At 39.1% G+C, this 441,838-nt stretch overlaps 17 protein-coding genes and 1 long non-coding RNA gene across 35 annotated transcripts; 7 read left to right on the top strand and 11 right to left on the bottom strand.

Annotated features, from left to right (window-relative positions):
* Positions 1 to 16,308: 16,308 nt before the first annotated feature.
* Positions 16,309 to 19,254, bottom strand: rwdd2b (RWD domain containing 2B). 3 transcript variants are annotated; one of them, XM_020708116.3, is made up of 5 exons: positions 19,117 to 19,254; positions 18,858 to 18,996; positions 18,689 to 18,756; positions 16,942 to 17,295; positions 16,309 to 16,866 (listed from the first exon to the last, which is right to left on the bottom strand). In XM_020708116.3, the coding sequence occupies exons 1-5, from the start codon at positions 19,131 to 19,133 to the stop codon at positions 16,614 to 16,616; spliced, it is 831 nt and encodes a 276-aa protein (XP_020563775.1). In that variant the 5' UTR covers positions 19,134 to 19,254; the 3' UTR covers positions 16,309 to 16,613. The 3 variants fall into 3 exon arrangements, with proteins under 3 accessions (XP_020563775.1, XP_078812730.1, XP_004075339.1); XM_078956604.1 differs by having other exon boundaries at positions 19,136 to 19,241; XM_004075291.5 differs by having other exon boundaries at positions 18,858 to 19,209.
* Positions 19,255 to 19,280: 26 nt separating this feature from the next.
* usp16 (ubiquitin specific peptidase 16) lies at positions 19,281 to 25,155 on the top strand. Its single transcript, XM_023961521.2, has 18 exons — positions 19,281 to 19,541; positions 19,627 to 19,722; positions 19,815 to 19,996; positions 20,082 to 20,185; positions 20,275 to 20,387; positions 20,460 to 20,689; positions 20,766 to 20,858; positions 20,947 to 21,077; positions 21,188 to 21,275; positions 21,987 to 22,068; positions 22,151 to 22,242; positions 22,326 to 22,379; positions 22,459 to 22,626; positions 22,722 to 23,376; positions 23,476 to 23,570; positions 23,715 to 23,810; positions 24,448 to 24,601; positions 24,701 to 25,155. The coding sequence occupies exons 2-18, from the start codon at positions 19,659 to 19,661 to the stop codon at positions 24,811 to 24,813; spliced, it is 2,514 nt and encodes an 837-aa protein (XP_023817289.1). The 5' UTR covers positions 19,281 to 19,541; positions 19,627 to 19,658; the 3' UTR covers positions 24,814 to 25,155.
* A 13-nt stretch (positions 25,156 to 25,168) lies between these two features.
* LOC101173402 (transcription regulator protein BACH1) lies at positions 25,169 to 68,196 on the top strand. 9 transcript variants are annotated; one of them, XM_078956599.1, is made up of 8 exons: positions 25,183 to 25,292; positions 26,781 to 27,010; positions 27,749 to 28,006; positions 28,084 to 29,220; positions 29,295 to 29,501; positions 30,665 to 30,883; positions 56,666 to 56,758; positions 57,113 to 57,252. In XM_078956599.1, the coding sequence occupies exons 3-8, from the start codon at positions 27,767 to 27,769 to the stop codon at positions 57,218 to 57,220; spliced, it is 2,004 nt and encodes a 667-aa protein (XP_078812725.1). In that variant the 5' UTR covers positions 25,183 to 25,292; positions 26,781 to 27,010; positions 27,749 to 27,766; the 3' UTR covers positions 57,221 to 57,252. The 9 variants fall into 9 exon arrangements, with proteins under 9 accessions (XP_078812723.1, XP_078812728.1, XP_078812729.1 ...); XM_078956597.1 differs by lacking the exon at positions 26,781 to 27,010 and having other exon boundaries at positions 25,169 to 25,292; positions 57,113 to 57,251; XM_078956602.1 differs by lacking the exon at positions 26,781 to 27,010 and having other exon boundaries at positions 25,169 to 25,292; positions 56,662 to 56,758; positions 57,113 to 57,247.
* LOC101173645 (glutamate receptor ionotropic, kainate 1) lies at positions 40,065 to 73,279 on the bottom strand. 2 transcript variants are annotated; one of them, XM_023961775.2, is made up of 16 exons: positions 72,830 to 73,279; positions 64,992 to 65,159; positions 63,230 to 63,487; positions 54,183 to 54,364; positions 53,642 to 53,695; positions 53,175 to 53,348; positions 50,824 to 50,967; positions 46,686 to 46,793; positions 45,821 to 45,859; positions 45,401 to 45,514; positions 45,090 to 45,293; positions 44,202 to 44,425; positions 43,571 to 43,689; positions 43,219 to 43,436; positions 42,607 to 42,832; positions 40,065 to 42,520 (listed from the first exon to the last, which is right to left on the bottom strand). In XM_023961775.2, exons 1-16 carry the CDS (start codon positions 72,912 to 72,914, stop codon positions 42,231 to 42,233), a joined length of 2,607 nt encoding a protein of 868 aa, XP_023817543.1. In that variant the 5' UTR covers positions 72,915 to 73,279; the 3' UTR covers positions 40,065 to 42,230. The 2 variants fall into 2 exon arrangements, with proteins under 2 accessions (XP_023817543.1, XP_023817544.1); XM_023961776.2 differs by lacking the exon at positions 45,821 to 45,859.
* Positions 73,280 to 75,539: 2,260 nt separating this feature from the next.
* LOC101174609 (claudin-4-like) lies at positions 75,540 to 77,503 on the bottom strand. Its single transcript, XM_004075292.5, has one exon. It carries the CDS (start codon positions 77,360 to 77,362, stop codon positions 76,268 to 76,270), a length of 1,095 nt encoding a protein of 364 aa, XP_004075340.1. The 5' UTR covers positions 77,363 to 77,503; the 3' UTR covers positions 75,540 to 76,267.
* Positions 77,504 to 77,695: 192 nt separating this feature from the next.
* On the bottom strand, positions 77,696 to 80,845 carry cldn8.1 (claudin 8.1). Its single transcript, XM_004075293.5, has one exon. The coding sequence runs from the start codon at positions 79,528 to 79,530 to the stop codon at positions 78,748 to 78,750; it is 783 nt and encodes a 260-aa protein (XP_004075341.1). The 5' UTR covers positions 79,531 to 80,845; the 3' UTR covers positions 77,696 to 78,747.
* Positions 80,846 to 81,386: 541 nt separating this feature from the next.
* cldn8.2 (claudin 8.2) lies at positions 81,387 to 84,112 on the bottom strand. Of its 2 annotated transcripts, none has more exons than XM_078956595.1 (2): positions 84,090 to 84,112; positions 81,387 to 82,928 (listed from the first exon to the last, which is right to left on the bottom strand). In XM_078956595.1, exon 2 carries the CDS (start codon positions 82,881 to 82,883, stop codon positions 81,993 to 81,995), a length of 891 nt encoding a protein of 296 aa, XP_078812721.1. In that variant the 5' UTR covers positions 82,884 to 82,928; positions 84,090 to 84,112; the 3' UTR covers positions 81,387 to 81,992. The 2 variants fall into 2 exon arrangements, with proteins under 2 accessions (XP_078812721.1, XP_078812720.1); XM_078956594.1 differs by lacking the exon at positions 84,090 to 84,112 and adding an exon at positions 83,015 to 83,097.
* A 1,124-nt stretch (positions 84,113 to 85,236) lies between these two features.
* On the bottom strand, positions 85,237 to 87,364 carry LOC101174121 (claudin-like protein ZF-A89). Its single transcript, XM_004075532.5, has one exon. The coding sequence runs from the start codon at positions 87,258 to 87,260 to the stop codon at positions 86,370 to 86,372; it is 891 nt and encodes a 296-aa protein (XP_004075580.2). The 5' UTR covers positions 87,261 to 87,364; the 3' UTR covers positions 85,237 to 86,369.
* A 3,323-nt stretch (positions 87,365 to 90,687) lies between these two features.
* On the bottom strand, positions 90,688 to 145,013 carry tiam1b (TIAM Rac1 associated GEF 1b). The gene is made up of 28 exons (XM_011482332.4): positions 144,873 to 145,013; positions 134,187 to 134,234; positions 126,171 to 126,247; positions 125,171 to 126,083; positions 123,228 to 123,684; positions 122,789 to 122,961; positions 120,742 to 120,966; positions 119,569 to 119,754; positions 113,987 to 114,133; positions 113,800 to 113,874; positions 113,439 to 113,609; positions 113,184 to 113,288; positions 111,936 to 112,017; positions 111,687 to 111,773; positions 110,959 to 111,171; positions 109,650 to 109,750; positions 100,100 to 100,285; positions 98,089 to 98,157; positions 97,639 to 97,764; positions 97,445 to 97,553; positions 94,356 to 94,535; positions 94,137 to 94,255; positions 93,945 to 94,053; positions 93,616 to 93,674; positions 93,433 to 93,538; positions 93,246 to 93,333; positions 92,957 to 93,129; positions 90,688 to 92,250 (listed from the first exon to the last, which is right to left on the bottom strand). Exons 4-28 carry the CDS (start codon positions 126,071 to 126,073, stop codon positions 91,712 to 91,714), a joined length of 4,788 nt encoding a protein of 1,595 aa, XP_011480634.1. The 5' UTR covers positions 126,074 to 126,083; positions 126,171 to 126,247; positions 134,187 to 134,234; positions 144,873 to 145,013; the 3' UTR covers positions 90,688 to 91,711.
* Positions 145,014 to 145,337: 324 nt separating this feature from the next.
* Positions 145,338 to 175,240, bottom strand: LOC101174611 (SR-related and CTD-associated factor 4). The gene is made up of 18 exons (XM_011482333.4): positions 174,997 to 175,240; positions 174,423 to 174,506; positions 174,205 to 174,249; positions 173,916 to 174,077; positions 173,716 to 173,833; positions 173,452 to 173,585; positions 173,227 to 173,367; positions 173,070 to 173,143; positions 168,377 to 168,467; positions 168,140 to 168,217; positions 167,808 to 167,887; positions 167,029 to 167,207; positions 166,857 to 166,957; positions 165,510 to 165,623; positions 165,255 to 165,411; positions 165,070 to 165,161; positions 146,159 to 146,297; positions 145,338 to 146,071 (listed from the first exon to the last, which is right to left on the bottom strand). Exons 1-18 carry the CDS (start codon positions 175,024 to 175,026, stop codon positions 145,683 to 145,685), a joined length of 2,208 nt encoding a protein of 735 aa, XP_011480635.1. The 5' UTR covers positions 175,027 to 175,240; the 3' UTR covers positions 145,338 to 145,682.
* A 780-nt stretch (positions 175,241 to 176,020) lies between these two features.
* On the top strand, positions 176,021 to 177,816 carry mrap (melanocortin 2 receptor accessory protein). The gene is made up of 5 exons (XM_078956596.1): positions 176,021 to 176,164; positions 176,247 to 176,386; positions 176,462 to 176,558; positions 176,665 to 176,756; positions 177,677 to 177,816. Coding segments are annotated over exons 1-4 (288 nt in total). The 5' UTR covers positions 176,021 to 176,162; the 3' UTR covers positions 176,714 to 176,756; positions 177,677 to 177,816.
* On the bottom strand, positions 177,160 to 194,528 carry urb1 (URB1 ribosome biogenesis homolog). Its single transcript, XM_023961686.2, has 39 exons — positions 194,241 to 194,528; positions 193,994 to 194,133; positions 193,765 to 193,916; positions 193,555 to 193,681; positions 193,379 to 193,475; positions 191,995 to 192,080; positions 191,786 to 191,911; positions 191,570 to 191,694; positions 191,296 to 191,491; positions 191,084 to 191,221; positions 190,834 to 191,007; positions 190,624 to 190,756; positions 190,417 to 190,539; positions 190,232 to 190,344; positions 190,004 to 190,117; positions 187,770 to 187,886; positions 187,214 to 187,352; positions 186,937 to 187,095; positions 186,622 to 186,821; positions 186,329 to 186,547; positions 186,065 to 186,253; positions 185,149 to 185,986; positions 184,864 to 185,062; positions 184,608 to 184,794; positions 184,471 to 184,529; positions 184,196 to 184,383; positions 183,884 to 183,994; positions 183,731 to 183,794; positions 183,482 to 183,650; positions 183,237 to 183,339; positions 182,010 to 182,170; positions 181,825 to 181,936; positions 181,627 to 181,733; positions 181,375 to 181,518; positions 180,467 to 180,576; positions 180,184 to 180,390; positions 179,801 to 180,042; positions 178,145 to 178,696; positions 177,160 to 177,836 (listed from the first exon to the last, which is right to left on the bottom strand). The coding sequence occupies exons 1-39, from the start codon at positions 194,365 to 194,367 to the stop codon at positions 177,646 to 177,648; spliced, it is 6,738 nt and encodes a 2,245-aa protein (XP_023817454.1). The 5' UTR covers positions 194,368 to 194,528; the 3' UTR covers positions 177,160 to 177,645.
* Positions 194,529 to 212,290: 17,762 nt separating this feature from the next.
* On the top strand, positions 212,291 to 309,231 carry LOC101175097 (protocadherin-16). Its single transcript, XM_023961582.2, has 21 exons — positions 212,291 to 212,778; positions 217,188 to 219,008; positions 288,027 to 288,215; positions 288,887 to 289,118; positions 289,202 to 289,438; positions 289,645 to 290,673; positions 291,897 to 292,084; positions 292,179 to 292,275; positions 292,701 to 292,858; positions 294,081 to 294,927; positions 298,540 to 298,779; positions 299,876 to 300,001; positions 300,123 to 300,332; positions 300,429 to 301,295; positions 301,385 to 301,498; positions 301,590 to 301,801; positions 302,110 to 302,261; positions 303,305 to 303,435; positions 303,726 to 304,012; positions 304,339 to 304,480; positions 305,235 to 309,231. The coding sequence occupies exons 2-21, from the start codon at positions 217,209 to 217,211 to the stop codon at positions 307,814 to 307,816; spliced, it is 9,840 nt and encodes a 3,279-aa protein (XP_023817350.1). The 5' UTR covers positions 212,291 to 212,778; positions 217,188 to 217,208; the 3' UTR covers positions 307,817 to 309,231.
* A 20,316-nt stretch (positions 309,232 to 329,547) lies between these two features.
* LOC101175336 (arfaptin-2) lies at positions 329,548 to 336,612 on the top strand. 3 transcript variants are annotated; one of them, XM_020708122.3, is made up of 9 exons: positions 329,548 to 330,073; positions 330,681 to 330,789; positions 331,061 to 331,123; positions 331,657 to 331,743; positions 331,869 to 331,969; positions 333,014 to 333,235; positions 333,309 to 333,466; positions 333,551 to 333,725; positions 335,334 to 336,612. In XM_020708122.3, exons 1-9 carry the CDS (start codon positions 329,975 to 329,977, stop codon positions 335,487 to 335,489), a joined length of 1,170 nt encoding a protein of 389 aa, XP_020563781.1. In that variant the 5' UTR covers positions 329,548 to 329,974; the 3' UTR covers positions 335,490 to 336,612. The 3 variants fall into 3 exon arrangements, with proteins under 3 accessions (XP_020563781.1, XP_011480637.1, XP_011480636.1); XM_011482334.4 differs by lacking the exon at positions 331,061 to 331,123 and having other exon boundaries at positions 329,551 to 330,073; XM_011482335.4 differs by lacking the exons at positions 331,061 to 331,123; positions 331,657 to 331,743.
* An 878-nt stretch (positions 336,613 to 337,490) lies between these two features.
* Positions 337,491 to 346,292, top strand: fhdc4 (FH2 domain containing 4). 3 transcript variants are annotated; one of them, XM_011482338.4, is made up of 13 exons: positions 337,699 to 337,884; positions 337,952 to 337,997; positions 339,174 to 339,569; positions 340,308 to 340,369; positions 341,541 to 341,643; positions 341,728 to 341,813; positions 341,899 to 341,999; positions 342,077 to 342,147; positions 342,224 to 342,331; positions 342,422 to 342,492; positions 343,124 to 343,241; positions 343,322 to 343,486; positions 343,576 to 346,292. In XM_011482338.4, the coding sequence occupies exons 3-13, from the start codon at positions 339,228 to 339,230 to the stop codon at positions 344,764 to 344,766; spliced, it is 2,418 nt and encodes an 805-aa protein (XP_011480640.1). In that variant the 5' UTR covers positions 337,699 to 337,884; positions 337,952 to 337,997; positions 339,174 to 339,227; the 3' UTR covers positions 344,767 to 346,292. The 3 variants fall into 3 exon arrangements, with proteins under 3 accessions (XP_078812718.1, XP_078812719.1, XP_011480640.1); XM_078956592.1 differs by having other exon boundaries at positions 337,491 to 337,997; XM_078956593.1 differs by lacking the exons at positions 341,728 to 341,813; positions 341,899 to 341,999; positions 342,077 to 342,147 and having other exon boundaries at positions 337,684 to 337,997.
* Positions 346,293 to 349,887: 3,595 nt separating this feature from the next.
* On the top strand, positions 349,888 to 368,406 carry LOC101175583 (tripartite motif-containing protein 3). Its single transcript, XM_011482339.4, has 13 exons — positions 349,888 to 350,067; positions 359,011 to 359,196; positions 359,284 to 359,524; positions 360,277 to 360,428; positions 360,504 to 360,684; positions 360,770 to 361,499; positions 361,642 to 361,745; positions 361,822 to 361,989; positions 362,074 to 362,242; positions 364,866 to 364,925; positions 365,134 to 365,204; positions 366,336 to 366,476; positions 366,583 to 368,406. The coding sequence occupies exons 2-13, from the start codon at positions 359,051 to 359,053 to the stop codon at positions 366,733 to 366,735; spliced, it is 2,316 nt and encodes a 771-aa protein (XP_011480641.1). The 5' UTR covers positions 349,888 to 350,067; positions 359,011 to 359,050; the 3' UTR covers positions 366,736 to 368,406.
* Positions 368,407 to 369,766: 1,360 nt separating this feature from the next.
* Positions 369,767 to 440,033, bottom strand: frem2b (FRAS1 related extracellular matrix 2b). The gene is made up of 24 exons (XM_004075537.5): positions 434,871 to 440,033; positions 433,608 to 433,697; positions 408,195 to 408,341; positions 404,210 to 404,440; positions 401,528 to 401,653; positions 401,065 to 401,316; positions 383,281 to 383,430; positions 382,278 to 382,487; positions 381,994 to 382,191; positions 381,755 to 381,919; positions 381,330 to 381,512; positions 381,115 to 381,245; positions 380,879 to 381,034; positions 380,466 to 380,769; positions 380,239 to 380,370; positions 379,799 to 380,130; positions 376,585 to 376,777; positions 376,392 to 376,496; positions 376,178 to 376,305; positions 375,973 to 376,107; positions 375,359 to 375,485; positions 374,170 to 374,357; positions 373,931 to 374,077; positions 369,767 to 371,734 (listed from the first exon to the last, which is right to left on the bottom strand). The coding sequence occupies exons 1-24, from the start codon at positions 439,879 to 439,881 to the stop codon at positions 371,231 to 371,233; spliced, it is 9,345 nt and encodes a 3,114-aa protein (XP_004075585.1). The 5' UTR covers positions 439,882 to 440,033; the 3' UTR covers positions 369,767 to 371,230.
* Positions 425,272 to 429,517, bottom strand: LOC111948425 (uncharacterized). Of its 2 annotated transcripts, none has more exons than XR_013659607.1 (6): positions 428,939 to 429,517; positions 428,075 to 428,165; positions 427,771 to 427,920; positions 427,237 to 427,370; positions 426,218 to 426,343; positions 425,272 to 425,923 (listed from the first exon to the last, which is right to left on the bottom strand). It is a non-coding gene; the product is annotated as an uncharacterized LOC111948425 (long non-coding RNA). The 2 variants fall into 2 exon arrangements; XR_002874429.2 differs by having other exon boundaries at positions 426,269 to 426,343; positions 428,939 to 429,516.
* Positions 440,034 to 441,838: the final 1,805 nt, after the last annotated feature.

Raw genomic sequence — 441,838 nt, 5'->3', positions numbered from 1 at the left:
GCTCTCTCACTATATCCCTCACAACCCCAACCTAACATTACTGGTGCAACAAAAGTGCTATGGGGTGGGGCAGTGGGGTGCTCAGCAAAAAACCTTGCCCCACCCCCACACCACCCCAATTTTCAAGTCAATATTAGTATCATTGTTGACGACGATTAAGAAATCATCAAGCTTCTTAATCAAGCGTTGGTAATAGCACCTGCCATTTTAATATTAAAACTGTAACAATAATTAAACTGTTTGAAATATGTATTTTTGATTCTCTTATTTGTAATGGTCGCCAACTCTGGTGTTTTCATTTGCCCCCTTCCAAAGTCTTCCTTCCCCCTCTTGCCCCTATATAAAATGTTGTAGAGCCAGGTGTTAACTCGGATGAGGAAAACAAAGACATATATGGATCTAGTCATCTACAAGTGGATGCCTAATGCGTCTGCTGTGAATTTGCAACGATTTGAATAAAGAAATACTCAGAAAAGCAGTTTTGATCTTAATTGTCTTTATATTTGTCACCCATTATAAGAAAAACACCACTAGAACATGTTAGGAACACCATTTTCATTGGAGTGGATCTTTAAATGCTCTTGAAAGAAGGTGCTATTAACTGCAGTTATAACACGACCCCTAAATATGTACTGTTTGAAGATAGACAGCTCAATGACCAAAGCTGTACTGCAATTTGCATTTGGTTGGAACGTCAAGTATAACTCACCTTGGAGTGTTAATATATGCATTGTGTTTCCCCGAGTAAAAACAGTTCAGAGACGGTGTAAGTGTTGACAAAAAGTGCTCTGTACTCTTAGTAACAGACAAAACGAAAACTCAATTCTTCACAACTTTCAAAGGAATTCTCTTCAAAGTGGTTGAAGTGGCTTCATGAAAGTTCTTATCAATGGAAGCCACTGTTTCCTTTGTTTTCAGAAAGTAAGTAGAGCGAGTAAGTAAGTTGGCTGAGGAAAATTAGAGAAGAATCTCTTTGTAAATTTGATCCTAAAGTCGAAGGTTTTAGGTTCCAGCACCAGCTTTAACAGCAAAATACAATGCCTGAGATAAAATCTATTTAGAAAACACCCTAAGATTATGAGAAGCGCCGGTGACACTGAATGGACTCGGCAAAGATAAATGTAGCCTCTGAATATAAAAGATAACTGCCCACACAGACTTTGCATTACATATTCTCCAGTACCATCAATGATAATCCTCGAAGAAAGCCCACAGGGATAGCTGTTAGGCATAAAAATGGACTCTACAATAGATGAGTGCACTTTTACGGTGGCAAACCATTTCTGAGTTAATACAAGTGTTAACACAAATGTTTGAAAGTAAAAAGATTAACTCAGAACTTTCTTGAATTAGTGTAGTGGTGACAAAACTCAAACGAATTTTGAAAAAGTCAAATCTACATTTTAAAGCATTGTATTGAAATTTTTGAGCCATTAGTGTTGAAGTGTGTATCTGAGGGGTTCACAGGTGTAAATGCTTATTGCATTTTTATAAACTAATTTTCTTGCAGTAGCATTTTAATTAGAAAAATAGGCTTTTCAGAAACCAAAAGCTTAAAAAAGGTTGGAGACCACTGATATATGTCACAAAACATGTATTTCAAAAGACTCAATCAGGAAGGAGAGGGCATGGGGCTTGATCGTTAAAGTGTTGGAAGAGCTGGACGAGCTACCCAACACAAGGGTGACAGGACAAACCACTCCTCAGGGATCCAGGCAGGAGGGGGGACGGACCGGAGACGCAACGGAGTCAATGTAAATTAACCGGGGGTCATGATAATGACTCCTTATGCAACGCAACAGTGCCACAGACAGACCAACTTGGTGTAATAGTTAGCAATTTTATCCTTTACATGTTCTCTAACTTGTCCAATAGTGGTTTTCTATTGGACACTTAAGGCCGTAGTCACATGCACCCATTCAGGGGACAGATCCGTACGAGTGCTGTGGGTTTTTGGGTTGTCTGGGCCTGTAGAAGGTCATAGATAGGAGGCTACACAGGTGTGTCTCGCAGTTCCCTTGAGGCTCATGCAGCCACCTTGAGGAACGACATGAAAATGGAAAGTACATGCGTCTGCTGAGTGTATCGTCAAGGATTTGTAGGAGGTGTAAATTATTGAGGCTGAACTTTATTTTCTTTAAGGTCAAGAACTATTAGCAGAGAAAGAGCATGAGAGAAAGGCAGGGATAAAAAAAAATGTAAAGTTGGGGGGCAGAGGCAAAAAAAAGACTTGAGACATACAAAAGTTTCATGCAGGTAACATTAACTCTTAAATGTAAATACCTGCATTAATTAAGGGTGGTTGTGCACAAAAACTGTCATTCATCTATTCAACATCTATTCAAGTAGCAATGTGCTCACATATCAACATGTATCTGCAAACACATATGTATCTGTGGACCAGTTTATAAAACTGTCTAGACTACAAATACAAACCTGTGCTCAGCATAGGTGAGCAGGGGTGCGTGTTAGAGGGAGTGTATGTTTACAAGAGTATTCTACCATGTTGCTGAATGTAAAAAAGAAGCTGCAGAGGTAGACCATGCTGCACATCAACAAGGTCCCTTGGTAGTCCACTCGCCAGCCCCAAAGAGAGTCCAGCACAGGGATGGGATGAGCATCAACTCCACCGGGAATAAGACCACAGAAGAGACTAAAGTCCCAAATAGAAGAAAGAAGATGGGAAACCACAACAGCAGTGGCCTAAAGCGAATGGCCTGGTACACGGAGCCAGGGACCCGAGACCACACACCCAGGGATATAGCGCCCCCAGCTTAGATGTGTGATTCTTGGCTTCTGACATTGCCAGATGTGCAAATTCAAGACACTCTCCTCTCTGCGTTAAGTTAGGGTCACTAGTTCCAAGGTGCCCCCAGGATATATCCACTGCCCATACAAGAAGGGGTAGGAGATAGGGGAATAGTAGCACTGCCCTCCACGCAGTGTGTGTGTGCTTGTGTGTGTGTGTGAGTCGTGTAGGACCAAATGTTTACTAGAAGTTGTAATTAAAATTTGGTGGCTGGGGGGTTGTGAGGGCACCTTCTGTTTGCTGACAGCGATGTCCAATCACCCAAAACCTCCCGCCAAAGAGCCTAATGAGCCTAATGTGTATTTAAAAACCAAGAGTGGGGAAAAGCCTTTCAGGTAACCTCTGAGGAAGGTCTCACTGTGCGTTACAGACCCCCAGAGAGTTACAAGTTTTTATTACAAGGGGTTTCAAGCTATTTTTCCGTACCATTTTAAATTAATTATTTCCTTTTGGCTTTTTGGCTACAGTTCTTTTCTCTCTGTTCTACCTGAGCAGTCTATTAACAGACTTTAATTAGTTCAGAACTTTGCTGCTCGCCTCCTACAGGAACACGAAGGAGAGCTTTAAGGTCTTTGTGGCAGCTGCATGTCAGCTTCAGAATTATCTGGATAGTTGGTTTGCTTGTAATTCTACCACCTCCTACTTTTTAATGATCCTCCAACTTCTTCAACTCCCTTTTCTCCCCTTTATTTTTTACCCTTATCCCCCATCTCTAACATCCAGCTCTAATTGAAAACTACAGAGCTGTGACAGAAAAAAACACATTTGTTTCTTCGCAGCCTCTTTGTACTTTTTTGGCCAGAAGGCACAACTGTTGTTAGTGTGGGTTTGTCTAGGCCACGTGTTCTAAAGATGCAAAGTACAAATACTCGAATGTTGCAGCTCTTTGTGGAGCATGGCCTGACATAACAACTAAATAATTTGTTTGTTATTAAAAGATGATAGTGGAAAACCTGAAACAAACCACAAAATATGTCATAGTTCGTAGGCGTGACAGACCCAGATGCTGGAACCCAGAAAGAATACTCAGGTAAGTGAGAAGTAAGTATAAATTTATTTTCTTCCGCTGAGAACAGGAGCGATGATCCTGCTTGAGGAGGCTCGTGTAGTGACTGGAGGTATTGGCGCGGTTAGCAATGTTTTGCGTTTCCACAGGAATGCAGGGTTTGCTCGAGATGACATCCACACAGGTGACGCTCGTGACAGAGAGCCCTGAGGCAGGAGAATAACGATAGTTAGTTTGCATAAACAAGACAGGCTTGACATGAGCGCTGCGAGACCAGGCGTGGTCACCATAAGGGGCAATGAAATGGCGTTGAATACTGGAGTTGGGTCTCCTTTTGAAGAGCAGAGGCTGATGAGTGAAGTGGTCACAGCAGGTGGAGTCAGGAGCAGAGCAGAGGGGAAGGGGGAGGATACTGACAGAGGCACCATGACAAAATAATTTCATAACCGTAAAAGTCACTTTTTGCAGAGTTTGGCCAGGGGTGCGACTTATATGTGATACTTAAAAAAATAAATATTGACTCATATACACTTCATTTCCCTACTAATAATTGGTATTTGGTACGGACAGCAACACAGAAGAAGAAGCGCTGTCCAAAACAAACATGAAGGAGATTGTTTTCCTCCTGGACTTGATAATAGTTTTCTTATCTGCATCAAGACAGTACCATTTTTTTTCCCTTCCTGAGCCTAGCAGGCCAGCAAATGATCAAACTGGGTTACATAGACATGGAAGTACCGCTGAAAGCGACATCATTGAAACTATATGTACACACTGGCCTCAGCAACATGCGTCTGAGCGATCGCTTTCAATGAAAAGTCTAACAGCTGAATTTTGACCAGTCAGGAACTGGTATTAACATATGGGTGGAGTCCTTTTTTCCCCCAACTTTATTGAACAAAGCGCAAAAATTCAACAAACCACGTATAGCGCGTTCTTGAACTCGCAACACATCCCTGGTGTAAATCTAGCTTAAAAATATGGTCAGTAAAATTATCTTGGCAATCTCCATAAATAAGAACCATGAAAATAAAAACCTTCAAATGTTTTTTTTTTTTTTTTTTGTCATAGTGGTTAAATAGAGACATAACATTGATTTCAATTACTAAAGCAGTTAGTCACATATCAATTTTATGACTGCAAATGTTGATTGAAATATCTGACATGTAATGTAAATCTCAATAGAGATTGAATTCATAACAGTTAAAACAATAAAAGCCCAATTATGATTGCTTGGGTGATGCAAATAAACCTTTTGAAAATTGGGGATTATTATGATAACCTTGTGCCAATTACCGAGCTTATATTGAATATCTCAGCATCCTTAAAAAGGAGCTCTTGTTCCAGGACACAAGACCCAAGTCATTATGTTTCTCCATTCTTCAGCTCCCATTGACCTTGAGCATAATGTTGCCTCCCTGTAGAATAATGTTGCCATTATGAACGATCTGTCCAGCCAACCATCTGCCTGCTTTGCACGGCTCCCCCTCTCGTCTCCTCTCTCACAGACGGCTCCCCGTGCTCACTTCATAATCATTACCACCAAAAGCCCAGCCAGTTCAAATAAACATCAGCTCCCACTATTGTACTCCTTATTATTAAAAGCTCTGTGCTTTGTTAAGCTCTTTAAATTGAGATGGACTGTCTTGAATCACGCTTGGCAGAACATAATGCTAAAAATCCATCATAATTTAGTAATTGGATATCGAATAGGGGCACATTTATGTTAAATCACAAATAGTGACTAAGGAAATGGATTTTCTTCTTACCCTTGAAATGCATTGGCAGTGTAACAATTACAGCATGACCTCTAAGGAAGCCCTATTGAATTAGCAAAACTGTAGGATCTGATCTTCTCTGTGATGTGTAGAAAAGTTCAAATCACTCCTACCAGACTCTTAAAAAGTGTGCCTTAAGCTACGATCACATCGCCCTCGGCAATGCACGTTCAAGAAACCACTTCTAATGAAAAGTTCATGTTTCAGGCTTTTGCGATCAAAACTCTTGCTTTCATGCGTTGCTACACAAGTTTACACGATCAATTTTGGGCTCTAAGAACAAAATGTGTGGCCATTGCAAGTTAAACCAGGTAAAACTTTGACCAATCAAGGATTCAGATCATTGACTATAAAAACAACGGACGAATTGAGGTGTGACATGACCCATAGAAAACGCCTGACCTCCAGCTCTCGCTAAATAAGAAAAAAATCCCCCACCAGTGGCTTTGAGTCATTTCTATCTATGGGAATGGTGACGGTAGTTGCCATAGATGAGATGACTCAGAGACTCTGTCCAATGACTGTCGACTGATATGGCAGCACCCATATCAGGAAGCAATGGTACTTCCTATTTGGGAAAATGAGAAGGGAGGAGTTGAGCTTTCAATTGTTTTTACAGTGAATGGTAGGGATGTACACACAGTATGGATGGAATCCCTTTTTAATTCCTGGTCATTTGAAAACTGATCATGAAGGAGAAATTAATAATTGGTTTGTAACGGGACAGAATACCAGGGGCCTCATTTATAAACGTTGCGTACGCACAAAAGAAGGCGTACGCCACTCTCTACGCAATAGTTGAGATTTATAAAAAGCAAACTTGACGGGAAAATGTGCGGTCCTCCACGCAAGCTCTGACCCAGGCGTACGCACAAAAATGGGTGAAATGAGAAACGGCGACACCGTCGGCAGATGGAAGAAACACGTGAAAGTGACAGTGTGTGCCAAATCGTGCTGGCATGTGCTGTGCTACACAATGTGGCACAGCTTAAAAACGTGCCTCTACCCCCTGGCGCTGATTGCTGTGTTGGCCCCGACCCTGAACCCCATCCCCACGCATTTGAGCCATTTGCTGCTGCTGTGCGCCAGCGTTTGGAAGTGATGCGTCGCTTATAAAGAAAGAGAGGTGTGGAAAATATTATTTATTTAAGAATTCCCTCATCGTGCAGTTTATTTCAGTCAGGGCGATCTTGATTTCGCCCAACTCCTTGGCCACCTCTCTGATTGAACTACTGACTTCCCTCTGCATTTCAAGGACTGCATCGGTGAGGAAACGTCCACTGCTGGAGGGTTGAGAGCCGCGTGCCGTGGAGACGCTGGGTCCAGACGGCTGCTCAGCTGCAGCATCGTAACCACTGGCCCCGCTGGAACACCCAGCAACTAAAATAAAATTGTTCTATATTAATAATCTGTAATTGTGTAGCCTGCATACATGTGACTTGACTGCATTCATTTGAATTATTTCTCTTACCTGTGTCACCCTGACCCTGGCGCGTCGGCGTCCCCTCCGTCTCAGTCAGGTGACTGAGGCGGAGGAGGACGCCGATAAGGGGGACTTAATAGGGATTCCCCAATAATAGCGGCCAGTTTCTCATCAAGAGGGGTCAGCTCCGGTCCCCCCCCCCCCACCCCCCCACGTGGCGGACACACTCTGCCGATGCAGCGCTAGACGTTTTTTTGCCTCGACTTTGATGTCCGATCATTTCTTTCATTTCTTTTTTATTTCGGCCATGGTCCGAGGTTGTGAGGCTACAGCATTTACGGCGTCTGCCACCGTTTGCCGCTCACGTGCCTTTTTGGCATTAGTAATGCCCACACTGTGCCCTCCAAACAACGTTTTATCCTCTTTTCCACCTTGCCAACGATAACTTCTACTTCACATTGAGTGAAGTTACATTTTTTTGATTTCCTCTCTGTGTTTGCCATGATTTAGCAAGCCATGAATATTAATTTGTGGGCGTTTCACGGACTATTTATGGGCAACTATGGGCGTGTCATGTAGCCGCAAAAGCTGCGCTGCATTTAGAATCGGTTGTGATTTATAAAGGGAAAGATGCGTAGGATGTGCGTGCGCACGGTTTTATAAATCCGAATATTTCTGTGCGTACGCACGTCCTATGTTTCATCCGTACGCCACTTCTGACGCAAATCCTACGCAAAGTTTTATAAATGAGGCCCCAGGTCTTTCATATATTCGAATAAAGCTGAGAAAGAAAAATGCCTGGAGCAAGATTTGCACGGCTTTGCCATTTGACGCCAAGCCTCTTTCAACAGTCGGTTATGTGCGCTAGTAAACCTTAGAAAAACAAAAGAAGAACAAGCCCCTACCTGCTAGTTCAGTGTGAACACCATGGGCCATACTTGCGTTCAAGAACCCGATTTTAGGGCTTTCTTGAGATGCTTCACATGCCTGGTGTGTGCACAGCTTTACAGAGGCAGACAACAGAACTCTGAATTTGAAGTTTTTGACATTAATATCTTCAACATATTTTTTTTGTAGAAATAACTTCCTGGAAATTTTATCTCGGAAGCAATAAGATTGATTTAAAAGACCATGGGAAACCTGATGTTACATGTTGAGAGATAATGAGGTAATAAGCATTTGACCTCTGACAGGTTTTTAAGGTATAGACAGGAATTACCTAAAGACCCTTTGATTCTTAAAAGCCTTTTAGTCAGCCTCAGCGAGAAACTCTCAAGATGATATTTCCTCTTTCATAGGCTCCGCAAGTAATCAGACACCCCAGAGATAGCATAACCTAGCTGCAGGTAAAGATGGAAGCTACTGATGTCAAGACCAAAAGGCTTCTGATGCATAGTGGGTTTCATGGCATGTCCAGCACCCTGACATCGCACAGCAAGAAGAAGGTGCAAGGCTGTGGAGCTTCAAAGCCATTATCAAGGCCAAAGCAAAAAAAAAATCCAAGATTACATCTGGAAGATGGCCTGCAGTGATGAACTACTAAGCGAATGCCGCAGGCAGCAAAAACCCAAGGAAAAAGGGGGGAAAGAGAGGAGGAACCAATATGGAAGGACCTGTCTGTGCCCAGCATATAAACAGGCGTCTTGAAAAATGGCTAACATCAAGAACATCTATTACTGTCTGGTCTGAAAAACATCATGGAGGTGCTCGTGACGGCAGAACAAAACCGACAGAGGCTTGAGTCCACCAAACAAGACGAGATTTTGAATGAGCGATTTTCCAGACAGTTCATACATATATATTAAATAATTAAAACTGCTAAAGACATACAGATGAGGTGTGTCTTTTGGGTGCAAGATCTGGGTCATTTTTGGTGAAAGTAAAAATACCTTCATTCAGCACACTGGCATAATTTGATGGACAGTCCAAACGATTAAAAAATGTGAAGAAAAAGAGGCAGGATGGTCCTTGAAAGAAGAAACAGAATGTATAGATGGAAGCCATATGGAAAAGTGTCATCAACACTATTTTCTGAGGTAACATGAGTGCTCAGAACTGTGACAGCTAGACAATTAGACAGCAAGGCAGGGTAACATTTTGCAAGACTAACACATTATCCAAAGGTTAGGAGTAATTGTCCTCAGAAGCCTGGTGCTGCACTGTTTAGTGATTGACAGCTCTTTCTAATTGAGAATCAAGCAAAAAAAAAAAAAAAGGAAAGCATGTTAAGAAGTGGCTGCTCTTTACTTTCAAAGCTACTTGTTGCAGAAGAGAAACAAAAGGTAACCTGTACAAATAAACTTTAGGAAAAAATCTGATTTTTTCGAAGCTTTGGGGAAAAAAAGTACAGTTTCTTTCAAATATAGGTCAAACACAGCAGAGGCCATCTGCAGCCCTGTTTGGATTGTAGCACGGAGATTCATACCTCATCTGTATGTCTAGTGGAACAGAGAGGCGTAAAATACTATCTTGAGATGTGCTTTGCCTAATCATATTTGATAAGATTATACAGATCACTCACACTTCCACTTGTGACAGGGCCAAATGGAAGCTAGAAGAAGTCAAATGATGTGGAACAAAGAACATGAGCTTGTGTATCCCCCTAGATGCATCACCATGCCATTATTCTAGATGAATGTGTACAGTCAGACTCAATTCCCTTGTTTGCTGCATGAGGGCTTCCACTTTACGAGGCAGCAGCTTCACTGTTCAAATCGGGCCACAAGTGGGCCAAGGGATTGTTAAGTGAAGCAGGACTGCTCGTTGTTTTTTGAACTCATTCTTCCACAATGTCTCACATTCTCGCTGGTACATCTTCGAGTGCTTGTACCTGTGGCATAAGGTATGCAAAAAATAACTTGCCATCTGTTTGAATTGGTGCACTTGAGATTCTTCCAACAAACTCACTGGAGACTTAATTAAAGATAGAAAATTGTTGAGTGGGTGACTGATGTATCCCCCCCAAAAATGACAAGTGGAATCTTTTTTTTTTTAATATATTGTGCTTTTCACCAAGACGGAAATGTCTCAAAGATTTAACACATATGGGGGGGAAAAAATGAACAGGAAGATTTAAAAATTAAGAAGTGGAGCCGTTATTTTTTTTTTCCTTTTATGATGATGACAGGTAGGTGGTCATTATTTAGGGATATGACATTTCAAAAGCAGTTACAATGACAATTTTAGTAATTTTTTGGTATATGAAAATGCTGCTCTTAAGTGTTTTCTGATTAAATAACAAGTACTTCTCACTCCAATTATGAAATCAGTGTGTGAGCAGAGGGTTAGACAATTTCCCTGTTGTAATGTTCGGTTTATTTGATAGTTTATTTGAAAGGTGCCTTTAAAGTTGATTTTTCTATCTGGAAATTTACAAAATTTACATCAAAATACTAATAAATAATAGGGTTTTGAGCCGAATCCAATATATCTTATGTTCTCTTTAAAAAAAGTAATACTATAGTGCTAATTTGTTAAGTTTCAACTGCTAATATACATGTTAAAACTAAATAAACATGGGTCAAAGCACATTCCAAAAAGCACTTCATCTTAAAACCTAATCAAGACCACATTTAGCCTCTGAGTTTGAGACTTGAGAATCTAAAATGGGCATGAGGGGAGGCAAAATGCCGGGAATGACCTACAGCAACAGGGGCCCAGCAGGGGGAGAAGCAGCTTTGCACGCCCTGGCATGATACTGGATAGGATTTCTTGCCCCCCCCCCCACCCCCCCACCCCACCTTCCCTTTGAGCAAGGCACCCACCAGCTGCACTTAAACTGAAGCTACCAACCGCTAGTGACATGCTTGTGCCATGAGATCACAGGATGGGTCGAATGCAGAGGATTTTTTTAACAAAACACATGAATCGAATAAATATAAATAGGATGCTTAAATACTTTCAGAGCATTGTGGCTGTTGAATTCATGATGCCAGTGATGTGTGATGTTTGTCCTCTGGGATTACAGACAGCTCAGTGAAGAAACTGATTAAATAGAAGTGAGACAAGAGAAAATGTTTGATTCGGCCTCATTTAGTATTCATGGGGTGACAAGGCGTACAAGAGTTCACCTTGGAGGGTCATCTGGAGAGAAGGTCTAGAATCCCAAAGAGCAGCGGAGCCAGGCTTCCTCATAACATTTGGAAACACAACTGATTGTGTCGCTAATTGCTTTTAATAATCAGGTTTGCTTTGGCTGAATTGAAAATGCTAATGCAACACGTAACAAACTGACAGAGCGACATGCTCTAAAAGGCGTTTTCTGCCATGCAGCTCCTGTGACGCTGTGATAGATTTATCGGCATAATCAATGCCGAACCTCCGGCGGTGAATATGAATTAACACGTTTCCCCTCCTTCAGTCTATTTCATCACTGCTGTCAATTGAAATATGCTCGTATGCATGTTTTATAGTGTTATGGTGTACCTTACATAAACAAAGTCTAATGTTTAGCACATGATAGATTGATTAGAAGGTATATTTTATGATGATCATAAATGCTTGTCATTGCATTCAGTGTACAACAAGAGAAACATGTTTGGAAAAAGCAGAACAACTAAGAAAGAGTGCATTATGTCATGCTCTTTTATGTGGAGCACTTTCAACCAGCAGGTATTAATACCTGTGGATGTTCAGAAGACAACCACTGTTCATCTTCACATGAAGATAAAACATAAACCTTTCATCAAACCTTCGGCTTTTTGAGTTTGCGGCTTAAAACAATTCAAAACAAAACTATTAAAATGAACTTATCCCAGTGAAAGGGTGCTGTGGCTACAGACAGGATGAAATCCCCATGTTAAAGTACCTCACCATGACATTCAAAACTAATTTAATTATATGCATGACCAGTTCACTAGAGAAGAATTGGGTTATTGTCTGAAATGGAAAAAAATGGGGTGATAAAGGAAAAATTGCAATAAATCATGAGTGAATAAAATGTAACTCAAGGGGAAAAAAGAAAAAGATTTCCGAAATCTGCTGCCAAAAAGCGCTTAAAAAAGACGGCACAACAAACAAGTTCTGCACTCATCTTTCAAGGTTTTTATTCCCAATCAACTGTGACCCATGTTGATTATTTTATAGAAGCAAGGCACTTCCACACTGGAGAGAAAACAAACACTCAAAACTAAACTGAGAAGAGTTTTTGATTTAACCCTTTGGTCTGTGTGTAGCAGGTTCTTACTGCATATTTGAGATGTTTAACATAAAAATAAAATGATTTCTAACCTAAATTACAAATATGATGCTACATCCACTTTTCTCTCTCATATGATTGAATATGCATCTCGATGCATGGTTCACGAATCGATACAAAAAAGATTCAACTTACACAACACAGTCTAATTTCTGTTACATAAACGGATACAATCTAGATATTTTCTTTAATCACCTCGTTTTTCTTTCTTACTGGCACTTTTTTTTAGTTTAATCAACAAAACAAAATGTCTTTGATGGAACAGCTTCAAACTTAAAAACCTGACATATTGATTCTTTTAGACTGTGTTGTGGGTAAATAAAAGTGTGTCATTAATTTATTCAGATTGTTTCAAGTGCTGTGAAAAAAATGGCCATCATACATTCAGTGCACACAACACACTATGATTCACCTGCAGCCAATTGTTTTTATACCTGACTTGGTAGATGAAAGCTTGTGATTGGAAGTCTTTTTGCTTGCATCACATGTATATAAGAAGGCACATTGATGATTTTCTTCTTGCTTAATTTTATACCATTTTACCAACATAATCTTGGTAAAATGGTATAAAACATACTCATATCTGTGGTTTGGAACTGGTACTGCTGTAAGTCTCATAAAAAGTTCAACTTTCGATAGAAATCTGCATCCTTAACATCCCTATTTTGAACCACAAGACTTTTGATTCTTTTGACCCAGTTTTTGGTGATGACACGCCCTTTGTTGACTCCAGGTCTATTCTGATTCAGAGTATAACCACAATCAAAGCTCTCACTCTTTTAAATTGCTTATTGATTGCTTATTGATTGGCTTTCACTGTTTTCTCCATACATAGAAAAGATTATATTTAAAGTCTTCTGATATTTTCAAAGCGTTCTCATTGGTCTTTTAATTATGATATGCCGTTTTTAGGCAATTTAAAAAAACCTGTGTCATTTTCTGGGAAATAGTTTTTGCAGAGTGGCAGGAATTCAACAAAAATTTGCCTCTGAGTTTCGGGCAGGACTGTTGACGCGGAGTAAGCCTTCCCCCAATTCCCATCATCCATCTGTTTACGTGCTCTCCCACTAGCATACAGCCCCTCAAAACCCCCAAACTAACATTACCGACGAGCAATGGCGAGCAGTATTGGAGGTATCCAGCCGTACAGTTTGAGCCAGATGCTTGATCAGACGAGGAAAACCAAGACACATGGATCTAGTCACATATAAGTCAATGAATCTACATGGGGTGAGGCAGGTTGCTTATGGCCTGCTAATTGTTGATTCTATGTCACACCTACTAACTCTTATCAACTGCATTTTTCGTCTGCTCCTGATTCACAATAATTTGACAAAGGAAATACTCAGAAATGCCATTTTCAGCTTCATTTTCTTTTTATATGTCCTCCATCATCAGAAAAAAGTAAAAAGAAAAGAAAAGAAAAAACCTTACTAAGACTCTTTTTTATTGACCGTGGAGTTTCATAATGTTTGTTTGTTTATCTTTAAAAAAAAAATAATTGGGCGGTATAGTTGTTCTACAGCTTCTTGGTGAACTATAAAACCCCACCTTTTGTTACACCACTTTACTTATCTTTGGTTTGAAGTAAATGTACAACGTATGTTTAAAAACTGATGCTACATTCCATGCGATCATTACTTTCAGAACAATGTTTGCACTCTTTGTTGGTGTCAGTTTTCCATTTGACATCACAGAAGATTTTAAAAAAGTCCACAGAAGTCAAACAATAATCTAAGCCTCTTAGTTCCAGTCCAGCACTCCCTCTTTATTTAATGTGAAGATATTATTACATCACTGAACACAGAAACACCGTAAGGGGAGGAAATGAATGTCACTGTTGGCCTAACCTTTACCTCATGCACCATTGCCTGTCTGCACTTTTGTGATAATGATGTTGGGAGTCACAGAAGTCTCTGAGTACAGAAAGCACCCCATAAATTTTCACCACCGCTCAACCTTGATCTGCTGAAGCATTTCAATCGATGTGGGGGCTCAGATATACATTGTCTAGGTAAGCAGGTTTGTGAAAGTGTGTGCATAATTCTGTGTGAGAGTGGTTTAAACTATGAAGACCAGGTTTAATTTGTTCATAATCAGCCTCAAGCATTATCTGTAGCAGTGTGTTGAGTCTCCAGGGCTTCGACCAGATCAACAAGGATGACGTTGCAATGATTGATTGACCATAAATGTCTCAACTCTCTCGAATTAAAAAAAGAAACACATTGCTGCAAAAGGAGCTTTTGTTTACATATGCTGTGTAAATACAACAGCAGGATAATCGTCCTACTTTATTGCTCATAAAGCATTGAGGTAAGACATTTTAATGTTAATTAATTTCAATTATTTTGGGTCTGCATTTCATATTAATCAAAAGTACCGTGCTGGAAAGGTTTTAGCAGTTCAAATAGTTTAGAGTATGTTTTTAAAAAAAATTAGGAATATCATGGAAAAATGTATTCATAACTCCATTCAAGAAAATTAATTTATAGAATATAGACTCAGAACCCACTGTTTTATTGATTTCAATTATTTATTTGTTTATTTTTATGTAAATTAGGGTTCCAACTCATAAAACCCACAAAAGAAATAGTTAGAACATCATGAATAACATATTTTTCTCATGATATTCCAATTTTTTGGAAAGTGTCTGGGTATGGACTACTAGTTCCTTATGAATTTTGTCATGAAAATTCCTAACAGCAGTGATCCTCTTTCACTGTTGCGTTTATTGATAAATCAAGGTTTTTGTTAGTCGAAACCTCCGAGGCGTAATTGTTGTTCCATATCCCACCTTATATTTGAGGGAGCTGAAGCAGGGAAACAAACCAGCAACTTTCCTCGTGGTGCACGACATGACAGTCCCCTCTGTGAACCATAAAAGCGGATGAATGCAGGGCAACCTGGGAGCTTCATCAGGAAGGATAATGTTTGTGCCCTTTCAGCTAATCTGAAGGTAATGTAAGCTGTGTACACATGATGTACACAGTGGAATTGACTTTATAGCTACTGTTTGATTTGCAAATAAACGACATAAACCTGCAACTATCAAACTCTCTCAGCCGATGACTGATGCATCGGTTAAAGTGGGGAGTGGACTGAGGCTGTGGATTAGATGTAATAGTAAACAAGATGGTGAACCATCTAAAGAGGGATCTGCATTTGACTTGTGGTGTTATTAACGCATGACGGGGAAGCAGTGAATGACTCGCTCAAGAGCTGCAGGTCAGTGACATTGCTCTGTGCAATGTATTGTAGATAATGAAGTTAAAACATGTTTTAAATGCTTCAACCTGATGGGTGCATATAATGTATAATTATCTGTTGCCGTTTTTTAACTAAAACATTTCATTATGTGAATATTCTGTAAATCATCAGCAATTTTTCATCTTTTTACAATAAAGTATGAGGAGAAAGGATGCAGTTTTTGGCAAAATGTGCAGAAAAAAGTGCAGTTTTCCTAATTCAGTTGAATTCAATTTTATTTATATAGCCCAATATTACAATAGTCCTCTCAATGGACTTCATACCAGTGACTATCAGAACATGAAACTAGTCATGTAATGCAATAGGTAATTGCTAAACTAAACAGTTCTGCAAGGTATGGTAACTTTATGAATAAAGTTTGATTTGATTCAATATTTTAACCTTAGTTAACTGACATGGTCTACTGTATGTTTTATCCAACCAGTGAATTTATACTATCACTAAATTACAAGTTACATTTGGAGGCTGTCATGACTGCTAACTTTGATTACCTACTGCTGCCATCTACTGTGTGCTGCAGATTTAGCTGTTCAAATTTTTTTAAACCATGGCTTCGGTCCTGCAATTATAAAATATTGTTAATATTTCTTAACGCACAACTCCTTTTGAAAGTGCTTCATTCTCAAACTTTTTGGTTGGGTTGTACCACTTAAAAAAAAAACTTGACAACTTGGCAACATTCAGAAAAAAACATGACATTTTTATATGCATTTCATTCATTTCAAACTAAACAGATGATAAATTAAAACAGAAATAATAATAATAATAATTTAATCTGTTTTTATCAATTTGTGCAATTTATGTGAAAGACTCACAAGAAAATTCAGGTAGGATTAAGACTTTTAATAGTTTTGTCCTGAGAGGAAAGAAGTCTTTTGATCAAAAAATAAAAACATGCCAAATAATTAAAAATAGTAAGAAGACAATGTTTTTAACTGGATCATCTTGGCAGAGCTGCATGTTCCTGTTTGTTGAGCCACAGGTGTTTTGGCTGGGAATCATAAAAACAAAGTTGTTGAGAGTTCTTCTGCTGCTTGTCACATGTTCTATTTAAGAGCTTCCATGTGACTCACAACACATATCTCTGTAGATAATTTTATAAAATAAACTTTGTTTTATTCTTTGTTGCACAGTTATCTCCCTTCAATGCCAAAATACATTTGAAAAACTTCACAACAGCCTTTTTCATTCAGGAACTGGTAGAGCTGTCCGAGGTCCATGTGGTTGCCTCGGCTCCCATGAGGGTCAAACATGGCCTCTTCAAAGGTTGAGAACTTTCGTAGGGAGTCCATGCCCTGAGCAGGCCTGCCGTCGTCACCTTGACCATCAAGTGTGATATCCTCTCGATGTCGAATCATGATCTTTTTCCACGTCAGAACTTTCACTCTGAAACAGGAAATAGTTTGGGGAAAAGACGCCGTTTGGACTTCATCAATTTTCAGTAAAAACAGCTCAACACACCTTGACCAAAACTCCTCGCAGGCAGCTTGAGGTCCTTCTACACACACAATACCAGGTTTCCCAGGCATGCTGAATCCTGACAGGCCCAGCTCCTTAGACCACTCCAAGATGTTCTTCCTCTTCGACTTGTTGTAGATGTGGTGACTGTAGATCCACAGCCGGCTGAACGCTTCCTGTGCCACCGAGGAGGGAGTCGCTTTTTTAGGAGAAATGGCTGCTAATAAGCTCTGCAGGCTGTCTTTCACCCAGTCCACTGCAGCAAGCACACAAACTTCCCCTTGGCAGTTTTCCATAAGGTGTTTTTTTAGATCCGCCTGTAGCTGTGCCTGCTGGGCTCTGCTGAGACCAGAACTCCTGGAGAATAAAACATACAGAGAGTGAGAGGAAAGGGTTCAAGGTTACTTGGAGCTGGTGATTTCAGGAGTTTAAAAAAAACTGTTCGTACTTTATATAATACAGTAAAAAAAAAATAATAGCAGCAACATAAAAAAAACTACTGAGATTAGAAATGTTAAAAACATTTACCGTAAATATTAAAAAAGCCTGCATCGTCAATTAAAGGCTGAAAATAAATTATAACAAAATAGAGGATATTTCAAGAGAAATATAACTGGTTAATATGTTAAGCAAAGCTAGAAATATCAGGTTTGACTAATTTATCCAAAGACAAATCTAAAAAAAAAATAATTTCAGTTAGTTGGTGTTCTTTTTGTATTTGAACTGTTAAAAAAAAAAGTTTGCACATTTAAAATTTAAATGGAGAATCTATTATGATGATGTTTTCATCATTAATAAATGCACATACCCTCTTATGCTGACTTGGCTATAAAGGCCTTTTGACTAGCTGTTTTCTTTGGTAATGTTTACTGGTGAGTACTCAAGAGGATTAGAGCCACAGAGAAAGAAAGAAAAAAAAGGGCATAGAAAATTCTCACTTTTCTCTCAGAATTCTGATATTAAGGTCAGAATTTTTTTATGCCCTTTATTTTCTCTTTCTCCGTGGCCCTAATCCTCTTCCGTAGTTGAGGAACCAAATTCTTTTGCACAAAGTGATTTAGTCGTTTACATCCAAACGTAAAATCTTCAGCTTGTTGCAGTCTGCAAACTAAAGGGATTCCAGTTATGAAGTTTACCTATTACCTCTAATGACATCATTATTACTCTTAATTGTTTCTATTTGGTGTAAGTTAAAGTTTGATACCAGAAAAAAACATCTAATTTTATTTTGTTTGTTATTACATGACATAAAATGCCACATATGCATGTAATTCGAAAGTCCTATTAAAAATAAAAGGGCGTGGAATAAAAATGTTAATTTTTTGGTGTTTTGCAAAACACTTTTTAAACTCTGCTGAAAGATCAATTTAAGAGAAAATAAATAATCCTTTAACGGAATCTGCTAAGTACTAGCTGACAAAAATAGTAATTTTGAATTTTGCAGTTTGCTTAACCAAATCTGCTATCAAATTAATAATAAAATGTAGTCCAATACATTCCATAAAAAATCTTTTAGAATTGAATACACAGATTTCCTTTTTACCATTGATACTTACCAATTACAGTTTGTGCAGCTGTTTCTGGCCATATATGAAAGCGTTTTATTGACCTCTGCAGGGTTTATATTGATACACTAGTGACCTAATATTTTGTAGGATTTTATTTTCTAAAGCTGTGTTCAGTGATGATCAATGAAGACGCATTTTTAACTGTAAACGGCAAATAATTATTAACCAACCAAAATGCTTACCGTACTGTGATGTCTGGCAACACACTGGGATACTCGGATGGATAAGCGCACGACAAAATCATCTCCGTCTGTACCAGATCATGAGTTACAAAACAATTAGAAAACTAGTTATTTCAGCTCTGGTGATGATGAAGCGGTGTAATGTGTAATAACATTTAATCATGGTTACCCCCTCAGTGCCTGCAGAGCTCAACTTCTGCTTGATGAGGAACTGGGGTCTGGAGGCAGGAGGACAGTCTGCCGGAGACTCCACGTAGCTTCTCAGCTCTGCAAGCGCCAGTTGGTCGGTGAGCTCCAGCTCCTCCTGGCTGGGGAACATGCTGGTTAACAGCTCGATCTCTGCCACCTGAGCTTCTGCCCACTCCAAATAAGACATATTATTGGAGCCCAAACAAAAAAAAAAAAGTTTACTAGCTTAAATAAAGTACCGGCGACACGTAATCATACTTCATGGAGCCAAATGGATCAGAGTGATGTTTTAAGGATACAATATTCACTTGAGAAAACAAAAGTAGAACTAAACTCCCAAGATGGATTGGAGGACTAGTTTGTCTGTAACACCTGATAAGCTTGTAGTGGTTCCTGTTGCTTTGTTTCAGCACGGCCTCATCTTAGCGACGCACACCGGAAACAGATGAGCCATTCTTACATTCAGCGTAGATTTCCTATATTTTACACACGTTTTTGTATCTACTTCTTTATCTTTGCATCTTTACTTCTACTGGCGGACCTGTACGTAAAATAATCTACTTAATAATGTCAAGTACATTTATAAAAACAGAAGGGTTGTTTTTCTCAAAGTAAACGAAACTGATAAACGCATGTTGTTCCGTCCCTGGACTCCACTGACTGTGTAAGTTGGCAGCTTGGAGTCTTATTTATGCCTGTTAAGAGTTTTTATCTGACACACTTTGTTGACTCTACCTTGTGTTACTTAGGTGTCTCTGCGTTGTTCATTTTTGAGGGGGAAATGGGAAAGAAGCGGGGTAAAGACAGAAGCTCCAGAGGGGAGGACGACGACATTGAACTAGCTGGTAAACATCATCTTCATTTATTGATTAAAGGTCATAACCTTTACTGTAAGTTCCTCTTTTGTTCCCCCCTTTTATGTCATCTATTGTCATAGTTCCATCCTGCAGGCACATCAAGACAGCAGCAGACCAAAGTCTGTTAAAGAAGCTTCCTGGGATCTCTGATTGGACAAACTGCCAGGACTGTAAGCATGAAGACGACACAACTCTGCAGCAAGACTCTGAAGAGGAAAAGGAACCTGCAGGGATCTGGATGTGCTTGACATGTGGCCATAGGGTGAGTTTGTTGTGCTCATTTATTTTTAGATATTAAAATCCCTTTTAGTTTTTTTGATCATAAATGTCTTTTTTGTGTGGGCAAGGGATGTGGAAGACACTCTGAGAACCAGCATGCAATCAAACATTATGAAACTCCACGGTCAAGTCCGCATTGCCTTGTGATCAGTTTGGACAACTGGAGTGTTTGGTAGGTATCCCTGTTTCTTGTAATTCCCTCAGAGACAAATTAAAAGTTTTTTTTATTTCTTTTTTACAAACATTTTGTCCTCATTTTAGGTGTTACATTTGTGATGATGATGTTCAGTACTCGAGAACTGGGTATTTAGCACAGCTGGTGACTAACATAAAGAAGCAAAATGCTGCAGACCCTGCGAAGAGACCAGAAAAAAGTAAGAAACAAACAACAGTTTATTTTATTTTGAAAGGCATTTCCTTTTAAGCATGTCCATTTATATATGCAGGAGTGAAGGATGAGGCGAGTGTTTTGGACTACAAGGAGAACTCTGAGACTGCAAACACAGAAGAAAGCGAGAATAAAGAGAACAGCAGTACGAGATATAAGAACAAGAACAATATGAAGGAAAGCGCGGGGAAAACACAAAACTGTATCACAATTGAAGGAAGCACTGTCATTCCGGTAAAAGGCCTGAGCAACCTTGGAAACACATGTTTCTTCAATGCTGTCATTCAGGTAAAACTGCATTTTCACTTCTTTAACTTGAAGACAAATGCAGTTGATTAACAATTCTTCTTTTTGTCTTTTGAAGAATCTTTCTCAAACACAACTTTTAAGAGAAACTCTCAACAAAGTGACAGGAGAAAAACTCAATTTGGACATCAAACCTGCATCTTTGGACCTGGTGTGTTACACTTGACTGTTTTGTCTTTAGCTTAAATACAAAACATCTAACCTGCTTTAAGTTTCTTTTCATTTTCCTGTGATTGAAGGAACCTATCGTGGTGAATTTAGAACAACCCGGATCTCTGACGTGGGCAATGTGTCATCTGCTGAATGAGATCCAGCTGTCCAAGAAAAGTGTGGTAACGCCGCGAGAGTTGTTCACACAAGTGTGTAAAAAGTGAGTGAAGCCGATGTCTAGAGTGAAAATCCTCTAAAACGGTGAATTTAACACAAACTAATGGCTCTGTTGAATTTGGGAAAGTCGATCCTTTGGTCTGATCCCTGCAGGGCTGCCAGGTTCAAAGGATTTCAGCAGCAGGACAGTCAGGAGCTGCTGCGCTACCTGCTGGATGGGATGCGGGCTGAAGAACAGAAGGTGTGTTTTCTGTTTGTGACTACATCCTATGGGTGAAAGGTATCTAATTGAAAAAGTATTGAGCAAAGAACACTGGAAGCATTGCAAGGCACTTGTTTAATTGTATTTTATAACTGATATCACGTTTTGGACAACTGAAGCCTGTTGAGAATATTGTAATATTGAGCTATAAGAAATTGTATGGAATTGAATTGAATTAATTCACTGACCTGCAGCAGTTAGTACAATGTAATTCTCCTGACTTGATGTGACATAATAGAATAGGTGTGGCTAGAAAAGTCTTCATTTATGTGGCATTAGGGCCAGTTTAGTCCCCTTGTTTGAAGATATAAAAAAAAAAGTTGCAAAACTGTGTCTCTCTTCCGCTCTTCTGTTCTCGCCGACATTAAAGCCACATCTGCCAAATTGAGAAAGTTGATTGATTGATTTGGAATAAATGATTGACTGAAACACATCTGTCTGCTCAGATGATCACACCCACAGGTCATATAAATAATTAAATATATATGTATCTATATCAAAATAATATCACAGTTCAATGGTTTGAAGCAATTTTGATTGTTATTTATTTGAACCTACAAAAAAATTAATGACAATTTTTAACAGACTTGGTTTTTATTATTTAATGCAATACCATCTGGCTGCGGCTTATTATCTGTGTTTTTCTGTTTTTTTTTTTTTTATGTTATTTTATTTTGTTTTTTTTTACAGAGAGTAAACACAGGAATAATGGAGGCGTTAAAACTGACAAATACAGATAAAGATGGAGACGGACTGAAAACACTAGCAAAAGGTAAATAACCTGCTCTCTGTCCTTACAGACGTTTTTTTCCCTTTTGACCTGGAAAAACATAAATACAAACCTTATTTTTCAGAATACGAGAAAAACGGGCTTCCAAAAAACTTTGTCGACCAAGTTTTTGGCGGGGAGATGACCAGCACCATAATGTGTCAGCAGTGCAAAACGGTAAACAATGAAGCCTAAAAAAAACAAAGAGAGGTTTTCCTGGAGGTGTCCGTCTCACTGCGGTCACTACTTTCTTCCTGCAGGTGTCTGTAGTTACTGAGATGTTTTTGGATCTTTCTCTTCCTGTTGTTGATGAGGTAAAAAAAACATCTCTTTTTTTTTTTTTTTTTATTTTATTTTTTAAATGCTATGCTTTATTATCAATAACTTTTACAGGCATACAGGAAGAAAAACCAAAGAAAAGGAGCTCAGAAGAGCAGTGAGTCGAGCCAGGATGGCAGAAACAGTCCTCCTTTAGACAGCAGAAACGACGACATTCCCATAGCAGGCACCAGCAAGTACCAGCAAAAGAAGGCAAAGAAGCAGGCAAAGAAACAAGCAAAGGTATATAAATGAGTTCAAATGATTTGTTGTTTGGTTTTAATGGTTAGATGAATTAAACTCCAATGACATTTTTGTTTTTTTTTACTGACTAACAGCATCAAAAAAGGCAGCAAAAGCTCGAAAGCAGAATAACTTTGGACAGTCTGACGGACAACACGGAGAACGAGCAAACAAATGCTACTGTGGATGCAGAGGAAGCAGAAACAAACAACAAAGAACAAGAAGGAACTTCAGCAAATGACCCGACCCCTGATGCCAACAGTGTGTCTGAACAGGAGAAGAGTGGGGAGCAGGAAGAAGAAGAAGACGACATGGCTGACTGTGACTCGTTAGCTGCATCATCCTCTGCCAGCAACCGTTTTACCGTCTTATCAGATGAGCGGGACTCTCAGGACAGAGTTATACACGACAAAATGTCCAACGAAGATCAGGAAGAAGAGGACGACTCCCAGCTGGTGAGCGAAATGGAGAAAGTAACTCTCGACGAAGCTTTCTTGGAAGACTGCGAGGCTGTAGACCAAAACACAGAGAGTGAGGAGGAAGTGCCTGATGCTAAAGAGTATACAGTCGTGAACCAGGACCCAGAGTTGGCCTTCAGCACGTTGGCTCCCAGGACAGCTCCAGAGAAACAAGTGTGCTCCATACAGACATGCCTGTTTCAGTTTACGGAGGTGGAAACACTCACGCTGACCAACAGCTTGCTGTGTGTCACCTGCACTAAACAGCAGCAGAAGAAAGCCAAAGGTCAAGGTAAGTAGGGTCATTCCCCATGATTGTAGGTGTTGATGTGTCTCACAAGCTATTTAGTTTTGGCTCTAGAACCACAGAGTTTCTTTGTGCTGCATCTAGGCCCCAAGAAGAATGTTTACACCGATGCCTTGAAGCAAATGTTGGTCTCCTCTCCCCCAGCTGTCCTTACCCTTCATCTGAAAAGATTTCAACAGGTACTTTAAAGCAGTTTCTGTGTTTTTACTATGTTGATGAAATAAATGACAGTTTCATTCATAGAGCTGTAATAAAAATACTTTAAAGGACAAAAAAAGGGTTTTGTCCTGTAATATAACAAAATATTTGTCATATTTTTCTAGAATGGATACACTATTTGTAAGGTGAACAGATACGTTCACTTTCCACTCACTCTGGATCTTGCTCCTTATTGCGCTGCCAAATGCAAAACCAACATCGTAAGTAACTTTTTGTTTATTTTTATTTTTTTTAAATCCCACTCCGATGAAAATTATTTTGTTGTGGCAATTTTTTACTATGGAGGACATTTATAAAAAAAAATTAGGTCTAAAATAGCATTTCTGAATATTTCTTTATTCACATCGTTGCAAATCAGGAGCAAAAAATAAAATGCCGTTTGGACTGAGCTCGTATTGGTGACATAGAAGAAAAGTTAGCTCATTGTGATGCATCCATTTGTAGACGACTACAAGTGGACGCATGCATGTCTTCATTTTCCTCTGACATCTGGCTCAAAACTGTACAGCTGGATTGCTCCAGTATTGCTCGCCATTTTTGTTGCACCGCTAATGTTAATGTTTGTATCCACACCGCTAATGTCAGGGATGTGAGGAGTTGTAAGGTAGCAGGAGAGTGTGTAAACACACGGGTGATGGGAAGTGGGGACAGGCTTACTCCATGTTAGAAGTACTGTCCATAATTTGGAGGCAATTTTCTAATGAACTCTTGCCGCTCTGCAGAAACTGTCTTAGAATTTATTTATTTTTTTGGCAAAATATGATTGAAGTGGGTCTTTTATGCTTTTTGTAATTTCTAAATGTGTACAAACTAAAATACATTTTTTGTCTCCCACAGAATGTATCTTCTTATAAAGAAGATACAGGGGTTTTGTACAGTTTGTATGGTGTTGTAGAGCACAGTGGAACAATGAGGTCGGGCCATTACACAGCCTATGTAAAAGTCCGGCCAAACCATCATAAAACTTTATCCAATGGATTATCAACAGAAGGTAGGTGTACCTTTATGCGGACATCAGTCGAATATAACTTTAAAATCCCCAAAAATCCTCAGATGTGTACATATTCTTTGTTTGTTTCTGAACTTCCAGAGCCTTCCATAGGATCCTGGTTTCATATCAGCGACACAAACGTTCAGCCTGTGAGCGAAAGCAAAGTCCAGAGTTGCCAAGCCTACCTCCTCTTCTATGAAAGAGTCCTCTAACTGGTTCTCTGGGACTCTCTGCTCAGGAAAAACAATCAACCAACCATCCTGCTGCTTCTGCTTCAGTGCAAAAGGGATTTCAACCCCGGCTGTTATCACAATATTTACATTTTATAGAGGAGACATTTGAAACCCTTTTGTCACATCTGCATCACACTTTTTTAAAGTATTGAAAAGGGGGGAAAATAATGTTTGGGGTTAAATTCAGTGAATCAGCTGTGGAATATAATATCAGAAATAATGATAAAGAAAGACAAATATAAATTTGCTTTTTTATGTTTATAACAGAGCTTCCCTGTTATTTTCATTACATTTATGTGAATAAATAAATAAAAAAATCTCCATAGTGGGTTTTCATTGACGCCACACTGAGCATGCGCGTGAACTTCCTGGTTCTGATGTCACATGACAAGAAGAAAGTCGGGCTGCCAGTATCTCATCCCAAAATCAATGCCACTGTCATTTCGCTGTCATGAAAGGTCAGTGAATATTTGGCCTTGTTGAATAAATGTTTTTTAAAGTTGTTTTCCACAGATAGTCGTTTTGAGGATGCGCATGCCCAATGCAATTATAGCTAACGGCCAGGCCTAGCGTAAAACCGATGACTGTTTTATTTGCTGTTTACTATTTCCGTTAACTTTGTAATGGTTGAATAGGGAGATGTCGTTTTTTCGGTTCATACTAGGCGTTTTAGTCGCACTTTGCCACCTGAGCCAGTTAAGTAACTTGGCTTAACATGAGTCAGCATTTTGAGGCGTCGCGTGCGAGATGAAGCGTTCAGGTACACGTTGTTTACCAAGTTACTCGTGCCAACTTGGTAAATTCAGCCGACTCATTTAAAAATACATTTTAATAAATGTAAAAATAGTTTAATTGCCCATTTTTGTACTAATGTTAAGTAAAGACAACACACAATTGCTTATTTTATTTATCCTAGACACTAAAATGATAAAATAAAATGTTTAGACGTATTGTAAAACTTTATTTTTCGATCGTTTTGCTGCTGTAAACAGGGAAGCTGTTACTTTGCTTTCCTGCATACCCTGCAAGAAATATGCTGAATCATTTCCTGCCTGCTTCAAGTATATCTCAAAAGAAAGCTTGTAAAAACGTATCTCCAGGGGTCATCAATGTAAGTTATTTTACTTTAAAAAACAAACAGATTAAGTCAGAAACACTATAACCTACTTCATTGTTAGTGAGTCTCTTACAGAAAGGATTTCTTTTACTAGATTGTTCTTTGTCTTGGTCACTGGTTGGTACAATGACATAGATGCACTTTTTAATCTAGCAACAATTTAGAATTTCCCTTTTTTTAGTGACCAAATTATGCATTTTAGTCCTAAATTTAATTGAGGCAAATTATTGTTCTAATGAATGAATCTTGCACAGACTAAAAAGCATATTTAAGTCATTAAAAAACTAGGATTCACAATGAATACTTTTTAAACTTCTTAAAACCAGAAAAAATAATAAATAATAGGGGTGTAACGATTAATTAACTTAATTGATTTATGTTCCTACAATCCAGTCAGATAGATCTGTCAGCAAGTTGTTTATGAAATCAACCTATAGCATTATAAAATAAGTTAAACATAAAATAAATGAGTTATAAATGATATTGGAAAATACCATTTAGACTAAGGCAGGGTAGGATTATTTTACTATAATGTAGAAACGACCAAGTGAGTCCATCACAGCGGACGACAAACGCGACATGCAGCAAAAAATGATCAATCCATCGTTCCGGTCCGATGTTTGGAAACACTTGGAATTCTGCAAAGACGTGTGATGACACAGTGTGCTAGAATGTTCTAATAACATTCGCTTTGGATTACTTTGGTGTGGAAAAACAGCGGGCTGAACTTTATGAAACTAAAATGTAAATAGATTTGCCATTAATTCCTGTTTACTTGTTTGTACATACATTTAATTTACACTTGATTATCTTATCCACCCTGCGACAGACTGGCGACCTGCCCAGGGTGTCCCCCTGCCTTCGCCCATAAGTGGCCGGGATAGGCTCCAGCAGCCCTGTGACCCCAAAAGGGATGAAACGGAATAGAAAATGAATGAATGACTTCATTATCTTGCAAGAAATATAAGGAATGTGGAAAACTTCACCTGCACTGTTCAGTTTCAAGATATTTATCTCCGAGTCACACTGGTTGAATTTTTGTCCCGGATCGATTTTTAGGTCAGTGAAACGGATTGTTAAAAAAAAATGAACCAATATCGACTATGAATCGTGTCGGCAAATTATAACATGAATGGATTTTTGTTAAAATGAATGGTTACACCCCTAATGAATATGAAAGAAACCACCTCGTGACCACAGTACAGTGATTAAAAATAAATAAAATCAAAACATTCGCCATTGCACAGTTCAAGCACTCCAGGAGGAGTCCGGATTTAAAATTGCCGTTGCAGTGGGGTAAAAACCGTTGCTTTGCTTGACCTGCAGCATTTGCCTGAAGGCCACAGATCGAACAGAGTGACCAGGATGTGAAATGTATTTGATGATGTTCCTTACTCTGACTGATGTCACTGATAACCTAAGAGAAAATACGTATCTGAAGGACCTGAATTTGAATATGACGGACAAACATACATGTAAAAATTCAGATGAACAGAACCTATAAGAATAATTTATAAACATAAACAGAGAAGAGAAAGCAACTATAAACAGCTGTGATGATTTGAAAAATCCTACATTGTCTCAGGGAAAAAACACTAAATTAAGTTTTGCTTTTAAATTTAACAGCTTAACACCGATAACATATTTATAAAAAAAAAGAAAAAAAAGCAACGTGTTTAGTAGTTATTTCTGTCATAGACTATGTTGGTTAAATTTGATAGTATAAAACTGCTTACCTAACTGAAGTAGAAATGCAGAGTGACCGCTGTTGTGACTGCAGCTCCCCTCGTCATACAGGCTGAGCGTGAAAGAACCATGACGCTCCAAGCTCCTCGCACATCGGTGTTCACCTTTCAGTCGGCCGTGCACAGCACGCTGATTCTCCAGAGCCTGAATGAGCAAAGGCAGCAGGACGTCCTGTGCGACGTGACGCTGGTGGTGGAGGACAGGAGCTTCCGGGCCCACTGCGCCATTTTAGCTTCATGCAGCGAATACTTTCGAAGTAAAGTCACAGGAGTGAACAGACAGAATCCCATCATCACCTTACCTGAAGAGGTAGGTGCCTAAAAGTGATGCTTTGTCACAAGGAGGTTTGTTTTTATTGCAGTTTTCTCTTCATTTTGGATCTGCAGGTGACCGTGGAAGGGTTTGAACCTTTGCTTCAGTTTGCCTACACATCTCAGCTGCTTTTCACCAAAGAAAACATCAACGCTGTTCAAACCAGCGCCCGTTTTTTAGGATTTCACAACGTGGAGACAGCCTGCTTTGACTTTCTGATCCCTAAGTTTTCAGAGGATAAGAGAAGCTCTGAGAGGCTCAGGCACCGACCATGTTGTCAAAGTTGGCAGCAGAGCGCCAACTTTGGGTCCGGGGTGGACGGCAACCACGCCAAGTCTCTGGAGTTCCAGAGCTCAGCGCCTCTGGGAGGAGAAGCGCAAACCGACTTTGCGTTGCAGTGCGGCGGCAACACGCGTGGGCAGACAAACGGCGGGGAGGAGCGCTTTGATTTAGAGAACTGTGAGTCACAAATTGCTCCTTTATCTCTGGAGCTGGCAGCAAATGGTGTCTGCCCCATGTTGCCTCTGTCATGCCCAGGCTCTGACAAGGCAGATCAGCCTCAGTTTTGCGAGAGTGACATATTGCAGATGGGAGACGCCTGCAATCAAAGTGAGCCGACCATGGCTGGTTGCGGCTTTCGTTGTGAGCTGTCAGAACCACGGATTGTGGATCCTTCCGAAATCGCTGAACCAGCAAGTGGAGATAATGAACAAACTGTTGAAATACTTGGTGCTCAAACTGCCTTCAACCCAGCCTCATGTCTGCTTAGGACATCAGTGGTTGAAGATTGTGCTGCAATTTTAGAGCAGAGTGAGGCTCCCCCCGAGCAGAGCGATTCCTCAAATCCTGCTTCAACACACAAAGATGACCGGAGCCGAGTGGAGAGAGAGGTGGCTGAACATCTCGCTAAAGGCTTCTGGTCTGATTTGTGCCCATCTCAGCTTCCACAAAACTCCCATGATCCAATGGACCAAAACAATCTGGCAAAGGCGTCGGATTTCCTCTGGCTGAAGCAGCTGGATCTCACTTCCAGTGTAGGAGACTGTCCCTTTCTCAGGGAACTTGAGACAGGCGATAACCCCGCCACAAACACGGACATCTTGTCCCACGAGGAGATAAGTCCCTGCATGTCCTCCTCCCTCAACTCAGCTGAGGAATCTGAAATGGACACAGACGGGGATACCGAGGCCAACAACAAAAGAGCAGCAGAGGTTCCCACGAAACAAAAAGGATTACGAAAGAATCAAATGACACGAAAATAACATTTGGATCTCTTGTCCGACAGATTCAGCTTCCGTTTCCTGTTAAGCAAATCTTGGAACTGAGCCGGAGTGGGTTCCAGCAGCTTTTGAGGGACCACCAGCTGACCCAAGAGCAGTTTGAGTTTGTCCACGACATCCGACGCCGGAGTAAAAACCGCGTGGCGGCACAGCGCTGTCGAAAGAGGAAACTTGACGGCATCCAGCAGCTTGAATGTGAAATCAAAAAACTGGTGAGTATTTCATGGTCAGCATCCCAGATGTGATAGATAGGAGGCTGTGCTTAAAGTTTCAGGCGCTACTTTAGTCCAAAATAAGAAAGAAATTCACCTTCTGTCAGAATTCCTTTTGTTTGCCTACTTTCACATTTTAAGACTAATCTCCCCATGTTAAAAAATTTTTTCAAAATGACAATTTTATCTGCAAAGGGGGGAAAAAACCTGTTCAAACCTGTGTGGTCCCATGTAAACAAAAAAAGTAATTGCCCCCTAAACCTTATTCCTGCCTTGGGCTTAACAACAGCAAGTCATGTGTTTGCAAAACCTTGCAAGGGGTAATTGTGCAGATTTATTTAAGCCACATTTTAAGATTTTTTTGAATGAACAGTCTAAATAATATCCTGCCCCAGGAACATAGTCATGTTTAAGGCTTTGGATTGGGCACTCATTCATGATTTTACTTGCGGGAACTTTGTTTGTATAAGGAATGAATTTATTTAAAGGATTTTTTTGAGTAACTTTTGAAATTTCGTTACTGTTTGATCTTTTTTTAAATTGAAAATCTGTAATGAATCACATATACTGTTTGCTTTAAAGGAGTCATACTCTTTTTGTGATCTGCTGTCTGTTCTCAAAGATTTGTTTCGGTTCACACATACTTTCATATCTGTTTGCCAAGAGCGAGTAGATGCATCACTATGTGCCACTTAACTGCTGGTGCTAAAAAACAAATTGTTTAATCAAACCAATCAGGATTCTCTTCAGCTATGTACACATTGCCTCTGTAGCGCAAATTCAGGCGACCACTTCGAGTTGAAATATATGTAAATGCGTGTTTCGGGCTTCCGCATTCAGAACTCTCACGTGTAGCTACGCAGGTTTCTACAACCTTTTTCTGCCTCTGTGGACAAAATGTCAATGCCCTCTCAAGCTAAACTAGGTCAAACTTTGACCAATCAGGGACTTGGGTTTGGTAGTGATGTATGGATGGAAGAAGAAGCCCTTCCCTGCTTGCTCAGTGTGAACACCGTTTAGCAGCGCATAAGCCTGGTGTGTCGGAATCTTTAGTCAAACCATTTTCTGTAGTGTTCATGCCAAATCAGTTTAATCTTACATTTTCCTGAGGTAATGCTTAAATTAAAATAAAGCACAATGCAGTTATGATTCGTCTTTTACAGATCAGCGAGAAAGACCGGCTTCTGCTGGAGCGAACGGAGCTAAAGCAAAATCTGGAGGAAATGCAACAGAGCCTGTGTGGCCTCTGCAAGAGTGTCAACATCGAGTTGGGCTCAGATCAGAATCACTTATTTTCTTCTCCAGACTTTCCCTCCTCCTCCTCCTCCTCCTCCTCAAGTCTTCAGGAAAAAAACAAGCAGTTGCAGATCCCCCCTAAAACGGTGAGTTCTTCCTCAGAGTGCGGTGGAGTTGAGGTACCGTCAGACTCGGCTCCTCCTGCTGCTCCTCAGGTCTGCACAGAGGATCCGCGCTACCCTTCCGCGTCTTTGCTCAGTGCCTGTATGGACACGACTAACGGCTTATAACGATCTTCGGTTCCATTCTTATTGCAAGTCATGCAGGATCATGAAGCAACCTGTTACTCTTTCACTTTATACTGTAACCCAGTCACCTTGTGAATTTCACAACACATTTCAGGCTAAGAGATGCTTGATTACTTGGCACAAAAAAGGTCAATATCCATCCTCAAATGTGTTTTATTTCATTTTATTTTTCGTCTTTATTCTCTGGGACAAACACAAAAGTCTGGTTTCAAAAATTTGACGGAAATTAATTCACTTTTCATTCAGAAATTTGTATTCCTGGTGGTTAGTTTTTCTCAGGGAAACAAAAAACTAAAACAGACTACATTTTACATGTAAGTGCACAATCACCACACTCTTGCATGTACACCCTCATGTGACAACTGTATAATAGTATTTTGTTTTTTTGTTTTTTTACTTAACCAATATGCTTCTTAAAAAATGTGAGCAAAACTAATTTGTCTTCATTAGTTAATGTTTTGCCACTGTTACCTTTTAAAGAGTATTATTTTACTGCGCATTTATAGTATAAGTGGCTTTCTTTTGAGTTTTTTCAAATGGTTCAAGATTGTGTAAAATGTGAAAAGATAGCATAAAACATTGTGTTATGTGATTGAAAATGTGCCTTAAGCTGCCGTAGACTATAAATCACTGGTGCACATTAACCTCGAGCTAACTTTAATGGCATTATCCAACATCTAGATATTTCTGCATGTTAATTATCTTTTTATTTTAAATAAAATTATTATTTTTTAAACTGTTACAATTTAATGAGAAATCTGTGTTTTCATACTTCTTTGATAAAATGGACATTTTTCCTTCTTGTTGAAGTTTCAGATTTTGGCCAGTAGGTGGAGCCACAGCTCTGTTTTGTTAGTGAATGAAGTGGGAGTATTGTTCGAATATTTTTAAAACATATTTATGGGTTTAAAAGCAAAATAAATTATACTTTATTAAAATAATAAACAAAAGCACTAATATTTTATAACTCGGAAAAAGAATATAGATCTTAAAGCTTCATAAAAATATAATATAAATAAGATTTTAAATGTTATTTTAAGGAAAAAGTAGTTAGAAAAGCTGTAAAGGTGACTGAAGAATAGTTGAGATTAAAACCAGACTCAGATGAGTTTGATAAATCATTTAAACTCAGTCAGGAGCAAAAATAACCTGAGATTCTCCCGGCAGGAAATTAGAAACAGTAAAGTTTTATTACACAGCTGCCCCTGTAGCCTATAGAAGCTTAAAGTGAGATGCAAGATAGCTCCCATATATTTTATTAATCCTTGACGTCTTATTCTTCATTAATTTCAGCATAAAGCAGGTGTTTTCAATAGAATAGATTGTAACCTCCTATCCTGATGAACACATTTAAATAAAAAGTCATTCCAGATTAAAAATCAACCGTTGTAATCTGTGCTGTCTTTACCACACATTGGAGGATTTCTGCAGAACTTTAGATATGTTTTTCCTTGTAGTATAAAGAATGATATCAAGTCATTATTCTTTCAGTAGTTGTTTACTACTTCTTCTAATCTTTACTCAATTTTGAGCTGCTTTAAGAAATCCCTGATAAACCTTTGTTGACCTGATGAAGCCGTGATGTGTGCGGACTCTGGCCTGGAGTGGACTGGATGGGCTTTCAAGTCTAAAAGATAAGGTGGTTATCCTGCCGACAGCTCAGCTACACCCTCACCAGTCTGTTTCTCATTTTCAGCTCATTTTTGGACAAAAGCAGGTTCCAGTTTGAGCAGTCTAATCTTGTCTGACAAAAGAAAGTATAAAAAAAAGGAAAATTTGAGGTTTTCCGCTTTTTTTTTCTAGAAAATGTTAAACTGCCCTCTAAATGGTTTGTTTTAGCCCTAAAAAGAAGAAAAAGGCTGGCAACTTAAAAATAAGAGCCTTTTGACAGGTAAGGTCTTCCTCCCCTTTCACCTTTAATCCTTATTTGGCGGTTTTAAGTAGCTGGTTACGGTTTGGCTTCTTCTTTCGCTCAGAAATCCTTCTTGATTCTCCAAATCTGGAGCACTCAGACTTTCCTCTCTAATGTGCTCCAACTCAAAAAGAAGAAAAAAATCTTTGAGGATCAAATGGTAATCCAGCTGCTCTTCAGAAGTAGATTTATACACCCACATGACTTCACAAAACTATTAAATGATAATAATACCACAGACACCAGACACCCCTTTTCTGCTTTGACATCAGAAAATAAAATTCTCAGCTTGTCAAAATGCCATTCTCATCACAAGCGAGAAAGTGTTGCGAATTGTGAAACGGTAAAAAGTGGAGATTCTTCCCCGGGTTCTTGTGTCACAGCTTACATCTTAAAGCATTGTAGTGCAAGACTGAGATTATCCCCTCTTGCAAGCTTGACAGAACCAGAGAGTTGATTTGAAGCGGAAGCAGCTGTGTAGCGAAAGCAAGGTCAGAAGCCCATAATCCGCGGCCTCATTTATGCTAGATTAAAAACCTGCTCTGAGTTTTGATTAAGAACGCAGGGTTAGAAGATTAAAGACCAGCAACAAAATGAAAGCAGTTAAAGCCCAATCCTGGAATTCATCAGTATACCAAAACCTTAAACAGTCATAACGCAAGATTAATTCAAAGCCTGGTGTATCTGTCTCATTGTATCTTTGGTGTCAGGGTTTATGCGGGGATCTTTCCATCTTTTGTTGAATTGTTTTTGAATTTTTCCAAAAATCTTGTTCAGATTCCTCATTTAAATGTGCCATTGAAGCAGAAAGATAATCCATTAACTGATTGTGACCACTTGTCTTTCTTTATTAGAATCGCATAGTTTAAGAAGCAGAAGGCAAACAAAAAAGGGAACCAAAATCTGAAAATTACAATAAAATAAAAAAAAACTACTTTGACTAAATACCTGTTGATATAAAAGATAAATGTTCCACCTAAGCTGCATGATGCTCTAATATATACCAATTCAAGAAAAATGGTGGAATATTTCCAAAAAAAGGAATTAATATTTCTTTTAGTATAGTATTTTTGACAGTCCCAGTGACTCTACTGATGTCATTGAAAACATTTGTCTTCACCGGGTATAGATTAGTCATACTACAGGTTTTCCCCAATTGCTAAAATGCATTTTCTGAAACATTAGACCAATTTAACCAAACACCAAACACAATGTAAAAAACTATAGGCTTAATATACGAAATACTTAACTCATGAGTCAAAACCTGAATTTGAGGACAAAAGGAAGACTCTCTTGTCAAAACTAAGAAACAAATAACACTACATAACAAAACGCTTGGCACTGTTCACAAAATGGTATCAAAGAATGGTACCCCCCCCCCTAAAAATAAAGTAAAACAGTATTCAGGATTTTTTTCTTTAAATCCTGGTTCACGTTTATTTCACTTCACCATCTTATCTCTGTGCGGGTCAGACCAGAGGACTTTCTCCACATCACAGGCTATGTTCACTCTAGTCACAAACAAAATGAACTTGTGTGCCTGATCTAGCTTTGACAAGATACAACTGAAACGTCGTCATCACGAGCCATGTCCATGGCCTGTAACCATTTTTCTCAAGTGTAATGGTTGTCTCTCGCAAACTGGGTGAATGAATGGAGAATAATACAAATTGGGGATTTGTGTTAACCTAGGGGATTAGGGAAAAACCGATTCGACAATATACGCAATATTTCAATTGGTGATACTTGTATCGATTTCAAACGCTGTCAAGACGATATTTATTTAATTATTTATGAGTGTCCCTCAGCGTCTGACTCTTGTTTTCCACCGAATCCCGTGACCGTTAGTTGGGAGCACAGCACTCTGAGCCTCTTTAAGCAGCTCTACACTGCACCAAAACGAAAATGCTGTGTTAAATGCTAAATGTCCATTCAGCCTCGTGGTTTTTGTTGTTATGAGACATGTTTTACTTAGTTTTTACTTAGGATTGGTACCGAACGGAAACTCTGTGCCACGTTGCTGCCAGTACCATATAAAAATGCAGGTCATGGTGCTTCGTAGTGGGCTCCAGATGAAAACGAGTTACACTTGAGATGTATCGTAATACATACGGTATTGTGAGACGCGTATTGTGTAAACTATACGTATCTCACTATCTACGTATCGAGTCTGGCAATATGTGTTGTATTGCCAGACTCTCGCCAATACACACCCGTATGTTGAATAACTTGTGTACAAGCTTTTATGAAAACTGACATGTCCCAGAAAACAGCAATATCTTCTTTGTCCTTTTTTGCTGAATGTCAATATGAGTTATGCTGATTAACAGCTTGAACATACTCAGGTGAGAGTTGACCATTAGGCCCGCATCCCTCATGGTCATTGCATAAACAAAGATATGGTCAATAATTATGGCCCAGATCTCATCAGAAATTCTTGTCCCCTGTCTGGGTCCAGGTCTTTGTGCAGGTTTGGGTCTTAGTGTGAGTCTTGCTTTGTTATCCCTTTTTGAAAAGCTGCTCAGCTCTTCTAGAACTGTCCTTATATACACTGCAGTTGCTTTGCAACAAGTGTCTTTAGTTTTGATAAGTTGTGTGTTAATGGTGATTGTTATGTTGGAACCGAGTTTGAGTTTTGCATCGTGTGTGTTGTGAACGCTAACAGTGTTTTAAAAGTGAGAATCTGTCATGGGTTCTTGCAAAGAGTAAATTAGAGTTTTGCAAATTGTGTGTTAACTGCAAACTGTGTTATAGATTTATACCAAAGAGTGATTTTTTTTTTTTTGAGGAAAGAGTTAAAGCAATTGATGGACTGTATGGACAGCAGTACCTGTACTGCTGCCGCAACAATGAAATTTCCCCATCGTGGGACTAATAAAGGAATATCTTATCTTATCTTATCTTATTTGGGGAATGACATTTAGTGTTTTGGCAAATGTAAAAGAGGATTTTAAAAACAGCTTTGTTTTTACATTTTTCTGTCTTTTCCCAGAGACAGGATTGCACACCAACACTTGATTGTAGTTCCTTTGTACACACTTGTAGAGTTTTACAGAGCTGTATTCACTTGTGGGTCCTCAGAGGAAGCTGGAAAGCATGAGCTGCCCGTGGTAGAGTCTCAGGCCGTTGCAGAATTGAAAAACATAGATGTGTCAGGAATTGCTCTGCCTCAAAGAGATTGTGGGAAATCAAGTTGCTCTTTATACATTTTACAACAAGGTGTGGGATTCTTGCTTCAACTTTGAACCAAATCATAAAATAAATGAAATCTCGGTAACACTTTATATTAAGATTCCTTAACAAGCTCTGTTAACACATTAACAAGCATTATAAATGAATTTATAGGGTGTTAGTAAGACATTTATTAGTACAATAAGTCTAATAAGGTTTATTAAATTACTTAGTTAACACATTTACAAGGATTATTATTACAATGTTTTTAAGATGCTAATGATACATTTACTGATATTATAGGTGCTTAACAAATGTGTCAGTGTTAATAAGCTTAATAAGATTTATTAACAACCTTTGTTAACAAATTAAGAAGTATTATTATTGTTTGGGGTTCTAGTAAGATATTTATTAGCATTATAGACGCCTGACACAAGCCGAAGTGTTCATAAGTTTAATAAGTTTTATTAACTAACTTAACAAATTGATAGGCTTTATTAATAACTCAGATGCTAGTAAGATACTTATTAGCATTATAGATGTCTTGCAAATACCTGAAAGTGTTAATAAGATATATTAACATCTAAGGTCAGACCATTGTCTTCTAAATCCATATTACTAAACTGCTTATAAGCTTTACAAATGTATTAATTAACTTTGTTAATAGTTTATTAATTGTTTTGCAGCACCTCATCTAAAGTGTGGACGTTTTTTAGCACAAACAACCACAAAGCATAAAGATTGTAAAAAGAACTTTATGACATTAAAACAGACTAAACATACACAAATCGTTCTGTAAAAGATATATAATAATTAAATTCAGACAAATAATTTTTTTTAAAAAACATATATACTGGTGTTGGATGACTCTAGCATCATAGCTATAAGGATAAAGTATTAGCATCTATCCTGAGTGAAACATTCATTGCAAATCCCATCATCAGGAGACAATTCTCTGCATTCAATGCCAACTGCATTCAACCACTGTTGCCTTGCTTCAAAGTCCACAAGAAAGTAAGTTGCACAAGCCAGTAATTTTTGAAGAACGACGACAATAAACCTACAGGAGCCATGCTAAAGCTAACACGCTAACGACCGACCGGTACAGAATTAAAGACTTTGAAGCAAGGCAACAGTGGTTTAATGCAGTTGGCATTGAATGCAGAGAATTGTCTCCTGGTGATGGGATTTGCAATGAATGTTTCACTCAGGATAGATGCTAATACTTTATCCTTATAGCTATGATGCTAGAGTCATCCAACACCAGTATATATGTTTTTTAAAAAAAATTATTTGTCTGAATTTAATTATTATATATCTTTTACAGAACGATTTGTGTATGTTTAGTCTGTTTTAATGTCATAAAGTTCTTTTTACAATCTTTATGCTTTGTGGTTGTTTGTGCTAAAAAACGTCCACACTTTAGATGAGGTGCTGCAAAACAATTAATAAACTATTAACAGAGTTAATTAATACATTTGTAAAGCTTATAAGCAGTTTATTAATATGGATTTAGAAGACAATGGTCTGACTTTAGATGTTAATAAATCTTATTAACACTTTCAGGTATTTGCAAGACATCTATAATGCTAATAAGTATCTTACTAGCATCTAACACATTAATAAAGCCTATTAATTTGTTAAGTTATTTAATAAAACTTATTAAACTTATGAACACTTCGGCTTGTGTCAGGCATCTATAATGCTAATAAATATCTTACTAGAACCCCAAACAATAATAATACTTCTTAATTTGTTAACAAAGGTTGTTAATAAATCTTATTAAGCTTATTAACACTGACACATTTGTTAAGCACCTATAATATCAGTAAATGTATCATTAGCATCTTGAAAACATCCTAATAATAATGCTTGTAAATGTGTTAACTAAGTAATTTAATAAACCTTATTAGACTTATTGTACTAATAAATGTCTTACTAACACCCTATAAATTCATTTATAATGCTTGTTAATGTGTTAACAGAGCTTGTTAATGAATCTTAATATAAAGTGTTACCGAAATCTCAACTGAATGCAAAATTTCTGGATTCTCATCTCCTTCCTGCTGAGTTCAGAAAAAAACTCGCTTAACAACAGAATCGCAAGGTACTTCTTTTTGTAGCAGCAGAGCTTAGAAGTGAATGAAAGACCTGCAGCCTGGTCCTGGGAAGCATCAGGGAATAGATTATGGAGCCATGTCTTTTTCAAATGTTCGACAAAGAAAAACCTTTTTTTTTAAAAAAATACCCCAGAACTCATAATTTAAACATCAAAATATCTTCAAGAAATATATCTAATTTTCAAGTATTGGTCAAATCCTTAAAAACCTCCTGACTACCAGAAGAAATGTTGTCCAGTCAAAACAATGTTTTTAAATCCACCAAAACTCTCAAGTCCCACCCCTTCATATTTGGTATCATTAAAAAGCCCCAAATGTCCTCTCAAGAAAATGAGTAAATTCAGTACTATAAGGTGGTTGGGAGATAGTCAGGTTTAGGAATGTCTTCTACAAAAGACAAATTTGCATTACTAGGCAGGAAGTTAATAGAATATATTACAAGCTGATTCCTCAAATGTTTTCTTGTCAGCTGAAAGAGCATTGTAAAGGAAGAAATTGTGTCAGATACATCCATCCTAAACCCGATGATACATGTTTATACACAGATTATTGAATCATGGACTAAAAAACTTGCTCAAAGATATTTATTTTAAGGACAAAATGTTCGTTTTTCTATTAATGGCAGGTGTTAAAATGAAGAAACAATTCTCTTGTCTTTGATTATATCGTCAGATCTGTTTAGTGAATTTAAATACTACATATGACCTCACTAGATACACCAGGACTTCTTTTTCAACATCAGAGAAAATCTTTGAGAAAAAGAGTATTAGAATCAATCTCAGTTCACCGTCCATAACCTCCTTGCACAGTCTTAAGCTGCTGAGCTACTGTGTGCTAACTGATGACAGGCTGGTGTTTCTAAGAACTTCAGCGTGAGGGTAGTGCTGTGACAGAGTTTGCATCCCAGTGACAAGATTATATCAAAGAAGACCAAACTACTGTAATCTCAAGAATAGAAGAGAGGAAGAGGGCGATGCAAACTGCAGTTAGATTAAACGCAGTGGCAGATTACGAGCACAGTTGCCTTTTTGTCCTGATAGTTTTCCATCTGTTGGCCTTCCTATCACATGGTGAATACATATAATGTCTATTAGTAAAAAGTTTTCTGAGGAGGGATGTGGTTTCCCAATTAAACTAGTTTAATGAAACCACTCAAATGTTTCAGTGAGTAAATGCTTTTAAAAGTCAAGTATGATACCCGTGACGATACAAAAGTTATTGTTTTTATTTAATCAATTGATCAAATTTAGCCTAAATAGGGAGTGAGCTTGGATAGAACGAGACATAAGAAACCAACAATAAAAAAAAAAAATTAACCAAAGTTGAAAGACCGTCCACACCTTAAAAAAATTTGAATTATTCTTGTATAAAATCATTTGAGCAGAGAGAGCATCCATCATTTACAATTATAATTATAATGTACTAGGTTTTTTGTATACTTCTGTTGCCTTTTTTTTTAAACTTAATTTGTAAAAATTTATTTAAATTTAACCTAAAAGTACCTAAAACTGGATAATCAATGTTCTTAAACCTGGTTAAGAACATGACCAGTAACTCTTTTAGTTCAGTCATTTCAAAATAAAAAAAGAGTGATGATACCAAATTCATAATTGTTAAACCTTAAATTTACTATATATTTTATTACATCCAGTCCATAGTTTAGCATTAAAACCAAACTTATAAAAATGTGTTTTTTTTTTTTAACTTTTTGGAAGATGAACATACTGGATTTTCCATCACAAAAAAAATTATAGTGCAACACTAAAATGTTCTTTTGAAAATATTAAAAGTTGTCCTTTTTTTAAAAACAGATGAATTTTCAGTCAAAATATTTCACAAGTTTATTTTTTTCTTAATCAAATTGACAGTCAGTTTCTGTTTCTTTTTAACAAACCATCCTTTTGAAATTGTTGCCACATGAACGGTCAATAACATTAAAGACAATCAAAACTGCAGTTTGATTATAAACCTACAGTGCTATGCAGTGTGTATGATGCGTTCTTGGAGGCTCAAACTCCAAAATCCATTTAAGGATTTTTGTAGAGCAATGTTGTCTAGATAGCTCCTGATTCGTGACATGGCATTGGAAAAATTTGTTATAGTACAGAAACAGTGAGGTAATGATTGAGCGAACAGTCGTTTGTCATAGCAAGAAGGATTTCAATTCATACTTCTAGGTGGGAAAAAAAGATGCAATAAAACAAAAAGTTTTACACGTTTGATTTGACACGGGGCATTTTGATGCATTTGAAAAGCCTGTTACACATACGGTACACCATATGTAACCCAAACAACTATATAGAAATGTTTTTGTAAAAGCTAAGTTCAAACGTATTTGTTTAAAACCCACATTTTTATAATTTAGAATCCTTAAAAGTGGTCAAAAACATAATAAGACTTAAATAAATCTTACTACTGAAGATCTGAAAGAGGAGTGAAACATTGTAGACTAATCCAGGTTCTAACGTTTTAAATAACAAATATGTCGATTGAAAACTAGTAGTTTGTCGGCTCCCAAAATGCCTGGACCAGTGAGGGTCATCAACACACGGAAGGGAAAGTCCAAAACAACAAACATACATCAAATGTTCCAAAGTAAAAGCAGTCCACTTGATGAGCAGAATTTTTTGTAGTATAACACTGCATGCAGAATGAATATATATACCAAAAAAAACCCGTCATCTTGAAGATAAACAGATAAGTGTGTCAGCACATAACATTATGGTTATGTAATAAAGCAGCAGACAATCATAACAGCTCCCTTTGATATGACATATGTCAGAGGTTATTTGTTTTAAACCAAACCGATGTTAGAAAAACAAAATGTGCACATTTTGAAGCTGCATTATTTGAAGAAAAATAAACTTTCTTTCATTTCATTGAGTTTTTATGGAAGTGTTTGTTTATTATAATTCCTCCAGCAATTGAGGGAATTGACCGATTCTGAGGGGCGGAATGGGGCGGGGGGGTCACAAAAGGCTGAAGTATGAAAGACAGCCTTTAGCAAAACTTTAGTCATTCTGAAACATTTACAAAATAAATATTGTGCGCGTATGCTTGGAAACATACCATTGCATCTCAGTAAAATAGAATATCATCAAAAGGTGTGCTGTTACTGTTGTTGAAATTGAATTCAGGATCTTTTGTATCAATCTGGGCCCAAGGCATCTATTAAGCTACATGGACACCGGGCATGTCATGCGCGTTCTTGAACACACTTTTAGCGTTCCTAAGTCCCTACTTGCCCAAAGTTCGACCTGGTTTAACTTTCATGTAGGTAGAGCCCATAAACGGATGTAGAAACTTGCTTAGTTATGTTTGAACTCGAGAATTTTAATCACAGAAGCGCAGAACGCGCATTAATGCACAATTACATAGACTTTTCATGGGAAGTGGCCACTTGTTTCAACAAGCAACATAAAAGTCAAAGAAAAAACACTTTCTGATGATGTAGTTTTTTGAGATGCATAAAGACGAAGGTAAACTTATCAAGTAATGTTGCAAATGAAGGAAGCAGTCGTCCATATATTGATTGATAAATAAATCCCAGTAAAACAGTTTGTGTGCTGTGCCATACTGTAAAGAAACACCTCCTAAACACACTGTAAAAAAAAAGCATTGATATGAAGGTGGGAATCAGGCTTGAATTAATGGGATACTGTATTTCTCACATAAGACAAACCTACAATGCATGTGGATTAAAACAAAACAAGCAAGGCCCTGATGGTCAAGTGTTACAGCCGACTCACGTCATCATTAGTTTTTAGAAATGGGTATCTAATGTATACTTTCAATCCTCACTAGCTTATTTGTGCCCCCCAAATCTACTAGAAACACAAAGCTCTGTGGTAAATGTTCTGATTGTAACAATGCAGTTTAAACCAAAAAGAAAAAAAGAAAAAATTGGCCCACTGATTACTGTAGTCCTGAAAAGACAATGGTAACACTAAAGTGTTGTTGGTGCATATAAGTCTCTAAAGTATTAATACTTATTGTGCCATTCGCACTGACCAACACTCACCTCCTCAATGTCCAAGTTTTTTCTAGATTTGTAAATGAATTCTCCAATTGCAACAAAAACTGACAGGACTAGTCCAGCTGCCAGCACGATGAAGATTCCTCCAATGTTCTCGACACCAAGGGCACTGGCCTCTTTGCTGTCTTCCTCTGGACAGCCATTTCCTCTCCACCATTTCTCCTTCATCATATGTAGTTTCCCTTCTTCCTGAAGCTGCAGGATGGCAATTGTGACCTTATCTCGGTACGGCGAGCCTGCCAAAAGACATCATTACCAGGACACAATGTATTGTGGCAAAGATTAGATTGGTAAAGTATTTTCTGGTACTCATTTTTTTTACCAATTGGAGTCCCAACGCCGTAGCCCTTGGAATCTATCAAGCCTCCAATCTGTGTGAGGTTGCAATTGCGCTGGCTGATGTACTCGATGCTGGTGGACTCCATCAGAAGAGCATAATCTGTGGTGAGGACCCTCTGAATCCCCTCCCGGTTGTTTTTCACCAGGGCTGTGTTTTTCCTGCTGCTCATAAATGCCCACATTTTCTCGTAGGTCGAGATCTTAGATTTCTGTCGATGAAAATGAGAATGTGTTGGCAGTAAAATGCATCAAACATAAAAAATCAATGTTCTATTTAATTGCCTTTTAATAACAATTAACAAGAATTTAGAGAGATATTACAATTAGTAAGCTAGAGAATAATTAGCAGATATCAGGTGACCAGCAAGTATTCAGATCAGCTACAGGGTGTGCTTCAGGGGAAGAATAAATTAACCCCAAGACATTTTTTAATTCAGTTCATGTGGACATTTTTACACCTCTAACCTTTAATCCTTTTTAATTCAGCTACAACTCACTTTTTTGAAGGCGTATGAACCAATTACTGATACAATGTAGGGTGGAAGGAGAAGAAAATACAGGTTTAATAAAATGTGTGGCCTTAAATTAAATATACCTTAAAAAATGTCATGGTAGAGCCATCTCTCACAGCACCGTACTCTATTTTGGTTTGTTTGGCCAAATCATCTGCAGAGTCAATTGGAGAGTCCATTCTTTCCACAGTGAGGAAGGCAGCCAAATTGGCAGTGTAAGAGGAGATTATAATGAGGGTAAAAAACCACCATATTCCACCAACTATCCTGGTTGAAAGTGCTTTGGGCATCAGTTCAGACCCTGCAAAGGAAAATGGCGTGCATCAATATGGAATCAAAGAGCATTCACGACAACAATGGGCGTAAACAAAACAACTGTTTGTTTTTTGGTAAAAATAAAAGCAGCAATGTAAGATAACGAAAGATTTTGCCCACCCTGCTGCATAAGTGCTCCTACTCCAAACCACACACTGTTAATTAGAGTGAAGTTGTTTTCAACCACATCTGAATCTGGGTTGCAGGGGTGTGGATTGTACCACTCATACGGGGTGAACCTGTAAAAGAAAAGTCATGATTAAAATACCTACACAAAAATGTATATATATTTTATGAAATAATGCAAAGAACATGAATCAAACATATAAACCTCCCCTGCTCAGCCTTCAGCAGGCTTGACCTCTGCTGCACTACCATTGCTGCATCTCTACGGCAAAACCTACTCCTAACCCTCTGCTGATGGAAAAATGCCATAAAAGAGGATTTCTGATTTAATTCCCACCAAGTACATAGTGGTTGACTCCTGGAACATTACAGAATGTCTGTGTGTCCTTGTTTCATTCAAATCAAGAACCTTTAAATGCAATATACTTTCTCAAGAGAAATCAAATTTACTTAAACTTTTTCTCTAGTCTTTCTGTTTTGCAGTCAATTTGCATTAAAACATGCTTTTAAACAAACTAAAATTCAATACACCCTAAACCTATAACAATGCTTTTGCATTAAAGAGTGAGGTTTTATTTGGGACAGTTAAATATTTTCTCGTCCTCTACATTTAACCAAAGCTTACCTGGCAATGACAAACAGCACACAGCTGACACCAAGGCAGGCCAGCAACACATACATCCAGATATCAGGAGATAGAGGGTTAAGGAAGGAGAACACTCCTGGGTTGGTGCCGTTCGGTTTGTGATAGAGGATGCTGATTCCCAGAGTCATGAAGGGCTTGGAGAAATCAATCACCTTTTCCCGCACGTATGTAATGGTGAGAGGAGCGACGGCAAGGTCAGCCACCTGGGACACAGCAAAGCCTAGTTCAGTTCATACTATAGACTACTTTAAGCCTTAGTCACATGCACCCATAAGGGGCTTGAGCTATAAGCCTGATGCAGAGGGTTGTAATTTCTAAAGTTAGGAGCACATAAGGAGCACAAATTTTTCACATGAACAGCACTAACTGCCCCCTTGTACATTGCACAGGATTTGGAGGTGTTAAAAAAAAATTCTGTACGACATGCCTGCGGTCTATATTCGTCAATCGAGTGAGCATCGATGCACACTGGTTTTTCGCAGAGACTTATGGAAAATTTCTAAGGCACTCGATTTTGGAATTGTAGATTCAGACAGCACTACAAAATGGTGAACGCACTATAAAGTGCACTATGTAGTGAATAGTGAATAAATTCTGACATAGCGACTATCTTTCCATATCTCTTCACTTGGAAGGATAAATGTCGGGATAGGGAGAAGCCGTAGGGGTAGGGAAGCGATTCGGATTCGGCCAAAGTTTTGCTAAGACCCGTCTCCTGCAGCAAGCCCGTAGGAAAAATGCACGTGAGCATTTTCACTCTACGGACTCACCCAGTGGTCTACAACCTTGCTTTGCCCACAGACAGCCCGTATCCACTTGTATGGGCAGTTGTGACTAAGGATTTAAGGCTTTCTTAACAGTACTCACATGATCAATGAGTTCTCGCACCATCCCATTCCACTCTCCCTTGTCATTCTGAGCACCATATTTGCCATCTGACACTAGTTTTACTTCATAGGAGAAGCCCAAGATGTTGGAGAGCTCCTTGAGCAAGTCCAGGCAGTAACCCTCAAAGCGGTCATTCCCATACAGCGGCTTATCAGACTTCTTATACATAACATAAGGATTTTCCTGGTAAAAGACAAAAAGAAAAGACACACACTGCTCTTATTGATTACTGTTGAGCATTTCTGTCTCCTCAAGTCTTTACCAGTGATGAGTTGAGAAGATTTTCTTACCAGAATAGTAGTGACAACAAGGGTCCTATTTGCCATTGAGTCTGTGATGTTTGTGGACGAGTCCCTGCTGGTTTCTGTTAAATTAAGACCCATCTGGGAGTTCCAGACACCAATCTGTAAAGAATAAAGAATGAAACAGCCCAGTAAATACACTATAGCTCAGGAGAGCCTAACACAATCAGATTCATCTCAATTTAGGCGAGCAATACATATATTCTGACATGAGACATTTATGAAAGGGAAGAAACGGGGAAAGAACACAATTTTCTAGGTCAACAAAATTGCAGATCTGAAACCAAAATGCTAAAACATTTAATTCTGCCAGTTTTTCTAAACTTGTAGGGTGGACATCAAAGGGGTTGTTTAGGAGAGTAAAGCAGCACTCTTTTGTCATTCTGTCCATGAAGCTAAAATACAAACCTTTTTCCAAACTTTGTTCAAGCGGCTGCCGGTCATGGACTTGCAAACACAATAAAGAGAAAGCATTTTAATTTTAATCTCTTTCATCAGAATAGTGTTAGGAACTTTTACTCCGGATTTTGTTTTTTAAAGTTCATACCTACGCATGTCTTTACATGCATCCTGCAGATTTTGAATACAGTCAACATTAACAAATTTAAACAACTAAAAGATTGCACATATCCCATTAAAAAATGTATAATTTAATATTGCATTTTTTTCACTCAAGAGTGTAAGAGGCTGTGTTTTGGGAAAGGAATTTGTAAAAATAAATACTTATTATAAATAAATCACTAACCCACAATGATAAATATAATGAACAACTTTTCCTTTTTTTTCTTCTTTTTTATTTTCAAATTGAGTAAAGAAATGAATGTCCATCATGAACATCTGTTAACTTGGATCAGCTACCATAAATCCTCTCTGATCCTTCAAAATAAGAGCACTTTTACTGCAATATATTTAAACAAACAAACCTAAGAGTCTCATTAAAGTCAAACAGAGAATTTGTTTTTAAGCTGAACTGACTGAAATTGATCATTAGCAGCACTGAATTTCATTTATATTAAGGTTTTGGTCGGAAGCATGCTACCTTGATTAAAAATACCTTATAAATTCTTGTGAATTAATTTCTATCTCAATAATGGGTAAAAGTCAATCTGTTCATTTAAAAAAGTAACATATAACTGCAGCTTTGTGTCGTAGAGGCCTGGGAAATGATAAATAATAAAATAATAATGTGGCAGCTGCTTTTATAGTCTTCCCAAACTAGACTCTACTGACCTTGATTGACAGCTAACACTAACTATACAGGTCGTTAGTTCACCTTTTCCAAGCCGTCTTCCTTTAGGCTGATGACATCTAAATCGAATTCTTTTCGAAGTCCGTCCGTTTTGTTAATAAGTATTTGTCCGGTCAAGCCGCTCCACTGTGTCTGTGGCAAAGTAGGAAGAAAAAAATATATATATAAGTAAATTAAATGAATGCAAAGTCAAGCTTTAAAAAAAAATGAAGCCATTTCCTGGCAATTTAATAATTGATGAGGTCTCCATTAGGAAAAAAAAAACACTGACTGAGACTCTCTGCATCTCAAAAGATTACATTGCAATTGTTTGATCCCCAGCACAACCATTAGTTGCCTCCAAGTCTGCTAATGTGATGAAAATGGAGAAGACAGACAAAGCTTTTGTCTGACTGGGGACCAGAAGGTGGGCATCATTGCTCAGTAATAACTGAAATGACTAAATTTAGTCAGCCGAGCTGAATAATAGTCAGGTTAAATCTTGAGAAAAAGAACTTGTATCTGAATTCTGCCCTCACAAAGGACGCTCAGTTTGATTAATGGGAACTCAACATTTGAGCAAATCATTACAGTTTTTTTTAACAAACGTTTGGGTTGGTTTTTTTTTTCTTCCATAGGTGAAATTTAGAAATGATGAAATATAAGATTTTAGATATGGCATGATTGCTAAATTGTCCTGTTTTCTTATGAAGGATTGCCAGTTGTAACTTTATTAATCAGTTTGTAATATTATAAGCTTTAGATTTTCTTTATATTACACCTTTTTGGTCCCCTACCACATCATACAGACATTAACACAAAATATTACAAATTATGTGTGATATCGTTTTATTTTTTGTTAGATTTCTTAAAGAAATGAAAAAAAAAACATCAATGTATAGGCAGCACCACATTTTTTTTATGCTTTATTAGGATAAAACTATAAACTAACTTTAAATCATAATATGATAGCAGTAGAAAACTTTTAAAGTGTGTGCTATTTTTTTATTCTGACAACACAAATTCAAGGTCAGACATGATCGCATCCCTGAGAACATTGTCATCCAATCTAATGCCTCTTTAAAATCTATGGAAGGACTTTAGTGCTCTCTGATTAGACTGCTTCACACAGTGTTATTGCTCCCAGCTGCTGCTGTGAGATTTACTCGACCTCTAAGTCCAGATTTACTCTTCATTAAGGCTCGATTAAAATCCTCCCCAATCAAAGGTTTCTCTGTCTCAGGCGTGGAACGTCATTACTGTAAATACAATAACGACATGGATCTGTTCAGATTCTCATAGTTAGATTTAACCACTGCGGCCTCACTTCAGTTGATTGCACTCACCGTTATGTAATAATCATTGATTATCGATAGAACACATTATCACATTAAACCAGTAATTATTGCTACACATTGCAGATCAAATAAAGAAAATCAATAGCTTATTGATTGTAATTAAAACATTTCAGTAATAATTATTGTAAATTACACAATGTTATACTCATTGGTTGTAATTAAAAGAGCTTTGATTATTTCACCACAATCAAGTTCACACATGTACTTGGAATTATTCAACGTCTGTTGATCCTTAACTCCGGAAATCAGAGTTTCTTTATACATTTTCTTAAATATTTGGATATTTAAACATTGTTTAAGGTCATTACTTAACCTGTTCCAAAGTTTAATGCCTCACACAGACACACAGAAACTTTTCTTTGTGGTTCTTATCAAGTTGATCTTGAGGTTCCTACATCCCCTCAGTTTGTAGCCTCCTTTATTTTCTAATAACTGTTTTTGGATGCTGCATGGTAATGATTTCCCACCAGCTCTGTTTAGAAGTTGTGCGGTGTAAAAATCCACAAGGGCATACAGTTTTAAAAGTCTGGATTGATAGAATAAATTCTTTGTATGATCAAGATAGCCGGCTTTATGTACAATTGTGATGGCTCCTTTTTTGAAGTAAAAATAGAGGATGTAGTGAACTCTAATACTTATTCCCCCAAAATTTCTATACAGTAGGTGAAATAGGTAATATTAGGGAGCAGTACAATAAATATCTACTGTTGTATTCTAATATATGTTTAGATTTATTTATGATTGAAATACTTTTTGAGACTTTAGTTTGTTAATGTCTGATGTGTAGCTTCTAACTTAGTTTGTTATCGATAACAACCCCTAAGAATTTGATTTCTGTAACACTTTGAATTGAGTCATTATTTATTTTTAATTGAGAGCTCGGTATTAGAGTTGCAGTAACCAAAAACCATCACTTTGGTTTTATCTAGGTTAAAAGATAATTTGTTGTAATCCATCCATGATATTATTTTGGTTATCTGTGTGTTTGCCACAGTGATAAGTTCCCTATGATTGTCTGTAGAATAGAATATGTTTGTATCATCAGCAAATAAAGAGTTTCAAAAGTTTTGATGCATTGAATATATTATTTATGTAAATATTGAATAGCAGCGGGCCCATAATTGATCCTTGTGGGACACCACAACTTATTTCTCATCAATCTTGAAAAATTGTTTTCTTCCCATTAAATAGATTTTGACCCAAATTCTGGCTTAAACTTTGCAGACAAATATATTTTCTCTATCTGTGTGAAGGCTTTTGAGTGTTAAATTGTAGTTTTTTTATAAAGTAAATTTTAAAAATTGCAGTAAGATTTGTAATTAGAGAATGCCGTCACAGCTAAAGCAACATCCGGAATGTGATGTGTAAAAGAAAACTCTACCAAGTTGTGGGATTTTTCTATTTAAAAATTTCCAGGTAAAAACAATATTAATTTTTATCACATTTGACCAGTTTCTGAGGGATTCTGGCTTGTAAATCACTTGAAATAAATCAATCGACAAAATCCATCCTGATTAAAATGTCTAATTTACTATGTGTTTCATAGCAGCACAACTAAATCTGATTTTATACAATCTGGACAACATGTGTATGTTACAGATAAAATGAAAGGTTGTTGGATTAAATACAATGCTGTGGTGAATATCTCCTGCTTTGCAGGTGTTACAGCTCACATGTATAATAAATATTTCAGACTGCACACATTCGCTCATGCCAGCTGTGGTTTTGTTGGCCATGCCTTTTATTAGCAGGTTGAGCTCAGGCTGACTGCTGTAACTTCTTTGATTGTTTGCACTGAGGTCAGCTGAAAAGTATGCTACAGGGCAGGAAAAAAAAGTTTCCAATTTTGTTCTATCTATTGTATGTGGACAGAGCAGAAAAGGATGGTAGTGTGACGTCCTGATTTCTGGTTCTTCAAGGCAAGTGTTGTGTTTGTGTCGGTTCAGGTTAACGCTGACATCTTCCCATAATTCAAAACAATTAGGAAGGAATACGACTTTCCGGTTTTTGTCTTTGATAAACCAAGGATCAGTTCACCCAAATGCTGTAAATCAGCATTTGTCAAGTTGGGAAACAGGGAACAATTTGTACAAATGCTTAATTTTTTAAAATCAAAACTGTTGAAATTTGAAGATCTAGTGGAACAGCAAAATTCATTAGACATGCTTAAATTTAAAAATGGGGAGTTGCCAGAGAGCTTCCAAGTGTTCATTGTTTTGACTTAAGAATATAAAAATAACAGGAGGACATATGATTTTAAAGTTTCAAGAAAGCAGACATGTCATTCAAATAAACTGCTATTTCAGAAAATATGTGTCAGGAAAAACTTGAGACAAATGTTCTGTGTGGTGGCAGACCATCTAGGATTGTCTCTTTTTTTTCCCGTTTAAGATTTAAATTAAAGGCAGAAATAAAATAAGAATTTCAGTTTTTCACTGCTCCTTTCCTGTCGTGAAGATGTGTGGACTCATGTTGTGTATTAAATATGTTAAACAGAACAAAAAAGGAAACTGTCACAGAAAAATAAATGTTATATTCTTCTTATTCTATGTGGCAGCATTTGCAGACATTTTAAAGCTCAACAGCTGATTTATGAATCTTGCCCTCTGGGACCTTTTTCTGTTCCTCGTATGAAAAGCCTTTTGTTCACTGAAACTCCTGAAAATTACAATTTCAAGTGGGAAACAGTCCTAACAAGAAATCCTGCCTACAGTTTGATTACTACAACCTCTTGTGAAATTTATTTTTAAAGAAACAGTTCTCTTACAATGGGGGGAAAATTTAAGGAGAGGTTCAGGTGTGGGACATGAATGACATGAACTCACATCTTTGAGCAGGTTTATGAATCGTGATCCGAAGCGCCAGGGTTTGTGTCGGTGACACTGCAGGGAGCTGACGGTGATCTGGGAGGTGCGTTGGGAAGCAGCAGCCACCATATAAACAGCATCATACATCAGAGCCGCTTCAGTCTGAAAGAGAAACCCGGCCATCATAATCCCTCAGTAGGACCATGAAATGCGCGTCAGAAACGGATCACATCAGCTCTAATGATGTATGTGTGCCATGTCACAACAGACCAAACCACAAAACCACAGCACAAGTTTTACAAATCCATTCAGGGAGATCGCTAAAGCGATTTGAATCACTTAGAGTCAAAGCAGTTTTGTTTGCAAATTTCTGATTTGATCCAAAATCATGTTAGTGTTGTTACATCAAAATCTCTGTTTTTTTTATAGCATGAATAAAAGTCAGGTTTAATTTGAGTTCATTTTACTTTCTAGATACGTAAATAATGGAAGTGATGACAATTTAACCATCTAGCTTTTACCCGAATAGATAAAAATAGTTGAAAATTTTTGGTGTTTTTACATGTTCTTGTGGCATTTTTCTCATGATGGAGGACAAATCGAGAGAAAATTAAGCTTAAAATTGTATTTCTGAGTATTTCTTTAAAAAGCCTGTAGCAGTGACACAGGCTCTCTGCAGAAACTATGTCCTAGAAAATGATATAGGTTTGTTGACTTAGGCTAAAAACGGCATCATCTTAAATTACAAGACCACTGGGAACATTTTAAAATTGACTAAAGATAATCGAAATGACACTTGTTTTTTTAGATATCCAGTTCTATAACGTGCAATTTCAAATAATGTATAATTTATTTAATAGAAGCAGGTCAAAAATTATACAAAAATATAGCCTATAGTTTCTATTTTCAGTATAATTTTATACACTGTTGTAGTGGAATTAAAGTTCTTTAAATCAGTTGAGTTTGCAGGAATATCTTCCGTTAACATCCCGCAGCTTTTCCATCAGCCTGAGGACTGGACTTGAACCAAATCACTGCAACATCGATTCCACTCTTTCCTGAGTCACTCTGTTTTAAAGATGCTGATGTGGGATGATCATCCTGTTTCATGACCCAGTTTCGGTCGGACTGTGGCTTTGGGACAGATGGCCTCACATTTGACTCTAGAATACTCTGGTAAACGGAGGAGATTATGCTTGAATCGATGCCCATGAGTTTCCTCCTGCAGTTGGTATGAGATGCTTGTGTTAATGTGCCGTGTTTGCCTTTTACTTGATATTGCGTTACTGTGTCAATAGGGCCAAATGTCCCTCATTTGGTCAACCAAAAGAAATTTGTTCTAAAGTCTTGCTTGTTTTGATGTAATTTTACCAGTATAGGCTGTACTGCCATGCTTCCTAAAGACAGTAGGAACTTTCCCAGATACGTCTTTTAAAACAGTTTGGCAGAGCTTTATGGAATATCAACTCCTAAGGAAATACTGTAGCTACATTTATTGAACATTTTCACCTTGTGAATTTATTTGTCTGTGCAGTTCAATAGACTCAGAATGACCTGGAAATAACTTTAGTACAAAAGTGAAGGCTGAAACCCAGGCAACTGTAAACTGTTTTTCTTTTTTTCCAAATAATTTCTAAATAAAATGTTTTTTCTCATTAAATTGTCCCTAATTCCAAGTGTTCATGTGGGGCATTACCACTTTAATTTTAAGACCAAAGACCAGAAGAACCCCAGCTTTGAATTTTGTCCAAATAAGCTATTGACTGAGTAACTCCTCCCTCCGCGCGTTCCAAACAGGAAGTACCTTCTGACTCCAAGAAACCAAAATCGCACAGACTGCTATTGAGAAATAAACAGCTAATACTTATTCATTCTGTGTGTCAGAATAAACACTTCTGCTCTGCTTGCTGTTTTTAAAATGTTCTTGTGAATCCTAACTTTTTGATATTTTTTTGTGTAGTGTAAGTTATTCTAGTTATAAACTGGCCAATCAGGTGCCTCAATAAATGGAGGTGGTTTTTACATTGAACTTTCAAAAAGTTTGATTGAAGTTTTCTCCAGAGCCCGCCCGTTAAGTGGTAGAGGGTATGGATTTCTAACAAGCTCACTCCTGATTTACAAAGGTGGCTGCCATAGAAACGACGCCTCAGATTAAGTCAAACCAATTACTGCCTACTGACATCGTCTGGGTGCAACATGGTGGCGTCCGTCTCACAAAAAAAAGGCAACTGAATTTGGTTGGAGCTGGAAGCAAATCATTTTCTATGGGTGACATCCCATCACTTGGATTAGTTCTCATTTAAAAAACACTGACCCATTAAAGCCAAGTCTACAGGAACACAACAATAACAAAGCAAAGTTAAACTCACCGTCATCATTCCTTCCATCATTCCAGTCTCAACTTTGGAAGGAGCCTGTAGCCGCTCCATTGCCCACCTCTCCAACACCAAAGACACTTTAGGATCGTCGACATTCAGCAGCCTGAACCCTGTCATGTTGACCCCACTGTAGCGGTATGGTTCCAGGTCAAGGGAAAACAAGTCCTGAACAAATCAACATCCTGTTCATCAATGCAGATCCAATACTGTGGTAAAAAATGATCCTCGATTCAAACTCACAGCGACAGGATAAGGAACGCGTGATTACTGTGTGTATTAACCCGCGTTACAAAGGTTGCTGAAAACATCCAGCAATCTTTTTACAAAACAAGGCACACTTGACTTGTTCTGCACAAACGCACATATCTTTACCGGCATCGTCATGATTTAAGGTTTCTTAAAGCCATTTTTCTGCTGATAAACATTCGGATGATTTTATGTAAGTAATATTTTCTTACCAGTGTGGTGAAAAAGTAGTGATAATATTCTGTCATCATTCCCATGGACAAAATCTACAGAGCATAAAAAAGGTTATGTAGTTTTCCCCACTAAAATGCACATCAGAATTTCATTTCTGCCAGAAAAAAATCTTTTTGAAATGTGAAAAGACAGCCCAACACTAGTTGTAATTTGTTTTTCCACCCATTTCTGAAATATGTTTCATCGTCTACACAGTTTGCATTATAAAGTCTATGTAATTTTGGGTATTTATCACTAATTATTGATGTTGGTGTTTTGTTTGCATTCAACCCTCTGTGCAACAGCTGATTTTAAATGTAAATGCCTGGCTCAAAATATAAATAAACATAAATTCTGATTGGTGAAACAATTGTAAACATGTAAAAAATCTAATTAAAAGTAAATTTAATACCAGAGTTATTGCAGATAAGCAAAAAATCAGTTTCTAACAAGCCTTTCATTTCAGTTAGGACAACTAAAGCCTCTCAGATAGAAAGGAGATATTGCAAAAAAAGAAAGGTGCCTGTTAAAATATGTTACCTGCTTTAGAACATCAGTTGTGGTTTGGTAGGAGCAGTCAAAGATGACAAAAAACTCTTTCCCTTTCTTCATCTCCTTCAGGAGAGGACGGGCATCTTTGGTTCCTGATGGCAGCTGTCGGATCTTAATTTTTATGCTGTATCTGGATGGAGCTTTAATCAGTTCCTGTAAACGAATCAATCCTGGGAGAAAAAGAGTAAAAATCTATGTTTGTAAACAAAAATCACTGATTACATGGCATAAGAAACTTTAGCTTAGGAAGATTTTACTGCAAAAAACATTTTACTGTATGAATTACTGTATTTCTTAAGCAATGCATTACAATGATATTAAACTTTTCATAGCTTTGTTTTTATTTGAATAAATCCTCAAAATATAGAAGTTTAATGGAATTTGAATGATGAAATGATAGATTTACAAAATACCATAAACCAGAAATGTACATGATGGCGTCAATATGTTTACACTTTGAAAATGTTTAATTTGACAGGGCTTGCCAGAAGTGGGTAGTTAAAATCGAGCATGTTAAAGTTTCAATCATTTACCTTAATTGTTGTTTAGGAGGGCAATCTGTTACTTGTGTGTGTGTGTGTGTGTGTGTGTGTGTGCGTGTGTGTGTGTGTGTGTTACTTAAAATCTTTAAAACCACCTGAGACTATTTAATGCATGAACTGCATAATTATTATAAAATATTCAGGTTAGTTTTTTGCTTTCTTTCTACAGGCAGATTTCTAAGCATCTCTAATTGACTATTTCATGTACAAACATATTCACTCCCACCTAGTGGTGAAATTATACATTAAAAAAGTGGAAAAGGGGAATAATTTTATTTAGAAATGGCAAGAGTTTTACCATTGCAGGTTAACATCTATTTCTAAAAATTACTAACTAGCAACAATTTCTCTTTATTTTAAAAATATTACTAAGATGAATAAACCGCACTACCTAAAACTTGCACATAAGACACAAAACACTGTAATAAAGATAAGTTAAAATTCTTGCTTTTACACGTCTGCTTTATAATACAGGTTTAATTAAACTGTAATTACCAGGTGTGCATTATTAGTTACTACAATTCTGGGCATCTTAACAGTGCCACTTCCAATTAAGCAGTATTAAGGTTTCAACTTGGAAAAGTGAATCTAGGAAATAGATATCATGTCCCTCTGTATCTCTATTTCCTCATAAACAATAGAACACACTTTTTAGGAATGAAAAGTCATATTCCACTATTTGAATGATTAAAATAATTGTTATTTCTTCTCTAACTAAATTTGGGATAGGGGAATGAGCAGTTTTTTGATATTTGTGAGCCTTTATCTTTCCCCTTTATTGGTTTGTGTCAGTCTCTCTAAACAATGGTAAGATAGATAGATAGATAGATAGATAGATAGATAGATAGATAGATAGATAGATAGATAGATAGATAGATAGATAGATAGATAGATAGATAGATAGATAGATAGATAGATAGATAGATAGATAGATAGATGACTTTATTAATCCCACAATGGGGAAATTTCATTTATCTGTGGCAGCAACACGACATTCAGAAATAATCTATATAATATAACATCAATAAAGGACATCACAAATTACATTTATATTAGATAATTAAAAATATTACTAAAATTATTATGAAAAATTATTATCAAAAATGAGATTCTTATTAAATAAAGAAATAAATATTATAATGTAATATAATATAACCTTCTATTATATAATAATATAATAGCCATTAACCCTTACTATATATAAGGGTTATATTATAGACACACTCTTAATATAATAATGTAATATAATGGTGTGACCCAGGGGTTTGCAATGGAATGGAATGGAATGGAATAGAAACAAGCTTATATTGAATATAAAAAAAAGAGAAAATAAAGAAAATGTTCACACTCGAGAAAAGGAAAAAAAATATGAACACATAAACAGTATTATGAACAATTATACAACTATACATATTCAAAAAGGAGTGAGAAGAAGTATAAACTTATATAAACTCACCCCCTATTCCTCGTTAATATTAATTACATTAGGAAGCAGCTTCTTTATTTATGAGTTATTATAAATAAAGAATAATAAATTTAATAAATAATAAGTATAACTTTATTTGCAATGTTTGTCGCTAAAAGAGCATTTGGATCAGTTTTTTACTGACCAAAACTCAGTGAGAGCTGCAGAGGCCCACTACATCGTTTGTAATGTGTGTTTTTGTGTGTGTGTGTGTGGCCATTAAGCCTTTTAAATATAAAATGTTGCTTTTAAATATTTTCAATAACTGAATTATAACAGTGTTAGATGATCTATGTGTATAACAATTATAATTTATTTAACTTTAGACAGCAGCATTTGTAAGGTCTTTGAAAATAAAATACATCCTCTGTCGAATAACTAACTAACCTCATTTTTTCGTAGGTATTTTCATTTCTCTTAAAAGTCAAAGAGCTACAATGGAAGGATAACATTGCTGTAGGTAGATCCGGAGCCTAAGGTTGCAGACACCTGGTGTAACCCAGCTATGCATCCATCTATCCATCTATTCCTGCTTAGTCTGTAAGAGGAAGTTAAAGGGGGCGACAGTGGCTCAGGTGGTTGAGCGGGTCGTCCAATGACCGAAGGGTTGGCGGTTCGATCCCTGCTCCCACCAGCCAAAATGTCATTGTGTCCTTGGGCAAGACACTTCACCCTCCTTGCCTCCAGTGTGGCTCCACTGGTGTGTGAATGTGTATGAATGATCCCGGTGATGGTCAGAGGGGCCGTAGGCGCGAAATGGCAGCCACGCCTCTGTCAGTCTGCCCCAGGGCAGCTGTGGCTACAACCGTAGCTTACCTTCACCAAGTATGAATGAGGAGTGAATGAATAATGGACACAATGTAAGCGCTTTGGGTGTCTTGAAAAGCGCAGATAAATCCAATCCATTATTATTCTTGGAGAAAGTCACATGCACAGAGAGCACAAGCAAACTCTACACATGGACCCATTTTGCTGTGAGGCTGGAGTTCTATCCACCGCACCTTAATGTGCAGCCCTAAGGAAGTCAATAAATTCAATGCTTGGAAATTGTTTGGTGAAATTGGCATATTTTTTTAATGAAATACATTTTGCAGACTTGCAAAGCAGCTTTATGTATCTTCTACACAACAATGACACAATGATGGTGGGGTTGTTAACCGAGGGGAACGAGAAGGCCTATAGGGATGAAGTCCTGAAACTTGGAAGGTTTAGTGCACTTAACAACCCAGCACTGAACTTCTCCAAGACTAAGGAATTCTTCCAGAACTTCTGGCGGAACAGAGCCACCCACGCTCCATTGGACATTAACAGCAAACAGGCAAACAGGCAACTCTCGCTGAGTCAAAAATATTCTGAAGGACAATTCTCACTATTGATTTCACCTTTTCAATCTGCTGCTTTCTGGCAGACGCTACAAGGCCATACTGATAGTACAAACAGACTCAGGGATAGTTTCTTTCAAAAGCTGTCATTGTACTAAATGCCAATTTTGCACTACAAGTCAGCCGATTCCTGAACATTTTTTCCCTTGATTCTTGCACATATCAATACATATTTTTTATCTGCTTTTTAGTCTATATATTTGTTTGTATAGTCTGTATAGTCAGTTTTGTTTTATTGAGGGGGTCAGGGGACTCAGACAACCAGTCAGTATCACCGGCTTATGGTGGAGAAATGGACATTAAATTCACTAGCAACAGCTCTGGTGGACATTCCTGCTATCAGCATGCCAATTGCACGCTCCCTCAAAACTTGTTGCAACTTGTGCTGTGTGATACAACTGAAGATTTCAGAGTGGCCTTTTATTGTGGCCAGTCTAAGGCACACCTGTGCAATAATCATGCTGTCCAATCAGCATCTTGATACGGCACACCTGTTAGGTGGGTTGGATTGTCTTGGCAAAGGAGAAGTGCTCACTATCACAGATTTAGACAGATTTGTGAACAATATTTCAGAGAACTGGTTATTTTGTGTATGTGGAAAATGCTTCACATCTTTGAGTTCATACCATAAAAAATGGGAGCAATAACAAAAGTGTTGCGTTTATATTTTTGGTCAGTGTATATATATACATCCTTCCACAACTATTCATTGTTTTTAGTTCTAGCATCTTTACACTTACTACATAATATTTGAAAAGTGTATTTCAAAAGACCCAGGAACACTGGATAGACATGTTAATATCTGTAGATGACATAGAAACAAATGGATGGTATTACAATTTTACAGAAAAGATACCCTAAACAGATTTGACTTAAAGACCCACTCTGATAAAAATAGTATTTTTTGTGTTTTTAACATGTTCTTGTAGCGTTTTTTATGATGAGGAAATTTACAGCAAAAAAAAATTAAGCTTAAAATTGCATTTCTGAGTATTTCTTTATTCAATTGGTGGGATTCAGGATCTGGCGAAAAAATGTTGTTGATAAAAGCTTGTAGTTGTTACATAAAAGCTACTACTCATCTCCCTGCTCTGCTCCTTTCTGTGCTATCTTAGATGACCCCACCCTTACATTGACGTGTTCTCCCTACCATGACAAAGGTGGATAAAGGTAGAAAGATATCATGTTATCCATGGACACCAGTGAAGATCACAAATCATTGAAGAAAAATGGTTCAGAGCACTGTCTAGTGGGTCTAGATGACCCAACTCCCAACGTTAAAGTGCCTAGGATAGAACAAGGATTACTAGAGCTCAAAAGATGATCAGAGTGGATCTTTTAAGACAGAAAGGGAATCTACTTTTCAGATGTCTGATGGGAGTTGAGGAGCAAAGCTTTTGACAGCTCTGCTCCCCGTGGTGCTGAATTAGACAGAGTGAGGTGGATGGAGGGCGAGCATCTGACAGAGAGGAGAAAGATGGAGGTGGTCACACAAATATGGAGGGGAAAGGTGTAAAATGGCCTTGTAAGTACACATAAGGATTTGGAAATGAATTCTAAAAGAAACAGGGAGCCAGTAGAGTTCTTTCAGGATGAGGATGATGTGGTGAGGAGTTGTGATGCAAAACAGTTCACTTGAGTTTATAGAGGAGTTTTTGTGGAAGACCATGAAGAAGAGAATTACTGTACATGGATTGATAAGGGCAATGACAAGGCTGTGGATGAGTACTGAAGCAGCTGGGAAAGGTAAAAGTGTGGCAAAGGTGGTGAATATTTCATAGATGCAAATAATATGCTGACCGAGTGAGGTCATTTTTATAGGATTAGAATGATTGAGCGCTGTCAAGAATAACATCCTGACTCTTAATCTGGGGGAGGGGGGGACTGAGCTAAAATCAATACAAAAAATATTTTCAGCTTTAAAGAGTGTGGATTTGGTGCCAGCCAGGTAGAGTTTAATTTTACCGCTGCCTAATTTGATCCATGATTGAACTCGAGTAAACAGTTGATGAGGGAGGAGGTTGGAAGAGCAAAACAGAGAAAATGGATGTAGAGAGAGAAAGATGTGGACATTGCTTATAAATGTTTTTTTTTTAGAAATATTTAGCTTACTTTACAACAAGAACTATCCAATATATAAATTCAAGAACAAATTTGCCAAATGCCCTTGGTTAACTACTGGTCTACAAAATATTTGTAAAAAGAAGAATAACCTCCACAGAAAATTACTAAAAAAAAAGGTCAAGAGAAACTGAACAAAGATACAAGTCACACAAAAATAGACTAACTGAAATAATACAGCACATTAAAAAAGTATACTTCAATAATCTTTTAAATGACAAAAAAAACAAAGTGAAACAAGTTTGGGAAATATTATCATCAACATGATATTAACATAATTAAAAATGGCACAAAAAAGCGAACCTACCCAGATTACTTTACAGAGGAGAAGGGTCAAAGCTATAACATCAAGGAAGCAGCAAATGGCCTTAACTATTTTGTAAACGTGGGTCCAGAGTTGGCAGCAGAAATTCCAAAATGCAAAACCAGCGAAGACAATAATTCACCCATTGAAAGGATCCCACACTCAATCCTTCTCTCTGATGTGAAGAAAAATTAGTTAATATCTATTATGAGGATATAGATATGACATTGATAGTATATCTAAGCCTCTAACATACATATGTAACTTATTATAACTGGGAGATTTCCAAACCAAATGAAAATAGCCAAAGTGATCCCTATTTTTAAGACCGGAGACAAACATCTATTTAAAAACTATAGACCTGTTTCTCTCCTTTCACAATTCTCAAAAACTTTAGAAAAAATGTTCAATGACAAATTAGTTACATGTAGGAATAAACATAACATTACAAATGAAAACCAATATGGTTTTAGAGAAAAACCGATTCACGTCATTGGCAATCACTGATGCTGTGGAAGAAATCACAAATGCTCTAGACAAAAAGAAATATGCAGCTGGAATTTTCATTGACTTAAAAAAAGCATTTGACACTCTCAATCATGACATCCTACTTGACAAACTGGAAGTGTATGGGATAAGAGGACTAGCGCTAACTTGGGTCAAAAGCTATTTAACGGGAAGAAAACAATTTGTCAAAATTGATGAATTTACAGCAGTAGCCAAAGAGATAAGTTGTGGTGTCCCACAAGGATCAATCATGGGCCCGCTGCTATTCAATATTTACATAAATGATATGTTCAATGTTTCAAAGCTTATGAAACTCATATTATTTGCTGATGATACAAATATATTCTATTCTACAGACAATCATAGGGAACTTATCAATGTGGTAAACACAGAGTTAAACAAAATAATATCATGGATGGATTACAACAAATTATCTTTTAACCTAGATAAGTGAGGGTTTTTGGTAACTGCAACTCTAATACAGAGTTCTCAATTAATATAAATAATGTCTCAATTGAAAGTGTTACAGAAATGAAATTCTTAGGGGTTGCTATCGGTAACAAACTAAGTTAGAAGCCACACATCAGACATTAACAAACTAAAGTCTCAAAAAGTATTTCAATCATAAATAAATCTAAACATATATTAGAATACAACAGCAGATATTTATTGTAGTGCTCTTTAACATTACCATATTTCACCTACTGTATAGAAATTTAGGGGAATATTTATTAGAGTTCACTACATCCTTTATTTTTACTTCAAAAAACCAGCCATCAGAATTGTACATAAAGCCGGCTATCTTGATCATACAAAGAATTCATTCTATCAATCCAGACTTTTAAAACTGTATGACCTTGTGGATTTTTACACCGCACAACTTCTATACATAGTTAGTTGGAAATCATTACCATGCAGTATCCAAAAACAGTTCTTAGAAAATGAAGGAGGCTACAAACTGAGGGGATGTAGGAACTTTAAGATCAACTTGATAAGAACCACAAAGAAAAGTTTCTGTGTGTCTGTGTGAGGCATTAAACTTTGGAACGGGTTAAGTAGTAAGCTTAAACAATGTTTAAATATCCAAATATTCATGAAAATGTATAAAGAAACTCTGATTTCACAATATAAAGATAAGAGGAGTTAAGGATCAAAAGACGTTTGAATAATTCCAAATACATGTGTGAACTTGATTGTGTTGAAACAATCAGTCCTCTTTTCATTACAATCAATGAGTATTACATTGTGTAATTTGCAACTAATGATTACTGAAATGCTTTTAATCACAATCAATAAGCTATCGATTTATTGCAATGTGTAACAATGATTACTGGTTTAATGTGATAATATGTTCTAATGATAATCAAGGATTTTTACATATCGGGCACCTAAACTATGAATCATTAATTTTTACAAAAAGATGTAAGAATTCTTTCTGAGGATGATCAATAACCCCTCAATTGTGTTACTTGATAACTCGATCTGCAATGTGTAGCAATGATTTCCGGATTAATTTGAAAATGTATTCTGATTATAATCAATGACTGTTATATATTTGTTACATGGTGTGATTTTCATTACTGTTTACTGAAATCATGAATGAATGTTTTCTGATGATAATCATCAATAAGCACTTGATTTTCTTACTTGAAAAAATCTCTACTTGATCTGATCAGAACCGGATTATGAAAACTATGTAAAACCATGAAATAAATAAACTCAGTAGGAGTGGGATTATATAAGTTTGCGTCTCGTGAAAAAAACATATTTTGGCGGCTGCTCTCTCACATAGGTCAGGATGGAGCAGAACTCAGCTATCCTAACTAGCGAGGTGCTAGTGCCTGTCACCAAAACTGTTTTAGCAGGCTGAATAGTGAGCTGACCCATGCCCCCTAGACCGCACAACCCCAGGCAGATGTTGTTTCAGGAGGCACAATAAAATGGCAAAGTCCAATGTCCTCAGATGAACCATTTATTAGGCCTTTACAGAACTAAACAGAACAGAACAACATTGTAAATGTCTTTACTGGAGATACCCAACTCACTCATGATTTCAACAAAGCAAACAGAAAACTCCCACAATGCACTCCTGCCATGGGCAGGATAGCCATATCGACAGGATCGCTACAATATTTACCCATCTTAAATTTGGACTTGGTTACTTATCTCTATAGAGTGGAAGGGATAATATTTAGTCATATACAGTGGTGGACATAATTGTTGGTACCCCTCAGTTAAAGAAAGAAAGTCCACAATGCTCACTGAAATGACTTGAAACGTTCAAAAGTAACAATAAATTAAAATTTATTGAAAATTAAATAATCAAAATCAGCCATTACTTTTGAGTTGTTGATTAACAGAAGTATTAAAAAAAAAAAAAACAATGAAATAGGGCTGGACAAAAATGATGGTACCCGTAACTTAATATTTTGTCGGACAATGGTTTCTGTATTTGTCAATGAGCCTTCTGCACCTTTCGACAGGTATTTTGGCCCACTCCTCATGATAAATAAACTTTTGTATAACAATAACAAAACCAAAGGAAACAACTGCAGTATGTGAATTTTATAGCCCTATCAGATTATATGAAAAGAAACTGTGTAGAAACCCCTTCCGGTTATACTTAACTTGGCCTCTGGCATTCACTTTTGATACATTTCAACCAATGATTGAGTGTGATCATATAGATTTGATTAAAAGCCCCTTTGACTCACCCGTAGCATCTTCATAGACCACCGTGACTGCTTTCCACTTGTAGAACTGCACTATATCCAGCACAGCTCTGCTCAAAGAGGCATATTCAGGGTGGAGGTTGATGTAGAAGCTGTCTTTGTTGTCCACTGAGGGGTGTTTCCAACGCGTCTGGATGTGAGGGACCTCCAGAGCATTGCAGATAGACTGAACCGCACTGACGGATGAGCTGTGAGAGGGGCCGAATACAGCCCCGACTCCCAGGGCCAATTGGTCACAGGCTGGAGCGTTGAGGCACAACAAAACAATGACCAATAGGAGAGTCAGACAAAGTGCAATAGCCAGATGTATAAAAAAAACACATATGTCTTCTTTGAATTTGATCAGTAAGTAAACTTTATTTGACGTCAATGTATATCTGTAAATCTAATGAACAAGTCTTATATGATTTTTCCTAAAATGTTTTTTTATGTTTATTCATTATTTGCTAAGTTAACAGAGGATTTCATAAGTGTCATCATCCTTAAAAATCTAACTATGGTTTTAATTCACTGATCGCCACAGATGCCACACACATTCTCCACAGCCACTACAGTTTGTTGCCCTCAGGGTGCAGATTCACATTACTATTCAGGACAAAGAGAGCTACATTGAGTTTCACACCAACCTCAAATTGACAACTAAGTCGGTGGCATCTTAGGTTTTTTAATAATTATTTTATTGAATACATTTTTTCTTTGCTTGCTTCAGCAGGTCTGAGTATATACTGTATTGTCTGTGTTTTACTGAGTGTAAATGCATTGTATTGATTTTACTGATGACTATTTGTCCCTGCTCTGTGTTTCCACCAACAAAGGAAGTTCCTACCAGAGTAAAGTAAAATTGGTTTGATACCATTTGAAATTATTAGCTATTACAACTTTCAAAAATGTAGAAGTGAATTAGGCAAACTGTTGGTAAAAAGGATCAGTTAGCTGTGTTGCTGATTCTCCTGACAACAAATGTATCTCCCTCCCACTTTGGTTTGTCATTTGATCCTCTATTCGTGGATATCTACTTTAAAAAAATAATTATTGTAAATTTTATCGTAAAAAGAAAATATCACCTGGGGTTGCCAGAATTTCACTGTAAAAACTAAGTTGTTAAAAAAGTTGCTGTTTTTATATTTTGGTTGAGTAATATTTCTACCTCTATTTTTAATGTGAATAGCAATGTATTTACCCTAAAAAATGCTATGTAACACTATGAAATTATGCATTAACTTTTAAAGTTACTAAACTTGCAGCTGATTTTAACTTCACAGAGGAATATAAAGTGGTACTTTTTTTTAATCATATAACAGTTAAAGCATATTGCAACAGGTTTGTAGTTACAAAGATGAAGTCAGTCAAATCACATCTGGATTTCCAATCTCTTCTGTTCCAAAAATGCAGTTCTGGTCCATTTTTGCAGCTTTACAGCAGTAGGTGCAGAAATTACATTTTCCAGGAAATATCATTTTAAAATTAGTTTTAATGTAAACTCAATTTGTACACGTTTATTTTTGCTTTTGTAGTCATTATTAATCAGTTGTTATAATTACTGTTGTGCTTTATGACATGGACTACTTTGGTCAATCCTTAATGCTGGGTAGAGATGAAAACAATTTTTTTCTGAAGAAAAATAAAAATAAATCCACTTTGGGTGTTAAAAAAATGAAGACATGCTTGCGCATATTTACAAATCTCTTTTTATGCATCTGGTCACACAATGAAGGGATTCAGAGTGTAGGTGTGCATTCTTTACCTCTTCTTGAGGCCTCAAAACTGTCAAAAAGATTTATTCTCTGGATGTCGTAGGTTAGCGTGGTGTTTGGCATTAAGGTCCGGTTCCTGTTTATGTTGGTTACAGCAAATTTAAAGGCCAGTTCTTCAACACTAATGGGCTCATTTTCCAGCGTCTCAAAGATTCCCCCTGTAAAGAAGAGAAAAGGCATGAGCGGGGAAAAACATTACCTACGTTTTGCAAAACTAATCTAATTGTTAAAGGTACTTTGGCCAGTAGTGATATTCACTGTCAGGGGATTTTTTTGTTTTTTCCCTCTGCTCAAAGTTTGAGGATTATCCCAACCGTCCTATCACTTGCATAATGTGACCCAGTTCTGGGGACTTCTGTTAGTGCTTAATGCTTACCAAGGGACCTGGTTGAGATGACAGGATTTGGTCTCATTCAAATCAAGTCTGACCTTCCCCAGCTTGAGCCTGTTTACCTGACCTGTATTTCACAGGCTGACACAGCTGCTTTTACAAAAATGTAGGAGTGCCTGAGAAATAACCAGACTTTTATCTCACATGTTTACGTATTTATGGACCTCTTCCACAGATCATTCCACCAGAATATCCAGATATACACTTCAAAAACACAATCTTATGAAAGTATAAAGACTATTTTTTTCAAGAAAATTGTCTTATTTTCTGTCTTGCAAAAACAATGATCTGGCAAAATACTTTTTTAAGAAACGTGTAATTGTGACTAGACTCTTTTCTTAAAATAATAATTCTTGTTAAGGCCAACTTTCTTGCCCTACTCTGGCTGATTGTCTTGCTTATTTTTTGTCAAATTTTAATAACTTGTTTTGGCAGTGTAGTATTGTGTCATCTGCTTTTCAGAATCAGAATCACAATCAGCTTTAGTGGCCAAGTACAGTGCATGTACAAGGAATTTGGCTTCGGTGTCTTGTGCTCTCATGCAAACCAGCAAGGTAGAAAAATGTGTAAAGGGGTAAAGACCCCCACAACCAAGTTTAAACACACTATAATCAGTCTATTCTATTATTGCCTAATTTTTCTAGTCAATATCAGTTTGTCGGCTAAAGTTATCATTCATTCATTCATTCATCTTCTTGACCGTTTATTCCCTTTCGGGGTCACGGGGTTGCCGGAGCCTATCCCGGCCACTTGGGTGTAGGCAAGGGATACCCTGGACTGGTCGCCAGTCTGTCGCAGGGTGGAAAATCCTCAATCACACATCCATTCACTCTCACACTCACACCTATGGACAATTTAGAGTTGCCAATCAACCTATGTAGCATGTTTTTGGACGGTGGGAGGAAGCCGGAGATCCTGGAGAAAACCCACGCATGCACGGGGAGAACATGCAAACTCCACACAGAAAGGTCCCCCATTGATGTTGTGTTTTTCATGTCCCCCAGCCGGGACTTGAACTGGGGGCCTTCTTGCTGTGAGGCAAGAGCGCTAACCACTGCGCCACCGTGCAGCCGGCTAAAGTTATCAGTAATTATTTTTTGAAAATATGATGGCGTATGCTGTCTTGTTTGTTTCTATCAGGTTTGTCCAAATGAGGTTTTGTGATCATGTTTGTGCTAATAAAACATCTCAATACATTTTTCCAAATGAAAGATTAATTGGTTTACCAACTTTGTGTGAAGCATTTTTGCTGACAAAAACATACAGCAGCATTTTTCAAAATGTTTAACTTTAACTGGAAATCCACCTGGAATATGAATCTGTCTGTTTTTCTGCTTTTTCTGTATTTTATTACTTTGTAATTATACAGCCTTCTAATTTAGTGACCTGGTAAAATGATAAATAATGCAGTTAGTGCTCCAATGCACTCTTTAGTGATTCCCTTCCTGCAATTGTCTGCTAAAAGTGGCACACTAAATACTTGATTATTTTCATCTCCAGTTTAAAAAGGCTAAAATGTTAGAACATGATAGCTGGCTCAATACAAGTGTGCATGTTAGAGAACCAGAAACATGTGCATAAATCCAGAATGAACTTTTGTTTTGTTTACAAAATGAAAACAAGCCAAAATGACCACAGTAAAGTCAAATTATATCATGCATTAGCTGATTTGATTTTATCTTGTTTCCAAGTATTCAAACTAATGGTTCTGATCACATTAAAGTAAAGTTTTTAAACAATGGGATGTAGCCCCTTTCATCTCTACATTCCAAAAGATTCTGATAAATTTTTATCAGAGCTATGGAAGTGTGAAACCACACAATAATCTTTTAAATATGGCCCCACTTATTAGTTTCATTGGTCAAATTCATTTAACCATTCAAATAATGCACGTTTTTTATAGTGTTTGGCCCCTCATGCTAGCTGATTTTGAACTCAGATTCCCATAAGATCCTCTACAAGCCTCTTGTGTTCAGACCTAAACCATAACAGCCTCTGCATGGACTGACAGCAGTTTTTTGTGTTTTTGGCATTTTTTTGAGGATGGAGAATATGTATAAATAAAATAAAACTTAAAACTGCATTTATGGGTATTTATTCATAGCAGAAAAAAACATGTAATTCGAAAAAGATTGTATTTGTGACGTAGAAAAAATACTATCCTCAGGCCACAAAATTCCTGCTCGTCCAAGCTGGCATCTGCCTTAAAATGGCTCCAATATTGCTCGTCACTTTTTTTCCCACTGGTAATGTTAGGTTGGGGGTGTGAGAGGTTGTAAGCTAGCAGGAGAACATGTAAACAGATGGGTGATGGGAAGAGGGGCCGGGTTTGCTCCATGCTAACAGTGCTGCCCACAACTTAAAATTTTTAATGAACTTCTGCCACTCTGCAAAAACTGTGTCCTAGAAAATGACAGGGTGTTTATTTAATTTGGCTTAAAATGACATAAAGACTTCTGGGATGCTTTGAAAATAGATCAAAAGATGATCAGAGTGAGTATTTAAAAAAGAGAATAATAGTTAAGAGCGTATGTCTCCAAAATTACCTAGAAAATGTGTATTCATTTGGGGGACTTAAAACTGGGCAAAATTGGAAGATAACCCTTAAAATAAAATGTGAAATTAGAAATAAAAATATAGAGGATGTTAATCTGACTTAAGGTGATAAAGACTGACTGATGCTTTTAACCTGAGGTGGGACCACCCCTGTCAGAATGACATTTGGAGGATTTTTATTCATTTACTTTAACTGTGTGTTTCAGTGCTGCCGACAGGAGAGGATTGTTTAAGAGAGGACAAAAATCCCTCTGAAAACCCACCAAATCTTAATCCAGCCTGCTGCCCCAGAGAAATGGCTGGCCTGGAACAGCTGGCAACATGAACGTATAGAATTACAGCCAGGCATGAGTGCTACATACAATATGAAGAGCATTAGGATTCAGGACAGATAAATAACAGATTTTCACTGGTTTGTTGTCACCTGCCTTTGAGAGAGAAAGTCCCAACACATCAAGCCTAACAAATGTAAGCATCCTCAAAATTGTGCACAAACACAGATCAGAAAGACCCCGCTGCAGTGACACCAACTTTCACAAAGCACATTAACACAAAGGGTACAGATGGGATTCTGCTATTCTTTGCAGAGTTGAAGGTGAAGCTCTGATTGATTTGAAATGAGAGACATCCATTAAAAAAGCCCCCCCCCCCCTTGAGGCCTTGATTGTGAATGAGTGTTTTCTCCAGTATAACAGTGCCTCAACCTTAAACTGAGAGAGCCTTGTCTGGGCTCCCTGCGGTCCCTAAAAGCGTGCTTAAAAGTGCCAATCCTAATTCTGGTTACCAAGCTTCAGTGAGCAGCTGCTGTGACCTGTTCAGGTCCTTCATACAGTCTATCGAAATAAAAATAAAAAAACATTTTTACATTTTTTAAGCAAGCATAATTCATTTTCTCCTCATCTTGTTTTTTAAATAATCAGTCCAGTTTTTTTAGAGAACCCAAGCAGCAGCCTTATTTAATTTTCCAAAAATAAAACTCTCCAGCTGGCAAAGCAAAAATATCAATTCATACAAATACTCTGAAATTCAGAGTCCTCCGTATAAAAATGTTAAAAAATGAATCTGAAAGGTACTTGCCTTTCTTTGCTTACAATTCTATTTTTTTTGTTTTCTTACCAACATTATTTTGGAGGCATTCTAAAATTATTGCTAAATATAGTGATTGGGACAGCTTGTCTGAGTTCTGTTGGGCCAAGAAACTAAAGCTTGTCCACATGTTTACCAGTATTTTTTTCTTTTTCTCATCTTTTTGTCCTTAATAGTCTTAAAAATCTGAAAACAATAACAGTCCAGAACATAAATAATCTATAAATGATGTCTTTGAAGCAGAATCCGCTCACTGATAAAAGCTCCTGACTCAGGCCAGCTATGCTTCTTAAAGACCCACTCCAATGAAAACTGTCTTGAACATTTTCCTGTAGCATTTTTCTCATCATGGAAGACATATATAACAAAATTCAAACTAATTTTTATCATGAATCCTTTCAATTACACAAAATACCATGAGGGTACCACCAGAAAAAGTATTTAAAATTCCTCAAAGTCTACTAAGGCACTTTTGTATATTTAATCAATATTGAATCAATGTTTATATATTACTGTAACTCCACAAAAATCAGAATTAAAATCTTTTGTTTTTTTTCCAAAAGTTAAAAGTTAAGGAAACACTATTGCAGTCTTTCAGTGATGGTGTTGTATTTTTTTTTTTTTTTTACATTTTTCACAGCAAACATTTAAAAGATTTGCAAAGAAACCACCACCTTGGTATTCCAGTACAGCTTGTTTTTTTTCAGATTGATAAATTTACTTTGAAATATTAATAAATATTTTTATGTTTATGTACATCTCGTTTTACAGTAAAAATGTGTTTCAAGAGTGAATGATGATGTCGCAGCCTTTTTCTGATAGTTGCAGGTGAAATGAAAAATTAATTTCAAGTGCTCGCTGTTCGCAGATGAAAAAATTGAATAATTCTCTCCCTCCTTCAGTAGACTATTAGCCCGAAAATATACAGAGGAAGAAAGGGTCAGAACCGCCAGAGATGATTCATGCTTTCATAACGAAACTTAAAAAGACTTATATCTAATGAAACTCTCCAAGTTTAGGCTTAAATTGCTGGACTTGCTTCTTTAAAGGAACGACACAGTCAACTTTAACACATTTAAAGTCCTTAACATGATTTATTTTATAGTCGGAAAATCAGAGAGAAAGCTACATTTTAACATTTCCTCTTTATTTAGACTTTTTTTGACTGCTTTTTTCTTTTTTTTTTCTTTGCAAATGGTTAAAAAAAATAATTTTTAGGTCAATATAACTAGATAAAATAAATGTGCCTTACTTGGTTAAGTGATGGGTCACCAAGACAAAGGATTCTGCTGATAGTGAAGGGGAATGCTGAAGCTGAACCTATAGGCTGTTTCTTAATAGATGTCGCCTCCTCCCGTAAAAGCCGGCACCATAAAAAATGCATTTAGCTGGACGGAGACTTTTAAAGGTTGACATTGTAAAGCAGATTTGAATGAATGGAATTTGTTATTGTGATTCGGTGAAGAACAAGGATGGTGAAGGGGAGTCTTTAAAGGCAGAGGAGCACAACGACGCAGTGTTTTGCCGTCTTTCCTAATCCTGGGCCAAGGAGAGCTCCCACCCCTACCCCAGCAGCACCAGCGCCACACTAACATGGCCCAATGCCAGCCTGTGAATGAATGAGGACGCTTTAAACTGTCTACTATGCCCGTTTGATGTGAAGCACTGAGGTTTCTCTGTGTATAGGGTACCTGCTTGGAGTTAAAAACAGTTTTTAAAAACTTCTAATCGTTACTCAGAATTATTGTTGTAAAGCATGGAAAACATGGTTGCATCAAAAGGGATCAAAACCTTATTAGGTATTAGATATCATCTGCAATTAAAATGCAAAATCAAGGGGGAAAAGAAAGGAAAAAGGCGTAACTTCTGTGCACCAGGGATGAGATTTGGATGCTGCATGGGTGCCATATTTGTAGAAGAGTCTTTCTGCATAAAGAAGATTAGTGATAGTTGTTTAAGAGCTGGGGGGGGGGGGGGGGGGGGGGCATTATTACCAAGCAGAGTGAAAAGAGTGAAAGCCAATTGCAATCTGAAACCAGCGTTTGCAGAGTTGGAGAACTGTTAATTGAGGCAAGTCGTCCACCATATGGAACAGATTAGGATATGTGGGGGTCATGGACTGAATGACAAGGATTTGGCGTCCTTTGACTGATGATTGAGAGTGATTAACAAAAGAGATGTGATTTGGTGGGAGAGAAGCCCTGGTTTTGGCCTGCCAGCTCCTACAGTTGAGCAAAACTGGGACTTTTCATTGTTAGAGTCTTAAGAAGTTAAAAACGTTTGGAGAAATACAGCAGCGCCTGAAGCTTTTTTTTTTTTTTTTTTTTTTTTAACTCTAGTTTAGCACAAAGTCCCGAGGCTGATTTTTTTTAAACGCCATTTCGGTGATGAAATCATCTAACCTCATGAGAGGGACGTCTAAGTAATGAGTGAGGAGCAAAGAGCCAGAAAGCCAAACATGAGCTCAATGTAACCAAATTAAAATCAGACATCAAAGAGAAAAGTTTGGCGCAATAGCTGTGTAATTCACTGGCATATCATTAGCAATTAGCGTGTTCTAGAACTAAAAAGAGAGATTCTGGAAGCAGAGTTACCCAACAGTTTAGACCTGCATTGTTGCTACAGCACATCTGTTTAGGTGCATTAGGTTTTACCACCTGCTTTTTGGGGGTTAAAAAAGAGAAAGAGACTAACCAAACTGAATTTAGATCAGGGATCTGTAACCTGTGGCTCCAGAACCACATTTTATCCCTCCACTCTGGCTCTATGGATTTAAAAAAAAAAACAATTCTAACAATTTGAATAAGTAAGTCGTTTTGGTTCATTTGTTCTAGCTAAGGTCGCATTTATGCTTAGATTTTTGACATGTCAGAAAACTAACCAAAATGATGTACTAATTGATGCCCCTAAAGCACATATTCGGATTTTCTGCTGCCCAAGAGTGTGCGAGTGGTTTCCAGAGACAATTCTTAATTGCATTTACATTTATGGATTGAAAAAGGTTTATATGTTGTCATTGTTAAGAGAAGAAGGATAAAAGGGCATAAAGCTCAACATGATGTTTGATTTGACTTCCTTAGATTTTCAATTCAAGTAAATCTGTCGTCTGTACATTTGAATCTGTGTATTTTATTTTGAAAGAACTTGATGTGCTGCTGTTAAAAGTAACAGAAGCACAAATTGTAATACATAGAAAAACAAATCACTTTATCATTATATAACAATAATAATTAAAGTATGCAGACCCTGATTCAGATGTTAGGACAAAAGCTGTTGTTTCAGTTTGAATGACAACTACTATGTCTGTAGTTTCTCCATTGAAAAAAAGAACAATTAATCAAAGAAATTCAAATATTGAATAGATTATACACAAGCAACCCCAAAGTGAAAAGATTCTCAGGGTAAGCTAAAGATTTAGCAATGATAGAGCTCCTTTACGAGAATACAGACTCCAATTTACAAAATAAAAATTTAAATTTTCAGGAAACAATAATTACATTGTGCTGCAAAGGATAAAATGTGGAATTCTATGTGGATGCACACTGTTAAAAAAGTAAAAATGCCAAGAGTTTATTTTGACTTTAACAAAAAATTTATCACATTTCTTTAAAGGTAGTTTGCACGACCAAATGTTGTTGTGCATTTTGACAGTTTGTCAAATTGTGATATTTTTTTTTCCTTTTGGAAATTGTTCTCATATCTTTTTTTTTTTTTTTTTACAAATGGAACAAATGTCTACACAGTTAAAAAAAAGTCAAGGAGAAAAAACTAAAATTGGAACCCTAATCAACTTACCGATTCTCAGGACTTGCCCTGAAGTGAGCCAAAACTCTGCTATACAGTAGAGCAGTGAAAACAACAGTCCCTGCCTTTTCACCATGATCGCTCCTCCAAATCGGAAGTTTTACACATTGAGATCAATTTTCCTTCTTTTTCTAGTTTGGCCTCAGTTCATGCTGATAACCTGTCAGTCCTTATATCCGAGGTGAAAACAAACAGGCATCCAACCCACATCCATCCTTCACACATGGTGATGACAAAAAAAAAAAAGAAAAAAGAAAGAATAGGACAGAAGCACACACTCCTCTTGCAGGTGCCAGTGATCAAAAGACATCCAGCTGCCCCATGCTAAGATCCTCTATGTGGCAGGAAGGTTTTTCTTTCCATGTTGAGTTTGCGCACATCACGTTTACCCCGAGCACACTAGAATTGTAGGCTTCATTTGAGGAAGAGGAGGAGGAGGAGGAGGAGGATGGAGCTCTGTGGTGCTTCTGTCAACTGCACAAGAACAGAAAGCCCCTCTCTTAACAGCTTTCAAAATAAAAGTTTAGTTACTTGACATGTAAATGATGAGCATCTTTTTATGGGTCATACAGGATGTTGCCATTATGAGACATTAATTCAACGTAGATTATTGCATTTATGTTTATTCTGAAAGCATTGCTAAACATGTTCTTAACATTCTTTAAAACTTCTCCAGATCATGCATTTAAAGCAAAATTTACGTTTATTTCCAAAAAAGTTATTTGTTGTTGTCATTTTGCCTTTAATTTAGATGAAGCCTTTGAATAGTACTGAAAGCTTTTATTATGAAATTGGTCTTGTCTGACTTGACACATCTGGACTCCCCCTACCCACCCAAACCCATTTGTCAAGTCCCACACAGACGCTCGATTGAGGGCAGAGTCAAGCCCTTGATCTGCAAACACAGATACGTCCTGAGGATTAACTTTAAATCTGGCAACAGTTGATCTCAACAACGTCTTTGCTCCGGTACACCGAGGAATGATTAAATCTTTGCTCTGGTCCTGATGGAAACGCAGATTTAATCTACAAACTGGTTGGTGAGGCTCCCATGGAGATTAACTATCTCAAACCGTTTATCTGACAATGTTGTTGTTAAATAAAATGTGCTCATACCTTAACTCACTTTGAAATTTTCTTTGAAATTGAGCACTTTAGGACGCAGGTGAGGAGTTCAGTTTGAGGTGGCGGACAGTGGTGCTACAATCCCCGTGAGTTAAAAAAGCTTCAGGGTTTTAGCATTTTCTGAGGATTAGTGCAATCTTACAAATCCCCAGTAACCGAGCTATAGCATAAAATTGTATATGTCTTTTTTTCTCATACTTTGAATTATCAACAATTTGCTTTTACAAAAGGCAAATGTCTTTAAAATGACTTTTGTTGTTTGTAATCTGGTTTGGAGAGTTAGGATGAAGAATGTAGTAAAATTTCAAGTCCATTTAATTTTTACTTTGCCTTCATTCCTCATTCTTTGGGTTTAGACTCTACATTATCCTATAGGTGTGAATGTGAGTGTGTGGATTGCATCCATGTTTAGCCCTTTGATGCTGGCAAACTACACCGTTTACCCCACTTCAATAAAAATTGTGTTTTTGGTGTTCTAACATATATACATATATGTATATATGTATATATATATATATATATTGAGGAAAATTAAGCAGAAACTATGTCCTTGAAAATGATGGATTTAAGCCAAAAACACCATAAGCATAATCAAAAGATCACTGGGAACACTTTTACAATAGATCTAAAGATGATCAAAGTGGGGACTTCAAATGAGTTTAGAAGCTGGATGGATGTTGTGGCTTGATGACTGGATTCTATTGAAAGTCACCATTGTCAAAATAGGATCCTATAGTCTTTATTTAAGCTTCATGGTTGTTTTTTTAAAATTTAGAGTAAAACCACAAATTCAGCATTTGTGCATCTTTTGCTTGTTACAATGGCAACAAAAGACTTGGACGGTCTCAAAACTATAACACATACTGTTGTAATACACTAGTAACCTATAAACTGATCCATTCATGGCTAATTGCTGGGCTATATAGCACACCTCTGACTGTTTACATTTGAATTGTTGTTACTATATTTTAAATACAGCTGCATTCATTTACAGGCATGCGTATGGCAGGCATACTCCGCTTTTGCATGATTTTATCTCAGTTTGTTACATTTTTAGGAAGATGTCGTGTCAAGCTGAACATTTACACCAGTTTAAAAATGGCATGTTTTTCTCAGTAGCTTGTTGACAATTGCTTTGGTGCTTATTTTAGAACTTGCAAAACATCATAAGCTGATGAAAAATGAGAGGTATCAACAGCTCTTGAGTTTAAACTACCGGTAAGCACAATGTGTTGTCTGCTGCCATCTAGTGGTAAAAAGTAAGACATTGAACAGATATTTCCTATTTTGATGTGTATTCTGTAAATAAAGACAATAAAATGTTTCAAATAAATCAAATATGAAATATAACAAATTTATGATTTGAAAAAAAATTATTTACTTTTTTATTTTTTATTTTTTTAATATTAGGTTAACAATTTAAAATGTAGGTGTCTTGTCCTTAACATTTTCAACGATGATGTGATCTAGAAAAAAATTTTGTTTACACAATGTTCTGCATCTCTAAATGTAACAAGAAAGGAAAAAGGTTCCACAAATCTGTTATCAGACAATAGGAAAAAAAAAAGTAAAAGACTCACAATTGCTGACAATTTATTCTCACACGTGTTTCCAACTGGTAACTTAAATGTATCACTTTCCATTAAGTGAAATTTCCTACCTGGAATTTAAACTTAACAGTTATGAAAAAAGATTCTAAACTGGAAAAAAAAATCATCAAATTGTTTAACAGTTTTTTTCTTATTAAAAAAATAGTTAAAAATAGTTTGTCAAGGCGTGTAAATGGAAAAGATACAATATTGGCATCATATATAGTGATGGAAACAATTTTCCTCTAAATTTTTATCTATACTAAAAGCTTATCAAACCAAGTCTTTAGTGTATTATTTTTATTTTTATTTAATCCGAATTTATCCAGGCAAGACAGAATAAGAAAAAAAAACTGATTTTCAACTGTGGCCTGGCAAATGGTAATGCATTTTGAGAAAGAAAAAATAAAGAGTTACAGGAGACACATTGAACAAAAATCTGGATAAAACAGTAGTAACACATTAAAACATTAAAACATAAAACAATTGAAATAAAAAAATTATTAAAATCATTAGAATCATTAGAATCATAAAACTAAATCTACAGTGGTAATTATATCCTGGTAACATGTTTTTTTTTCACTCTGGAAACAACTGAAAAGCATGACGGGACTCCGTCAAGAAGAAACATCAAATTTAGCTGAAGGTAGCTGAAAATGCCTTCATTGTTCTTAATAACAGATAGAAACAAAAAAACTTTTTTATCTTTTTATCTTTAAATGTATAGTCCGGCGCTGCTCCCATTGTAGGACTCCGGGAGAACCATCGACTTCTTGTATGTTATGAAAACAGGAGTTTGCGACCTGGGATAAAAACTGGACTGGAAGGACGAAGGGGCGTTGCTAGTGTAAATTGAAGAATACAGATTGGCATTTTGACTCGTTACCAGAGAGTTTGCAGGAGTGAACATGCCTCCGTTGTGGTTTAGACTGTGCATCGGAGAAGGCTGAGCAACGCTTCCTTGATAGAAGACGGGCAAACTTTCAGGTCGAGCAGGGGTATAGATAACAGAAGGGTTGACCAGGGATCCACGAGAGGCCATTACTTGTGGTGCATTTTGTAGTGGGACAGCAAACTGTTGTCCGATAGAACCGTTGTTTGACACAAAATGCTGGTATGTTGGCTCCAGGCTTGGAACGCTTGAGATGGGTTCATAAATCATTGACGATGGATTGATGCTGGCTGGCGGTGGTTCATGTTTCATTAAGTTAACAGGGTGATAAATATCAAACGAGTCTTTTTTCATGGGGACACGACGGCAGAGAAATAACAACGATGAGGCAAAAAGGCAGGCACCGGTCACCCAACCAATATACAGAGCCTCTCCAAGCTCCCTTCTTTGAGCATCAATCAGCAAGGGATTGTAGAAATCTCTAATGATGACATGACCGGTCCAAGACACTGGGATAAAAACACAGAGCGAGGCCATGAACTGCATGCCTCCTGCCACCAGGAGGATGATGTTTTTAGCCCATCTGTTGCTTTGAAGGCAAGAGATGCATCTCATGCCTAACAGAGCTACCAAGAGCCCCAAACTTGACAAGGCCACAGAGCAGCACATCAAGCCCCTGGCTGCCTGCAGCTCCGAGGGCAGGTAAAGCAGGGAGTCGTAGACCTTACACTGCATCCGGATGTTTGCTTGGCGGTAGCAGTTCATCCACAGTCCCTCCCAGCGGGTCTCCATCACGATGATATTCTCTCCGATGAAAGCTGTCACCTTCCACATGGGCAAACCGGTCGTGGCCGCCGCTCCGATCAGCCCAATAACTCCAACGCACATTGCAGCCAACTCAGACACACTTTGAACCATTTTTGTAGGTATCAGAGAACCCCTCTGGGGAGTCCAAAACTTGCTGAGCACTCTTTCAAAACAGTAATAATCCAATCGTTTACCACAGCACAATGAAAGGAGAAAACTCAATCCGTCCAGTTCAGGAAAAATCTCACCTGATATGGTTTGTTTGCTGAGAAATTCTGTTTGTTGTGGGAAAAATTGCGCTTACTTGATTGGCTCAGAAAGAAGACTCCTGCTTATTCAGTGTTTATGGTTTGCTAAGTGATAGGGGTATGTCACTGAGATCTAGTTTTCAAGCAGTGCACATATACAGAAGACATAAGATTGAGTCGTAAACCCAAAACTTAATAAATTCAGTTCCTCTTTATTTATTTTTTTATTTCTATTTGTTACAAAGGCAAAGAATAGCAAGGCTCCTGCAATTCTTGTTTTAGCCACAAGGGGGCACAGATGACCTCTGAGACAATCAGGAAGTCACACCAGTCAGTCCTACATTTTCTTGTACAATCCAAATGCTTTTAACCCATGTGCGTCACAGTTTGATTTACATCTTCATTACATGACTAAATGTTTCCAAAAAGAAAAAAAACAGCTTTTATCTTGATCAATACATCAGGGTTTTTTTTTTCTAAATGGTACAAGTGGAATGAAAGTCTCTCTACACTCACAACAAAATGTTTATTCACTCAACCTGTGAAGTTGCCGAAATGTTTTCAAGCTCACTCTGTGTCTATTTAAAGCAACTTGCAAATTTTGATCACATGATCATCGGGTCAGATTGTGTAAAGCCTTTTGAGAAGCGCTGACGTCTTTGGCTGAATCACCTGCGAGTCCACACCCTTAACAAGCAGTGTCACATTTCAGGTTAACTGCCCCAGGATATACGATAACAGACATAAAGAGAAAAACCAAAAACCTTTCAAAAACAAATTAATTCTAAAACTCTATTAACAAAACTAAGGCGACTGATGAAGAGACGACATGTATATGCAATAAAATCATGAATTTACTTTAATAAAAACACATATCTGTCTTATCAAGTTAATGTGTAAAAGTACAAAACAAAACTTTACTTGTTTCACAGTGAGCTGTTCAAATTTGCATTAACATTTGCATTTCTTAATTCACTTTACGGAAAACAAAGAGGAAAAGCCTGCAAATTAAAAGAAATTATTCACAAAAGTACACAGTTAACGTCATATTTACAGATTGAGATTAATATGCTGTAATTGTCGCTTCTTTAGCAATGTAGTTTTCAAAGGTTGCATGTTAAAGTGCAATTTTTATGCAATCCACTTTAAAAAAATGTTTTTATATGACATGTTCTCCTTGATACATTTTGAAGAAGCATAAAAAACATTACCGTGAGAAGAATTTATACAAAAGGATACCATGAACGATCAGAGATAAGCAATTCCACTGCGTACAGAGGGGTATCTTGAATCGTAGCTGTAGATGGTTGATGGTTGTCTTGACAGCATTGGCTGAGATCGTGGTTGAGGGATCATCACCAGCTGCTGAGGCTGTAGAGGCTGTAGAGGCATCAGTGGCTGTGGAGTGTAAGACCTGTAGTCTGTGTTCCTGGGGTACAGGTACCTCTGCGACTCTTTCTCATCAGATTGTATGTTACAACAGATGAAGATGCATCCCCCAGCGAATAAGAAAGCAGAGGCCACCCAGCCGATGTAGAGAGCTTCTCCAAGCTCCCTGCGCTGGGCGTCAAGAAGCAAAGGGTTGTAGAAATCCCTGATGATGACATTGCCGGTCCAAGAAACAGGAATGAGGACACAGATGCAAGACGATAATATCAGGCTTCCTGCGATTATGAGGACTAGTCGCTTTGCTCTGTCATTGTTCACGATGCATGATGTGCACTGCATCCCAACCACACTGATCAGGATACCAATCCCACACAGGGCGAGAGCACAGCACATCAGTCCTCTGGCTGCCTGCAGGTCCGGTGGAAGGGCCAGGAGAGAGTCATACACCTTGCACTGCATCCTGATGTTGGCCTGCCGGAAACAATTCATCCACAATCCCTCCCAGCGTGTTTCCATCACAATGATGTTCTCTCCGATGAAGGCTGTTACCCTCCACATAGGCATCCCGGTGCTTGCCGCGGCCCCGATCAACCCAACCAAGGTTGCTACGATAGCCACAATCTCCATTGTTGAGTTGGCCATCTTGCCTCCTGTCACACATCTAAGCTCATAATAAGGGCAGACGCTGTGTGACTATTTCAAGAGCAAACTGTTTTAACCTATGGAGAAGCTTTACATGGAGCTGGAGGAGGAGCAGGATGATGTCCACCTTCTGCTGAACAGGCTTTTCCCTGAGGATAATAGTCAAAGCAGAGGGGGTGGGAACTCTATTGCGGTTGCTAGGAAATTTTGTCTTCAGGGCTTGTTTTTTCCTTTGGGCACCAGCTACCAGAGCTTCTGTAACTTGTCGCTTTGTTTGTTCAGTGGTGTTGACTTACATTCAAGAATGTTGCGCTTACAGAGAAACTTTGGGAAGACCAAAATAGGCCAAGTAAACGTATTGCGAAATTTGCAATTAATCCCTTTTCTTTAAAGAAACAATGCATTTATAAAACATTTTCACATTTCTTTTATCAAGTTGGTTTGAATGTTTGTTTCCTCAGTTTCATGCAGAGCCCCCTTCTAACTTTTTGAAGTCTTTTTATTGGAGGTGATCCTGTTAGTTATTTGGGAATGATTTGTGAATTTCTGTTTTTTGTTTTTAATCAAATATTTTTTTGTTTACCTCATGTTAACCCTTTACGATCATTTGAATCACATTTCTGACACCCCTGTCTCATTAGCATCATCAAAACTGTCCTTAAAAAAAACATTGTATGTTAATTAGTCCATGTTTTCTGCCCTGTAGTGGATTATAAATTCCACAAGACCAGGGGTCTGCAAATTTTAATGCTAAATGAGCCATTTGGGGCAGTTTCTCCTTGACCAAAACCCAGCGAAAGCAGCAAAGTCTGTAGCTTTAAATACTTCAAATAATTTGAAATCATCACTGTTATTTTCCTATCTCTCTATATATTACACGTTTATTTTACTTTTCGCAGAAGCTCATACAAGTTCCTTTCAAATTATATACACTCAGCGCCAAAATAAAATTCTCCTGTTGCAGCAGATTTAATTGAAATAAAATGCAGGACATTTTTATTAATGCGACTTTGGTGCTAACCAAACCTAATTCACCTAAACTACAAACCTGTTTTTTCTCAAATCATTTGCATGTGGCTCCAGAGCCTCAGGTTAAACACTCCTTTACTGGAGGCAGTAAAAGAACATTTCTTGGTCATTTCAAAATGGCTTCTTCCAGGAAATCTCAAAAACACTTTTTTCATAAGTTCACAGGGAGAATAGCTCATCTATTGTTCATATTACTTAATTATTGTTAATAGTTCTTGCTGTACTGAGAGAATGCAACATTTGTTGATATTTAATTAAATATAATACAGTTACACCATGTTAAAAATGTGTGGATCAGATATAAGACAGAGGGTATATAGATTGTTTTTCTTTCTTAAACTGGCATTTTTGAGAGCAAAAACTGATTAAGTCTCCCAATGTATCATAATTGATACTATCTATATCTCATTAAAAAATGATGCTACAAAAAGTTTTTGTAGATTTCATGAAAAGGTTTAAAAAAAGAAAATGTTGTCAATTCTTTGATGTAGTGAGCTTTACGGGGTTAAATAATCACCGTCACTCTGCTTGTTTTTCCTGAAGGACATGGTTTTAATTTTCTTATCCAGGCCTCTAGACCTCGGATATGAAACAGGCAGCAGCACCTTTAGCCTGGTTGAAATCTATTTTAGTTTAAGACTTGAGTGGTGAGCTGTGTGAAAAACCAGGTTAGACCGGTTTAGACACATTTCTATTGTCGGAACAACATACCAACCCTTTGAGTGTCTCTTTACAGCGAAACAAGATGGGGAAAGATGAAACCCTGATAAAATTATACATTTTAATCCATAAAAGCAAAAATTTAAATATAAAAGTTGCAAAGTATGTGTAATTCATCCCTTTATTTACATTTGCTAGTTTACACGCCAACAACACTCCTATGACCAAATCTAAAAATAAGAAAAAAAAACATTTCTTCTACAAAGAATTTAGTGCACCACATGTCAAAGAACAAGTCTGCACTTTGTGCAAAGTAAATACAAACACATAGCTTTTGTTTTAGACAATATTACAGAAACAGGAATGTGTGATAAACATATGGGAAGCCCAGTGGCCTTGTGGAAGAGCGTCCACCCTGTAATTTGAAGGTTGTGAGTTCCAATCTCAGGCCGAGTCATACCAAAGACTCGAAAAATGTGTCCTTGTGTCCCGGCCTGACACAAAGCACAAAAGGGTGGGTTCCCAAGTGTGGTTGTGCCTGTAGCTCACCACTATCACACACCTAGGTGCGTGACAGCTGATGGGACTTTAAACATATGGGTAAAAAGGTTTTGCACGATTCAAACATTAAGTTCATCATTACAAGTCAAAGAACTGTCATCTGAGCTTCACATTGAAGAATTGTATTGAGTAGTATTGAGAGGTTTGGCTCATTTCCCATTAAACAAGCAAACTTAATGAATTCGAAAGGAAACTCAAAAAGCAGTTTGGTACTAACGTGCAGTGTAAACCACAGTCCCTGGTGGAGGAGCAGAATAAGCTGGTTGGTAGCTGTATTCTGGCTGGTACGTGTACGGCTGGTATGAGTAAGCAGGTTGGTAAGCAGGTTGGTAAACGCTTCCCTCGTTGTAGATCACCCTTTCCTCTTCTATCTGGGTCCGGGGAGCGTGGCGGCACAGCAGGATCACTCCCGCAGTGAAGAGCAAAGCAGAGGTCACCCAGCCAATGTAAAGAGCCTCCCCAAGCTCTCTGCGCTGGGCATCGATCAGCAGAGGGTTGTAGAAATCTTGGATGATAACATGGCCAGTCCAGGACACTGGAATTAGGGTGGTGGCACAGCCCAAGAGGAAGAGACTGCCCCCTGCCACGAGAACCACATGCTTGGTGCGAGCGCGATGGTCCACCAGTTTGGTACATTTCATCCCCACTGCTGAAACGATGAGGGCCAGGGTGGTCACAGCAACAGAGGCGCACATCAGACCTCTGGCAGCCTGGAGGTCCGCAGGCAGATACAGCAGGGAGTCGTACACTTTGCACTGCATCCGGATGTTTGCTTGTCTGTAGCAGTTCATCCACAAACCTTCCCAGCGGGTCTCCATCACAATGATGTTCTCCTGGATAAAGGCTGTTACCTTCCACATGGGCAAACCTGTAACAGCAGCCACTCCAATCAGGCCTATAAACCCAATGATCAGGGCCACGACCTCACAGCAAATGGCACTTTGATTTTTCCTCTTTTCGATCTTCTTCTTTTCCTCATAAACAGAGTCTGTGATGCCTTCTGTGTATGGCTGATATGGCTGGTATTGTTTCTCATCGTAGTAGCTCGCCGGGTAAGTTGGAGCTGGCTTGGTGTAGCCGCTGTAGGGAGTGTAGACGCTCATCGCTGCTAAAACCAAGCGCCAAAGATGCGCTCTTTGGCTGTCCTCCTACAGTTCAGGAAGCAAAAGTGAGGAGAAGAGCAAGTCATACAGGCTATACACTCAGAAATAACAGGCATGCAATGCAGTCTTACTGGTTAAACTCCTTCCCATTTAAGAGATAGACTGGGAAGGACCAAAGAGTGTTGTTTGTTTAAAATGCACATGAAACTTCCACTTCAACCAATCAACTGAAAGAGCTTCTGGTAAACAACTTAATCCCCTTCAATCGATGCAGATGAAGTCATTTAGATTGGTTTTTAATCATCCAATTACGGTATACTTTTTTCTAAAACTCAAACCAGGATTCAATCTTTTTCTTAAAAACACACTGAAAAAACATCCCAACATATATCACATATATACATATATATATATATATATATATATATATATATATATATATATATATATATATATATATATATATATATATATATATATATATATATATAGTGTAATTTCTTAAAAGGGCTAAAGAGTTTTTGTCTGGATACTGTTTAAATGAAAACTATAGGGGAAAACATATAGAAATAAACTAGATGAACAGTGAAACTTGTATTTCTATGTGAAGAAGAAAGCTGTCCAGGTTCCTAATGAGTGATCGTTGGTCTGCTTTTGCCTCACAGATTGAAAGCTGATCAGACACCAGGTGACATTTTGTAAAGTGAGTCCACTAAAAGGTGTAGAGTACAGAAACTCAGTAAGATCTAGTTTCATTACACACACCAGCAGGTCTCTGTGTTCCTGATGCACTTTAGAGATTGTCACTTTAAAAACATATTAATCACAAGCTAATTCTACACACACACAAGATTTTTTTTGTAATAATAATTTTTTTAAATGAGAGAGCTGGGAGATGTTTAAATTGGTCTGTAAAGTTGGTCAAATGTTTTGTTTTGGGTGAATTTATACCAAAGCAACTGAAGCAAGAAGACCTGCAACATATATCTAATCTTTTGCTGAGAGATGAAATTATATTGGGCAAGGGGTTAAAAGTCTGTCTATATTCGGGGAAACTAAGTAATTTGTTAGTACATTGATGCTTAAATACTAGTGAGATAGAAATAAACCCACATCTTATTGGATGGTGTGCTTGTCAATGATTTGCTGTTATTGTCTTGCACATCCCTTTTCTCCAGAAGCTCATTTTCAGCACAGTGCTCTTACATTGTTTTAAGTTTGCTGCATCTGATCCGGAGGATTCCTCCAGAGAATGGGGCATCGGTGATGGAAAGACTCGCCCAGCCGACAGGGATGAATGCGGTCAAAAAAATAAACCGAAGACAAGGTTCCTCAAACAGCCAGAAGAATCTTCCTGTTTTTCTTGGTGTCACAACAGAAAAAGAGTCTTGTGAAACACAGAAGCCGTGACAATCAAAGCAACAACAACCGCCCCTATGGAGATGCACATCAGCCATCTGCTTGCCTTCAGCTTCGGAGTAAGAACGTGGTCCGAGTCATGGGTCTTGCACTGAACCTGGAGCTCAGAATGTTTGTGCCAGGTTCTTCACAATCCTTACCAAGACTGGCAGAAACTTTCTATGTGGACAAACCATTAAGGATATTAAGGATTCTCATTTTGACTTATTTAAACACTTTTATGTTGGGAAACATGATATTCTAAAATCAAGTAGAAACTCAGACATTTTGAAGCAAAAATAAAAATATAGGACTACGTGAAAACTGTTGTACTGCTATGGTCCCAATCAGGCCAATGGTGCCAAAGTGCATCGGGAGATTTTCCAAGTTAAGGAGTGTGATTTTGATAGTTAGTCTCTCTTCTTACATCTAAACCAAATTTTCTACTGTTGGACCTTTCTACAAAATTTGATAGGATTTCTTTGCACGCAATGCCACCCAGCTACTTTGAGTTGATAAAGCCTGCATGTTGCCTAGTGTCCAAACAAAAATAAAGGCACTATCTGTTTTTTTTTAACTATCTAAATTCCATTATCTGAAAACAAAACTGGCTCCTCCAGTGACCACACATTCTCACTTCCAACTCGTCATATATGGACGCACCACAGGTGACTCAAACTAGTGAATGCTTTGAAGAACCAGGAAGTTACAACCTGCTTATCTTTAGGCAAAGTCGAGCTCTGTATTGTGCATTACTCAGGTCTAAGAATGAGCAGGTTTTAGCCATACATGATTGTTACACTGTTAGTGAATGTAGATTACAAAGAGTTGGTGCAGAAACATCTCAGTAATCAGTTTCTTAAAGAAATAAATCAATGTTGTGAACAACTATTTCACATTCAGAGAAATTTTTAAAGAATATGTTTCAGGAATTAGGAATAAAAATGAAAAAGGCCAGGTTTAAATGTTTAATAAATAGAAAATAAAATGTAACAATGGTAGATCCACCCAAAACACAGAGGATAATTAACAGCAATGAAGACAGCTGTGGATGGTCAACATGTTGACACTGGTGTGACTATAACAAGGGAACCACACAAAACATGACAAAATCCAAGAACACATCACTAAAAGAAAATAAACCAAAACAAAAAAGAAAATCTTCGGAAAGGGAAGAAAGTCATCATCATCATCCCTATGGACAAACGGCAAATCAGTGGACGAGTTTTTTTTGTGATAAAAATCTCAATCTTCTTTCTATCTTGATGGCAAACACAAGCCACAATCAGATGTCTTACTTCACAAAGTATAAAACAAAAGTCAGGTTATCTATTCAAATGTTTTTTATGGTTTTGTTTTTTGTATTTTCAGGAAGTTCCCTTTCCTTTTTTTTTGTCATGCTGCTCAGAAATGCATTCCTACATGTGCCAGTAAAAGAGGCTTCATTCCCACAGCAGGATGGTAGAGCTAATGTTGGCCCGTTTTAATGTTTGGTTGCAAGAAAAACAAGAATCAGGCAGAACGTCTGTCTTTTTTAAGCACAACTGAAAATGCAGATATGCAATACAATAAAAACATAACTTTCTCATTAAATGATTAGTGACATGTTTTGATTGTCCATCATTTTTTGCTTGATTTCATGAGCTAACAGAGATGAAATACACAGGATCTCACAAAATGATTTGGGTGTTAAAGGATTGGAAAATTCAAATAATTAAAATGGCCACTTTCACATCCCAGTTTTAAAAAAAAGTAAATATTAGAGTCATGTGACAGAAACATTTACACAATCAGGAGTATTTCTTTTGAACAGTCCCAAACTGATATGTTTCCATTTTCAAAACAAGGACAATAGACTTACTGCAGAGCAGCAAAACCTGTAACCCTTCTGCTATCTTAGATGACCCCACCCTTACATTGACGTGTTCTCCCTACCATGACAAAGGTGGATAAAGGTGGAAAAATTTCATGTAATCCATGGACACCAGTGAAGATCACAAATCATTGAAGAAAAAAAGTTCAGAGCACTGTCTAGTGGGTCTAGATGACCCAACTCCCAATGTTAAAGTGCCTAGGATAGCAAAAAGGCTAAACATATACTTGATTTTTGTGAATGCTGGATGGTGTCTTTGTAAATGAGATGCTGTTCTTGTCTTGGAAATTCCTTTCTTCTTCAGCATAGTACTGCTCTTCCGGTGTTTTACGTTTGCTGCATCTGGTGAGGAGGATGACTCCGGTGATGAGGAGGAGCACTGAAGTGGCCCAGCCGATGTAGAGCGCTGACCCAAGCTCCCGTTTCTGAGAATCCCCCAATGTGGGATTATAGAAGTCAGTGATGATGGAGTGGCTCGCCCAGCAGACAGGGATGAGTGTTGTCAAAAAAGAAACCAAATACAAACTTCCTCCAGCGGCCAGAATGCTGTTCTTTTTCTTCATATTGTCCTGACAGAGAGAACTCTGTTTCAGCCCACAACTCATGAGAATGATGGCAAAAATAATCAGAATTATGGAGAGGCACATCAGCCCCCGGCCTGCCTGCAGATCTCCAGGGAGAATCAACACCGAGTCATAGGCCTTGCACTGCATTCGGAAGTTTGCGTGTCTGATGCAGTTCATCCACAATCCTTCCTGGAGTTCCTCCATGACAATAAGATTGGCACCAATGAAAGCAGTAACCTTCCATGTGGGCAAAGCAGTGATGGCTATAGTCCCAGCCAGGCAAATGACTCCCAGAAGCACCGCTAAGATTTCCACTTTGGCCTGCATCGTCTGTGGAAAGAAGTGACAGAGGTTTGCCTTGCTCCTTACATCTAAAGGAGCTTTCACTGTGACTAGTGTAAAAACAGAAGATTGTACGATAGCCCTGGATGGAAAGTAATGCCATCCAGCTGGTTTGGAGAGACAGACAAAAAAAGAAGGAAACTTTCTGGTTTTTCCTCGTCCAAAAATGAAAGTGGTGTTGTACAGTTGTGAATACATGTCTGTTTGTTTGTCAAGTGCTAATATTCACTTGTATGTAAGTCATGAGTAACTAGAAGAACCCAGATGGAGCTCATGTTGTCCCCTTAAAGACCCACTCCAATGAAAATCGTCTTTATAATTTTTTCTTCAACATCATCTTCGTTTATGAAGCGCTTTCACACAATAAAAAACTGAACAAAGCACTGTACGCTAAAGCTAAACATAAAAAAATTGTTAAAAACATATACATAAGTTAAAAAAGCTTGTTCCCCCAACACTTCCTTTTAGACTTCGGTACCTCAAGGACAGAGAAATCTTGTTCATCATAACTCGCCTGATGAGATAAAGGCACGGATCACTGTCTCAAAGTGCTGTTGGGATAAAAATGGCTTCACTTTTGTGTTAACCACCTCAGCTGGTCTTTACCACTGAGCTGACATGAGATTCTAGCATAAAATCACTATCCATTTTAAATAGTAAGTTTAAAACAGACTATATAACATGTGGAACCAAGAAGCCCTGATCCACTTCAGACGGATCACAGAGGCTGCTTGGACCAAACACCATCACTTTCTCTTTCATTAAAACTGAAATAACTGAGGGCCATACAATTTTTGATGTCATGTAAACAAGAGGGGAGTGGTTTTATAGAGGAAACGTTCCTGGTAACCCTTGTGCTATTCTAGGCACTTTAACATTGGGAGTTGGGTCATCTAGACCCACTAGACAGTGCGCTGAACCTTTTTTCTTCAATGATTTGTGATCTTCACTGGTGTCCATGGATTACATGAAATCTTTCCACCTTTATCCACCTTTGTCATGGTAGGGAGAACACGTCAAGTAAGGGTGGGGTCATCTAAGATAGCACAAGGGTTTTAATTGGAACATGTTACTGACCATCTTCAGCAGGACACATATGAAGAAAATTAAGCAAAAAATTGCATCTCTGAGTATGTCTTTATTCAAATCATGGGGGATCAGATGCAGATGAAAGAATCTTGTTTGAAAAAGTTCGTTTTTGTTACATAGAAAGTACAATTGGCGGGCTACAAGCTCCCTGCTCTGCTCCATTCTGATGCATCCACTTGCAGATGATTAGATCCATGTACGTCTTCGTTTACCTCACCTGAGTTGGCATCTGGCTCAAAACTGCACAGCTGAAAAGCTCGAATATTGCTTGCCATTTTTGTTGTACCAATAATGTTAGGTTGGGGTTGTGAGGGCCTGTTAGCTAGCGGGATAGAGTGTAAATGAAATGGTAAATGGTGTATACTTATAGAGCGCCTTTCTTCCTACAAGGACAAAGCGCTTTACAGTCACAGACCCATTCACCCAGTCACGCACACATTCACACACTGGTGGCGGCTCCGCTGCCAAACACAGGTGTCTGCCTACCACCAGAGGCAAGGTGGGGTTCAGTGTCTTGCCCAAGGACACTTCGACTCATGGGCATGCAAGGCGGGAATTGAACCTGCAGTCTTACGATTATGGGTCAACCGCCCTACCGCTGCACCACGGCGAAGGATGATGGGAAACTCGGGAAAGCTTACCGGTACTGCAACACCAACAGTCCTACCCACAACTCAGAGGCGAATTTCTGATGAACTACTGCCATTCTGCAAGAGTTTACATTATTGTGTTTTTTGATGTAACACAATTTTTTTACTGCAAGTGCTTACAGAGGCACAGAATCAGACCACAAAAACTGGACCACATGACCATGTGACCATTAAAGACGAAACAGTTCTATAATCTGTTTCCACATTCTTTTAGAACAAACGAAACACATCGATATAAGTCTAACCTAAGTTTGACAAAGTATAAATTTGACCTGACTTTATGCTGCCATAAAAATGTCCTGTTCAGGTAGATATACCAAGTATTTTGAAGAATCATAGGACCTGGGAGTTTTCCTAGTAGTGTAAAAAAGAAAGAAAGAAAAATATTAACACTTTCCCCGAAATGGACCATATTTGGACAGGGAAGGGTTAGGCCCAAACCATGCCAGGTTGTTTTCTGAGAGTCATCATGGACAAGAATTAAAAGAAAAACAGAGAGAGGGATATTTGTCAAGGGAGGTTATGCAACAGGAACAGAAACTGAAGAACATGTTGAGCAGGTTTGGTGTCTGAAACCATTGTCCTTGCTCCCGGCAGCTTTGAAAGTACACAAATACGCTCACGGAGACCAATCTATAGAGTTTGAGAAGCTTGCTTGGGAAATAAACTATTTATTGCTAACATTTACTGAAAAAGAACAAAAAACACATTTAACTTGGTTTTTAATTTAAATAATGTGGTTCAAATACAAGTGGAGTAACTGGGATAAAGAAGAAAAGTATGCCCCCTGCTGTACATAGATGTAACTACGCATGTCTGCTCTAATGAAAAGCATTTTCATTTTTGTGTTTTCATTTACTGAAGAAATATATTTTTTTGGTTAAATTATGGTTACCACCATTATTGTGACTTGCTCAATGATCAGAGACACTAAACAAAACCCACTACAAGTGTTTGCATCTTTCATAGCAATATCTCAAAAGACATTAGCATTAAATCCAAAAGACAGTAGCATTAAATCCTTTGTGAAGGAACTGAAACCAATTTGGTGAAAAGAGGAATGGCTGACAGAACCATTTGTGGTTATAAAAAAGTGTGGAAATGAAAGTGACAGAATATAATAAGTCAGCTGTCAGTATGCGATTAACCACGCCTTTTGTTCCAAGTAACAACTGCTGTCAGTGAACAGAAAATTCAGATGTGCAGATAAAAACAGAACAAAATGTTTAAGTTTAACAGGCAACTGATGTTCATAAGGATATTTTTATTTAGTCCCAATTTTTCTGTGATAATTTCAAGCAAGCAAGAAAATAAGATGTTAATTTAAATGTGCTTGAAAAAATCACATGAAAGATAGCAGTTACCACCAGTGTTCATCTCTGACAGCTGTTTGCGATCTTTTTATTTACAAATTAAAAGCGGGTAAAAATGGTAATCTTAACAAAAAATAAATAACACTGCAAAGAAAAGTCACTTCTGACTGATCTTCCAAAGCAGAGCACATTCAGCTTTTCAAATGTTTTTTTCCTTATACTTTGATGAGCAATTATTTATACACAAATACTGTTGTTTCCTCTAATGTGAATTGCCAATCTTTGCAAAGAAGACTTTTCCTCAGTTTGAAAACTAGGCCAATTATTGGACACATTTCCTTGTTCATTTTTTGTTAACGGTTAATAGCAAAAATTCACAAGTTCTTTTTTAGGTTGAGGTTGATTTTTATTTGTTCTCAGGTTTTTTCGCTTGTCTGTGCTCTGGAAAAGATGTTTGATTATCCGCTTGGTTGATTCTGAAGATCATGTTGCAGAAACATTGACTGTTTTGTCTAAAAGAAGTCCAACCAACCAGAGAAATAGATGGCAACACATAAAAAAGGTCATTACAAGTAGGAAACAATTGTATTTATTATTATATGAATCCATTTCATATATATATTTACACAGTAAAAAAAAAGCCATTTAGTAGCACAATAACTTGTTTACAAGTATAACATTTTCCTTGATTTAGGTCTTCCAAGTCTTTTCCCCTGATTGTTTGAGCAAATTTTGACTTTCTTTAAAAAAAAAACAAAAAAAAAAACGTCAAGTTTGTAACCAACAACTATCTATACATAAATAAATAAAACCACCGTATTTTAATGCAACAAAAACAAGCAGCTAAGGATCCAAAATTCTTGAGACGCGTGAATTATCTACAGTGAAGCGTTGGGTGGGTGTGCGTGTGTGTGTGTCTGCATGGCAACACTGAACAGGAAATATATACATCTGTAAATGGTTTCATGGTAAAACCAAAACAAGGAACGACTCAAACAAATTCAAGTAAAACAGGAATATGTTCAATCGAAACAACTAAAAATCCATTTTACAACATTGTTTTTAAAAGTAACAGGATAAATAAAGTATCAAACTATTGTTGAAGTCTGTCAAACAGTGAATACCACGATCCAAGTAAGAGTTTTTATGTGAAAATGTACAATTAGCCTACATTAAACTAGACTAGATCGGAAATTCATTAATCTATATCTTTACGGACAAATAATACAAAGCCCTATGATAATATCTCTGCGATACAGACAAAACTGAAATTATTGTTCTTACAACGATCAGATTTGGCAACAGCAGGCAAAGCTATAAATTGCTGCCCGAATGAGCAAATAATGCCAATCAGAGCACATGATTATGTGATTGTACCGCCGGTTCATCTTTCAAAGCCAAAATGTAACATTTATGAAAAAATCTGATTTGATGCTCGGTCAATGTGGATTCCTTATTGCTTTTCCAAACCATCTTACCTGTACAACCAGCATTTAGCAACAGTAAGGTAAAGATACAGATTTATTCTACTAGCTGTGCAATATAAATCAATGCAAATGAAGCATCTTTATACGGCACGCCATCTACGGTCCACGGATCAGTCTGGGGATGAGCCTGATGACTCCCTTCTTACCCAAACCTCATCCTTCCCTTTTGTCTTCTGATCCTCCATGTCATCAGTAATGTCAACTTCCTCCATGTCAGATAGCTTCTCATCATGGTGCGTGTCGCTGAGAGACGGCGACTTAGAGATCTCGCTTTCTGCTTCTTCTGGTTCTGCACCTTCCAAGGACAAAGCTTTCAATGGCGCTTCCAGATCAACCTCTTCAGACTGAGCCTTGGGGGCCTGGCAAAACTCTTCATCCTCGTCACTCAGGATGTCAGTCTCTTTCATGTCTTCTTGGTCTTCGTACTCCTCTAGGTCAAACTGCTCTTCCACCCAGCGGTCCGTGTCTCCGTCCTCAGACTGCTGCTGCTCGTCTGCTTCGCTTTTCTGCTGCAGCTTTCTTGAGTTGGATTCTTCAGGTGACGTGGGGTCATGCTGGTCGTGGTCTCTGTCGAAAACAATGTCGGTGTCTATGGTGAAGCGATTACGGACCAACTTCCGTCTGCCCAGTGTCCTGGTTGGGGCAGAAGCTAATAGACAAAAAAAAGAAAAACAATAAGAAAAATGAAGACTCGCTTTAGATGTTTCCCATGTTTCTATAAAAAATAGGACTGAAGAACTTCTTTGTAAAAGCCTATTACATGTCACATTAAGACAGCTATAGCTGAAATTTTACGCAGCATATTAACAGCCTAGGCCAGTGACAAGCATGACTCACACTGAGATAGTGCCCTGCAGGGGACTTAGCAATAAGTGTCCATAACCAAAACTGTAGCTGAAGAAAATTTAACAGTAAAATTATTTGTAAGATAGTTTTCATCTTGCTGGGTGCAGCCATGAGCTCTAAGGCAAGTTTACGCATGATCTTCATAATGCAATACTGCACTTTAAAGGTTACTAAGTGAATGTTTGGGGCAAAATACATTTGCAGCAGAAGGGCAGAAAAGATCACAAACACTGCTAGAGAAACACAGAAGGAGGAGTAGAGAGTCTCTATAAAGCTATTATTGCTGCTGCTGTAAACAAGTAAAAAGGAAATGATCTTAGTGTTTTTCTGTAGAAACCATACCACATTTTATCAAAATGGCTGCCACTTTCTTATAGTGGCACATTTCTGTTGTATTTATTTAAATTAATGAGCAAAACGTGTGAACTTAACAAAACATTTCCGTCAGCAACTGAGAAACTGGGGCGCTTGATGCTGCAGACTCAACGCAGCCACAGATTGGCAATTACCGGCTCTATTTATGGCTGGACGGGCTCCCTTCAGGGCACACAGCCGTTTCCCTCCAAATGGCACATACTGCTGGCTGAGAGGTAAGCTCTCCGTTTTTAGGAGCTGTCGGCGATGCTTCTCCCTCAAGATGGAATGCACCGTCTTCAGAAAGTCTTTTCTGCTCTCTGGGGAACTGAAGGAGACAGAACCGTGGATCGTAACTTTTTTTCCCCAACCTTTAGTGGGACAGTTTCAGTGAAAACAAAAAATGCTTTAAGTTAAAAAGTAAAATGCCTACTGCCTCCTCACCTACAACACAGCTGAAATATCCTTTCTGGCCTTCCCTCCGATTCTGATTTTGTGTGAACAATTTCACACACAGCAGAATTCTCGCCATCTGTTGGACAAACACAACATTTTAGCTTTGAAAAAGCAATAGTAGGTGCTTTTAGTACAATCCAGTCTAATTGATTTATTAAAGGGAAAAAAGGCGGACCTGTGTTGCCTAGTGATCTGACTTGGAGAGCCTTTGTTGGGATCATGTGACGGAACCGGAAGGGGTCTTTTTCTTCTGAGGACACTGACAATCGATGGGAGCCACCCTTAAAAAGGCAGAAAAAAACTGTTGGAACTTTGTTGTTTCTATTTTTGTTTCATATGTTCATTTCTTAAAACCAACCATTTTCTTCTTCTGTTTGGACGCATCTTTGCACATAAAGACCACGGCAGTTTTGAACACTGAAAAAAGAAGCACAGACATTCATTCTCATTGATGATTTGTGAAGGGAATCAACATGGCCTGTGCATTGTGCATACTATAAATATTTATATTGTCAAACTGATCATTTAATACATTGTGAATTGATTAATTTTCAACTATATCCAAACACCATGTCATTTTAGAAAAATATTTGTCATATCCAATTTTCAGCCTTTTTGTCAGATTTTATAATCATTGCATGAACTGAGACAGAAAAGTGCAAATAGAAACAATCCTCCATTTCATACCAAATGTATTCAGCTGTGGTTCTTTCTTCCATTTTCCTAAGGATACAGGTGGATTGATCCAGGTCACAGTGCTGTGAAGCAGCAGGTCGCCCATCGACAGATCAGCAACCTGGCATTTGTGACACAATGTCATCAGTGACTTGACAGTCTTTAGCAAGATTTCAGAAAAAAGCCATGTTTGTTGAACTTCACCTCTTTCTTCTCACTGCTCTGCTCGGTGATGAGCTGGTCGAACACTGATCCAAACTCTTCGTGGATCTTCTGCATCTCATTGATGTGGCTGGCAACTTTGTTCATGGCTTTCATAGCAACTAAAGTGAAGTGAAAATCAGTGTTAGAGCTAAACTGTCCTGACTGTATGCGTTCAGAGAAAAAGGTGAGTCTTTGGTCTCTGTCTCGTGCCAGTCTTACCATCCAGATGGTAGTGTTCTTCACTGTCTGGGTCTGTGAGTGAGTAGAGCTCCCTCAGCAGGAGGGGATACTTCAGCACCCTCTGTATGGGTTTGATTAGGTATGATTCGAGGGTGGAGGAGTGCTGCTGCTTCGGGTTCCGCTCATCAAGGAAAGCCTTAAAGTTGGCGTCACTTTTTGCTACAAGAATGGGGGGGGGGGGTTAAATGCAGGTGATTCATTTAATACAATGTTTACAAAGTACTGTCAGCATTTACATTTTTTTTTAAAATAACACGTTTTTTGTGAAACAACTGTCAGATAAGTCAATTCTATTCAACTTTTTTGCAAAAAGTTGATACACAGATTAGATAGCTTCACAGATCAGATATGCTCCAACAATCCACCAAGCAGCGTGACTATAGTTTACAAATATCAAAGGATGCGATAGGTTTTATACATAGGGCATACCGGATTATAAGGCAGACTTTCTACTTTTGAACAAAATTCAAGGATTTTCAATGCGCCACATGGTTCAAAAATGCTGTGAGGGTTATTACTAAATTTGTTCTAATTTAATTTTAGTTTATTAGACTGAAATGCACCAAAAGCGATAAAATAAACTGTCTAAGCAGAACATATTTTTTGTATAGAGATACAGTAATACTATGTAGTACAGGATGTGTTATTTTGACAGGAAATCATGAGAACCTCTGTCAAAACAATCTCTATTTCAAAAAGGTATTTTTATTATTAGGTTTTATTAATCCCCCCCTCAAAAAACAAACAAACAATAGTTGATATATATTAATCATAATAATAAGAATGTCTTTAATGCAATTCAGTGTATTATTTTTCCTAAGGGTGACGAAAGGCTTCATGGTTGTGATCATAAAGAAATCGACCTGAATGGCTCTTTGAGTGTTGCAGGTTGCAGATCCCTGGTTTAGATATTTGTGTTTATTAGATCCTGTTTGTGTGCCTCTTACTTACATATAAAAATGACTAAAGAACATTACTAGTGTAACTTTGATTTGTTTGTTTTTATCAGTGCCAGTGTGTTACATAAACTCAAGAAATGACAAGTCAGGAGGAAAAATCTGTTTACTGCTTTAAAAAAAAATCGTGTTTTTGCTGGTTAACATTTTACCGTGTAATGCCTAAAAGTATTTGGCAACTACTTGCAAAACTTATGTATCTTTCAGTTAAAAAAAATAGTGAAATCTACAGCAGTGGAGCTGCATGGCGCCCTTCAGTTCAACTCCAATCTTTATGTTTTTAAAACAGATTCTTCGGTACACAGCCGCGGCACTTGAATTACACAACACCAGTACCAGTTTTGTGATTTTCAAGATTTATGGAGTCTTTTAACCACTTTGATTTGCACAAAAGTGCCCAATTACCCTTTAAAAGTGGTAAAAGTTCTTTAAATAATACCTGCAGTCCTGATAAGGAGCTGACTCACTAAATGCAAGTGTGGCAAACAAAAGTACTGACTGAAGATTTCAAAAGGAGTGGGTGTGCAAACTATAGAACAAACTGTTTATTGCTGTTCATTACGTTTACATACAAAGCTTTTAACTCCAATAAGCCTACAGCTTCAGTCAGATGGACAACATTCTATACATAACAAAATTCTATACATAACATCTATGCATTAAAGATGTATGGGTACTAGTGAAGCATTGCAGATGGTTGATGGGTAATGTATCCTCTCCTTTGGTTACTAAACAAAACATATAAATTGTATCAACACCTACAGCTGCCAATACTAAAAGCCTATTTTGATGCTGTGAATAAATGCTTTGATATGTTGTGATGTCGTCTTTTATCGGTTTGTATATTAAGTGTTTATATTTTGTAATGTATTGTGTACTTTTTTTTAGTCTAATTCTGGCTTTTTCTAAACATGTGTAATCATGTGTGATTCATTTTTAAAATTGCACTGTCCTCTTTTAAATAAACGAATTAAATAAAAACAGTCATTCCAACAGCATGAAGGGTTTTTATTGACTGTAGAGGACGTTTTCGTAGTCATCAAAGTGACGGATGACCCCCTTCTAAAAACACAAGTAAAATATATTTTAAAAAAGACAGTTGGAGTTTTGACAAGTGTGCCGAACACATTTCAGCCTCTTCTGTCCTGTCAATCTTCCTTTTCTACCTTGCTTTAAGGCCCAAAGTGCTTTATAGTCACAGTCTCATTCACCAATGCACACACACATTGACACACCATCTAATGTGTCATTGTAACCAAACCATGCAGAAACACTTGGGTGTTAAGTGTGAACCTTGTTTGAAAACTACAGTAAAATACAGTCTTCTGGTGAAATTTGCCACATGACCAAAGAATGAAGAAAGAAAAGAAGAACTGATAATTGAAGAATATGCTTGGCTTACTGGGTATGTAAGACTCTAAGGTTGCTTGTCCTTTCTGATTTATTCATTGATTGTATGTATATACTGGACTGAGTGACCCTCCTCGCAGCGTTCCAAGCAGGCAGTACCCGCTGATAGATAAATAAACAGCTATATCATTATTCTATGTCATTATGTTTGTCAGAAATACCATTCTTGCTTTGTTACCTTTTTTATATGCTCTTACTAATTCTATTTCTAAAAAAAACAAACAAAAGAAAAAACAATAAATATAAACGGACCAATCAGATGCCTAAATAAAAGTATGTGGTCTCACGCAAAACGTTTGAATGGTTTGACTTTGTTCAAGGGGTAGGGATACGACTTCCTAAAAGCTTACTCCTGATTGACAAGAGTGGTTGCCATAGAAACGACGACTCGGACCAATCACTGCGTACTCGCGTCGTATGTCTCTAACACGGCGGAGTCCGTATCGGAAAAATACGGCGACTGACTTGACTTAATTTCGTTGGAGCTGCAAGTAAACCGTTTTGTATGGCTGACTTCACACCCGCTCGGTTCAGTTCTATTATACAGTCAACAGATCTGTCCCATCATAGGAAAGGCCATGGTTTGATGATGCGATGATGTGTTGACCAGAGATCTCAAAAATCCTTTAAATCCTGTGACCACACCTCTCGAGTCTAAGGAACTTCTCACCGTTCTAGATCAAAATGTGTCTAGTTGCTTACCCTTTACAAGAACCTTTGGCACCTTGGTGTGGCTGGCACAGAAAGCACTGTAGATTTTAAAACGGTCTGCATAGTAAAGGAAAGAGCCCCCCAGGGAAAAGAGTATCTTCTGCAAGAAAAAACAGAAAGGGATTGCAGATAATTTTCTAATAAGGTAGTGATCACTTATTTAGCTTCACAAAGAGAAGATGAACCTTAAACTGATCCACTCTCTCCAGCTTCTCCAGATCTGGAACCAATCTGGTTCCATCTTCCAGAGTCTTGAGGAACTCAACCTGGAACTCCACCATTTCTGGTAAATTGCCAAATAGAACATCCAGCTGAGGAGAAAGTGAGTTTTCAGCTAAAATGTAATTGAAATTTTGTTTTTCTCACTTTAATGCATGTTAAATTATTTTGAAAATCAAACTCTTAGTCCTTTTAAACAGAAGTATTTGGAAAATCTCTTAAAGTAACAAGCACAAATTAATTAAATGAGTGAAAGTGCATGCAAAAACCTCTTTCCTAGCCTTAGTTATTGTTTCAAATGCAACACTTGAAGTGATTATGCAACCAACTGTTAGTAAAAAAAAAAAAAGGTACTAGTGTTGGCACTGCAAGGCCACAAACTCTTAAAAGACGCAAAGATAAGATAATTTACATACCTCATCCTGGGTGAGAAAAGTCTCTTTCTGCAGAGGGGTTAAATATCTTCCAATGAGGCAATTAAGATCCTGCAGAGTAAAACCAAATGAGCTTAAATTATATTTCCAAATACGTACATAAAACATGTGTTTTTATATGGGAACAGAAAACTTTAAAAAAAGGGATAAAGTGCAGGAATAGCTAATGACATGAAATAGAACACCCATCAGGGGAATTTCTATCTGTGGAGGATTTTCCAAAACTGTACTGATCAACAAAAACACTTTTTATTAAAAACTAAGGCTAACACACAGATAACATTACGAACATCACTGATTGGTAAGGGAACATTGCAGGCACGAGCCCAGTTTCACCTGTGCATGTATTATAATCCAAAAATAAAGGCACACAAATGGCAGCTTTACTGTGAGTCATAGCTGTCTTTTCCTAAAGCTGATGACAATGCAAAAAAAAAAAAAAACTTTTATTGAATAAAAACCAAGTATCTTCTTTAAGGTCTCTAAATTCTGATAAAATTCTATTATTAGTCTAATTTTGAAAAATCTCTGAAAGCCTGTTAGCCTTAAACACAAAGCATTTAAGTTTAAACCATTGAGGCAACATCAATATTTTTGTAATATGTTTTACACGCATTATTAGCACTAACAATTTCATTTAGTTCTTTTTTTTCACAGTATATCCTGAGAACAGATAAAGCGGCAAAGAAAAGGTCAGACACAGTTGAAAAAGCCTCTTATTTTCAGAAAAACAAACAAAACAAAACAAAAAAATTAGTCAAAGGAAATTTCTCCTGGAAATAAAAAAGGAAAAGAGACAAAAACCTGCCTATGTTTCCAAAAGGCACTATTCAGTTCAGTTGGGCCAAATTTTTAAACAAATTTTTTTTTTTTTGTGGATCAAAACATTTTCATTGGCTGGAAAAACAGAGTCATGTCATTGATGACATAAAACAAACATTACAACATGGACACATTTTCATTGTTTTTAGGATCTATACCATAGGCTAATGTTAGGCTGATCGATTTATATTTCTACAATCCAACCAGATCAATTTGTCTGCGGCAAGTTGTTGATCATTATAAAATAATTTCAAAATGAAATACATCAATTCAATTGATGTTTGGAAAATACCATCGGGACTGAGGCAATGTAACTTTATATTACTGTAACATAAAAATAACCAAGTGTCATCAGCAGACAACACGCATGTGATGGCAGCAAAAAAATGATCCATCCATCATTACAGTCAAATGTTTGGAAACACTTTGAAATTTTGCAAAGTCATGATCATACAGTGTGCTAGAATGTTCTAATAATGTTCTCTTTGTATTATTTTGATGTGGAAAAACAACAGTGGGCTGAATCTTAGGTAACTAAAATGTGAATGGATTTGACATTAATTCTTGTTTACTTTTTTGTTTGTTCACATTTTTAATTTACGCTTGATTATCTTGCAAGAAATACAAATAATCTGGAAAACTTCACCTGCACTGTTCAGTATCAGGTATTTATCTCTGAGTCACACTGGTTGAATTTCTGGCTAAAGATGTTCTGATCGTTTTTATGTCAGTGAAACTGATCGTTCAAAATCAACCAAGATCGAGCATAAATTATTATATGAATCGAATTGTCATTCAAATGAATGGTCACACCCCTGCTACCCAGTATGTCAGACCATCTAGTTAATTACTTCATAATAGGTATTTGAACAAACTACAGAACACTAATATGTGATTTTTACAGTAATTTTGAAATGGATAAACATTTTAATTAGATTTGCCTTCTTTCATCTCATTTCTCAAACCCCTTTTTTTCTCCTGAGTCCAAATGGAACCATAGAGGAAAAAAATAAGGAAAAAAAATCTGAAGTACCTTCCTTTCATGCCCAGAGACTAATAAATCATGAGCAGACAATACAGACACAGTTATGTGTAAGCTGAGCACAACACAAAAACTCAGATTGATGAAAAAGAAATCAAGGTTTACAAGATTAAAACGACTGATACTCACTTTGACGTATGTGCGTTCTGTCTCCACAAGTTCACAGATGACTTTGCGGAGCTTGTCGGCATCCGACAGCTGCCGGAGAGTCGCTGTGGGTGGAAAAGGTGAGTCCGGGCTGGGCGAAGAGGACTCGCAATCCAAGGGATTCATATCATGGAGACTGCGACAGAAGGCAGCGACCTGCTCTGTACTCTGCAAATAAAGTCCCAGAAAAAAAGCAAAAACGTTGATCTCAAAAATGATTCACAGTCCACAACTGAAGTGCTGAAATCTGACAACAGCAATGGAGACAGCACCTTAAATATTATTGCACAAGCGCCACCCTCTACTCATGGATGTGCACAGATTCATGACTGTGCAGAGAGTGAGCCTGGAAAGAGGCAGCTCTATAAAAAATATCCTTTGCACTAATTTGCTCTATTTTCAGACCATCATAACTATGGCTTCCCGCCCTCTCTTTTCCACTGACATCCCAACCTTCCCTTGTGATTTTTTTTCCTTGCTGATGGATCTGTGGTGTAATGAATCCTCTCTTCCACGGTATCAAAATATACACACAACAGTGTCTGTCCACATAGAGCAAGTATGGGTTTCCATGGTGACCAACCCTGATGTGCATTAGACTATTATTTTGGACGAAAATAAACCCCCTCGACAAAAGCCTCCATGGCCGAGCAAATGTGTTTACTTTGTTTTGCAAAAAGTCATGGCTTAATAAAATCCTACTTTGAATTTGAACACAAAAGGCACAAAAAGGTCTGTATGCTGTTGTACGACAGCATTTTCATTTAGTTGCACAAAACAAACATCAACAAGAAGGGTCATTTAATGCAACTGTGGGCACACAAACACAAAAACCTATTTTGGAACAATACCACCCCACATAATTTCAGGAAACTAAGATGTATCAGATTAAATGTGTACATTTTGGACTTGGAAAATGCCATTTAATTTCTCTAGAGATACTAAATAAATCCAACCATAGCAAGTATTATAGACCCACTGCAATAAAAATTGTGTTTTTGGTATTTTTAACATGTTCTTCAAATATTTTTCTCATGAGGACATATTGTATAAAGAAAACTAAAACTGTGTTTCTGAGTATTTCTTTTTTCACATCGATCTGAATATTACAAAAAATATGCTGCACCCTTGTAGGTGTGACATGGAACATGCAACAGTAAGCCAACAGCTCCCTGGTCTGCTCCATCCTCATGCGACCATTTGCAGACAAATAGATCCAGTAATGTCTTCACTGTCCTCGACTGAGCCGGCATCTGGCTCTAAACTGTTCTGCTGTATAGCTGTACAGTTAGCGGGAGATAGTGGCCCCGCCCACAACTCAAAGGCGAAATCCTAATGAACTACTGCCGCTCTGCAGAAAACAAGAGTTTTTTGGATTGTGACTATAATCATAATTAAAAGACGAATGGGAAGACCCACTCTGATCAGGAATTACTGAAAGAGCAGGAATAAGTCAAAAACCGCTACAGCTCTATTTACACAAGTTTGAAAATGGCAATGATTATCCGCCTTGATTTTCAATAAGAGATTTCTTTTTCTCTCTGACAAAACCATAAACTCCCAGACCACATAATATTATTTTTCATTAAAGTAAATTGCAAGTCTTCAATTTCTGATTGATTGATTTTGACTTGAATCATAGAAAGCATGTTATGAAATAAAACCTAGAGCACAAAGCCAAATAGTAACAAATGTTGAAGTTCCTCCAAAGGCCACTGTGGGATGGTTTCCTTTTCACTTTCATGGTAAACTGTCCGACTAGACTCAAAAAAATAAATAGATGTACGGCACAGTTACAAGAACTTGCTTTATTTCCCACAGGGAGGGAAAGGTTTTGATTTTATAGGAGCTCAAATTTATATGCAAACAAAGGTGTTTTATTTTTGATTAACACCAAAACTCACTTTTCTTCTATCCTAGGAAATCTTTGAAATGTTGTCAAACTCAGCAGAGTAATCTCAATCTATATGCCTGATGCACTTCATGTTTTACGCTAAAAATGCTAGAATAACCCCCAGAGTTAATTATTTAATTATTAACCACAGTTTTGTCATTACCAGTAGGCAAGATTCTAACCTAGACACAAAAGTGAAATATAGCAGCAGACAAAAAAGTCGGTGCCTCTTAATCTTATTTTATCTTTCAGTCTCACTTACACATCCATATTTTTGAACCGCAGATGGAGGCTTAAAAAAAGCAAACAGGCAATGATAAAGCTTGTAAACTAATAATGATCTAGCTTACGGACTTCAAGCACCATAGAAAAACTACGGTAGTAGACAATGAAATTGTTAAATAATAAAAAATGTAGTTCAATATATTTTGTCTAATGTAGGGCTGAACGATATGAAAAGAACTCGCGATCTGCAATATTAGTGATCAATATTGTGAGGACAACATAAGTTCTGATTCATGTACAAATAGCAAAACAACCAAAAACATTATTCCCTTTTCACTGCAACAGTTTAAAAAGGAGTCAACGCAAATTACACTCCAAATGACCCTCCTCTACAAAGGAGGCGAGCATCAAACACAAAGGGGCTCCATCTGATTGGTCAAATGCATAAAGGGATTTATTTGATTAGTTAAAAACCTCAAGTTGCAATAAGGTTGTTTTAGCACATTTAAGGTAACCATTTATCGCAATTTTCACTGACTTTTGCGATATGTGTATTGCACAGTTTGATATTGCGTTAACGATAAATTTGCAACTTATTGTGCAGGCCTAATCTAATGGTTTAATGAATGTACATTTTTAGAAAAAAAAAAAACGATTCCATTGTTGGATCTACTAACTGGTTTGTGGTAAACTGTTTGGAACCAAAACCACCTCATGTTGGATCTCTTTGTCTATGAAGAAAGCTACAAACAGACACTTTAAACTGAACAACACCTATTTTTATGCTGAACTTCCAAATGCAGACTCGTTTTCATTCCTTTTGAAACAACTAGAGCATTGAACAACTGAATCTTGCAGCAAAAAGACCCTCGTTTCGAGAAAGATTTGATCATCATAGTTTAAGAAAGTATATCTTAGAGACTAAAATAAAATAAAAAAAGGGAATTCTTGTTAACACAATTGTTTGTAACCCACTGGTAATTGTTTTTTATTTAATTAAAGACATTTTGCCCAAAATGCACTCATTTCTAAGGGGACTGTTTTTTGCAGTGAATATATTCTATTTTTTGCTAATTGTTTCTGCATTTTGGACCAAAACACGGTATTTCTGCAGCTAAAAGTACAATATTTTGTACTTTGTTTTTCATGCACATTTTTGTTTGGTTAGGAGAACAGTCACAGCCCTGTAGCAGTCATCACGCACTTGGAGAATTCACACCTTTGCATGTCTGAGTGCATGGAGAGTCATGACATGATGGTGAGAAAGGAGCACCAGAGAAACGAGGCAATCATCCTCATAGTATGAATCACAAAATACAACAACTGATTGTTTTCTTTTGAGGTCTAAGATGGAAAATAAAAAGTACAGAGAGGATGATATGATCTGAAACGGACAGACATCAGCTGGGGTGAGATCTAAGGAGAATGCCCTGCTGCATGTAGAGTTTAATTTCCCTATTATCTTGTGTAGCACTCAACCAGTTACAGGGCAACTCTGCACCATAACAATGACTCACAGCTTCCTGTCTTCAGAAGCCAGAAATGGGACTTCAAGCAAAAAGAAAAAGATGAAGGGAGTGTCGTCCCCCAGCCAAAACCCCCACAAAGACAACAGCTGTCACAGAAGCAGCAGCAGCAAAAGCAGGTAAACAGATATCTCACCAGATGAAGCATGTCATAGATGGAGTCTGAGGAGCGCTTTCTGTGCTTGCTCCACTTCAGGACAGACATAGTCCAGTGAAGGTGGACACTCAGGCTTTGAGGAGTCAAACTCTAACACATTTCTGAGCTCTTTTGTCCTCGCTGGTTCAGAAAAGGAAGGTGCTGTGGTGCTTGTGATGAAGGATGAGCAGAACTGCTCAGCCTCCTCCTCTCCGCCCACCAGCACTTACAGCCATCCAACTCCCCTTCTTTTTTTTTGCGCCTTCGCGGTCTGCTGTAGTTCTGTCACTTGTATTTCTCCCTACCCTTCTCTCCCTCTCTCTCTCTTCTTTACAGGCTGGGTAAACTCGGGCACACTGAGTGACTGTGAAGATCTGCCTAACTCGGCCACCATAGTAAATGATTCCCGATAATCCACATGACTGGACAGAGAAAAGCTGCAAGAGGGGACGAGACTCCTCCTCCTCAAGGTTGCAGCGGAGCAGGACTGCCTGGGTAAGCAACACGTGATTAGAATACAAATGCAGGGTTTCAAGAAGTGGGGAGAGGGAAGCTGCAGAGGAGAAACCCTGGAGGGGAAGGTAAACTAAAGTAAATCTGTACAAATAGTTTAGCGAGGCAAAAAAAAACCCCACATCTGAGACAGGAAATAATTTAATAAATCATCATATGCAATATTGGCTCCAGTGATTAGGGGAACACAATGCGAAAATGTCAAGTACACACACCTGCTCATTTTAGCACATGCACAACTCCCACGCCTCTGAGGTGAAGTTATCTAACAGTCTTCTGAGCTTGACATCGCTGCTTTGACTGAAGTCATAGCTAGTGGCTTTGCAGCATTTACCAATCTTGTAATTTAAAGATGAATGTGTCACAAAGTCACTCTGAAGGTCATTTTGAAAATGTATCACAGCTAAAAAACCTGTTTGGTTAGACTTCTGTGATGCAAATTGATGGCGTGCCCCTTTGTATTTAATTGGAAAGGCTGTAGCTCACTGGGTTGAAGAGTAGGTTGGGGGTTCAAATCCAAGGCTTGTCGGTTAGTGTTCTTGGCAACAAACCTAAAGACCCACTTCGATGAAAATGTAATTTTTTGGGTTTTTAACATGTACTGCTGGCAAATTTGTCATGTTGGAGGACATATGTGAAAGAATGACTTTCTCTGTTTTACTATATCTGATCTTATTTTATTATATTTAGCAGGAGAGCGTGCAAACAGATGGATAATGGGAAGTGTGGGCCCGGATTACTCTGTGCCAACAGTCCCACCCACAACTCTGTGGCAAATTTCGGATGAATTCCTGCCACTGAAGACACTAAGTCCGAGAAAACCACTGTTTTTGTATTTTGGTTAAATAAAGCCTACTTATTAATAATCGAAGAATACTGGGAAAGCTTTGAAAATAGATCAAAACCTTGAGTTTCACATTGCCCTCAACACCAAATTAAACTGAAAGCTGCTGCTTAGTAAAAATGTGGTAGAGGAAATTGTAAACTCAGTAAAGCTGCTTAGAGATCGACAAGTCAGCTTAGTCACATGCAGCTGACTCAGCAGGATTTCAAGAAAAAGTGTTGTTACCACTGCTGCAGCATTTTAATCCTGCAATGATTTCTCCTCACTTTCCCTTGTGACACATTGAGTAAAGTTTTCAAGTAAACCTCTGAACTAGTTATGGTGTATATTCATGTAAAAGACAAGTAAGTTACTTTCAAGACCAACTCCAATCATCTTTTGATTCATTCTAAGAGTGTTCCCAGTGGAATTTTTAGTAATAATTAAAGTGTTTTTAGCCAAAAACTAGTTTCTGCAAAGTGGCAGTAGTTTATTAGAACCCCCACACACACAAACACACACACACACACACATTGCTGAGAGCTCTCTATTTATCAAAGCTACAGTTTTGCTCCAGATACCAGCTCAGGTGAGGAAAACAAAGACATACATGGATCTAGTCGTCTACTAGTGGATGCATCAGAATGGAGTGCAGCAGGGGGCTTGTTGCCCGCCCAGGGTAATTCCTATATAAAAAATAGGATCTTTTTCAATCAACATTTTGTTATCTGCTCCTGAGTTACGACAATTTGAATAAAAAATAAATTTAAAATGCAATTTTGAGATAATTTTTTTTGGTCCTCTATTAACAGAAAAATGCCACAAGAACACATTGAAACCTCAAAATGTTCAGAGTGAGTCCCTTAAAAATGATGTCACGACCTAACAATATGATGTGGAGAAGAACTGAAGTTTTGTTAACCCTTGTGCTATCCTAGGAACTTTACCATTGGGAGTTGGGTCATCTAGACCCACTAGAAAGTGCACTGAACCTTTTTTCTTCAATGATATGTGATCTTCACTGGTGTCCATGGATTACATGAAATCTTTCCACCTTTATCCACCTTTGTCATGGTAGGGAGAACACGTCAATGTAAGGGTGGGGTCATCTAAGATAGCAGAAGGGTTACTAGAAAAAAAAATCCATTGCAACATTTCTGGGACAAACATTCGCTTTACCGACAGAATAAAACTTCTACTATAATAAAAAGCTGTGGGTTTTTGCATTCAGAAACTTCTTTCAGTCAAAGACAAAACTCAATTTAAATGATAAACATCTGTATTACTTTGTTCCATTAATAAGCCTGAGGAGAAATCAGCGCTTCTTGAGCTAATGTTCAGATAAATCTTTATAAAAACTTTTGCTCCGTTGGTCGGGGGGTCGGGTCCGGCGCCTGGGTGGGGCGGGGGGCGCTGCGTGGTCCTCTGGGCTTGGGTGTGGGGGTGCGTGGTGGGGGGGTGGGGTGGTGGTCTGGCTTGGCTTGGGGGGGTGGTCCCTTTGCCTGTGCTGGGGGGGGGTTGGCGGGGGGCGCTGCTCGGGGGGGGGGGGGGCAGCGGCGCTGGATGGGCTTCCCGTCTACACCTGGGGCTGGGATCGGCCCTTCCCTGGCTCTGGGGCGGGACGGGACAACCCTCTTGGGGCCCCCGGTCGCTCTGGGTGTCATCCGCTTCGGCTGCGGGGTCTGGGGGTGGGGTGGGGTGGGGGTCTTGTCGGCCCTGTCCTGTGGGGGGGCATTCTGGGGGAGGGGGGGGGGCACTATTGGTACGGGGCAGGGGGGGTTGACGGGTCGGGGTCTCCGCTGAGGCCATCGGCGGTTTCCCCGGCCGGTTGGCTGCCTCGGTCCCGTCGAGGCCTGACCAGAGCTCTTCTAGGGCCGGCGTTTGGGGGTGGGGGCCTGGGCTTGCTCCGGGGGGGGGCGGCGCTTTCTGGCTCCCCTCTCTCTGTGTGGGGGTGGTGGTGCTGGGCCTGGGGTGTCTGCGCCTCCGGGGGTGGGGCCCCGGGGCTGGGGCCCCGGGGCTGGGTGGGCCTGGCCCCCTTGCTGGGGGGGGGCGGGGGGGGGGGCTGTTTGACCACCGGGGTCACCTCATAATAGGGTGAGGGGGTGGGGGGCTTAGCCTGCGATGAGCCTTGGGGGGGGGGTTTACTGGGCAGTGGCCCCCCTCCTGTGGTTGCCGTATGGAGTGGGCCCCCCCTCTTTCGGTTTTATTTGCACCTTAGACATGTAGGGCCCTTGGTAGGGGGGGTGCTTGGACATCACTGCCAGCAAGCAGCGGATGTCCTCCTAGCACCCTACCCACCAATTTTAACCGCACCTTAGACATTTAGGGCCCCTTGGTGGGGAGGGTGAGGGGACACACACTCTCTCAAACACACATACACGCACACACATTTTGCAAGGAAGGTGGGACCTAGGACCATCTGTCCCCTGCCTCTTCCCTGGTGGGGGGTACGGGCCCCTTTGCAACGGCGGCTGTGTCCCCGGGGTGCCGGCTTCCTGGGCCCGGCGGTGCTCTCTCCGCGCGGTGGGGGGGTTCACATTACATCTGAGCCGGGGGTGTTCGTGTCCCTGGGGGGTGGGTTCTGGTCCTTGCTCCTGAGTGCTGGGCCCCGCCAAATTTCCAACTGTGGCCGAGCCTGGTCGGGCCATATTTACAACACCCCTTGTGGGCCCTCTTTTTTCCCCGGGGTTCCCCCCTCCTGGGCGGGGGCGGCGGGCCCCTGCCTCGCTCCTCCCTGGACCAACCGTGGGCCGGGCGGATGGCTGCCTGGAGTGCGGAGTGGGTCTCCCTTGGGGGGTCCTGGCTCGTACCTGGGGTTGGGGCGGGGGGATGCCCGGAACTCCTGGGTGGTGGTGGGGTGCTCGTCTGGGGCTGTGGGCGTCCTTCTCCGGTGGGGCCCTGCGCTGGGTTCTCCCGGCGCGGCGGGGGGGCTGCTCTCCTGGTTGGGCTGGGGCGGCGCCCTCTTTCCCTCCGTGCCTCCCTGCTCTCTGGCTCTGGGGGCCTTGCGGCGGCCCTGCTGGCCCTGGCCTGGGTGGCGGGCTTGGTCGCCCGGGCGGCGGTTGTTCCCTGCCGGTTCCCGTGTGGCGTTGGGGGGATTCCGGCTGCCGCTGCTGGTGCAGTGGGGGTCTTGGGGTGGGGATGGCTGGGCACTCTCCCTCCTTCTTTTCACGTTCCACCATCCATTTTAGAAGAACATAAACACTCACCTGAGCACAGGTGTTAGCTCAACAGACTGAATGACTGAAATATTTCACACTAGTTGGTTTTAAGGCATAAGTATGCGTGTGAACATTATCTGTTTTGTGTACATGTCGACAGGTGGACATTTTTGCAACTAACAGGTGTGTTTATAACATTTGAGTGTGTGTGGACAGGCTCCGCCCTTTTTTTTGTTTTTTTTTTACATTTAAACCTTACCATAATGATTAACAACCAGTAAACTTGTTGCTTTATGCTGCTTCATGGTCTTATCCCCCTTCCCCTCCTATTATCACCCCCTACCCCCCCTCTCTCTAACGTCCCTCTCTCTTCTTCCCCTCTTTCCTTTTCCGTCCGGTCCAACACCAAAGATTTTCAGACATGTTTGAAATTAATAAAGTTTGGCCCCAATTACAAAAAGGGGTTTATTCAGACATACCTTTGGTTTGTCTGAAGATTAATAACCCCTCTTGTTAAAGTAAAATATGTCCAACCCAAGAGGCCCTCAGCTCTCATCTGTCTGCCTAGCTGTTGGACAGGACAAGTTAAAAAAAAAAAAAAAAAAAAAAAACTTTTGAGTTTTTATGAGTTTCTGCTATTAAAAGGCCTACAGTATCAGATAAGATGTTGCTTTTTACAGTGTAGATGAAAGGGAAAGAATGAATAGGCTGTAATGTGACATGCTGGGATTCAAAAGGGAAATTGAAGGGCCGATGAGGTTACTTAGTAAAGTTAGCTGACTTTATGTTTGTAGTCCTTTTCAAATCTATTTACCTGTAGATGACTTTAAACAACCACAGAAAAAAAAAACCTTCCTCTTTATTTACATGTATACACAGTTCAGACCAAAGGTTTGGACACACCTTCCCATTCATTTGAATGAGAAGGTATGTCCAAACCTTTGGTCTTTACAGTATATTAATCTTATATTAATCTTTAAGGTACTTTTTTCCAGCAGCAACAAATTGCTTGTTACCATTTTCTCTCATTGTTTTATCACATCCCAAACCTGGTACGCTTTTGTAACAAGAATCTTTGTCCTTTAAAGAAGGCTGCACTGCTTTCATAAACAACGTGAGCCAGTAACAGATGGTGACTCAAACTGTGCTGCGGCAAAATGTTAATGAGCACCTTTATTTCATAACAACGCAAAGCTGAGATGAAAAAGAAACGAGTGTGCGAGCTGTTCAGTGTCTTTTCTTTTCCTGGGCACTTACTTTTCTGCACTCATCAAAGTCACTGAAGCTCTCGTCGTCATCATCCAAGCTGTCTGCTGAGCCTTCCAGCAGCAGTCCTACTCTGTCGTCCAGGATCTCCTCTGCATCCAAACAAAAACAGTTATCTATTTCACAAACCTGGTTTGGTCACTTTTGTAGCATTTGGAAATTTTAATTATACTTGAAACTTGTTTTTCATAGTTCACAAAAGCTTTCATGATGAAGGAACCTGCAGAAAAACTTTGCAATGTTGAACAATTATGTCACAAAATGAAATCTTTGGTTGCATTATGAACAATTAATTCAAATTTGCCTACCTCTTCATTTCTACCTCATTTAGGAATTCTTTGTTCATGAGCCTTGAGCTGATAAACACCAATATCTGCAACTGATGACTCATTCATCCATTATAACCTAACATAGATTGTGTCCAAATGAGCCTATTGTTACAGCTTTACAAACTGCAGTAACAATTCGGGAGCTTTTTATATTTATAATTTTTTATTTTTTTATTTTATTGTACAAAACATGAATAGATTAAACAAATAATTGGGCTGATTCCATATAAAACTGTTTTTCAGCAGGTTCCTCCTCTGCAGGACACGAAACTCAGACATACGACATACATGACAAGACAAAACCAAACAACCACACAATCTGTGAAATAGTTAAAGTCCATCCTTATTACAACAGCTACATGTATGTTCTTACTCATATTTTTCTAAACTTTTCCCTTAACACTGTCAAAGTCTACTTTTTTTGCATAAAGTTTCTTTTTTTTCAATTATTTTATTTCATAAAACACACAACATGGACTTTGGAATTAACTATTGTATTAACAATATCCTAAATAAATAAAAAAGTCTTCCAGATGCTGCATGCTTGTGTTTTTTGTTGTTTTTGCTAATTTGAAAAAAAAAGGCAATAGTAAAATCCACAGCAAAAATTAGTTTTCAAAAGAATTAGTAAAATAAGTTGCCATGTAATGGGTGCAATAAAATTGATTATTTATTAAAATGTAGGACATGCTGAGAACACCAAGTCAGTCCTACAAAAACAGTTAAAACAAATTATGACTACGTTTTTAAATATCTGATTATTCAGTAGTTAATAAAAAAACAGTAAATTGTGTCATAAGGAAAATATAATGTAGCACAACTATCTTAATCAAATGCATAATAACGAGATTCTCCTTATTTAAATGCAATTTTACAGACATGGAAAAACTTTATGCACGTTATGCAAACAGAGGTTTGGGTGCTCCTGCAGGACACGGTAACTTACTTTTTTAATCTATAATATGTCTCACCTTGACTTTGGGAGAAGATGTCAGTGTAGAGGTCTTCTGCCGCGTCGGAGCGCCGTGGCGGCAGGTAGCAGAGCTGCCGGCGCTCAACAGAGGGCAGAGTGTTGACCGTCAAAGCCAGCGAAGCTTGAGAGAATGCCGCCTTCATGTCGGAGAAATTGAGACTGTGGGAATCTTTTCCATTCAGCTGAAGGATTTCATCGCCGGCGTTTAAACCTAGAATGTTAAAGAAGTCCTTGAACATCTGCACAAGTCAAAGATGCAAAAAAATCTCTGAACTTTTTTCAATATGAATAAAAAGCTGAAGTCCCGTCTTTGTTTTTAAAGTAAAGTAAACTCTGACTGATCTGTTCTAGTACTCTGCAGGTTTCTCATATCTGCTGACATTCTGCACTTTGACCACCTCCATCAAAAAAGCTTAACATCTGACTAATCTGAGGGGTGACTCCGGGTCATTAGTGTAAAATATCTCATTTAGATGTCATGTGCAACATCAAAGACGACTCACGAGAAGCAGGTTTCTGATGATTACAGTAATCAACATCCCTCAGAAACATCACATAATCCAAACCTCTCTTTACCCGCTGAGTTAGCATCTGTTAATGCATTTGCAAAAGTGAGATCAGAGGAAAAAACATGGCAACCTTTTGGCTTTCCTGTCAATGCAACACGTGGAAAACCTGGTTTTACAGAGCGCCCATTTGGACAAGAACTATTAAAAAACTGTAAACCTTTTGCAAAGGCTAGTCCTCCCGCTTTTACGTCGGTTATATAGAGCTGCTGCACACCGTCCTCTTCCACCACCGAGATGGAGAAACCTGAGGAGGAGAGGGAAACATGGTAGGTGGGAGAAGAAGTTCAGAAGGAGCGAGGAGGATGACTAATGCATGTGGAAATGCTCTGAAAAGTAAGTCATGTAAAGGTCAGAAAAAATAACTCTGCACAAAACTAAAAAAGTCCACTCAACAAAAACTTCTTACCATAGCCAATCATACAGGATTCATCTCTGTCAAACTGGATGACTTTTGTTATTTTGGAGCACAGCTCGATTTCTTTGTAAAGCTGTGAAGAACAAAATGAACATATTATATAAATCCTGAAACAGCAGCCGGCTTCAATCACAGCGTGGTGGGTGGGTTATTGACAGCAGGAAACGAGAGCATTCATTTTCGGTATTCTTAGACAAAACAGCTCTGGCTTTGTTTCTGCTGCAGCTTTTCTTCACTGAAACAAGATTATGAGAAAATACATTCTGATCATTCCTGTCCAAAAAGGTTTTTTTAGCATTTGATCCTCCCAGATTACTGACCCTTTAATGAAAATACAAGCAATCATATTTACAAAAAAAAATGAGGATTGTTAGAATCCACAACAAAGAATTACTGGCATTAACATTTGCATGGCAATAACAGAATAGTGGCATGTTTGAAGACAAAAGGGGAATGGCTTGTTTTTCTTGTTTTTAACCTTCTTTTTTGTGGAATTTTTACATGATGGAGGACATTTATTTAGAAAGCTCAAAATCGCATTTCTGAGTATTTCTTTATACAACAAAAAATATTAATTGCTTATTGACTCTGGTGTTTTAAAAACTTTCGAAAAAGCATTTAGAAAAAGCACCTTCTATTCAAATGTGGACAACATAATCATCTCTGGAAAAGACTGACATTGTTTGTAAAATAGAAAAACATGATCTTTGGGGGAATCCTTTTTTTTAAATAATGTGATTTTTCAAAATCACAACATTGATAAATCATGTAATAAAATGGTTACAGTATAACGGGGTGGGATTATTTAAGTTCGCTTCCTTCCACTCCCTTTCAAGCAATATCTATTAATATGCCTAATTATTCCTAAGTTTGATTAGTTACTGTATGAATGTATAACGGATGATTGTATAGCTTTTGTGTATTATTTCTATTTGATTGCTTGAAATAAACCATTTCAGATCAAAAATCAAATCAAATCAAAACAGATTTAATTTTTAGTATTGACCCAAGCATTCATGTGAAGACTTCACACTGCTGCTTTTTAAACTAATTTAATATTTTTTTTATTAACATTAATGTTAACTGGTAAAATTTTCTTAAGTCAGCTGTCTTTTTTCTTTATGGACAGACTGCGAATATTGTTTTAATTTGATAAAGATTTTGACAATCATAATAAAGAATATGCAGTAAAAAAAAAAGGTTGGTAGGAAAAAATACTGTTAGATGACAGTCACGTACCAGATCACATATGTCCTCTTCTGGCTTGGGAATATAGAATTGCACTTGGTTTTCAATGAGAAATTTCAGTCTCAGGTAGTGTTTGGTTGGATCGAGCTCATGAGCCTGTGGGAATAATGCAAAACAAGAATATTATGTGAAATAATTGCAGCAAAAAAAAAGAACAAAATCCCCCTTACACTCAATTATTATTGGGATAAAAAATTAGAAAACTGAAATGTGCACCAGGCTGCAAACGCGATCTGGTTTTAATACCTTGCAGATGGACTCAAGAACCCAGAGCGCAGACTCCCCCGGCTGGACTATGGTTAAAACAGGGTGATCATTTGGCAGGCAGACCCAGGAGGGAGTCAGGTGGTCCGGGAGCCAAATATCACTTTCAGTATTGGGTCGTGGAAGATTGTTTACAGTTTCCTCCTTGCTTTTCTTTCAACAGAAACATCAGAAAGATGTTAAACACTATTAGACCTTATCTAACTGATTTACTGTACATGATAATATCTCCTAAATCAGGAGAATACATTTAACTGGTATCCGTTTAAATGAGTTCCACTTGTGCCTAACCTCCATCTCAATGCACAAGTGTGCTAAAAAGAAGTAAATCCTGCATCCTTACTGAGTTTTCCTTGACATGATCCAGATATGTGCACTCTGGGGGCTTTTTCTCAAACTCTTCCCCATCAGCAAAGACCTGCAGGTGCAGAAATAAAGTTAAGTAGTCCAGCTTAAGGCATAATTGTAAAGGATCTTTGTGTGGCAGGTCTGTCTGCATCACTGTCTAAAAGATTTGACAGGACACGCACCTGGCTGACTGAAGGGTGAGCTTTTGTCTTCTTCTTTGAGGTAGTGTCCAGGCCCCACAGGGAGGAGAACCTGCTCCGGCGTTTGCTGCAGGAGCGGGACGTGGCCTGTGTTCGCCGCCGCACTCCAGTTTCAGTGCGAGCTGCCACCTGCAGACCAGAATCAAAGCAAAAAAAGAGTGAATAGTTTCTAAAAAATATCTCATTTGACCTCATATCATTATATAACTGTATCACCTGTTAAGAGTCTATAAATGCTGTACAATACTTGTACCAGCATAATTAAACAGAGCTGACAAAAACAGAAATTAGTTAAATAAACGATGATACATTTAGGATATTCTAGAAATGTGTATGAACAGTCAAAGTTGAAGGAAAATAAATCTATAATTAGGTCTTTTATTACTTCCCCGTGAACCGCCACCTTAACGTGGTGGGGGAGTTTGAGAGCTCGGGTGATCCCAGGAGCTAAGCTGTCTGGGGCTTAAGCCCCTGGTAGGGTCTCCCATGGCAGACAGGTCCTGGGTGACGAGCCAGACAAAGAGCGGTTCAGAAACCCCTGATGAAAAGAAACAACGAGGACCCGATTACGTCGCCCGGATTGGCGTCACCGGGGCCCCACTCTGGAGCCAGGCCCAGGGTCGGGGCTCGGAGGCGAGCGCCTGGTGGCCGGGGCTCTTCCCACGGGTCCCGGTCGGGCACAGCCCGAAGGAGCGACGTGGGACCACTCTCCCATGGGCCCACCACCCGTAGGAGACCTCAAAAGGGGCCGGTGCAATGTGGTTTGGGTGGCAGTCGAGGGCGGGTGCCTCGGCGGCCCAGACCCCGATCATGGAACCTGGCTTTTGGGACATGGAATGTCACCTCTCTGGGAGGGAAGGAGCCTGAGCTGGTGCGAGAGGTTGAGAGATACCGTCTAGATATAGTCGGGCTCACCTCCACACATAGCCTGGGCTCTGAAACTCAGTCCTTAGAGAGGGGTTGGACTCTCTACCACTCTGGAGTTGCCCAAGGTGAGAGGCGGCGGGCTGGCGTAGGCTTACTCGTGAGCCCCCAACTCAGCCGCCAAGTGTTGGAGTTCACCCCGGTGGACGAGAGGGTCATGTCCCTCCGCCTCCGGGTGGGGGACAGGTCTCTAACTGTGGTTTCGGCTTACGGGCCGAACAGCAGTTCGGAGTACCAGGCCTTCTTGGTGTCTCTCGAAGGGGTACTGGAAAGTGCCCCAACGGGGGACTCCATTGTCTTCCTGGGGGACTTCAATGCCCACGTGGGCAATGACAGTGGCACCTGGAGGGGTGTGATTGGTAGGAACGCCCCCCCTGATCTGAACCCGAGTGGTGTTTTGTTATTGGACTTCTGTGCTCGTCATAGTTTGTCCATAACGAACACCATGTTCGAGCACAAGGGTGTCCATCAGTACACCTGGCATCAGGACGCCCTAGGCAGGAGGTCAATGATCGACTTTGTAGTTGTTTCAGGTGACCTTCGGCCCTGTGTCTTGGACACTCGGGTGAAGAGAGGGGCGGAGCTGTCCACCGATCACTACCTGGTGGTGAGTTGGATTCGCTGGCGGGGAAGGAGGCCGGAAAGACTTGGAAGACCCAAACGTACTGTGAGGGTCTGCTGGGAACGTCTGGCTGAGCCCTCCGTCAGGGAAGTCTTTAACTCCCACATCCGGGAGAACTTCAAACAGGTACCGGGGGAGGTTGGGGACATTGAGTCCGAGTGGACCATGTTTTCCACCTCCATTGTCTCTGCTGCTGCTCGGAGCTGTGGTCGCAGGGTCTCTGGTGCCTGTCGCGGCGGTAACCCCAGAACCCGGTGGTGGACACCGGAAGTAAGGGATGCCGTCAAGCTGAAGAAGGAGTCCTACCAGGCCTGGCTGGCCTGCGGGACTCCAGAGGCAGCTGACAGGTACCGGCAGTCTAAGCGAGCTGCGGCCCGGACTGTTGCGGAGGCGAAAACTCGGTCCTGGGAGGAGTTCGGTGAGGCCATGGAGAAGGACTATCGGTTGGCCTCGAAGAAATTCCGGCAAACCATCCAACGACTCAGGAGGGGAAAGCAGTTCTCCACAGGCACCGTTTTCAGTGCAGGTGGGGAGCTGTTGACTTCGACTGGGGACATTGTCGGGCGGTGGAAGGAGTACTTCGAGGATCTCCTCAATCCCACTGACACGCCTTCTTTTGAAGAAGTGGAGAGTGAGGATTTTGGGGTGGGGCTGTCCATTACCCGGGCTGAAGTCACTGAGGTAGTCAACGAGCTCCTCGGTGGCAAGGCCCCGGGGGTGGATGAAGTCCGCCCTGAGCACCTCAAGTCTCTGGATGCTGTGGGAGTGTCTTGGCTGACACGTCTCTGCAGCATCGCGTGGCGGTCGGGAACCGTACCACTGGACTGGCAGACAGGGGTGGTGGTTCCCCTCTTTAAGAAGGGGGACCGGAGGGTGTGTTCCAACCATAGGGGAATTACACTCCTCAGCCTCCCTGGGAAAGTCTATGCCAGGGTACTGGAGAGGAGAGTCCGTCCGATAGTCGAACCTCGGATTCAGGAACAACAGTGCGGTTTCCGTCCTGGTCGTGGAACAGTGGACCAGCTCTACACCCTATCTAGGGTGCTGGAGGGTTTGTGGGAGTTCGCCCATCCAGTCCATATGTGTTTTGTGGATTTGGAGAAGGCGTTCGACCGCGTCCCCCGTGGCATCCTGTGGGGGGTGCTCTGGGAGTATGGGGTCCGGGGAGCCTTACTGAGGGCTGTCCGGTCTCTGTATGACCGGAGTAGGAGCTTGGTCCGCATAGCCGGCAGTAAGTCAGACCTGTTCCCGGTCCACGTTGGACTCCGGCAGGGCTGCCCTCTATCACCGGTTCTGTTCATAGTTTTTATGGACAGAATTTCTAGGCGCAGCCAGGGGCCGGAAGGGATCTGGTTTGGGGACCACAGGATTCCCTCTCTGCTTTTTGCAGATGATGTTGTCCTGTTGGCTTCATCGAACCGGGACCTCCAGCGTGCATTGGGGCGGTTTGCGGCCGAGTGTGAAGCGGCTGGGATGAGGGTCAGCACCGCTAAATCTGAGGCCATGGTCCTTGACCGGAGAAAGGTAGTTTGCCATCTCTCGGTCGGTGGAGTGTCCTTGCCCCAGGTGGAGGAGTTTAAATATCTTGGGGTCTTGTTCACGAGTGAGGGAAAATCGGAGCGTGAGATTGACAGGCGGATCGGAGCAGCGTCCGTAGTTATGCGGTCGCTCTATCGGTCCGTCGTGGTGAAGAGAGAGCTGAGCCGAAAAGCAAAGCTCTCAATTTACCGGTCGATCTACGTTCCAGTACTCACCTATGGTCATGAGCTATGGGTCATGACCGAAAGAACGAGGTCCCGAATACAAGCGGCTGAAATGAGCTTCCTCCGCAGGGTGGCTGGGCGCTCCCTTAGAGATAGGGTGAGAAGCTCGGTCACCCGCGGAGAGCTCGGAGTAGAACCGCTTCTCCTCCACATCGAAAGGAGCCAGTTGAGGTGGCTCGGGCATCTAGTTCGGATGCCTCCTGGACGCCTCCCTGGAGAGGTGTTCCGGGCATGTCCCACTGGGCGGAGGCCCCGGGGAAGACCCAGGACACGCTGGAGAGACTACGTCTCTCGGCTGGCCTGGGAACGTCTCGGGGTCCCCCCAGAGGAGCTGGAGGAAGTGGCTGGGGTGAGGGAAGTCTGGGCATCTCTGCTCAGTCTGCTGCCCCCGCGACCCGGTCCCGGATAAGCGGAGGAAGATGGATGGATGGATGGAGGTCTTTTATTACTGAAATAGTCAATGCAACCACAAGGAAGCATGATCCAGTGTGTTTCTATGCCAGTCCCAGGTCCAGAAAAATGCAGCTTGCTGTGTCAGGAAAGAGCATTGGACATAAAACTAAAGCCAAATCAAATATGTGAATCACAGAGATGATTTCCTGTGAAGAGCTCCAAACGGAGCAACTGAAAGGAGAAAAGGAGCATTGCAGGTCGGGTAGAACTCGGTGATAAATAGTTACAGGGGCTGTGGCTGCTTATTTTTTGATTTGCTTCTGGCAGGTTTTTTTTTAAACTGGCAAGTATCCTCTGAGCATGACCAGGGCACTTGCAGCCCTGGGTCCTGTAAACATTTGGAAACTCTTTTTGGTCACAGTGGGATGCAGGTATTGATGAAAACGTAGAGGTGGCAGGTGGGGGTGAAGCAGTATGTGGGCTGTTAGCAGTTGTCTCCTGTTTGACATTCAAAACTGCCAGCTTTCCCACCCACCTGCTCTGCAGCACCGCATCGGTTCAGCTGAATGAGAAAGATCCCAGAATGATAAAAAAAAAAAAAAAAAATCAGATAAGTGTTTTTGATCTGCTGCTACTTCTTAACATGCGGAGTGTCCTACCTTGATAGACTATGACAGTCAGTGTCCATAAAAGGAATGACTACTAAAATATTTAATAAAAACAAAAACTTGAAGCTTTTATTTATACTCATCCATAAGTTAAGTATGTTACTTAGGGGAGCCAAAGTCTATTCAAAATGAGAAGAGAAGTGAGCTAGTTAGACCAATACCCCTCCTGCATGTTGTTTGTCCCTTCTAAGTGAAATCATCCGTAAAATGAATAAATCATTCAAATTTGAATTATAAGTATGATTTGCATTGCACTCATTAGTTATTATGTTTGCTTATTATTAACATTTTTATGCCGTGTCTTTTCAATGTTGGTTTGTTTGCGTAGGGGTTTGAGAAGAAATACATTTCCATTGTGCTGTACATAAAATATATCGTACATTTAACATTAATAGATCTTGAATCTTGAATATAGGTGGATAAAAATGAACAATAACATGCTCATAAAGACCAACCTCGATGAAAATTGCGTTTTGGTGTTTTTAACATGTTCTTATTCATTTCTATGTATTTATTTATTCAAATCGTTGTAAATCAGTTGGGGACAAAAAAATGTTCATTGAAAAATCTTGTTATGATGTAGAAGCTTCAATTGGTGGGCCACAAGCCTCCTGCTCTGCTCCAATCTGATGCATTTGCTTGTAGAAAAAAAGATCCATGAACATTTTTTTGTTTTCCTCATCCGAGCTGACACCTGGCTCAAAACTACCTCTGGATAGCTCCAGCACTGCTTGGGGTCCGTGTAGTAAGGGCTTACTCCTCGTCAGCAGTCCCGCCCAAAACTCAAAGGCAAACCTTTAATAAACTACCGCTCTACATGTATGTCCTAGAAAATGACACAAGTTCTTTGAATTTGGCAAAAAACGGCAAAATCATGATTAAAAGAGTGCTGGAAATAGTTTTACGGTAGATCAAATTGTAATTGGAGTGGGATATAAGGAACCAGGATACAATTGGCTTTTATCAGAGTCCTGGGGCCCTAATGTCAACCAACTGAAAATTTGTCGATAATAAAGAATTAGGGTAATTTGGATTCCTAAAGCAGATTTTTTAAGTGCAAATTGAAGCTGCTAACTTCCAACAATCAAGAAAAAAACATTTTTTTAGAGGCACAACATGGCTATTTGACTGAAGATTGTAAAGATCAAGACTGTAAATGTATGAATATGAAAATAACAAATGGAGGATATGTACCAATGCATGGAAGGAGGAGACCGAGAATATACCCAGCCGGCCCATCGCCACCTTGGTGGGGCGAGAGGCGAAGGCCAGGAGGCGTTTGGGGTTGGGAAGCTCTCCTCCTTGCAAGCTGGCCAGGTAGCACTTGAAGCGAAACAGATCCATGTGAAACTGCTCCAGGTTCTGCTCCCACAGGAAGATCTGCAGGGTGACACAATAATTCAATCAATAAATAGTTTATGAAGACTCTTGTTTGTCAACTGTGGATTAAAACAGGGTGTCTAATTTCTTCCCCCGAAACTCTATTAGCCCTTCCTCAAAGAGCTATAACAATCTGCCTTCTCTTTTGTCCGATGGCTGAATGTTTACTGGGCCAGTAGAGCAGGACATTGTGATTATTTACTGGGTGACCCCCCCTCAGTCACGGTTCTGAGCTGGTGTTTGGAAGAAGCAGCCATTGCAGTGCTGGAAGGCCAAGCAGCCCAGCAACAAAGACACAACACTCCACATTCCACTTGCAGAAACAGCTTGGGAGCGTTTCAGCTCCCTCAGTTTTCAAAAGCAGAGTCTTAAATCCATTCAGCTCGAACAATTTGAAACCTGACGCTGCCAAACATGCCAGGAGCTTCCAAAATGACCAAACAAAGCCCATCTGATATCCTCCCAGAGAGAGCAGACATTTTTAAGACACTATAAACTTGGACAGAATAAATCTTGTCAGATAATGATGTTTCCAAATAATGTTCTAAATAATGTTTCCAAATGTCCATATGTATCCTAGTTTTTCATTTGTTTTGTATAAAATAGTTGTTAAGGTAATTCATAGAAGGGGAAAATTCTTTATAACTTTCAATAAATTGGTTTCTTGAACAACTTGTCTTCTGTTAAAGGTAAAAAAACACACACACAGTGCAGCACAAAGTTTGAGATTTACAGAAAAGGAGGCTTCCAAGACCCAGAGAAAAACATGGAATCAAACACAGACAAAAATTCAGATTTTCTTCTTACTGCAAAAAGAACAATTTGAATATTGAAAGTAACAATGAAAAGAATTGAGCTGAAATCAGTTTCTATTTACTCCAAAGATGGCTTCAACTGTGTTAATTTCTTTTATAAGTAAAACTTTAATCTCGAAATAAATGGAAAGGCAAAACAATGTTCGACCAACAGGTTTACCCTGAAACCTACTTGTTCGAGGATGGTCTTCCGCTTCTTGGTGTCGGTGACGGCTGAGAGCTGCATTTCCCCCATCTTCTTCATCTTCTCGTCCATGTCGATCTTCTGCTCCAGCTTCTTGATCTCTGAACGCAGCAGTCGAACTGTGTCTTCTCTGTGATGCTGACGGGCGACGGCAGCGGCGCATGCTGAGTGGATGGCTGTGATCCAGTTTTCCAGCTCCGTTTGGCTGCTGGTCTGCAATCGGACAGCATGTAATGTTTTTAAAGTAATGCCACACATAACACAAAACACTAAGTTGCATCTAGAAAATAGTACTGGACTAAAAAAGTGGGACTTGAGATTAAGCAACAACAAACTTCGTTTGACCTGTCTGTTTTAACACAGGATGTCCCGATCCGGTTTTTGTGGCAAGGATTAGGAGTTTTTGATTTAGAGGATCTGCCGAATCCCAATCCAATACTTTTGTACAACATTAAAATCCCTCTGCGATCATCTTTTGATTTATTTTAAAAGCATTCATGGTGGTCATTTATTTATGATTACCGGTAAGCTGTTTTTAGCCAAAATCACTGCCCCTCACAACCCAAACCTAACGTTACCGGAGCAACAATAATGAGAACAATATTGCTAGCCGTACAGTTTTGAGCCAGATTTCAGCACGGAAAAGGAAAACCAGGACATAACGGTAGATAGATGTAGTCATTTGCAAATGGATACATCAGAATGGAGCAGAGCAGGGAGCTTGTGGCTTCTAGGTCACAGCTCCAAGTTTTTTTTTGTCTGCTCCTGATCCCCAACAATTTAAATAAAGAAATACTTAGAAATTCAATTTTAAGCTTGATTTTCTTTATATATGTCTTCATTCTCAGAAACCCCCCACAAGAAAATGTTAAATAGACCAAAAAACACAATTTTCATCAGAGTGGTTGTTTAAAAAATAGAAGAATTGCAAAATAAACAGATCCAAATTCTCCCATTTTTGTTTTATTCGCAAATCAAAGAAGCTTACACAATCTAGTAATAAAAGTCCAACAAATTGTTATCTTTTAACTTGTAAAACAGTGCAAATTTCAATATAAATTTCAATTAAATAAAAACAGCAGCTCAACCTAAAATACCCAGCAGGCATGTAAACAAACCAGCATATTAAAGTACAACTGTGTTAAAATGAGGCCAGTAATGTGTGTTTTGGAACCACACTCTTAAGTTTGACTTAAAGAATATAAATGTATGTTTTTCTCGATAAAAACCACAATCTCTACCTCGTCTGACTTGAGCCTGCTCCTGCTCTCGTCATTGTTTGTACAGCGTGGGCTGAGTCGTTTTGGATTGTGTTGATTTAGGAACTCCATGTTTTGTGGCGGGTGTTTGTTTTTAAGAGGCCTAATGAGGTTTGTCGTATTAATCAGAGTTTTGCCCTTACCCGCTTTTGAAATGCCAGACCTGCACAGAATGCACTGTTATTCTCATCGACTGTAAAGCAGCCGATGAGAATAACACCTCCTGCTCAAGCCGGTGCTGAATTTTGCTGCGCTTTATATATGCAGCCTACTGGGGTGTTTAACTTTGATAATTAACCTTGAAATACAGAGTGCTGATCAAAGTCATGCGAATGAAATAAATATCCAAATATCCAATCCAATGAGTTTGAAACCACACGATCGGGCTGATTTCCTATCATGTGATCAGATGAGGATCAGCATACTCTATATCTCTATATCTATGCAGCCCTACTAATAGGCTCTTTCATTATGAGTAAAATAGGTAAGAAGTTCCAAAAAGTGGGAGGTTAGTTGGAAATTTTGAGGTGAGCAAACTGTAGGAATCTCTTTTTAAAAAAATGTCTTAAGTACACCACTCCCTTGTTATATTGTTTTTTGATTTTGTAAAAACAACCCTTAACCCTTTGATGCCTAATGATAAAAAACACGTATTAAACCACTTTGGCGCCAAATTTACCTTATTTTAGCATCTACTTGAATGCAAAAACTTAAGTAAATTCTTTTCACTCCCAGAAATAGGTTCAAGGGTTAAATACATGTCAGCTTTTCCTTACCTGGAAAAGAAATGCATCTCCCAAGGAGTTGCTAAGACAGAACACAAAGTCTTTTTTGGGATGCTCTGGCACAGCCTGGACAATGCTGTTCTCCACCCATATGGCATGCTTGGGAATACTGTTGTTGTCAATGCCTGAGCGGCCATCGGTCTCATAAAAGAAAAGGGTGCATCCTGGGAAACCAAAATAAGCAAGCTTTTAATGTACACAATAGACACTTGTTGGATGCAGTCCCAGGAGAAAAGCAGCACCCTTCAAGATTTCTTTAAGCAACTTTACTCTGCTCTCTAGTGGCCAAGATAAAGAGGTGCAGCCAAAAGAGGTAATTTTCTACATCCAGCAGGAGCTTAATTTTTAAAATATTACTTCCAGCATGTGTGTGAGTTTCAACAGTAACAGAATTTTGTTATTATATGGCAGCAGAGAGAACATAACACACCTTTCAGGGAAACCCAGTAACTTCTCCACTTGCGTCTTGTAGCTGATTCCACTTTCTTGTTTTTCTTATGAACAAGGAAATTCTTGACCGCCAGTTTGCCAGCTTTCCGAACCATTCCCTGGACAACACTGAGCAGCAGATCTGATTGGTAGGCAGAGGTCATCGTGCTCTGCTCGTCACTCAGGGCGGAGCCTGCTTCTTCGATGCTCTCCGTCTGGCAGGAGCTCATTTCCAGCTCCTGGCGGAAGTTCTCATACACGCCCTGGACACGTTCTGTGGCGCCCCCGCCGCCACTGCTCCCACTGTCACTGCCAGCGAACATGTTCCTGCCATGCATGGAGTAAACAGAGAAGGAGGCCGACATGGTCTTGTAGCGCCTAGACTGGTGCTCTTCCCCCAGCATCACCCCGTCGATTCCACTGTCCTCATACTCGCTGCCTTCTCCACCTGTGACATCCTGAATGGTGGTAGAGGCACAAGACAGGTGAGACCACATGGAAAGCATGTTTTCTTCATCCCTTACTACAGCCACTGGTAACAACCATCTACTACTTTAATCTAAGCAAACAAGTTGCAAAAATAACACTATTAATGTTTAAAAAAAAAGCCTGCAGGCTGCCCAATCCTGAGATTTTTGTCTAAAACCCCCACTGCTGTAGAATTGGAGACTGCTCTGCCTGCGGCACTGCAGGGTTCGCTTTCTCCTCCTCATATGGCCAGAGGCTCCTGGGAGATGAAGGGGGTTCCACTGAGCTTGATATCTCCAATATGTCACATGACCCAATCATGCGCTCCATTCACCAAGGCTGATGGAGCCCCGTTGTGACAGGACCAGAAACACACTTTATACTGTTACATTCTTCAATGGGCCCTCCCTCACATTATCATGACAAAGGTCTGGAGCATTTCTAACAGGGAGGGACTTGGAACCCTCCTTCCTCATCTTCTCTTCTATGTAAAACAACCAAGAAACTGTAGCATAGAGTTGTCTTCCTGGTGATGTCTCAGAAATGTAAATGCTTTCCAATAACCTTTAGGAGGCTCCAATAGTTCAGACAGCTGAGAGCTGACCTATCTGTCAATCAAGGGACAAAACACTTGGTCTGCTTTCTACAATTACACAACTTGAATACAGTATTTTCTGCACTATGAGTCGCACCTAAAAACCTTTTTTTTCTTCAAAAAACAACAGTACGCCTTTTAATCCAGAGCATCTTATAAAAGGATCAATTCTGGTTGTGCTTTCTGATGTCAAAGAGATTATGAGAGGTACATGCCCCTCTGTCAAAATGTTAGTCTGTTTTTTTGTACAAGTTGCAAACAAGGTTGGGTGTTATTGGGAATACACCAACGCAGCTAGCATGTAGTGGTAACGGACTGTTTTCTTTTACATGTTATGCTACATTCACACTGGCATGTGACGCATGCCAGTGTGAATGTAGCATAACATGGTGCTCACACTGAGCTGTTGCTAACTGATACTAGCGCACGTTTGGAAGAGGCTTTGTGTGAAATGTCAAATGGGTGCAAAATGTTGCAAATCTTCCTCCAGGCTTTTTCTTTCACACCTCTGATCTAATATATGAAAGACTTGTTGTCGCAAGATTCTGGCAAGGCACAAACCACAATTATTTATTTCTCCTCCACGATCAACAGACAAACGGTTGACACTTTCATGATGTAGAAGGGACGCCATCCAGAAGTCACAACCAAATCAATAAACAAGTTCTAAAGTTACTGTGAACTCAGTTTAAAAAGTCTGACTGAAAGACTTATATCTGTCTCTTTTGTCTCATTTAATGTGCTTTATAGTTTGGTAAAATGATGTAAGCTTGAAAATAGACCATTCATTGACGATGCGCTTTATAATACGGTGCATCCTATAGTGCGGAAAATACTGTATTTTAAAGACGACTTCAGTGTAACTTGAATCAAAACGTTACCTGTATGGTCTGTGCCCTCCTGCCCTGCATACTGGCACACGTTGCGGCTTCATGGGTGCTCAGGCCCTCAGACAGGCAGTGGGATCGTCGGCAGGGAAGAGTATAGGCACCGTAGGAGCTCCCGTCCTCTTCTGATGGGGACAGTATCTTATCATCGTCACTCTCTCTGACCGACTTGTTAGTGTCTTGCCACTTGGCGTAGCGGCTGTGGGGCTGCCTCCGAGTGGGACCGGTGTTGCTGTACAGCTCATCCAGAGAGTTGGCCCTGTCTGTGGAGTCTGTGGGGATGGACTGGAGGTGGCCTTCACAGTCAGTGAAGTCTCCCTCGTTGGCCATGTCAATGATCTCCTCAGTGCTGGTCAAGTGATCCTGACTGGCATCAGACAGGGAGAACTCCAGACTGTCATCTCGCCACATGTCTGCTGATTTGGACCTCTTTTTGAAGCTGACGGTCTCTTTGGAGCAAGTCTTCTGCAGATACTTAACATCAGCTGTGTACTCATCTTCATCTTGTGCCTCCTCTGCTGTGGGACCGGGTAGAGTTATGTGCATTGTGTTCATGTGCACTGAAGGATTAGCCAGATCATTGTGAAACGACAGAGGCCTCAGGCTCATGGCCACACGATCCACCCAAATCGGACTTCCAAAACTTGGAAGGATATCGGCCTCATTAAAGGGTTCCAGGCCATTTTCCGCCAGGGACTGAGGGATGCTTGGGGTGCTACTTGAGCGTGTGCTGGTCTCTGAGTTCCTGTGCTCTATTTTTCCAGATGAAGCATGACGAGAACGTCTGGGCTGTTTATTGGAGATGCGAAGGGATCTAGACATGTGTTTACGTGACAAATAGCCACGTCCAGTGCTGTAGAAGCCATGGTACCCGTTTTGGCTCTCAACGTTTCCCATGATTCAGACCCTGAAAAAGAAACATGACTTATTAAAAATATGTTAAAAAGTGTTTTTTTTTTTCATTCAAAAAATCCTCATGTAAATGGCGTCATACCTAATTGATTGAAATTTTTCAGGCATCTTGTCATAGGACTTTAAAATCGCCTCCAGCAGTGGGTGGTCCACATATTTCTGAAAAATACATATCCAGATTAATCCCAGAATGTGCATGCGATCTGTGCTAAAAAAAAGCAGATCTTTGAAAGTTACAAAATTCCATCTGAATAAATCTTGACCTGACTTAATAATGAGCTGCTTCTTGCTGTTCAACAAAAAAAGAACCCACTTCCAGTCAAACACACTCGATTAACTAAACTAAAAGTGACAGAGGAAGTGATCCACTAATCCCCTCCTGAAATGCACAGGCACTGTGTGAAGCACAGGGTGTGTAATGAGAGTATGAGTGCAGTTAGAGGCTGAGTGAACCCGAGCTATTTAGAGTTGAGGTGAACAATCGTGTCGTATTATTGTCGCTTGTCTGGGCACTACTTCCTGCAGAGGGTTTAGAGGAGGAGTGTACACAAATCTGAACCTACCTGCCTAAAGGCTGGACGAGAGTCACCTAATAAGGTCCTGATTTATGGGGTACAAGAATAAACAAGATGTAGCTGTTGTTTCCTTGGATGAGTGCTCTCTCTTCATTTTTGGATTAAGCCTTCAGGGGGTGCGGTGTTTGTGTGTGTGTGTGAGTAGCTGATGCATATGAGTGTGAGTCCGGCCCTCTGCTGGTGCATCCACTCAAGCTTAAAGTGAAAGGAGTTATATAAATTGGAGCTGACCCTGTTTTTTTTTTCTTTCTACCTTGTAGCTTTCATTTCCCTCTTCAGTCTTTCCATCTCCACTCAGTGGTTCTGCAGTGCAAAGTGTTTGATGTTGTTGATGAAGTCCATTCATTTTTTATATAACCCAGGAGCTTATCACTTAATTCACTTAGAGTTTTAACATTTTCTACCAAGCATGGCACACAAAAAAAAAAAACACTGCAAGATAAAAACACACCAAAATACAGAGAAAGGCTCTTAAAATAGAAAGTTCAGTTCACATATCTTAAACTATGTCAGTGTTAAGCATAATGTGTTAAATGCTAACTGTGGCATTTAGGTACCGTAATTTATTAAAGTTCTCCTAAAGCATTATACAAAAGTTCAACAAAGAAAAATTAATGAATCAATGCATTTAGGTTGGGCCTTATATGCAGCATTCTTGATACATGTGCACAGATGCTGAAAACTGATTTTAAAGCGCTCTGGACTTGTGTTTCATTTACATTTCTTAAATTAGGGTGCTTTTACATCCGCAATTTAGTTTAGTTTACGTTGAAGACCCCCTTCAATGAAAATGTTTGAAAATGCTTTTTTGGTGTAGGTCTTGGTGTACGTCTTCATTTTCCTCGTCTGAGCTGACATCTGGTTCAAAACTGTACAACTGGATAGCTCCAATATTTATTTTATATTTTTGTTGCACTGTAATGTTAGGTTGGAGGGGCGAGGGGGTGTAAGCTAACAGGACACCATGTAAACAGACAGCTCTTCTGGGGAGGAAAGGGGCGGGCTTATTTCTTACAAAGGTCCCGCCCACAACTCAGAGGGGAATTTTTAATAAACCTGCTACTCTCCAGAATCGATATCCTTTTCTTGGCTAAAAACAGCATAATCATGGTTAAAAGACCACTTTAAAATAGACCAAAAGATGATCGGACTGGGCCCTTAACACTTGAAAGAACCAAAACCTATAGAACTGTCGAGCAGAAGCAAGAACTGCCTTGCTTAAGAGAAGCAAAAAACAAACTTTGACAAAGAAGAAAATAAAAGATCAGAAGAAAAAACCAACACATGCCACTCCACAGTACACCACATTTACCCTCAAGACATTTTTCGAACTTTTCATGACTTGACTGTGATTATCTTGTACAGAACTGTTTGTTTTTCCAAACTTACAAAAAAAATGCCTACATTACTATGGTTAATAGTCTTTGATGTGTCTTTTTTTTTTTTTTTTTGCATGCACACTCTGGGTGAACCACAAAAAGGTTCATTTGCAAGTTAACCAAGACCCAAATTTTTCTGTTGGTCCTGAGTTCACATGTTTGATCTGCTACAGTATTAACCCTTGTGCTATCATAGGCACTTTAACATTGGGAGTTGGGGCATCTAGACCCACTAGACAGTGCGCTGAACCTTTTTTCTTCAATGATTTGTGATCTTCACTGGTGTCCATGGATTACATGAAATCTTTCGACCTTTATCCACCTTTGTCATGGTAGGAATAAAACGTCAATGCAAGGGTGGGGTCATCTAAGATAGCAAAAGGGTTAAGAGCTCCTGTGCACTGGTCCACTAAAAGCAGAACATGTAAAAGCAGACTGAAGAATAAAACATGCTTCACATCGGTCTCTATAAAAAAGCCAGCAGATGTTTTATTTTTGCATAAACGTTGCAAGAAGGATGCAACAACTCACTAAATGTAGAAACAAGGTTGCTATGCTGGTAATGCAATTAACAGACAGGACAGAAACTGACTATAAATGATATCTTTCACTTTAAAATAACAATCCTGATAAATGCAAATAATAATAATAATAATAATAATGATTTTTCCTGGTCAGTTAAAAAAAATAGATATATTTTGGGCAATCTGCAGGGTTTCTACTCTACAGAAAAAAGAACCCTACCGTCAATTGTCCCAATTCTTCAACCTGGTTAATCTGGGTTTGGGATTTTATTGATGCGCAGAAACCACAACTTGCTTTTTAATATCCCACAAGAAATAAAGTATTCTAGCGTCAAATATCTCATCCCTGTTCCTTTTTAATAGAAACACATTCCAATTACAGCTATCATACCCAAAAGCATTTTTATAAGCACATTTCTAATTATTATTTAAATGCAATAAAATGGAGGTTTTGTAAAACCGAATGTCAATTTATTGCCTACTAATTCAATAACTGACAAAAAAAAAAAAGAAGGTTATTGTAAAGCCTTTACAATTTTCTAAATTTGACGACAAACCATTACACAACTTTTAACAACTGCATGCAATGCTGACGTGTTTTTTTTTTTAATACATGCCTGCATCATGTCATGACTAAACAAACCAGAGCAGAACAGAGCAGAGCTATTGTTCAGCTTAGGGCTAGCATACAGAAAAAAAAATGTAGCCGGTTATTTAAATGTCAACCAATCCACAACTCTGGACTCGCTGCAGCAGTTTAACGGGGATCATGGCAGGCGGACTCTGCTCAGGCCAAATCGACCAAATTCCTGATGGGGCTTTGAACAAAAACAAATGTTATGACCACTGGCTGAAAATGAAGACAAAACAACAAAAAAAAAAGACAATCCACCACACTGCCATTACACTATAGTGTAGATGTTGTTTCAAAATAAGTCTCAGAAGAAATAAAAACAAAGAGCTCATAAACCAGTGTTTGCATCCTGATGTCCGATGGTAATTATCGTGAACATACACAATAGTGTCTACAATCTAAAACCATTTTTTACATTTTTGCATTACAATGAAGACAGATAAATGTTGTGTATTCTCTTCCATTTCACAACAAATCTCATAGTGTTTATAATCAGGCTTTACTTGGCTTTACTTGTCCATTCAGGCATCCTCATCACATGAAGGGAAAGAAGGATTTTTGTCATCTCTGAACAACCCTTGAAGTATTTTGAAGGTCTTTTTGTCATTAGAAAACACACAATGTCACAAAATAGACTAAATTCCTATGCCTGCTGCAACAGGAAGACAGGACTCTCCACACCCCACCTGCCTTCTTCATCTATTAACCCCAAGGGACAAGAGGTCAACTCATTTCTGTGCTTCGAGAAAATGCAGAAAATCTCTTCACCAAAGCCAAAAATGAGACCTTCCTAAAATGTCACATATAATTTGATCCACATTTTCACTCACCTGAGTAAAACAGGGACATCTAATACAATAACATATATTAATCTCACCATAACAGAAACAGAGAAACAGATACAGAGAATGAAAAAATATGTTATTTTGGATTGTTGGAATCCACTCCTGTCATTAAAGCAGTTGTACTGATAAAAAGAAAGAATGCAGCATGTTGACTGGTAACAAGCTGCAGCACAAACCCCTGTAATCTGAACACCCTGAGCCCTGGAGATAATGACACAGGTGGATGTACGGAGGAAGGGGGAGGTTTTCCATGAATTCTTCACTCAAAACAGCTCATAGTTTCCTCATGTGGAAGTGGAAACATGAGCCAACTTCATTCTCTCACTAGTTGTCTGCTCTGAAAAGCAGTTCTGGGATTATTTTTAAGAAATGGATTATCGGAAGAGATTGAAAGACATTCATATTATGCATACTTATTTGACTAAAAAAAAAAACCACACAATTTTTGAATTACCAACAGGGATTTGGATTATACTTCGTCTACAACACACTATATTTTAATAATTTGTTAATCTGAAGGAAATTCCGTGTTTAAAAGTTAGGTGCAGACTGAAGCTGGCTGCATCAACACCAATCATTGTTTTATCATAAAGTAACGCAACCTGACTGACTGGCAAAACATTTTTTTTTGGTCAAACTCCACAAAAGGATGTGGCATTTAGCCACCTAAAAGTTGTGTGTACTAAAAGAGAATATTAAAATATAGTTTATTCAGCTATATTTCATTTAAAAAATCTTAAAAAACGTCATGTTTGATAAGAAAGGATCACTTATATCATGCTCTGCAGTGAAAATCAGCTTTTTAGGAATTTACATAGTAAAAGCAAGAATGTAATTTCAAACAAATGCCGTCCAAAATATATCGTTCATCCTGTGATGTTTAATTATTCACATAAATAAATTACACAGAAAAGATTAAAGACTAACCTGAAGGATCACACTAATTTATAAACCATACACTCATTTTTTTAAAGTAAAATTCATCAGGTTTCTTAAGAAAAATAAAGAATTACTGACAAATGGTACAAACAACAGTTATTAACAATCTCAAGATTGTAGGGAGAAATGGAAAATCAAAAGTCTTTTGGGATCCACTTTGTTTTTATTAATTGGTTTGGTTTTTAAGGCAGCATGAAAAAAGTCAAATATGAAGAAAAAAACTATTTGTATCATTTTTTGCAATAAAACATAAATAATTAAAGGTTGACCTATTTTCTGATTTACTCAAGTAGATCAAAATATTTTGTTTTCAAACTTTATTCCTAAAAAAAGCACCGATTTCTATGGTGCTTGCTGTCCAGCAGCCTCTTTCTAAAGGAAACACACACATGACACGACTTGTGACTCTTCCCAGTTGCAGCAAAGATAAGTATCCCAGTAACCAAACAAACAATCACTGATTAAAAGAAGCTCCGCTTTTCTTCGAACACTGCAATTTTTGCTTAAATCAACCCAGAATAATAAATCTCCCTGTCACCCTTATTGGTTGGTGAGATGACAAAGTACACTGCCAAGTTTTGCAGCAATGTGCAACCTGACTGACCTCTATCATGAAGGAGTGTGAGATAGAGAGCACTTTTGTAGCAGTGCAGCTTTAAGAAAAATCCCACAGTGGTTGCAAAGATTCTGTTGTTGTTTTACTGTCGTTGAACAACAAATCACATAAGCATAAACAGGATTTATCCTTATTTTATTGTTTTAAGCAGTTCTATGTTATGTTACAAATCACTGTTCTGCTCAGTGAAAAATCTTCTATTAGAGACTAGCGTTGTGTAGCAGCTGGTGTTACTTGGCACTTAAACTCCAGCTAGGCCATCACGGAGGTCACAGGGTGGGGTGCATAGCATATGTTGGGTCAAACCTTAAAGGCATTGATCATACAGCCACAGATGATGACTAAACTTAACTTGCAAGCTCTTTTTAAAGATTTACAACAGATTTTCTTATACCAAGAGCAACTTTTGCAGTTATTATGATGGAAAACATTTTCTGTTTTGAGAATTTTGCACTAGAAAATTCACTGAACCATAAATAAAGTGTGTTTAGAAGAGAAAAACATTTTTTTTGTACCCAGTCTGCATAAGAACTGCTAAAAATATTTGTGTAGAAACCGTAACAAAAATAAATCCAAACGTGGCGCTTATATTTTTTTACATGAGATGAATCTCCGGCTGCTCCACACAGGCAGACTTTTGCTTCCAGGTCAGTAGGTAGTAAAGCCAAGCCTGCCTTCAGTTTGAGTGTGTTTCTTTTCATACATCAACTGCAGCTATATGCTCCTCTCAAATTCAAATCGGGTTCAGTGTCGAGACTATTTTTTGTCATTTTGGTTCCAATATTAATGAGCAGGGAGTAAATGCGTGATGTGAGTGGAAACCGGACGAGAGGAAATAGTCCTGCCCTGTTTGAACATATAAAGGTGGAAAAGCATGTTAGCGTTCCCAACAGCTCCCATCCAAGCCCAACTTTTTAAATGTTAATGTTTTGGGGGGGGAAAACATACACATCTGTAAGCTTATCGTTGATTATATGACCAAGATATTTTAATAGAATTGTAACTGCTTTATTTTTTTCTATGTACTGTATAACAATTTTAACTTATTTTATTTTTGACACATCCAAGTTCCTTTCAAAATAAAATACACACTGTATTTAATAAGATCCATCTGAATCTTTTTTATATATATAAAACACAATATACCAAATTTTATAAATAAAGAATTAAAGAAAATAAACAGTAAATTTAAACTTTTACCATATTTTGCTTAGTTTTTTGACACATCAAAAATGTAAAATAAAATGAAAGAAATTAAATATACTAGAAATCCCTCATGTCTTTTTTTTTATTTTATTATTAGCATTTTGCTTTTCAAAGCTAAAGAACCAAAATGGAGAACCAAAAGAGCTGCATGTACTGGAGTTCCAGAGCCTCAGGTTGCAGACCCCTGATCTAGACCAATGAAATTGCAGAATTCTTTGTTTTACAAAAAAGTTTAATGCATATTTTGTTTGTCTAATTATCAGCATGCAACACTACGTGGCTACTGTTAGTGATTTTCTGAAAATGATTCTCTTTTTAATTCAGATGAATCCCACTTATTCTAAATGCAATATGCATTACTACCAATCATGCCTTAAGCTGAACTTTAAGCAACCTTTGAGTGAATTCTGCTTTTTTAGTCCTCTAAAAGAATGACACAGTATCTGAAAAACCCCATGATCTAGACGGATACTCGTGCCTTATAAATCCACAATATAGCCTTTGTTCCCCTGCAGACTGATTTGTCATAAGCTCCCAAGAACAATCTGTGTAGATTTTTCATATTTTGTTAAAGCCAAAGCTTTTTTCTTTTCTTCAGACTTTTATGCAAAGCTAAAATATATTTAATGTCAAAGCGAGGCTCCCCCAGTCATGGGGGAAGGCTGTGGAGATCCCAAACCCCTCAAAAGCAGAATCTGACCTCCTCTCCTGCTGAGTCTTGAACGATCGATACATTACCATAACTATGACACCAGATGACCATCCTTCATCACTTCCCAAACCTCTAGAGTCACCGTGGGTTTTCAAACATAAAGCTCGGATTTTAAATGAACTCGAGCATTAAATTCTGCACCAACCCCCCTCCTCCACAAATGCACTCCGGGAATTCTCCCTGACTTTGACCATCTCTACATTTGCAATTCATCCCTTCTTGTTCTCAGCATCACAAAGCAGCCGCCACCAGCACGGCTTTGTCATTACAACAACTCAGACACAAGCTGTATTGTTCACGTCTAGCAGTAAAAGAGGAAAGGGGGGGGGGGGGGGGGGATACAGGGGGTTGCTGATTCTGGCCACTACACACAGGAGAGCTACAGGTATAAAGTGGTGGAGACCCCTCGGGCTGCAGTAAAATTAGGACATACAACTCAAATGAATGATTATGCTTCACCCAGAATATATAAACTGTACAGATAAGAGTATTCCAGAAGTATCTGACTGCACACTGACCTTGCGTGTATGACACAAAGCGGTGATATTTAGCAAAGGGTAGAAAAAGTGGGTGGTTTTGTGCTGAGGAGCCATTTGTCTCTCTTATCGTCTAAGTGCACTGTTGCAAAAGAAGCCAAAAACACATAGCAGCAAATAGCAATGACTCACCTCTCTATGGGCAGACGAGGCTCCGTTTTTCTCCACAGATAAGAAGTCCTGCAAAAAATAAAAAAATAAAAAAACGGATTCAAGAACCACTTGAGAGGATTAGTGATACTCCAGCATGTCTGCAGCAGAACTACTTTGAAGGAAGAGTACAACTGAGGAAAAAAGGGAGTGGAGGGGTCGGATCTTCCCAACCCCAAACATCCCACCCCTTCACCCCCCAGCACACACACTCCAGCTGACTCCTTCTCACTCTTTTCCTCCCTCCCTTCTTGCCTTGTCCTTTATTCTACAATTCCATCCCCCTAAACTACAAACCTATTGCCGGCAGGAATGCGTGTTCCCTCCCTCCCTTGTAATTGCCCCATTACTCCTCTGCAAGTAGCATGATATTTACACAAAATGTTGCCGCCTTTTTTTGTGGGAAAACTGTTCACGTCTCAAAACTGTCAGATTCAGGCTTCTCTTTTTGGATCAGCAAACAAGTAAGCTTCATTTTCATCTTAAGTGGAAAGTCATTTTGACGCCACTTCCCTGCAACCTAAAAATCCAGGATTTGTGTAAATGGAATTTTGAGGAGGTTTGGTTTTTGGTTTTGACAGTCAGCACGCACTAAATGAGAAAAACGCAGCACTTGCTGTCTGTGCAGCAGATGTGATGGTGTGCCTCTATCACAGCAGCAGTGACAGCAGTGCTGGCTTCGTTCTGAGGTGGGGGAAACTGCAGAGGACACAGGGGAGAAGTAAAGGGCAGGAGGGAACCACAGCACACGTTCAGCTGCAAGCCTGCACTGCAAACACCTTTGAATGCACAATTTTACACGCCTCAAGGAAACGCCAACCTTCTCAGCCACTGAAGAAAGTCTAGGCAGTTTGAAAAGTCTGCTTTCCCTAAACATTGCATCTTTAAAGACCCACTCCAATAAAAATCAAGTTTTTTGTGTTTCAATATGTTCTTGTGGCATTTTTTTCATGATGGAGGACGTATGTAATATAATTTAAGCTTTAAATTGCATTTCAGAGTGTTTCTTTATTGCACTTGTTGTGAACCAGGAGCAGATGAAAAAAAAGCATTTGAAAAAAAAATCCATTTGTTACATAAAAATAGTGTGTAAACAGAGAGCTCTTAGCACCGAGGAGGGGAAGGGGGAGCGGGGTTGCTCTGCTGCACCAACAGTTCCGCCCTCAACTCAAAAGCGAATTTCTAATGAACTCCTGCCGCCCTCCAGAAACAATGTCCTAGAAAAAAATACAATTTTTTTATTTTGGCCAAAATAGCATAATCATAATTAAAAGACCACCGGGAATGATTTAAACTAGATCAAAAGGTGATGGGAGGGACTTTAAGATTGTAATAAATAAGATAAGAGCATCTTTATTGATCATACCGTGGAAAAATTCAATTGTCACATCTCTGGGGATCAAACATCAAAGATAAAAGGATAAAAAAAAGACAAAAAAAAACAAATTTAAATCAAAACAGATTATTTAATTTTTTACACTATACATGCATAGAAAAAATTACCAGTACCACTAAAAACCCTAATTCTACATACAAAATCTTTTTTGAATAGTTGATCTTTAATTTGTGAATTAATTAGTGAAACTGAAAAAGAATACAAGTAAAAAGATTTGCCAATTCATGCCACTTGGTCACGACCAAATCCTTTAAAGTCATATTTCTGTACATCCTTTTAAATTTCTTTTAGACAAGTGATAATCTTTCATACATAATAATATTACAACATCAGCCAAGTGAGAGCCAAAGCTGACTGTCTGTCATTCTATCACCACAGGTATTTCAGAAATGTACGCTGCTAAAGTGTAACTCTGCAAAAAATAAAGCTCTCCCCCCATCGTGCTGGTAAGCTCCTACACCCCATTCTAGCTACCTGCACTCTGTTCAGCAGCTGATTGATTGGGACATCTGATTCCATGACAGGATCCTCGACAGCGGTCTAGCAGTTTGGCAGGTGAGACTCCGGCAAAGACTTGCAGGAAGACTTGGGACTGCTGATGCAGTCCTGCTGATGCAGTCCTGGTGTCACAGCGAACCCTAGTCACCGTCAATCACCATAAGCTGGAAAAAACATATTTCCTGACTAACCAAGAGGAGTATTTCCTGGAGGGATTTGAAAACAATAAAAATACTAAGGTTTTTCATAAAAGCTCTGGTTTTTATAAAGGTCACATAAGTTATTTTCAATCTCTGTTGGGTATAAAAGCAACTCTTCTTCTCCAACAGTCTTATTTAAAAAGAATTGTTGCTTCAAAATGAGTTCTGAACCTACACTAAAACCCTACATTTTTCAAACACCATTTCCAGTGGCATAAATTCTTGCTTCTTTGTTCTGCAGTGAGGCAGTTGACACCACAAAATGTGATAAAAGTCAACCCTTTATAAAAAAGCACAGAACCCCAATGTGTCTCTCGGACTTAATGGCAGTGATGTATCCCGGAGAAGATCTGATAAAGGTCAGTTAATTATTTTCAACATGGTGTTTATTACAGTTATTCTGAATGGACCAAAGGATGCTGTTGTAAGGGTAATTTTTCACATTGTACAAACACAAAAAGATAATTCTGGGTCTACACAAAGACGCTCCGTGAGGTAACAAGCTCAAGGATATTTCAGAAAGGCTTGATAACAAATATAAACACAAGTCTAAAGACAGGCAAGATAGCGATCAATATAGACTATCTGGAAACCATAACAACCGAAACAACAACATCTGCGCACACCAAACTCCAAGCTTCCTTCTATGAAAGCAAAGCAGGATGCAATCGGATGCATCGCAATGGGTTGCCGTTGTAGGTTCTACGTCACACCTACAAGCTTTTTCAAACAGGATTTTTTTCGTCTGCTCCCGATTTAAAATAAGAAATACTCAGAAACTGAATTTTAGTCTTAATTTTCTTAATATATGTCCTTCTAGATGAGAAAAGTGGCACACAAACATATAAAAAAACACAAAAAACACAATTTTCATAGGAGTGGGTATTAGAAAACCATGAAACTACCGTCAATTTTGATGTTTTAATCTCTAACACCCTTTTGATAAGCATCTTCTCTTTCACACCTCAACAACAAACAGCACCAGTCTTCATGAGAAAAGAGATTGCAGTATAGGGGCTGTGCATGATGGATATCTGCAGAGAAAAAAACTGCAAGTGTTACACAAGACATGAAAGCAGAATCTCAACGTGGATAGAGATCATTAGCAGAGGATCTAGAGGTCTCCAGCAGAGCGGACTCTCTTGAGTCGACATCAAAGGAAGCAGTAAAGAGAGGGGAAGCGATCTACAGTGGAAAAAAAGCACAAATGTATTTGTTGAGGCTAAGCCCACTGTAAAAGTGGCCCTCCAAAATTAGTAAAAAAAAAAAAAAATGATGGTATAATAGTCAAGTATAAAGTACCTACAGACACTCTGAGTGGCTTAAAGAACCTTTCTGATGAAAATTGTACTTTTGGCGCTTTACATGGTATTGCCCCATTTTTCTGTTGATGGATGACATACATTACCAAAATTAATCTTAAAATTGCATTTCTGAGTATTTCTTTATTCAAATTGTTTTAAATCAGGAGCAGACAAGAAAAGCTGTTTGAAAAATGTTGTTGTGACAGAGAAACTCCAATCAGCAGGCCACAAGCTCCCTGCTTTGCGCCGTTATGATGTATCCACTTGCAGAAAAATTGATTCATTGAGCTGGCTTCTGGCTCACAACTGTTTAGCTGGATAGTTTCAATGTTACTCACCATTTTTGTTGGACAGGTAATGTTAGATTGGGGGTGCCAGGAGCTGTAAGCTAGCTGGAGAGCGTTTATACCCATAGCACAGTGTCTTATCCACAACTCAGATGGGAATGTCTTCTTTTCTTTTTTTTTTTTTAACTTGTCTTGTCCAACAGCTGAGCAAACAGATAAGGGCTGAAGGCCTCACATTGGACATTTTTTACTGTTACAACAGGAGGTTATGAATCTTCTGACACACAAGGTATATATTAGAATAAACTTCTTTTGTAATTTAGGCTAAACTTTATTTATATTGATTATATTTGTATCTTGTTTGTTGTTGTTGGACAGGACAGAAAAGAAAAAGAGAAAGTAAAGAAATGGATGTTTTGGGGGGGGCGAAAGAAAGGCGAAAAAAGGGGGTTAAGGAAATTGGAGGATAATTACGGGGGTCTAATGAACTACTGCAACTCTGCAGAAACTATGTCTTAGGAAACGAGAGAAGTTTAAAAAAGAAATTTGGCAAAAAATGGCGTAATCATAATTAATCGACCACAGTGAACAGTTTTAGAATATATTAGACCTGCACAATTAATTTCAAATTTATCGTTATTGCGTTATCAACCTGTGCAATACGCATATCGCAAAAGTCTGCAAAAAATGTGATAAATGGTAACCTTAAATGTGCTAAAACAATCTTGTGGCTGCTTGAAGTACTCCACGAATCAAATAAATCCATGTATGTATTTCACCAATCAGGTGGACCCCTTTGATGTTAGATGCCCGCCTCCTATGTAGACGAGGGTCATTTGGAGTCTAATTTAAGCTCAGTTGACTATTATTTAAATTTAACTGTTGAAGTAAAATGGAAATGATGTAGATGTCTTGGTATTTGTTCATGTATCACAAGTTATATCGTCATCGCAACATTGATCACTAATATCGCAAATCCCGAGTTTTCCTCATATCGTGCAGACCTAGACTAGATCAAAAGATGATCAGAACGGGACTTTGATTACATGCTGAATCAATGACACATACAGTAAAATAAAAATTTAGACCAAAATGACAAGATGATGTGAAAACATGCATGCCCCAACTTTTAGGTACTAAAAGTTATGAAGTTTTTAAAAACCATTGGTATTCCTGCTTTCATTGTAGCGCTTTAAGATTTTTTTACCCAAAATGTAAAGCGCATTCTAAATAAAATTTATCGTTATTATTATTATTATTATTGAATTGACAGTTTGACTACAAATATTTTAATAATACTTTTGTATTCAGCTTCAGTTTATTGGTAGACTGTTGATTTTCTTTGATGGTTTAGCGTCTCAAAAGTTTTTATTTTTTTCCAACTGTTTATTTAAAGTGTACAAAAATCTCCCTGTTGTATTCTTTCCAGAGCTCCTACCATCCCAGTCAATCCAAAGAAATTTAAAAAACAAGGAAAGGAGACATTCTGGTTTGATTGATGATGCGGTGGAGTCGGCCTACCTTTCCTTTCCCTCACAGTGACTCATAGCCTCGCCAGTTTTTCTGCACTTAGTATCTATTATTCATCCAAAATCCCAGAAACTCAAGCGGCCACGTGAGGCTGATGACCCTCACCATGTGCATTTTTGACAGTTGGCCTTTTGCTTCTGCACACAGTTTAAAAATAGGTGGAAGGGGGCTTCAGTGAGCTCCCGACTGCTTTTTCCAACCCTATGACGATTTTGCCTGCGCCACTGAAAGCTGTCCACCAGTGAATGTGCAAACAAACCCAAACTGTCCTGTAAGTGACTACCAAACACAAACCTTTGCAGAAATCTTTTTAAGGGAGGATTTGTGAGCCTCAAAGGCGGCTTTGTTTTCTTCCTTGTTTTCAGAGGTATAGTATGAGTTTGGCTGGAATGTTAATTTGAACTTGCAATAATTCATGACAAGACGTGTCTTCATTATGCTCAAAGTGAAGCAGGGAATCATATAAATTGCTTCTGCAGTAACACAATCTTGATGTTAGAGGGTGAAAAACACTTTGGGTTGGATCTTTGCTTTCAAAAAATGGTGAAAAAAAACAAAGTTTCTCTGGCATGAAATGAAGCACGCCTTAGTCATTCTAATGTGCAGCACTGCTCGAGGCGTTGCCCTCCGGAAAGCATCTTGAAACAAATCTCAGCATGTTTTCTATCAGATTATGCTGACTGTCAGCACAAAATTAATTCCGTCTTTGAAACCTCAAACAAATTCTGAAATATGTGGCAACTTCTAACCTGCTGCAATCAGATTTCCAAAAACCATGATGCAAGTGTCTTTTCAAAATGTGTGATATGAGCGGGGTTTATCGTTGAAAAGAAAGCCCCACTCTGTTCATGTGACTCTTTTTCTTTTATTCCTGTACAAAGATGATGAGATCAAAGTGCATCAAAATGCCTCCCACTAATGGAGACAGATGTCCCGTCAGAAGGAGCGGAAGATGGAGAGCCCCTGTCTGAAATGTAATGCATCATGGCTGTGAAACGAAGCACAAAGGATGCTCATCAATTCACCAAAAACCAAGACATGACTTGAAGCCATTGTTGGGACTTTCTGGTGAAAAGTTATATTTTTGTTCAATTATATTATCCCATGGAACTAATGGAGTTAATTATTAACAGTATATATTCACAAAGGTTAATTGGTTACCCTAAATTGTCCCTCGGTGTGAATGTGAGTGTGCATGGGTGTGTGATTGTGGCCCTGCGACAGACTGGCGACCTGTCCAGGATATCCCCTGCGTTCGCCCACGAGTTCGCCCCGGGGTAGTTTACGGCATCCCCGTGACCCCAAAAGGGACAAAACAGGTTTAGAAGATGAATGAATGAATCTTCACATACAAAATATTTGTGCATTATTCCAAAGTGGTTACAGTTTATAAAAATAAATAAATGATTTAATTTTTTCAGATAGATAGTTTGCACATGTAGAAAAAGCTTCAAAGTCCTACTTTGATCCTCTTATGATCCATTTAATAAGCGTCTTTTAATCAGGATTACTGCGTTTTTAGTCAAAATCAGAAATATGTGTCATTTTCTAGGACATTGTTTCTGCAGAGCGGAAGTAGTTCATTTGAAATTCTCATTTTGGGCGGAACTGTTGACGGGGAGTAAGGTGTACTTTCCATCATTAATCTGTTTACAGCCCCTCGCACCACAGACATTACCAGTGCAACATTATAGTGAGCAACATTGGAGCAGTTTTAATCCAGATGACAGCTCGGACGAGGAAAACAAAGACGCACTTGGACCTAGTCGCCTACAAGTGGAATGCGACTGAATGGAGCGGAGCAGGGAGCTTGTGGCCTGCCAAGCTTATTGACTACATCCCAAATATGTTCTTTTTCAAACCTTTTTTTTGTCTTCTCCTGATAAACAACGATTTAAATAAAGAAATGACCAGAAATGTGTCTGTATATAGGCCCTCCATCACAACAAATGGCACAAAAACATATTAAAAACAGCATTTTCATCTGAATGGTTCTTTAAAAGGTCTTATACCAACAGAGAAATTATAATGACAAAAAGTAAAAAATCAGCCGAGTCAGTCAAGAATGCCAAACAGTTTTTTATTTTGTCTCGTTTTTGGCAATTACTGACACCACCACAGTATTACTAACAATTACTAACAACTTTGTGAGTGGTTAGCAACTGAACATTTGTGTCTCTGCCTCCCTAAAATGTACATTTAAATCCAGTTGGATCAGTAAAGACATCAGGTGGAAAACTATTATGCATTTTATGCAACTGTGCTACACCTGTGCCTACAATTTGTGAAAATTAATCAACTTCTGGTCACGTTTTGTGTTTATAACAAAAGTACTAGGGAGTTGACTTTTTTTAAAGTGTGGTCCTATTTTATGTTAATGACACTACCTATTTTGTTTCAAACTTTAAAAAAAATCAAATAAAAAGAAAGTTAAGAGGATACAGATATTTTTGTAGTTTTTGATTCACCTTTTTTTTCATGCATGTTTTCAATGCAGGCTAGGATTTTGCACAAAGGATTATAAAACCTTTTACAACAGTAATTTGATCATTTTTACTAACAAACAGAGGAAGAAAACATGTTCAGTGTGGTGAGCAAAACAAACATAGCCTCTTGCTTCAGTCTATTATGATACGAGCTCTAGCTTACCGGTAATCGCTTTTCATGTTTTCACAGGTCTACTAGCCACTGAGGTGGGTTTTTTTTTTTAAACAAAGTGTAACTAAAGAGACTAAAATATCACTTTGACCTGACGTTGACAGAAATATTTAAGGAACTTTGACTGCACTGTGCTTGTAACAGCAGAAATGTGGCAGTGTTTGTTGCAGTCTGACAGAAAAGCAGCTGATAACACTGTTCTGCCATATCAGGGAAAATGCGTGCACAGCTTTAAGGCTTGTAAACACCCCCACACACTTGAAACAAAGACACAATTTTTTCATCAGAAAACTTTCCATCTTCTCAATTACGGTTACAAAAACTCTTGTCCCTATTACTATTATAATTTTCTAATTGCGTGGTATGTGAAGACATTAAGGAGTGTGACGGAACGGTATTTAATTATTTTAACGAGTGCAGCACGTTGCTACTGAGCGATTTGTGTTATCACACTTGGCCGAGTGTGTTACTCACTTGGCACAAAGCTTAACATGAGAATGTTGTCAGTATTTACTTTGCAGATGAAAGTATGAGCAAGTGGGATGCAAATGAATAATTCACGCAGAGCACTTATGGGGGTTACATTTGAAGACAACAACTTTGTTTTGTGGTGCGTTTCTGTACATGCATGTAGAACAAAGTCGTGGATTGTGCGGGAAGGCAGCAAATGACCAAAGAGCAGACATTCTTTCACATGCGGGCAGCATTTAAGGATCTCAAAAGAGCTCACGCTGAGGCAGCAGAATACGCAACAAATGTGAGGGAAAGAAACAGATAAATGAGAAACGGCTCAGTTAGCTATTTGTTTATGTTATGTTACTCATTACTTATTTAAGCACATTTTTTAAGCTAGAAAATTAACAACTGAAAAGGCTGATCACCCTTAGCCCATGTAACATGTAACACCAAATAACTGGGAGTAATCAGATACTTACTCAAAATCAGCATAAACAGAAATATTAGATTTTTTTTGGTGGCAAAATTGAGGTTTTGTCTTATAAGTTAACTCCAGTGGTCTACTTACAATGTGACTGCAAACAGACAACTCAGCAGAGCAAAGCACAAGAGAGAAAAAATGACAGAAAAGTTGTAGATTTTAAACTACATAAAAAGAAAAGTAAAGAAAATCTTGGAAAATCTTCTCATAAGCAGATGGGAAATTGCATTGAGCTGAGAGCATTTTTTCATTTTTATCTCCTACTAGAATGCTGTATCAGCTGATTTTTTCCTCTATTTTAACAGTATTTGAAGAAGGTTTGGTCTTAGAAGTGTATTGTCAGGTACACCAAACTGAACAAAAGTCTCCTTTCTATAGAGGTAAATCCAATGGAATTTTCATCCAAAGTTCTCACCGTACATGACAATTATTGCTTTAAATCCCCATTCTGATCATCTTTTGATCTATTGTAACGTGTTCCCAGTGGTCTTTGAATTACGATTTGAGCAGTTTTTAGGGAAAAAAAACAAAACCTGTGTCGTTTTCTGCAAAGCAGCAGGAGTTTATCAGAAATTTGAGTAGTGGTCAGGACTGTTGGCGAGGAGTAAACCTGCACTCATTTCCCATCATTCATTTGTTTACATTCTCTCCTGCTAACTTACAGCCAATCACAACCCCAAGCTAATTTTACAGAGCAGAGAAAATGGCGAGCAATATCAGAAGCTGTCTAGCTTTTCATGTGGTCCTGAATCACAACAATTTGAACAAGGACATACTCAGAAATGCAATTTTAGGCTTAACTTTCTTAATATCATTCAAAATGCCACAAGAACATATTAAAAACACCCAAAACACTATTTATTCATTTGAGTGAGTCTTTAATTAAATCAGAATAAAGATACCAAATTTAAGAAGTCACATTTATTTTAAAGCTGCGCTTAGAAATTTGAGATTGTCACAATGTGACACAGTAAAACAAGTCCTAATCATTATCACCCCCCTCCATGCGGTGCTTTTAATGTTTTTAGATGATCTGCTCTTTTGTTTCACCAAATCAAACAGGTTTCTGCTGTGTCACTGTGTAACCCGTTGCTCAGGCGGGTCACTAATAACATAAGCGGCCAACCAAGAAATCTCCTCTCACTCTTAAATGAATTAGTTCTGATGCAAACAGCTTTTCATGCATATTAAAACTGTGCAATTGCATCATTTTCACACAAATATAAAGTCTTATGATATACACTCTGTTGGGATCAATAAGAAAACTTGAAATACACAGAACTGATTGCACCAAAATGAGCCTGAGCTAATAAGAACCATTGGTTTCTTGCAGCTGAATGTATTGACAGGAAGGCTCCTCAGCATCAGCAGCAGCAGTGACGCTGCAACAAACGCGACGTCATGAGGTCACAGGAGTAAAGCAGCTGCGAAAACATCTCAGTTGAGTCACCTGTGTACGGTCTGTTGAGTAACATCACCCTGGAGGATCTGACCCATTAAAAAACACCAGGAACAGTTTTATTAAATCTATAATTCCCGCACTCAGACCAGAGTGGCTGTAAAGGGAAAAAAAGAATCATATGATGATCTGGCCTGCATGCGTTCCTTCACGCGCATTTTAAATCCGCGGTGGAAGGTTCACTCCAGGTCGTGCGCAAACATGCGGGTTTGTCCGCCGGAGCGCATCGCCCGCTGCGGCTCGACAGCGTGTCACCTCTGCTAAACTTGTATGATTGAGTGACGCGCGTCTGCGCAAACCCGGCGCTAGGACCACGCAGAAGCATCACCGCACATCGAGCTTTATTTCTCCCTCCTACCCTTTATCATGATAATTAAACAGCGCGCTCCCTTTACGCACCTGTGCCGACGGCGGAATGCCCGCCGTGGAGATGCATCCATGCTTCAGCTCACCGACATCAGGGCTGCGGGTCTCAGTCCTGCCTCTTCTGCTGCAAGGTCTGCGCGACTGCAGACCACGCGTGTCTTCTTCACACCGCCGATAGGGGCGGGACCCACGCAGCTTGGAGACGGAGCGCGAGTGGGTCCAGAAAATGCCACTTATTGATTTTGGGATCCAATCAGATGCGGCGCCGTTGCATCGTCACGCAGCAGCATGCATTTATTTAGAATGACTGAGCATGCAGATTACCTGCTCAGCAGAATGCACTCGGGGTTTTCTGCCAAATAGAATGTATTAATATCATTTAGATATAAAACTAATCCAGAAAAAAAAACTCTTTTAGACAAATTAAGGTTTGGAAATAAAGCAAGCATTTAAAAGCATGCATGCAACTCTCTCAAACAAAAGCTCTTTGACAAACAGTAGACAGCTTTTTTCTTTAATAATTACATCACATTACCTTTCAAGGTGTGACCTTTGTTTACAGGAGGACTGGGAGAAAAAAACAGGCATGAGAACTACTCTACCCTCTACTGGCAGAACATTAGATCTTCAAATCAAATCCAATGTTTCTGGTAAAAAATGAGGCCAAATGAAAATCAATTTACAATTGATTTTTTTCTTCAATATTCAAATCAAAAGACAAATTAAGAACACACACATATATACTCGGCCTTTGTGGATATCTGCAACAAACTGATTCAACTTAAATATACAAATATGTACAAATGTGAATACAGGAAGGTGAAGCAAAAACATCAGAGTTCATCACCATCTCCCCCTCTGAAAAGGTGGAATGTGGAAGCCCGGTCTAACACCTCTGAAAAATGGCCCCTCCCTGTCCCCTATGCCCTCAGGTCCCACAGGTGGGCAACTTTGGAAAGGGGGGCCACGAGGAGGGAAAGGCATGCGCATTCGGAATCTGTTTGGTGGAAAGACTGGTCCGTCTGGCATCATCTGAGGGGGCATGTGCTGCATGTTTGGAGACGCCAGATAAGGCGGGACGTGAGGATTCGGCATGCCGGGAGGAGGCTGCATTGGGGGGATTGGTGGTCCTGGGGGTCCCTGCATTGCTGGAGGGCTTAGGGTCATCACTGATGTGCCTGGAGATCCCATCTGGTTACAGATCCCAGCATCCATAGCAGATTCTTTGTCAGCTGCAAACATTTTAAACATTTTTTAGCAAACAAATAAAAGAAGGGGTCCCTTGTGCTTGCCTAATATTTTATTTTCATACATCTTACCGGCTGACAAACTTGCAAGGTCATACTTTGCAGGCATGAAAGGAGCTCCTCCTGGAGGCAATGAGGTGGGAGAAAGCATGATGGGGCCAGAATAAGAAGAGGGGCTTCCTAGCGGATCTGTCTGCTGAATTATTGGCATCTGAAAGACAGAACATGATCCTACGTTTAAAGACATTTATCAGAATATTCTTGAGAAAAAAAGTCACATGCTCTGTCCCCGCAGCAAAACCTGGCTTCTTGAAAGAAGAAGAAACATTTAATTTATAAATCACACTACAGAAAGTTGTCATTTATACACAAGAGACAGAATGCTTAAATGTAAGAAAAGTAAAGTAAACCCCGAAAACAAGACATTTTCAGTGTTTCATTGTCTTACAGACTACATTTAGTATGCAGAACATGTATCTAATGCAAATTGAAAGCACGGTGCAGAATTCTTGGTCCGGAGTTATCAAAAAGTCAATAATAAGGAACTTTGTCCAACCTGGTCATAACAAATCAATCACATCAAGATCAGATGTCACATTCATCACCCTAGGAATTATTTGTTAGTGACACCGTCAAATTACAGCAGCCATTGGCGGATGGTTTGAGGAAAAAAGCTTATTTCTCTCAATTATTTAAGATAAAAATAATAAATAAAGCACCTGTGCTATATATACAGGCATTTTTAATACATTTCTCCATCATCTTTACACAATCACATATGTAAAAGATAAAAAATTCTATTAAACTCTTAAAGAGTTATTTGTTTAAGGACAAATGTTTAAACGTGAAAAAGATGTGACAAAAGATTCTTAAAACAGCTAAACATTTTCATTATTTCTGTCCACAAATGAGAAATCAAAGCCTTTTCAATTTAACCTGTTTTTAGCTGCATCTGTGCATAAACACATCAGTGCTTTTTCAGGATTCCTTCATATGATCCTTAGTACAGATTACATTAACATCTCAACACAACTATTTTTGTAATTCCAACATTCTCCAATGACGTCAAATTTGACAGAATTATGCAGAAGCATCACAAGATGCAATTCACTACTCAATATATGCAATTGGTTGTTAGAAATTCAAATGATCCCACAACGGAGAAATTGATTTGTTACCATAGTTTCAAAAACAAGATAACAAAGATAATACAATTTATAATACAGATAATACTGAATAAGTAACAAAATTAATAAAACTCGAATTATTAATAAAATAATAATATCCCCCAGAATTGTGTTTAAAATAGTTTAAAGACACTTAACTAAGTGCATCCAACCTTTAAAAAAGTATTAAAAAATTATAGCTTCCACAACCTTATAGTAAAAAGGAATCTGTGATAAAGAATGTCACTTTTTACAACTAAGATACAAAGATTTCTCGGTTTTCAAAGTTCCTTCTGATTTGATTTGATCTCCTGAATAACTTTTAAAGAAACAATGATTTTGACATCATTCACCTACTGTATTTTATAACTGACTATGTTTTGTACAATTAGTGAAGCCCGTTGAGACAACTGTTTTAATATCGGGCTATACAAATAAAACTGAATTGACGAAACTCTTGTCGTTAATCTCACCTGTTAAATATCCGTATTACATCTGCACAAATGCAGCTTTGCTGAAGACTTTTTGTTTCCAAGATCTCAGTTCTTAAAACTCAGACTGGACGTCTACAGAACTTCCTAGACAGTGTTCTCACGTGTGTGCTTATTTCCCCCAACACCGTTCACATTATTAACTCAATCAACTGTTAAGTTTGCAGGTGATGGAACAGCTCCGATGATGAGCCACCACGCAGTAGAAGTGTTGCTGCTGACAGCCTGTAGACTCTTATGACCTCCAACACAGACAGAGGAGCTGATTGTTGACCTCCAAGAGAAGAGACCAGACAGTCACCCCTCCTCTGGCCCCAAGTGTCCCTATCCTGGAGTTTCTGGGTTATCCACCATCAGCTCTGTGGCTGCCCTCAATATGGCCTAATGACAGCTTTACCCTTTCCGAGGACAGCCGGTTCTCAACAGAGATCACGCTCACTTACTTACTGTGTGAGCTCCTGGTTTGAAAACAGCAGGGCAGAGGAGTGAATGCTCATGGATACCATTTTGAAAGAGTTGAAAAGGTCTCATGTGCATTACTAACCCCTTTACAAAGCATTTTAACCTGAGGTACATTTGTAGACAAGAAAGCATGAAAAAAAAAAAAAAACCTCTCAACCAGCTCATACCCCATTTGCCTCCCTGCCTTTAGGGAGACATTTTAGTAGCATCAACAGTACCAGACATTACCTGCTTTACCCGTCCACCTCTGGAAAGTCCTGCACATTCAGAGAAGCCTTTTATCCACTGCCCCCAAGAACTTGTATTACTACATTTTTGTGTAAAATGTTGTACGTAAAAAGAATAAGAAAATTAGTTTAAAGTACATGTGAGTGTTTGCGTGTTTTCCCTTCACCTTTCTTTAATTTGTATCAAATGACAAAGCCTAAATAATTTATATCTGTGCAAATAAGTGCTCAATTCTATTAGCTTGATGAACTGCAACAACTTTCTGCAACCATAGAACAGGATACAATAGTTTCTCTTTGTATATGTGATTTCAAAAATTAACAATAAGGTTGTAAAAAAAAAGTATCCCAGTAGTATTTTTCTTAGGAAAATCAAGGAGGCAAGAAAAAAAAGCACACTCACACATATGCAGGCATGCACATAAACTCAAATCAAAAGTATAAAAGCATGTGAGAAAAGGGGCAAACGTCAGAAAGGATTTTAAATAGAATTCATGATATCACCTTTAAGAATTTTATGCATTTATTTGCAGATTGTTTTATAGAAATTTGTGTGACTTTAAATTTTAATTGTTCTGCTTTTATTAATTATCCAGATAGTCTAATGATATTCTCCAGATGGTTTTATCATTCAGACTTTAATTTGAATGAAGTGAAAATTTAAATTAGTTTGTGGCCTCAACTACTAATCTCATATTTGACTCAAAAATGTATTTTGTAAAGAAGCTTATTTTGAAAGGGTGCCAGGGCCATGTGGCTTTAGAACAGTGCTTCTCAAATAGTGGGGCGCGCCCCCGGGGGGGGGGCACGAAGCGATGCCAGGGGGGGCGCGCGGTGGTGGCGGTTTTAGGCACAGGTTTGTCCGGTGCGCAAATTTAACGTGGGGGCAGCGGTGACAGCGGCTCAGTGCTTGGAAAATAATCTGGTCCACTATTCGGTTCCTATTGTCTGTTCTGTCTGTCCGCGGCTGCGCGAGTGAGAACGAAAGGGGAGGGGTGGTGTGGGCCCTGTCTGCCAGGGGAATCGGGGCACGCGGACCACTGCTACCGCTGCCTGTTGCCCAAGATCACCGCTGCCCTTAGATTCCTAAGCTCATGCTAACAATGTCATTCTTTATGAACTATTGTAGACATTTTGATGACGTGTCTTTATTTTCCATCCATGTTTTCTTTGTCTGCCTGTGGTTTAGTTGGTGTCAGACAGACATAAAGACAGCAGGTAATGCAGGAAAACAGCTGCACTTTTATGAGATCAGAAATAAACAATCCATCATTTAGAAAAAAAAAATCAGCACGTTTTTACCTATTTCTTCAGACTAAAAACGTTAAATATATTGGTGCTGCTGTGTTAATGTTTCAGATCAATTTAGATTTAATATTATTTATTGATTGAATTATTTTTTTCAGCATCAAATGGTTCAGTTGGTCAAAATGTTTCTAGTTTAAATAAGGAATGACAGATTTTTTTTATTTCAGGTACTTTCAGCTTCTTTTCTGTTTTAGACTAGAACAGGGTTTCTGTGGCTAAATAAAGTTAATATTTGTTGAAAGTGGATTTATTTTGCTTTTTTCTTTTGTTAGTGTTAAAAGATACAATTTTAGGTATACAAATTTTATAGATACTGACCTGATGTATTGTCACCGCGCGAGTGTGTCTGTGTGTGTGTGTATGGGGGGGGGGGGGGGGGGTCGGGGGGGGCGCGAAACATTTTCTTTTCCTAGGGGGGGCCTGGCAAAAAATAATTGAGAAGCACTGCTTTAGAACAAGAGCAAATCTTCACTCCATTACCCCCAGTCCTAAAAGATGGTAGGACTTTGGATAGAAATTATGCCTGTAGCTCCATTTTGTGAGTTATTTGTTCACAAGCTGGTCTATTAAGTTCCATTCCTGTATGAATCGTGACACAAATATAATATAAAATCACCAAAACAAGATACATCTATCACAATAAGAATGACAATTGCAAGAAGAGTGAAAAATTAAGGATAGTACTGGAAGAAGAAAAAACTTTTAAATATTAGTCTTCTTTAAACTTCTCTAAATTATTGTGAACAATAGTGAAACAAAAAATATTTTTATCTGATAAAAATATATTCTGGCATCTTAAAAAAACTATCATATCGCCACGTAGCCTCTGGCTTAAGCATTTATAACATTTAGCCAGTATAAACATGCATAAAGAACTGTATGTTCCAAAAAACAAAACAAAAGAAAATGTAATAAAACAGTACTTATAAATCTTAATAACAGCAACTGATAACACTGCCTGCGTTTAATGGATATCTTACCAGAGTGTGCAGCCTTTCTTCAGCCATGACCCTCATATTTCTGTCTATGCATAAAGGAATAGCAGGACTGGAGATCAGAGCTTGCAACAGTGTAAAAAATTTACATCTAATAAAAACCGAAAATAAATAGCTTTGCAAAAAATAAAACTAAAAGAAAAAAAAACACTAAACAACAATGAAAAACTAGACAGAAGACAGTAAAATAAGAATGTTTAAACCCACCCATCTATTTAAAGGGGAAAAAAGAAGACAAAAATGTACTAATTAATGCAAAATAAAAATCTCAACAAAAATCATAACAACTAATGGAAAAAAGCCCCCCCGCCCTATTAAAAATGTAAAGACCCACTGCAAGTGATTTTAACATTCAACATGATTTTAACACTTACTCTATCTCAAACCCGTTTCTCGTTATGGAGCACATTTATAATAAGGTTTAAAATAAAAACAGCATTTCTGAGTATTTATTTATTCAAATTCTGATGGATCAGGAGCAGATAAAAACTCGCCATTTGAAATAACTCAGTTGTGACGCAGCAACTGACATGTACAGGCCAGTCTCCCTGCTCTGCTACATTCTGATGCATCCACTTGCAGACAAATAGATCAACATCTTCATTTTCCTGGTCTGAGCTAACATCTGGCTCAAAACTGTACGGCTGGACAGCTCGAATATTGCTTGCCATTTTTGTTGCACTGCTAATGTTAGCTTGGAGTTGTGAGGGGCTGTAAGATTACAGGACAGAGGGTAAACAAAGGCATGATGGGGTTTCAGTGGAGGTTTACTGCCAACAACCCACAATTCAGGGGCAAATTTCTGTTGAACCCCATGCTGCTCTGCAGAAAAATGTCTTAAAAAAACGTCAACGTCAATAAATATTCAAGTTTTCATCCAGGTTGTATTAAGGTTTATTTATTGTTGTAAAGTTAAGCACTTTTAACAGGACTCAATGAGAAATTACTTTCTTTCGAAACCATCCTCAAGTGGCCATTTGAGGAACTGCAGCAAAACCCTTTAAAAGAAGTAATAAAAAATAGGAATACATTTATTATTCTCCCAATGTGGAAATTTGATGCTGGAACAGCCAAAAAAATGTTTTTAAAAAGGCTAGAAAAACGAGAAATGAATAAAGATGAAAAAAAAATCTAGTTTACATGCATATGAAATACTATTTCTAAAATATGTAAACATGCTAATGTTTGAAATTGAAATTATTTTGCAGTGACATTTGGATTTGCTGGACTTGTCTGTATTTTTATTTTGATAGTTGAATAGTTCTTTAACCATCTTGAATATAATAAGTCAGCTTTTTTGCAGATCATGTCTTTCATCTTGTCCTATATGACATTAAATTGTAAGGTACCATATATTCTGCACTACAGCATACACTTAAATGCCTGAAGACAGTTCACCCTATATTCTGGGGCACCTTATATATAGAATACTTCAGTTTGTGCTTTTTGATATTGAATATTTGATATTTGAGAGCTACATGGTGGTCTGTCAAAATGTCAGGTTATTTTTTTGTTTTTTTTTACGAGTTGGAAACAAGGTTGGGTGTTTGCATAGCCACAGTTTCATTTGTTTTAGCGGTAGAGTCGGTTTTTGTAGGTGTTAACAAGGTTGAAAGTTACAGGCAATGTGAATACTCCAATGTGTTTAACGTGTAACGTGTCACATACAAGTTTTAGAATTAACGTGAACGCAGTTACTAAAGCCAGACTGACTGACTGACAGACTTATCTCTGACTATTTTGTCTATTTTATTATATCTGACTATTTTCGTTTAATGTGCCTTATAGTTTGGTGCGTCGAATGATTTACATTTGAAACAGACCATTCATTGATGCTTCGCCTTATACTCTGGTGCGCTGCATAGAGTAGTCCAGTACATCTCTAAATACAGTGGCTACTCCCGATGGCCAATCACATCACTCTTTACAAAGAGTCTCCTGGATAGGTTGTTTGACAGCGTTTGGTGCATTTTGTGTATTTGCATTCATAAACCAGTAGAGGATTTAAACAGCATGGGTCCAATACAATTCTATTACATTTCTAATATTCATACAAAGATTATAAAAAATAAAAAGAACCCAATTTTATTTTTAGTTCAAACAAAATTACTGATTAGTCATTTGTCTTGCTCATTGCGTTTAGACATTATATTGTAGGGTAGTTAGGCATATGTATAGCAATATTGTGCATCTCCACAGTTATTTGTTACCGTTGTTTCTCCAACTCACCGAGACATCAGTTTGAAAAGACACAACTTAAGCAGATCAAAACACAACTCAACTCAGTTAACTAATGAATTGGCTTTGCTAACAAAAAATCTTTTATTTCTACGGTTGTGGCATGTAAGGTAAGCTAGTTTGCATAAATAACTCAGTGATGTATTAGATTAGACAATACACCATGGCAAGGCATTGAAATTTTTGTAAAATTGCATTTTTAAAATGCTAAATAGCATGCAAAGATTGTGAACTGCAGTCTGAGGTTGTTACCTTTGCAGCTTAAAAAAACGTTTTTAGCAATTGCTATCAGGTGCATCAAATCTTCGTTTCACACCTGCATAAAATTTGCATTATAAGATTGTTACCTATCGGCAATTTGTGCAGTGTTAAACTGTTGATGTAATACCAAACCATTACTGCCGCTGGTTCATGCTCCACATACATTCTGTATTCAATGTGTATGGACAGGAATACAGCTTTGAGATCGATGTCTTACTTTGTCATTAACTGAAAAAATGTTTTTCATTTTTTAATTCTAATTTCAAAGTTGTGCCTATGCCTTTCAGAAATTTTAATCCTAATTTTCATTTAGTTGAGATAAGACTATTAATTTGATAAAATGGACGGGTTTGACTTTTTTTAATAGAAAAAAGGCAGTGCACATGAAGTGGAATCTTGCAATTTTAAGAATAATGAGACCATATTGCCAAAAGTATTTACCCAACTGTCTTTATGTTCAAATTTACTTGAGTGACATCCCATTTTAATAGATGTGCGATGACAGTTCTGGGAAAGCTATCCACATTGTTTAGGAGTGTGTTTATAAAAAATTTAAATCTGGACCATTATAAGAAAAAAAATAGAACTATCCAAAACCTCTTGGTGTGTTGAAGCGTTAAAATGCCTTTCCACTGGGATTATGCAGCCAAGACCACCTCCTGAAAGAAAAACCCCGAACACCAAAACCTCCTCTCCACCGAAATTCATACACACCAAAATGCTTTCAGATAAGTATTGTTCTACTGGAATTCACATAGTCCAGGCTTGTTTATCAGATTGCCAGATGAAGAAGCAAGACTTGTCACGCTAGAAAAATGTAGACACTGCTGTAGAGTTCTACGACAGTGCCCTGGTTTTGACTTTGCATTGCACATGGGAATGCATGATGTTAACTGCTGGACCAAGAGAACAAATTGCGTAAATCCTTTGGCAAACTGCTCTTGAGCAAAGTTCATGTGAGGTTTGGAGATCTGTAGTGATCAAGTCTGTAAAAGTTGGTGATCACTGTGGACAATCTGCCTCTTCGGCTGACCTCCCTCAGTCAGTTTGGCCTACAATTACGTGGCTGAAATGCTGTTGTACTCAATTGGTTCCACTTTGATATAAAACCAATCATAGTTGACTGAAGAATCTAGTAAATTGGAAATCTCACAGCTAGACTTGTTGCATGGGTCACACCACACTGTCATAATCGAATTAACTGAACAAATGAGAATGGGGCATTCTTTGACAAATGTTTGCAGAAGTAGTCTGCATACTTGGGTACATACCTAACCTTTAAATTTATGACCATAATAGTTAATGGAATATTTCAATTATAATGTTTGGATGTGTCAGTATGTAATTTTGGCAATATACTATTTTAACTGTCTTTGATTCTTGACAATAAAAGTCATTTTAAAAAATTTGGGCAAAAAGTCACATGTATATAATGAACCTTATAAGCCTTGAATCACAAATGTTGGTTCTAAAACTGCAAAAATCTAATAGAAGTATTTGTTTTAAAATAAATTCTTAATTCTATCTAATTGATGAGTTAATATACTCAAAATTATTCAACTGCCTACGTACAGAAAACAACTATATTACAATTATTAGTCTAAAAAAATCAAACTTTTTTAATATTTAGTATAAACTATACATGGAAAAAAAGAATTCCACCAAAACAAAAATTTACTTTGTAGATATATTCTACCATTTTCTATTTTTATGCCCAAAAGAGACATTTAAAATTAAAGAGCAATATTGTAAACTTAACTTGGAACAGTTATAACAATTAAGAAAAACATTTAATAAAGTAAAAGCAGAATTTGGCATGCGAGTTATTAGCCCTCTGGAAAAGATGTCCACATTAGTAAAAAGGTGTTTAAAAGGTTAATGTTTCCCCCTTTAAATGGCTGGACACACAAATGTTCCCCAAAGTCTATATATGGATTATTATTAAACATTAATTCAACACGTAATGCATACCAATGTCAAAAGAAATCCACGTAAATTCTATACCTGCTACATCCAAGGCAAACAGAAAAAACTTGAAGACAAAGATCACTATCAGCAAAATGTTGCACAGACCTTTAAAGGGTAGGAGTTTTGAGAAAAAAATACAACAAAGAGCCCAATGTCTGCTCTTACCCCAATGTTTTATCCCTTCAGCAGAAAACTGTTGCCACATCCGAAAATATCATCAGGCTGGCAGCAAGATCTTCAATCAACGAAGATTCTTCTTTGATTTCTGCTTTTCCAGGGGTCAAAACTGATTTGTTCTTGCTGCCATTTGGAAAACACTAGGAATTGGTGTTGATGCAGCAAAATAATTTGACATGCCACCTGCCACATTGAGATTATCATATAAAATGGAACAAGAAACTTGACGAGACCTTTTTTTTTAACCCACTCACCTTTGTGAGTCCTCTTGCCAGAAGACCAACAAATTCAAAACAAACAAACTTTAGATCCGTGTCAGACAGCAAACCATGTCCTAGTTCAGTTTTCTCGGTATCAAGAAGGCATCAAGTTCTCTGTCCAAATAACATGTTTTATTTTTTGATTGTTTGCTGAAGCCAATATTAGAAGAGCAAAATTTGGTTCACAAGACAGAATGTGTATATATGAATGGGTGTCAAATTTTTTCAGATATGTTCCTCTTGGTGACCTCAGGGCTCAATTCTTAGTCCAGTCATTTTCCCTTAGCTGCATCCAGTGTACACATTAGGTCATTCTCAAAAAAATGTTGATAATGCGGTCACATACAAAATCACAGTACGCTGTTCAGGGCAACTGGTTACGAAAAGGTCATTTAGAAGATGCTTTGCTGCTCATTCAAGAAATGTCCTACGTTTGATCATAAACAGAATAAAACTGTTATAAAGACACAATAGGGCGCATGTACATTGAAACATGTACACATTAAAGCTAATCAAAACTCTGGTGCAGATCAAGCAAGCAAAGCAGAGTTTGCTTTAAAAGGAGGGTCTTGGTTCACTTGCTTATTACTCTGCTATGGTCCACTTTAATATGAATGCTCTGTTGACTATTGAACGGTCCAAAGAGAGTAATAAAAAGTTCACAGCATAAATTTAAAGAATGATGTATAATGCCACAAAATGAAAGGCTTACCATTCCCAGTTATTTTTAATCATGGCTCCAGGATACTTTTTGCCCAACTGTCTTTCTTAGGGTGCACTAGCATAACAGTTACGTGTATCCACATTTTCAGCCACACTGTATTTTTAGCACCAGGTTCACAGGGTCACTGTTTGTCCCTAAATTGGCATTTGCTGCTGCGTGCCACTGACTAAACACATTGAGATTTTTCAACACAAAATGTATTCAACTAGTCACAAATGCAGTATTGTCAGTCATTGTTTTTCTAAACAACAAATGCTGTGCATTATTTGTGGGATTTACTGTCCAAGTGCGAGGGAAACTGGCCAAACCATGCTCCTGAACAGAGTCTAGGATAATAATCCTCAATGTTTCCTTATACCTTATTAAACGATCAGCAAAGAGCTGGACTCAAATTTGCATTTAAACATGTTTATAAATTATCAAAGGAAGTAAAATAATGTGTCGTCAGGTGCTTCAGCCTCGTCTCTATTTTCAGTGTCCTTTCTTTGTGCATTTACCAAAACACACAAATGTCACCAAAAGTAATGTTTCTGCACAAATCACTGGTTGTTATTGAAAGCCAACTTTCTTTTTCCCCAGAACTAGTTTCTGCAGGTTATTTTGGAAAATATTTTAACTGACTATATATGGAGTGCTGTTAAACCACCATCCTACTTGCACTTAAAACTATTCAGTGAGAAATACAGTCCCTCTGTTTTATTAATGCTCAAGTGGAAGGACTAAATTTACATAAAAGACTTCATGTTATCCTCACATTAGATGAAGCAAACATCTGTCTATAGCACATTAAGCACCATGTATTCCCCATAATGTGTGTAGTACTACTGACAGAGCCTTACTGGTGTTACTGGCTTTCAGGGTTTCTACAGTGAGGCAAAAAAGTATTTAGTCAGCCACCAATTGTGAAAGTTCTCCCACTTTAAAAAGATGAGAGGCCTGTAATTTTCCTCATAGGTAAACCTAAACTATGACAGACAAAATGAGAGTAAAACATCCAGAAAATCCCATCTTCTGATTTTCATAAGCATGTATTAGTAAATTATGATGGAAAATAAGTATTTGGTCAATAGCAAAAGTTCAACTCAATACTTTGTTGTATACCCTTTGTTGGCAATGACAGCAGTCAAATTTTTTTTGTTAGTCTTCACAAGTTTTTTTCATTAATTGTTGCTTGTATTTTGGCATATTCCTACAGTACAGACCAAAAGTTTGAACACACCTTCCCATTCATTTGAATGAGAATGTGTGCCCAAACTTTTGGTCTGTACTGCAGATCTCTAGCACAGTGATGTTTTGGGGCTGTCGCTGGGCAACACAGACTTTCAACTGCCTCCAAAGATTTTCTATGGAGTTAACACGGATAAGAAGTCCTGGTCCTTTTGCTGAAAAACAGCCCAAAAGCATGATGTTTCCACCCTCATGCTTTACAGTAGGCATGGTGTTCTTTGGATACAACTCTGCATTCTTTCACTTCCAAAAATTTTGAGTAGAAAAAAGTTCCATTTTGGTTTCATCTGACCATAGGCATTTTCCCAATTCTCCTCTGGATCATCCAAACTTTAGACAGGTCTGTACATCTACTGGCTTTGGCAGGGGGACACCTCTGGCACTGAATAATTTGAGTCCCCGGTGGCGTAGTGTGTTACTGATGGTAGCCTTTGTTATTTTGGTCCCAGCTCTCTGCAGGTCATTCACTAGGTCCCCCAGTGTGGTTCTGGGATTTTTGCTTACCGTTTTTGTAATCATTTTGACCCCATAGGGTGAGATCTGCCAGGGAGCCCCAGATGGGAGGAGATCATCAGTGGTCTTCTATGCCTTCCATTTCCCAATAATTGCTCTCATACTTGATTTATTCAAACCAAGCTGCTTACCTACTGCAGATTCAGTCTTTCCAGCCTGATGCAGGTCAACAATTTTGTTTCTGGTGTCCTTAGACAGCTCTTTGGTCTTTGGCTACTGTTTGAGGTTGTGGATGGGTGTTTTTTTATATAAATAACAAGGTCAAACAGGTGCTAATACAGGTAACAACTGAAAGACAGAGGATCCTCTTAAAGAAAAAGTTACAGGTCTGCGAGAGCCAGAAATCTTGCTTGTTTGTAGGTGATCAAATACTTATTTTCCACCATAATTTGCAAATAAATTCTTTAAAAATCTGACGGTGTGATTTTCTGGATTTTTGTTCTCATTTAGCTGAGGAATACCTATAATGAAAATTACAGACCTCTCATCTTTTAAGTGGGAGAACTTGCACATCTGGTGGTAGACTAATACTTTTTTGCCCCACTGTTACTAGTTATGACTTCTAATAGAAGTGCCTCCACTCTGGGTTTAACACTGCTGTGAAACCGAAGGGATAGTGTTCAGCTGGATCAAGTCTTTAAATTTCCGTTCGCATCAGACTGGAACATTCCTAACAAAAACTTGTCTTTGAATCCACTCTAGTTATCTGAGGCTACATGCACACCTTCCATCTCAGCTAGCCACTCATCTCCCTTTGACTGCAGCATTTGCAAATAGAGCCCACATAGAGGACCCCCCCCCCCCCCCCCCCCCCCCGGTTAGAGGTGGGTTTGCGCTGTTATCTGGTCAGTTTAGACCACAATATAGGCTTGATGTGTCTGTACTTAAACCACAGGGAAACTTTTAGTTACAGAAATATAAATAAAATAAAGAACCTCAAACACCTGGGCGAACTGGTACAACATGAGATTTTTTCAATTGATTCCATTGGTCTTTCTTATATGTGACCAAAACAGTAGCACTCTAGAAGCCCTGTTCTTGCTTTTAACCTTACAGCCAAATTAGAAAACAAAACAAAAGAATTACTAAACTGAATATTTACTGAGTCAGTTTACATGCAGACCACATATCTGACTTCTTAAATTTTCTTATTTTCCCAAAGAAGAATTTTCCCATCGTGGGATAAATAGTCTTTTCTTATCTTTGCTGGATCATAGAAGTTATGGAAGACTGAGATATTGAACTACCACTTGGCATTAATCTCGAAAAGATGATCTTTTCTGCCATTATTCATGTTAATATATATTATTTTCTTGTAGTCTACCATCTGTGCATGTGTAAACAATAACAAGGAAACCAAAGTCATAAATCTACAACACAAAACCCAGAGAAGCATTTTATATCAAGGCAACTGCTGTTCATGGTGGAGTACAAACTGAGAACAGCAGCAACAAATACTTTATTTTGGAGAAACAATCCTTACCTAATAGCAACAATCATCTGCATAGACATGTTTACAATAAAACAGACAAGAATCGGTTTTGAAAGTAACCAAAAGATTGAAAGTTAGGTCATTACATTGGCCCTTCTCCATTATAATTCAATTGACTACAAAAAATACCAGGACTTTCTGGTGTTTCCACTTTCTTAGCCAACTTTCATTTTTCGGAACACTCCCGGTTATCCTGTTTTTAAGGGAGTATAAAAGTCAGAGTTTTTTTTTTTAAATTTTCCTCAATAGTGTAGGATCAAGCAGGAAAGCGTCTCCTTAATAAACTGGACAAACGGTGCAGTTTTGGTGCATTACACCACACAAAATGACAACTATGTAAACTCAAAAGCAAAACACAAACTCCTTACACAAACAGGGTTCACTGTACTTCAATTTAAACTTGATCCACTACAAGTTTAAATAAGCTTGAATTCTGACAAACAGAATTTATTCAGAGGCAATATTTAACATAAGCCAACAGGTTGTATGCACTTCAACAAACACCTATGCTGACGAACAATAGTAAAAATGTAAATGTTATCAATGGTCAGATTTGCCTAGTAAAGCTTTGCATTTTTTTGCATGTTTAAAAACTTGAATATTACAATTCTAGTGAATACAATGATAATTTCATGGCTCCTCTTTACAGCCCCCATTTTAGATCAAATAGATGAGACATGTTAGAGAGGTATGCTCTGATGAGCAAACGCATGAAAGGTTTATGCAGGTTTAGGTTTTAGGCAGAGAATTGGCAAACATTGACAGGTCTTTTAGTCCCTTAATGTTAAAAAAAAACAATTTAAATATTCTGATGCAAATCTCATTATGAACAGACTGGAAGTGTTACCAAGCAATGGGACAACAGCAGTTTGTGTAATGCTATGCTCCATTAAACTTAAACTAAAACAATGCAACAATTTTTTTTAAGTTCACATTTATGTCCAACTATTAAAAGGATAACTTTCCACCTGGTCTCAATCCAGCTGTCCCAACGCCAAGTAGACATGTGAGTCAAATAACCGGATAAGTTTAGGCTCCATTATGATGCCATGCTTGGACATATATGGGTCTGCAGTGAGTGAATGTGAACACATTGTTGCAGCGCTATAAACACAAGTCTGTCCTAATGCACGAGTGGAAACCTACTCACCTCACAGGTCTCCACACAGGCGCCAGAGATTTTTTACTCCTTGCTCTTCCAGTGTCCATGGGAAGTGTACATTAGAAATTATATACAAATGAAAAATATAAAATTCTATTCACTTTGCACAATGCCGAGATAGCATGCTTCATTTACAGGAAAATAACCGCACATTTGTGCTTGCAATTACGACAAAAAAAAAAAAAGAAAACAACTCGAAAGCACAGCTGCAGGGTTGGATCTATGAAGAGTCTTGAGCTGCATCTTGACTTCAAATTCTTACTGTGTGGCACATTCATTTGCCTTTGTTCTTTTCCAAGGTAGAAAATATGAATTTGTGAAACACTGCACGAGTCATTTCATGAGGAAGTATAATGAACAAATGTCCTCATTGTAGGATAGTTACAGTTCTATTTCTAAATGGGATGAAAGAGCTTAGCAGTTTAGGATTTTGTTACTTTAAGATTAAAGCATTTATGTGATTCCGTTTTTGTCTTAAAGTTAGAAAAGGCAGTTTACTTAAAGTACAATATCAAACCACTACTGGTAGGCCATAACAAGTAGAATTACAGGGTATTTAAAATGTATCAAAAACAGAAGGTTTATCCTTATAATATTTTGCCTTCTGTGCTGATGCAATGCGGTAAAAAGAAACCCCTTCAATCCTGCATCAGCACATACAGAATGTCCTGAGACTGGTGGTTCTCCACCCTTGTCTTCAGGGGCTGTTGATAATTTTGCCTCCCAGCTCTGACACAGCGTTATTTGTATCATTGTGGCTCAGTCTTTATGCTAAAAGACATTTAACATCTTTAAAAACACAATTAAACTAAAACCCTTTTTAAAGTATGCAAAAATAAATAAAAGTAATTAATCAATAGGAGGAGACACGAGGACAAATGTGTAAAGTATGTGTTACAGATCAATCTCAACTTATGAAAATACATTTCAAATATCTTTCAAATGAGAATTGGCGAAAATGTATGATACAGTGTAAGAAATAACTTCAAAATACTGTTAGGTAATATCAGTAAGAGGTTAAAAAAAAGTTGTTTTGGTATTTTGTCTTGCCAAGAGGTACGAAACAGCGTCATCCTGAGGTGATTAGTGGGAATTCACGTGTTCAGCAAGTAATTTTGGCTCAGAAACCGACCTAAACATGTTTAATTCAAGCTCAATGTAAAATGAATCATTTGTACCTAAAATGACCTGTGTTCAGACAGTTCCTGCTTTGAACAAGCTTTTGAACCAGCAGATTTTGTGGCTTTTAAATTAAAAAAAATTAAAAAACGTATTGCTAGTGAGGAAACATTGGAACAAAATTCAGTCATTTTAGATATATTTATTTCAGTGGTCTTTTGGGTGGCAGTGCTCATATGGAATTTGAACATGGTGCTCTATTATTTTTTTAATTAAAGGCTCCTTTCATTCTTTTATTTGGCCCCAATGACGAGAAAACAGAGGACTAGTTAAAAGTTAAAGCAAAATATCATTTAATGCCAGAAGCCTCAGGTGGCTGTTGTTTATGATCGTGGCATTAGGATCTGTTTGTTTTAGGGTTTTGTGTCCCTTCCGTCGAACAAAACTCTTTGCTGGCGTGAAAGAGGTTTTGCTCCTTGATGAGTGCTCCAGATCAATGGTAAAGTTCAAATGAACAGCAGTTGTAAAACCAACGCCACTGACCACGTGGGCGTGACGTTAAGAACAGAAACCATTAATCCAAAGTTGAAGTATACACAAGAGGCTGAGTGACCTGGTGGCCTGGATGTTCCCTGCAGAGCTGACGAGCCTAAGTAGGGGATTCCACTGCAACTAAGTAAGTAAGGTAAGTGCACTGAAGCAGAACGCTCAACATGCGAGGGTTGTACAGGTTCAGGGTTGATAAACACTGAGAAGTCTGTGACTTTAAAAACGGAATAAAACAAACAAGGAAAATGCTCTCACTGTTTTGATTTGAACATATTACTGTTTCCCAAAAGAAAAGAAAAAACTGATATTAGAAGCTTTATTTGAATCTATTGTGACCTTTACTTTCAACAAAAATTGATTGGAGATAACAATAACATAATTTCCCCCATTCATTCCCTTCTAGTTTATTTTTATAAAAAGATGACTAAATGAAAGATATGTGTACAAAGATGTTATTAGGTCTACAAATGAAGGAATACCTGCTGTTAAGTGTTTAAAGGGTCATCCATGGGGAGTTTGGATTGCTCTTTTCAAACAAGCACAAAGTAGTGACTGTAGTTTTGCAGCTGACGATGCAGTTTGTGACAATCATTCAATGTATCACTATTTAGAGGTTCATAACACGGGTACTGAGAGCTGCTTTGTGTACCATAATGCATGGATACCCTTTCCAAAATAATATTTTTTTCTGCTCGATAAACATTTTGAAAAAACATGAAAAGTGAAAATCCTAAATTCACTCTTCTGTGAAGTGTCCAGTAATAGGTTGGTTTGGCTTACCTTGTCTTGAACTTTGACACTCCTCTTCCAAAATTAGACCTTAAACTCCCACGAGACGGAAATGGTGACATAAACCCGAGCACAAGGCTTGAACACAGTTTGTTCCAGGTTAAATCAGTCTGTTGAGCAGTTTGGCTGGTTATGAAATAATTCTGTTGAATACTTTTATTAAGGTCACTTTGGTTGATCAATGTTGCAAGTCTTCACACACAGGAAGGATTAGATTTGATTTTGGACTCATTCTTCTAGCTGCCTTTATTTATTGTGGTTAGTATTAAATTGACATCTCATTTTTTTTAAATAAAAACGAATATTTCTAACCAAATTTGGCCAATAGAATTTTAGCAATTTAGTCATATTTTCAGTATTATGACTAAAAACTTGCAATTGGTAGTAAAACTAAAAAGGAAAAACTCCAAATACACACTGCCAACACACAAGTCCAAACATTCTTGATGAGAGTTCAGCAGCTGTTGCAGAATACAGAAAAAAGATCAATGCTTCCCTGCACACATACCACAGTGATTAAAGTTTTTTTAATTCCCACTTTATTTAAATAGCTTGGATGATATTGTACAAGATTACTGAGTGAAGGTGCAAATATTTTTGCAAGAAAGAAAGAAGAAATGGCTTAACAAAGATGACCAAATCCAAATTTCTACCAGCAGAGGAGCCCATCTGAATAGTGGATACCATTAACCTTTTTTGGAACAAAAAACTACTTGTCAACACTAAAACCATCAAACATTGAGCTAAACCAAAATAAAAACTGCAGTTATTGTTCAAATCTGATTAATATGAGGGGTCTTTTGTATTTACCAAAACATTTGATTTATGTTAAAGACCCCCCACTAATGAAAATCATGTTTTTGAGTCTTTGACATGTACTTGTGGCATTTTTCTTCTAAAAGAGAACAAATGTAAACAGAAGAAATTTTATCTTTCCATTTCTCAGTATTTCTACTTTTAAAGCGATGTCAATCGAGTTGTCACAAAGATCCACTGTTTGAATCAATGAGCCTTTGTGATGTCAGAACGGCTCAAGAGCCAATGTGAAAGCTCCCTGATCTGCCTTGTCCAGCGTGGACCAGCTCAGGTGCGAGAGAAAAGAAGATGGCACATTGCTGCAGTCTCTGCATGTATTTTAAGTGAGTCCAAGGCTGGATTTTATTGTTGGATTAAACTTAAAGTTATAGTTCCTTGCCCCCCTTCAACCAACAGTCGCCGTGACGGGCTCTGGAAAACCCGGTCCCTCGAATAGGAACAGCTGGCTCAAAACATGGATGGGAGTTCAGGAGAACTATCGGATCGATCCACCAGGTGTGTATTCTACCTGCTGTCACATGTCCAAAGTTTAGTCCCTGATTGGTTGAAGTGACGCAGCACCAGCGTCCAGCGTCTTCACCAGCGTCCACATTGTTTTCTTTACTCTGGCACTCAGTTCAAATCACGCTGCTGCAAGACCTTAGCGCCGCACCTGAACCATTGACTTAACACTGAAACTGTCTGCATCTGCCACGCGAATCAGCAACAGAGAACACTACAAATCTAATTTAAACCTAAAACAAGCACATAAATTATTTAATGTTTTATATTTGCTGCCTTTTTAAAAAAAATAAATATGCAAATTATTATTTAATATATGTAGGTCAATCACATCAAGTGATTGTTTTCCAGCATTTATTTCTTTAAGAATATACAAAATGAAGTCATTCAGAAAGGCTCCACCACTTGTAAAGTTAAAATAATTTATTTGTGTTTACAGCCTCGAGAAGGATTGCAAAACAATCTCTCCCTGAGGCAATAAATTCATCAAAATAAAAGGATTAAAATAAAACATATTTAAGGACTGCATAAGCATTACCTGAACAAGAGTACTGACACCGTCATCTGGAACCCCTTCCAGCACCCCGTTTACAGCTGCCTGGTGGTTGAGTTCCTTGCCAAACTTCCACTCTAGATCAATGAAACATGACGGACCAAATAAGGTAAAACACATATTCTATCCATTCAAACAAGTGCTTAGGTTATGTTAAAATAATTTTCTACCTGGATTAAGAGTCTCTGCATCCAGCATACCCCCTTCCCGATAGCTCTCCAACTCCTCGACTTTCACTTTGCTCCAGGGAATGTAACAAACGCCGCGTTCCACATCCCAAAACTTTTTGTGTGCTGATTTTATACCTTTGTTTAAAGCCCAAGCAATCTAAACGAAAAACACACACATACTCATCAACTGTCCGTTACATGGTTCATAACCTGAATAAAGCTTGTAATGTAAATCCAATCAAAGAATCCACATACCTTCACAGGCTTCTGGTTGACTTTATAAGACCCTCGACTGAGTTTTTTCAAAGCTGTATATGCATCTTGTCTGTGAACCATGACAATGTAGGCACAACCCCTTGGAGGTATCATCTAAAAACAAAAGTAAAATAAAAATAATTAACATTAGTATTTAAAAATATACATATCCTACATACAGATCCTGTAAATCTATTGCAACTCAAACAAAAATGTTACATACCGTTATACTACATATATCTAATTATATTTTTTAACCCTTGTGCTAACTTAGATGACCCCACCCTTACTTTGACGTGTTCTCCCTACCATGACAAAGGTGGAAAGATTTCATGTAATCCATGGACACCACTGAAGATCACAAATCATTGAAGAAAAAAGGTTCAGAGCACTGTCTAGTGGGTCTAGATGACCCAACTCCCAATGTTAAAGTGCCTAGGATAGCACAAGGGTTAATAAAACTTCACTGCCCATCTACTGGTACTGTATTCCAATATGGCAAAATACTTAACTATTTTTGTAGAGATACAGGCCATAGGGATAGTCAAACATTCAACATACAATCAATCTACTAAATCAACATTATTACATTTCTAAGATCTTGTTAGTTTTAATAATGCATAGTATACAAAGTTCAAATAAGTTTTGACCAAAAAACAGTTGGTATTAAATGAGATTGAATGATCTCTGGAATGAGGATATGTTTAGAAAACAGGCAGCAAGAACTAGTTTAAATGTAACTGTGTTTCTGTTGAAGGTGTAAAACTGTGGAAGAACTGTACAGGTGATGTCAAGAGATGCCGCTCCATATTTTGAGACTTTTTAAACTCTGTTAGTGATAAATATTGGAGAGAAACCAGAATTTATTTTTTGTATCAAGATTCAAGGTTTTATTGCCGTTTGCACATAAAGTACATCGGAATTTTTCTTTGGCATCTCTCAGGTCAAGATGAACATAGAAAAGGACAAAATTTAAAAAGAAATAAAATAAAATAAGACAACAAGAGTACAAAGTATAAAATATAAATAAATATGAATATTGCAGTGTCCCAATCTTACAGAAGAATTATTAATATATGTGAACATTTTTCATAAAACCATAATCTATGTTAAAATGTATCTACGGTAACCGTCACTTACAGGTAGACAGAAATGCAAATAGGCTAGGGCAATAAGCCATGGCTTCAGCCCATACCTGTTGTATTGTTTTTTTGTTGACGTGATTACATTTGTACAACTGAACTACACAGCACAAACTGTGAAGTTTGATGCAAATGAATACATACAAACTGACCAAGAAAACAAAATCTCTTTCTCTCTCCGACACTTTTTTATTTTTTTACTTACATGGATAGACTCAATCTGGCCAAACTCCTCCAAAAGGGATGTTACATCCGACTGCTGAGTTTTCTTGTCAAGCTGTCCAACCCAAAGTGTAGTACTGCAAACTAGGAATATTAAAAAAAATGATTAAAATCCCCCAGCAGTACTATATGGATAGTTCTATGATGGCACATACCGCTGAGTGTTTGACTCTTTATGCTGGGGAGACCCTTCTGTCTACGTTCTCGGTCTTTCTCGCTTTGATTCCTGTCCTGAGAATTGGAGTGGGATCTCCAGTGTCGCTCTCTGGAACGAGAGCCTCTGTGTCTTGATCTCTCTGAGCGAGATGAAGATCTTGATCTTTTCCTTGGAGATCTGAAACACAATTTAAATTAGTTGAACGTGAGAAAATGAGCTGTTAACTATGAGAGGCTTTTTGACTAAGAGTGGCTAAAACATTTTCAACTTTTATTAATTTCATACAAAGCAAATAGAGAACTGCTTTGCTGTGTAATTCATGCATATCAACTACATAAAATCAAACAAAGAAGGTTCAGAATGAAATAAATGAACAACAACTTTACACCCAAATGAAAAAACAAAGCAGCTGGTAGAAGCTGCCTTGTTTTTGGATGCTTAACAGTATAATAATATAATACATGCTTTCCCTGCCTTAAATATACAAGCACAAAACGCCAAACAATCAGCCTAAACAAAATTTGCAAACAATTGTTTTCTGATTACTCATTTGTCTTATGAAAACTGCTGCGTTTCTGCTAATTTGTGACAATGTGGTGCAAGTCTAAAGAGGATGCCATTAGATGTGAAATGATTTGTTTTCAGACGGGAAAAAAAACAGAATTTCAATGCAAAAAATGTCACTAATATTCATTATTTTGCTCCAAAAACCATTTTAAACCCCATTCACATGCTTTTAGACTGGACAACATCGCCTTGTAGGACCACAGGTTTTACCTGGAACGACTTCTGGATCTGGATCTCTTGCCATAACCTCTGCGTCTGCCTTCCCTTCTATGCCTTTCAACAGAACTTTCCTTAAAAAAAAAAAATTTAACAGCAAGTTTAATGAGTTAAATCCACTTTAAGTCATGAATTACATTTAAATACAAAGAGTGCTAAGTAAATATTTTTTAACGCCAGTTGAGAAAACAATTTACAAGCTTTGTGTGTTAAGGAACAGTTTTCACTAATCTTTTACTTAAACCTTTTTTTTAGTAATAAGTAAGAATCATAAAGTAGTCACAGAAATATCTTGGTTTGGAAGTGTTGGGAACATTATTACTAACCTTTGTTTGCAGGTAATTGTCGTGAGAATGGTATCCATCTGGTATCAAATGACGTTCAACGTGACTTCCTCCAAATTGCTAAAGGATGACAAAAAGAAAGTCAACAACAAAATCATTTTCTTAAATGATTTTCAGAACACAAAGTCCTTTGCTAAAGGGTCTGATCTTTTTGTGTAAAGCTACTAGTTTCTATTCTTCTATGCTTCGATTTAATTTTCCAGCAAAACAGAAAATGACCTTTATTTCTGCCGTGTCCCCCATCACACCATGAAAGTCTGTTCCAGCTCCCTGGTCTGAAAACCGTCTCAACAAGCTTTCAGAAAGGCTTCTGTTGAGACAAAACCCATTAAAAAAGCCGATTTAATGACTTTATTACACACACACACATCATAAAATATAGATCTCTAACAGAAAAGTTAATTATTAAATAAAACATAAGAAAAAAATCCTAGCAGACACTATAAAATTTCCTAATGATACCAATTGCTTAAAAAAAAAGCAAAAAAAAAAATCATAAACAGTAAAACATAAACATAGTTTAAATGCTGATCAAATAAGATTATTGCAGTTAGAAGCTAAGGTTAATAAAATGTCTAGCTTGTGTTTGTGTCCTTGTATGTATTGTGTTAGTAATTCCAATCCATTCCTATAAGAATCAACAGTCACAACAAAATATTTCTTAATTAAAACCAAGTCTGCAAATGATGATGGCACATCAATTTACCAACATCCAAGTGACTGTAAACCATTCAGGCTGAGAATTTCATCAGCCTGCTAGAGCATTTTAAACAGTAAAAATAAAGTTATAGTTTTAACACAACAGCAACACGGTTTTAATTATTTCAAGGAAGTGTGACTTTTCATTGTCACCTACAAATAACATACAAAAACAGCGTTCACCTCTAAATATTGTCATAGAAAAAAATTAAATACTGTCATTTAGAGAAGAACAGTAAGTGTGGATTTGTGTCAATATGCTGTCATTCTGACTTATGACAATTTCCATTATAAAGTGGTAATGGACACCAACATTTAAGAAAAAGTCACACCGACAGTGGTCAACTACAGTCCTGATTAGGCATGACAAGATAAACCTGATTAACACACAACAAAGCTGTCTTTTGAAAGGCACAAGATATTGTGTTAAACACCTCAGCAACTAGGAAAATAAGTAAATAGTAAGACTAGAGAAGCCATAAACACACATATATACAAATGGATGTGATGCTGACCATAGCACTTAATGCTGCCTATGGGAATAACAAAATGTGGGAACATTGAAGAGTCACAATCAAAAACTCAGAAGGGAAAAATAAAACTGCAATGCAGGACAAGACATAGTTATGCTACATTCTGTTCAGCTGTGGAGCAAATGGGAAAATAGAAATCTCAATAAAACCCCAAAAAAAGCACAAATTAAAAGACCCATGAAAGAAAAATGTTAAAGTTTAACAAAGTCTGAATGGCCAAAATGTGAAGAATATTAGAGTAGCCAACAGTCATGTGGACTCTCAAGGTTCAAACCTTGGTAAAACAAATAAATAAATAAGTCCAGCATAAAGGCCCGTACACACCGGGACGAATTTCGCCCGCGATTTTCGCCGACGTTTAACGCCTCGTGACTAAACAAAGGGCACCAATGTGAGTGTGCACACCGACGCGAAAAAACGCCACGCGTCAAAGCGTCACTTTTTAAAAACCGCCACGGGTTCGTTTTTTTGGTTTGACGCACCGCATCGAAAACTATACGATCAATGAGAACAGCGCTTTTGCACACGTGTCTGGAGCTTCTGAAGTTACAGTAAAACACAACTTGGGGGCGCTCAAACATCAAACTGCCTTTCTGAGCACATATACCAGCGAAGAAGATAGACGCCAAGTAGCGTCTACACTGCCACGACGAAATAATGACGGACATTTTAAAATATCCCCGAACCAAGCACCAGTTGGAGCAACTGGTGCTTGAAATATTAATGTTTTCTTTGTATTATTCTGACAAGCGCGTAAATACTTGCTCTCTTCTTCTGAGCCAAAAGCGACTTTAAGAAGTGTAAAGTTGCGGAGCGCCTATGGAAGCGATTATGTAGCATAAATAAAAAGCAAAGTCAAAACCAGAAATACTTTTTCATTTTCAAAATGAAGCTGCATTTTTTGACTCAAAAATATAATGAAAAAGCAATCCACCAAAATGCTTTTTCATTTCCTTCCTCAACACAGCTTATTCTGTCACTTAATTAAAATTAAAATGAAAATGGTATTTGACATTTCATTTTCAAACAGTTCTCTGGTAAATGTGTAGCATAATTCATTTAGAAATGTCTAATTTGACCATTAAAATGGATTAATAGAAATGCTTTTTAATTTTCAAAATGAAGCTGCATTTTTTGACTCAAAATTAAAAAGAAAAAGCAATATTTCAAAATGCTTTTTCATTTCCTTCCTCAATACAGCTTATTCTGTCACTTAATTAAAATGATAAAGAAAATGGTATTTGACATTTCATTTTCAAAAAGGTCCCTGGTAAATGTGTACCAAAATTCATTTAGAAATGTCTCATTTGACAATTAAAATGGATTAACAGAAATGCTTTTTAATTTTCAAAATGTAGCTGCATTTTTTGACTCAAAATTAAAAAGAAAAAGCAATATTTCAAAATGCTTTTTCATTTTATACCTAAAACCGCTTATTCTGTGTCATAATTCAAACGAAAATGCAAAGAGGGGATTGCATTTGCATTTTAACATCCACCCCGCGCTAGTTGTCACAATATTCAATTCGAAAAAGCATTAGCAGAGGGGAGGCGGGGCGATGACGTCACTGCTTTCTCCGTGTGTCCGGCTACTGACAGGCGCACACACACGCACCAGGAGCAGACTGTGTTAGCGGCAGAGACGAGGATTTTGTGATGGTTGTGAACTTCTGATGAGTTTCCACAGCTTCTCAGGACTAAGTAACTGCATGTCCGCCTTCTGCGGTCCTCCTCCTGACGCACCGCGGACAAGCTTTGTTCTTCGGACCGCCAGCTGCCTTCGCACAGCGGAGCGCGAAGCTCCCGACGATCGCTGAAGGCGGAAATGCTGCTACGATCTGAGAAACCATCATATGAATTTGTGTTTCCAGTGGTGTCCAGAACAAAATAAAGACTGATGTAATTCACAGATATTTACACATTTATATGCAGCTTTGCGGTGAATTTGCTGTTTGATTTATTAAGATCCAGGAATCCAGGTTTGAGCTGGCCAGGTCCAGCGGTTTTTGAACAGGACCCGGTTTTACGTAATCTTAATATGAAAAATGCAGCAGAATGTTCCTTTAGCTCCCTCGCGAATCAGAAGCTGTGAATCGTAAGCCAACTTTAGCGTCGTCTGACCGCACGGATTTAAAAACATATAATCGAGCAGAGCAGGCCGTAAAATATTAGCATAACTGTAATAAAAGCACATTATGAAGATAGTCTCCTGCAGCTTCGCGCTGAGTGAGTGTTTTTGGTCCAACCAGCAACGTTTAGCATCGAGAAATCTGCTGTCAGATGATGGAGCTCCAGCTGTCATCGAACAGCAAATTCACCGCGAAGCTGCAGATAAATGTGTAAATATCTGTGAATTACATCAGTCTTTATTTTGTTCTGGACACCACTGGAAACACAAATTCATATGATGGTTTCTCAGATCGTAGCAGCATTTCCGCCTTCAGCGATCGTCGGGAGCTTCGCGCTCCGCTGTGCGAAGGCAGCTGGCGGTCCGAAGAACAAAGCTTGTCCGCGGTGCGTCAGGAGGAGGACCGCAGAAGGCGGACATGCAGTTACTTAGTCCTGAGAAGCTGTGGAAACTCATCAGAAGTTCACAACCATCACAAAACCCTCGTCTCTGCCGCTAACACAGTCTGCTCCTGGTGCGCGTGTGTGCGTCAGTCAGCAGCCGGACACACGGAGAAAGCAGTGACGTCATCGCCCCGCCTCCCCTCTGCTAATGCCTTTTCGAAATGAATATTGTGACAAGGTGCGCGGGGTGGATGTTAAAATGCAAATGCAATCCCCTCTTTGCATTTTCGTTTGAATTATGACACAGAATAAGCGGTTTTAAGTATAAAATGAAAAAGCATTTTGAAATATTGCTTTTTCTTTTTAATTTTGAGTCAAAAAATGCAGCTACATTTTGAAAATTAAAAAGCATTTCTGTTAATCCATTTTAATTGTCAAATGAGACATTTCTAAATGAATTTTGGTACACATTTACCAGGGACCTTTTTGAAAATGAAATGTCAAATACCATTTTCTTTATCATTTTAATTAAGTGACAGAATAAGCTGTATTGAGGAAGGAAATGAAAAAGCATTTTGAAATATTGCTTTTTCTTTTTAATTTTGAGTCAAAAAATGCAGCTTCATTTTGAAAATTAAAAAGCATTTCTATTAATCCATTTTAATGGTCAAATTAGACATTTCTAAATGAATTATGCTACACATTTACCAGAGAACTGTTTGAAAATGAAATGTCAAATACCATTTTCATTTTAATTTTAATTAAGTGACAGAATAAGCTGTGTTGAGGAAGGAAATGAAAAAGCATTTTGGTGGATTGCTTTTTCATTATATTTTTGAGTCAAAAAATGCAGCTTCATTTTGAAAATGAAAAAGCATTTCTGGTTTTGACTTTGCTTTTTATTTATGCTACATAATCGCTTCCATAAGCGCCACCTTATGTACAGGAGTATTTCTGTTTTATATTAAGCGCCATCTAATGTCAGGGAATGAAATTGCATGTTCGCTCGGCTCATCGTCAGCGAAAATCGCCTGGGTGTGAACACAAAAAATTCACAAAACCGCAAAAGGTGAACTGCAATGTAGCCATGGAGCACTGTACAGAAATTAGAGAGAAAAAAAACCCCAGGAACATCAGTAAGCACATTGACATGCATTAACTCAAACTCACTGTAATTGATTGTTGTCCTCTGAAACTTGCATGTCCTCTGGGTCATCATCATAGTCAAATCGATCAAGCAGTTTCTGAGGAAATACATGTTACACAATTAAATACATCAAAAGGAAAATCTTTTTTTTTTGTTTAAATCAAAGAGCTTTGCTATTACCTCTGCCAAAGAACTTTTATTTGCACTTCGGCCACTACATTGGTTGAGTTTGGAAACTGGCATCATTGGTGGGCTGGGTAAATTGTTAGTGTTTACAGTAGATGCATCTGCTTGCTGAAGGTTCTGAAGCATCCTCTGTAACTGGCGGGGAACAAAAAGAAGAAGAAATATAAGTTTTACAATTTAAGTCAGACGGCTGATGTGTTATTGTCAATAACTTCTTACTTCCTGACAGTGGGGGGATTGAAGCAGCTGTGCCACAGCAGCTAAGGCATCAGATGTGGGTAGTTGGGGTTCATCAGCTAAAACAGAGGCATTACCGACCAAAGGTTCTGCATCCTTTTGTGGGGCAACAGGAACTGTTCAGGGACAAAAAATATATCTTAAAGAGGTTTTAAAAAGATACCACCAATCAATAAACCGGGTTTTTCTACACTAAGAGTTACTATTTTAGAAATTCTGTAATAACATCATTTGTAGATTTACTACCTCCAAGTGTGGGAGACGATGTAGTGACAGAAGCAGCCATGTCCATCAAAGGCTGAAGAATGTTCATCTCAAACACACCATTCTTCTGCCACAGGTTCAGGACACGCAGTATTTTGTTCTGATGAGATAAAAAAAAAGTCACTTTTTTATTTTATTTATATTTAGCTAAACTGACGCACTCTGAAAAAGAAAGGAAGTACCTTATCATCCTCTGGACATAGAAAAAGGTAATGGAAGGTATCTGCAAAGTTCTTCAAGAACCTGGGTCCGAAAACATCCTTTTCAACACCAAACTGGTGACGGGATTGTCGAACAATGGAATCAACAACATATAATCCGGGAACTTTTAATTCTGGCTTGCACTGAAAAACAATGAAACAAAAATTTTAATCATTTACTTCATGTTGCTTGCTGTGGTTTATATGAAAAAAAATTCATGTTTAAAATGAGTGTATTTAAATGTTTGACCATCATTTGCCAATGCAATACCTTCTTGATGAACTTCTCAACAATCTGAACAACATGTTTGTAAAGCTGTTAAAGAAAAATAAGTCAGATTAGTACAGTGTGTTCAATTTTTTTCAAATATATCTACAACACTTAAAAACGGAATGGAAATGTAACTCGTGTAAATATATATCTCCATCTCTCGTGTGAACATATCTCATGTAAAACGAAAATAATAATAGAAAAAACAAGACATTTACCTTTATTGCTTTAATAGCTGCTTTAGTTACAGACATCATTTTAGCTCGGGATATTGGGGGCTTCATGTCAATCATGGAGAACAGCTGGGGGATATTGAAGAAAACATTTATTTTTGTCCAGTTAAAAACAGAAAAACACGAAAAAGCACAAACACTGTCAAGGTCCCTAGTGGTTGGTGTGGGTTTCTTCTTCAGCGCACACATTTAAAAAACAAACGTAATTCAAACAATTGTACTAAAATATGCCCCGACGACGTTAATAAAGAGTTGTTTATTCTCCCTACTTTCATTAGAGTAGGTAATCGTTATTGTGTAACATCTGCGTACAGACTGCCTAGGCTGCGGCGGCCTTGTTGTCTCACTGGACGTTACGCAAATTCTAAAGCTGCTGATTAAACATTACAAACTTACAACAGTAATATATATATTAAAATAATTAAACGAGAAAGGGGTTTTGTGTGTTCGAGTATGAAGCAGAAACCGCAAACTCCGAACTAAACTATGAAATTAGAAGTTAGCTTCAAGGTTAGCTAACAGATTTAGCATCAGATACCGGAACACTAGTAAAGTTTACCTCCATGTTGAATGCGTTGACTGCCTCCATCACTCTAAGTTAATGTTGAAAACAGGTCGATTATAGCGCTCTTTTAGGTGACTCTAACACAAAGATAAACATTTAAATAAATGTTCCAATTAAAAAACTAGCGCTAGAACAACTGTGTCGAACATATACATTTGGATAGCCACGCTAGGAGGATCTTTGCTTAGCAGCAGCCTTTCGCGGCCTTGGACTGTTCCACTCTGAAAATGTCGAGGGCAAATTACGTTAAAGTCAACATGTGGGATGGTACGTTCCAGGATCACTGAGAGGAGAGTTCAAAAATAATTTTAGAAACGCTTGAAAGAAACTTTTTTTTTTTTTAATATTTATTTTAAAGTTATTTTCAGGCATCCTTTCATCTATTTTTCAAATGGACCGTTATTTAAAAAAAAAAAAAAAAAAAAAAAAAACAGAAATGACTATTTTTTTCAACAAACTTTATTTTACATTTTTCAACTTACAGAAATTAACAGTCACTTGCACAATACACGATTGTTAATATCAAACACACATATAAGATCGAAAAAAACAGAAATGACGAGTAACAACTAACTGCATCAAGACAAACGCGGGGGGGGGGGGGGGGGGGGTAAATGTAAAATACAACCAAAATAAAAGTAAAATTATGCCTGACAAAGGTAGGAGAGATGACAGGTTTCAACCGCGTTTTCTGTTAGGTTTCTTTTTTTACCTTTCTTTCTTTTAATGTAATCTCTGGAAAGTAATACTAATAGTAAAGACCTTTGGTGTTTTCTTGTTAAATTCAATTTGATAGTATTTCTTGTTAGTAAAATCAAGAAATTTATCAAATAGAATAGTAAAAATGTTTTGGTTTTGATTATCAGTAAAACCAAACAGCATGTTTATTCGTGTCAAGAAAATAAATATGTAGTTAAATTATGAGTCATTATAAGAAGAAGAGAGTTGCTCCAAATTAATTTAGTATGCTTACAGGTCTTAAATGTTAATGTTTTTTATTCTTATTTATTCCATCCACAAGAGAATAAACCTGTTTAGTTTTGTAAACCACATGACACCAGCTAGAATTGGGCAGAAACGCCTTCTAGTGGTCATATATCTGCACACAAGCAGAGAACTCTGAGCAGGAAGAAAACATCGTCCTCCCTAAGTTTGCATTCATGTGAGTTAGACTATTACTTTTGTCCTTATGGAGCGGGGGAAGAAAATCTCCATTTCTCACGTGTTTGTGTCTTTTTTTTCAGGAACAGAACACGTTTATCAATAAATGACACGCTGGTTGCAGCAGGAAACATAACCGGTGATGTTTTGTACGAATGGGAGTACTACTATGATTATCTTGATCCAGTTATTGTGGATGCCAGCAAACTGAAATACAACAAATGTAAGTTTTTAGATTCTTTTTACTTCATTTTTTTCAGCTCCCTCATTACTATTATTATCATTATCTCTTTTTCAGACTCAATTGTCATAATTCTCTGGATTTCTTTGGTTGCATTTGTGGGATTTCTCTTTCTCACCTTGAATCTCATGTCTGTTACTGGGAGTATGCCAAAGTAAGCGAGATGATTTATTAAAATCAAGAATACAATTGGAATCTGAATGGTTTTAAACCCACATAAGGGTATTTAGGTCATTTTTTCCCTGTTATTCTTATTGCAGGAGGCGCAGACTTAGGAGAAATGAAACCTACAGAGAATCTACGGCTTGAACAGAAAGAAGCTCCTAATGCTTAATATGTGAATACGTTAGAGGTAACCATGTCCACATAATAGACATGTCCTTTTTTAATACTAAAACATGCTATATAATATGAAGGATTTGTGTAATAATTCCAAATAGACAAATTCAAATAACGTAGCTCAGTGCTTACTGACCTCCAATGGAGTTTCTTTGATACACGGCACACAAAAATCTGTCAAAAAGATTTAGATCAACTTGTGATACATACATTTAACTGGTTGTGAATGAGTCAATCAGTTAATGATTGTGAACTAAGTTCACAATTAACCAAGTTACTCTAACTTAGTTAGAGTAAGTAAACTAACTAAGTTTGAGTTAGTTTACTTACTAACGCGTAGGTCTATAGTCAACAGTAAATCTCTATATGCTACGTTTCTGTATTGCATCTTTCTAATAAAATCTCCAGACTCCATGTGCAAATGGAGGCTCTGTTAGGGGAACAGCCCTTTATTTCAGAACTTATTTCACTATTCATTTGACATAATGGCTTTTCAGTATATCTTACCTTTATTTTAAAATTTATGATTTTTTTTTTAAATATTGTTCATTTTTGCTCAAAGATTAATAGTTATCTAAAAAATATGCATAAAAACACCAGGGGAGCATGTTGTTTTCTGACAACAGACATTTGGTAAACACTTGTTTTATAATTCTGCAAACATTAAAAGTCTGATTAAGCCAAAATATGAGACATTTTCTTTACATTCTGTGAACTTTCCATCTCTTTCATATCTCCACATTTCTACTTCCCTTAAAAAACACAGAAATTTACATTATAGCTCAAAAGTTTCAGAAATATTGTTCTATGAATTTCAATACCAGAGAAATAAAGTCAAATTATGTTACAGGTTCATAGTTAATATGTACAATTGGGTCATACAAAAGTGGGAAATATCTAATTTAAATCTTTATGGCAACAATCTCTTCACAGATGGCTCTGACAGCGGTTTGTGTCTTTGATGATTTGGATCCTTTTGGTTTCTGGTTCTTGGTTTTGGTCACCAAACCGACATAAGACAGGAAGAGTTCTGCTGAAGCTGCTCCGCTCCACAACTCGTGGATGAACATGGACAAAAGGAACAGCCCTGCTTCTGGAAAAGAAAACAACAGCAGCAAATTAGAAGAAAATAGTGCGCAGTGTGGTACTTTTCCATTTACTCCGTCTTTAGGTCCAGATGAGAAAAGAACATGACAGAATCAGAACTCTTATTGGGTCATGTCCGAGCCAGAACCAACAAAAAAATGTTACGTTTTGGTTCAATTTACGTGTTATTAGGCTGAACAAGGAAAAATAAAAGTTGTATTAAAAAGAACTTCTGGTCTGTATGGTAACAAGTACAATAAAAAGGCACAGAAGTTCAATGTATAAATAGAGTTTCCCAGAATCCTTTGGTCTTACCTTGTCTGGACTCATGAGAAGGCTCTTGAATGCAGGCGGACATCACCGCCCGGTGGTAGTCCGTCAGCTGACCTTCTGTCTCCAACATGCGGATCATGATGTGGGTAAACCTCTTTAAGGTTGCTGTGGAGCTGGAGTCCGTTTCAAAGGAGCGATGGTAGAGACAGAGCAGGTCTGCTTTCAACCCAGGATCCAACATCACCGCTTTCACCATCTTCCTGTGTCTCTGAACAGCCTTTTCAAACCACAGCAGGAACTGTTTTGCTTTGTCGTCTTCGTACGCGTCCTCCAGCAGCCACTTCAGAGACCACCTGGTGAGCAGGTGTGCAGTGTCGCAGGCCAGCAGGCGGGGCTCCAGCCCGTCTTTGGACACAGCCGACTGGGCTTCAGAGGAGTGAAGCTCAGGCTCCCAGTGAATGAAGATGCTGCAGAGGGAAGGTTTGCACTCTCGCAGGAGACTTTCCTGTTTGTCACCTTCATCATCCTCTGCTGAGTTCTCCCCTCGCGTGCGGGAGGAGTACCGTTTACCTCGGAATTTATCTTTCCCCATCCCTAAAGTAGAAGCAGAAGGAAAAAAAGAACATTGTGTTTCATTCATGACATAAGGGTTTATAGTAATGAAAAAAAAATGTTTTAACGTTTACATTGCTGGACAAGATTAACAAAACAGGAATTTTTAATTTCCAACCGAGAACAGGGGGTTCAAAAAACAGAATATAAAATACATTTCTTTAAAAAACAGGGGATTATTACTAGGACACAGAAAGTTTAGAATAGCCCAAGGTATTTTAAATCAGGTTAAGTTGGTTATCAATGATCAATGAATGATCAATGAATAAGCTTGAAATGGTACCAAGGTAACTTGAGAACATAGAAGTTAAAGAAAAAAAAAAAGGAAATGTTCTCTAAAAACGGAAAATAGGAAATATTTCAGAGTTACACAAAAATGATTCTTTCCAGGGAGCATGGAAAAAAAGTCACAATTTAAAGCTGTTTATGCTCAACAGAGATTTATGATGTCTTTAAAAGTAATTCCTACATGTCCTTCGATGTTTGTCGATATCTTTACACAAAAGCAGTCCAGGAACACAGTGTTGTATCAAACTCTCAGGAGCTTTAGCTCACGGGTTTGTGTTACAAAAAGTAATGTATTGTTTTAAAAAAAGGGGAATTAACAAGTGTGTTATAGAAAAAATGCAAAGAAAGACAAGCGTAAGTGAGCATAGCTGATTAAAAGGCACACAAAAAAAAGAATCAAATAAGGTAAATATCAACTTTTACCATCTTTAAATTTGATTGGTGGTAAAAATTCTGCACAAAACTTTATTATCACAATATTTCTGTGTAGAAAAACAATAATAAAAAACCAGCACATGTTAATATGAAAAGGTACTGCAGCATTTAAAAAAAAAAAATGCATTTTGTTTTCTTTGCAATCCGTTGCCCTATAATAAATTATGAAATAACTCTGAAGCCGTTTATTTAACGTCTATATCATAATAATGTGCTTTCTTTGCCCTAAAACTCGTACAATGAATAGCTTACTAAAAACGTCACCAGTACAGGTTTGTGAAAGACCTTTATTGTGTATTTTTATAGTGTTTTGCTTGTTGTTTGGATAAAAACAACATATTTGTATGTTTTAAGAGAACTCACCCATCAGCTCTGCCACTTTGTGCCTATTAGACAGCTCCTGGATTTGGCTGAGCAGGGCTGCGTTATGGGACAAAGTGGCCCAACAGTGGAGCAGCGTGAGGCTTTCGGCGCTGGACAGTGGTTGTGGACGGAGCGTCAGCCACTCTGCTTGTTTGTTTACACTGAGAGCTGTCCCACGATGCATCAGTGCAGTGCTCAGCATCTGCACAAACATGCTGAGCTGAGCGGCCTTCACTCCCAACCTGGATGGTGGGTCACAAAAACACAAGCATCCTTGAGTAAAGGACAGCATTTATTTGATGTTCTCTGACATTTCAACTCCCAATCATTCAGACTGTCAGCAGCCTGAAAACAGAGTGACATGTTTTTCCTGCAGCATTTACCTGAGGTGCCTGCAGACTGCTGATGCTGCACACAGGAACTCATTGATGAACGGCAGAGGGAGATATTTCACCGCTCCTTGTGGCTTCTCCCCTGAAGGTGAGGAGGCGCCGGCTCCATCGGCCTTCTTTTCCTTCTCCCCGAGGTTAGTGAACCACAGCACACAGAGCAGATCCACGACGGAACACAGCAGCTGCTGCGTCAGGTTCCTGAGGAATATAATACAGTAAACAGAATGAATAGAATGTAATGACGTTATTTCTACTAAAAAATGTAAGATCTTACTTTTTTTCAATGAAGTGTATCATCCAGCTCAGGATTCCGCTGCTCTTGGTGAGGTTATAAGCTCCTTTTGTCACGCGTGCAGCTTTACACAACACCCTGATGATCTGTACCTGTGCAGACATTTACATTTTAATAGACCCACACTCCAAACTTTGAGTTTTACTTTAAGACCCACTCCAATGAAAACGTTTTTTTTTGGTGATTTCTCATGAAAAATGTGTGGCATTTTTCTCATGATGGAGGACATATATATATATAACGAAAATTAAGCTTAAAATTGCATTTCTGATTTATTTCTTTATTCAAATTATTGTGCATCACATGCAAATGAAATTAAAGTGGTTAGAAAAAGAGTAGACGCCTAGATCCAGGTACGTCTTTGTTTTCCTCGTCCGAACTGTCATTTGTCTAAAAACTGTACGGCTGGATAGCCCCAATATTGCTCGCCATCTTTGTTGCACGATAATGTTCAGGTTTGAGGGTCTGTAATCTAGTCAGAGAAATTGTAAACAGAGAGCTCTCAGCAACAGGAAGGTGGGGCTATTGCCGCTCTGTAGAAACTATGTCCTAGAAAACGACATTATTATTCTGAATAAAAGCGGCCTAATCATGATTAAAAGACCACTAGGAATGCTTTTAAAAAAGACCAAAACATGATCGAAGTGGGTCTATAAATAAATCGAAGTAAATCCAAAATATATTAATATTATGTATAATATTAACATTATACATTTCCACATATGAAAAGTTTTCCTTTAATCTTCAGTGTAAGGTAAGATCTTCCCGCAACAGAGTGAATTGCAAAGCTGCAACTGCTGTGGTGTTTCAACACATTTCTCGTGTTTTTTTGAAAAATTTCCAGCCCATCAAAGTCAAAAACTGGATGAAGTGCATTTCCAGCTGTGTACCTGGAAGGTTTCGTCACACAGCGGGCTGCTCCCGAAGCCCAAAAGACTCTGAAAGATGCCTTGTTGGTTGCAGAGTTTGAAGCAGTGGTCATCATTTATCCCTTCCCCGAGCACATTTAGGATCCACTCACGTTCCATCTTGTGCTGCAGACAGTAGAAAGTAACACAAACATGACTGACCTTCATTTTAAACATGTCTGAGCTGAACAGATAATGTTTAAACCAACAATATTTATCATATTTGTACTTTACCTCCAGGTCAAAGCTATAGAATAACTTGAAAAATTCTGGGACTCTTTTCAAGTCCAGACTCTGTTGGGACAGCAGAAATTTGTTCAAGACCACGTACATGTGATCCTCTGTAAAACAGGAAAGACGACAGGAGCAGACGTCAGCGACGAGGAAGGTAGTTCAATATCAGGAATCATATAAGGACAGTCTGATACAGACCAGGTCTGAGCATCTGCTGAGCCACTTTGGCAATGTAGGATGTCAGAACAAACGGCACTCTTTGATTCTGCCGTTGAATCCCGTTCTTCACTATGTCCATCAAATACAGCATCTGCTCAGTGAGAACAAAGCTCATCAGTGGTGCAGCATGTGACACGTCACATGTGAAACATGCTAAAGTGTACCTGTCTCTTTTCCCGGAACCGAGCTCCCTCCAGATGTTGGTAGAAAGAACCCAGCACATGGTAAGCGGCAGCTCTCACCTTCGGGTCAGAGCTGCTTAGAGCCATTATAGTGAATCCCAAAGCATGACTGGAGATGAACTTGTGGCAGTCAATGACGCATTCTGTCACACAGCAGGAGAAAGTTACAAGAAATGAACGCAATGAGGAATAAACGCCCGCTGTTGAAAATCAATCCTTCTTTACCCACAATTTAATCACAGCTAGATTCAAAAGCTGGAATCTGATGCTTTCAAGTTTAGCTTTTGAAGTCAGTCTACTTTTATATTGGAACCCTTGACTGTATGTGAGGACTGAGTGACCCCGCCCATCTCAAGCTCCAAACAGGAAGTACCCGCTGGCTCCAAGAAGCCAAATTGCCATAGACTTCTAAAGAGAAATAAACAGCTATTACTCAGTCATTCTATTGGTTAGAATAATCAATCTTGCTCTGCTACCTTTTTTATATAAACATGTTTTTTACTAATCCTTTTTTCCTTTTACATTTTTTTTGGTAGTTCAAGTTATTCTAGTTATAAACAGGCCAACCAGATGCCTCGATAGGTTTGTGGTCTCATGTTGAACATTTGAAATGTCTGATTTGACAAATTCTCTAAACTTTTCTTATAATTTGAAGGGGTGTGGTCTTTTAACGACCTCACTCCTGATTGGCGAGAAGGATTGCCATAGAAATGTTGACTCACACCGAATCACTGTTTACTGACGTCTTCTGGCTCCACCAGGGCAGTGTCCGTACCGCAAAAAACGGTGACTGAATTGACTTAATTCTGTTGGATCTGGAAGTAAACCCTTTTTTATGGGCGACGTCACACTCGGTTGGTCCAGTTCTCAGATACGTTCAATGGTTGGAACTGCTTAAATCTTCTCGTCTATCTTAGCTCCATCACTGTGAGTGGCTGAACTTAATAGCATCGTCCTCTTTTCTTAGCAAACAGCACTGCAGCCATACATCCTTACATGGGCGTTACAACAAACAGGCAGACTCTGATCTAACATAAGAAAAAACGCATCAACTCAGGGAAAAAAAGTGAGAAGAAAGAAGAAAACGTCATTAATATGACATAATTTTTAAAGAATGTGTAGAAAGTAAAGATTTTAAAACAACAACGATCCTGAAGGATTCCAAATATTCTGAGCCTTTGCTATGCATGTTAAAGTGAAATATCCTACCTGGTCTTAGTATGACGCTGAAGAGCGGTAAAAGGAAACAGGGATCATACAGATTACTGAGGTCCTTCACTGCTTTGTTACTGTAAAGCTGTTCCACTTCATCCTAGGAGAGAAAACCCTTCATTAGATTACTTTTTCAAACAAAAAGTAACAGGGTTAGGAATTTTCTCTTAAATAAATCAGTCATCTAATCAAATTGAAATGAATTTACATCTTTGAAAAAAAACCTAATTGTAGATAATAACCTGCAGGATGATCCTGCGTTGCTGTGGAAACTGGGAGATAGTCTGGAGCATCCTGTCAGTCTTCAGCAGAGCCAGCAGCTCATCCGAGCTCGCCTGCTTCCACAGAGAAGCTCCTAGACTTTTCCTGGTTTTATGATGCTCCACAGCCGCAGGGCCCCACAAGAAAGATCTGCACACAGCGATTCCGCATCACCACGTTTATGTCTCAGCCAAATCTACGTCTTTGCTAAACATAAAAATAGGACTTACTGGAATTTCAGGAGGCTAGCTTGATTTCTCTCATATTCCTGAAGAAGTAGTAAAAGTTTCTGATCTGCAAAACCAGATTTGGGAGTTGGGTGAAAAGATAGCTAGGAAAGTGAAAAAGAGCATCCAGATTAGTCCCAGAAAGACATGTTTTACCTGAAGTGGACAGTGTGGCACTATATGCTCCCAGAAGAACAACAAAGTGACTTATATTGCAGACTTTTGGGCATTTTTTGACCACACAGAGAAGAAGAGATACAAGCGCTTCTGAAACAACAAAATAAGAGCACGAATTATTATGCTAGTATTCCAGAAATCCCGCCTGATCTGCTGCCGATTTCCTGGATCAGGTGTGTTTAGCAAATAAGGAGCTTCAATGGCAGGTTGGTTCAAAAAATGTTGGACACCGGATTCTGACACCCCTGCTTTAAGTGAAGGAGGGTTCATTCTTTTCTTAGCTTACAGTACCTTTCTCTGGACTCTTATCTGGTTCTTCCCCGCAGCCCAGCATGGTTGGTAAGAACTGAGAATGGCTGCTGATCATCAGATGTAGCGTGGATAAAGGTAATAAATCCTTCTGGACTTCCTCTTCCCCATACATCACTGCTAACAGGCTACTCAAGGTGTTCAGGAAACAAGAATCTCTGTAGCGATACCTGGAGAATGCAGAAACCATTTTTAAGTTTACGCGGCGTTAAGACTGTTGATTAAAAAAGAAACATCAACTTGGAGAGATTTCCTACTTGAGTCCACTTTTGACAAAACTGTTCCACTCGGATGCAGGGATGTCTTCAGCAAAAGCCTGCGGGAGGAGCAGAAATGAGACAAAGCAGGAACAGCAGCAGCATTCATGAGTGCTGTAGGTACAGTGTGAACACACCAGCAGCTGCTTCAGTGTTTGAAGGACGCTGTGCTCCTGTTCTGTCGCAGCAGCAGACGGATCTTTAGAACCACAGAATGAGGCTGTGAGACACTTCAAAGCAGCAATGGAAACCGATTTCCTCCATTTTTCTAGTTCTTCCGGGTAATCAACGAGTTTATCTGTAATAACATCCACCAATTTCCATCTAAAGAAAAAAAAAAAAGTAAATATAAAAACATTCAAGGTGCGGTCTAAATAAATGTTTAAATATTACCTTTGAAAGCTGTCCGCATTTGGAAGGACACTGGGAAGATAACTTATCAAATCCCAAAAGTCCTTGATGTCTGTAGACAGTTTGATCAGGTTGGCAACAGTTGCTGCAATTTCTCTGTCGTCTGTTAGGTTTCCCAGAATGCCCTGAGGCAATTTGTCCAGAAGAGCCTGTTTTAGGGCTTTTAAAACTTCTTTTTGAACTGAAAAAAAAGAGAAGCAATTTGTATTAAATACTAAACATACTGACATAAATCTAATGATTTGAAACAAAGGATCAAACACGCACCAGCTTTAGGTCGAGCTGGATCTTCTCTGCTTGCGACCTCTAAATAGGTGTTGATCAGTGGAAGGAAAGCTTCTGTTTCCCTTGATAGTTTTGCCATGTTTGCAGGTTCAAGGCACCACAACTCAAAGCAGAGGCGGTGAGAGGAGCAGTTTTGCAGCAGCAGTGAGTTGATGGCCAGAAAGTCTGGGAGAGGTTCCTGGAGGCAGCGTGAGAGCACGTCTGTGTGCATTAGCTTGGCAAAGCTCGGCTCTCTGGACAGAGTCTGGAGCATCAAGGCTGCGGGCTCGGGGCTGGAGCAGGAGAGCAGAAGGGTACTCAAACCCTGAAGGTGTGCCGGTGTCAGAAAAGCACAGTCATCCTCTGAAGTCATAGACGTACGAGTTGTGAGAATTTGCAGCGCCGCGTGACCGTAAATGCTGAGGTCGGACCCGGCCGTCTCACTGCTGACACAAATGAGAGTGTCCTGAGGTTGGAGCAGCAAACTCAAGGCTACTTCCCTCAAATTACTGGAATCCATGTAACTGTGTAAAGACAGGAGAGCTTGGAAAGTTCTGGAGTGACTCTTTGGAGGGTGGGGACGCTTTTCCGATAATTCTTTGAGAACAGCTCGCTTTATTGCACTCATGCAGCCAGAGAGCAGCTCTGCGTGGCAAAGATCCCGAAGAACAGGAGCGCCGATCTGCAGCAGAGTTAGAGTCCCGTCTGTCATCAGAGCACACAGGTGCTTCAGCCTGACGGGCTTCAAGGAGTGAGGAGGCAATGCGGACAACTCCAGAGCCAAGAACCACTGCTCCAAACACGGATGTTTGAAGATGGAACCGAGAGCTGCAACAAGAATCTGAAAACACACGGTGGCAAAAAGAATCAGATTCTCAGCAACTCCCTGAATAAAGAATAACAATATTAAAAATCGTACCTGGTTTTTATTTGTTTCAACCATCGATGACTGATTAACGTCCAGAAATAAATCAGATGCGTCTTGCTCTTCCTCTGCTGGTGCTGCTTCAGAGTTTTGCGTTTCTGCAAAGCTTTGAAGTTTCGTCATCATATCTTGGAGAATTCCCATTAAAGTCTTCAGGAGTGCTGTTCCAGTCTCTTTGGAAAACTATGGAAAAGAGAATTTTTATTTTGTCACATCTTTAGATTTTGCTCAACATTGGGTTGGGGTTTACGATCTCACCGTGCCAAAGTTTTCCACTGTAGATTTCACGTAAAGTAAAACCTGCTTGATTGCAATCGGAAACTCAGCCAGTAACATTGAGTCCAGAGCTGCTTCTATGTTCTTTCTGAAGGTGTTTGTTGTTAAAGTGCTTGGTCCTTGCATGTATGCAGCTTTCATCAGTGTAGAGAAGGAGTTTGACGTTAGTTCTTCGTTGGAGAGGCATGCAGAAGACTTGAACTGTAAAAAAGAAAAATGTTTTTAAGTATTTGTATGAGATTTTAGAACCACAATCTCCATTTCTGAAAACCCACCAGTTCTTCACGGCTCTGCTGAGGCAACCAGCTTGAGTAATACTGGTGGAGGTGAAGAACAGACAGATGAGAGGAAGCCGGAGTTCCAGAAGAGACAAGCTCTTTATCGTAGTGTAGCAGAGCCAGGCATAGGGGGAGCGGGTCTCTCTGACAGTGCAGCACATCAGAGAGCACTGCAGACAGGTATTCACAGACCTCTCCTAACAGACAAAAAAAAAAAACTTCTTATTTCTGACTTAAAATGACAATTTTTTTGATGCTTTAAATACCAAGTGGGTATTTTCTAACTCAGAAAACGTGTATTGATGGATTCACCCTTGTCGGATTTAAGTTTATTCCGAGCTTCCAGGGCAGCGGGTACCACAGCACTGAAGGGGAATGTCTGGATAATGAGCTCTTCACTCAGGGTGGGGCCGAACTCCTCCATCTCCCCTTCACTTCCCTCCATGATGATGTCCAGCATGTCTAAAACATCTGAACAGTATTCATATGGGGTCAAACTTTAGGGAGAAAACAATACTTTTGCACATGTTTATAAATTAAATGCTCAGACTCACAAAATACAAAATTGATTGCGTGTTTAAAACCTCACCATCTATGTGTGAGACCGGCAGACTGCTTGCATCTCCCTCCTGGCTGCTCAGGTTAGCTTGCAGATAAGCTGCCTCCTGGACGAGGCTGGCGACTTTATCTGTGTATTCGTACGAGTTGCACACCAGCTTAACAAACACCTGATGTCAAGAGAAAGATGGGTTATGATCAATTTACAGCATATCTGTGAGATATTTAAAGAGCCACTCCATGGAAATGGTGTTTTTAACATGTTCCTGATTCATTTTTCTCATAATAGAGGACAGAAATAAAAAAATTCAACTTAAATTGTATTTCTGAGTATTTTTTTCTTTATGTCGTTGTGAATCAGGAGCAGACAAATAAATGCTGTTTGAAAAAGATTGTAGTTGAGACGCAGAAAAACTCTGGGTGGGCCACAAGCTCACTGCTCTAGAAAACAACAGTTTTTATTTATTTTTTTTAGCTAAAAAAAGAATTATCATAATTAAAAGACCACTGGGAACGGTTTAAAACTAGATCAAAAGACGATCGGAGTGGGTCTTTTAAGTTATAAAAGCCACTCAGTTGAGACTTACCCGCTCCAAAAACTGGATCACAGTCTCCTGCTGGTTTGGTTTTACTCTGTCCAGCTGATTTAGCCAGAGTTCAAGCTCCATCCACGTGTGCTCAAACACACCAGTATCCTGGAGCACCTGAACACACCACAAGAAAAAACGAATGCAAGGATTTCTACACCTGTTGCTCCTCCTGTAAAGATGAAGTGGTGGTTTAAATCCACCCAATGATACTGAGTGTACACAAGGGAAGGCGCCTAAAATCTGTAGTCTTTGGTACAGCCCAACTGTAGATCTAAACACACCATATCCCAGTTTTAGGCCGGACACCAAATGTAGCCACACATGACCAACCCATATGATGATTGAGCATGATGATTGCTTCAAAGCTCAAACAAGGATGTCAGTGTCTAAACTAGTTTATTACAAATCTACCAAATTTGAGTTCTGTACACAAAAAAAGTCGTCTAACCCCTTTTATGCTGTGACAGTAAAATAAATCTGTGCAGAAACAAACAGCAGCATTAAAACAAAACATCTAAAATAAGAGTTCTGGTCAAACTAAAGGCACCAAAAGAGAAAAGTGACTTTATTTCAAAAACAATCACAATTTTTTGAGGAATGTCATTGTTTTGTTTATTTGCTAAACTGTAAAACAATATCCAAAAAAGTCTTTTATGAATGTGCTCCAGAAAAAGGTCAGTTCTAAGTGATTAGAAATCTTCTGAAGGAGAAAATAGGAAACTGAAAAGTAGCACGCAAGTACAAAAATTATGTTTGAGTATCAAGTAATATTAATATGCAAATATGGTCTTTTAGACGTACAGTATATGGATTGTAAACTATGAAAAGTACACCCCTACAGTACCCAATTTATTTCTACTTCTTAAGTAAGGTTAATTACTTTTTCATGTAAAAACTATTTTTAGATTTTTGGCATGTTTGTCTCTGACTGATTTTTACGGATATTGGAGCTCCAATAACTTTATCCCCATTGGCATCTTTATTTATTTTCCGCTATAAAAAAGTCACTTATGTTCTCGCTTTCACATAGAAGCTAAATTGAGATCAGTTGGCAGCCAAAGTGGTTTGATACATATTTGCATAAATAAGTGTCATGGGTTTAATAGGAATCTATTCTTGCCCATCTTCTTGAATGGGACCCGTAAAAATGCTTCCTCTAGGCCAGTGCTTCTCAATTATTTTTTGCCAGGCCCCCCCTAGGAAAAGAAAATGTTTCGCGCCCCCCCTGACCCCCCCCATACCCCCCCCCCCCCCCACACACACACACACACACAGACACACTCGCGCGGTGACAATACATCAGGTCAGTATCTATAAAATTTGTATACCTAAAATTGTATCTTTTAACACTAACAAAAGAAAAAAGCAAAATAAATCCACTTTCAACAAATATTAACTTTATTTAGCCACAGAAACCCTGTTCTAGTCTAAAACAGAAAAGAAGCTGAAAGTACCTGAAATAAAAAAAATCTGTCATTCCTTATTTAAACTAGAAACATTTTGACCAACTGAACCATTTGATGCTGAAAAAAATAATTCAATCAATAAATAATATTAAATCTAAATTGATCTGAAACATTAACACAGCAGCACCAATATATTTAACGTTTTTAGTCTGAAGAAATAGGTAAAAACGTGCTGATTTTTTTTTTCTAAATGACGGATTGTTTATTTCTGATCTCATAAAAGTGCAGCTGTTTTCCTGCATTACCTGCTGTCTTTATGTCTGTCTGACACTAACTAAACCACAGGCAGACAAAGAAAACATGGATGGAAAATAAAGACACGTCATCAAAATGTCTACAATAGTTCATAAAGAATGACATTGTTAGCATGAGTTTAGGAATCTAAGGGCAGCGGTGATCTTGGGCAACAGGCAGCGGTAGCAGTGGTCCGCGTGCCCCGATTCCCCTGGCAGACAGGGCCCACACCACCCCTCCCCTTTCGTTCTCACTCGCGCAGCCGCGGACAGACAGAACAGACAATAGGAACCGAATAGTGGACCAGATTATTTTCCAAGCACTGAGCCGCTGTCACCGCTGCCCCCACGTTAAATTTGCGCACCGGACAAACCTGTGCCTAAAACCGCCACCACCGCGCGCCCCCCCTGGCATCGCTTCGTGCCCCCGCCCCACTATTTGAGAAGCACTGCTCTAGGCACAAAACCTTGATAGACCGGCCCAGCATAAACCGTGCACATGCTGGGCTGTCCCTCACAGTGCATGTCTTACTTTGACAACCAGCTTCTGTGTGGAAGATCTCAGGTGACTTCTGCTGCTGCTGATAAACATCTTGAGAAGCAGATAAAGAACAGACTTTTCTGCAGAGTCGGCATCTGCAACTTCCTGTTTGGAGAAAGCGCAAAAAAAAACACTTCAGTATAGATGATAACTGGAGAAAAAATAAATAATCAAAAATAGAAAATAAACGTTAAAAAGAGCAACATTTGGTGTGTTTACCTGAATGTGAAACCAGGAGAATTTGCTTGCTGGTAGATCTAAAGCTAACTGGAGTATCTGATACTGTAAGACTGGAGGAACCTCTTCCTTCATTCCCTTCTCTGAGACTATCCCTGAAAATGTTTGACAAGGGATTTCAGCAAATACTGTAGAACATCAAGCATAAAAATGTCAATGTTCTTCACCTTTTAGGAGTTTGCTGAAATCAAATTTGCACTGTAGAACCAGGTGGGGCATGACCCTCTGGTAAAGGCAAATGACTTGAAGAATCAAAGCCTTCAGCAAAACGACTTCAGTCGTCTCAGCAACTGCAAATACAAATCTCAGCTGTTTCTCAGCCTTTTTAAAAGACTGATGAAAACAATAGAGATGCATGTTTTGAAGCTTTTTACCTGGCAGGTCAGTTTTGGTTTCAGCCAGGTCAGCACTCCCGTCACCCGTAGATTTATTATCGTCGCCTTCAGTTTTTTCCTTCTTGCTCAGTGACTGCCATGTCGAAATGATGGTCGTCATGTCAGGCAAAATCTGGACCACAAAAAAAAATAAGTAAACCACATCAGAGAGGTATGAATGTGTGACATAAGGTGCCTCTGTTAGCTTACTTTGCCAAGTGCCTCCCTGTACTGCTGCACCAACTGCTCCATCATCTCTGCAGAGTAAACATCGGACCTTTCCCACACCGCCTTGTCCAGAAGGTACTCTATATTCTTACTGGTTCTTTTCAGTACGAAGTTTATCACTGACACAGTCGTGAGCTGCACCTTATTGTTAGCAAGCTGTCAACGAAGCAAAGATATACTTAACATTTTCCTTTTTTGGGTTTCTTACAAAATAAGAGGTTGGGTGACTTACACTGAGGCCCTGGGTGAAGAAGGTCTTATTGCAGACCGGAGGAAGAGAAATGACCATAATCATGGAGATCAGGCGGCTCAGAGGGATCATCTCACCGAATTGAAAAACTGTGGAGATGTCAGGCTGCGCCTCATAGATCTGGTCAAGTAATTCGCATGAATTGATTACAATGAAACACGTCTGAATACAACAAATATGCTTGCAGTAGCTACCTTTTTCAGCAGATTAACATTGTCTTGCCAGGCACTTTTGAGGCGAGGGGTGTATGAATACTGAGTCTCTTTGAAGTATCGGGACAGAATGTCAGGACTGTTTTTCAGGATATTGACCACCAGCTCTGCAACCAGCTCATCCTCCGTTGCCTGCTTTAGCCCCACCAAGAACTGAAGCAAGACAATGTTGCCACCTCTGCAAGTATTTGAAACAACCGGATTGTTACAACATTTCTGGCAAATTGAAAATATCCTTGGAATGATAAAGACGTACCCGCCAGCGGTTCCGAAGTGGGCATCATGAAAGATGATGCCGTGCTTACGCGAGCAACAAAGCTCAAGCAAAAAGCGGTGAACAAGTTTTCGAACCACCGATACCCCAGACGAGTCTTGTACCATCTACAAGTGTGTGAAGTAAAGAGAAGTGTGTTATAACACGTGTTAGTTGTGCTGGCTGCAGCTTACGCTAAAGACGATGCCAGTCACTCACATCACAGTCATCAGTGGTGGCGTCTGGAATCCCCTTCCATCTGTACAGAGAGGCGATGTTGCTCAACACCACAGGAGTAAAAAACCGCACTTTCTGGGTTTTACTTATTGCTTTGTTAAGCACAACCTGCGGAAAACACACACAGATAAAAAAAATTAATAGATTTGAACAAAAATATATGATTTGGGTTCATTTTTCAATGCACTTACCCTTGTCATCAGTGTAGACAAAATCAAATTGACCGTAGACATCCTGTCCTCCCTCACGCCCGAACTCAAGATGTGCGGAAGGAGCTCTGAGCAAAATAAGAAAGTCACCCACACAAAAAATACTCTCTTGAGCGCGACAAATATTTGTCTGTACAAGATGCCCAAGCTAGTGGCAACTCAGAAAACACCAGCCTGTATTGAGCTGCACTTTGTGTTCCAGCTAACTTCCAAAGGAGATATTTAAATAAAACAGTTTTTGCTAAATATATTGTCAATTGTAATTTTTGTAAAAAAAAAAAAAAAAAAAAAAAAAAAAAAAAAAACGATTCAAATCGGAAATTGAATTTGGTGTAGAAAAAGGGAATTAAATTTTTGGCCACATCAAATCAAACTTTATTTATATAGCACTTTTCCTATAAAAAACATAACACAAAGTGCTTTACACTAAAACAAAAAATAAAAAAAAGTTGGCTGTAGGAAGCGCTAATATTTAAGACCTCCCTCTCTGTGAACAGCCGCATTGACAGCCAAATGCAGCATCACAGGCGGGGACCGCTCCACCACAGCTAAGCGGTGATGCAGGTCCCCATCTAGAGCTGCAGTGGCTGAACAGCAGCCGCCCCAGAGGGGAGGACCCGACTGAGGAAGCACCAGAAATAAATTATTAAAATGAGAATTAAAAAGTAAACATACTGATAAAAGCAATAAACAATAAAACATTGAAATAAGGAATATTAAAATAAATTACTAATAATCTAGTGTAAATGCATGAAACTAAAAAAAATAGATAAATACAAATAAAATAAATAACAATATTAAAAGTAGTCAAATTAGCTCAAAGCCTGGTTAAAATGATGGGTCCTGAACCTTTTCTTAATCTTAAAGCGCTATCGCCGGCTGATTTTCACCCGAGCAGAACTACATGAATTTCAATATGTCGCGTGTCACGTAGTCTGTGCTTTCACCAGGGAGGTCTCACATGTCCCAGGAATGGGTGAACCAAAGACCAAGTTTCTAGTATAATATTATTTTTTTAAAGAATTTTTTTAAGCATGTTTTCAGAAACATCATATGTATTTCTGTTTCAATTTTGTTTACAGATATCACAGTTGAAAATAAAAGAAAACCACTAATGTATCATGTGTTGTTATGTTTTGATCTGTTTTTTATGACAAGTACTGTTTTTGGGTATACTATATTGGGTAAAAATTACTCAGCAAAAGTGATGGCGTCACTATTTATAAGTACAATGTTCTAGGGTTAAAGCAACTATGCTCTCTGCGGCTCTCAGGTCCTATGGCTGACTGTTCCATAAACGAGGGCCATAGTGCTGAAAAGATGCCTCTCCATCCAGCCTTACCTATATTCTACAAATAAAACTTACCTTTAACTTCTAATATTTGCCCAATGATTGCACCATCTCCTGACACCAAAAAGGACAAGGCAAACTGAATAAAAGCCAGACGGACATCTGGTCTTCCCTGTGGAAACACACGGAGGAGACTGCATTATTTTACAACATCTACAAAAACACTGCAAAAGAAAAAAGGAGAATCGCACCAGTTTATCCCTTCTCTTCTCCAGTCCTGACAGAGCCTTTATATGAATGTGACTGAAGACTTCTCGAGCAGCTTCCACACCCTGGGACACCATGGTGGACAGTAGATTGAGGCAGTGACGAACGAGTCTGCTCACAACAGTGAAAACACTTTTAAAACGCCAGCAGTTAGGAGGAAACGCAATTTTTTGTGCAGCACTCATTAAACCAACCTATGATTTGCCGAGTGCAGAGATCCCTGCAGAAGTTTCATGTGACTTGAAACAATCTTTCTCACAATCCCATTGCCAACCATGTTGAAGTGGGAGAGGTCGCTGGCTGTCCTCAAAAGAATCACTTCCAAGCTCTCAAAAACCAGCATGGTCTGTGCAGAGGACAGATTGTAGCAGGTTATTATGACCGAGCAGACAGTTCAGACATCCGCCCAGACTACTAACCTACCTCATTTTCTGCGTGCTTCTCTCCTTCCAGCAGTTGGAATATCTCTGCACACTCCATGGATATCTTAAGGTAGCCCTCAACTACATCATACAGATCAAGACAGGGCAATTTCCTCGCAATTGACACGAATGTCTCCAGCCCTGTACATAGGGTAGGCAATCATTTAAGTACAGAAGTTTATAGAGGGTTATATAAATTATATTATTTTAAATATACATCGGGAATAATTATGCATGTGCTTACTTACCCTTCATAGCAGTGGTGGGGTTCTTCAGCATGGCTTTAAATTCAGCCCCATTAAACTCAGGGCTTTTCCCTTTTTTCACTGGAACAGCAGACTTTGCCGAAGCACCGGCGCGGCGCTTTTCTGCCATTTTTATATAATTACAAAAACAAAAACTATTTAAACAAAATGTTCTTACTTTTAACTCATCATGATAGTTTAGCTACGACCCACGTTATAGCAGTGCAAACAGATGGAATTCCGTTTCAGATGATCATCCCCACTGAAACATTTGCTGCCCGAAATAGTTCCGCACTCGGCTGCACAGCAAATACGATTTCAAACTTTTGCTACCTGAATACAATTGTTAAAATAAAATGGCATAATTATTCATATAAACAATTTTGCTTTGAAATGTTAAAATAATGTTTTCAATAAAAAAACGTGTTTTCAATTTTGTTATTTCCTTCCTTTTTTCCCATCTTGTCCATAATGCTCCTCCTGATTTATCTTTTCTTCCCTTGTAGTTAATGGAGGGGGCAAGACTAAAAACCGTTAGCAGACATTAAGGAGATATTTTGCCCTAACCGTGAAGGCATAGTTGTGGTTTAAGCTCGTTGCCCGTTTACTTGAAGGGTAGGGTAGATGGATGCGGTTTTCTACCAAAATGGGGTTTTGACTGTAAATCATTTGACAGACATGCGCAGTGCATGCCATGTATAAATTCAAAATTTGTTTTAAAGTTTTCAATTTTGCAGCAAGAAGCCATATAAAAAAGCCTATTTATTAATACTTTTAGTGTGATACTACGATTACTATAAATTGTAGGTGTATATTTTATTCTATATTTTCATTTATTGACTTTATTTGTCAAATAGTCAAGAACTAGGTTTACATCGTGTAAAGTAGACATTGCATGATTATAAAGGCTATTAACCTTTTCTAAGATAGCCAAGAGTTTATGTAAGAAACACTTTTTATTCGTGTTTTTTAGGTATATTACCAACAGGGGTCGCCTTTGTCTGGTCTAAATATTGAAGTAGAAGGTTAGAGGAAATAAGCTATGAAAATTAGTCATAGTTATATTCATTGAACAAAGTTAACCAGTCAAACAGCAATGGTTTCCTTAGAATAATGTAGTCTAAAGCAAAAAAATAATAATAAAAAGTTTACATTATTTTTGGTTTATTTTGACAAATGTTTTCATAACAAAGTATTAATAAGACAAGTACATTCAGAGCAGAATTCCATTAAATGTTTTTATGTTTTGTTTGATTTGGCAAAGCCTCAGAACTGAATACTACCAATGTCTGTTTAACATCCTATGTCAAGTTGAGCCCAAAAAATCTTTTATTGTCTGGAATGTTGCTGTGGATTCTTAGGATTTAATTATAGCTCACTGCTCTATATGCTATAAAACACATCTGTCCGCGGAGCAGAAACCACTAAAAACGTCTTAAATGGCTTTTTGGAACAGGCGTCCTTAACAGTTAAAGTACAATGTGACACCAAAGACTTCCCACTGAGACCATTCTTAAAATTTTACAGTATAATTGCACAGTTTCTACTTTTTCTCAGTTCAAAGCTTTGTCTCACAGTCATTTCTCCCTATTTTTATTTCAAATCGTGTCACACAAGGCAGCACATGTTACAGACAGATTAGATAGATGTTTTAAAAAGATCTTAATGACTTGACAAGATTTTCTTAAACACTTTGGTAACTAAGGATCACTTCCTAAATATTGAATCAATTCAATTTTGATTAACAATTCTAAACATTTCTCTTCAAAACCAGCTTTATTTGATCCTGTAAAAGCAATTATCTCATAAGTAGTGATTTACAATGTGCAAAACTGGTGATTTTATTCATATATTTATAATTTCTTACATTTCAAACGAAATAAAAGCAACTTTTTGATTGAAAAATAAAATAGTCAGTGTAAATGATAATACCTCAACTTGATTAAAAGTAAAGGCCAATTTGACAAGTATTACATTTTTTGAAGCAAGCCCTATTTGTGAAATACAGGCTAAAATTTACAAAAAGTATTTTTTTAAATAAAAAAATACATATTGCTAGCACTGTATAGTTCAATCTAAAACATGTGTTAAACGTGCAGTTCAATGTGTTGTAGCTACAGTTTGATTTTAATCATAGTTCAAAGAAACAAGATTTCATTGTTTTCAAATCAATCAAAAAAATGTTTCACAATTCTGTGTTTTTCCCTATAAACACTAAATATTATCCTTCTACAGCCACTGTCAGCCCACTAGATAACAGAGGAAATAAGGGTAGTAAAATTGTCTGGTCCATAAATGTTGGGTTTATTTTTGCAGTTTTGGCCAAGTCTTCTCTTTTTCTTAAAATATCACCCATGTGAACCAAAATGGTGGGTTCAACAACCCTGTCACCACTCTGACAGGCTTGGTTAGGCCTTTATAGCAATGGGATGCAGGAGCAGCATGGTCAGCAGTTCAAAGAGGAACCAGCCACGTGTGATCAAGTCGGCAAAAAAGTTGCTCCCTTTTTTGAAGAGGAAGGGGGTTATTTACGACAGCATTCTCTTTCATGCCAGAGTGTGCTCAAACACTCAGAACTGATATGGAAAAAGGATGTTGAACCTGAACCAATTACTATAACACAGCGGATGATTTTAGAGGCATTGGTTTTGAATGTTTCTATGAATTTCTTTTTAAAGTTAACCAGTCAGTTTACAGCCTTTTCGCCCATCTTCCAAGTAGATTTTTATTGCTATAGTCAAAAGACTACAATAATATTAATTTTTGCTATCATGCTCGACACGACACTTCACTTAAAAAAAATGTTTTCGGCTAGAAACAGAACCTATTCTCTTTTTTTGGTTGTTCTTTAGGTTCCAAAAATATGATGTCAATAGACTCTTGGCCACAGATTGGCCAAGCAGAAGTAGATGATTCACAATGATGGAGATGATTGAAATGAGTGCAGAAAACACACCTCAAATTTATAAATACTCATTAAGAAAGATTTGCTCCCCCTTAAAAGTTGTATTGGACTTTTGAGGGTTAGTACAATGACTATTAACAAACTGTCATTACCTGTATCAGGCCTCATGATGGCCTTGGACATATGCACCCGTACTGGTGAACTCCCGAGTTCACCAGTAAGTCTTTGACTTGTCTGGGGGCGTGGAGAATCATAGACAGGGGCAGCTGCATCTTTAAGAGAGTGCAGGTGTGTCTTGCAGTGCCCCTTTAGGCTCGTGCGGCCACCTTAAAGGGCCGTACACACCGGGACAAATAACGGCAGCGTTTTTCGACACGTTTTTTGTGTTCACACCCAAGCGATTTTCGCTGACGATGAGCCGAGTGAACATGCAAATTCATTCCCTGACATTAGATGGCGCTTAATGTAAAACAGAAATACCCCTGTACACAAGGTGGCGCTGTGCAACTTTACGCTTCTTAAACTCGCTTTTCACTCAGAAGAAGAGAGCAAGTATTTACGCGCTTGTCAGAATAATACAAAGAAAACATCCAGCGATAAAGAAATTATTGTTCTGTTGAATGATGAAAGACGCCGGAAAAGACGCCGATTTTGGGTACATCCCATAGTTACGAGAAGAGAAGAACATGGAGAGTTTTATCGACTGATACAAGAGCTGAAAATGTATCATGAGCGTTTTCGGGGATATTTTAGAATTTCCATCAGTGAGTTCGACTTCTTCGTCTTATTTCTTCGCGGCAGTGTAGACGCTACTTGGCGTATATCTTCTCCGCCGTTACGTATGTGTGCTCAGCAAGACAGTTTTGTGTTTGAGCGCCCCCAAGTTGTGTTTTACTGTAACTTCAGAAGCTACAGACACTTGTGCAAAAGCGCCATTCTCATTGGTCGTATAGTTTTTGACGCGGTGCGTCAAACCAAAAAAACGAACCCGAGGCGTTTTTGAAAATAATGACGCTTTTACGCGTTGCGTTTTTCGTGTCTGTGTGCACACTCACCTTGGTGCCCTTTGTTCAGTCACGAGGCGTTAAACGTCGGCGAATATCGCGCGCGAAATTTGTCCCAGTGTGAACGGGCCTTAAGGGATGTTACGATTTTAGAATGTACCATTACTGTGTCTGTAAGTGTATTATTGTGAAGTACTTGGAAGAATAATGCAAGTTACACACACTTATGACATACCGGTGATGCAGTTGTACGGTGTCCTTGTGCCATTCTAAAGACAATAATGTGGTGCAAGTACAGGTGCCTTACTGACTGCACCCAAATGCTTCATGAGATACATAAGTGTCTATAGGATCCCCACACAAACTGCACTCTGATTGTCTAATTTCCTCATTTATAAGACCGTGCAATGGGTGTGCAAAGAGTGTGCACTTGAATAGCATTAACATGCCCCTTGCACAGTGCGCCGGACTTGGTGGTGAGGGTTGTTTTCTGCTCCTGTAATCTTTGCTGGTAGATTCTTGATATTGTGGGAGGAAAAAAGCCTGAGATTGATCGACATACAACAACCATAAAGTCCATTGTATATGGGTCTGATAGCAGTCATCTGTAAGTCCTGTGACAGCTACTCTGCTCTGTTTTACAAAAATAAAACTACTCATTTAATTATCTACATGTCCAAGCTTTCTGATTTGATACTGAAAGCTGTATTCAGTGATATTTTGGCAACAGGCTTTGTTATAAACTTCAGAATCTGTGGATTATAAGACATGGAGACACACTTAAGGCAAAGACATTGCTTGTCAAAAACAAAACCAGTCTGAAGGATAAAAATCTTTGCTTTGTTAAGTCAACAGCCAATAAAAAAACTGAGCAAAACTATTTCATTCATATGTATGTCGGGCTCATATTGAGGATAACCCTCCCTTAACTTACCTTCTGATCTTATTTTTCATTATGCCTGGGCCAAAGATGTTATTTTAATGTTGTGCAGACAGAAGCAGAACAGCCTAACAAAGGAGAGGAATAGAAAACACTGAGTAATATCCTCCAAAGTGTTTTTTCTAATCATCACAGGGAGTCTGCAGGGGCGGAAGACTCTCTCCAGACCATGTCAGGCCTGGTATTAACATCAGACCCACTGCATTAATATGTCAACTCTACAATCACTGTGGGAGTCCACATTTCTTTGAATCTTTCCTGTTGCATCCTCAAAGAACACTGTAAAAGATCACATACGAGAATTGACGGATAAACAGTCACTTAAAAAATATGTTTTTTTGCAAATTTGAATGAAATGAATTGAATTAAAGACATACACTACTGAAAATTGTGTTTTGGTGTTATTAATATGTTCTCATAAAATTTTTCTTATGATGGAGGACATATATAAAAAAAATTAAGATTAAAATAGCATCTCTGAATATTTCTTCATAAATCGTTGTGAATCAGGACAAAAAAAATGCCATTTGAAATAGTCTGTAGCAGTGACGTAGGTGCTACAGCTGGTTGTTCACAAGCTCCCTGCTCCGCTCCATTCCTATGCATCCACTTGCAGACAAAAAGATTGTTGTATGTCTTTGTTTTCCTCTGCCAAGCTGGTATCTGGCACAAAACTACCACTGGATAGCTCCAATTTTGCTCACTATTGTTGTAGCACCGCTAATGTTTGGTTGAGGTTGTAACAGGTGTAAACTAGTGGGAGAGAGTTTAAACAAAGGGATGATGGGAAATGAGGGGAGGCTTACTCCATGCCTAAAGTCTCACCCACAAGTCAGAGGGGAATTTCAAATGAACTCCTGCCGCTCTACAGAAACTATGGCTTACAAACTGACATAGGCTTTTTGATTTTGGCTAAAAACAGCATAACCATAGTTAATCACAGTGAGACTTTAAAATATTTACTCAAAACAAGAACTTTTTTTAAGTTTTGCCAAATTAATTTGGCAAGAATTGGACTATATCATGTAACACAAAAATGATAATTGTTCTAACTTTATAAAACACAGGCTGGAATGTTCAGACTTGAAAACACGTTTAAGGAATGTGCCATATGTGTATAAAACGTTCGCATCCATTGCTGTGATGAATGCAGCGCCGTTGGAGATTGTTACATGTGAGTGTTTATTTTATGAAATGAGTCAAACAGTGGAGCAGCGGTCACGTCTGCGTCATAAATGGGATCACAGTTGTAAATATTCAAGTTCACCCATTTAGAATAAAAGCCCAGTGATGTTTTCTGCAAACACTTGGAGTTTCAGCGCTATTTGTTGAATAGCAACAAACCCACAAGCTGGTGGCATGTCCTCAGGCACCGTATGGGTGCAGCATAAACAGTCTAAATTTAATAGTGGTTCAGAGAGCATTCTGCTTTCAGAAAGCATCCTCCATCATTTCCCTGTGGTGAGTGACTCTGAGGAATAAAAACATCTGTAGCTTACGTGAGACGATCTTCACATCTGGTCGTATTGTTGCATAGGCGTGGGCACACACCAGCAGCTGCAATCAACCACTCCCAGATGTTTCTGATGGGCAGAGTGTCTTAGTGTTTGTTAAGCAAGAAGGCGATCTTTGATCCTTCAACGGCGTTGGCTGTAGTGTTATGATGAGGAGGGCCTGAAAGGCTTTGAGAGGCTCAGAGCGGAAGCGCAGCAACTTTACAGAAGGGCCTGTGGTTCACTGTGGAGAAAACAGGCATGCTAAAGTGGCTTCAGCTGTGGAACAGAGCTCTTTGGAAACCACCCAGTGTTTCTGCAGGACTACTTTATAAGAAGAATCAACAAAACCTAGTAATAAAGGTGGAATCAAAAGAAATAGACACATTTTAAAGAAAAAACGATTTGGTACATTTTCAGATAAATACTTTTTCTTTTTACTTATCTTGACCTAATTGTAGATGTTCAGAAGCCCTTTAAGCCGGAGCTTAATCCATCCATCCATCCATCCATCCATCCATCCATCCATCCATCCATCCATCCATCCATCCATCCATCCATCCATCCATCCATCCATCCATCCGTCAATCCTCAGAACCCGCTGGATCCCTTTTGGGGTCACAGGGCCGCTGGAGCCAACTGAGCAACTGTTGGGCGATGGCGGGCCGTACCCTGACCAGGTTGCCAGTATATTGCAGGACAACACAATCACACTCATTCACCCAGGGACAATTTGAAAGAGCGTCAAACTTAAAATCGCTTCGACATCTATAAGCATGACCAGAATAAATCAATTTACAAACTGCTCCAGATTTTTTTGAAAGAAAAAAAAGGGTTTCGAGATAGCCTCATAGTAATGTAGCCACGAGGGGCTCAAGCCAGATAAATATGGAAGCGCATCTGATGTAAAATCTTGCCAAACCAAATTTGTGAATCAGACCTACATTATGACTTTCGAACTGGATTGTTCGAGGACCGAATTAACAGCGACTGCCATTGGTGCTGTCCACTGGCAGGGTGTAGGTTGAAATTGGACGACTGAAGTACAGGAGGAAAGAAGACATGAAGGTAGCTGGTGATAGAGTAGAGGATTCAGAAGACAGGGTTAGATGGAGGCAACCCTTGAAGGGAAAAGCCGAAAGGAAGAGCAGAAGAGGAAGAAATGTGCCTTATAGTTTGTAAAAAAAAAAGGGTATTTTTAACCACAGTGATCATCTGAATATTTTATATACCAAAAAAGCTTATGGTTTGTTAAATATTTAGTCTTTTAACTGAGTAGTTGAGAAAACCTTTGGTTCAAAACTTCAGCGAATAATAATGAGGTGATCTTAGAAAATTATTTCTGTCCCAGTTATGCTCTCTACATGCGGGTGTATTTATCTGTAAGTCTTGACTTGCTGCCTCGACTGTGGGCTCAGCAGCTGGCTTTTATAGTGCTACTGATTATAGTGTTTGTGCGAAACAGCGCACATGTGGCTTTGACAGTACAGCAGCTCTCTTTTTGAACATCTGTGCATTACTAATACTGAAACATGACTTACTGATGTAGGCTGTTCCCTTGGGTCCTTCACATGTTAAATTTACTCCCCATCATCTTTGTAGTCCATCGCTCTAGTTGAGTGTGCCATACATTTATTTAACATTGTTCCTAAAGCTCTGTCAAACATGTATAATGTTTCCCAAGATAGACTTATTTTTCACGCTGAAGACTGCATTGCATGCTATGGAGGTTTTCAGCTGAATGATTTAAAGTAATAGATTACTACTGGCCCGGCCTTCAGAGGATGGATGTGCGTGGCCACAGCTGTGTGTTCCTGGCCTTTGATCTCACTATATTCGTGTGAGCTTCACTCGATAAATTTAAGGTAAAATTCCAAAGGATGAGCAGATCTTAGAGGTAAGATATTGACCATTTCAAGTTGATACTTTAAAGAATCCTGAGGATTGGTTTAAGTCCCGCTGGCTGATGAATATTTGAACATCTCCTGTTGTTCCTTTTTACCAACAAGACAACAGAAATGGCCAAAAATGTTGTAAGACTTGCTAAAAGTCTCTCCTATCTTGAAGTGATCTTTTTCTTTTATCACAATCTCTCACACTTCTGCAAGGTGGCTAAATACAGAGAAATGTGCAAGTACCCAACTTTGATCAGGTCTTCTGCAAATCAGGTTTAGATCTGAACCTTGACTGGGTTTACATTATCAGTCATTTTTGATGTTGTTGGTTTTACCCGGTTATAACTTGACTTTTTCTATTAAACAATAGTTGCACACGTCACATTTGGAAACCTGATAAAGAACAGTTTAGAGATGAATTAATTGTAATTAAAAAAATATTCAAATGAGCCCAAGTTATAACAACTCCTCCACTGTGTTTGACAATCAAACCTTTAGTAAGAAGAGGACCAACAATGAAAGGGATTGGAACAATTCAATGAAAAAAAACTTTAAGTCCCACTGCGATCAACTTTAGATCTATTTTGAAAGTGTTCCCAGTTGTCTTTTAATAATGATTTTAGGCAAAATAAAAAATAAAAAACCTGTGTAGTTTTCTATGACAGTTTCTGCAGAGTTGCAGTAGTTCATTAGAAATGGGTGGGACGATGGCGCAAAGTAAGCCCGCCCCCCGCTTTCCCATCCCACTAGGTTACAGTCCCTCGCACCCCCAACCTAACATTACCAAAATGGTGAGCAGAATTGGAACTATCCAGCCGTACAGTTTTGACAAGGAAAACAAAGCCGTACATGGATCTGGTCGTCTAGAAGTGGATGCGTCAGAGGAGGGTAGAGCAGGGAGCTTGTAGCCTGCCCAGCATATTTTCCATGTCTCAAATACGTTTATTTGACTGACTCACGAAGATTTCAATAAAGAAATACTCAGAATTTCAATTTAAGCTTGATTTTCTTAATATTTGTCCTCCATCTTCAGAAAAATGCCACAAGAACTTGTTAAAAAACACAGCAGATACACTAGACTGGAAGGTCTTATATGATTAATTTTTGATTAAGGCCCACCTGAAAACACAGTGGGGTCAATAAAGACATCCAAACTGCACCCAAACACTACAGAAACCAATGAGAATACACTCTCCTTGACACAATAAAGCACATGGTATGACCCAAAGAGCTACCAGTAGTCATCTGCATAAATGGCCTCAGCTTCTATAGACATGCAGGTAAAGAAAAAAAGAAATCAGATTGCTGAATATGACATATTGTTCATTTGTACACTCAATTTACATTATGTGGTTTAATGTAATTCATTAAATATTGTTTATGCCAGTTGACAAAAAAAAGACAATTTACCACAGCATTAACCCCTCTCTAAGGCTTTGACCATGGAAGAAAACATATTCCTATGCAAAATGTTAATAAATACTGCAATAAGTTAAAAATGTGTTGATTGCTGTGTAGATATACTTAAAGAATGAGACAGGTTTGACTGCCTTGTATTAACATTTTAGGGTACATCACTTGTCGTAAACCTGCAGCAGAGTGTTATAAACTGGATGTTGGAGATAGTTATAACAGTGGAGCTGGATATAATTTAGTCCTACAGAACCTGTATTGTCAGGTTCTGATCTGTCTGATGTGCTGGTTGACCCCTATCACCCTCATTTCACTAAACTGTGCAGGCACAATAACTGATTAAGATTAAGGTTTCTCCAAAACTTCACTTTACTCCTGGCTTGTTCTTAATTTTAGAGAGAAATCCCTTGTCAGCTTGTCTAAACAAACTTTTCTAGATCAGCATTTTCGGTTAGCATTTTAAGTATGCCTTTTAAGTATGTCAAACTGAGGTTGAGCTCCATGGCCCTCTCTAACTTTTCTTAACAATGCATGTTCTGACCTTGTGTTGAATATGCGGGGAGGTTTACTCCAGGGAGGACTGCTTACTGTCTTGAGCGTTTTCTACTTGTAAATCTTTTTATCTGTAGCGTAATGGTTCAAATTTAAAATGGCCTTGTGACCCATTGAAAAACTGATGTGCAGCAAGTATCGGTTCTTCAAGAACTTTTTTTAAACACAAGCTGGAATCCTCTTAAACTAGAGAAATACTACAGTCCTGCTTTTATGGAGGTTCTCCCACGTGCTAACGATTAGCAGACCTTGTACATTTGACAAGCATCACCTGGCTGTTGCGTTCTCCTTAATTCCTATGGAAGCTATAAAGGTGTTCCCTTTTTTTCCATTTGTGGGTTGTGTTAAACGAAGGCCTGCTGTAATATATCACGTTCTGCTGTTCATCTGAGGTTGTACTTTCCTAACTGTAAAACCTGGAAAGAACCACATGATTTATTATTATAATTGATGCTGCAGCGGGGCGTATTTTCATTTTAACATGACTATAAATGAAGAAAATTTACTGAGGATTGAGGGTGTGAGTCATTTGTGTTTCCTGTGGAAAAGAAGCTCCACATCTGCCAAAGGAAATGATCACAGCAGCAAACTCAGGGCTGCACAATGAAAAGAAGTTTCCACGGTTATATGCTTTTTCAGGTCTGCCTGTCACTCCATGATGCTTTAAATGAGCGGTTTGTTGTATCGTTCTGTAGTCATGTGCCTTTGTACCAATGTTGGCTAATCTTACCATGGTGATGGGATGAAGGAATGCACCCAGGGTGCCCCGTCCTGACCCTGACCACGATTGGTCGCTTCACTGCCAAGGCTCATCGCTGTGTTTTTGAAAATGACGAGGCCAAATAGTCATTAAATTCTAAACATTCTCAAGTGACAGTGTTGTGAAGTGTGGGGTAATAGGATTAAAGTCTTTTTTTTTTCTTCAAAGAAATGTTTGCTTGAACTATTTAATTGTTTTGGGAACTCCAGGGCATTTCTCCCAACACTGTGCATTCCACTCCTGACAACACAATGCATTCCTGGAGAATAAAAGTAATTTCCATCCGAATCAGTTAAGACTCTCTACAATGTCTCTGGAATTTCGTTCATCTGGAGAACGCCACGTCACAGGATGTGATTGATAGTATATTAATTAAGGAGCAGTCATTTTGGTTGGGTGGTGGTGTCTTTGTTAGAGGTTGGAGTGCTGCCAACTGGGCAAAGACCCAAAGAAGACCTGAAAAGTGTCCTGCAACAAGGTTAACCCTTTCCTGCCAGACATCGCTGATTTGCAATGTACCATTAAATTCAGAATTCTACTTAATTTAGCTTTACCTTGAACAGAAATTTTATTTTTACATAATTGGAAACAAATTCACATAAAAAAGGTTAAAACTGGTCCTTACTTTTTTGGAAATTAAGCAAAAATGATAATTGTTCAGTTGAAAATATTCAATGCTATCTAAACTCTTATTTTATTTTCTGGTTCCATTCTTTGTTTTACAAAAATAACAGACATTGAAATATTCTTGTATGATATTAGATTTTTTGGATGTCTCGAACTATCTTTATGCTTGAGTTCTAAACAAATAGATGACCATTTTGGCACAAAATTCTTTCAAAACAAAACAAAAAAATGACAAAAAGATATTTTTTTATCATTTACCTGCACATTCATAAGAAAAACAAGCAGTAAAATTTTTTTGTTGCTATTCTCACACCCTTGTCTGTCTAAAACAAGCAGTAAAACACCAATACACAATTTTACTTAAGTTGCAAAACATAGGTGTGAAAATTTGGCCCTGCTGTAGAATTGATGTTAGAATAAGATTTATTTTATGTTGAAAAAAACTGTAAATGTGGTACAGTCCTGATTCTAAATATTTACACAAACAAATAAAAACAAAGATAAAAAATCCATTAAAGCTGTATTACACAGAAAAAGGAAAAATATGAATCAATCATTTTTCTTTTTTTCATTTATGACATTTACAATTATCATTTTCTTGAACAGATTTTAAAAAGAGACTAATTTAAGAGCAAAGGGCAGTTTGGAAATAAATCTTAATGCTTTTTTCCCAGCCAACTCTCGCTGAGGCATGCCATCCATCAGGCATAATGGGCTCATATAATGAGTCAGTGCATTGCCTTCATTTCAGAGTCCAGTTTTGGGTATCACAAGAAATGTGGATGTTTCTTTCAACACAAATGATTTATGGCGGCAATTTTTGGAGGCTGGAAGCAGCAGTTGGACTGTGCAAAAATCTATAAGACATCTTTTACATCAAATTTAACTTGAAGATGACAAAGAGGTGGGAGCTTGCAGACTTTTCTTGAGCAAATGGAAACCACTTGTGCTTTCTGTCCTTATAACCCACAGCTGTAAGTGAACAAGCAAACAGATAATTAAAATATAAATTAATAAATTGATATATTTTGTATGTACCAAACACGTACATAGATTAAATTCATTGATTGTTTAAAAGCCTCATGAACATGTGACTTTAATATGTTTTATTAGGAGCTAATGTCAAGAGAGAACAATTGGGTTCTGGACTGGTTAATGTTTACCTTAATAAAAGTCTACATTTGACCCCCTTCACCACCAAAAAACAAACAAACAAAATAATAATATTGAATTGGATTTATATGCCCTTTTGCAGAAGCCCAAAGTGCTTACTATGTATGTCCATTTTTTATTCACTCGTCATTCATCCTTGGTGATGGTAAATTACTGATGTAGCCACAGCTGCCCTGGAGCAGACTGACAGAGGTGTAGCTGCCAGTGCGTGCCATTAGTCCCTCTGACCATCACCGGGATCATTCATACGCATTCACACACCAGCAATGCTGGAAACAGGGAGGGTGAGATGTCTTGCCCTAGAATGGCAAATTTAGTTTAGGTTTAAGTTTATTAATTTCTATGGCGCCTTAAAATGACCACAGCCAAAGAAGGCAAAGTACATTAAAAGCTTAAAAACATTAAAAACTACAACTAAGAGGTCAAAACAATTAAAGGTAAAAGTATAAATAAGTTTTATAAAAACATTAGAAAAAAGCTGAGTTTCTCGCTGTATCAAAAGCCTGACTACAGTGTAAAAAAAAGGCTTTGAAAGTTTTTGTTAAAATGGACAGTGAGGATGCTAGCCGAATGCTCATGTGTAGACCACCATGCATTGCGTTAGAACAATTCTTTCCTGTAAAAATAATGCACTGTAATTTATTTTTTATAAACCATCCAAGCTTTCATCATCAGAACACAGTGGATTCACAAATAGTCTTCATGAAATGTTCAGATTTATTGGGTTTTACTTTGGGAAATCTGTTTCATATCATATCATATTTGCTGTTAAAAAAAAAAAAAAACAAGTTGTGAGCAAAGTGATTTTAAAATCCTGGGCACTAGATAGTCCCACACTAAGCAGAAGTTCAGTATTTAGTGAGGGGATTTTGATAAAGCCAGTGAAAAATTCTGCATGTAACACTATGGAAAACACTCTCACCAATCAAGTATTAGCTTGTTGGAGATCCACACCCGTACTGCTGAAAACGGGTTAAAGAGAATCCGTCATCCAAACGCTTCGAATATTGAACGTGAGGACTGACGGCACCACCAACATTTATTTAGGCATCTGATTGATCAGTTTATGAGTTGTTAAACTTGCACTAAAGGAAAGAAATCAATAAAAAATGGGAAGCACACGTTAAAGTGATATCAGAGCTGGAAAAGTTATTCTGACAAACAGGATGACAGAGTAATAGCCATTTATTTCTCTGCAGAAGTCTATGGGATTTTGGCTTCTTGGAACCAGCGGGAACTTCCTGTTTGGAACACAAGGGGGAGAGGTCACTCAGTCTAGTTCTCTTATACTGTCAAATGGTTTATGTGTGCTCTGATAACTCCAGTAGCATCTAAAAAAATAGAAAAAAAGTAATTTTGCAAATTGAAAGACGAAAAACATTTGTGATATATACATATTCAACAACATAAAGAAATAAAAAAAAAAGAAAATTAGAAAACAGGGACACAGGTGCTCAGACAGTGAGTCCAGCCTGTGCTCTTGTTTTCACAAAAGTCATTGTGGTTGTAGTCAAAGGTTTACAGGTCTTTCGTTTTCCCAGGCTCCAGCTGCTCCACAGTTTCACCAAATTAGTCTGACAAATTTTCTATAATTTTAGTGTCAGACTCCTTCAGTCAGAACCACCCCAGCTTTTCCTGGAATGGATAAAGTTTTATATTGAATGTTGCAAATCTAATAGTGTGAACGTCAGCTGCTGTTTGTCTTAGGAAGATAGAAATCATGAGGTTTGTTGAAACCATTCATCCAATATCAAGGTTTTGTCATAACTGTGTATTAAACTGTGTGCTGTCCTGAATAATATTTATTCTAATGAAAGACGGACACATCTAGATTTAATCTCGACTATATTTATTATTTCTTTTGTGGATTTTAAAAGCTGAAGCAATCCAACTACATGGTTTTACCTCTATAATCCCTGACGAAATGTCACGAAAGTAGCAATTTCGCTGAAATGACTAAGACTTGATCCTTGTGATGTGGCCAACATCTAACCTCAAAGTTAAACTGCAGACTTCTCTAATATTACTGCACCTTGAATCGACATAGAGTGTGCTAAAAATATTACGGAAGTCAAAAAAAGGTTTGAACTGGCTTAGATCTGAGCCAGAATCACTACATTAAATGTCTCAGATGATGCCGCATTAACAAAAAAACATCTAACATTCACTCAATGCAAGTGTGAGGTAACAATTTCAACATTTGGCTGAAATCAAAGCCAAAGTTGATGGTTTAACTCAAATGCTCCGAGCAAAAAATATGGCAACATATCATAAGAAGGTGCTTTCATCTCTCCTTTGATATATTTGCAAAATAATGTATGAATGGAAATGGATATTTGCAAAAAAGTTTCATTTTGACAAGTTGACGGCTTTTGTTATCCCTAAAAAACACAATGAGATGATAGGAGGTTTAAGTTATTGTGAAAGCTGATATAAAACAGCTACAAGTTATTTAAGAGAGGAAAATATGTGCAATAACAGTTTGTTTTCTTTTTCTAAATCAAGGTGGTTTATTCTGTTTACTTCTGTCATGGTAAAAGAGATTTTGTGTAATGTACTTCATGTTTAACTTAAAAATAAATCTTTTTATGTTCTTTTACAGAACACAACTAGATTGATAACGTTATGGGTCTTGCTGCCTGTCTGCCTTTAGCGCTAAGTCACCAAGTACAGATCAATTTTCCAAATGGAAGCTAAGCTACAGGGTTTGTGCTGCATGATGCTTGAACTGCTTCTCAGCTGGTGCCTTAAGGGTGTATTCAGACAGGACACATTTGGTCTGCTTAATGTGAACCAGAGTTCCCTTCTCCCCCAATAATCCAGAAAAATTTTCTGTCTGAATGCACCCAAGCGGACCCTGGTCCAGGACCCGAAATCGCTTTAGGACCCATCTTTCAAGATGGTCTTGATTGGTTTCCAATCAGACTAAGCTCTGGTTTGCTCTGAGATTCCTCAGTTTGAATGGGCTTCGTGCGGAGCGGAAAAACTGAACCAAAATGGCCACTGTAGCTGGGAATTACAGAATGTAAACAAAATAGAGGAGACACAGCAGTTCATCTGACCATTCAATTTGGTCAGATGAATGCAGGCTCATTAAAACAATTTTTATTGTGATATGATTGCGTCTTACACTGTTTTCTTTGCAGAAACACTTAGCACACATTTATATCTGCCCCCTCCTCAATACAGCATGCCTCTGCCGTGCCAAAGCAGCGAGCAAAAAGTGTTGTACACAACGTTTCTCTCGTTACTTTGACCCGGCTTTGTAATTCCTGGCCAATGACTGAAGAGATCCGTAGTCACTTTCTTTTGTTCACAAACTTTGGTTTGTAACAGAATGGTCTGCTTGACGGCAGTCTGAAAATAGACCAAAGGCAAGGTTCAGGACTCGATCCGGACCTAATTAGGCACACTCGGTCCGGACCAACGGACTTTTCTAGTGTAAATTACCCCCGAAGATCAAACATCAACTCCAAGCAAATAACTAAACTGCAAGGAGAAGACGTTGAAGTTGTTACAAACATTGACCAATGAATGAGTCAAGCTTTTTCTTAGCCAGAACAAACAGAACAATCTACTGGCCCAACTCTACTGCGAGGGCTACCTGGGCACATGCCTAAGGGCCTCAATATTTTTACGTTCTCTGTTTGCTCTAAAAAACATGCAATGCAGAGAACATTTTAATATATGTCATGATTTTTTCAAAAATATGTTAGATTTCATTTCTAAGAACAGCTGTCAAACATTTTAGCTTAAACTTTTTTTCTTTCAACACCAAGATGACAGTTGCATGAGTGCCTGCTTTGGTATTGTGTTGTGTTGTTCTTAATTTTAAATTTGCCATTGCTTGGTTTTGCATAATGCTTCTCTACTTTTGTCAGTAGTGGCACCTGCTTGGATTTGGAAAAAGGATCTTGAGGTTGTCAAAGGCGGAATTAGGCAAACCATGTTCATATTGCTGAATTGGTGATGATGGTTATATTTTATTTAGGAGATATGTTTGAAAGGGAAAATAAGACTAGATAAAAAAAGAAGAAAAATTAACCTCAATGCTGCATTGACAATGCATTCGCTTAGCTGGTACTCCATAATTGTGATTGGATACCACTGTTTTTTTTCTTTATCTGTATTTTTTCCCTGGGAAATCATTGTAAGTGTATTTGTTTTATTTGTAGAACAACATAAATCATTACGATGGATGTCGTACTTTGATTTATGTCTGTTGTTTTACTGGGAGATGCAGACACAGCAGGGTGCCCTTTGTGGCATTCTCATTTATCTGCACCAAACACAAAGTGACACAGGTTCAGTAACTTCCAGAACTTTCCATGATTGACAACACAGCAAAGCAAGGTTTTGACACCAGTACATAAAAGTGGGGCGCCTTGTGGGAGCTGACACGTGATCCTTGCTATGTGTGTTTTTATTTTATTTGTCTTAAGTAAAAGTCACACAACATGAAAAAAAGTTTCAGGCTTTGCCTCTTTTTGAAAATTACCTGCAGGGATTTCTTTTCTAACTTGTCAACATTTGAGGGGAAAATGCTGTTTGTGGGTAACCTCAGAGTGTTTGGTGAGGGGAATTTGAATAGACATTACAGCTGGATGTAAACTGACCTTTTTATAGCACCAGAGAGCTTTAAAACGAGAGCACTTAGTTTAAATTACAGCTGTAGGTCTGACAGTTTTCTTTTGATGTTGCCTGCCCCTCGGATCCGGTTTAGAAGGTGCAGGAATTTCAGGTACCAACTCCAATTAATTCAAGTGATATTTTATTTATTTTGTGCAGTGGAATATGACAGATACGTATTAATAGTTTATACCTTAGACAGTAGAGAGGCTTCAGTTTGAGGAGGCAGAGAGGATTATCATAGGAGAGGCACAGACCAAGGAACTAAATCTATTTATGTGACTCAGACAACAAAAAATGACTCAAGAATTTGAGTGAATGTGGACTTCTTTTTTTTACAGTTATCGCTTTTTAATACCAATTTACAGGATTTCACTTTCATGCAAGCTCCATCAAAAGTTGAAAAAACGTATTTCTCATATGAAATTATTCAAAAATGTATCAAAAAATAATAAAAAGTTAAATAAGTTTTTGAATAACCCATGTACTTCAAAATACAACTTGATATTACAAATATTAATTTTGAGATAATAAACTCTTCCAAATTTGACCAAAGTTTCTTCACAGCAATCAAACAGTTGAACTGGCTAAATCCGATTTAGAACTGACCCTTGCAGGATTAGCAGAAATCTACAGTTCCCTTTTGGATAGGGTGGTGGCACCAAAGTTCAGCTGTGGCTGGGACTGCCTCCCTGCAGTCGGTGTGGCTCCTTCCTCCAGATAATCGTAGCAGCAGCGGCGGCGGCGGTACAGAGGAGCGAGCGGGAGGTTTGCACCCCGTCACGTGTTGAATAAATCAGATCGTGGAGACGGACGTTCACTGCGCGACCCCCACATCGTTTGGTCTCAGTTACCGAGCTGCAGCTGCGTGTCTGCCAGCAGACGCGCGCGCGCAGGGGGTGTAGATGCATTGATAAGGTCCACTTAAAAGAAGGGAAGTTTTTCCACAAGTTTTTCATCTTCAGTTTTTAGTAAACTCGCAAGGAATATATCAAACTCAAAACAGAAGACATTCTTTTGTTTTTTTATTCCTATCTGCGATGGATTGGATGTAACTTTGCGCACAATCTTTTTTGCAGTTAGTGAAGTTGTTTTGGATATTTTAGAATCTGTTCATCATCAGAACAACGTCGGAGAGGAACAAATGACTGTAAGTATCTAAAAAAAAGTCCATCCACAAGTATTTGAGGTGGAGAAGTTGTTCTACTCTTCTGTGGAGGGATGTGGGAAACATCTCCGCTGCATATCTGCGGCTCTGTCATCATCATCCTTCAGTGTCTTCAGGCATTCTCATGCGTTGTTTAAAAACAGGCACCCAATTAACAAAAGTTGTTCAAGAAATAAGGAAAATTTTCTCTTTGCAGTGCACATCTTCATGCTGCAAAAGGATGCTCTGTTACCTAAAATATTTTTGCACCGAATGGACATCTTTCCTTTTGGCATACAGACGCCCCGAGCATGTCGGCCGCTTTGAGGAGCAGCCAGAAAATGTAACAGCCTGTTTTGTCTCCCGATTAAAGCCACGCAGAGACAGAGACATTCCTTTGGAAGTGCTCAGCCCGTGGATTTGTTGGATGCTTTGCCGCTGCTGCAGCACATGTGCCTTGAGTCCAGTTTACCAAACATTTACGCACAGGAGGGCTCCCCGATTCCATGGCAGAGTTGTGCTCACTGACCGCAAAGATGCCTTCCTTTTCCCTCATTTGTTTCATTAAACATTCAACAAAAAAGTTAGGAGCTTGCTGGTTGCCATGGTGAAGCTTTAGTTTTTTTTTTTTCCTGCTGTTGGTTGTTGCACTGTTGGAAGAAAAGCTTTTGTACATTTTACTTTTTGATCACATTTCTTTGAAATTGATGCATCGATATAAGTTTGACTTTGACTTATAGACTTATAGAATATGATTTGGTGATTGCAACCAGTGCGAAAGTCAAGTTTTGGCAGTTTCTTGGTTAAAATAAAACCTATAGTTCACAAGTAAAACTCTTCAACGGTGTTGAATAAAAGCCACCATAGATTTGTGCAACAATCCAAGAATTATGTCATGGATCCATGGGACAGTCCATGATATAACCATATCCATATTTCTCCCACTGTCCTGCACACATGCTGTTGAAGCTAGCAGTCCCTGTTCTGTAGCAAGCCAGTCAAAAAACACAGAATGTCTATATCTTTCCCAGCGTCGCTGCATCAACAACAGCCAGACCATTTTTTGCTCTGGAAACTTGCCTTCCTGTGGTTTGACTCATCCTACTGCGGTGTCATCATAATCAGAAGTGTACTAAAACATTGGTTTTTGGGGGTGTTGCAGCAGAGAGCTGCCATCTCTGGAGTTCATTTGATCTATCCTGTGAAAATAAACAGCCTACATCCCAGTGCCAAGCAAGAAAACAACAGAAGTGATGTGAAAAGTCTCACACGAAAGCACACAGTTGTTCAAATGTGAGGTGAACTTTTACCTGAAGCTGTTGCAACTCTGCTACTGTAACCTGAAGTGTGTGTGGTTTAAATTTGCAGCACTTTGATCTGCGTGTTTTTTTTTTTTGTCAGACTAAAAGACTGTGAGGGTTACAGAGTGAGATTTTTCCACACTTTCTTTGCTAATCTCAGGAAATGCCCATTCTTCTGATGACTTTCCATATCCACATGCTTTATAAAGGCTAAAAAGACTATTCAAGCCCAGAGACACAGTCTGGCAATCATTCAGATCATTTGCGTTTGCTTTGTGCTAAGCCTGTCATCCTCGTGTCCAGGCAATCTGCAGTTCTGTCTGTGGTTTCCATTATGGCTCCATTGAGCTTCAGGCAGGCTGGCATGGTTTTGAAACCACAGACATTTTCTTTGAGTTAACTGGAATCCCAGCATGCTCATTTTACAAAGTCTATCACTGGGCTTGTTCCTCTGGACTTCTTGGTAGAAAAAATGATTTGCTTTTGCCATTAAAAGTTATCTGCACATAAATAAAATAAAAAGAAAAACAAAAAAATAGATGTGTACTTTCTTTCAACTGAATCAGGAATGCACATCATGTTGGATGATTATTATTTATGGGAAGTTCTCCAACATGTTGCCCCAGATATGGTGTTATGATTTTTTTTTTTATTTAAGATTACAGTCTAAATAATATATCTAGCAGTGTTTTGACAAAAGTTTTTTTTCTTTTTCTTTTCTTTAGTTGGCAGTGCTTTAAGGAATGCTATAGACTAGCGCTTTTTCTTTTGTTTCATAGGAATCAGGATGTTGCCAAACCACTGATCTGCTTGTTTTGACGATGGTTCAAGAAGAAAAATAATACTTAAAAAGGGCAAATAAGCAAATATAAATAGAGTAAAACTGGCTTTTTTTTTATTGAACTGGATTTCACAAAGTAGTTGGATGTTTTCCCTTAAAGTCCATCTGCAGTTTAGTCAGCTGATTTAGTAAAAAAAACCCCGAAGTAACTGGATGAATTTTTATGTGAATGCTCACAAGAAAAATGCCAATCAAAAATACCAATTTCTTCACAAGGAAGGCTCTTGGACTAATTCTCTGGTAATTACATGTGCCATATTTAAAAACATTATTAATACTTACGCACTAGTGAGAGCTGCTTAATTTGATCTGTGTCAATTATGCAAAATAAGTGAAAAATCTTTATCAGTTTTTCCAAGGAGCTTCTTCTTTTTTCCAGATTTTTTCCCCTGCAGCTCTGTGAATGATTAATATATCCAGGTTGCTTAGTGAGCACCACGTTTTAGAATTAAGACTCATCGTGCCTCTGCTGGTGGGTAAAAGGGATTAACAACAGATTATTATTGGATATAGTTGGTGTCTTTTTCATCTTTTTTAAAGGCTTTGCAGCATCACATTGAAATCTTTTGAGACCATCTGTTGTTCTCAATCTGCAATTGTGCAATTATCCTCCTCAGCAGCGTCTGCTGTATCCATTAGCCTGTGCTGCTCCGCAGAGGTCCTCCAGTTGGACTAGAAAGTGCATTATTTCAGTTGTGGTATTTGGTATAAGATCCAGGCCTTGAAAAGCTATCTTTGGTGCTTTGAGACTTTAAAGTTAAGATTATGTTGAATTTTTGTGTTTTTGGCTGTCATGAAATGCTCATATACATTTACACGCATTTGGCAGAGAATGGCTAGAAAACCCTAGATAATGAATTTTAGGAGTTTCAGGATCTCTTTGAAAGTAATTCGATTTAAAAAATAAGAATTCAAGTTGTGTGTATTAATAATCCTTTACTGTTGAATATTACAAGATCAGTAAAAATGCTTTGATTCATACTTTATGTTGCAAAACAACATTCAAGGACTTTTAATTTTTCGTTTTGTGTCGAATTCTAGCTGATTTATGACTTTAGAGTTAGCATGTCCTGTGTTGTGGGCTCTGAATCATGGCAGACTGAAATTAGCCCTGGAATCATGTGTGCATATGGCCAACTTCCAGAGGACCTCAATTACAATGCTGCAGAGCCAGAAAAAGGGAAAGAGGTAGACTGTGTGGAGCCCTTCAATTCTGCCGTAGCCTGCTACTCTGTCACTCAAACACACTGTTACCACCGTGGCTAAGACAGATCACCGCACTACGTTCAGGAACACATGGGAGGCATTTAGTCAGTGGAAAACAGACATATACTATCACACACAGGCAAACCTCTTTAATACAGGTGTTACTCCAACCACTAGGGGGAGTCTTGAAGAGCTTTTTTTTTGGTTCAACCGCAATCTGTAGACATTTTCTCAAAAACAAAAACAACAATATATATATATATATATATATATATATATATATATATATATATATATATATATATATATATATATATATATATATATATATATATATATATATATATATATATATATATATATATATATATAATTTTCTGCTTTTGAAGTGTTCTGTGGGTTCCAGCTATACATTGTTTGCTAAACTCTTCATTCTTACTTACATATGATGCAGGTTTGAAAAAAGTCCAAAACTTTTTTTTACTGTTTTTGCAAGGAATTTTTTATTTTTTTCAGTCTCTTAATTTTTTATGTCAGTTCTCTCATTCTCTCACTTTGATATCCTCGCCCAATGAGAATCAAATACTTAAAGTGTTCCCCTGGAAGTTATTTTACTCTCTCCATTCACGAGAGCTAAACATGTTGGCAGTATTAAACTAGTCTCTAACCAGCCTGTTGCTGTGGAGGACCTGCTGGGTATTCTGGCAAACAATTTCTTGCACCTTTTTAATTAAAGCTGAATAGCAAAAGACACAGGCCTTCTGTATGTATCGGTATGCTGTGGTTGCGGGGTTTGAAGCTTTTTTAGGAAAGAAGAGCACTTTGGTACAGGGAGAAGCAAGGTGTTGACTTTTTAGTTAAACTAACAGAAAAATGCAATGTGCCAGCTCTTTTGTTTATGCTGTGGTAAGGAACGGAGCCAGTAAAATATATAGGTAGGTGTTACAGACAGATTTTTCTTAAGCAAACTTACTAGATAAATATTAGGAAATATTTATTTTAGTTTTTGCTGCTGTAAGATTTCAAAACTGTTACCCAATTTTTCCCTTTTTGTGTCTCTTCAGGTTTAAGACCAAGGAGCAGAGATGAAAGCAGCTGTCAGAGGTTTTGGAAAGTCCACAATGGATCCTTTGCAACATGAAGGCTGGTGCAGCAAAAGGATTGTACTTATGATGTATTTGGCCTTAGAGCTGATCACATGCCACTCAACTCTGATTCTTGGTTCTCTTGAACTACAGCTTGATGAGGAACAACCAGCTGGAACAATTGTGGGGGACATCAGTGCGGGACTTCCACCTGGCATTACTGCTTCTTTGTACTTCATTTCAGACCATGAGGGCACAGGAGTGGGCAGTGATTTAGACATTGATGAAAGTACGGGCATTATTAAAACGGCCAAAGTTCTGGACCGAGAGCTGAGGGACAGATACAACTTCATTGCAGTCACCATGACAGGTGTAACGGTGGAGGTAACTATCAAGGTCAATGACATAAACGACCATGCCCCAAAATTTCCAAGAAAAAGAGCAAAGTTTCAAATTCCTGAGCAGACGGCGATTGGCACAAGATTTCCTCTTGAGCCAGCTGTTGATAAGGATAAGGGCCAGCTTACAACACAGGGCTACCTTATCAAGGATGGAAACACTGGCCAGGCATTCACCTTGGAAACCAGGAGGGGAAGTAATGAAGTTCTCTACTTGGACTTGGTAGTTAATACCATTCTAGATCGAGAGAAAAGGTCAACCTATACCTTAACTTTGGAAGCTTTTGATGGTGGTTCCCCAATAAGAACTGATCAGATGACGTTAGATATTACTGTACAAGATATTAATGACAATGCTCCAGTTTTCCAACAGAGCCGCTATCACACTATAATATCGGAGAACCTCCAGCCTGGTAACAGCATCCTACAGGTGTTTGCCTCAGATTCTGATGAGGGACAAAATGGAATGGTGTCATATGAAATCAATCGAAGACAAAGTGACCCAGACCAGTATTTTGTCATAGACTCTCACTCTGGCGTTATCACCTTGAACAAACCTCTGGACTTTGAGATGAGGAGAGTCCATGAGCTGGTGATCCAAGCTCAGGACAACGCAACACAGCCAGAAGTGAGCAACGCCTTTGTCACAGTCCACGTAAGAGACTACAATGACAACCAGCCTACAATGACTATCATCTTTCTGAGTGAAGATGGATCTCCCAGAATTTCAGAAGGAGCACAGCCAGGCCAGTATGTTGCCCGAATCTCTGTCACTGACCCAGACTATGGAGAGTATGCCAATGTCAACGTTTCCCTTGAAGGCGGGGATGGAAAGTTCGCTCTTACCACCAAAGATAGCATTATTTACCTTGTTTGTGTAGACCAGATTCTGGACCGGGAGGAGAGAGACACGTATGAGCTGAGGGTGATGGCTACAGACTCCGGGTCACCTCCTCTCAGAGCAGAGTCCTCCTTTATCATTGAAGTGACTGACGTCAATGACAATCCCCCTCTGTTTGACCAGCCAGTGTACAGACAGGCCATCCCTGAAGTGGTCTTCCCAGGGAGCTTTGTGTTACAGGTAACCGCCAGAGATAAAGACCAGGGGCCCAACGGGGACATTAGTTACAGCATCCTGAAAGACCAAAGTGTCTACCACAGCTGGTTCAGCATAGATTCTGTAACAGGCATTATCACTACTTCATCCCAGCTGGATTATGAAAAAAATCCCAATCCAAGTATAACCGTGGTGGCCAGTGATGGTGGAAACCCACCCCTTTCTTCCACTGCAGTGGTGAACATCTTACTTCAGGATATTAATGACAATGAGCCCGTATTTGAGAGAAACTTCTACAACGTGTCTATCAAGGAGAACACAGCACCTGGAACCTGCATTCTTGAGGTAGGACTTTATTTAGACCTTTTTTTTTCACTAAATATGATATTTGATATGGTGAACTCTTTTGTATGAGGCCACTTAGAGCCTCTCCACACAACAAGGGGGCAATTGAAAAAAAACCCAACCAATGTAGCCATACTGCATAAAAGATCATTTTTTTACATCATTTGTTGAATTCTTCCTTTGAGGAAAGTCATTTTTTAATGAAAAAGCTGTTGAAATTGGACGAGCGCAGCGAAGATTTACCTGCAGTTTTAGGCCAACGTGATCTTCGCTTTGGCTGTCCTCTCCTTTACCTCTGAAAAGGTTTCCAGGGTTACAGACAGACTTTTTCAAAGCACTCCTCAGACAAAAAGTTTTTTTTGCAAACGCACAGGCAGAGACAAATTTGGAGTTTTATTTAAGGAAAATATATGTTCCTTCCCTCCTACAGGGTACTTTAATGAGAGTTTTTTGAACAGGAATGAAAAATAAAACACATTTGGCTTGATGAATTAAAGGTCATACAAATAACACTTCATTTAACTGCAGTCTAGAAAATATGGCTTTCTCCAGTTGATGTTGGCTATTGTATGAAACGGACTGCAATTATAAAGGGGGGAGAAAGAAACTCAACTCATGTTAAAAGGATTTCTCATTTCAACAGGCTTGTTTTGTTACATATATATTTAAGGATGGATACAGGTTAAAAATACATTTGGCAAGTGTCTGCAGTGCTATTGCATTAGTTAGGGAGGTGTATAGAGCAGTCCAGATGGGCCTAGCGGATCATATCTTGGCCCGAGCTTAGGCTATGGGAGTGGGAGTGGTGAAGGAAGACACATGCCTTACTGCAATACCTGGCTTGAGGGTTCTCATATAAGCTGGGATGATTCATATGGGAGGTCCCCATATTGTAAATCATAAGAACCACGAGTCTAAGTATGAATAGAAGCCATCAGAGGCTATAGCTACAGAAGTCAAAAAATGAATGAAAGAATTATTAAGATATGTATGTACTTTGGGAGGAGTCCAGGATGTACCCTCCCTTTTTCCCAGTGACAGCGAGGACAGGTTCCAGGCCTCCCACAACTCTGAACAGGATGAAGCGTGTATAGCGAATGGAGGGAAGAAAGGATGTATGTTTTGGAAGGCTGTGTGGCTCTGATGCCTATAGTGTCCAGGACAGTTTTCAGGGTATGATGTGCTTGATTTTGGGGCCTTTTAGGCTCCAAAATTTCAAAAGCCACATCTCTCCACGTTCTCTTGGCCCGTCTGGATGCTACTGGGGTGTTTGGCGGTCTGTATGAGAACAGACTGCTTTTACTTGGGGTGCCAGGTTTACATCCCAACATCGCAGCAAGGCGTCTGATGACTGCCCCTTTTCTTTGTGGATACTATTCACTGTATCCCCCTTTTTCCCACACAAAATGTTCTCCAAAGAAATGATCCCAATGTGAACATTATGACTGAGGTTTCTCTATTTATCTAAGCACTCAGTTTTGTTTCTGCGATATTCTGCCAACCACATATAAATCTACAGTTTTTTTTTATGTTTGTGAATGACGTATTAGAGGATGAGTGTGTGTGTATATGTGTGTTTTTGGGGAAGGAGGTTACTAAAAATAAGGGTTTAAGCTCATTAACAGCAACCAATCTTGTAATTCAGTATCTCGGATATGTTGCAAAGAAAATAGGTCACTGTTGAGAGAGGAAATCGAACATGTTATGAAAAACAACATTTTATAAACTGTGAACATAACTGTGAAATGAATTTCACGAAGTATTACTAATTCAATTCTCTGTTCTTAGGTTTTATAGGTCTTAATGGTGTGGAGCAGGTTTCTCTTGTGTGGTCTTTAAATAAATCTTCTCAGGCAACTTTTATTTTCAAACTCACTGCACTTTCTGTGTTTACCGTATAGTCTGCTGTGTGTTATTTCACTCATGATGTAATGAGTAATTTCATTTAGTTATGTCCAAATTCTGCACTGGGGAATAATTTACACAAATCATTGTGGTTTTGGTTAATTTGCGGGTCCTTGCTTAGAATTGTTCCTCTGTCTGTGCTGGGGAGGGGGGGTTGTTCTGGCTCCAGTAGAAAGGCAAGAGGGGGTCTCTTGGCAGCTGTGAGGGAAATGAACCCAGACAAGTGCTTGCAGGGCTGGCGGAGGTTATATGAGCGGGGGGCTTCCTTTCCTGTCCGTTGGCTTGACTCCTTCCAAAATCTTATCTGATCCTCCTTCATTTTTCATTAGCAAGGTGTGAGGACAGGCCGGACTTTTTTTTCTTCTTCAACTTATGCACCCCCCTTTTCTTTCCACTGAAGAATGGCTCACTTGTCGTTGTTGCAAACCCCTAAGCAACATGAGACAAACACTGATTGCTTTGGTTAAAGAAAATAATTTGCCATTTTGACCTTTTTAAAACAACTTCTGTTCTCAGTAAAGTACTTTGTTTCTAAAAAAAAAAAACCTTATTGTTTTCATCATTACAATTTTTTTTTCTGACTTTGCTTTGGTTTATGGTAATGCAATATTGTCAGTTTTTTCTTAACCTGCTCCAAGTTCAAATCTTTTTGCAGCATTTGTGCAACAACACTCCAAAAATGTCCTTATTCTACTCCAACATTTTTTAAGATGGCCAAGTTGAAAGAGGCACCTGAGTGAAGTGGCCCTCTCAAACACTTCTTCATTGCTGCCAACATAAAAGCAGCCAGTTTTTGGAGGAAGAGAACTGCTCATAATTGCCCGGAAGAAAAGTGCGAGCGATGAAAAGATTGTGCCTCTTTCATGCTACCCTTCATAATTTCCACAGCTCTTTTCTATAAAAGTGACCACCCACTAGTAATTGCCAGGCAGGTGCTAATAACGTTGGTTTCAATACCCAAGGACATGCGACTCTCAATGCAGTATTTGCTGAAAAAAGGCTCATGTGCTTCTTAAGAAATATTTATGATGCTCACTGCTGAACAAGCTAATTTTGTGGAAAAACTTCCTTTTATGTCTTTTTATTGATGAATTCCTTCTTTTTTTTGAAACAGACTCAAGACTTAAAGCTGGGGCTTCAAAAATAATAACACATTTTGTTTTATTATGGAGTGCCAAAGACAGGTTATAGACAGCGAACATTTTTTGAACATTTTAGATGTTCATTTTTCATACCAAAAATCCAATTTTAGGAAGGTTTCTGTTCATAGGAGTAGTAAAAGGTCCATGCCATGCAGCATAAATTTGCACTTTTAGCAGCTTCGGTTTGACAAAAATAATAATTGTTGGTGCAGAAATACAGCATGTTCCCTGTTTGACTTTGGTCTATTTACAGTCTGCACCAAGGCAATCTAAATAATCATAATAATCACAATCATACTGGCATTAAAATGGGACTGCAGTTGCATTTCCTTTTTTTAATATCTTGCAAGCTTTCTTTCTGTTCAATTACGGTATTACATTGATCTGTCAATAGCCATAAGATAGAAATCAGAAGTCATGTTTTTGTGAGTTTGAGTGGGAGATTTTGTGTGATTTCCTGTAGGTTTTAAAATATTTTACTCTGCAAAATAACTTTGTGTTACTTGTGCATAAAAATGCAAAGTAAATAAAATTGTATTTGATGTGCTTTGGCAGACAAAAGTATTTTTCCTTTAATGTATTTAAAAAATTGTGTCATGCCTTAAACTGTTATATTTTCTTATACAGCGTAACCTTTGAATCTTAACCAGTGCTGAAAATAAAATCTCCTCTTGCATGCTTTCACCTTAAATGAGCCTTTGCATCACGTCAAATATGATTCTTTAAGCAAAATTCAAGTCTTCTCTGTGACTTTATGAAACAAAACTACAGCTTTCTGAAAATAAAAAAAGCTAATTATGGAGATGAAGGAAGCTGTGACTGGTATTTTGGTACAAACCATATAATCATTTCTCACCAGACATATTTTTGGGGGATCGTGTGTGTCAAATAAAATGTTCACTTGTCAGTTTTAATACTAGACAGACTAGAGCAGAGTAAGATTGGCTTAGCTTGAGGCAAGCTGACTCTGCATTTGGACTTTCTTCTGTTTCTTTTTCCTCTTCCTAATAACTGAACTTCACTGTGGCTCTGCGGTGTTACAGTATTTTCAGGAATTGGTCAAATTGCAGGAAACTGCGTGTGCTACTAAATGTATTTGTCAATGTAATACTTCCTCAAACACTCACGGCCCTCGCAGAATCAACAAAGTAATCCTATGCATCAATGGATATCTGGATAGAGTGTATGTGTTTAGGTCAAAATTGTATTTTATGGTTTTTTGACATCTATCAGTAAATTCACTTACATGCTCCTAAAAGAAACAAGAATTGGCTAAATTTGTCACACTGAAATACAGAAGCTGAGGGAAAAATGGTTAAATTACCTTTGTAAAACTGACATTTTGGATAGTTTAACCCTAAATAAAGGTATAAAAATGTAAAATACCACGCTTACTTTTCCTAGAAAAGTAGCTAAAGCATTACAAAGTAATGATTATGTTACTTTTTACCAGTCTGTCTCATAAAAAAATAAGGTTACTTGTTCCATAACAATCCAAATTGTAAGTATTATTTAGATTAAGAATAAAAAAGAATAATTTGCTCAAACAACATGAAATTAAAAAAGGTGCATAAATCTTTTTTTTTTAAACTGCAAATAAATGAGTAAAACAGTATAAGAGGAGCTCAGGTGAGAAGAAAAAACTTTGACTGACCAGGATCAATGAGTTCTGTGAAGGTTTGGAAAAATCTAAATAAGAAGGCACATTTTTAAACGCAAATTTAATGTACCTTTAGCTGCTGGTGGTAAAAACTGCTGAGTTTAAAAAAGGAAGAGGTTTTTGTTGGCCAATACGCATCTGTCATTCTGCAGGGTGGTGGGAACCTTAGGATAAGAATAGTTGTTGATAATGTGAGGAATCCAAACTGTGGGGGTAGTATTATGACCTGGGGTTGCTTTAATTGCTTAGGTCAAGGTTCAGCAGTGTCCTAGATACTATGTCAGCTGAAAAAGTAAATAATGACCATAGTCTTTCGCTAATATTTTTTACCTTTGAATTCAAGGGTGATTCTTAAAAAAGGAAATGCTAAAATTCATTAGGTTGTTTTCCATGATTTCCATAAACTATTTCTTCTTCTAATAAAAGTCTAAAATGACATCGACATTAGCAGCTCTTTTACATATTATTGAGTTATTTCTTTAAGTTTATTTTATGTTAGAAACTAAACAGCCACCCACTTTGTCTTAAACGTATGCAGGATAATCAATGTGTCATATAAAAGAACACATTTGTTGTGAAACACATTTAGATTTTATTTAACTGCCATCTTAGGGGAATAACAAACAGACTTCACAAGTGTTGCATTTCAGCCACAAGCAGTACCGTCTGCTAAACGAACGCTCCAAAGGATAAAAGTCAGCTCGAGGGGTTTCCTGCCCACATCTGTCAAGGACATTAGATGGGTTTATATACGGCTCTCTGGGGGGACCAGATTTTCATCATTTCAGTCTGTCGCCCAGACTGTCGGCTGCAGGTGTGGCGTACCTCCTTGTACGGCTTCCAAGTTTCTGTGAAGTAGTGCAAGTGAAGTGAAAGGACGGAGAGCCAGAAAGAAAACACTTGCGAGTCCTCAGAGGGACGAAACTCAGACACCACAGCTGGATCCTGCTGTTGAACCTCCTTCCAAAATCTATCCTCTGACACTGAGGTGTCCTGCTTCTCTGCTCTTTGTGTTTGACCAGACATCTTATCTCTTTCCATTTCCTGTTCCCACACTGCTGTGTCCCCTCTGTGATCATGATACTCCTCTCCATATCCCCCTGTTTCCCCACTGTGTAGTGACATGTTGATTGGAGTAGACGATAGCGCACAGCTGCCTGTCTGGGGATGCTCAGTTCTATCCGGACTGACCCCAGCCGGCTGCCTTGCGGGTCTGGGTTGTGATCCAACTCCAGCTTATCTAGTTAGATGAAGCAAAAAAACAAAAAAAACAATGGGTGTCCGTTTCCAGCAGGGTGAGGTCACTCTGCAGGTGGATGTGTGTTTCCAGGCTCAAGCTACATTCACCCTAAGAAACAAATGGTTAAGAGGTCACTTCCAATAAAAGGTTTACGTAAATGCGGGTAAATGTTTTTTTCGGGCCTCCATGTTCAAAACTCTCACATTAATGCTTAGCTCCGCAAGTTTCTATGACCATTTTCTCCGTACAGAACGTGTTGCCATTGAATGTGCGATAAAAATTCAACCAGGTTGAACTTTGACTAAGTGGGAAACTGAATTTGGTAAGGTTAGGATTTGGGGAAGAAATGTAAGCTTCCTCCAACTGTAGGTGGTGGACATGTGCTAGTAAACACTGAGGTGGTGGGGGGGGGGGGGCCCTCCCTTCTTTTCCAGTGTGAGCACATTGGGCTAAATGCGCGTTCAGGAATGCATGTTCTTGAACGCGCCTCTCATGCCTGCTTCAGTGTAGCTGTCAGTGTTGCTGTGCTGCATTCAGGCACAAAATGAGCCTCTTTTTCTTGACCTGTGTAAGCAGAGGCGATTATTCACTTTACCTCCTCCTCTGAGACAAATTAATGTGTGGGGTTTACCTTAAGACTGGGGGTGGTAACGGCTGCCAGCCCTTCTGTTCTCACTCCCCTGGCACCCCTGTACATTTGCGAAGCAGTTGGCTCCACTGAGCGAGCCAGACATTGGGAAGCATCATCTGCTCATGAAATTATCTCCCTTCCAAAGGCAAATCTGTGCTAATTCATCCATCCAGGTCCCTGCTGTCCAAAAAGCCAACAGACTTGAAAGCAGATGCTGACTGACAGCTCGCCAGGTGACACTAGCCAGTAACCGGTAATCTAAATCTGCAACAAACCTCAAATCCCCGTCATGTCATGATGACAGGCGGGTACAGTAATGGTACAAAACAGCAGCAGCAGCATGTAAAAATTTCTATTTATGACAAAAGAATGCACATAAAGACAGAAAATATCCAAACCACAGAGCGAACGTCTCCATATCCAAAACTTGACTGCAGAAGAATGCTCTGCTTTTGACTGCCAATAACCTCAGCCTCTTTTTTTTCGTTCCATTATTTCTGCTGTGCTGACTGGCATTTGAAATAACGATTGAGGAGAGCCTGATTAAGCCTACCGAGCTAATTGAGGACCGATGCATTGAGCTATAAGGTGTGCATGCTCTCCATAACAAACTACACAGGTCTAGACAGGCAAAGATGCTGTGAATCGGAATTAGTCAAGGTGGAAGAAACTGAGTGTAGGGGCTATTGACTTACAGAACACATAGTGGGAAAAAGACACTGAAGATAAGCTTCTGAGCTCAGCTAAGAGACAAGGTTTCTCTGGTGTGTCCTAATTATTTCCCAGTCGCCCAGTAGGACATGGCCAGAGCACCTCCCCAGGGAAACACAGAGGAGGCATCTGGCTGGTGTGAACGAAGCCCAAGGGAGCATCCAACCACCATGCGGAGGAAACTTATTTCGGCCATTTTTATTCGAGACCTTGTTCTTAACCCTTGTGCTATCCCAGGCACTTTAACATTGGGAGTTGGGTCATCTAGACCCCACTAGACAGTGCGCTAAACCTTTTTTCTTCAATGATTTGTGATCTTCACTGGTGTCCATGGATTATATGAAATCCTCTTCACCTTTATCCACCTTTGTCATGGTTGGGAGAACACGTCAATGGAAGGATCGGGTCATCTGAACCCCATAGGATAGTACAAGAGTTAAACTAAGATCAACTGGTAAAATTGAGAGCTTTGCTTTCTGACTCAGCTCTCTCTTCACCACAATAGACCGGCACAGTGATCGCATGACAGCAGACGCCGCTCCAATCTGCCTGTCAATCTTGCACTCCGACCTTCCCTCAATAGTGAACAAGACCCTGAGGTACCTAAACACCTCCACTCCACTCCACCCACTCAGAGAGGACAAACTACCTTTCTCCAGTGAAGTTTCTAACTAAACTGTGCATAAAATTCAGTGTGAGATTTTGTTGTTTTAAAAAAAAGATTGCTTAAAATATCCAGTCTGTACTTAAAAAACCAGAGAAAGGAGGGGAAACAGAAACCTTATCATAAGCAAATGTTTTTCCGTCCTTGCACCATGTCCAGATCTATCATGTTAGTAGTTTTTCCGAACCTTGTAGAGCAGAACATGAGGGAAGCAGCGGCCAGCGAAGCAGACTTGTGGGATGAGATGCTCCACTTTTACTCTGCGGTTCGCCAAATTTGTCTGTCTTGGCTTCAGACAGAAAGGCACCAAGGTCTGCTTTAACCAGACTCCCAAGTCTGTGTCTGCTGATGCTCCATGGTGGTCCGCCTTCTCGCTGTGGTTTGAATATTTTCAATTCTTCATCACATCTACCAAAAATCATTTGGTTTATAAGTATGTGATTTTTTTTCCAGTGGTAAAATCCATCCTGGATGTTTTAGGAAGAAATCTGCTCTGCTTAATCAGGGTTTTCACTGAGCTGCAAGAGGTTGTTTAAAGATTGAGCAGTGGAACTAATTATCACAAGGTTGTGCACCTCATCAATAAAGCTAATTTGGTCCGGTGTCACTTCTTTTAACCATTGCGTTGAAAGGGCAAATTTTTGTTTATGTTGCTGAATATGGCCTGGTGCTTTGGGGAACCTGAAAGCAGCGCGGCGAGCTGTGGGAGTTTGTTGCAGTTAGTCAGAGGCCCCACACAGGACTGAAGATTTGTGGTGTGGTATCACAGCATGAAGCAGAAAGCTGTTAATCAAAGCACATATGCATTTAGTGGTATTTAGAAGATTTTAAATGGGTTTGTGTGAATAAATCATTGAAATTGGTGAATCCGATGCAGTAAATTAAGGCCAGTTCACATTTTGGTTAACATTACCAAATTAAAGTGTCCTAACACATTTTATTTAACATAAAGGCAAAGATTAAACATATCTAGTTGACTTAGTTTGCTCTTCATTTGATGCAAAATGAAATGAAATGAAAATGAACCATAATCTTTTGCTGTTATGTGGCCAAGACAGGAAAAAAATGCTTCATTTTCATTTTTGTGGAAATCCATAATTTTTAGCAGTAGCTTCGACTCAGTTAAATCAGCTCTCATAAATGTAGGAGCCAGTCAGCGGTGTAAGCCTAAAAATCACTAGAAAGCATTGTAGTAGGTTTAGGGGATGTCATCTGGACTTGGTTTTAAAGTTGGAAGACGTTTCACCTCTTATCCAAGAGGCTTTGTCAATTCTGAAATAGCTGGTCTAAGAGCTGGTATATATGCGCTCATTGGGGGAGGAGTTAGACCTGAAACTGGAGGTGTTGTCCACTTAGCCTATGTGGTTTCGGGTCGTTAATAGTCCTTTGTCCTCAGCTGGGGGTTGTGGAGTCAGTGACTCCCTCTCCAAAATGGTCGTCTCTTTCAGCGGTTAACGACTCAGGTGGAACTGGTTTGGTTTGTTTAGGTTTCAAAACACTGCCGTAGATGGATGGAAGAATAAACCTGAGACCACCATTCTTATTAAGAGAAGGTTTATCCTTCTTGACAAAGATGGCTTCTTTCACTCCTCGCTCAAACCATCCTTTCTCTCTGGCTAGAATTCGGACTTCACTGTCCTTGAAAGAGTGGTTTGTGGCCTTCAGGTGGAGATGTACTGCAGACTCAGGTCCACTTGGGTTGGCTCTGCGATGTTGGTAAACATAAAGGCAGTAAAGCAGTAAAATAATCTGTCCATGCAGCAAAACTTTTTATCTAGAATGAATTTTTCTAATAAAATATCAAAATCTAGAAACAAAGAGATCCACACAAGCATTCAAATATAAAGTTTGAATGAACTAAAAGCACAGGACTTCCATAAATTCTGCCTCTAGTTGGTTTGCCCCGCCCTCATAATTCCTGACCAATGAGTGAAGAAATCTTTGACTGCTGATTTTGAGAAAAGATAGGAAAGGTGAAAAGAGAAATTGAAACATCTTCAAACAAACCATCGTCAAAAATCTTGGATGTCTAAAACCAAGGTTTTAAATCTTTGCTAAGATCAAATAGTTTGCAGTGAAGCAACAACAAGTTTTAGGTATTCAACATTGCCAGAGTAGAAAGCCGTTCATTTCTGATGAAGACATTATTTCAAAATCCCAGCTATTTCCGCCAGTTAACACTATTATCTCCTCTTTAAGGAATCGTTGATCAAGATCCAATCTACTTTATCACCAACAGCAATCTTTTTGATAATCCCTTGTCTCAGCTCCACTGTCATATCAACAGAACCTTCTTGTGTTTTGTTTGCTTGTAAATTTTTTATGTGGATAGTGGAAGAAAGAGGGGAGGCAGAAGGGTCCGTTGCCAGAGAGAGAAGGGAAAAGGCAGGAACATAGGTTTGAGAATAGGGACTCTTAACGTTGGCACAATGACAGGGAAAGGCAGAGAGCTGGCAGACATGATGGAGAGAAGGAAGGTAGATGTACTGTGTGTGCAGGAGACAAGGTGGAAGGGCAGCAAGGCACGTAGTATTGGAGGAGGATACAAACTTTTCTATCATGGTGTTGATAGGAAGAGAAACGGGGTAGGAGTGATTCTGAAGGGGGAGTTTGTAAACAGTGTTCTAGAGGTGAAAAGAGTCTCAGACAGGATGATGAGCCTAAAGTTAGAAATTGAAGGGGTGATGGTGAATGTAGTCAGTGGGTATGCGCCACAGGTTGGCTGTGAGTTAGAAGTGAAGGAGAGATTCTGGAGTGAGTTGGATGAGGTCATAGAGAGTTTTCCCAGAGGAGAGAGAGTTGTTATTGGAGCAGACTTCAATGGGCATGTTGGTGAGGGCAACAGAGGTGATGAGGAGGTGATGGGCAGGTTTGGTGTGAAGGAAAGGAATCTGGAGGGACAGATGGTGGTGGACTTTGCGAAGAGGATGGAAATGGCTGTAGTCAACACTTACTTCCAGAAGAGAGAGGAACATAGAGTGACATACAGAAGTGGAGGTAGGAGTACTCAGGTGGACTACATCCTATGTAGACGAGGTCATTTGAGAGAGGTTAATGACTGCAAAGTGGTGGTAGGAGAGAGTGTAGCCAGACAGCACCGCATGGTGGTGTGTAAGATGACTCTGGAGGTCAGGAAGAAGAAGATAGGGAAAACAGAAAAGAAAACCAAGTGGTGGAAGCTACAGAATGAAGAAACTTGTGAGGAATTTAGGCAGAAGTTGAGGCAGGTCCTGGGTGGTCAGGATGAGCTTCCAGAGGACTGGGAAACTACAGCAGAGATTATCAGGGAAACAGGTAGGAAGGTGCTAGGTGTGTCATCTGGAAAGAGGAAAGACGGTAAAGAGACTTGGTGGTGGAATGAGGAAGTACAGGAATGCGTCCAGAGGAAGAGGTTGGCTAAAAGGAAGTGGGATGTAGAAAGGACTGAGGAAGGTAGACAGGAGTACAAGGAAGCGCAGCGTAGAGTGAAGAAAGAGGTGGCAAAGGCCAAACAGAAAGCTTACGATGAGCTTTATGACAGGTTAGACACAAAGGAAGGAGAGAAGGACTTGTACAGGCTAGCCAGACAGAGAGACAGAGATGGGAAGGACGTGCAACAGATAAGGGTGATTAAGGACAGAGATGGAAAGGTGCTAACAACCCAAGAGAGTGTACAGAAAAGATGGAAGGAGTATTTTGAGGAGCTGATGAACGAGGAAAATGACAGGGAAAGAAGGGAGGAAGATGTGGTTGTTGTGGAGCAGGAAGTAGCAGAGATTGGAAAGGATGAGGTTAGGAAGGCTCTGAAAAGGATGAAGAGCGGAAAGGCCATTGGTCCTGATGACGTACCTGTGGAGGTATGGAAGTGCCTAGGAGAGACAGCAGTGGAATTTCTAACGAGGTTGTTCAATAGGATTTTAGAGAGCGAGAAGATGCCTGAGGAATGGAGGAGAAGCGTTCTGGTCCCGATCTTTAAAAACAAGGGTGACATGCAGAACTGCAGCAACTATAGAGGAATAAAGTTGATGAGCCACACAATGAAGCTGTGGGAAAGAGTAGTGGAAGCCAGGCTTAGGAAGAAGGTGGAGATTTGTGAGCAGCAGTATGGTTTCATGCCCCGTAAGAGCACCACTGATGCCATTTTTGCTTTGAGAATGTTGATGGAAAAGTACAGAGAAGGTCAGAAGGAGCTGCATTGTGTGTTCGTAGATTTAGAGAAGGCGTATGACAGGGTGCCGAGGGAGGAGCTGTGGTACTGTATGAGGTCGTCTGGAGTGGCAGAGAAGTATGTCAGAGTAGTTCAGGACATGTATGAGAGAAGTATGACGGTGGTGAGATGTGCTGTAGGTCAGACAGAGGAGTTCAAGGTGGAGGTGGGACTACACCAAGGATCAGCTTTGAGTCCTTTTTTGTTTGCTATGCTGATGGACAGGCTGACAGACGAGGTAAGACAGGAATCTCCCTGGACAATGATGTTTGCGGATGACATTGTAATTTGCAGTGAGAGTAGAGAGCAGGTGGAGGAACAGCTAGAGAGGTGGAGGTTTGCTCTGGAAAGAAGAGGTATGAAGGTCAGTCGTAGTAAGACAGAATACATGTGTCTGAACGAGAGGGATCAAGGTAGAAGCGTTAGGTTACAGGGGACTGAGGTGAAGAAGGTGCAGGAGTTTAAGTACTTGGGGTCAACAGTTCAGTGTGATGGGGATTGTGGAAAAGAGATGAAGAGGCGAGTGCAGGCAGGTTGGAGCGGGTGGAGGAAAGTGTCAGGAGTGTTGTGTGACAGAAGAGTGCCAGCAAGACTCAAAGGAAAGGTTTACAAGACAGTGGTGAGACCAGCTCTGCTCTATGGGTTAGAGACGGTAGCAGTGAGACAGAGACAAGAGGCTGAGATGGAGGTAGCAGAGATGAAGATGTTGAGGTTCTCCTTAGGAGTGACCAGGTTAGACAGGATAAGGAACGAGTACATCAGAGGGACGGCTCATGTTGCCTGTGTTAGCGACAAAGTCAGAGAAGCTAGACTGAGATGGTTTGGACATGTTCAGAGGAGGGATAGTGGATATATTGGTAGAAGGATGTTGGAGATGGAGCTGCCTGGCCGGAGGACAAGAGGACGGCCAAAGAGGAGATATATGGATGTCTTAACAGAGGACATGAAGTTGGCTAATGTTAGGGTAGAAGATGTTCATGATAGAGTGAGGTGGAAAAGGATGATTCGCTGTGGCGACCCCTGATGGGAAAAGCCGAAAGAGAAAGAAGAAGAGTGTTGATGTTCATTTGCAATCTCACAACAAATGTGAGAAAAGTGCCGAGATTTTTGATTTAGTGCCTAGATTCACCTAAAATAGTAATGTGTTAAGACAAGAGAGGATGCAGGAATGATGGATTTAGTTATTTCTTACTCCACATGCAGCATGGGAGCAGGTTTTCCCAATTTGCCATCAAGTGAAGAGGAGTGAACACGTCAAGTTTTCTTGTACGATTTCACAGTGGACTTGGAAAGCAGCTGATTCGCTCTCATTTACCAGCTTGCTGCACATTACTGAAGACTGTTATGGCTTGTCATATTATTTCATATGAAGCTGTAATGACATCCATATGCAATTTCACGCTTGTTCTGTCATGCCAGTGCATGCAAGTGCTTAAAGTTAGGTTACATGCACTGGCATTTTAGCAAGCTGTCATTCACAAAGGATCATGATTGTGTTATGGGAGAATTTGAAAGTTATCAGCTGTCTTTTCAGGCTGTGAGCCTTTGTTATATTCAAGCAGCACCCTTCCTCTGTCACTGTTGCACTCATCACTCCTGCATTTTTTATTTATGAGCCTTTCCTTCCGTCGTTTTTCTGCACCTCAAGCACCGTTTCTGCAGTCTAATGGGCTTCTTGGTATCTTTTCTGTTGTTATTTTCACATCAAACTACATAAAGCTGCATGCAAACACACTTGTGCAATGCTTTTTTTTTATTACATTTTTTTTTTTTAGAGCAAAAGGTTATTTTGTCCTAAGAAAATATTCCAGATATCAAAGGCGCCTTAAGTTTTCTTCAGGCTTGTTCTGACTGCCTACTTCTGTTCCCTCCTTCCGCTCTTTATTCATCATGCTGACATACATGCACATAGACATATGGTGTTTTTACAGAAGAACTGGGGGAAGGGCCCCATTGCCATTAAAGGAAAGGGCCAAATCTCTGAGAGACATGTTGAAGAAAGTTTTCCTTTTTTCCTGCTGGTGAAAAAAAAAACTTTTAAAGTCAAATCAATGTGAATTGATTTAGTTGTGATTCAAAGGTTAAAAATAACTAAAAGAAAAGAAGATACGTTGTAACTTATTTATGTCAAGTAAAATGCATGAAATGTAAGTTTCCTTAATTGAGAAAGAGTAAATAGAATGGTGGAGAGTAGATAAAACAGTATATACTGTATATACAATACATATATGTATGTGTATATACAAGTATATCTATCTATCTATCTATCTATCTATCTATCTATCTATCTATCTATCTATCTATCTATCTATCTATCTATCTATCTATCTATCTATCTATCTATCTATCTATCTATCTATCTATCTATCTATCTATCTATCTATCTATCTATCTATCTATCTATCTATTGATATACTGTATATATATATATATATATGTATATATATTAGAAAAAACAACAACTGAGGACACATTTCAATAGTTTTTTGCAAATAATGGCAACAATTATATGAAGTAGGTTTGCACAAAATTTCGCACATATATTGCTATTGCGATATCAGCCTGTGCTATATGCACATTGCAAAACAGTGTAAATTAATGCCATAAATAGTTACCTTAAATGTTTACACACATCATAAAATAATCTCATGGAGGCTTAAAGTATTTATCAAATCCAATAAAGCCCTTCTTGCATTTGACCAATCGGATGGACCATTCTACGTCGTTGACCAATCAAATGGAGCCCTTTTATATCAGATGCCCGCCTCCGATGTGGACTAGGATCATTTGGAGTATAGTTTAAGATATGTTGACTTTAATTCAAATAAAAAACTGTGTCAGTAAAATGAAAATGATTTGTTACTGTATTTTGCGGGCTATGGAATATAAATCGCAGCAGCCAAAAAAATGCATAAAATAGAAGAAAAACATATATAATGCTCACTTTTGGGAGAAAACTTCACCACTTCTAAATAACTTTGCCTAGCCCAATGTAATGCTGTGTTCACACCATATGCGGTACACATGCGGTACACTTTTTCGACGTGCATCAAATTCAAGGCTCAATGCATGTCCAAAAATGAGTTCATAAACTAGACATTCCCTTTGCCTGTGGGAGTTGCTATGGCTCCTCCTTTAAAAAACATCATGACAGCTTCTGCAATTGAACAATAGGAAGTAGCCGTTGGGGAAATGGAGCCAGCGGTACCTGTGTCTCTGTAACCCAGTTTGACTTGCTAGTTTGAACAAGAAAAAAATTAAAACAAGAATAATATTGTCTCGAAGCAAGGAAGAAAAATATCATAAACGGTTGTTAGAGGGAAACAACTGCTAAAGGGTCTCTGGTTGTTAGTGGGAAGGAAGGAATATATGAGCCAATATTCATTTTTTTTATAAATCACATATAAACTATGCAAAAAATAAAATTAAAAAACGCAATTTATTTTCCCAAAAAGTACGGTAGTTGTTTTTCTTTTACTATATGATCATGTATCGCAAGTTATATCGTCTGGGCAATAGTGATAACTAATATTGCACATCACAAGTTTTCCTCATATCATGCTGCCCTGATGTAAAGTTTTCAGAGATGTTTGCTAACATGATTGGATGATTGTGACAAAACAAATCACAAAAAAAAGAGTAAAAAGAAGCTTAAACAGAAACTTACACCTCATCATTAGAAGTAGTTCAGCAGTTAGGGGCTGTAATTGAGAAGATGCGTACTCAAGAAAACTGGAAAGCCCAGCTTGTGTAAACATAATATTTGGACATATTTCATTTTTTTAATCCAGTGAGCTTAGTTTAGAGCTAAGCTGTTCCTTTTTCCAAGATTACTTTGTTTTTCTTTTGGGACCATCTTGCTGTTTCAGCTTTCAAATGACATTTTCAACTCATCCTAGGAGTACGGAGAACGTGCAGCCGAGACCGGAATGTTTGTTTGGAGATGGAAAAATCTCGATCTTTTGGCTGTAGAGGTTACATTCATCCTGGTGTATAAACACAAACTATAAACTAAGCTATCCCTGAAATGTATATTGTATATCGATGGAAGTTTTCACTTGGATGGGAAGTCACGAGAGTGGCAGTGGACTGAATGTGTTTATTCAGCAAGTTCCTCCCCCTTAACCCTCACATGATGCCAGACGTTGGCCCTCTGCGTTTCAAATGAAGGGAACTCAGTAAAGAGATCTCATGGTTTCACCTCTTTAAAAGCTGTTTTAGTTTCCATTCATGTGATTATAGGGATTCTCGTTCATAGTTTTCCTTCAGCTTCTGACAAAGCATTGAGGAGGCACTTTAACTGTTTTGTTGTGTTCTCTTTGTTGGTAGGAAGCGTTTCTTTCGCAGGAAGACTTTTGATCAGAAACAGACTTGTTCCACACTTACAGTACCTTCCCCTGTCGTCACAATCTGGCAAACAGTTCCTGTGGCTCAGCCTTTATCTCCCACAATTTAGTAACAAGAAGAAACAAACAAGCGATTTATCTCTGGACAAAGCCTTTGTGGGCAAACTCTCAAGGAAAGCTTCTGTAAGACTAAAAGGCGCCTGTTTGCTGTAACTGGATATGTTTGAAATCTCAGATTTAGTGAGTCAGAGACATTTTGTTGACTTTAAGACAAAAGTGGCATCTAGAAACTATCCAAAAGTAAAGTTAAACGTGTCTAGAAGTTGCAAAATTTTTATAAGAATTCCAAGCAAAAGTTACAAAAATGGAATGAAGTGGTTTTAACTTATAAAAAGTCAACTAGCCAAAACCAATACACAAAACACAGAGTGCATGTATGGAAATGTCAACAAAAGTTCCCCATTTGATAAGAAATAAACACATTTATTGACTGAAAGCTGAAAAAAAGGGATTTATTTTCTTTTGCTTGTTTTCCTTTAATGAGCTTGCTTTCCTTTTTTTTGTTCATGTTGTAAAAATTTCCCCTACTTTTGAAAACATTATTCATTTTATTCTAGCTATTCAAACACAAATGAAAACCTTTTTTAGAGTGTAATCTCTTGTATTTAACATATTAAGTTGAGATTTTTTCTGCAGTGAAACACGATTAGGATTTAAGAAATTCTTAAGCATATTAAGTCAAGTTTAAGATTTAACCTAATTGCCAAACATTCAAATAACTTAAATAGCAAGAAATAAACAAAATAAGGAAACCAAATGAGAAAACTGTCGCATTCTGTGGCAACATTTTCTGCAGCCAGTTTGGGGGAGGTGGAACAAAGCTGCAGGATTTGGCCAGTGCCTGGACATCCAAGAGACAAAGCTTCAACCATAGCAGATGCATACAGAAGGATCAGCAAGAGCTGAAAGCAATCCAAGACTTCATCAATTATTAAATCAAATTCTTTTGAGCAAACATACCTAAAACTATGAATTTTTCTGTTTTCCTGTTGGCTGTATTCTATTCGGATGCAGGTAAAAAGTGTGCTGAAGCTAGAAAAGCATGTCAAAGGTATACTAGACTCACTTAGAATTAGTAAGCATCAGTTAAGAATTTAGTAATTTGACAAAATTGAATGTTCCAGTAGGATTTATTGGAAAGTTTTTCTATTTTCATCCATACTCTTGCACTGTCTATATATGACCGGTATGAGTTTTTAAAGGGGAAACATTGGGAGGTTTTCTTTATGCTAACAGTTTTTTTTTCTTTTAATTAAAAAAAAGGAAGAAAAAGTCTATTGAAAACCATTTTACTTGTAGAAGTATATCAACAAATGCAAAGTTACAATGTCAAGGTGTAGCTTTCTGTTTTGGAACACTTGAGCCCTGGTGAGTCATGAAATCCACAAAAACCCTCTAATTTGGTCAATGTCTACCTGAACGTAGATGCTCTACTATTTTATTTCCAGAGTTTCAATCATGGCTGGAGGATATGGGTATGTGCAGGGGGGGGGGGGGGGGGGGGGGGGTTCCTTGTAACCCCCTCCTCAAGAAAATGCAATGACCCACGAATATCCACAGGTAACAAAAAAAATGACAGGGAAAAAAATCTATCTGTCTGTCTGTCTGTCTGTCTGTCTGTCTGTCTGTCTGTCTGTCTGTCTGTCTGTCTGTCTGTCTGTCTGTCTGTCTGTCTGTCTGCCTGCCTGCCTGCCTGCCTGCCTGCCTGCCTGCCTGCCTGTCTGCCTGTCTGTCTGTCTGTCTGTAAATATAGATATGACACACATGAAACCAAGGCCTGCTTTCAGTTATCTTTTAGACCAATTTTCCCCTCTTTTTTCCCCCATTCTTAATTTTTTTTCCACTTGATCTCTGTTTGGTGTGGAAACAAACTTCCTGCAGTTGCGTGATCCACCTCAAGAAACAGGCCCTCGGACATGAAGATTGATTCAGAAAGCCTGCAGTATCGCGCAGTGTTTCTGAAAAATAGGCAATTTTCTTTCCACTCCATCCTGACAGAAATGGAAAATAACATACTTTGGTGCACCAAAGAGCTGCATCAATACTTCTACCTGTCAGCTGCTTCGTAAACATTATTGTGTGGTCGAGTAAATGTGTCTTGTAAACATTTTCATATTTTTAGAGTCGAGGTTTTCTTCCATGAACTCTAAACTGTAAACAGCCATGAGCTATGACCCCGTGTTTACTGGTGCATGTCTCCTGTGAAGTTCATTACTGGTTTACAGTGTGTAATAAGCCTCATTAAAGCAGTCAGAATGATATTCTCTATTGCTCAGGGGGATTAGGTGAGGCAGTTGGTGTGGTCTCCCTGAGCTTTGGGAGGTGTGGTGAAAAGGATTAATGGCGTGATGTCAGAGGCCTCTGACTGGAAAAGAGAGGTTTCCTCGCATGCTTTTGTTCACACCGGACAGTGTATTACATTTCAAGCTCTGCTACAGCCTGGGAAACCTCAGATGTGGGTACAGAAGGAAAGCCAGTGGAAACGAACACCCCGGCGGTGCAGTGCTCCGTGGATGACACGAAGGAAACGGCTCATTCATAATGCACCAAACTAATTTGCAGCTTTTGAATCCACTCCAAATTCACCGGTTAAAGGCTTTATTATACATCTCTCTGCCTTTATCCTCTGTCCTTTTATATTTTTCTATCTCACTGGATATTCAGAGACAAAGAACAGAGGGGAAACTGTTTTTCTAAAGTCAGGCTAGATTGATGGATCAACCATTTCCCCAGATTCACTCTATTCTTCTAAGTAAATTATTCAAATGAATTCAGCCCCGTCGGGACAGCTGACAGGAAACTTTGTGTAAAACCTCTGTTTTGAAATACAGAGCTCATTTGCCTGCTTGTTGGGTGAATGAAGGGGGACGCTGGGAGGAAAACAGATTCATTCTGAATTAATCAAATAACTAATTGAAATGCCTCTTTGCCTTAAGTAGCTAAATTGGCCTGCTCAGCTCTGGACCTGCAGCCACATTTGAACTTCTACATGACCCAATTTCCATCTCCATTAGAAAACTTGCTGCAGTTACTGGCTGGTCCATTCGAAAAGTCTTGCGATGTGTCCCAATGAAGTCTTTAAGCACATTAGTATCCTTGTTGCATTGCTTCTTTTGACCCTGGGTTCCAATGTGAAGTGAGAGGAGACTGGTCCAGACACCTTTCAGTCTAAGAGCTTGTTTTTTTTTTTGCCAGCCTGTGAGAAATGCCAAAGAAGTTGCTACAGTTTGTAGAGCGGCTTATGGCACAAACACGGGTTCTGCCAGTGTGTGTGCAGACTGTTGATGTGGGGCAGCTGCTTTATAATGGAAAACTCTCTTCCTGAGAGTTGGGGACCCCCTGTGTGCACACGGGCACAGCCACGCTGCATGTAAATGTGGCTCAATGTGTAGGATTAGCAGAGGTAAACGCACAACCCTTTTCTTTAGAAGTACAGTTGGGACATTTTGGGCATTAGGATGCCAGCAAAGACAGCTTATTCCAGTTTTTTTTTTGCACTGTAATGATGGATCTCTCTGAAAGTCAACGCTAGAAGGTTTGTATTGAGTCAAAGTTGAACTGAAATGCAAGAAGTCGGGCAGGGCTTTAGTTTACATTGCCTCTGTTTGTTGGTAAGGGTTACAGCGCTTTATACACAGAGCAATGATGCTGCCAAAACCAGTGAAACAGAGCTTCAATTCTCTTGGCAAGCTCTTATAAGGGAGATAAGGGAAAAACAACTTATTGCAAACAAAAAGTTTTGGGGTTTCCCCCCATTTATGCACTCTGAGACAAATCTACATCATAGAAGGAGTCAGTGATAAAGGGGAAAGGTAGTACTGAATGAAATCCAAAAATTCGAGTAGGAGAAGTGCAAAAATTGTATAAAAATAGTCTTGCACTGGAAACGGTGTCTCTATGAGGCAGCTCACTAACCTTTTGAGGCGCCAAGCTTCCCTGCCGAAAAGGAGAACCTACACTAGCTTTCTTTTTTACTGCCAAGACTCCAACGACTAGGCATCTCAGACTGTGAAACACAACAATGACCTGCAGCCATTTTTTTGCATGACAGGGTGGCCCTTCATGCCTGAAAGCAGAGATACTAGCAGAGTCCTGGTCGGGTGACAATTTAGAAGTATAGAACTTTTTTTTATTTTCATCAAACTAAGGAGAGAAGTGTGTTTTAAATGTTGCTGTGAGTTTCAAAAGCCTAATCTTTTCTCCCTTTGCATTTTTTTGTAGTTTTCAGAGTAAAATTATCAATTTTCAAATGGTTGGCACCTCCGTGAATTAAAAAGGGAGGGCATCCAAACGTCACTACGAAAGCCAAGTCGCTGATTGGTCAAACTTTAATAAGGTTTAATTTTTAATAAAGTGCTTCCACGTTTTGTACATAGGGCCCGAAAATAGTCGCGGAATCTTGCAGAAAAAAATTACAAAGGTGGAGAAGAAAAACTATGAACAAACAAAATTATCAGCAATAACATTTGCAAAAGGAGGGAAGCTGGCTGATAATGATGCCAACTCTGGTCAATGTCCGATCAAATGATTTGCCATTGCAGTTCAAAGGTCAAAGCAGAGTCCAGACTTGAATCAAGTAGATCAAGTTGCAGCATTTTCACAGCACTTAAGATAAACAGCTGCAGTGCTGGAATATCTCCCTCTGCTAACCTAAATGTCACTCACAGTTTTGTCCGTCATCCATTTAGATTTCCTTTTGAATTCTGTTTTGCGATAGAGAAAACAATGCAAAAACAAACTCTGTAGATAAACGTACAAAAGTCCATGTTTTCATTTTCCAACTTGTACCGTAGTTCTTTTTGTAGATTTGATCAAAGGCTTTAAATACAGATCATAATTGAAACTAGGCTCAAAAGACACAGCCCTTTTGTTGTATTTTATTTCATTTAATTATTAATTTTTTTTAATTTTTTTTATTAAAGCTCAAGTCAGTGTGGACATTCATATTTCCTGCAGAAGTCAGGTGACAAACTTTCAAACTTTTAATATTTTAGTTTGATGGATAGTTTAAATGTTTACAGACCCACTCTGATTAATCTGGTGTTTTCATGATAGAGTACAGATATGACGAATATTAAGCTCAAAATTGCATTTCTGAGTATTTCTTTAAACAAATTATTTTGAATCTTGAACACAAAAAATGCCATTTAGAAAAAGATCATATTTGAGATGTGGAAAATACTGTGGGTAGGCCACAAGCTCCCTGCCCCGCTTCATTCTGATGCATCCACTTGCAGACAAATAGGTCCATGTAGGCCTTTGTTTTTCTCATCTGAGCTGGTATCTGCCTCAAAACTGTGTGGCTGGACAGCTACAGTATTGATTCTTCTTAGCTTGAGGTTGTGAGAGGCTTTAAGCCAGCGGGAGATTGCATAAACACATGGGTGATGGGAAGGGGGGCATGGTTGCTCCACGCCAACAGTCCTGCCCCCAACTCAGAGGCAAAATTCTAATAAACTACTGCCACTCTGCAGATACTATGACCTAGAAAATGACACAAGTTTTTAATCTTTTCATTTCATTTATTTTAAAATAAAAAAAAAGATTGCAGTCTCTAAAGATTGCAAAAAAACTTCTCAGTAAACCAGACCCCAACTCCTGTCCTTAGAGGTCTGGTGAAAATGTTTTATTTTTTCTAATAAGAAAAAAAAAAGACCTCTGATCTGCCTCATCTACAGCAGCTTAAGGGATGTCAAATAAAGGTCCCGCCTCATACTGTTATTGTAAAATATGTTAAAAAAAAGGACGCAGTGCTTCTGATGAAAACAACTAATTCTGATCCGGGATCGTGTGCTGTCATCCCTCAAGTATTGACAGACAAAAAAAAAAGACTTGACAGCTCAACATGCTCACTCACCTGGAGGATGGTCAGTGGGGAAATATTTTCATTACAGTTTTTAATGTAACATATAAGGGTTATTAGGGGACTGTACATGTGTTTTTTTTCTTCTCAATTAAGAGAAGACCATCTGGAATGCATTTGTCATGTCTGAGGGGGTGAGTATATGTTCTTTGAATTAGTCATTTTAAAGTCAAAGGACTTTTTCTTTTCTTTTACAGAATCCATTTGAGGTCAAAATGATGAAACTCTTAAGAAATGAGGGGGGAAAAAAGCACAGTGAAGGGAAATGTCTTGCTTTGCCAAGACTACGGCTTCTAAAATCCAGAGAAACCCCTTTTAAAACAAGATAAAGTGATAACACATAAACACACTTGTCTGATTTGGTGTCTGCGTTTGGGCTTCTAAAAGACCACAGCCAAACAAGAAAAACTTTCCACCACAAATGATCTGTTGTTTTAAACTTAAAAACCCAGATAGAGTAGTAAAAGCTGTTCAAAGCAAACTTTTGATACCTTCTGATGTATTGTTTTAGGCAAAGAGATGAGAATTTTCCTAAAAATGTCCCTTTAACAGACTATTTGGAGCCCTTTTAAATTTATATCTATGGTCTTCTTTATGAAGTGTGGTCCTCGAAACTCTTCTTAGAGAGAATACAGTTATAGTTTTATGTCGACCCGCCCATTTTGCACTCTGAGACCTTCTCATCTGGTAGCAATCTCCTCGTGAGCCTTCAGTCACCAAAAGCCCAATCCATCAGGCACTGTCATGTGCTGCAATGAAATGTGAAGGGGAGTGTAAACGTACGGAGGCATAATGTACTTTTAAAATGGAAAATACTGCGTTGGACTTCTTTTTCTGTATGATTGCTTTTGTAAGGACAGGAAAACAGGGAAATCAGTTCAAAGTTCCGCCTATTTTTTTTAGAACCAGAATTAAGTGAGGCCCTTTTTCTTTTTTTTTTTGATTTTCTTTTTTTTTTAGCTTGCCGCCTGTCCATTACTCCTATGATAACAGTGTGGCTACAGTTGAATGTGCTTATTTCATATACAGCAGAATGGTTTTAATTGGTCCCTCTTTTATGTTTCATAAGACAGTCACCACACTGTTTGGGTTTGATGTGGAAAATGAGCACCAGATTGCGTAAACTCCAGAGCAAACAGAAAATGGGTGCTGTGAGCATGCAATGTAAATGATTGTTGCCAGGTTATGTGCACCATATGCATTCGTTCCAAAGACTGGACTGCATATCTTTTTGTCTTTTTTTATGAATTCCACCAAGAGTCATCACACATTGGAGATATATTTGCTGTTTTTAACCGGTTCCATGCTTTTCACTTTAAATTGTCTTGATCCTGTGGACAGATGATAATGGCACAGTGGGATGAGAGAGCCGTCAGCTATCTACTGACTTAAAACAACTCATATTTGCTTAACTTTAAAGTTTAAGACCTGGGATAAACGGGAATATTAACTGTCCGACTGGGGAGATGAAAAGGAGCCTAAGAGGATGCCGTCTCCTCGCTCCTGCCTCCAGCACTGGGCATTTGATCAATGCTGCAATGCATCCCCTCTCAAAGGTCAACGCAGGGCTGCATCATGGGATTGAAGGATGCAGGATGTCTGCTCTTACCAGACTGACAGAAGGAAATGAGAGGTGTCTAAATAAAGCCAGTTAAAATGAGCCAGACAAAGACGTGATTAACCGTCGTTCTGTATTCACTTAAGATAAGGATGGAATTACTTCTAGACTGCATATGGAAAAGAAAAAGAAAAGAAGCACAGACAGAACCCCCAGAAAAGGGGAAAGGATTTCAGGATCAGGTTTTGGTCTGTGCCCTGGCTGCTGACCTCCAGCTGCATGTGACCCAGCTCAGCCCTAATCAGGTTTAGAAAGCAGAGTCGGGTGGAGTGCTCGCGTCCCCTGAGATTACAAAGATGTTTCAGTGTTTTTAAATCCTTAATTCACCAAAATGAAATCACTCATGTGGAGGATTCTCATTTAACTTCTATCTTGTTTTCTGAAAAACAAGGATCTGTGTGTCAAAAACAAACAAACAAACAAACAAAAAAACCATCAGGATGTCATATAATGTCTGTATTTCTAGATGATTAACTCTGACTGTTAAATATGGCAAGGATAGGAAAAAGAGCAGGAAAGTTTCGTCTAGATTTATGAGGTTAAAATAAGGACCTACGTATATTTTTCTCCATGTTTTTACTACTGTTATAATTTTCATAATTAGCTTTACTGAGGTGAAGTACAGGTCCAGAGAGCAGCAGCTGTTTTACATCTTAAACTACGAGTATGATGAGTGTCATGGCTTCACTCTGATTTGGTATCACGTAACCCTCTTACATCTCTGGGCCCTTTGAGACAAACTTATGAGAGTTGTCATTTTCATTAAGACACCATCAAGTTTTCCACATTAAAAAAAAAAGAGTTGCTGAACTGATGATCTTGTTTAATGATGAAAATATCACCAAAAAGAAGAAAAATAAATATATTTGTTAGTAAATAAAAACAATCAAGTGTTACAATGGGATTGAGGGTTGGGGTAGAGAGAATGGGTACAACCTTAAAGTCCCACTCCGATCATCTAAAAGTGTTTCCAGTGGTCTTTTAATTATGATTATGCTGTATTTTGCCAAAATACAGCGTAATATTAACCATAAAAAAAAAAAAAACTGTTGTTTTTGAGGACAAAGTTTCTGCAGAATGGCAGTAGTTGCCTCTGATTTGGGTTGGGACCACTGGCGCAGAGCAACCCCCTTCCCCTCCCTGGGGCTGAGAGCTCTCTGTTTACACGCTCTTCCTCTAGGTTACAGAGCCTCACACTTCCTACCTGCCAGCTAAGACGAGAAAAACGAAGACGTTCATGGATCTCGTTGTCTGCAAGTGGATGCATCTGAATTTGTTCTTTCAAATGGCAATCTCCTTATTCAAAAGTATTAAAGCAAAGAAATGCTCAGAAATGCAGTTTTAAGCTTAATTTTATTTATATATGTTCTTCATATTCAGAAAAATGCCACAAGGAGATGTTAAAAACACCAAAAACAGTCTTCAATGGTATGTTCACACCAGGAATATGATGTTCAGAGAGGACTGTCGCTGCCAATACTTTACAGCTCTATTCAGCTATATCAAAGACCTGGTGTCATGTAATTCTGGCCAGGCACAAATTGCAAATTTTTATTTTTTCTCCATGATCAATTTTTAAACAGTTGGCATTTCCATTCATGAAAAGGGGCTCCATCTATACGTCACTACCAAGTATTTACCTTTACAGGCATGTTCAATAGCCACATGTTTTCGATGTAGAGCCCAAAAAGAGTTTTGAACTGAGACTTTTTTAATGCGGAAAGCCTAAACATGTATATACGCGCGTTTACATTTACTAGTCATTAAACATTGGCGTGTAAACATGTGTTGCCAAGGACAATGTAAACGTAGCCTAAAAAGGCTGCCAGTCAGACTCACTCAGAGACACCAATAAGCCTTTTTATGATCAAAAATCAATTCAAAATAGAGATTTAATGCTAGTCTTAGCATTTACAACCAGTTTCCTGACAATTTCTAGCCAGTTTTTTTTTACCAATACAATCAGGAAGATGGATGATCCTGGAGAAAATCTTCACTGGTTTAGAAATAACAAGCAAACTCACACAGATGTGGTGGTTTAAGCCTGTTTTTTTTTTCTGTTAGGTGACAGTACTAATCACTAAGACGAAGGGCCAACAATGTTTGTCGTTAAATAAAAATCTCATTCAAGCCAAAGCCCAAAAGGAGCACCAATGTCTCTGTTGTTACTGGCTATTATTACAGCACAACAACTGCTCAAATGATTGCTATCCAAACACCTTTTCGCTGAGCTTTCCCTCCTTGTCAGGGCTGAGTCACACAGATATAAACCTGGTCTCATGCCAGACTCAGACTTATATCAGTTTCTCTGTTTTGTAAGCTGGCTACTCCACTTCCCACATCCTGCACAGCAGTCCTTTAGGTTGTTTGTGAAATGGAAGTAGTGCAGGACCCCTCTGGGATATAACAGAGAAGGCAAGGTCTGCAGCCCCCCTCACCTCTGTGTTCCTGCAGAATCCCCAGTGAACAGCCGGCTTGCTCTCAGAGACCCGAAAATTTATTTTGTTTTTTTTTCTGTGAAAGCAAGTGGACTTTAAGATTGCATTTTGAGTATGAGCTTTTTTTCCTCATTTTACTTTAGAAGTAGATGTCATAGTGAGTTAGTCCAGTCGGCTACTGAGATCTGGCTAGACTGGAAAAAATACAATGTTCCAAGATTGCACAGAAGTGTTAGTAGTCAAACCAAAGAAATCTTGCCATCAAAGCTTTGTCCCTTCTCCTTATTTATCCTCCCGATACCCTGCCTCTCCATATTTTTTCGGTATCTTTGCAAAAAGCTAAAAATAACCATATTTTTGCACATTGTCTGTGGTTGCCCATTAATTCTGCTAAGCCCCTGCAGTGAAGTTTGCACACTGTTATCCTTATCGTCAGGATGCACCAGGCAGACTGTGAAAATGCAGACACGGCATTGACTGGGGATAATTTATCTCACCTTACTTCTATTAGTAATAGATCTCAGTCTTATGACAGAACTGTCAATCTTTTTCTTCTCTGTTCCACAGCTTGGTGGCATTCAAGCTTCGTTTGGGGTTGCTACACTCGGAAAAAGCTAAGAGTCCATTAATTCCAAAAAAGAGAAATGTTTTCCTTTGAACGGACACAAAGCAACTCTTAATTAGAGGAAAATTAGCCCGCTTGGTTTGTTCTCTGAAGTATTATATTTCACGTTCATGAGAAAGTTGGATTTTATAGACTTGAATGAATGAGCCTGGTGGTCCTTCCCGTCTAGCGTTAAACCAAATGTTATGAAATGCACCAATTTTTTCCCCCTTGTTTTGATTTCCAAAGCAGAGTAGTGTGATCACATTTTGGGCAACTGTGCGTTCCTTCAGTGGCTGACTGAGGTGGGCTTGCAGGGCTTCTTCTTGCATGTTTCTCGTGCATTGCCCAGGTGCAAGTTTGCAAAAATAGTGACACTTACTGCAAAGACATTTGAGCCAAAACACTTTACCTTTCGGATAACAAAAGCTTGTTTGGAGAAAAGGTTTATTCTAACTTAAAAAGAAGTATAGCGACTGTGTAAAGTGGAACCACACTCCTGCTTACTTTAGTTCGAGTTGCGAGCTTTAGCAGAGCCTTCATCAGTGCCCACGTGTTGTCTGTCAGCTGCACTAATCTCAAAATGACAGTTGTGAAAATAGAGCTGTTAGACGGTAGATCTCACTTCATCTACTCAGATGTCTGGCTTAATCCTGCAGTTGTTCCCTTGATTCAAAACAAATGTTTTTCCATCATTGCTGTCATCACAACCAAGATTCTCCTGCAACAGTGATGAATATTAACAATTAAATCCCTTTTTCTTTTTTAAAGATGTGTTTCCTTAAGTTTAAAACTAGTCAAAAAATTGGAGATTTTTTAGATATTTTTTTCTCTCCACCATGATCAAATTTAAAATGGTTGACCATCCAAACGTCACCACCTATCAGAGTCCCTGATTGGTCCAAGTTCGACCTGGTGTAACTTTCAATGCCCGCTCAATAGCAATTTTTTTGTATGTAGAGTGAGAAAACAATCTTAAAAATGTGCCTTTTGAATTTCAGATGTGAAAAGTCTGTGTAAACGGGCATATTTATGCCCGTTTACACAGACTTTATACTAAAAAACTTTAGGTGGTGGAGCTTTGTTCTACATCAAGAAAAGTTACTCTGAACAGGAAAAACATTAAGAAAAAATGTGAAAGTCTTTAAAACCACATTGATGCTTTTGACATCAACCAGCAAAAAGTTCAATTTGCATCAATGTTTTGCAAAAACCCTTTTTTTGTGATGAAATGGTCTTTCAAACAGCAGCATTCTGTGGAAGACCAAACACGCATTCTCCTTCTGTTCTTCCTTCAGTTCATTAGGTTCTGAAGGCCAAAGGTCAGGGGTGACAGGATGGCCAACTGCAGGCACAGCAGCTCTGCAGAATCAATTCTGGTAAATTGAAGACATGCTTCTTTCAGCTGTGCACCAGGATTCTCTATTGAATTAACTTTTTCCAAACGGGAACAAGAACAACACAGAGTGGGGCTCCTCCTAATTTTTCTGCTTCTTCCTCTTTGGCTTTTATCTTTTTGTTCGTACCTGGTGTTCTCTGTTAGGCTCATTAAGCCTCTGTTTATCCCAAAAAGGAATATATCAATAGTAGTTAACAGCATGTGATGTGTTTGCACGGAGCGTCACTTAAAAAAAAGAAGTGTTTGAAGACTTGTGTCATGGGGTTGCCTATCAAGAAGGAAACTGTTAAGTTTGTAATTTCCAAACAAGTCTGGTCAAAAAGGTTTTTAACTTCCTTTTTCTCATCTTTTTAGATTTTTTTACTGATAATTTAAACTTTTCCCAACCCTAGAGAGTGTGACAGACTCACATAACTTGAATACTTTTGGAGGTTTTTGTCATTGATGAATTATTCTATTTTTGTTTTCCCAAACATGCAGTTATATTTCAGCTGGAGGACTGTTTAGTGTCCAGATGGTCCTGTGAACCGCTGCCATGCAACAGGTTTTTCCTCATAAGAAGTGTCAGAACAGAGAAGATGGTAAATGAATCGAGTAGACCAAAGGAATGCCTGGATGTACAAATGACTGCACCAGAGACTTAAGGGGAAGGAGAGGTCAAGAAGCTACAATAAAACTGATCTGACCTTTGAATTCCTTTCAACATAAAGCACGGTAACTGAGAATCCAGTTAGGCGATGCTGTCAACGCTTCCTAGCTATTAGAAAAAATAGTAATACATAAAGGAGGTATTTGTCAAGATTTTGTTTAAGGTCTGCTCCATGAAGCATCAATGAAGAATACATACTGTATACATTTGATTGTTTATGTTTAGTTTTTCCTTTTGTTTTTTTGGCTGCATAGTGTTGAGCGAAGCTGCCACTAGAGTTCTGCAGAAGCAGGGAGAAAAACAACTGCATTTACGACAGTTGTTTTTAAAGTTATTGTGGCATTTTTTTGATGATGGAGGACTTATATGGAGAAAATTACTGTATTTTCCTCACTATGAGGTGCAATTAAAAGCCTTAATCATTTTCAGAGTGTGCCTTATACAGTACAGACCAAAAGTTTCGACGCACCTCCTCATTCAAATGAATGGGAAGGTGTGACCAAACTTTTGGTCTGTACTGTAATCCAGAGTGTCTCACACATTGATGGCCAAAATACAAAATCTGCAAATTTTTTAATATTGAGTTTTTACATCAAATGGTGAAAACGAATATAAGTCCACATTTTGAGTGAGTCTGTACAAAAATCCTGCACTTTTTTTTTTGTGACATAAAGGTGACAAGGCAAAAACCTATCAGCATTGACTGGAATAGTTGAAAAAATTCTTCTTACCTGAAAGAGGGATTTTTTCAGATAAGAGGTTTAGTATTTAGGTCACTGATATGAATTAATTCTGGTTGTGTTTACTGATGTCGAAGCGACTTTGAGGCTAAATGTCTGCTTTTTTACGTGTTGCAAACACAGTTGGGAGTTAGCGTAGTCACAGTAATGTTTGATTTAGCTGTGTCAGTCTATTTTTTTATGTGTTAAAATCAAAGTTGGGAGTTACAGGTATTGAGAATAACACTTATAATGTTGCTAACGTGTAGAACAACAAATAGGTTCTAGAGTTATTTTTGTGAAAGCAGTTCAGAAAGTGGGGCTGACAGACTTATCGCTGACTCTTTCGTCTCGCTTGATGCGCCTTACACATGACATACATTTGAAAATAAACCATTTATTGACGGTGAGCTCTAAAGTTCAGAAAATACAGTAAACTTAAAATTGCATTTATGAGTTTTTATTTCTTCAAATCTTTGTGAATCAGGAGCAGACAAAAACTACAATTTGAAAAAGAACGTATTTGTGATTTGTGTCCACTCTGCAACAGGAAAGTGAAGGGGGGCGGGGTTGCTCCATGCCAATGTTCCCGCCCATAACTACGAGGTGAATTTCTGATCAACTACTGCTGCTTTGCAAAGACTATGTTCAAGAAAATGACAAAAGATTTTATATTTTGGCTGAAAACAGCATCATCATAATTAAAATACAACTAGGATTTTTTTTAATTGATCAAAAGTTGATTGGAATGGGATTTTACCTAAAGTCCTGCCCATCATATTTGCAGGATAATACACTGTTTTCCTATTTGTTGCTTTTGTTTAGAGCACTCTAGATGCCCTGACAGCTAAACATTCAACTTCTCCTTGCGGTGGCAAAATTTATATTTCTAAATAAATGTGTATCATGAGAAAGAAGTGGAATTTTAAATACAGTTTGCTTATAAAAGTGGGAACATTTGTCTTTCCTAAGCAGAAACAGAACAGCTTTATACGTCTTTATAAATCATCTTTGAAGTCAATGGCACTGTTTCCATAGGAAAAGCTATTTCCATTTAGCCAATCAACAACTTAAATCTATGGATTATGGCACTCTGACACGCTAATTGTGAAGCTGGTTCCCTTGATGATGTGTGACCCCCCCCTCTGTTTCCACCCTCCTTTCATCCCTCTTCCTTTAGGTTTCTTTAGTAACGGGGCGTAAATGTGGGTTGGTGTTACGAGGGTGATGACCCTGCTGGCTCTTCTGAGAGGTTCAGCAGATTACCTTGCATTCCTCTGTGCTGAATTACTTTCTGGAAACTATTACCTGGAATTACCTCAAATCAAAGACTTTTCTTTTAGTGTTTTAGCAGGATTGGTCAAAGCATTTTAGGAACTGACAACAACACTGCATACATACAGGACCCAAAACTGTTTTTCACTTTTAAAGACCTACTTAAATAAAAATGGTGTTTGTTTTTTTTTTTTAATGTTCTTGCGGCATTTCTCTAATGAAAAAGATTTAATGATCAAAATTGCATTTATGAGTATTTCAAACAGTTGTGAATCGGGAGAAAGACATGCCGTTTGAAAAACAGAATATTTGTAATGTAAAAAGCATACTGTGCGGGCCACAAGCTCTCCGCTCTGCTCCATTCTGATGCATCCACTGTAGACTTCGTTTTCCTTGTATGTGCTGGTATCTGACTTAAAACTGTCATCTGGATAGCTCCAATATTGCCATTACATGGGGTCTGTGAGGGCCTATAAGCTAGCGGGAGAGCATGTAAACAGAGGGTTTGGGTTAGCTCTCAGTAGTTTTGGGATGAGAAAAGGGGGCGGGGTTGCTCGACGCCAACAATGACAATTAAGAGGTGAATTTCTTATGCCGCTCTGCAGAACCTATGTCTTTAGTAAAAAAATAAAAATAAATAACAAAAAAAGAAATACTATCTTGCAACCAAGCTGCCAAGGCATAAATATTACAGATAATTTGAAGGAAAAAAAAAAGTTCGATTAGCTATTGCCACCTTAAAAGAGGACAAATAAATAAACAAAACAAAAAGCAAACACAAACACATTTAATAAAAAAAAGGAACTGACTTGCCACATGTACAGCCATGAAAAATTAGCTGAAATCAAGCTATTTAGACTCATCCACAGAACTCTCCAGAACACAATATTTAGCTTAGAGAACCAAAGGTGCAATGTTTCAGACAAATCCAGATCCAAGCCAGGAGAAATCTGACGCCTTGAGCACTTGTGTGATTGTGTGTAGGGGGTGAAGAATAACAAAGGCCAAGAAACCCTGAGAAGAGGAAGTTTTCATGCCTTATCAAATTACAAGAAGTGTCTTAAATCATCAAGGAGCAACTTAAAGCAAATGCATTCAGCCTAAATTCAGAGGGCCGTTAACATTGTCGGTCAGAGTGAGGGAGTGATTGTCTGCTAGCTTTAAACACTTTATCAAAAGGTAATTATGACAAATGTGATGTAAGTTAAGAACAACAAAAAACACAATCCTATCTGTAAAAGTGACTCTAGCACTGCCGCTGGACCCAAAGGAGCGGATTGCTTCATTGTTTTGCTTTCTTCTTGCAGACGTCGTGTTAAGTCACATAGTTACACTCTGCAGACACAAAACACAGAATATTGTTTTACATTTTTTCAACTTGATCTGAGTGTTTGTTCGGCTGTTATCTGGAGGTGTTAAGAGTGGCTGAAATGAAGCTGCTGTGAAAGACAGGCGTGGTTTATCAGACTCCAGTGTTTGAAGGAAGAATTTGTGAAGGTAAACATCCATAAGCTTTATAAGGACCTTATGTCTTGCAGATAGTCTTGGATTAAGGTCCCACTCCAATCACCTTTTGATTTATAAAAAACAAAACATTTCCAGTAATCGTTTTATTATTAAGACTTTTTTAGCCAAAACCCAGAGAGAGACGGAGAGAGACAGGAATCTATTAGAAATTTGCCTCTGAGTTGTGGGTGGGCCTGCTAACACGGAAGAAGCCTGCCCCCTTTCCCGTCATTCTCTCAAATCCTATTTTGTAGCTGAATTTTTTTTATATATGTCCTCCATCATCAGAAAAATACCAAAAGAACATGTTAAAGACACTAAATTGGAGTGGGTCTTCAAAGTTTAGTATCAGGGGTGAGATTGGGAGAACGCTCTTAATTCTATCAGCCAAAAATAAGCAGAAAAATGTGTCATAGTTTTGATACCCAACAATTTTGTGTGTGCACAGAATAACCTGCACCTTGTGTGTTCATACCACTCATGGAAATCCATTCATTCCTATGGAAATCCCATAATCTCTGACAGATGTTTGAAACTCTTTCTTGAATTGTTTTTTTTCCTCTTCAGAATTCTTAGCAAAGCAAATATTTAAAAACTTCTGCTGCCCCTGTTGTTTATTTGATTTAGGTTGTTAAATTTTTCATCCAGTTTAAAGTCCCGCTATTGGGGGAGGAGTCTGAGGAAAGTCTAAGGACCTAAAAATATTATGACTCAACATCAGCTTATTGTCCAAATAAGGACTTAAGGAAAGGTTAAAAAAGGCACAGATGACCAAACTACTTATGTTTACAAAATGTATGAAGAAATGAATCTGTATGTACCATGCAGCATTGACATGTATTTTTACTTTGAATGTTTTTTTGACTTTATTTTATTTTAAAATAAATTGTTTGTTTTTTTGACAGTTTGAAGCCAACTGATGAATGATTTGTTGTCATTTTTTGATGATTTGGGAATAAATCAAATTTTTATGATATAAGGTAAAACAAAACCTACAGCACCACCCTCTTTTATAAATTACAAGTTAGAATTTTTTGAAAATGCGAGGAAGGAGCTTTTTTGTATCATCCCTTTTAGTTTCTATGGAAAACCTGTGTGACAAAAAGCCAATGACAATGTTTTTTAAAGACAAATGGTCACAAAGTGAATCTTTTTTAAAGCCATTTATGTATCAGCAACATTTTCTAAATTTGTAGTTTTAAAAAATATATACTTCCGATTATGCACTTGTAAAAATAAGGAAGAAACATGTTTTGTGTTTATTTATTTTCGGAATTACACACTTTTAACAATTACAGGTGAGATAGCTGCACTTTCCATGATTGCTTCAGTTTCTCTTTCTTCGAAAATGATAAATGCGTCGTTTCTGTCTGTAATAACGAAAAACTTGACTGTACTATATGAGAAATGTTACTTTCACTATGATCCGTCTTATTTATATGACTCATTGTTATGGCACCAGTTACACTCAAACCATCGTCTGGTGAGAAAACAGCTTTTATCCCACAAACTCTGCGGTCTGTGACCAACGCCGTCCATATGAGAGCCGTAATTCTGTATTATTCCCCTGATGCCTACTGTTTTAAATGACTTTGTTTTTTATTAAAGTCCCACTGCAGTAGTGGTGAGATAAGCATGTACATGACCTAGTGTTTGATCTGTGAATCTTAAAAATGTCAGCTTAAAGATGACTATATATCATTTTACAGATTTTCAAGTCATATTAGAAACAGAATGTGGAGGAGGCCCCACAGTTTTTACATGCTTTTAAATGGAAGCATGGATTGATCAGTGAATAGCACTTTTTGTTGTAGTTAAAGAATGACCTGAACGCATTGAAAGCAAACAAAGTCAAATATAAGATAATCTCGCAAATATTGATCCTGACTTTGTCTTTCACGGATCTATTCCAATAGTTTTGGTGTTATATCAGACTGGGATCAAACCGTAAATATTGATTTCTCCTCCATGATCAATTTTCAAATGGTTGGCACCCTAAATCTAAGTCCCTGATTCGTTAAAGTACAATCTGGTTTAACTTTTAATGTCCTCTTTATGGCCACGCGTTTTGTTGGTAGAGCCCAAAAACGGTCAAAAAGTGTGGGCAGCTATGCCCGAAACACATGGATGCGTTTACATAGACTTATCATTGGCAGAAGTCACATGAACATGCATTGCTGAGTGCAGAGTGATCTGCATTTGCCCTAAAGTCTTGGACTTTTAACCTTTAAGAAGGTTTTGTTGGAAAACAATTTGATAAAAACGTAAGTAAAAATTGCATTACCGTATTTCCTGCACAATAGGGCGCACCGGAATATAAGGCGCACTGTCAATGAATGGGCTATTTACAAACAAATGTCGTTTATAAGGTGCACTAAACTGTAAGGCGCATTAGGTAAGAGAATAGAGTGAGAGGTAAGTCCATCAGTCAGTCAGACTTTATTAACTACATTTATTAACTACGCAAGCAACTTTAAAAGGTTTAGCAGCGTCCGGATACCTGTAACTCCCTATTGTTGTTACATTTACATTGTTTGCAAAACGTAAAAAAACCTAACTGATCCCACTAAAACAAAAAATTCTGTAACTATGTCAACCCTCTAACCTTGTTATTAACACGTAAAAAACATTAGCAGCATTAGCGTTTTTACAATTACACCCAACCAAACATTTTGACAGAGCGCCATATGACTCTTAAAGAGCCTATATCATGCTTGTCTTAAGCCTTTCAGAGTAAACTACAGTGTAATCTATATATAAGATAATATATTACCTTTGGCACACAAAAGAATGATTTTTCAGGATATATGAGTTATTTTTGCAGCGAATTTTCCTACCCGGAAGTAAGACGACTAGATTTCTGATGCAGCGGCTTTCGCACCTTTTGGGTTCCGCCCATTTCATGACGTCATCTTTTAGCTGGCCTCGGCAGCGTGTCTGTGTGTCACACTCATAAATAAACAACATCCAAACTTTTACAGAGATGGATGTGCCGATTCTGAATGGGCTATGAGTATAAAGCGTTTTTGCTGATCACCACTAGCTCCATAAAGAAAGTGGGCGTGTTAGCCTGTAGGGTGCTGGCAGCGCAGACTCTTTCAAAAAGGTGGAGGTCCTCACTTTGTGGCATCACAATGTGATTTTTTCGTGGGTTCAGAAGATCTGGTGCTCAGAGAGCAGATTTTTAGAGAAAAACTCAAAATTGTGTGATAAATAAAAATACCGCTTTGGGGTTATTTTTTTGTGAAGAATTAACATTATAAAGCACTTAAAAGCTCAAAAAGTTGATCTTTCATGGCATAAGCACTTAAAAAAAACATTTTAACATCAGTAAGCACAACAAGAATTAATCCATATATAAGTCGCTCTGAATTATTAGGTGCACCGTCGATTTTTAAAAAAAAAAAAGGCATTTAAGTGTGTCTTTTATTGTAGAAAATACAGGAATATGAAATATTAGAAGCAATAATGTTAATGCATCATTAGCCTACCTGGCTTTGTTTTTTTTTTTGTCTTAAATGGGATTTCTATCCCAGGCCAATATTTTAAGTTTAATTGTGAATAAGAATTGTAATTAAATGTAGTCATGTTTTATCCCTCTCAAAACCATTTTTCTCTATACTTTACTTTATGAAAATAATCTTGTCTGAATGCTTTTCAAAAATTCCATCCTATGAATTAAGAAGATCAAGGCCAATTTAAAGCAGTTTCTTTTTATTCTTGAGTCATAGTCCCTCAAAGATAAACAATCGTACATGTGCCATGTTCAGCGAATGTGAAATAAAACTTAAATACTGCTGTACAATGTAAACTCTGTCTGTGATCAATGGCAGAACACTCCTTTGTGATTTATAGGACCCTTAAGCAAAATTACTTGTCAGACTTTTTTCTCCCTGTTGACAGTTCTACACTTCTTATGAAACACAAAATGTTCTGTGAGATTCGTACAAAGGTTAGTTTTTATTGTTGAAAAGGGGCTCAGGTTTTCCACCTGATGAATCAATGTCAACCAGGAAGGAAAAGATTTGAAAAAAAGTTGCCCAGATTGTCATCAGATTATACATCTTTCATCCCGTGTGGAATTGAATGTCCCATTGGTGTCTAATGAGGTTGCCAACACTCTTGTTCATTAGCAATGACTGCTTATCCTTTTAGAGGCATGCATGAGCAGATGCTGGAACAATCCCAAGAGGACAGGGCATCAGTCAAGTCCTGCGCTCTCATACAGAGCAAGACAGCATCTCTCTCATGTGAGCAGGAAAATAAGTTTGGGCAGTTTTCGATTTTATCATCAGAAGCCTTGTTTTATGTTTGTCCTGTTTTCTTTTTTGTTTTGTTCTTCTCACTAGTTATTTTACATTTTTTTTAATCATACCATGAGAAAAGTACAAAAAAACAGTTCCTCTGAAAATGTGAACTGTAGTATTTGTTCATTTTCTTTTTCGAAAATATTTATGGAACAAAACCCGAATGGAAACTGATCCAGGTGAGGCATATATAAAGTCCAGGTCAGGGGACAACAGCTATAAAACAGAATCCAGGTCGTCATAGGGTCTAGCTTAAGAGGCTTTGGTGGTTAAACCTCTCTTGGGGTCATTTGTGGAGCAGGTGCAAGGTGATAGGGTGATAGATGTCCTGGGGACATAATTGAACCAGCCAGGGTGAAGCATCTTAAAAAAATAACCCTCGCAGCAAAGCATATAATGAGCATCCCAGTGATCCCCCGTTCTCATCTGAATATATGTGAGGAGTGCACCAGAGACCATTTACAGAGACAGGATTAGAAGCATCCCGGAACCCCCCGCAGAGTAGACAAGATAAGGTACATTCCAGAGACCCCCTTCAAGCAAGTAGGGGGAGAAGGGTCCCAAAAGACCTCCCCACTGTAGAGGGTCTGGAGCCCCCTAGGTCCCTCATCAAAGCATAGGCTAGAAATTTGCTGTGACCATTTACTGTCAATGAAAACTTGAGCGAGTGAGTGTAATGTCAACCATAGAAAATGACTAGCTTATGCCTCCAACCAAATAAAGCCCATTCAGTCACCATGTTGGAACCAAACACCGTAAGTAAGCAGTGATTAGTCCAAGTTGGTCTGACTCAACATTTCAATGGCAACCACTCTCACCAATCAGTAGTTAGCTTGTTGAAAATCCACTCCCCTGCCACTTAAAAGGGAACTCGGAAGAATCTGTCAATAAACCAATTTGAAAGTTCAACCACTTACCATCTGATTGGTCAGTTTAGAGCTTGAATAACTTGCCCTAGAGAACAAAATAGAATAAAAAACATACAGAATTAGCAAGAACATTTAAAAAAAAAGGTAGCAGCGATGGTTGCAAATAGAATGACTGAGTAAATGCTGTTTATGTCTCTATAGAAGTCTATGGGATTTTGGCTTTTTGAAATCAGCGGGTTCTTCCTATTTAGGCACCCGGGGTGGGAGGGGGCTGACAGTCAGTCCAGTTCTCATACACAGTCAGAGGCTGCGATGCCAATTTGAGCAGTAAGACCATGAGCTGCCATAGAAACAGAAACCAAAGCATTTCATAAGTATCTCCTACCGGGCTCAGTGTGATCTTTGGCCATGAGTGTAGTGGTTGGTTCATTTTTATTTTCATTTCATTTTGTAGGAGGACCCATGTGCTGGAGACTGCCAATGGATGACAGGATCTAAAACATACATTAAACAGACATGAGTTATTTTAAAGTATCTAAGTTTGATGTAAATCTCATCTGAGACAAGGTTTTTGTTGCTTTTTTTAAATTGAAACGTCAATAGTCATCTGATACATCATGAATCTTGAGGTCCTTATCAACACAAAAACATAAAAAACATAAAGATGTTTGTAGGAAAACTTGATTGATGGAAGTCTAGAATGATATATATATGAAGATACTGTTGATTACAGTTTTGACATGAAATAAAACTTTTTTAAGCTCTGTAAAAGTGTTACCCAGCAGCTTGTCTGTCAGGGGCTTTGTAAAGTTTCCAGTTCCACACAGTTTTATTACAAATGATCCTGCATGGCCACACACAAAGATCAGTGCCACCTGCCCCCTTTAGAGCATTTCCCCATGCCCTGTGTCAATTACTAATATTGTCATTAGAACCCACGGCGAGGTCCCTGAATATGTTTTCACAGCCGGTGTGTGACATCATCACATTTCAAAAGCACCTCATAAACATGAGGTCCTGGGCTGAGGTCAGGTCTGGGAAGGTTTACAGTCACCCCTCTGCTTGTATAGTCGTTGTCTTTGCTCTGCAGTGGCAGTGATCCAACCAACCAAAAACTATTAAAAAAAATGACAGAGAAGCAAAAAGATAAGGATTTTATTTTAAATTTTTTTTTTTTTTTTTTAACAAGATTACAATATCTGCTTAGGATTTGTGTTTAATTAACACTGAATTCTATGTTATTTTTAGTGATTTGACAAATCAAATTTATTCTGAAAATGAAATGAAAAAATATTTCATGTGTTTTCCCCAAAAACAGTTAGTGAAGAAAAACACAAACATTGTGTCTGAACTCCAATATCCCTTATGTCACCGTTTAATTATAATAATAGGAACTTCAAATGAGTAAACTATGTTTCTCTGAGTATTTTGTCTTTAACATTTAGCAAAGGCCACACATCGTACAAAACAAAAAGGGAAAACTTTGATCTCTAAAACAAGTGATTTGCAAAGAAACGAATGTTTCCACATAAAACTGCTTATTAGAATTTGGAAGTAATATCACTTTAACAGCTTGTTGGCATTCTAAATTATTACGTGAGAAATAAATAAATGCTGATATCATCACAATCAGTTATTGATAACAGATTTTTGGGTTTCTTTTGCACTTTTATCGCTGAAGAAGCAGTTAAAAAAGATACTGCTGGGACGTTGTGATCTGAAGACAAATTTGAGATCAAAGCTTAAAAATGTACCTTTTTTGCTTGTATTTTATTCAAATGTAGGGAAATGCAAGAAAAAAAAAGACCATTTAAGACCACCACTTAGGCTGTCATGATAGAAAACTGTTAAAATAATCAACAAAATCTTAACATAACTCCTAATCCACTGAAACTTTGGCCTAATGTCAGTGTAACCTCTTTGTTGGGTGCTTGTAGAATTTTCTGTAGGACTACACACTAAGCCTGTTTCCCTTCAATCATGTGAATTTTTAAGCTTAAAACAGGCAAATAGGCTATAAGTTATGCCTAAAAAAAAGCAAAGTAAGGGTTATCTTGTGATTTTGTTTTGTAGATAATTTTGCCACTACTCCATTGTTAATTTACGCCTTTTTTTCTTTTATACAAACTTTTTTTTCCCATTTTGACTTTACAACTATTCACATGGCAAAGGTTTAGGAAAACCGGAGCTTATCCCTTATTACCCCACATTAAGGTCTTTATTGAGATTTCTGTATAAGCCTGTGTGTGGTTTTGCTTGCATGGATGGATGTCGTCAATGCTGCAGTGTGTAGTTCTAATGCATTATTTTAATATTTGCATTGACCTGTAACCTTTTTGAAACTTTTCACATTGCTCCAAACCGATGGTTTCTAAAAAAATCCCGCCCCTTCCTGGCAGTGAACGGTTTGTGAGATGCTGCAGCTATTCGCATTGACTTTAGTGTCCTGGTGTAATCTGTTATGGGAAGAAAAACATTGTATAGTTGTAGCTGATCGAGCCCCAGCCTGACAGGAAACTGAAAACAGGGGGTAAGTGTTTTGCTTTGCTTTTTTACTTTTCTTCAGGCTTTGGTTTACTCCACCCCCCTCACTTTTTCCCTCACAGCTTTTCCCAGTATCCCCTCTTTGTCAGTGGGCACTAGATTTGCTGCTGGCCTCTTTGTACAACACAATGCTCCCTTTCACGTGTTAAGACAAGTATGATTGGCAGGTGTAAGTAGCTGCATAATGCTTTAAACAAAAGTACTTGACAGCAAAAATTCTTCTTCCATCCAAAAAAGTGCTGCTGAATTAAGGCCATTCTATAAATTCATAGAAAACTTTAGTCTAAACCGGTCACAGGAGAGTTATTTATTATTTGTAGATATTTGTGTTGTTTCAGTTTGCTTTGTTTGTCCTTTTTGGGTACGTAAAATAAAAATATTTCAGCAAGTCAAAACCATAATTTTTGACTACAGGGCATTTCAGAGTAAAAATAAACTGTGAAAAATCTAAGTAAGTAAGTAAGTAAATACAAATGTGACTAAGACTACGGTGACAAGTATAAGTGCCACCATGCAATTGGAAGGCATCAAAAGAATCTTCAAAATTTCATGCCCGTGTCTGATTTAAAAAAAAAAAAAACTGCCGCAGGCAGGGACGACGTAATAACAAAATCAGGCGGCCACAGGCTAGATCGCTGGTCAGCAGTGGCTCTGATCGGATGATGTGTAAATGCTTCTGTAGCCCGGGGTGTATACTGTCAAAAAAAAGTAGCGTTGCTACCAACTTTTTTTCTTCTCTCTTCTTGTACTCGTTGCTCTATTTCTATGAGTAGCGCAGCATGCACAATGTTCTGTCTTCTTTGTATTCTTCTTAGCCTTAACCCTAATTTGTGGCACAAATGCCATTCTGAGTTTTATGTAGCATCAATGCTGTCTTTTCCATTTATATGTAGGACCCCAGGTGGCTGGGACCACTTTGATGTCTGGTTAATTCTGGTTATGTCAAGTCCCTGCGCTGCCACTGTACGGTGGCATTGGGATGGCAGCATGGGGTGGCTGAAGGGTGGCAGTCTGAAATCAGCCAATAATCAAACGATCTTGGGGACCTTGGACAAAATGCGACTGCTGGCTCCTGATTACAAATGCCAAAGCGCAGCCACCTGCCGATTTTGCTGAAAAACTTGCATGGTGGCATTTTGGGATATATGACCTTAGTCTAAGAAGAAAAAGCCCAACAAAGCCACTGAACTGGAGCTTGCTGACTGTGAAATAGCAAATTTGGTCCTCTGAATAAAAAAAAAACACCTCACACTAACCTTTGTATATTTTTATACAGCAACCATTCACACCAAACTACCCAGAAATGTCTCTTTATTAATTCATTTAATATGCCCGGCTCAAGTTCTTTTTTCATTTCTTTTATGAGTCTTAACTGAAACAAAGGTGTTTGACGAGGCAGGACTAATCAGTAAACCCATAAGGATGCCATGTGCTCTGCCACTTTGCTCCTTCACATTCAGCTTTTAAGCTTCAACGCGGTGCATTTTTCTCTTTATCCTCCGCTACATGCCCGCTGTGCTTCTGTCAAGCAGGTGGGCGCACTTATTTCAGTTCAAAATACATTACTTAGTACTGGGAAAGAGAAAAATCAAATAAAAGGTCATTCTTTGCTTAAATTTTGCCAGACAAACTTAATGACCCTAAACCTTTATTTTTATTTTTATTACAAACAGAGCAACATCACTCAAAATCACTATCTTCTCTGTTCTCTTTATATCTATGACGTTTATTAATGTTGGGTTGTTTATTTGGGTAATCTATCAACACTTCTGTCAAGCTGTTTCCGTGCAGGCATGGATTCATCCTCCATCACCAAAAAAATCTGCAACCCTTAACGTCTGCCTCTTCTCCTGTTTCAGAGAGGCCCTAAAACTGTTGTCTTTCAGAAACTTTATCCTCCTTGCTGCAGAACCTGAATTGCATCGTTGCCCCTTTCATGGAACCCCTCTCTTTGATATGGTAAAGGTCTGCGTCCTTCCTCCCTCTCTGCACTGCTGCCTCCGTGACCTCTGCCGTATTCCAATCCTGAAATATCACTTTGAGTGCTGCTTTCTCCAAATGAGGACACACTTTGGCTTCTGCGCTAATGCTGAAATTGAAATACACTGACAGTTTTACATCAGGAATATTCTTCGCAGAAGTACAAAGCTGACTCTTACATGCTTAAGCAATTTTTCATAGAGCAGGTGCTGAAAGAATCTGCTGATATTCTGGTGTTCAGTGTAAAAGGCACACAAGGTCAACTGTGCAGTCAGCTTAGAGCAGTGTTTTTCAACCGGTGTGCCACGGCACACTAGTGTGCCATGAGATATGGTCAGATGTCCCGTGGGAAATTACCCATTTTCACTGATCATTTACCATCGCCAGGATATCAGCTCTGTATTCATCCAAACAGGTCCTGATAAAACACTGAGTAGTTAGGAATATGAAAGATCATAAAATACTTTTTTGTTTCTGTTTATTTGATTCTATTAAAGACACTTTGATAAGAATGACGGCACCGTGATTTAGCCGCAGCTTCAGCTCTGTTTTTGGTAAAGTTCCGCCCCTTTAACTGTCTCTGCCAATCATCCTTGGAGGCTTAATCATACGTCAGTCTGACCAACCAGAAGTGGTTAAAGTCTTCACTTCCTTGTTCCGATTTAGCTCTTAAAGTCTCTCAGTTCCAACAAAAATACCAGCTAAAGCTCGTCTTTAGCGGTGTAGCTTTCTGCGGGATACGGTATCAGACCGTGGAAAAAGTGATTAAAATAGTAAAGCTCAGAGACCCGAGTCTGTCTGGCAACGGCGTCAGTTTTTGCACTACATCTCCCATGATGCATTGTGTTTAAGTGACAGCATCTCTGCGCTACAATGAGTCTTCCCTGTTAAACGTCTTAAAATCACAACAAAAACACACATCAAGCAGTTTTTAAATCTTCTTGATGAAATCAGTGGTCAACAGTATAGTTCTCCTTCAAGGTTTGTAATTTTTATTAACAACCAATCATCCCAGAGTTTGGTCCAATAATCTTTCTAACTGAAACACTTTTCTAATGATGTCTCGATTGAAGGACAAATTCGCTTTCAGACTTCAGTCACTTTTGAAAAATGAACAGTTAAGCTTAAGTAGAAGTAAGTAGAAGTAATAACAACATTTAAAAAACAGTATTAAGATGAAGTGGCCATCAGACACAACTAAACTAAATTGAAACAATATAATAATATAAAAAGAAAAAAATATTTTAGTTTAAGTTTTCAAAGACTTCATCTTTGATTAAGACAAAAGTAAAACGAATAAAACTTCAACATCTTCATTTTTTGTGTAGCTACAGAAAACATAAAGATAATATTAGTTTATCTTGTGTAAAATTTATCAAACATCATAATGTTCAAAAACTGTAGTTTTTGAACAATATGATGTTTGATAAATCACTTTTTAGAAAAAATATATTTGGTTATTTGTGAGGTTACATAAAAAATGATAATAAACTGAAGGGAAAAAAATACCAGGTTAAAATGTCAAATAATTTAGTTGAAATTTTTACTGAAAACTAACTTAACTTTTATTACAACTTAAAAAAAAAAAAAAAGAGCTGCAACTTCCAGCTTTTTCTGCCACAGTTATCACAAAAATGTACGTGAGATTTCAGGGGGGCTATAGATCAATACAGACTTCAGAGTTTCTCCTTTTTATATTTTGGGATGCTGGTGTGCCACGGGATTTTTGTCAAGGATAAAGTGTGCCTTTGCTCAAAAAAGGTTGAAAAACACTGCCTTAGAATTGAGAACCCAAGACGTTCTGCTATGAAGTTGACAATAAAAAGAAGCAATACACAGATATTCGTGGACAATATCTGAACAGGTTGTGCAACACTAGGTTGCCATCATTCTATTAGAACAGTTTAATTTGTCCCATCCTTCCCAAATAATTCAGTTAAAGTGATTCAAAAGCAATTTCTTACCTTTTTGGATAGAATTGTCATCAATTTCCTTTTTTTTTTGGGTTAGTTTTGAGTATCATATTCACCGAACTATAGGGTGCACTGAGTTATAATGCACACTGTCAATGAATGGTCTATTTTCGAACTTATGTCATATATAATGTGCTCCAGATTATTTTGTAAAAAATAGTTTATGCTGAAAGCTTGTTGAAATTTGGTGCTGTGATGGACTACCACTCTCTCCAGGGTCCAACCTGCCTCTGCCTGATAGGATGGGTTTCATTGACCCTTGTGACCCCAACTGGACAAAGAGGATGCAAATCAGAATACCAACAAACTGGACAGTTTGCAGACTGGTGCTCAATGTAACTACTTATAATTCCATAAAAAAGCTGGTTTAGAATTCTCATTTTTGTGCTGCATAGACAATCCAAAGGCACGGCGACCCTTGGCTGTTGTTGTGTCTGTTTGGATGGGCTGTTCTCTAATCACACGGTACATTTCCATCCCCTTGATAAATCTCTGTTCTGGATTCAGGCTCTGATTTATTTTTTGCCATTGTCACGAGGGTGTTGAGTTAAACAATGGAGCACCACGGAGTGACAGGGGTCACAGCTCGAGGTCTCCCAGCAGGTCGCAACACATTTGCCCCATTCAGATCCTGTGTAGTACAACTTTAATGGGCTCATCCGTTTAACTTTCATGGGCTAGTCTGAAAGACTTGTGGGCATAACTCTGGATTATATTGGCATCTGAACAATAGTGTGTGCAGGACACCTAAAGTAATGGGGAATAATTAGTTTTGCATCTGCAACAGCTGACTCTGTTTTGGCCATGTGAAACAGAGGTTTTCTAAAACAAGAGTGCATGTGTATCAGTTTGTTTGTTTAAGCAATATCATAGCAGCCCTTTTTAGTTGCAGCTAAAGAAATGTTCTCTTAATTTTAGTATTTTGTCAAGTAAAGAAGCATTGGATAACGGAGAGGCTCCTAAAAATCCCGCTCCAATCATCTTTTGATCTATTGTAAATGCGTTCTCAGTGGTCTTAAAATAATAATTATGCAGTTTTTAGCCAAAACCTGTATTGTTTTCCAAGTCACAGTGTCTCCAGAGTCACAGTAATTCCTTAGAAATTCACCTTTGAGTATTGGGTGGGACTGTAAGAGCAGAGTAAAGCCCTCCCCCTTCCCATCATCCATCTGTTTACGTACTCCCCCGCTAGCTACTGCCCCTTACATCCCCAACCTAACATTACCGGTGCAATATAAATAGTAAGCAACATCTGAGCTATCCAGTTTTGAGCCAGATCCCAGTTCAAATGGACAATGAAGACTGACATGGATCTTGTTGACTACAAGTGGATGCATCAAAATGGAGTGGACCAATGAGTTTGTGGCTTACTTTAGTAAACTATTCGTAACATTTACAACCTTTTTCCAACAACACTTTTCAATCTGCTCCTAATCAACGATTCAAATAAAGAAACACTCAGAAATGCAATTTTACATTTTTTTATATAGACTGTGTCCTCCATCATCAAAAAAATGCCTCAAGAAAATGTTAAAAACAGAAGTTTCATTAGAGTAAGTCTTTAAGTCATGCTGAAGCATTTCTCTTAGTTTGAAGTCGATATTGGCAGACTTAAAAGGTTTTGTCTTCAGCTACTCTGTTTTAGGTTTTTAGTTTTGATCAGTCTGTTATTACATGACCTGATTCAAAGCCAAGCTTTAGGCTTTCAGCAATAGCTTCAATATGTACAAATTGTTATTTACAAGGATTCACAGTTGAGTTGTTGCACTAACCTCCAAGACCTGCAGCAAAATAAATAAACAAACCAACCTTTCAGCAGCAGAAAGGAGAGTTTGTCTAAGGTACTGTGGGTTTTATATCCGTGTTGTTGTTCACCTTTCAGCACATACCTTCAGGGGTCGTCACAGCGAAGCAGTCTTCACTGGTTTGTACAGGAATTTTTAAAGAGGTTTTTTCGCTGGATGTGCTTCCTCACAAAATCCTGTATTTTTTTATCCGGGCTGGGGACCAGCACAGAGGGGACCCATACTTTGGTTCCCCTTGTGGCTACATAGCAGTAGCATGAAGGGTATTTTCCCAAAAACCCACACTGGAAGAAGGTCATCGAACCCCCTGGAAAATGACCCATGGTTTCCAATGCCCCAGTCCTACATGGAGTCAACTGAGCCATCTAGTCATTGTTGTGCTCATATTCTAATGGAATTTTTACTACATGTTTACCAATTCTTCAAAGTTTTCTGTGTATCCATAGGGTAAGGTTCTAAAAGTCTTGTGATCCTACTATTATGCAAATTAAAGCATTTTTTAAATGAAAAAAAAGTTTTGCTTAAAAAAATTGTAATCATCTAAAATAATTAAAATGAATGTTTCCTATAACATAAACCAGTATAAATGCCTCTGTGATTGGGCTAAAGAAAAATAGAAAAAAAAACAATTTGAGGTTATTCTCAGACCTTTGCAATATACCCTAATTTAAAATCCTACAGCAAAAGTTCACTCCAAACTTTCTAAATGTGTGTGGATAAGTATGACATTCCTCCACGCTACATTTATCTATTTAATTGTAAAATTTGATTCTCTTCAGTGATCCTAAGATGACTTCAGCTCGCAGCAGTTTGTTTACTTTATTTTATCATTTTCATCGCTAACAGAACAGCTTGCCACAGACTGGGGCTGAAAAGGAAACAGATAATGCTTGGAAATGAGATTTCACCAAGGCCAATGAAGCGCGGAATCCAACATCTTAATGACAGAGTATGAATGCTACAAGACCGTAGCAGAAGAAATTAAAGCATTAAATGGAGTGTTGTCTTTTGCTTGACTTTCATTTTAAATAAGAAGGTTACTTTCTGTGGCTTATTTGAAGGTCGTTTGTTGGTCTGAGATGACAGATAATAACAAACCTCAGCAAAATCCTTTAATTACAAAGCAAAAAGGAAAAGTCATTGGAATATGGAAACGGACAAAAGATCAAGAAAAAGGTATAGGTGCCAAGCAATCTGTGATTTACATTAGTCTTCTGTCCTGCACCGTAATTCATGTGCTTTAAAGAATCTGTTTTTGAGTGGCTGCTGGCTGCTCCACACATGAAAGCCAGAGGAGATGGTTGCTTGGCTGAAGGTCAGAATGGGCAGATGGACTTTTGGCTTCTCTGTGACCTAAGAGTGTACATGTGACTCAGGGCATGCTGTTTGATTGGATTAGATAAGGTATGCTTTGTACCCATATCTCTGCAAGGAGCAGATTACACTCAGTCATGGAGACGCACATGTACGACCGCAGGCATTGCAGACCCTTGTTGTTGTTGTTGTAGTAATTGCATGGAATCTAACTGAAAGACAGCATTCTGTTTGTGCGCAGTTGGGACTGTCCTCAGTAAAACGTCATCGAATTAAGCTCAAGTTGATGAGTAAGCAGAAGGTTTTACGCAGAGCGTCTGGTGTTGGCTAAATACAATTTACCAAAGACACACAGATATAAGACTTTAATGGGATTCACAGGTGTGTTACAGGCCTGGTAATCAATCGGCCTTAGGCGAACGTTAACACCAACAAGACCTTCTGCAGACGGGAACATCATGCTATTTCTGTTAGCTTCAAATGTAAGATGGCTTTAAACAAATGAAAAAGTCAAGAAAAAATGGTCTTTTGGTACAGCACGTATCCACTGGGATTATTCAAATCAACATACATTCTTTATTCATATTTGTTTACAGTACTTCTTGTACAATACTAGTTGCGCACACTGGCCCCTTGCGTGTGTATGTAATGTACAAGTGCCTGTAGGATGTTGGTAGGACGCTCTGATTGTCTATTTTCCTAATTTCTAACAGTCAAGCTGCAAGCATGGAGATCACACTTATCACTTGGACAGCGGCCCCCCTTGTGCAGTGCACAGATTTCGGGGGCTTGAAAAAAAGGAAAATTCTATGTGACACATAATGCGTCTCGCCTACTTCTTTGTTACTTAGGTATTGTTTGACTGTTCATTATGACCTGTTGCTCGCAGCATACCCATAGAAAAAAATTGTGCATAAAGATTTTCACCTTAAAGAATCACCAAATCGTCTAGGATCTGCGGCAGACCGCCTCCTCTAAGGGTAGTTGTGACTAAGGCATAAGATGGGTTTTAACTGGCCAGACCAAACAACATCTTTGTCCAGCCAGTACCTATATGGATCTGTTTTGGACAATGATGGACAGACATTGTAATACAGATCCATTCTGAGTCACCCTTTTGTAGGTTGTCAAGTCTTAAAAGTTGTTAAAGTTTAGAAAAATCTAAGTCTCAGAATTTCAGTATTTAGGGTGTCTGCGTAGGCAGATGAGAGTTTTACATTTCAAAACGCCACATGCACAAACAACTTTGCCCCCCGTGGATGCACATCTATTTTTTACTATAGTTTGCACATGGAAGTTCAGATTTTTCTGTAATAGGTTGGCTTTCCATCTGTAATATAAATCAAGAGAGAAAACAAGTCAGCACAAAAACAATAAATTGCCTGTTCAATAGATAATAGCAAAAAACGTGTTGCCCTGGCTTTGCTGATGGTCTCTCCATTGGAGCCTTCGAAATATTGCCTCATTTTTCTAGGCTATAAAGCGCAGGAAAAGTTTCCTTTCAACCACATCCTGTGATGGCATAAAATCAGTTACGACTTCAAAGACACGTTTGATTTTTTACATGGCAATGGGGGCAACCCAACCCAACCGGAGAAAGGCAGTGGTTGAATACTTCTTCTGCATTGAAATTCTGTTGCCCATTTCTTTGTGCAAATTTTGCGTGAAAGGATTCAATCCAGAGTGAGGTAAATCAAAGAATTTTTGGGAGGAAGGGAGCAAGTCATCACTTCTTCAGGCAATGAGGAAGTGGGTCAAACCGACCTGTTGAGTTTTTCAAGAGTTTTATTAAGCATAAACTCCAGTGGGGTACAATGACAGCTGATTGTAGACTGGGTGTACTTTCCTGGCACATAACAAGCCAAATTAACCACTATAATGCTATGAAAGGAGTGCATCCTTAAAATCAGACCACACTGTTATTTGGGGTGTTACCAGATTTCTGTCATAAGATTAACAAAGAGGTTTGAATGTACTTGTTATTAAACGATAAATATAAAAGCAATGTTCACATAGAGACCAGTGTTCTCAAAAAAACAATAAAAAAAACTATTTTTATTTATTTTGTCTGCTGCTCTGCTTTGAGCAAAATTTTTCCAGATGTCTCCTGGAAAGTATCTGTGAAGCTTGCAGCAACAGAAAAGTGTTTTCCAGCCAACAGCTGCATGTCTTTGCTCTTTTTTCCATCTTGTTTTTGTTCATCGTTTTGATGAAAACTTAAATTAAAAGATTGTCAATGTCGTAAATGGTGATCTATTTCAATGTGGGATTTTGTTGTTGCGAGCCTTTAATTTTGTGCTCTGACAGCTCTGAAAATGAAGAAAACACTCAGATATGGAGGTTAGAGCTGTCATTTGATGTTACTGATGCAGTGGAAAGCTCCCTCTGACTGCGAACATAAGACATGCCCCTGCACAGCTGGAAAAGTAATTAAAAACTGAAGTGTATCTCCAGACACACGATGATAACAACATCGTCTTGAGAAAGTCCCACTGCTTAACATAAAGTAGGAAATGTAATCACGGAGCAGATCTTGGCTTGTCAGTTCCCTTTGAGTTGTGTTTGAGGTGAAACTGAGGTGTGTAGGTCTTTCTGCTCCTTTGTGCTGTGTGAACCAAAGCCATTTTTTACCTTCTGAGTAGACGGACATGTTTGATTTGGACTTGCATGTGTGTACATCTGTGTGTGTGCCTCCTCTCAAGAGCTTGCACGAACTTGTGGAGGACGTGTTTACTGAAGAAGTCTCGTCCACGTCGAGAAACAACTCGAGTACTGACGGACTACCTTATGTATACTCAGAGAAGATTGTTTGAAATGAATCACATGAAGACGGGGATAGAACATGTATACAAGAAAAAATATAATTACTCCATCATCTAAATATTTTACTGAGGGCCAAATAAATATCGGAGACAGGAAATGAAGCTTGCTTATAGCAGTAGAAACTTAGAATTTACCTGAAACAACATAAAAAATAATACCGTAATTAATCAGAAAATAATCTGTAGTAGTTAAGAAGAATCCATGTGTTACGCAACTGGAAAATCTGCAAGTGTAAATATGGAAAATCCCATTATAGTTTTTACTTTTCCAGCAAAATTAAATTGAGGAAACATTTGTAATGATGGCATGCCACCAGTACAACAGCTGTTGTTTGTAGCTAGCCTGGCAGGAAACTGGAAAATTACAGAATATTTTTCATTTGTGTCTGTCTGCACTCATCTGGTAATCAGTGGACGATCCTCCGTTCACTCAGTGTGAATCAGTGTTGACGTGAAAGTTTTGCGACTTGGTGAAACCAAAGAAACAGATTCAAACAGTGAGAACAGAAACACATTTCTAAGAAAATGTATTACTGCTATCACAAGTTTTACCAATTTACACCTCAAATTATTGCATTTTTGCACAAACTATGTACAGTATTCCACCTCTATTCAAAGAGTTTAGGGACCAGAGACACCCGCCAATAGGCAGAATCCACGAATTCAGAGAACCACCCCCCACCGCCTGCAACCGAAGAATGCCCGTTACTGATTCTTACTCATTAAAAACCCTTCTGAAACAGGATGCTTTGTAAAACATTTAATAAAGAACATTGGAATATTGCTCAACATAAAGAGTTGTTTTTTTTTATTCAGAGGAATAGACGTACTTATTAACGCAAATTAGGAGTGTCACTGTGCCTTAAAACCAGGAGCGCCTCCTTTATCAGTTAAATGCAAGAGGTCCTGCAGCGCGATTTGAGTGTCTGGCACGGGTCAGTCCGGCAGCAGCCTGATTTCTTCCAGAAGAGGCCGGTTTCATACATCATTCATTCATCTGGATGATAATTATTCTCTGTGATTATCTTTCTCAGTTTATCAGGATATTTTCTGGGCGCTTCTGAGTCAGCTGATGCCATTTATTTATGCAGGGCTACAAAATTCTGTTATAGCTATGTGAAATATTGTTTAGCAGATGGCAAGGAAGCCAATGGGCCGGCATGCTCAGAAATTCCTGTAGCACCTCCAGACTTTCTGCAGAAGACTTTGATTTATTGCACATTCCTCATGCAACACTGTACAATAGTTCATACTCTCTACACCAGTGTTTTTCGACCTGTGTGCCGCGGCACACTAGTGTGCCCTGGGAGATGGTCAGGTGTGCCGTGGGAAATTGCCCTCATTAAATGATCTTAAACCATTTACCATCTCTCCAGGATATCAGCTCTTTATTCATCCAAACAGGCCCTGATAAAATACTGAGTAGTTAGGAATATGAAAGTTCGCAAAATACTTTTTTCTTTGTGTTTATTTAATTCTATTAAAGACATTTTGATAAGAATAACAGTACCGAGATTTAGCTGCAGCTACAGCTGTTTTCGGAAAGGTCCCGCCCCTTTAACTGTCTCTAACAATCATTCTTGGAGGCTTAATCACACGTCAGTCTGACCAATCAGAAGTGGTTAAAGTCTTCACTTCTTTGTTCTGATTCTGCTCATAAAGTCGCTCAGTTCCAACAAAAATACCAGCTAAAGTTCGTCTTTAGCGGTGTAGCTTTCCACACAATCCGGTATCAGACCATGGAAAAAGTGAACAAAACAATGTAGCTCAGAGAAGAGAGTCTGTCTGCGGCTGTTTGCACTACATCTCCCATGATGCATTGGGTTAAAGTGACAGTGTCTCAGCGTACAATGAGTCGTCCTTGTTAAACGTCTTGAGACGACAACGAACACACATAAAACAGTTTTTAAATCTTTTAACTTAACTTTTATTACATCTTTTAGAAAAAACAGCTGCAACTTCCAGCTTTTTCTGCCACAATTATCACAAAAATATATCTGAGATTGCGGAAAGGCTGTAGATCAATACAGACTATGAGTTTCTCCTTTTTTTAAATGTTTGGATGCTGGTGTGCCGCGGGATTTTTGTCAAGGTTAAAGTGTGCCGTGGCTCAAAAAAGGTTGAAAAACACTGCTCTACACAACCCTATCAACTCTGATCGAGGCAAATATTTAAGGAAAAAAATGGGACCAAAGGTTCAAGTCATATATACCCCCGATACTAAAATAATACTTTATTTATTTACTGCATTTATTAATATTATGTATTCAAAAATTATTATAAGAACTTTTGGTTTTGTTTTATTTTATGAAATGTTTTTTTTGACTGATCATATTTTTTTAATTATTGACTGTATATGAGAAACTGGACTGAGTGACTCGTCGCCCCTGGTACCTGCTGGTACCAAGAAGCCTAAAAACCATAGACTTCTATTGAGAAATAAACAGCTATTACTCAGTCATTATATTTGTGAGAATAACCATTATTGCTCTTGTACCTTTTTTTAACATGTTCTTGTTAATCCTAAATTTTGTTCATGATATTTTTTTCTTTATTACAAGTTATTTAAGTTATAAACTAGCCAGTCAGATGCCTTAATAGGTGCCTGCTGGCTCCCACATTCAATATTCAAAATATTTGATTGACAGATTCTCCAAAGCCCGCTATCCAGTGATAGGGGTGTGAACTTAAATTAAGTCTCCTTCTGATTGGTGGGATAGTTTCCCATATGACTCAGACCGATTTGAATCATCTGGCTCCAACACGGCGACATCCATATCGAGAAAAAAATGGCGACTGCATTGACTTAAAGTAATTTTTCATAGTTGACATACAGTCAATGGTTTAAATGCCATTTTTGTTATGACGAGAGATTGAGGAAAGCACCCAGGCGCAGAGAAGAGGAGGCAGGAAGTTGCAGGGGAACGGGGGCTTTAATAAACAAAACTACAAAACCAAAAACCACTGCTTAAGCAGGCTATAATACTCTAAACTCAAATTACTCAAAAGGGGAGACATCAGAGCTACACAGAGACAGGGGAACAGCATAACATCAAACTATGGACCAGCACAGGAGGAAGGGAAAGACAACACACAGACAGACGAGACACAGGTGAACACAATCAGGACAGATGGGGACCCAAGGTAAATCTCACTACTACAACAAAACAGGAAACTCTACAAAATAAAACAGGAAGTCAACTCAAACCTTTACAGAATCAACAAAGAACCAAACACAAAAGAAAAGAAACTGAAACCGTTACAATTTTAGAAGAGAATTTAAGGTCAGAATGCTCTGAAAAGTGCTATCTAGACTTGCTGGAAACCTATAACGAATAAAATTGTTTGATTTTTAGTAAAGTTCAAGTAAAGGTGTGAAGCCGTATGGGTGTGCTTAAAAATACATAAAAAGAAAGAGAAAAGTGCAAGATTCTAGGACTTTCAGTTCTATAATACTATGAAAGCCGGTTTAGTCCAACACTCAGCCTGATCACTCTTGGTTTGTTTGCAGAGTTTCTCATTTAGTCACAGAGTGACTGTTTACTTCCAGTAGTCCCTCATCACCCTTTTGCCCTTGGCCGTTCTTCAATCCCTCCTTTTTTGCCCACTTTCTTACTCCTCAGACAGCAACTCTGAACAGCGATTAAATTGTCTCCTCCCAGAACCGATTTTGTCACCATGCAAGTGGTGCTGTGCAGCAGTGTCTGAGAGGTTCTGACTGTGAGAGCTGGGATGTAGTCATTTCTTTTTAATCAGTATGCTTACACTAAAATGCTTGGATGTTTACATGGATGATGAAATTCCTCACTGTGCCAGAAAACAGCCTATTTCATGGCTGATTTACATGACAGGCAGCTTCATAAAACTGAATTGATCTGTTTTCTGGAGACAAACATAGTTGTAGTTAATAAATGATATAGTAGTTAAATCTTTGTGACAGGGCAAGTTTAAGTAATGGATAAACTGGGTTAGTATGTTTGCTGGTATATTTGGCTGATGGATGAATTTATTTCTTTTCCAAGCAAACATTGAATAAAGCAACTGTGCCACATGGAAGAGTGAGTAATAAACCCAGGGTAACGTCATCGTAGATGCTGCCAGAAAAAGTTATAAATAGAGGAAATGCCATGAAGTTGAGCCAGTGTTTGAAAAAAAAAAAGGGAAAACAGATTTCCTGTAATTTGTGTTTATTAAATTACTACTGATCAAAGTGAATATTTTAAGTTATTTTTGGTACTTCGCAAAAATCCAATCTAAAAAAAATTGAATGCAATGTTAAAGCATTAGAAATCTTTGTGTTTTGCTTGATGCAAATTTTCTGGGTCGGTGTAAATTTGTGAGACTGTGAGTCTAAACTTAACAAAAAGCAAATGCACAGTACTCTGTCACTGTCCGTTTTAATTACTATTTTCCAGCAACAAAAGACCATGGCCCCATGATTGTCCGTAAACACGTTTTTCTAAAAAAACAAAAAACAAAAAAAAACACGTTTTTCGGGGCAGGGGGGGTTGACGGGTCGGGGTCTCCGCTGAGGCCATCGGCGGTTTCCCCGGCCGGTTGGCTGCCTCGGTCCCGTCGAGGCCTGACCAGAGCTCTTTTAGGGCCGGCGTTTGGGGGTGGGGACCGGGGCTTGCTCCGGGGGGGGGGGGGGGGGGCGGCGCTTTCTGGCTCCTCTCTCTCTGTGTGGGGGGGGTGGTGCTGGGCCTGGGGTGTCGGCGCCTCCGGGGGTGGGGCCCCTGGGCTGGGTGGGCCTGGCCCCCTTGCTGGGGGGGGGCGGGGGACAGCTGTTTGACCACCGGGGGACAGTCTATCAGCTGTCCCCAACTTACCCCCTTCCTCATATAACCTCATAATAGGGTGAGGGGGTGGGGGGCTTAGCCTGCGATGAGCCTTGGGGGGGGGGTTTACTAGGCAGTGGCCCCCCTCCTATGGTTGCCATATGGAGTGGGCCCCCCCTCTTTCGGTTTTATTTGCACCTTAGACATGTAGGGCCCTTGGTAGGGGGGGTGCTTGGACATCACTGCCAGCAAGCAGCGGATGTCCTCCTAGCACCCTACCCGCCAATTTTAACCGCACCTTAGACATTTAGGGCCCCTTGGTGGGGAGGGTGAGGGGACGTCACTGTGAGTAATCAGGAGATGTCCCCTTAGTGCCCTACCCGCCAATTTTAACTGCACCCCCCTTAGTACACACACCCCTCCCCCCTCAATATATACATCCCAACATAAACACACACACATGCACACACACACCATCTCAAACACACATACACGCACACACATTTTGTAAGGAAGGTGGGACCTGGGTCCATCTGTCCCCTGCCTCTTCCCTGGTGGGGGGTGCGGGCCCCTTTGCAACGGCGGCCGTGTCCCCGGGGTGCCGGCTTCCTGGGCCCGGCGGTGCTCTCTCCGCGCGGTGGGGGAGTTCACATTACATCTGAGCCGGGGGTGTCTGGTCCCTGGGGGGTGGGTTCTGGTCCTTGCTCCTGAGTGCTGGGCCCCGCCAAATTTCCAACTGAGGCCGAGCCTGGTCGGGCCATATTTATAACACCCCTTGTGGGCCCTCTTTTTTTCCCCGGGGTTCCCCCCTCCTGGGCGGGGGCGGCGGGCCCCCTGCCTCGCTCCTCCCTGGACCAACCGTGGGCCGGGCGGATGGCTGCCTGGAGTGCGGAGCGGGTCTCCCTTGGGGGGTCCTGGCTCGTACCTGGGGTTGGGGCGGGGGGATGCCCGGAACTCCTGGGTGGTGGTGGGGTGCTCGTTTGGGGCTGTGGGCGTCCTTCTCCGGTGGGGCTCTGCGTTGGGTTCTCCCGGCGCGGCGGGGGGGCTGCTCTCCTGGTTGGGCTGGGGCGGCGCTCTCTTTCCCTCCGTGCTTCCCTGGCCTCTGGCTCTGGGGGCCTTGCGGCGGCCCTGCTGGCCCTGGCCTGGGTGGCGGGCTTGGTCGCCCGGGCGGCGGTTGTTCCCTGCCGGTTCCCTGTGGCGTTGGGGGGATTCCGGCTGCCACTGCTGCTGCGGTGGGGGTCTTGGGGTGGGGATGGCTGGGCACTCTCCCTCCTTCTTTTCACGTTCCACCATCCATTTTAGAAGAACATAAAACCTCACCTGAGCACTGGTGTTAGCTCACCTTTGCACTAATAGCTTGCATGACTGAATGACTGAAATATTTCACACTAGTTGGTTTTAAGGCATAAGTATGCGTGTGTGAACACTATCTGTTTTGTGTACATGTCGACAGGTGGACATTTTTGCAGCTAGCAGGTGTGTTTATAACATTTGAGTGTGTGTGTGGACGGGCCCCGCCCTTTTTGTACTGCATTTGAACCTTACCATAATGATTAACAACCAGTAAACTTGTTGCTGTATGCTGCTTCATGGTCTTATCCCCCTTCCCCTCCTATTATCACCCCCTACCCCCCCCTCTCTCTAACGTCCCTCTCTCTTCTTCCCCTCTTTCCTTTTCCGTCCGGTCCAACACCAAAGATTTTCAGACATGATTGAAATTAATAAAGTTTGGCCTCAATTACAAAAGGGGTTTATTCAGACATACCTTTGGTTTGTCAGAAGATTAATAACCCCTCTTGTTAAAGCAAAATATGTCCAACACAAGAGGCCCTCAGCTCTCGTCTGTCTGCCCAGCTGTTGGACAGGACAAGTTAAAAAAAAAACAACAAAAAAAAAAAAAAAAACACGTTTTTCTAACTGTCAGCGCAACATTTTCCTTGAAAAAAAAGAAATAAATCCAACACATACAAATGATTTTTTCTAGTACATGTTTATAAAGTCAATTTTCCATGCTTAAGATATGACCCAAAACTGACTGTTTTGTGCAAACACATTTTGGTTTAAAGACCCACTCTGATAAAAATTGTGTTTTTGATGATTTTAACATGTTTTGTGGCATTTTTCTCATGATGGAGGACATACAGTATATAAAGCCAATTTTAGCTTAAAACTGCATTCCTGGGTATTTATTTGATCAAATTGTTAATCTGAAGCAGATTTAAAAAATCTGTTGTAAAAAGCTTTTAGCTGTAGCGCAGAACATAAAACACCAAGCTGCAACCTCCCGGCTCTGCTCCATTCTGATGAATCTACTTGTAGACGACTAGATCCATGTACGTCTCTGTTTTCCTTGTCTGAGTTGGCATCTGGCTGGAAACTTTACGGCTGGATGGCTCCAATATTGCCCAAATATTTGGTTGAGGTTGTGAAGGGCTATAACAGCGGTCAGGAACCGTTGTGGCTGAGAGAGTCATGAACACCACATATTTTTAAATGTCATTTCGTGAAGGCCATACAATATGTTTAAAACTAAAAATACAAGTGATCGTGTGCATTTTATGTAATTTCAACACTTTTAAAGTACAATAAGTCTGTGAATTCTTTTTAATAACATTGTCATTGTAGCGGACTGAGTTGGACTGGGTGACTGTTGGGTCGCGTTCTAAGTTCCGGAGTTCATTGAACGCATCAAGCAGAGATGCTGGTTTGCCCTCAGTTCTGTCGCTCAGCCTATCGTTGGGTAGTTTAGACCGAAAGGATTCAGCTATGGGCCGAATAAGGGAAATAGGAGGGCTGGTGCGTCAGCGGGGGAATAAAAAATTGAGGAGAGCGCTCTCTGCGATTCAAGATTCAAGAGTTGCTAAATAAGTTGTACGGCGTTGGTTACAGCCTGCAGTAACCAAAATAAAGAACCTTGAAAGAGATTAAGTTTCCGTACCTCAGAGTGGGAAAGGGACACCACGTTGTGCTGTTGCTAATAAATGATGAGTATTTCTTACCATTAATGCGACTTCTGGTGCTGCGTGGTGGTTTTGCTGATGGTCTAGTCTGGTTGATACGTGGTGAGTTTAAGCTTCATGCAGGTGTTTAGAAACGTGATCATAGGTTGGTCTTTAAATGTGAGAAAGACTGCGCACATGCATACGTAGAGCCAAACATTGTCAGCACAGCACTACTCACACGCTGCAGTGTGTGGTATGTGACGGGCAGCGTGTTCTAATCAGTGCGCCGCTTCACCTTGCTGCCTGCGCCCACTACCCCTCCCCTTTTCCTTCGGCTCCTTCTCAAAGACGGTAGCGCACATCTGCCAGGACGGCAATAGCTTGTTTCAGGCCGTTACAAACTGGTATCGCATCGCGCCCTAGAAAGACTGGTCAAATGAAACTTTTATTTTTTTTTATAATTAAAAATGTGTCTGCGAGCCAGATGTGGCCATGGGTTCCCGACCCCTGGGCTATAAGCTAGTGGAGGAGCGTGTATCCCTTTTGGGATCATGCGGTTGCCGAAGTCTTTCCATTGACTCTAAAATTGCGCAATTGGATTTGCGATAATAATCTTGCCTAATGGAAACACGAGAATTTAGAAAAAACTTGGATTATCGAAAATAAAATTGCGCTTGAAGTAGGTGTTTTTTTAGGGCGTATCGAAATTGACATATTTTACAGAACTGTAATGGAAACACTTTTTTCGAATCAAATAAGTCAAGTGACCAACAACTGAATGGCAATGCGCTTCTTGGTAGGAACTGACTGCCTTGGGCAATGCACAGCAGGCGCCACAAGAGGTCTCCTTTAATAGATGATGACGAGCTAATTTTAAATATATCTGCTGGAAATCAAAGTATTGTTCAGATCTGTCACCATGTTTTTAAAAGTGACTTATTGCATGAGTTGGTTTGTGTTTTTTTCACATTTTATGATTTAATGGAATCCATGTAATTGCAAAATTGTGTTTTTAAACATTTCTAGAATTTTTATAAAGTTTTGCACATACAGTACGTGTAATGGAGAAGCAGCTACTCACACATTCACACTAGAGATCTTCAATTACCCTACTACGAAACAGGTTTTTGGACTGTGGGAGGAAGCCGGAGTGCCCCGGGATAACCCAAACATGCACGAGGAAAACATGCACACTCTGACACAGAAAGGTCCCAGCTGGGATTAGAACTAGCACCTTCCTACTGGGATTAGAACCACAGCGGGAAAGCACTCTCGACTTCCCGCTCTATAAGAGTGCTAACCACTATGCCACCATGCAGCCCAGTTTCTTTTTATCTTGATAACCTAATTTATAGGACTCTGAACTCATCTTTGTGATCACAAATCTTATCAAAAGACATTTTGATCACTGTACTGCATGATGTGGTGCAAAAAAAAACAGTCAATCTCCAAGTAATAAAGAGCTATCTATCTCTTTAATCTGGCTCGTGGATATGTGGTAACCAGCTCCTATCTGGTTCTGCATCTGCACTTTGTGTGTGAATGGTGGGCCCAGTGGGCATTCTCCCACCCACCATTGGCCGCTGTAGCACTTGCCTAACCCACATCAGTGCTCCTGCATGGTTCAGATTAGCGTCCCCCTCCCACCTACTCAAACCAGAGATCTGCTGCCTGGTCTGCCTCAGCCGATCAGAGCTGCTATTGGATGCTGCGGAAGGCATGAGTGGCTGAACCAGGGCCAAAACAGAGTCTGACCTGGCTACCGCTGTGGATGTCGGATGCAAGGTCACTTCCCTGTAGTGTTGTGAGTGAATCCTCACACAGGTGTCGAACATTGGCTCATCTCACAGACCAAACTTTGGGTTCACGAGAGGTCACTGCACCAATGCTTCAGTGAGTGATTCTGTAGTTCTCAGGGAAAGTCAGATTCTTCAGGCCTTACAGAAGTTAAACATTTTTAACATTTTAAATACCACTGACTTAAAAAAATTTGCTCTGTTAAAAAAACAAAAACATGACGGGGGAAAAGTATTACCTTTAAAAATAGCGTATACTCAGCAGTTTAGGATGAAACATCCATCAAGCTTTATTTCGTGACTCTTTTAGACTAGCATAAGATAGAGCACAGACGGCTATAGTTTGTGTCATTTTTATCTTTTTATCTGATATAAAACCTGTAAAAGAACTGAGACTGTGTGCAAAATGCTTGGCAGAAGTGTTTCAGATGTTGAGCAGTGTGTTTGGCAGGTGGGCTTTTCACTGCTAACATTTACACTCATGCAGATATCTTCTAGTGACTCTTATTAGAAAAAAGCTTATAGTTGCATTGCTTCTTTATTATTTCAAGTCATAATTTGATTTAAAATGTGCAATCAGTGTTGGTCATTTTACATTTGTTGTAGTTCCGGTTCTGTTGTTGTGTCTTACTAAATTGGTTTGTTGGAATTTATATTGCTAAAATAGGCTATAAAAACTCAGATCACTACTGGATGATATGTAATTAACTGGTATAGACTGGATTATAGTAAAAAATGTATTAATTTGATGGCTTTTCACCAAATAGAAACCCTTCGCCCAACAATAACCAAATAGGCTTCTGTAACCCTATTACCCTTGAAGGAATATAGTGGGTTAAAAAATGGATGGATGGAAGTTGTGAACGAGAACGATCAGATCGATCCTTCATGTTGGATTTGTACTCCACTTACTGATCGAGTCACTACACACAAAGGTCAGATTTTTGAACTCTCAACACGGCCGACACTCAAATCACAGTGCAGCAGCTTTGATAGCAACTGTACATCAACCTAACAGTGAAAGTCGACGCCCGGACACACGACTCGCGTTCGGTATGAATGCAGCTTGAGGCTCAATGAGCGCACGCACATTCAAGAACGTGCTTAGCGGGATGGGCAGCCAGCCTGCTCGGGCCTGCTGAACTTTATATTGTTCTTATTTTCATCGAGGCAATAAGAGATTTTCACCCTCTCTGGTTAATGCGGGACAGCAAGCCTTCAAACTCGGTCAGAGAGAGAACACAAATGCGGAGAACACATTTGGGACTTTAACTTTGTTTAATTTTAAAGATGTACGTCCAACAACAAAATCCAGCCTTGGACGCGCTTATAATATGTGCGGCCAATGTAGTAACATGCGATCTTCTCTTCTCCCGCACCTAAGCCTGTGCGCGCCGGACGGGGCAGATCAGGGAGCTTGCGCTGACGCTCTTGGGTGTTGTGACCTCACAACAGCTCATTGATTCAAACCATGTGTTTTTGTGACAGTTTGACAACTTTTTAAAAGGAGAAATACTCAGAAATGCAAAAATGAAATTCTTTTTTATTACGTTTGTTCACTTTCATTTAAAAAAAAAGTTAAAAACTCAAAAAACTTGATTTCCATTGGAGGGGGATTTTACAGGGGACTCCATCCATATGACACTACCAAATTCGAGTAAAAGTTCAACAAGTTTAACCGTCAACGTGGATTCAATTTTGTACATAGAGCACAAGAACTGACTTAAAAACGTTGTAAACGCAAGACTTTTGAACGCAGAAGCCCAAACTGCGCATATAGGCACATTGACAACAGACCACTTGAATGTGCATTGCCGAGGCCAGTGTTAACGTAGCTTTATACTCTGGAGCAACTTGTAGTCTAAAAAAATACGGCATTTGGAAATGATTTAGCTAAAATAGGTTACAAGAAGTATAGATTACAACTAGACAGTATGAAATTATCCAGATTTTATGTGGAATTATAATTTCTTCATGGTAATTTGATCTTGTTTTACAAGATGGCAAACTTTCCATAAAATTGTCAGCTTGATGTTTGTTGATGATTACAGCCATGTGTCAAACTGATCCTTACAGAATGGCCAGTCCAGCTGTTTTGAAAGCAACAGGATTATTTTACACAAGTGCCTTTTCTATTTCATTCAGTCTAGAAATAACTTTTTTTTATTTCACTGCCATATATCTCTCTTCTCCGTTCATTAGGCTTTTTTAGAATCCTTCTCTGGTTAAATGGTTTGCTGCTTAATTGTTTCCAGATGCCTGGTTCAGATGAGAACCAGATGCTTCAACTACAGGAAAGTCTTAAACTCTAATGAAAGTTTTAAGAAACACAGGCCACCTACCAGCTTTCATGTTGAAAGACTATCTGGATACTGTATATGCACACATTAGTATAAGCTTAATTCCATAAGTGAAGTTGACAAAAAAAATAAAGCAATCAAAAGTCTATTTCTTGCTATTAACCATCAAGCCTCTTTATTTAAATCCCTGTCTGCCATGGTTCCTCCTTCCTGTTTTCTGCCAGATTTTTAGACTTTGAAACATTTAACCTTCTGCCGTTGAAGCTCGCTCTTCACGTTAATGACAGTGACTACATGGCTAAAAAGGAAAAAGCAGTATTTTTTTCAGGGATCAACATTTCTTTGTCTCGTTTATTTAGAATATTTGGTTCGTGCTCTTGACAAACTGACTAAATCTACATCAAGAACCTGAGGACAAAACAATGAACTTTCCTTTAAAGTTCCACTCTGATCATTTTTGATCTGTTTCAAAAGCGTTCACGGTGGAATTATGGTAGTGCTGTTTGCAAAGTTTAAAACTTTGGGACATACTTTCTGCAGAGTGGCAGTAGTTCCTTGGAAATTCGCATCTGAGTTGTGGGCGGGACATTGGTGCAGATCAACCCCCTCCCCACTTCCCATCACCCATAACTGAGAGCTTTCCGTTTCCATTCTCTCCAACTAGTTTATAGCCCCTCACACACTCAACCTAACATCAGTGGTGCAACAAAAATGGGGAGCAATATTGAAGCTGTCCAGCTGGTAGCTCAACGAGGAAAGCGATAACTATATCTAGTTATCAAAAACATTTCCCTATGAGATGATATAAGCACCCTTACTCTGAACCAAAAACACCCGTTTCTTTACAAGAGTAGAGACAAACCACTGTGTGTTTGTCCGATGTGTGGCCATCTCCACTTTGTTAAAGGTCAACATTTTTGCCTTCCTCAGCACACACATGTGAGAAGGTGTCTTCTGGCTATCTTCTGGCTCCATGAATATTAATGGCCTTCTGGGGTACATGCTAGTGTTTTTGATTACCCTTGGCCTCCATATAAACCGTTTATTTAAAAACACAATCTTACATTTGTCAAACTCAAAAAAAAAAAAAAATAGACAAAATACTTTTTTTAACTGCTTGCATTAACTGCCAAACCATTGGGGTTATGTCTTTGCATTTTTTAAAGCAAATGTATGTTGTGTGCGCACACTTTGTGCACAAGCAATTACATTTTATTGCACATTGACGAAGCATGCACCACCCCACCAGGCACAAGATGTCTATTAGAAGACTTATACATCTTTTGTAGATGAATCAGTAAACTCAATTTTGTTACACTATTATGGGTCTACCAATAGTGTTCTGAAATATAGAAGTCTCCCACACATCTACTTGTAGCCATTTAATAGTTAGGTAATTTAGGTGTCTATTGGGGTACTTTTAGGAACTCCTACAAACAGAAATCCTCCTTTTTTGTTCACTAAAACCTAGAATGAACTTCCACAAGCCATTAGGACTGTAACATCACTAAGAAGTTTTAAAAAAGCCTCTATACTTTATTTGAAAGACAGATACTGCTGCAACCACTGACGTTGCTTCTAACTTCCCTTCATGCTGTTTCTACTTGAATGGTTCTTGAATGGATGATTGTTCTGTTTTTTCTTATAAATGTCTTGAGTTAATTATTCTGAAACCTGCTGAAAACCTGTTTTTAAATTGAGTCATGCCCGATTGTTTTTACTCTTTTCTGTTTATTGAATGAATGAATGAATGAATGAATGAATGAATGAATGAATGAATGAATGAATGAATGAATGAATGAATGAATGAATGAATGGCATCAATGTCCAATAGAGTTCTTTGAATCAATGTCTACTGAATACATAATGCATATCTATAGCTGTAAACTTCAAAATAGCCATGATTTTAAATATCAGATGTGTCCGTGTGGGACAAACCGTTTGACGTCTGCTTTTACAGGGAACTAATATCAAATAGTCTCATATGCTTTAAGGTTATTTCCTTGACTAAAAAAATTAGTCTCTTCCATATGTTTGCTCTAAATCCACACATTGCAATCTGTGTGTCAAATGTGTGTCATTTTGATGCGCTCATCAACAGTGTGTGGGCTCCTTCCTTCCACCAGCCTGATGTGGTCTCTTTCTGTCTTTCGTGCGGTGGTGGACATGTCACCGAGTCGCTGACCTGCATGTCTGCCGTCTTAGCAAGTACAGAAAGAGGCCTCGAGGGGGTCTTCACCTTGTTTTCCTCATCCCTGCTTTCCTCTGAACTGATGCCAGGACAATAGAGGGAGAGGGCCGTGTGCTTCACAGCAGCTGCGAAAGCTCAAAGCGTCTTTCAGTCCAGATTTCTGCAGCTCACCCACTTGCTGTGTTTTCTTTGAACCTACGCTTTCCTCCTTGCTGCAACTGCTCTAATGATCCGTGTCATTTCATCAATCTTTAACATGATGCATCAAATCACTGCCATTAAAAAAAACACTGACAGCTGTATAAAACCCCGTCATGAAAGTGTAAGTTACTCATCATATAGTTACTACAACAACCACGTTGGATGCATTTAGCCCTCTTTATTATTAATGTCATTGAGGTTTCCTAAATCAACGAGCCTTTGAGAAGACACGCACAATACCCCTCTAGGGAGCAGTTTATTAAATCGACGTCACTTCTTTTTCCAGTACATATATAAATATCTGATGAAATTAAACAAAGAAGTCATAAATTTCAGTTCAAATGCCTCCCAGTAAAAAAAAAAATGTTTCCATGCCCAAGTGTTGCATTTTGTTTAACCAGAGCAAGAGTCACAGTAGCAACAAACACAAAATTACTTGAAAATGGTCGATTTGCAACAAGAACACAATAATATTTAGGGTCTGATACAATCAGACCACAGGAAAAATTCATTCTCGTGCTTTTTTTTAACTCAAGCAAAAGGAAACTGAAATGCGAAGCTTTGTCCTTACTGTTTGTGTCTTTGCTGATGCATCTAAGTTGCATTCCAAAACATGTGCAAACCAAATTTGATTGATGTGTGTGATCATTTCCCAGTTGGCAAACATTTACATGCACACTCCATCATTTGTGGCCAGTTTGGATTGGCCCTGGCATGGCCCTGATTGGCTAGTTTCAGTGAGAACTGCATGAGAAAGAATTGTTTAACTGGGCACTCCAAAATACAGGGAAGATGATTAAAAACTATGTTGCCCTCATTTAACCCCCTTGTTGGCTGCAGTGATTTTAGTTTTGCATCATGGTGTTTTTATTCTGCCTGTTTCCAAAGACTTTTTTGGGGAGGCTGCACAGTGATAGTTGTGAAAGAAGCAGTAGCTTGAGCAAATACGGTTACAATAACATATCTGATGTTTTAACGAAAAGGCCACTGGGTCTATCATACGAAGTGCGTCTCAATGTCTCGTCCTCCAAAATTAATATGGAAAAATCACCACAATTGTTGCCCTGTTCTGTATCACAACTGCCTTTTTCTCAGACCACAAAGTAACGATATTTAATTGAGCAGAACTAAAAGCATCCAGACGTTTTCGGATCATCATTCACTTTTGGCACATTACATAAACATATACAGGCGTTTCCACAACTGTGAATCATCTTCAGTCAGTCAGTCAGAACGTTTTCTCCAAAAGGCTCCTGAAATCTGATGCAGGAACCACAAAGTGCCCCAGTTATCTTTGCATTTTTTTCTTGCTTGTTTTACTGAGCATTCTGCCAAACATTGGGTTTCTCCTGCTGATAAGACGGCTCCAATCGTACCTCACTCTCAGATATGAAGTGTCAAACAGCAATTGGACTGCATTTCTTTACCAAGGAATTGCAGCGAGAATACGTCTTCTTGCAGCAGATGAGTTAGGTTTGTTCTTACTTCTGAAAGTTTGATCTATAGTTGACCATAAAGTTCCTTAAACTGCACACACTAAGAAGGAAATATTAGATAAACAGACTATGAATTTAAATATGAAGATTGATATGAAAAAGGGTGATATCTTTCTGTACAGGAAATTCCTCTTTATGTAAGGAGTGTCAAATATTACCCTTCCATTTCCTGATATATTAAAGTTTACAGAGTGCATGTGTCATCTATGATGAACCACTAAAATATTCTCTGCATGTTGCACAAGCAGTGATTACAAATGGAATGAAAATGCAAGAAAAAAAAACTCTGAGAAAGACATAAATAAGCACTTCTGTTTGAGTAAAAGTGGAAGTTGTCTTATTTTCTCTTTTTATGTGTTTGGTACGAACATCTAGACTATGTTAGGTTGTCTTTATCTCACTTGATTTGTGGTTTTTCTAATTGCTTTACTCATTTCACTGTTTAGTCATAAAAACATTTTGTTTGTATAACTGACAAGATTAGTCCCCCAGACAGACAGATTTTTCTTTGTTCCAGCTAATATGTTACGTTTCCCCCAAATAAATGAAAACAAAAGTTTCAGTGTCTGTGGAATTCAGAGCTGATTTTTTAAGAACAGCTTCAACATTGTACTGGTAGTTTATGAAAATGTGATTATGCGGTTTAATGTCATGCAATCTTGATTTATCGAACATATTCTGTGCGAATTTTCAAATGAAACACAGTGAGGAAGCATAATTGTTCCAATGGAAAGCATCAAAGTCATTCCTTGTAACTAAATTGTAATAGAGAGCTTAAAGTTCTATAAAAGTATAATAGTTTTTTGCCTTTTTTTCTAATCTTTGTGTTTCTATTTTTATTTTATTTTATGTGTAAGTGGAATGTACCATGTGGGTACATTTTCACAGAGGATTTAGGGCATTCAGGGTAAAAATCTCTGCCAAACCACCTGTGCAAATCAGTGAAAGCTGGATCGCTGTGGCGGAAAGGGGAAATGCCGAAAGGTGAACAATATTTAGGCCTAAACAGAGCAGGATGAGCCTCCTCAAATAGCAACGTGTGTTCAAGCAACCACTTTTAAAGAAAAGCCTATGTAAACACACTTAAATAGATGTATTGGGCTTCTGGGTTCAAAACATGTGTTTATGTGTAGCTACACACATTTTTAAGATAATTTTTGAGCTCTACTTTAAATCCAGCAGCCTTTGAACATACATTAAAAGTTAAACCAAGTTGAACTGTGACCAATCAGGGACTCAAATTTAGAAGTGATGCATGGATAGCATCCACTTCAACTAACTTTTAACTACAAAAAAACTATAGTGCAGGACTATTTATTACCCTGGATTTTAAAAGCAGTTCAACACCACTGCTTTTTAAAAAAAAAAAAAGCAAATAGGACATCACCGATTTCACAGAATTAAAACCTAATAAATACGATAAGTTTACGAACCAGTGTATTCTGATGACAAAAACCTGGATGGTTTATTAAAAAAAATACATTTAAATACCTTTCTTTTAACAAAAATTGTTCAAACACATTGAATTGTGGTCTATGTTTTCCAATCGATTGGGCATTGATGCACACTGGTTTTTTGCAGAGACTTCTGGGAAATTTCTATGGCAATTTATTTTGGAATTGTAGATTTGGACAGCACTACAAAATGGCAAACTCACTATATAATACGCTGTGTAGTGTGTAGTAAATGAACTCCCAAGCAAAGTGCATTCAAGAACCCGTGTTTAGTGTGTTCTTGAACCCATGTTGCATACCCTGTGTGAACGTAGCCTAACATTTAGCACCTTCTTTAAATCTTAACAAAAAAAAAATCTTAAATGAAGATGACTTTTTGGTAGTTTGTTTTGAAAAATTCTTGTTTCCTTTATTTACATTTCTTGTTTGTTGTCATATGTTGTCAATGCTTATTCCCAGCTTAAAATTAGGCGACAATGTAGATATTAGCAACACACACAGAAAGTCCAAGGTGCTCCACAAAATGATAAAACATTACAGTAAGCAGCACAACTAGAATAAAATGCTCTTGGTTTCCTCTTTCCTCATGTGGTTTATTATTCTTTTCTCTGGCTAGCGTCTCTGCCAGCTTCACAACTCTCGCTCCAGCAAACCACTCGCCCTCCTGCAGGAGTTACGTTCAAGAGTCTGGGCCATGCTTTCTGCTGTGTCCCTCATCTGCCATCTGCACAGGAAGGGGGATGGAGGCTGAATGGCCATAGCCAAACTCATCACCTTCTGTGAATGATTTCCAACTTTTCACAGTTGCGCTGATGCCATCTTAAAAAAAAAAAGTCAGCGTTTGATGAAATGTTTGGCTTTCCGTGTTTTTCTTGGCCGGGTTCCTGATGAGTGTCCTGTCTTGTGCAGAGCAGTCTACCTGCTGCTTAGAGTTGGAGCACCAGAGCATTTCTTCCAATTAGTGTTTTTGTTGAAATGCTCCATTTATAAAACGTGGAAGGAGGAAAAATTCCAATCAACACGTGAGGTTTAACCCTCCTGTAGTCTGCGATCTATGACCAACACTTGCTTGCAATTATGCCGCTGATGCACAGGGGCCAGATCTGATTGGTCTGTTTGCTTTGCGCTGTCTTGGGAGACCCAACTGTAATTAAGAGAACTCTTTGACTGATAGCTTTAACAGTTCTGCCTCACTGTCAATATGCATTGTTATCATAACCACGCCATGCACATAACTTAACATTTAAAAAAATTATGAGCAATGCTGGGTGTGAGTGAGGTTTCCTACAATCGTCCAGCAACCCCCGTCACTGTCCTTCTGAGACCAGGCTGTATTTCCTGTTGGCATCCCTCCCAGAGCCTGGAGAAATCACCCTCTATCCTGCCAACCTCCTTGTTTGCCTTGCAGGCTTTCTCTGCCAACAGGCCTGCTTGGCTCATGTTCTGGCTCAGATAAACAACAAAGAATGGGTCTAACGATGCTTTCAAAGCATGAGTGATGCTTTTCTTACAATTTGTGATGGCCATGATGCTCATATTACTCAAATCTACATCAATAAATAGCTTTTTCAACTCATTTAGTGTACAGAATGAAATTTTCAAGTCTGATGTTTGTTTTTTTTGCTTATAGGTGACTGCGGTGGATGCAGACGGGGGCACCTTTGGGTCGGTAACATACTCCCTTGCCTCTGGCAGTAACATTGCCATTTCCTCTCAGTTCACTATTGGCAAAGAAACTGGCCAGATCTGCACTAATGCCGTCCTAGACAGGGATCAAGGGCCAGACAGTTTCGACTTTACTGTTATGGCGGTGGATGGGGTAAGTCATCAATATTTAAAATCATGCTTAATATGAATCCACTGAGCCACAGTTTAATCCCATAAACACAGCAGCCACGGTTTTCCTACTGACAGAGAGGAAAGAGAAACGGCATAGAAACCGATCTGAGCAGCCAAGTTAAAAAGTTTGAATTGCTCTCCATGGTAGGTAGACTTTCTCAACCATCCTGTTCACAGCCTGCCAAAAAATACTTTAAGAATAAAAGGTTCAAAATAAAAAGAAAACTACAGTGGGCATGTTAAAGCAATCAGATGGAGAAATACCTCAACTGTCAGGCAGTGATATTTTAACAAGCTGGACTGCTGCCCCCCTACTTTTTGCCACCTGGTCCAAATGAAAAGCCGGCACTGTATTCACTGCAAATGAAAACCCTATGAAAGATCTTGAAGTTGCTGCAAGCGTCCTCATCCTACACAGGTCATGGCATATTGCTCTTTCTCAAGGGAAACTATCAATCTGCACTCTTGAACAAACCTGCTGGGACCAGATTTTAAAGGCAATACATTGAAATTTTAACTGCGTTTTTACTTCCACCATTAATATGTTGTACTTGCAGTAATAACACAGCCCAAATCCTGCTTTCCGATGGGTTTTTTCTGGTCATAACTATGTGAAGGTGTTAACAAAAGAGCCTTTTGTTTCCTCTTCAGGGTGGATTAAGCTCTGAAGCCTATGTGAGGGTAGATCTGGAGGACATAAACGATAATCGACCCGCCTTCTACCCACTCGGCTATGCTGTTAACTTGAGCACACAGAGCGCCCCAGGGACGTATGTCGCCAAAGTGATGGCCTATGACCCTGACCTAGGGGAGAATGGTAGAATCACATATAAAACAGTGCCTGGAGGAGACTCCCCGTATTTTACTCTCAATAAAGACACAGGTTGGTAAAATTAATAATTGTTTTACATTAAAAACCAGAATACTAAATGACTTAAATATATTTTTGTCCTATTCTTTTTATAGGCGTCATCTCTCTGTCTCGGTCAATCTATGGTAAAGCCAACTCGGTCATTCCCATTGTCGTGTCTGCTCAAGATGGCGGCGGTCTGTTTGCCTTAGTCAATGCAAAGGTTAACATAAGCATAGTAGCAGGGCTGGTTGCACCACCTGTCTTTGAGCAAACTCAATACCACTTCACTGTATCAGAAGATGCCCTGCGGGGGACAATGGTAGGCACCGTTCAGGCAAGCAGTAAAACAGGTGGGTACAATGACAAAAATTTGGTTTTTTTGGGTTGTAATGCATTCTCTACCAGCATTTTAATGAGAAATAGGGCCCTTTTTTCTAAACACAAGAAAGTTCGAGAGCAAAAAGTTGAAATTGGATCATAAAAATTGCATGAAAAATTTAAGTAAGGGACTCCCAGTGATTTTTTTCTCATTTTTGCCTTCTTTCCCACTTTCCAGGCATTTCCAGAGACATTTCTTATGCAATCAGCTCTGGGGACCCCACTGGGTATTTCACTGTCGACCCTGACACTGGAGCTTTAAGGACCAGTCTGCCCCTTGATCATGAATCTCAAGCGTCTCTTAATCTGGACCTACAAGCTCGAAGTGGCAGTCCCCCGGTTTTCGGCCAAACCCGAGTCCACATCAATATTGCAGACGTCAATGACAACCCGCCTGTATTTTTGCCCTCATCATCAGAGTCCCTGCTGCTTCCAGAGCACACGGAAATGGGTACAGTCGTGTATCGTGTTCAAGCTGAAGATAAAGATTCTGGAGTCAACGAGGAACTAAGTTTTGATCTTTCCTTTCCAATCGGACTCCAGAAGGTCTTCAGCATAGACCGTAATAGTGGAGAAATTCGATTGGTGGGGAGCCTGTGCTACGAAACTACCCCACGTTATGACCTTCAGGTGATCGCAAAGGACAGCGGAGTACCACAGCTGAGTTCCACTCTCATGCTGGTGGTTCACATCCAAGCAGAAAACAACCAAGGACCAGTTTTTGATACCTTAAATTACTGCGTAGACCTAAAAGAAGGAACACCAATGAACACACGCTTCCTGCAAGTGAGAGCGTTAAGCAGGGACATTCCAGGCTCAGGTCTCCTGATTCCTCTGACATATCACCTGCGTCCAGATGGAGATGCTGGAGCATTTGGAATTGCATCTGACAGTGGCTGGCTGTTTGTAAAGAGCACCCTGGACAGAGAAGTGAAGGACATGTATTTGCTAACAGTGCTGGCCAGTGTAGGTCATGGACATTTAAGGAAGACAGGCAGTGCCACAGTGCGGATATCGGTGACTGATGAGAACGACAACTCACCTCGTTTCACGCAGGAGAGGATTTTCATGGCTGTCAGAGAGAACCTACCGGCAGGCACAGGATTTGGCCACGTCCTGGCCAAAGACAGAGACAGTGGTCCTAACGGACGCCTCAGTTACTCCTTCCTTCATCCCAACCGCCACTTCCAGATAAACACCCACACAGGTTAGTAGGAAAAAAATCCTGATGGTTACCGAAATTGGAAATAGCGACCTAAGTGGAGAAGAGTTCATGCCTGATCACTTTAAGTCCCACTGCGATCATCTTTTGGTTTATCCTATAAACGTTCCCACTGGTCTTTTAATAATGATTATGACGTTTTTCGTTGAAATACAAATAAAAAAGAAACACTTTATAGGACATAATTTCTGTGGAGAAACAACAATTCATTGGAAATTCCCTTCTGAAGTGTGGCCAGGACTGTTGGTGCAGAGCAAGCCCGCCCCTACCTCCCGTCATCCATCTGTTGCACTCTCTAACGCTAGCTTAAAGCCTCTCACAGTCTCAACCTTACTTCAGCAGTCCAACAAAAATGGAAAGCAATGGAGCTGTCCAGTCATACAGTTTTGAGCCAGATGCAGGCTCAAACAAGGAAAACATTTGTCTGCAAGAATCAGAATGTAGCAGAGCAGGAAGCTTATGGCTTTGTCACTCCAACAGGATTTTTTCATCTGCTACCAATTCACAACTTTTTGAGTATTCAGAAATGCAATATTAAGCCTAAATTTTATTATATATCTCCGCCATCATCAGAAAATGCCACAAGAACATGTTAACACAATTGTTATCAGATTGGGTCATTAAGAAAGATCATGGGCTATAGCTTGGTATCTGGCTCAATCTACTCCGACAGAATTTATAGATTTTTTTGCAAGTTAGAAAATTCTATGGCTGAAGTTTTTCCATTAAATAAAATGTTAATCTAACTACTTGTTAATATTTAGAAAAATACTATTAAGTCAACTTTCAAGGTTTAGAGTCTAAACCTTGAAAGAGAGGAAGAGGAAAATTTATCTCTCTAAACTTTAGAGAGATAAATTTTCCTCTTCCTCTCTGTCATAAATGAGATAAATGATGGTGACAATTGCCCTGCTTGGAGCTGGGCTCTAATTAGCCTGTCGAAGCTTCAGGTGGAGGTTCTTTCTATGCTTTGTGATCCGTTTCTGGCTGTGATTATGAATCGCTGCAGCATCTGTAAGACCCCCAAATCCTTTTCTTGATGACTGGGAGTGTGTGAAAATGTGTGGATATGAATATATGAATATGCACACCATGTGTGTCTCTTAGTTGTGTTTCATTGATCAAAGTCTGCTGGCTGTTAAGTCTCTCATTAGCATTCTATTGGACGAGTGTCCCTGCATAAACTCATCGCTGATTTCACTCTGCAGGTGAAATCAGCACAAGGATGACTCTTGACAGAGAGCAACAGTCAAGCCACCAGCTGGCGGTGGTTGTACACGACGGAGGTTCACCCTCTCGTACTGCGACAGGGACGGTCTTCATTACTGTCCTAGATGACAACGACAATGACCCCACTTTCATTCACGGCCAACCAGGGAAATCCATCATTATACAGGTATTCATTATGCAAGTCTGGGAGTAAAAATGTCCACAAAAATAAAGATCATGTTATTTTTGTAACATCTATATGTGTGTTGGTTTTTCTGAAGGTAACAGAAGGTCAGTCTCCTGGGGTTTTGTTAGGCACACTCCAAGCTAAAGACCCTGATGAAGGAGAGAATGGCACTGTCTTCTACTCTTTGTCAGGTATGTCCTCCATAAGGAGAAAATCAAGTAATATCTGTGTAATATCACTGATAATAGAATGGTGCATGAACTATAAATTGTTTGAAATTGTTTCCTTTTTAATTTTGTCTTTTGTAAAAAAAAAAAAAGAGATCACAGAGAGCTGCTTTTTATTGCCACAAAAAGTCAAACTTTTTTTTCTCATCCATCCATCCACCAATCTATCCATACACACATCCATTCATCCATCTATCCATCCGTCCATCCATCCATCCATCCATCCATCCATCCATCCATCAATCTATCCATACACACATCCATTCATCCATCCATCCATCTGTCCATCCATCCCTCCCTCCCTCCCTCCCTCCCTCCGTCCGTCCATCCATCCATCTATCCATCCATCCACTTATTTTGTCCATTGTTGACTTTTTTGTCTTCCCAAGGTCCCAGAGCAGAGCGTTTCTCTTTAAATGCAATCAACGGTGAGCTGCGTTCATCATCCCCCTTTAGCTACTCGGAAAGAGCTGAATACTCTCTGATGGTGACAGCTACTGACAGAGGACTGCCCCCTCGCAGCGCCTCCTGCTCCCTCGCCATTCAGGTCAGACTCCCACTGGAGTGCAGCCAGCATAAACACATTTACTATACACCTATTTAATATCAAAGAATAGACTTAGGGCTCAGAGGATCCATGTCTCTGGGCCCCTCAGACTAGCTGCCGACATATCAGCCTCACTTCTGACAAGGTACCCTCCCATTCCCTCTCCTTTTTTCCCTTGTGAATTTTTAAAAGGGAAATTTTTATCTGACATAGAAAAGTGGGTCTGAATCAAATACTCCCAGCTGGCTTATGATGAGGGCCAGCTGCAGACTGCTCTGATCAGGGTCATACTTGATGACTTCAGTACTTTTTATACAGTAGCCTTCATACAGGCTTTACTTGGATTCAACATAAAAAAGTATGCCTCTGATGGTGATTAAAGTTAATATTTAATATAAAACAGATATAAATACAGTCAAAAACTTCTGAAGGGAATTCAGATTTATAGGATTAAGGCAAATAAAACTGGCACATAAACAGCCCCTGCAAGTGCTTGTTCAATTCCTCTGCCTTCTACACCCACAAAAAAGAAAGTCATAATGATAACTTAATTGGATTTACTATTGTAGTGTTGTTCTTGCTTGCTGACGCACTTATGTAATTTCCCTTTAATCATGTCTAATCATCTCAATAATAGGATTGGAATATATCAATTTATTTTTGGAGCACTTCTTTTCATTCTAATGTGAAAGCAATTACAGATTGTCAACAACCTTTTTTTGAGCCCTATTTTGCTATAAAAGTCAACTCATGTTCCAAAGCAGTAATTTTACTGAAAACTCAATCAGATTTCAGACTTTTCCTCCTTTTCTTCCTGCTTCAAATGTGTTGTATTTAATGCAATGCTACATATTCTTGAGAATCCTAAATCCTTTTCAAAGGAAGTGTACACTGTGAAATATACGGTGTGCCTACCGTTTCATAAAAGCCCATTCCCCATTTTGTCTTCCTATAATGTTCCTTTTATCGTCCATTGTTTTCCTGGCATCAACAAGACTGTCAGTTTTAGTGTGATTAATGTTGGGAGTCTTGTTATTTAAGCCTATCAAAGCCTTTTGTAACAGGTTTCATTTACTGCAGTGAACACATGCAGCACAAATGAGACAAGAAAGCAAAAATGTTTGTTGGTTTCCATGATTTAAAAAAATGCTAAATTTAAAAACTATAAATTCAGGTTGTCACCAGATATTTAATAAACAGCAGATTTTTCTCTGTATTGCAGGTTCTTAGCATCAACAGACCTCAAACACAGACCAAGTTTCATTCAATATCTTTCAACTCTGTGGAGGACACAAGTCCAGGCTCTATTATTGGCTCTGTTTGCCTTCATGACAGAGGAGGCTTGGAGGAGGGCAAGGTGACCTACACAGTCGTGGGAGGTACAGACAGAGATGGGACTTTTGTTTTGGACCGTCTAACTGGTGATGTCTACTTAGCTCATCCTCTCGACTATGAGCAGGAGGTTCGCTACAACCTTGAAATTGAGGTGGATGACTTTTCCCTGGTCCCTCCCAGAAGTAGCTTGGTCCACTTGGACATTATCATTGAGGACAACAATGACCACACTCCTGAGTTTGCAGAGGATCCTATCACCATTGTGATATCTGAGAACATGGACCCTGGGTCCTCCGTTTATACTTTCCAGGCTACAGACAGAGATGGCAGCGGGGCAAATAGTGCAATAAAATATTCTATTCTCCACCAATCTCCAAGCACCCCTGGCCTTTTGACCCTTGACCCTGTCACTGGTATTCTTTCTTTGGGTCATAAGCTGGACTATGAAACCACTTCCACATTGATTCTGGTTGTAAAGGCAACCGACTCTGCTGTTGATGTGAGCCAGAGGCGCTGGAGTTCTGTGACAGCCAGCGTGTATGTAACCGACGAAAACGACAACCTGCCGGTCTTCATGTCCCCCACAGCCGTTAGTGTGATGGAGGACCAGACAATGGGCTTTGTGGTGCTTTTCGTCATTGCCAGAGATGCAGACCAAGGGGAGAATGGAAGAGTGACGTACAGAATCCAGTCAGGCAACACAAGAGGGACATTCAGCCTCAACTCTAATACAGGTAAGTCAAGCAGCACAGTCTCTTTAACGCGGTTCACCTTTTAAAGTCTCACCGTTTCACGGATTTGATTTTAGTGCTATTTTGCCATACTTTTTTTGTGAACAGTTCATTGTGTTCTGTGTCCAGTACAGAAGGAGTCTAGCTCAAAAAAATGAAAAAACAAATCATCAGTCGCCAACAGATTTTTGGTTTCATTCTAAAATACTTAACTTATAATTTCTATGTAGGTTTGAACTTTGCGAGTTTAAACAAGGGAAAAAAGTGTGAAAATCTTAATTTCTGTCAGAGAAAAGTGTATAAAGTGTGTAGTGAGGGTTTTACAGCCTTTAAAATACTATAATATCTGAAAAGAATGAAGATGACTTTGTGGATATTTTCTATTGTGGGAACAACAAGCATAGTAGCAGTAACACAGATTTCTCCTTCCTTCGCTCCACTAATGATTTATTTTTCAGACCAACAGCACACAGAAAGCTTGAAGCACAACAGCTTTCAAAAAACCATTGCCCTATGGCACAGACTGGTCTGCAGGGGTTTCTTCTCAACTCTGCATAGACCCAGCAGAGGGGGTTCCCCAAAGATTTGACCAAAAATTTGATACCATATCTCAAAAACCTCAGATTTTGGAAAAGGGAAAAAGTCAAAACGATGTACAGTATTAAAAAAAATGTCCTTGTTTTCCTGCCAAAATAAAACACAAAATGAATTTTTAGGTAATAAAACTATCTTTTTTACAGTTCTCTGGATCGTTAAAGATAATCACGAATCATCGTTTCTGAGAATTTTAGTTTCTTGCAACAAAAACCATAATTAGTCCAATTGTAGAAAATATGCTGATCAACATTTGGGATTTATGCACGAATTGTGTTTTGCCCACTGACAAGCCTGGAAGGAAAAGGTGTGGGAAATGTTAAGATTTCTTTTTGTCCCCTAATTTAACAAGTTTTTTTTCTTTGTGCTGCATATTCTTCCTTATGTTTGAAGTAAGGAGTGTTAAGGCTAAATATTTGCAACATGCAATGAATATGAGGCTATTATGTGAGGTATCGACAACGTGTGCATTGTGAGAAATGAACGGCACTGTGGAAGCCTGAACTGTCCAATGTGAACCTTCTGTGAAGTACGTTAATTCTGATAATTCCCACTTTGAGGGCCATTATCCTGCTTATACCGTGGTCACTTACAAATTAAACATTCAATCAGTTTTTGGTACTTTATTCTTATTTTTTTCGTTTTGGATTGCTTTTTTTCACTAAAAGCGGACTATTTGTTACGTGGTGCGGCACTTCTTACCGCTCGTTTTTGTCCAGATGATGAAACAAAAGTTTGTTTTAAAGAAGCCAGCGCAGTGATATAGAACATTTAAGCTATGTGACCGGAACTTCTTTGCATTATAACTTTTTAATGCACACCCAGCAGCCAGTCAGGATCTAGTATTCACCCGGATCATGGTATTAGCTATGTTTACACCGGGCAAGTGTTCAGGAATGCATTGAACATGGGCTTTTGAATGGACATTTAGCATATGGTGGTCAGACTGTACTGTCAATACCTGATATTAGCGCATCTACTCATAGTTGGAAGAGGTTTGGAATGTCGCAAGTCTTGTGAATCTTGTGCAGCCAGGCTTTTTCTTTCACAGCTCCATTCCGACTTATAAAAGACTTGTCACATAATTGCAGACGGGCACAAACTGCTATAACTAATTTCTCCTTCATTATCAATATTTAAGCGGTCAGTCATTCTGTAACTTAAAAAGAACACCATCTATACATCAAAGTTAAACTATTTGACTTTAAACCTGCGTTCAATGGCTGAGCCTTTTGTACATAGAGCCCGAAAATGGACTTAAAAGCTTGCATAATGATGTGTGAATGCAAGTTTTGAACGAAGAAGCCCAAAACGCAAAATTTTGTTGGTCACTTAAAGGCGTGTTGCTGAGGTTGGTGTAAAGGTAGCATAATAGTTAAGGGTTTTGGCAACGTTTGATGGGTAGCCTAAAACAACTGTTGTTATGGATTAAAATCATATTTCTCAGGTTTAACTAGTCTACCTACTCGTGGGTACACAACATTCACTTCACCTTTTATGACTTATCTGTCTCAGTTGGATGCTAGACAGTGCAGTGTGCCAAATATCGTGCACACACACTCCTGCATGCAATAGAATCTGCAAGCACACGAGCACACACAACAACCTATCATCTGTTACTGTGGATCTATTCCCATGAAAGACCAAAGAACCTCCTGCTCAGGCTTCTGGTAATCATTAGAGAAGGGATCAGTTGCACATGCTTGTGTGTGTGTGTAGGTGTGTGTGTGTGTGATTATATGCATGTCTGTAAGTGTGTTTATGTATAAGCAGACACGAGCACACTCATGTATTTGTGAGCTTGCATTAGCCTGTCACCTAGTCAACACTGACCTTTGGCTGCTTGATCCTGTGGGTTATGTTATGGTGTCTGAGACACGTGCTGACGTTTGCTCGCTTTCCCTTTATTTCCCCCAACAGGACAAAGCAGCCAGCTCAGAGTCCGTCATGCATGTCACTTCTTTTTCTCCACAGAACTCATCTTGAAGTGTTTTCAACCACATTGGTTTCTTGTTAGAATGACAGAGTTAATTCACTGTGCACCTGGTCTGCTCCTGTTTTGGGGTCAGAGGCAGAAGACCTGCTAAGACGTCCATTTCATTACCTACAATAGAGTGAACAGTCAAGCCATTGTAAGGCATGTATATGGTCACAGTTCATTGTTGTCAGGTTATGTTAGAAATGTGGTCAGTAGACTTATAAAAACGTTCTCCGTGCAGAAAAAAACCAACGTTCAGAGATAAACTCATTAAGATCTGATCACGGCTTCAAAGCATCAGACAAGATTTGCGTGTTATCTGAGCAACCTCTGCCGTCCCTCAGCTTGTGGTCCAAAGGGCTGGCGCCACAGTCCCATGCATGCTTTAGATGTTGCAAATAAAACCCTCCAAAACAAAAATATTTTCCAATATGTCCTTGTCTGTTCTTTCTTAATACCCATATGTTGACCATGGACATAGCAGGATCATAGAAGGATCAGTTTAAGGTGAAAAACATCCAAGCTTTAAACTTTTACCAGATTAAAGCTTAAGGGCAAGTTATGTCAGTTTTAGAAGGACACGAAAAAGCATGTACAAAGAAGTTAAAAGCAAAACAGAGCGGGCCATCCCTTACTTTAACAGTTGCATTTCATTTTGGAGCATGAAACTGAAATTGAATCAATGTAAGTTCTGCTCTCTAAGGGCACGGTTATAAAAAGGCTGGAGTGCCTTTAATTCCTACAGAGCACGGAAGGCCTGGCTGTTGCGTGTCAAGAGTATGTGTTTACTGCTTCTCTCTCAATGACTGCGGCGTTCTTCAGTGGAAAATCTCGTAAACTGTGGCCACACCATTTAAACTGCTGCTGCAGTGGTGGTGGTTGCGCTCAGGTAGGGAAGGCCGTACGGGTGGAGGGTGTTAGCATTGATTTGGTCCTCACACGGAAACGTTTTGCACACTCTGGAAACGCCTTGGAGACACTTTGTAGTTTTTTTTGTGTTCAGATCGTTTACAACATTTAATTTCTGACTCATTTCTACACAGGCTCCCTTTCCATTTCCAAGCCTCTGGACCGTGAGGAGCAGGATGTCTTCAACCTCACCATAGTCGCTGAGGATCATGGGATACCCCAACACTCGTCCAGTCAACTGCTGCGCATCCACGTGATTGATGTAAATGATGAGACCCCATTGTTTGAAGAGGCCCAGTACGAAGCCCAAATCTCTGAGAATCAGCCTGCAGGAACAACTGTGTTGACGGTGTCTGCCTCGGACTCGGATCAAGGTTAAGACGAAATGCCATCTCAGTTTTGTAATAAACATTTTTCCTGTCAATTTTTTTTTTAATTGTGCATAATTTCATTTTAAATCTATACCTATACTTGTGTTCTCTCAAATATAAAGAAAATAGTCCGACAGTTTGCTTGCAGGAAAGCTTTATTTGGACTCAGCTAAAATTGGGTTTTACCTTTTTTCGCTGTTCCTGTATGCAGCACACGTCTGTCGATGCTGTGACATCATCAGTGTGCGACTTAGTAGTTCTTAACAGAATTAACCCAAAACAATACGATAAAGCCAAACTATTATCTGTCAGGCAAGGGATAAAGATCGTTTTTATAAAAAGTGGACTAATTCGCTGTGCAATGTGTTGTCATTGTAACAGCTGCAGAGCCCGGACTAAACTGCACTGCTGCAACAGAGGAAAGTGGTATCTAAGTATCATGATAAGTTAAACAAAGCATCATTTTAGAGGGGAAATGTACCACATTTTTTTTTAATTGTTTATTTACGGAGCCCGTGTCCTGACATTAAAAAAGTAAAATTTATCTTGTTCCCACAAGATAATATTCCGTTCCGTCGAATTAATTAATTTATGCGAACAGCAAGTATCAGGTTCCAAATGAACTAATTGGATTAATTACAGGCCAAAATTAATTAATTGTTCAAAAATGAACTACATGACAGCACTAAATTTTCAATTCCTTTATGATCTATATTTTTGTTGAATTAGTCCTCACCAGACGTGACTTTATCAGTGTTTTTAATGGAGGCTTCTCAGGAGGGAGGGTTCAGGAAAACAACGAGGATGCATTCCTCTTGACTTATTCAGAATCAAATAAACCCCAATGGTTATAAACTTTCTACTGAAAAGCAATTAGTAAGGTAAACAGGTGAGATTGCCAGACTTCCTACCTGTAAGAGTTCTGGCAATCTGGCATCATGACACTCTGCCACATACTTCAACAGCACATTTCAGGACAAACAAAAAATGTTTTCAGCTATTCAAAGGGAAATGTTTTTCATTCATTGTTTTGATCATTCGCCGTCAATATGAACTTGTTTTAATTGGAGGATTTGTGGATTTTCTTGTCTTTTTTCAGGAATAAATGGGCAAATAACATATGGTGGTATTTCACATGGAGCTTTCAGCATCAACTCAGTCACTGGTGTCATAACGACAACCAAATCTTTGGACAGAGAGTCTCAGGACTGCTATACTGTGACAGGTTGCTCATCATTTTATTGTGGGACTGTAATAAACCTTAGGAAAACATAATGTATTTTAATGAAATTGCACGTTGACAGTATGCATGGAATTCATGTTTTTTTTATTTATTTATATGACAGTATATGCAAAAGATGGAGGCCTCCCACCAAACTATGCTAAAGCGACTGTAAAGATCAAGGTGGTGGATGTGAACGACAATGCCCCCATCTTTGGTCGTCTCTACTACAATGTTGAGGTCCCTGAAAACCAAGAAGCTCTACCTCTGTTCACCCTCAGAGCCACAGATCCGGATGCAGGGAGCAGTGGGGAAATAAACTACCGAATTGCTGGTGAAATGTCTTTATAGTTATTTTCCACTTATTTCGATGTTTTGGTTTGTGACTTTTTTTACTCAAAGTAAACATTTTTCATTCCTCCACTGGCAGCTGGAGATCCATCTGGAGATTTCCACCTTGACAGACACTCAGGTGTTCTGTCCACTTCAAGGCCTCTGGACCGTGAGAAGACAGCTGGATACTCTCTTACGATCGTGGCGCAGGACCAAGGTCGCCCTTCCCTGAGCAGCACCTCCACTGTAAAGGTTGCAGTGTTGGACATCAATGACAACAGCCCACAGTTTCAGAGCAATAGCTACACCGCAGATATTTCCGAAGGTGTTCCCATTGGTTCTTTGGTTTTAGAGGTGAAAGCCAGAGATGCAGACTTCGGTCCCAACAGCCAGGTGATGTACTTTCTGAGCCGAGGCTCCAAGAGCATGTTTGTCATTGATGAGAACACAGGCCGCATTATCACAGCAGCACCTCTAGACAGAGAGAGGACAGCCTCCTACACCTTTGAGGTGTGTGCTACGGACTCCTCCCCTGCAGACCCACGCAACTCCACCGCTCAAGTGACCATCTACATTCAGGATGTGAATGACAATGCCCCCTTCTTCATTCAAGACCCACTTATTGTGAACATCTCTGTGAGCAACCTGTCTACTCGTCGAGTGTTGGCCACAATGAAGGCGGAGGACAAAGACTTTGGGGCAAACGGATCAGTTTTTTATCGTTTTGCCATCCCTGTTAGGGGTTTCACCATCAACTCTTTAACAGGAGACATACAGGCCACAGAAAAGCCTCAGACCTTGACCCAAAGCCAAAGGACTTTGATAGTTCAGGCTATGGACCAAGGAAAACCAGCTCAGTCTTCTTTGGGAGTAGTTATCATTTATATCAGGGAGCAGAGTTACCAGGGGATTCGCTTCTCCCGTGTGGCCAGAGATGTCAGTCTTCAAGAAAATGCTGTAAAAGGTTTGATTCACATAAGTCGTTTTTCACTGGATTGTTTATGTTTGCTTAATGTAAAAATACTGAAATGTTTGTTTGGTTTTCTTCTGAAGGCACAGTAGTAACAAAAATTCAAGCCCAGTATCCTGATGGCTCCAAAACTGGAATCAGCCACAGCATCTTCAGTGGAAACAGAATGGATGCTTTTGGAATAAACCCTGTCACTGGTAAGAACTCAAATTAAATCAGACAGGGAACCTGTCAGACTTACAGTGCAATAAAGACTTGATTGTGTGTGTGTTTTTTTTTTTTAATTAGGTGAAATATGGGTCCAGAAATCTGAGGGGCTTGACTTTGAAGAGACCCCCAGACTCCGCCTAGTGGTGAAAGCTGAGACTGCGTCCTCCAGCTCCTACATGGCTGTCAACCTAATTCTGCAGGACGTTAATGACAACTTGCCACGTTTCCAGCTCCAGAACTATGTGGCGTTCATTAGAGAGGCTCAAAGTCATGATTTCCCCATCATTCAGGTGCAGTAGCTCATCCCTCGCATGTTTGTTATAACTGGCTGTTGTTTAAGTCTGATTTCATGGAATTAAAAGGAAACACTTCAAACTTGAAAAAAAGTTAACAGATTGGTACAGCCCTAAGGAGAAATGACTCTGTCAAGCTCCATGTAATCCCAGAGTCCCAAATGAGGGCTGAACACTCTATATTAATTTTTTATGAACTCTTGACATCCAAGTTCAATATTGCTCACTAGTTCGTGTTTCACTGAAACAGCTGTTGCTCATATTTCTGTGTTTTTGTTTCCATAATGTGGTGGTAATTTCCACAGATTGCGGCAAATGACCTGGACCAGGGTCAAAATGGTCAGGTGACTTACTCCATCAGGTCATCATCTCAGAGCAACTTATTTAAAATAGATCCGCTGACTGGCAGCATCTCCACAGCAGCTATAATGGACAGAGAGATCTGGACCCAAACAAAGTGAGTTTTCCTGCTGACTCTGTTTGCTTTGCTAAGTCTGCTTTTCTTTTCTTTTTTATCAAAAAAGACGATCAAGTAATCTGGCTTTCAGGTTTCTTTTTATAGACCCACCCTGATCATCTTTTGATCTATTGTAAAAGCATTACCACAGCATTTTTAGTTATGCAATTTATGGCAAAAAATAAAATAAAAACCTTGTTTTTTTAGGACATTTTCTAGGCAGAGCAGCAGTATTTTATTAGTTGTGGGTGGGACCTTTGGTCTGGAGTAAGCCTTCCCCCACTTATCTTTTTCATTACCACTAGCTTACAGTCCCTCAGAACCCCAACCTAACATTAGCGGTGCAGCAAAAATGACAAGCAACATTGGAGCTATCCATTCGTACAGTTTTAAGCCAGATTCCAGACGAGGAAAACGAAGATGTACATGGATCTACTGTAGTTGTCTGCAAGTGGATGCATAAGTGCGGAGCGGAGCAGGGAGGTTGTGACCTGCCGTTGTAGGTTCCACGTCACACCTACAAGCTTTTTAAATGGCATGTTTCTTCTCCTGATTTACAATCATTTTATTTTAGATATTTGATTAAAATATTTAAGCATATAATAAAGCATGGTTAAGCATATTCAGAAATGTAATTTTAAGCTTAAGTTTCTTTTTATATGTCCTCCATCGTAGGAGAAATGGCACAAGAACATGTTAAAATGACCAAAAGCAATTTTCATTGGAGTGGGTTTTCAAGCAAAATTTGGACTTATAAGAATACTTTTTGAAATGCTAAAAGAAATAGAAACAAAAGTTAAAATTTTATCTATGCAGGATAGTTCAAATGTTAACGGTTAAAATTGTTAAAAATGTGTTCTGTAAATACAATGGACTGGAATTCATTTTTTTGCATTATTGCAGACCATTTCTATATTTGCTGTATGCCTTCGGTTTATTATTAATAAAATCTTGTTAAAAAAACAACAAGTAGTTGGGAATAAAACATTATGCTACAAAGTTCAAACTAAGGTCAGATTTTGATTTTCCTTTTGTGGCACGAGGCTTGTTGTTACGGCAACAGACAGAGGGACCCCGCGGCTCGCTGGCTCTGCTACTCTCACTGTGATCATCGTGGATCTCAATGACAACCGTCCCATGATTCCTCTGCCTCGGGAGATCAGAGTTCCTGAGGGTAAGCTTTGCAGTGGAAGTCAATTCAGTGTTCTGACTCTATAGCCTCACATCACACTCCCTGGAAACTCACCCAGAAGGGCTCAGTGAGGAAAATCTGACCTTTTTATAAAACAAGTTATTGCCAGTACCTCTCTCTTCATTTCCTGTCTCTTAAGTAAGGGTCCAATGCAGGATATTTCTTCCTTTTTTTCTTCTTCTATAAATACCATTCTTTGCTTCATTTAAATTGCAACCTGAATCTCAGTTTTTATTTTCTTCTTTTACCTTTCTTCTTTACTACACCTACAGATACTCTGCTTGGCACAGTCATCACCCAAGTAACCGGAAATGATGTGGACTCGGGACCTCCTCTTTCCTACACACTACACCTGGATGGAAGCAGCCAGGACATGTTTGGGATCCACCACTTTGGAGGAGGGGTGTCTTTAACGGGACAATTGGACTACGAAGAAAGAACGTGGTACACTCTGACGGTCCGCACGTCCGACTCTACACATCAAAGTGAAGCAAACCTCACTGTGCTGGTGGATGATGTCAATGATAACGCCCCCTCCTTCACTCATGATTTATACCAGGTGACAATACTTTTACACCTGTGTCATTAGATCACACATTATTTTTTACAAGTGTTTGCAAGTAGTAGTCTTGATATTAGCTGCAGGGTGGTGTATAACATTTTTGCTTCAGTGTAGATTTTCTGGTTTTCGGTCTCAGCTGTGTTTGGTTGTGTCTGAAACAGCTTACGTGCCTCAGAGTCAAATTATTTGTCATTTTGTGATGGACAAAGTGTACCATACTTTCCAAGATAACAGCTGGAGAATGTCCCAGTGACTCAGAACAGAGAGAATCTTTTTGGTACAGGAAATGGTCTTGTACATTTACACACCCCGTCTCTTTTCAGGTTACCGTAGTAGAGCATCTTCCGGCAGGGAGTGCAATCATCACTGTTACAGCCACTGACCGAGACTCTGGCAACAATGGAAAGATAACATACAGAGTGATGTCAACGACCAAAGGCATTTTCTACATTGATCCTAGCAACGGTAATTTTGCATTTATAATAAATCCTCACCCAAAAGTCCCACCTTCGATTTTTGTCTAGGTTGTTGGTATGTTTAAAAAAACAAATTTTAATCACTTTATTAAGTTGAAGTAACTGAAATGTAGATTTTACATTGTTAGCTTAGGAAGTTTTAATTATTATTAGCGTTTCCAATAACAAACATTTTGTGTTCGTGCTCAGCCTATTTCCCATTTCTCATTGTCTTTCCCCATCAGTTAGGGGGTGGAAGGTGTGAAAGGGGTGGGGGATGGGTTGTTTGTAGGTATTTATTTTGTTTTGTTTTAATTTAAGCACTTTTTTTTGTGCTTTTATAGGAAAAGTGCTATATAAATAAAGTTTGATTTGATTTGAGATGCATGATTGAAAATACTGATTGTTCTTAAGCTACATACACACCAAGCATGTGATCCGTGTTTTAAGAACGCACTGTACACAGGTTCTTGAATGTGCTTTTAGCATACAGTGTTCACACAGGTGTGTCACTACCTGGTACATGCAATAGTACTGGGTAGCGACAGTCAGGTGTGAACATCATAGGCTAAAAGCATATTCAAAAACCTGCGTTCAGTGTGTTTTTGAACGTGCATTACATGCCTGGAGTGTACGTAGCATCAAGATGATCTGCAGTTTATGCTTGAACCTACATTCAAGATGAAAAAAAGAAATAGCAGGTGCATTAATCATTATTTCATTAATTCAGTATTGAAACTGAACAGATGTTTTGGTTTCTACAGGCACCCTCTTTACAGGGCAAAATACAGAATTTGATTATGAGCATCCCTCCATACTGGTGGTTGTTGAGGCACAGGACCAGGGTTTTCCACCTCTGTCGTCTACTACCACAGTCCAGATTCAAGTGTCCGATGTCAACGACAATGCCCCAATCTTTAAGCAGTCAAAGTACACTGCCACAGTGTCTGAAGACGGCCTTCTCGGATCCACTGTTCTGACCTTAGACCCAGTAGATGGAGACCTGTTTAGGGACAACTGCGGTTTTGATTTTGCCATTGCAAGTGGAAACCTTGGTAATGCATTCCAGATTGAGAGCAGCGTGCACTTCCTAGAGGGACGTGGCTTCCAGACAGTTGGCAGCCTGATCCTCGTGGAGAAGCTGGACTTTGAAGCACTGCCAAGTTATAACCTTACCGTTGTGGTGTCTGATCGTGGAATCCCTCAGCACAGTTCCAGCGTGTCTGTCCTAATAAGTGTTAAAGATGCCAATGATAACCCTCCAGCTTTCAGCCGCACCGATTACACTGTTGTGCTGAGTGAGGGCACTGCAGCTGGGACAGAGATCTTGCATTTATCTGCCAGTGATCCAGACTCTGCACCCAATGGAGAGGTGCAATACTTTATAAGCTCAGGAGACGAGACACATCTTTTCCAGATGGACAGTTGGACTGGAGCATTGAGGTTGCAAAGACCTTTAGACAGCAAGACACAGCTGTCCCACACCATTGTTGTCCAGGCTGTTGATGGACAGGGACATTATGCTTTGGCCCCAGTCCATATTGAAGTGAAGGATATCAATGACCACAAGCCCTTCTTTCCTCTTCAGCACATTACTGCAAGCATCAAGGAGAACCAGCCCGAAAATTCTTTAGTTACCATCCTTCATGCTATTGACCAGGACAGAGGTGCTTTTGGGATGCTGACATATCACATGTTAGATTCCCCTAAAGAAGGGGTAGAGGGCATTCTCATTAATCAAACATCAGGAGAGGTACGGACTCGATCTGCATTTGACTTCGAGAAGAAGAACTCCTTCCATTTTGTGGCCATAGCTGTGGACCCTGGCAACTATTCTGCAACTGTGACAGTCCAGGTTTACATTACAGGAGAAGATGAATACGATCCAGTCTTCACTTCCTCTGAGTTGTTGTTTGAAGTCCCAGAAGGAGCTAAAAAAGGTCAGGTCATTGGAACAGTTCAAGCCAGAGATGAGGATGAAGGGGTCGATGGCATTGTCCTGTATTCATTATCAGAATCTTCGCCTTACTTTGAAGTCAATAGCTCAACTGGAACAATCTCCTTAAAGACGGACAGCAACACCAGACACGTGAGTCGCTCCAAAAGGGAGGCACGTCTTATGACACTGGATGTGACCGCTCACAGCCCTCTGCGGACTTCTCGCACAGCGGTGGCCAAAGTCACTATAGATGTTAGTCATACCACATTTGGTTTCAGCACAGACATGAACATGCTGCTCGTCAGTGTCATTGCGGTTTCTCTTGGGACCATAATTATGCTAATACTAACTGCTGTGGTACTGTTTTTTGTTAAACTAAGGCGCCATAAAAGAGAGCAAAACACACATAAACAAACCTCAAAGCCTGGCACCCTGCTGCATAATCTTGAGGAGACCAAACTGGCAGCAAATGAAATGATTTACCATCAGGCTCTTCCTGGATATGCAGCTGATCAGACCAGCAGTAGCGGAGGTCCGTACACTCGTGGGGGATCCCTTGACCCTTCCCACTCCAGTGGCCGTGGCTCTGCAGAGGCCGCAGAGGATGACGAGATCAGGATGATTAATGAATATCCCAGAGTGTCGAGTATCTCCTCCTCCATGCAGGAGCGCATTTCTGCCAGAGGTCCAGACTCTGGAATCCAGCAAGATTCTGATCAGCTATCAGATGTATCCTGTGAGCCCCCCATGGATTGGTTCAAAGGTAAAAAATCAGGTGGTCTGAATGGGAGTTTATTATCTGGTCAGGTGCCGGTTTACAGGGATGAAGGAGGTGGGTATGTGGGTGTGGGTAGAGGACTCAGCATCTCCCACTCCAAGAACTATGCTTTCCCTGAGGATGGGAAGCCCGCTGTGGATGGCTGCCTCACAGCCATCGTGGCCAGTGATGAGGAGCTAAGGGGCAGCTATAACTGGGACTATCTGCTCAACTGGTGCCCCCAGTTCCAACCCTTAGCTAATGTTTTTACTGAAATAGCCCATTTAAAGGATGAAACCGCTCCTCATCCTCGCAGACCTTTTCATCAAAAAGCAAAAGGAGAGTCGAGGATCGATCCGCCTCCTCTCATAACATCTGTGGCCCATCCTGGGGCTAAAACTGTACCTCCAAAACCTGCCAAATCCAGGACTTTTTCACATTTGGCCTCGTTACGAAGATCTCCAATCAGCGTTGAGGGATCCATCTCCTCCATTGCGATGTCTCCTAGTTTCTCCCCTTCTCTTTCACCTTTGGCGGCACGTTCCCCTGCAGTTACACCTTTCAATGTTTCCCAGGGTCCCTCTGCCTGCATGATAAGCACAAGTGAACACAACTTGGAAAACAGTGAGGAGGCAGAGTTGAGGATTTGAACTCATACCAGTGGAAAAAAATGAAGTCACTGCTGTCTCATACCTGCTCTACTGTATGACCACAGGGTCTAACTTGAATTGACTGTTTCTCAAGAGATCAAGCACACACTGTTACACTAGGGAATCAATTAAGCTGTGGTACTTTTTGATGAAAACCTTCATAAATATAGGCAAAAAATATGGACTATGCCTTTATTTGTGAGCAAAACCTTTCGCTAATGTACATTGGTGTTCATTTGCACATTCATGTTGACTGTGTCAAATTTTTGTACAAAACTATCATTTATTTTTTTACGCTTTCATGTGGTTTCTGACAAAAACTTTTCATCTAAGTGTTAAAGAGTTGCAAGAACCACAGAGTATATTTCTATATCTGTATATTTGTAGCTTGTACTGTATACTTTGTACTGTAAGTTTGTGGTATCTCTTGTACTCCTAACTTTGTGGTCTAAAACAGAAACTCCTCATGAAGATTTTATGAATTTTCATCATTTTTTTATAGAAAATAAGTGTATATATTTCCAGAAGAGAAATCAGTGCAAATCAAAAACTGCATCGGAATGTTGTGTGATATTTCTTTCTAATTTAAGTGTTGAGCTGAATGTGAAAAGCTAGGAGTTCTCGTTCTCGCCTGCATCGTTTGAAATGGTGCCATGGAAAAAAAACAGACCTGAACCCCCGCTGATCCTGTGCACCCAGCCAGCTTGGCTTTAACATTTCACAACAAGCCTTACAGCTTTTTATGTTGCAAGTTGAGGAACACGCAATAGCTAATATAACCCCTTTTTTTTTGTTTTTGTTGCACACCCCACACATTGATTTTATTATTTTTATTCACTCGTTTGTACTAAAATTTGCAGGAGGCTTAAAAATCCTAATTCAGATAGCTTTAGTGTTTTGTACTTATGAGCATAACTTGATGATGTCACTTTAGGTCTACAATTCTACTTTTACTGAAATTATACTAAGCATATTTAGCTTAAAAGAGACATTCTTCTTAATGTTAAATGCCATTATTGGGGAATGTTTTGTGATTTTACAGAGATGCCTACATCCATAAGTGTTCATGATTATAAATGTGTGGGTTTTCTTGCAGCCTTTACAAAACATATTACATCACCCAGTGCCCTTTTTAACACTTGGCATTTCCATGAAGACATTTTTTAGAAGCAGAAAGGTAAAGGGTGTTTATATAGACCATAGCAAAGCATATATGATTATCTGTTCAATAAAATTAGTATCTTCTTGCTTTTGTTGATTTCTATTCAACAGGTGTCTAAAAAATGAGCTGCCACTTGCCTTTTCAAGCTCGTCAATGCTGCAGATAATCTGCAGATGATCCCGCATATCATTAAACCTTTGTCCAGAAAAATGTTTTGAGAAAAAAGTGCCTGATTAAAGTGCTTATGATCACATTGTTGCCTCTGTTTTGTCCTCACAGACACGACAAGAGTCATACTCCACAGATTTCAGCTACGATTCCATCTGAATTTCCCTTTTGTTGAGTTTGAGTTAAAAATAAAGAAAAAAAGGTCAAACATCATTTTTTGTAAGTTCGTGAAGTAACGGCAAAGAAATAAAAAAATTCAAAAGAATGAGGCGTGGGGGAAAAAAAGGGTCAGAACAGTCCACCTCAGAATTGTGTCAGTCTTAAAGCATTCTAGACAGTATTTTATTTTAATGACAGCTATCAAGTGTAATTTAGACCTCGGTATGATGTAAAAAAAAAAAAAATCCCACGAGTAAGTCATTTGCAATAATGGCTATGCAGATGCCTAAGAAATGTAGTGATTGCCATTACAAAAGTTCCTCTTCATGACTTAAAAAATTAGAAAAGAAAGAAAGTTTAGTTTACCTAGGCAGGGGCGGAGCTAGAACATTTTATATGGAGAGGCTGGAGGGGGTCAGAAGACCATTGAAGGGTGAGAAATGAGAATAGCAGAGTTGCTTCAAAAGCTTTTATTGATGGTTTCTTAATCTTAGTCAATGATGATACCCCTATCATCAGGGGATTGACTGCCCATGGATCTCAGTAAATGCTCAAATATTGAACTGTAAGTCTTTCCTTTATAAGCAAGTAGATCATATACACTTATCCATTATTGTTAGTTATTAAGCAAATATCATGTATAAGTATCATGTATCATGTACATAAGTGTTTTTTTAATCTAAAAGTAATGCAAAAATTTTCCTGCGGCCACACTTTTTACGTTTTGCCTCACATAAAATTGCTTTAAACAATTCTGAACTTTCACATTTCATAACAAGCACATACGTTCCTGCACCTGCCATGTAAACCTGGTCTTTAACTTCAAGGTTGAACAGCCTGCCTGCTGGCCAAGTGCAGCGGGGCTGAAACTGACCAGCATCACTCTGCCTTTCTGCCAAGATCTGCCTCTGACTTGTTATTGAGCTGGAACCTAATCTCTGTGGTGTTCTGAGAAACTGCACACACACACAGAGGTGAGTTTGTATGTGTTTTGGTTTCCAGCCTGAAAACAGGTGGATTGGGTGGAATTGGTGAGAGCACACTGGGGTTTGAGCGTCATAGCAGACTCAGGTTTATGAGACGAACGCTGTGACCCAAACGGAGCACCTTGGATCTCATGCCAGTATATACACAACAAGACTCATGAGTAAGAGGGCAAAAGCTAAGTCATTACTCAAGCTTAAATTAAAGGGTCTGCGTAAACTCAATGAAATCTATCATTTTCCTGTCAACACAAAGTGAATACACAGGAGGTTGTTCCGTTAGACATGCTTAAGTGCCAGGCTGCCGTTCCCTCCTCTCTTACACATTCACTTAACTTCACATCTCCTTAAGGCTTGCCGTGATGCTACCAGAATTACTTCCTTTTTATTTTTTCCCCTTGAAAAAGTTTCAAACTGCCAATTTTTCTCCCTAGAAGAATAAAAGTAAATGGAATTCAAAAGTCATTTTCCGTCATTTTTGCTGTCATACTGGTTTGATGGAAGCACTGCGCATCACACACTGGACAAAATTGTTGGTTCCCTTCTGTTAATGAAAGAAAAAGCCACAGAAATCCTGTATTTTCCGTACGATGACACATCTAAAAGCCTTAATTTATTTTATTTTTTTCGAAAAACGGACATGTGCCTTATAATCCAGAGCTCCTTTATTATGATTAACTACATTTGTGTCTACTGATGTTGAAGTGATTATGAGAGGTACACGGTGCTATGTTAAAAAAGAAGACAAAGCCTGAGTGAAATCCTGCTTCATACTTATAAAAGCGAAGGTGCAACGTGTACAAGTGCAGGGGAAACAAATCAAACCTGGAAATCTTGACAATGTCAGTCTTTTTTAAAGAATTACAAACAAGGTTGGGTTTATTGTAAATACGCCAATGTGTAACGGTGTTTTAATTTACATGTTACCAACGGTTTGGAGTTAGCGTACTCACTGTAATGTTAGTTTTAGCGGTAACAGTCTGTTATTTTTATACAAGGTGCAAACAAGGTTGACAGTAGATATTGTGAATACATTACTGTCGCTATCGCTTCAAATGTGGCAAACGAATACCACGTTACAAACAAGTTCTACAATTACTGTGAACAAAGTTTATAAGTCTGACTGATGGATCCATTTCCAACTAATTTGTCTCGCCTATTGCGCCTAATAGTTTGGCGCTCCCTATAGTTGACATAAGAAAGATAATAGACTGTTCATTTTTGGTGAAACACACCAGATTTATTTTACAATCGTGTGTGTCCTATAGTGGGGTACTCAATAAGGTACCCAAACCTTCCAAAAAAGAATGAGTTTCATAAATACCCATTTTTAATTTACAATGTTTAAATAATGTTTTGCCTTCCCGTAACCCTTGTGCTATGTTAGATGACCCAGTATGAGTAAAGCTAATGACGTTAAAGCTTAAGCCACTCTTTACTTTAAGAAAGTTTCTACTTTTGAAATCCTTAAAACTGTTGCAGAAAAATACGTTTTATTTTCCACATTGATCATTTTCGATGCTTCGTTGGATGACCTAATTTCTAACATTTTTGAATGGATGCAACATAAGAGAGGGAAACCTGCAGTTCTCTGATCATGCTTTCTGATTGCATGTGTGAATATTTCCATTTTGCTAGTAGCATTCTGATAGTTCTCAGTGCAGCCGTATTCTGTGAGCCAAAAGCTTTTCAAGTTGTATGACTGCTTATTCAAATCGGCCTCATTTGTCTAATTGCATGTCAGGCACAGTGTTTGTCTTTACCCCTTTGTAATTAAACTCTTGAGCTTGAAATTCTTCAAACATCTGTGAGCATGACAAGATTAAACACTTCATGATTAAATGAAAGCTCATCACAGTCTATGGCGAATAAATTAATTTTAAGATCACCACTGATCACCTGCTAATAGACTACTTAAAAATGGATCAAGTGATGTAGCTCCAGCGATGCATAATTCATTTTTCAGAATCCCTTTGGAAGGCAGTTGTTCTATACAGATAAATGATCTTTTCTTTGGCCATGATAACCGACTGCCAAAAATACAAAGGATCAGATGTTGGTTTTCTTTGTTTTCAGCTGAGAAAAGACTTGGTTGTTTATTATTTGAGTTAATGAGCCTCACAATGTATTCTTTTTGGTAACCATAAGGAAGCCTCAGAAAAAAAAATCTGGTTTGTAATTTGAGCCCTTTGATTGGAAGATGTGATTTCAATAAATCAAGTGCCTTGGCTACTTCACTTGGGCTTTTATAAAAAATGTTTATTTATTATAGCTTAAGGTCAAGTCATCATTGCGGTGTCATAGTATTACAGCAAATTTGAGTTTCACTACCCTGATTATTGGTATGAATTCTTGTTGCAAACTCAAGTAATACCTTTGAGCCAATATTGTTTATTCATCTTTTTAAAACACACTTATCCAATCTAATCCAATCCAATCTTTCATAGTATAGTTTGATACTACTTAATCTAAATTTATTTATTTCAGCATTTGATAAGCAGTATGAGGATTAGTCCCTCAGATGCCACATCTTCATCTGCATGTAAATGTCTGCTAAAACTTCAGTTGGACTCTAAAGGTTAGACATCTGTCACATATTTAAGCGTTTCTTGTGCTTTCAGTTTGTAGCATACCTGTTGTTTGTGTGTAAATGTCAAAGTGAATATACCTTCAACAGCTTTCAGTAAAGTGATCAGTGAATCTGCAGCCGATTAAATCCATTTTGTTTCTTTTTTCAACTGAATCTTGGCTCCGATTTTTGGACTTTCCCGTGACGTAAATTGTCAGTCACTTTAAAGTGGGATGTCAAACAAATCCATGAAGTATTGGCTTAGAATCCAATCACACTCACTCCAAGGAAATGAAAGAAAAGTAGTCTGTTTTTGTCTCAAAACATTTCTGCAGGCAAAACAAGAGCTCCATAAATAGGAAAATGTGCTGTAATGATTATATTTTTGTTACTACACTTTAAGGTATAAAATCTTATTGAAATAAATTCAAACCTTTACACTAAAATTGCTTAATAATTTTGTAGATTTTTTTCTACAAAATGACGTCAGTCAGTCCAGTTAAAGGGCTGTATAACTTGTATACATTGATGGTTAAAAAAAAAAATCAAAATATGAGCAGAGTCGATGATTTGAAATCACAAGGTAGAAAACAAATTTATATAACACATTTTAAAGCACAAGAGTACTTTTTTACAAAAAAATCAAAAGATATTGACTTGAATCTCCCAGCGTTTGGCTTACAAAGCCTTGAAAAAAAGTCCTCCTTATTCAAACTGGAGGATGTGACAGCTTTAGGATGGCTTCTGAGGCCATGATACCCCCCTCCCCTTTAATTTCCTAAAACTCTTACTATAATGATACTACAAAAACAGGTAGCTGGCTAGAGTTTAGCAGCAACTTTATGTATAATCTAGGTGGTGATCTCATCTGGAGGACATGCAGTTCAATATGATGCGACACGTAAAAGATTAAGTCCAGCTGCAGAGACCCGTTCGGTGTGAAGAAAGAGAACAGGGATGTTTGCATTTGCTTTGTCTGCAGGCCCTTCAGTTAGGATCAGGCTCTGGAGAAGCCAAGACTTATATTCAGTTAAAAGTAGGCCAGACCAGAGAGAGGTTCTCATCCTCTTGCTTGGATTACTCATAAACCCTTCATACCTGGAGCTTGCACACAAGTCTCTCTTGCCTGTACTTTTAGCTCAGGGTCCAGGGATGCTTCTTTCTCAGCTTACCATGATCCTCCCTCCAAACACTGAAAGAGACTTTCTTCCTCCTCCATGATCCTCTTGTCTTTTGAGTTCTGGTTTTTCCCTTCTCTCCCTTTCCCTTCAAGGTCCTGCCAGGCTACTTGCGTGACTAGAGGGTGTGGAAAAAAGTTTTCAAAACCCATTGGCACGCGAGCCCCAAATCTATTTTTGGTGTGTTCCTTTTTTTTTTTTCTTTGAAAACAAAAAAGCCACAGGGAGAAATAGGCAATACTGGGGTGTAGGGGGTCTGTTTTTCATTTGACCAGGCCTGCCTTCTGTCCTGCCCCTTCAGCATCAACCACAGCACTATGGGGAACAAGAGCAGCTCAGACTAGAGAGGAGAAGTGTTTTCCCCTGTAAAACCACAGCCAAACTATGGAGCCTCATCTTAGAACCCTGTCACTTAGCAACAATCCCAACCTGCTTCCCATTAGCGGGCCATATGCTTGTGTTTCAGTCATTACTTTGTTTTGATTTGTTTCAACCCTTTTCAACTTGTCTGAAACTTGCAATGTTTAAGTCAGTCTATTTTAATTAATCTCTCATAGTTAATTCATTTTCATCATGCATCTCTCTGTAGGCCGGCTGCAAAAGCATGCACCGCATTCCAAGCCACAGTGTAATGCCATTTGGCCTCAATGATTTGTTGGTGCTTTGTGAAAGAAACAGATGATGGGAACAGCAAATGACAAATCAAGTAGAGTTTAGTGTTTGAAAAATCAGAAAATATCCCCCGCTATGTTGACTTGTTTATGAAGAACCATATTTACAATAAAAGGTTCTGAATAACACACGAGTCAGAGCTTCAAATTGCTCTCAAATGTTTTTGAAGCGATTGCTGAGACTGCAAAACAATGAAGATTGGGAGAAAACTACGGTGGCCCAAAAGCGCAAATCACTTAACGCTAACACATTTTAAAGATCCCAACAACAATTAAAAATAATCAAAATTACATCTTTACATTTTAGAAATCAAAACAAAACTCCAGAAAAATGAAACAAAATGAAAATGAAACATTTTGAAAAACAAAAGTAATTTCCAGGAACCAAAATGAAATGCTGATTTCCCAATCAGAAACCGGAAAGGTAGCGATGTATTGTTGGACATCGTTGATTGAATGACTTTTGGGTCACATGGAGGGCATCCAGTCTGAATTTATGCCAAACAACTTTTGGTTGAAATGATGAGCAAATGTCATCCAATTTGCATTGACCTACATTTTCCACTTTCCCTGACGTTTTTTTTTTTCTTTTTTTTTTTTTTTTTTTCTCCGAGAAATCAAAATGTTAAAAATCAAACAAAAAAAAGAAACCGGGAAAGGTCTGTACTATGGGACATCAATTAATTTATGATGATGTTTGTCCATTATTTCAACCGAAAGTTTCGACATGAAGCGATACTGGATATGATGTGTACTAGTCATACGTTTTTGTTAAGTATGCGAACATTGAAGACGCATTTAAAAACAAAAAAAAAAATTGTCAAAGATCTAACATCATTATCCAATCAGCGATGTCCCATAGTACTTACCTTTTCCAGTTTCTTATTGTGGTTAGTCTTAATATCTCATTTCGCTTTCTAAAATTACTTTTGTTTTCCTAAATGTCTAATTTTTATTGGTTGAATGCTATGAAGCATTCAACCAATTGTTTTCCTGTTTCTCTTTATTTCTTTTGTTACTATAGTATCCTCCACCATTTTTTGGTGCTTAACTCCTACATTTTTTCAGCTATTTTCACCAATCAACTATTAAAATGTTCAGCTCGTTCAGCTTTTTCCACCTATAACTTTTGGTCCTTCAAGTCCTTGAACTTTTCAAGATATTCCAGGATTTTTGCCTTCATTGAAATACACAGGGAAACCTTGGTGCAAAAGTTTGCTGGTTCTGAATAAAAAAAGTTTCACTACAACCTTTTTTGGAGATTATGTTTTCACAATTGCATAACATGTTTATGTCTTTAGTTCTATAACAAAAAGAAATGTGCTTTGTGATGAAAATAAAATTGGTGTTTTGTTGGTTTTCTTCTGCTGAATGAGAAATGTTCCCAACAACACTTTTTTGGAGCTCATGTTGCTTTGTCTATGGCATAACACATTTTAGTTCTGTGAATAAACTGTGGAAAAAACTAAGTGTACTGTTTTGTTTTGTTTTTTTGCTTAAAGCAGTATTTAGTCTTTGACAACAGTTGTAATTTCGCTGGTGGAACTAAACAGCCTGGCTTGAGAATTTTGCGCTTACAGAGAAACGACCAGCAGTGCAAAAGACACGGTATTTCCTGTAACATTTTTAATCCCATTTAAACCATTAAAAGAAAATTTGAAATTAATTACTTTTTCAGTCAGTTATCAGCTTTCTTGCCCAATTAACTGATTCTATGCAAGATCCTTGTACTTCATATCTGCTTCTGACAAGTACCTGCTATTTTTTCTCTCCTCTCTAGCATCAATTACGAACTACATCAAGAATCTAGCTTTTTTTTTTTAAACCACACTTAGCAAGATCTTTAGATTTCGGCTGATGGTAGAGTGAGCCAAAGAGGTGTCTGGGGGTGACATTATAATAATAAATTATGAATTCAAAAGGTTCTTAGTAAACATCAGGACATCCATCCGTCCATTTTAAAAGCCCACCTCGTCCCATTTGGGGTAATGATTGCCTCCCCAGCCACTGTTGGGTATGGCTGCCAGTCCACCCCAGACACATACACCCACGCACTCACATTCACACCAAACTGACAATTTTAAAACCACTACTAGACTTTTAAAGGAAAACGAAGTACATGGAAAAGAATATATGCAGATACAAGGAGAACATACAAATTTCACACATAAAGGACCCTGCCTGGATTTGAACCAGGGTTTTTTCAATGAGAGTGCTACCCACTATAGCCCACCACTATTTTTCACAAATTATATTCAGTTAAATTGACACGTCAGCAGGCAAGTCATTTGCTTACAGACCATAACATCAATGATTATTTTAATCTTTAAATGAAAAATGCACTTCCTTTTACATTTACATTCTGCAAACAGAGCTCAGACTTTTAAATGTTTTTTTCCGCGTTTCTTTGTACACTGTGTTTACATTATTAGGGTTTGGATTACATAGTTTATTGTTCCTCTTTAGAATTTAAAGTTAAGGTAACAACAAAAACAGTCTTGTAATTTTGAATAGTGTACATTAAAAGAAAAAAAAATCTAAATCATAATTATATGAGACAATAAAATCAATACAAGAAATGGGTTAGATAAACCGAAATCGTGAACAGAAACACTAGTTAGAAGGGGCCACTGAACATTTTTCCCAAGGCTAAAATAGCAGCCTTCGACAGACTGGCGAACTGTCCAGGGTGTCCCCTGCCTTCGCCCACAAGTGGCCAGGAAAGGCTCAAGCAGCCTCGTGACCCCGAAAGGTAAAAACAGATTAGAAAATGAATGAATGAATGAATGAATGAATGAATGAATGAATGAATGAATGAATGAATGAATGAATGAATGAATGAATGATAGATAAATAGCAGCGCCTGTATTTGGATTATTTATATAGTCAAAGAAAAAGCACAGGGCCAAATATTTTTGACAAACAAAAAAAAAAAAAACATTTACAGGGAACAGTTGTTTTTAGTCCCTTCTCAAAGTTAACAGGTGACTTTTTTTATTAATTACTTATTGATAATTTTTTTTTTAATAAAAAGGTATCGTTTCAAAAGATTTTGTTTTTCAAAGTTTAGGAAAAAAAATGTGAGAAGAGTAAGGTGTAAGATTGTATTGTTTTTTAGTTAATGTCTTACTAGTCTGAACTTTGAATGCATTAAACAATTGGAATATGTCAGAAATAAATAAAGAAAAAGGAGAGGGTCACTTTGACCGAATTAAGTAAGGTTGATTAAAAATGTTAATTTAAGATGTACTTTAGGTAATCGTTTGAGCAGTAGTTTCAAAGGTATTTGCAAATATTTACAGGACAAGGCTTCCATACATCCATTTCCCTAACCTGCTAGGTCCCTTTGGGGCTCACAAGGTTTACGGAGCCCGTCCCAAGACGGGGTACACCCTGGACAGGTTAGTCACAGGAGGGCAAGGGAAATTTATTCCTGGCTCCCATTCTTTAAACTGATTCAATTTGATTTTATATTTTTATTATAAGAACAAAAAAATTTTGGAAGCTAATGGAATGCTCAAATCCTAAAGCCTCAGACTCCAGAGGGAGTTTTCACTCTGGTTGGGTGTTTCCTTACATTTATCATGGACCTACATGTCATGGCAGTATTAGGTTTGGACCAGGTTTTCAATGACTTTTTTGAACTCTTCCTGATCTAGATTTATTACACAACTTATGCAAACTAAATCTTTAATAGAAAAAAAAAATACTTTCCACCTTGTTAACCTGTCTGTGTGGTGTGCTTTATATGCTCAAAGATTATCACATCAATCATGCAGTCATGACTGCATTTTTCCACCACAGAGCTGCGGTGAAAGTAAGCATCAAAATGCTGGATGGAGCCAGAATCTCATTCATGATAATCATCAGGGGACAATCTAAAGGCTTTAGGGTGACCTTAATGCTTGTACTTGAAATGGTAATTCCATTCTGCACTGCAAAACTGAACTGCCCATTTAAAGGTCTTATCTCCTAAATCCTCACAATCTTACTCTGCAGCCCTGTAAACATTACCATCAATGCAGATCACAAAAAGACAATATTTGCTCATTGAATACCAAAAATTGGACTCCTGTAGATCTTATTTTACTCATAAAGTAATCTGGACCAAATAAGTTTGTCTGACTTTTTTTTAACCAGGTAAGCTATTAAAAACATAATAATTACAATAATGGCTGAAGATATTTACACAATATTGAGCCAGGACTCCCTTGAAGAAGATATACTTAATCTCAATGAGACATTTCCTGGGTACATAAAAAGGTTAAATAAAAACAACTTTTTTAATAACCGCTAACAACTTTAGTTAGTGGTTATTAACATTTTTTTCCAACAACATCCTAAAAAATAAAAATGCAGGTGATGAGTGAGTGCACATGAAAATTGAATTCCGTGCCAACACAATTCCAGGAGTTCCTAGAATTTGTCATGAAACATTAGAGGGCTTATATCAAAATAAACTTTGAGCAATTAAGTGTATTATAATGTTTATTCCTCACAAAAACAACCCCAAAACGGTATTTTGATCCATTCATTCATTCATCTGAGTATTCCTCTAGTATTCCTGCGCTCAGAGCACCAGCTCGTCCCAATCCACGAAAACGAGTGGGTTCCGACGTTGGGAGATCACAAAGTGAGGAACAGCCCCTTCCAGGAAGAGTCTGCGTTGCCAGCACCGCCCCCAAGCTAACGCACACACTCACTTTCTCCATGGAGCTTGCAGTCATCAGTAAAATGCTTTTATTTTATATTCACAATATACAGTCATTCTGCAAAAGTTTGGATGTTTGTTTTCGTGGGTTAAACTCAAATACGTTGCCAACGCCGGCTCTAGAATGACAATACCAAATGGGTGGCACGCTCAAAGAGCAAAATGCTGAGCCTCAGAGATCGAGTCGTCCCACTTCCTGGTAGGACAATGAGCTGCAAAAATAACTCATATTTCATGTTTTTTTGAAAGTGTTCTTTAGTGTGCCAAAGGTAAAATATTATCATATATATGGATATAGTTTACTACTTATGTATAGCATGACATAGTAATGCCACCTTGCAACAGACTGGCAATCAGGTCATGGTATACCCCGCATTTGCTTAAAAGAATCTGGGTTTGCCCCAGCAACCCCATGACCCTGAAACAGAAACAGCAGGTTCTGAAGATGGAAAGAGTGATGTTGGTGCCAAACACACTCAGAAGTTTAGGAATCTATAAGGATGAGAAACAATTTAAGCTTTTAAAATAAGGTTTTTATGTTTCCTGGGATGCTGTTGGATGACTTTCTCCTGTAGTACTTTAGAATCTGATCAGTAATGAGAACTTATATGTTTAGACTTACGAATGTGGGCCTTTACTCTGACCCACCCTAAAACTTCCCCAGACTGCCTGAGAAAAGTTGCAATCAGAGATGGCAACAGTACAGTTTCCCAGAAACTGAAAAGTTGTTCTCACAGGTTTCAGGTCATTGCTGGTCTGACAGTTTACTCTACAGCTGCCAAACCTTGGACTTAAAAGCAGCATTGTTGAAGGGAAAAAAAAAGAAAAAGGCAAGAGCTTAATGATTGAAAGTTTGGATTACTTTTTAAAAGTATCGTTTATGAAACGCCAACATAAACTATAATATGGTTTCAAAATAATAAATACCTCAATTTAATCAAAGTAAAAATTTTGCTACAAGACATGCATCACTTCTTAAGCAATTCTGAAATTCAAAGTCCCATCATCTGTTACACGCCTAGGTGTGTGAAATTTGTTCTCCGCATTTGACCCACCCCTAGGGGAGCGGTGAGTTGCAGACACAACCGCATTCGGGAACCATTTGGTGGTTTAACCCCTAACAAAAATGGGACCCAATGGGAGGCACTGGGTCCCATTTTTTAGAGTCTTTGGTACAACTCGGCTTGGATTTGAACTCACGACCTTCCAATTACAGGGGGGACACCCCCGCACAAGGCCACTGACAAGGTTGCATGGTTACATTTGGCAAATGAAAACATACATTTGAATAAGACATTTTGAACTCAGACATGAATGTTACCAATTTCAACCATCTTTCAAGCATCTTTTGTTTAGCACATTTTCTAAAAAACATTCAGGAAGTGCAGTTTTATCTTAAAGTTCATTTGCAAGAGCCCTCATTATCCACCAGCTAAAGTGCATGAAGCTGAAAATGTTAAATCACACTTTGTTTGCTAATGTGGCACTAACTCTTATATATTAAACCTGAAAATAATGTTCCAAAGATGAAAAGACATTAAAGTTTTGTCTTTAAGAAAAAAATAAAATGTTAAAATACAGGATTCTTGTTTGTAGAGGGTGGCATTCTAAAAAGTTGGTCCGCTTTTTCTGCTCATCCAAGTACGTAGCTTTTTCAGTTCAGAAGCTACTTGAAATAAAGCAAAAAAAAAAATCAACAGCTTTCAAAGTCGAGTTGCCCTGAAGAACAGAATCCTGCAATAACATGACCTAAATAACAGAATTTTCACCAATGACAGGGTGTGAATTTTCAGCACCAGTGCAAACATTTTTCAAAATACCATTTTTTGGGGGAAATTTCTTTTGAGGCGTTTCCTGCTTCTGCTTTTTAGTTTAGTTACATTCTTTTCAGTGAATTTCATGTAAACATTTCAGCTCCACGTAACCACATACAAGCAGGTAACTCAGCAGAGTAAACTTGAAATGTGGCATGTACTGAGAAAAAGTGGCAGAATTAATCCCAAGTCCCAAGTTAATGAATAATTTTTAATAATGAAAACACGTCTCTGCTCGTCTTAGTGTAGTCATTCAAAATAAAAATTAGTGGAAGACTGGAACTGCAAATAATGTACGGTAAATAAAAAGATGTCAGATGTCATTCAAAGACAGCATACTCTGTAAATGGTTCAAACTACCAGTCTCGATAATGGATCAGTGTTGTGGTGTTACTTTCACCGCAGCTCTATGGTTGAAAAATGCAGTCATGACTGCATGATTGATGTGATAACCTTTGTTTGGTTATTTTTACACCAAACTATTAAAAAAAAAAAAAAAAGAAAAAGAAAAGGAATTAACTTTTTTCTTTTCCCATATTTTTTCAAATATGTTTCAAGAACGGGACAATCTGTCTCACAGAATAGGTCAGACATTTATATTTACATCAATACTGTTATGTACAGTCACGTTAGCATTTGCGTAACTAATTATATCTAAGCCTGCCCCTTAGATATCAACTTTGATTATGCAATAGTAGAAGTGTTTCAATTCTGTAACTTAATGTTAGGCTCTGGACCACAAGAGAAGAAGAAAAAAAAAAGACAGGCTCAGTGGGGGAAGGAAGAAAAAGATCTAATGGAGCATCTCAGTGTACTTTCTTGTGCAACATGGGAATAGTAGTCCTTAGCTGTAGGAACAGCAGTCAATTAAAAGGATACTTACCTGAACATGAGGTAGACGTCCAAGTGACAGAATGCAGAGGTGGAATTTGGGTCAGAGCAGGAGGTCCAGGTCTAATAAACGAAGCAGGGATCATAAACAGTTCTCCACAGAGGCAATAATCCAATTCTAAAGAGGAGTGCAGAGGCCGGGTTATGCAGGACATCTACAGTCACACTTGAAGACTGAAAGGTAAACAGGCCTCAGCGAACGAGGCTTTACTTTGTCTGATGCTCTATTGAGAAAATCTGACAGAAACTGAATGAATGTCCATAAAGGGCATCTCCCAGGTGTGTCTGATGACAGTAATTACCTGAATCAGAACCAGCTGATGAGCAGGAACTGTGAATGAGCCACAAAGCAGGACACTGACTGTGTTCTATTAAAAGGCAAAGTCTTTTGGGATAGTGCAGTTGTGATTAAACTCTAGTTCTGTAGATTGTCTTCTTCTCAATAGAAAAAAAGCACCAAAAACACCTTTGTCTTGTTTTAAACCTCAATTATATGTCCTGTGAATGCTAAACTTATTTTTTGATTTTGTATGACGTTTTTTTTCTGGTTAATTTGTATAGTAGAATGTGTTTAAATTAGTAAGAGGCTTAAACCCTTCACTCTTTAAGTTTACTTGCTGTGTTTTAATCTTGTTCAAAAGTTTAGCTTTTATGTGCCAATGTATGTCAGGACTTCAAAGATATACTTTAGTATGCTGTGAGCAGAAAGTGAGACCCGGTTCTCCTCTTTAAGCCTAATGAAGAGGAAAAAGTTTGCAAAGTCATTCATATTTCCGAAACTCAAAGTTTGGAAAACTGTCCTCAAGAACTTCAAGTCTGATCATCGAGTGTTTAAAAAATCCGGAACATGCATCAATGTTCAGAATGCGGAAGAAGCAAGCACATTTTAGGCAAACTATTTGTTTAAACGATCAAAATCCCAGACAAATTTTTCATCTAAACCAAAAAAATGCATGACTATTAATCTGGTAATTCCGTTTCCTACCAGGTTTTTCTGCACGATATTCAATGCTTCCTCCTCTTTTTTTTAATGAAAAAGTAAAAACCAAACCAAAAAAAAAAAAAATCTCAATTATTTATTCTTCATTTACACAATTATGTAAGGCCAATTTTGTTGTGCCAGCATTTTGAAACGTGATTTCATGCCTTTATCACCACTTAGTTAGAATATTGTAATGCAGAGTATGTTAAAATATGTACGTGTTTTAACCAGCACTTCAAAGCATTAGCGCTTTTACTATGTTTTAGCTCAGCTGCTCTTGCAAACTGTAAAGTTTAGGTTTCATTTTAAAATAGTTTTTATTCCTTAAATCTCTTTAAGAGCAGGTCTTTTCTACCTCAATTTTCCCCCTTATTTTCAAAAATGAACCCAGATCAGCTGAGCAGATGCTCATGAGTATCCCTGCAATAATTGTCAGGTCAGATGGGATCGTGCTTTTTCTGTTATACAGCTTCAAATGAGCTCCCATGGCACAATAAAGGCCTCTTTGGGAATTTCATTGGACTTTAAAAAACTTTAACAATATTTTTTTTTTCACTGTATTGGTCTTTCTTTAAACTTTATATTTTAGTTTTTAAGTCCTTTATGCGTATTTCTTTATGTTTAGCTTTTACTTATATTTAAACCAAATTTCAGCAGTGTCAAAGGCCTTAATTGTTCATCAAGTGAGATTCAATGAATTAAAACATTTCAAAATCAGAAAACAAAGAACAGAGTTGTGAATCATTGCAAGGCTTACATTTTGGAATCTTGTGCACAAGATGTCCACTGAAGCTGCACGGCCCTTCATGTCACTAAAAGCTACTATTTGGCATCAAGCTCAAAACACAGTTTCTTCTGAATAAATGTCTCAAAGAAACATGTGAAATTTATACGAGGTTTGCAAATTAAGATGCCTGTTAACATAGACTCACATACTCAACAAAAGTTCTTTGTTTAATTTATAGTGGATAGGAGAACAAGAGGATTACTCAAGAAAAGAAAGCCACGAGGGACTTACCCTCGGATTATTATGCAACTACTTTACCACTATTGATCCAGAAAATTGAAATATTAGGAACTAGAGCAGAAGATCCTTTCTGCTGATTGCAATGACTTATATGGAAAGTAAAACATTTCAAGTTTACCATTGATATTTTCTCAACCTTTACTTTTTGCATCTTGGTAGAAAATTATTAAATGTCTGTAATATTCCTCGATGTTGCAGAGTCAGCAAACTGGGTGGAGTGCTACAACTAATTTAGCAAATGAGTTACTAATTAACCGAACATGCAACTTCAAAGAAAAGTGAGCACAGTGTGGGGGAAAAAAAACTTCTCAGGGAGGTATTCTTCTTGCAGAAAACGGTGGATCTGTTCTATTGCTGATCTTAACTCACAGCTAGGACAACATGTATTGGGAGAAAGGTTTTCAAAGCACCGGGCTCCTTAGCATGCACCTCTTTAGAAAGGCTCTTAAAAGGGACAGTTACATATGAGGTGACTGGGCTAGGATGCATTAGCTCATCAACCCATTTCTTATGAGAAGAAATACCGTATATGCTAGGCTGTTTTGATTACCACAGCGCCTTTTTTGGTTGATTTATAACATTTTGTGGAACTCTGGTTTTACTTAAAGCAGAGCTAGAGTACTTTAGATATTATTCCTGTTTACACAAACCACACAAAGCAGAACTCACACACCAGCAAGAAAATGGATTAACAGGTTTAAGAAAAGAAAGGTGACATTCTAATCCTTACAACTATCCACCTGCCAACATTAACATTAAATAATCTCACTGTTATTTCTAAACTGTATGTTTTGAAAGTAACTATATGATCATTATATAAGTACAACAATATGGACGATCTATCAACAGAAATCCTGATCCAAACTGGAAAGTGAAACTTTGAGAGGAAAAAAAGAACAAGAATCGGTCCTCAGACCCAACTCGCTCTTTACACTTTTTTATGAAAGAATGTACTTTTTTTTTTTGAATGATTAAAAGTCAAAACATAGCCCCTAAATTCACTAGATATTAACTAAATTTCTCCAGGGTGTGTTTAGAGCAGCAAGTAACATCATTTCTAACAAGTTGGAACAGATTTTGTCACTGTGTATGATTCCTTTTAGGACATATTTACGGAGATACAAATACCAAACGAGGCCCAACTCAACTATAAACGGTCAAATCATCATTTTCTTCCATAATTCTGTCTAAGTCTCTGCCCGTATATTCTCATTATAAGTTTTTCTCCATGCATGAGGATTGGAATTCTCTTGGTTTGTAAAAGAAAAAAAAAATTTGATTTGCAAGTCCTTTTTCATAAAAGTGACAAAATAGAGAGCGTTTACTATACCCCGGTCCTAATAGAGACACATCTGTGTTGCAGCTTGCTCAGCACTGAGTGATATCGTTACAGTAGTATGTGCACAGCTTTAAAGGCAGCACCACTTTCAAGGGACTCATAGGTTCTGATCCCCTGTTGACAGAGTAGAACAGATCTTGGCCAACACATGTCACTTGACTTCATTGTTGCATCTGTTTCTGGGATAGCTTCAACAGGTGTTGTTCCTCCAACTGTAAGCCAGAGAAATGATTCCCCTGGTGAATACAAGTAAATATAAAAGCAGCTTTAATCAAGTGTGTGAAGTCACAGATCTATATTCGCATAAGAACACAAAGCCACTTTAGCAGCATAATTAAATAAATATGTGTAAAACTGAGAAAAGCTTCAGAGAATGTGGTTTCCATCTTAGCAGCAAGTTTTGATTACAGGCACCTTTTTGATCCTTTGCGGGGGGAAATCACAAAGCTTATGTTGAGCAGAACTCAGTGAGTGATGTCTTTATTCTGAATCCAGTGGTATGAAGACCCCTGCCTACAAGGAACAACAGAAAAGGCGAAGTAAAAAATAAATAACTGGATGGTTGTATTCAGGAGTTGATTTAAAGAGATTTATTATTTTAGAAAAACAAATAACCTTTTTGCATCTGCATTGTGTCTTTTCTGAAAGGTTTATAAACATATTTGCAATGGATTTAAAATCACTTCCTGGAATTTTTGAATGGGAAACATGGGAATGAATGGTCCTGTGAAAATAAAGCAAACAAAAAAAACTTGTTTCTGCAAAATTGTAAGCCTCCTTTATGAGATTGCATGAGAATGTAAGTAAACAGCCTAAACAAAACCAAACCTTGCCTTTCGTGCATATCCTGACCACAGCTTCTGTGGGCCAACTAAGGTAGCTTTAAAAAAACAACAACAAATAACTGCTACTTTAACACTTTACTGAAATGCCGACAATCCCTCGTGGGATTTACGATTCCTAAATTGCCCTCTCATTTTATTTGCGGCTTCTCACTGGTTGTCCCTCTGATTATCCAGGTGAATGTAATTGGAAACATCAGAGCTACAGCGAAGCCTGTATTTTCACCAGGGCCAGGCCTCTCACGCCATGGCTGTCGTCAGTGCCACCGTGGTAGCTTGTGAAAAACAGAGATAGTCTGACTTGGAAATTGGAAGGAAAACATCGGCAGTTGTTTCAACGCACAACCCAGTGACATATAAAGTTGTTTTTCTTTCTGTGTTTTAAAGGTATTACTTTCCTTAGTTACATTAGACTTAGCTTAGATAAATACAATAAAAAATTACTCCTGACAACTTGCTGTTTGTTTTTAAATTATCACCTTCAAAAGGTGCCTGACGCCTGAAGTGTGGAACAGAGGGTCTTTGTCGGCCATAGTTAGTCTGAAAACACCTGTCAGTCAAAAGCATTTCTTGTCACCTGAAACTGCATGTTTGCAGCTGAAGTGTACAACGCTCAAACGGACAAAGACATGTAGCCTTTGTGCTTTTGCCAGGACTGAGACTAATATCCAACAAGGCAACAAATGTCTGCTTTTATTGATCATGTCTTGTCTTTCCTGACTTTCTTTAAACATCCTGAACTATCAGAATGATTGATTAGTCTTTCGGTTGATTGCACCACAGATTGGGGAGATTTTGAATGATTGTTCAAAACGGCATATTAGAGATACCCAAACAAAAATCACTTCCATATGGTAAAAGCTCAGTGGTGTTTGTGATTCCATCATTGTGGATGCAATTGGCACTGCTTTGTATTGTTTTTCTCAAGTTGGCTGTTTGATCCCAGACATTTGCTTTAAGAGCAACAAAAAGGTTCCCTCCCGACATCTGGAAGTATGTTTAATGATCATTAAGCATCAAGATGAAATATTCTCTAAAATAATATGGGGAGGGGTTCACTGTGGATAAGAGCTGGCTCCCCTCTCTAAACTGCCTTTGTGACAAGGAGTAAGGTCTCACAGAAGACACCGACTGGGATCTTTAAAACTTCATTTGGTCTATGTTCTAGATTTACAGGCATCGTCAAATTTACACTCTCCGGCATGCAAATATTTTTTTCTTTAGTGGTGTCTATACCCTCAAACAATCAAAACATAAATGTTGATGTATAAAACTCAATCTTTGATGTTGGTAACCACCAAAATGATTAGATATTGGTATACAGATGCCATATGGGTGGATTTTTCTGCTTGTGAAAAATAGACAAATCTGTACAGGACATGCAGGTGGTCCACACAAAATTTTAAGATGTGGACATCTTGGTGATCCCGTAATTTTCCTGCACATTAATTTTTTTACGGGCGTGCAGCGGTGACTGATATGAAGACCCCTACGCACAGCTGGCATCAGGTTGTAGTGAATACTTAAGAAACACGCTCGGGTAAGTAAGGGTTTGGTGAGATGCAGGCATGTCATGTGGATTTTCATGTTTTTCAACCCACCTGAACCCTGCACACTGCCAGGGAGCCCGTTTGTGGTGTTCAAGTGAAAGGTGCAAGATCAGTGCACACAGCCTGACTGTCAGAAATCAGAGTTTGGTTAAGTGCTGGACTGGCACATGGGAAACCAGGGTTTGATTCCCAGGGGAGGTGATGGTCTTCATCCAGTGGGGGTCCTTGGGCAAGACCCTTCATGCCACTGGCTAACAGCCACAAAGGGACCCCAAGTCTGGGTTTCCCTGCGCCGGTCCCTAGCCCAAACTAAATATATAGGGTTGTGTCAGGGTTGTGTCTGCCAAACCACTTGTGCAACCCCTGAAAGGATATGCCGAAAGCACCTACATATCACCTGCACACCCTGTGCGTGCAGCATTCGGTCAGTAAGCCAGTCCGCTCACTTTACTAATAACTGGAGTGCTGTGTAAAGGGCATCATTCCCCATACGTCACAAGGTTGGTGCCTTACACACTTTTGTCGTATGGTACGTTCCTTTTTCATGACATCCCTTAAGGTGGCTGCACGAGCCTCAAGGGAACTGCAAGACACCTACGCTCCCCTTAAGATGCAGCTGCTCCTTTCTACAACTCTCAATGGGCCCGGACAGCCCAAAAATCTGTACGGATCAATTCCTGTATGAGTGTGTGACCAAGGCAAAAGATAGTAAGGTGTTTAACACAAGAGAAAATTGCTTTTCATTTAAAATGTGAAACTGTGAACACTGCGTGTAATTATATAAGAACATGGTCAGCTCCCTTCAGAATGTTAATAATGTAAAATGTAATAGCAGCTGTTTCTTAACAGTTTCTTAGTGCAGACAGGTGAACTAAACGTAACCTGCACGGCATACCTTTTCCATCGGTAATGCATATCTTTAATCTAAAGTAAATGTAGTGCAGTTTTAAAACAAAGCACACTTATTCCTCACACTGTAGTGTTTTTACACTCACATTTATACTGCCATGTTTTGCTGCAGATAATGAAATTATAAACTTCTGGCTTATCTCAGAATTCCCCGACATCAAGGGTTTTGAATGCCCTTGGTAAAAAAAAAAAAGTGCCATATTATTAAAAAGTTTTTTTTTTTTTTGGACCATATAAAGCTTGAATCATACTCAAAAATCTCACAATTACATACAACGATTCACAACAATAGAAAAATTCGGCAAAATTCAGAATATGAACTGTTTACCAACATAAATATAAAATCACCATTTATGTCTAAAGTTAGTTTTTTTAATATAGTTTGCCATTTTCTGGGGAAAATAAGATGCTCAATACTACATGACTGGAAAAAGCAGTGAAGACAAAATGTCCTTATGTCATGCAGAGCTACTGACCTCTTCCGCCTGTGGGTAATAGTGCAGCCACAGAGACTGCAGCGACAGGATAACACTACGTCAGCACAAACGTGGAAGATGGTGATAGACGAAACGGAAGCGTCCTGATGAAGCTGGGTTAGTGATTCACTCTTCAAAATAAGAGCACACGTCTCACAATATCGATTTTATCCCGACCTGTGCATTAAAGCGCACAAATAATATAATAAATAATACTTCTTGTTTTATTTTTCTGGCTTGATAAATAGATGTGGTGTACATATAGAAGAATTTGAATTCATTCAACTTTTATTATGAAGTGACACGTTCGAGGCTGCTAGTTGGCTAGATGCAGGGATTTAGTCTGACGGATAACGATGTGATGGATTTGGGGTTAAACAATCTCATGCACGCGGCATTGAATAATTGAGCAGAAATGGATTATTACAGTTAGTTTTGTTTTACCTGTAGTCCGTTCTGTGTCTGCTTACGACCTATATGTTTTACGAGTGGCCATTGATACATATATATCCAAGATCAAGATTGAAAGCTAGCTTGATCGGTAGCAGCAAGAACCACCAGCCACATCATCAGCACCGCTGCTTGTTAGTCCGCCACGTTAGCATCCGTGCGGGTAAACCGCTATTTATTCATTTTTTACATCCATCTGGGTCCAAAAGCTTCATGATTTAGACTTTTCCTAAAACAAACAAACGTTCGACCTTTTTTTGTGAAGACATTTAATATAATGGCTGACAGTATTATGAGCAAGGCTGCTACTATGGAGATCCCAATTAATAGCAACGGAGACACCGGGACTCTACCGGAGGATGACAGCCTGGAGCAGGTAGGACTCGTATTTCTCAACGACTGGGTCTAAAAATACCATCAAACAAATATATTGTGCTCACTTTATCGACTTTTTCTAAAAAATAAGGTTTAACCTCCGAGGCACCTAACTGACGAAAAGGCCTACAACAAATATGGACACGAACCAAATGATTCCAGTAATATTTAAAAAGAAAAGTAAAATATGTGCAAATGGAACAAACTGGGTATATTATTTCCATGAGAAAATATTCAATTGCAACTGATACAAGAAGGATATTTATTTAGTAATGCATTTATTAGAAGATATGTTGGAATAAGGTAAATTTGTACCTATAGCTTGACAATACGGTGGGATTCCTGTAGTTATAAACATAAAACAATTTAAACTGAACTTACTAGTTTGGTTTCAAAAGTGTTGCTAAATAATGATACTGCCTGTCCTATAGCTGCTGTGTTTTTGTTTTTCTATAGATAAATCTTTTACAAGCACTTTCAAAATAAAACAATAATTGTCGATCTGAATAACAATTTTTCTTGACACGGCTTTTAATACTTTCTATTTTACCAGTTTTACCAAAAAATGTGCAGATGTTTCCTTTTATTTTCTTTCGCTAATCCTACAGGATCTGCAGCAGGTGATGGTGTCTGGACCCAACCTGAATGAAACCAGCATTGTATCAGGTGGTTATGGGGGACCAGCAGGGGGCATCATTCCCACCAGCACCATCAAAGGTAGAGCCAGCCGACCAGACTGCTGCAATCTTCTACTTCTCTTTAGCATTTTGATGTTCTAAAGTAAATATTGCTCTGTGGGAATTTAGGGGGTTTGATTATGTATCATGAAAGGTATTTATTTTATCCACATTCAATTAGTTCATTTTTATGGGAAAAATTCCATTCTATTGCAAATTTAAGAAATCATGTTACACTGTGACATCATCTTTTTTATTTTTGAACTTGCCGGGGCTTGGTTAGTTTATGTTGCAAACATCATATTCCATAGGCCCAGCAATTCACTACAATCCTGAATATCTGGACAGAAGACGAGCTCCTGCACCAGGACCAGGTTGCTTTGTCTGCTGCCAAACGTGTTTTGTTCATTTAAATTTCTTTCTTTATCTCCCTGTATGCATTTGAGAGCTTTTCAGCCTTCCTCTGAGTAGTTTTGAGATTGTCTGGCTGTTGGAGCTGTATGCAGCCTTTTTCATACCAACTCGGCTCATATCTGCAGCATTGAGAAATGCTTTTAAACTGAAGAATGCTCTAATTGGAATGTGGAATGTTTTTGCTTATGTCTATGAAAACCTTTTCCCTTTGGAGCTAACTGGAAAACGAGCTTGAATCGTCTACCCGATGCAATCTTTTCTTCATATGATATTCATTTTCATCCATTTTTTTTAACTGCATGGTAAAACTGCATCTGGATCGTCAAAACTTGGTTTTCCATATTCCCTTCACAGAGTCTGACTCTTTGATTTCATTCTACCTGTATTCCTATAAAGCTACACACATCTTAGTACCATGCTCCTTTGCTTTATATTCGCCTCATTCTGTCTTATATTCCCTCTTCTCTCCTCATCGTCACCATCATCATTTCAGACATTCGCATGAAATCCAGGGGTGTTAACTTACCTCACAGTCACTCCTCAGCCAGTCGCCTTGCCCACCAGTCAGACCAGCATCCAGGTATCCATTAAGTTCATCGCCACGCTCACTCTATCACCTGTTATTGTCACAATCCATGCAATAGACAATCACCTTCAGACTTTACCAACAATATTGTTCTGCAATTTTGGTCCTTCATCCTTTAGGGTCTTCCAATCACAGCATCAGTCCAACTGAAGAGGTTTCTCGAGGTGTAGCCGTGGAAAAATTGGATAGTGTAAAGAAATGGGGAATTAACACATATAAGGTAAGTTATAAACAGCCTTTTAAATCTTTTGTATTCATGTAAATGCCAATAAGGTTACACTGTTAAAGACAGTGATCTCTTTTTAAAAGCGTTCCCAGTGTTTTTTTAAATTATGATTATGCAATTTTTAACCTAAAATTAAAAAAAAACAGTCGTTTTCTGCAGTAGTTAATAGGAAATTTGCTTCGGAGCTCTGGGTGGGACTGTTTGTGCGGATTAAGCCCGCCCCACTTCCCGTCACCCACCTGCTCACATTCTGTCCTGCTAGTTTACAGCCCCCACCAACCCCATTACTGGTGCAACAGAAATGGCGAGCAATTTTGAAGCCATTCAGCCGTACAGTTTGGAGCCAGATTCCAGCTCCGATCAGGAAAATTTACATGGATCCATTTGTCTACAAGGGAATGCATCAGTTGCCCACCGACTGTAGTACCCATGCCACATCTACAAGCTTTTTCCAAAGGCATTTTTTATCTGCTCCTGATTCACAACAATTTCAATAAAGAAATACTGAGAAATGCTATTTTAAGTTTAACTTTCATCAAAAATGTCCCACATCATCAGAAAAATGCTTCTAGAGCATGTTAAAACGCCAAAAAACACAATTTTTATTGGAGTTGGTCTTAAATTGTAAACTTCTGGTTGATTTTTCTCCTCTAATAATGCAGCATAGTTCTAGACCCGATAGCTGTAATAGCATCATTTCATGTTGGCTGACAGGAATCAAAATGCTGAAGAAAGCATCATTATACAATTAAACGGCGAAATCATGAAGGTCAAAAAAGGGACTTTTTTTTTTTTGGTGTATTTTTACTATCATATCAGCAGGAATTTGCTTTTCAGTCTTATTTGCCATAGTGTTTTTTATCCATCTTAATTTATATAATCCCCTAAAACACTACATTTTCCTGAAAGTTAAGAAAAAAGTTACACAACTTTTCACTTAAGGATATCAGGTTTTCCATTTATATTCCAACAAAATAAAAATAATGCTCCTAAGGTATGCTGGTTGTAACATTTCTCCTGATTTAAATCTATTTTTAGTGTACAAAGCAGATGTTCTCTGAGAAGTTTGGCCGCGGCTCACGGACGGTAGACCTGGAACTGGAAGCTCAGATAGAATTGCTGAAAGACACCAAGAGCAAGTATGAGAACATCCTGAGACTGGCGACTGCGCTCATCAGCCACTTTCAAAGCATGGTTGAAACGCAGCAGGCCCTGGGTGACACATTCACCGACCTGAGCCAGAAGTCCCCTGAGTTGCAGGTTCGATATCGCCAAACATCTCCTTGTGACATGTTGTGAAGGAGACGAGTTAAGATTGGGTTCTCCTCTGCAGGATGAGTTTGGGTATAACGCAGAAACACAAAAGCTGCTGTGTAAAAATGGCGAGTCTCTGCTTGGTGCCATCAACTTCTTTGTGTCCAGCGTGAACACACTGGTCAATAAAACCATGGAAGATACTCTGATCACCATTAAGCATTATGAAAATGCAAGGTAAGAGCTCTGGGATTGTTTGTAGAGTCAAATAAGGCAGTGATCCTTTTGACAAATTAGATTGTGCTTCTATTGTTGCTGCAGGCTGGAGTTTGATGCGTATCGCTCCGATCTGGAGGAGCTGAGTATGGGCCCAAGAGACGCCGCCTCCATGGTTCGCATTGAGATGGCTCAGCACGACTACCAGATCCACAGAGATAAATACGAAAGGCTCCGTAGTGATGTCACCATTAAGCTGAAATTCTTGGAGGAAAATAAGGTTTGTGTCACAACTTATATTTGACTATGACTTATTTTCATTTACATAGATATTTCCCACTCTGTTTAATTCTCTTGTGAAATTAAATGATTTAATCATATCCATCTTTTCTACTCTTTCCACTTCCAGTTAACACTGCTCATAGTTGTTAAAGTGAAAGCTTCAGATCATAAAACTCCTGATGTCATCCTTTCATGGGCTACTGTAGCCACTACTCATTGATATAAAGCAGTGAAATGATATTTATGGCGTGCTAATCTTATCATCTGATTGCAGTGATGACCTCGTGACATCACAGTTTAAGGTGGTTGGTTACACATGTGCAAACAAGCACAGATGTGGGCTTATTCAAAACTAGGTATTCCAGTTACTGGGTGTGCTCTGAGGCGGAAACACTGGAAATGTTTCCCCAATGTGTGTAATTTAGGGATCTTAAATGTACTGTTAGTACTTTAGGAACAGTATAGCGAAGTAAATCAGAAGTTACTTCGGTTTGGGATTTGAGAAATGATCAAAACAACTCACATATGTAACACTTTTAAGATAAATTAGGTTGTTTTGAGATAAACTAGCTATATTTATCAAATGATAGCTTTAATTTTTGGGGACAAAAACTGTCTTTTTACTAGAATGTAGATTTTTATAGTTGGGTGCTTTAACATTTTTTTCTCAGATCTAAGAACAGATTTATCTTTTATAGTTGATTCTGTCACAAGTAACATTTTAGGAATGTACTGATTTAATCACGTGAATGGAAGGAAATCCGACCAGATCATGTAGTTTCAGACTCGATCAGAATCAGAGGTTTAATCCTGATCAGGGATCAGATACTTATTTTAACGTTCTTTTGATCAGTGCTATGGATCTTGTTGTTGAAGATAAATACTCAACTAGAAGTTTACACACCATGAACGGATCACAACATTTTACTGCCGTGAAGCGCAGCAGAATACGCTATAGTTTGAGCAGCTTAGGCTATTCACAGATTTAGATTTCCAGGCTCAGAAACTTTCAATAAACGATTAAAACTGACAGCAAGTGTCTCTTTTTTTTAGTCTTAACTCAAACGACGACCATTTCAAAAGAAAAAAGATCAGGTCTTTGGTTCTTTTTAATGAGAACGGCCGTCAGTGAGACGACTGCCAAGGGACCGTCTACAAAGTGCAAGCTCCAGGAAGAAATGTTTTAAAAATATCAATAATGTCCAAGACCCAAATGATAAAGGGTTATATTGATAAAAGCTAGTCATGAATGCTCATCATATTCATGCCACAACAATGATTTTAAAAGACAGTCATTGCTCATTTTTAAGAATTTATATTTGAATAGAATGGCCATTTTTAATGAAGTGGAAGGAAGTGCCCTGTTATAGTGTTAAATGATAAAAGAAGGGAAATGAAATGATACTAGGTGACAGCCTGGCTCTGTTTTTTTTTTTTACATTTGTCTTTTTATTTTTACAAAATTATACGATGGAGACTTTGTGTTGTCAGATACTCAAAATCAAATGACTGAATCGGATCAGGGCCAAAAAAACAAAAAAAAAACAAATCCTGATCAGGACACTCCTAATGATTTTATCTGGTTTTCTTCTGTTGTGTCTTGTAGGTTAAGGTGATGCACAAGCAGCTGCTTCTTTTCCACAATGCAACCTCTGCATACTTTGCTGGCAACCAGCAGCAGTTGGAACAAACTCTAATACAGTTTAATGTCAAGCTAAAGCCTCCAGGTTCCGACAAACCGTCCTGGCTGGAGGAGCAGTAATGAGCACTAAGGGTTGATCTGACTGACAGAAACACTCTGACAAGTGTCAAATTTGACGTTGTGGTTAGATGGACATGAAAGGAATGCATAAATGAGGGTATTGTAGTAGTAGCAGGGACATTTTTTTCTAAGGTTTTTCAGTATCATTTATGAAATGAAAAAAGGGGAACTTTTCTTGTGTATACTTTTTTTATGGTTAGCACAATCATTTACACGTGTATCATTAATTTATGCACATACTTGTGGTGTCATGTGGAAATTCCCCCTCGGCAGTTTTGCAAACATTATTATTTACTGGTTTTCCATGTGGTTTAAATAGAACATCTTTAAAATGATTATGGTTTAAATAGAACATCTTAAATGCATCTTTAGTGCACATAGCAGATTGGAGGATTTAGATCAATTGGAATATTAAAAGTACTGCTGTTGAAAGTGTAACAATAAATTATCTCAAATTGTATTTATTTTCAGAACTTTTTACAGAGTTTAAGTAAAAAAAAATAAAAGCTCAGGCATCGTTTTTCAAATTGATGTGTTTCGCTGGTACTTTCTGGAATGCCTAAATGAGCACATTTTAAACAAATGTATAGGGAGGTCTTTTTTTTTTCCAAACAAAAGTCCCAATCATGATTATTTTGATCATCCAAATTGTTTTGATGCTCTCAGTCATGATTTAAATTTTAGGACCGTTTCTGGTGTCGTTTTTCATTTTCTTTTCTTTTCTGACCACAGTTGATTTGAAAACAGACTTATCGTCAGTGCACATGACAAAAGCTTTTTTACTACACACGCCTGTCACAGCTGGTCCCAAAACGATCCACATCCAAACGTTGTCGCGACTGTGTCACAGAGAAGGTACTAGTATGCAACAAAAACAGACTCGTTCTTGAAGTCTCAAGTTCTGAAACAGAATAAAAAATGACTGAATACAAACACCAAATGCACTTTAGGTTGCAATGTATTTTCAATATCCTTTACAAGACAGAATGTATTAGTACATTTGTCATGTTGTGTTAATCCCTTGTTTGTATCATGTGTTAAAGAGATTTCTTTAAGGTTCTTGTCTGCTTATTGTGTTTCTCTTGTTCTGTATTTCCAATAAAGTGCTGTGTGCTCTGTTCCACTTCTGTCGTAACAGATATGTCTTTATTCATATTTAGAAACATTAACTTGCGTATTTTAGATTATAATTTTTCTGATTTGAAGTGCAGGAATCCGCTCGGACACACCTCATGAGTTAGATTTAATATTATTTTTACTCATAACTTTAGCATGCTGGTTGTTTGCATGAACCAAAAATGGGTAAAAACAAACCAAAACCAAAAACTCCTAATTACTGATTATTTCTTTTTACACTTAAACATTATTTATATCATTAAAAAATGAAGAAACATAAAATATATCAAATAAAAAGACTTCAGATTTACCTGCAAACACGTGAGGATTTTGTTAAACAGATCACAAATGTCTAAATAAAAGAAAACAGTCATGTGGGCTACTTTTTTCCTTTTTCCTGATCACTTATAAATTTCATTTGTCATATTTTTTCCCATTAATAAAAGCTGTTATTTTATAATTTATAATTTAAAAACTTAGATATTGAATTGATCCCATAACGTGAAAATTGATTTTTTTTTATAGCTGAAAAAAACAATATAAAAAAAAGAAGGCAGATAATAAATAGCACTAAAATATGCATTAATATCACAATATATTGCATAAATATAAATGCAATTAAGTGAATTTATAAATTTCCAGATACTGGTAGTTATTTTTTGTTCAAACATTTTTGCCATGTTATTTTAAAAACCATGGCACGTGCCTTGTAAATTTTACAAGTGTTTTATTTTATTTTGAAAATCACTTCAGTACATCTTTTAAACTTCTTACCGTCATTGGAATTAACACTAGTGTTGTAATTGCCTGTTATTGGTCGGTTCTGTTATGTGGACTCATGCTGGACTTTGGGTGCTTTTATCACACATTCCTTCTTGTCCTTTCACATTTGGTTCCTAGCAAACATATTAGATCATTCTTAAGGCTGTTTTTCATATTGAATAATTGATAAATTAACTTCTACGAGTAAACTGCAGCTCACCTGCTAAATTATAAAATAATTACACTGTAATAGAACTTAGAGTTAAATCTTAAAGTTAACTTTAAAAAAAAAAAATCAATGGGCGTTTCCCTGACAGGACATTTATCTATCAGAATGTGACTGCCTACACAGCCTGTGAGCACTAGACAGAGAGCGGAGCACATCCAGGCTCCACTAACATGCCGGGACACCAACCACCCAAAACACACTCATAAATTCCTGACTTCTTCCTGCTGGAAAAGGAGCGGCCAACCATGGAAATAGGAGAATTACCCGGGTGTGTCGTCAAAGCCACAGGTGATTTCCACACTCACTGTTTGCCATGGCAAGGTTGATGTCACACCTTTTCCTTTGGATTTACCAGGAGAGAAGAAAACACTGCACTAAGCTGCTTATGACTTCGAATGAGAGTAAGTTTTCATCTCTATTTATTTTTTATTTCTCAACACTCCAGTGTTATTGGTGATTATAGATATTACACAATAAAAAAAGTTGTTGACAAATTTATATGCAAAGAAAAACAAAAATTGTTCAATAAGCGCACTTATTGATACAATGTCACATGCTTATGAGGACTGAAATGGATAAGACATGAACCACTTTTGTCCAAGTGAACTTTAAATAAAAGGTACTTTTGTGTAACTTTTTTTACTTAGCTATTTTTTTGAGTTTCAATAACCCTTATTCATAATTTTACACATTTTGAATAATACTAAAATATTTCTTATTGTGGTAAAACTGGTCATTTTTTTGAATGTGCGTCCCGATACTGTTCTCATTGTTTCGATCAGTTTAATTGTCCTGACTTTAACGTTTTGCAAATAGGGCCAGATTTGTTGTGATGAAAATATTTGAGGGCCAACCATTCGGCCTGCATTTTTGATAACATTAAATGCAAATGAACTTTGTAACCTTTTAGGACCTAAGCTCTTGTTTGATATGCCTTTATTCTGTCGTCACATGGCCCTAATAATGTAAAAAAACACAATATGTGATGTCCATGCATGTGGAAACCATGTCTTCAGGGGTCATGAACATTTCTTTGCATTGAAAACAAATACAGATACCTTTTCTACCAATATTATTGTCAATTCTTTTGCACCATTCATTCCCAGTTAGCTTGCAGCAGATAGCTTTTCTTGTCTGGTAGTCCCTCTTGATATTCAACTCCATTATAACGGCCACAGTCTCTTGGCATATGAGGCAGAAACAGTTGTTTTATATTTCACAAAAAAAAGACAATTTCCTCCTGTCCTGGAAGCGGTGGCTCTCACTGTCAACTTTTCTTCTTTATTTACTGCTGATTTTTTAGAAATTAGCTAGAAAGCGCCACACAAGTTTCACAAAACAGTATTGAAACATGTTTAATGGGGTTAGAATGTTATTTAGCCAGCCACAACCAAGAAATCATACACAGTTTTGGGGAACGTGCTGGGGACTGCATATTATTTATTTTATGAAAGGAGCCTGTGGGCTGGGGGAAATTTGGCCGGCGGGCCGGACTTTGGACATGCCTGTTCTAACTGATTGGAAAAGCTTAGGGCAACAGAATTATTCAGAAAAACAATTATATTTGTCTTTTTTAGGAAGACAGAAATGATGAGGGTTTCTTCAATATACTAAAATCGTCCTTCTAAAAGATGCATCCAAGAGGCCCTCCAGTTCCTCTACCCCCACCACCGCCACCAGTCCTTCCACCACCACCTCCGCCACCACCTCTGTCCTACCATGGCCCTGGCCTTTTCGGTAAGGGGGATCGCCGGCGCTCTCGGATGCGTAATTTCAACTGGGAAACCCTTCCCAAACACAGCGTGATCGGAAAGCACAACATCTGGACAGCAGACAAAGACGATGGAGAATATGAGCTGGACACGGCGCACATGGAGGAGTTGTTTAGTCACAACCAGGGCCAACAACATCCCAGGGCCCTGAACCGTCAAAGTTTGAGGGGCCTTCCAGTTTCTGGCTCAGGAACAGAAATGGTGAGTACAACGAAACGACATGTCCCGCTTTTACCAAGTACATGTGATGATGTCAACTGACTGTAAGGCTTTTGGTCGATGCAGTGCAACTTTGAAATATGTTGACTCTTTCTTTTGACCTCTATTGATTTTTTTGTCTCTGAAATTATGGATTTCAGATCAATAGAAAGCTGTATTAAAACGCTACAAATTATAGTACCCTTTTAATAAATTGTGTTACTTTTTTAGAAAACAGGAAATGGCTTTTCTAAAAACAACTTAATTATTAAAATGACCTTTAGTATTAGTTTTCAAACGGTATTGATGTTAAAACAGCACAGGGGTGGAGTTTCACTGGTCTCCAAATATGTTTGCCAAAGGAAGGAATTGTTGTGTTTTCCTGGAACAAAGCCCTGTGCAGTAGGGTTTTGGTGCTCTGTCTTTACAGCTGTTGTATAGAGTAGACATTTACTTAAAAGACCTTAGAACAACAATTGGAAAAAAACAAACTGTGTTAAAATATATTAAAAACCAATGTACCATTTTTAAAAGCAACACAAAATAATGTATCACTAATACAAAATAGTAACTTTGACCAGACTGTTCAATACAATCAGCTGACGCAAACCTTAACCTTTGGAATCAAGTCGCTCTTGTGGAACTCTGAGATAGATATGTGTGACTCTAAAAAAAGCTGTTTGAGCCAAAGGTGAAGTTATCTAGACTGCTGATGGGCTGATCACATTTGTCCGTTTGCAGGTCTCCATCCTCAGCTCCAAGAGGAGCATGAACATAGGAATATTTCTGAAGCAGTTCAAGCGGTGAGTCAGATGCCGTACCCCTCAGTTTTTTTTTTTTTTTTTTACAAAGTAATCTCCCTGACGCACAAAAAGAGCACAAGATGAGGCAGATAGATTTTTCAGCAACCTCCTCAAAAAGCCACACATGCCCAGACAGGCTTGTTTGCCCAGGTCGGTTCAACGCCCCCAACAGGTGACCTCCCCTTGAGATTTACCTCAATAACAGAGGCATTGTAAGACACAAACACAACAGATCCAACAGGATCTTCAGGAAAGTCCTTATCAAAATATCAGCAAAATATCCATGTAATAAAACGTGGCAAGAACAGCAAAATCTTAAATAGATATATTATTTCTTGTGATCTTTTGTTTGACTAGAAATAGAAATTAATGCATATTTTTTAGGTAATTTGAGAAGCTTGGAGACATATGCTCCCAACTGTGCTTTTTCCTATATCCACTTTGATGATCTTTCGAGCTATTTTCACAGCAATCTAATTGGTCTTTTGATCGTAATTATTCCGTTTTTAGCCAAAATCGGAAAATCTGTGGGATTTTTTTTTGGACATAGTTTCTGCAGGGTGGCAGTAGTTCATTAGGAATTTTCCTCTGAGTTGTTGGCAGGCTCGGTGGAGCAAGCCCACCCCCCCCCCCCTTCCTTCACCGTTGTCGAGAGCTCTCTGTTTACATACTCTTCCACTAGTTTACAGTCCCGCACAACCCCCCAACCAACATTAGCAGTGCAAACAAAAATGGTGAGCAATTTTGGAGCTATCCAGCCGTACAGCTCGGACAACAAAAGCAAAGACAGTCGTAGATCTAGTCGTCTACAAGTGGATGCATAAGAAAATGGAGTAGAGCAGGAAGCTTGTGCCCCCCCCAGCATATTTTCTACTTTACAAATAAGCTATTTTTCAAACAGCATTTTAGCGCCTGCCCCTGAGTCACAACACTTTGAATAAATAAATACTCAGAAATGCAATTTTGAGCTTTGTTTTGTTTTTATATGTCCTTCATCATCAGAAAATTGCCACAAGAACACCAAAAACACAATTTTTATATACGTGAGTCTTTAAAAAAAGTAGTTTTACCTGACATAAAATGTCCAAACCTCAGTTAAACAATGTAAAAAAAATGTGATATAAAGTAACTATTTATCTGTAATTTTTTATGCTTTTCCTGCTTTTCTCAGGCCTATAAGAGACATGATCTATGACATCAAATCAGGGAATGGTCACAGTTTTGGTTTTGGAAAGCTGCGGGAATTGTGCAAGCTGCTGCCAGATGATGGGGAGGTATGTTGATACACAAAGGACAAAAAAACACAGTTTACTCTTTCAAATGTTAATTTTATAAACTGGCTTCATTTGTGGATTTAGGTGAAGGAACTGCTGAAATTTAAAGGCGACCCATCTGCTCTCTCTGAAGCTGATCTTTTTATGTTGATGATGGTCAAAACCCCAAGGTATAAAACCCGAAGTGCATTAAGGAAGAAAACATTTGAATTTACATTACGATTTCTAAACATATTATATTATTTATGTTTTTAGTTATGAAGAGCGTCTGAACTGCTTGGTACTAAAGGAGGAATTTTTTCCTCTTGTGGATGAGCTTAAAGAATTTCTTGGGACTCTGACAGCTGCAGGGAGAGGTTTGTTTTTCCTAAATGTACGATCTACTAAACTGTTTACTAGGATTTTTTTGATTTTGTCGTATGTCTTCTTTTAGAGCTGTTAGAGTGTGAAAATCTCCATTCTGTCATTCGCTTGGTGTTGAAGACTGGGAATTACATGAATGCTGTGAGTGGATCAGGTGTTGGATGACTTTGCTTTGTTCTTGGGCATCTTTGATCTTGACATTTTTCTTTGATCACAGGGCGGCTATGCGGGCAGTGCCATTGGTTTCCGGATGTCGTCTCTGCTAAAGCTGGCTGATACAAAAGCAAACAAACCTGGAATGAATCTCATGCATTATGTTGTGATGGTACGCATCCCTTGAATTTGTGTGACAGCTTTGTAGAATTGGCTTGTCCTCTTGTTATGTTTCTCATGTAGATCTTAATGTTGTCAACAGCAAGCGCAGAAAGCAGATGAAGCCCTTCTGCATTTCCCTAAACAACTGAAGCACATTGAAAGTGCTGCAAGGTACGAAAAACCAACACTTCCGCATAGTTTCCACTCTTAATACGAGAAAACTGTTAACTGTCTGTTAAAAAGACTCCGCTTCCCAAATTTCCTCCTCTGTGTCCTTTTCTGTGTCTCCTTGCTCAAAAATGTTTGTCTAAAGACCACCATAACCAGATTTCAGCAGAACTTGATGACGAACATAAATTGAGTATAAATGAACAGCGTTTAGTCCAAAAACTGGCTAAACTCATTTGCCAGATGTTACCCCCAGATTCCAGTTGGTTTGAACCAGTCCACCATAATTAGACATACAAAAACATATTTCAAAGTCCTACTCCAATCATCTTTTGATCAATTGCAAAAGCATTCCCAGTGGAATGGAATGTTTGCCAGTTTCTTATTGTGTTTTGTTTTTAACAATTCATTTTGGTTTCTGGAAATGACTTTTGTTTTCCAAGACGTTTCGATTTCATTTCATTTGATTTTTCTGGACTTTAAAAATGTTAAACTGTTTGTTTTATTATTTGTTTTGCTATTTTAAATTGGGATATTTAATCTGTATTAGCGTTGAGTTATCTGTCAGCGTGTTTTGCGCTTTAGGGCCACGGTAAAGAACCCATTCACACGTTTTTTTTAAACTTTTTTTTAGAATAAATAATAGTGACGTGGAAGCTGAGTTTGAAAGATTGGTGAAGAAAATACAAGACGCCAAAGCAGACAGCGAGAAAGAGGAAGACCTGAAGACACAGATGGAGAACTTTCTGAAGGTGAGAAGGGCTTTTCATCGGAGATCTTGTCATAGAATTTGATGGGAAATTCATTTTGCCATGTATTGGTTGGGATGCAGGAAGCCGAGGTCTGCTTGGAAGACGTCGAGATGAACCTTGATCAGTTGCAGTCAGTTAGCGATACTGTAGCCGAGTACTTCTGTGAAGACTCCAACAAGTTCAAACTGGACGAGTGCTGCTCCATTTTTCACTCTTTCTGTGAGAAGTTCATGAAAGCCATGCAGGTAAGCCAAATGCTGACATGTCCCTTTGCTGAGTGAAAAATAACAAATGTGGTTATCTTATTTTGATTTACTTATGATGGAATTTGCAGGAAAACAAGGCCAGAGAGATGACAGAGATGAAACAGAAGCACAGAGACCGATTGCAGAACCCAGCCAAGCGCAGATCGACAGCTACCTGCTCCAGCAGAGACAAGGAAATGAAAGGAATTGCTTTAGAGTACGTACTGCAGAATTTACTCACAGACCGCATCCCTGGAAGGAAATCTGGAAAGTTCTCGCCGGCTAACGGAAGCCCAATCAACGGGAGCATATCAGAGATCTCGTCTCTGACAGAGCTGCCCTCTGAAAGTCATAACCAAAGAGACACTTATAGAGTTAAAGGAATGTGCACTAAAGAGTGGAACTCTGCAGTCGACCTGACTGGGAGTTTCTCACAAAAGGAAGAGCGTAGACATCTGAGTGACACTAAGGTCAAAGGTCAACGTTCTTATGAAGAAGAGGATTCTGAGGACTTGCCACACCAAAGAGCCCCCAGCATCACCTCCTCAGCTAGGTCTTCCTCAACCACACCCAATGAGGACAATGATCTGCAAGACAACAGTGAGGAAGAGGCACAAAAGTTACGGGAAGCGTCTAAAAAGGTTTGGAATTTTCAGAATGGCGTCTCATCCGAGGACCTCTGTCTTGAAAAGCCGAAGGAAAAATCCACCTTACGCCGCCATCTGACCTTTGACGAGGAAACGCAAAGGTATCCTGGAGATCCCACCAATGAGGAGCTGGTGCAGTTTTTGCTGGGTGCAGTGTCTCCCTCAAAACGCAACCTGAGTCGCCGACATACTCTCCCTACCAACACCTCTAAAAATACAAAGGAAGAGAATAATCTGCAAACTCAGACTTCAGTTAAAAGTCCAAACCATTTGGCACTAGAAAGACAAACACCACCAGGAGAAAGTGTTGGACACACACTCCCAGTGTTTAACTTTACTGACAATAATGATAATCCAAGACAATCTGGTTTTGAAGACAATAATTCTCTTTCAACAGAGGAGACAAATGATTCTTCATCCTATGAGTCAGAGGGTGTGCAGCAAAGTCAGAGCTGCACAGAGAGTATAGAGAGCCACCTGCAGGTGAAGAATGAAAGTGTTCCACAAAGGAACGACTGGTTCAAGAATGAGACGTCTGGAGTTTTTTTCAGTTTTCTCAAACGCCTCGGAGATTTAAGCAAAATGCAGTACAACAAAGAAACTATTCATAAAAGTGTTGATTCTGGGGTTTAGGTTTAGAAAAGACTTTTATTTCAAAAACTGCAATTTTAATTTAAAGTTCATTAAACATTGGTGTTCTGAAAATTACCTATTGACAAAGTCTATCCTACTTCCCCATGTGAGGTTTAGTCTCACTGCAAAGGATCATTCAGGTCTAGAAATGAGATGAATGGATGAATCAGTTTTGTATAGGTTGTGGAAATGATCCTATGTGTTTATTTTATTTTATAACTTGTTTGAAGAAAGAAATGTAAGAAGAGGCTTTCAGTTGAGGACATAGGAAAGTTTGTGTTAGAAAAGTCATGTATACGTTGGTCCACTAATGGGGGTATTTCTCTGTAAGTTGAAAACGGGGCGTTTTGAAATCCTGACAGTTTGTTTGCTGCTGATTTCAATAGAAAGATGAGCAGTTTAGTTTAAAATAATGCTCACAGTGAGTGCAGCCCTGCAGAATGAACAGAGGAAGTGCTTGGATGTGTTGAGAATGTAGGTCAGAAGAGTTTCGTTGGGGAAAAAATGGAAACTTATTTGTTTTTTCTTTTTGCTTTACTATTTCTTTTCTGTAACTTGTCAGATGAATTATGATAACTTTCTGGTTTCTCTTGTTGTCTCGAGTGCACTGTGGTATTGCAGAAATGTCTGGACACTCTCAGAATCTTGCTGAATGTAGCCATTGGTTTGTTTTAAAAAATGTTAAGGATACAAAGACTCTCTCTATACGAGCTGAACCATGACAGTCTGTGGAAAAGTGAAGGGTGCTGATCTCAGAATGACTTCAAAGCTATTTTAATGCCTTAAACCATGACCAACAGTTAGGGGCTGATGATATTATAGTAAAAACTCAAAGTACTGCTGGATGCACCAGGGGCAACTGGTCACCGATGTCTTGGATCATACCAGATCACTGTAGTTTAGGTTGTTGTTTGTTTTTTATTTTAATTTTTGAAGTAATTAGTTTACTCCTTCTTTATGAAGGAGCCAAACTTTAGTGTACTTTAAAACCGTAAAAATGAACTCATATTTAGATTTGCAATTTAAAACCTTTCAACTATCCTTTTATAAATAGTATATTTATGAAATGTGTGCTTAAGGATTTTATTTACTGCAATGATTAAAAAAAAGGAAGTCTACGCTTGTTGGTAACCTAAAAAGTTTCTGTTTTTGTGTGTTTAAAAGAGAAAAAAAAATGTTTTGGTGAATGTGTTTGCTTCAGTAATCATGTCTGCTCCATGTGAGATGATTTGTTTTATGGCATATAAAGCAGGACATACAATGTTTCTGATACAAAGGAACTTGACTTATTCCAGAACTATTATTCAAAAATTTTCAAAAGATGGTTTGTTACATTTATTCCAATAATTATATAATTTGCATATTGAAACCATCTACGGCTTGAATTCTTATTTAAGTGATAATGGTCTTGTTAAATTGTCCTTTTATGCTTAAAAACTGTATTGTTATATTCTAGACTCCACCTGTGGTGACCTGATATAAGATACATGTAAGTCGATACAATAAAGATTAGATAACCAAAATAACAGTGTGTTTTACAAATGTCTGAAAAACTAAAATACATTAAGGCCTCTATTGAATAAAATTTACCAAACAAGTTTTTTAAGGATTTCAGACATCATTTCTGGCTGTGAGGCCACTGAGACACTGCTGCAGCCATCTTGGCCAAGCTGGAAGCTGGTCTCCATAGCAACCCCACCTTGCAGAATAAAACCCAAAGATGACTGTGTTTAACGGGAACCCCGACCCCAGCAAACTTCTCACTGCTGCAACACAACATGCTGATCTACGGTGACAGACCCCCCCCCACACACACTGCAACAAGCATTTAAAATAGTTCTTGAGATTTTTTAAACTAATAGATTTAAAGTTGGTTGGCTGTAATGGAAAGCTGTCATTCTCAACACTTGTCCTTTGTCTGTGAATTTCCGCACCCTTTTCAGGCACATGGACTAACCTGTAACACTAGAAAACTAGTTGGGTAGAATAATCGGGTGTTCATCACACAATGCCCTTTGTAGCATGAAAATCTGCATGAGTGAACACATTTTCTTTTTCTTCTTAACAGGAAACAGTTCACACTGTAAACAGTCTGACCAAATATAAAAGAAAAACCTCCAACAACTAGCAAACATAGACTTTGATTTGTGTTTAGTATTAAAAATTTAGTAATAAGAATGTGAAGATTTAGTGTGTGTGGGAGGAGAGGGGGCTGAATGTGCTAAGAGTTCGGGGTGTCAAATCCCTTTGAGCCCCTAAAATGCATTGAAAACCGTACTAATTATCAGATCAAACTAACAAAAAAGTAAATAATTGCTCAAATGTGTGTGCATTTTGCACAAGTTTTGGTGACCAGGGGCCTGTTTCAGAAAGGAGGTTCAACCAACTCTGAGGTTAAACTTGAACTCTGAGTTGGTCAATCGAGAGATTAACAACTCTGAGTTTTCTGTTTCAGAGAAGCTGATCGGTTGGGTCAATCAACTCTGAGTGGACTGATTCGGAGGTGAGCGTGAGCACCGCGACTATAAGAAGCCATTATCAATGGAGCGCACATATCACGAGTCACCATGGCAACCGTGAAAAAAAGAGGTCTGCATATTTTTCGCCAGCTGAACTTGACGTGCTGCTGCAGAGTTACAGTGAATATGAGCACATATTCCGGAAGAAAAGCAACACCGCTGCATCTGCAAAACAGAGACAGTTAGCGTGGGAAAACATAGCTGCTCAAGTTAATGCGTAAGTTTGCATTTAAATCATTGTTATAAAATATTGGCTGTAATAACTTTTTAAATAGCGTACGGTGTGAAATAAAAAATGGCGTTATTTAGGTGTACTTTTGAAGTGTTATTCCTGGTGTAATTGCATGAAATGCTGCATAGTGTACAGAACCAATCTGGGGGAAAAATGCATTTAACGTCGGTAATGTTTAGAGGACTTTTTTGTTAACCTTCCCCTCTTGCAAACGTTGGTCAGTTTAATATTAATACATGCAATTGTGTTTTTAAAAGTGAGCTTATGTCTACCCTTGTATTGATCAAGTGGTATAGGTTTATATGGGATTAAGAAAGTAAGCAGTACTACTAGCAAACTGTGTTTCCAAAAAGTAATTGTTACATTAATCTAATTCAATGTCCCTGATTTCATTTTCATGTAGATGCAATCCTGCAGGAATTAAAAGAACATGGCAGCAGCTAAAAATGAAGTATAAAAACATAATTCAATCAGGTCAAATGTGAGCATGTCATGGATGTAGGCTTTGTTGACAATATTTGACATATGAAACATCTACATAGCAATACATATCTAATGTTGTTTTCATTGTATATATGTAATTGACTGCAACGAAAAACGGTAACGCTCAAACAAAAACATATGGGGAAATGACAAAAAATCGAGTCTAGGTCTCAAAATCCTCGCACAACGTATATGTAATTCTCTACGAATTAATGCAGCCTCCTCGTCTATTGGGTCCTCCAAAAAAGGACAAGCCATTCTTGTCACTTGTCTCTGTGTGACGGAAATGTGGGCAATGAAGGTTAAAGCGAAAAATACCGCTTCGTCTTTAAAAAGGGGAGGGGACCGGCAGAAACCTTGAGTTTAGAGAATAAAACCTGCTCCCGACCAGGTTAGGTTCACAGCGTAAGTAACCATGGACACTGACTCAGAGTATAAGTTACCTCTCTTTCAGAAACGGGTTTGACTTACTCTGCTTTCTCTGGTTTAACAAACCTCCCATTCTGAAACGGAAAACCCAGGGTTTCCCTGATTTCAGGGTTAACCCACTCAGAGTTTACACTTAACCTCCTTTCTGAAACAGGCCCCAGGTCTGCTGGGGAAGCAGCATTGCAGTCAGTGGCGCCAACAGACTGAACAAGCTGATCTGAAAGGCGGGTTCTGTCATTGGCTGCAAACTGGAAACATTTGAAGCAGTGATGGAGAGGAGGTCACTGAACAAGAACTTTTCCATCAAGGACAACCCAGAGCATCCTCTCCATCCTGCTCAGGACAAACAGCGGAGCTCCTTCTCTAGGAGGCTCAGACAACTCTTCTCCAAACTGCCCGATACAGGAAATCATCCTTACCCAACACAATTCAACTCTACAATAACTCACAGTGTAACAGATGACTTCTGCATATTTTTGCACGTTTTGCACATTGTTACCTGTTTGTTAATAGTCTTCAAACTATAACGCCTTATTTGTTTACATTTCTGCTACATTTTTCTTATTTTATATTATTGTTTTTATATTTTTATATTTTCCTCTTTTGTTTACTGCTATGGTAACACACAAATTTCCCACGTGTGGGATCAATAAAGTACTTGTGATTCTGATTCTGATCAAGAGAGGTTGTGCAGTTGGATGGCGGGGGAAATGAATGACCTGTGATGACAATCATTGCAACACTGTGGGTGTCTGAGTCTGTCGCTGAAGGGGACTCAGGCATCTTCTTTGTTCTATTCGATAGGTCTTGTAAGTTTTATGTGGATGCTCTTTAAAACACTATTCACTGCATTTACCGGGCTTGGGACAGGCACAAGCAGGTCATTGGTTTGTGCTCTGTTGAGGCTGCATTTCTTTCTGTCTTTGAAATGGGGTACCTTTTAGGTCTTATTTTTCTTTTTAGTGTGTCTTTATTTTAATGTGATTTTTTAAAGTTTTGTAAAAATCAAATCTTTCTTTCTTTCTTTATCCATCCATCCATCCATCCATCCATCCATCCATCCATCCATCCATCCATCCTTCCATCCATCCATCTGTTCATCCCCACAATTTTTTTTCCATTAATTTTAATTTTATTTCTGTTTGTTTTTTGTGTGGATTTATTTATTTGTTGCCATTTTTATTTATTTAGGTAATTGTGGATTTTTCATTACATTTGGGGGGGACATCCACTGCATTTAGGGGGCCATTGGCCCCCCGGTGCCCCTGCCTATGTCCGGCCTTGATGTGAAGGAAGTAAACACACTCCTTTGTCTTTCTGAGGACAACGTAAGCACAGAAACCGTCAGTGAAATCCCGAGATGTCGCCTTCTTGTGGTTTGCTCCGCCCCCTTCCACCTGCTATTGGGCTGCCTAGCTCCTCCCACTGCCGTTCTAGCCAATGCTGCCTCCTAGCCCCGCCCCTTCGCCGCTGCTTTCCCTCGTCCTCTGTCTTCGCTGTCCCCCTTTCCTCCCAGACAGACCCTGCCCTTTCCCTTCTGCTGCCCAGCCTGTGAAGACGGGCGCCACACAATGGCGAGCAGCCTCTGCGGCCTGCGGAGCTGACACTGCGGCCCCTCCTGCCGGGAGCTGAGCTCATGTGAGTAGACGCCGCTCTTCCTCTTCCCTGCGCCCGGATCCGATTTCTGCGTCCTTCTTCTGCTTGGACCGATCGAGCATGGTTGAATAATTAATTCCCACATTATAGAAGAAAGCTGCATCTATGATGGTAAATCTGGACTTATTGATTTGATTTTGTGAAAGCGTTGCAGCCGTCCAGGGAGCAGCTGCTAGAAGCTGCTCTGGTTCTTGAACGCTTCCTCATCTAGCCCACTCACTTCTCCATTTTAGCCCGGAGCTGGCCGCCGGCCGGCTCTGTGGCAGGTGGGCATCCCTGCTGCAGTTCTGTGGGCTGGGCTCTGTCATCAACCACGCATTGTCTTTTGTTCAGAGGATTAGGGATCTTGAATTCGCATGCAGAGAGATGATGGGAAGCTTCCCCGCGACCCCCTTGTGAATCAGCATGTTGCAGTCTTGAGGCGTGTTGCATTTAAGTGCACACACAACAGCAGGAGTGATGCATCACTCTTGGACCAAACTGACTGGATGGATGCAGTGGTGGTTTGATGCTTTGTTTTTTGCAAAGATGAATGCAGGTTTAGAGGCTGCCAGACAGTCCCTGATGATGCACCACCAAATAGATCCTCAGAGAGGGTTTCATGTTTGTGCTGCGGTCTTTATTTCTTCAGTTATTGCTTCTTAAATGCTTGTATCAGACCCATAGACATGGCAGGCCACCACGATTACACACCGTCTTTGCAAAACAGGGTATATAAGTTGTTTCAACTTTAAACCTTGACTTGCTGGTTGTGTCCAGACTAAGAGGAGAACAGAGAAGACATTGTTGGATGGATATGGCCATCTGAAGCATCCTTTGAATTTGATCAAAGGGGGGAAATAAATGAGGCAGCACAGACTGCAATCTGCAGCCAATCCATAATGAAAAAAAAAAAAAATAGGGTCAAACTGTGTAGGGATATAAACGCCATTTAATATCATTTTGAAAAGGAAAACTGTGTTTTTGTTGGTTTTAACATGTTCTTGTTACATTTTTATGAAGATGGACGACATATATTAAGAAAATGAAGCTTAAAATTGCATTTATGTCAGAAATGCGATTTGAAATTTAAACAGACAAAAGAATGCCTTTTGTAAAAGACCCTACTTGTGATGTAGGAAATATGCTGTCTGGGCCAAAAGCTCACTGCTCCTCTCCATTCTGATTCATCCATTTCTAGAGAAATAGATCCATGTATATCTTTGTTTTCCTCGTCTGAGCTGGCATTTGGCTCTAAACTGTAGGACGGGATGGCTCCGATATTACTCACTGTTTTTGTTGCACCAATAGTGTAAAGTAGGAGTGAGGGGCTGTAAGCTAGTGGGAGAGCCTGTAAACAGTTGGATGTTGGGAAGCAAGGGAGGGCTTACTGCATGGCAACAGCTACAAATCAAAGGTGAATTTCTAATGAACTACAGCCGCTCTATAGAAACTAATCACACTGATCTTTTTTGTTTTATTTTGGCCAAAAACTGTATAATCGTAATGAAAAGAGCACTGGGAACGCTTTGAAAATAGATCCAAAGATGATTGGGGTGGGACTTTGAAGCCAGAAAAGTTTTTTCTGGCTTTTCTTTTTTTTTTTTAAACGGTGGATATGATGTCATCGATTTCACAAAGGTTACAATCTATTTAAAATGAGCGTTTTGCGACAATTATTTATGAGTCCACTGTCTTCTGAAGATAAAAAACATTGATGGTTAAGCAAAAAAAAAATACATTAAATACATTTACTTGGTAAAAAATGTTCCGACGCAATGCATTGTGGTCTATATTCGCCGATTTTTTTGTAAATTTTTTTTTTTTGAACTTTAAACATACACATAATAACTACACACAAAAAAAAGAGAGAAAAAGAAAAGAAAATAAATAAATAAAACATGTAGTGAGCATCGATGCACACGCAGAGACTTCTGGGAAATTTTACTGGGCAATGGATTTTGGAATTGTAGATTCGGACAGCCCTACAAAATGGCGAATACACTATGTAGTGCACTTTATAGGGGTTAGGGGGGAATTCTGACATACCCAGGGTTCGATTCCCAGGGTGCGCAACAATTACCTTCATCTAGTGTGGTTCCTGGGGCAAGACTCTACCCTACTGCCTCACTATGTAGCCACAAAGGGCCCCACATCTGGGTGTCCCTGTGCCTGTCCCCAGCCCGAATGAAACACACGGTTGTGTCAGGAAGGGCATCTGGCGTAAAAATATCTGCTAAATCACTTGTGCGAATCAGTGATAGCTGAATTGCACAAGTGGCAACCCCTAAAGGGATGAGCTGAAAGGTCAACAACAGCAACAAATTTGGCGTCCCTTCTGTTTATATTGGGGTTTATTTTGTTTCATTATAGTCATTTTTATGATGAATTTGTGAGAAGCTAAGATGATGCAGGCAAAATCACTGCACAGCTTTTTTGGAGTTCAGCGGAAAAGCAGGTGGGAAGTTTACGCAGGACCACATATGGATGTTGCTGACCTGAGTCACATGAGAAGTGATCCCCAATGCTGCCCCTGAGGGCAAAACAGTGTTGCAGGAGCAACTTGTGCGCTGATCGACCTTTTAAAAATCTGCAGTGCCTGTTGACACAGCAGCAGCGTCGCCTGCGTGCTGCACTATCTTCTGTTTATCGCAGTGGAAGTGCAGCAGGAAGGACGCGGAAATCTCCGGAAAACAAATGCAGACTTTGTCAAGTCTTTAGTTTTGTTGGAGTTTAGGCCTTTTAGGGCTCTAAAGTCATCATTTGATTGCATTTGATGTCCATTTCTGCAATCTGCTGACTGCAAATGTGAAAGTGCTGCTTATGAAACTGCTTTTACTTTGAAACAGTCTCAGGGGAGGATAGGAAAATGAAATAATAAAAAAGCTGGGTGAATATCAACATTAATAGGAGCTTTGAAAGTTTTGATGCTTATGAGTCATGACAGATGAGTCATCATGAAGCCAGGTTGTTTTGCTCAGCAGGCCTTTTAAGGTAACAAAAAGGCATTTTGTCCCTACTTTTACACAGATCTGCTACAGATAATTTAATTGTCCTTAAACATATTGTTTTTGTCTGAGTTAGATATTGTTAAATAACATTCAGAAAATCTTGTATAATATAAAGAAATAAGTTCAGATTGTTTTTTGTTTAAAAAAAATCAATTTTATACTCTTTATTTGGACACATTTGTATGAAAAAGTATTATGGCCACCTAAAAAATAAAAATGACAAGAATTAGGTTGTAAAATTCAGAGAAAAAAGTTTTCATTTTATGAGAATAAATTTCTGAATTTATGAGAAAAAAGTCATGATTTTACAATTTTGACTTGGTAAAACTGCTAAATAGTTTTTAAATACTAATTGATCCGATCTAGACTCACTAAAAAATTAACATTTCCTTATCCGTAAAAATCCACGCTGAAATAATCGCTTATAATGCGCTCTACATCTTTTATACTTAATTACGATATTTGTTCTTTGTTGTTGTATAATAATTTTAGTTTTACCTCATAAATGTATTACTTTAATCTTGTAAATTCTCAATTTATAACTTGTGAAGTTATAACTTTACTGTTGTAAAATATTGACGGTTTTAATCATAATTCTACAAATTTATTCTCGTAAAATTTTGACTCTTCTCTTTAGTTTTATGACTGTCCTCTTAAAATTATGACATTTTTCTTGTATTTTAAAGACTTATTTCTAGTGAAATAATTCTACAATTTTACTTGTAAAATGTTGACTTTTCCTTCAATTTTACAATTATCCTCTTAAATTTACAACTTTTTTAAATCATATTTTTACAACTAATTTCTAGTAAAATGATTTTAAGACTTGTAAGATAGTTATATCTTTTTTCTTATAGTTTCCCAACTTTATTCTTGTACATTTTTTTTTTTTTTTCTCAAGGACCTTATTCTCTTAAAACTATGACTTTCTTTTACAATTTAATGAATTTATGCTTATAAATGTATTTATTTTTTGGTTTTTATGGTGGGCCTAATTCACCACCATACATTTCTAAGGTAAAACAGTTTTGTTTCTGACTATGTTGTTTTGTTCAGTGCTGCTGTTTACTTGTACATGTACATTTTTTCTCTGACTAACTATACAGAGACAATCACAGCCTGAAGACACACAAGCGAGTGCCAAAAAAACATCAACTACAGTCTAAATTTAAACACAATTGTGACACAGTCATCATTTTACTGTCCAGGACCGGTGCAGCTGATCAAACAAACTCCTCACCGTCTGCAAACACCGTCACACAGATATCAGTACTTTTCCTCATGAGTAGTCTAATATGGTCACACAGCGGTTAAACGCGCTTCCAGAGATGACGGGAAAAAAGGTCATTTCTTCTGGTTCAAACAAAGGAAAAGGAAAGGCTTTTTATGGCGTCTGAGGCAGACGCATCCTGCAACCCCAAAGAGTCACACCACATGTAAGGAATGATTAAAGCAATCTAGAGTTTAAAAACTCTCTTAAATACCCAGCTTACATTTCACACACTTAATACGGTCTGTTGAAACCCTAAATTAGAAATGAACAATTGGAAAAATACTTGATGATTGTTGCATAAAAAGGTAATTATCCAAATGTAATGAAATAAAATATTTTTACTATCGATGCCTAAGAACATATAAAAGCGCCTGCAGCAAACTTTAACTTGTCGACTGTAGAGAGGATTTAATATCTCAGATTCCAGCGACGAAAAGCATCAGTGTGTAATAAAACCTCTTTTGTTCTGCTCTGCAGGTAAATGCATCATTAATTGTTAAAAAGGAACATTTTTGAAGTATGAATTCCAACAAAGAAAACAGTCGTCAGTATTGACCAACCATTTCAATAGTTGTAATACCGCCTGCCAAAGACTGAAATTAAGCACCTATCATTAAATATACAAAATAAAGTTTAAAAGATTATTATTACACTTTTAAAGGAGCTAGAGTAACTAAAAATGTGGATAACAGCATTGGCCAACACATTCTTCTATAACTATTCTATTATCTTAACCTACTATTATGTTATTGTTTTTATTTAATCTATTTTGTTCATCTGGCAAGTATTTTTGTGGCTGTTTTAAAAAAGCAATTTCCCCATCATGTGACTGAGTCTTCCAAGTCTTTCCTTTACAAAAAAATAAAAAAGATAGTTTTAGGAAGTTTGTTCCCTTATTTATTGAATTCAAGCAGCTGTGACAGATTAAGCAGATTAGGTTGATGAGATTGTTTTCTGTAATTACGCAAGACATCCTTTTCTTCAGGATCAGAGTGTTAAGCCCACAAACAACCCTATTATACTGGTGAACTCTGGCCTAAAGACAGCCATTGCCTGCTTTTTAAGAACTTCCTTTGCAGACACACAGTTAAATTACCTTGACATAATGATGTCATCTGATTCTGGGAGACAGTAATCCTGATGGCAGACAGCACCTGACCCTGCAGGAGAACACTAAGCCACTTACTGGGGTGAGAGTGACGAGCGATGCATCTTTGTGTTCGTAAACGTTTGCGCTGGGTTTCTACAGGCAGATGCAGTGAGAAAAACACAGCTAAATGACCATTTAAGTTGTGATTTTGAGATGCTAATCATCCTTTTTTTTCCCTTCATAGAGTGGATATCGGATTGTATTCATGATGGGTACTTTTCAGTCTCTAATAGCTATACACTAAGCCCAGGTGCATCCTCACAATCTAATGTATTCATTGACTGTGTATGAGATCTGGACTGAGTGACCCCTCCCCCCTTGGCGTTTCAAACAGGAAGTACCTGCTGGCTCCAAGAAGCCAAATTCCCGTAGACTTCTACTAAGAAATAAACAGCTATACTCATTCTATTTGTCATAATAACCTCTGATACCTTTTTTTTAAACATGTTTTTGATAATCCTATTTATTTTTCATGAAATCTTTCTCTTTTGGTCCAAATATTCAAGTTATAAACTGGCCAATCAGATTTCTCAGTAAAAGTATGTGGTCTCGTGTCGAACCTTCGAAATGCTTGATTGACAGATTCTCCCAAATTCTCCCAGATTCTTTCAAATGGCAGGGGTATGGTCTTCCAACAAGCTTACTTCTGATTGGCGAGAGTGGTTGCCAAAGAAACATTGACTCAGCCTCACACGTACCAATAACTGCTTACTGACGATTTTTGGTTCCAACATGGGAGTGTCCGTATCGCGAAGAGTGAGGATTGGGTAAATGGTAATCGACTCAATTTAGTTGGAACTAGAAGCAGGTCATTTTCTATAAGTGACATCACTTGATCCAGTTCTCATAAACTGTCAATTAATGTTTCGTACTGCGAGTTAGTTAGCAGACGCCAAAAAAATGGAAAACAAAGAAAGAAATGTTTGAAATAAGTTGCACTTTTGGGAGACATTTATTTATGAAAATACAGGAACAAGAACAGACATTTCATCTTGAAAAGCAAATCATAAGAAAGCAATACAATGGAAATAAGCTTGCTTCATTACTGTAACCATATTTATCACGAAACAGGAGGAATTGTCTAGTATATTAGTGCAATATATGAACAATTATTCCATAACCATGATCAGAGCAGAAAAAAATGACAAGTCAACTAAACTCTTATTATCGCATAAAATCACTAAACCAATTGAATCCTTCATTGTCTGTGTCGATGGAATAACTCTAAGACCTTAAGACTAAGGGGCGCTTCTTCGTCTTCTGCGTTGGTAGCAAATACTGATACACACATCCACAGTGCCCTCTAGTGGTTGTTAGTGGGAAAATAACAAATGCATGAGTCTTTTATTTTTTTAAATCACATATGAGTCGCACCCGAGTATAAGTCGCAACTCCTGCCAAACTATGCAAAAAAATAACATATACTCTGAAAAAAATTGGAATTCCAGAACAACCATGTCTTATAATGTGTATTATTTTGACCATAAGACCGACCTGTCACTGCTTTTTTGTAGTTCTCTTAATCAGTTGCTTCATCCATAACCTAAGATTTCTGGATGCTTTTTTCTTAACCGACTGCAGATCCGTAGTTGATGTCTTCATTTATAATTTTCCGCTCAGGAACGTCTAGAAAGACTTCAGTCTCAGAACGGCCGTTTTTGCTGTAAGTTCTGCAGTGAAGCAAGTGGGAGTAGCTGAGGGCTGCTGGGAGAAAGGACAGCCAGGGAGGAAGGGAGGTGAAAATGAGGGGCGGGGGGGTTGTTGGAATCGCAAAGGCTGCAGCCAATCAGCCCAGGGGAGGGGCCTCAGGGCTTATGCTCATCCCCCTTCCCCCTGATGTCACTGTTCACAGGCAGGAAGTGGGAGTAACGGCAGACTGGGGAAGGGCTTTTTTTTTGTTTGTGCAGAGAGTAAAACAGCTTTTCTATCTCTCGGGACGCTGCAACACTAGAATCAGTGTTTCTGGAAAATCCTCAATTTGGAAGACGTCTGCGGTAGACTGGAGAGGCCCGATGGTGCGATGCTGCAAAGTGAAGAGAGAAAAACGACAGCATGATGGAGGATGAAGATGAATGGAGGGAAGGAGGTGGCGGGTCCAGAGCGGAGCTGGAAGGCATATGTTAATGCAGCAGAGAGGGACAGCTGCATGGTGTGAGACAGGCCGTCCCCAACTCTGAGAAACAGACAGACAGGTGTTGAACTCGGCCTTCCTGCTCTAAAAAGTCAATGGAAGGAACTGGGAGGAATTTTGGGAGTGGCGCTTTAAGCCTTGCTCCTGTTAAGACCCAAGATATGCTTCTGAGCCAGCTGAGATCTAAGTGAAGAAAGCTTCAACCTTAGTGTCTCTAAATGTATAATTATACTAATCCCCTGTCAGCATGGGATCTCATGCAGTTGCCAAGTGCTTAAGCAACACTTATGGTAAAGCATCAGTTTGAGACACACACTAAAATTGTGCTTTTAGTGTTTTTAACATGTTATTGTGGCATTTTTCTGATGATGGAGGACATCTATTAAAAAAATTTACGCTTAAAATTGGATTTCTTTATTCAAATCATTGGGAATCAGGAGCAGACGACAAAAAATGATGTTCGAAAACGATTGTATTTGTGATGTAAAACATACAATGGGCTGACCACAAGCTCCCTGCTCCGCTCCATCAGACGACTAGATCCATGTACGTCTTTGTTGGCCTCATCCGAGCTGGCATCTGGCTCAAAACTGTATAGCTGGATAGCTCACATATTGCTCGCCATTTTTGTTCCACCAGTAATGGTTGGTTGGGATTGTGAAGGGCTTTAAGCTAGCTGAAGAGCATGTTAATAGATGGATGATGGGAAGTGTGGGTGGGCTTACTCTGCGGCAACACATTTTAAAGATATCTCTATAAATATTAATAACGTGACAGCTAAAGAACTTTTATTTCTCTCTCAATAACTTTATAAAACTAAACACTTCACTCAAGAATAGTAAATAAATGAAAACCACGCCCACTTGTTTACTCTTCTTATGAAAATTCTAACTATAAGCTCAAACATTGCACAAATAGAGGCTTTTCTAAGCACTGATTATGGAGGTCATGTGTGTGTTATGACAGATGCACAGTAGATCATTGGCATGACTTAAGCTGGACTTGACCCACTGATACAGTTTCATGTGACTCAATTATTCAAATAAACAAGCTAAGGCTGTTTATTGTAAGCTAATGCTTCAGAATGCTAAGTCAGGTGGAGAGCTTGGCTGTTTTAGTTGAAGAATCTGAGCAAATTCTTTCTATCATTGCAAAGGTAGGATTTTCAGTCAGATGACAGAAGAGCTGACTTTACTGAGTCTGTTTTTAGAGGCAGAGCCTAAAACCTCTGTGGATTCAGGCGTCACAGAAGGACTTATGATCTTAACAGCACTGTGACTCATTTCTTCCTGAGTTTGCTTAAGGAAGTCCACCCTATTTACACTCCCTAAATTCTTAACTTTTTCTCTCCTCCTCCTCCTCCTCTTCTTTGTGTTTGCAGGTTAAGTGGTGCACCCCCCCCCCACCCCCACCCCCACTGAATGGTAGTCATCATGGCGAAGTGTGAGACGGGCAGCACCAGCCCTGTGGTCAGGCAGATCGACAAACAGTTCCTGGTCTGCAGCATCTGTTTGGACCGATATCACAACCCCAAAGTTCTGCCCTGCCTGCACACTTTCTGTGAGAAGTAAGTTCCTCCAGACAACCAACAGAGAAAATGGTCTGGTAAAATCTGAAAGACAATGAGAAACGTTCATTTTCCATCTTCTTCTAGATGTCTACAGAACTACATCCCTCCCCAGTCTCTGACACTATCCTGCCCAGTGTGCAGACAGACGTCCATCCTGCCCGAGAAGGGTGTCGCAGCCCTGCAGAACAACTTCTTTATCACTAACCTAATGGAGGTGTTGCAGCGAGACCCAGAGTGTAGCCGGCCGGAGGCGAGCAATGTATTGGAGTCGGCCAACGCAGCCACAACCTGTCAGTCCCTTTCTTGCCCCAACCATGAGGGAAAGGTGGGTTGAATGATCCAAAATCCATCACATCCCTAGATTTGTACTCCTTGTCAAAGACCAGCTCCTATGAAAATCGTGTTTTTGGTGGGGTTCTTGTGGCATTTTTTCTAATGATATAATGAAATTTAAGCCTAAAATGTCTTCAATTTAGCGATTGTTTTTTTGTCTTTTTTTCCCAAATTGTTATGAATCAGGAGCAGAGGAAAGAAAGCAATTTAAAAAAGAGCTTATTTGTGATGTAGAAAATACACTGGGTGGGCCACAACCTTCCTGCTCGGAGCTCTCAACAATGGGGATGGGAAGGGGGGCGGCAGGGTTGCGCTATGCATCCCACCCACAACTCAGAGGCAAATTTCTAATGAATTACTTCCACTCTGCAGATTTTATCTCCTAGAAAATGACACAAACGCATAATCATTATTAAGAGACCACTGGTAATACTTTTAACCCTTGTGCAATCCTAGGCACTTTAACATTGGGAGTTGGGTCATCTAGACCCACTAGACAGTGCGCTAAACCTTTTTTTTCAATAATTTGTGAACCTCACTGGTGTCCATGGATTACATGAAATCTTTCCACCTTTATCCACCTTTGTCATGGTAGGGAGAACACTTCAATGTAAGGGTGGGGTCATCTAAGATAGCACAAGGGTTAATAGATCAAAAATGAATAGAGTGGGTCTGTCCCTTACATTGTCCCTGTCCCTGTCCGTGGGTAAGTGAATTTTTATGTCTTTACTGCACCCCCTGCAGGTCATGGAGTTTTACTGCGAGTCATGTGAGACAGCCATGTGTCTGGAGTGCACAGAGGGAGAGCACAGGGAACATGTGACCGTCCCTCTGAGGGACGTGTTGGAGCAGCACAAGTCTGCTCTCAAAAATCAGCTAGACACCGTTTGTAACAGGTACAAAACTGTCGTGAAACTGTTTGAAAGTGAAACCCAGTGAGAGTTTTAACACTGATCCTTTCCCTCTGACAGACTGCCACAGCTGACTGTTGCCATTGAGCACGTTAATGAGATCTCCAAGCAGTTGACGGAAAGGAAAAGTGAAGCAGTGACTGGAATCAGTAACACTTTTGATGAGCTGGAAAAGGCTTTGCACCAACGCAAGAATGCTCTGATCACAGAGGTGGAAAATATCTGCAGCTCAAAGCAGAAGGTCAGAGGTCTCTCTGCTTTTCCAACTTGATGTAAAAGAAAAAAAAAATCCTCATTACTGTCCTTGTTTGTGTGGGTCACTCTAGGTGCTTCAGGCTCAGCTGACCTCTTTGCTGCAAGGGAAAGAGAACATTGAAAGCAGCTGCAGCTTCACAGAGCATGCCCTCAGCCATGGCAGCGCCACTGAGATCCTGCTGGTCCAGAAACAAATGGGCGAGCGGGTCAGTGCTCTGGCAAGACACAGCTTTGCCGTGCACCCCCATGAAAACGGACACCTGGAATGCCAGGTGGAGACGGACGGGTTGAGGCGCTCCATTCAAAACATGGGAGTCCTCATCACAACGGGGGCTGTGGGCCACACTAGCGTTGCCACCGGTGAAGGCCTGAGGCACGCACTAGTCGGCCAGCACACCTCCATCACAGTCACCACCAAGGACAAGGATGGCGAGCTGGTGAAAAGCGGGAATGCGGCTCTCCGAGCAGAGATTGTCTCTGCAGACGGGGTGCGCACTGAAGCCGAGGTGGTAGACAACAAGAACGGCACGTACGAAGTCGGCTATACCGTTCGCTCCGAGGGAGAGTTCACCTTCTCTCTGCTGCTGTACGGGCAGCCTGTGAAGGGGAGCCCCTTCCGCCTGCGCGCCGTTAAGCCTTCAGATGTCCTGCAGTCGCCTGAAGACGTAAAGAGGAGAGTGAAGTCCCCAAGCGGAGGAGGGGGTCACGTCCGACAGAAAGCTGTCCGCAGGCCCTCCAGCATGTACAGCACCACCAAGAAGAAGGAAAACCCTATAGAGGATGAGCTGATCTACAGAGTTGGTGCGTAAAAACAACTAAATTCTGGTCAAATAAATCCAAATATAAGATGTACAGCATATGAGGCTGCTGGCCTCAGTACATGACCCTGCAGAACTGATGGGTGCATGCACAGCTCTGAGGTTCTCGTTTGTTAATGTGTCAGGCACAAGAGGGCGAGACAAAGGAGAGTTCACCAACCTTCAAGGCATCTCGGCTTCCAGTAACGGGCGGATTGTGGTGGCAGACAGTAACAACCAGTGCATACAGGTCACTGTTGGACATTAGAAGAAAAAAATTGTTGCGTTTATGCAGAATCTGGGAGTAATCAAAGGGTTTCTTTTAGGTGTTCTCCAACGATGGCCAGTTTAAGATGAGGTTTGGGGTAAGGGGGCGTTCCCCGGGTCAGCTGCAGCGCCCCACAGGGGTGACCGTCGACGTGAACGGGGACATTATTGTCGCCGACTATGACAACAGGTGGATAAGCATTTTTTCCTCTGATGGCAAGTTCAAGGTGAGAAGCAGGAAAATGTTACCAGATATGTTTAAAAAACACCTAAGAAACGGAATGACCAATATTGATTTTTGGTCTTTGCAGAATAAAATAGGCGCTGGAAGATTGATGGGCCCCAAAGGCGTGGCTGTGGACAAAAACGGACACATCATCACAGCTGACAACAAGGCCTGCTGCGTCTTTATCTTTCAGTCAAATGGGAAGCTTGTAACAAAGTTTGGAGCCAGAGGAACATCGGACAGACACTTCACAGGTGTGTCAAGAAATACCTGCAGACATTTAGTTACATGTCTTTACAGGAAGAGATCTAAAGCCAAATGAAGCTGCATGCAATTAGGCCAGATATACAGATTTATTTTAAAGGTTCCTTTCAAGAAATGTAGTTAGGGATCATCATATTTCTGTCTTAAGTTTGTTTTTTTCATGGAGTTTATGTACAGATTTTTTTTACTTTTAGGTAATGAATCCAGAATTCCGCTGTTTTCTTTTTATTTTGCCAAATCTCTTGAAGTGCTTGTCAATGCTCTTATGCTACGCTCACACCGCCATCGGCATCGCGCGTTAAAGCAACCACTTCCAATGAAAGGTCTATGTAAATGCACGTTTCGGGCTTCCACGTTCAAAACTCCTAGGTCAGTATTCGGGCTCTTGCGTACAAAACGTGCGGCCATTGAATGCGCGTTGCAGGTTAAACTAGGTCGAACTTTGGATTTGGCTGTACGTCCACTTGAATTCATAGACGTGCCAACCTTTTGAAAATTGATTATGAAGGAGAAATTGATAGTTGCGGCTTGTACCTGGCTGGAATTTTATGACACCAAGTCTTTCATATATCAGACTAGAGCTGTAGAAGAATTTGCGAGATTTGCATCGCTTCAACATTTCACACCAAAGCCTCTTCCATCTATAAGTACATGCACTAGTTTTGGGTAGCAACAGTCCAATGTGAACACCGTCTGCTAACAGCGCATTTAAGAACTCGCAATCTGCGCCGTTGTGTACGTAGAATTATGGCTACATAAACAATAGGCAATTGACATTCATTCAAGAACGCGGTAGACACCGGTTCTTAACTTACATATAACACATTTTCTTCTCACTGGACAAGCAAGGACGGGCTTCTTCTTCTTTTTCTTTTTATACTGTTTATTAGTGCATGTCCGCCACCTACAGTTGGATGAGGCTTTGCGTGAAATGTCGAAGCGGTGCATAGTAACCCTTGTGCTATCCTAGAAACTTTACCATTGGGAGTTGGGTCATCTAGACCCACTAGACAGTGCGCTGAACATTTTTTCTTCAATGATTTGTGAACTTCACTGGTGTCCATGGACTACATGAAATCTTTCCACCTTTTTCATGGTAGGGAGAACACGTCAATGTAAGGGTGGGGTCATCTAAGACAGTGTTTTTCAACCTTTTTTGAGCCACGGCACACTTTAACCTTGACAAAAATCCCGCGGCACACCAGCATCCAAAAAAAAAAAAAAAAACAGAAATTCATGGTCTGTATTGATCGACAGCCCCCCGACCGCCCGCCCGCAATCTCACGTGTATTTTTGTGATAATTGTGGCCGGAAAAGCAGGAAGTTGCGGCTGTTTTTTCTAAGAGATGAAATGAAAGTTAAATTAGAAAATTTAGAAACTGTTTGTTGGTTGGGGTTTCAAGGCGTTTCGCAAGGACAACTCATTGTGCGCTGGGACACTGGCTCTTTAAGCCAATGCATCATGGGAGATGTAGTGTGAAAAGTGCCGAAAACTTGCAGAAAGACTGGCGTCCCTGAGATTTATTGTATTGTCCACTTGTTTCACGGTCTGACACCGGACTCTGTGGAAAGCTACACCGCTAAAGAAGAGCTTTAGCCGGTATTTTTGTTAGAACTGAGCGACTTTATCAGCAGAATTAAGAACAAGGAAGTGAAGACTTTAAGCACTTCTGATTGGTCAGACTGATGACATGTGATTAAGCCTTCAAGAATGATTGGTGGAGACAGTTAAAGGGACGGGACTTTTCCGCAAACTGTCATAGCTGCAGGTAAATCGCGGTAACGTAATCCTTATCAAAATGTCTTTAATAGAATTAAATAAACACAAAGAAAAAGTAATTTTAAGATCTTTCATATTCCTAACTACTCAGTGTTTTATCAGGGCCTGTTTGGATGAACAAAGAGCTGATATCCTGGAGATGGGAAATGTTTTTAGATCAGTGAATGATTAATGAGGGCAATTTCTCCACGGCACACTTGACCATCTCCCACGGCACACTAGTGTGCCGTGGCACACTGGTTGAAAAACACTGATCTAAGATAGCAGAAGGGTTAAGCAACTTTTGCTCCAAGCTTTTTCCTTTTACAGCTCTATTCCGATATATGAAAGCGATATATGAAAGACTTGGCGGCACAAACCGTAATGATTAATTTCTCCTCCATGATCAATTTTCAAACAGTTGGCATTTTCGTGAATTAAAGGTGACGCCATCCACACGTCACAACCAAATTAGAGTCCCTGATTGGTCAAAGACGCACATTCAGTGGCCGCACGTTTTGTATGTAGAAGCCAAACACAGTTGTAGAAACTTGAAACGCGAATGCGAGGGCTTTGAACGGGGGAGTCCTAAACGTGCATTTACACACTTCGTTGGCTTTTCATTGGACGGGGTAGCTTGAACGCGTGTTGCCAAGGGGGGTGTGAACGTAACTTCACGGGCAAATATTCATGATTCAATCTACTGCATGTAATAAGATGATTCCTCTTTTTTGCCTCTCAGACCATCGCATCTATTTGCCCGTGTTACAGGAAGCTGGTCGGAGTTTCAGCTTTGTTGACGTTGAAGCTTCCTTCAGTGTAAATTCTCACCTGGACTTTTTCTTTTCTTTTAGAGAAAAGTGGTGCAAACATTGCACTGGAAACAAAGATTAGTAAATCTGGCCCTGTTTTCAGTAAGTAATTAAACCGAATGTGAGTGTGAACTGATTTAAACCAAAGTGTTTGTTGTCTTTATGTCCGTTTTAACGTCAGTTTGTCGTTGACCATGTCCTGTCTTGTCGTCAAAGTCCAAAAAAGGAGTGGCACTTCCTGTTGTGTGCTGCAAAGTAGCAGCTGACTCATAGTTACTATTTTCTTTCCTGTCTTTTGTTTTGTTTCCAGGTCCCCACTTTGTAGCTGTGAACAACAAAAATGAGATTGTGGTTACAGATTTTCACAACCATTCAGTTAAGGTATGGCTCCACACAAGAATGTGCTTTTGTCAGTGAACCCTTCAGTGGAAGTACTTTCAGTTGCATAAATGAAGATACGTTACTGTTAGAGCTTACAGACAAGAATTTCAGACAACCCTACCCCTACCCCTCCAATTACCCCTACAATTGGGGGGTTAGGAAGAACCCAAAGGGGTAGGGTAAGAATTTGGATTTGGCCAACGAGTGTGGTTGAATCACACGACTTGTGGCATCACATTTTGGAAGTCAGGAACACGTGTTGCTGCACTAAACATAGAAATTAAGTGGTTTTTTTTTGCTGTGCCGTAAAAGTATGAACACACCTTGGTCCTGAAGCGCTCATGGTTTGACTTTAAGATGCCCTTTAGAAGAAGCTACTGTGCTGATTAAGACATGTGTCCCTGCCTTAATTTCGCAGTTATCTTAAGATCCCATGAAAATATTTAACTAGAATTCAGCAAGAAAGTTTTTTGTTGAATCCAAAATGAGTTTTACAACCCTTGTCCTGCTGGATGACCCAGTTTCCATTAAACTCTAACATATGTCTGTAAATCATCGTCATATACTGACGAGTTTTATGGCGAGACAAGTCCAAATTGTCACTCTTCCACTACTGTACCCGACAGTGAGGATGAAAGAGAAACAAATCCAGCTTGATGTTTTTTAATCTAAATTACACACGACCTTTTAGCAAACAGCTGAAGGCAAGAAGTTCTTCAAATTAAAAGGCTTTTAATCAGAAACCATTTCTATAACTTGCCATCTTCACTCTTGTAACACCAGCTGAAGGGAACTTTGCATTCCCCACATTTTTCTTCTTTTTGACCTTCCTTTTATTTAAAAAAAAACAAGTGGCAGTGAATGTTTCTTATGTTGCTGTTTTGTCTGTTTATTATTTTTAATTATACAAAATATGTAGGATTGCCCTAGCAGTTTAAACTATTGCGTTACAGACCTTACCATGTCATATGTCCAAAAAAAAAACATTTAAAAACTCTAGAAATGGTTATAGATTGGTAAACATGTTTTCCTTTAAAACAAAGTAATACGTAAACATATTCATTATTAAGCTTTTAATCTCATCTTAGTTTTTTTTTACCATGTGACTTTTTTCATGGTTTATTCTGAAAGGTGTACAATGCGGACGGAGAGTTCCTGTTTAAATTTGGCTCCCATGGGGAGGGAAATGGTCAGTTCAATGCTCCAACCGGCGTTGCCGTGGACGCCAATGGAAACATTATTGTTGCTGACTGGGGCAACAGTCGCATCCAGGTGAGATTCATGTAAAAGTAACAAAAATGAAAAATTAAACAACATTTTTGGAGAAAGCCATTTTTTTTGTTGTAGGACTCACCCAGGCTTTTATTTTGTTCTGCAGGTGTTTGACAGCTCAGGTTCCTTCCTGTCCTACATTAACACATCAGCCGACCCCCTTTATGGCCCCCAGGGCCTGGCCCTTACATCTGATGGCCACGTGGCCGTGGCGGACTCCGGGAACCACTGTTTTAAGGTGTACCGCTACCTGCAGTAGACAGCGATTTCCTGTACCGCAGCCGCCTAGGATGAAACAGGGTGTGACGGTATTTCCAGTGCAGTCTTTGCACTTCAGCAAATACCCGGCCCCTCATTTTACTTTATCGATCGGGTTTGAAGGTAATGTAGCATCATTGAGACGAATAAAGATGGAGGATTTGGGCAGAAGTAATGCATTTTTGTGGGAAATGACACTTTAGGAGGTAGATTGAAGTATTTAACCAGTCTTAACCTTTCCCGGTGCATGAAGTATATCTTTTTTTCCTTCAATAGCTTGGCAGCACAGTGTGACCACCAGTTGCTTTTACCATAAACTAGTTGATGCTTATAGTTAAATGAACAGTGCCATGCTTCTGCAGCAATGAAATGTAAAAAAAACAAAAAAAAAAAAGTGCAGCAAAACCATTTGTGCATTGATTTGCTGTATGTACTGTACATACATGAATGTATATTGTATATATTAGATCACTCTCTATGTATATGCAGCGATTTTTCAAGCAGTTTTTTTTTTCATTTCACTGATCAGCAAAGGATGAAGGATTCAAAGACTTTGAATGTGTGTGTCGTTGCTGTGAGTGAGGTGACATGCATTTGAAAAGTTCTCGCCTGTTGAAGGAAGCAGCACAGCAGATATTTTGGTTTGTTATTTTAAAGCGGACAAGTTTAATTTATTTTTATGTTGTATTAGTGGAACATTTTCAGATTATTTTTGTAAATCTTTCTTCTTTTCTTTTGAATTTTACACCTTTTTAAGGTGAAATTTTGTCTGTGTGACTAACATAAAACTGTAAAATTTAGCCTTTGTGCAGATGGGCAGCTGACTTCCAAAGCTTCAGCACCGGTTTTGTTTTCATTTGGATGCCAAACTCATTTTCTAAACCCTTGTTTAGAATAAAAATTGTTAGTTTTTATTTTCATATTTTTGAAATCACTTTAAATAGTTTCGTTTGTGACCACTGCACCAGAAGATGTTCAAATATCTCAGGACATTTTATCCAAAATTGATCACAGCGTCTGTTCAAATATGATGCACAACTTTTTCAACTTCTTGGCTCATTTGTTGATGACTTTGCAAGAAAGCTGCTGATCCGTGCAAATTTAATACCACAGGGAAATATTCATTTTGTGGCTTTACAAGAAACTGTTACAAATATCCAGTCATTCATCTTTTTTTCAATGACATTAGCTGTAGAACATGTTCGTGCATTAGAATCCACCCAGTGTGCTTCATTTATCAGCTACCTGCAACGGAGTTGCGCCAATGGGGACTCAAAAACCAGGACTGGTGGAGCTGCGTGGTTTTTGCTCCCTCTGGTGTTCATTCTATCTTAAGAGCAAAGGAAGACATGGTGTTGCTGCATGAGGAATAAGCTCCTGTGTTGACTAGCTTCATATGACAGTGCAATGAACATCGAGTTATTCGGGTTAGCCGTCCAACCCGTTGAGATTGGATCGGGTTTTGGAGTGGAAAAGCACCTGTTTAGTCAACTGGGATGTTGCCGTTTTTGTGATTCGCTGTTTTGAGTTTGTGCCAAACAAGGATCAAAGACTTCCTGCTCTGTGAGACAAGTGCTCACCTTTTTAAGATGGATTTACATTTTCTTCACCCTCCCCTTCCTTTTTTTTCTCTATGAATATGCACTGGTAATAAAAGCACATGGTTTACTGAGGCGTTGTAAGAGTTTCCATTTTTATTGATTGATTGATTTGATCTATCTCAAGCAGTAATTGTAAACAATGCAAGAAATCACACAGAAAAAGCAAACTCACTTCAGAAATAAAGCATTGATTAAAAATTAAAAAAAAAACAAATATATAAGATGATGGCACACACTTAACATTGAAATTACTTGTTATGAATAGAGATTTTTGCAGAATTGCATACAATAATGATTAACTTAAGTCAAGTATAGTTTGAATTATTGCTTGAAACGGAGTGTGAAAATATTCATGTATGTAATCCCACCTTTATTGTGGTATTTCTTTTTAGAATTTGGCATAATCGTTTCTGAAGTTGTTCACCTTTCAGTGGATCCTTTCAGGGGTTGCCATAGAGAATAAACTTTCACTGATTCACACTGGAGATTTTTTTACGCCGGATGCTCTTCCTGACACAACCCTTTGTTTTATCCAGGCTGGGGTCCGGCACAGGGGGACCCAGACTTGGGCCTTCTTGTGGCCACATAGTTGGGTAGTAGCGCCAAAACGTCTTGCCTAAGGACTATAGACTGTTTATAGAGATGGACTGAGCGGGTGTGACATCACCCGTACAAGATTCATTAACTCCGGCTCCAGCGAAATGAATCCAATTCCATCCTCATTTTTCCGAGGTATGGGCACCGCCATTCGGATCCAGACATCAGTGGTTGGTCTGAGTCTGTCTGAGTCAACGTTTCCAGGGCAACTACTGTCGCCAATCAGGAGTGAGCATGTTCAAAGTCCACACCCCTTCCAGTGAAAGTGGCTCTGGAAAATCTGTCAATCAAATGTTGGGGGTTCGAGGACAGCAGGCACCACATTTACACTCTTTTATTGAGGCATCTTATTGATCAGTTTATGTCTTGAATAGCTTGTGAAAAAGAAAAAAATATCAGGAAAACTACTGTCATGAAAAAGCAAGAATGGTTATTCTGACACAGAATGACCAGAGTACCGTAATCAAAAAGTCTATGGAATTCTTGATTCTCTAAGCTTCCTATTTGGAGCATGAGGGGGGATGGGGTCACTGCGTCCAATTCTTATAATACAGTGAATGCTACAGACCCACACTGCATCCCCCCCCCCCACCCCTGGAAAACAAACCCTGCTTTAATCATGGACCAGTCTTACATGCAGCCAACTTAGCCATCCAGCTGCTTATGATCTGCTCTGAAGGGATTTGCTTAATGAATCAAGTGGAAAATGTTGTTTCATCTTAGTTTAGATCTAATTTAATAGACCATCGTCAATGAAAGGGCAACAAGTGGTTTTCTGCAAAGAATCCTCTGCATCTTTGCTATTCTGCAAATACCAAGAAGATGTCGCAGATATTTATTGAAAAATTACTTTATTTGCAGACCATTTGTGCTTCAGGTCTATGTTACAAATACTTACAGCACGTACAGTTGGCATTTTAACATCCATTCTCAACAGTATACTGTAACATACATATGTATTTACATACATACATCTATGAATGTGCGGAAAACCCCCAGAATGCACTAGATTGACATATGTAGAGTGACAAATCAAGTTGGCAAATGATGTTTTGCACAAATATGTATATACCCTTTAAAAAAGTAATGACACAAGTTGCATAGAATTGATCATATCCTTAGACTGAAGATAGAAATAAGCCAAATGTTCAGAAAGTAGATTCGGTTGTTGACGTTTATCTTAGGGTGAAGAAGTAAAGAGGGTTTTGAGGCAACTTAAACTGAATAAAGTTTCAAAGCAACTTTTGTTCAAAGTTCCAATTAACTTACAGATGGAACAGGTACAAGTGTATTCTCCTCACAAATGGATAAATGTGATCAAATGGTGACAATTTTCAGAATAAAAAAACCCACTAAAAATAACTTAAATTAATGAATCATAAGGAAACTTTTTGAAACTTTATATGATATGAAACAATCTTGAAGAGCACGACGGAAATACAGTCATGCGGTCATAGGGACTTATTGTCATGGTTACCCCTACAAAATGGCACAAATCGACACTTCTGGTGGGACTAAGAGTGGAAGTGAATTGGTTCTTTGGAACAGTCAAACCATCAAAATACCAAACTGTACATTACAGACCAGCTGTCTTAAACATTGCAAACTTGGAATCTTGAAATTTTGTTTCAAAAAGGAAATACTGATGGAAAACGGTAACATTGACTGTGAGGTACGGATAAATACTGCAAAACTACAGACGGGTGGAAATAGATCTAATCAGTCATCAACACAGATCCATTTTTTGACTTTTTCCAAATACAAAAAAAGAAAAAGAAAAGAAAAGCATGCAAAAAAGCAAGCCCCCAAAAAACAATATTTGTTCAAAGGATTTTGCTGATCACTTGAATTCTCTACAGGACACTTTTACATAAAAAATACTTTAAGCACACAAAACCTGAAAACAGAAGTTTCTCTAGATTTTCCCAGTGTGAACACAATACAGACAGTTTGTTCGCTTAAATATGCAAAGCCAGCTACCAATGTTTAAAACAGGAATTAAAATAGCCAGCTTTCCAACAACCGATTAAGGAAAAGCTATTCAAGGTAACGGAGATCTCTTGTAGCACCTTTGGAAATGCATTTTTTGGATGAGATGGCACCAAAAGCCAGTCCAGTGACCCCTGTACTTGCCTCTTAAAACTGACATTTACACTGTCCGTTTCCTCCCTTTAAATGTGATGTGACGCAGAATTTCAAGTAATTTAGCTTTTTGTGTTACTTCACGTACAATCTGTAATGTTTGAGCTGAATGTGAGGCACTTGCAAAAATGAAAACTTACACTAAATCTCAGTCTGTCAGACCTCTGAGCTGTCACTGTTGCCAAGGCCTTGAGTCATCATGGGCTCTGCGCTGCTGGAACTGCTGGCTTCTCCTTTTTTCTCCTGCTTGGACCGCACCAGTAACACCACCACAATGACGAGGAGCACCGTGAGGAGCAGCCCCACAAAGACTCCAATGATCAGCACCAGTCTGTCGTCGCCGTCCGTCTGGTTGAGCTCCCGGGGGATGATCCCTTTGGTGAACATCTCCCTCTCTGGACTCGTCTTGGGTTGGTTGCTGCGGTCCAGCGCTATGTGCAATATGTTGGTGCCGCGGTTGTTGCCCACGCCGATTTCCTCCACTATGTCTGGCACTTTGTTGGCTGATCTTCTGCTGCGATGTTGGCTCTTTGGAAGAGAATTTGTGTGCCAGCTCACTGCGTGGTATTCCAGGCTTCTCTTGCCGATGCCGCGGTTGGCATTTTCCCGGGAACGAACAGTGTAGATGGTGTGTATGTACCACTCTCTCCCTGCAGCCACCTGGCAACAAAAACAAATTTTTGTTTCATTAACATGTTTAGTAGAGATGAATAGTAGAGATGAATTTCTAATAAATTCCTGCTTGACTCTGCAGGAACTGTCCTAGAAAACGACACAGGTTTTTTTGACATGGTTAAAAACGGCATAATCACATTTATAAGACCACTGGGAGCACTTTTACAACAGATCAAAAGATGGTGAGACTTTAACTAAAAAAACATGATGATTATGAAAATGATTATACTTTTTTTATTTAAAAAAATCCAATAGTATTTTTAGACAGACCTATTTTATGACTACTCTTTTCTTTGTAGGTTTTCAACTAGTTTTTGGTAAAAAACAAAGTAAAAAAAAATTCAAATTTCCAGTTTTAATACATGAGAAAGCGGTGGGTGAGACACCATCAGAATGTGCCTCCCCTGCACCCAGACTTTGCCGCGCACACACTGACTGGAGCTGCATGTGCTTTACTGTTTAGCTCTTTCTTTGATCATAAAAGATCCCTTTATTTTTAATTACTTCATTTGCCTATTTCTCGCCAACTGTTTGATTGCATTGGCGCCAGTTTGTGACTCATTTAGTCTTTTTTAATCTGCTAAAAATGCACATTAGTAATTCACTAGGTGAGGAACACAGTACGCCTGCCTCAAGGCAGAGGGCGCTGGTGATCCCAGCGAATGTGACACCGCAGGTAAAGAATAATAGAATTAGTGGTGGCAAACCAAGTGCAACTATCAATAGTTCTTTAATACTGTTTAGCTTCACTTTCGATATGGAGATTTTGTGTCTAAATTTAGCAAATTGTGGAGGCACGTCTCTATTTATTGAGACAGAGAGACTTTTAAAACGGAAGAAAGACGAGGAACACTTTGACAAACAGGATCTCCATGTGTTTCTTCAGAAGTAACGGCGCACTAACTTCAATTATAAGGAAAAGTAAGTCAACAGTAACTATTTTGGTGATGCTACAGTTTGTAAATGGAAGAGAAAAATGCTTTAACTGCTGCCAATCAAATGGTGAATAAGCTACTCTGTAGGCTTCATGTGTTTGTAAATCTGTCTGATGTCAGTGCCTTACCAGCCTTGAACCTCACAAATGAACATTGAAAGTTAAACCAGGTCATACTTTGACCAATCAGATTTAGTATTGAAACTTACGGAATTATCGACCATTTGAAAATTGATTATGAAGGAGAAAATCAATCTTTTTGGTTTGTTCCAATTCATGAAAGACAACAAGTCTTTCATGTATCGGAAAATGCTGGAGCAAGATTCGTCAGATTTGCACCACTTCAACATTTCGCACTAACACTCTTCCAACTGTAGAGGGCGAACATGCGCTAGTAAACGGTAGAAAAATTAAAAGTAGAAGAAGCCCCTCCCTGCTTGTCTAATGCAAACAACAAAGGGGTAAACAAAGGGGCGTTGCTGAATGCTTGTCTAATGCCTGGCTTAAGGTTTTCAGTTCATCAGATAAACATTGGTCTGTCACAACTCTGGCCACTAAGAAATCACATTTGCTTGCCTTCCTGCAGAAAAAATAAAAAACAGGAGTAATAGGCAAAAACATTCTTCCAAACTGATATTGGCAGGTCAAGTGTAAATTCTTGGTGTAGAAAAGTAATTACAGTAAAGAGAGGATTGGAGACTTTTAACAATCCATAAGCAATATTTTCAGTGAAAGCTCGTAACTTTTTTACTGAGTAAAATGGAGAACTTACAGCAAAGCAAGTAAAACTCTTGTGGCTTTACTAGAGGGTCATTCTAATGCTGCCAACTCAAAAAACCATTATAGGTTTTTTATTCAAGGAGAGATCTCTAGCTCTGGAAGACAAGTCATGCCAGAGGAACTAGAGATTTGCATTCAACCTTCTTGGCAAAAAAAAAAAATACAGACTAAGCGAAAGGATTGTGAGTCATACTTGACTCTTTATTGTCTTTAAGGGCCCCTCAAAGACACAGGCAGGGCAAAAATTACAGTTTTTATTCTCAGCTTGGTAAAAGAAAAAGTAAAATGTCAAACCGACAAACAGCCTATTGTCATTTTCTGTAACTCAAATAAGGTTATTTCTCCAGATAGAGGCATCAAACCACTTTTGTTACAAGATCTAGTAATAAAACCACTTTCTGTGCGTGTTTTTTTTTTTTTTTAAAGGAAATGTTAGTAGTGAACTTGTTACATTTCTTCATACAAACCTGAAAGAGAGCTGTAGAGTCCAATCTGAAGCCATCTGATCCAGGCTGTCTTACTAGAGCCAAAGCTTCCGAGTCATCGACAGCAAGGAGGGCATTGAAGGCAACACTCCCAAATGATCGGGCCTGGGTCTCTGGCTGCGCCTTATCCTGGAGGGGATGAAGTTCCACACAAAAGAAAAGTGTGAACCCGCGCGGTACAATCTGTGAATACTGTAACACAAGAGCAGAGATGTTCTTACAATGATCTTGAATCTGTAGAGCAGTGACGGAGCATCAGCCAGACAGCCAAACTCAAAGTTGCTGGGGTTGTATTTGGGGACATATCCATCAGCTCCAGTACAAAGGAAAACTTTCTCTATGTTGCAAATAAAGGAGTCCCCCAGGTTCTGCACAGGATCCACCATCACTCTGACGTAAACCGTATCTCCTGAGAGAAATGAGCAAAGAAAATCGTCGCCTAACTTGTCTTATTATGTTCAGAAGTGGGTAGAAGTAAATACTTATTTTCACAATAAGACTTGTTTCACTGCACCATAACATTTTATGGCGCAGTAGATTTTAATGAAAAAAAAATACTTCTGCTCAGCATCAAATAGCAAGTTTCTGGGTGTATTTATAGTGTGTGCACCATTTGATCTATAGACATACTTAATACTTAAAGATCAGCTTCAACACAGGCGTATATTAGCAACAAAAATGTAATATTTCAGTGTTTAAATTCACAGCTCAGTAAAACCCCTAATGTTAGAAAAAAAGCTCAAACAATGGGATGCTCGTTGATATTTGATTAATAACATTTTTCAAAAAATAATATTGAAATCCTAGTATTTGCACTTTTTTTTCTTTCTTCTGATTCCATTAATTTAAAACAGATAAACTCTGTGACTCATTACTTAAGTACATTTTTTACCTGGTCCTTGATTAAATATTTGGTTAGCTACATTTTCCTTTTTCTTAAACAAATATTTTTCAGAAATAAAGTTACTACTGGTATTTCAGTACAGTTTGAGCTCCTTTAACTGCTTTTTACCATAAAAGGTTTCCTTTTCTGTTTCTATTTATACTTTGAGTTTTATCCACGTGTTACTTTGTGTTTCATGATGCTGGTGCGACGGGTCAGGAGGGTTGAGGGTCATTCCGTGTATTTTATAATTTCATTTTTTATTGTTTTAAGCCTGTAAAGCACCTTGTGTTACTGTTTTATGAAAAATACTTTTACTATTACTTTTACTTATACTATTTTTAAATTCAACTCAAATAACATTTATTTAAGGAGACCTGTTTTCCCCAAATTGCTTCATCAAGGATATGTCGGAGTGGTCAAACCTGATCCTGGTGGACCCAGTGAGTAATGGGCAAAAAAGTTACAACAGACTCAGAATATCCAAATAGCTTAGGTGCTGAAAAAAACCCATCTGCTGGTTTTACCCTGTGAGAAAGCCATGTCACTCTCCTGTCCGAACCCCATGGAGCCGTCTGAGAGCCATAGCGTCCGTTTAGAGAGCAACATCATCTGTGTATTTAGACTGAACTCCGCTGCCACAGGATCACTGACCTGGAATTAAACCAAAGATTTCAACACAACAAGAACAAAACAAAGATTTCTGTATCCAGCAAAACCAACTTTATATACAGTACAGACCAAAGGTTTGGACACACCTTCTCATTCAAATGAATGGGAAGGTGTGTCCAAACTTTTGGTCTGTACTGTATGTTTGATCTGTTTGATGAAGATTTTTTGATCATAACTTTAGCCTGTGGCATAACATTTAGTCAGATGCAAAATTATTTATCTTCTTGACTTATGTCCTACTTCACATCCACGTGTGCGTCTCCGTCTTGAAAAATGCAAGCAAATCCTCCGTTTTTGTAGAAGACGGAGGATTGCAAAATCGGTGAACCTGCAATCCTCAGGGACATCCTGTATCAGGTTTACCCAGACAGTTCCGGAAAATTCCCCAAACATGCATGCTCCGCTAAAGGAACCGGTCAAATGAAACCTAAGCTTCCCGTTTTAATTTTCAGTTATTCAGTAAGGTTACCTGCTGAAAGCGGATGTCCAAGTCAAAAGTGACGGGCTCCCTGGGACTGCAGACAGGAGGGATGGTGAACTCCAGGTTTGGAGCAGAAGCACAGGGGATGAGCTTCACGGTGTACATGCCAGAGTAGTCACGCACCTGCAAAGAGGAGTGAGTTAGAATCGGGTTTGAAGAAACTCTTCATTAAGAGACAAAAAAATGTTCTCACAGCAAAATCCGAGGTGAACCTCCACTGTTGGATGGGATGGCTGTAGGTGGGCTCACTTCTCACCAGTGTTAGGTTAAAGGTCAAACCAGGATGATCCGGACACATGACCATTGAAGTCAGGGATGAAGCTATGGGGAAAGTAAAAAAATGCTCAAGGACGTACAACACACAGAAACTTAGATCAGAACTCCACACCTCCCGTGAGCCGCTGTACCTGGGTGTGACGACACAAACAGGCCTCTGAAGCGAGCCTCTGTTCGGAAGTTAACCACCAGCTGTCCCTGTCCGTTTATACGCATGCTGGTTGGGTAGAGGGCACCTGGAGAGACAGTAACACACTTGATGAATTGAAACCAACATTACAAATTTTAATGTTGTCTCAGAGAAAGAAACAGCTCACATCTTACCTTGTAACTCAGACTCCGGAGGGCTACCAATACCATCTCTCCACAGGATGGCAGTGTCGTACACAAAAGTGAGCCTCAGCTCTGACTGCAAGTCGAAGTGCTGCCATCCACCAGCACCCACAGGGGAGTGAAAGACATAGGACACGTGTAGGGGAACTCTGAGGGTCACATAGGACTGGACCAGATTCAGAACCTGCAGGGAAAGAAAGTAGAATGTATAACCTCAGCTGAAACTATAAAGACCAACTCCGATCCTCTTTTGATCTACTTTCAAAGCGTTCTCAGTGGTCTTTTGATTATGATTATGTCATTTTTAGCCAAAACCAAAGAACTTGTGTTGTTTTCTTGGACATAGTTTCTGCAAAGCAGAAATAGTTTATTAGAAATTTCCCTCTGAATTGTGGGCGGGACTGTTGGTAAAAAAGTCAGCCCACCCCCGGTTCCCATCATCCATCTGTTTAACTAACAGCCCCTCACAACCCCAACCTAACATTAGCGGTGCAACTTAAATGGTGAGCAATGTTGCAGCTATCCAGCCGCACAATTCTGAACCAAATACCAGCTCAAATGAGGAAAATGAGGTCGTACGTGGATTTATTTGTCTGCAAGTGGATGTATCAGAATGGAGCAGAGCAGGGAGCTTGTGGCCCACTGATTGTAGCCTCTACACAACAGCTACAAGCTTTTTCCAAAGAAATGGTGTCATCTTCTCCTGGTACACAATGATTTAAATAAAGAAATACTCAGAAATGCAATTTTAAGCTTAATTTTCCTTATTAAATATGTTAATGTGCTAATGAATATGTTCATGTCAAAACATTGCTCATTCAGAGCAGCTGAAATGATGCATTTCTTTCACTGATAATGGGAGAGCAAGCCTGGTAAATGCAATCTTTTGTTCTCTCAACGAGCTGGTCATGATCCTCCAGCAGCTCTTCTGGTATCTGCTCTTCCCTCTGACCCATGAGAAGTACCTGTCTGCACTAGCCTGGTGTTCATGTGGAGACGTGCCTGCGCCTCTGGGCACTAAAAGCTCAAGCAAATGATTTGCTGAATGGCCTTCTCACACAACCTGCTGGGCTTTAATAGATTCCTGCGGTCTTGTTAAGCTGGGCACTAAGCCTCGCTCTGACATGACACTCCTCCTGTTCTTATCTGAGCCGTCTCCCATCAGACTCTGTCCACTTAGAGGAGCGGTGGGGTCACGGGGAAAAACACAAACCGTGGATGATCCTTCTTTTCCAATTCTCCTGCTCCTGAATCCCAATCAGTTCACTTTTGTCTCCATTTGCCTCTACAAACCAAGGACGAGTTTCCATTGCTGGGAGCAGACTGCACATGTCAAGACAAGTTTATTTCTTTAAGGTTCCTATTGATGTTGCAGGCAACAAAGTTCCACTTGTTAAGAAAGGCTCTTATCACCCAGGTGATGTCTGTCTAATAAAATAGACTCATGGAAAATGAGAAAAAGATAATATTTCTGCACACTTCAAGACAGAGGGAGTGGAGATATGTTTGCTTTAAAGTGGAATTCATATTCCTAAGAAGGGACTGCTGTAAAAGTTTTCTCTTTGGTGTGCCCTCTGCATTCTTCTAGACCTTCCTTATCAACTCTCTGCTTTCATTAGCTCAAAGTGAGGAAGGCGCAAGTTTCCAAGGTGAATGCAAATATTTCAAGGCTTCACGACACTAGAGCTTGGAGACTAGATTTAAAATCCAGATTTGTTATGGCCGAAAAAAGAAAAAAAAGGTTGCTGCCTGAGAGAAAGTTTAGGTACATCACTCAAAGGTTCCATGGTGAGATGGGAGCTTTGCTTTAGTTGTTTTCCGAAAATGTCAGATTTGATAGAAAAAGGGGGAAAGAGGGATGCAAGAAATAAAATATTAAACTGTGCTGCATAGAAAAAAGAAGAACATTAATGTTCTAAACAAGGGGACTGCAACCTGAGGCTCCAGAGCCACAAGCCGGCCTTTAGTAATCCATTATGGGTCTTTGGCTTTGAAGAAAAATTTAACAATTTGAATAAATAATGGGTTCGTGGTGCTGGTTAATCAGTTTTTAGTTGATTAAGTTTTGTCATAGATGTTCAGACGTTTAACATGCCAGGTAACTAAGCAAAAATAATGATAACACGTTTAATGATGATAATAATGTTTAATAATGTTAAATAATGTTTAATAAAGATAACACGTTTAACATGTTTAACCTGAATTTCTCCTTTGGGAGATATTAATAACGTTTATATCTATCTGTCTGTCTGTCTGTCTGTCTGTCTGTCTGTCTGTCTGTCTGTCTGTCTGTCTGTCTGTCTGTCTGTCTGTCTGTCTGTCTGTCTGTCTGTCTGTCTGTCTGTCTGTCTGTCTGTCTGTCTGTCTGTCTGTCTGTCTGTCTGTCTGTCTGTCTGTCTGTCTGTCTGTCTGTCTGTCTGTCTGTCTGTCTGTCTGTCTGTCTGTCTGTCTGTCTGTCTGTCTGTCTGTCTGTCTGTCTGTCTGTCTGTCTGTCTGTCTGTCTGTCTATCTATCTATCTATCTATCTATCTATCTATCTATCTATCTATCTATCTATCTATCTGTCTAATCTACTGGGAGAGGGGTAAAAAAATGTTGTCATGTTTATATTCAAGAAGAAACAGGATGAATGTGCACCAAAGTCATAATGGCAGAAAATACCATGTTAGACTTGGTTTTCTTGCATTTTTTACTTCAAGTAAATCTGCTGCAGCAGCTGGAAATTATTAAACACTGGGGGTCTTTTATTTTGAAAGGAACTTTATTTTTCTGATTGTCTTATATAGAAAAGCATTATACCGTTATAATTCAACTGTAGACTATATTTATAAGATGTGTTTTTAATAAAAGAATAGTCACAAAAACATAAAAAAAGGTGTTTTTTTTTCTTAACGTAAATATGGGATTTTTTAGCTTCTGTTGGTTTTTTTGTCACTAAGGAATTTGCCCAAATGGATCTCTCTCTCTCAGGTTCCAGACCCCTGACCTAAACTAAGGTAAATCTGAAGGGGCTGGATGCGAATACATTTCGAAATTTTTATAGTAAGTATAGACAATTATTCACGGAATTTTGAAAAGATAGTGATCAAAGCCATTTTTTTACCAAAAAAGAAGCTAGAGCCAAATCAAAATGACTGTTAATGACTCATCAAGATGGAAAAAAGGGGTCAAAGGTGACCTGCAGCTCAAAGGCATTGCTCTTTACCTGTCCATCAGTCCCGATAGTGCCTCCGCAGTCACTGAGCAGCTCAGACATGTCATAGTAGCTGGTAAATTCCCACAAACAAGCCTCTAAGTTCAGGTTTCTGTAGAATCTCAGGGCACTAGATCCTCTGAGGGTGGTGCTGTACTGGTAGGGAGCAGTTTCGCCGATCACTTCTGGATTTTTCGTGGCTTCGGTGAGAAACCCAAAGCGAGTCTTGACCTCGGTGAAGTCCAGCAAATTGGAGCAGCGATGGTGGCCGACACGGGTCCCGTCTGGACTCAGTGTCAGCTCAAAGTTGGACAAGGGGCGAGTGGACACCACGGGTAACATTCCTATGGACGGACAAAAAGAACGAGAATGACAAAAGGCAAAGTGTTAACAGTAAAGCTACTGAAGATACTTCTAAGGACTGAGAAATATTTGAAGGTGGCTGTTCTCACCATCAATGTGAGGCATGGTGATAGTTAATTTGATGAGATTAGGGTGCTCTGCGTCATCTGTACCACTGTACCGCAGTTTGGCAGAGAAAGGCTCCGCCCCCACTGTCCCAGCAACACGAGGCTGACACATTCCTGCATTCACAGCACGGCTTGTGATGGTCAAACATCATTGCCCTTGGAGAATATAAGAAACCAAGTTTATGGAATAGAAACAGGCTGAAGCGTACCCTCATCCGTACTGATGGACACCACTGGGCTGCTGAGTTCCAGACCCTCATCCCCGTTGGAGTTTACGGCCCTGGCAGCACACTGGACCCTGGAACCAGCCTGGAAATATACTGAGTCCAAAGTTATGAGTTTGGAGGAAGTGAAGAACGTGTCAAAGTCGGCCTCCCTCATAGGACTGGTGACACCGTCGGGCCCAGTGGGGGCGCTAACCAGCCAACGGTAATGAGTCAGTGTGTTGTTGATGTTCTCGCTGACACAGATAGAGCCTGTTTTGTCATAGTCTGGATATTTGGGGTTACAAGCCTGAAAAACAAGGAAAAAGACTTATTGCCAGGAGAAAAGGTAGGATTGTCTATATTTTGTTGAGCTCTTTAGGTAGCCAGTCATGAGGTGCAGGTGTTCTAGGACATACGGTGACACAAACAACAGGGTATCCAGCTACAGGCTGAGAGGCCCTCATCCTGTCCATGTCGTCATAGTGAAACAGAGAAACAACGATGGGCACTGAGGGAAATGTCACATCCGCCATACTGTTAGGCTCTTCAATGTAAATGATAACTTTGGTCATCTGCAAATTGACAAATACAAAAAAAGAAAATGTTAAAATGGATTTTGTGGTTGCAAGCTAAAGATCGGGTAAAATGTCACCTTTGTTTCTGCCACCATGTTCTCGTCGGGTTTTAAATGGACAGTGAAGGCTTCCCTCATTTCCCTGACTCCATCATATAAAATCTCCACCTCCACATAGTGCTCCTTATCGCCTTGTTTGAACACAATTTCTGCAAATGAAAGCAATAAAAAAGTGAAGAAATGTCTTGTAGATTATTGTTGGTCCAACAAGAACGCCTGGAGGAAGCATTTACCCTCAGATATTGGATGATAGTCCTCCCCCGAGGCAGCAGATCCATCTTTGGTGTGAACTCGGACGACGGAGACCTTGGAGGCGTCTCCAACACGCAACACCGGGATCTTCACCACAGATACTTGACCGCTTTCTTTTGGCTCATTCACGCTGAACTTCGTCTCACCAAAATTAATATATGGCCCTGAGGAAGTGGATCGTGATGGCAAACTGAAACATTTCAAGGAATCTGCTACACGCTGTATTATAGCAGCCGTGGGTCTCATTCTCTAAATGTTCTGCCTTTATAGCAATGCCATAAAAGACACTGTGGTAGGCCTCATGTCATTTTGAAGATTAAGAGGTTATATTAAAGCCAGGATTCTCCACTTCAACCCTTTCACAAGAGCCTTTGCAAGATACAATAAAAAAGCAAAGATTTCTTACTGTCAGCATCATCTTTTATCTTTATGAGGGTTTCGTTCTGGCGTCCGATAGATGCTCCAAAGGGAGATTCACTCCTGGGGCTTCCCAACACGAGTCGAAGCTCCTCGTCCTCCTCGTGCTCTGTGTCGTCAACCAGCACCAGCAAACAAGACTTTTCAATCTCTCCTGAGAAAAACAGAGATGGGATTCTCAATACCAGCATGTTGTGAAGCAGGGAAGTGGGATTTAAAATGCAAAACCTGGTAAAAAGGTGATGATAGAGGCATCGGTGTTGGGCCTCTCGACAAAGTCCATCATGACCTGCGCTGTGCCCTGCCTGCTGTAACAGCGCACCGTGGACTTATAGCTGATATCCCCGCTGCGGTAAACCATGGCTGAGATTTGTCCAGAGTTCTCGTGGCCCACACTCGCAGCATCTCGGAATTGCACCTTAGGCACTGTGACAGAGGAATGAATCCACACATCAAAGGCAGAAAACGAGCTTGAACACGGCAAACGATGAGTGCTGACCCAATTCACGTACAGTCAGAAACAGAGTCATTGATGAGGATAGTCGTCTTGCTAGGTTCTCCGAGGATCCCGTTCATAGGCATCCGAAGCACCAGTTCAAATTTCTCTGGTCCCTCTAGAACAGGTTGACCGAGATCATCCAGGATGGTCACCCGAAACGTCTGCATGGTGACCCCCGGTGCAAAGTCCAGGTTCCTGCTGATTCCTATGTAGTCCACACCAGCTACACAACACAGGTCACAAATGTTTAGATTTTAAGGCTATTGTTTGCAGGTTATAAGGAATAAATCCTAAACATCTTTGTTCATTTGCAGCTTCATATTGACAGCAGCCCCCCCCCCCCATCATTTTAAAGCTCGTTTGTGAGCAGTGATCAATGATCGCACCAAACCCATCAATTGGTCTAAAGTAGAAAAAAACCAGCATCTCCTAGTTTTCCATTTTTAAGAGAGTTTGCATCAGAACTCAGCTCATGCCCGAAGGCTCTTTCACATATTTATGACCCAGACACACAAAAACGTGGGTTTGGGTTTCTATCATGCCACATATGATTAAACGCTGTATGCTTTGTTATTTATTGCACAGACAGGAGAAGAGCTGTTTGGAATATTTGGAATGGGATATTACTGCTGCAGGGCAAGAGATAATAAAGCCTGTAGGGAAGACTTAAGAAAAATGCAATCAGTCTGGAGCCCAAAGTGCTTCCCAGCATAAAGAACAATCGCTATGCATTCCAGAAAGTGTGTCTCTAGGCAGATTATCATTTTCTTCACAATACTGTACAGCACCAACAATTATGAGAAGGAAAACTCTGAGTGAAAAGGCAAGATTTTTTTCCTCCATCAACCAAAAGAAATGTTTACATTCCTCAGCTCATCCAAACAATATTCCCATTGTGGAAACCTCCTGACACACGCTTAGCTCAGAGACACAAACGGAGACAGGCTGTTGACTTCAGTCTGTTGTTCTGTGTGGTTTAAAATGATCTGAACATGAAGCTGTCAAGAGCCACACACCCTCGGCTGAGACAGGTTCTGTCTTTCTGGATCGCGCTGTGACGGTTCCTGCTTTGGAAAGATCCGTCCCCGTCCTCCACACCTGCACCTCCACGAAGCCATCGCTCTCATCCACCTGGTATTGCGTATTACCAAAGTAGAAAACAGGATCTAGCGGAAGAAAACAACAACAGAAAAAGGAGTGACAGATGAGAATCAGCACACTGAAGGAGGGAGTCCAGAGCACACCTGTAACAGGAAATGTCTGAATGCTTCATGTAATTGCAGAGTTGAATCTTTAATAGCTGGCATATTCGTATGAACTCTAATTACCGGATACCAGAGGGATAATTCCAGTGACTCAGCTGCTGGTAGGAAGGACTGTAATTGTAGATCTTGGAAAAAAAAAAAACTTTCTAACTTCCTGCCAAACAATATTTTAGGGCATTTCCAAATCTAAAATAACAGACAAAAAGAGTAGAACCATGGTTGAAATGACTTCTGGGCTGAACGAGACTTGGTGTTACAGACTTTGACACAGATGGGTCAGAGAGACAGTCAGGAGGTCTGGGGGATGTAAAGCTCTGAGTTCAAGCCTGGGCCCGCCTGGATGCTCAGTCCATATGAACTCAGATTCCACTGCAGCCACTGTTCTATTAACCCTTAAAGACCCACTCCAATGAAAATAAAGTTTTTTTTTGTGGGTGTTTTTAAAGTGTCAATGTGACGTTTTTATGATGACGGAGGACATACAGTACATAAAGAGAATTAAGCTTAAAATTGCATTCCTGAGTATTTCCAGACTTAAGTCATTAACGCAAATTACATCTTTGGATCAATGCATCTTCTGCTTTATACTCGTTTAAATTCACAGTAAGTGTTACGATGTATTCTCTATTAGACCTAAACTAATCTCATACTTTGGACAAGCTTGCTTTTAAACTTGTCTAAACTTTTGGGAAATGACTAAAACTATTGCTTTATTATATCGGATGCACAGACCGTTTGCTCAATTTTATTTATTAGTTTTAGACCAAAACCCGTTTAAAAAACATAGTATTGGACCTTAACCTTAACCACTCCAATAAGAAATGTTTTTTGTTTTTTTTACATGTCCTTTTGGCATATAAAAAGACATAAAAAGACACTTCAGCCTAAAATTACATTTCTGTGTGTGTCTTGATTCAAATTGTTGACGCAAATATGCCATTGGGAAAAGCTTATAGGTGTGATGCAGAAGCTACAGCGGCAAGCCACAAGCTCCATTCTGATGCGTCCGCTCATAAAAGATTAGATCCATGTACGTCTTCGTTTCCCTCCTCCGAGCTGCCATCTGGCTCAAAACTATACGGCTGGATAGCTCCAATATTGCTTGCCATTTTTGTTGCACTGCTAATGTGAGATTGGGGTTGGGAAGGGCTGTAAGCTAGTTGGAGAGAGCGAAACAGATGGATGTCAAGATATAGGAGCAGGCTTAGTCCATGATGACGGCCACAACTCAGAGGTGAATTTCTAATGAAATCCTACCTCTCTGCAGAAACTCTGACCTAGAAAATGACACAGATTTTTTTTATTTAGCCTAAAAGTGACATAACCATAACTAAAAGACCACTCTAAAATAGATCAAAAGATGATTGGAGCAGGACTTCAAGAAGCTGCTTTTCCAAACTGATGCTGTGTTTGAAAAATATGAAAAGCTGGAGAATGTTTCTACAGGTTTTTCAGCCTGTCAATCCCATTTAGTGATCATTTTATCTGAACCAACTGAGTGCAACAAAACTTCATAAATGAACCGTCTTTATCAGTAAAAAGAGCTTTTCCCACCCTTTTCATTCGTAGGTAGTTGTTATTACATAGAAAACTAATTCAATGAAAAGCTTATGGTATCCATGGTAACCAAGCTTAGCACCTACAACACGGTACGCGGATGGAGCTCATTGCACAGGGAGAATGTGGAATTAAGTGATAAACGCAATAAACAAAAACAAATCCATACTGTCGGGCTTGATAATTTGGTTACTGGCGAGGAAAAGAAAGCAGGGGGACAGAAGCTATCAGTCAACAACGCAGTCAGCCACATTTACTGATCAGAAAAAATCTATTCATTATCCCACACCATGTAATTATAATTTCAACAAATCTGAGAAGATATAGCATTCATTAAAAGCTGTCTCTGCAAGCTGTTGGGAGTTGGATTTCAGCTGGAAATGATGGGTTATGAAAGAAAAAAAATGAGGCTCTAGCTTTACAGCCCCCATTCTTCTATGCTGCTGAAACAACAACAGCCCTAAGTGCAAGTGTGTGACGGCAAACATCCCTGCTTTAATCTGTCATGAGAAGATGACCAGGACAATACGCATTGCATCAAGTGTCCCTGCAGCTGCCAGTGTTTTTCCCCTCAGAGAAAGCAAACAAAGATGGTTTTGGCTGCCTGCACCAGGTCCTTACTTGGAGGAGTAATCAGATCTATGAGGCTGAAGTTGGCAGCCAGGAACTCAGGCCCCCGTTGTCCCAGTCCAGTAACCAGATAAGGCTGGTGCAGCAGGCAAACAGGGAGCTTCAAAGAACCAAAGCCCATTAAATGAAAGGAACACCTCCGGTTCCATCTACTCAGCAGCGGCACCCCTCCCACTGGCACAAGCACCTTTATAGTTAGATTTAAAATAGCCAGATTTGCTATTACTAGAAATTTTGGGGATGATATATAGGTCTTAATAAATGAAACAGCTCTTTTTGTCTATACTTACACATTTTTTACAAACAGAAACAGAAGATTTACATAAATAATTTACTGAGCTGGCCGAAATATGTTCATTTCAATGTTTAAATGGCTGAGACAATAAAATATTAAAATCTTGATGAAGCAGAACAAAAAAACGTATTCTCATGTGTGATTAAAAATGCAAACAACCCAGAATAGAGAGCACCATCTACATAGTAATCATATTACTTTTTGTGTTGAGCTATAGGCTGGAAAAAAACAAGAAAAAAAAGAAACATTTTTATTGTTTCATACGAATGAGCCTAAGATGAAAGCACGGGACATGGAGTAGAGATACAGACATCCCTAAGGGGACTGTTAAACTCCCACTGCCTGCTTGATTTCACTTGAACTATGAATGACATTTCCACGCCGCTAAGTGGCTTCTCCTGCACTGAGAATTAATTGAGCCCTGGAAATGCTCCTTTACTCTCTGAATGCTAGACGACTTTCTCTGTTCAAGCAGCTCTGTATTCAGTTCAACTTCACATGTAACGGCAGCTACAAAGGTTTGTACGAGCCTCTGCAGACTGCTGGATAAACTCTTTGCTCAAGTGTTGCGGACACCTGTTGAAAACCCAATGAGTGGGAATGCAGGTGAGGTGTAATGACAGGGTTTGCGAGTTTCCCCTCAAATCCAGCTCATAATCACAACTTCAGGACCACAGTGAAATTTACAGGCAAGTGACACAGGGCTGCAAATGTACCGGCTCTACAAGTATCGTCATGTCTTACAGTCCCAACCACCGCAACGTTTTCCCGGATGCAGAGCAAATATCAAACACCAATTATACCTGCATGAAAAGACAAGTTTCTCCAAACCAATAGCAGGCTGCAGACAGAGTGGAAATTGTAGGTATGAGGCTTCCTGACGGTCTGCAACTGAGAAAATAGTAGGTATTTTAAGAGTTGCAGCTGTGCGTGCCAAATCGCAACACCTGTACAGCTTGTAAAGTTCATGCTTTAAACACTTAGTTGCCATAAGAGTCTCCTCTAATTCCTGGAAGGGTATGACCCCTGTTTGAGGTGAAACAACTAAAAGAAAAAAAAACAAAAGTTCAATTTATCATCATGCCTGTTTTCATGTAAAAAGTCCTTAGGTTTTCTTCAATTAAAAAAATAGTCTATGTAGAATCTTAGGAAGGAGCACGTGATGCTGTAGTATCGCGAGAGCCGACGAGAGGAGTGTGGTGAGTTTACTTGGCGGCGCGTAAGTTGTGAACAAACATTTTTGATTTATTTAATTACACCGCCATATTTAAATAATCCAGAAAGTTTAAAAAATAAAAATCTGAAAAAGTTTGTCAAGCATTTGCCAGCCTGGATGACCTGGAGGACCTGGAGGATCTGGAGAATTACATCGACGAGTGTTTCAATACCTGCCTCATGAAGAAATCCAACACCGCCACTCCGTCCACCAAACGCAACCGTCCCGAAGACTCCCCGGGGGCTGCCTCCTCCCCAGGCAGCAACATGAGTGATATCCTGGATTCAATTGATAAAAGGCTCTCCAGCCTTGATTGCCGTTTAAATCTGCTGGAGATCCTCCATAAGGAATTCCAAGGTCTGCGAGAGTCTCTGGAGTTCAGCCAACAGCAGGTGCAGGAGCTCGCAGCGGAGAACCAGGCCCTCAGAGAGACCGTGAAGATCTTGGGCCACGACACCGCCCGTCTCTCTGAGGAAAACCGATCCATTAAGGAAACCCTCCTGGATCTTCAGGCGAGGAGCATGAGGGACAATCTAGTGTTCGCAGGGATTCCAGAAGAGGCAGGGGAAGTCCCGGAGAACATTGTTAAGTCCTTTATAGAGGTCCACCTGAAACTCCCCAAGGAAGAAGTCCAGAAGATCTCCTTCCACAGGGTTCACCGGCTCGGAGGAAAAAGGCCGGACAATCAGCGTCCCCGTCCTATTGTTGCTAAATTTGAACATTATAAACAAAAGATGCAGGTAAAAAGCAGAGGGCGCGAGCTGAAAGACACACATTATAGCGTGAATGATCAGTTTCCAGGCGAGATCCTCCGCCGTCGGAAAATCCTCTTCCCGCTGAGGAGGAAGCACCTGTCTGCTGGAGCACGCGCGGTGGTTGCTGTTGATAAACTTTTTGTGAATGGCAAGCTGTTCCGGGACCCAGAGGTAACACCCTGGCTGTGCTGAAGGCTTTCAGAGGCGCACTGACATCTGCGCTGCCCAGAAGAAACCCGCAAACTTATTTAACTAGGAAATAATCGGATCATCAATAATCCACACCTCTCAGGAAAAGTGTTTTTTCTTTCTCTCACATTCATGTTTCTGTTGTTGTTTCGTTGTTTTTGTTTTTTGTTCTTTCTCTTTCCCTCTCTCTTTTCTCTTGTCCCCCCCCCTTCCCATGTCCTCATATGTGAATCAGGTAAAGTCAACGCAACCATGGTGAGTATTTATTTATGCACGGAACGGGCGCGCGCGCATACTAGCGCGCATAAGAGCATGCACACGCGATCCCGCACACACACGTTGATAAACTGCAAAAACCTCACTTAGGCTCACACAGGACGCACGTAACATGCAGCTCATAGCCAAGACACGTTCACCCACAACGCATAGCGCTTGTCAGTGTAGCAGGTACGCACAGCGGGCACGCGCACACGGACGGGCACACGCACTATTTAGCCTTGCACTCTCCCGGTTAGAACAGCTATGAGCAGTCTTAACATCGTTAGCTGGAATGTGCGTGGACTTGGTTCTGGGCCAAAGAGATTGAAAGTGTTAAATCACCTGAATGATCTTAAAGCAGATATAGCTCTGCTGCAGGAGACCCATTTATCTTTATCAGCTGGTCAACTCCTGTGCTGTTCCCAGTATCCAGCTATGTATTCTGCCAGTTTCAACTCCAAACAAAGAGGGGTTGCAGTTTTGATTAATAAAAATGTTACATTTACTCATAAGGATACATTTACTGACCCAGAAGGCAGATTTGTAATCATTAATATATCCATTCAGAATAAAGACTTTTGCATCGCCAGCATCTATGGCCCGAATGTTGACGACTCTTCCTTCTTTCACAGATTCTTCACCTCACTCTCAGTTCACTCTGACTCCACAATCATTATAGGAGGAGACGTCAACCTTGTTTTGGACCCTGAACTTGACAGACTCAGCACAGCAGCAAACCAGCGTACATGGCAGTCTGCAAGTATTCTAAAGCAGTACATGAATGATCTGGGTCTCTGCGACGCTTGGCGCTCATGTCATCCAAGCACTAAGGGGTTCACCTTTTTTTCTCCAGTTCACCATTCACAATCTCGTTTAGATTATTTATTAGTCAGTAACTCCCTTTTGAAAGAAATTAAAAGTTCCAACATTCATCCAATTATTATCAGTGACCATGCACCAGTTTCTGTTACTATTTCAAGGGAAGTACCCAGACCCTCGGGTTCAACCTGGAGGTTTAATACGTCTCTGTTAAAAGACCAGGAATTTATTGAATTCTTTAAAAAAGAGTGGGCAACCTTCTTAGAATTCAACGATACTTCTGAAATATCACCAAGTATTCTTTGGGAAGCAGCAAAAGCAGTCATGAGAGGGAAAATCATCTCTTATTCAACGCATAAAAAACGCAAGGAGAAAGCAGATTTATTAGAATTAGGAAATAAAATAAAAACTCTGGAGACTGCTTATGCTGCTTCTGCACAGGAACACATACTGGGCGACCTGAAAAATTTAAAACTGCAGTTAAATGACATCATCAATAAACAAACACAATTCCAGATACAAAGGCTTCGACTGGAAAGATATGAAAACTCAAATAAATCTGGCAAATTTCTAGCTAATCAGCTTAAAATTAATAAAGAAAAATCAACAATCACTTCGATTATGGACCAAACAGGGAATGTCACCCATGACCCGGTAAAAATTAATAATGCGTTTAAAGACTTTTATCAAAACTTATACACTCCACAGATCAATCCATCAGAACAAAGCATCAACTCATTTCTCAACAATATAAACCTGCCCAAGTTAAACGAAGATCAAATCACAAATTTAGACTCTCCGCTCTCGTTGTCTGAGCTTCATGAAGCTCTGTTACTTATGCCTAATGGTAAAGCACCAGGACCTGACGGCTTTCCTGCAGAGTTTTATAAGGAATTCTGGGAACAACTGGCACCAACGTTTTATAAAACGGTAAAATTTATCAATGAAAGCCAATCTCTACCACCTAACATGAACTCTGCCAACATTATCCTTCTTCTAAAACCAGACAAAGACCCCACGAGTCCTTCAAGCTATCGCCCCATTTCTTTAATTAATGCAGATGTAAAAATTATCTGCAAAGCACTAGCACAGAGAATAGAAAAAGTCACTCCTCACATAATTGACTTTGATCAAACTGGATTCATCAAAGGCAGACACTCGGATGACAATGTCCGCAGACTCGTTAACATAATAGACTTTGCCACCATCAAAAACCAGGAAATGACTATACTATCACTGGATGCTGAAAAAGCCTTTGATAGAGTAAATTGGAAGTTCCTCATTGCTGCCCTCCATAAGTTTGGGTTTGGAGAATCATTCATCAATTGGATCAAAATATTATATCACAACCCCAATGCATCAGTTAGAACTAATAAACAGACTTCCAACAGGTTTTTTCTTGGAAGAGGAACTAGACAGGGTTGCCCACTCTCCCCCTCGCTTTTTGCAATATTTATCGAGCCTCTAGCTGCAGCAATAAGACAGAATGAGAGTATTAAAGGAATTAAAACCAAACACAGCCATCATAAAATTAGTCTCTATGCAGATGACATATTACTGTTTTTAAGTAATATACATTCTGTAAATGAAACGGCAACAATCATTAATGAATTCTCTTCTATATCAGACTATTCCATTAATTGGAATAAATCTGTTTTATTACCACTGAACAGTAATGCGGAGCAAGGACTCACAATACCAGTTAAATCAGGCAATATAAAATATCTAGGTATTTATTTTTCCCCCAAAATATCAGAACTGGTGCTGCTAAACTACACCCCATTACTGAAAAACATACAGGACGACCTAACACGCTGGACCAACCTGCCTTTGTCCCTTATGGGCAAGGTAGCCACGGTTAAAATGAAAATCTTACCCAAAGTTAATTATCTCTTCTCAATGATTCCCACACAACCGCCATTAAAATGGTTCAAAACATTAGACTCATCCATATCAAGCTTTCTATGGAACAATAAACCTGCAAGAATTAGTCTAAAAACTTTAAAATCTGCAAAAAGCTGTGGAGGATTAGAATTACCTAACTTCCACAATTACTTTCTTGCAAATATATTACAATACATCTTAAAATGGTTAAAAAATAATCCAGAAACCAACTCATGGTTAGACTTGGAACAGGCGTTATGTGGAAAGATCAACCTGTCAGATCTTCCATTTATTAGTCAAATAGTTAAAAAACAGGATTGTTTCAAAAGTATTAATATAAATGCCACTTTAACAGCCTGGTGGGAATTTCTCAAAATATCAAAATCATCAATTCAACCGTGCAAAATGACACCCATCTGGAACAACCCAGACATCCTCATAAACAAAAAAATTATCCACTTCCCAGCTTGGCAAGCAGGGGGCATAAAACAACTAGAGCACATAATTATTGATAGAAGATTCATAACTCCCCAGGAACTTCAAGACAAACATGGAATATATAACTTCTTGGAATATCAGCAACTTAAATCAATTATTACTAAAAAGTTTAAATACAGAGACAACGATTTAAAGCTACCAGATGTAGTTACCACTCTGATCAATTTCTCAATGAATAAAACTCTCTCCAAAATATACAAACTTTTATGTAATTTAGATAACAATATTTCACTTCCGACAACAAAATGGGATGCGGATTTGAGCATCAGCACAGATGAAAGTTTTTGGTCAGAACTTTGTCTAAACACCTTTAAAATGACAAAAAATCCAAATCTGCAGCTAATCCATTTCAAAACTCTTCACAGAATTTACTACACTGGACAGAGGATGTTCAAGATGGGTCTCAGTAACTCAGACATTTGTCAGCACTGTGACAGTAATCTACCCGACAATTACATGCATGCACTATGGTTCTGCACGCCTGTCCAGGCTCTCTGGCAGCAGGTATGTGCCGATCTATCAGTCTGGCTTAAGGTTTCAATCACAGCTTCACCGTCACTTTGTGTGCTTGGTGACATGAGTGCCATCGATGTAGAAGGAGGATTAGGCTCTATCATTTTCATAACTCTTTGCATTGCTAAAAAAACTATTTTAATAAATTGGAAAAGCAAAAAAAATATAAATATAAGTCAACACAGAAATCTGCTGCTTGATCATATCAGCTTGGAAAAAATGTCAGCCCAAAGTTCAAGTAACTTTGAAAGAATTCGGTCTCTCTGGTCTCCCATAGCTAACTCCGTGACTTAGGGGGTGGGGGGGGCATGGTCGTCGCTGCTCCTTGCCCTTCTGCCGTGGGCCGGGGTGGGGGTCGGGGCCTCCGGTGCCTGGCCGGGGGTGGTGGGGGCTCCGTTGGTCGGGGGGTCGGGTCCGGCGCCTGGGTGGGGCGGCCTGGGGCGCTGCGTGGTCCTCTGGGCTTGGGTGTGGGGGTGCGTGGTGGGGGGGGGTGGGGTGGTGGTCTGGCTTGGCTTGGGGGGGTGGTCCCTTTGCCTGTGCTGGGGGGGGGTGGCGGGGGGCGCTGCTCGGGGGGGGGGGCCCAGCGGCGCTGGATGGGCTTCCCGTCTACACCTGGGGCTGGGATCGGCCCTTCCCTGGCTCTGGGGCGGGACGGGACAACCCTCTTGGGGCCCCCGGTCGCTCTGGGTGTCATCCGCTTCGGCTGCGGGGTCTGGGGGTGGGGTGGGGTGGGGGTCTTGTCGGCCCTGTCCTGTGGGGGGGCATTCTGGGGGAGGGGGGGGGGCACTATTGGTACGGGGCAGGGGGGGTTGACGGGTCGGGGTCTCCGCTGAGGCCATCGGCGGTTTCCCCGGCCGGTTGGCTGCCTCGGTCCCGTCGAGGCCTGACCAGAGCTCTTCTAGGGCCGGCGTTTGGGGGTGGGGGCCTGGGCTTGCTCCGGGGGGGGCCGGCGCTTTCTGGCTCCCCTCTCTCTGTGTGGGGGTGGTGGTGCTGGGCCTGGGGTGTCTGCGCCTCCGGGGGTGGGGCCCCGGGGCTGGGTGGGCCTGGCCCCCTTGCTGGGGGGGGGGGGGGCGGGGGACGGCTGTTTGACCACCGGGGGACAGTCTATCATCTGTCCCCAACTTACCCCCTTCCTCATATAACCTCATAATAGGGTGAGGGGGTGGGGGGCTTAGCCTGCGATGAGCCTTGGGGGGGGGGGTTTACTAGGCAGTGACCCCCCTCCTGTGGTTGCCGTATGGAGTGGGCCCCCCCTCTTTCGGTTTTATTTGCACCTTAGACATGTAGGGCCCTTGGTAGGGGGGGTGCTTGGACATCACTGCCAGCAAGCAGCGGATGTCCTCCTAGCACCCTACCCGCCAATTTTAACCGCACCTTAGACATTTAGGGCCCCTTGGTGGGGAGGGTGAGGGGACGTCACTGTGAGTAATCAGGAGACGTCCCCTTAGTGCCCTACCCGCCAATTTTAACCGCACCCCCCTTAGTACACACACCCCTCCCCCCTCAATATATACATCCCAACATAAACACACACACATGCACACACACACTCTCTCAAACACACATACACGCACACACATTTTGCAAGGAAGGTGGGACCTAGGACCATCTGTCCCCTGCCTCTTCCCTGGTGGGGGGTACGGGCCCCTTTGCAACGGCGGCTGTGTCCCCGGGGTGCTGGCTTCCTGGGCCCGGCGGTGCTCTCTCCGCGCGGTGGGGGGGTTCACATTACATCTGAGCCGGGGGTGTTCGTGTCCCTGGGGGGTGGGTTCTGGTCCTTGCTCCTGAGTGCTGGGCCCCGCCAAATTTCCAACTGTGGCCGAGCCTGGTCGGGCCATATTTACAACACCCCTTGTGGGCCCTCTTTTTTCCCCGGGGTTCCCCCCTCCTGGGCGGGGGCGGCGGGCCCCTGCCTCGCTCCTCCCTGGACCAACCGTTGGCCGGGCGGATGGCTGCCTGGAGTGCGGAGTGGGTCTCCCTTGGGGGGTCCTGGCCCGTACCTGGGGTTGGGGCGGGGGGATGCCCGGAACTCCTGGGTGGTGGTGGGGTGCTCGTCTGGGGCTGTGGGCGTCCTTCTCCGGTGGGGCCCTGCGTTGGGTTCTCCCGGCGCGGCGGGGGGGCTGCTCTCCTGGTTGGGCTGGGGCGGCGCCCTCTTTCCCTCCGTGCCTCCCTGCTCTCTGGCTCTGGGGGCCTTGCGGCGGCCCTGCTGGCCCTGGCCTGGGTGGCGGGCTTGGTCGCCCGGGCGGCGGTTGTTCCCTGCCGGTTCCCGTGTGGTGTTGGGGGGAATCCGGCTGCCGCTGCTGGTGCGGTGGGGGTCTTGGGGTGGGGATGGCTGGGCACTCTCCCTCCTTCTTTTCACGTTCCACCATCCATTTTAGAAGAACATAAACACTCACCTGAGCACAGGTGTCAGCTCAACAGACTGAATGACTGAAATATTTCACACTAGTTGGTTTTAAGGCATAAGTATGCGTGTGAACACTATCTGTTTTGTGTACATGTCGACAGGTGGACATTTTTGCAACTAACAGGTGTGTTTATAACATTTGAGTGTGTGTGTGGACAGGCTCCGCCCTTTTTTTTTTTTTTTTTGTTTTTTTTTTACATTTGAACCTTACCATAATGATTAACAACCAGTAAACTTGTTGCTTTATGCTGCTTCATGGTCTTATCCCCCTTCCCCTCCTATTATCACCCCCTACCCCCCCTCTCTCTAACGTCCCTCTTTCTTCTTCCCCTCTTTCCTTTTCCGTCCGGTCCAACACCAAAGATTTTCAGACATGTTTGAAATTAATAAAGTTTGGCCTCAATTACAAAAGGGGTTTATTCAGACATACCTTTGGTTTGTCTGAAGATTAATAACCCCTCTTGTTAAAGTAAAATATGTCCAACCCAAGAGGCCCTCAGCTCTCATCTGTCTGCCTAGCTGTTGGACAGGACAAGTTAAAAAAGAAAAAAAAAAAAAAAAAAAAAAAATAGTCTATGTAAATTACATGTTTAATTGGTAAAACTGTGAGAAATACAGCAAGCGTCCTCAATGGGATTGGGTAGCTTTTGTCTACAGTAAGATCCCTAAAAGCCTGAGACATTCATTACATTTGTCTTTTGAGGACAATTCCTTTCTTTAAAGTAAACTGGATCAAATGCCCACTCTGCATGAACTGGACTGCTAATAGGGCAATTCTATTTTTTGTTGGAGCAAAATGTTGTACTTTTCACATTTTTCTTGAAAACATTTTTTTAATTGGATAAAGTCTCTAGATTATATTTGAAAAAAAAACAGATTAATGGGTAACCTGCATCACCTGTAAGCTTGTAAAGTTCATGCTTGAAACAATTAGTTGCCATAAGAGTCACTTCTAATTAAGAAGGATATGACCCCTGTTTGAGGTGAAACGACAAAGAAAAATCCCAAAAGTTTATTCTATCATCATCCCTGTTTTCTTGTAAAATGTCCAAAGGTTCATTTTGATTTAAAAACTTCCATTTAAATTACATGTTTAATTGGTAAACTGTAAGAAATAAAGCAAGTGTTGTAGACGACAGGTGTACAGTTAGTTTCCTAATAGTCTGACACATTAGTTATGTCTCAAGCTACGCTTACACCGGCCTAGGCAACCCTCGTTCAAGTGAATACTTCCAAAGAAAAGGTTTGGAGATTTGGAAGTGACGTATGGATGGCATCCCCTTAAAATCACGGATGTGCCATTCTTTAGAAATGAATAGTTGCAATTTGTATCCGGCTGTAATTACTGTATATGAAAACAAGTTTTTCACATATTGGAATAGAGCTGAGAAAGAAAAGGCCTGGAGCAAAATTTGAGAGATTTGCACCGCTTCGACATTTCGCACCATACCTCTGATGGTGGCAGACATGTGAAACAGCAGAAAAAGAAAAAGAAGAAGAACCCTCTGAAATGTGTATTCAAAAATCCACATTTAGCACGTTTGGTGTGTATGTAGCTTTATGCAGACAATTTCTTTCTTTAAAGCCAACTGGATTAAATCTCCTCTCTTTTTCATGAACTAGACTGTGAAAATGTAAAAGGCTGTTGCAGTAAAACCTGGCACTTTTCTCAACTTTCCTGAAAAAAAAAAAAAAACTGGATAAAGTCGCTAGATTTTATAAAATACAATTACAGGTTTTTCAATATTTTAAAATTTCGAATCCCCTTCCATGTTGGTTGATTAGCATCCAAACTACACTGGTTCTAGAACCTGCATAGGAACTAAAAGAAAGGCACCTCATTTGATCTCACACTGGTTTTAGCATTACTGTAAGAACCAGCTTATCACAAAAATGACAGATTTGGCATCTGCGTCTTTAGACTGTGTGGGGAAATTTAAAAAGCCCAGAAAATATGCCAATCAGTAATATAAAAGCTCTGCATGAAGTGGCCTCAGCTGGATGGAAGATTTAGCATTTAGCTGTGAAAGCAGAAAGCAGAACAATGACAACATTAACATGCTGCAAACATTCAGCACAGATGTGATATTTAGTCCTACTTTGGTATTGCAAGTGTGCCGTCTGTGTTCACATACAGACACAGACAGATGAATCAATATCAGGTAGTGTGGCATTCCCACACAGCCAACGCAGCTCAGACAGTTGGCTTTGTGCGAACGGCACGGGAACACTAAAATGCACTCAAAGAAGCTTAGATTTCCACAGTCCACATGCATAATGCTCGGAAAGTCACTTCACTGGTGAGAGAAACCAACAGCAAATGCATCTCAGCAGCTGATGAAGTTGGAATAAATCATGGATGCACTGGGTTCTTCTGAGTGATAGCAGCCTGAAGATTTCCAGAAAGCAATAATAGATGAAGGTGTCAATTCCGCATGGCAAACTGATTTCTGTCACACAAGAAAAATGAGGTCTTCAGTTTTAAAGACCCACTCCAAAAAATGTGTTTTTCTTTTTTTTTTATATGTTCTTGTGGCATTTTTCTCATGATAGAGGACAGATATAAAGAAAACTAAGCTTAAAATTGCAGTTTCTAAGTATTTATTATTCAAATAGTTGTGAATCAGGAGCAGCCGAAAAAAGAAAGTTGGAAAACGTTTGTTGGGGTGACGTAGAATCTACTACGACAAGCAACAAGATCTATGTTCCGCCACATTCTGATGCAACTGCTTGTAGACGACTACATCCATGTACGTCTTTGTTTTCCTCGTCTGAGCTGGCATCTGGCTCAAAACTGTATGCCTGGATCGCTCTAACATTGCTCACCAGTTTTTTTGCACCGTGGGGTGCAGGGGGCTGTAAGCTAGCTGGATGATGGGAAATTAGTGCAGGGTCACTGTGAGGTGAATTTCTATAGAACTACTACCGAACTGTAGAAACTATGCCCTAGACAACGACAAAAGGTTTTTTTTTTTTTTTATATTTGCAAAAACGGAATAAAAAGACCTCCTGGAATGCTTTAACAATAGATAAAACAAGGTCTTTAAAGAAACTCAAAAATAATCTTTTAACAATTTTGCTTCTATCTTTCAATTTAAAAAGTAGAATCTTCTCCTTCATAGTAATATAGTTAATTTTCACACTGTTGTGTTAATAAACAGTGTTTTATCTTTTTATGACTTCTATTTTAATTTTTTCTCAAATGAGTTTAAGCTTGTGTACACTTTTACTTACCGGTACTTTTTCTGCCCAAATAAATCTCCTTCAATTAAAAATAATTTTTTCTTTCATCTAGTCTTTCCTCCTTACAGGATTTGTTTTAATAAAAAATACATTTTTGGTTAGTTTCTTTTAAAATGTCTAACAGAATGCATAGCAGAGACTTGTATTGCTTGTATTATGTGTCATTTTCTTTCTGGATTTGTCCCTTTTTATTTGGATTATGCAACAGTTAATCTGAATATAAACTGATGTTTTAACATTTGCTATTATTACTATATCCTATCAGCTGTGAAAAATTAATGCACTTAACTTAACTTTATGTGGACTCTGAAGCAACATAAAAAACAAATCTTACTGCAGCTTCAGTGCAGCTAAAGTAAGAAAGAAACATCCACTTTCATTCTGGCTCTGGAAATTGCAGAAATTCGTCTCCACTTTTTATTGCAAGTAAAATAATGCTTTAAAAATGTCACAACTATATTCAGAGCCTTCCAATGTCATGTAATTTTTAGAATGGAAAGGTGGGTTAATGTCAGCAGAACAGGCAGGTAAACATCAGCAGCTGTTTTGTTAGTTTGCAGCCTCTGCTCAGGATCAGTCGTAGGTCAAAAGCCGCACAGGTTCCACCTGAAACCGCTACACCATGAAGACTTCAGAACACCCAGCTTACTTCTTCCTCAAACAGCTCAATTACATGTTGTTCACTCGAAGTTTGCCTACCCCTGACCCCACCGGCACTGAAGAGAGAGAAAAAAAGCACTTACATGCACTGATGCTTTAACAGAATTGAAAATGGATTTTGAATCCTCAAAGGCCAGACTCATACATTTCAGGAAGCCACAGGGAGCCCCGACACACAGTAGAAACAGAGAGGGTCAATATTTCTGCACTCCTAAATATGACTTTTTTGTTCTTCTAACAGAGGGCAAAGGGCCAAGCACCAAGAAGATTACTGACAGTGTGACACCATAGGCACTGCATTGTGCACAAAAGCAGTTTCAGTGGGATCTTCCACTTTCTGACACATGTATGCATCTGGGTTTGTTATAGACTCAGACACCACCTGTAATTCAGCAAAAAATGATAAAGTCAACATTCCAGTCCAATGTGTGGAAATACTTTGAATTTTGCTGAGACATGTGACCAAACAGTGTGGTGGAATGTTCTAAAAATGTTCCTGTTGAGGTGACTTTCCTATTGAAGCCTCCTGGGGAGCCAATGGCTTTAGTTTAATGTCTGACGCGCTTCTTTATAAAAGAAGCGCAGTCCATTCCGTTGTTTTGCATTAAGTCTATTTACAAAAATAAGTCAAAGAGGGAAAAAGAATAAGTCACCTTTGTATGAGTTGAAAAACATGGTTGACTATGAACAGAAAAGGTGATTGCAAAGATAGCGGTGGCATAAATATAACAAATGATAGTGATTAACAGAGTTTAACACAGCCCATGCTCTCCTCTCCTCCTCCATCCAGAGTGCAGGTGAGCAGGTGCTTATCTAGCCTCTCACCCTGGTGTCGCCAATTAAATAAAAAATGTGAAAAGCTACAAATATCTGAAGAAACTTCATTTTTTTTGCTCCTACAGTAACGTTTGGCTCAATTTGATGTGGATAAATAATAGTGGGCTGAACTTTATGAAACTAAAATGTGAATGGATTTATCATTAATTCTTGTTTACGTGTTTCTTTATACACATTTTAAGGCAGGACAAAAAAAAAGGGGGTAAAAAAAATTGATTATTTTGGCATTTTATATTGATAGAATATTCAGTTTTAAATCTCAAATCCAAAAAGTAAATAGCCGTGTTAAGTTTAACGTGTCCAATTTTTAGGGCAAATTTGACAATGCAAGCTGCTACATTGTTCCTGCATCCAATGATTCTTATCACACAGACATATTGTCTCACTACCTGGTCACAGGCAAACAAATCAGCATTAAAACCTTTGGAGTCACTTTACAAACAAACAATTAAAATACTGGATAATAAACCATTAAGACATCATCACTGTGACATTTTACAAAAACACAAACTGTTAAGCTGGGAGAACATTATTAAGTATGCAAAACTATGCCTATTTCATAAAACCATAAATGGTCGTTCATCCCCTCCACTCAGTTTGTTCAAATAAGATCCTTCTCCCTAAGAGTGACATGAGGGTCAATTCGACAAGATTGTATGGTTCCTCTGCGGAGAAGTGCCTTCAGTCAGAGCTCCTTCTCCTTAACAGAAGCACAAGAGTGGAACTCTGTTCCTCATGTCATCAGAGACCTTACCACATCCACTCTATTTAAAAAACACCTAAAAAAACTGGTTCATATCACAACAAACACGTCCACATTGAACTATATTAATTGCCTGCCCCTCCTTGTCAGATCTGTCACCTTTGTGTCTTTTATATTTGTTTCAATGTCTCTCTCTGTGTGCATGTTTTTATTACTTATATATCCTTTAATGATTGTTTATTGTATATGTATATTTTCTATTAATGTATTTAATTGATGTTTTGAAATTTTTGAGGTTGACAATTTTTAACACCCAGGTATTTATCTCTGAGTCACACTGGTTGAATTTTTGGCTAAAGATGTCTTGAATCCATTTTAGGTCATTGAAACAGATCGTTCAATATGAACCAAAATCGACTGCGAGTCATACTTCCAACCATGAATTTTTATATGAATCGAATTGTTGTTAAAATAACACCCCAACTAACTATCTAGCAAACAATCAAAGAACCAAGTGTTTATAATCAGCTGAAGTTATTTGGTTTTGGTTTGATCCAAAGATAAAAGGTGACTTTGCAATCGTGCAGGGTCTTTCCGTTCCAGATTATCCTGCCTATAATAACAGTCCTGACTTTGCAGCAGCGCCTTGAGATCATCAGAGTGATAGAGAAGAGAAGAGAGGACGTCAGGTGTTTGGGAACAAAAAGGCATGGGGATGAAATGGGAGACTATCAGCCCTCCAGTCTCAGCCTGCAGATATGAGATAAGCACTTTGCCTCCAAGAAGGCAGACACAGGGGGAAAGTTCAAGCACACATTTCCATCCATACTAATGAGATTTCCGTATGTATTTTCTTCACCGGTGCTAATATGTCAATATATTTTAGGACTCACAGACCTTAAATCAGGCAGGACCCTTGAAGTGCAAAAGTGATTGAGTTTTAAATCAGATCCAAAAGTAGAATTTGGGGGGAAAAAAGAGCATAAAAACGACTCAGAAATCAAAGCCTTATAATTTCAGAGCCTGATTGAATTCCAGAGCATGCTTCTAATCAGTGTTACGGCACATTACCGTCATCCATGTCTGGGATGATAACGATTCTGGCTGTGGGGAACTCTGAGCCCAGGCGGCCCCCCATGGGCATGCTGAGGGTGACATTGAAGCTTTCCTCATCTTCATACAATGAGTCATCGATGATCACAACCCTGCAAGGTTTCTCTGTGTCTCCCTTGTCGAAACGCAGGACGCTGTGGTGGTCTTCGGGTCTAGAGATGTAATCAGAGTAGGAAAGCACCGTGGTGGGAACGGTGCCTTTGGCCGTAACTGGGGAGGAAAAAAAACAAAAACATTACGAGATCAGCTTTCCTGCATCTTTTATTCAGTTTTCAAAATAAAAAAAATGAAATCCTTTTTAGATTTAGTAGGTATTTTTCATCTTGAGCTCATTTCACAGATGTTTGATGAATGTTTCTGACAAAATCTTGGCCGAACTATAACCACCGCTTTGAACAGTAGCACCGAGCTATTGTGTTACCTTGCTGAGTGTAGCATATGACCATGAGCTCTTGACTGACATCTCCACGCCGGCGCACGGGAACAAGCAGCTCTCCAATGTCCTCCTCTATGTTGTACACAGCTGAAGGAATGAACACGGTCGATTCTGTGCAAGGGGGACAAAAAAAAGTGCCAATGACTCTCAGAAGAAGAGGATTCTGCATGATAAAGTGAAAGTAAAATAAAGTGGTCTGACGATGAGAGGAAACTTCTGGAAATTCAATTAATTTGACATTTCCTGCATCAAAAAACCTTCAACAGGCGAGCTTGTTAACTGGGGAAAACAACAGCTCTTGGTTTGGCTCCTTGGTGCAAGCTTTCATTAGGTTGTATATCAAACTTGCTGTCTGCTCGTTACCTAGCGCAGAGACAGCAGAGCTTTTTTACCTGGCGGGTGATAAAGATGGGTCTGGAAGATGATATGTGCGGGAAAAAAAAACTGTTTTGAAACAGCCTTTGGAGATTAAAAACTAATGCAACTTTCGCAACAGTCTCACAGTCTCAACATTATTTGATAAGACTGCACATTCTTAAACGCGCATTTAGCCAATAATCTTCACATTGGAAAAGCAGGGAGGGGCTTCTACTTTTTTTCCCCTCTTTCTATTTTTTGCTAGCACATATCCACCACCTACAGTTGGAAGAGTCTTGGTGTGAAATGTCAAAGTGGTACCAATGTTATGAATCTTGCTCCAGGCTTTTTTTCCCCCAACTCTATCCCGAATATGAAAGTTAATGTCATATACCTCTGGCCGTGCGCAAACCACAATAATTAATTTCTCCTCCATGATCAATTTTCCAATGGTTGGCACATCCGCATCTTAAAACGGACCGCATCTATACGTCACTTGTAAATCCGAGTGCCTGACTGGTCAAAGTTCAACCTGGTTTAACTTTCAACACATGTCCAGTGGCCGTACGTTTTGTACGTAGAGCCAGGAAACGGTTGTAGAAAATTGTGTAGAAACTTATGTAGCAATGCGTGAACATGAGAGTTTTGAAAGCATTAGCCTGAAAGCTCATAAACATTTTGTCGGATGTGGCCGCTTGAATGTGAGTTGCTGAGGGTGGTGTCTGAGCATAGTTTTACAGATTACTTTTTTTTACAGATAACTCAACGTGCGTTCAATGGCCATGTGTACATAGAGTCTAAAAAGCCCGAAAGCCCATAATTATTTTTACAGAAGTAGCCACTTGATTCCACGTTACTGAGGACAGCGTGAACACAGCTTTACAGGTTACTTTTTTTCTTTACAGATCGCACAACGTGCGCTCAATGGCCTTGTGTACGTAGAGTCCGAAAACTGATTATGGAAACTTGCGTAGCGATGCGTGAACGCGGGAGTTGTGAAAGTGGAAACCCTAAACACTCTTTTACGTCGACTTTTCATTAAGAGTGGTCGTTTGAATGCGCGTTGCTGATGGCGGTTTGAACGTAGCTTGAGACAATTATCACAAGCAATTCATTTGATTAAACTTAAATAAAGAGATGTCTTTTGTTCCGTTTGCGAGGAGAAACGTGTCCGATCACTTCTTTCTTGTCCTCAAATGTTTCATTGGCTGCTCTCCATCTTTTTTGTCTGCCTCTCAAAGCTTTGTATGGCATTCAAAAGGATAATGGGCTCAAAACAATTTAGCTGTGAAAAACCACAGAGCTCAGGCTTACGCTCATCATTCTTGCCAGTGAACATCCTGGGTGGCCTCATTAACAATATGCTGTGAAGTCAGCAAACCTGACTTGTCCTTTTCAATCCATTTTCAATAAAGAAATGTGGAGCTGCACTTTTGTTCTAAACACCCAGTCTGATCTAAAATCAGGCATTTTCCCAGTTTTATGCTGCCAGAATCCCTCTGGCAATCTTTTTATTCTGGCTTTCAGGAAAAAAAAAGACCACAAAATACATTTTTATAAGCCTTCAAAGTCTATTTGACCTTGAGAGACCAAGCAGCAACAGAACTTTAAAAAAACTATAAACAACCCCTGCTTAAGGCATTAGGCAACAAAAGTAAAATTTAAAAGTTTCTCTCACTGCTCTCTGGGCGCTACTTTAGAAACAAACTGCCTCTAAACAAATTATTTACTACACAAAGTGTATTGCTGCTCTTTCATTTCACAAGTGAGGCTGAAGGAGGTCTGGGTTTTGCTATTCTGTATCCAGGCTCTACTGAAGCCTTGATGTTTTCCTGCAGCAGCTTCTTTAATCTGTCCAAACAGGGCTTACTTTTACTTTGTGACGTTTTCAAAAGCATGACAAGTCATTAGTGTGGCAAGCACTGTGCGAAATCAGGCATTGCCTTTGGTTACTTTTGGTTTTTCTTTCATTTAGGCATCAAAAACGCACATTTCACAATATTAAAGGTTGCTTTTATATGTATTTTTTGGGTATAAATACTTCATTTATTACATTCTGATGGCCTCGGGTTGATGGCTGATGAATTTCCCACATCATACCCGATCATAACCACAGCTCGGATTAAGGAAATGAGCTCCCTGCAGCTAGAAAAGCAGATAAATCTTATTCGCCATTATCTTTCCTTTATTCCATCTTTGTCTTTGCTTGTTGATTGTTTTCCAAACTTTTCTTTTTTTTCCAACCTTTTGTAACTGGATTTCTGAAAGCGATTTGTTCAGTAAAGACAGTGACGATAAATCATTACTGACCATCGTCGGGGTCGAGGATCTCGACCTTGGCAACCTCTGGAAATTCAAGAGCTGCCATCACCGGCTCAGAGAGAACGATCTGGAACATCTCTAAGACTTCATATTCGCTGTCCGACAGGATTCTGACCCTCCAGGTCGCCGTGGTCTGGCCCGGGTTGAACTGCACCTGCTTCTGAGACTTCCCCCGGAAGTCCTTTTCCTGTTGTGCAGTGCCATCTTTTGTGCCAATACCTTTGAAAACATATAGATTTGTTAATGGTTACTTCAAAAGAAAATGTACTTAACTTACCTAAAATAACAGTAAAATAAATAAATGAACGATAAAGACAGAATAAAATCGTGTTTTCAGCAGGCTTTTGTGGCATTTCTCTCATGATGGGGGACCTTTATTAAGAAATTTAAGGTTAAAACTACATTCCTAAATAGTTTTTTATTTTAATGAAGCCCATTGAGACGAATGTTGTTGTAATATTTGGCTACATAAATAACATTGAATTAAAATGTTGTGTATCAGGAGCACACAAAAAAAATGCAGTTTGAAAAAGATTGCATTTGCTACGTAGGGAATATTCGCTGGGCAGGCCACAAGCCCCCTGTTCCGCTCCATTCCAATGCATCCACTTGTAGAGGAATAAATGTAGGTCTTTGTTTTACTTGTCTGAGTTGGCATCTGGCTCCAAACTGTACCCCTATATAGCTACAGTATTGTTCACAGTTTTTGTTACATCAGTAATTTTATGTTGGGGGTATAAGTTAGCTGGAGAGTGCATCAACCGACGGATGACGGGAAATGAAGGTGGGCTTACTTCACGCCAACAGTCCCTTCCACAACTGAGAGACAAATTTCTAATAAAGTACTGGTGCTCTGCAGAAACCATGTTCTAGAAAACGACACTGGTTTGATTTAGGCTAGGCATAATCATAATTAAAAGACCACTGTGAACACTTTTAAAATAGATCAAAAGATGGAGTTTGACTTTAAAGCCAGAAAGGTTCTGTCTCAACTGTATTGTTCTCACATGCAGAAAATGAAACCTCTTTTTCCTGCTGCAAGTTTCATTTTTGGCAGAGTTGGTCTGAATCTGAGATGTTCTGTCTGACCTTCAGCATGAGAATAGTTTGATGGAACTCACAGTCGCTATAGCTGTCGCTCTGGCAGGAGTCCTGTTGAGCTGCAGAGCTGAATCCAGTAAAATGTCACACAGCCTCCCCATTGTCTTTGCTAACCGGCCACACAGCATGCATACAAGTTGAAGCGGTAAACAGAATCAAACAGCTACACGCCCAACCTTTTGAGATGCCAAAAATAAAATAAAAGTATTTTTGTATTTGGAAATTGCAAAATCACTAAAAGAAGTTAATTAAGAAATAAAGCCTGGTCAAAGCAAGTTCAGTTAAAAAGTAGAAAGTAAAAAGTCAATTTGAAAAGTCTTTAATCGTCTGGAAGACTGACCAGCGGAAATTAAGAATCTGTCCTTTGATAAAAATGAAACTGGACTTTGATATCCACGAGCAGATAGAGGGAGAATGTCTCTGCTCATACGTGCTGAGATAAGACAGTCACACTTAATAGGGCTTGAAAGAACAGCAGTCTTCAAAGAAAGTAGAAAAAAAAGAAAAAAAGAAGTGATACTGAGGATTCATGGCAGGCGGGCTCACTGTGGCATCCAAATTGGTGCCACCTTTCGCCGTGGACATGGTGGTCCTCTGGTGCCAGAACTCTCTGATCCGAGACCACACTGGCAGGATCTGGCAGAGCGGACCACCAATTTATCCTGTTTAATTAAACAGTTCCGGACTTTTCCTCCTCACATTCACGTCAAGAATGGAGGGAAACTTGCTGTGAGAAAATCACACAAGTTCCCCTTCAACTTTTTTTTTAAATTTCAGTTTAATACAAGGGCATGATGCTTGATGTTAGTTTAGTACCAAAATTTGCTTTAAAACATCCACATTATAAGGGAAAACTACTTGTAAGTCCTAAACTTTTAGTTACCACAATCCATGTTTGATTTTTCTTTCAAAGATTTGATTAAAGTTTGTAAAAAAAAACTCTATATTAGAGAGAAATTTGCTCTTAAAAATGTAATGCTACACTATTTAAGTAAAGATTGTAAACCTTTATCTTAATAATGAACAAAAGGGAGGACAAGACAAAACAGCTATCTAATAATCTTCTTGACTATGACAATCAACACTTAGGAATGTAATTAAAAAGCTAAGCTGTTTTGTTCTGTTCTTGCTTACTGTAAATTAAATATTATATTAATTACAAAGAAAACAAAAACACCCAGATATATTATACTTCTTTTTTTTCTTCGTCCAAAAAAAGAACATTAAAACATTAAAAGAAACGTTTTTCAAACACACAACATTAAGTTCAGAAATTAAAAACAAGTACATACTTGTTCTCTTTGGGTACTGAAGTTCAAAGACGGATTTCTGTATTCATCATTTATCATTCATGTCGAAACTCCAGCAAGTCAAAACACTTGCTTCTCTTCCTCTGTATCTATTTCTATGTTTAAAGTCCCACTCAGACCATCGTTTGATAAAAAAAATCATTACCACTGGTCTTTCATTTATGATTATTCCATTTTAAGCCAAAATAAAGATAAAAACAAATCCTTGTATCGTTTTCTATGACATAGTTTCTGCAGAGCAGCAGTAGTTCATTAGAAAATCATCTCTGAGTTGTGGTTGGGACTGTTGGCGTGGAGTAAGCCCACTTCCATTTCCCATGATCCATCTGTTTACACCTCCTCCCGCTAGCATACAGCCCCTCACAACCACAACCTAACAATACCGCTGCAAAAAAAATGGTGACTAATTTTGGAGCTATCCAGCCATACAGGTTTCTGCAAGATGCCAGCTCAGAGGAGGCAAACAAAGACGTACGTAGATCTATTTTTCTACAAGTGGGTAAATCGGAATGGAGTGGAGCAGGGGGCTTGTGGCCTGCCCAGCTTATATCCTATGTAACAAATACTTCATTTTCCAACTGCATTTTTTCCTCTGTTCCTGATTCACAACTATTTCGGTTCACAAATATTCATAAAAATATAATTTTGAGCTAAAATTGTTACAATAACACCTAAAACACATTTTCTTCGGAATGGGTCTTTAAGACGAAAAATACATTTTCCATTTTGCGTTTTATTTGGGTCCAAATGTACCTTTTTGTTGCAAATGTTCATTTCAGTACAGCATAAAGAAAGATCAGCTATAAAAATGTAATATTCTTTTATTTGACTGAGTCATTGGTGTAAAACGGGTTTGCTGTACATTGAGAGGCTGTGAGGGTTAGCAAAATTTCCATATCATCTGAGAGATGTTTCATTAGTCCAGGGACCCTGAGGCGTTTCGGATAATGAAAAGAAAATTTACAGGTGCAGAGGATGCAGAGGAGGCATGGAAGAAGGTGAAGGCAACGATCCGAAATGGGGTTTAACCTTTAACACAAGCTCTGCCTTTAATCAGGACTCACCCCCTTAGAGAGCAATAAATGGAAAAAGGTTAGACAATTCAATTTTGCAAGTTTTGAGGATTCTTGGTATTTGAGGCAGTAAACGTTAACAGCTTAGTTTAAGCCAGTACCTTCCTCAGAACGGCCTTTAGTATATATCTACTAACTTAACCTTAGGCATGTGCACACATTCTCTGTCTGCTCTGGGCTTTTGTGTGATTTGAGCATAAACAGTGGTCAGGAGAAAGAGGTCAAGGGTCATGACCTCTCTCACCCCTTTAAATATCTGGATCAGCCTAACTATTGTTGTAAAATATATCTAATGATGTGGCTGTCCATCAAAATGTTTGCTTCACAACAATGTAGTCTTTGTTTGCTTTTCTGTCTGGGTTTTAGATGTTTTTAGTTTTGTAAAAGAAAAAAACATTTCTGAAGCTTTTAAAAAGTTTATAACAAAATGCTGTATGTCTACAAAAAACAGAAGCAGAAGGACATTGAAAAAACATAGCATTCTCTTACTGACAAATGAAGTTTCCCCTAGGTAACCACGACGCCTCAGAACCACCTCCAAGAATTTGACCTCCTCGTCCACGATGTAAAGTTCCTTTTCCAACGAAATCCAAGCCCAGTTCAGGCGAAATTGCTGGTTTCTGAGCTGGTTTCCACCTGCAAACAAAACACAAAGACAATGCGTAGAACCTCAAATATTCAAATGTGTTTTGAGCTTTTTTTTTTCTATCCCCTCTACCTTCAGGATACCTTAAGGACTTGATTTTTATTCCACGCCTGCGCTTACTGGAAGGCATACAGTGTGCAGGGCTTTTGTGCAAAAGGAATATGGTTTGTGAAATATAATTGCTTCATTTTTAATTGAGATAAAGAGTATCTGTCTTCTGTCTGAACTTGGTTATTTCGACTTTGCCTTTTTGAAGCCGCATTCAAAGGCAATAGCAAAAACACTGGAGGGCATGGCTGCTACCATTCGACTATAAAGACTCAAAGCGTAAACAGCCATCAAACACACACAGGTACACAAAGTTACACATAAAAATACAGAAAGCACACATAAATATACAGTGACTCACCAAAAAGCACATCACGCTTCGATTTCATTATTTCCAAAGCAGTAGCTGGCAGTCTAAAAAAAAAGCCCACTCTTTAATGAAAGTCAAAGTGCAGTGAGAAGTGAGGCCTGCTGGCTGCTGCTGTAATTGGATGAACGCAGTGAGATCCAAAACAACACAGGCGACCAAACACCTGACAGAGTTAAAAGTAACAGAAAGTAAAACTGCCAGCTGAGACACAGTTCTGAGGGTTCAGAGTGCAGCAAGTGTTTATGTTGGGCACAGCTGATGTTGTCGGCTCCATCCCGCCCGGCCTGATGTGGTCACCAAATCTGCCACTTTCAGGCGACCATTTAACTACATCCGTATCCTTTTTCTTAAAGTCCCACTCTGATCATCAGATTTTTTTTTTTATGTTTGTATAAATATTGTTTATAATTCGGTGTTGGATTATGTGAATTCTGGAGGAAGTGGACGGAGTCACCAGCCATGGGAGAAAAAGGAGAAAAGTTTGGGGCGTCGGCAGCTGTCAGAGGAGGAAATAAAGAGAAAAGGCTGGAGGTTACAAGAGAGGGACCCCAGGAAGAAATAAAAAACAAGGATAACTCACCCAAGAAAGCTGGATTAAAGGGAGAAACCACAAGCACATGGTGAGATCATTCCATTTCTTTATTGGACATTGAAATTTTAGTTTGAACACTGGAAGGGGGAAAATGAGGAATAAAGGGACTTTTTTTTAAAACTTTTTGTTTAGGGGAATTTGGAAAATATGTGTTTGCACGTTTGACTTTAGTCTCTGTGCCGGTCCCAAGCCCGGATAAAATGCAGTTTAAAAAATCAAAAGCGTACAAAAAACTCTGCCAGACCACCTGTGCCAATCAGTGAAAGCTGATTTGCTGTGGCAACCCCCGAAGGGATGTGCCAAAAGGTGAACAAACAATTCAGTTGCATTTCAGGTTATTATGATTCAGAGAATGCAGGCCGATTGGTTGACCCTCACACCTTTTTACCTCACCAAATCTGGTCCACTTTGCCAAAAGTTGGAACCCCCCATTTGAAGCAAAAGAAAATTTTGTTGCTATATGTTTGAGTGTGAGTATGTGCAAAAAATGTGTATCCACTGTCTTTTTGTTTTGCATAATAATGTTTGTTTATGAAGAAAATCCACAGAAACGGGGCTTTATGCCATTAGCACTAATGTCAATTTCATATTTTAGTGCCGTAACTGAAAGAGAAAGATGGTAAGCCGATGTTCTGCATAAAAGCAAAGGATCAAAAAATATATATTTGTCTTACCCTATGGCAAGTATGAATTTTTAATGGCAATTATGTTTAATGAACACAGAACTGGAATGGTTTAGTATGGTTGAGTAGCGATGCACTCAGAAGACAAAAAGCGTTTTTATTTTTACTTGATTCATACACTTATGAAGTCAACACTGGTGCAGATAATTGATGCTGGGGCTGCGCCAGCCTAAATAAATAACATAATAAAAAGACTGAAGGTAATACAGGCTGAGAGTCAACACTGAAAGAGAACTTCCAGAAAGCGTGTAGCTTCAGCCATGACTTTACGATTTCCTTCTGTCCTACAAAATTCACGTGTAGTTGAATCATTTAATAGTGTACAGAGCAGAAGTGGGATCTGTTTCTTATAGGTCAACAATGAGAACAAGGAAGACATCACAATAAAAACAGCATGGGAAAGGAAAAAGATGATTAGCAAAAAGGTTGCGCAAACATTTGCTTAAATGTCCTGAAAATGTACAATGACTGTTATACTATTACATTTTAAAGTGAGGGACCCTCTTGATCCTTGGGTCTTGGGGGGAAAATGATCATTTTAAGTGATGTTAAGTCTCCCACAAAAAGGGATTTTCTCATCCTGTGTGTTCTGGATCGCTCTACTGTTGACAGATGACCTTTGCATGACAGAAGAGTTTTGATTAAAGCCACCGATGTGGCTCTGCAAAAACACTGAGTGTGTGATCTGTGAGCTGTGAAGCCTCACCTCCACTAGGATCACGACAAAAAACAGCTCAATTTTTTACAGATAACTTCCAAATCCATTCTATGTAAAAAAAGAAAAAAGAAAAAAATCTTTAGAAAAATAACCAAATAACAGTTCAACAGAAGTTTGTTAAAGACGAGGCATTGAGAGAAGAATCTGTAAAACAAAATGTCAACGAGGGTGGTCTCCCTGCCAAAATAAATCACATCAAACACCAGTTTGCCTCCAGTGGTATTCAGAAGCTTTAATTGGCTCGATTAATTATTCATCCCTCCCATCTAACAAGTTCAGAGAAGTCTACACCCCATCGCTACAGTTTTAAAGCTTTAAAAATGATTTGCCCTCCAAGATTTTACTGTGTTTACAAAGCCAGAATGACATAAGCAAACATTAATTTTATGGGACCTCAAAGTCCGAGTAAAAGCTGCAGTAATGTGGCCTTCGGGGGGGGGCTGAGGTGCTCACCTCCAGAGGAGCACTTCACTCCTCCAAATTTGTTTCTAATTAAGATAAAGAGGGGGGGGGGGGGGGGGGGAGTAAGTCCACTTGAAGCAAAAAAGCTCCAAGGAAAACACAGGAGTTAATATTTAACAGGGCTTCTCTGCAGTGTGACAGATTATAGTGGATGGCATGACTGCTCTCTGCCTGTGAGTTTTCAGAGTGGGGCAGCTCAGTGGATGAGCTGGGTTATTATTTGACTCTATGTCCACAAAGCATCAATATTTTCAGCACAGTCTTCATCATTTATTGAACAGGGTCCGTGCATTCTCTCCATCATTATAACCTATGCTTAGGTTCAAGCTCCAAATCCATGTTATGCATCGGATGAGGAGGGACAGAAACCCTTTTGAGGGGAGCAAAAGAATGTTTGAGGCTGGACTGTGCCAACTTGTCGACCCCGTCTCCTCCCTGCATACGTGCTGCGTGTGCTCAGGCCTTATTTGGGCAACATTGTGGAGCCGTGGTGCCCCGTCATCTGTCATCTGTTAATTTGGGCAAGGAGACAGTTGCCCACACAGCAGAGTGGCGCTGGCTGATCATGCAGGACAAATGCAACTAACCTGGAAATTCAACAAGTTGATAATCGACTTCTATATTTATATTGTCCTAAGATATAAATGTATACGTACTTCCACATGACCCACGACTTAGAAGGAATTGTTTCAAATACCAGGCCAGCAGTATTCAAAAAAATGATTTCAATATTTTTTTAAAAGTTGCACAAAAGGCAATAAATGTGACCAATGTTAGGCTAATCATAGTGCATATTTTATTGAAAATATTTGAGAAAAGTGAGACTCCAGGCAAAGCAATTTTCACTGCATAATTCAGTTAAAAATGTATGTATGATGGATAATGCAATTATGATGGAAAGATCATAAAATATGAAATTAACAAATGTCTTTTGAGGTCCTTTATGTGTTTTTTAAAGTTTATGACTCACTAAAACTTCAGCTGTGGTCACATTGACTTTGGGGGATAATGGTAAATAGGACCAACTAAGATGTATTTCTTCATTTCATACTTCCTTTACTCTAGAAATATTTGCATTTATTTGTTATATGGTTGAAACACTTTCTTTTTTCGCCGTCTGAATCTTTCATTGTTTAGTTGCCTTTTGTTTCTAGTCATTTTTTATGGTTTTGTGCTTACTTTAATACGTATTTTGGGGCCAATTTCCCTTCAAACTGTATTTTCTTGGTTCTACATTTAGAAAAATTTTTGGTAAAGTTAAAAGTTTAAAGGCCCTTTATAGTGAAAGTGTTTTGGTGTTTTAAACATGTTCTTCGGGCGTTTTTCTCTTGCCGGAGGTAATTTAAGAAAATCAAGATTAAAATTGCATTTCTGATTATTTCTTTTTTCCAGTTGTTGTTTATGAGGAGCATATAAAAAAATTACATTTGAAAGAGAGCATATTTGTTACGTAGAAATTCACACTGTCCTTGGCTAATCTTTGCCAAGGACAGTGTTATTCCAAAATTCTAACATTTCAGTTGAAACTAAATGTAATTAAGCTAAGTCTGTTTTGCCTATTGAATATTTTTTCAATTTTATTAGGAATTTGTAGTACTTTTTAAAGGGTTTGTATGTTTTTAGCTGAAATTCCAAAAATCTATGTACATTATTATCAAAAAAAGTGACTTATTTATAAAATCAGATTTTTTTAATTACTTTAGATTATGACAAAATGCTAAAAAGCAAAAAATCCAGTAATCTAACAAATCAGTCAAGACATTTTTTTTCACATGACAACTTCATAAAAATCCACCAAATGTTTATACGTCTGAATCATATTAGTCTAAATGATGCTGATTATTCTCATTTGATCAGTTTAAATGTGAAAATAAATATATATTTATTCTTTCAGGTTAATTAATTTAGCTTCTATTAGAACAACAAGTCAAAATGTCTGCTTGACTGCTTTTGAAAATGCATTTTCTATAACTTTTGGGAGCTTTAGTAACTTTTCAGGATTTCTGGGTTGCTGGTGAAGTTTCCTTTTTATTCTTGTTGATGTCTGAAGTTTCAGTAAATACATGTATGAACCCCAGATGCTTCAACATATAAAAAAATAATTTGTGTCTGTGTGTTTTGAAGCAGCAAGATAAAAAAAAAACTGTGTGGCAAACAAACATTACGTAATCCTTAACATGCACAGTAGATCCTCTGACTAAGATTGAAGATTCATCGTCTCTCAGACCATGCAAACCAATATTTGTACCACTTAGATCAAGGGAAAAATAAAGGTTTGATAATTCTGTTGAAAGGAAAAAAAGTCCATGGAGATTGAGGAAAGCAGAGAGAACATGGCATCACCACTCTAAGACCTGTATTTGCAGTAATGAGAGGGGGGTTGACCAAAGGTTTAGAAGAGTTATGATTTTACAGGTCGTAAGCTCTTCTCTGTTCTCTGAGGGCACCGGTCTGCTGCAAAGCTGCTCTGCAGCCAGTGGTCATTCTGATGCAACACTCGTAGGGCCTGGAATAGAGACCAGAGGTGATTCTGAACAAAATGGCTGGGTCACAGAGCCATGCGAGGCTTAAGGCAGCCAAAGCTGTGCTCTCAGTGGGAGAAGTTCAATGAGATTAACATCTGAGCCACGTATAGGTGATTAAAGGTGATTACACTCTTTATACCTATGGAATGCAGAGGCCAAACTTTTTTTCACAAAGTGTGATTGGGTATAGAGGTTTCTTAACAAACCCTCTTCATTTGTTTGTTTCTTTTAGCAAAAAAATTAATAAAAAGTAAATTAAAGAAAATCGTTGCTCCTTATGTTCAGAGAAAATTTCTTAAGAACATAATTGTGATTGGATGAAAAAAGTTAATTAAACCGGCCAAAACCTGTCAAATCAATTTATTTTGCATTTAAAAAGTTGAGCTAAAAACACTTTTTTTTAAAGCAAAAATCAGCACCTTTTGTCCTCTTGTTTCATTTTTAACTGCAGCCCAAGGTTGTTGAGGGAACAGGACATAAAAGTTCTTCTGGGTTAAAAGTGTGGAAGAGCATTAAGAGATTCTAAGAGCTCTGCCTTCAAATGCTGCTCCTTTGTTTGTGGCACCATAAAAAAAACAAAACGCAACACTGTACAGTGATTACAGGAAAGGTCGGCCCTGTCCTGGGAGCCAGCTTCATGCTCCAGTATCCTCACACAGCACCACAAATGACATCGTCTCCAAAAAAGACTTGACAAAAGGCCTGGAGGGGAACACACCGACTGGTCAGGTTGGAGAAGAAAAAGCATTTAGCATACCGTATTTTCCAAAATTTTAAGGCTTTTAAGGCACACTTAAACATCTTAAAGGGCCTATATCATGCAATATCAACTTTTCTGAACTTTTAAGTGTATTATAATCTTAAAACAACCCATTTAAACGACCCGAAAGCTGTATTTTGATCCACTCTCACATTTTGAGTATTCCCCCAAAAATGTGCTCTCTGAGCATCAGCCCCTCCCAATCCATAAAAACAAGCGGGTTCTCACATTGTGACAGAAATAAGTGAGGAACAACCCCGTCCAGGAAGAGTCTGGGCTGCTGAAACACAGACACTGCCGAGGTCGGCTCTAGGTTGACGTCATGAAATGGGCAGCACCCACGAGGAGCAAAGGGCGGTGCCTTAGACGTCTAGGCGTTTTACTTCTAGGTAGGAAAATTAGCTGCGAAAATAACTAATATTTCATTTAGAAATCGTTATTTAGAGTACTAAAGGTATGGTCACATATATAAATATTTACTCTGAAAGACTTAAGAAGAGAATGATATAGACCCTTTAATTTTTTATAACAAAACAACAGAGTGCCTTACAAGGAGGAGCGTCTTAAGCATGGATGTTTAAACACTTTTTAGAGGTATCTGGCTCTGTTTGGCTGAGAATACGCTAATGTGGCTAATGTGTAGTGGTGTTCTGAATGTGATTTTTTTTTTTACGCGTTACTAACAGGGTTGGGAGCTGCCGTAGTCACAGTAAGCTTCAAGCTCAAAACAGTCACAGTTTGTTTTAGCAATATCTGATCTTTTTTTTTTTTTTTTTAAGTGTTGCAATTAAGGTTGGATGTTATTGTGAATATGATAACAAAGCAAATGTTTTTATTGTAAAGCACTTTGAACTGTTCAAACTTTGAAATTATTATAAAAAAATAGAACAAATTTTCCTATTTACATTATTAGTCAATCTGGCATTATAGAATTTTTTTCCCTACATATAATCAAACTTTTGGCTTTTATTTGAAGGTCAAGCTAAAGAACAAACTGTAAGATTTGTTCTCTGTTTGTTTCAAATGCCCTCTTGGTCAGTGCTACACCAGTTGAGCTAAGTTTTAAAAGGGCATGGGACCAATAACCACCAAACGCGCATTCTTAAACACGAGTTGAGCCGCTACCCAATACTAGCGCACGTGAATCCTGCTCCAGGCTTTTTCTCTTAAATCTCTAATCTGATATATGAAAGACATGTCCAGCCAGGCAAAAAAACGCAATTATCAATATCTCCTCCAAGATCAAATTTCAAATGGTTCAGTGAATCAAAGGGGATGCCCTCCATGCGTCGCTACCAAATCAGAGCCTCTGCTTGGTCAATGTTTGATCTGGTTTAACTATCAACTGGGGTTCAACGGTCGCACCCCAAAAACTGTCATAAAAACTTGCGTGAACGTGAAGATTTCGAACATGGAAGCCTGAACGGCACATTTAGATAGACGTATCATTGAAAGTGATCGCTTTCCGAGAGCGTTGTGAATGCAGTTTTAGGTAGCAAACATTAGCTTTAACCCCCACATGCCGTATGTCATTCATTCGTAACTCACATTAAATCCAGGAGTCCACTTAATTTTGCATAACCTTGAATGGAAAAACATTGAAGATTTTTTTTTTAATATATAATTGGAAATTAAGTTAGGTGTGACGGGGACTGAATGACTATAATATCATCTAATCCTCCAACAAAATGCAGGAATGTTGAGAACACCACAAAAAAGAACAACAAATCAAACATACATTTATCTCAAGCCACAAAACAGTTGACGTTTGACTGCATTGCTAAGGTGAGAACAATGTATTCCTTGATTGCCCTTGAAAAGCGTTCCTGTCAGTCAAATAGGGTGCAGCCTCCAGTGTCTTAATTAACAGTCGGCCACATGGTTGGGGAGCAAAAGCCCAGACTCTCAAAGGCGAGCGGAGCAACAATAAAAGGCTAAATTAGCAGCCACAGGGCTTTTTCAGCATTTACATAAAGGTCACTGTGGATTTAACATCTTGAGTTTCTCACTCATTACCAGTCAATTACCTGTTGTGGGAACACTGTGGTGCACAGCTTCAGCATACTCACAAACATTTCACTTAATACAAACAGTTTTATTCTGAAGACAAAGGACGCCTCTCAAAGGAGCTCATGGACACAAACTGCCTATAAAAGTGAAACTTTTATAAAGTGATGCTGCATGGGCAGAAAAAGGAAACGGAGAGGGATACAAAGGACATGCATGCATAGTGTGAAAATCGAGGCGAAAACAAAGCAACATAGGAATACAGACTCTAACAAGGGGAGTTGGGGGGTGTGTGTGTTTTCTTGACCCTTGAATGCACACTGTTTGCTCTCTTGTCAGACCAAATAATGGTGGACTGTTTGCTGAAAGCAGCCGTGTGAGGCCATAGAATATAAAACCCCATCACAGTCCCACAGACTCATGAGCTCCATACTAATAAAGCTGGGAATTTGGCGAGTTTTCTCTCGGGGTTGTCCTTCACCAGTGTCATTTATGGCAACACGTTTGAGCTGCATTTCAAAGTTGTTCCTTTGCAAATCATTATGTGCAGAAAAGCTTAAGCCGGAAAAAGGAAATGCTCCCTGAAAAGATGAATTGGTAATTCCTAAAGAAGTGTTAAATGACTCCTGGTCCTTTGTTTACAGCCGGTGAAAGGGAAACATCGAGCAGAGCTGTGCAAACCTGCATGTTAAAGATAACAATGCTATTCTGCATTCATGAAAAGCAGAAGAAAATGTTGGTGGATTTAACTGGTTATTGTTTCCCTAATATAATATTGGACTAAAGATTAGCCTAGCCAGTATAACATGTGCCAAGTTTATTAATATGCATATAAAAGGGATACTCGTGGGGGTTCAAAGTCCTCTGGAAACACCAAGGCTGCAAAAATGTATTTTATTTTTTAACTTCTTGTTGGAAACTGTAGCTATATCAGATACACTGACAGACCTCTGCGTTTTATCTGGATAGATTATGTAAATCTGTGATTATGGAGGTTACAAATTGCGGGACTTCACTAATGCACTTCACTCCCGTGGAACAGTGAGGAAGCACCATGGCAGACATACCAATCTGATGTCGGAGAGTAATTAAGGTGCTTTTTTACACTTTTCAAAAACCATCAGGGAAAATGTCAAACAAGTGAAGTTTGAGAAGAGGTTGCTTCGGTGATTGCAAAATTATCCAAAAGATGTGACCGCATCCGGGGGATACCATTTAAAAAGCAAGCCAATTTACTTCAAAAACCTCAAATTTAAATCCAACTGTTGGCTGAGAAATGAAAGGCGTGTGCAATACCTCAAAGGTGCAACATTTTTCTCATTAAAAATGTGCTCCTTCACTGACCACTTATAACCTTACTAGAGAAGAATTTAGTGAAAACTGTAATGGCTAAGCCAATTACTGGAGGATTTTAAGGGTGAAATGTGACCAGTGTATCAGATCAACCGGTTGTCTAGACCTGCAGCCTCTGGCATTTTTTCCTTCCTCTGTTGTCCCATTCGCTTGTTAATATGTGACTGTTCACTTCAGGCTTATGTGCTGGAAAACCACGATAAGCTTTTGCATGGTCTGGTTAATTTAAGTCAGGAAGGCATCTCTCGCCATTTCTTAAAGGGGGAGGGGTTCATCTAAACACAGGGTATTTTTTAAATCATTACATTTGAACGCTTTTGTACAGTGAATTTAAAGGTAAATAAAAGAGAACAAGTCCCTCTAGGAATGCAAATATTTTTTTATAGTTAATATCTTATTAAAAATACTCAATTAACAAAAATTTTAAAGATAAATACCAGAAATATATGTGCCGCTGACACATATTTGAAGATTCACTTCGATGAACATAACATATTTTCGTGGCATCTTTCTCAAGGTACAAGACGTGTAAAGAAAATAATGCTTAATATTTCAATTTTTCACAAATATGTATTTATTTAAATAGTTGTGAATCAGGAACAGAAAAAAATCAAATCAATCATCATTATTATAGCTAAATAATTTAAAACAAATTAATTTAAAAACAGACCATCCATCTCTCAGATACACACTAAAACCCTTCCTCATTCTTGTAACCAATAGAAATAGACTTAGGACAACAGGTTCACCAAGTGTAAATCTGCGTTTCCTCATTTAAGCTGACATCTGTACGGCTAAATAGCTCCAATTTCGCTAATGTCATCGCTATCTGTATTTTTAGGTTGGGTGTGAGGGGTTGAAGGCTAGCGGGAGAGCATGTAAACAGAGAGCTCTCAGGTATTGGTGACAAAAAAGGGAGCAGGGTTGCTCACAACTTGGCGTTGAATGTCTAATGAACTACTACCACTCTGCAGAAACTATGTCCAAGAAAACAACAGTTCTTTTTTTTATTTGGACTGAAAACGACATAAATAATTAAAAAAACACTTTTAAAATGCTCAAAAGATGTGTGGATCTGCAAAAGATTTTGCTTGACTTTTAAGCCATCTTTTGGATAAAATATTTTTTTATTCCCTTGTTTATCACTGACTCTTGAAATCTCTTAGATGCTGACACAAACAGGATTTAAAAAAAATAAAAAAAACGAGTTCCTTCTCTGACTTTAAGCATTGTAGTTTGTGGCATATATTTTCAAAAACACATCTACAAATTTTTTTTTTTTTTTCACATACCTGACTTTTTTGTTTATAGCTAATCTATGGAAAAATTCAAAACAAGCCCTATTCGTGTGTAGATGCGGTTGTATTCACATCGGGATCACCTCTCACATGTCAGCGCTAGGAGCGTGTCAACACAAGGGCTGGTAAGCGAGAGGTGCACAACAACACACTCATCACATCGCTACAGGCGACAGGAAGCAGCTTGATGGCTTGCCCCCACCAGTACGGGGACCAACCAAGCACTTCTATCTTTCATCTCCTCAGACTGCTCTTCCCTCCCATTCCTCAACATGATTCCTTATATCCTGCCTATTAGACCACACGGATGGCAGGCAGGTGGTGGAGATGAGAGTCTGAACCACTGGCAGAACCCTCAAAGGGAGCTATCAGCTGCTTTTATGAGTTGAGAGCCATGCCACTCTCAAGACATACTCCGACTGTGACGGAGAATGAAAGCTCCTCCAGAGACTTTGTATGAATTTGTTTAACATTTGCATTTCACTATAGCATTCCCCTTCTTGGCATACTGACATGCTGTTGACGTGACAATAAAAGAAGTCTGTGTTTGAAATCAAGTCACTGCAGTTCCAGCTTAGCATCTTAATAGAAGCTCAAAGGGGGATCAAAAAGGTCTTTTGAGCGTGCAACTTCAAATGTGCTTAAGGTGCTATATTCAGGGTCATCAGGGTCAGGGTTGGGACTGGCCTTACCCCAGCTGTTCGTCTTATCTTGCAGCAGAGGTGGGAGGACCGGGTGTGTCCTCTGAATAGACCTCAAGGGACAAAACCAAACTATTCAACTAAACTTTACTAACTCAAACAAAAGTTTGGTTTTAAACATTATATACAAAACGTATCCCCAAAAAATATATTCAAAACAAACTATTTTTCTCTTGTGGTTTTTATTTATCTACCTTTTCCCGTGAACTGAGGACAGAGATGCTCCGAGAACCATGATGTCAAAGAGCTAAGAAGATTTTCAGTCCTAAAGGTCTCTGCAAGTCTCATATCCTGAGGCAGTTATGACGACACGCTATCATTCAAAGACAAGTCTGGGCCCAGAGTTTCTATACTTTTGAGCAATTGTCTTTGCTTTGTTAACCTTGGCTGCAGACACTTGTTCTGCATGCATACTAAAGAACAGAGAAAGGATCATTATACAGCCTTACCTGTCTTTGTTCTAATAGATAAAACGATATCAGAGGAAAACCAGTAACACCTTCAGCAATCAAAGCCTCTCATTAAGCTGTCTTGTTCAACTCAAGGTTTGGCTGCTCTAAATCGGTACAGAATGTGAGACATGTAAGTTTCTGCACACCTCTTTAACATTGCATTCATCATTATCTGCAGTTACAAACAGCAAGATAGCAGCCTCTGTCTAAACCAAATACTAAAAGCATGCACGCTTAAATCAGCAGCTGTAACCTTGTAGTACACAACTGAAACATATTTATTCATGGACCAATGACTCCCCTTACAGAGATGATGAAAAAGAAGCCACTTCTGGGTTTACGTAATTGTAATATATTTAGGTACATTGTGTGGCTTTGTTTAGGAGCCAGGAGTATGTTTTCATGCGCACACTGCTCTCTGAAATCCCCTCAGTCTATTTTTACATCACATAGCTACATGCTAAACATATCTATTCAGAAGATATCCACAAATATAAATGATGTGACTAATAAAATGAATGTCACTGAATTTGTTTGGAGCCACTGGGAATTACTTACCTTTAGGAAAAGGGGAGTTTGAAACACTCTTATAAAAGTTGCTTAAAGCACAACATTTTTCATTTTTGTCTCTAGTTTCCCCCCCCTTTTTAACTAGCTTTTATTTGTTTCCCTTAAGCTTAAAAAAATCTATAAAGAGGCAGCAATGGCAATCTGGACAAGGAATTTGACAGCAGTTCTCACAAGACAGAACTCCTGCCCTAGTTTTTATTTTTTTTAACTATTCAGTGCAAAACTTTCCAGATATATACACATAAATATCATTTTCCCCTCACAGACTCGATTTAAGAAGACATTTAATTTTTTTTATGGGCAGAAATGTTGTTGAGGTCCTAATAAAACATCTTTTTTTACGGTTTTACCCATTTACCCCTCTTCCAAAGTCAACTTTTTATCATTGGAAATGGTTTTTGAGAGGGAATTAAGGATACTTAGCTTAGCTTCTTCCCGTTTTTTGAGTGTGCCCAAATTTAGAGCCTACTTTTTACTTTAAGTTGCCACTTATACGTTACTTTGTGCCTAATAACCCTTCAAGCACATGATTATTTAACGAGGAAGCAAGCAGCACTTAGCTCATAATAAACCCAACTTGTTTTTAATAATTCCTTTATGACTTGTTTTGTTAAGAACATGTTTTTGTTGCAGGAAAATATTAATCTTAAGCTTTAAACTGGGGAACAAGAATCAAAAGCAGGTAGATCAATCATATGGACATGAAGCATTATGCAAATATGCCTTAAGCCACTCCGGCTTCAAAATTACCTTAATTTAGAAAGCAGAAATTTGAGTGATTTCTTTTTCTTTCTTTTATAGCTGGATCCAAATTTAGGCATCCATGTATTCATCTTCTAAACCCATTTATTCCCTTTTGGGGTCATGGGGCTGCCGGAGCCTATCCTGGCCACTCGTGGGGGAAGGCTGGGGACATTCTGGACAGGTCGCGAGTCTTTCTCAGGGCCACAAATCACACACCCATGCACACTCACATTCACACCTAGGGATAATTAGGAGAAACCAATTAACCTACGAAGCATGTTTTTGGACGGTGGGAGGAAGCCAGAGTCCCTGGAGAAACCCCATGACTGCACAGGGAGAACATGCAAAGTCCACACAGAAAGGTCCCCCATTGGTGTTCTGTTTCTGTTGAACTGGGGACCTTCATGCTGTGAGGCAAGAGCGCTAACCACTTCGACACCGTGCATCAATTCCGGTTTTAGCTTTTCATTTCAAGCTGCGATCCAGCCGTCTGTTTTAATCCTGCTTGATTTTTTTTTATAGCCTTCAGCACCACAATTCACCAATTCTTTCTTCTCTTTGGGAACTGGGCATATCTGGCATGTCTGCAGACTGTGAGCTCTTACTGCCTCCCTACTGTTCCACATTGTTAACTTTTTGGCTTGAACCTCAACTGACCTCACACCGTTTTTCTGACCAGTCTTGCCAAATTTGGGGCCTATCATGGATGACCAGCTCGGGTTCACAATAACATGTCCTCTACTTCCATGCAGATGTACCCTCTAGAATAGGGGAGGGCAAACTATGGCCTGGGGAATATATGCAGCCCGTTAAACTATTTATTCTGGCCAATCAAACTGTAACTAATTGTATTGATAACCTTTATTAATGTTTTATCATTTTTGTGTGTCTCCATAGATGGTGCACTACAAATCGCTTTGTGTAGGTGCCAAAAATTGATCTGCATTCATCTGACGTAGGAAGATTTGTTGTTTTTCTCTTCACATGTTTTCCGAGTCAGATACTCGTTTTCTCAATAATTCTAACACCACATGCACGCAGCATTTCTCTAAGTTTACGTTTTTACTTGAGGGACATCAACCCATTGGTGCAATTGGCACTAAAATGAGAACAAAAGCCACATTTTTGACATGAAAACTCCAATATGTCCTGTTTTAAAATATATTTGTTATTTTTCAATGAAAAACAAAGCATCTTTTCATCCAGATTCCATGTGATTCCTTTTTCTCTATAAAATGGATTACCAAAGCACGGCACGGATGTGCTTCTGGTCCGGCCCTTCTGTCAAATGTTTGTGGCCTACCACTCAAAACTTGTGTCCGCCCCTATTTTGCAATATTATTTTGACCAGGCTCTACCTTTATGCTTATACAACTCCCTCAACTCCTTTTTCAGACATTTCTCAGCCGTTTTAAAAATATTTGCAGAAAAAGATTTCTGCACTGCTATCAGGGCTACCAGCCTGAATTAAGAATTAAACCTAAACAACAATCCTAAAAGCTTTGCATCTCATTTTCTTCAGGCAAAAACAGACAAACATCTCACCATGTTTCACGTTTTTACACTGACTTTCTGTGGCTGTCCCACATCAGATCAGTCCGGAGATGCAGTTAGCTCCACATCGCTTTCCACCACAAATACACTCATGTCCTGCTTATTTTTGCTCTGCTGGTCCCACCACGCAACAAAAGATTGTCCTGTAACAAATGTGGACCCTAAATAGACACTCATAAACACAACAATGATGTGTAGTGCACATAATTATTATTTCACAGTAAAAATAAACTATATTTGCAAATGGAGCTAATAAGGGGAGCGCCGCTTGGTGATATATTTTGGAATATATATATGCAATTTTGTGTGCTGAGAAGATTATGACAAAATGTTATGTAAGAGATGTGGGACGGACACAAATCATTCTCCAATTAAAAAGATAAGCCTAAATCTCTGAAATTCTGCTTATCGTTCCCAAAATGAAGCAACCAGCTGTTAACCCACAATGGTTCCCAGATGTTGTGTCGCCAAACGTTTTTCCCAGAAAAATAGCATCAATATTTTTTACTATATGTGCACCACAGGTGGACTTCGAAAAAACTTTTCCACCCAGGAATAAATTTAAAAAACAATTGCTGGACCAGCTATGTCATTTCTGAAGTTTACAGCCTTTTTTTTCTATGTATATGATTTATACCATGTAGGTCCCAAGGACAGAAGAACACTGTACCTCCCAAGAAAAGTACAGGGCGGACAGTTTCATTAATAAAAGGGTAGAGATAGATAGAAAAAAAAATACTGCAGAGTCATCACCTGAGCTGCAGTGGGGATAATATAGTACACACTAACCCCACAACTGCATGTGAAAGCATGTTCTGCCTTACTTTTGTTGCACTTTAGCACGCAATGGGGAGAAAGATAATCCCCCCAATCCTAGAAATAAACAGAGGGGGAGACGAGGGAACGCAGTTTGCCCTCAAGAGTCACAAGCGATTACACAGTGAGGACATGGACGATGTTGACACCTGACATTTCAGAAACCAAGAAAAATGGTTGAGAGGATTATTAAACACAGGGTAACTTAATGCTAACTGAACTTATCTTGTTACACGAAGCAGAAATAACAAACTGAACATCACTTTTGAGGGAAGTTTCTACAGACTTGCATTGGACCGAAGAAAATAAATATCATCTTCGAATTAGGGGCTTGTAACAACAAATGTTTGTGTCAGTTTCTCTATTTGGATTATGAGCCACAGTTGAACAAAAAAATCCAAATGAGTGACTTTTTGGCTCATCTATTGAACAAAAACTTTAAGTGAAATGGAAAGAACAAGCAAACTTTTACAGCCTTAAAACCTTATTTCTAAACATGAAGCAGCTTCAACCATTAGCGTATGTTTTGCAGTCTCTTGGTATCTGAGCAAAAGAAAAAAAAAAGGTGGAAGTGAGTGCATGGAATGTAAAAACAAGGACCACAGCGGTTGTGTCTGTCATTACGGACATTCGTAATGCTGACTGACTGGCTAGAGACAGAAGGGGATATAGAGGCAGAAAGGGATTCAAGTCTATAAACAACTACCTGGGAATACCAGGACTTTTGTGTGCTCAGGTAAGCTCAACTGAAAGCACCTGAATCCTTGAGAGACAAGGTAAAGAGCAAGCGTGCAGCAGACACAGCAATTAGCAGATTTAGAATAACAAGAGCAGTTCCAACCTTAACACAAACACACATGCCCAGAAATGCCACTAAACACTAAACAAAACATCTTCATGGTAGGAAATGAAGTTTCTGACGCACTTCACTGACATCATGTTTCCCCTAAGCACATACACTGTCAGAAAAAATGTGCAAAATTTGTACCTTTAGAGGTACAATGGCTTGTCACTGGGGCAGTACCCTCAAGGGTACAAATGTTGTACCCTTTCATATAGGTGCGTATCTGTACCCTTACAGTATGTACCTTTCAAAGGCAAATATGTACCTCTGTGGACAAAATTGTACCTTATAGTGTTATGGTACCATAATGTACCTTTAGAAAAGGTACAAATTTGTTCTTTTAAGGGTACTGCCCCAGTGACAAGCCTTTTGTACCCTTTGATGGCAAATTTGTACCAGATACAGCACATTAAAAGACCAGTATACTGTTTAACACATTTATTAAACATTCAAAACAATTACAATTCTGACATTTCACAGTATGATTGTTTTAAGCTTCACAGTGTCACAACAGGATGCATATATTTACAATTATTAGCAATTTTACAATAATGAAAAATCTATATTTTTCCTTCAGTTCACATTGCATTCATTGTAACTATAACCTTAACATTTGATCAATTGTAAACAGCACATAGCACTTCAGTTACCATTTTTAAACCATGAAATAAAACTTGTGACATTAACAAAAGAAGCACTAGACCTCATTTTAAGTACATCTTTCTACTGCATTCTACATTTTCTAAAAATAGATAATAAAAAAGTAAACTTATAACCAAGTTTAAATGCATAATTTAAATAATAAAATGCATAAATGTGATAAGATAATATTGATACGAATTCTAAAAAGAAGAACTATAAAACACACTAAAGATTACCAAGGATTACGTTTATGTCAATACCTAGTAGATCCTCTGCAAGCTTCTCTTCTCTTGCTTCTTTGGAGACTTTGGCTAATGGAGCTTTTCTTTGAACAAGCTCAAGCACCTTTGGCACAATACTGGTAAACGCCGTCCTTGAAGCGCTGGCTTAACCTGACAGGTGATGGATGCATTCGGTCAACTTCATCAAACAACTGAAAATTGAAAAAAAATTAGAAAATTAATCATTCACTTTAACTAAAACAAACAAAAGACATAAAACATTCTAATATTCTTTGTTGCCTCTTTCATTGCCATTTCCCTTTAGTGATCTCATTGTATAAATATTACTTGGCTTGAATGACTATATATTTATATATGGGTTTACAAAATTACAATGTTTTTACAATTGAGTTAAAGCTGTTAATGATCATTTTAGCAGATGTCTCAGCTTATATTGACATTCAAAATGTATTTTAAGCTGACAACTGATTTAAAATGTCACTGACCCGTGAGGTTGTCTTCAAGAAAGGGTACTTCTTTAGTATATCCTTTAGCACCTTGCTGTACTGGATATGCAGGACATTCACATGACCTTCAACGGATGATGCATCCTCACCAATGACAGCAACCACCTATTGGATCAAATTTAAAAGTCCATATTAATAATAAAAAATACAACTGCAAGCACTGATTACTGGGGTTAAAGCACTTTGAGATGATGTTTAAAGACAGTTTGTGCAGAGTGGTTTGGAGTTGATCAGAAATTAACTTCTGAGTTGTAGGCGGGGCTATTGACACAGTAGTTACCCTCAGCTGATGTCCGAACATCCCTTTGTTTACGCCCTCTCCCTCTAGCTTACAGTCCTTCCAACCTAAAACTAACATTAGTGGTGAAACCAAAATGATGAGCAATATTGAAGCTTTCCGGCCATAGTTTATATCAAGCTCAGACAAGTATGATGAAGATGTTAATGGATCTGTTTGTCTGCAAGTGGATGCATCAGAATAGAGCAGAGCAGAGGGACTCGGACCCACTTCATTTCATGTGGTGCGTCACAATAGAGACCTTCCTCAAACTGCATTTATTTTGTCTGTTCCTGATTCATCCCAATTTGAGTGAATACTCAGATGTGCAGTTTTAAACGTGTTCTTTTAAACGTGCCCATCATGAGAAAAATACTGCGACATGTTAAAAATGGGGGACCCACTCCAATGAAAATTATTTTTTAAAATGTAGCATTTTTATGATGACATAGTTATAAGATTTAAGAATAAAACTGTTTCTGAATATTTATTTTCTCAAATTGGGATGAATCAGGAGCAGATGAAAAGATGTAATTTGAGAAAGCTTGTAGTTGTTAAGTACAAGCTACATTTGGCAGGCCACAAGCTCCCTGCTCCGCTCGTCTTCATTCTCCTCGTCTGAGTTGGCATCTGGCTCACATCTATAAGGCTGGATAGCTCCAATAAAGACAGCCTGACTTTGAATGCTTAAAATGAATTTGTGAAAAGATTATTTACTTACTTTGGCAAGTGAGGCGTCTTCAACTCTTCATCTTGTTGTAGGACTGTGTTGTAATACTATTGTGTCATCTGAGTCCACTTCAGTATCTCCACTTGAACTGGTATTGCAGCTCTTTGCAGGACAACTCGGCTGATCTGTCAAAGTATTAAAGCTTTCAGTTACTGTAATATTTAAATTAGTATGATAGCAAAAACAAAAAAAGTAAAAACAAAGATTTTTTAAATACTGACCGACTTAACAGTTTGGCAGATTTATTATCTTGTCTAAGACAGCAATAGGATAAAAAACTCACTTATTTGCCCGTGTTTTGTTCCCCACACTATCCTGTCAAATAAATCATTAACCCTTAGACTCCTATTGATGCAAATATACAATCAAAACTCTTCAACTCAAAAATGTTCTTAATTTAGCATGTACTTGAAAGCAAAAACACAGATTATTTCCCTTGGAAATAAATTCAGGCATCAAAGGGGAATTTACCCAAAACCATTCAAAACAAAATAGATAAATTACAATTTAAAAGAAAAACTTCACCTTCTGGATTTGAATCTTCAGCCAGACAAATTTCCAACACACCAAGGTTTGGGTTTTTCAACAGGAGATCAAAAACCTCCTCATCAACTTCTGTCTTTGAGTCATCAAACACTTTCAAGTCCAAGGTTGGGATGTTGAACTTTTTGGCAGCTGTGAACACAGCAAAATTATGTTTAGAATACAGCACAGAAATTATCTTTAAATTAAAAAGCAATTAAAAAAATCTGTTTGCATCACAGCTGACAGTTTATCCACAAAGTTGACTGTAAAGAAAAATGCTGGAAATTGTGATGTTTCCACTCACCGCATTCCCAAAAGGATTTGAAGGTCAGCTGAATTTCAAAACATTTTTTTTTTTTGGCGTTCGACATGTTCAAGCACAGCTTGCATCTTTCCTGGTGGGAAAAAAATAATTACAAAAAAGAAAAAAACATTACAACACCAAAAGGTACCAACACAGCATTTATTCAGGAGAATGATCAAAATCAACAACACAGTGTAAACTTCGCTTGACCAACAATGAGCGATCATGACAACCTAAACAGTCTCTGTCACTGTCTTGCATTCGAGAAATGGTGGCTGCGCGCGCACAGCAGCTAAGGCAGGCTGACATATAAATGGGAAGGACCGCCATACTGCGGTGTAAAAAAAAAAATTAAAATAAAACGTTTTTGGACTCCTACACATTACAGATTAAAATGATTAACGCATTGAATTCGACCTGATAAATATCAGTAAGAATTATGGAGCTGGTCGTTTCAAAAGTAGCTGGCTTCCTTACTAAGAAAGACAGAAAAAAAGGGGGGGGGGGGGGGGGTAGGCAACAACAACCGGTGCATCAACGCCAGCGTACATCGGTAAAAGTAAAACGGCGACAGAATTATCTAGTGATAAAATGTATATATTTCAATGTATTTAACGGAACGCGGTACAACACCAATAAAAACAACAGCTTAATTTATTTAATGGCTGCATTTAGCTGAACTTCAAACGGCTGAGGCTAACCGTTACTAGCAAACTAACTCCTGCTTGTAGTTTGCAATCTCCTCACAGGCACATACACGGTGGAATAGCAGCATTCCACTACACAAAAGTTATTCCTTACAGATATAACCGAACCCGCTTAAAACAAGTTTCTACCTTATTCTTGAGCAATTAGCAGACTTACCTCAGTCACAGCCTCTCTCTTCCTCCGTCCGCTGCGGGATAACAAAATGGCGGAAGAAACGAAACTTAAGAAAGTAGAGTGGGCGTGGTCTCGCTGGTTTACTCCAACATATTTCCTCTACGTTTTTAAACCTACTTAAATAAAAATTACTGACGGTAACTCCGAAAAAAGTACTCTCTCATTTTTCCTGTGTAGGTACAAAAGCTAAAAGGTACTAATATGTACACTTAATGTAATAAATTAACAGCTCAAAGACTAGAAATTTAAATTGAACTTAGGCCAAGTTAAAGTACACCATATAAGGTTAAAAACATCAAATAATTTTGTCTATAGTGTGCTTTTGCTCTAAATTAAAGGCAAAACAAAACAGCTCTTATATAAGTAAAAAAAAACAGGCTCACACTAATACATGTTTAAAATGTATTATCTTGATGCTCTGCACAATCAATAAAATATAATGTGCTTGTGTACTGTTCAGAACTAGTCATAAAAGATGTGTGGTCTCTTAAATATATTTGGTTATTTTGTGCATCTTTTCCAAATAACCAACAACGTATTAAATTATTTTGGGTGACGTTTCATACACTTTGAATTATTACTTTTGTCACACAAGTGATTGTACCTTTGTGGAATAAAGGGTCCAAATATGGGCCCTCTGATGGTTGGAAACATATTTGTACCTTTTTTATCCTTAAATGGTACATATGAGTACCCTAAGGTGTAATTATGACTCATTTAGGGTACAAATTCACCATTTGTACCCTAAGTGTTCACAAACGTACCCCAACCGTACCCTTTTTTCTGACAGTGTACCTGACACTGTATGCATTTTTTGTTTTTAGTGAACATTCAATTAAGTCTTTATTTGATAGAATAAATGTTAAAACACCAGAGGAGCTCTGGATTTGACAAGTCATGTCAACTCATTTTATGAAAAGGGAAAATAAAATAAAATAATAGCAATAATAAAAACCTTTTGCTTTCTTTATAGTTTTTTGAAGCAGTTTGACACCAGTTTTGTTATATATTTTTTTCCTGGCTAAATATGATGTCATTAAACCATGGGGAAATAGGCGGGAAACATAGGGATACTTGTCAATCAAAACGGCTGCAGACACAGTTATGCGTAACTAAAAGAAATGACAATAATGAGGCACATAATCATTCCTCATCCTCACACTTAGCCTGAGTAACCATAAAACCATTTAGAATAATGCTTTTAGAAAAACCGGGATCTTTTATTGTTTTACCTAAATATTTCAGCCATTTTACATTTAAGTCCCACTCCAATCATCATTTTGAGTCGACCGTGGTGTAGTCACAGGACGGTAGACCTCTGATTGGAACATTGCAGGTTCGATTCCCACCTTACCAGCCCATGTGTCAAAGTGTCCTTGGGTAAGACACTGAACCCCACCTTGTCTCTAGTGGAAGGTTGGCGCCAATGTTTGGCAGCGGAGCCACCATCAGTGTGTAAATGGGTGAATGGGACTGTGACATTAAAGCACTTTGGGCTTCGACAAAGGTAGAAAAGTGCTATACAATTTTTAAATTATTAATATGTTGTTTTTATGCCAGCTCAGATGAAGAAAACAAAGACGTACGTGGATCTATTTGTCTGCAAATGGACGTATCTGAATGGAGCGGAGCAGGAGGATTGTGGCTTCCAGTTGTAGCTTCTACGTCACAGCTACAAGGTTCATCCAAAAGCATTTTGTCATCTGCTTCTGATTCACAATGATTTGAATAAAGAAATATTCAGAAAAGCAATTTTGAGTTTAGATTTCTTTATAAATATCCTCCATCATTAGAAAAATGCCACAAGAACGTGTAAAAAAAAAATTCCTAATTTTTATTCGAACGGTAAGGGACTTATCAAGCTTAAAGTGCTACGTTTTTTTTACATGAGTTTTATTCTAAAATTAATGAATGAAATTGAAAAACACTATGTGCATCCGATGGAATAAAACAATAGTTTTAGTAATTTTCCAAAAGTTCTCTAAAACCAGCTACCAAGTTTCAGAATTATCCAGAGTTTAAATGCAAACTTTGTCCAACAAAGTATGAGGTAAGTTCAGGTCTAATAGAGAATACATGGTAACACTTTTTGTGAATTTAAAAGGGTATAAAGCAGAAGACTCATTAATCCAAAAATGTAATTTATCCTTTGGCAATTCCCTTGAAAACCCAAGACTGAACTCTGCAAGATATCAATCAATCTGCAAGGAAAATGTTAAGGTAGTGTAAGCTACAGGTCAGAGGTCAAGTTGTAATAGGTTTTTGGAAAGAAAACTGAAACAGAGGATCGACACCGTCAATTTCTCATTTTTTTAGGTGAAGCATAAACTGTCAACAGTGGTAACCATTTTAACTATTGGCTTTTTTCAGAAGCTGTTCAGAGCGTGCCATTCGGATTGCAGCTGGTGACACACACCCTTAGAATGCCAACAAGCAGCTGTGACACGAAAAGCAACTTTTTTCCCCAGGAGCACATTCAAGTGCATTTGGTACATTTCTCCCAATGAGCTTGAAGTGGGGGTGGGGGGAGAGATGTTTCCGTTTGCCTTACATGACACAGTGCAGCTGTGTGCCAGTGTACACCATTCAGCTCCTCAAAGCTGTTCAAAGGACTGCATGCTCCGTCGAGGGATTCGGGGCAGCCACTGGCACAGCTTAAATCTCATTAAAGAAATGTTCACTGACTGCAGCACGCAAGGAATCCTCGTGGAGAAGTTATACGACTATTCATCAATTTTGAAGCTATTTAGGTACGACTATAAAGCACAATCCCTGTGTCAAATGTTTATGTATGATATATATATATATAGAGAGATATAAGAGCAATGCGTTCTGTCTGACAGTTGAAACTAAGGACAGAAGGAGAGCCTACTATTCTGACTCCTCTTCCTAAATCTAAAAGTACTGCTGGAGATTGTAGTAAGCTCTGAGAAAGTGAATCTAATTGCCATCTCTGGGAGACAAACTAGCAGTGTGGGATAGAAGCATGTCATCAAGAGAATGACAGCAAGGGAGACAAGCCCACAGAGATCCATGACAAATAACCCAGCTGAGGTAATAACAGAGGAACTGATGGAAGCTCACTCCGCAACAAAGGAGCTCCACTCAACAGTAACACGGGGTTCAGGTAAAGAGCTGTAATCCATCGCAAGCTCCTGCTTTTTTCACTCATCACTCATTAGCACCCCCACCCCATCTAGCTGTTTTTTAACTTCACAGACAGATTTACGGAAAATGCAAAAACAGCAGTGGAGGCCACAGAGGTACTTGTGGGAAAAAAGGGCCCCATTAAAGTGGCTCTTTGTGCTCACTCATCACAGCTGAAGGCTAGCAGAAAGGACCCACTGTAAGGGACATGGTCTTTGCTAATCTGCAACACCAACATGCTCTCCTCAAACCTTTCATTAAATCTGCGCCTGATTACAAACCTATGTTGGAGGGAAGGTCTTCCCTAATTGCTTTACTACTTAGTTACTTGCTAAACCAATCACTACTTTCTCCAAAAAAGTAATTTGTCATTAGGGAAGGGGTATATATAGAAGATGCACCTAGAGTAATTAGCAGTAAGATTAACATGGGTAATGAAATAAAATGTTAACTGTTAAAATTCAAATACCATATTTTCCGCACTTTAGGGCACATCAGATTAGATAGAGGCGCACTATCAATTAATCGTCCATGTTCAAATGTAAATCATACATGAGGTGCAATAAACTATTAGTTGCACTAAAGTATCATTGTCATCCAAAATCCACTTTTTTGAGCTTTTAAGTGTATTATTACGTTTACGCCTCATAAGAAACGACCCCAAAGTGGTATTTTCATCCATTCACGCATTTCTGAGTATTCCTCTAAAAATCTGCTCTCTGAGCATCAGCCCCTCCCAATCCATGAAGACGAGTGGGTTCTCTCATTGTGACATCACAAAGTGAGGAACAGCCCTTTTCAGGAAAAGTTTGCGCTGCCAGCACCGCCCCCAGGCTAACACACACACACACACACACACACACACACACACACACACACACACACACACACACACACACACACACACTTTCTCTGTGGAGCTCGCAGTGATCAGCAAAAACGCTTTCATTTTACATGCACAATATGCACATCCATCTTTACAAAAGTTTGGATGTTTTCGCGGGCAAGGCGCAAAAGACAGAGTGCAGCGTACCTCTGAAAATCGCTTTGGCATCACGAAGCACCCTGGATTAAAAGGCACATTGTTGTTTTGAAAAAAACTAGGGCTTTTTAAGTGGAAACTTAGTGCGGAAAATACTGAATCTTGCCTAAAATAGAGTTGAACATAAATCAAGTGGCACATAGGAGATGAAGTTATCTTCAGTGCAAACAGTATACATTTCCCTCTCATTACTGCACACTTGTCTTACTTTCACTGAAACAAGAAACAGTGGGAAATTATGGTTCTAGAAATCTCTCCCATCTCTGCACACACCTCTTGCATGCTAATTCCTATCAGTTTGACACACTGCGTTGCATGCAAGCTTTTTTTTCACCTATGAAAAATCGAGCTTCTCAAGTAAGCCAGACTTTCAATATCTCAGCCTCATCAGTCTGCATAACCCGGACTTTATTTGCAAACACTTTTACAACAATAGAAGTTGAATAAAAAATTTAAACTTACCATTGTCCTGAATAGAGAAATGGAAGATATCGTTTGTGGCGTTGTCCCCTTCCCTCAGTACATAGCATATACTCATGTCGTCGATTTCAACTGAAAGAAAAGAGTTTAACTGAACAAATGCTGCATCCTTCAAAGAAATCGATGAAAAGATGGAAAATTTGTTGAAAGGCTTTTGTAAGACTGTCAGAGTCAACTTCTGAACACTGCATTATGATGCAGTATACATATCCTTGGGTTTAGAAATATAACACTGTTGGATAGATTAAATCCTTTTCATACTCCTGAATGACACTGAAAAATGTTTGACATTCGCGGCTCCATCACTTGGATGTTTGTCATCCTGATGGTTTGACAATTCTTCAAAACAATAGACCTGGAAGACAGTAAAGTTAACTGTCTGCTGTCTTTAATATTTCATGTGGATCCTTCTCCCTTCAAACAAGCTGGTCTGTTTACTCTCTGAACCCCTGAAATATTAAGGGTCTGCTAGGCGACAGCGGTTCAAATGGCTCAGTTCACAGGAGATACTGAAAATATACCCTAATGGTAACCACTTTTTGAAATGAAAATATTGTTCTCAAATTCACTGGTTCACTTTAAATCAACTGCCAAGGTGGTTAGTTGTGACTAACCAATGTTAGAAATCAGAAATCACTGCCACAATAATGCATTAATTCTATTTCTATGCACAAGTTTGTAATACAGTTCAATTTGGGATATAACAAAAACTGTCTCAATGACAAAGTTGGACTATTTTATATTGAAATCTAGCAAAGAACAGTTTTCAGATGAAAAATGAATAACTTTAAAAGGAAAAGTGATAAATTTATTTGTTGAATTGAACTTAAATTGATAAATTGATCTTTTTAAACTAGGGCCGACACCCCAAGACATTTTCAAAATTCATATAGTTTATCTGCATGTCTGCAACTCTTGCTCTTGTTCACAATAATCCTTCAATAAAGTACAAGTTAATTTGTTCTGAAAGGCAAAAACTCAAAGCGCAGCTTGATATATGCTCTGTTAAGCCTGGGGTACTTGCCTACTACTTCTTAGCAAGCACACACTCCCCAGAGTGAAGCCTTTATGACAGAAATGGGTGTCTTTCAAGCATGATGTGGCAGAGCAAAAAAGTAAAAACAAGTTTTAAAAATAGCTCCACATATTTCTGAAAATTAAACCATCAGTTTTTAAGAGTAACAGCATGTAAAATAAAAAGTTGCAAAATGTTCTAAAGTTTCAAATGAGAAGCAGTCCTCTTACCTTGTGTGAAACTGGTGATGGTGGAATTTCCTCTTCCAAGGTTGATCAGGTAACCATGCTTCGGGGCAATAGTGATCCTGAAAGTCACAGAGCCTTGAATGCTGTCTCTGTCCTCAGCTTTAAGGGTCTTACTGGTGATCACAAATCCCAGGTGACCTGTCTCCAGAAGCCGTAATGTTGAGGCACCCTTGTTAACAACAATCTGTGGTGCCCCATTATCCACAGAAAGTACAGTGATCTTCATCACTTGAGGTTTTCGAGTCTCAAAAACGGTGTCGGGAAAGACATAGAAGTCTCTGTGGGTACCATCGGTGACAGTGAAGGAGAAACTGTCCTCCGCACTCTTTGTGCCATCATGCTTGTAGCTGATCAAGTTCTCATTAAGGTCTTGCTTTGTGAAAGAGGTGACAGGACGAGTGTTATTGAAGAGCAGGCGGCCATGAATGGGAATCTGAGTAATTGTAAATTTCAAGAAGCGATCGGCGGTGTCCCGGTCCTCAACTGTAAGCTCAAAAGGAGTGACAAGTTTGTTTTCTCCCTCGGTCACCACCAAGCTTTGTACCATCACCACAGGCTTTTTATTATCCACACCAGCGATGGAGATGCGAAAAGTGCGAAACACAGAGTTGTAGCCATCAGTCACTTCGAATTCAAAGCTATCCATTTTCACTTCATCGTCAGCTGTGTGGATGTAGTATACTTTGTTTCCAGCCAGCTGGAGCTGAGTAAACGATGAGATGGGCATCCCAGGTGTGTCTGTGCATTCCAAGTGTCCTCTCACTGGAGCTCGAGTGATTGTGAAGACCAAGTGCTCATCCGGGCTGTTAAGGTCACTCGTGCTGAGAAGATCAGTGGTCAAAGTAACTCTGCCCCCTTCTTTAAGGGACACCCCTTTACTTATCACATCAGGGAAAACTATGTCAATACCACCTATTGTAACATAGAAATACCTGTCAATCAAAGTATTAGTACCATCTGTCACATCAAATTTGATGAGGTCACGAATTCCCTCTTGACCATTATGGATGTAAATGATTAAACCCTGATCCAAGTCACTCTGTGTAAAATTCATTCCAAAAGTAATATTTTCCAATGTCCCAGACAGAGTTGTTCTTTGCAAATATCCTTGACCAGGTCCGTATCTAATAATGTAAGTTAACGTGCTATCGTCAGAGTCCAAGTCAGTCGCTTTCAAAACATTACTGTTAAGAATTTTAACCTCACCTATTTCAATTTCCAGGCCATCATTAATGGCCATCCTTGGGGTTTCATCATCCACGGGTATAATCATAACTACGACTGTTTTCTCTACACTGAACTTTCCATCTGTGAGAACAATATCAAAGCTGTCCTCTGTGGTCTCTGAATCATCATGCTCGTACACAATAGTGGAGGCCTCTCTGATCTGATCCAAGGTGAAGTTAGACACAGAGAGGGTGCCTGTGGTAAATTGACTGAGAATAAATCCGTGTTTTGGAGGTTTGGTAATAAAAAATGTGAGCTGATCTGGGGGGAGGTCTGCGTCGGCGCCATTGAGAATGGGAGTGTCAATGACAATGTTCATGCCCTCCATAACTACAAACTCTCTCATGTAAATCTCCGGCTTTTCATCATTTGAGGGGATTATGGAAATGGGAAAAAAGTGCCTTTCAGAGAAATTGATGCCATCGGAGCATCTGAAGGTAAACCTGTCTTCCACTGGCTCAACTCTTTTGTGAATGCTTTGAACATAGTAAATGTGATTCTGTCTGATGTCCTTGATGGTATAAGCACTAATGGCAGTTCCAGATCTCGATTTCTCTGAGCCAGGAGCAGGGGAGATATTTTCCACATAGCCTGAACTTGGTTGTACAATGATGGTACAAAGGATGTCGTCAGTGGGGGTATCCCCATCATCTGCGCTTATATGAACTAACTGAATGACATTCTTTTCTCCTTCTGTAACGGTGAACTGTGGCCCCACAAAGACCTCTGGAGCCTGGCTATCAAGAGGAAGAATAGTAACATGCACTCGAACACCTGTGATTTTATTTCCTCCAACAGTCCACTCATCAGACATATCTGTCAGGGTGAGATTGAAAAAGTCCTCCTTTATGTTCACACCTATCTCTCCGCTGGTATGAGCGTAGACCACAAAGCCGTTAATAATATCTGCCTGAGTGAATGTGCCAGATGGAACTCCTCTTACCAGGATTTCACCAAATGATGGCTTGTCTTCAACAATGTAGGTCAGTCGAAGGTCATCCGTGTCCTCGTCTTTTCCCTGAATGACATTACTTGTTATTTCTGTGGCTCCACTTTCCAGGACGTCTATGTAAGAGCCTATTGTGCCAGCTGGCAGGCTGAGAGTTGGGGTCTCATCATCAACTGGCTTCACGTTAATCTTTATAGTTATCGGGACAGTGTGCACTCCATCACTGACATCTATTTGTACAGAATCCGCTGTTGATTCATCTCCATTATGGGTGTACGAAATCAAGCCATTTCCAATATCCTCTAAGCCAAAAGTAAATCCTTTTGTCATGTCAGAGAACATAAACTGGATCTGACCGTGAAGTGGAAGCTGCACAACAGTAAAGGTAATATCTTTGCTGTCCGTATCTGTATCTGTGGTGTGCAGCTCAGCACTAGTGAGGATGTGTCTTCCGCGTTCAAGCATCGTAAACCCAGAATTCATTATCTGAGGTGGTTTGTTGTTGACAGGTTTTAAAAATATAGTGAAAACTCCTTCTAAGCTATTTCTAGAAACATCCTCAACCGTGAACCTGAACTGTAAAACCCGAGAGGTAATTCCAAGCTCAAGATCTGGGGGTTTGTAAGCAATTTTATGGTGGTTAATTTGGGCCTGAGTGAAAGTTGTGACTTCAGTGTCTGGGTTTTCCGTCAGTACCAGAGCTCCCAGCACGACTGGGTTATTCTCATCTGAGTCAGTTGGTGGTTGGATTATGGTGAATTTGAGGTCCCGATCATCTGAGTCGAGGTCAGTGTAGCGGAGAAATTTTTTTCTTAAGTGAGTCAGCTGATACTCGTGGACAGTCATTTGCAGGGTTGTGTCAGGATACAGTTCAGGTGGAAGGTCATCAATCGGAAGAACTTTGATGATAAATGAGCTCTCACCTGACTGATTGGGTGGGTCATTGTCATCTTGGACTTTAAACACAAACTGGTCCATGACTGTGCTGGTGCTGTGTGGCCCTGTGTGCTTGTAGTAAAGTTTTCCATCAGTAATATCCTGCTGCAGCCATTCAGTCACAACTTTTTCATACATTTCATCATCTGTGTTAAACTTCCAATTCGAAGGGTCCTCAGGTGTCTCAGACTGGCGCAGGATCACCTGTCCGATGGTTGATAAAGGAAGCTCCAATGTAAATTTTATTGTAGAATCTTCTGAGTCAATGTCAGTTGCACTGAGCACAAGTGAGGAGATTTGAAACATCTGGTTTTTGAATAAAATCAAGCCAGTGTTGGCATTGATTATAGGAGGCTCATCATCTGTTGGCACAACTGTGATGGGGAATAAAAATTCCACCTCACTGGTCCCATCTGTCATTCTAAAGATAATATTATCACTGTATGTATCACTGCCGTCATGTTGATAAATGACTAGGCCAGCATCAAGGTCAGCTGGGGTGAAAAATTTCCTTCTCGAGCCCAAAACAGTCAAATCTCCATGCCTCAATCCGTCAATAACAGTAATTTTGACTTTGTCTAAATTGTCTTCATCGCTGATTTCTAGATTATGAGAACTAAACAAAGGCCTGGACTGACCTTCGTACAGCAGCTGTCCGGTGTTCCTTGTGACCACAGGGGCCAAAGTGTTCATGGGCTTAACGACAATCATAAAGGCAAAAGGGTCTGACACAGCCCCCTCCGTGTCCACAACCTCAAATTCAATCTGGAAAATCCTCTCCGTGTCTGAGTCCACAGCAGGGGGTTTGTAAGCGATTTTCAAGTCTTTTAGGTCTCCTTGGTAAAATGAGGTTATGGGTAAATTCCTGTCATCTGTGCTGACAATGTAGCCCTCTTCAAATGAAAGAGGGGATGTAATGTTGAAAATTAATTCATCAGGATTGGACTCCACATCCTCTGCAGCCAGCATGTTCAGGGTTATTGCTGTCATGACAAACTGGTCTACTTCCATCATCATCATTGCAACAAAGCTCGGTTTAGGGGGCGTGTTGTCCTCTCCGTCCTTTATTCTCACCAAAATCTGGAAAAATTCGCGGTTAAGCAAATTCCCCTCCTTATCGTGTAACTCCACCACCATGGGGATGTAATCTCTGTTTGGAGACTTCAAAGAAAAAGTATGCTGGTAGCGGGTGTTCATTTGAATAAATTCATCACAGTCCAGCATCCCCCCGAGACTCTCTTCATCCATAAGTTTTCCATACCTGGGAAGGAGGCTGCCACTGGATAGGGATGCTATTTTGCACTGCTGTGCATCTCTGTCAAAAGTAAACTCTAAAATTCTTCTGTCGATGGGGTTGCTCACACCCAACAGCTTCTCCACTGTCAGCGGCAGATTTTTTGTTAACACTTCCAGTTGTGTGAAAATGACCTCCACTTCCACCATGAAGGGAATTATAATGGTATCCGTCTGGGTGTCATATCTGAGTTGTAACCTCACTCTGTCCCTCGGAGGACTCCTGGAGCCAAAGTGGGAGTATCTCACGTCGTTGGGTCCAAATTCACATGAGAACTTTTTTGGCGAGAGCTGTCCCGGTCTCTGTGACAGGGGGTCGTTGTCCAGCACCGTGATGCTGCATCGATCCCCGGGCTGAACTTGGATTACCAAATCATTAATGGGATCAATGAAAACCGATCTCCCGAAAGAGACGCGGATCCCATTGTTCGCAACCAGGATCGTGTCCTCGGAGAGCTCAGTCCTCATGGCATAGGATAGTCCGTTGCTATCGGGGAGCTGTGCGCCGGCATCACCTGTCAGAAGAGCCACCACAAGCAGAACCAAAGCAGTCCGGTGCAGGTGCGGGGATGGACGCATCCGCGCCATTTGGAGAGCGGTGGCGCAGCAGAGCGTCGCTGAACTTTGTGCATGCACTCCCGGTAACCCCACCACGGTCCTCGCTTAAAGTTGCAGGAGTCTAAAGTCGCAGAGAGTTGCACCTGCGCGCACCGAGGTGCACCATTCTCATGGAGCAGCGGCGCACTGTTGAGCCAAACTTCACGCTCCTGCGCTGTGGAGTAAGGGAGCAGTCACGCCCTCCTCCCAGCCAATTGGTCAATCTTTCCGCTGGAATGCGTTTGTCTGCTTTCAAATGGATGTGATTCATGTCAATCTGAGCAGAAAAAGCCAGCATTTGATTCAGAAAAAAAAAAAGACATTACAGATTTGGGTGAGAAAGACAATGTTGTAAAGGTGGAAGCTGATCCTGCCAGTGAATTCATACATTTATGCACATTTCAAGTGGAATTTAATGTGGTTAAAAATGTTTGTTACATTGTTCAGATTGTTTAAAAAAAAAAACCCATTAAGTAGTGCATAAACAGAATTGACCTCTAGTGTAGGTCTAAAATGAGAAGATCTTTGTCTCCCCCTACTGGTTGAAGACGTAAAGAACAGCCTTCTTCACATCCATCAATGTTTGTCCACTTCAGAGTTTTTCCCACAGCATTATTCTATCATGAGGTTTAAACACTAATCCCAAACTGAGACAGGCAAAACGAAGTCATAAATACAGTTTATGGGAGCTATGTGGTGCCATTATCTTAGTCCTCCAGGTGACAGGTATTTTCTCAAACCCAGCATTCTTCTCCGACTCCTGACGAGCTCAGTCACGATCTGACCTCTGCCTCCAGAGCGTATTGTGTGTGCACAAATAGCCGATTGCTTTTAAATCACACAGTTAATTGACATGTGGGTATGAAGATTACTTGTGCAAATCCAGAATTGCAGAGCCGATGGTGGATGAAGTGTGTCCAAAGGGAGGCTGTTGTTGAGCAGAGAAAGGAAGGCGTTTGTTGGGTTTGCACTGCTATTATATTCAATTAATATGTCAGCAGAACAGGGCAGAGGGGACTCCCTGTGATTCCTCCAACAATTCATTGCGCCATAGGGCTGCTCTGAATGTTTGAACAGCGTTTTGTATACATACCTCGTAAATATGTAGCAACTGTGGAACCTTACATACCCAGGGAGGCTTTCGCTTCGGCTCTGCGGAGTTCCCTTTGATCCCCATCAGATGATTTTCATTCCATCCACAAGCATGTGAGAGAAGCTATTGTCTCTCCTCTTTGCTATAGTTATGCATTAATGACAGACAAACCATATCACAGCTGGGCTGTGTTGAAATCAGTACAGAGAAGCTGCCAAACAGAACCCAGCGCTTGGGTTTCACTGGATACTGTTGACAGGGTCCAATTATAAATACAGCCGAGCAAACTGAAAAGCAAAGCCCAGGGCTTTGACAGCTTCTAGTTACACGAGAAAATGAAAAAGAAGATGAATATGATTTTCTGACAGCAAAGACGGCTAAGAGGGAATTGGATCCTACCCAAAACTTCAGGTTTATTTTTGAAGCGAGCAGGAGTTTGATGATATTCTGTCATATCACATTTATATCAAATTTATTATAAATGACCAATTCTTTCTTCTTGATTGAAGTGTCAGTTTCAGAAGAGCAGGAGAGTGTAAGCGACCATCTCATACATAGATGTATTGTTGGGCACACAGTTCTGGACTGAGTTAGAGCTAGCGCAGTTCAGTTTAGTTTCCCATGATGCAAGTTTGTGAAAGGAAAAGTGAAATCATTTATCTTTTACATTCCTGCAGGTGAGTTTGCAGCTCATCCCATCTCTTTGTTTCTTCTTTTTCGGATTATTATGGTCATAGAACACTCTGCTTTTTTCAAGTCCCAGATTATGATAACAATTTAATAACACTAAATAATTTTCTGTTATAATAGTGTTCATTTTTTGCATTATTTTCTAGCTCATTTAATCTAATTTAA

This window comes from Oryzias latipes, chromosome 13 (assembly GCF_053564925.1).
Source record: "Oryzias latipes strain Hd-rR chromosome 13, Olatipes_Hd-rR_3.1".
Taxonomy (NCBI): Eukaryota; Metazoa; Chordata; class Actinopteri; order Beloniformes; family Adrianichthyidae; genus Oryzias; species Oryzias latipes.
Note: the sequence above shows the minus strand (reverse complement) of the source record. Positions and strands in the feature narration are given on the sequence as shown.

What these genes read in the sequence shown, in the direction of transcription:
- LOC101175097 (XM_023961582.2), top strand. Translation starts at nt 217,209, where the DNA reads ATGAAAGCAGCTGTCAGAGGTTTTGGAAAGTCCACAATGGATCCTTTG. An exon ending in TACTCTCAATAAAGACACAG is followed by an intron (nt 289,119 to 289,201) that starts GTTGGTAAAATT and finishes TTCTTTTTATAG; the next exon opens with GCGTCATCTCTCTGTCTCGG. An exon ending in GGAAATCCATCATTATACAG is followed by an intron (nt 292,085 to 292,178) that starts GTATTCATTATG and finishes GTTTTTCTGAAG; the next exon opens with GTAACAGAAGGTCAGTCTCC.
- cldn8.2 (XM_078956595.1), bottom strand. Translation starts at nt 82,883, where the DNA reads ATGAGCGTCTACACTCCCTACAGCGGCTACACCAAGCCAGCTCCAACT.
- urb1 (XM_023961686.2), bottom strand. Translation starts at nt 194,367, where the DNA reads ATGGCAGAAAAGCGCCGCGCCGGTGCTTCGGCAAAGTCTGCTGTTCCA. An exon ending in CAGCGTCATACTAAGACCAG is followed by an intron (nt 182,171 to 183,236) that starts GTAGGATATTTC and finishes GCTGTGTGACAG; the next exon opens with AATGCGTCATTGACTGCCAC. An exon ending in TCAGCAGATGCTCAGACCTG is followed by an intron (nt 181,734 to 181,824) that starts GTCTGTATCAGA and finishes CCTGTTTTACAG; the next exon opens with AGGATCACATGTACGTGGTC.
- LOC101174609 (XM_004075292.5), bottom strand. Translation starts at nt 77,362, where the DNA reads ATGGTTCAAAGTGTGTCTGAGTTGGCTGCAATGTGCGTTGGAGTTATT.
- cldn8.1 (XM_004075293.5), bottom strand. Translation starts at nt 79,530, where the DNA reads ATGGCCAACTCAACAATGGAGATTGTGGCTATCGTAGCAACCTTGGTT.
- fhdc4 (XM_078956592.1), top strand. Translation starts at nt 339,228, where the DNA reads ATGCATCCAAGAGGCCCTCCAGTTCCTCTACCCCCACCACCGCCACCA. An exon ending in TCTGACAGCTGCAGGGAGAG is followed by an intron (nt 342,000 to 342,076) that starts GTTTGTTTTTCC and finishes GTCTTCTTTTAG; the next exon opens with AGCTGTTAGAGTGTGAAAAT. An exon ending in AGTTCATGAAAGCCATGCAG is followed by an intron (nt 343,487 to 343,575) that starts GTAAGCCAAATG and finishes TGGAATTTGCAG; the next exon opens with GAAAACAAGGCCAGAGAGAT.
- LOC101175583 (XM_011482339.4), top strand. Translation starts at nt 359,051, where the DNA reads ATGGTAGTCATCATGGCGAAGTGTGAGACGGGCAGCACCAGCCCTGTG. An exon ending in GCCCCAACCATGAGGGAAAG is followed by an intron (nt 359,525 to 360,276) that starts GTGGGTTGAATG and finishes CACCCCCTGCAG; the next exon opens with GTCATGGAGTTTTACTGCGA. An exon ending in TGAGCTGATCTACAGAGTTG is followed by an intron (nt 361,500 to 361,641) that starts GTGCGTAAAAAC and finishes TTAATGTGTCAG; the next exon opens with GCACAAGAGGGCGAGACAAA.
- frem2b (XM_004075537.5), bottom strand. Translation starts at nt 439,881, where the DNA reads ATGGCGCGGATGCGTCCATCCCCGCACCTGCACCGGACTGCTTTGGTT. An exon ending in TATCATCACCTTTTTACCAG is followed by an intron (nt 381,920 to 381,993) that starts GTTTTGCATTTT and finishes TGTTTTTCTCAG; the next exon opens with GAGAGATTGAAAAGTCTTGT. An exon ending in GATAAAAGATGATGCTGACA is followed by an intron (nt 381,513 to 381,754) that starts GTAAGAAATCTT and finishes CCACTTCCTCAG; the next exon opens with GGCCATATATTAATTTTGGT.
- LOC101175336 (XM_020708122.3), top strand. Translation starts at nt 329,975, where the DNA reads ATGGCTGACAGTATTATGAGCAAGGCTGCTACTATGGAGATCCCAATT. An exon ending in AGGATGACAGCCTGGAGCAG is followed by an intron (nt 330,074 to 330,680) that starts GTAGGACTCGTA and finishes CTAATCCTACAG; the next exon opens with GATCTGCAGCAGGTGATGGT. An exon ending in TCCCACCAGCACCATCAAAG is followed by an intron (nt 330,790 to 331,060) that starts GTAGAGCCAGCC and finishes CATATTCCATAG; the next exon opens with GCCCAGCAATTCACTACAAT.
- mrap (XM_078956596.1), top strand. An exon ending in CAAACTGAAATACAACAAAT is followed by an intron (nt 176,387 to 176,461) that starts GTAAGTTTTTAG and finishes TCTCTTTTTCAG; the next exon opens with ACTCAATTGTCATAATTCTC. An exon ending in GTTACTGGGAGTATGCCAAA is followed by an intron (nt 176,559 to 176,664) that starts GTAAGCGAGATG and finishes TTCTTATTGCAG; the next exon opens with GAGGCGCAGACTTAGGAGAA.
- LOC101174121 (XM_004075532.5), bottom strand. Translation starts at nt 87,260, where the DNA reads ATGTATTCACAACTGTACAACACCACTTTCATTTTTGGACGAGGAAAA.
- LOC101173402 (XM_078956599.1), top strand. Translation starts at nt 27,767, where the DNA reads ATGACGCTCCAAGCTCCTCGCACATCGGTGTTCACCTTTCAGTCGGCC. An exon ending in ACAACAAAAGAGCAGCAGAG is followed by an intron (nt 29,221 to 29,294) that starts GTTCCCACGAAA and finishes CTTGTCCGACAG; the next exon opens with ATTCAGCTTCCGTTTCCTGT. An exon ending in AATGTGAAATCAAAAAACTG is followed by an intron (nt 29,502 to 30,664) that starts GTGAGTATTTCA and finishes CGTCTTTTACAG; the next exon opens with ATCAGCGAGAAAGACCGGCT.
- LOC101174611 (XM_011482333.4), bottom strand. Translation starts at nt 175,026, where the DNA reads ATGGAGGCAGTCAACGCATTCAACATGGAG. An exon ending in ACAATTACCTGCAAACAAAG is followed by an intron (nt 167,888 to 168,139) that starts GTTAGTAATAAT and finishes TTTTTTTTTAAG; the next exon opens with GAAAGTTCTGTTGAAAGGCA. An exon ending in TGCAGAGACTCTTAATCCAG is followed by an intron (nt 165,162 to 165,254) that starts GTAGAAAATTAT and finishes TCATTGATCTAG; the next exon opens with AGTGGAAGTTTGGCAAGGAA.
- usp16 (XM_023961521.2), top strand. Translation starts at nt 19,659, where the DNA reads ATGGGAAAGAAGCGGGGTAAAGACAGAAGCTCCAGAGGGGAGGACGAC. An exon ending in AACCTGCATCTTTGGACCTG is followed by an intron (nt 20,859 to 20,946) that starts GTGTGTTACACT and finishes CTGTGATTGAAG; the next exon opens with GAACCTATCGTGGTGAATTT. An exon ending in TTCACACAAGTGTGTAAAAA is followed by an intron (nt 21,078 to 21,187) that starts GTGAGTGAAGCC and finishes TGATCCCTGCAG; the next exon opens with GGCTGCCAGGTTCAAAGGAT.
- rwdd2b (XM_004075291.5), bottom strand. Translation starts at nt 19,064, where the DNA reads ATGTCTTATTTGGAGTGGGCAGAAGCTCAGGTGGCAGAGATCGAGCTG. An exon ending in GCTCTGCAGGCACTGAGGGG is followed by an intron (nt 18,757 to 18,857) that starts GTAACCATGATT and finishes GATCTGGTACAG; the next exon opens with ACGGAGATGATTTTGTCGTG. An exon ending in TTGCCAGACATCACAGTACG is followed by an intron (nt 17,296 to 18,688) that starts GTAAGCATTTTG and finishes TTTATTCTCCAG; the next exon opens with GAGTTCTGGTCTCAGCAGAG.
- tiam1b (XM_011482332.4), bottom strand. Translation starts at nt 126,073, where the DNA reads ATGGGAAACGTTGAGAGCCAAAACGGGTACCATGGCTTCTACAGCACT. An exon ending in CTCACCCTTCAGTCAGCCAG is followed by an intron (nt 113,875 to 113,986) that starts GTGCGTGTCCTG and finishes CTGCACCTGCAG; the next exon opens with GTCTTTGCTGATGGGGAAGA. An exon ending in ATCCTGTATGATTGGCTATG is followed by an intron (nt 111,774 to 111,935) that starts GTAAGAAGTTTT and finishes TCTCCTCCTCAG; the next exon opens with GTTTCTCCATCTCGGTGGTG.
- LOC101173645 (XM_023961775.2), bottom strand. Translation starts at nt 72,914, where the DNA reads ATGGTGAAAAGGCAGGGACTGTTGTTTTCACTGCTCTACTGTATAGCA. An exon ending in TGATGGAAGGAATGATGACG is followed by an intron (nt 50,968 to 53,174) that starts GTGAGTTTAACT and finishes TTTCTCTTTCAG; the next exon opens with ACTGAAGCGGCTCTGATGTA. An exon ending in CGGCGTTGGGACTCCAATTG is followed by an intron (nt 42,521 to 42,606) that starts GTAAAAAAAATG and finishes GTCTTTTGGCAG; the next exon opens with GCTCGCCGTACCGAGATAAG.